At 42.8% G+C, this 576,716-nt stretch overlaps 3 protein-coding genes, 2 non-coding genes and 2 pseudogenes across 16 annotated transcripts; 2 read left to right on the top strand and 5 right to left on the bottom strand.

Annotated features, from left to right (window-relative positions):
- Positions 1-178,333: 178,333 nt before the first annotated feature.
- On the bottom strand, positions 178,334-431,645 carry ALKBH8 (alkB homolog 8, tRNA methyltransferase). 4 transcript variants are annotated; one of them, XM_061202589.1, is made up of 12 exons: positions 431,628-431,645; positions 240,203-240,338; positions 236,293-236,530; positions 233,466-233,597; positions 232,379-232,474; positions 230,495-230,599; positions 229,310-229,380; positions 211,063-211,169; positions 203,187-203,338; positions 191,725-191,981; positions 180,185-180,334; positions 178,334-179,181 (listed from the first exon to the last, which is right to left on the bottom strand). In XM_061202589.1, the coding sequence occupies exons 2-12, from the start codon at positions 240,329-240,331 to the stop codon at positions 178,624-178,626; spliced, it is 1,995 nt and encodes a 664-aa protein (XP_061058572.1). In that variant the 5' UTR covers positions 240,332-240,338; positions 431,628-431,645; the 3' UTR covers positions 178,334-178,623. The 4 variants fall into 4 exon arrangements, with proteins under 4 accessions (XP_061058572.1, XP_061058571.1, XP_061058574.1 ...); XM_061202588.1 differs by lacking the exon at positions 431,628-431,645 and adding an exon at positions 246,432-246,554; XM_061202591.1 differs by lacking the exons at positions 240,203-240,338; positions 431,628-431,645 and adding an exon at positions 246,432-246,460.
- Positions 270,051-270,840, bottom strand: LOC133099825 (succinate--CoA ligase [GDP-forming] subunit beta, mitochondrial-like; annotated as a pseudogene).
- Positions 281,203-382,615, top strand: ELMOD1 (ELMO domain containing 1). 3 transcript variants are annotated; one of them, XM_061202585.1, is made up of 13 exons: positions 281,203-281,275; positions 281,657-281,954; positions 306,351-306,397; positions 319,298-319,399; positions 336,340-336,485; positions 336,623-336,651; positions 337,496-337,593; positions 340,684-340,813; positions 362,422-362,555; positions 366,556-366,624; positions 370,071-370,121; positions 371,223-371,356; positions 381,445-382,615. In XM_061202585.1, exons 4-13 carry the CDS (start codon positions 319,383-319,385, stop codon positions 381,615-381,617), a joined length of 981 nt encoding a protein of 326 aa, XP_061058568.1. In that variant the 5' UTR covers positions 281,203-281,275; positions 281,657-281,954; positions 306,351-306,397; positions 319,298-319,382; the 3' UTR covers positions 381,618-382,615. The 3 variants fall into 3 exon arrangements, with proteins under 3 accessions (XP_061058568.1, XP_061058570.1, XP_061058569.1); XM_061202586.1 differs by having other exon boundaries at positions 281,222-281,275; positions 281,747-281,954; XM_061202587.1 differs by lacking the exon at positions 306,351-306,397.
- Positions 290,739-291,243, bottom strand: LOC133099824 (rRNA N6-adenosine-methyltransferase METTL5-like; annotated as a pseudogene).
- LOC133100211 (U6 spliceosomal RNA) lies at positions 405,565-405,670 on the bottom strand. Its single transcript, XR_009702449.1, has one exon. It is a non-coding gene; the product is annotated as a U6 spliceosomal RNA (small nuclear RNA).
- Positions 431,646-437,363: 5,718 nt separating the features above from the next.
- LOC133100093 (solute carrier family 35 member F2) lies at positions 437,364-552,695 on the bottom strand. Of its 7 annotated transcripts, none has more exons than XM_061204002.1 (9): positions 552,333-552,695; positions 520,161-520,336; positions 518,079-518,206; positions 513,700-513,859; positions 512,677-512,833; positions 512,092-512,144; positions 510,898-511,052; positions 491,455-491,607; positions 437,364-437,974 (listed from the first exon to the last, which is right to left on the bottom strand). In XM_061204002.1, exons 1-9 carry the CDS (start codon positions 552,614-552,616, stop codon positions 437,783-437,785), a joined length of 1,458 nt encoding a protein of 485 aa, XP_061059985.1. In that variant the 5' UTR covers positions 552,617-552,695; the 3' UTR covers positions 437,364-437,782. The 7 variants fall into 7 exon arrangements, with proteins under 7 accessions (XP_061059985.1, XP_061059986.1, XP_061059991.1 ...); XM_061204004.1 differs by lacking the exon at positions 437,364-437,974 and adding an exon at positions 491,131-491,181; XM_061204003.1 differs by lacking the exon at positions 491,455-491,607.
- A 10,399-nt stretch (positions 552,696-563,094) lies between these two features.
- TRNAW-CCA (transfer RNA tryptophan (anticodon CCA)) lies at positions 563,095-563,167 on the top strand. The gene has a single exon. It is a non-coding gene; the product is annotated as a tRNA-Trp (tRNA).
- Positions 563,168-576,716: the final 13,549 nt, after the last annotated feature.

The following is a 576,716-nucleotide window of genomic DNA, read 5'->3' as shown; positions in this document are numbered from 1 at the left end:
CGTTCACACCACAGCAATGGCCTCTTCCCCCTCACAGAACTGGCAAGCGTTTGCTACACTCCAGTCAAACTCGGTGCTCGGCAGGACGTTCGGGCAGGCTGTGGCTATTGTCCACTCAAGCTGAACAGGCGCTGAAAGGCGGGTGAGACTTGAAAACATTCCTTTCCTACCTCTCCTTTGAAGGCAGCGCTTAGCCCTGTGTTCCAGGGCCCTAAATCTGAGCTGGGGAGGCCTTCGGTCTCCACGAAGAGGCATGCTTTGGGGTCAGTATATGTACGAGAGTCTCAGGAGCAAGTTCTGCTTCTCTTCTTTCGCCTCCTTTAGCTGTGTTTGGCAGCCCTTGGTATGCCCTAGGCTCCCGAAAGAGAGAGATTATCACGGGGCCTTTGGCACGGGATACTTATCCCTTAAGGACACTACGGCCACTGCCTCCTACCATCCAGCCACAGCTCTTCTGTGTTTCATAGGGGGCGAGATATAACAAATGGGCACACGGGGGTTATAGTCCTTAAGAGATGTGTAGGGCGTTGAGGGAAGGGGTCATTTCCGTGCTAGGCCAAACTCGGAGTGCTGAAACGGAATAGGAGTCCCAGCCTGGCAGTCTGCAAGAAAGGACGTCTTCACCGAGGAGAGGCTGTGCTGTTCCTTCCCAGCAAGATGCGGGACGTTGTAGAGTTTCTTGTTCTTCCCTGAATGCACTTTACAGACTGTAGCCGAACAGTGGGCTAAGCGCCGAGAGACCTGCAACAGTAACCTTCTAACCTGTCGTTGGGACTTGGCTGGATCTTTGTGCTCCAAGGCTTAGTAGAAAAGCTCACCTCTTCTTCAAAACCAGAGAGCGGCAGGTCTCCTTCTCTGCGGTCCTACATGATATGCTGTCTCACGAGCTCAAAGCAAAGAAATCTTTGGCAACCGTTGCTTCTGGACAAGGCCCGTAACCCAAGCGGCTGATTAATGTTGTGCCTTACGTCCCAGTAATGTAACACCAGGGTTCCATTAGGAGACCTGGTGTCTCACTGTCCAGAAGTGCCACACTGACCCCCGAAAAGAGGCTATAAGCTTTTTCAAGCCGTGTGGAGCTCAGCGTCTCCCAGAGTCTCCGGATTTCCTGTAATGTATCCTAGCACACGGCAGGGTTGTTCTGGGGATGTGACCGTGTGCTGCCTCTTGGAAAGTTACTTTTTGGAGGGGGTCAGAGGCATTTCATCCTAGCCCTGTCAGTGTAGCATTAGTGCTTCTCGGCTCACGGCCCACTGAACGTGGTTCCATGCACTTGTAAAGGCAGTCTTTGTGTCGCTACCATCACATGGCAATCAATCGATGGGGTGTCAACGGGACTGGAAGGCACCAAATCTCAGGAGGCCTCACCACGCACGGGTCTCCAGAGGAATTGTTGCCTCTTGCTTCTTAGCATCAGAAAGGAGTTCTGGGCACCGCGTTGGTTCCTGGAGCGTAAGATACACTCGAGGTGTGGCTGCAGTTCCGTATACCGGGGCGGACGTCTGTTCAACTGCTTCTCCTACAGGCAGTTTCCAGCCTGCTCAGAGGGCATTGTGCTCCAAAAGAGTGGGGATGAAGGCCGTCCACACCACAGCAATGGCCTCTTTACCCTGAGTGAAGACGGAAGCGTTTGCTACACTCCAGTAACACTCGGTTTTCTGCAGAACGTTCAGGCAGGTGTGGCTATTGTCCGCACAATTTGGACAGGCGCTGAAAGGCAGGTGACACCTGCACACCTACTTTTCCTAGCTGTGCATGGAGGCAGCGGTGAGCACTCTGCCCCACGGAGAAACGCTGAGCAGGGAGGGATTTCAGACTCCACGAAGAGGCCTGCTTTTCGTGCGGTAAGTGTGCGTGTTTCTCAGGAGCACGTTCTCTAGCTCTGATTTCTCCTCTTTTGGCGGTGCTTGCTGCCCGTCGATAGACTCTACACCCTTGAAAGCAAGAGCCTTTCACGGGGCCTTGGGAAACGGGATAGTCATAGACGGAGCAGGAGGCCACTGTTTCCTCCCATCAAGCTACAACTCCTTTGTGTTTCATAGGAGGCAAGAGGTAATGAATGGGCCTACGTGGAGTATATTCTCTAGGAGATGTGTCCGGCCTTGAGGGAAGGGGTCATTTCAGTGCTATGCCAAACTCGGGCTTCTGAAGAGGAATAGGAGCTCGAGCCAGGCAGGCTGCAAGAAAAGATTTCTTTACGAAGAGGAAATTTGCCCTTCCTGAACAACATGGTGCGGCAGGCTGCAGATTTTATGGTACTTCACTGAATGCACCGAGGAGACGGTAGCTGAGCAGGGGGCTGATGGCAGAGAGACCGTCAAGAGTACAGTTCTAAGTTATCATCGGGAGCTGACTGGATCTTTGTGTTCAAAGGCTCAAAGGCAGAGGAGTGAACCTCTGAAAACACGGGGAAAGGCTGGTCTCCTTCTCTGCGTTTCTGCATGATATGCTGTCTCACGAGCTCCTGGGAAAGAACTCTCTGGCAACTGTCGCTTCTGGACAAGGCCATCCAGCTAAGCGGCTGCAGGCGGTTGTGCATCAAGTCCCCGAAATGTAACACTAGGTTTCCATGAGGAAACGTGGTGTGTCATGCTCCAGAGGTGCCACGCCGAGCCCTGAAGGGTCTAGAAGCTTTCTCAAGCCGCGTACAGCTCAGAGTCTCCCAGCGTCCGCAGGTTTCCTTTCATGTATTCTAGCACACAGCAGTAATGTTCCTCGGGACGTGAAGCTGTGCTGGCTCTGGGCAGGTTATGTGTCGGCGGGGGGGGTGGGGGGGCGGGGAGGGACAGAGGCAAATTCACTCTAACCCTGTCAAGGCAGCATCTGTGTTTTCTTCTCTCATGTCGCACTGAACGTGCGTGGTTCCATGAAGCTGAAATGCTCTCATTGTGTCGCTAACATAACGTGGCAATCAATCCCAGTGGTTTCGACGGGATTCGAGGGTCCACATCCTCAAGAGGCCTCGTCCCGCACGAGCCTCCTAGAAGAAATGTTGCGTCTTGTTGCTCACCATCAAGAGGAGTTCTGTGCACCGTGTTGGTGCCTGGAGCGTAGGAAAGGTACACTCGATGTGCGGATGTAGCACGTATACCAGGGCAGGCGTCTGTTCAAATGCTTCTCCGATAGGAACTATCCTGCCTGCCCAGAGAGCACTGCGCTCCCAGCGAGTGCCAGTGAAGGCCGTTCACACCACAGCAATGGCCTCTTCCCCCTCACAGAACTGGCAAGCGTTTGCTACACTCCAGTCAAACTCGGTGCTCGGCAGGACGTTCGGGCAGGCTGTGGCTATTGTCCACTCAAGCTGAACAGGCGCTGAAAGGCGGGTGAGACTTGAAAACATTCCTTTCCTACCTCTCCTTTGAAGGCAGCGCTTAGCCCTGTGTTCCAGGGCCCTAAATCTGAGCTGGGGAGGCCTTCGGTCTCCACGAAGAGGCATGCTTTGGGGTCAGTATATGTACGAGAGTCTCAGGAGCAAGTTCTGCTTCTCTTCTTTCGCCTCCTTTAGCTGTGTTTGGCAGCCCTTGGTATGCCCTAGGCTCCCGAAAGCGAGAGATTATCACGGGGCCTTTGGCACGGGATACTTATCCCTTAAGGACACTACGGCCACTGCCTCCTACCATCCAGCCACAGCTCTTCTGTGTTTCATAGGGGGCGAGATATAACGAATGGGCACACGGGGGTTATAGTCCTTAAGAGATGTGTAGGGCGTTGAGGGAAGGGGTCATTTCCGTGCTAGGCCAAACTCGGAGTGCTGAAACGGAATAGGAGTCCCAGCCTGGCAGTCTGCAAGAAAGGACGTCTTCACCGAGGAGAGGCTGTGCTGTTCCTTCCCAGCAAGATGCGGGACGTTGTAGAGTTTCTTGTTCTTCCCTGAATGCACTTTACAGACTGTAGCCGAACAGTGGGCTAAGCGCCGAGAGACCTGCAACAGTAACCTTCTAACCTGTCGTTGGGACTTGGCTGGATCTTTGTGCTCCAAGGCTTAGTAGAAAAGCTCACCTCTTCTTCAAAACCAGAGAGCGGCAGGTCTCCTTCTCTGCGGTCCTACATGATATGCTGTCTCACGGGCTCAAAGCAAAGAAATCTTTGGCAACCGTTGCTTCTGGACAAGGCCCGTAACCCAAGCGGCTGATTAATGTTGTGCCTTACGTCCCAGTAATGTAACACCAGGGTTCCATTAGGAGACCTGGTGTCTCACTGTCCAGAAGTGCCACACTGACCCCCGAAAAGAGGCTATAAGCTTTTTCAAGCCGTGTGGAGCTCAGCGTCTCCCAGAGTCTCCGGATTTCCTGTAATGTATCCTAGCACACGGCAGGGTTGTTCTGGGGATGTGACCGTGTGCTGCCTCTTGGAAAGTTACTTTTTGGAGGGGGTCAGAGGCATTTCATCCTAGCCCTGTCAGTGTAGCATTAGTGCTTCTCGGCTCACGGCCCACTGAACGTGGTTCCATGCACTTGTAAAGGCAGTCTTTGTGTCGCTACCATCACATGGCAATCAATCGATGGGGTGTCAACGGGACTGGAAGGCACCAAATCTCAGGAGGCCTCACCACGCACGGGTCTCCAGAGGAATTGTTGCCTCTTGCTTCTTAGCATCAGAAAGGAGTTCTGGGCACCGCGTTGGTTCCTGGAGCGTAAGATACACTCGAGGTGTGGCTGCAGTTCCGTATACCGGGGCGGACGTCTGTTCAACTGCTTCTCCTACAGGCAGTTTCCAGCCTGCTCAGAGGGCATTGTGCTCCAAAAGAGTGGGGATGAAGGCCGTCCACACCACAGCAATGGCCTCTTTACCCTGAGTGAAGACGGAAGCGTTTGCTACACTCCAGTAACACTCGGTTTTCTGCAGAACGTTCAGGCAGGTGTGGCTATTGTCCGCACAATTTGGACAGGCGCTGAAAGGCAGGTGACACCTGCACACCTACTTTTCCTAGCTGTGCATGGAGGCAGCGGTGAGCGCTCTGCCCCACGGAGAAACGCTGAGCAGGGAGGGATTTCAGACTCCACGAAGAGGCCTGCTTTTCGTGCGGTAAGTGTGCGTGTTTCTCAGGAGCACGTTCTCTAGCTCTGATTTCTCCTCTTTTGGCGGTGCTTGGTGCCCATCGATAGACTCTACACCCTTGAAAGCAAGAGCCTTTCACGGGGCCTTGGGAAACGGGATAGTCATAGATGGAGCAGGAGGCCACTGTTTCCTCCCATCAAGCTACAACTCCTTTGTGTTTCATAGGAGGCAAGAGGTAATGAATGGGGCTACGTGGAGTATATTCTCTAGGAGATGTGTCCGGCCTTGAGGGAAGGGGTCATTTCAGTGCTATGCCAAACTCGGGTTTCTGAAAAGGAATAGGAACTCGAGCCAGGCTGGCTGCAAGAAAAGATTTCTTTACGAAGAGGAAATGTGCCCTTCCTGAACAACATGGTGCGGCAGGCTGCAGATTTTATGGTACTTCACTGAATGCACCGAGGAGACGGTAGCTGAGCAGGGGGCTGATGGCAGAGAGACCGTCAAGAGTACAGTTCTAAGTTATCATCGGGAGCTGACTGGATCTTTGTGTTCAAAGGCTCAAAGGCAGAGGAGCGAACCTCTGAAAACACGGGGAAAGGCTGGTCTCCTTCTCTGCGTTTCTGCATGATATGCTGTCTCACGAGCTCCTGGGAAAGAACTCTCTGGCAACTGTCGCTTCTGGACAAGGCCATCCAGCTAAGCAGCTGCAGGCGGTTGTGCATCAAGTCCCCGAAACGTAACACTAGGTTTCCATGTGGAAACGTGGTGTCTCATGCTCCAGAGGTGCCACGCCGAGCCCTGAAGGGTCTAGAAGCTTTCTCAAGCCGCGTACAGCTCAGAGTCTCCCAGCGTCCGCAGGTTTCCTTTCATGTATTCTAGCACACAGCAGTAATGTTCCTCGGGACGTGAAGCTGTGCTGGCTCTGGGCAGGTTATGTGTCGGCGGGGGGGGTGGGGGGCGGGGAGGGACAGAGGCAAATTCACTCTAACCCTGTCAAGGCAGCATCTGTGTTTTCTTCTCTCATGTCGCACTGAACGTGCGTGGTTCCATGAAGCTGAAATGCTCTCATTGTGTCGCTAACATAACGTGGCAATCAATCCCAGTGGTTTCGACGGGATTCGAGGGTCCACATCCTCAAGAGGCCTCGTCCCGCACGAGCCTCCTAGAAGAAATGTTGCGTCTTGTTGCTCACCATCAAGAGGAGTTCTGTGCACCGTGTTGGTGCCTGGAGCGTAGGAAATGTACACTCGATGTGCGGATGTAGCACGTATACCAGGGCAGGCGTCTGTTCAAATGCTTCTCCGATAGGAACTATCCTGCCTGCCCAGAGAGCACTGTGCTCCCAGCGAGTGCCAGTGAAGGCCGTTCACACCACAGCAATGGCCTCTTCCCCCTCAGAGAACTGGCAAGCGTTTGCTACACTCCAGTCAAACTCGGTGCTCGGCAGGACGTTCGGGCAGGCTGTGGCTATTGTCCACTCAAGCTGAACAGGCGCTGAAAGGCGGGCGAGACTTGAAAACATTCCTTTCCTACCTCTCCTTTGAAGGCAGCGCTTAGCCCTGTGTTCCAGGGCCCTAAATCTGAGCTGGGGAGGCCTTCGGTCTCCACGAAGAGGCATGCTTTGGGGTCAGTATATGTACGAGAGTCTCAGGAGCAAGTTCTGCTTCTCTTCTTTCGCCTCCTTTAGCTGTGTTTGGCAGCCCTTGGTATGCCCTAGGCTCCCGAAAGCGAGAGATTATCACGGGGCCTTTGGCACGGGATACTTATCCCTTAAGGACACTATGGCCACTGCCTCCTACCATCCAGCCACAGCTCTTCTGTGTTTCATAGGGGGCGAGATATAACGAATGGGCACACGGGGGTTATAGTCCTTAAGAGATGTGTAGGGCGTTGAGGGAAGGGGTCATTTCCGTGCTAGGCCAAACTCGGAGTGCTGAAACGGAATAGGAGTCCCAGCCTGGCAGTCTGCAAGAAAGGACGTCTTCACCGAGGAGAGGCTGTGTTGTTCCTTCCCAGCAAGATGCGGGACGTTGTAGAGTTTCTTGTTCTTCCCTGAATGCACTTTACAGACTGTAGCCGAACAGTGGGCTAAGCGCCGAGAGACCTGCAACAGTAACCTTCTAACCTGTCGTTGGGACTTGGCTGGATCTTTGTGCTCCAAGGCTTAGTAGAAAAGCTCACCTCTTCTTCAAAACCAGAGAGCGGCAGGTCTCCTTCTCTGCGGTCCTACATGATATGCTGTCTCACGAGCTCAAAGCAAAGAAATCTTTGGCAACCGTTGCTTCTGGACAAGGCCCGTAACCCAAGCGGCTGATTAATGTTGTGCCTTAGTCCCAGTAATGTAACACCAGGGTTCCGTTAGGAGACCTGGTGTCTCACTGTCCAGAAGTGCCACACTGACCCCCGAAAAGAGGCTATAAGCTTTTTCAAGCCGTGTGGAGCTCAGCGTCTCCCAGAGTCTCTGGATTTCCTGTAATGTATCCTAGCACACGGCAGGGTTGTTCTGGGGATGTGACCGTGTGCTGCCTCTTGGAAAGTTACTTTTTGGAGGGGGTCAGAGGCATTTCATCCTAGCCCTGTCAGTGTAGCATTAGTGCTTCTCGGCTCACGGCCCACTGAACGTGGTTCCATGCACTTGTAAAGGCAGTCTTTGTGTCGCTACCATCACATGGCAATCAATCGATGGGGTGTCAACGGGACTGGAAGGCACCAAATCTCAGGAGGCCTCACCACGCACGGGTCTCCAGAGGAATTGTTGCCTCTTGCTTCTTAGCATCAGAAAGGAGTTCTGGGCACCGCGTTGGTTCCTGGAGCGTAAGATACACTCGAGGTGTGGCTGCAGTTCCGTATACCGGGGCGGACGTCTGTTCAACTGCTTCTCCTACAGGCAGTTTCCAGCCTGCTCAGAGGGCATTGTGCTCCAAAAGAGTGGGGATGAAGGCCGTCCACACCACAGCAATGGCCTCTTTACCCTGAGTGAAGACGGAAGCGTTTGCTACACTCCAGTAACACTCGGTTTTCTGCAGAACGTTCAGGCAGGTGTGGCTATTGTCCGCACAATTTGGACAGGCGCTGAAAGGCAGGTGACACCAGCACACCTACTTTTCCTAGCTGTGCATGGAGGCAGCGGTGAGCGCTCTGCCCCACGGAGAAACGCTGAGCAGGGAGGGATTTCAGACTCCACGAAGAGGCCTGCTTTTCGTGCGGTAAGTGTGCGTGTTTCTCAGGAGCACGTTCTCTAGCTCTGATTTCTCCTCTTTTGGCGGTGCTTGCTGCCCGTCGATAGACTCTACACCCTTGAAAGCAAGAGCCTTTCACGGGGCCTTGGGAAACGGGATAGTCATAGACGGAGCAGGAGGCCACTGTTTCCTCCCATCAAGCTACAACTCCTTTGTGTTTCATAGGAGGCAAGAGGTAATGAATGGGGCTACGTGGAGTATATTCTCTAGGAGATGTGTCCGGCCTTGAGGGAAGGGGTCATTTCAGTGCTATGCCAAACTCGGGCTTCTGAAAACGAATAGGAGCTCGAGCCAGGCAGGCTGCAAGAAAAGATTTCTTTACGAAGAGGAAATGTGCCCTTCCTGAACAGCATGGTGCGGCAGGCTGCAGATTTTATGGTACTTCACTGAATGCACCGAGGAGACGGTAGCTGAGCAGGGGGCTGATGGCAGAGAGACCGTCAAGAGTACAGTTCTAAGTTATCATCGGGAGCTGACTGGATCTTTGTGTTCAAAGGCTCAAAGGCAGAGGAGCGAACCTCTGAAAACACGGGGAAAGGCTGGTCTCCTTCTCTGCGTTTCTGCATGATATGCTGTCTCACGAGCTCCTGGGAAAGAACTCTCTGGCAACTGTCGCTTCTGGACAAGGCCATCCAGCTAAGCGGCTGGAGGCGGTTGTGCATCAAGTCCCCAAAACGTAACACTAGGTTTACATGAGGAAACGTGGTGTCTCACGCTCCAGAAGTGCCACGCCGAGCCCTGAAGGGTCTAGAAGCTTTCTCAAGCCGCGTACAGCTCAGAGTCTCCCAGCGTCCGCAGGTTTCCTTTCATGTATTCTAGCACACAGCAGTAATGTTCCTCGGGACGTGAAGCTGTGCTGGCTCTGGGCAGGTTATGTGTCGGCGGGGGGGGGTGGGGGGCGGGGAGGGACAGAGGCAAATTCACTCTAACCCTGTCAAGGCAGCATCTGTGTTTTCTTCTCTCATGTCGCACTGAACGTGCGTGGTTCCATGAAGCTGAAATGCTCTCATTGTGTCGCTAACATAACGTGGCAATCAATCCCAGTGGTTTCGACGGGATTCGAGGGTCCACATCCTCAAGAGGCCTCGTCCCACACGAGCCTCCTAGAAGAAATGTTGCGTCTTGTTGCTCACCATCAAGAGGAGTTCTGTGCACCGTGTTGGTGCCTGGAGCGTAGGAAAGGTACACTCGATGTGCGGATGTAGCACGTATACCAGGGCAGGCGTCTGTTCAAATGCTTCTCCGATAGGAACTATCCTGCCTGCCCAGAGAGCACTGCGCTCCCAGCGAGTGCCAGTGAAGGCCGTTCACACCACAGCAATGGCCTCTTCCCCCTCAGAGAACTGGCAAGCGTTTGCTACACTCCAGTCAAACTCGGTGCTCGGCAGGACGTTCGGGCAGGCTGTGGCTATTGTCCACTCAAGCTGAACAGGCGCTGAAAGGCGGGCGAGACTTGAAAACATTCCTTTCCTACCTCTCCTTTGAAGGCAGCGCTTAGCCCTGTGTTCCAGGGCCCTAAATCTGAGCTGGGGAGGCCTTCGGTCTCCACGAAGAGGCATGCTTTGGGGTCAGTATATGTACGAGAGTCTCAGGAGCAAGTTCTGCTTCTCTTCTTTCGCCTCCTTTAGCTGTGTTTGGCAGCCCTTGGTATGCCCTAGGCTCCCGAAAGCGAGAGATTATCACGGGGCCTTTGGCACGGGATACTTATCCCTTAAGGACACTACGGCCACTGCCTCCTACCATCCAGCCACAGCTCTTCTGTGTTTCATAGGGGGCGAGATATAACGAATGGGCACACGGGGGTTATAGTCCTTAAGAGATGTGTAGGGCGTTGAGGGAAGGGGTCATTTCCATGCTAGGCCAAACTCGGAGTGCTGAAACGGAATAGGAGTCCCAGCCTGGCAGTCTGCAAGAAAGGACGTCTTCACCGAGGAGAGGCTGTGCTGTTCCTTCCCAGCAAGATGCGGGACGTTGTAGAGTTTCTTGTTCTTCCCTGAATGCACTTTACAGACTGTAGCCGAACAGTGGGCTAAGCGCCGAGAGACCTGCAACAGTAACCTTCTAACCTGTCGTTGGGACTTGGCTGGATCTTTGTGCTCCAAGGCTTAGTAGAAAAGCTCACCTCTTCTTCAAAACCAGAGAGCGGCAGGTCTCCTTCTCTGCGGTCCTACATGATATGCTGTCTCACGAGCTCAAAGCAAAGAAATCTTTGGCAACCGTTGCTTCTGGACAAGGCCCGTAACCCAAGCGGCTGATTAATGTTGTGCCTTACGTCCCAGTAATGTAACACCAGGGTTCCGTTAGGAGACCTGGTGTCTCACTGTCCAGAAGTGCCACACTGACCCCCGAAAAGAGGCTATAAGCTTTTTCAAGCCGTGTGGAGCTCAGCGTCTCCCAGAGTCTCCGGATTTCCTGTAATGTATCCTAGCACACGGCAGGGTTGTTCTGGGGATGTGACCGTGTGCTGCCTCTTGGAAAGTTACTTTTTGGAGGGGGTCAGAGGCATTTCATCCTAGCCCTGTCAGTGTAGCATTAGTGCTTCTCGGCTCACGGCCCACTGAACGTGGTTCCATGCACTTGTAAAGGCAGTCTTTGTGTCGCTACCATCACATGGCAATCAATCGATGGGGTGTCAACGGGACTGGAAGGCACCAAATCTCAGGAGGCCTCACCACGCACGGGTCTCCAGAGGAATTGTTGCCTCTTGCTTCTTAGCATCAGAAAGGAGTTCTGGGCACCGCGTTGGTTCCTGGAGCGTAAGATACACTCGAGGTGTGGCTGCAGTTCCGTATACCGGGGCGGACGTCTGTTCAACTGCTTCTCCTACAGGCAGTTTCCAGCCTGCTCAGAGGGCATTGTGCTCCAAAAGAGTGGGGATGAAGGCCGTCCACACCACAGCAATGGCCTCTTTACCCTGAGTGAAGACGGAAGCGTTTGCTACACTCCAGTAACACTCGGTTTTCTGCAGAACGTTCAGGCAGGTGTGGCTATTGTCCGCACAATTTGGACAGGCGCTGAAAGGCAGGTGACACCAGCACACCTACTTTTCCTAGCTGTGCATGGAGGCAGCGGTGAGCGCTCTGCCCCACGGAGAAACGCTGAGCAGGGAGGGATTTCAGACTCCACGAAGAGGCCTGCTTTTCGTGCGGTAAGTGTGCGTGTTTCTCAGGAGCATTTTCTCTAGCTCTGATTTCTCCTCTTTTGGCGGTGCTTGCTGCCCGTCGATAGACTCTACACCCTTGAAAGCAAGAGCCTTTCACGGGGCCTTGGGAAACGGGATAGTCATAGACGGAGCAGGAGGCCACTGTTTCCTCCCATCAAGCTACAACTTCTTTGTGTTTCATAGGAGGCAAGAGGTAATGAATGGGCCTACGTGGAGTATATTCTCTAGGAGATGTGTCCGGCCTTGAGGGAAGGGGTCATTTCAGTGCTATGCCAAACTCGGGCTTCTGAAGAGGAATAGGAGCTCGAGCCAGGCAGGCTGCAAGAAAAGATTTCTTTACGAAGAGGAAATGTGCCCTTCCTGAACAACATGGTGCGGCAGGCTGCAGATTTTATGGTACTTCACTGAATGCACCGAGGAGACGGTAGCTGAGCAGGGGGCTGATGGCAGAGAGACCGTCAAGAGTACAGTTCTAAGTTATCATCGGGAGCTGACTGGATCTTTGTGTTCAAAGGCTAAAAGGCAGAGGAGCGAACCTCTGAAAACACGGGGAAAGGCTGGTCTCCTTCTCTGCGTTTCTGCATGATATGCTGTCTCACGAGCTCCTGGGAAAGAACTCTCTGGCAACTGTCGCTTCTGGACAAGGCCATCCAGCTAAGCGGCTGGGGGCGATTGTGCATCAAGTCCCCGAAACGTAACACTAGGTTTCCATGAGGAAACGTGGTGTCTCACGCTCCAGAGGTGCCACGCCGAGCCCTGAAGGGTCTAGAAGCTTTCTCAAGCCGCGTACAGCTCAGAGTCTCCCAGCGTCCGCAGGTTTCCTTTCATGTATTCTAGCACACAGCAGTAATGTTCCTCGGGACGTGAAGCTGTGCTGGCTCTGGGCAGGTTATGTGTCGGCGGGGGGGGTGGGGGGCGGGGAGGGACAGAGGCAAATTCACTCTAACCCTGTCAAGGCAGCATCTGTGTTTTCTTCTCTCATGTCGCACTGAACGTGCGTGGTTCCATGAAGCTGAAATGCTCTCATTGTGTCGCTAACATAACGTGGCAATCAATCCCAGTGGTTTCGACGGGATTCGAGGGTCCACATCCTCAAGAGGCCTCGTCCCGCACGAGCCTCCTAGAAGAAATGTTGCGTCTTGTTGCTCACCATCAAGAGGAGTTCTGTGCACCGTGTTGGTGCCTGGAGCGTAGGAAAGGTACACTCGATGTGCGGATGTAGCACGTATACCAGGGCAGGCGTCTGTTCAAATGCTTCTCCGATAGGAACTATCCTGCCTGCCCAGAGAGCACTGCGCTCCCAGCGAGTGCCAGTGAAGGCCGTTCACACCACAGCAATGGCCTCTTCCCCCTCAGAGAACTGGCAAGCGTTTGCTACACTCCAGTCAAACTCGGTGCTCGGCAGGACGTTCGGGCAGGCTGTGGCTATTGTCCACTCAAGCTGAACAGGCGCTGAAAGGCAGGCGAGACTTGAAAACATTCCTTTCCTACCTCTCCTTTGAAGGCAGCGCTTAGCCCTGTGTTCCAGGGCCCTAAATCTGAGCTGGGGAGGCCTTCGGTCTCCACGAAGAGGCATGCTTTGGGGTCAGTATATGTACGAGAGTCTCAGGAGCAAGTTCTGCTTCTCTTCTTTCGCCTCCTTTAGCTGTGTTTGGCAGCCCTTGGTATGCCCTAGGCTCCCGAAAGCGAGAGATTATCACGGGGCCTTTGGCACGGGATACTTATCCCTTAAGGACACTACGGCCACTGCCTCCTACCATCCAGCCACAGCTCTTCTGTGTTTCATAGGGGGCGAGATATAACGAATGGGCACACGGGGGTTATAGTCCTTAAGAGATGTGTAGGGCGTTGAGGGAAGGGGTCATTTCCGTGCTAGGCCAAACTCGGAGTGCTGAAACGGAATAGGAGTCCCAGCCTGGCAGTCTGCAAGAAAGGACGTCTTCACCGAGGAGAGGCTGTGCTGTTCCTTCCCAGCAAGATGCGGGACGTTGTAGAGTTTCTTGTTCTTCCCTGAATGCACTTTACAGACTGTAGCCGAACAGTGGGCTAAGCGCCGAGAGACCTGCAACAGTAACCTTCTAACCTGTCGTTGGGACTTGGCTGGATCTTTGTGCTCCAAGGCTTAGTAGAAAAGCTCACCTCTTCTTCAAAACCAGAGAGCGGCAGGTCTCCTTCTCTGCGGTCCTACATGATATGCTGTCTCACGGGCTCAAAGCAAAGAAATCTTTGGCAACCGTTGCTTCTGGACAAGGCCCGTAACCCAAGCGGCTGATTAATGTTGTGCCTTACGTCCCAGTAATGTAACACCAGGGTTCCATTAGGAGACCTGGTGTCTCACTGTCCAGAAGTGCCACACTGACCCCCGAAAAGAGGCTATAAGCTTTTTCAAGCCGTGTGGAGCTCAGCGTCTCCCAGAGTCTCCGGATTTCCTGTAATGTATCCTAGCACACGGCAGGGTTGTTCTGGGGATGTGACCGTGTGCTGCCTCTTGGAAAGTTACTTTTTGGAGGGGGTCAGAGGCATTTCATCCTAGCCCTGTCAGTGTAGCATTAGTGCTTCTCGGCTCACGGCCCACTGAACGTGGTTCCATGCACTTGTAAAGGCAGTCTTTGTGTCGCTACCATCACATGGCAATCAATCGATGGGGTGTCAACGGGACTGGAAGGCACCAAATCTCAGGAGGCCTCACCACGCACGGGTCTCCAGAGGAATTGTTGCCTCTTGCTTCTTAGCATCAGAAAGGAGTTCTGGGCACCGCGTTGGTTCCTGGAGCGTAAGATACACTCGAGGTGTGGCTGCAGTTCCGTATACCGGGGCGGACGTCTGTTCAACTGCTTCTCCTACAGGCAGTTTCCAGCCTGCTCAGAGGGCATTGTGCTCCAAAAGAGTGGGGATGAAGGCCGTCCACACCACAGCAATGGCCTCTTTACCCTGAGTGAAGACGGAAGCGTTTGCTACACTCCAGTAACACTCGGTTTTCTGCAGAACGTTCAGGCAGGTGTGGCTATTGTCCGCACAATTTGGACAGGCGCTGAAAGGCAGGTGACACCAGCACACCTACTTTTCCTAGCTGTGCATGGAGGCAGCGGTGAGCGCTCTGCCCCACGGAGAAACGCTGAGCAGGGAGGGATTTCAGACTCCACGAAGAGGCCTGCTTTTCGTGCGGTAAGTGTGCGTGTTTCTCAGGAGCATGTTCTCTAGCTCTGATTTCTCCTCTTTTGGCGGTGCTTGCTGCCCGTCGATAGACTCTACACCCTTGAAAGCAAGAGCCTTTCACGGGGCCTTGGGAAACGGGATAGTCATAGACGGAGCAGGAGGCCACTGTTTCCTCCCATCAAGCTACAACTTCTTTGTGTTTCATAGGAGGCAAGAGGTAATGAATGGGCCTATGTGGAGTATATTCTCTAGGAGATGTGTCCGGCCTTGAGGGAAGGGGTCATTTCAGTGCTATGCCAAACTCGGGCTTCTGAAGAGGAATAGGAGCTCGAGCCAGGCAGGCTGCAAGAAAAGATTTCTTTACGAAGAGGAAATGTGCCCTTCCTGAACAACATGGTGCGGCAGGCTGCAGATTTTATGGTACTTCACTGAATGCACCGAGGAGACGGTAGCTGAGCAGGGGGCTGATGGCAGAGAGACCGTCAAGAGTACAGTTCTAAGTTATCATCGGGAGCTGACTGGATCTTTGTGTTCAAAGGCTAAAAGGCAGAGGAGCGAACCTCTGAAAACACGGGGAAAGGCTGGTCTCCTTCTCTGCGTTTCTGCATGATATGCTGTCTCACGAGCTCCTGGGAAAGAACTCTCTGGCAACTGTCGCTTCTGGACAAGGCCATCCAGCTAAGCGGCTGGGGGCGGTTGTGCATCAAGTCCCCGAAACGTAACACTAGGTTTCCATGAGGAAACGTGGTGTCTCACGCTCCAGAGGTGCCACGCCGAGCCCTGAAGGGTCTAGAAGCTTTCTCAAGCCGCGTACAGCTCAGAGTCTCCCAGCGTCCGCAGGTTTCCTTTCATGTATTCTAGCACACAGCAGTAATGTTCCTCGGGACGTGAAGCTGTGCTGGCTCTGGGCAGGTTATGTGTCGGCGGGGGGGGGTGGGGGGCGGGGAGGGACAGAGGCAAATTCACTCTAACCCTGTCAAGGCAGCATCTGTGTTTTCTTCTCTCATGTCGCACTGAACGTGCGTGCTTCCATGAAGCTGAAATGCTCTCATTGTGTCGCTAACATAACGTGGCAATCAATCCCAGTGGTTTCGACGGGATTCGAGGGTCCACATCCTCAAGAGGCCTCGTCCCGCACGAGCCTCCTAGAAGAAATGTTGCGTCTTGTTGCTCACCATCAAGAGGAGTTCTGTGCACCGTGTTGGTGCCTGGAGCGTAGGAAAGGTACACTCGATGTGCGGATGTAGCACGTATACCAGGGCAGGCGTCTGTTCAAATGCTTCTCCGATAGGAACTATCCTGCCTGCCCAGAGAGCACTGCGCTCCCAGCGAGTGCCAGTGAAGGCCGTTCACACCACAGCAATGGCCTCTTCCCCCTCAGAGAACTGGCAAGCGTTTGCTACACTCCAGTCAAACTCGGTGCTCGGCAGGACGTTCGGGCAGGCTGTGGCTATTGTCCACTCAAGCTGAACAGGCGCTGAAAGGCAGGCGAGACTTGAAAACATTCCTTTCCTACCTCTCCTTTGAAGGCAGCGCTTAGCCCTGTGTTCCAGGGCCCTAAATCTGAGCTGGGGAGGCCTTCGGTCTCCACGAAGAGGCATGCTTTGGGGTCAGTATATGTACGAGAGTCTCAGGAGCAAGTTCTGCTTCTCTTCTTTCGCCTCCTTTAGCTGTGTTTGGCAGCCCTTGGTATGCCCTAGGCTCCCGAAAGCGAGAGATTATCACGGGGCCTTTGGCACGGGATACTTATCCCTTAAGGACACTACGGCCACTGCCTCCTACCATCCAGCCACAGCTCTTCTGTGTTTCATAGGGGGCGAGATATAACGAATGGGCACACGGGGGTTATAGTCCTTAAGAGATGTGTAGGGCGTTGAGGGAAGGGGTCATTTCCGTGCTAGGCCAAACTCGGAGTGCTGAAACGGAATAGGAGTCCCAGCCTGGCAGTCTGCAAGAAAGGACGTCTTCACCGAGGAGAGGCTGTGCTGTTCCTTCCCAGCAAGATGCGGGACGTTGTAGAGTTTCTTGTTCTTCCCTGAATGCACTTTACAGACTGTAGCCGAACAGTGGGCTAAGCGCCGAGAGACCTGCAACAGTAACCTTCTAACCTGTCGTTGGGACTTGGCTGGATCTTTGTGCTCCAAGGCTTAGTAGAAAAGCTCACCTCTTCTTCAAAACCAGAGAGCGGCAGGTCTCCTTCTCTGCGGTCCTACATGATATGCTGTCTCACGGGCTCAAAGCAAAGAAATCTTTGGCAACCGTTGCTTCTGGACAAGGCCCGTAACCCAAGCGGCTGATTAATGTTGTGCCTTACGTCCCAGTAATGTAACACCAGGGTTCCATTAGGAGACCTGGTGTCTCACTGTCCAGAAGTGCCACACTGACCCCCGAAAAGAGGCTATAAGCTTTTTCAAGCCGTGTGGAGCTCAGCGTCTCCCAGAGTCTCCGGATTTCCTGTAATGTATCCTAGCACACGGCAGGGTTGTTCTGGGGATGTGACCGTGTGCTGCCTCTTGGAAAGTTACTTTTTGGAGGGGGTCAGAGGCATTTCATCCTAGCCCTGTCAGTGTAGCATTAGTGCTTCTCGGCTCACGGCCCACTGAACGTGGTTCCATGCACTTGTAAAGGCAGTCTTTGTGTCGCTACCATCACATGGCAATCAATCGATGGGGTGTCAACGGGACTGGAAGGCACCAAATCTCAGGAGGCCTCACCACGCACGGGTCTCCAGAGGAATTGTTGCCTCTTGCTTCTTAGCATCAGAAAGGAGTTCTGGGCACCGCGTTGGTTCCTGGAGCGTAAGATACACTCGAGGTGTGGCTGCAGTTCCGTATACCGGGGCGGACGTCTGTTCAACTGCTTCTCCTACAGGCAGTTTCCAGCCTGCTCAGAGGGCATTGTGCTCCAAAAGAGTGGGGATGAAGGCCGTCCACACCACAGCAATGGCCTCTTTACCCTGAGTGAAGACGGAAGCATTTGCTACACTCCAGTAACACTCGGTTTTCTGCAGAACGTTCAGGCAGGTGTGGCTATTGTCCGCACAATTTGGACAGGCGCTGAAAGGCAGGTGACACCTGCACACCTACTTTTCCTAGCTGTGCATGGAGGCAGCGGTGAGCGCTCTGCCCCACGGAGAAACGCTGAGCAGGGAGGGATTTCAGACTCCACGAAGAGGCCTGCTTTTCGTGCGGTAAGTGTGCGTGTTTCTCAGGAGCACGTTCTCTAGCTCTGATTTCTCCTCTTTTGACGGTGCTTGGTGCCCGTCGATAGACTCTACACCCTTGAAAGCAAGAGCCTTTCACGGGGCCTTGGGAAACGGGATAGTCATAGACGGAGCAGGAGGCCACTGTTTCCTCCCATCAAGCTACAACTTCTTTGTGTTTCATAGGAGGCAAGAGGTAATGAATGGGCCTACGTGGAGTATATTCTCTAGGAGATGTGTCCGGCCTTGAGGGAAGGGGTCATTTCAGTGCTATGCCAAACTCGGGCTTCTGAAGAGGAATAGGAGCTCGAGCCAGGCAGGCTGCAAGAAAAGATTTCTTTACGAAGAGGAAATGTGCCCTTCCTGAACAACATGGTGCGGCAGGCTGCAGATTTTATGGTACTTCACTGAATGCACCGAGGAGACGGTAGCTGAGCAGGGGGCTGATGGCAGAGAGACCGTCAAGAGTACAGTTCTAAGTTATCATCGGGAGCTGACTGGATCTTTGTGTTCAAAGGCTAAAAGGCAGAGGAGCGAACCTCTCAAAACACGGGGAAAGGCTGGTCTCCTTCTCTGCGTTTCTGCATGATATGCTGTCTCACGAGCTCCTGGGAAAGAACTCTCTGGCAACTGTCGCTTCTGGACAAGGCCATCCAGCTAAGCGGCTGCAGGCGGTTGTGCATCAAGTCCCCGAAACGTAACACTAGGTTTCCATGAGGAAACGTGGTGTCTCATGCTCCAGAGGTGCCACGCCGAGCCCTGAAGGGTCTAGAAGCTTTCTCAAGCCACGTACAGCTCAGAGTCTCCCAGCGTCCGCAGGCTTCCTTTCATGTATTCTAGCACACAGCAGTAATGTTCCTCGGGACGTGAAGCTGTGCTGGCTCTGGGCAGGTTATGTGTCGGTGGGGGGGGGTGGGAGGCGGGGAGGGACAGAGGCAAATTCACTCTAACCCTGTCAAGGCAGCATCTGTGTTTTCTTCTCTCATGTCGCACTGAACGTGCGTGGTTCCATGAAGCTGAAATGCTCTCATTGTGTCGCTAACATAACGTGGCAATCAATCCCAGTGGTTTCGACGGGATTCGAGGGTCCACATCCTCAAGAGGCCTCGTCCCGCACGAGCCTCCTAGAAGAAATGTTGCGTCTTGTTGCTCACCATCAAGAGGAGTTCTGTGCACCGTGTTGGTGCCTGGAGCGTAGGAAAGGTACACTCGATGTGCGGATGTAGCACGTATACCAGGGCAGGCGTCTGTTCAAATGCTTCTCCGATAGGAACTATCCTGCCTGCCCAGAGAGCACTGCGCTCCCAGCGAGTGCCAGTGAAGGCCGTTCACACCACAGCAATGGCCTCTTCCCCCTCAGAGAACTGGCAAGCGTTTGCTACACTCCAGTCAAACTCGGTGCTCGGCAGGACGTTCGGGCAGGCTGTGGCTATTGTCCACTCAAGCTGAACAGGCGCTGAAAGGCGGGCGAGACTTGAAAACATTCCTTTCCTACCTCTCCTTTGAAGGCAGCGCTTAGCCCTGTGTTCCAGGGCCCTAAATCTGAGCTGGGGAGGCCTTCGGTCTCCACGAAGAGGCATGCTTTGGGGTCAGTATATGTACGAGAGTCTCAGGAGCAAGTTCTGCTTCTCTTCTTTCGCCTCCTTTAGCTGTGTTTGGCAGCCCTTGGTATGCCCTAGGCTCCCGAAAGCGAGAGATTATCACGGGGCCTTTGGCATGGGATACTTATCCCTTAAGGACACTACGGCCACTGCCTCCTACCATCCAGCCACAGCTCTTCTGTGTTTCATAGGGGGCGAGATATAACGAATGGGCACACGGGGGTTATAGTCCTTAAGAGATGTGTAGGGCGTTGAGGGAAGGGGTCATTTCCGTGCTAGGCCAAACTCGGAGTGCTGAAACGGAATAGGAGTCCCAGCCTGGCAGTCTGCAAGAAAGGACGTCTTCACCGAGGAGAGGCTGTGTTGTTCCTTCCCAGCAAGATGCGGGACGTTGTAGAGTTTCTTGTTCTTCCCTGAATGCACTTTACAGACTGTAGCCGAACAGTGGGCTAAGCGCCGAGAGACCTGCAACAGTAACCTTCTAACCTGTCGTTGGGACTTGGCTGGATCTTTGTGCTCCAAGGCTTAGTAGAAAAGCTCACCTCTTCTTCAAAACCAGAGAGCGGCAGGTCTCCTTCTCTGCGGTCCTACATGATATGCTGTCTCACGAGCTCAAAGCAAAGAAATCTTTGGCAACCGTTGCTTCTGGACAAGGCCCGTAACCCAAGCGGCTGATTAATGTTGTACCTTAGTCCCAGTAATGTAACACCAGGGTTCCGTTAGGAGACCTGGTGTCTCACTGTCCAGAAGTGCCACACTGACCCCCGAAAAGAGGCTATAAGCTTTTTCAAGCCGTGTGGAGCTCAGCGTCTCCCAGAGTCTCCGGATTTCCTGTAATGTATCCTAGCACACGGCAGGGTTGTTCTGGGGATGTGACCGTGTGCTGCCTCTTGGAAAGTTACTTTTTGGAGGGGGTCAGAGGCATTTCATCCTAGCCCTGTCAGTGTAGCATTAGTGCTTCTCGGCTCACGGCCCACTGAACGTGGTTCCATGCACTTGTAAAGGCAGTCTTTGTGTCGCTACCATCACATGGCAATCAATCGATGGGGTGTCAACGGGACTGGAAGGCACCAAATCTCAGGAGGCCTCACCACGCACGGGTCTCCAGAGGAATTGTTGCCTCTTGCTTCTTAGCATCAGAAAGGAGTTCTGGGCACCGCGTTGGTTCCTGGAGCGTAAGATACACTCGAGGTGTGGCTGCAGTTCCGTATACCGGGGCGGACGTCTGTTCAACTGCTTCTCCTACAGGCAGTTTCCAGCCTGCTCAGAGGGCATTGTGCTCCAAAAGAGTGGGGATGAAGGCCGTCCACACCACAGCAATGGCCTCTTTACCCTGAGTGAAGACGGAAGCGTTTGCTACACTCCAGTAACACTCGGTTTTCTGCAGAACGTTCAGGCAGGTGTGGCTATTGTCCGCACAATTTGGACAGGCGCTGAAAGGCAGGTGACACCAGCACACCTACTTTTCCTAGCTGTGCATGGAGGCAGCGGTGAGCGCTCTGCCCCACGGAGAAACGCTGAGCAGGGAGGGATTTCAGACTCCACGAAGAGGCCTGCTTTTCGTGCGGTAAGTGTGCGTGTTTCTCAGGAGCACGTTCTCTAGCTCTGATTTCTCCTCTTTTGGCGGTGCTTGCTGCCCGTCGATAGACTCTACACCCTTGAAAGCAAGAGCCTTTCACGGGGCCTTGGGAAACGGGATAGTCATAGACGGAGCAGGAGGCCACTGTTTCCTCCCATCAAGCTACAACTCCTTTGTGTTTCATAGGAGGCAAGAGGTAATAAATGGGCCTACGTGGAGTATATTCTCTAGGAGATGTGTCCGGCCTTGAGGGAAGGGGTCATTTCAGTGCTATGCCAAACTCGGGCTTCTGAAAAGGAATAGGAGCTCGAGCCAGGCAGGCTGCAAGAAAAGATTTCTTTACGAAGAGGAAATGTGCCCTTCCTGAACAACATGGTGCGGCAGGCTGCAGATTTTATGGTACTTCACTGAATGCACCGAGGAGACGGTAGCTGAGCAGGGGGCTGATGGCAGAGAGACCGTCAAGAGTACAGTTCTAAGTTATCATCGGGAGCTGACTGGATCTTTGTGTTCAAAGGCTCAAAGGCAGAGGAGCGAACCTCTGAAAACACGGGGAAAGGCTGGTCTCCTTCTCTGCGTTTCTGCATGATATGCTGTCTCACGAGCTCCTGGGAAAGAACTCTCTGGCAACTGTCGCTTCTGGACAAGGCCATCCAGCTAAGCGGCTGGAGGCGGTTGTGCATCAAGTCCCCAAAACGTAACACTAGGTTTCCATGAGGAAACGTGGTGTCTCACGCTCCAGAAGTGCCACGCCGAGCCCTGAAGGGTCTAGAAGCTTTCTCAAGCCGTGTACACCTCAGAGCCTCCCAGCGTCCGCAGGTTTCCTTTCATGTATTCTAGCACACAGCAGTAATGTACCTCGGGACGTGAAGCTGTGCTGGCTCTGGGCAGGTTATGTGTCAGCGGGGGGGGCGGGGGGGGGGGAGGGACAGAGGCAAATTCACTCTAACCCTGTCAAGGCAGCATCTGTGTTTTCTTCTCTCATGTCGCACTGAACGTGCGTGGTTCCATGAAGCTGAAATGCTCTCATTGTGTCGCTAACATAACGTGGCAATCAATCCCAGTGGTTTCGACGGGATTCGAGGGTCCACATCCTCAAGAGGCCTCGTCCCGCACGAGCCTCCTAGAAGAAATGTTGCGTCTTGTTGCTCACCATCAAGAGGAGTTCTGTGCACCGTGTTGGTGCCTGGAGCGTAGGAAAGGTACACTCGATGTGCGGATGTAGCACGTATACCAGGGCAGGCGTCTGTTCAAATGCTTCTCCGATAGGAACTATCCTGCCTGCCCAGAGAGCACTGCGCTCCCAGCGAGTGCCAGTGAAGGCCGTTCACACCACAGCAATGGCCTCTTCCCCCTCAGAGAACTGGCAAGCGTTTGCTACACTCCAGTCAAACTCGGTGCTCGGCAGGACGTTCGGGCAGGCTGTGGCTATTGTCCACTCAAGCTGAACAGGCGCTGAAAGGCGGGCGAGACTTGAAAACATTCCTTTCCTACCTCTCCTTTGAAGGCAGAGCTTAGCCCTGTGTTCCAGGGCCCTAAATCTGAGCTGGGGAGGCCTTCGGTCTCCACGAAGAGGCATGCTTTGGGGTCAGTATATGTACGAGAGTCTCAGGAGCAAGTTCTGCTTCTCTTCTTTCGCCTCCTTTAGCTGTGTTTGGCAGCCCTTGGTATGCCCTAGGCTCCCGAAAGCGAGAGATTATCACGGGGCCTTTGGCACGGGATACTTATCCCTTAAGGACACTACGGCCACTGCCTCCTACCATCCAGCCACAGCTCTTCTGTGTTTCATAGGGGGCGAGATATAACGAATGGGCACACGGGGGTTATAGTCCTTAAGAGATGTGTAGGGCGTTGAGGGAAGGGGTCATTTCCATGCTAGGCCAAACTCGGAGTGCTGAAACGGAATAGGAGTCCCAGCCTGGCAGTCTGCAAGAAAGGACGTGTTCACCGAGGAGAGGCTGTGCTGTTCCTTCCCAGCAAGATGCGGGACGTTGTAGAGTTTCTTGTTCTTCCCTGAATGCACTTTACAGACTGTAGCCGAACAGTGGGCTAAGCGCCGAGAGACCTGCAACAGTAACCTTCTAACCTGTCGTTGGGACTTGGCTGGATCTTTGTGCTCCAAGGCTTAGTAGAAAAGCTCACCTCTTCTTCAAAACCAGAGAGCGGCAGGTCTCCTTCTCTGCGGTCCTACATGATATGCTGTCTCACGAGCTCAAAGCAAAGAAATCTTTGGCAACCGTTGCTTCTGGACAAGGCCCGTAACCCAAGCGGCTGATTAATGTTGTGCCTTACGTCCCAGTAATGTAACACCAGGGTTCCATTAGGAGACCTGGTGTCTCACTGTCCAGAAGTGCCACACTGACCCCCGAAAAGAGGCTATAAGCTTTTTCAAGCCGTGTGGAGCTCAGCGTCTCCCAGAGTCTCCGGATTTCCTGTAATGTATCCTAGCACACGGCAGGGTTGTTCTGGGGATGTGACCATGTGCTGCCTCTTGGAAAGTTACTTTTTGGAGGGGGTCAGAGGCATTTCATCCTAGCCCTGTCAGTGTAGCATTAGTGCTTCTCGGCTCACGGCCCACTGAACGTGGTTCCATGCACTTGTAAAGGCAGTCTTTGTGTCGCTACCATCACATGGCAATCAATCGATGGGGTGTCAACGGGACTGGAAGGCACCAAATCTCAGGAGGCCTCACCACGCACGGGTCTCCAGAGGAATTGTTGCCTCTTGCTTCTTAGCATCAGAAAGGAGTTCTGGGCACCGCGTTGGTTCCTGGAGCGTAAGATACACTCGAGGTGTGGCTGCAGTTCCGTATACCGGGGCGGACGTCTGTTCAACTGCTTCTCCTACAGGCAGTTTCCAGCCTGCTCAGAGGGCATTGTGCTCCAAAAGAGTGGGGATGAAGGCCGTCCACACCACAGCAATGGCCTCTTTACCCTGAGTGAAGACGGAAGCGTTTGCTACACTCCAGTAACACTCGGTTTTCTGCAGAACGTTCAGGCAGGTGTGGCTATTGTCCGCACAATTTGGACAGCCGCTGAAAGGCAGGTGACACCTGCACACCTACTTTTCCTAGCTGTGCATGGAGGCAGCGGTGAGCGCTCTGCCCCACGGAGAAACGCTGAGCAGGGAGGGATTTCAGACTCCACGAAGAGGCCTGCTTTTCGTGCGGTAAGTGTGCGTGTTTCTCAGGAGCACGTTCTCTAGCTCTGATTTCTCCTCTTTTGGCGGTGCTTGCTGCCCGTCGATAGACTCTACACCCTTGAAAGCAAGAGCCTTTCACGGGGCCTTGGGAAACGGGACAGTCATAGACGGAGCAGGAGGCCACTGTTTCCTCCCATCAAGCTACAACTTCTTTGTGTTTCATAGGAGGCAAGAGGTAATGAATGGGCCTACGTGGAGTATATTCTCTAGGAGATGTGTCCGGCCTTGAGGGAAGGGGTCATTTCAGTGCTATGCCAAACTCGGGCTTCTGAAGAGGAATAGGAGCTCGAGCCAGGCAGGCTGCAAGAAAAGATTTCTTTACGAAGAGGAAATGTGCCCTTCCTGAGCAACATGGTGCGGCAGGCTGCAGATTTTATGGTACTTCACTGAATGCACCGAGGAGACGGTAGCTGAGCAGGGGGCTGATGGCAGAGAGACCGTCAAGAGTACAGTTCTAAGTTATCATGGGGAGCTGACTGGATCTTTGTGTTCAAAGGCTCAAAGGCAGAGGAGCGAACCTCTGAAAACACGGGGAAAGGCTGGTCTCCTTCTCTGCGTTTCTGCATGATATGCTGTCTCACGAGCTCCTGGGAAAGAACTCTCTGGCAACTGTCGCTTCTGGACAAGGCCATCCAGCTAAGCAGCTGGGGGCGGTTGTGCATCAAGTCCCCGAAACGTAACACTAGGTTTCCATGAGGAAACGTGGTGTCTCACGCTCCAGAGGTGCCACGCCGAGCCCTGAAGGGTCTAGAAGCTTTCTCAAGCCGCGTACAGCTCAGAGTCTCCCAGCGTCCGCAGGTTTCCTTTCATGTATTCTAGCACACAGCAGTAATGTTCCTCGGGACGTGAAGCTGTGCTGGCTCTGGGCAGGTTATGTGTCGGCGGGGGGGGTGGGGGGCGGGGAGGGACAGAGGCAAATTCACTCTAACCCTGTCAAGGCAGCATCTGTGTTTTCTTCTCTCATGTCGCACTGAACGTGCGTGGTTCCATGAAGCTGAAATGCTCTCATTGTGTCGCTAACATAACGTGGCAATCAATCCCAGTGGTTTCGACGGGATTCGAGGTTCCACATCCTCAAGAGGCCTCGTCCCGCACGAGCCTCCTAGAAGAAATGTTGCGTCTTGTTGCTCACCATCAAGAGGAGTTCTGTGCACCGTGTTGGTGCCTGGAGCGTAGGAAAGGTACACTCGATGTGCGGATGTAGCACGTATACCAGGGCAGGCGTCTGTTCAAATGCTTCTCCGATAGGAACTATCCTGCCTGCCCAGAGAGCACTGCGCTCCCAGCGAGTGCCAGTGAAGGCCGTTCACACCACAGCAATGGCCTCTTCCCCCTCAGAGAACTGGCAAGCGTTTGCTACACTCCAGTCAAACTCGGTGCTCGGCAGGACGTTCGGGCAGGCTGTGGCTATTGTCCACTCAAGCTGAACAGGCGCTGAAAGGCAGGCGAGACTTGAAAACATTCCTTTCCTACCTCTCCTTTGAAGGCAGCGCTTAGCCCTGTGTTCCAGGGCCCTAAATCTGAGCTGGGGAGGCCTTCGGTCTCCACGAAGAGGCATGCTTTGGGGTCAGTATATGTACGAGAGTCTCAGGAGCAAGTTCTGCTTCTCTTCTTTCGCCTCCTTTAGCTGTGTTTGGCAGCCCTTGGTATGCCCTAGGCTCCCGAAAGCGAGAGATTATCACGGGGCCTTTGGCACGGGATACTTATCCCTTAAGGACACTACGGCCACTGCCTCCTACCATCCAGCCACAGCTCTTCTGTGTTTCATAGGGGGCGAGATATAACGAATGGGCACACGGGGGTTATAGTCCTTAAGAGATGTGTAGGGCGTTGAGGGAAGGGGTCATTTCCATGCTAGGCCAAACTCGGAGTGCTGAAACGGAATAGGAGTCCCAGCCTGGCAGTCTGCAAGAAAGGACGTCTTCACCGAGGAGAGGCTGTGCTGTTCCTTCCCAGCAAGATGCGGGACGTTGTAGAGTTTCTTGTTCTTCCCTGAATGCACTTTACAGACTGTAGCCGAACAGTGGGCTAAGCGCCGAGAGACCTGCAACAGTAACCTTCTAACCTGTCGTTGGGACTTGGCTGGATCTTTGTGCTCCAAGGCTTAGTAGAAAAGCTCACCTCTTCTTCAAAACCAGAGAGCGGCAGGTCTCCTTCTCTGCGGTCCTACATGATATGCTGTCTCACGGGCTCAAAGCAAAGAAATCTTTGGCAACCGTTGCTTCTGGACAAGGCCCGTAACCCAAGCGGCTGATTAATGTTGTGCCTTACGTCCCAGTAATGTAACACCAGGGTTCCATTAGGAGACCTGGTGTCTCACTGTCCAGAAGTGCCACACTGACCCCCGAAAAGAGGCTATAAGCTTTTTCAAGCCGTGTGGAGCTCAGCATCTCCCAGAGTCTCCGGATTTCCTGTAATGTATCCTAGCACACGGCAGGGTTGTTCTGGGGATGTGACCGTGTGCTGCCTCTTGGAAAGTTACTTTTTGGAGGGGGTCAGAGGCATTTCATCCTAGCCCTGTCAGTGTAGCATTAGTGCTTCTCGGCTCACGGCCCACTGAACGTGGTTCCATGCACTTGTAAAGGCAGTCTTTGTGTCGCTACCATCACATGGCAATCAATCGATGGGGTGTCAACGGGACTGGAAGGCACCAAATCTCAGGAGGCCTCACCACGCACGGGTCTCCAGAGGAATTGTTGCCTCTTGCTTCTTAGCATCAGAAAGGAGTTCTGGGCACCGCGTTGGTTCCTGGAGCGTAAGATACACTCGAGGTGTGGCTGCAGTTCCGTATACCGGGGCGGACGTCTGTTCAACTGCTTCTCCTACAGGCAGTTTCCAGCCTGCTCAGAGGGCATTGTGCTCCAAAAGAGTGGGGATGAAGGCCGTCCACACCACAGCAATGGCCTCTTTACCCTGAGTGAAGACGGAAGCATTTGCTACACTCCAGTAACACTCGGTTTTCTGCAGAACGTTCAGGCAGGTGTGGCTATTGTCCGCACAATTTGGACAGGCGCTGAAAGGCAGGTGACACCTGCACACCTACTTTTCCTAGCTGTGCATGGAGGCAGCGGTGAGCGCTCTGCCCCACGGAGAAACGCTGAGCAGGGAGGGATTTCAGACTCCACGAAGAGGCCTGCTTTTCGTGCGGTAAGTGTGCGTGTTTCTCAGGAGCACGTTCTCTAGCTCTGATTTCTCCTCTTTTGACGGTGCTTGGTGCCCGTCGATAGACTCTACACCCTTGAAAGCAAGAGCCTTTCACGGGGCCTTGGGAAACGGGATAGTCATAGACGGAGCAGGAGGCCACTGTTTCCTCCCATCAAGCTACAACTTCTTTGTGTTTCATAGGAGGCAAGAGGTAATGAATGGGCCTACGTGGAGTATATTCTCTAGGAGATGTGTCCGGCCTTGAGGGAAGGGGTCATTTCAGTGCTATGCCAAACTCGGGCTTCTGAAGAGGAATAGGAGCTCGAGCCAGGCAGGCTGCAAGAAAAGATTTCTTTACGAAGAGGAAATGTGCCCTTCCTGAACAACATGGTGCGGCAGGCTGCAGATTTTATGGTACTTCACTGAATGCACCGAGGAGACGGTAGCTGAGCAGGGGGCTGATGGCACAGAGACCGTCAAGAGTACAGTTCTAAGTTATCATCGGGAGCTGACTGGATCTTTGTGTTCAAAGGCTCAAAGGCAGAGGAGCGAACCTCTGAAAACACGGGGAAAGGCTGGTCTCCTTCTCGGCGTTTCTGCATGATATGCTGTCTCACGAGCTCCTGGGAAAGAACTCTCTGGCAACTGTCGCTTCTGGACAAGGCCATCCAGCTAAGCGGCTGCAGGCGGTTGTGCATCAAGTCCCCGAAACGTAACACTAGGTTTCCATGAGGAAACGTGGTGTCTCACGCTCCAGAGGTGCCACGCCGAGCCCTGAAGGGTCTAGAAGCTTTCTCAAGCCGCGTACAGCTCAGAGTCTCCCAGCGTCCGCAGGTTTCCTTTCATGTATTCTAGCACACAGCAGTAATGTTCCTCGGGACGTGAAGCTGTGCTGGCTCTGGGCAGGTTATGTGTCGGCGGGGGGGGTGGGGGGCGGGGAGGGACAGAGGCAAATTCACTCTAACCCTGTCAAGGCAGCATCTGTGTTTTCTTCTCTCATGTCGCACTGAACGTGCGTGGTTCCATGAAGCTGAAATGCTCTCATTGTGTCGCCAACATAAAGTGGCCATCAATCCCAGTGGTTTCGACGGGATTCGAGGGTCCACATCCTCAAGAGGCCTCGTCCCGCACGAGCCTCCTAGAAGAAATGTTGCGTCTTGTTGCTCACCATCAAGAGGAGTTCTGTGCACCGTGTTGGTGCCTGGAGCGTAGGAAAGGTACACTCGATGTGCGGATGTAGCACGTATACCAGGGCAGGCGTCTGTTCAAATGCTTCTCCGATAGGAACTATCCTGCCTGCCCAGAGAGCACTGCGCTCCCAGCGAGTGCCAGTGAAGGCCGTTCACACCACAGCAATGGCCTCTTCCCCCTCAGAGAACTGGCAAGCGTTTGCTACACTCCAGTCAAACTCGGTGCTCGGCAGGACGTTCGGGCAGGCTGTGGCTATTGTCCACTCAAGCTGAACAGGCGCTGAAAGGCGGGCGAGACTTGAAAACATTCCTCTCCTACCTCTCCTTTGAAGGCAGCGCTTAGCCCTGTGTTCCAGGGCCCTAAATCTGAGCTGGGGAGGCCTTCGGTCTCCACGAAGAGGCATGCTTTGGGGTCAGTATATGTACGAGAGTCTCAGGAGCAAGTTCTGCTTCTCTTCTTTCACCTCCTTTAGCTGTGTTTGGCAGCCCTTGGTATGCCCTAGGCTCCCGAAAGCGAGAGATTATCACGGGGCCTTTGGCACGGGATACTTATCCCTTAAGGACACTACGGCCACTGCCTCCTACCATCCAGCCACAGCTCTTCTGTGTTTCATAGGGGGCGAGATATAACGAATGGGCACACGGGGGTTATAGTCCTTAAGAGATGTGTAGGGCGTTGAGGGAAGGGGTCATTTCCGTGCTAGGCCAAACTCGGAGTGCTGAAACGGAATAGGAGTCCCAGCCTGGCAGTCTGCAAGAAAGGACGTCTTCACCGAGGAGAGGCTGTGCTGTTCCTTCCCAGCAAGATGCGGGACGTTGTAGAGTTTCTTGTTCTTCCCTGAATGCACTTTACAGACTGTAGCCGAACAGTGGGCTAAGCGCCGAGAGACCTGCAACAGTAACCTTCTAACCTGTCGTTGGGACTTGGCTGGATCTTTGTGCTCCAAGGCTTAGTAGAAAAGCTCACCTCTTCTTCAAAACCAGAGAGCGGCAGGTCTCCTTCTCTGCGGTCCTACATGATATGCTGTCTCACGGGCTCAAAGCAAAGAAATCTTTGGCAACCGTTGCTTCTGGACAAGGCCCGTAACCCAAGCGGCTGATTAATGTTGTGCCTTACGTCCCAGTAATGTAACACCAGGGTTCCATTAGGAGACCTGGTGTCTCACTGTCCAGAAGTGCCACACTGACCCCCGAAAAGAGGCTATAAGCTTTTTCAAGCCGTGTGGAGCTCAGCGTCTCCCAGAGTCTCCGGATTTCCTGTAATGTATCCTAGCACACGGCAGGGTTGTTCTGGGGATGTGACCGTGTGCTGCCTCTTGGAAAGTTACTTTTTGGAGGGGGTCAGAGGCATTTCATCCTAGCCCTGTCAGTGTAGCATTAGTGCTTCTCGGCTCACGGCCCACTGAACGTGGTTCCATGCACTTGTAAAGGCAGTCTTTGTGTCGCTACCATCACATGGCAATCAATCGATGGGGTGTCAACGGGACTGGAAGGCACCAAATCTCAGGAGGCCTCACCACGCACGGGTCTCCAGAGGAATTGTTGCCTCTTGCTTCTTAGCATCAGAAAGGAGTTCTGGGCACCGCGTTGGTTCCTGGAGCGTAAGATACACTCGAGGTGTGGCTGCAGTTCCGTATACCGGGGCGGACGTCTGTTCAACTGCTTCTCCTACAGGCAGTTTCCAGCCTGCTCAGAGGGCATTGTGCTCCAAAAGAGTGGGGATGAAGGCCGTCCACACCACAGCAATGGCCTCTTTACCCTGAGTGAAGACGGAAGCGTTTGCTACACTCCAGTAACACTCGGTTTTCTGCAGAACGTTCAGGCAGGTGTGGCTATTGTCCGCACAATTTGGACAGGCACTGAAAGGCAGGTGACACCTGCACACCTACTTTTCCTAGCTGTGCATGGAGGCAGCGGTGAGCGCTCTGCCCCACGGAGAAACGCTGAGCAGGGAGGGATTTCAGACTCCACGAAGAGGCCTGCTTTTCGTGTGGTAAGTGTGAGTGTTTCTCAGGAGCACGTTCTCTAGCTCTGATTTCTCCTCTTTTGACGGTGCTTGGTGCCCGTCGATAGACTCTACACCCTTGAAAGCAAGAGCCTTTCACGGGGCCTTGGGAAACGGGATAGTCATAGACGGAGCAGGAGGCCACTGTTTCCTCCCATCAAGCTACAACTTCTTTGTGTTTCATAGGAGGCAAGAGGTAATGAATGGGCCTACGTGGAGTATATTCTCTAGGAGATGTGTCCGACCTTGAGGGAAGGGGTCATTTCAGTGCTATGCCAAACTCGAGCTTCTGAAGAGGAATAGGAGCTCGAGCCAGGCAGGCTGCAAGAAAAGATTTCTTTACGAAGAGGAAATGTGCCCTTCCTGAACAACATGGTGCAGCAGGCTGCAGATTTTATGGTACTTCACTGAATGCACCGAGGAGACGGTAGCTGAGCAGGGGGCTGATGGCAGAGAGACCGTCAAGAGTACAGTTCTAAGTTATCATCGGGAGCTGACTGGATCTTTGTGTTCAAAGGCTCAAAGGCAGAGGAGCGAACCTCTCAAAACACGGGGAAAGGCTGGTCTCCTTCTCTGCGTTTCTGCATGATATGCTGTCTCACGAGCTCCTGGGAAAGAACTCTCTGGCAACTGTCGCTTCTGGACAAGGCCATCCAGCTAAGCGGCTGCAGGCGGTTGTGCATCAAGTCCCCGAAACGTAACACTAGGTTTCCATGAGGAAACGTGGTGTCTCATGCTCCAGAGGTGCCACGCCGAGCCCTGAAGGGTCTAGAAGCTTTCTCAAGCCGCGTACAGCTCAGAGTCTCCCAGCGTCCGCAGGTTTCCTTTCATGTATTCTAGCACACAGCAGTAATGTTCCTCGGGACGTGAAGCTGTGCTGGCTCTGGGCAGGTTATGTGTCGGCGGGGGGGGGTGGGGGGGCGGGGAGGGACAGAGGCAAATTCACTCTAACCCTGTCAAGGCAGCATCTGTGTTTTCTTCTCTCATGTCGCACTGAACGTGCGTGGTTCCATGAAGCTGAAATGCTCTCATTGTGTCGCTAACATAACGTGGCAATCAATCCCAGTGGTTTCGACGGGATTCGAGGGTCCACATCCTCAAGAGGCCTCGTCCCGCACGAGCCTCCTAGAAGAAATGTTGCGTCTTGTTGCTCACCATCAAGAGGAGTTCTGTGCACCGTGTTGGTGCCTGGAGCGTAGGAAAGGTACACTCGATGTGCGGATGTAGCACGTATACCAGGGCAGGCGTCTGTTCAAATGCTTCTCCGATAGGAACTATCCTGCCTGCCCAGAGAGCACTGCGCTCCCAGCGAGTGCCAGTGAAGGCCGTTCACACCACAGCAATGGCCTCTTCCCCCTCAGAGAACTGGCAAGCGTTTGCTACACTCCAGTCAAACTCGGTGCTCGGCAGGACGTTCGGGCAGGCTGTGGCTATTGTCCACTCAAGCTGAACAGGCGCTGAAAGGCGGGCGAGACTTGAAAACATTCCTTTCCTACCTCTCCTTTGAAGGCAGCGCTTAGCCCTGTGTTCCAGGGCCCTAAATCTGAGCTGGGGAGGCCTTCGGTCTCCACGAAGAGGCATGCTTTGGGGTCAGTATATGTACGAGAGTCTCAGGAGCAAGTTCTGCTTCTCTTCTTTCGCCTCCTTTAGCTGTGTTTGGCAGCCCTTGGTATGCCCTAGGCTCCCGAAAGCGAGAGATTATCACGGGGCCTTTGGCACGGGATACTTATCCCTTAAGGACACTACGGCCACTGCCTCCTACCATCCAGCCACAGCTCTTCTGTGTTTCATAGGGGGCGAGATATAACGAATGGGCACACGGGGGTTATAGTCCTTAAGAGATGTGTAGGGCGTTGAGGGAAGGGGTCATTTCCGTGCTAGGCCAAACTCGGAGTGCTGAAACGGAATAGGAGTCCCAGCCTGGCAGTCTGCAAGAAAGGACGTGTTCACCGAGGAGAGGCTGTGTTGTTCCTTCCCAGCAAGATGCGGGACGTTGTAGAGTTTCTTGTTCTTCCCTGAATGCACTTTACAGACTGTAGCCGAACAGTGGGCTAAGCGCCGAGAGACCTGCAACAGTAACCTTCTAACCTGTCGTTGGGACTTGGCTGGATCTTTGTGCTCCAAGGCTTAGTAGAAAAGCTCACCTCTTCTTCAAAACCAGAGAGCGGCAGGTCTCCTTCTCTGCGGTCCTACATGATATGCTGTCTCACGAGCTCAAAGCAAAGAAATCTTTGGCAACCGTTGCTTCTGGACAAGGCCCGTAACCCAAGCGGCTGATTAATGTTGTGCCTTAGTCCCAGTAATGTAACACCAGGGTTCCGTTAGGAGACCTGGTGTCTCACTGTCCAGAAGTGCCACACTGACCCCCGAAAAGAGGCTATAAGCTTTTTCAAGCCGTGTGGAGCTCAGCGTCTCCCAGAGTCTCCGGATTTCCTGTAATGTATCCTAGCACACGGCAGGGTTGTTCTGGGGATGTGACCGTGTGCTGCCTCTTGGAAAGTTACTTTTTGGAGGGGGTCAGAGGCATTTCATCCTAGCCCTGTCAGTGTAGCATTAGTGCTTCTCGGCTCACGGCCCACTGAACGTGGTTCCATGCACTTGTAAAGGCAGTCTTTGTGTCGCTACCATCACATGGCAATCAATCGATGGGGTGTCAACAGGACTGGAAGGCACCAAATCTCAGGAGGCCTCACCACGCACGGGTCTCCAGAGGAATTGTTGCCTCTTGCTTCTTAGCATCAGAAAGGAGTTCTGGGCACCGCGTTGGTTCCTGGAGCGTAAGATACACTCGAGGTGTGGCTGCAGTTCCGTATACCGGGGCGGACGTCTGTTCAACTGCTTCTCCTACAGGCAGTTTCCAGCCTGCTCAGAGGGCATTGTGCTCCAAAAGAGTGGGGATGAAGGCCGTCCACACCACAGCAATGGCCTCTTTACCCTGAGTGAAGACGGAAGCGTTTGCTACACTCCAGTAACACTCGGTTTTCTGCAGAACGTTCAGGCAGGTGTGGCTATTGTCCGCACAATTTGGACAGGCGCTGAAAAGCAGGTGACACCAGCACACCTACTTTTCCTAGCTGTGCATGGAGGCAGCGGTGAGCGCTCTGCCCCACGGAGAAACGCTGAGCAGGGAGGGATTTCAGACTCCACGAAGAGGCCTGCTTTTCGTGCGGTAAGTGTGCGTGTTTCTCAGGAGCACGTTCTCTAGCTCTGATTTCTCCTCTTTTGGCGGTGCTTGCTGCCCGTCGATAGACTCTACACCCTTGAAAGCAAGAGCCTTTCACGGGGCCTTGGGAAACGGGATAGTCATAGACGGAGCAGGAGGCCACTGTTTCCTCCCATCAAGCTACAACTCCTTTGTGTTTCATAGGAGGCAAGAGGTAATGAATGGGCCTACGTGGAGTATATTCTCTAGGAGATGTGTCCGGCCTTGAGGGAAGGGGTCATTTCAGTGCTATGCCAAACTCGGGCTTCTGAAAAGGAATAGGAGCTCGAGCCAGGCAGGCTGCAAGAAAAGATTTCTTTACGAAGAGGAAATGTGCCCTTCCTGAACAACATGGTGCGGCAGGCTGCAGATTTTATGGTACTTCACTGAATGCACCGAGGAGACGGTAGCTGAGCAGGGGGCTGATGGCAGAGAGACCGTCAAGAGTACAGTTCTAAGTTATCATCGGGAGCTGACTGGATCTTTGTGTTCAAAGGCTCAAAGGCAGAGGAGCGAACCTCTGAAAACACGGGGAAAGGCTGGTCTCCTTCTCTGAGTTTCTGCATGATATGCTGTCTCACGAGCTCCTAGGAAAGAACTCTGTGGCAACTGTCGCTTCTGGACAAGGCCATCCAGCTAAGCGGCTGGAGGCGGTTGTGCATCAAGTCCCCAAAACGTAACACTAGGTTTCCATGAGGAAACGTGGTGTCTCACGCTCCAGAAGTGCCACGCCGAGCCCTGAAGGGTCTAGAAGCTTTCTCAAGCCGTGTACAGCTCAGAGCCTCCCAGCGTCCGCAGGTTTCCTTTCATGTATTCTAGCACACAGCAGTAATGTACCTCGGGACGTGAAGCTGTGCTGGCTCTGGGCAGGTTATGTGTCAGCGGGGGGGGCGGGGGGGGCGGGGAGGGACAGAGGCAAATTCACTCTAACCCTGTCAAGGCAGCATCTGTGTTTTCTTCTCTCATGTCGCACTGAACGTGCGTGGTTCCATGAAGCTGAAATGCTCTCATTGTGTCGCTAACATAACGTGGCAATCAATCCCAGTGGTTTCGACGGGATTCGAGGGTCCACATCCTCAAGAGGCCTCGTCCCGCACGAGCCTCCTAGAAGAAATGTTGCGTCTTGTTGCTCACCATCAAGAGGAGTTCTGTGCACCGTGTTGGTGCCTGGAGCGTAGGAAAGGTACACTCGATGTGCGGATGTAGCACGTATACCAGGGCAGGCGTCTGTTCAAATGCTTCTCCGATAGGAACTATCCTGCCTGCCCAGAGAGCACTGCGCTCCCAGCGAGTGCCAGTGAAGGCCGTTCACACCACAGCAATGGCCTCTTCCCCCTCAGAGAACTGGCAAGCGTTTGTTACACTCCAGTCAAACTCGGTGCTCGGCAGGACGTTCGGGCAGGCTGTGGCTATTGTCCACTCAAGCTGAACAGGCGCTGAAAGGCGGGCGAGACTTGAAAACATTCCTTTCCTACCTCTCCTTTGAAGGCAGCGCTTAGCCCTGTGTTCCAGGGCCCTAAATCTGAGCTGGGGAGGCCTTCGGTCTCCACGAAGAGGCATGCTTTGGGGTCAGTATATGTACGAGAGTCTCAGGAGCAAGTTCTGCTTCTCTTCTTTCGCCTCCTTTAGCTGTGTTTGGCAGCCCTTGGTATGCCCTAGGCTCCCGAAAGCGAGAGATTATCACGGGGCCTTTGGCACGGGATACTTATCCCTTAAGGACACTACGGCCACTGCCTCCTACCATCCAGCCACAGCTCTTCTGTGTTTCATAGGGGGCGAGATATAATGAATGGGCACACGGGGGTTATAGTCCTTAAGAGATGTGTAGGGCGTTGAGGGAAGGGGTCATTTCCATGCTAGGCCAAACTCGGAGTGCTGAAACGGAATAGGAGTCCCAGCCTGGCAGTCTGCAAGAAAGGACGTGTTCACCGAGGAGAGGCTGTGCTGTTCCTTCCCAGCAAGATGCGGGACGTTGTAGAGTTTCTTGTTCTTCCCTGAATGCACTTTACAGACTGTAGCCGAACAGTGGGCTAAGCGCCGAGAGACCTGCAACAGTAACCTTCTAACCTGTCGTTGGGACTTGGCCGGATCTTTGTGCTCCAAGGCTTAGTAGAAAAGCTCACCTCTTCTTCAAAACCAGAGAGCGGCAGGTCTCCTTCTCTGCGGTCCTACATGATATGCTGTCTCACGAGCTCAAAGCAAAGAAATCTTTGGCAACCGTTGCTTCTGGACAAGGCCCGTAACCCAAGCGGCTGATTAATGTTGTGCCTTAGTCCCAGTAATGTAACACCAGGGTTCCGTTAGGAGACCTGGTGTCTCACTGTCCAGAAGTGCCACACTGACCCCCGAAAAGAGGCTATAAGCTTTTTCAAGCCGTGTGGAGCTCAGCGTCTCCCAGAGTCTCCGGATTTCCTGTAATGTATCCTAGCACACGGCAGGGTTGTTCTGGGGATGTGACCGTGTGCTGCCTCTTGGAAAGTTACTTTTTGGAGGGGGTCAGAGGCATTTCATCCTAGCCCTGTCAGTGTAGCATTAGTGCTTCTCGGCTCACGGCCCACTGAACGTGGTTCCATGCACTTGTAAAGGCAGTCTTTGTGTCGCTACCATCACATGGCAATCAATCGATGGGGTGTCAACGGGACTGGAAGGCACCAAATCTCAGGAGGCCTCACCACGCACGGGTCTCCAGAGGAATTGTTGCCTCTTGCTTCTTAGCATCAGAAAGGAGTTCTGGGCACCGCGTTGGTTCCTGGAGCGTAAGATACACTCGAGGTGTGGCTGCAGTTCCGTATACCGGGGCGGACGTCTGTTCAACTGCTTCTCCTACAGGCAGTTTCCAGCCTGCTCAGAGGGCATTGTGCTCCAAAAGAGTGGGGATGAAGGCCGTCCACACCACAGCAATGGCCTCTTTACCCTGAGTGAAGACGGAAGCGTTTGCTACACTCCAGTAACACTCGGTTTTCTGCAGAACGTTCAGGCAGGTGTGGCTATTGTCCGCACAATTTGGACAGGCGCTGAAAGGCAGGTGACACCTGCACACCTACTTTTCCTAGCTGTGCATGGAGGCAGCGGTGAGCGCTCTGCCCCACGGAGAAACGCTGAGCAGGGAGGGATTTCAGACTCCACGAAGAGGCCTGCTTTTCGTGCGGTAAGTGTGCGTGTTTCTCAGGAGCACGTTCTCTAGCTCTGATTTCTCCTCTTTTGGCGGTGCTTGCTGCCCGTCGATAGACTCTACACCCTTGAAAGCAAGAGCCTTTCACGGGGCCTTGGGAAACGGGATAGTCATAGACGGAGCAGGAGGCCACTGTTTCCTCCCATCAAGCTACAACTCCTTTGTGTTTCATAGGAGGCAAGAGGTAATGAATGGGCCTACGTGGAGTATATTCTCTAGGAGATGTGTCCGGCCTTGAGGGAAGGGGTCATTTCAGTGCTATGCCAAACTCGGGCTTCTGAAAAGGAATAGGAGCTCGAGCCAGGCAGGCTGCAAGAAAAGATTTCTTTACGAAGAGGAAATGTGCCCTTCCTGAACAACATGGTGCGGCAGGCTGCAGATTTTATGGTACTTCACTGAATGCACCGAGGAGACGGTAGCTGAGCAGGGGGCTGATGGCAGAGAGACCGTCAAGAGTACAGTTCTAAGTTATCATCGGGAGCTGACTGGATCTTTGTGTTCAAAGGCTCAAAGGCAGAGGAGCGAACCTCTGAAAACACGGGGAAAGGCTGGTCTCCTTCTCTGAGTTTCTGCATGATATGCTGTCTCACGAGCTCCTAGGAAAGAACTCTGTGGCAACTGTCGCTTCTGGACAAGGCCATCCAGCTAAGCGGCTGGAGGCGGTTGTGCATCAAGTCCCCAAAACGTAACACTAGGTTTCCATGAGGAAACGTGGTGTCTCACGCTCCAGAAGTGCCACGCCGAGCCCTGAAGGGTCTAGAAGCTTTCTCAAGCCGTGTACAGCTCAGAGCCTCCCAGCGTCCGCAGGTTTCCTTTCATGTATTCTAGCACACAGCAGTAATGTACCTCGGGACGTGAAGCTGTGCTGGCTCTGGGCAGGTTATGTGTCAGCGGGGGGGGCGGGGGGGGCGGGGAGGGACAGAGGCAAATTCACTCTAACCCTGTCAAGGCAGCATCTGTGTTTTCTTCTCTCATGTCGCACTGAACGTGCGTGGTTCCATGAAGCTGAAATGCTCTCATTGTGTCGCTAACATAACGTGGCAATCAATCCCAGTGGTTTCGACGGGATTCGAGGGTCCACATCCTCAAGAGGCCTCGTCCCGCACGAGCCTCCTAGAAGAAATGTTGCGTCTTGTTGCTCACCATCAAGAGGAGTTCTGTGCACCGTGTTGGTGCCTGGAGCGTAGGAAAGGTACACTCGATGTGCGGATGTAGCACGTATACCAGGGCAGGCGTCTGTTCAAATGCTTCTCCGATAGGAACTATCCTGCCTGCCCAGAGAGCACTGCGCTCCCAGCGAGTGCCAGTGAAGGCCGTTCACACCACAGCAATGGCCTCTTCCCCCTCAGAGAACTGGCAAGCGTTTGTTACACTCCAGTCAAACTCGGTGCTCGGCAGGACGTTCGGGCAGGCTGTGGCTATTGTCCACTCAAGCTGAACAGGCGCTGAAAGGCGGGCGAGACTTGAAAACATTCCTTTCCTACCTCTCCTTTGAAGGCAGCGCTTAGCCCTGTGTTCCAGGGCCCTAAATCTGAGCTGGGGAGGCCTTCGGTCTCCACGAAGAGGCATGCTTTGGGGTCAGTATATGTACGAGAGTCTCAGGAGCAAGTTCTGCTTCTCTTCTTTCGCCTCCTTTAGCTGTGTTTGGCAGCCCTTGGTATGCCCTAGGCTCCCGAAAGCGAGAGATTATCACGGGGCCTTTGGCACGGGATACTTATCCCTTAAGGACACTACGGCCACTGCCTCCTACCATCCAGCCACAGCTCTTCTGTGTTTCATAGGGGGCGAGATATAACGAATGGGCACACGGGGGTTATAGTCCTTAAGAGATGTGTAGGGCGTTGAGGGAAGGGGTCATTTCCATGCTAGGCCAAACTCGGAGTGCTGAAACGGAATAGGAGTCCCAGCCTGGCAGTCTGCAAGAAAGGACGTGTTCACCGAGGAGAGGCTGTGCTGTTCCTTCCCAGCAAGATGCGGGACGTTGTAGAGTTTCTTGTTCTTCCCTGAATGCACTTTACAGACTGTAGCCGAACAGTGGGCTAAGCGCCGAGAGACCTGCAACAGTAACCTTCTAACCTGTCGTTGGGACTTGGCTGGATCTTTGTGCTCCAAGGCTTAGTAGAAAAGCTCACCTCTTCTTCAAAACCAGAGAGCGGCAGGTCTCCTTCTCTGCGGTCCTACATGATATGCTGTCTCACGAGCTCAAAGCAAAGAAATCTTTGGCAACCGTTGCTTCTGGACAAGGCCCGTAACCCAAGCGGCTGATTAATGTTGTGCCTTACGTCCCAGTAATGTAACACCAGGGTTCCATTAGGAGACCTGGTGTCTCACTGTCCAGAAGTGCCACACTGACCCCCGAAAAGAGGCTATAAGCTTTTTCAAGCCGTGTGGAGCTCAGCGTCTCCCAGAGTCTCTGGATTTCCTGTAATGTATCCTAGCACACGGCAGGGTTGTTCTGGGGATGTGACCGTGTGCTGCCTCTTGGAAAGTTACTTTTTGGAGGGGGTCAGAGGCATTTCATCCTAGCCCTGTCAGTGTAGCATTAGTGCTTCTCGGCTCACGGCCCACTGAACGTGGTTCCATGCACTTGTAAAGGCAGTCTTTGTGTCGCTACCATCACATGGCAATCAATCGATGGGGTGTCAACGGGACTGGAAGGCACCAAATCTCAGGAGGCCTCACCACGCACGGGTCTCCAGAGGAATTGTTGCCTCTTGCTTCTTAGCATCAGAAAGGAGTTCTGGGCACCGCGTTGGTTCCTGGAGCGTAAGATACACTCGAGGTGTGGCTGCAGTTCCGTATACCGGGGCGGACGTCTGTTCAACTGCTTCTCCTACAGGCAGTTTCCAGCCTGCTCAGAGGGCATTGTGCTCCAAAAGAGTGGGGATGAAGGCCGTCCACACCACAGCAATGGCCTCTTTACCCTGAGTGAAGACGGAAGCGTTTGCTACACTCCAGTAACACTCGGTTTTCTGCAGAACGTTCAGGCAGGTGTGGCTATTGTCCGCACAATTTGGACAGGCGCTGAAAGGCAGGTGACACCAGCACACCTACTTTTCCTAGCTGTGCATGGAGGCAGCGGTGAGCGCTCTGCCCCACGGAGAAACGCTGAGCAGGGAGGGATTTCAGACTCCACGAAGAGGCCTGCTTTTCGTGCGGTAAGTGTGCGTGTTTCTCAGGAGCACGTTCTCTAGCTCTGATTTCTCCTCTTTTGGCGGTGCTTGCTGCCCGTCGATAGACTCTACACCCTTGAAAGCAAGAGCCTTTCACGGGGCCTTGGGAAACGGGATAGTCATAGACGGAGCAGGAGGCCACTGTTTCCTCCCATCAAGCTACAACTCCTTTGTGTTTCATAGGAGGCAAGAGGTAATGAATGGGGCTACGTGGAGTATATTCTCTAGGAGATGTGTCCGGCCTTGAGGGAAGGGGTCATTTCAGTGCTATGCCAAACTCGGGCTTCTGAAAAGGAATAGGAGCTCGAGCCAGGCAGGCTGCAAGAAAAGATTTCTTTACGAAGAGGAAATGTGCCCTTCCTGAACAACATGGTGCGGCAGGCTGCAGATTTTATGGTACTTCACTGAATGCACCGAGGAGACGGTAGCTGAGCAGGGGGCTGATGGCAGAGAGACCGTCAAGAGTACAGTTCTAAGTTATCATCGGGAGCTGACTGGATCTTTGTGTTCAAAGGCTCAAAGGCAGAGGAGCGAACCTCTCAAAACACGGGGAAAGGCTGGTCTCCTTCTCTGCGTTTCTGCATGATATGCTGTCTCACGAGCTCCTGGGAAAGAACTCTCTGGCAACTGTCGCTTCTGGACAAGGCCATCCAGCTAAGCGGCTGGAGGCGGTTGTGCATCAAGTCCCCAAAACGTAACACTAGGTTTCCATGATGAAACGTGGTGTCTCACGCTCCAGAAGTGCCACGCCGAGCCCTGAAGGGTCTAGAAGCTTTCTCAAGCCGTGTACAGCTCAGAGCCTCCCAGCGTCCGCAGGTTTCCTTTCATGTATTCTAGCACACAGCAGTAATGTACCTCGGGACGTGAAGCTGTGCTGGCTCTGGGCAGGTTATGTGTCAGCGGGGGGGGCGGGGGGGGCGGGGAGGGACAGAGGCAAATTCACTCTAACCCTGTCAAGGCAGCATCTGTGTTTTCTTCTCTCATGTCGCACTGAACGTGCGTGGTTCCATGAAGCTGAAATGCTCTCATTGTGTCGCTAACATAACGTGGCAATCAATCCCAGTGGTTTCGACGGGATTCGAGGGTCCACATCCTCAAGAGGCCTCGTCCCGCACGAGCCTCCTAGAAGAAATGTTGCGGCTTGTTGCTCACCATCAAGAGGAGTTCTGTGCACCGTGTTGTTGCCTGGAGCGTAGGAAAGGTACACTCGATGTGCGGATGTAGCACGTATACCAGGGCAGGCGTCTGTTCAAATGCTTCTCCGATAGGAACTATCCTGCCTGCCCAGAGAGCACTGCGCTCCCAGCGAGTGCCAGTGAAGGCCGTTCACACCACAGCAATGGCCTCTTCCCCCTCAGAGAACTGGCAAGCGTTTGCTACACTCCAGTCAAACTCGGTGCTCGGCAGGACGTTCGGGCAGGCTGTGGCTATTGTCCACTCAAGCTGAACAGGCGCTGAAAGGCGGGCGAGACTTGAAAACATTCCTTTCCTACCTCTCCTTTGAAGGCAGCGCTTAGCCCTGTGTTCCAGGGCCCTAAATCTGAGCTGGGGAGGCCTTCGGTCTCCACGAAGAGGCATGCTTTGGGGTCAGTATATGTACGAGAGTCTCAGGAGCAAGTTCTGCTTCTCTTCTTTCGCCTCCTTTAGCTGTGTTTGGCAGCCCTTGGTATGCCCTAGGCTCCCGAAAGCGAGAGATTATCACGGGGCCTTTGGCACGGGATACTTATCCCTTAAGGACACTACGGCCACTGCCTCCTACCATCCAGCCACAGCTCTTCTGTGTTTCATAGGGGGCGAGATATAACGAATGGGCACACGGGGGTTATAGTCCTTAAGAGATGTGTAGGGCGTTGAGGGAAGGGGTCATTTCCATGCTAGGCCAAACTCGGAGTGCTGAAACGGAATAGGAGTCCCAGCCTGGCAGTCTGCAAGAAAGGACGTGTTCACCAAGGAGAGGCTGTGCTGTTCCTTCCCAGCAAGATGCGGGACGTTGTAGAGTTTCTTGTTCTTCCCTGAATGCACTTTACAGACTGTAGCCGAACAGTGGGCTAAGCGCCGAGAGACCTGCAACAGTAACCTTCTAACCTGTCGTTGGGACTTGGCCGGATCTTTGTGCTCCAAGGCTTAGTAGAAAAGCTCACCTCTTCTTCAAAACCAGAGAGCGGCAGGTCTCCTTCTCTGCGGTCCTACATGATATGCTGTCTCACGAGCTCAAAGCAAAGAAATCTTTGGCAACCGTTGCTTCTGGACAAGGCCCGTAACCCAAGCGGCTGATTAATGTTGTGCCTTACGTCCCAGTAATGTAACACCAGGGTTCCATTAGGAGACCTGGTGTCTCACTGTCCAGAAGTGCCACACTGACCCCCGAAAAGAGGCTATAAGCTTTTTCAAGCCGTGTGGAGCTCAGCGTCTCCCAGAGTCTCCGGATTTCCTGTAATGTATCCTAGCACACGGCAGGGTTGTTCTGGGGATGTGACCGTGTGCTGCCTCTTGGAAAGTTACTTTTTGGAGGGGGTCAGAGGCATTTCATCCTAGCCCTGTCAGTGTAGCATTAGTGCTTCTCGGCTCACGGCCCACTGAACGTGGTTCCATGCACTTGTAAAGGCAGTCTTTGTGTCGCTACCATCACATGGCAATCAATCGATGGGGTGTCAACGGGACTGGAAGGCACCAAATCTCAGGAGGCCTCACCACGCACGGGTCTCCAGAGGAATTGTTGCCTCTTGCTTCTTAGCATCAGAAAGGAGTTCTGGGCACCGCGTTGGTTCCTGGAGCGTAAGATACACTCGAGGTGTGGCTGCAGTTCCGTATACCGGGGCGGACGTCTGTTCAACTGCTTCTCCTACAGGCAGTTTCCAGCCTGCTCAGAGGGCATTGTGCTCCAAAAGAGTGGGGATGAAGGCCGTCCACACCACAGCAATGGCCTCTTTACCCTGAGTGAAGACGGAAGCGTTTGCTACACTCCAGTAACACTCGGTTTTCTGCAGAACGTTCAGGCAGGTGTGGCTATTGTCCACACAATTTGGACAGGCGCTGAAAGGCAGGTGACACCTGCACACCTACTTTTCCTAGCTGTGCATGGAGGCAGCGGTGAGCGCTCTGCCCCACGGAGAAACGCTGAGCAGGGAGGGATTTCAGACTCCACGAAGAGGCCTGCTTTTCGTGCGGTAAGTGTGCGTGTTTCTCAGGAGCACGTTCTCTAGCTCTGATTTCTCCTCTTTTGGCGGTGCTTGCTGCCCGTCGATAGACTCTACACCCTTGAAAGCAAGAGCCTTTCACGGGGCCTTGGGAAACGGGATAGTCATAGACGGAGCAGGAGGCCACTGTTTCCTCCCATCAAGCTACAACTTCTTTGTGTTTCATAGGAGGCAAGAGGTAATGAATGGGCCTACGTGGAGTATATTCTCTAGGAGATGTGTCCGGCCTTGAGGGAAGGGGTCATTTCAGTGCTATGCCAAACTCGGGCTTCTGAAGAGGAATAGGAGCTCGAGCCAGGCAGGCTGCAAGAAAAGATTTCTTTACGAAGAGGAAATGTGCCCTTCCTGAACAACATGGTGCGGCAGGCTGCAGATTTTATGGTACTTCACTGAATGCACCGAGGAGACGGTAGCTGAGCAGGGGGCTGATGGCAGAGAGACCGTCAAGAGTACAGTTCTAAGTTATCATCGGGAGCTGACTGGATCTTTGTGTTCAAAGGCTCAAAGGCAGAGGAGCGAACCTCTGAAAACACGGGGAAAGGCTGGTCTCCTTCTCTGCGTTTCTGCATGATATGCTGTCTCACGAGCTCCTGGGAAAGAACTCTCTGGCAACTGTCGCTTCTGGACAAGGCCATCCAGCTAAGCGGCTGCAGGCGGTTGTGCATCAAGTCCCCGAAACGTAACACTAGGTTTCCATGAGGAAACGTGGTGTCTCATGCTCCAGAGGTGCCACGCCGAGCCCTGAAGGGTCTAGAAGCTTTCTCAAGCCGCGTACAGCTCAGAGTCTCCCAGCGTCCGCAGGTTTCCTTTCATGTATTCTAGCACACAGCAGTAATGTTCCTCGGGACGTGAAGCTGTGCTGGCTCTGGGCAGGTTATGTGTCGGCGGGGGGGGGTGGGGGGCGGGGAGGGACAGAGGCAAATTCACTCTAACCCTGTCAAGGCAGCATCTGTGTTTTCTTCTCTCATGTCGCACTGAACGTGCGTGGTTCCATGAAGCTGAAATGCTCTCATTGTGTCGCTAACATAACGTGGCAATCAATCCCAGTGGTTTCGACGGGATTCGAGGGTCCACATCCTCAAGAGGCCTCGTCCCGCACGAGCCTCCTAGAAGAAATGTTGCGTCTTGTTGCTCACCATCAAGAGGAGTTCTGTGCACCGTGTTGGTGCCTGGAGCGTAGGAAAGGTACACTCGATGTGCGGATGTAGCACGTATACCAGGGCAGGCGTCTGTTCAAATGCTTCTCCGATAGGAACTATCCTGCCTGCCCAGAGAGCACTGCGCTCCCAGCGAGTGCCAGTGAAGGCCGTTCACACCACAGCAATGGCCTCTTCCCCCTCAGAGAACTGGCAAGCGTTTGTTACACTCCAGTCAAACTCGGTGCTCGGCAGGACGTTCGGGCAGGCTGTGGCTATTGTCCACTCAAGCTGAACAGGCGCTGAAAGGCGGGCGAGACTTGAAAACATTCCTTTCCTACCTCTCCTTTGAAGGCAGCGCTTAGCCCTGTGTTCCAGGGCCCTAAATCTGAGCTGGGGAGGCCTTCGGTCTCCACGAAGAGGCATGCTTTGGGGTCAGTATATGTACGAGAGTCTCAGGAGCAAGTTCTGCTTCTCTTCTTTCGCCTCCTTTAGCTGTGTTTGGCAGCCCTTGGTATGCCCTAGGCTCCCGAAAGCGAGAGATTATCACGGGGCCTTTGGCACGGGATACTTATCCCTTAAGGACACTACGGCCACTGCCTCCTACCATCCAGCCACAGCTCTTCTGTGTTTCATAGGGGGCGAGATATAACGAATGGGCACACGGGGGTTATAGTCCTTAAGAGATGTGTAGGGCGTTGAGGGAAGGGGTCATTTCCGTGCTAGGCCAAACTCGGAGTGCTGAAACGGAATAGGAGTCCCAGCCTGGCAGTCTGCAAGAAAGGACGTCTTCACCGAGGAGAGGCTGTGCTGTTCCTTCCCAGCAAGATGCGGGACGTTGTAGAGTTTCTTGTTCTTCCCTGAATGCACTTTACAGACTGTAGCCGAACAGTGGGCTAAGCGCCGAGAGACCTGCAACAGTAACCTTCTAACCTGTCGTTGGGACTTGGCTGGATCTTTGTGCTCCAAGGCTTAGTAGAAAAGCTCACCTCTTCTTCAAAACCAGAGAGCGGCAGGTCTCCTTCTCTGCGGTCCTACATGATATGCTGTCTCACGGGCTCAAAGCAAAGAAATCTTTGGCAACCGTTGCTTCTGGACAAGGCCCGTAACCCAAGCGGCTGATTAATGTTGTGCCTTACGTCCCAGTAATGTAACACCAGGGTTCCATTAGGAGACCTGGTGTCTCACTGTCCAGAAGTGCCACACTGACCCCCGAAAAGAGGCTATAAGCTTTTTCAAGCCGTGTGGAGCTCAGCGTCTCCCAGAGTCTCCGGATTTCCTGTAATGTATCCTAGCACACGGCAGGGTTGTTCTGGGGATGTGACCGTGTGCTGCCTCTTGGAAAGTTACTTTTTGGAGGGGGTCAGAGGCATTTCATCCTAGCCCTGTCAGTGTAGCATTAGTGCTTCTCGGCTCACGGCCCACTGAACGTGGTTCCATGCACTTGTAAAGGCAGTCTTTGTGTCGCTACCATCACATGGCAATCAATCGATGGGGTGTCAACGGGACTGGAAGGCACCAAATCTCAGGAGGCCTCACCACGCACGGGTCTCCAGAGGAATTGTTGCCTCTTGCTTCTTAGCATCAGAAAGGAGTTCTGGGCACCGCGTTGGTTCCTGGAGCGTAAGATACACTCGAGGTGTGGCTGCAGTTCCGTATACCGGGGCGGACGTCTGTTCAACTGCTTCTCCTACAGGCAGTTTCCAGCCTGCTCAGAGGGCATTGTGCTCCAAAAGAGTGGGGATGAAGGCCGTCCACACCACAGCAATGGCCTCTTTACCCTGAGTGAAGACGGAAGCGTTTGCTACACTCCAGTAACACTCGGTTTTCTGCAGAACGTTCAGGCAGGTGTGGCTATTGTCCGCACAATTTGGACAGGCGCTGAAAGGCAGGTGACACCTGCACACCTACTTTTCCTAGCTGTGCATGGAGGCAGCGGTGAGCGCTCTGCCCCACGGAGAAACGCTGAGCAGGGAGGGATTTCAGACTCCACGAAGAGGCCTGCTTTTCGTGCGGTAAGTGTGCGTGTTTCTCAGGAGCACGTTCTCTAGCTCTGATTTCTCCTCTTTTGACGGTGCTTGGTGCCCGTCGATAGACTCTACACCCTTGAAAGCAAGAGCCTTTCACGGGGCCTTGGGAAACGGGATAGTCATAGACGGAGCAGGAGGCCACTGTTTCCTCCCATCAAGCTACAACTTCTTTGTGTTTCATAGGAGGCAAGAGGTAATGAATGGGCCTACGTGGAGTATATTCTCTAGGAGATGTGTCCGGCCTTGAGGGAAGGGGTCATTTCAGTGCTATGCCAAACTCGGGCTTCTGAAGAGGAATAGGAGCTCGAGCCAGGCAGGCTGCAAGAAAAGATTTCTTTACGAAGAGGAAATGTGCCCTTCCTGAACAACATGGTGCGGCAGGCTGCAGATTTTATGGTACTTCACTGAATGCACCGAGGAGACGGTAGCTGAGCAGGGGGCTGATGGCAGAGAGACCGTCAAGAGTACAGTTCTAAGTTATCATCGGGAGCTGACTGGATCTTTGTGTTCAAAGGCTCAAAGGCAGAGGAGCGAACCTCTGAAAACACGGGGAAAGGCTGGTCTCCTTCTCGGCGTTTCTGCATGATATGCTGTCTCACGAGCTCCTGGGAAAGAACTCTCTGGCAACTGTCGCTTCTGGACAAGGCCATCCAGCTAAGCGGCTGCAGGTGGTTGTGCATCAAGTCCCCGAAACGTAACACTAGGTTTCCATGAGGAAACGTGGTGTCTCACGCTCCAGAGGTGCCACGCCGAGCCCTGAAGGGTCTAGAAGCTTTCTCAAGCCGCGTACAGCTCAGAGTCTCCCAGCGTCCGCAGGTTTCCTTTCATGTATTCTAGCACACAGCAGTAATGTTCCTCGGGACGTGAAGCTGTGCTGGCTCTGGGCAGGTTATGTGTCGGCGGGGGGGGGGGGCGGGGGGCGGGGGGGGACAGAGGCAAATTCACTCTAACCCTGTCAAGGCAGCATCTGTGTTTTCTTCTCTCATGTCGCACTGAACGTGCGTGGTTCCATGAAGCTGAAATGCTCTCATTGTGTCGCCAACATAAAGTGGCCATCAATCCCAGTGGTTTCGACGGGATTCGAGGGTCCACATCCTCAAGAGGCCTCGTCCCGCACGAGCCTCCTAGAAGAAATGTTGCGTCTTGTTGCTCACCATCAAGAGGAGTTCTGTGCACCGTGTTGGTGCCTGGAGCGTAGGAAAGGTACACTCGATGTGCGGATGTAGCACGTATACCAGGGCAGGCGTCTGTTCAAATGCTTCTCCGATAGGAACTATCCTGCCTGCCCAGAGAGCACTGCGCTCCCAGCGAGTGCCAGTGAAGGCCGTTCACACCACAGCAATGGCCTCTTCCCCCTCAGAGAACTGGCAAGCGTTTGCTACACTCCAGTCAAACTCGGTGCTCGGCAGGACGTTCGGGCAGGCTGTGGCTATTGTCCACTCAAGCTGAACAGGCGCTGAAAGGCGGGCGAGACTTGAAAACATTCCTCTCCTACCTCTCCTTTGAAGGCAGCGCTTAGCCCTGTGTTCCAGGGCCCTAAATCTGAGCTGGGGAGGCCTTCGGTCTCCACGAAGAGGCATGCTTTGGGGTCAGTATATGTACGAGAGTCTCAGGAGCAAGTTCTGCTTCTCTTCTTTCGCCACCTTTAGCTGTGTTTGGCAGCCCTTGGTATGCCCTAGGCTCCCGAAAGCGAGAGATTATCACGGGGCCTTTGGCACGGGATACTTATCCCTTAAGGACACTACGGCCACTGCCTCCTACCATCCAGCCACAGCTCTTCTGTGTTTCATAGGGGGCGAGATATAACGAATGGGCACACGGGGGTTATAGTCCTTAAGAGATGTGTAGGGCGTTGAGGGAAGGGGTCATTTCCGTGCTAGGCCAAACTCGAAGTGCTGAAACGGAATAGGAGTCCCAGCCTGGCAGTCTGCAAGAAAGGACGTCTTCACCGAGGAGAGGCTGTGCTGTTCCTTCCCAGCAAGATGCGGGACGTTGTAGAGTTTCTTGTTCTTCCCTGAATGCACTCTACAGACTGTAGCCGAACAGTGGGCTAAGCGCCGAGAGACCTGCAACAGTAACCTTCTAACCTGTCGTTGGGACTTGGCTGGATCTTTGTGCTCCAAGGCTTAGTAGAAAAGCTCACCTCTTCTTCAAAACCAGAGAGCGGCAGGTCTCCTTCTCTGCGGTCCTACATGATATGCTGTCTCACGGGCTCAAAGCAAAGAAATCTTTGGCAACCGTTGCTTCTGGACAAGGCCCGTAACCCAAGCGGCTGATTAATGTTGTGCCTTACGTCCCAGTAATGTAACACCAGGGTTCCATTAGGAGACCTGGTGTCTCACTGTCCAGAAGTGCCACACTGACCCCCGAAAAGAGGCTATAAGCTTTTTCAAGCCGTGTGGAGCTCAGCGTCTCCCAGAGTCTCCGGATTTCCTGTAATGTATCCTAGCACACGGCAGGGTTGTTCTGGGGATGTGACCGTGTGCTGCCTCTTGGAAAGTTACTTTTTGGAGGGGGTCAGAGGCATTTCATCCTAGCCCTGTCAGTGTAGCATTAGTGCTTCTCGGCTCACGGCCCACTGAACGTGGTTCCATGCACTTGTAAAGGCAGTCTTTGTGTCGCTACCATCACATGGCAATCAATCGATGGGGTGTCAACGGGACTGGAAGGCACCAAATCTCAGGAGGCCTCACCACGCACGGGTCTCCAGAGGAATTGTTGCCTCTTGCTTCTTAGCATCAGAAAGGAGTTCTGGGCACCGCGTTGGTTCCTGGAGCGTAAGATACACTCGAGGTGTGGCTGCAGTTCCGTATACCGGGGCGGACGTCTGTTCAACTGCTTCTCCTACAGGCAGTTTCCAGCCTGCTCAGAGGGCATTGTGCTCCAAAAGAGTGGGGATGAAGGCCGTCCACACCACAGCAATGGCCTCTTTACCCTGAGTGAAGACGGAAGCGTTTGCTACACTCCAGTAACACTCGGTTTTCTGCAGAACGTTCAGGCAGGTGTGGCTATTGTCCGCACAATTTGGACAGGCGCTGAAAGGCAGGTGACACCTGCACACCTACTTTTCCTAGCTGTGCATGGAGGCAGCGGTGAGCGCTCTGCCCCACGGAGAAACGCTGAGCAGGGAGGGATTTCAGACTCCACGAAGAGGCCTGCTTTTCGTGCGGTAAGTGTGCGTGTTTCTCAGGAGCACGTTCTCTAGCTCTGATTTCTCCTCTTTTGACGGTGCTTGGTGCCCGTCGATAGACTCTACACCCTTGAAAGCAAGAGCCTTTCACGGGGCCTTGGGAAACGGGATAGTCATAGACGGAGCAGGAGGCCACTGTTTCCTCCCATCAAGCTACAACTTCTTTGTGTTTCATAGGAGGCAAGAGGTAATGAATGGGCCTACGTGGAGTATATTCTCTAGGAGATGTGTCCGGCCTTGAGGGAAGGGGTCATTTCAGTGCTATGCCAAACTCGGGCTTCTGAAGAGGAATAGGAGCTCGAGCCAGGCAGGCTGCAAGAAAAGATTTCTTTACGAAGAGGAAATGTGCCCTTCCTGAACAACATGGTGCAGCAGGCTGCAGATTTTATGGTACTTCACTGAATGCACCGAGGAGACGGTAGCTGAGCAGGGGGCTGATGGCAGAGAGACCGTCAAGAGTACAGTTCTAAGTTATCATCGGGAGCTGACTGGATCTTTGTGTTCAAAGGCTCAAAGGCAGAGGAGCGAACCTCTGAAAACACGGGGAAAGGCTGGTCTCCTTCTCTGCGTTTCTGCATGATATGCTGTCTCACGAGCTCCTGGGAAAGAACTCTCTGGCAACTGTCGCTTCTGGACAAGGCCATCCAGCTAAGCGGCTGCAGGCGGTTGTGCATCAAGTCCCCGAAACGTAACACTAGGTTTCCATGAGGAAACGTGGTGTCTCATGCTCCAGAGGTGCCACGCCGAGCCCTGAAGGGTCTAGAAGCTTTCTCAAGCCGCGTACAGCTCAGAGTCTCCTAGCGTCCGCAGGTTTCCTTTCATGTATTCTAGCACACAGCAGTAATGTTCCTCGGGACGTGAAGCTGTGCTGGCTCTGGGCAGGTTATGTGTCGGCGGGGGTGGTGGGGGGCGGGGAGGGACAGAGGCAAATTCACTCTAACCCTGTCAAGGCAGCATCTGTGTTTTCTTCTCTCATGTCGCACTGAACGTGCGTGGTTCCATGAAGCTGAAATGCTCTCATTGTGTCGCTAACATAACGTGGCAATCAATCCCAGTGGTTTCGACGGGATTCGAGGGTCCACATCCTCAAGAGGCCTCGTCCCGCACGAGCCTCCTAGAAGAAATGTTGCGTCTTGTTGCTCACCATCAAGAGGAGTTCTGTGCACCGTGTTGGTGCCTGGAGCGTAGGAAAGGTACACTCGATGTGCGGATGTAGCACGTATACCAGGGCAGGCGTCTGTTCAAATGCTTCTCCGATAGGAACTATCCTGCCTGCCCAGAGAGCACTGCGCTCCCAGCGAGTGCCAGTGAAGGCCGTTCACACCACAGCAATGGCCTCTTCCCCCTCAGAGAACTGGCAAGCGTTTGCTACACTCCAGTCAAACTCGGTGCTCGGCAGGACGTTCGGGCAGGCTGTGGCTATTGTCCACTCAAGCTGAACAGGCGCTGAAAGGCGGGCGAGACTTGAAAACATTCCTTTCCTACCTCTCCTTTGAAGGCAGCGCTTAGCCCTGTGTTCCAGGGCCCTAAATCTGAGCTGGGGAGGCCTTCGGTCTCCACGAAGAGGCATGCTTTGGGGTCAGTATATGTACGAGAGTCTCAGGAGCAAGTTCTGCTTCTCTTCTTTCGCCTCCTTTAGCTGTGTTTGGCAGCCCTTGGTATGCCCTAGGCTCCCGAAAGCGAGAGATTATCACGGGGCCTTTGGCACGGGATACTTATCCCTTAAGGACACTACGGCCACTGCCTCCTACCATCCAGCCACAGCTCTTCTGTGTTTCATAGGGGGCGAGATATAACGAATGGGCACACGGGGGTTATAGTCCTTAAGAGATGTGTAGGGCGTTGAGGGAAGGGGTCATTTCCGTGCTAGGCCAAACTCGGAGTGCTGAAACGGAATAGGAGTCCCAGCCTGGCAGTCTGCAAGAAAGGACGTCTTCACCGAGGAGAGGCTGTGCTGTTCCTTCCCAGCAAGATGCGGGACGTTGTAGAGTTTCTTGTTCTTCCCTGAAAGCACTTTACAGACTGTAGCCAAACAGTGGGCTAAGCGCCGAGAGACCTGCAACAGTAACCTTCTAACCTGTCGTTGGGACTTGGCTGGATCTTTGTGCTCCAAGGCTTAGTAGAAAAGCTCACCTCTTCTTCAAAACCAGAGAGCGGCAGGTCTCCTTCTCTGCGGTCCTACATGATATGCTGTCTCACGAGCTCAAAGCAAAGAAATCTTTGGCAACCGTTGTTTCTGGACAAGGCCCGTAACCCAAGCGGCTGATTAATGTTGTGCCTTACGTCCCAGTAATGTAACACCAGGATTCCATTAGGAGACCTGGTGTCTCACTGTCCAGAAGTGCCACACTGACCCCCGAAAAGAGGCTATAAGCTTTTTCAAGCCGTGTGGAGCTCAGCGTCTCCCAGAGTCTCCGGATTTCCTGTAATGTATCCTAGCACACGGCAGGGTTGTTCTGGGGATGTGACCGTGTGCTGCCTCTTGGAAAGTTACTTTTTGGAGGGGGTCAGAGGCATTTCATCCTAGCCCTGTCAGTGTAGCATTAGTGCTTCTCGGCTCACGGCCCACTGAACGTGGTTCCATGCACTTGTAAAGGCAGTCTTTGTGTCGCTACCATCACATGGCAATCAATCGATGGGGTGTCAACGGGACTGGAAGGCACCAAATCTCAGGAGGCCTCACCACGCACGGGTCTCCAGAGGAATTGTTGCCTCTTGCTTCTTAGCATCAGAAAGGAGTTCTGGGCACCGCGTTGGTTCCTGGAGCGTAAGATACACTCGAGGTGTGGCTGCAGTTCCGTATACCGGGGCGGACGTCTGTTCAACTGCTTCTCCTACAGGCAGTTTCCAGCCTGCTCAGAGGGCATTGTGCTCCAAAAGAGTGGGGATGAAGGCCGTCCACACCACAGCAATGGCCTCTTTACCCTGAGTGAAGACGGAAGCGTTTGCTACACTCCAGTAACACTCGGTTTTCTGCAGAACGTTCAGGCAGGTGTGGCTATTGTCCGCACAATTTGGACAGGCGCTGAAAGGCAGGTGACACCTGCACACCTACTTTTCCTAGCTGTGCATGGAGGCAGCGGTGAGCGCTCTGCCCCACGGAGAAACGCTGAGCAGGGAGGGATTTCAGACTCCACGAAGAGGCCTGCTTTTCGTGCGGTAAGTGTGCGTGTTTCTCAGGAGCACGTTCTCTAGCTCTGATTTCTCCTCTTTTGGCGGTGCTTGCTGCCCGTCGATAGACTCTACACCCTTGAAAGCAAGAGCCTTTCACGGGGCCTTGGGAAACGGGATAGTCATAGACGGAGCAGGAGGCCACTGTTTCCTCCCATCAAGCTACAACTCCTTTGTGTTTCATAGGAGGCAAGAGGTAATGAATGGGGCTACGTGGAGTATATTCTCTAGGAGATGTGTCCGGCCTTGAGGGAAGGGGTCATTTCAGTGCTATGCCAAACTCGGGCTTCTGAAAAGGAATAGGAGCTCGAGCCAGGCAGGCTGCAAGAAAAGATTTCTTTACGAAGAGGAAATGTGCCCTTCCTGAACAACATGGTGCGGCAGGCTGCAGATTTTATGGTACTTCACTGAATGCACCGAGGAGACGGTAGCTGAGCAGGGGGCTGATGGCAGAGAGACCGTCAAGAGTACAGTTCTAAGTTATCATCGGGAGCTGACTGGATCTTTGTGTTCAAAGGCTCAAAGGCAGAGGAGCGAACCTCTGAAAACACGGGGAAAGGCTGGTCTCCTTCTCTGCGTTTCTGCATGATATGCTGTCTCACGAGCTCCTGGGAAAGAACTCTCTGGCAACTGTCGCTTCTGGACAAGGCCATCCAGCTAAGCGGCTGGAGGCGGTTGTGCATCAAGTCCCCGAAACGTAACACTAGGTTTCCATGAGGAAACGTGGTGTCTCACGCTCCAGAAGTGCCACGCCGAGCCCTGAAGGGTCTAGAAGCTTTCTCAAGCCGCGTACAGCTCAGAGTCTCCCAGCGTCCGCAGGTTTCCTTTCAGGTATTCTAGCACACAGCAGTAATGTTCCTCGGGATGTGAAGCTGTGCTGGCTCTGGGCAGGTTATGTGTCGGCGGGGGGGGGGGGAGGGACAGAGGCAAATTCACTCTAACCCTGTCAAGGCAGCATCTGTGTTTTCTTCTCTCATGTCGCACTGAACGTGCGTGGTTCCATGAAGCTGAAATGCTCTCATTGTGTCGCTAACATAACGTGGCAATCAATCCCAGTGGTTTCGACGGGATTCGAGGGTCCACATCCTCAAGAGGCCTCGTCCCACACGAGCCTCCTAGAAGAAATGTTGCGTCTTGTTGCTCACCATCAAGAGGAGTTCTGTGCACCGTGTTGGTGCCTGGAGCGTAGGAAAGGTACACTCGATGTGCGGATGTAGCACGTATACCAGGGCAGGCGTCTGTTCAAATGCTTCTCCGATAGGAACTATCCTGCCTGCCCAGAGAGCACTGCGCTCCCAGCGAGTGCCAGTGAAGGCCATTCACACCACAGCAATGGCCTCTTCCCCCTCAGAGAACTGGCAAGCGTTTGCTACACTCCAGTCAAACTCGGTGCTCGGCAGGACGTTCGGGCAGGCTGTGGCTATTGTCCACTCAAGCTGAACAGGCGCTGAAAGGTGGGCGAGACTTGAAAACATTCCTTTCCTACCTCTCCTTTGAAGGCAGCGCTTAGCCCTGTGTTCCAGGGCCCTAAATCTGAGCTGGGGAGGCCTTCGGTCTCCACGAAGAGGCATGCTTTGGGGTCAGTATATGTACGAGAGTCTCAGGAGCAAGTTCTGCTTCTCTTCTTTCGCCTCCTTTAGCTGTGTTTGGCAGCCCTTGGTATGCCCTAGGCTCCCGAAAGCGAGAGATTATCACGGGGCCTTTGGCACGGGATACTTATCCCTTAAGGACACTACGGCCACTGCCTCCTACCATCCAGCCACAGCTCTTCTGTGTTTCATAGGGGGCGAGATATAACGAATGGGCACACGGGGGTTATAGTCCTTAAGAGATGTGTAGGGCATTGAGGGAAGGGGTCATTTCCGTGCTAGGCCAAACTCGGAGTGCTGAAACGGAATAGGAGTCCCAGCCTGGCAGTCTGCAAGAAAGGACGTCTTCACCGAGGAGAGGCTGTGTTGTTCCTTCCCAGCAAGATGCGGGACGTTGTAGAGTTTCTTGTTCTTCCCTGAATGCATTTTACAGACTGTAGCCGAACAGTGGGCTAAGCGCCGAGAGACCTGCAACAGTAACCTTCTAACCTGTCGTTGGGACTTGGCTGGATCTTTGTGCTCCAAGGCTTAGTAGAAAAGCTCACCTCTTCTTCAAAACCAGAGAGCGGCAGGTCTCCTTCTCTGCGGTCCTACATGATATGCTGTCTCACGAGCTCAAAGCAAAGAAATCTTTGGCAACCGTTGTTTCTGGACAAGGCCCGTAACCCAAGCGGCTGATTAATTTTGTGCCTTACGTCCCAGTAATGTAACACCAGGGTTCCATTAGGAGACCTGGTGTCTCACTGTCCAGAAGTGCCACACTGACCCCCGAAAAGAGGCTATAAGCTTTTTCAAGCCGTGTGGAGCTCAGCGTCTCCCAGAGTCTCCGGATTTCCTGTAATGTATCCTAGCACACGGCAGGGTTGTTCTGGGGATGTGACCGTGTGCTGCCTCTTGGAAAGTTACTTTTTGGAGGGGGTCAGAGGCATTTCATCCTAGCCCTGTCAGTGTAGCATTAGTGCTTCTCGGCTCACGGCCCACTGAACGTGGTTCCATGCACTTGTAAAGGCAGTCTTTGTGTCGCTACCATCACATGGCAATCAATCGATGGGGTGTCAACGGGACTGGAAGGCACCAAATCTCAGGAGGCCTCACCACGCACGGGTCTCCAGAGGAATTGTTGCCTCTTGCTTCTTAGCATCAGAAAGGAGTTCTGGGCACCGCGTTGGTTCCTGGAGCGTAAGATACACTCGAGGTGTGGCTGCAGTTCCGTATACCGGGGCGGACGTCTGTTCAACTGCTTCTCCTACAGGCAGTTTCCAGCCTGCTCAGAGGGCATTGTGCTCCAAAAGAGTGGGGATGAAGGCCGTCCACACCACAGCAATGGCCTCTTTACCCTGAGTGAAGACGGAAGCGTTTGCTACACTCCAGTAACACTCGGTTTTCTGCAGAACGTTCAGGCAGGTGTGGCTATTGTCCGCACAATTTGGACAGGCGCTGAAAGGCAGGTGACACCTGCACACCTACTTTTCCTAGCTGTGCATGGAGGCAGCGGTGAGCGCTCTGCCCCACGGAGAAACGCTGAGCAGGGAGGGATTTCAGACTCCACGAAGAGGCCTGCTTTTCGTGCGGTAAGTGTGCGTGTTTCTCAGGAGCACGTTCTCTAGCTCTGATTTCTCCTCTTTTGACGGTGCTTGGTGCCCGTCGATAGACTCTACACCCTTGAAAGCAAGAGCCTTTCACGGGGCCTTGGGAAACGGGATAGTCATAGACGGAGCAGGAGGCCACTGTTTCCTCCCATCAAGCTACAACTTCTTTGTGTTTCATAGGAGGCAAGAGGTAATGAATGGGCCGACGTGGAGTATATTCTCTAGGAGATGTGTCCGGCCTTGAGGGAAGGGGTCATTTCAGTGCTATGCCAAACTCGGGCTTCTGAAGAGGAATAGGAGCTCGAGCCAGGCAGGCTGCAAGAAAAGATTTCTTTACGAAGAGGAAATGTGCCCTTCCTGAACAACATGGTGCGGCAGGCTGCAGATTTTATGGTACTTCACTGAATGCACCGAGGAGACGGTAGCTGAGCAGGGGGCTGATGGCAGAGAGACCGTCAAGAGTACAGTTCTAAGTTATCATCGGGAGCTGACTGGATCTTTGTGTTCAAAGGCTCAAAGGCAGAGGAGCGAACCTCTGAAAACACGGGGAAAGGCTGGTCTCCTTCTCGGCGTTTCTGCATGATATGCTGTCTCACGAGCTCCTGGGAAAGAACTCTCTGGCAACTGTCGCTTCTGGACAAGGCCATCCAGCTAAGCGGCTGCAGGCGGTTGTGCATCAAGTCCCCGAAACGTAACACTAGGTTTCCATGAGGAAACGTGGTGTCTCACGCTCCAGAGGTGCCACGCCGAGCCCTGAAGGGTCTAGAAGCTTTCTCAAGCCGCGTACAGCTCAGAGTCTCCCAGCGTCCGCAGGTTTCCTTTCATGTATTCTAGCACACAGCAGTAATGTTCCTCGGGACGTGAAGCTGTGCTGGCTCTGGGCAGGTTATGTGTCGGCGGGGGGGGTGGGGGGCGGGGAGGGACAGAGGCAAATTCACTCTAACCCTGTCAAGGCAGCATCTGTGTTTTCTTCTCTCATGTCGCACTGAACGTGCGTGGTTCCATGAAGCTGAAATGCTCTCATTGTGTCGCCAACATAAAGTGGCCATCAATCCCAGTGGTTTCGACGGGATTCGAGGGTCCACATCCTCAAGAGGCCTCGTCCCGCACGAGCCTCCTAGAAGAAATGTTGCGTCTTGTTGCTCACCATCAAGAGGAGTTCTGTGCACCGTGTTGGTGCCTGGAGCGTAGGAAAGGTACACTCGATGTGCGGATGTAGCACGTATACCAGGGCAGGCGTCTGTTCAAATGCTTCTCCGATAGGAACTATCCTGCCTGCCCAGAGAGCACTGCGCTCCCAGCGAGTGCCAGTGAAGGCCGTTCACACCACAGCAATGGCCTCTTCCCCCTCAGAGAACTGGCAAGCGTTTGCTACACTCCAGTCAAACTCGGTGCTCGGCAGGACGTTCGGGCAGGCTGTGGCTATTGTCCACTCAAGCTGAACAGGCGCTGAAAGGCGGGCGAGACTTGAAAACATTCCTCTCCTACCTCTCCTTTGAAGGCAGCGCTTAGCCCTGTGTTCCAGGGCCCTAAATCTGAGCTGGGGAGGCCTTCGGTCTCCACGAAGAGGCATGCTTTGGGGTCAGTATATGTACGAGAGTCTCAGGAGCAAGTTCTGCTTCTCTTCTTTCGCCTCCTTTAGCTGTGTTTGGCAGCCCTTGGTATGCCCTAGGCTCCCGAAAGCGAGAGATTATCACGGGGCCTTTGGCACGGGATACTTATCCCTTAAGGACACTACGGCCACTGCCTCCTACCATCCAGCCACAGCTCTTCTGTGTTTCATAGGGGGCGAGATATAACGAATGGGCACATGGGGGTTATAGTCCTTAAGAGATGTGTAGGGCGTTGAGGGAAGGGGTCATTTCCGTGCTAGGCCAAACTCGGAGTGCTGAAACGGAATAGGAGTCCCAGCCTGGCAGTCTGCAAGAAAGGACGTCTTCACCGAGGAGAGGCTGTGCTGTTCCTTCCCAGCAAGATGCGGGACGTTGTAGAGTTTCTTGTTCTTCCCTGAATGCACTTTACAGACTGTAGCCGAACAGTGGGCTAAGCGCCGAGAGACCTGCAACAGTAACCTTCTAACCTGTCGTTGGGACTTGGCTGGATCTTTGTGCTCCAAGGCTTAGTAGAAAAGCTCACCTCTTCTTCAAAACCAGAGAGCGGCAGGTCTCCTTCTCTGCGGTCCTACATGATATGCTGTCTCACGGGCTCAAAGCAAAGAAATCTTTGGCAACCGTTGCTTCTGGACAAGGCCCGTAACCCAAGCGGCTGATTAATGTTGTGCCTTACGTCCCAGTAATGTAACACCAGGGTTCCATTAGGAGACCTGGTGTCTCACTGTCCAGAAGTGCCACACTGACCCCCGAAAAGAGGCTATAAGCTTTTTCAAGCCGTGTGGAGCTCAGCGTCTCCCAGAGTCTCCGGATTTCCTGTAATGTATCCTAGCACACGGCAGGGTTGTTCTGGGGATGTGACCGTGTGCTGCCTCTTGGAAAGTTACTTTTTGGAGGGGGTCAGAGGCATTTCATCCTAGCCCTGTCAGTGTAGCATTAGTGCTTCTCGGCTCACGGCCCACTGAACGTGGTTCCATGCACTTGTAAAGGCAGTCTTTGTGTCGCTACCATCACATGGCAATCAATCGATGGGGTGTCAACGGGACTGGAAGGCACCAAATCTCAGGAGGCCTCACCACGCACGGGTCTCCAGAGGAATTGTTGCCTCTTGCTTCTTAGCATCAGAAAGGAGTTCTGGGCACCGCGTTGGTTCCTGGAGCGTAAGATACACTCGAGGTGTGGCTGCAGTTCCGTATACCGGGGCGGACGTCTGTTCAACTGCTTCTCCTACAGGCAGTTTCCAGCCTGCTCAGAGGGCATTGTGCTCCAAAAGAGTGGGGATGAAGGCCGTCCACACCACAGCAATGGCCTCTTTACCCTGAGTGAAGACGGAAGCGTTTGCTACACTCCAGTAACACTCGGTTTTCTGCAGAACGTTCAGGCAGGTGTGGCTATTGTCCGCACAATTTGGACAGGCGCTGAAAGGCAGGTGACACCTGCACACCTACTTTTCCTAGCTGTGCATGGAGGCAGCGGTGAGCGCTCTGCCCCACGGAGAAACGCTGAGCAGGGAGGGATTTCAGACTCCACGAAGAGGCCTGCTTTTCGTGTGGTAAGTGTGCGTGTTTCTCAGGAGCACGTTCTCTAGCTCTGATTTCTCCTCTTTTGACGGTGCTTGGTGCCCGTCGATAGACTCTACACCCTTGAAAGCAAGAGCCTTTCACGGGGCCTTGGGAAACGGGATAGTCATAGACGGAGCAGGAGGCCACTGTTTCCTCCCATCAAGCTACAACTTCTTTGTGTTTCATAGGAGGCAAGAGGTAATGAATGGGCCTACGTGGAGTATATTCTCTAGGAGATGTGTCCGGCCTTGAGGGAAGGGGTCATTTCAGTGCTATGCCAAACTCGGGCTTCTGAAGAGGAATAGGAGCTCGAGCCAGGCAGGCTGCAAGAAAAGATTTCTTTACGAAGAGGAAATGTGCCCTTCCTGAACAACATGGTGCAGCAGGCTGCAGATTTTATGGTACTTCACTGAATGCACCGAGGAGACGGTAGCTGAGCAGGGGGCTGATGGCAGAGAGACCGTCAAGAGTACAGTTCTAAGTTATCATCGGGAGCTGACTGGATCTTTGTGTTCAAAGGCTCAAAGGCAGAGGAGCGAACCTCTGAAAACACGGGGAAAGGCTGGTCTCCTTCTCTGCGTTTCTGCATGATATGCTGTCTCACGAGCTCCTGGGAAAGAACTCTCTGGCAACTGTCGCTTCTGGACAAGGCCATCCAGCTAAGCGGCTGCAGGCGGTTGTGCATCAAGTCCCCGAAACGTAACACTAGGTTTCCATGAGGAAACGTGGTGTCTCACGCTCCAGAGGTGCCACGCCGAGCCCTGAAGGGTCTAGAAGCTTTCTCAAGCCGCGTACAGCTCAGAGTCTCCTAGCGTCCGCAGGTTTCCTTTCATGTATTCTAGCACACAGCAGTAATGTTCCTCGGGACGTGAAGCTGTGCTGGCTCTGGGCAGGTTATGTGTCGGCGGGGGGGGTGGGGGGCGGGGAGGGACAGAGGCAAATTCACTCTAACCCTGTCAAGGCAGCATCTGTGTTTTCTTCTCTCATGTCGCACTGAACGTGCGTGGTTCCATGAAGCTGAAATGCTCTCATTGTGTCGCTAACATAACGTGGCAATCAATCCCAGTGGTTTCGACGGGATTCGAGGGTCCACATCCTCAAGAGGCCTCGTCCCGCACGAGCCTCCTAGAAGAAATGTTGCGTCTTGTTGCTCACCATCAAGAGGAGTTCTGTGCACCGTGTTGGTGCCTGGAGCGTAGGAAAGGTACACTCGATGTGCGGATGTAGCACGTATACCAGGGCAGGCGTCTGTTCAAATGCTTCTCCGATAGGAACTATCCTGCCTGCCCAGAGAGCACTGCGCTCCCAGCGAGTGCCAGTGAAGGCCGTTCACACCACAGCAATGGCCTCTTCCCCCTCAGAGAACTGGCAAGCGTTTGCTACACTCCAGTCAAACTCGGTGCTCGGCAGGACGTTCGGGCAGGCTGTGGCTATTGTCCACTCAAGCTGAACAGGCGCTGAAAGGCGGGCGAGACTTGAAAACATTCCTTTCCTACCTCTCCTTTGAAGGCAGCGCTTAGCCCTGTGTTCCAGGGCCCTAAATCTGAGCTGGGGAGGCCTTCGGTCTCCACGAAGAGGCATGATTTGGGGTCAGTATATGTACGAGAGTCTCAGGAGCAAGTTCTGCTTCTCTTCTTTCGCCTCCTTTAGCTGTGTTTGGCAGCCCTTGGTATGCCCTAGGCTCCCGAAAGCGAGAGATTATCACGGGGCCTTTGGCACGGGATACTTATCCCTTAAGGACACTACGGCCACTGCCTCCTACCATCCAGCCACAGCTCTTCTGTGTTTCATAGGGGGCGAGATATAACGAATGGGCACATGGGGGTTATAGTCCTTAAGAGATGTGTAGGGCGTTGAGGGAAGGGGTCATTTCCGTGCTAGGCCAAACTCGGAGTGCTGAAACGGAATAGGAGTCCCAGCCTGGCAGTCTGCAAGAAAGGACGTCTTCACCGAGGAGAGGCTCTGCTGTTCCTTCCCAGCAAGATGCGGGACGTTGTAGAGTTTCTTGTTCTTCCCTGAATGCACTTTACAGACTGTAGCCGAACAGTGGGCTAAGCGCCGAGAGACCTGCAACAGTAACCTTCTAACCTGTCGTTGGGACTTGGCTGGATCTTTGTGCTCCAAGGCTTAGTAGAAAAGCTCACCTCTTCTTCAAAACCAGAGAGCGGCAGGTCTCCTTCTCTGCGGTCCTACATGATATGCTGTCTCACGGGCTCAAAGCAAAGAAATCTTTGGCAACCGTTGCTTCTGGACAAGGCCCGTAACCCAAGCGGCTGATTAATGTTGTGCCTTACGTCCCAGTAATGTAACACCAGGGTTCCATTAGGAGACCTGGTGTCTCACTGTCCAGAAGTGCCACACTGACCCCCGAAAAGAGGCTATAAGCTTTTTCAAGCCGTGTGGAGCTCAGCGTCTCCCAGAGTCTCCGGATTTCCTGTAATGTATCCTAGCACACGGCAGGGTTGTTCTGGGGATGTGACCGTGTGCTGCCTCTTGGAAAGTTACTTTTTGGAGGGGGTCAGAGGCATTTCATCCTAGCCCTGTCAGTGTAGCATTAGTGCTTCTCGGCTCACGGCCCACTGAACGTGGTTCCATGCACTTGTAAAGGCAGTCTTTGTGTCGCTACCATCACATGGCAATCAATCGATGGGGTGTCAACGGGACTGGAAGGCACCAAATCTCAGGAGGCCTCACCACGCACGGGTCTCCAGAGGAATTGTTGCCTCTTGCTTCTTAGCATCAGAAAGGAGTTCTGGGCACCGCGTTGGTTCCTGGAGCGTAAGATACACTCGAGGTGTGGCTGCAGTTCCGTATACCGGGGCGGACGTCTGTTCAACTGCTTCTCCTACAGGCAGTTTCCAGCCTGCTCAGAGGGCATTGTGCTCCAAAAGAGTGGGGATGAAGGCCGTCCACACCACAGCAATGGCCTCTTTACCCTGAGTGAAGACGGAAGCGTTTGCTACACTCCAGTAACACTCGGTTTTCTGCAGAACGTTCAGGCAGGTGTGGCTATTGTCCGCACAATTTGGACAGGCGCTGAAAGGCAGGTGACACCTGCACACCTACTTTTCCTAGCTGTGCATGGAGGCAGCGGTGAGCGCTCTGCCCCACAGAGAAACGCTGAGCAGGGAGGGATTTCAGACTCCACGAAGAGGCCTGCTTTTCGTGCGGTAAGTGTGCGTGTTTCTCAGGAGCACGTTCTCTAGCTCTGATTTCTCCTCTTTTGGCGGTGCTTGGTGCCCGTCGATAGACTCTACACCCTTGAAAGCAAGAGCCTTTCACGGGGCCTTGGGAAACGGGATAGTCATAGACGGAGCAGGAGGCCACTGTTTCCTCCCATCAAGCTACAACTTCTTTGTGTTTCATAGGAGGCAAGAGGTAATGAATGGGCCTACGTGGAGTATATTCTCTAGGAGATGTGTCCGGCCTTGAGGGAAGGGGTCATTTCAGTGCTATGCCAAACTCGGGCTTCTGAAGAGGAATAGGAGCTCGAGCCAGGCAGGCTGCAAGAAAAGATTTCTTTACGAAGAGGAAATGTGCCCTTCCTGAACAACATGGTGCGGCAGGCTGCAGATTTTATGCTACTTCACTGAATGCACCGAGGAGACGGTAGCTGAGCAGGGGGCTGATGGCAGAGAGACCGTCAAGAGTACAGTTCTAAGTTATCATCGGGAGCTGACTGGATCTTTGTGTTCAAAGGCTCAAAGGCAGAGGAGCGAACCTCTCAAAACACGGGGAAAGGCTGGTCTCCTTCTCTGCGTTTCTGCATGATATGCTGTCTCACGAGCTCCTGGGAAAGAACTCTCTGGCAACTGTCGCTTCTGGACAAGGCCATCCAGCTAAGCGGCTGCAGGCGGTTGTGCATCAAGTCCCCGAAACGTAACACTAGGTTTCCATGAGGAAACGTGGTGTCTCATGCTCCAGAGGTGCCACGCTGAGCCCTGAAGGGTCTAGAAGCTTTCTCAAGCCGCGTACAGCTCAGAGTCTCCCAGCGTCCGCAGGTTTCCTTTCATGTATTCTAGCACACAGCAGTAATGTTCCTCGGGACGTGAAGCTGTGCTGGCTCTGGGCAGGTTATGTGTCGGCGGGGGGGGTGGGGGGCGGGGAGGGACAGAGGCAAATTCACTCTAACCCTGTCAAGGCAGCATCTGTGTTTTCTTCTCTCATGTCGCACTGAACGTGCGTGGTTCCATGAAGCTGAAATGCTCTCATTGTGTCGCTAACATAACGTGGCAATCAATCCCAGTGGTTTCGACGGGATTCGAGGGTCCACATCCTCAAGAGGCCTCGTCCCGCACGAGCCTCCTAGAAGAAATGTTGCGTCTTGTTGCTCACCATCAAGAGGAGTTCTGTGCACCGTGTTGGTGCCTGGAGCGTAGGAAAGGTACACTCGATGTGCGGATGTAGCACGTATACCAGGGCAGGCGTCTGTTCAAATGCTTCTCCGATAGGAACTATCCTGCCTGCCCAGAGAGCACTGCGCTCCCAGCGAGTGCCAGTGAAGGCCGTTCACACCACAGCAATGGCCTCTTCCCCCTCAGAGAACTGACAAGCGTTTGCTACACTCCAGTCAAACTCGGTGCTCGGCAGGACGTTCGGGCAGGCTGTGGCTATTGTCCACTCAAGCTGAACAGGCGCTGAAAGGCGGGCGAGACTTGAAAACATTCCTTTCCTACCACTCCTTTGAAGGCAGCGCTTAGCCCTGTGTTCCAGGGCCCTAAATCTGAGCTGGGGAGGCCTTCGGTCTCCACGAAGAGGCATGCTTTGGGGTCAGTATATGTACGAGAGTCTCAGGAGCAAGTTCTGCTTCTCTTCTTTCGCCTCCTTTAGCTGTGTTTGGCAGCCCTTGGTATGCCCTAGGCTCCCGAAAGCGAGAGATTATCACGGGGCCTTTGGCACGGGATACTTATCCCTTAAGGACACTACGGCCACTGCCTCCTACCATCCAGCCACAGCTCTTCTGTGTTTCATAGGGGGCGAGATATAACGAATGGGCACACGGGGGTTATAGTCCTTAAGAGATGTGTAGGGCGTTGAGGGAAGGGGTCATTTCCGTGCTAGGCCAAACTCGGAGTGCTGAAACGGAATAGGAGTCCCAGCCTGGCAGTCTGCAAGAAAGGACGTCTTCACCGAGGAGAGGCTGTGCTGTTCCTTCCCAGCAAGATGCGGGACGTTGTAGAGTTTCTTGTTCTTCCCTGAATGCACTTTACAGACTGTAGCCGAACAGTGGGCTAAGCGCCGAGAGACCTGCAACAGTAACCTTCTAACCTGTCGTTGGGACTTGGCTGGATCTTTGTGCTCCAAGGCTTAGTAGAAAAGCTCACCTCTTCTTCAAAACCAGAGAGCGGCAGGTCTCCTTCTCTGCGGTCCTACATGATATGCTGTCTCACGGGCTCAAAGCAAAGAAATCTTTGGCAACCGTTGCTTCTGGACAAGGCCCGTAACCCAAGCGGCTGATTAATGTTGTGCCTTACGTCCCAGTAATGTAACACCAGGGTTCCATTAGGAGACCTGGTGTCTCACTGTCCAGAAGTGCCACACTGACCCCCGAAAAGAGGCTATAAGCTTTTTCAAGCCGTGTGGAGCTCAGCGTCTCCCAGAGTCTCCGGATTTCCTGTAATGTATCCTAGCACACGGCAGGGTTGTTCTGGGGATGTGACCGTGTGCTGCCTCTTGGAAAGTTACTTTTTGGAGGGGGTCAGAGGCATTTCATCCTAGCCCTGTCAGTGTAGCATTAGTGCTTCTCGGCTCACGGCCCACTGAACGTGGTTCCATGCACTTGTAAAGGCAGTCTTTGTGTCGCTACCATCACATGGCAATCAATCGATGGGGTGTCAACGGGACTGGAAGGCACCAAATCTCAGGAGGCCTCACCACGCACGGGTCTCCAGAGGAATTGTTGCCTCTTGCTTCTTAGCATCAGAAAGGAGTTCTGGGCACCGCGTTGGTTCCTGGAGCGTAAGATACACTCGAGGTGTGGCTGCAGTTCCGTATACCGGGGCGGACGTCTGTTCAACTGCTTCTCCTACAGGCAGTTTCCAGCCTGCTCAGAGGGCATTGTGCTCCAAAAGAGTGGGGATGAAGGCCGTCCACACCACAGCAATGGCCTCTTTACCCTGAGTGAAGACGGAAGCGTTTGCTACACTCCAGTAACACTCGGTTTTCTGCAGAACGTTCAGGCAGGTGTGGCTATTGTCCGCACAATTTGGACAGGCGCTGAAAGGCAGGTGACACCTGCACACCTACTTTTCCTAGCTGTGCATGGAGGCAGCGGTGAGCGCTCTGCCCCACGGAGAAACGCTGAGCAGGGAGGGATTTCAGACTCCACGAAGAGGCCTGCTTTTCGTGCGGTAAGTGTGCGTGTTTCTCAGGAGCACGTTCTCTAGCTCTGATTTCTCCTCTTTTGACGGTGCTTGGTGCCCGTCGATAGACTCTACACCCTTGAAAGCAAGAGCCTTTCACGGGGCCTTGGGAAACGGGATAGTCATAGACGGAGCAGGAGGCCACTGTTTCCTCCCATCAAGCTACAACTTCTTTGTGTTTCATAGGAGGCAAGAGGTAATGAATGGGCCTACGTGGAGTATATTCTCTAGGAGATGTGTCCGGCCTTGAGGGAAGGGGTCATTTCAGTGCTATGCCAAACTCGGGCTTCTGAAGAGGAATAGGAGCTCGAGCCAGGCAGGCTGCAAGAAAAGATTTCTTTACGAAGAGGAAATGTGCCCTTCCTGAACAACATGGTGCGGCAGGCTGCAGATTTTATGGTACTTCACTGAATGCACCGAGGAGACGGTAGCTGAGCAGGGGGCTGATGGCAGAGAGACCGTCAAGAGTACAGTTCTAAGTTATCATCGGGAGCTGACTGGATCTTTGTGTTCAAAGGCTCAAAGGCAGAGGAGCGAACCTCTCAAAACACGGGGAAAGGCTGGTCTCCTTCTCTGCGTTTCTGCATGATATGCTGTCTCACGAGCTCCTGGGAAAGAACTCTCTGGCAACTGTCGCTTCTGGACAAGGCCATCCAGCTAAGCGGCTGCAGGCGGTTGTGCATCAAGTCCCCGAAACGTAACACTAGGTTTCCATGAGGAAACGTGGTGTCTCATGCTCCAGAGGTGCCACGCCGAGCCCTGAAGGGTCTAGAAGCTTTCTCAAGCCGCGTACAGCTCAGAGTCTCCCAGCGTCCGCAGGTTTCCTTTCATGTATTCTAGCACACAGCAGTAATGTTCCACGGGATGTGAAGCTGTGCTGGCTCTGGGCAGGTTATGTGTCGGCGGGGGGGGTGGGGGGCGGGGAGGGACAGAGGCAAATTCACTCTAACCCTGTCAAGGCAGCATCTGTGTTTTCTTCTCTCATGTCGCACTGAACGTGCGTGGTTCCATGAAGCTGAAATGCTCTCATTGTGTCGCTAACATAACGTGGCAATCAATCCCAGTGGTTTCGACGGGATTCGAGGGTCCACATCCTCAAGAGGCCTCGTCCCGCACGAGCCTCCTAGAAGAAATGTTGCGTCTTGTTGCTCACCATCAAGAGGAGTTCTGTGCACCGTGTTGGTGCCTGGAGCGTAGGAAAGGTACACTCGATGTGCGGATGTAGCACGTATACCAGGGCAGGCGTCTGTTCAAATGCTTCTCCGATAGGAACTATCCTGCCTGCCCAGAGAGCACTGCGCTCCCAGCGAGTGCCAGTGAAGGCCGTTCACACCACAGCAATGGCCTCTTCCCCCTCAGAGAACTGGCAAGCGTTTGCTACACTCCAGTCAAACTCGGTGCTCGGCAGGACGTTCGGGCAGGCTGTGGCTATTGTCCACTCAAGCTGAACAGGCGCTGAAAGGCGGGTGAGACTTGAAAACATTCCTTTCCTACCTCTCCTTTGAAGGCAGCGCTTAGCCCTGTGTTCCAGGGCCCTAAATCTGAGCTGGGGAGGCCTTCGGTCTCCACGAAGAGGCATGCTTTGGGGTCAGTATATGTACGAGAGTCTCAGGAGCAAGTTCTGCTTCTCTTCTTTCGCCTCCTTTAGCTGTGTTTGGCAGCCCTTGGTATGCCCTAGGCTCCCGAAAGCGAGAGATTATCACGGGGCCTTTGGCACGGGATACTTATCCCTTAAGGACACTACGGCCACTGCCTCCTACCATCCAGCCACAGCTCTTCTGTGTTTCATAGGGGGCGAGATATAACGAATGGGCACACGGGGGTTATAGTCCTTAAGAGATGTGTAGGGCGTTGAGGGAAGGGGTCATTTCCGTGCTAGGCCAAACTCGGAGTGCTGAAACGGAATAGGAGTCCCAGCCTGGCAGTCTGCAAGAAAGGACGTCTTCACCGAGGAGAGGCTGTGTTGTTCCTTCCCAGCAAGATGCGGGACGTTGTAGAGTTTCTTGTTCTTCCCTGAATGCACTTTACAGACTGTAGCCGAACAGTGGGCTAAGCGCCGAGAGACCTGCAACAGTAACCTTCTAACCTGTCGTTGGGACTTGGCTGGATCTTTGTGCTCCAAGGCTTAGTAGAAAAGCTCACCTCTTCTTCAAAACCAGAGAGCGGCAGGTCTCCTTCTCTGCGGTCCTACATGATATGCTGTCTCACGGGCTCAAAGCAAAGAAATCTTTGGCAACCGTTGCTTCTGGACAAGGCCCGTAACCCAAGCGGCTGATTAATGTTGTGCCTTACGTCCCAGTAATGTAACACCAGGGTTCCATTAGGAGACCTGGTGTCTCACTGTCCAGAAGTGCCACACTGACCCCCGAAAAGAGGCTATAAGCTTTTTCAAGCCGTGTGGAGCTCAGCGTCTCCCAGAGTCTCCGGATTTCCTGTAATGTATCCTAGCACACGGCAGGGTTGTTCTGGGGATGTGACCGTGTGCTGCCTCTTGGAAAGTTACTTTTTGGAGGGGGTCAGAGGCATTTCATCCTAGCCCTGTCAGTGTAGCATTAGTGCTTCTCGGCTCACGGCCCACTGAACGTGGTTCCATGCACTTGTAAAGGCAGTCTTTGTGTCGCTACCATCACATGGCAATCAATCGATGGGGTGTCAACGGGACTGGAAGGCACCAAATCTCAGGAGGCCTCACCACGCACGGGTCTCCAGAGGAATTGTTGCCTCTTGCTTCTTAGCATCAGAAAGGAGTTCTGGGCACCGCGTTGGTTCCTGGAGCGTAAGATACACTCGAGGTGTGGCTGCAGTTCCGTATACCGGGGCGGACGTCTGTTCAACTGCTTCTCCTACAGGCAGTTTCCAGCCTGCTCAGAGGGCATTGTGCTCCAAAAGAGTGGGGATGAAGGCCGTCCACACCACAGCAATGGCCTCTTTACCCTGAGTGAAGACGGAAGCGTTTGCTACACTCCAGTAACACTCGGTTTTCTGCAGAACGTTCAGGCAGGTGTGGCTATTGTCCGCACAATTTGGACAGGCGCTGAAAGGCAGGTGACACCTGCACACCTACTTTTCCTAGCTGTGCATGGAGGCAGTGGTGAGCGCTCTGCCCCACGGAGAAACGCTGAGCAGGGAGGGATTTCAGACTCCACGAAGAGGCCTGCTTTTCGTGCGGTAAGTGTGCGTGTTTCTCAGGAGCACGTTCTCTAGCTCTGATTTCTCCTCTTTTGACGGTGCTTGGTGCCCGTCAATAGACTCTACACCCTTGAAAGCAAGAGCCTTTCACGGGGCCTTGGGAAACGGGATAGTCATAGACGGAGCAGGAGGCCACTGTTTCCTCCCATCAAGCTACAACTTCTTTGTGTTTCATAGGAGGCAAGAGGTAATGAATGGGCCTACGTGGAGTATATTCTCTAGGAGATGTGTCCGGCCTTGAGGGAAGGGGTCATTTCAGTGCTATGCCAAACTCGGGCTTCTGAAAAGGAATAGGAGCTCGAGCCAGGCAGGCTGCAAGAAAAGATTTCTTTACGAAGAGGAAATGTGCCCTTCCTGAACAACATGGTGCGGCAGGATGCAGATTTTATGATACTTCACTGAATGCACCGAGGAGACGGTAGCTGAGCAGGGGGCTGATGGCAGAGAGACCGTCAAGAGTACAGTTCTAAGTTATCATCGGGAGCTGACTGGATCTTTGTGTTCAAAGGCTCAAAGGCAGAGGAGCGAACCTCTCAAAACACGGGGAAAGGCTGGTCTCCTTCTCTGCGTTTCTGCATGATATGCTGTCTCACGAGCTCCTGGGAAAGAACTCTCTGGCAACTGTCGCTTCTGGACAAGGCCATCCAGCTAAGCGGCTGCAGGCGGTTGTGCATCAAGTCCCCGAAACGTAACACTAGGTTTCCATGAGGAAACGTGGTGTCTCATGCTCCAGAGGTGCCACGCCGAGCCCTGAAGGGTCTAGAAGCTTTCTCAAGCCGCGTACAGCTCAGAGTCTCCCAGCGTCCGCAGGTTTCCTTTCATGTATTCTAGCACACAGCAGTAATGTTCCTCGGGACGTGAAGCTGTGCTGGCTCTGGGCAGGTTATGTGTCGGCGGGGGGGGTGGGGGGCGGGGAGGGACAGAGGCAAATTCACTCTAACCCTGTCAAGGCAGCATCTGTGTTTTCTTCTCTCATGTCGCACTGAACGTGCGTGGTTCCATGAAGCTGAAATGCTCTCATTGTGTCGCTAACATAACGTGGCAATCAATCCCAGTGGTTTCGACGGGATTCGAGGGTCCACATCCTCAAGAGGCCTCGTCCCGCACGAGCCTCCTAGAAGAAATGTTGCGTCTTGTTGCTCACCATCAAGAGGAGTTCTGTGCACCGTGTTGGTGCCTGGAGCGTAGGAAAGGTACACTCGATGTGCGGATGTAGCACGTATACCAGGGCAGGCGTCTGTTCAAATGCTTCTCCGATAGGAACTATCCTGCCTGCCCAGAGAGCACTGCGCTCCCAGCGAGTGCCAGTGAAGGCCGTTCACACCACAGCAATGGCCTCTTCCCCCTCAGAGAACTGGCAAGCGTTTGCTACACTCCAGTCAAACTCGGTGCTCAGCAGGACGTTCGGGCAGGCTGTGGCTATTGTCCACTCAAGCTGAACAGGCGCTGAAAGGCGGGCGAGACTTGAAAACATTCCTTTCCTACCTCTCCTTTGAAGGCAGCGCTTAGCCCTGTGTTCCAGGGCCCTAAATCTGAGCTGGGGAGGCCTTCGGTCTCCACGAAGAGGCATGCTTTGGGGTCAGTATATGTACGAGAGTCTCAGGAGCAAGTTCTGCTTCTCTTCTTTCGCCTCCTTTAGCTGTGTTTGGCAGCCCTTGGTATGCCCTAGGCTCCCGAAAGCGAGAGATTATCACGGGGCCTTTGGCACGGGATACTTATCCCTTAAGGACACTACGGCCACTGCCTCCTACCATCCAGCCACAGCTCTTCTGTGTTTCATAGGGGGCGAGATATAACGAATGGGCACACGGGGGTTATAGTCCTTAAGAGATGTGTAGGGCGTTGAGGGAAGGGGTCATTTCCGTGCTAGGCCAAACTCGGAGTGCTGAAACGGAATAGGAGTCCCAGCCTGGCAGTCTGCAAGAAAGGACGTCTTCACCGAGGAGAGGCTGTGCTGTTCCTTCCCAGCAAGATGCGGGACGTTGTAGAGTTTCTTGTTCTTCCCTGAAAGCACTTTACAGACTGTAGCCAAACAGTGGGCTAAGCGCCGAGAGACCTGCAACAGTAACCTTCTAACCTGTCGTTGGGACTTGGCTGGATCTTTGTGCTCCAAGGCTTAGTAGAAAAGCTCACCTCTTCTTCAAAACCAGAGAGCGGCAGGTCTCCTTCTCTGCGGTCCTACATGATATGCTGTCTCACGAGCTCAAAGCAAAGAAATCTTTGGCAACCGTTGCTTCTGGACAAGGCCCGTAACCCAAGCGGCTGATTAATGTTGTGCCTTACGTCCCAGTAATGTAACACCAGGATTCCATTAGGAGACCTGGTGTCTCACTGTCCAGAAGTGCCACACTGACCCCCGAAAAGAGGCTATAAGCTTTTTCAAGCCGTGTGGAGCTCAGCGTCTCCCAGAGTCTCCGGATTTCCTGTAATGTATCCTAGCACACGGCAGGGTTGTTCTGGGGATGTGACCGTGTGCTGCCTCTTGGAAAGTTACTTTTTGGAGGGGGTCAGAGGCATTTCATCCTAGCCCTGTCAGTGTAGCATTAGTGCTTCTCGGCTCACGGCCCACTGAACGTGGTTCCATGCACTTGTAAAGGCAGTCTTTGTGTCGCTACCATCACATGGCAATCAATCGATGGGGTGTCAACGGGACTGGAAGGCACCAAATCTCAGGAGGCCTCACCACGCACGGGTCTCCAGAGGAATTGTTGCCTCTTGCTTCTTAGCATCAGAAAGGAGTTCTGGGCACCGCGTTGGTTCCTGGAGCGTAAGATACACTCGAGGTGTGGCTGCAGTTCCGTATACCGGGGCGGACGTCTGTTCAACTGCTTCTCCTACAGGCAGTTTCCAGCCTGCTCAGAGGGCATTGTGCTCCAAAAGAGTGGGGATGAAGGCCGTCCACACCACAGCAATGGCCTCTTTACCCTGAGTGAAGACGGAAGCGTTTGCTACACTCCAGTAACACTCGGTTTTCTGCAGAACGTTCAGGCAGGTGTGGCTATTGTCCGCACAATTTGGACAGGCGCTGAAAGGCAGGTGACACCTGCACACCTACTTTTCCTAGCTGTGCATGGAGGCAGCGGTGAGCGCTCTGCCCCACGGAGAAACGCTGAGCAGGGAGGGATTTCAGACTCCACGAAGAGGCCTGCTTTTCGTGCGGTAAGTGTGCGTGTTTCTCAGGAGCACGTTCTCTAGCTCTGATTTCTCCTCTTTTGGCGGTGCTTGCTGCCCGTCGATAGACTCTACACCCTTGAAAGCAAGAGCCTTTCACGGGGCCTTGGGAAACGGGATAGTCATAGACGGAGCAGGAGGCCACTGTTTCCTCCCATCAAGCTACAACTCCTTTGTGTTTCATAGGAGGCAAGAGGTAATGAATGGGGCTACGTGGAGTATATTCTCTAGGAGATGTGTCCGGCCTTGAGGGAAGGGGTCATTTCAGTGCTATGCCAAACTCGGGCTTCTGAAAAGGAATAGGAGCTCGAGCCAGGCAGGCTGCAAGAAAAGATTTCTTTACGAAGAGGAAATGTGCCCTTCCTGAACAACATGGTGCGGCAGGCTGCAGATTTTATGGTACTTCACTGAATGCACCGAGGAGACGGTAGCTGAGCAGGGGGCTGATGGCAGAGAGACCGTCAAGAGTACAGTTCTAAGTTATCATCGGGAGCTGACTGGATCTTTGTGTTCAAAGGCTCAAAGGCAGAGGAGCGAACCTCTCAAAACACGGGGAAAGGCTGGTCTCCTTCTCTGCGTTTCTGCATGATATGCTGTCTCACGAGCTCCTGGGAAAGAACTCTCTGGCAACTGTCGCTTCTGGACAAGGCCATCCAGCTAAGCGGCTGGAGGCGGTTGTGCATCAAGTCCCCGAAACGTAACACTAGGTTTCCATGAGGAAACGTGGTGTCTCACGCTCCAGAAGTGCCACGCCGAGCCCTGAAGGGTCTAGAAGCTTTCTCAAGCCGCGTACAGCTCAGAGTCTCCCAGCGTCCGCAGGTTTCCTTTCAGGTATTCTAGCACACAGCAGTAATGTTCCTCGGGATGTGAAGCTGTGCTGGCTCTGGGCAGGTTATGTGTCGGCGGGGGGGCGGGGAGGGACAGAGGCAAATTCACTCTAACCCTGTCAAGGCAGCATCTGTGTTTTCTTCTCTCATGTCGCACTGAACGTGCGTGGTTCCATGAAGCTGAAATGCTCTCATTGTGTCGCTAACATAACGTGGCAATCAATCCCAGTGGTTTCGACGGGATTCGAGGGTCCACATCCTCAAGAGGCCTCGTCCCGCACGAGCCTCCTAGAAGAAATGTTGCGTCTTGTTGCTCACCATCAAGAGGAGTTCTGTGCACCGTGTTGGTGCCTGGAGCGTAGGAAAGGTACACTCGATGTGCGGATGTAGCACGTATACCAGGGCAGGCGTCTGTTCAAATGCTTCTCCGATAGGAACTATCCTGCCTGCCCAGAGAGCACTGCGCTCCCAGCGAGTGCCAGTGAAGGCCGTTCACACCACAGCAATGGCCTCTTCCCCCTCAGAGAACTGGCAAGCGTTTGCTACACTCCAGTCAAACTCGGTGCTCAGCAGGACGTTCGGGCAGGCTGTGGCTATTGTCCACTCAAGCTGAACAGGCGCTGAAAGGCGGGCGAGACTTGAAAACATTCCTTTCCTACCTCTCCTTTGAAGGCAGCGCTTAGCCCTGTGTTCCAGGGCCCTAAATCTGAGCTGGGGAGGCCTTCGGTCTCCACGAAGAGGCATGCTTTGGGGTCAGTATATGTACGAGAGTCTCAGGAGCAAGTTCTGCTTCTCTTCTTTCGCCTCCTTTAGCTGTGTTTGGCAGCCCTTGGTATGCCCTAGGCTCCCGAAAGCGAGAGATTATCACGGGGCCTTTGGCACGGGATACTTATCCCTTAAGGACACTACGGCCACTGCCTCCTACCATCCAGCCACAGCTCTTCTGTGTTTCATAGGGGGCGAGATATAACGAATGGGCACACGGGGGTTATAGTCCTTAAGAGATGTGTAGGGCGTTGAGGGAAGGGGTCATTTCCGTGCTAGGCCAAACTCGGAGTGCTGAAACGGAATAGGAGTCCCAGCCTGGCAGTCTGCAAGAAAGGACGTCTTCACCGAGGAGAGGCTGTGCTGTTCCTTCCCAGCAAGATGCGGGACGTTGTAGAGTTTCTTGTTCTTCCCTGAAAGCACTTTACAGACTGTAGCCAAACAGTGGGCTAAGCGCCGAGAGACCTGCAACAGTAACCTTCTAACCTGTCGTTGGGACTTGGCTGGATCTTTGTGCTCCAAGGCTTAGTAGAAAAGCTCACCTCTTCTTCAAAACCAGAGAGCGGCAGGTCTCCTTCTCTGCGGTCCTACATGATATGCTGTCTCACGAGCTCAAAGCAAAGAAATCTTTGGCAACCGTTGCTTCTGGACAAGGCCCGTAACCCAAGCGGCTGATTAATGTTGTGCCTTACGTCCCAGTAATGTAACACCAGGATTCCATTAGGAGACCTGGTGTCTCACTGTCCAGAAGTGCCACACTGACCCCCGAAAAGAGGCTATAAGCTTTTTCAAGCCGTGTGGAGCTCAGCGTCTCCCAGAGTCTCCGGATTTCCTGTAATGTATCCTAGCACACGGCAGGGTTGTTCTGGGGATGTGACCGTGTGCTGCCTCTTGGAAAGTTACTTTTTGGAGGGGGTCAGAGGCATTTCATCCTAGCCCTGTCAGTGTAGCATTAGTGCTTCTCGGCTCACGGCCCACTGAACGTGGTTCCATGCACTTGTAAAGGCAGTCTTTGTGTCGCTACCATCACATGGCAATCAATCGATGGGGTGTCAACGGGACTGGAAGGCACCAAATCTCAGGAGGCCTCACCACGCACGGGTCTCCAGAGGAATTGTTGCCTCTTGCTTCTTAGCATCAGAAAGGAGTTCTGGGCACCGCGTTGGTTCCTGGAGCGTAAGATACACTCGAGGTGTGGCTGCAGTTCCGTATACCGGGGCGGACGTCTGTTCAACTGCTTCTCCTACAGGCAGTTTCCAGCCTGCTCAGAGGGCATTGTGCTCCAAAAGAGTGGGGATGAAGGCCGTCCACACCACAGCAATGGCCTCTTTACCCTGAGTGAAGACGGAAGCGTTTGCTACACTCCAGTAACACTCGGTTTTCTGCAGAACGTTCAGGCAGGTGTGGCTATTGTCCGCACAATTTGGACAGGCGCTGAAAGGCAGGTGACACCTGCACACCTACTTTTCCTAGCTGTGCATGGAGGCAGCGGTGAGCGCTCTGCCCCACGGAGAAACGCTGAGCAGGGAGGGATTTCAGACTCCACGAAGAGGCCTGCTTTTCGTGCGGTAAGTGTGCGTGTTTCTCAGGAGCACGTTCTCTAGCTCTGATTTCTCCTCTTTTGGCGGTGCTTGCTGCCCGTCGATAGACTCTACACCCTTGAAAGCAAGAGCCTTTCACGGGGCCTTGGGAAACGGGATAGTCATAGACGGAGCAGGAGGCCACTGTTTCCTCCCATCAAGCTACAACTCCTTTGTGTTTCATAGGAGGCAAGAGGTAATGAATGGGGCTACGTGGAGTATATTCTCTAGGAGATGTGTCCGGCCTTGAGGGAAGGGGTCATTTCAGTGCTATGCCAAACTCGGGCTTCTGAAAAGGAATAGGAGCTCGAGCCAGGCAGGCTGCAAGAAAAGATTTCTTTACGAAGAGGAAATGTGCCCTTCCTGAACAACATGGTGCGGCAGGCTGCAGATTTTATGGTACTTCACTGAATGCACCGAGGAGACGGTAGCTGAGCAGGGGGCTGATGGCAGAGAGACCGTCAAGAGTACAGTTCTAAGTTATCATCGGGAGCTGACTGGATCTTTGTGTTCAAAGGCTCAAAGGCAGAGGAGCGAACCTCTCAAAACACGGGGAAAGGCTGGTCTCCTTCTCTGCGTTTCTGCATGATATGCTGTCTCACGAGCTCCTGGGAAAGAACTCTCTGGCAACTGTCGCTTCTGGACAAGGCCATCCAGCTAAGCGGCTGGAGGCGGTTGTGCATCAAGTCCCCGAAACGTAACACTAGGTTTCCATGAGGAAACGTGGTGTCTCACGCTCCAGAAGTGCCACGCCGAGCCCTGAAGGGTCTAGAAGCTTTCTCAAGCCGCGTACAGCTCAGAGTCTCCCAGCGTCCGCAGGTTTCCTTTCAGGTATTCTAGCACACAGCAGTAATGTTCCTCGGGATGTGAAGCTGTGCTGGCTCTGGGCAGGTTATGTGTCGGCGGGGGGGGGGGGAGGGACAGAGGCAAATTCACTCTAACCCTGTCAAGGCAGCATCTGTGTTTTCTTCTCTCATGTCGCACTGAACGTGCGTGGTTCCATGAAGCTGAAATGCTCTCATTGTGTCGCTAACATAACGTGGCAATCAATCCCAGTGGTTTCGACGGGATTCGAGGGTCCACATCCTCAAGAGGCCTCGTCCCACACGAGCCTCCTAGAAGAAATGTTGCGTCTTGTTGCTCACCATCAAGAGGAGTTCTGTGCACCGTGTTGGTGCCTGGAGCGTAGGAAAGGTACACTCGATGTGCGGATGTAGCACGTATACCAGGGCAGGCGTCTGTTCAAATGCTTCTCCGATAGGAACTATCCTGCCTGCCCAGAGAGCACTGCGCTCCCAGCGAGTGCCAGTGAAGGCCATTCACACCACAGCAATGGCCTCTTCCCCCTCAGAGAACTGGCAAGCGTTTGCTACACTCCAGTCAAACTCGGTGCTCGGCAGGACGTTCGGGCAGGCTGTGGCTATTGTCCACTCAAGCTGAACAGGCGCTGAAAGGCGGGCGAGACTTGAAAACATTCCTTTCCTACCTCTCCTTTGAAGGCAGCGCTTAGCCCTGTGTTCCAGGGCCCTAAATCTGAGCTGGGGAGGCCTTCGGTCTCCACGAAGAGGCATGCTTTGGGGTCAGTATATGTACGAGAGTCTCAGGAGCAAGTTCTGCTTCTCTTCTTTCGCCTCCTTTAGCTGTGTTTGGCAGCCCTTGGTATGCCCTAGGCTCCCGAAAGCGAGAGATTATCACGGGGCCTTTGGCACGGGATACTTATCCCTTAAGGACACTACGGCCACTGCCTCCTACCATCCAGCCACAGCTCTTCTGTGTTTCATAGGGGGCGAGATATAACGAATGGGCACACGGGGGTTATAGTCCTTAAGAGATGTGTAGGGCATTGAGGGAAGGGGTCATTTCCGTGCTAGGCCAAACTCGGAGTGCTGAAACGGAATAGGAGTCCCAGCCTGGCAGTCTGCAAGAAAGGACGTCTTCACCGAGGAGAGGCTGTGTTGTTCCTTCCCAGCAAGATGCGGGACGTTGTAGAGTTTCTTGTTCTTCCCTGAATGCATTTTACAGACTGTAGCCGAACAGTGGGCTAAGCGCCGAGAGACCTGCAACAGTAACCTTCTAACCTGTCGTTGGGACTTGGCTGGATCTTTGTGCTCCAAGGCTTAGTAGAAAAGCTCACCTCTTCTTCAAAACCAGAGAGCGGCAGGTCTCCTTCTCTGCGGTCCTACATGATATGCTGTCTCACGAGCTCAAAGCAAAGAAATCTTTGGCAACCGTTGTTTCTGGACAAGGCCCGTAACCCAAGCGGCTGATTAATTTTGTGCCTTACGTCCCAGTAATGTAACACCAGGGTTCCATTAGGAGACCTGGTGTCTCACTGTCCAGAAGTGCCACACTGACCCCCGAAAAGAGGCTATAAGCTTTTTCAAGCCGTGTGGAGCTCAGCGTCTCCCAGAGTCTCCAGATTTCCTGTAATGTATCCTAGCACACGGCAGGGTTGTTCTGGGGATGTGACCGTGTGCTGCCTCTTGGAAAGTTACTTTTTGGAGGGGGTCAGAGGCATTTCATCCTAGCCCTGTCAGTGTAGCATTAGTGCTTCTCGGCTCACGGCCCACTGAACGTGGTTCCATGCACTTGTAAAGGCAGTCTTTGTGTCGCTACCATCACATGGCAATCAATCGATGGGGTGTCAACGGGACTGGAAGGCACCAAATCTCAGGAGGCCTCACCACGCACGGGTCTCCAGAGGAATTGTTGCCTCTTGCTTCTTAGCATCAGAAAGGAGTTCTGGGCACCGCGTTGGTTCCTGGAGCGTAAGATACACTCGAGGTGTGGCTGCAGTTCCGTATACCGGGGCGGACGTCTGTTCAACTGCTTCTCCTACAGGCAGTTTCCAGCCTGCTCAGAGGGCATTGTGCTCCAAAAGAGTGGGGATGAAGGCCGTCCACACCACAGCAATGGCCTCTTTACCCTGAGTGAAGACGGAAGCGTTTGCTACACTCCAGTAACACTCGGTTTTCTGCAGAACGTTCAGGCAGGTGTGGCTATTGTCCGCACAATTTGGACAGGCGCTGAAAGGCAGGTGACACCAGCACACCTACTTTTCCTAGCTGTGCATGGAGGCAGCGGTGAGCGCTGTGCCCCACGGAGAAACGCTGAGCAGGGAGGGATTTCAGACTCCATGAAGAAGCCTGCTTTTCGTGCGGTAAGCGTGCGTGTTTCTCAGGAGCACGTTCTCTAGCTCTGATTTCTCCTCTTTTGGTGGTGCTTGGTGCCCGTCGATAGACTCTACACCCTTGAAAGCAAGAGCCTTTCACGGGGCCTTGGGAAACGGGATAGTCATAGACGGAGCAGGAGGCCACTGTTTCCTCCCATCAAGCTACAACTCCTTTGTGTTTCATAGGAGGCAAGAGGTAATGAATGGGCCTACGTGGAGTATATTCTCTAGGAGATGTGTCCGGCCTTGAGGGAAGGGGTCATTTCAGTGCTATGCCAAACTCGGGCTTCTGAAAAGGAATAGGAGCTCGAGCCAGGCAGGCTGCAAGAAAAGATTTCTTTACGAAGAGGAAATGTGCCCTTCCTGAACAACATGGTGCGGCAGGCTGCAGATTTTATGCTACTTCACTGAATGCACCGAGGAGACGGTAGCTGAGCAGGGGGCTGATGGCAGAGAGACCGTCAAGAGTACAGTTCTAAGTTATCATCGGGAGCTGACTGGATCTTTGTGTTCAAAGGCTCAAAGGCAGAGGAGCGAACCTCTGAAAACACGGGGAAAGGCTGGTCTCCTTCTCTGCGTTTCTGCATGATATGCTGTCTCACGAGCTCCTGGGAAAGAACTCTCTGGCAACTGTCGCTTCTGGACAAGGCCATCCAGCTAAGCGGCTGGAGGCGGTTATGCATCAAGTCCCCGAAACGTAACACTAGGTTTCCATGAGGAAACGTGGTGTCTCACGCTCCAGAAGTGCCACGCCGAGCCCTGAAGGGTCTAGAAGCTTTCTCAAGCCGCGTACAGCTCAGAGTCTCCCAGCGTCCGCAGGTTTCCTTTCATGTATTCTAGCACACAGCAGTAATGTTCCTCGGGACGTGAAGCTGTGCTGGCTCTGGGCAGGTTATGTGTCGGCGGGGGGGGACAGAGGCAAATTCACTCTAACCCTGTCAAGGCAGCATCTGTGTTTTCTTCTCTCATGTCGCACTGAACGTGCGTGGTTCCATGAAGCTGAAATGCTCTCATTGTGTCGCTAACATAACGTGGCAATCAATCCCAGTGGTTTCGACGGGATTCGAGGGTCCACATCCTCAAGAGGCCTCGTCCCGCACGAGCCTCCTAGAAGAAATGTTGCGTCTTGTTGCTCACCATCAAGAGGAGTTCTGTGCACCGTGTTGGTGCCTGGAGCGTAGGAAAGGTACACTCGATGTGCGGATGTAGCACGTATACCAGGGCAGGCGTCTGTTCAAATGCTTCTCCGATAGGAACTATCCTGCCTGCCCAGAGAGCACTGCGCTCCCAGCGAGTGCCAGTGAAGGCCGTTCACACCACAGCAATGGCCTCTTCCCCCTCAGAGAACTGGCAAGCGTTTGCTACACTCCAGTCAAACTCGGTGCTCGGCAGGACGTTCGGGCAGGCTGTGGCTATTGTCCACTCAAGCTGAACAGGCGCTGAAAGGCGGGCGAGACTTGAAAACATTCCTTTCCTACCTCTCCTTTGAAGGCAGCGCTTAGCCCTGTGTTCCAGGGCCCTAAATCTGAGCTGGGGAGGCCTTCGGTCTCCACGAAGAGGCATGCTTTGGGGTCAGTATATGTACGAGAGTCTCAGGAGCAAGTTCTGCTTCTCTTCTTTCGCCTCCTTTAGCTGTGTTTGGCAGCCCTTGGTATGCCCTAGGCTCCCGAAAGCGAGAGATTATCACGGGGCCTTTGGCACGGGATACTTATCCCTTAAGGACACTATGGCCACTGCCTCCTACCATCCAGCCACAGCTCTTCTGTGTTTCATAGGGGGCGAGATATAACGAATGGGCACACGGGGGTTATAGTCCTTAAGAGATGTGTAGGGCGTTGAGGGAAGGGGTCATTTCCGTGCTAGGCCAAACTCGGAGTGCTGAAACGGAATAGGAGTCCCAGCCTGGCAGTCTGCAAGAAAGGACGTCTTCACCGAGGAGAGGCTCTGCTGTTCCTTCCCAGCAAGTTGCGGGACGTTGTAGAGTTTCTTGTTCTTCCCTGAATGCACTTTACAGACTGTAGCCGAACAGTGGGCTAAGCGCCGAGAGACCTGCAACAGTAACCTTCTAACCTGTCGTTGGGACTTGGCTGGATCTTTGTGCTCCAAGGCTTAGTAGAAAAGCTCACCTCTTCTTCAAAACCAGAGAGCGGCAGGTCTCCTTCTCTGCGGTCCTACATGATATGCTGTCTCACGAGCTCAAAGCAAAGAAATCTTTGGCAACCGTTGCTTCTGGACAAGGCCCGTAACCCAAGCGGCTGATTAATGTTGTGCCTTACGTCCCAGTAATGTAACACCAGGGTTCCATTAGGAGACCTGGTGTCTCACTGTCCAGAAGTGCCACACTGACCCCCGAAAAGAGGCTATAAGCTTTTTCAAGCCGTGTGGAGCTCAGCGTCTCCCAGAGTCTCCGGATTTCCTGTAATGTATCCTAGCACACGGCAGGGTTGTTCTGGGGATGTGACCGTGTGCTGCCTCTTGGAAAGTTACTTTTTGGAGGGGGTCAGAGGCATTTCATCCTAGCCCTGTCAGTGTAGCATTAGTGCTTCTCGGCTCACGGCCCACTGAACGTGGTTCCATGCACTTGTAAAGGCAGTCTTTGTGTCGCTACCATCACATGGCAATCAATCGATGGGGTGTCAACGGGACTGGAAGGCACCAAATCTCAGGAGGCCTCACCACGCACGGGTCTCCAGAGGAATTGTTGCCTCTTGCTTCTTAGCATCAGAAAGGAGTTCTGGGCACCGCGTTGGTTCCTGGAGCGTAAGATACACTCGAGGTGTGGCTGCAGTTCCGTATACCGGGGCAGACGTCTGTTCAACTGCTTCTCCTACAGGCAGTTTCCAGCCTGCTCAGAGGGCATTGTGCTCCAAAAGAGTGGGGATGAAGGCCGTCCACACCACAGCAATGGCCTCTTTACCCTGAGTGAAGACGGAAGCGTTTGCTACACTCCAGTAACACTCGGTTTTCTGCAGAACGTTCAGGCAGGTGTGGCTATTGTCCGCACAATTTGGACAGGCGCTGAAAGGCAGGTGACACCTGCACACCTACTTTTCCTAGCTGTGCATGGAGGCAGCGGTGAGCGCTCTGCCCCACGGAGAAACGCTGAGCAGGGAGGGATTTCAGACTCCACGAAGAGGCCTGCTTTTCGTGCGGTAAGTGTGCGTGTTTCTCAGGAGCACGTTCTCTAGCTCTGATTTCTCCTCTTTTGGTGGTGCTTGGTGCCCGTCGATAGACTCTACACCCTTGAAAGCAAGAGCCTTTCACGGGGCCTTGGGAAACGGGATAGTCATAGACGGAGCAGGAGGCCACTGTTTCCTCCCATCAAGCTACAACTCCTTTGTGTTTCATAGGAGGCAAGAGGTAATGAATGGGGCTACGTGGAGTATATTCTCTAGGAGATGTGTCCGGCCTTGAGGGAAGGGGTCATTTCAGTGCTATGCTAAACTCGGGCTTCTGAAAAGGAATAGGAGCTCGAGCCAGGCAGGCTGCAAGAAAAGATTTCTTTACGAAGAGGAAATGTGCCCTTCCTGAACAACATGGTGCAGCAGGCTGCAGATTTTATGGTACTTCACTGAATGCACCGAGGAGACGGTAGCTGAGCAGGGGGCTGATGGCAGAGAGACCGTCAAGAGTACAGTTCTAAGTTATCATCGGGAGCTGACTGGATCTTTGTGTTCAAAGGCTCAAAGGCAGAGGAGCGAACCTCTGAAAACACGGGGAAAGGCTGGTCTCCTTCTCTGCGTTTCTGCATGATATGCTGTCTCACGAGCTCCTGGGAAAGAACTCTCTGGCAACTGTCGCTTCTGGACAAGGCCATGCAGCTAAGCGGCTGGAGGCGGTTGTGCATCAAGTCCCCGAAACGTAACACTAGGTTTCCATGAGGAAACGTGGTGTCTCACGCTCCAGAAGTGCCACGCCGAGCCCTGAAGGGTCTAGAAGCTTTCTCAAGCCGCGTACAGCTCAGAGTCTCCCAGCGTCCGCAGGTTTCCTTTCATGTATTCTAGCACACAGCAGTAATGTTCCTCGGGACGTGAAGCTGTGCTGGCTCTGGGCAGGTTATGTGTCGGCGGGGGGGGACAGAGGCAAATTCACTCTAACCCTGTCAAGGCAGCATCTGTGTTTTCTTCTCTCATGTCGCACTGAACGTGCGTGGTTCCATGAAGCTGAAATGCTCTCATTGGGTCGCTAACATAACGTGGCAATCAATCCCAGTGGTTTCGACGGGATTCGAGGGTCCACATCCTCAAGAGGCCTCGTCCCGCACGAGCCTCCTAGAAGAAATGTTGCGTCTTGTTGCTCACCATCAAGAGGAGTTCTGTGCACCGTGTTGGTGCCTGGAGCGTAGGAAAGGTACACTCGATGTGCGGATGTAGCACGTATACCAGGGCAGGCGTCTGTTCAAATGCTTCTCCGATAGGAACTATCCTGCCTGCCCAGAGAGCACTGCGCTCCCAGCGAGTGCCAGTGAAGGCCGTTCACACCACAGCAATGGCCTCTTCCCCCTCAGAGAACTGGCAAGCGTTTGCTACACTCCAGTCAAACTCGGTGCTCGGCAGGACGTTCGGGCAGGCTGTGGCTATTGTCCACTCAAGCTGAACAGGCGCTGAAAGGCGGGCGAGACTTGAAAACATTCCTTTCCTACCTCTCCTTTGAAGGCAGCGCTTAGCCCTGTGTTCCAGGGCCCTAAATCTGAGCTGGGGAGGCCTTCGGTCTCCACGAAGAGGCATGCTTTGGGGTCAGTATATGTACGAGAGTCTCAGGAGCAAGTTCTGCTTCTCTTCTTTCGCCTCCTTTAGCTGTGTTTGGCAGCCCTTGGTATGCCCTAGGCTCCCGAAAGTGAGAGATTATCACGGGGCCTTTGGCACGGGATACTTATCCCTTAAGGACACTACGGCCACTGCCTCCTACCATCCAGCCACAGCTCTTCTGTGTTTCATAGGGGGCGAGATATAACGAATGGGCACACGGGGGTTATAGTCCTTAAGAGATGTGTAGGGCGTTGAGGGAAGGGGTCATTTCCGTGCTAGGCCAAACTCGGAGTGCTGAAACGGAATAGGAGTCCCAGCCTGGCAGTCTGCAAGAAAGGACGTCTTCACCGAGGAGAGGCTGTGCTGTTCCTTCCCAGCAAGTTGCGGGACGTTGTAGAGTTTCTTGTTCTTCCCTGAATGCACTTTACAGACTGTAGCCGAACAGTGGGCTAAGCGCCGAGAGACCTGCAACAGTAACCTTCTAACCTGTCGTTGGGACTTGGCTGGATCTTTGTGCTCCAAGGCTTAGTAGAAAAGCTCACCTCTTCTTCAAAACCAGAGAGCGGCAGGTCTCCTTCTCTGCGGTCCTACATGATATGCTGTCTCACGAGCTCAAAGCAAAGAAATCTTTGGCAACCGTTGCTTCTGGACAAGGCCCGTAACCCAAGCGGCTGATTAATGTTGTGCCTTACGTCCCAGTAATGTAACACCAGGGTTCCATTAGGAGACCTGGTGTCTCACTGTCCAGAAGTGCCACACTGACCCCCGAAAAGAGGCTATAAGCTTTTTCAAGCCGTGTGGAGCTCAGCGTCTCCCAGAGTCTCCGGATTTCCTGTAATGTATCCTAGCACCCGGCAGGGTTGTTCTGGGGATGTGACCGTGTGCTGCCTCTTGGAAAGTTACTTTTTGGAGGGGGTCAGAGGCATTTCATCCTAGCCCTGTCAGTGTAGCATTAGTGCTTCTCGGCTCACGGCCCACTGAACGTGGTTCCATGCACTTGTAAAGGCAGTCTTTGTGTCGCTACCATCACATGGCAATCAATCGATGGGGTGTCAACGGGACTGGAAGGCACCAAATCTCAGGAGGCCTCACCACGCACGGGTCTCCAGAGGAATTGTTGCCTCTTGCTTCTTAGCATCAGAAAGGAGTTCTGGGCACCGCGTTGGTTCCTGGAGCGTAAGATACACTCGAGGTGTGGCTGCAGTTCCGTATACCGGGGCAGACGTCTGTTCAACTGCTTCTCCTACAGGCAGTTTCCAGCCTGCTCAGAGGGCATTGTGCTCCAAAAGAGTGGGGATGAAGGCCGTCCACACCACAGCAATGGCCTCTTTACCCTGAGTGAAGACGGAAGCGTTTGCTACACTCCAGTAACACTCGGTTTTCTGCAGAACGTTCAGGCAGGTGTGGCTATTGTCCGCACAATTTGGACAGGCGCTGAAAGGCAGGTGACACCTGCACACCTACTTTTCCTAGCTGTGCATGGAGGCAGCGGTGAGCGCTCTGCCCCACGGAGAAACGCTGAGCAGGGAGGGATTTCAGACTCCACGAAGAGGCCTGCTTTTCGTGCGGTAAGTGTGCGTGTTTCTCAGGAGCACGTTCTCTAGCTCTGATTTCTCCTCTTTTGGCGGTGCTTGGTGCCCGTCGATAGACTCTACACCCTTGAAATCAAGAGCCTTTCATGGGGCCTTGGGAAACGGGATAGTCATAGACGGAGCAGGAGGCCACTGTTTCCTCCCATCAAGCTACAACTCCTTTGTGTTTCATAGGAGGCAAGAGGTAATGAATGGGCCTACGTGGAGTATATTCTCTAGGAGATGTGTCCGGCCTTGAGGGAAGGGGTCATTTCAGTGCTATGCCAAACTCGGGCTTCTGAAAAGGAATAGGAGCTCGAGCCAGGCAGGCTGCAAGAAAAGATTTCTTTACGAAGAGGAAATGTGCCCTTCCTGAACAACATGGTGCGGCAGGCTGCAGATTTTATGCTACTTCACTGAATGCACCGAGGAGACGGTAGCTGAGCAGGGGGCTGATGGCAGAGAGACCGTCAAAAGTACAGTTCTAAGTTATCATCGGGAGCTGACTGGATCTTTGTGTTCAAAGGCTCAAAGGCAGAGGAGCGAACCTCTCAAAACACGGGGAAAGGCTGGTCTCCTTCTCTGCGTTTCTGCATGATATGCTGTCTCACGAGCTCCTGGGAAAGAACTCTCTGGCAACTGTCGCTTCTGGACAAGGCCATCCAGCTAAGCGGCTGGAGGCGGTTGTGCATCAAGTCCCCGAAACGTAACACTAGGTTTCCATGAGGAAACGTGGTGTCTCACGCTCCAGAAGTGCCACGCCGAGCCCTGAAGGGTCTAGAAGCTTTCTCAAGCCGCGTACAGCTCAGAGTCTCCCAGCGTCCACAGGTTTCCTTTCATGTATTCTAGCACACAGCAGTAATGTTCCTCGGGACGTGAAGCTGTGCTGGCTCTGGGCAGGTTATGTGTCGGCGGGGGTGACAGAGGCAAATTCACTCTAACCCTGTCAAGGCAGCATCTGTGTTTTCTTCTCTCATGTCGCACTGAACGTGCGTGGTTCCATGAAGCTGAAATGCTCTCATTGTGTCGCTAACATAACGTGGCAATCAATCCCAGTGGTTTCGACGGGATTCGAGGGTCCACATCCTCAAGAGGCCTCGTCCCGCACGAGCCTCCTAGAAGAAATGTTGCGTCTTGTTGCTCACCATCAAGAGGAGTTCTGTGCACCGTGTTGGTGCCTGGAGCATAGGAAAGGTACACTCGATGTGCGGATGTAGCACGTATACCAGGGCAGGCGTCTGTTCAAATGCTTCTCCGATAGGAACTATCCTGCCTGCCCAGAGAGCACTGCGCTCCCAGCGAGTGCCAGTGAAGGCCGTTCACACCACAGCAATGGCCTCTTCCCCCTCAGAGAACTGGCAAGCGTTTGCTACACTCCAGTCAAACTCGGTGCTCGGCAGGACGTTCGGGCAGGCTGTGGCTATTGTCCACTCAAGCTGAACAGGCGCTGAAAGGCGGGCGAGACTTGAAAACATTCCTTTCCTACCTCTCCTTTGAAGGCAGCGCTTAGCCCTGTGTTCCAGGGTCCTAAATCTGAGCTGGGGAGGCCTTCGGTCTCCACGAAGAGGCATGCTTTGGGGTCAGTATATGTACGAGAGTCTCAGGAGCAAGTTCTGCTTCTCTTCTTTCGCCTCCTTTAGCTGTGTTTGGCAGCCCTTGGTATGCCCTAGGCTCCCGAAAGCGAGAGATTATCACGGGGCCTTTGGCACGGGATACTTATGCCTTAAGGACACTACGGCCACTGCCTCCTACCATCCAGCCACAGCTCTTCTGTGTTTCATAGGGGGCGAGATATAACGAATGGGCACACGGGGGTTATAGTCCTTAAGAGATGTGTAGGGCGTTGAGGGAAGGGGTCATTTCCGTGCTAGGCCAAACTCGGAGTGCTGAAACGGAATAGGAGTCCCAGCCTGGCAGTCTGCAAGAAAGGACGTCTTCACCGAGGAGAGGCTGTGCTGTTCCTTCCCAGCAAGATGCGGGGCGTTGTAGAGTTTCTTGTTCTTCCCTGAATGCACTCTACAGACTGTAGCCGAACAGTGGGCTAAGCGCCGAGAGACCTGCAACAGTAACCTTCTAACCTGTCGTTGGGACTTGGCTGGATCTTTGTGCTCCAAGGCTTAGTAGAAAAGCTCACCTCTTCTTCAAAACCAGAGAGCGGCAGGTCTCCTTCTCTGCGGTCCTACATGATATGCTGTCTCACGAGCTCAAAGCAAAGAAATCTTTGGCAACCGTTGCTTCTGGACAAGGCCCGTAACCCAAGCGGCTGATTAATGTTGTGCCTTACGTCCCAGTAATGTAACACCAGGGTTCCATTAGGAGACCTGGTGTCTCACTGTCCAGAAGTGCCACACTGACCCCCGAAAAGAGGCTATAAGCTTTTTCAAGCCGTGTGGAGCTCAGCGTCTCCCAGAGTCTCCGGATTTCCTGTAATGTATCCTAGCACACGGCAGGGTTGTTCTGGGGATGTGACCGTGTGCTGCCTCTTGGAAAGTTACTTTTTGGAGGGGGTCAGAGGCATTTCATCCTAGCCCTGTCAGTGTAGCATTAGTGCTTCTCGGCTCACGGCCCACTGAACGTGGTTCCATGCACTTGTAAAGGCAGTCTTTGTGTCGCTACCATCACATGGCAATCAATCGATGGGGTGTCAATGGGACTGGAAGGCACCAAATCTCAGGAGGCCTCACCACGCACGGGTCTCCAGAGGAATTGTTGCCTCTTGCTTCTTAGCATCAGAAAGGAGTTCTGGGCACCGCGTTGGTTCCTGGAGCGTAAGATACACTCGAGGTGTGGCTGCAGTTCCGTATACCGGGGCGGACGTCTGTTCAACTGCTTCTCCTACAGGCAGTTTCCAGCCTGCTCAGAGGGCATTGTGCTCCAAAAGAGTGGGGATGAAGGCCGTCCACACCACAGCAATGGCCTCTTTACCCTGAGTGAAGACGGAAGCGTTTGCTACACTCCAGTAACACTCGGTTTTCTGCAGAACGTTCAGGCAGGTGTGGCTATTGTCCGCACAATTTGGACAGGCGCTGAAAGGCAGGTGACACCTGCACACCTACTTTTCCTAGCTGTGCATGGAGGCAGCGGTGAGCGCTCTGCCCCACGGAGAAACGCTGAGCAGGGAGGGATTTCAGACTCCACGAAGAGGCCTGCTTTTCGTGCGGTAAGTGTGCGTGTTTCTCAGGAGCACGTTCTCTAGCTCTGATTTCTCCTCTTTTGGCGGTGCTTGGTGCCCGTCAATAGACTCTACACCCTTGAAAGCAAGAGCCTTTCATGGGGCCTTGGGAAACGGGATAGTCATAGACGGAGCAGGAGGCCACTGTTTCCTCCCATCAAGCTACAACTCCTTTGTGTTTCATAGGAGGCAAGAGGTAATGAATGGGCCTACGTGGAGTATATTCTCTAGGAGATGTGTCCGGCCTTGAGGGAAGGGGTCATTTCAGTGCTATGCCAAACTCGGGCTTCTGAAAAGGAATAGGAGCTCGAGCCAGGCAGGCTGCAAGAAAAGATTTCTTTACGAAGAGGAAATGTGCCCTTCCTGAACAACATGGTGCGGCAGGCTGCAGATTTTATGCTACTTCACTGAATGCACCGAGGAGACGGTAGCTGAGCAGGGGGCTGATGGCAGAGAGACCGTCAAGAGTACAGTTCTAAGTTATCATCGGGAGCTGACTGGATCTTTGTGTTCAAAGGCTCAAAGGCAGAGGAGCGAACCTCTCAAAACACGGGGAAAGGCTGGTCTCCTTCTCTGCGTTTCTGCATGATATGCTGTCTCACGAGCTCCTGGGAAAGAACTCTCTGGCAACTGTCGCTTCTGGACAAGGCCATCCAGCTAAGCGGCTGGAGGCGGTTGTGCATCAAGTCCCCGAAACGTAACACTAGGTTTCCATGAGGAAACGTGGTGTCTCACGCTCCAGAAGTGCCACGCCGAGCCCTGAAGGGTCTAGAAGCTTTCTCAAGCCGCGTACAGCTCAGAGTCTCCCAGCGTCCACAGGTTTCCTTTCATGTATTCTAGCACACAGCAGTAATGTTCCTCGGGACGTGAAGCTGTGCTGGCTCTGGGCAGGTTATGTGTCGGCGGGGGTGACAGAGGCAAATTCACTCTAACCCTGTCAAGGCAGCATCTGTGTTTTCTTCTCTCATGTCGCACTGAACGTGCGTGGTTCCATGAAGCTGAAATGCTCTCATTGTGTCGCTAACATAACGTGGCAATCAATCCCAGTGGTTTCGACGGGATTCGAGGGTCCACATCCTCAAGAGGCCTCGTCCCGCACGAGCCTCCTAGAAGAAATGTTGCGTCTTGTTGCTCACCATCAAGAGGAGTTCTGTGCACCGTGTTGGTGCCTGGAGCGTAGGAAAGGTACACTCGATGTGCGGATGTAGCACGTATACCAGGGCAGGCGTCTGTTCAAATGCTTCTCCGATAGGAACTATCCTGCCTGCCCAGAGAGCACTGCGCTCCCAGCGAGTGCCAGTGAAGGCCGTTCACACCACAGCAATGGCCTCTTCCCCCTCAGAGAACTGGCAAGCGTTTGCTACACTCCAGTCAAACTCGGTGCTCGGCAGGACGTTCGGGCAGGCTGTGGCTATTGTCCACTCAAGCTGAACAGGCGCTGAAAGGCGGGCGAGACTTGAAAACATTCCTTTCCTACCTCTCCTTTGAAGGCAGCGCTTAGCCCTGTGTTCCAGGGCCCTAAATCTGAGCTGGGGAGGCCTTCGGTCTCCACGAAGAGGCATGCTTTGGGGTCAGTATATGTACGAGAGTCTCAGGAGCAAGTTCTGCTTCTCTTCTTTCGCCTCCTTTAGCTGTGTTTGGCAGCCCTTGGTATGCCCTAGGCTCCCGAAAGCGAGAGATTATCACGGGGCCTTTGGCACGGGATACTTATCCCTTAAGGACACTACGGCCACTGCCTCCTACCATCCAGCCACAGCTCTTCTGTGTTTCATAGGGGGCGAGATATAACGAATGGGCACACGGGGGTTATAGTCCTTAAGAGATGTGTAGGGCGTTGAGGGAAGGGGTCATTTCCGTGCTAGGCCAAACTCGGAGTGCTGAAACGGAATAGGAGTCCCAGCCTGGCAGTCTGCAAGAAAGGACGTCTTCACCGAGGAGAGGCTGTGCTGTTCCTTCCCAGCAAGATGCGGGGCGTTGTAGAGTTTCTTGTTCTTCCCTGAATGCACTCTACAGACTGTAGCCGAACAGTGGGCTAAGCGCCGAGAGACCTGCAACAGTAACCTTCTAACCTGTCGTTGGGACTTGGCTGGATCTTTGTGCTCCAAGGCTTAGTAGAAAAGCTCACCTCTTCTTCAAAACCAGAGAGCGGCAGGTCTCCTTCTCTGCGGTCCTACATGATATGCTGTCTCACGAGCTCAAAGCAAAGAAATCTTTGGCAACCGTTGCTTCTGGACAAGGCCCGTAACCCAAGCGGCTGATTAATGTTGTGCCTTACGTCCCAGTAATGTAACACCAGGGTTCCATTAGGAGACCTGGTGTCTCACTGTCCAGAAGTGCCACACTGACCCCCGAAAAGAGGCTATAAGCTTTTTCAAGCCGTGTGGAGCTCAGCGTCTCCCAGAGTCTCCGGATTTCCTGTAATGTATCCTAGCACCCGGCAGGGTTGTTCTGGGGATGTGACCGTGTGCTGCCTCTTGGAAAGTTACTTTTTGGAGGGGGTCAGAGGCATTTCATCCTAGCCCTGTCAGTGTAGCATTAGTGCTTCTCGGCTCACGGCCCACTGAACGTGGTTCCATGCACTTGTAAAGGCAGTCTTTGTGTCGCTACCATCACATGGCAATCAATCGATGGGGTGTCAACGGGACTGGAAGGCACCAAATCTCAGGAGGCCTCACCACGCACGGGTCTCCAGAGGAATTGTTGCCTCTTGCTTCTTAGCATCAGAAAGGAGTTCTGGGCACCGCGTTGGTTCCTGGAGCGTAAGATACACTCGAGGTGTGGCTGCAGTTCCGTATACCGGGGCGGACGTCTGTTCAACTGCTTCTCCTACAGGCAGTTTCCAGCCTGCTCAGAGGGCATTGTGCTCCAAAAGAGTGGGGATGAAGGCCGTCCACACCACAGCAATGGCCTCTTTACCCTGAGTGAAGACGGAAGCGTTTGCTACACTCCAGTAACACTCGGTTTTCTGCAGAACGTTCAGGCAGGTGTGGCTATTGTCCGCACAATTTGGACAGGCGCTTAAAGGCAGGTGACACCTGCACACCTACTTTTCCTAGCTGTGCATGGAGGCAGCGGTGAGCGCTCTGCCCCACGGAGAAACGCTGAGCAGGGAGGGATTTCAGACTCCACGAAGAGGCCTGCTTTTCGTGCGGTAAGTGTGCGTGTTTCTCAGGAGCACGTTCTCTAGCTCTGATTTCTCCTCTTTTGGCGGTGCTTGGTGCCCGTCGATAGACTCTACACCCTTGAAAGCAAGAGCCTTTCATGGGGCCTTGGGAAACGGGATAGTCATAGACGGAGCAGGAGGCCACTGTTTCCTCCCATCAAGCTACAACTCCTTTGTGTTTCATAGGAGGCAAGAGGTAATGAATGGGCCTACGTGGAGTATATTCTCTAGGAGATGTGTCCGGCCTTGAGGGAAGGGGTCATTTCAGTGCTATGCCAAACTCGGGCTTCTGAAAAGGAATAGGAGCTCGAGCCAGGCAGGCTGCAAGAAAAGATTTCTTTACGAAGAGGAAATGTGCCCTTCCTGAACAACATGGTGCGGCAGGCTGCAGATTTTATGCTACTTCACTGAATGCACCGAGGAGACGGTAGCTGAGCAGGGGGCTGATGGCAGAGAGACCGTCAAGAGTACAGTTCTAAGTTATCATCGGGAGCTGACTGGATCTTTGTGTTCAAAGGCTCAAAGGCAGAGGAGCGAACCTCTGAAAACACGGGGAAAGGCTGGTCTCCTTCTCTGCGTTTCTGCATGATATGCTGTCTCACGAGCTCCTGGGAAAGAACTCTCTGGCAACTGTCGCTTCTGGACAAGGCCATCCAGCTAAGCGGCTGGAGGCGGTTGTGCATCAAGTCCCCGAAACGTAACACTAGGTTTCCATGAGGAAACGTGGTGTCTCACGCTCCAGAAGTGCCACGCCGAGCCCTGAAGGGTCTAGAAGCTTTCTCAAGCCGCGTACAGCTCAGAGTCTCCCAGCGTCCACAGGTTTCCTTTCATGTATTCTAGCACACAGCAGTAATGTTCCTCGGGACGTGAAGCTGTGCTGGCTCTGGGCAGGTTATGTGTCGGCGGGGGGGGGGGGCGGGGGGAGGGGACAGAGGCAAATTCACTGTAACCCTGTCAAGGCAGCATCTGTGTTTTCTTCTCTCATGTCGCACTGAACGTGCGTGGTTCCATGAAGCTGAAATGCTCTCATTGTGTCGCTAACATAACGTGGCAATCAATCCCAGTGGTTTCGACGGGATTCGAGGGTCCACATCCTCAAGAGGCCTCGTCCCGCACGAGCCTCCTAGAAGAAATGTTGCGTCTTGTTGCTCACCATCAAGAGGAGTTCTGTGCACCGTGTTGGTGCCTGGAGCGTAGGAAAGGTACACTCGATGTGCGGATGTAGCACGTATACCAGGGCAGGCGTCTGTTCAAATGCTTCTCCGATAGGAACTATCCTGCCTGCCCAGAGAGCACTGCGCTCCCAGCGAGTGCCAGTGAAGGCCGTTCACACCACAGCAATGGCCTCTTCCCCCTCAGAGAACTGGCAAGCGTTTGCTACACTCCAGTCAAACTCGGTGCTCGGCAGGACGTTCGGGCAGGCTGTGGCTATTGTCCACTCAAGCTGAACAGGCGCTGAAAGGCGGGCGAGACTTGAAAACATTCCTTTCCTACCTCTCCTTTGAAGGCAGCGCTTAGCCCTGTGTTCCAGGGCCCTAAATCTGAGCTGGGGAGGCCTTCGGTCTCCACGAAGAGGCATGCTTTGGGGTCAGTATATGTACGAGAGTCTCAGGAGCAAGTTCTGCTTCTCTTCTTTCGCCTCCTTTAGCTGTGTTTGGCAGCCCTTGGTATGCCCTAGGCTCCCGAAAGCGAGAGATTATCACGGGGCCTTTGGCACGGGATACTTATGCCTTAAGGACACTACGGCCACTGCCTCCTACCATCCAGCCACAGCTCTTCTGTGTTTCATAGGGGGCGAGATATAACGAATGGGCACACGGGGGTTATAGTCCTTAAGAGATGTGTAGGGCGTTGAGGGAAGGGGTCATTTCCGTGCTAGGCCAAACTCGGAGTGCTGAAACGGAATAGGAGTCCCAGCCTGGCAGTCTGCAAGAAAGGACGTCTTCACCGAGGAGAGGCTGTGCTGTTCCTTCCCAGCAAGATGCGGGGCGTTGTAGAGTTTCTTGTTCTTCCCTGAATGCACTCTACAGACTGTAGCCGAACAGTGGGCTAAGCGCCGAGAGACCTGCAACAGTAACCTTCTAACCTGTCGTTGGGACTTGGCTGGATCTTTGTGCTCCAAGGCTTAGTAGAAAAGCTCACCTCTTCTTCAAAACCAGAGAGCGGCAGGTCTCCTTCTCTGCGGTCCTACATGATATGCTGTCTCACGAGCTCAAAGCAAAGAAATCTTTGGCAACCGTTGCTTCTGGACAAGGCCCGTAACCCAAGCGGCTGATTAATGTTGTGCCTTACGTCACAGTAATGTAACACCAGGGTTCCATTAGGAGACCTGGTGTCTCACTGTCCAGAAGTGCCACACTGACCCCCGAAAAGAGGCTATAAGCTTTTTCAAGCCGTGTGGAGCTCAGCGTCTCCCAGAGTCTCCGGATTTCCTGTAATGTATCCTAGCACACGGCAGGGTTGTTCTGGGGATGTGACCGTGTGCTGCCTCTTGGAAAGTTACTTTTTGGAGGGGGTCAGAGGCATTTCATCCTAGCCCTGTCAGTGTAGCATTAGTGCTTCTCGGCTCACGGCCCACTGAACGTGGTTCCATGCACTTGTAAAGGCAGTCTTTGTGTCGCTACCATCACATGGCAATCAATCGATGGGGTGTCAACGGGACTGGAAGGCACCAAATCTCAGGAGGCCTCACCACGCACGGGTCTCCAGAGGAATTGTTGCCTCTTGCTTCTTAGCATCAGAAAGGAGTTCTGGGCACCGCGTTGGTTCCTGGAGCGTAAGATACACTCGAGGTGTGGCTGCAGTTCCGTATACCGGGGCGGACGTCTGTTCAACTGCTTCTCCTACAGGCAGTTTCCAGCCTGCTCAGAGGGCATTGTGCTCCAAAAGAGTGGGGATGAAGGCCGTCCACACCACAGCAATGGCCTCTTTACCCTGAGTGAAGACGGAAGCGTTTGCTACACTCCAGTAACACTCGGTTTTCTGCAGAACGTTCAGGCAGGTGTGGCTATTGTCCGCACAATTTGGACAGGCGCTGAAAGGCAGGTGACACCAGCACACCTACTTTTCCTAGCTGTGCATGGAGGCAGCGGTGAGCGCTCTGCCCCACGGAGAAACGCTGAGCAGGGAGGGATTTCAGACTCCACGAAGAGGCCTGCTTTTCGTGCGGTAAGTGTGCGTGTTTCTCAGGAGCACGTTCTCTAGCTCTGATTTCTCCTCTTTTGGCGGTGCTTGGTGCCCGTCGATAGACTCTACACCCTTGAAAGCAAGAGCCTTTCACGGGGCCTTGGGAAACGGGATAGTCATAGACGGAGCAGGAGGCCACTGTTTCCTCCCATCAAGCTACAACTCCTTTGTGTTTCATAGGAGGCAAGAGGTAATGAATGGGGCTACGTGGAGTATATTCTCTAGGAGATGTGTCCGGCCTTGAGGGAAGGGGTCATTTCAGTGCTATGCCAAACTCAGGCTTCTGAAAAGGAATAGGAGCTCGAGCCAGGCAGGCTGCAAGAAAAGATTTCTTTACGAAGAGGAAATGTGCCCTTCCTGAACAACATGGTGCGGCAGGCTGCAGATTTTATGGTACTTCACTGAATGCACCGAGGAGACGGTAGCTGAGCAGGGGGCTGATGGCAGAGAGACCGTCAAGAGTACAGTTCTAAGTTATCATCGGGAGCTGACTGGATCTTTGTGTTCAAAGGCTCAAAGGCAGAGGAGCGAACCTCTCAAAACACGGGGAAAGGCTGGTCTCCTTCTCTGCGTTTCTGCATGATATGCTGTCTCACGAGCTCCTGGGAAAGAACTCTCTGGCAACTGTCGCTTCTGGACAAGGCCATCCAGCTAAGCGGCTGGAGGCGGTTGTGCATCAAGTCCCCGAAACGTAACACTAGGTTTCCATGAGGAAACGTGGTGTCTCACGCTCCAGAAGTGCCACGCCGAGCCCTGAAGGGTCTAGAAGCTTTCTCAAGCCGCATACAGCTCAGAGTCTCCCAGCGTCCGCAGGTTTCCTTTCATGTATTCTAGCACACAGCAGTAATGTTCCTCGGGACGTGAAGCTGTGCTGGCTCTGGGCAGGTTATGTGTCGGCGGGGGGGGACAGAGGCAAATTCACTGTAACCCTGTCAAGGCAGCATCTGTGTTTTCTTCTCTCATGTCGCACTGAACGTGCGTGGTTCCATGAAGCTGAAATGCTCTCATTGTGTCGCTAACATAACGTGGCAATCAATCCCAGTGGTTTCGACGGGATTCGAGGGTCCACATCCTCAAGAGGCCTCGTCCCGCACGAGCCTCCTAGAAGAAATGTTGCGTCTTGTTGCTCACCATCAAGAGGAGTTCTGTGCACCGTGTTGGTGCCTGGAGCGTAGGAAAGGTACACTCGATGTGCGGATGTAGCACGTATACCAGGGCAGGCGTCTGTTCAAATGCTTCTCCGATAGGAACTATCCTGCCTGCCCAGAGAGCACTGCGCTCCCAGCGAGTGCCAGTGAAGGCCGTTCACACCACAGCAATGGCCTCTTCCCCCTCAGAGAACTGGCAAGCGTTTGCTACACTCCAGTCAAACTCGGTGCTCGGCAGGACGTTCGGGCAGGCTGTGGCTATTGTCCACTCAAGCTGAACAGGCGCTGAAAGGCGGGCGAGACTTGAAAACATTCCTTTCCTACCTCTCCTTTGAAGGCAGCGCTTAGCCCTGTGTTCCAGGGCCCTAAATCTGAGCTGGGGAGGCCTTCGGTCTCCACGAAGAGGCATGCTTTGGGGTCAGTATATGTACGAGAGTCTCAGGAGCAAGTTCTGCTTCTCTTCTTTCGCCTCCTTTAGCTGTGTTTGGCAGCCCTTGGTATGCCCTAGGCTCCCGAAAGCGAGAGATTATCACGGGGCCTTTGGCACGGGATACTTATCCCTTAAGGACACTATGGCCACTGCCTCCTACCATCCAGCCACAGCTCTTCTGTGTTTCATAGGGGGCGAGATATAACGAATGGGCACACGGGGGTTATAGTCCTTAAGAGATGTGTAGGGCGTTGAGGGAAGGGGTCATTTCCGTGCTAGGCCAAACTCGGAGTGCTGAAACGGAATAGGAGTCCCAGCCTGGCAGTCTGCAAGAAAGGACGTCTTCACCGAGGAGAGGCTCTGCTGTTCCTTCCCAGCAAGTTGCGGGACGTTGTAGAGTTTCTTGTTCTTCCCTGAATGCACTTTACAGACTGTAGCCGAACAGTGGGCTAAGCGCCGAGAGACCTGCAACAGTAACCTTCTAACCTGTCGTTGGGACTTGGCTGGATCTTTGTGCTCCAAGGCTTAGTAGAAAAGCTCACCTCTTCTTCAAAACCAGAGAGCGGCAGGTCTCCTTCTCTGCGGTCCTACATGATATGCTGTCTCACGAGCTCAAAGCAAAGAAATCTTTGGCAACCGTTGCTTCTGGACAAGGCCCGTAACCCAAGCGGCTGATTAATGTTGTGCCTTACGTCCCAGTAATGTAACACCAGGGTTCCATTAGGAGACCTGGTGTCTCACTGTCCAGAAGTGCCACACTGACCCCCGAAAAGAGGCTATAAGCTTTTTCAAGCCGTGTGGAGCTCAGCGTCTCCCAGAGTCTCCGGATTTCCTGTAATGTATCCTAGCACCCGGCAGGGTTGTTCTGGGGATGTGACCGTGTGCTGCCTCTTGGAAAGTTACTTTTTGGAGGGGGTCAGAGGCATTTCATCCTAGCCCTGTCAGTGTAGCATTAGTGCTTCTCGGCTCACGGCCCACTGAACGTGGTTCCATGCACTTGTAAAGGCAGTCTTTGTGTCGCTACCATCACATGGCAATCAATCGATGGGGTGTCAATGGGACTGGAAGGCACCAAATCTCAGGAGGCCTCACCACGCACGGGTCTCCAGAGGAATTGTTGCCTCTTGCTTCTTAGCATCAGAAAGGAGTTCTGGGCACCGCGTTGGTTCCTGGAGCGTAAGATACACTCGAGGTGTGGCTGCAGTTCCGTATACCGGGGCGGACGTCTGTTCAACTGCTTCTCCTACAGGCAGTTTCCAGCCTGCTCAGAGGGCATTGTGCTCCAAAAGAGTGGGGATGAAGGCCGTCCACACCACAGCAATGGCCTCTTTACCCTGAGTGAAGACGGAAGCGTTTGCTACACTCCAGTAACACTCGGTTTTCTGCAGAACGTTCAGGCAGGTGTGGCTATTGTCCGCACACTTTGGACAGGCGCTGAAAGGCAGGTGACACCTGCACACCTACTTTTCCTAGCTGTGCATGGAGGCAGCGGTGAGCGCTCTGCCCCACGGAGAAACGCTGAGCAGGGAGGGATTTCAGACTCCACGAAGAGGCCTGCTTTTCGTGCAGTAAGCGTGCGTGTTTCTCAGGAGCACGTTCTCTAGCTCTGATTTCTCCTCTTTTGGTGGTGCTTGGTGCCCGTCGATAGACTCTACACCCTTGAAAGCAAGAGCCTTTCACGGGGCCTTGGGAAACGGGATAGTCATAGACGGAGCAGGAGGCCACTGTTTCCTCCCATCAAGCTACAACTCCTTTGTGTTTCATAGGAGGCAAGAGGTAATGAATGGGGCTACGTGGAGTATATTCTCTAGGAGATGTGTCCGGCCTTGAGGGAAGGGGTCATTTCAGTGCTATGCCAAACTCGGGCTTCTGAAAAGGAATAGGAGCTCGAGCCAGGCAGGCTGCAAGAAAAGATTTCTTTACGAAGAGGAAATGTGCCCTTCCTGAACAACATGGTGCGGCAGGATGCAGATTTTATGATACTTCACTGAATGCACCGAGGAGACGGTAGCTGAGCAGGGGGCTGATGGCAGAGAGACCGTCAAGAGTACAGTTCTAAGTTATCATCGGGAGCTGACTGGATCTTTGTGTTCAAAGGCTCAAAGGCAGAGGAGCGAACCTCTCAAAACACGGGGAAAGGCTGGTCTCCTTCTCTGCGTTTCTGCATGATATGCTGTCTCACGAGCTCCTGGGAAAGAACTCTCTGGCAACTGTCGCTTCTGGACAAGGCCATCCAGCTAAGCGGCTGCAGGCGGTTGTGCATCAAGTCCCCGAAACGTAACACTAGGTTTCCATGAGGAAACGTGGTGTCTCACGCTCCAGAAGTGCCACGCCGACCCCTGAAGGGTCTAGAAGCTTTCTCAAGCCGCGTACAGCTCAGAGTCTCCCAGCGTCCGCAGGTTTCCTTTCATGTATTCTAGCACACAGCAGTAATGTTCCTCGGGACGTGAAGCTGTGCTGGCTCTGGGCAGGTTATGTGTCGGCGGGGGGGGGGGGCGGGGGGCGGGGGGGGACAGAGGCAAATTCACTCTAACCCTGTCAAGGCAGCATCTGTGTTTTCTTCTCTCATGTCGCACTGAACGTGCGTGGTTCCATGAAGCTGAAATGCTCTCATTGTGTCGCTAACATAACGTGGCAATCAATCCCAGTGGTTTCGATGGGATTCGAGGGTCCACATCCTCAAGAGGCCTCGTCCCGCACGAGCCTCCTAGAAGAAATGTTGCGTCTTGTTGCTCACCATCAAGAGGAGTTCTGTGCACCGTGTTGGTGTCTGGAGCGTAGGAAAGGTACACTCGATGTGCGGATGTAGCACGTATACCAGGGCAGGCGTCTGTTCAAATGCTTCTCCGATAGGAACTATCCTGCCTGCCCAGAGAGCACTGCGCTCCCAGCGAGTGCCAGTGAAGGCCGTTCACACCACAGCAATGGCCTCTTCCCCCTCAGAGAACTGGCAAGCGTTTGCTACACTCCAGTCAAACTCGGTGCTCGGCAGGACGTTCGGGCAGGCTGTGGCTATTGTCCACTCAAGCTGAACAGGCGCTGAAAGGCGGGCGAGACTTGAAAACATTCCTTTCCTACCTCTCCTTTGAAGGCAGCGCTTAGCCCTGTGTTCCAGGGCCCTAAATCTGAGCTGGGGAGGCCTTCGGTCTCCACGAAGAGGCATGCTTTGGGGTCAGTATATGTACGAGAGTCTCAGGAGCAAGTTCTGCTTCTCTTCTTTCGCCTCCTTTAGCTGTGTTTGGCAGCCCTTGGTATGCCCTAGGCTCCCGAAAGCGAGAGATTATCACGGGGCCTTTGGCACGGGATACTTATGCCTTAAGGACACTACGGCCACTGCCTCCTACCATCCAGCCACAGCTCTTCTGTGTTTCATAGGGGGCGAGATATAACGAATGGGCACACGGGGGTTATAGTCCTTAAGAGATGTGTAGGGCGTTGAGGGAAGGGGTCATTTCCGTGCTAGGCCAAACTCGGAGTGCTGAAACGGAATAGGAGTCCCAGCCTGGCAGTCTGCAAGAAAGGACGTCTTCACCGAGGAGAGGCTCTGCTGTTCCTTCCCAGCAAGTTGCGGGACGTTGTAGAGTTTCTTGTTCTTCCCTGAATGCACTTTACAGACTGTAGCCGAACAGTGGGCTAAGCGCCGAGAGACCTGCAACAGTAACCTTCTAACCTGTCGTTGGGACTTGGCTGGATCTTTGTGCTCCAAGGCTTAGTAGAAAAGCTCACCTCTTCTTCAAAACCAGAGAGCGGCAGGTCTCCTTCTCTGCGGTCCTACATGATATGCTGTCTCACGAGCTCAAAGCAAAGAAATCTTTGGCAACCGTTGCTTCTGGACAAGGCCCGTAACCCAAGCGGCTGATTAATGTTGTGCCTTACGTCCCAGTAATGTAACACCAGGGTTCCATTAGGAGACCTGGTGTCTCACTGTCCAGAAGTGCCACACTGACCCCCGAAAAGAGGCTATAAGCTTTTTCAAGCCGTGTGGAGCTCAGCGTCTCCCAGAGTCTCCGGATTTCCTGTAATGTATCCTAGCACACGGCAGGGTTGTTCTGGGGATGTGACCGTGTGCTGCCTCTTGGAAAGTTACTTTTTGGAGGGGGTCAGAGGCATTTCATCCTAGCCCTGTCAGTGTAGCATTAGTGCTTCTCGGCTCACGGCCCACTGAACGTGGTTCCATGCACTTGTAAAGGCAGTCTTTGTGTCGCTACCATCACATGGCAATCAATCGATGGGGTGTCAACGGGACTGGAAGGCACCAAATCTCAGGAGGCCTCACCACGCACGGGTCTCCAGAGGAATTGTTGCCTCTTGCTTCTTAGCATCAGAAAGGAGTTCTGGGCACCGCGTTGGTTCCTGGAGCGTAAGATACACTCGAGGTGTGGCTGCAGTTCCGTATACCGGGGCGGACGTCTGTTCAACTGCTTCTCCTACAGGCAGTTTCCAGCCGCTCAGAGGGCATTGTGCTCCAAAAGAGTGGGGATGAAGGCCGTCCACACCACAGCAATGGCCTCTTTACCCTGAGTGAAGACGGAAGCGTTTGCTACACTCCAGTAACACTCGGTTTTCTGCAGAACGTTCAGGCAGGTGTGGCTATTGTCCGCACAATTTGGACAGGCGCTGAAAGGCAGGTGACACCTGCACACCTACTTTTCCTAGCTGTGCATGGAGGCAGCGGTGAGCACTCTGCCCCACGGAGAAACGCTGAGCAGAGAGGGATTTCAGACTCCACGAAGAGGCCTGCTTTTCGTGCAGTAAGCGTGCGTGTTTCTCAGGAGCACGTTCTCTAGCTCTGATTTCTCCTCTTTTGGCGGTGCTTGGTGCCCGTCGATAGACTCTACACCCTTGAAAGCAAGAGCCTTTCACGGGGCCTTGGGAAACGGGATAGTCATAGACGGAGCAGGAGGCCACTGTTTCCTCCCATCAAGCTACAACTCCTTTGTGTTTCATAGGAGGCAAGAGGTAATGAATGGGGCTACGTGGAGTATATTCTCTAGGAGATGTGTCCGGCCTTGAGGGAAGGGGTCATTTCAGTGCTATGCCAAACTCGGGCTTCTGAAAAGGAATAGGAGCTCGAGCCAGGCAGGCTGCAAGAAAAGATTTCTTTACGAAGAGGAAATGTGCCCTTCCTGAACAACATGGTGCGGCAGGATGCAGATTTTATGCTACTTCACTGAATGCACCAAGGAGACGGTAGCTGAGCAGGGGGCTGATGGCAGAGAGACCGTCAAGAGTACAGTTCTAAGTTATCATCGGGAGCTGACTGGATCTTTGTGTTCAAAGGCTCAAAGGCAGAGGAGCGAACCTCTGAAATCACGGGGAAAGGCAGGTCTCCTTCTCTGCGTTTCTGCATGATATGCTGTCTCACGAGCTCCTGGGAAAGAACTCTCTGGCAACTGTCGCTTCTGGACAAGGCCATCCAGCTAAGCGGCTGGAGGCGGTTGTGCATCAAGTCCCCGAAACGTAACACTAGGTTTCCATGAGGAAACGTGGTGTCTCACGCTCCAGAAGTGCCACGCCGAGCCCTGAAGGGTCTAGAAGCTTTCTCAAGCCGCGTACAGCTCAGAGTCTCCCAGCGTCCGCAGGTTTCCTTTCATGTATTCTAGCACACAGCAGTAATGTTCCTCGGGACGTGAAGCTGTGCTGGCTCTGGGCAGGTTATGTGTCGGCGGGGGGGGGGGGGGCGGGGGGCGGGGGGGGACAGAGGCAAATTCACTCTAACCCTGTCAAGGCAGCATCTGTGTTTTCTTCTCTCATGTCGCACTGAACGTGCGTGGTTCCATGAAGCTGAAATGCTCTCATTGTGTCGCTAACATAACGTGGCAATCAATCCCAGTGGTTTCGACGGGATTCGAGGGTCCACATCCTCAAGAGGCCTCGTCCCGCACGAGCCTCCTAGAAGAAATGTTGCGTCTTGTTGCTCACCATCAAGAGGAGTTCTGTGCACCGTGTTGGTGCCTGGAGCGTAGGAAAGGTACACTCGATGTGCGGATGTAGCACGTATACCAGGGCAGGCGTCTGTTCAAATGCTTCTCCGATAGGAACTATCCTGCCTGCCCAGAGAGCACTGCGCTCCCAGCGAGTGCCAGTGAAGGCCGTTCACACCACAGCAATGGCCTCTTCCCCCTCAGAGAACTGGCAAGCGTTTGCTACACTCCAGTCAAACTCGGTGCTCGGCAGGACGTTCGGGCAGGCTGTGGCTATTGTCCACTCAAGCTGAACAGGCGCTGAAAGGCGGGCGAGACTTGAAAACATTCCTTTCCTACCTCTCCTTTGAAGGCAGCGCTTAGCCCTGTGTTCCAGGGCCCTAAATCTGAGCTGGGGAGGCCTTCGGTCTCCACGAAGAGGCATGCTTTGGGGTCAGTATATGTACGAGAGTCTCAGGAGCAAGTTCTGCTTCTCTTCTTTCGCCTCCTTTAGCTGTGTTTGGCAGCCCTTGGTATGCCCTAGGCTCCCGAAAGCGAGAGATTATCACGGGGCCTTTGGCACGGGATACTTATCCCTTAAGGACACTACGGCCACTGCCTCCTACCATCCAGCCACAGCTCTTCTGTGTTTCATAGGGGGCGAGATATAACGAATGGGCACACGGGGGTTATAGTCCTTAAGAGATGTGTAGGGCGTTGAGGGAAGGGGTCATTTCCGTGCTAGGCCAAACTCGGAGTGCTGAAACGGAATAGGAGTCCCAGCCTGGCAGTCTGCAAGAAAGGACGTCTTCACCGAGGAGAGGCTGTGCTGTTCCTTCCCAGCAAGATGCGGGGCGTTGTAGAGTTTCTTGTTCTTCCCTGAATGCACTTTACAGACTGTAGCCGAACAGTGGGCTAAGCGCCGAGAGACCTGCAACAGTAACCTTCTAACCTGTCGTTGGGACTTGGCTGGATCTTTGTGCTCCAAGGCTTAGTAGAAAAGCTCACCTCTTCTTCAAAACCAGAGAGCGGCAGGTCTCCTTCTCTGCGGTCCTACATGATATGCTGTCTCACGAGCTCAAAGCAAAGAAATCTTTGGCAACCGTTGCTTCTGGACAAGGCCCGTAACCCAAGCGGCTGATTAATGTTGTGCCTTACGTCCCAGTAATGTAACACCAGGGTTCCATTAGGAGACCTGGTGTCTCACTGTCCAGAAGTGCCACACTGACCCCCGAAAAGAGGCTATAAGCTTTTTCAAGCCGTGTGGAGCTCAGCGTCTCCCAGAGTCTCCGGATTTCCTGTAATGTATCCTAGCACACGGCAGGGTTGTTCTGGGGATGTGACCGTGTGCTGCCTCTTGGAAAGTTACTTTTTGGAGGGGGTCAGAGGCATTTCATCCTAGCCCTGTCAGTGTAGCATTAGTGCTTCTCGGCTCACGGCCCACTGAACGTGGTTCCATGCACTTGTAAAGGCAGTCTTTGTGTCGCTACCATCACATGGCAATCAATCGATGGGGTGTCAACGGGACTGGAAGGCACCAAATCTCAGGAGGCCTCACCACGCACGGGTCTCCAGAGGAATTGTTGCCTCTTGCTTCTTAGCATCAGAAAGGAGTTCTGGGCACCGCGTTGGTTCCTGGAGCGTAAGATACACTCGAGGTGTGGCTGCAGTTCCGTATACCGGGGCGGACGTCTGTTCAACTGCTTCTCCTACAGGCAGTTTCCAGCCTGCTCAGAGGGCATTGTGCTCCAAAAGAGTGGGGATGAAGGCCGTCCACACCACAGCAATGGCCTCTTTACCCTGAGTGAAGACGGAAGCGTTTGCTACACTCCAGTAACACTCGGTTTTCTGCAGAACGTTCAGGCAGGTGTGGCTATTGTCCGCACAATTTGGACAGGCGCTGAAAGGCAGGTGACACCTGCACACCTACTTTTCCTAGCTGTGCATGGAGGCAGCGGTGAGCGCTCTGCCCCACGGAGAAACGCTGAGCAGGGAGGGATTTCAGACTCCACGAAGAGGCCTGCTTTTCGTGCGGTAAGTGTGCGTGTTTCTCAGGAGCACGTTCTCTAGCTCTGATTTCTCCTCTTTTGGCGGTGCTTGGTGCCCGTCGATAGACTCTACACCCTTGAAAGCAAGAGCCTTTCACGGGGCCTTGGGAAACGGGATAGTCATAGACGGAGCAGGAGGCCACTGTTTCCTCCCATCAAGCTACAACTCCTTTGTGTTTCATAGGAGGCAAGAGGTAATGAATGGGGCTACGTGGAGTATATTCTCTAGGAGATGTGTCCGGCCTTGAGGGAAGGGGTCATTTCAGTGCTATGCCAAACTCGGGCTTCTGAAAAGGAATAGGAGCTCGAGCCAGGCAGGCTGCAAGAAAAGATTTCTTTACGAAGAGGAAATGTGCCCTTCCTGAACAACATGGTGCGGCAGGATGCAGATTTTATGCTACTTCACTGAATGCACCGAGGAGACGGTAGCTGAGCAGGGGGCTGATGGCAGAGAGACCGTCAAGAGTACAGTTCTAAGTTATCATCGGGAGCTGACTGGATCTTTGTGTTCAAAGGCTCAAAGGCAGAGGAGCGAACCTCTCAAAACACGGGGAAAGGCTGGTCTCCTTCTCTGCGTTTCTGCATGATATGCTGTCTCACGAGCTCCTGGGAAAGAACTCTCTGGCAACTGTCGCTTCTGGACAAGGCCATCCAGCTAAGCGGCTGGAGGCGGTTGTGCATCAAGTCCCCAAAACGTAACACTAGGTTTCCATGAGGAAACGTGGTGTCTCACGCTCCAGAAGTGCCACGCCGAGCCCTGAAGGGTCTAGAAGCTTTCTCAAGCCGCGTACAGCTCAGAGTCTCCCAGCGTCCGCAGGTTTCCTTTCATGTATTCTAGCACACAGCAGTAATGTTCCTCGGGACGTGAAGCTGTGCTGGCTCTGGGCAGGTTATGTGTCGGCGGGGGGGGGGGGCGGGGGGCGGGGGGGGACAGAGGCAAATTCACTCTAACCCTGTCAAGGCAGCATCTGTGTTTTCTTCTCTCATGTCGCACTGAACGTGCGTGGTTCCATGAAGCTGAAATGCTCTCATTGTGTCGCTAACATAACGTGGCAATCAATCCCAGTGGTTTCGACGGGATTCGAGGGTCCACATCCTCAAGAGGCCTCGTCCCGCACGAGCCTCCTAGAAGAAATGTTGCGTCTTGTTGCTCACCATCAAGAGGAGTTCTGTGCACCGTGTTGGTGTCTGGAGCGTAGGAAAGGTACACTCGATGTGCGGATGTAGCACGTATACCAGGGCAGGCGTCTGTTCAAATGCTTCTCCGATAGGAACTATCCTGCCTGCCCAGAGAGCACTGCGCTCCCAGCGAGTGCCAGTGAAGGCCGTTCACACCACAGCAATGGCCTCTTCCCCCTCAGAGAACTGGCAAGCGTTTGCTACACTCCAGTCAAACTCGGTGCTCGGCAGGACGTTCGGGCAGGCTGTGGCTATTGTCCACTCAAGCTGAACAGGCGCTGAAAGGCGGGCGAGACTTGAAAACATTCCTTTCCTACCTCTCCTTTGAAGGCAGCGCTTAGCCCTGTGTTCCAGGGCCCTAAATCTGAGCTGGGGAGGCCTTCGGTCTCCACGAAGAGGCATGCTTTGGGGTCAGTATATGTACGAGAGTCTCAGGAGCAAGTTCTGCTTCTCTTCTTTCACCTCCTTTAGCTGTGTTTGGCAGCCCTTGGTATGCCCTAGGCTCCCGAAAGCGAGAGATTATCACGGGGCCTTTGGCACGGGATACTTATCCCTTAAGGACACTACGGCCACTGCCTCCTACCATCCAGCCACAGCTCTTCTGTGTTTCATAGGGGGCGAGATATAACGAATGGGCACACGGGGGTTATAGTCCTTAAGAGATGTGTAGGGCGTTGAGGGAAGGGGTCATTTCCGTGCTAGGCCAAACTCGGAGTGCTGAAACGGAATAGGAGTCCCAGCCTGGCAGTCTGCAAGAAAGGACGTCTTCACCGAGGAGAGGCTCTGCTGTTCCTTCCCAGCAAGTTGCGGGACGTTGTAGAGTTTCTTGTTCTTCCCTGAATGCACTTTACAGACTGTAGCCGAACAGTGGGCTAAGCGCCGAGAGACCTGCAACAGTAACCTTCTAACCTGTCGTTGGGACTTGGCTGGATCTTTGTGCTCCAAGGCTTAGTAGAAAAGCTCACCTCTTCTTCAAAACCAGAGAGCGGCAGGTCTCCTTCTCTGCGGTCCTACATGATATGCTGTCTCACGAGCTCAAAGCAAAGAAATCTTTGGCAACCGTTGCTTCTGGACAAGGCCCGTAACCCAAGCGGCTGATTAATGTTGTGCCTTACGTCCCAGTAATGTAACACCAGGGTTCCATTAGGAGACCTGGTGTCTCACTGTCCAGAAGTGCCACACTGACCCCCGAAAAGAGGCTATAAGCTTTTTCAAGCCGTGTGGAGCTCAGCGTCTCCCAGAGTCTCCGGATTTCCTGTAATGTATCCTAGCACACGGCAGGGTTGTTCTGGGGATGTGACCGTGTGCTGCCTCTTGGAAAGTTACTTTTTGGAGGGGGTCAGAGGCATTTCATCCTAGCCCTGTCAGTGTAGCATTAGTGCTTCTCGGCTCACGGCCCACTGAACGTGGTTCCATGCACTTGTAAAGGCAGTCTTTGTGTCGCTACCATCACATGGCAATCAATCGATGGGGTGTCAACGGGACTGGAAGGCACCAAATCTCAGGAGGCCTCACCACGCACGGGTCTCCAGAGGAATTGTTGCCTCTTGCTTCTTAGCATCAGAAAGGAGTTCTGGGCACCGCGTTGGTTCCTGGAGCGTAAGATACACTCGAGGTGTGGCTGCAGTTCCGTATACCGGGGCGGACGTCTGTTCAACTGCTTCTCCTACAGGCAGTTTCCAGCCTGCTCAGAGGGCATTGTGCTCCAAAAGAGTGGGGATGAAGGCCGTCCACACCACAGCAATGGCCTCTTTACCCTGAGTGAAGACGGAAGCGTTTGCTACACTCCAGTAACACTCGGTTTTCTGCAGAACGTTCAGGCAGGTGTGGCTATTGTCCGCACAATTTGGACAGGCGCTGAAAGGCAGGTGACACCAGCACACCTACTTTTCCTAGCTGTGCATGGAGGCAGCGGTGAGCGCTCTGCCCCACGGAGAAACGCTGAGCAGGGAGGGATTTCAGACTCCACGAAGAGGCCTGCTTTTCGTGCGGTAAGTGTGCGTGTTTCTCAGGAGCACGTTCTCTAGCTCTGATTTCTCCTCTTTTGGTGGTGCTTGGTGCCCGTCGATAGACTCTACACCCTTGAAAGCAAGAGCCTTTCACGGGGCCTTGGGAAACGGGATAGTCATAGACGGAGCAGGAGGCCACTGTTTCCTCCCATCAAGCTACAACTCCTTTGTGTTTCATAGGAGGCAAGAGGTAATGAATGGGGCTACGTGGAGTATATTCTCTAGGAGATGTGTCCGGCCTTGAGGGAAGGGGTCATTTCAGTGCTATGCCAAACTCGGGCTTCTGAAAAGGAATAGGAGCTCGAGCCAGGCAGGCTGCAAGAAAAGATTTCTTTACGAAGAGGAAATGTGCCCTTCCTGAACAACATGGTGCGGCAGGATGCAGATTTTATGCTACTTCACTGAATGCACCGAGGAGACGGTAGCTGAGCAGGGGGCTGATGGCAGAGAGACCGTCAAGAGTACAGTTCTAAGTTATCATCGGGAGCTGACTGGATCTTTGTGTTCAAAGGCTCAAAGGCAGAGGAGCGAACCTCTCAAAACACGGGGAAAGGCTGGTCTCCTTCTCTGCGTTTCTGCATGATATGCTGTCTCACGAGCTCCTGGGAAAGAACTCTCTGGCAACTGTCGCTTCTGGACAAGGCCATCCAGCTAAGCGGCTGGAGGCGGTTGTGCATCAAGTCCCCAAAACGTAACACTAGGTTTCCATGAGGAAACGTGGTGTCTCACGCTCCAGAAGTGCCACGCCGAGCCCTGAAGGGTCTAGAAGCTTTCTCAAGCCGTGTACAGCTCAGAGCCTCCCAGCGTCCGCAGGTTTCCTTTCATGTATTCTAGCACACAGCAGTAATGTTCCTCGGGACGTGAAGCTGTGCTGGCTCTGGGCAGGTTATGTGTCAGCGGGGGGGGGGGGAGGGGGGGCGGGGAGGGACAGAGGCAAATTCACTGTAACCCTGTCAAGGCAGCATCTGTGTTTTCTTCTCTCATGTCGCACTGAACGTGCGTGGTTCCATGAAGCTGAAATGCTCTCATTGTGTCGCTAACATAACGTGGCAATCAATCCCAGTGGTTTCGACGGGATTCGAGGGTCCACATCCTCAAGAGGCCTCGTCCCGCACGAGCCTCCTAGAAGAAATGTTGCGTCTTGTTGCTCACCATCAAGAGGAGTTCTGTGCACCGTGTTGGTGCCTGGAGCGTAGGAAAGGTACACTCGATGTGCGGATGTAGCACGTATACCAGGGCAGGCGTCTGTTCAAATGCTTCTCCGATAGGAACTATCCTGCCTGCCCAGAGAGCACTGCACTCCCAGCGAGTGCCAGTGAAGGCCGTTCACACCACAGCAATGGCCTCTTCCCCCTCAGAGAACTGGCAAGCGTTTGCTACACTCCAGTCAAACTCGGTGCTCGGCAGGACGTTCGGGCAGGCTGTGGCTATTGTCCACTCAAGCTGAACAGGCGCTGAAAGGCGGGCGAGACTTGAAAACATTCCTTTCCTACCTCTCCTTTGAAGGCAGCGCTTAGCCCTGTGTTCCAGGGCCCTAAATCTGAGCTGGGGAGGCCTTCGGTCTCCACGAAGAGGCATGCTTTGGGGTCAGTATATGTACGAGAGTCTCAGGAGCAAGTTCTGCTTCTCTTCTTTCGCCTCCTTTAGCTGTGTTTGGCAGCCCTTGGTATGCCCTACGCTCCCGATAGCAAGAGATTATCACGGGGCCTTTGGCACGGGATACTTATCCCTTAAGGACACTACGGCCACTGCCTCCTACCATCCAGCCACAGCTCTTCTGTGTTTCATAGGGGGCGAGATATAACGAATGGGCACACGGGGGTTATAGTCCTTAAGAGATGTGTAGGGCGTTGAGGGAAGGGGTCATTTCCATGCTAGGCCAAACTCGGAGTGCTGGAACGGAATAGGAGTCCTAGCCTGGCAGTCTGCAAGAAAGGACGTCTTCACCGAGGAGAGGCTGTGTTGTTCCTTCCCAGCAAGATGCGGGACGTTGTAGAGTTTCTTGTTCTTCCCTGAATGCACTTTACAGACTGTAGCCGAACAGTGGGCTAAGCGCCGAGAGACCTGCAACAGTAACCTTCTAACCTGTCGTTGGGACTTGGCTGGATCTTTGTGCTCCAAGGCTTAGTAGAAAAGCTCACCTCTTCTTCAAAACCAGAGAGCGGCAGGTCTCCTTCTCTGCGGTCCTACATGATATGCTGTCTCACGAGCTCAAAGCAAAGAAATCTTTGGCAACCGTTGCTTCTGGACAAGGCCCGTAACCCAAGCGGCTGATTAATGTTGTGCCTTACGTCCCAGTAATGTAACACCAGGGTTCCATTAGGAGACCTGGTGTCTCACTGTCCAGAAGTGCCACACTGACCCCCGAAAAGAGGCTATAAGCTTTTTCAAGCCGTGTGGAGCTCAGCGTCTCCCAGAGTCTCCGGATTTCCTGTAATGTATCCTAGCACACGGCAGGGTTGTTCTGGGGATGTGACCGTGTGCTGCCTCTTGGAAAGTTACTTTTTGGAGGGGGTCAGAGGCATTTCATCCTAGCCCTGTCAGTGTAGCATTAGTGCTTCTCGGCTCACGGCCCACTGAACGTGGTTCCATGCACTTGTAAAGGCAGTCTTTGTGTCGCTACCATCACATGGCAATCAATCGATGGGGTGTCAACGGGACTGGAAGGCACCAAATCTCAGGAGGCCTCACCACGCACGGGTCTCCAGAGGAATTGTTGCCTCTTGCTTCTTAGCATCAGAAAGGAGTTCTGGGCACCGCGTTGGTTCCTGGAGCGTAAGATACACTCGAGGTGTGGCTGCAGTTCCGTATACCGGGGCGGACGTCTGTTCAACTGCTTCTCCTACAGGCAGTTTCCAGCCGCTCAGAGGGCATTGTGCTCCAAAAGAGTGGGGATGAAGGCCGTCCACACCACAGCAATGGCCTCTTTACCCTGAGTGAAGACGGAAGCGTTTGCTACACTCCAGTAACACTCGGTTTTCTGCAGAACGTTCAGGCAGGTGTGGCTATTGTCCGCACAATTTGGACAGGCGCTGAAAGGCAGGTGACACCTGCACACCTACTTTTCCTAGCTGTGCATGGAGGCAGCGGTGAGCGCTCTGCCCCACGGAGAAACGCTGAGCAGAGAGGGATTTCAGACTCCACGAAGAGGCCTGCTTTTCGTGCAGTAAGCGTGCGTGTTTCTCAGGAGCACGTTCTCTAGCTCTGATTTCTCCTCTTTTGGCGGTGCTTGGTGCCCGTCGATAGACTCTACACCCTTGAAAGCAAGAGCCTTTCACGGGGCCTTGGGAAACGGGATAGTCATAGACGGAGCAGGAGGCCACTGTTTCCTCCCATCAAGCTACAACTCCTTTGTGTTTCATAGGAGGCAAGAGGTAATGAATGGGGCTACGTGGAGTATATTCTCTAGGAGATGTGTCCGGCCTTGAGGGAAGGGGTCATTTCAGTGCTATGCCAAACTCGGGCTTCTGAAAAGGAATAGGAGCTCGAGCCAGGCAGGCTGCAAGAAAAGATTTCTTTACGAAGAGGAAATGTGCCCTTCCTGAACAACATGGTGCGGCAGGCTGCAGATTTTATGGTACTTCACTGAATGCACCAAGGAGACGGTAGCTGAGCAGGGGGCTGATGGCAGAGAGACCGTCAAGAGTACAGTTCTAAGTTATCATCGGGAGCTGACTGGATCTTTGTGTTCAAAGGCTCAAAGGCAGAGGAGCGAACCTCTGAAATCACGGGGAAAGGCAGGTCTCCTTCTCTGCGTTTCTGCATGATATGCTGTCTCACGAGCTCCTGGGAAAGAACTCTCTGGCAACTGTCGCTTCTGGACAAGGCCATCCAGCTAAGCGGCTGGAGGCGGTTGTGCATCAAGTCCCCGAAACGTAACACTAGGTTTCCATGAGGAAACGTGGTGTCTCACGCTCCAGAAGTGCCACGCCGAGCCCTGAAGGGTCTAGAAGCTTTCTCAAGCCGCGTACAGCTCAGAGTCTCCCAGCGTCCGCAGGTTTCCTTTCATGTATTCTAGCACACAGCAGTAATGTTCCTCGGGACGTGAAGCTGTGCTGGCTCTGGGCAGGTTATGTGTCGGCGGGGGGGGGGGCGGGGGGCGGGGGGGGACAGAGGCAAATTCACTCTAACCCTGTCAAGGCAGCATCTGTGTTTTCTTCTCTCATGTCGCACTGAACGTGCGTGGTTCCATGAAGCTGAAATGCTCTCATTGTGTCGCTAACATAACGTGGCAATCAATCCCAGTGGTTTCGACGGGATTCGAGGGTCCACATCCTCAAGAGGCCTCGTCCCGCACGAGCCTCCTAGAAGAAATGTTGCGTCTTGTTGCTCACCATCAAGAGGAGTTCTGTGCACCGTGTTGGTGTCTGGAGCGTAGGAAAGGTACACTCGATGTGCGGATGTAGCACGTATACCAGGGCAGGCGTCTGTTCAAATGCTTCTCCGATAGGAACTATCCTGCCTGCCCAGAGAGCACTGCGCTCCCAGCGAGTGCCAGTGAAGGCCGTTCACACCACAGCAATGGCCTCTTCCCCCTCAGAGAACTGGCAAGCGTTTGCTACACTCCAGTCAAACTCGGTGCTCGGCAGGACGTTCGGGCAGGCTGTGGCTATTGTCCACTCAAGCTGAACAGGCGCTGAAAGGCGGGCGAGACTTGAAAACATTCCTTTCCTACCTCTCCTTTGAAGGCAGCGCTTAGCCCTGTGTTCCAGGGCCCTAAATCTGAGCTGGGGAGGCCTTCGGTCTCCACGAAGAGGCATGCTTTGGGGTCAGTATATGTACGAGAGTCTCAGGAGCAAGTTCTGCTTCTCTTCTTTCACCTCCTTTAGCTGTGTTTGGCAGCCCTTGGTATGCCCTAGGCTCCCGAAAGCGAGAGATTATCACGGGGCCTTTGGCACGGGATACTTATCCCTTAAGGACACTACGGCCACTGCCTCCTACCATCCAGCCACAGCTCTTCTGTGTTTCATAGGGGGCGAGATATAACGAATGGGCACACGGGGGTTATAGTCCTTAAGAGATGTGTAGGGCGTTGAGGGAAGGGGTCATTTCCGTGCTAGGCCAAACTCGGAGTGCTGAAACGGAATAGGAGTCCCAGCCTGGCAGTCTGCAAGAAAGGACGTCTTCACCGAGGAGAGGCTCTGCTGTTCCTTCCCAGCAAGTTGCGGGACGTTGTAGAGTTTCTTGTTCTTCCCTGAATGCACTTTACAGACTGTAGCCGAACAGTGGGCTAAGCGCCGAGAGACCTGCAACAGTAACCTTCTAACCTGTCGTTGGGACTTGGCTGGATCTTTGTGCTCCAAGGCTTAGTAGAAAAGCTCACCTCTTCTTCAAAACCAGAGAGCGGCAGGTCTCCTTCTCTGCGGTCCTACATGATATGCTGTCTCACGAGCTCAAAGCAAAGAAATCTTTGGCAACCGTTGCTTCTGGACAAGGCCCGTAACCCAAGCGGCTGATTAATGTTGTGCCTTACGTCCCAGTAATGTAACACCAGGGTTCCATTAGGAGACCTGGTGTCTCACTGTCCAGAAGTGCCACACTGACCCCCGAAAAGAGGCTATAAGCTTTTTCAAGCCGTGTGGAGCTCAGCGTCTCCCAGAGTCTCCGGATTTCCTGTAATGTATCCTAGCACACGGCAGGGTTGTTCTGGGGATGTGACCGTGTGCTGCCTCTTGGAAAGTTACTTTTTGGAGGGGGTCAGAGGCATTTCATCCTAGCCCTGTCAGTGTAGCATTAGTGCTTCTCGGCTCACGGCCCACTGAACGTGGTTCCATGCACTTGTAAAGGCAGTCTTTGTGTCGCTACCATCACATGGCAATCAATCGATGGGGTGTCAACGGGACTGGAAGGCACCAAATCTCAGGAGGCCTCACCACGCACGGGTCTCCAGAGGAATTGTTGCCTCTTGCTTCTTAGCATCAGAAAGGAGTTCTGGGCACCGCGTTGGTTCCTGGAGCGTAAGATACACTCGAGGTGTGGCTGCAGTTCCGTATACCGGGGCGGACGTCTGTTCAACTGCTTCTCCTACAGGCAGTTTCCAGCCTGCTCAGAGGGCATTGTGCTCCAAAAGAGTGGGGATGAAGGCCGTCCACACCACAGCAATGGCCTCTTTACCCTGAGTGAAGACGGAAGCGTTTGCTACACTCCAGTAACACTCGGTTTTCTGCAGAACGTTCAGGCAGGTGTGGCTATTGTCCGCACAATTTGGACAGGCGCTGAAAGGCAGGTGACACCAGCACACCTACTTTTCCTAGCTGTGCATGGAGGCAGCGGTGAGCGCTCTGCCCCACGGAGAAACGCTGAGCAGGGAGGGATTTCAGACTCCACGAAGAGGCCTGCTTTTCGTGCGGTAAGTGTGCGTGTTTCTCAGGAGCACGTTCTCTAGCTCTGATTTCTCCTCTTTTGGTGGTGCTTGGTGCCCGTCGATAGACTCTACACCCTTGAAAGCAAGAGCCTTTCACGGGGCCTTGGGAAACGGGATAGTCATAGACGGAGCAGGAGGCCACTGTTTCCTCCCATCAAGCTACAACTCCTTTGTGTTTCATAGGAGGCAAGAGGTAATGAATGGGGCTACGTGGAGTATATTCTCTAGGAGATGTGTCCGGCCTTGAGGGAAGGGGTCATTTCAGTGCTATGCCAAACTCGGGCTTCTGAAAAGGAATAGGAGCTCGAGCCAGGCAGGCTGCAAGAAAAGATTTCTTTACGAAGAGGAAATGTGCCCTTCCTGAACAACATGGTGCGGCAGGATGCAGATTTTATGCTACTTCACTGAATGCACCGAGGAGACGGTAGCTGAGCAGGGGGCTGATGGCAGAGAGACCGTCAAGAGTACAGTTCTAAGTTATCATCGGGAGCTGACTGGATCTTTGTGTTCAAAGGCTCAAAGGCAGAGGAGCGAACCTCTCAAAACACGGGGAAAGGCTGGTCTCCTTCTCTGCGTTTCTGCATGATATGCTGTCTCACGAGCTCCTGGGAAAGAACTCTCTGGCAACTGTCGCTTCTGGACAAGGCCATCCAGCTAAGCGGCTGGAGGCGGTTGTGCATCAAGTCCCCAAAACGTAACACTAGGTTTCCATGAGGAAACGTGGTGTCTCACGCTCCAGAAGTGCCACGCCGAGCCCTGAAGGGTCTAGAAGCTTTCTCAAGCCGTGTACAGCTCAGAGCCTCCCAGCGTCCGCAGGTTTCCTTTCATGTATTCTAGCACACAGCAGTAATGTTCCTCGGGACGTGAAGCTGTGCTGGCTCTGGGCAGGTTATGTGTCAGCGGGGGGGGGGGAGGGGGGCGGGGAGGGACAGAGGCAAATTCACTGTAACCCTGTCAAGGCAGCATCTGTGTTTTCTTCTCTCATGTCGCACTGAACGTGCGTGGTTCCATGAAGCTGAAATGCTCTCATTGTGTCGCTAACATAACGTGGCAATCAATCCCAGTGGTTTCGACGGGATTCGAGGGTCCACATCCTCAAGAGGCCTCGTCCCGCACGAGCCTCCTAGAAGAAATGTTGCGTCTTGTTGCTCACCATCAAGAGGAGTTCTGTGCACCGTGTTGGTGCCTGGAGCGTAGGAAAGGTACACTCGATGTGCGGATGTAGCACGTATACCAGGGCAGGCGTCTGTTCAAATGCTTCTCCGATAGGAACTATCCTGCCTGCCCAGAGAGCACTGCACTCCCAGCGAGTGCCAGTGAAGGCCGTTCACACCACAGCAATGGCCTCTTCCCCCTCAGAGAACTGGCAAGCGTTTGCTACACTCCAGTCAAACTCGGTGCTCGGCAGGACGTTCGGGCAGGCTGTGGCTATTGTCCACTCAAGCTGAACAGGCGCTGAAAGGCGGGCGAGACTTGAAAACATTCCTTTCCTACCTCTCCTTTGAAGGCAGCGCTTAGCCCTGTGTTCCAGGGCCCTAAATCTGAGCTGGGGAGGCCTTCGGTCTCCACGAAGAGGCATGCTTTGGGGTCAGTATATGTACGAGAGTCTCAGGAGCAAGTTCTGCTTCTCTTCTTTCGCCTCCTTTAGCTGTGTTTGGCAGCCCTTGGTATGCCCTACGCTCCCGATAGCAAGAGATTATCACGGGGCCTTTGGCACGGGATACTTATCCCTTAAGGACACTACGGCCACTGCCTCCTACCATCCAGCCACAGCTCTTCTGTGTTTCATAGGGGGCGAGATATAACGAATGGGCACACGGGGGTTATAGTCCTTAAGAGATGTGTAGGGCGTTGAGGGAAGGGGTCATTTCCATGCTAGGCCAAACTCGGAGTGCTGGAACGGAATAGGAGTCCTAGCCTGGCAGTCTGCAAGAAAGGACGTCTTCACCGAGGAGAGGCTGTGTTGTTCCTTCCCAGCAAGATGCGGGACGTTGTAGAGTTTCTTGTTCTTCCCTGAATGCACTTTACAGACTGTAGCCGAACAGTGGGCTAAGCGCCGAGAGACCTGCAACAGTAACCTTCTAACCTGTCGTTGGGACTTGGCTGGATCTTTGTGCTCCAAGGCTTAGTAGAAAAGCTCACCTCTTCTTCAAAACCAGAGAGCGGCAGGTCTCCTTCTCTGCGGTCCTACATGATATGCTGTCTCACGAGCTCAAAGCAAAGAAATCTTTGGCAACCGTTGCTTCTGGACAAGGCCCGTAACCCAAGCGGCTGATTAATGTTGTGCCTTACGTCCCAGTAATGTAACACCAGGGTTCCATTAGGAGACCTGGTGTCTCACTGTCCAGAAGTGCCACACTGACCCCCGAAAAGAGGCTATAAGCTTTTTCAAGCCGTGTGGAGCTCAGCGTCTCCCAGAGTCTCCGGATTTCCTGTAATGTATCCTAGCACACGGCAGGGTTGTTCTGGGGATGTGACCGTGTGCTGCCTCTTGGAAAGTTACTTTTTGGAGGGGGTCAGAGGCATTTCATCCTAGCCCTGTCAGTGTAGCATTAGTGCTTCTCGGCTCACGGCCCACTGAACGTGGTTCCATGCACTTGTAAAGGCAGTCTTTGTGTCGCTACCATCACATGGCAATCAATCGATGGGGTGTCAACGGGACTGGAAGGCACCAAATCTCAGGAGGCCTCACCACGCACGGGTCTCCAGAGGAATTGTTGCCTCTTGCTTCTTAGCATCAGAAAGGAGTTCTGGGCACCGCGTTGGTTCCTGGAGCGTAAGATACACTCGAGGTGTGGCTGCAGTTCCGTATACCGGGGCGGACGTCTGTTCAACTGCTTCTCCTACAGGCAGTTTCCAGCCGCTCAGAGGGCATTGTGCTCCAAAAGAGTGGGGATGAAGGCCGTCCACACCACAGCAATGGCCTCTTTACCCTGAGTGAAGACGGAAGCGTTTGCTACACTCCAGTAACACTCGGTTTTCTGCAGAACGTTCAGGCAGGTGTGGCTATTGTCCGCACAATTTGGACAGGCGCTGAAAGGCAGGTGACACCTGCACACCTACTTTTCCTAGCTGTGCATGGAGGCAGCGGTGAGCGCTCTGCCCCACGGAGAAACGCTGAGCAGAGAGGGATTTCAGACTCCACGAAGAGGCCTGCTTTTCGTGCAGTAAGCGTGCGTGTTTCTCAGGAGCACGTTCTCTAGCTCTGATTTCTCCTCTTTTGGCGGTGCTTGGTGCCCGTCGATAGACTCTACACCCTTGAAAGCAAGAGCCTTTCACGGGGCCTTGGGAAACGGGATAGTCATAGACGGAGCAGGAGGCCACTGTTTCCTCCCATCAAGCTACAACTCCTTTGTGTTTCATAGGAGGCAAGAGGTAATGAATGGGGCTACGTGGAGTATATTCTCTAGGAGATGTGTCCGGCCTTGAGGGAAGGGGTCATTTCAGTGCTATGCCAAACTCGGGCTTCTGAAAAGGAATAGGAGCTCGAGCCAGGCAGGCTGCAAGAAAAGATTTCTTTACGAAGAGGAAATGTGCCCTTCCTGAACAACATGGTGCGGCAGGCTGCAGATTTTATGGTACTTCACTGAATGCACCAAGGAGACGGTAGCTGAGCAGGGGGCTGATGGCAGAGAGACCGTCAAGAGTACAGTTCTAAGTTATCATCGGGAGCTGACTGGATCTTTGTGTTCAAAGGCTCAAAGGCAGAGGAGCGAACCTCTGAAATCACGGGGAAAGGCAGGTCTCCTTCTCTGCGTTTCTGCATGATATGCTGTCTCACGAGCTCCTGGGAAAGAACTCTCTGGCAACTGTCGCTTCTGGACAAGGCCATCCAGCTAAGCGGCTGGAGGCGGTTGTGCATCAAGTCCCCGAAACGTAACACTAGGTTTCCATGAGGAAACGTGGTGTCTCACGCTCCAGAAGTGCCACGCCGAGCCCTGAAGGGTCTAGAAGCTTTCTCAAGCCGCGTACAGCTCAGAGTCTCCCAGCGTCCGCAGGTTTCCTTTCATGTATTCTAGCACACAGCAGTAATGTTCCTCGGGACGTGAAGCTGTGCTGGCTCTGGGCAGGTTATGTGTCGGCGGGGGGGGGGGGCGGGGGGGCGGGGGGGGACAGAGGCAAATTCACTCTAACCCTGTCAAGGCAGCATCTGTGTTTTCTTCTCTCATGTCGCACTGAACGTGCGTGGTTCCATGAAGCTGAAATGCTCTCATTGTGTCGCTAACATAACGTGGCAATCAATCCCAGTGGTTTCGACGGGATTCGAGGGTCCACATCCTCAAGAGGCCTCGTCCCGCACGAGCCTCCTAGAAGAAATGTTGCGTCTTGTTGCTCACCATCAAGAGGAGTTCTGTGCACCGTGTTGGTGTCTGGAGCGTAGGAAAGGTACACTCGATGTGCGGATGTAGCACGTATACCAGGGCAGGCGTCTGTTCAAATGCTTCTCCGATAGGAACTATCCTGCCTGCCCAGAGAGCACTGCGCTCCCAGCGAGTGCCAGTGAAGGCCGTTCACACCACAGCAATGGCCTCTTCCCCCTCAGAGAACTGGCAAGCGTTTGCTACACTCCAGTCAAACTCGGTGCTCGGCAGGACGTTCGGGCAGGCTGTGGCTATTGTCCACTCAAGCTGAACAGGCGCTGAAAGGCGGGCGAGACTTGAAAACATTCCTTTCCTACCTCTCCTTTGAAGGCAGCGCTTAGCCCTGTGTTCCAGGGCCCTAAATCTGAGCTGGGGAGGCCTTCGGTCTCCACGAAGAGGCATGCTTTGGGGTCAGTATATGTACGAGAGTCTCAGGAGCAAGTTCTGCTTCTCTTCTTTCGCCTCCTTTACCTGTGTTTGGCAGCCCTTGGTATGCCCTAGGCTCCCGAAAGCGAGAGATTATCACGGGGCCTTTGGCACGGGATACTTATCCCTTAAGGACACTACGGCCACTGCCTCCTACCATCCAGCCACAGCTCTTCTGTGTTTCATAGGGGGCGAGATATAACGAATGGGCACACGGGGGTTATAGTCCTTAAGAGATGTGTAGGGCGTTGAGGGAAGGGGTCATTTCCGTGCTAGGCCAAACTCGGAGTGCTGAAACGGAATAGGAGTCCCAGCCTGGCAGTCTGCAAGAAAGGACGTCTTCACCGAGGAGAGGCTCTGCTGTTCCTTCCCAGCAAGTTGCGGGACGTTGTAGAGTTTCTTGTTCTTCCCTGAATGCACTTTACAGACTGTAGCCGAACAGTGGGCTAAGCGCCGAGAGACCTGCAACAGTAACCTTCTAACCTGTCGTTGGGACTTGGCTGGATCTTTGTGCTCCAAGGCTTAGTAGAAAAGCTCACCTCTTCTTCAAAACCAGAGAGCGGCAGGTCTCCTTCTCTGCGGTCCTACATGATATGCTGTCTCACGAGCTCAAAGCAAAGAAATCTTTGGCAACCGTTGCTTCTGGACAAGGCCCGTAACCCAAGCGGCTGATTAATGTTGTGCCTTACGTCCCAGTAATGTAACACCAGGGTTCCATTAGGAGACCTGGTGTCTCACTGTCCAGAAGTGCCACACTGACCCCCGAAAAGAGGCTATAAGCTTTTTCAAGCCGTGTGGAGCTCAGCGTCTCCCAGAGTCTCCGGATTTCCTGTAATGTATCCTAGCACACGGCAGGGTTGTTCTGGGGATGTGACCGTGTGCTGCCTCTTGGAAAGTTACTTTTTGGAGGGGGTCAGAGGCATTTCATCCTAGCCCTGTCAGTGTAGCATTAGTGCTTCTCGGCTCACGGCCCACTGAACGTGGTTCCATGCACTTGTAAAGGCAGTCTTTGTGTCGCTACCATCACATGGCAATCAATCGATGGGGTGTCAACGGGACTGGAAGGCACCAAATCTCAGGAGGCCTCACCACGCACGGGTCTCCAGAGGAATTGTTGCCTCTTGCTTCTTAGCATCAGAAAGGAGTTCTGGGCACCGCGTTGGTTCCTGGAGCGTAAGATACACTCGAGGTGTGGCTGCAGTTCCGTATACCGGGGCGGACGTCTGTTCAACTGCTTCTCCTACAGGCAGTTTCCAGCCTGCTCAGAGGGCATTGTGCTCCAAAAGAGTGGGGATGAAGGCCGTCCACACCACAGCAATGGCCTCTTTACCCTGAGTGAAGACGGAAGCGTTTGCTACACTCCAGTAACACTCGGTTTTCTGCAGAACGTTCAGGCAGGTGTGGCTATTGTCCGCACAATTTGGACAGGCGCTGAAAGGCAGGTGACACCAGCACACCTACTTTTCCTAGCTGTGCATGGAGGCAGCGGTGAGCGCTCTGCCCCACGGAGAAACGCTGAGCAGGGAGGGATTTCAGACTCCACGAAGAGGCCTGCTTTTCGTGCGGTAAGTGTGCGTGTTTCTCAGGAGCACGTTCTCTAGCTCTGATTTCTCCTCTTTTGGTGGTGCTTGGTGCCCGTCGATAGACTCTACACCCTTGAAAGCAAGAGCCTTTCACGGGGCCTTGGGAAACGGGATAGTCATAGACGGAGCAGGAGGCCACTGTTTCCTCCCATCAAGCTACAACTCCTTTGTGTTTCATAGGAGGCAAGAGGTAATGAATGGGGCTACGTGGAGTATATTCTCTAGGAGATGTGTCCGGCCTTGAGGGAAGGGGTCATTTCAGTGCTATGCCAAACTCGGGCTTCTGAAAAGGAATAGGAGCTCGAGCCAGGCAGGCTGCAAGAAAAGATTTCTTTACGAAGAGGAAATGTGCCCTTCCTGAACAACATGGTGCGGCAGGCTGCAGATTTTATGCTACTTCACTGAATGCACCGAGGAGACGGTAGCTGAGCAGGGGGCTGATGGCAGAGAGACCGTCAAGAGTACAGTTCTAAGTTATCATCGGGAGCTGACTGGATCTTTGTGTTCAAAGGCTCAAAGGCAGAGGAGCGAACCTCTCAAAACACGGGGAAAGGCTGGTCTCCTTCTCTGCGTTTCTGCATGATATGCTGTCTCACGAGCTCCTGGGAAAGAACTCTCTGGCAACTGTCGCTTCTGGACAAGGCCATCCAGCTAAGCGGCTGGAGGCGGTTGTGCATCAAGTCCCCAAAACGTAACACTAGGTTTCCATGAGGAAACGTGGTGTCTCACGCTCCAGAAGTGCCACGCCGAGCCCTGAAGGGTCTAGAAGCTTTCTCAAGCCGCGTACAGCTCAGAGTCTCCCAGCGTCCGCAGGTTTCCTTTCATGTATTCTAGCACACAGCAGTAATGTTCCTCGGGACGTGAAGCTGTGCTGGCTCTGGGCAGGTTATGTGTCGGCGGGGGGGGGGGGCGGGGGGCGGGGGGGGACAGAGGCAAATTCACTCTAACCCTGTCAAGGCAGCATCTGTGTTTTCTTCTCTCATGTCGCACTGAACGTGCGTGGTTCCATGAAGCTGAAATGCTCTCATTGTGTCGCTAACATAACGTGGCAATCAATCCCAGTGGTTTCGACGGGATTCGAGGGTCCACATCCTCAAGAGGCCTCGTCCCGCACGAGCCTCCTAGAAGAAATGTTGCGTCTTGTTGCTCACCATCAAGAGGAGTTCTGTGCACCGTGTTGGTGTCTGGAGCGTAGGAAAGGTACACTCGATGTGCGGATGTAGCACGTATACCAGGGCAGGCGTCTGTTCAAATGCTTCTCCGATAGGAACTATCCTGCCTGCCCAGAGAGCACTGCGCTCCCAGCGAGTGCCAGTGAAGGCCGTTCACACCACAGCAATGGCCTCTTCCCCCTCAGAGAACTGGCAAGCGTTTGCTACACTCCAGTCAAACTCGGTGCTCGGCAGGACGTTCGGGCAGGCTGTGGCTATTGTCCACTCAAGCTGAACAGGCGCTGAAAGGCGGGCGAGACTTGAAAACATTCCTTTCCTACCTCTCCTTTGAAGGCAGCGCTTAGCCCTGTGTTCCAGGGCCCTAAATCTGAGCTGGGGAGGCCTTCGGTCTCCACGAAGAGGCATGCTTTGGGGTCAGTATATGTACGAGAGTCTCAGGAGCAAGTTCTGCTTCTCTTCTTTCACCTCCTTTAGCTGTGTTTGGCAGCCCTTGGTATGCCCTAGGCTCCCGAAAGCGAGAGATTATCACGGGGCCTTTGGCACGGGATACTTATCCCTTAAGGACACTACGGCCACTGCCTCCTACCATCCAGCCACAGCTCTTCTGTGTTTCATAGGGGGCGAGATATAACGAATGGGCACACGGGGGTTATAGTCCTTAAGAGATGTGTAGGGCGTTGAGGGAAGGGGTCATTTCCGTGCTAGGCCAAACTCGGAGTGCTGAAACGGAATAGGAGTCCCAGCCTGGCAGTCTGCAAGAAAGGACGTCTTCACCGAGGAGAGGCTCTGCTGTTCCTTCCCAGCAAGTTGCGGGACGTTGTAGAGTTTCTTGTTCTTCCCTGAATGCACTTTACAGACTGTAGCCGAACAGTGGGCTAAGCGCCGAGAGACCTGCAACAGTAACCTTCTAACCTGTCGTTGGGACTTGGCTGGATCTTTGTGCTCCAAGGCTTAGTAGAAAAGCTCACCTCTTCTTCAAAACCAGAGAGCGGCAGGTCTCCTTCTCTGCGGTCCTACATGATATGCTGTCTCACGAGCTCAAAGCAAAGAAATCTTTGGCAACCGTTGCTTCTGGACAAGGCCCGTAACCCAAGCGGCTGATTAATGTTGTGCCTTACGTCCCAGTAATGTAACACCAGGGTTCCATTAGGAGACCTGGTGTCTCACTGTCCAGAAGTGCCACACTGACCCCCGAAAAGAGGCTATAAGCTTTTTCAAGCCGTGTGGAGCTCAGCGTCTCCCAGAGTCTCCGGATTTCCTGTAATGTATCCTAGCACACGGCAGGGTTGTTCTGGGGATGTGACCGTGTGCTGCCTCTTGGAAAGTTACTTTTTGGAGGGGGTCAGAGGCATTTCATCCTAGCCCTGTCAGTGTAGCATTAGTGCTTCTCGGCTCACGGCCCACTGAACGTGGTTCCATGCACTTGTAAAGGCAGTCTTTGTGTCGCTACCATCACATGGCAATCAATCGATGGGGTGTCAACGGGACTGGAAGGCACCAAATCTCAGGAGGCCTCACCACGCACGGGTCTCCAGAGGAATTGTTGCCTCTTGCTTCTTAGCATCAGAAAGGAGTTCTGGGCACCGCGTTGGTTCCTGGAGCGTAAGATACACTCGAGGTGTGGCTGCAGTTCCGTATACCGGGGCGGACGTCTGTTCAACTGCTTCTCCTACAGGCAGTTTCCAGCCTGCTCAGAGGGCATTGTGCTCCAAAAGAGTGGGGATGAAGGCCGTCCACACCACAGCAATGGCCTCTTTACCCTGAGTGAAGACGGAAGCGTTTGCTACACTCCAGTAACACTCGGTTTTCTGCAGAACGTTCAGGCAGGTGTGGCTATTGTCCGCACAATTTGGACAGGCGCTGAAAGGCAGGTGACACCAGCACACCTACTTTTCCTAGCTGTGCATGGAGGCAGCGGTGAGCGCTCTGCCCCACGGAGAAACGCTGAGCAGGGAGGGATTTCAGACTCCACGAAGAGGCCTGCTTTTCGTGCGGTAAGTGTGCGTGTTTCTCAGGAGCACGTTCTCTAGCTCTGATTTCTCCTCTTTTGGTGGTGCTTGGTGCCCGTCGATAGACTCTACACCCTTGAAAGCAAGAGCCTTTCACGGGGCCTTGGGAAACGGGATAGTCATAGACGGAGCAGGAGGCCACTGTTTCCTCCCATCAAGCTACAACTCCTTTGTGTTTCATAGGAGGCAAGAGGTAATGAATGGGGCTACGTGGAGTATATTCTCTAGGAGATGTGTCCGGCCTTGAGGGAAGGGGTCATTTCAGTGCTATGCCAAACTCGGGCTTCTGAAAAGGAATAGGAGCTCGAGCCAGGCAGGCTGCAAGAAAAGATTTCTTTACGAAGAGGAAATGTGCCCTTCCTGAACAACATGGTGCGGCAGGATGCAGATTTTATGCTACTTCACTGAATGCACCGAGGAGACGGTAGCTGAGCAGGGGGCTGATGGCAGAGAGACCGTCAAGAGTACAGTTCTAAGTTATCATCGGGAGCTGACTGGATCTTTGTGTTCAAAGGCTCAAAGGCAGAGGAGCGAACCTCTCAAAACACGGGGAAAGGCTGGTCTCCTTCTCTGCGTTTCTGCATGATATGCTGTCTCACGAGCTCCTGGGAAAGAACTCTCTGGCAACTGTCGCTTCTGGACAAGGCCATCCAGCTAAGCGGCTGGAGGCGGTTGTGCATCAAGTCCCCAAAACGTAACACTAGGTTTCCATGAGGAAACGTGGTGTCTCACGCTCCAGAAGTGCCACGCCGAGCCCTGAAGGGTCTAGAAGCTTTCTCAAGCCGTGTACAGCTCAGAGCCTCCCAGCGTCCGCAGGTTTCCTTTCATGTATTCTAGCACACAGCAGTAATGTTCCTCGGGACGTGAAGCTGTGCTGGCTCTGGGCAGGTTATGTGTCAGCGGGGGGGGGGGGAGGGGGGCGGGGAGGGACAGAGGCAAATTCACTGTAACCCTGTCAAGGCAGCATCTGTGTTTTCTTCTCTCATGTCGCACTGAACGTGCGTGGTTCCATGAAGCTGAAATGCTCTCATTGTGTCGCTAACATAACGTGGCAATCAATCCCAGTGGTTTCGACGGGATTCGAGGGTCCACATCCTCAAGAGGCCTCGTCCCGCACGAGCCTCCTAGAAGAAATGTTGCGTCTTGTTGCTCACCATCAAGAGGAGTTCTGTGCACCGTGTTGGTGCCTGGAGCGTAGGAAAGGTACACTCGATGTGCGGATGTAGCACGTATACCAGGGCAGGCGTCTGTTCAAATGCTTCTCCGATAGGAACTATCCTGCCTGCCCAGAGAGCACTGCACTCCCAGCGAGTGCCAGTGAAGGCCGTTCACACCACAGCAATGGCCTCTTCCCCCTCAGAGAACTGGCAAGCGTTTGCTACACTCCAGTCAAACTCGGTGCTCGGCAGGACGTTCGGGCAGGCTGTGGCTATTGTCCACTCAAGCTGAACAGGCGCTGAAAGGCGGGCGAGACTTGAAAACATTCCTTTCCTACCTCTCCTTTGAAGGCAGCGCTTAGCCCTGTGTTCCAGGGCCCTAAATCTGAGCTGGGGAGGCCTTCGGTCTCCACGAAGAGGCATGCTTTGGGGTCAGTATATGTACGAGAGTCTCAGGAGCAAGTTCTGCTTCTCTTCTTTCACCTCCTTTAGCTGTGTTTGGCAGCCCTTGGTATGCCCTAGGCTCCCGAAAGCGAGAGATTATCACGGGGCCTTTGGCACGGGATACTTATCCCTTAAGGACACTACGGCCACTGCCTCCTACCATCCAGCCACAGCTCTTCTGTGTTTCATAGGGGGCGAGATATAACGAATGGGCACACGGGGGTTATAGTCCTTAAGAGATGTGTAGGGCGTTGAGGGAAGGGGTCATTTCCGTGCTAGGCCAAACTCGGAGTGCTGAAACGGAATAGGAGTCCCAGCCTGGCAGTCTGCAAGAAAGGACGTCTTCACCGAGGAGAGGCTCTGCTGTTCCTTCCCAGCAAGTTGCGGGACGTTGTAGAGTTTCTTGTTCTTCCCTGAATGCACTTTACAGACTGTAGCCGAACAGTGGGCTAAGCGCCGAGAGACCTGCAACAGTAACCTTCTAACCTGTCGTTGGGACTTGGCTGGATCTTTGTGCTCCAAGGCTTAGTAGAAAAGCTCACCTCTTCTTCAAAACCAGAGAGCGGCAGGTCTCCTTCTCTGCGGTCCTACATGATATGCTGTCTCACGAGCTCAAAGCAAAGAAATCTTTGGCAACCGTTGCTTCTGGACAAGGCCCGTAACCCAAGCGGCTGATTAATGTTGTGCCTTACGTCCCAGTAATGTAACACCAGGGTTCCATTAGGAGACCTGGTGTCTCACTGTCCAGAAGTGCCACACTGACCCCCGAAAAGAGGCTATAAGCTTTTTCAAGCCGTGTGGAGCTCAGCGTCTCCCAGAGTCTCCGGATTTCCTGTAATGTATCCTAGCACACGGCAGGGTTGTTCTGGGGATGTGACCGTGTGCTGCCTCTTGGAAAGTTACTTTTTGGAGGGGGTCAGAGGCATTTCATCCTAGCCCTGTCAGTGTAGCATTAGTGCTTCTCGGCTCACGGCCCACTGAACGTGGTTCCATGCACTTGTAAAGGCAGTCTTTGTGTCGCTACCATCACATGGCAATCAATCGATGGGGTGTCAACGGGACTGGAAGGCACCAAATCTCAGGAGGCCTCACCACGCACGGGTCTCCAGAGGAATTGTTGCCTCTTGCTTCTTAGCATCAGAAAGGAGTTCTGGGCACCGCGTTGGTTCCTGGAGCGTAAGATACACTCGAGGTGTGGCTGCAGTTCCGTATACCGGGGCGGACGTCTGTTCAACTGCTTCTCCTACAGGCAGTTTCCAGCCTGCTCAGAGGGCATTGTGCTCCAAAAGAGTGGGGATGAAGGCCGTCCACACCACAGCAATGGCCTCTTTACCCTGAGTGAAGACGGAAGCGTTTGCTACACTCCAGTAACACTCGGTTTTCTGCAGAACGTTCAGGCAGGTGTGGCTATTGTCCGCACAATTTGGACAGGCGCTGAAAGGCAGGTGACACCAGCACACCTACTTTTCCTAGCTGTGCATGGAGGCAGCGGTGAGCGCTCTGCCCCACGGAGAAACGCTGAGCAGGGAGGGATTTCAGACTCCACGAAGAGGCCTGCTTTTCGTGCGGTAAGTGTGCGTGTTTCTCAGGAGCACGTTCTCTAGCTCTGATTTCTCCTCTTTTGGTGGTGCTTGGTGCCCGTCGATAGACTCTACACCCTTGAAAGCAAGAGCCTTTCACGGGGCCTTGGGAAACGGGATAGTCATAGACGGAGCAGGAGGCCACTGTTTCCTCCCATCAAGCTACAACTCCTTTGTGTTTCATAGGAGGCAAGAGGTAATGAATGGGGCTACGTGGAGTATATTCTCTAGGAGATGTGTCCGGCCTTGAGGGAAGGGGTCATTTCAGTGCTATGCCAAACTCGGGCTTCTGAAAAGGAATAGGAGCTCGAGCCAGGCAGGCTGCAAGAAAAGATTTCTTTACGAAGAGGAAATGTGCCCTTCCTGAACAACATGGTGCGGCAGGATGCAGATTTTATGCTACTTCACTGAATGCACCGAGGAGACGGTAGCTGAGCAGGGGGCTGATGGCAGAGAGACCGTCAAGAGTACAGTTCTAAGTTATCATCGGGAGCTGACTGGATCTTTGTGTTCAAAGGCTCAAAGGCAGAGGAGCGAACCTCTCAAAACACGGGGAAAGGCTGGTCTCCTTCTCTGCGTTTCTGCATGATATGCTGTCTCACGAGCTCCTGGGAAAGAACTCTCTGGCAACTGTCGCTTCTGGACAAGGCCATCCAGCTAAGCGGCTGGAGGCGGTTGTGCATCAAGTCCCCAAAACGTAACACTAGGTTTCCATGAGGAAACGTGGTGTCTCACGCTCCAGAAGTGCCACGCCGAGCCCTGAAGGGTCTAGAAGCTTTCTCAAGCCGTGTACAGCTCAGAGCCTCCCAGCGTCCGCAGGTTTCCTTTCATGTATTCTAGCACACAGCAGTAATGTTCCTCGGGACGTGAAGCTGTGCTGGCTCTGGGCAGGTTATGTGTCAGCGGGGGGGGGGGAGGGGGGCGGGGAGGGACAGAGGCAAATTCACTGTAACCCTGTCAAGGCAGCATCTGTGTTTTCTTCTCTCATGTCGCACTGAACGTGCGTGGTTCCATGAAGCTGAAATGCTCTCATTGTGTCGCTAACATAACGTGGCAATCAATCCCAGTGGTTTCGACGGGATTCGAGGGTCCACATCCTCAAGAGGCCTCGTCCCGCACGAGCCTCCTAGAAGAAATGTTGCGTCTTGTTGCTCACCATCAAGAGGAGTTCTGTGCACCGTGTTGGTGCCTGGAGCGTAGGAAAGGTACACTCGATGTGCGGATGTAGCACGTATACCAGGGCAGGCGTCTGTTCAAATGCTTCTCCGATAGGAACTATCCTGCCTGCCCAGAGAGCACTGCACTCCCAGCGAGTGCCAGTGAAGGCCGTTCACACCACAGCAATGGCCTCTTCCCCCTCAGAGAACTGGCAAGCGTTTGCTACACTCCAGTCAAACTCGGTGCTCGGCAGGACGTTCGGGCAGGCTGTGGCTATTGTCCACTCAAGCTGAACAGGCGCTGAAAGGCGGGCGAGACTTGAAAACATTCCTTTCCTACCTCTCCTTTGAAGGCAGCGCTTAGCCCTGTGTTCCAGGGCCCTAAATCTGAGCTGGGGAGGCCTTCGGTCTCCACGAAGAGGCATGCTTTGGGGTCAGTATATGTACGAGAGTCTCAGGAGCAAGTTCTGCTTCTCTTCTTTCGCCTCCTTTAGCTGTGTTTGGCAGCCCTTGGTATGCCCTACGCTCCCGATAGCAAGAGATTATCACGGGGCCTTTGGCACGGGATACTTATCCCTTAAGGACACTACGGCCACTGCCTCCTACCATCCAGCCACAGCTCTTCTGTGTTTCATAGGGGGCGAGATATAACGAATGGGCACACGGGGGTTATAGTCCTTAAGAGATGTGTAGGGCGTTGAGGGAAGGGGTCATTTCCATGCTAGGCCAAACTCGGAGTGCTGGAACGGAATAGGAGTCCTAGCCTGGCAGTCTGCAAGAAAGGACGTCTTCACCGAGGAGAGGCTGTGTTGTTCCTTCCCAGCAAGATGCGGGACGTTGTAGAGTTTCTTGTTCTTCCCTGAATGCACTTTACAGACTGTAGCCGAACAGTGGGCTAAGCGCCGAGAGACCTGCAACAGTAACCTTCTAACCTGTCGTTGGGACTTGGCTGGATCTTTGTGCTCCAAGGCTTAGTAGAAAAGCTCACCTCTTCTTCAAAACCAGAGAGCGGCAGGTCTCCTTCTCTGCGGTCCTACATGATATGCTGTCTCACGAGCTCAAAGCAAAGAAATCTTTGGCAACCGTTGCTTCTGGACAAGGCCCGTAACCCAAGCGGCTGATTAATGTTGTGCCTTACGTCCCAGTAATGTAACACCAGGGTTCCATTAGGAGACCTGGTGTCTCACTGTCCAGAAGTGCCACACTGACCCCCGAAAAGAGGCTATAAGCTTTTTCAAGCCGTGTGGAGCTCAGCGTCTCCCAGAGTCTCCGGATTTCCTGTAATGTATCCTAGCACACGGCAGGGTTGTTCTGGGGATGTGACCGTGTGCTGCCTCTTGGAAAGTTACTTTTTGGAGGGGGTCAGAGGCATTTCATCCTAGCCCTGTCAGTGTAGCATTAGTGCTTCTCGGCTCACGGCCCACTGAACGTGGTTCCATGCACTTGTAAAGGCAGTCTTTGTGTCGCTACCATCACATGGCAATCAATCGATGGGGTGTCAACGGGACTGGAAGGCACCAAATCTCAGGAGGCCTCACCACGCACGGGTCTCCAGAGGAATTGTTGCCTCTTGCTTCTTAGCATCAGAAAGGAGTTCTGGGCACCGCGTTGGTTCCTGGAGCGTAAGATACACTCGAGGTGTGGCTGCAGTTCCGTATACCGGGGCGGACGTCTGTTCAACTGCTTCTCCTACAGGCAGTTTCCAGCCGCTCAGAGGGCATTGTGCTCCAAAAGAGTGGGGATGAAGGCCGTCCACACCACAGCAATGGCCTCTTTACCCTGAGTGAAGACGGAAGCGTTTGCTACACTCCAGTAACACTCGGTTTTCTGCAGAACGTTCAGGCAGGTGTGGCTATTGTCCGCACAATTTGGACAGGCGCTGAAAGGCAGGTGACACCTGCACACCTACTTTTCCTAGCTGTGCATGGAGGCAGCGGTGAGCGCTCTGCCCCACGGAGAAACGCTGAGCAGAGAGGGATTTCAGACTCCACGAAGAGGCCTGCTTTTCGTGCAGTAAGCGTGCGTGTTTCTCAGGAGCACGTTCTCTAGCTCTGATTTCTCCTCTTTTGGCGGTGCTTGGTGCCCGTCGATAGACTCTACACCCTTGAAAGCAAGAGCCTTTCACGGGGCCTTGGGAAACGGGATAGTCATAGACGGAGCAGGAGGCCACTGTTTCCTCCCATCAAGCTACAACTCCTTTGTGTTTCATAGGAGGCAAGAGGTAATGAATGGGGCTACGTGGAGTATATTCTCTAGGAGATGTGTCCGGCCTTGAGGGAAGGGGTCATTTCAGTGCTATGCCAAACTCGGGCTTCTGAAAAGGAATAGGAGCTCGAGCCAGGCAGGCTGCAAGAAAAGATTTCTTTACGAAGAGGAAATGTGCCCTTCCTGAACAACATGGTGCGGCAGGCTGCAGATTTTATGGTACTTCACTGAATGCACCAAGGAGACGGTAGCTGAGCAGGGGGCTGATGGCAGAGAGACCGTCAAGAGTACAGTTCTAAGTTATCATCGGGAGCTGACTGGATCTTTGTGTTCAAAGGCTCAAAGGCAGAGGAGCGAACCTCTGAAATCACGGGGAAAGGCAGGTCTCCTTCTCTGCGTTTCTGCATGATATGCTGTCTCACGAGCTCCTGGGAAAGAACTCTCTGGCAACTGTCGCTTCTGGACAAGGCCATCCAGCTAAGCGGCTGGAGGCGGTTGTGCATCAAGTCCCCGAAACGTAACACTAGGTTTCCATGAGGAAACGTGGTGTCTCACGCTCCAGAAGTGCCACGCCGAGCCCTGAAGGGTCTAGAAGCTTTCTCAAGCCGCGTACAGCTCAGAGTCTCCCAGCGTCCGCAGATTTCCTTTCATGTATTCTAGCACACAGCAGTAATGTTCCTCGGGACGTGAAGCTGTGCTGGCTCTGGGCAGGTTATGTGTCGGCGGGGGGGGGGGGGGGGGGCGGGGGGCGGGGGGGGACAGAGGCAAATTCACTGTAACCCTGTCAAGGCAGCATCTGTGTTTTCTTCTCTCATGTCGCACTGAACGTGCGTGGTTCCATGAAGCTGAAATGCTCTCATTGTGTCGCTAACATAACGTGGCAATCAATCCCAGTGGTTTCGACGGGATTCGAGGGTCCACATCCTCAAGAGGCCTCGTCCTGCACGAGCCTCCTAGAAGAAATGTTGCGTCTTGTTGCTCACCATCAAGAGGAGTTCTGTGCACCGTGTTGGTGCCTGGAGCGTAGGAAAGGTACACTCGATGTGCGGATGTAGCACGTATACCAGGGCAGGCGTCTGTTCAAATGCTTCTCCGATAGGAACTATCCTGCCTGCCCAGAGAGCACTGCGCTCCCAGCGAGTGCCAGTGAAGGCCGTTCACACCACAGCAATGGCCTCTTCCCCCTCAGAGAACTGGCAAGCGTTTGCTACACTCCAGTCAAACTCGGTGCTCGGCAGGACGTTCGGGCAGGCTGTGGCTATTGTCCACTCAAGCTGAACAGGCGCTGAAAGGCGGGCGAGACTTGAAAACATTCCTTTCCTACCTCTCCTTTGAAGGCAGCGCTTAGCCCTGTGTTCCAGGGTCCTAAATCTGAGCTGGGGAGGCCTTCGGTCTCCACAAAGAGGCATGCTTTGGGGTCAGTATATGTACGAGAGTCTCAGGAGCAAGTTCTGCTTCTCTTCTTTCGCCTCCTTTAGCTGTGTTTGGCAGCCCTTGGTATGCCCTAGGCTCCCGAAAGCGAGAGATTATCACGGGGCCTTTGGCACGGGATACTTATCCCTTAAGGACACTACGGCCACTGCCTCCTACCATCCAGCCACAGCTCTTCTGTGTTTCATAGGGGGCGAGATATAACGAATGGGCACACGGGGGTTATAGTCCTTAAGAGATGTGTAGGGCGTTGAGGGAAGGGGTCATTTCCGTGCTAGGCCAAACTCGGAGTGCTGAAACGGAATAGGAGTCCCAGCCTGGCAGTCTGCAAGAAAGGACGTCTTCACCGAGGAGAGGCTGTGCTGTTCCTTCCCAGCAAGATGCGGGACGTTGTAGAGTTTCTTGTTCTTCCCTGAATGCACTTTACAGACTGTAGCCGAACAGTGGGCTAAGCGCCGAGAGACCTGCAACAGTAACCTTCTAACCTGTCGTTGGGACTTGGCTGGATCTTTGTGCTCCAAGGCTTAGTAGAAAAGCTCACCTCTTCTTCAAAACCAGAGAGCGGCAGGTCTCCTTCTCTGCGGTCCTACATGATATGCTGTCTCACGAGCTCAAAGCAAAGAAATCTTTGGCAACCGTTGCTTCTGGACAAGGCCCGTAACCCAAGCGGCTGATTAATGTTGTGCCTTACGTCCCAGTAATGTAACACCAGGGTTCCATTAGGAGACCTGGTGTCTCACTGTCCAGAAGTGCCACACTGACCCCCGAAAAGAGGCTATAAGCTTTTTCAAGCCGTGTGGAGCTCAGCGTCTCCCAGAGTCTCCGGATTTCCTGTAATGTATCCTAGCACACGGCAGGGTTGTTCTGGGGATGTGACCGTGTGCTGCCTCTTGGAAAGTTACTTTTTGGAGGGGGTCAGAGGCATTTCATCCTAGCCCTGTCAGTGTAGCATTAGTGCTTCTCGGCTCACGGCCCACTGAACGTGGTTCCATGCACTTGTAAAGGCAGTCTTTGTGTCGCTACCATCACATGGCAATCAATCGATGGGGTGTCAACGGGACTGGAAGGCACCAAATCTCAGGAGGCCTCACCACGCACGGGTCTCCAGAGGAATTGTTGCCTCTTGCTTCTTAGCATCAGAAAGGAGTTCTGGGCACCGCGTTGGTTCCTGGAGCGTAAGATACACTCGAGGTGTGGCTGCAGTTCCGTATACCGGGGCGGACGTCTGTTCAACTGCTTCTCCTACAGGCAGTTTCCAGCCTGCTCAGAGGGCATTGTGCTCCAAAAGAGTGGGGATGAAGGCCATCCACACCACAGCAATGGCCTCTTTACCCTGAGTGAAGACGGAAGCGTTTGCTACACTCCAGTAACACTCGGTTTTCTGCAGAACGTTCAGGCAGGTGTGGCTATTGTCCGCACAATTTGGACAGGCGCTGAAAGGCAGGTGACACCAGCACACCTACTTTTCCTAGCTGTGCATGGAGGCAGCGGTGAGCGCTCTGCCCCACGGAGAAACGCTGAGCAGGGAGGGATTTCAGACTCCACGAAGAGGCCTGCTTTTCGTGCGGTAAGTGTGCGTGTTTCTCAGGAGCACGTTCTCTAGCTCTGATTTCTCCTCTTTTGGTCGTGCTTGGTGCCCGTCGATAGACTCTACACCCTTGAAAGCAAGAGCCTTTCACGGGGCCTTGGGAAACGGGATAGTCATAGACGGAGCAGGAGGCCACTGTTTCCTCCCATCAAGCTACAACTCCTTTGTGTTTCATAGGAGGCAAGAGGTAATGAATGGGGCTACGTGGAGTATATTCTCTAGGAGATGTGTCCGGCCTTGAGGGAAGGGGTCATTTCAGTGCTATGCCAAACTCGGGCTTCTGAAAAGGAATAGGAGCTCGAGCCAGGCAGGCTGCAAGAAAAGATTTCTTTACGAAGAGGAAATGTGCCCTTCCTGAACAACATGGTGCGGCAGGCTGCAGATTTTATGGTACTTCACTGAATGCACCGAGGAGACGGTAGCTGAGCAGGGGGCTGATGGCAGAGAGACCGTCAAGAGTACAGTTCTAAGTTATCATCGGGAGCTGACTGGATGTTTGTGTTCAAAGGCTCAAAGGCAGAGGAGCGAACCTCTCAAAACACGGGGAAAGGCTGGTCTCCTTCTCTGCGTTTCTGCATGATATGCTGTCTCACGAGCTCCTGGGAAAGAACTCTCTGGCAACTGTCGCTTCTGGACAAGGCCATCCAGCTAAGCGGCTGGAGGCGGTTGTGCATCAAGTCCCCAAAACGTAACACTAGGTTTCCATGAGGAAACGTGGTGTCTCACGCTCCAGAAGTGCCACGCCGAGCCCTGAAGGGTCTAGAAGCTTTCTCAAGCCGCGTACAGCTCAGAGTCTCCCAGCGTCCGCAGGTTTCCTTTCATGTATTCTAGCACACAGCAGTAATGTTCCTCGGGACGTGAAGCTGTGCTGGCTCTGGGCAGGTTATGTGTCGGCGGGGGGGGGTGGGGGGGGCGGGGGGCGGGGGGGGACTGAGGCAAATTCACTCTAACCCTGTCAAGGCAGCATCTGTGTTTTCTTCTCTCATGTCGCACTGAACGTGCGTGGTTCCATGAAGCTGAAATGCTCTCATTGTGTCGCTAACATAACGTGGCAATCAATCCCAGTGGTTTCGACGGGATTCGAGGGTCCACATCCTCAAGAGGCCTCGTCCTGCACGAGCCTCCTAGAAGAAATGTTGCGTCTTGTTGCTCACCATCAAGAGGAGTTCTGTGCACCGTGTTGGTGCCTGGAGCGTAGGAAAGGTACACTCGATGTGCGGATGTAGCACGTATACCAGGGCAGGCGTCTGTTCAAATGCTTCTCCGATAGGAACTATCCTGCCTGCCCAGAGAGCACTGCGCTCCCAGCGAGTGCCAGTGAAGGCCGTTCACACCACAGCAATGGCCTCTTCCCCCTCAGAGAACTGGCAAGCGTTTGCTACACTCCAGTCAAACTCGGTGCTTGGCAGGACGTTCGGGCAGGCTGTGGCTATTGTCCACTCAAGCTGAACAGGCGCTGAAAGGTGGGCGAGACTTGAAAACATTCCTCTCCTACCTCTCCTTTGAAGGCAGCGCTTAGCCCTGTGTTCCAGGGCCCTAAATCTGAGCTGGGGAGGCCTTCGGTCTCCACGAAGAGGCATGCTTTGGGGTCAGTATATGTACGAGAGTCTCAGGAGCAAGTTCTGCTTCTCTTCTTTCGCCTCCTTTAGCTGTGTTTGGCAGCCCTTGGTATGCCCTAGGCTCCCGAAAGCGAGAGATTATCACGGGGCCTTTGGCACGGGATACTTATCCCTTAAGGACACTACGGCCACTGCCTCCTACCATCCAGCCACAGCTCTTCTGTGTTTCATAGGGGGCGAGATATAACGAATGGGCACACGGGGGTTATAGTCCTTAAGAGATGTGTAGGGCGTTGAGGGAAGGGGTCATTTCCGTGCTAGGCCAAACTCGGAGTGCTGAAACGGAATAGGAGTCCCAGCCTGGCAGTCTGCAAGAAAGGACGTCTTCACCGAGGAGAGGCTGTGCTGTTCCTTCCCAGCAAGATGCGGGACGTTGTAGAGTTTCTTGTTCTTCCCTGAATGCACTTTACAGACTGTAGCCGAACAGTGGGCTAAGCGCCGAGAGACCTGCAACAGTAACCTTCTAACCTGTCGTTGGGACTTGGCTGGATCTTTGTGCTCCAAGGCTTAGTAGAAAAGCTCACCTCTTCTTCAAAACCAGAGAGCGGCAGGTCTCCTTCTCTGCGGTCCTACATGATATGCTGTCTCACGAGCTCAAAGCAAAGAAATCTTTGGCAACCGTTGCTTCTGGACAAGGCCCGTAACCCAAGCGGCTGATTAATGTTGTGCCTTACGTCCCAGTAATGTAACACCAGGGTTCCATTAGGAGACCTGGTGTCTCACTGTCCAGAAGTGCCACACTGACCCCCGAAAAGAGGCTATAAGCTTTTTCAAGCCGTGTGGAGCTCAGCGTCTCCCAGAGTCTCCGGATTTCCTGTAATGTATCCTAGCACACGGCAGGGTTGTTCTGGGGATGTGACCGTGTGCTGCCTCTTGGAAAGTTACTTTTTGGAGGGGGTCAGAGGCATTTCATCCTAGCCCTGTCAGTGTAGCATTAGTGCTTCTCAGCTCACGGCCCACTGAACGTGGTTCCATGCACTTGTAAAGGCAGTCTTTGTGTCGCTACCATCACATGGCAATCAATCGATGGGGTGTCAACGGGACTGGAAGGCACCAAATCTCAGGAGGCCTCACCACGCACGGGTCTCCAGAGGAATTGTTGCCTCTTGCTTCTTAGCATCAGAAAGGAGTTCTGGGCACCGCGTTGGTTCCTGGAGCGTAAGATACACTCGAGGTGTGGCTGCAGTTCCGTATACCGGGGCGGACGTCTGTTCAACTGCTTCTCCTACAGGCAGTTTCCAGCCTGCTCAGAGGGCATTGTGCTCCAAAAGAGTGGGGATGAAGGCCGTCCACACCACAGCAATGGCCTCTTTACCCTGAGTGAAGACGGAAGCGTTTGCTACACTCCAGTAACACTCGGTTTTCTGCAGAACGTTCAGGCAGGTGTGGCTATTGTCCGCACAATTTGGACAGGCGGTGAAAGGCAGGTGACACCTGCACACCTACTTTTCCTAGCTGTGCATGGAGGCAGCGGTGAGCGCTCTGCCCCATGGAGAAACGCTGAGCAGGGAGGGATTTCAGACTCCACGAAGAGGCCTGCTTTTCGTGCGGTAAGTGTGCGTGTTTCTCAGGAGCACGTTCTCTAGCTCTGATTTCTCCTCTTTTGGCGGTGCTTGGCGCCCGTCAATAGGCTCTACACCCTTGAAAGCAAGAGCCTTTCACGGGGCCTTGGGAAACGGGATAGTCATAGACGGAGCAGGAGGCCACTGTTTCCTCCCATCAAGCTACAACTCCTTTGTGTTTCATAGGAGGCAAGAGGTAATGAATGGGGCTACGTGGAGTATATTCTCTAGGAGATGTGTCCGGCCTTGAGGGAAGGGGTCATTTCAGTGCTATGCCAAACTCGGGCTTCTGAAAAGGAATAGGAGCTCGAGCCAGGCAGGCTGCAAGAAAAGATTTCTTTACGAAGAGGAAATGTGCCCTTCCTGAACAACATGGTGCGGCAGGCTGCAGATTTTATGGTACTTCACTGAATGCACCGAGGAGACGGTAGCTGAGCAGGGGGCTGATGGCAGAGAGACCGTCAAGAGTACAGTTCTAAGTTATCATCGGGAGCTGACTGGATCTTTGTGTTCAAAGGCTCAAAGGCAGAAGAGCAAACCTCTCAAAACACGGGGAAAGGCTGGTCTCCTTCTCTGCGTTTCTGCATGATATGCTGTCTCTCGAGCTCCTGGGAAAGAACTCTCTGGCAACTGTCGCTTCTGGACAAGGCCATCCAGCTAAGCAGCTGGAGGCGGTTGTGCATCAAGTCCCCGAAACGTAACACTAGGTTTCCATGAGGAAACGTGGTGTCTCACGCTCCAGAAGTGCCACGCCGACCCCTGAAGGGTCTAGAAGCTTTCTCAAGCCGCGTACAGCTCAGAGTCTCCCAGCGTCCGCAGGTTTCCTTTCAGGTATTCTAGCACACAGCAGTAATGTTCCTCGGGACGTGAAGCTGTGCTGGCTCTGGGCAGGTTATGTGTCGGCGGGGGGGCGGGGGGTGGGGCGGGGAGGGACAGAGGCAAATTCACTGTAACCCTGTCAAGGCAGCATCTGTGTTTTCTTCTCTCATGTCGCACTGAACGTGCGTGGTTCCATGAAGCTGAAATGCTCTCATTGTGTCGCTAACATAACGTGGCAATCAATCCCAGTGGTTTCGACGGGATTCGAGGGTCCACGTCCTCAAGAGGCCTCGTCCCGCACGAGCCTCCTAGAAGAAATGTTGCGTCTTGTTGCTCACCATCAAGAGGAGTTCTGTGCACCGTGTTGGTGCCTGGAGCGTAGGAAAGGTACACTCGATGTGCGGATGTAGCACGTATACCAGGGCAGGCGTCTGTTCAAATGCTTCTCCGATAGGAACTATCCTGCCTGCCCAGAGAGCACTGCGCTCCCAGCGAGTGCCAGTGAAGGCCGTTCACACCACAGCAATGGCCTCTTCCCCCTCAGAGAACTGGCAAGCGTTTGCTACACTCCAGTCAAACTCGGTGCTCGGCAGGACGTTCGGGCAGGCTGTGGCTATAGTCCACTCAAGCTGAACAGGCGCTGAAAGGCGGGCGAGACTTGAAAACATTCCTCTCCTACCTCTCCTTTGAAGGCAGCGCTTAGCCCTGTGTTCCAGGGCCCTAAATCTGAGCTGGGGAGGCCTTCGGTCTCCACGAAGAGGCATGCTTTGGGGTCAGTATATGTACGAGAGTCTCAGGAGCAAGTTCTGCTTCTCTTCTTTTGCCTCCTTTAGCTGTGTTTGGCAGCCCTTGGTATGCCCTAGGCTCCCGAAAGCGAGAGATTATCACGGGGCCTTTGGCACGGGATACTTATCCCTTAAGGACACTACGGCCACTGCCTCCTACCATCCAGCCACAGCTCTTCTGTGTTTCATAGGGGGCGAGATATAACGAATGGGCACACGGGGGTTATAGTCCTTAAGAGATGTGTAGGGCGTTGAGGGAAGGGGTCATTTCCGTGCTAGGCCAAACTCGGAGTGCTGAAACGGAATAGGAGTCCCAGCCTGGCAGTCTGCAAGAAAGGACGTCTTCACCGAGGAGAGGCTGTGTTGTTCCTTCCCAGCAAGATGCGGGACGTTGTAGAGTTTCTTGTTCTTCCCTGAATGCACTTTACAGACTGTAGCCGAACAGTGGGCTAAGCGCCGAGAGACCTGCAACAGTAACCTTCTAACCTGTCGTTGGGACTTGGCTGGATCTTTGTGCTCCAAGGCTTAGTAGAAAAGCTCACCTCTTCTTCAAAACCAGAGAGCGGCAGATCTCCTTCTCTGCGGTCCTACATGATATGCTGTCTCACGAGCTCAAAGCAAAGAAATCTTTGGCAACCGTTGCTTCTGGACAAGGCCCGTAATCCAAGCGGCTGATTAATGTTGTGCCTTACGTCCCAGTAATGTAACACCAGGGTTCCATTAGGAGACCTGGTGTCTCACTGTCCAGAAGTGCCACACTGACCCCCGAAAAGAGGCTATAAGCTTTTTCAAGCCGTGTGGAGCTCAGCGTCTCCCAGAGTCTCCGGATTTCCTGTAATGTATCCTAGCACACGGCAGGGTTGTTCTGGGGATGTGACCGTGTGCTGCCTCTTAGAAAGTTACTTTTTGGAGGGTGTCAGAGGCATTTCATCCTAGCCCTGTCAGTGTAGCATTAGTGCTTCTCGGCTCACGGCCCACTGAACGTGGTTCCATGCACTTGTAAAGGCAGTCTTTGTGTCGCTACCATCACATGGCAATCAATCGATGGGGTGTCAACGGGACTGGAAGGCACCAAATCTCAGGAGGCCTCACCACGCATGGGTCTCCAGAGGAATTGTTGCCTCTTGCTTCTTAGCATCAGAAAGGAGTTCTGGGCACCGCGTTGGTTCCTGGAGCGTAAGATACACTCGAGGTGTGGCTGCAGTTCCGTATACCGGGGCGGACGTCTGTTCAACTGCTTCTCCTACAGGCAGTTTCCAGCCTGCTCAGAGGGCATTGTGCTCCAAAAGAGTGGGGATGAAGGCCGTCCACACCACAGCAATGGCCTCTTTACCCTGAGTGAAGACGGAAGCGTTTGCTACACTCCAGTAACACTCGGTTTTCTGCAGAACGTTCAGGCAGGTGTGGCTATTGTCCGCACAATTTGGACAGGCGCTGAAAGGCAGGTGACACCAGCACACCTACTTTTCCTAGCTGTGCATGGAGGCAGCGGTGAGCGCTCTGCCCCACGGAGAAACGCTGAGCAGGGAGGGATTTCAGACTCCACGAAGAGGCCTGCTTTTCGTGCGGTAAGTGTGCGTGTTTCTCAGGAGCACGTTCTCTAGCTCTGATTTCTCCTCTTTTGGCGGTGCTTGGTGCCCATCGATAGACTCTACACCCTTGAAAGCAAGAGCCTTTCACGGGGCCTTGGGAAACGGGATAGTCATAGACGGAGCAGGAGGCCACTGTTTCCTCCCATCAAGCTACAACTCCTTTGTGTTTCATAGGAGGCAAGAGGTAATGAATGGGGCTACGTGGAGTATATTCTCTAGGAGATGTGTCCGGCCTTGAGGGAAGGGGTCATTTCAGTGCTATGCCAAACTCCGGCTTCTGAAAAGGAATGGGAGCTCGAGCCAGGCAGGCTGCAAGAAAAGATTTCTTTACGAAGAGGAAATGTGCCCTTCCTGAACAACATGGTGCGGCAGGCTGCAGATTTTATGGTACTTCACTGAATGCACCGAGGAGACGGTAGCTGAGCAGGGGGCTGATGGCAGAGAGACCGTCAAGAGTACAGTTCTAAGTTATCATCGGGAGCTGACTGGATCTTTGTGTTCAAAGGCTCAAAGGCAGAGGAGCGAACCTCTCAAAACACGGGGAAAGGCTGGTCTCCTTCTCTGCGTTTCTGCATGATATGCTGTCTCACGAGCTCCTGGGAAAGAACTCTCTGGCAACTGTCGCTTCTGGACAAGGCCATCCAGCTAAGCGGCTGGAGGCGGTTGTGCATCAAGTCCCCGAAACGTAACACTAGGTTTCCATGAGGAAACGTGGTGTCTCACGCTCCAGAAGTGCCACGCCGACCCCTGAAGGGTCTAGAAGCTTTCTCAAGCCGCGTACAGCTCAGAGTCTCCCAGCGTCCGCAGGTTTCCTTTCATGTATTCTAGCACACAGCAGTAATGTTCCTCGGGACGTCTAGCTGTGCTGGCTCTGGGCAGGTTATGTGTCGGCGGGGGGGGGGGGGGGCGGGGGGCGGGGGGGGACAGAGGCAAATTCACTCTAACCCTGTCAAGGCAGCATCTGTGTTTTCTTCTCTCATGTCGCACTGAACGTGCGTGGTTCCATGAAGCTGAAATGCTCTCATTGTGTCGCTAACATAACGTGGCAATCAATCCCTGTGGTTTCGACGGGATTCGAGGGTCCACATCCTCAAGAGGCCTCGTCCCGCACGAGCCTCCTAGAAGAAATGTTGCGTCTTGTTGCTCACCATCAAGAGGAGTTCTGTGCACCGTGTTGGTGTCTGGAGCGTAGGAAAGGTACACTCGATGTGCGGATGTAGCACGTATACCAGGGCAGGCGTCTGTTCAAATGCTTCTCCGATAGGAACTATCCTGCCTGCCCAGAGAGCACTGCGCTCCCAGCGAGTGCCAGTGAAGGCCGTTCACACCACAGCAATGGCCTCTTCCCCCTCAGAGAACTGGCAAGCGTTTGCTACACTCCAGTCAAACTCGGTGCTCGGCAGGACGTTCGGGCAGGCTGTGGCTATTGTCCACTCAAGCTGAACAGGCGCTGAAAGGCGGGCGAGACTTGAAAACATTCCTTTCCTACCTCTCCTTTGAAGGCAGCGCTTAGCCCTGTGTTCCAGGGCCCTAAATCTGAGCTGGGGAGGCCTTCGGTCTCCACGAAGAGGCATGCTTTGGGGTCAGTATATGTACGAGAGTCTCAGGAGCAAGTTCTGCTTCTCTTCTTTCGCCTCCTTTAGCTGTGTTTGGCAGCCCTTGGTATGCCCTAGGCTCCCGAAAGCGAGAGATTATCACGGGGCCTTTGGCACGGGATACTTATCCCTTAAGGACACTACGGCCACTGCCTCCTACCATCCAGCCACAGCTCTTCTGTGTTTCATAGGGGGCGAGATATAACGAATGGGCACACGGGGGTTATAGTCCTTAAGAGATGTGTAGGGCGTTGAGGGAAGGGGTCATTTCCGTGCTAGGCCAAACTCGGAGTGCTGAAACGGAATAGGAGTCCCAGCCTGGCAGTCTGCAAGAAAGGACGTCTTCACCGAGGAGAGGCTGTGCTGTTCCTTCCCAGCAAGATGCGGGACGTTGTAGAGTTTCTTGTTCTTCCCTGAATGCACTTTACAGACTGTAGCCGAACAGTGGGCTAAGCGCCGAGAGACCTGCAACAGTAACCTTCTAACCTGTCGTTGGGACTTGGCTGGATCTTTGTGCTCCAAGGCTTAGTAGAAAAGCTCACCTCTTCTTCAAAACCAGAGAGCGGCAGGTCTCCTTCTCTGCGGTCCTACATGATATGCTGTCTCACGAGCTCAAAGCAAAGAAATCTTTGGCAACCGTTGCTTCTGGACAAGGCCCGTAACCCAAGCGGCTGATTAATGTTGTGCCTTACGTCCCAGTAATGTAACACCAGGGTTCCATTAGGAGACCTGGTGTCTCACTGTCCAGAAGTGCCACACTGACCCCCGAAAAGAGGCTATAAGCTTTTTCAAGCCGTGTGGAGCTCAGCGTCTCCCAGAGTCTCCGGATTTCCTGTAATGTATCCTAGCACACGGCAGGGTTGTTCTGGGGATGTGACCGTGTGCTGCCTCTTGGAAAGTTACTTTTTGGAGGGGGTCAGAGGCATTTCATCCTAGCCCTGTCAGTGTAGCATTAGTGCTTCTCGGCTCACGGCCCACTGAACGTGGTTCCATGCACTTGTAAAGGCAGTCTTTGTGTCGCTACCATCACATGGCAATCAATCGATGGGGTGTCAACGGGACTGGAAGGCACCAAATCTCAGGAGGCCTCACCACGCACGGGTCTCCAGAGGAATTGTTGCCTCTTGCTTCTTAGCATCAGAAAGGAGTTCTGGGCACCGCGTTGGTTCCTGGAGCGTAAGATACACTCGAGGTGTGGCTGCAGTTCCGTATACCGGGGCGGACGTCTGTTCAACTGCTTCTCCTACAGGCAGTTTCCAGCCTGCTCAGAGGGCATTGTGCTCCAAAAGAGTGGGGATGAAGGCCGTCCACACCACAGCAATGGCCTCTTTACCCTGAGTGAAGACGGAAGCGTTTGCTACACTCCAGTAACACTCGGTTTTCTGCAGAACGTTCAGGCAGGTGTGGCTATTGTCCGCACAATTTGGACAGGCGCTGAAAGGCAGGTGACACCAGCACACCTACTTTTCCTAGCTGTGCATGGAGGCAGCGGTGAGCGCTCTGCCCCACGGAGAAACGCTGAGCAGGGAGGGATTTCAGACTCCACGAAGAGGCCTGCTTTTCGTGCGGTAAGTGTGCGTGTTTCTCAGGAGCACGTTCTCTAGCTCTGATTTCTCCTCTTTTGGCGGTGCTTGGTGCCCATCGATAGACTCTACACCCTTGAAAGCAAGAGCCTTTCACGGGGCCTTGGGAAACGGGATAGTCATAGACGGAGCAGGAGGCCACTGTTTCCTCCCATCAAGCTACAACTCCTTTGTGTTTCATAGGAGGCAAGAGGTAATGAATGGGGCTACGTGGAGTATATTCTCTAGGAGATGTGTCCGGCCTTGAGGGAAGGGGTCATTTCAGTGCTATGCCAAACTCGGGCTTCTGAAAAGGAATGGGAGCTCGAGCCAGGCAGGCTGCAAGAAAAGATTTCTTTACGAAGAGGAAATGTGCCCTTCCTGAACAACATGGTGCGGCAGGCTGCAGATTTTATGGTACTTCACTGAATGCACCGAGGAGACGGTAGCTGAGCAGGGGGCTGATGGCAGAGAGACCGTCAAGAGTACAGTTCTAAGTTATCATCGGGAGCTGACTGGATCTTTGTGTTCAAAGGCTCAAAGGCAGAAGAGCGAACCTCTCAAAACACGGGGAAAGGCTGGTCTCCTTCTCTGCGTTTCTGCATGATATGCTGTCTCTCGAGCTCCTGGGAAAGAACTCTCTGGCAACTGTCGCTTCTGGACAAGGCCATCCAGCTAAGCAGCTGGAGGCGGTTGTGCATCAAGTCCCCGAAACGTAACACTAGGTTTCCATGAGGAAACGTGGTGTCTCACGCTCCAGAAGTGCCACGCCGACCCCTGAAGGGTCTAGAAGCTTTCTCAAGCCGCGTACAGCTCAGAGTCTCCCAGCGTCCGCAGGTTTCCTTTCAGGTATTCTAGCACACAGCAGTAATGTTCCTCGGGACGTGAAGCTGTGCTGGCTCTGGGCAGGTTATGTGTCGGCGGAGGGGCGGGGGGTGGGGCGGGGAGGGACAGAGGCAAATTCACTGTAACCCTGTCAAGGCAGCATCTGTGTTTTCTTCTCTCATGTCGCACTGAACGTGCGTGGTTCCATGAAGCTGAAATGCTCTCATTGTGTCGCTAACATAACGTGGCAATCAATCCCAGTGGTTTCGACGGGATTCGAGGGTCCACGTCCTCAAGAGGCCTCGTCCCGCACGAGCCTCCTAGAAGAAATGTTGCGTCTTGTTGCTCACCATCAAGAGGAGTTCTGTGCACCGTGTTGGTGCCTGGAGCGTAGGAAAGGTACACTCGATGTGCGGATGTAGCACGTATACCAGGGCAGGCGTCTGTTCAAATGCTTCTCCGATAGGAACTATCCTGCCTGCCCAGAGAGCACTGCGCTCCCAGCGAGTGCCAGTGAAGGCCGTTCACACCACAGCAATGGCCTCTTCCCCCTCAGAGAACTGGCAAGCGTTTGCTACACTCCAGTCAAACTCGGTGCTCGGCAGGACGTTCGGGCAGGCTGTGGCTATAGTCCACTCAAGCTGAACAGGCGCTGAAAGGCGGGCGAGACTTGAAAACATTCCTCTCCTACCTCTCCTTTGAAGGCAGCGCTTAGCCCTGTGTTCCAGGGCCCTAAATCTGAGCTGGGGAGGCCTTCGGTCTCCACGAAGAGGCATGCTTTGGGGTCAGTATATGTACGAGAGTCTCAGGAGCAAGTTCTGCTTCTCTTCTTTTGCCTCCTTTAGCTGTGTTTGGCAGCCCTTGGTATGCCCTAGGCTCCCGAAAGCGAGAGATTTTCACGGGGCCTTTGGCACGGGATACTTATCCCTTAAGGACACTACGGCCACTGCCTCCTACCATCCAGCCACAGCTCTTCTGTGTTTCATAGGGGGCGAGATATAACGAATGGGCACACGGGGGTTATAGTCCTTAAGAGATGTGTAGGGCGTTGAGGGAAGGGGTCATTTCCGTGCTAGGCCAAACTCGGAGTGCTGAAACGGAATAGGAGTCCCAGCCTGGCAGTCTGCAAGAAAGGACGTCTTCACCGAGGAGAGGCTGTGTTGTTCCTTCCCAGCAAGATGCGGGACGTTGTAGAGTTTCTTGTTCTTCCCTGAATGCACTTTACAGACTGTAGCCGAACAGTGGGCTAAGCGCCGAGAGACCTGCAACAGTAACCTTCTAACCTGTCGTTGGGACTTGGCTGGATCTTTGTGCTCCAAGGCTTAGTAGAAAAGCTCACCTCTTCTTCAAAACCAGAGAGCGGCAGGTCTCCTTCTCTGCGGTCCTACATGATATGCTGTCTCACGAGCTCAAAGCAAAGAAATCTTTGGCAACCGTTGCTTCTGGACAAGGCCCGTAATCCAAGCGGCTGATTAATGTTGTGCCTTACGTCCCAGTAATGTAACACCAGGGTTCCATTAGGAGACCTGGTGTCTCACTGTCCAGAAGTGCCACACTGACCCCCGAAAAGAGGCTATAAGCTTTTTCAAGCCGTGTGGAGCTCAGCGTCTCCCAGAGTCTCCGGATTTCCTGTAATGTATCCTAGCACACGGCAGGGTTGTTCTGGGGATGTGACCGTGTGCTGCCTCTTGGAAAGTTACTTTTTGGAGGGGGTCAGAGGCATTTCATCCTAGCCCTGTCAGTGTAGCATTAGTGCTTCTCGGCTCACGGCCCACTGAACGTGGTTCCATGCACTTGTAAAGGCAGTCTTTGTGTCGCTACCATCACATGGCAATCAATCGATGGGGTGTCAACGGGACTGGAAGGCACCAAATCTCAGGAGGCCTCACCACGCACGGGTCTCCAGAGGAATTGTTGCCTCTTGCTTCTTAGCATCAGAAAGGAGTTCTGGGCACCGCGTTGGTTCCTGGAGCGTAAGATACACTCGAGGTGTGGCTGCAGTTCCGTATACCGGGGCGGACGTCTGTTCAACTGCTTCTCCTACAGGCAGTTTCCAGCCTGCTCAGAGGGCACTGTGCTCCAAAAGAGTGGGGATGAAGGCCGTCCACACCACAGCAATGGCCTCTTTACCCTGAGTGAAGACGGAAGCGTTTGCTACACTCCAGTAACACTCGGTTTTCTGCAGAACGTTCAGGCAGGTGTGGCTATTGTCCGCACAATTTGGACAGGCGCTGAAAGGCAGGTGGCACCTGCACACCTACTTTTCCTAGCTGTGCATGGAGGCAGCGGTGAGCGCTCTGCCCCACGGAGAAACGCTGAGCAGGGAGGGATTTCAGACTCCACGAAGAGGCCTGCTTTTCGTGCGGTAAGTGTGCGTGTTTCTCAGGAGCACGTTCTCTAGCTCTGATTTCTCCTCTTTTGGCGGTGCTTGGTGCCCGTCGATAGACTCTACACCCTTGAAAGCAAGAGCCTTTCACGGGGCCTTGGGAAACGGGATAGTCATAGACGGAGCAGGAGGCCACTGTTTCCTCCCATCAAGCTACAACTCCTTTGTGTTTCATAGGAGGCAAGAGGTAATGAATGGGCCTACGTGGAGTATATTCTCTAGGAGATGTGTCCGGCCTTGAGGGAAGGGGTCATTTCAGTGCTATGCCAAACTCGGGCTTCTGAAAAGGAATGGGAGCTCGAGCCAGGCAGGCTGCAAGAAAAGATTTCTTTACGAAGAGGAAATGTGCCCTTCCTGAACAACATGGTGCGGCAGGCTGCAGATTTTATGCTACTTCACTGAATGCACCGAGGAGACGGTAGCTGAGCAGGGGGCTGATGGCAGAGAGACCGTCAAGAGTACAGTTCTAAGTTATCATCGGGAGCTGACTGGATCTTTGTGTTCAAAGGCTCAAAGGCAGAGGAGCGAACCTCTCAAAACACGGGGAAAGGCTGGTCTCCTTCTCTGCGTTTCTGCATGATATGCTGTCTCACGAGCTCCTGGGAAAGAACTCTCTGGCAACTGTCGCTTCTGGACAAGGCCATCCAGCTAAGCGGCTGGAGGCGGTTGTGCATCAAGTCCCCGAAACGTAACACTAGGTTTCCATGAGGAAACGTGGTGTCTCACGCTCCAGAAGTGCCACGCCGACCCCTGAAGGGTCTAGAAGCTTTCTCAAGCCGCGTACAGCTCAGAGTCTCCCAGCGTCCGCAGGTTTCCTTTCATGTATTCTAGCACACAGCAGTAATGTTCCTCGGGACGTGAAGCTGTGCTGGCTCTGGGCAGGTTATGTGTCGGCGGGGGGGGGGGGGCGGGGGGCGGGGGGGGACAGAGGCAAATTCACTCTAACCCTGTCAAGGCAGCATCTGTGTTTTCTTCTCTCATGTCGCACTGAACGTGCGTGGTTCCATGAAGCTGAAATGCTCTCATTGTGTCGCTAACATAACGTGGCAATCAATCCCTGTGGTTTCGACGGGATTCGAGGGTCCACATCCTCAAGAGGCCTCGTCCCGCACGAGCCTCCTAGAAGAAATGTTGCGTCTTGTTGCTCACCATCAAGAGGAGTTCTGTGCACCGTGTTGGTGTCTGGAGCGTAGGAAAGGTACACTCGATGTGCGGATGTAGCACGTATACCAGGGCAGGCGTCTGTTCAAATGCTTCTCCGATAGGAACTATCCTGCCTGCCCAGAGAGCACTGCGCTCCCAGCGAGTGCCAGTGAAGGCCGTTCACACCACAGCAATGGCCTCTTCCCCCTCAGAGAACTGGCAAGCGTTTGCTACACTCCAGTCAAACTCGGTGCTCGGCAGGACGTTCGGGCAGGCTGTGGCTATTGTCCACTCAAGCTGAACAGGCGCTGAAAGGCGGGCGAGACTTGAAAACATTCCTTTCCTACCTCTCCTTTGAAGGCAGCGCTTAGCCCTGTGTTCCAGGGCCCTAAATCTGAGCTGGGGAGGCCTTCGGTCTCCACGAAGAGGCATGCTTTGGGGTCAGTATATGTACGAGAGTCTCAGGAGCAAGTTCTGCTTCTCTTCTTTCGCCTCCTTTAGCTGTGTTTGGCAGCCCTTGGTATGCCCTAGGCTCCCGAAAGCGAGAGATTATCACGGGGCCTTTGGCACGGGATACTTATCCCTTAAGGACACTACGGCCACTGCCTCCTACCATCCAGCCACAGCTCTTCTGTGTTTCATAGGGGGCGAGATATAACGAATGGGCACACGGGGGTTATAGTCCTTAAGAGATGTGTAGGGCGTTGAGGGAAGGGGTCATTTCCGTGCTAGGCCAAACTCGGAGTGCTGAAACGGAATAGGAGTCCCAGCCTGGCAGTCTGCAAGAAAGGACGTCTTCACCGAGGAGAGGCTGTGTTGTTCCTTCCCAGCAAGATGCGGGACGTTGTAGAGTTTCTTGTTCTTCCCTGAATGCACTTTACAGACTGTAGCCGAACAGTGGGCTAAGCGCCGAGAGACCTGCAACAGTAACCTTCTAACCTGTCGTTGGGACTTGGCTGGATCTTTGTGCTCCAAGGCTTAGTAGAAAAGCTCACCTCTTCTTCAAAACCAGAGAGCGGCAGATCTCCTTCTCTGCGGTCCTACATGATATGCTGTCTCACGAGCTCAAAGCAAAGAAATCTTTGGCAACCGTTGCTTCTGGACAAGGCCCGTAACCCAAGCGGCTGATTAATGTTGTGCCTTACGTCCCAGTAATGTAACACCAGGGTTCCATTAGGAGACCTGGTGTCTCACTGTCCAGAAGTGCCACACTGACCCCCGAAAAGAGGCTATAAGCTTTTTCAAGCCGTGTGGAGCTCAGCGTCTCCCAGAGTCTCCGGATTTCCTGTAATGTATCCTAGCACACGGCAGGGTTGTTCTGGGGATGTGACCGTGTGCTGCCTCTTGGAAAGTTACTTTTTGGAGGGGGTCAGAGGCATTTCATCCTAGCCCTGTCAGTGTAGCATTAGTGCTTCTCGGCTCACGGCCCACTGAACGTGGTTCCATGCACTTGTAAAGGCAGTCTTTGTGTCGCTACCATCACATGGCAATCAATCGATGGGGTGTCAACGGGACTGGAAGGCACCAAATCTCAGGAGGCCTCACCACGCACGGGTCTCCAGAGGAATTGTTGCCTCTTGCTTCTTAGCATCAGAAAGGAGTTCTGGGCACCGCGTTGGTTCCTGGAGCGTAAGATACACTCGAGGTGTGGCTGCAGTTCCGTATACCGGGGCGGACGTCTGTTCAACTGCTTCTCCTACAGGCAGTTTCCAGCCTGCTCAGAGGGCATTGTGCTCCAAAAGAGTGGGATTGAAGGCCGTCCACACCACAGCAATGGCCTCTTTACCCTGAGTGAAGACGGAAGCGTTTGCTACACTCCAGTAACACTCGGTTTTCTGCAGAACGTTCAGGCAGGTGTGGCTATTGTCCGCACAATTTGGACAGGCGCTGAAAGGCAGGTGACACCAGCACACCTACTTTTCCTAGCTGTGCATGGAGGCAGCGGTGAGCGCTCTGCCCCACGGAGAAACGCTGAGCAGGGAGGGATTTCAGACTCCACGAAGAGGCCTGCTTTTCGTGCGGTAAGTGTGCGTGTTTCTCAGGAGCACGTTCTCTAGCTCTGATTTCTCCTCTTTTGGCGGTGCTTGGTGCCCATCGATAGACTCTACACCCTTGAAAGCAAGAGCCTTTCACGGGGCCTTGGGAAACGGGATAGTCATAGACGGAGCAGGAGGCCACTGTTTCCTCCCATCAAGCTACAACTCCTTTGTGTTTCATAGGAGGCAAGAGGTAATGAATGGGGCTACGTGGAGTATATTCTCTAGGAGATGTGTCCGGCCTTGAGGGAAGGGGTCATTTCAGTGCTATGCCAAACTCGGGCTTCTGAAAAGGAATGGGAGCTCGAGCCAGGCAGGCTGCAAGAAAAGATTTCTTTACGAAGAGGAAATGTGCCCTTCCTGAACAACATGGTGCGGCAGGCTGCAGATTTTATGGTACTTCACTGAATGCACCGAGGAGACGGTAGCTGAGCAGGGGGCTGATGGCAGAGAGACCGTCAAGAGTACAGTTCTAAGTTATCATCGGGAGCTGACTGGATCTTTGTGTTCAAAGGCTCAAAGGCAGAAGAGCGAACCTCTCAAAACACGGGGAAAGGCTGGTCTCCTTCTCTGCGTTTCTGCATGATATGCTGTCTCTCGAGCTCCTGGGAAAGAACTCTCTGGCAACTGTCGCTTCTGGACAAGGCCATCCAGCTAAGCAGCTGGAGGCGGTTGTGCATCAAGTCCCCGAAACGTAACACTAGGTTTCCATGAGGAAACGTGGTGTCTCACGCTCCAGAAGTGCCACGCCGACCCCTGAAGGGTCTAGAAGCTTTCTCAAGCCGCGTACAGCTCAGAGTCTCCCAGCGTCCGCAGGTTTCCTTTCAGGTATTCTAGCACACAGCAGTAATGTTCCTCGGGACGTGAAGCTGTGCTGGCTCTGGGCAGGTTATGTGTCGGCGGAGGGGCGGGGGGTGGGGCGGGGAGGGACAGAGGCAAATTCACTGTAACCCTGTCAAGGCAGCATCTGTGTTTTCTTCTCTCATGTCGCACTGAACGTGCGTGGTTCCATGAAGCTGAAATGCTCTCATTGTGTCGCTAACATAACGTGGCAATCAATCCCAGTGGTTTCGACGGGATTCGAGGGTCCACGTCCTCAAGAGGCCTCGTCCCGCACGAGCCTCCTAGAAGAAATGTTGCGTCTTGTTGCTCACCATCAAGAGGAGTTCTGTGCACCGTGTTGGTGCCTGGAGCGTAGGAAAGGTACACTCGATGTGCGGATGTAGCACGTATACCAGGGCAGGCGTCTGTTCAAATGCTTCTCCGATAGGAACTATCCTGCCTGCCCAGAGAGCACTGCGCTCCCAGCGAGTGCCAGTGAAGGCCGTTCACACCACAGCAATGGCCTCTTCCCCCTCAGAGAACTGGCAAGCGTTTGCTACACTCCAGTCAAACTCGGTGCTCGGCAGGACGTTCGGGCAGGCTGTGGCTATAGTCCACTCAAGCTGAACAGGCGCTGAAAGGCGGGCGAGACTTGAAAACATTCCTCTCCTACCTCTCCTTTGAAGGCAGCGCTTAGCCCTGTGTTCCAGGGCCCTAAATCTGAGCTGGGGAGGCCTTCGGTCTCCACGAAGAGGCATGCTTTGGGGTCAGTATATGTACGAGAGTCTCAGGAGCAAGTTCTGCTTCTCTTCTTTTGCCTCCTTTAGCTGTGTTTGGCAGCCCTTGGTATGCCCTAGGCTCCCGAAAGCGAGAGATTTTCACGGGGCCTTTGGCACGGGATACTTATCCCTTAAGGACACTACGGCCACTGCCTCCTACCATCCAGCCACAGCTCTTCTGTGTTTCATAGGGGGCGAGATATAACGAATGGGCACACGGGGGTTATAGTCCTTAAGAGATGTGTAGGGCGTTGAGGGAAGGGGTCATTTCCGTGCTAGGCCAAACTCGGAGTGCTGAAACGGAATAGGAGTCCCAGCCTGGCAGTCTGCAAGAAAGGACGTCTTCACCGAGGAGAGGCTGTGTTGTTCCTTCCCAGCAAGATGCGGGACGTTGTAGAGTTTCTTGTTCTTCCCTGAATGCACTTTACAGACTGTAGCCGAACAGTGGGCTAAGCGCCGAGAGACCTGCAACAGTAACCTTCTAACCTGTCGTTGGGACTTGGCTGGATCTTTGTGCTCCAAGGCTTAGTAGAAAAGCTCACCTCTTCTTCAAAACCAGAGAGCGGCAGGTCTCCTTCTCTGCGGTCCTACATGATATGCTGTCTCACGAGCTCAAAGCAAAGAAATCTTTGGCAACCGTTGCTTCTGGACAAGGCCCGTAATCCAAGCGGCTGATTAATGTTGTGCCTTACGTCCCAGTAATGTAACACCAGGGTTCCATTAGGAGACCTGGTGTCTCACTGTCCAGAAGTGCCACACTGACCCCCGAAAAGAGGCTATAAGCTTTTTCAAGCCGTGTGGAGCTCAGCGTCTCCCAGAGTCTCCGGATTTCCTGTAATGTATCCTAGCACACGGCAGGGTTGTTCTGGGGATGTGACCGTGTGCTGCCTCTTGGAAAGTTACTTTTTGGAGGGGGTCAGAGGCATTTCATCCTAGCCCTGTCAGTGTAGCATTAGTGCTTCTCGGCTCACGGCCCACTGAACGTGGTTCCATGCACTTGTAAAGGCAGTCTTTGTGTCGCTACCATCACATGGCAATCAATCGATGGGGTGTCAACGGGACTGGAAGGCACCAAATCTCAGGAGGCCTCACCACGCACGGGTCTCCAGAGGAATTGTTGCCTCTTGCTTCTTAGCATCAGAAAGGAGTTCTGGGCACCGCGTTGGTTCCTGGAGCGTAAGATACACTCGAGGTGTGGCTGCAGTTCCGTATACCGGGGCGGACGTCTGTTCAACTGCTTCTCCTACAGGCAGTTTCCAGCCTGCTCAGAGGGCACTGTGCTCCAAAAGAGTGGGGATGAAGGCCGTCCACACCACAGCAATGGCCTCTTTACCCTGAGTGAAGACGGAAGCGTTTGCTACACTCCAGTAACACTCGGTTTTCTGCAGAACGTTCAGGCAGGTGTGGCTATTGTCCGCACAATTTGGACAGGCGCTGAAAGGCAGGTGACACCTGCACACCTACTTTTCCTAGCTGTGCATGGAGGCAGCGGTGAGCGCTCTGCCCCACGGAGAAACGCTGAGCAGGGAGGGATTTCAGACTCCACGAAGAGGCCTGCTTTTCGTGCGGTAAGTGTGCGTGTTTCTCAGGAGCACGTTCTCTAGCTCTGATTTCTCCTCTTTTGGCGGTGCTTGGTGCCCGTCGATAGACTCTACACCCTTGAAAGCAAGAGCCTTTCACGGGGCCTTGGGAAACGGGATAGTCATAGACGGAGCAGGAGGCCACTGTTTCCTCCCATCAAGCTACAACTCCTTTGTGTTTCATAGGAGGCAAGAGGTAATGAATGGGCCTACGTGGAGTATATTCTCTAGGAGATGTGTCCGGCCTTGAGGGAAGGGGTCATTTCAGTGCTATGCCAAACTCGGGCTTCTGAAAAGGAATGGGAGCTCGAGCCAGGCAGGCTGCAAGAAAAGATTTCTTTACGAAGAGGAAATGTGCCCTTCCTGAACAACATGGTGCGGCAGGCTGCAGATTTTATGCTACTTCACTGAATGCACCGAGGAGACGGTAGCTGAGCAGGGGGCTGATGGCAGAGAGACCGTCAAGAGTACAGTTCTAAGTTATCATCGGGAGCTGACTGGATCTTTGTGTTCAAAGGCTCAAAGGCAGAGGAGCGAACCTCTCAAAACACGGGGAAAGGCTGGTCTCCTTCTCTGCGTTTCTGCATGATATGCTGTCTCACGAGCTCCTGGGAAAGAACTCTCTGGCAACTGTCGCTTCTGGACAAGGCCATCCAGCTAAGCGGCTGGAGGCGGTTGTGCATCAAGTCCCCGAAACGTAACACTAGGTTTCCATGAGGAAACGTGGTGTCTCACGCTCCAGAAGTGCCACGCCGACCCCTGAAGGGTCTAGAAGCTTTCTCAAGCCGCGTACAGCTCAGAGTCTCCCAGCGTCCGCAGGTTTCCTTTCATGTATTCTAGCACACAGCAGTAATGTTCCTCGGGACGTGAAGCTGTGCTGGCTCTGGGCAGGTTATGTGTCGGCGGGGGGGGGGGGGGCGGGGGGCGGGGGGGGACAGAGGCAAATTCACTCTAACCCTGTCAAGGCAGCATCTGTGTTTTCTTCTCTCATGTCGCACTGAACGTGCGTGGTTCCATGAAGCTGAAATGCTCTCATTGTGTCGCTAACATAACGTGGCAATCAATCCCTGTGGTTTCGACGGGATTCGAGGGTCCACATCCTCAAGAGGCCTCGTCCCGCACGAGCCTCCTAGAAGAAATGTTGCGTCTTGTTGCTCACCATCAAGAGGAGTTCTGTGCACCGTGTTGGTGTCTGGAGCGTAGGAAAGGTACACTCGATGTGCGGATGTAGCACGTATACCAGGGCAGGCGTCTGTTCAAATGCTTCTCCGATAGGAACTATCCTGCCTGCCCAGAGAGCACTGCGCTCCCAGCGAGTGCCAGTGAAGGCCGTTCACACCACAGCAATGGCCTCTTCCCCCTCAGAGAACTGGCAAGCGTTTGCTACACTCCAGTCAAACTCGGTGCTCGGCAGGACGTTCGGGCAGGCTGTGGCTATTGTCCACTCAAGCTGAACAGGCGCTGAAAGGCGGGCGAGACTTGAAAACATTCCTTTCCTACCTCTCCTTTGAAGGCAGCGCTTAGCCCTGTGTTCCAGGGCCCTAAATCTGAGCTGGGGAGGCCTTCGGTCTCCACGAAGAGGCATGCTTTGGGGTCAGTATATGTACGAGAGTCTCAGGAGCAAGTTCTGCTTCTCTTCTTTCGCCTCCTTTAGCTGTGTTTGGCAGCCCTTGGTATGCCCTAGGCTCCCGAAAGCGAGAGATTATCACGGGGCCTTTGGCACGGGATACTTATCCCTTAAGGACACTACGGCCACTGCCTCCTACCATCCAGCCACAGCTCTTCTGTGTTTCATAGGGGGCGAGATATAACGAATGGGCACACGGGGGTTATAGTCCTTAAGAGATGTGTAGGGCGTTGAGGGAAGGGGTCATTTCCGTGCTAGGCCAAACTCGGAGTGCTGAAACGGAATAGGAGTCCCAGCCTGGCAGTCTGCAAGAAAGGACGTCTTCACCGAGGAGAGGCTGTGTTGTTCCTTCCCAGCAAGATGCGGGACGTTGTAGAGTTTCTTGTTCTTCCCTGAATGCACTTTACAGACTGTAGCCGAACAGTGGGCTAAGCGCCGAGAGACCTGCAACAGTAACCTTCTAACCTGTCGTTGGGACTTGGCTGGATCTTTGTGCTCCAAGGCTTAGTAGAAAAGCTCACCTCTTCTTCAAAACCAGAGAGCGGCAGATCTCCTTCTCTGCGGTCCTACATGATATGCTGTCTCACGAGCTCAAAGCAAAGAAATCTTTGGCAACCGTTGCTTCTGGACAAGGCCCGTAACCCAAGCGGCTGATTAATGTTGTGCCTTACGTCCCAGTAATGTAACACCAGGGTTCCATTAGGAGACCTGGTGTCTCACTGTCCAGAAGTGCCACACTGACCCCCGAAAAGAGGCTATAAGCTTTTTCAAGCCGTGTGGAGCTCAGCGTCTCCCAGAGTCTCCGGATTTCCTGTAATGTATCCTAGCACACGGCAGGGTTGTTCTGGGGATGTGACCGTGTGCTGCCTCTTGGAAAGTTACTTTTTGGAGGGGGTCAGAGGCATTTCATCCTAGCCCTGTCAGTGTAGCATTAGTGCTTCTCGGCTCACGGCCCACTGAACGTGGTTCCATGCACTTGTAAAGGCAGTCTTTGTGTCGCTACCATCACATGGCAATCAATCGATGGGGTGTCAACGGGACTGGAAGGCACCAAATCTCAGGAGGCCTCACCACGCATGGGTCTCCAGAGGAATTGTTGCCTCTTGCTTCTTAGCATCAGAAAGGAGTTCTGGGCACCGCGTTGGTTCCTGGAGCGTAAGATACACTCGAGGTGTGGCTGCAGTTCCGTATACCGGGGCGGACGTCTGTTCAACTGCTTCTCCTACAGGCAGTTTCCAGCCTGCTCAGAGGGCATTGTGCTCCAAAAGAGTGGGGATGAAGGCCGTCCACACCACAGCAATGGCCTCTTTACCCTGAGTGAAGACGGAAGCGTTTGCTACACTCCAGTAACACTCGGTTTTCTGCAGAACGTTCAGGCAGGTGTGGCTATTGTCCGCACAATTTGGACAGGCGCTGAAAGGCAGGTGACACCAGCACACCTACTTTTCCTAGCTGTGCATGGAGGCAGCGGTGAGCGCTCTGCCCCACGGAGAAACGCTGAGCAGGGAGGGATTTCAGACTCCACGAAGAGGCCTGCTTTTCGTGCGGTAAGTGTGCGTGTTTCTCAGGAGCACGTTCTCTAGCTCTGATTTCTCCTCTTTTGGCGGTGCTTGGTGCCCATCGATAGACTCTACACCCTTGAAAGCAAGAGCCTTTCACGGGGCCTTGGGAAACGGGATAGTCATAGACGGAGCAGGAGGCCACTGTTTCCTCCCATCAAGCTACAACTCCTTTGTGTTTCATAGGAGGCAAGAGGTAATGAATGGGGCTACGTGGAGTATATTCTCTAGGAGATGTGTCCGGCCTTGAGGGAAGGGGTCATTTCAGTGCTATGCCAAACTCGGGCTTCTGAAAAGGAATGGGAGCTCGAGCCAGGCAGGCTGCAAGAAAAGATTTCTTTACGAAGAGGAAATGTGCCCTTCCTGAACAACATGGTGCGGCAGGCTGCAGATTTTATGGTACTTCACTGAATGCACCTAGGAGACGGTAGCTGAGCAGGGGGCTGATGGCAGAGAGACCGTCAAGAGTACAGTTCTAAGTTATCATCGGGAGCTGACTGGATCTTTGTGTTCAAAGGCTCAAAGGCAGAAGAGCGAACCTCTCAAAACACGGGGAAAGGCTGGTCTCCTTCTCTGCGTTTCTGCATGATATGCTGTCTCTCGAGCTCCTGGGAAAGAACTCTCTGGCAACTGTCGCTTCTGGACAAGGCCATCCAGCTAAGCAGCTGGAGGCGGTTGTGCATCAAGTCCCCGAAACGTAACACTAGGTTTCCATGAGGAAACGTGGTGTCTCACGCTCCAGAAGTGCCACGCCGACCCCTGAAGGGTCTAGAAGCTTTCTCAAGCCGCGTACAGCTCAGAGTCTCCCAGCGTCCGCAGGTTTCCTTTCAGGTATTCTAGCACACAGCAGTAATGTTCCTCGGGACGTGAAGCTGTGCTGGCTCTGGGCAGGTTATGTGTCGGCGGAGGGGCGGGGGGGTGGGGCGGGGAGGGACAGAGGCAAATTCACTGTAACCCTGTCAAGGCAGCATCTGTGTTTTCTTCTCTCATGTCGCACTGAACGTGCGTGGTTCCATGAAGCTGAAATGCTCTCATTGTGTCGCTAACATAACGTGGCAATCAATCCCAGTGGTTTCGACGGGATTCGAGGGTCCACGTCCTCAAGAGGCCTCGTCCCGCACGAGCCTCCTAGAAGAAATGTTGCGTCTTGTTGCTCACCATCAAGAGGAGTTCTGTGCACCGTGTTGGTGCCTGGAGCGTAGGAAAGGTACACTCGATGTGCGGATGTAGCACGTATACCAGGGCAGGCGTCTGTTCAAATGCTTCTCCGATAGGAACTATCCTGCCTGCCCAGAGAGCACTGCGCTCCCAGCGAGTGCCAGTGAAGGCCGTTCACACCACAGCAATGGCCTCTTCCCCCTCAGAGAACTGGCAAGCGTTTGCTACACTCCAGTCAAACTCGGTGCTCGGCAGGACGTTCGGGCAGGCTGTGGCTATAGTCCACTCAAGCTGAACAGGCGCTGAAAGGTGGGCGAGACTTGAAAACATTCCTCTCCTACCTCTCCTTTGAAGGCAGCGCTTAGCCCTGTGTTCCAGGGCCCTAAATCTGAGCTGGGGAGGCCTTCGGTCTCCACGAAGAGGCATGCTTTGGGGTCAGTATATGTACGAGAGTCTCAGGAGCAAGTTCTGCTTCTCTTCTTTTGCCTCCTTTAGCTGTGTTTGGCAGCCCTTGGTATGCCCTAGGCTCCCGAAAGCGAGAGATTTTCACGGGGCCTTTGGCACGGGATACTTATCCCTTAAGGACACTACGGCCACTGCCTCCTACCATCCAGCCACAGCTCTTCTGTGTTTCATAGGGGGCGAGATATAACGAATGGGCACACGGGGGTTATAGTCCTTAAGAGATGTGTAGGGCGTTGAGGGAAGGGGTCATTTCCGTGCTAGGCCAAACTCGGAGTGCTGAAACGGAATAGGAGTCCCAGCCTGGCAGTCTGCAAGAAAGGACGTCTTCACCGAGGAGAGGCTGTGTTGTTCCTTCCCAGCAAGATGCGGGACGTTGTAGAGTTTCTTGTTCTTCCCTGAATGCACTTTACAGACTGTAGCCGAACAGTGGGCTAAGCGCCGAGAGACCTGCAACAGTAACCTTCTAACCTGTCGTTGGGACTTGGCTGGATCTTTGTGCTCCAAGGCTTAGTAGAAAAGCTCACCTCTTCTTCAAAACCAGAGAGCGGCAGGTCTCCTTCTCTGCGGTCCTACATGATATGCTGTCTCACGAGCTCAAAGCAAAGAAATCTTTGGCAACCGTTGCTTCTGGACAAGGCCCGTAATCCAAGCGGCTGATTAATGTTGTGCCTTACGTCCCAGTAATGTAACACCAGGGTTCCATTAGGAGACCTGGTGTCTCACTGTCCAGAAGTGCCACACTGACCCCCGAAAAGAGGCTATAAGCTTTTTCAAGCCGTGTGGAGCTCAGCGTCTCCCAGAGTCTCCGGATTTCCTGTAATGTATCCTAGCACACGGCAGGGTTGTTCTGGGGATGTGACCGTGTGCTGCCTCTTGGAAAGTTACTTTTTGGAGGGGGTCAGAGGCATTTCATCCTAGCCCTGTCAGTGTAGCATTAGTGCTTCTCGGCTCACGGCCCACTGAACGTGGTTCCATGCACTTGTAAAGGCAGTCTTTGTGTCGCTACCATCACATGGCAATCAATCGATGGGGTGTCAACGGGACTGGAAGGCACCAAATCTCAGGAGGCCTCACCACGCACGGGTCTCCAGAGGAATTGTTGCCTCTTGCTTCTTAGCATCAGAAAGGAGTTCTGGGCACCGCGTTGGTTCCTGGAGCGTAAGATACACTCGAGGTGTGGCTGCAGTTCCGTATACCGGGGCGGACGTCTGTTCAACTGCTTCTCCTACAGGCAGTTTCCAGCCTGCTCAGAGGGCACTGTGCTCCAAAAGAGTGGGGATGAAGGCCGTCCACACCACAGCAATGGCCTCTTTACCCTGAGTGAAGACGGAAGCGTTTGCTACACTCCAGTAACACTCGGTTTTCTGCAGAACGTTCAGGCAGGTGTGGCTATTGTCCGCACAATTTGGACAGGCGCTGAAAGGCAGGTGACACCTGCACACCTACTTTTCCTAGCTGTGCATGGAGGCAGCGGTGAGCGCTCTGCCCCACGGAGAAACGCTGAGCAGGGAGGGATTTCAGACTCCACGAAGAGGCCTGCTTTTCGTGCGGTAAGTGTGCGTGTTTCTCAGGAGCACGTTCTCTAGCTCTGATTTCTCCTCTTTTGGCGGTGCTTGGTGCCCGTCGATAGACTCTACACCCTTGAAAGCAAGAGCCTTTCACGGGGCCTTGGGAAACGGGATAGTCATAGACGGAGCAGGAGGCCACTGTTTCCTCCCATCAAGCTACAACTCCTTTGTGTTTCATAGGAGGCAAGAGGTAATGAATGGGCCTACGTGGAGTATATTCTCTAGGAGATGTGTCCGGCCTTGAGGGAAGGGGTCATTTCAGTGCTATGCCAAACTCGGGCTTCTGAAGAGGAATGGGAGCTCGAGCCAGGCAGGCTGCAAGAAAAGATTTCTTTACGAAGAGGAAATGTGCCCTTCCTGAACAACATGGTGCGGCAGGCTGCAGATTTTATGCTACTTCACTGAATGCACCGAGGAGACGGTAGCTGAGCAGGGGGCTGATGGCAGAGAGACCGTCAAGAGTACAGTTCTAAGTTATCATCGGGAGCTGACTGGATCTTTGTGTTCAAAGGCTCAAAGGCAGAGGAGCGAACCTCTGAAAACACGGGGAAAGGCTGGTCTCCTTCTCTGCGTTTCTGCATGATATGCTGTCTCACGAGCTGCTGGGAAAGAACTCTCTGGCAACTGTCGCTTCTGGACAAGGCCATCCAGCTAAGCGGCTGCAGGCGGTTGTGCATCAAGTCCCCGAAACGTAACACTAGGTTTCCATGAGGAAACGTGGTGTCTCATGCTCCAGAGGTGCCACGCCGAGCCCTGAAGGGTCTAGAAGCTTTCTCAAGCCGCGTACAGCTCAGAGTCTCCCAGCGTCCGCAGGTTTCCTTTCATGTATTCTAGCACACAGCAGTAATGTTCCTCGGGACGTGAAGCTGTGCTGGCTCTGGGCAGGTTATGTGTCGGCGGGGGGGGGTGGGGGGGCGGGGAGGGACAGAGGCAAATTCACTCTAACCCTGTCAAGGCAGCATCTGTGTTTTCTTCTCTCATGTCGCACTGAACGTGCGTGGTTCCATGAAGCTGAAATGCTCTCATTGTGTCGCTAACATAACGTGGCAATCAATCCCAGTGGTTTCGACGGGATTCGAGGGTCCACATCCTCAAGAGGCCTCGTCCCGCACGAGCCTCCTAGAAGAAATGTTGCGTCTTGTTGCTCACCATCAAGAGGAGTTCTGTGCACCGTGTTGGTGACTGGAGCGTAGGAAAGGTACACTCGATGTGCGGATGTAGCACGTATACCAGGGCAGGCGTCTGTTCAAATGCTTCTCCGATAGGAACTATCCTGCCTGCCCAGAGAGCACTGCGCTCCCAGCGAGTGCCAGTGAAGGCCGTTCACACCACAGCAATGGCCTCTTCCCCCTCAGAGAACTGGCAAGCGTTTGCTACACTCCAGTCAAACTCGGTGCTCGGCAGGACGTTCGGGCAGGCTGTGGCTATTGTCCACTCAAGCTGAACAGGCGCTGAAAGGCGGGCGAGACTTGAAAACATTCCTTTCCTACCTCTCCTTTGAAGGCAGCGCTTAGCCCTGTGTTCCAGGGCCCTAAATCTGAGCTGGGGAGGCCTTCGGTCTCCACGAAGAGGCATGCTTTGGGGTCAGTATATGTACGAGAGTCTCAGGAGCAAGTTCTGCTTCTCTTCTTTCGCCTCCTTTAGCTGTGTTTGGCAGCCCTTGGTATGCCCTAGGCTCCCGAAAGCGAGAGATTATCACGGGGCCTTTGGCACGGGATACTTATCCCTTAAGGACACTACGGCCACTGCCTCCTACCATCCAGCCACAGCTCTTCTGTGTTTCATAGGGGGCGAGATATAACGAATGGGCACACGGGGGTTATAGTCCTTAAGAGATGTGTAGGGCGTTGAGGGAAGGGGTCATTTCCATGCTAGGCCAAACTCGGAGTGCTGAAACGGAATAGGAGTCCCAGCCTGGCCGTCTGCAAGAAAGGACGTCTTCACCGAGGAGAGGCTGTGCTGTTCCTTCCCAGCAAGATGCGGGACGTTGTAGAGTTTCTTGTTCTTCCCTGAATGCACTTTACAGACTGTAGCCGAACAGTGGGCTAAGCGCCGAGAGACCTGCAACAGTAACCTTCTAACCTGTCGTTGGGACTTGGCTGGATCTTTGTGCTCCAAGGCTTAGTAGAAAAGCTCACCTCTTCTTCAAAACCAGAGAGCGGCAGGTCTCCTTCTCTGCGGTCCTACATGATATGCTGTCTCACGGACTCAAAGCAAAGAAATCTTTGGCAACCGTTGCTTCTGGACAAGGCCCGTAACCCAAGCGGCTGATTAATGTTGTGCCTTACGTCCCAGTAATGTAACACCAGGGTTCCATTAGGAGACCTGGTGTCTCACTGTCCAGAAGTGCCACACTGACCCCCGAAAAGAGGCTATAAGCTTTTTCAAGCCGTGTGGAGCTCAGCGTCTCCCAGAGTCTCCGGATTTCCTGTAATGTATCCTAGCACACGGCAGGGTTGTTCTGGGGATGTGACCGTGTGCTGCCTCTTGGAAAGTTACTTTTTGGAGGGGGTCAGAGGCATTTCATCCTAGCCCTGTCAGTGTAGCATTAGTGCTTCTCGGCTCACGGCCCACTGAACGTGGTTCCATGCATTGTAAAGGCAGTCTTTGTGTCGCCACCATCACATGGCAATCAATCGATGGGGTGTCAACGGGACTGGAAGGCACCAAATCTCAGGAGGCCTCACCACGCACGGGTCTCCAGAGGAAATGTTGCCTCTTGCTTCTTATCGTCAGAAAGGAGTTCTGGGCACCGCGTTGGTTCCTGGAGCGTAAGATACACTCGAGGTGTGGCTGCAGTTACGTATACCGGGGCGGACGTCTGTTCAACTGCTTCTCCTACAGGCAGTTTCCAGCCTGCTCAGAGGGCATTGTGCTCCAAAAGAGTGGGGATGAAGGCCGTCCACACCACAGCAATGGCCTCTTTACCCTGAGTAAAGACGGAAGCGTTTGCTACACTCCAGTAACACTCGGTTTTCTGCAGAACGTTCAGGCAGGTGTGGCTATTGTCCGCACAATTTGGACAGGCGCTGAAAGGCAGGTGACACCTGCACACCTACTTTTCCTAGCTGTGCATGGAGGCAGCGGTGAGCGCTCTGCCCCACGGAGAAACGCTGAGCAGGGAGGGATTTCAGACTCCACGAAGAGGCCTGCTTTTCGTGCGGTAAGTGTGCGTGTTTCTCAGGAGCACGTTCTCTAGCTCTGATTTCTCCTCTTTTGACGGTGCTTGGTGCCCGTCGATAGACTCTACACCCTTGAAAGCAAGAGCCTTTCACGGGGCCTTGGGAAACGGGATAGTCATAGACGGAGCAGGAGGCCACTGTTTCCTCCCATCAAGCTACAACTTCTTTGTGTTTCATAGGAGGCAAGAGGTAATGAATGGGCCTACGTGGAGTATATTCTCTAGGAGATGTGTCCGGCCTTGAGGGAAGGGGTCATTTCAGTGCTATGCCAAACTCGGGCTTCTGAAAAGGAATGGGAGCTCGAGCCAGGCAGGCTGCAAGAAAAGATTTCTTTACGAAGAGGAAATGTGCCCTTCCTGAACAACATGGTGCGGCAGGCTGCAGATTTTATGGTACTTCACTGAATGCACCGAGGAGACGGTAGCTGAGCAGGGGGCTGATGGCAGAGAGACCGTCAAGAGTACAGTTCTAAGTTATCATCGGGAGCTGACTGGATCTTTGTGTTCAAAGGATCAAAGGCAGAGGAGCGAACCTCTGAAAACACGGGGAAAGGCTGGTCTCCTTCTCTGCGTTTCTGCATGATATGCTGTCTCACGAGCTCCTGGGAAAGAACTCTCTGGCAACTGTCGCTTCTGGACAAGGCCATCCAGCTAAGCGGCTGGAGGCGGTTGTGCATCAAGTCCCCGAAACGTAACACTAGGTTTCCATGAGGAAACGTGGTGTCTCACGCTCCAGAAGTGCCACGCCGACCCCTGAAGGGTCTAGAAGCTTTCTCAAGCCGCGTACAGCTCAGAGTCTCCCAGCGTCCGCAGGTTTCCTTTCATGTATTCTAGCACACAGCAGTAATGTTCCTCGGGACGTGAAGCTGTGCTGGCTCTGGGCAGGTTATGTGTCGGCGGGGGGGGGTGGGGGGGCGGGGAGGGACAGAGGCAAATTCACTCTAACCCTGTCAAGGCAGCATCTGTGTTTTCTTCTCTCATGTCGCACTGAACGTGCGTGGTTCCATGAAGCTGAAATGCTCTCATTGTGTCGCTAACATAACGTGGCAATCAATCCCAGTGGTTTCGACGGGATTCGAGGGTCCACATCCTCAAGAGGCCTCGTCCCGCACGAGCCTCCTAGAAGAAATGTTGCGTCTTGTTGCTCACCATCAAGAGGAGTTCTGTGCACCGTGTTGGTGCCTGGAGCGTAGGAAAGGTACACTCGATGTGCGGATGTAGCACGTATACCAGGGCAGGCGTCTGTTCAAATGCTTCTCCGATAGGAACTATCCTGCCTGCCCAGAGAGCACTGCGCTCCCAGCGAGTGCCAGTGAAGGCCGTTCACACCACAGCAATGGCCTCTTCCCCCTCAGAGAACTGGCAAGCGTTTGCTACACTCCAGTCAAACTCGGTGCTCGGCAGGACGTTCGGGCAGGCTGTGGCTATTGTCCACTCAAGCTGAACAGGCGCTGAAAGGTGGGCGAGACTTGAAAACATTCCTCTCCTACCTCTCCTTTGAAGGCAGCGCTTAGCCCTGTGTTCCAGGGCCCTAAATCTGAGCTGGGGAGGCCTTCGGTCTCCACGAAGAGGCATGCTTTGGGGTCAGTATATGTACGAGAGTCTCAGGAGCAAGTTCTGCTTCTCTTCTTTCGCCTCCTTTAGCTGTGTTTGGCAGCCCTTGGTATGCCCTAGGCTCCCGAAAGCGAGAGATTTTCACGGGGCCTTTGGCACGGGATACTTATCCCTTAAGGACACTACGGCCACTGCCTCCTACCATCCAGCCACAGCTCTTCTGTGTTTCATAGGGGGCGAGATATAACGAATGGGCACACGGGGGTTATAGTCCGTAAGAGATGTGTAGGGCGTTGAGGGAAGGGGTCATTTCCGTGCTAGGCCAAACTCGGAGTGCTGAAACGGAATAGGAGTCCCAGCCTGGCAGTCTGCAAGAAAGGACGTCTTCACCGAGGAGAGGCTGTGTTGTTCCTTCCCAGCAAGATGCGGGACGTTGTAGAGTTTCTTGTTCTTCCCTGAATGCACTTTACAGACTGTAGCCGAACAGTGGGCTAAGCGCCGAGAGACCTGCAACAGTAACCTTCTAACCTGTCGTTGGGACTTGGCTGGATCTTTGTGCTCCAAGGCTTAGTAGAAAAGCTCACCTCTTCTTCAAAACCAGAGAGCGGCAGGTCTCCTTCTCTGCGGTCCTACATGATATGCTGTCTCACGAGCTCAAAGCAAAGAAATCTTTGGCAACCGTTGCTTCTGGACAAGGCCCGTAACCCAAGCGGCTGATTAATGTTGTGCCTTACGTCCCAGTAATGTAACACCAGGGTTCCATTAGGAGACCTGGTGTCTCACTGTCCAGAAGTGCCACACTGACCCCCGAAAAGAGGCTATAAGCTTTTTCAAGCCGTGTGGAGCTCAGCGTCTCCCAGAGTCTCCGGATTTCCTGTAATGTATCCTAGCACACGGCAGGGTTGTTCTGGGGATGTGACCGTGTGCTGCCTCTTGGAAAGTTACTTTTTGGAGGGGGTCAGAGGCATTTCATCCTAGCCCTGTCAGTGTAGCATTAGTGCTTCTCGGCTCACGGCCCACTGAACGTGGTTCCATGCACTTGTAAAGGCAGTCTTTGTGTCGCCACCATCACATGGCAATCAATCGATGGGGTGTCAACGGGACTGGAAGGCACCAAATCTCAGGAGGCCTCACCACGCACGGGTCTCCAGAGGAAATGTTGCCTCTTGCTTCTTATCGTCAGAAAGGAGTTCTGGGCACCGCGTTGGTTCCTGGAGCGTAAGATACACTCGAGGTGTGGCTGCAGTTCCGTATACCGGGGCGGACGTCTGTTCAACTGCTTCTCCTACAGGCAGTTTCCAGCCTGCTCAGAGGGCATTGTGCTCCAAAAGAGTGGGGATGAAGGCCGTCCACACCACAGCAATGGCCTCTTTACCCTGAGTGAAGACGGAAGCGTTTGCTACACTCCAGTAACACTCGGTTTTCTGCAGAACGTTCAGGCAGGTGTGGCTATTGTCCGCACAATTTGGACAGGCGCTGAAAGGCAGGTGACACCTGCACACCTACTTTTCCTAGCTGTGCATGGAGGCAGCGGTGAGCGCTCTGCCCCACGGAGAAACGCTGAGCAGGGAGGGATTTCAGACTCCACGAAGAGGCCTGCTTTTCGTGCGGTAAGTGTGCGTGTTTCTCAGGAGCACGTTCTCTAGCTCTGATTTCTCCTCTTTTGGCGGTGCTTGGCGCCCGTCAATAGGCTCTACACCCTTGAAAGCAAGAGCCTTTCACGGGGCCTTGGGAAACGGGATAGTCATAGACGGAGCAGGAGGCCACTGTTTCCTCCCATCAAGCTACAACTCCTTTGTGTTTCATAGGAGGCAAGAGGTAATGAATGGGGCTACGTGGAGTATATTCTCTAGGAGATGTGTCCGGCCTTGAGGGAAGGGGTCATTTCAGTGCTATGCCAAACTCGGGCTTCTGAAAAGGAATAGGAGCTCGAGCCAGGCTGGCTGCAAGAAAAGATTTCTTTACGAAGAGGAAATGTGCCCTTCCTGAACAACATGGTGCGGCAGGCTGCAGATTTTATGGTACGTCACTGAATGCACCTAGGAGACGGTAGCTGAGCAGGGGGCTGATGGCAGAGAGACCGTAAAGAGTACAGTTCTAAGTTATCATCGGGAGCTGACTGGATCTTTGTGTTCAAAGGCTCAAAGGCAGAGGAGCGAACCTCTGAAAACACGGAGAAAGGCTGGTCTCCTTCTCTGCGTTTCTGCATGATATGCTGTCTCACGAGCTCCTGGGAAAGAACTCTCTGGCAACTGTCGCTTCTGGATAAGGACATCCTGCTAAGCGGCTGGAGGCGGTTGTGCATCAAGTCCCCGAAACGTAACACTAGGTTTCCATGAGGAAACGTGGTGTCTCACGCTCCAGAAGTGCCACGCCGACCCCTGAAGGGTCTAGAAGCTTTCTCAAGCCGCGTACAGCTCAGAGTCTCCCAGCGTCCGCAGGTTTCCTTTCAGGTATTCTAGCACACAGCAGTAATGTTCCTCGGGACGTGAAGCTGTGCTGGCTCTGGGCAGGTTATGTGTCGGCGGGGGGGGGGGGGGCGGGGGGGCGGGGGGGGACAGAGGCAAATTCACTCTAACCCTGTCAAGGCAGCATCTGTGTTTTCTTCTCTCATGTCGCACTGAACGTGCGTGGTTCCATGAAGCTGAAATGCTCTCATTGTGTCGCTAACATAACGTGGCAATCAATCCCAGTGGTTTCGACGGGATTCGAGGGTCCACATCCTCAAGAGGCCTCGTCCCGCACGAGCCTCCTAGAAGAAATGTTGCGTCTTGTTGCTCACCATCAAGAGGAGTTCTGTGCACCGTGTTGGTGCCTGGAGCGTAGGAAAGGTACACTCGATGTGCGGATGTAGCACGTATACCAGGGCAGGCGTCTGTTCAAATGCTTCTCCGATAGGAACTATCCTGCCTGCCCAGAGAGCACTGCGCTCCCAGCGAGTGCCAGTGAAGGCCGTTCACACCACAGCAATGGCCTCTTCCCCCTCAGAGAACTGGCAAGCGTTTGCTACACTCCAGTCAAACTCGGTGCTCGGCAGGACGTTCGGGCAGGCTGTGGCTATTGTCCACTCAAGCTGAACAGGCGCTGAAAGGTGGGCGAGACTTGAAAACATTCCTCTCCTACCTCTCCTTTGAAGGCAGCGCTTAGCCCTGTGTTCCAGGGCCCTAAATCTGAGCTGGGGAGGCCTTCGGTCTCCACGAAGAGGCATGCTTTGGGGTCAGTATATGTACGAGAGTCTCAGGAGCAAGTTCTGCTTCTCTTCTTTCGCCTCCTTTAGCTGTGTTTGGCAGCCCTTGGTATGCCCTAGGCTCCCGAAAGCGAGAGATTTTCACGGGGCCTTTGGCACGGGATACTTATCCCTTAAGGACACTACGGCCACTGCCTCCTACCATCCAGCCACAGCTCTTCTGTGTTTCATAGGGGGCGAGATATAACGAATGGGCACACGGGGGTTATAGTCCGTAAGAGATGTGTAGGGCGTTGAGGGAAGGGGTCATTTCCGTGCTAGGCCAAACTCGGAGTGCTGAAACGGAATAGGAGTCCCAGCCTGGCAGTCTGCAAGAAAGGACGTCTTCACCGAGGAGAGGCTGTGTTGTTCCTTCCCAGCAAGATGCGGGACGTTGTAGAGTTTCTTGTTCTTCCCTGAATGCACTTTACAGACTGTAGCCGAACAGTGGGCTAAGCGCCGAGAGACCTGCAACAGTAACCTTCTAACCTGTCGTTGGGACTTGGCTGGATCTTTGTGCTCCAAGGCTTAGTAGAAAAGCTCACCTCTTCTTCAAAACCAGAGAGCGGCAGGTCTCCTTCTCTGCGGTCCTACATGATATGCTGTCTCACGAGCTCAAAGCAAAGAAATCTTTGGCAACCGTTGCTTCTGGACAAGGCCCGTAACCCAAGCGGCTGATTAATGTTGTGCCTTACGTCCCAGTAATGTAACACCAGGGTTCCATTAGGAGACCTGGTGTCTCACTGTCCAGAAGTGCCACACTGACCCCCGAAAAGAGGCTATAAGCTTTTTCAAGCCGTGTGGAGCTCAGCGTCTCCCAGAGTCTCCGGATTTCCTGTAATGTATCCTAGCACACGGCAGGGTTGTTCTGGGGATGTGACCGTGTGCTGCCTCTTGGAAAGTTACTTTTTGGAGGGGGTCAGAGGCATTTCATCCTAGCCCTGTCAGTGTAGCATTAGTGCTTCTCGGCTCACGGCCCACTGAACGTGGTTCCATGCACTTGTAAAGGCAGTCTTTGTGTCGCCACCATCACATGGCAATCAATCGATGGGGTGTCAACGGGACTGGAAGGCACCAAATCTCAGGAGGCCTCACCACGCACGGGTCTCCAGAGGAAATGTTGCCTCTTGCTTCTTAGCATCAGAAAGGAGTTCTGGGCACCGCGTTGGTTCCTGGAGCGTAAGATACACTCGAGGTGTGGCTGCAGTTCCGTATACCGGGGCGGACGTCTGTTCAACTGCTTCTCCTACAGGCAGTTTCCAGCCTGCTCAGAGGGCATTGTGCTCCAAAAGAGTGGGGATGAAGGCCGTCCACACCACAGCAATGGCCTCTTTACCCTGAGTGAAGACGGAAGCGTTTGCTACACTCCAGTAACACTCGGTTTTCTGCAGAACGTTCAGGCAGGTGTGGCTATTGTCCGCACAATTTGGACAGGCGCTGAAAGGCAGGTGACACCTGCACACCTGCTTTTCCTAGCTGTGCATGGAGGCAGCGGTGAGCGCTCTGCCCCACGGAGAAACGCTGAGCAGGGAGGGATTTCAGACTCCACGAAGAGGCCTGCTTTTCGTGCGGTAAGTGTGCGTGTTTCTCAGGAGCACGTTCTCTAGCTCTGATTTCTCCTCTTTTGGCGGTGCTTGGCGCCCGTCAATAGGCTCTACACCCTTGAAAGCAAGAGCCTTTCACGGGGCCTTGGGAAACGGGATAGTCATAGACGGAGCAGGAGGCCACTGTTTCCTCCCATCAAGCTACAACTCCTTTGTGTTTCATAGGAGGCAAGAGGTAATGAATGGGGCTACGTGGAGTATATTCTCTAGGAGATGTGTCCGGCCTTGAGGGAAGGGGTCATTTCAGTGCTATGCCAAACTCGGGCTTCTGAAAAGGAATGGGAGCTCGAGCCAGGCAGGCTGCAAGAAAAGATTTCTTTACGAAGAGAAAATGTGCCCTTCCTGAACAACATGGTGCGGCAGGCTGCAGATTTTATGGTACGTCACTGAATGCACCTAGGAGACGGTAGCTGAGCAGGGGGCTGATGGCAGAGAGACCGTAAAGAGTACAGTTCTAAGTTATCATCGGGAGCTGACTGGATCTTTGTGTTCAAAGGCTCAAAGGCAGAGGAGCGAACCTCTGAAAACACGGAGAAAGGCTGGTCTCCTTCTCTGCGTTTCTGCATGATATGCTGTCTCACGAGCTCCTGGGAAAGAACTCTCTGGCAACTGTCGCTTCTGGATAAGGACATCCCGCTAAGCGGCTGAGGAAGGTTGTGCATAAAGTCCCCGAAATGTTACACTAGGTTTCCATTAGGAAACATGGTGTCTCACTCTCCAGAAGTGCCACGCTGACCCCTGAAGGTTCTAGAAGCTTTTTCAAGCCGCGTACAGCACAGAGTCTCCCAGCATCCCCGATTTCCCTTAATGTATCCTAGCAAAGGGCAGAGATATTTCTCGGGACGTGCCTGTGTGCTGGCCTTCGGAAATTTATTTTCGGAGGGGGTCAGAGGCCTTTCATCCTATCCCTGTCGATGTAGCATTAGTGTTTCTTCGCTCATATCCCACAGAATATGGTTCCATGCACTTGTAAAGGCAGTCATTGTGTCGCTACCATCACGTGGTAATCAATCTACAGTGTGTCAATGGGATTGGAAGGGGCCTCATTACGCACTTGTCTCCAGAAGAAATGTTACCTCTTGTTTCTTACCATCAGAAAGGAGTTCTTTGCACCGTTTGGTTCCTGTAGCGTATAATACAGTTGAAGTGTGGGTGCAGTTAAGCATACCGGGGCAGACGTCTGTTCAACTGCTTCTCCTATAGGAACTATCAAGCCTGCCCAGAGGGCATTGTGCTCCGATTGAGTGGGAGTGAAGGCCGTTCACACCAGAGCAATGGCCTCTTTACCCTGAGAGAACATCAAAGCTTTTCCTACTCTCTACTAAAACTCGGTTTTCTGCAGAGCGTTCAGGCAGGTTGTGGATTATGTCCACTCAATTTGTACTGGCGCTGAAATGCAGGCGAGACCTGCAAACCTGCTTTTCCTAGCTGTCCATGTAAGCAGTGATTAGCACTCTGTCCCATGGCAAAATAGCTGAGCTGAGGAGGGTATCGGACTCCACAATGAGGCATGCTTTTCGTGCAGTAAATGTACCTGTTTCTCAGGAGCATGTTCTGTATCTTTCATTTCTCTGCGTTTATTAGTGTTTGGCACCGGTCGGTATGATCCATATCTTTGAAAGCAAGATCCTTTCATGGGGCCTTTGGAAACGGGATATTCATAGAAGGAGGAGGACGGCCATTGTTTCATCCCATCAAGCTACAACTCCTTTGTGTTTCATAGGAAGTAAGATGTAACGAATGGGGACACAGGAGTATATTCTTTAAGAGGTGTATACGGCATTGAGGGAAGTGGTCATTTGAACGCTATGCCAAACTCGGTGTTCGGAAAAGGAGTTGGAGTCCGAGCCTGGCAGGCTGCAAGAAAAGACTTCTCAGTCCCAGAGGGAATGTGCTGTTCCTAAACAACAAGGTGCGGGAAATTGTAGAGTTTATGGTTCTTCAGTGAATGCACCTTACAGGTGATAGCTGAGCAGTGTGCCAATGGCAGAGAGACCTGCAACATGCCCCCTTTTTTTTTCATCATTAGAGAGCGGCCTGCCCCCTTTGATTTTTTAATTTTATTTTTTAACATCTTTTTGCAGTATAAATCTGGTTTATAACAAAGTGAAGAACATACATATACATATATCCCGATATCTCCTCCCTCTTGCGTCTCCTTCCCACCCTACCTATCCCACCCCCTAGGTGGTCACAAAACACTGAGCTGATGTCCCTGTGTTATGTGGCTGCTTCCCACTAGGCTACCTATTTTACCCTTGGTAGTATATATAAGTCCATTCCACTCTCTCACTTCATTCCAGCTTACCCTTCCCTCTCCCCTTGTCCTCAAGTCCATTCTCTCTATTTGCGTCTTTATTCCTGTCCTGCCCCTAGGTTCTTCTTAATCATTTTTTTTTCTTTTTTTTTTAGATTCCATGTATATGTGTTAGCATACGGTATTTGTTTTTCTCTTTCTGGTTTACTTCACTCTGTATGATAGACTCATCCACCTCACTAAAAATAACTGCATTTTGTTTCTTTGTATGGCTGAGTAATATTCCATTGTATATATGTGCCCCATCTTTATCCATTCATCTGTCGATGGACACTTAGGTTGCTTCCATGTCCTGGGTATTGTAAATAGAGCTGCAATGAACATTGTGGTACATGATTCTTTTTGAATCATGGTTTCTCAGAGCATATGCCCAGTAGCGGGATTGCTGGATGGTATGGTTGTTCTATTTTTAGTTTTTGTTTTTTTTTAAATTTTATTTATTTATTTATTTTTGGCTGTGTTGGGTCTTCGTTTCTGTGCGAGGGCCTTCTCTAGTTGCGGCAAGCGGGGGCCACTCTTCATCATGGTGCTCAGGCCTCTCACTATCATGGCCTCTCTTGTTGCAGAGCACAGCCTCCAGACACGCAGGCTCAGTAGTTGTGGCTCATGGGCCCAGTTGCTCCGCGGCATGTGGGATCCTCCCAGACCAGGGCTTGAACCCGTGTCCCCTGCATTAGCAAGCAGACTCTCAACCACTGCGCCACCAGGGAAGCCCCTATTTTTAGTTTTTTAAGGAACTTCCATACTGTTCTCCATAGTGGCTCCATATCAATTTACATTCCAACCAACAGTGCAAGAGGGTTCCCTTTTCTCCACACCCTCTCCAGCATTTATTGTTTGTAGTTTTTTTCATGATGGCCATTCTGACTTGTGTGAGGTAATACCTCATTGTAGTTTTGATTTACATTTCTCTAATGATTAGTGATGTTGAGCGTTCTTTCATGTGTTTGTTGGCAATCCGTATATCTTCTTTGGAGAAATGTCTGTTTAGGTCTTCTGCCCATTTTTGGATTGCGTTGCTTGCTTTCTGATATTGAGCTGCATGTGCCCCTTATATATTTTGGAGATTAATCGTTGTCAGTTGCTTCATTTGCAAATATTTTCTCCCATTCTGAGGGTTGTCTTTCGGTCTTGTTTATGGTTTCCTTTGCTGTACAAAAGCTTTTAGCTTTCATTAGGTCCCATTTGTTTATTGTTGTTTTTATTTCCATGTCTCTAGGAGGTGGGTCAAAAAGGATCTTGCTGTGATTTATGTCAGAGTGTTTTGCCTATGTTTTCTTCTAAGTGTTTTATAGTGTCTTGTGTTACATTTAGGTGTTTAATCCATTTTGAGTTTATTTTTCTGTATGGTGTTAGGAAGTGTTCTAATTTCATTCTTTTACATGTAGCTGTACAGTTTTCCATGCTCCACTTATTGAAGAGGCTCTCTTTTCTCCCTTGTATATTCTTCCTCCTTTATCAAAAATAAGGTGACCATGTGTTCATGGGTTTATCTCTGGGCTTTCTATCCTGTTCCATTGATGTATATTTCTATTTTTGTGCCAGTACCATACTGTCTTGATTACTGTAGCTTTGTAGTATAGTCTGAAGTCAGGCAGCCTGATTCCTTCATCTGCGTCTTTCTCAGGATTGTTTAGCTATTCAGGGTCTTTTTTTTCCCATACAAATTGTGAAATTTTTTCTTCTAGTTCTGTGGAAAATGCCTTTGTGTTTTTGATAGGGATTGCATTTTATCTGTAGATTGCTTTGGGTAGTATAGTCATTTTCACAATGTTGATTCTTCCAATCCAAGAATGTGGTATATCTTTCTATCTGTATCATCTTTAATTACTTCCATCTGTGTCTTATAGTTTTCTGCATACAGGTCTTCTGTTCCCTTAGGTAGGTTTATTGCTAGGTGTATTTTTTTTTTTTTACAATGGTAAATGGGAGTGTTTCCTTAATTTGTCTTTCAGATTTTTCATCAGTAGTGTATAGGAATGCAAGAGATTTTTGTGCATTAATTTTGTATCCTCCTACTTTACCGAATTCATTGATTAGCTCTAGTAGTTTTTTGGTAGAGTCTTTAGGATTCTCTATGTATAGTATCATGTCATCTGCAAATAGTGACAGTTTTACTTATTCTTTTCCAATTTGGATTCCTTTTTTGTTTTCTTCTCTGATTGCTGTGGCTAAAACTTCCAAAACTATGTTGAATAATAGTGGTAAGAGTGGGCAACCTTTTCTCGTTCCTGATCTTAACACTGGAGAAGCAGGCTAACGGCAGAGAGACCTGCAACACTATCCTTCTAAAGTTTCACTGGGAGCTGACTAGAGCTCCATGTTCAACGGCCTAGTAGGAATGCTAACCTCTTGAACCACGGGGAAAGACGGGTTTCCTTCTCTTTGGTACTGCATGCTATATTATGTCTCACGAGCTCCAGGAAAAGAACTCGTTGGACACACTGTTGTTTCTGGAGAAGGACCTTAACCCAAGTGGCTGAGGAATGTCATGCCTTAGGTCCCAGAAGTGTAACACTAGGGTTCCATTAGGTGAACTGGCATCTCACCTCCCAGAAGTTCCTCACTGACCCACCGAAGTGGCTATAAGCCTCTTCAACCCACGTACAGCATAGCGTCTGCCTTAGTGCCCAGGAGATTTCCTTTTTTTTTAGCCAAGCACACAGTAGAAATGTTTTGGGGGATGTCAGCGTGTTCTTTCTCTAGGGAAGTTATTTTAGGGGAGCAGAACATAGGCGTTTCATCCTAACACTTGTCAATCTAGCATTTGTTTTTCGAGCTCATGCCGTACTGAACGTGGTTCCATAAACTTTTTAATGCAGTCATTGTGTCGCTTACATCACGTGACTTTGAAGCTACGTGGTGTCCAGGGTATTGAAAGGAAAAGACTTTCAGGTGACCTCATCGTGCACGATTCTCCTATAAGAAATGTCGGCTGTTGTTTCTTACCATCAGAAAGAAGTACTGCGCACCATGTTGGTTCATGGAATGTAAGACACACTCGAAGTGTGGATGCAGTAAATATACCAGGGCAGACATCTGTCCAACTGCTTCTCCTATAGGAACCATCAAGCCTGTCCTGACTGCATTGTTCTCCAAAGCAATGGGATTGAAGGCCTTTCACACTGCAGGAAAGGCATCTTTTCCCTTAGAGAAAATGGAAGCATTTGGTAAACTCTAGTAAACCTAGGTTTTGTGCAGGCTGTTCGTGCAGGTTGTGGTACTTGTACCGCGATTTGGACAAGCACTGAAATGCATGCGAGACCTGTAACACTACCCTTCTGAACTTTCACTGGGAGCTGACTGGAGCTCCATGTTCAATGGCCTAGTAGGAATGCTAACCTCTTAAACCATGGGGAAAGACGGGTTTCCTTCTCTTTGATACTTCATTCTATGGTATGTCTAACGAGCTCCATGAAAAGAACTCTTTCGGCACACTGCTGTTTTTGGACAGGGACCTTAACCCATGCGGCTGAGGAATGTCATGCCTTAGGTCCCAGCAGTGTAACACTAGGGTTTCATTAGGACACCTGGCTTCTCACCTCCCAGAAGTGCCTCACTGACCCACTGAAGTGGCTATAAGTCTCTTCAATCCGCATACAGCGTAGAGTCTCCCATAGTCCCCAGGAGATTTTCTTTTTTTTTAACCAAGCACACAGCAGAAATATTTTTGGGGACGTGACCAGGTTCTTTCTCTAGGGAAGTTATTTTGTGTGGGGGGGTGGGGGGTGGATATAGGCATTTCATCCTAACACTTGTCAATGTGGTATTTGTGTTTCTTAGCTCAAGTCGCAATGAACGTGGTTTTATAAACTTGTAAATGCAGTCATTGTGTCACTTACATCACGTGGCATTAAAGCTACGTGGTGTCAATGGGATTGAAAGGAAAAGACTTTCAGGCAGCCTCATCATGCACGAGTCTCCTATAAGAAATGTCGGCTGTTGTTTCTTACCATCAGAAAGAAGTACTGCGCACCATGTTGGTTCATGGAATGTAAGACACACTCGAGGTGTGGATGCAGCAAATATACCAGGGCAGACATCTGTCCTACTGCTTCTCCTGTAGGAACCATCAAGCCTGCTCAGAGCGCATTGTTCCCCAGAGCAATGGGAGTGAGGGCCTTTCACACCGCAGGAAAGGCCTTGTTTCCCTTAGAGAAAATGGAAGCGTTTCGTACACTCTAGTAAAACTAGGTTTTATGCAGGCTGTTTATGCAGGCTGTGGAACTTGTACTCACGATTTGGACAGGTGCTGAAATGCTTGCAAGACCTGCAAACCTAGTTTTCCTACCTGTCCTTGTAAGCTGTGGTAAGCTCTCTGTTCCAGAGCTAAAGAAGCTCAGCAGTGGAGGCTTTCGGGCTCTACAAAAAGGCTTGTTTTTTGTCCCGTAAACATACGTGTTTCTCAGAAGCAAGTTGTTGTGTATCTCGCATTTCTCATTGTTTAGCGATGTTCCACGCCCATCGGTATGCTCTATACCGTTGAAAGCCAGAGCCTTTCACGGGGCCCACGGAAACGGGATATTTATAGAAGGAGAAGGAAGCCCATTGTTTCTTACCATCAAGCCAGAACTCTTGTGCGTTTCTTGAAGGGTAAGATGTAGATGAAGGGGGACACATGGATTATATTCTTTTAGAGATATGTATGGCGTTTATGGAAGGGGTCCTTTGAACGCTCTGCCAAACTCGGTTTTCTAATAAGGAATAGGAGTCCAAGACTCTCAGACTGCAGGAAAAGACTTCTTTACCGCAGAGAAAATGTGCGTGTTCCTTACGAGCAATATGCGTGAAGTTGTAGAGTTTATGGTTCCTCACTGAATGCACCTTACAGACGGAACCTGGAGCAGTGGGCTAATGGCAGTAGACCTGCAACAGTACCTTTCTAAACTTTCACTGGGAGCTGCCTGGAGCTCCTTGTCCAATGGCCTAGTAGAAATGCTAACCTGTTAAACGACCAGGAAATGCTGGTTTCCTTGTGTTCGGAACTGCATGGTATGGTATGTCTCACGAGTTCCAAGGAAAGAATTCATGAGGCACACTTGTTTCAGGATAAGGACCTTAACCCAAGCAGCTGAGGAATGTAGTCCCTTAGTTCACAGATGTGTAACTTCAGTGTTCCATTAGGATACCTGGTGTCTCACCTCCTGAAAGTGCCTCACTGACCCACTGAAGAAGCCATAGGCCTCTTCTGCCCTCATACAACGCAGTCTCCCATAGTCCCCACAAGATTTTTTTTTAAACCAAGCACACAGAAGGAATATTTTTGTGGGTGTGACTGTGTTCTTTCTCTAGGGAAGTCATTTTTTGGGGTAACAAATGCATTTCATCCTAACACTTGTGAATCTAGTATTTGTGTTTCTTAGATCATGTCTCACTTAACGTGGTTCCATAAACTTGTAAATCAAGTCTTTGTGTCTCTTACATCACGTTGCACTTCAAGGTACGTGGTGTCAATGGGATTGAAAGGAAAAGATTTTCAGGTGGCGTCATCATGCACGAGTCTTCTATAAGAAATGTTGGAAAGTTGTCTCTTACCATAAGAAAGGAGTGCTGCGCACCATGTTCGTTCTTGGAGCATAAGATACACTTGACGTGTGGATGCAGGAAATGGACTATTGAAGAGATCTGTCCTATTGCTTCTCCTATAGGAACTAACAAGCCCACCCAGAGTGCATTGTTCTACAAACCAATGGGAGTGAAGGCCTTTCACACCGCAGGAAAGGCCTTGTTTCCCTTAGAGAAAATGGAAGCTTTTCTTACACGCTAGTAGGAGTAGGTTTTATACAGATTGTTCATGGAGGGTGTGGAACTTGTACCCGGGATTTGGAGCAGCTGCTGAAATGTTTGGGAGACCTGCAAAGCTAGTTTTCCCACCTGTCCTTGCAAGCTGCGGTGGAGCTCTCTGTTCCATGGTCAAATAAACTGAGGCGGGGGAGGCTTTTGCACTCTACAGAGAGGCTTGTTTCTCATTCTGTAAATGTATATGTTTCTCACTAGGTAGATGAAAGAACTTTGAGGCAAAGGGGATGGAACTCAACCCAGGTGGCTGAAGCAGGCAGTGTTTGATCTCCTAGACTAGGAACTCTTTTGTTTGTATAGGCTACCTTGAGTCTTCCTGTATGCAGTAGCTCATAGAGAAGATAATGGGATCAAGGCTTCTTCAACCACTGGACAACGAAGAGTTCCTTAGAGTAACCAGAAGAACTTGTTACCAAGCTACCAAGCACAAAGTTTTTCTAACAATTTTATATCTTGTGGTTTACCTATGTGTATCCAGCACTTATTATTCTTAAGGGATGTTGATCTCCACTTACTGTGCTCTCTCCAATTGAAAGCAGAATCCTTTCACTGGGCATAGGTAAACGATTTTCATAGAAGGAGAATGCAGCCAATTGTTTCCTAACATAAGAAATAAGTACTATGCACTTTGTTCTTTCATTGAGTATAAGATATATTTGAAGTGTGGTGTATGTATAATAATATAGTTTTTCAGAGATCTGTACAACTGTTCTTTCTCGAGGTACTTTAAAGCTGTGCCAAGCTTCGAGTTCTAAAGGTGAGTAAGAGTGAAGGCTTTTAATACTGTAAGAAAATGCTAGTTTCCCAGATAGAAAATATATGCATTTCTAATAAGCTAGATGAACAAAGTTTTACACAGATTGTTCAGTGTATGGAACTTGTACGCAGGATTTGGAGTAGCTAGTGAAGTGTTTGAGATACCTGCAAACCCACCCTTTCTAGTGTGGAGACGTGTAAATGTCAATCACTGCCAGGCTGGTGGAAATCTGACCATGCCTTCTGTGACTGTCCGTGGTCCCCAGCAGGGGTCTTAATTTTTTCTAATAGAATTTTGAAAAACTATCTATACTCTCCATCATTTAAAAAGCTATATCTAAATTTTCACCTTAATTTTAAAGAGTTTTCTAAAAAAAAAAAAAAGTTTTCTTATGTAAATACAAATATTTAAAATAAAATTATTACCTTACTCTTTAAACATTAAAAAAAGCAAATTATCTATTTCATCTAGATGTTAAAATTTATTAGTATGTATTAAACTTCAAATTGTGATGTAAAGTCCTAGAATGTATATCAGAAATAAAACTATTTTTAGCCCTGCAATTCTTTCTTCCCATATCATGAACCTTACAAATTCATCTATAGTGAACAATTATAATCTTATTCGGAAATTCCACAACAAAATAATCAGTGTCTCATCTAAGACTTATTTTTGATCGCTACTGTTTTGAAAGCTTGATGCTGAAGATTAGCATCACTAACATATAGTAACAAGATATATAATTGCCTGCACAGCCATCGTTCACAGAAAGCGTTTTTTCTTTAGGTAGTCTAAAGCATTACTACTACAAAGCAATGCATGCTGAGAGTACAGTATTAAGAATAAACCAAAATGTTTTCCCTTCTGCATGATAATTTGACCTCTGTTCCTCCTGGAAGCTTGACCTAAGGTATGTTAACTGGGTAACTATGGCATATATGTAGGTAAAACATAATCCCTGATTGCACTGGACTGGAACAAACTATGAAAGGACTAGAAATACCCAATAATGACACCATAGCTTTGGCTATAAGGGCATAATTAGGTCTAACTGACAATTCTAAGTTTTGCTATTTAAATAAAGGAGTTAAAAGATCATATTTGCGGGGCTTCCCTGGTGGTGCAGTGGTTAAGAATCCACCTGCCAATGCAGGGAACACGGGTTCGAGACCTGGTCCGGGAAGATCCCACATGCTGCGGAGCAACTAAGTCCTTGCACCACAACTACTGAGCCTGCGCTCTAGAGCCCACGAGCCACAACTACTGAAGCCCGTGTGCCACAACTACTGAAGCCTGTGTGCCACAACTACTGAAGCCCGTGCGCCTAGAGCCCGTGCTCCACAACAAGAGAAGCCACCACAATAAGAAGCCCGTGCATCGCAACAAAGAGTAGCCCCTGCTCTCAGCAACTAGAGAAAACCGGCATGCAGCAGCGACGACCCAATGCAGCCAAAAATTAAATGAATAAATAAATTTATTTTAAAAAATTAAAAAAATAAAAGAGCATATTTGCTGGGACTTCCTTGGTGGTCCAGTGGTTAAGGGGGCGAGGATTTGATCCCTGGTCGGGGAACTAAGATCCTACATGCCGCTCAGCCAAAAAAAAAAAAGAGCGTATTTGGGTTGCCTTTAGCACCCAGATCAATGCATTAGGAATACCAATTAACTCTTGGTAATAACTATAGTCAGGATTAGTAGTTATTTCAGCCCTTTAAAAATAACTTTTTGTTCTCAGGTGAAACCCCCTCCTGTTTTTATTTTTTTCCACAGCATTTATCACCCGTATCTGTTTGCTTATTGTCTGTCTTTCCTTCTAGAATGTAAGTCCATGAGGGCATGGCCTTTGTTTTTTTCTTGTTCACTGTTCCCCTTCCAGAACTTAAAACAGTAACTGGTACAGAGTAGAGGTTCAATAAGTATTTACTGGATGAAAGTTCCTACATTAATATATGGGTACTATCCAAATGACTAAAATTTTACTGAGTACCTACTATGTGTCAAGCCCTGTGCTAGTAAGGTGTAGTGACAGAGTGGTTATCATCTATGATTTTACAGAGCTAACAATCACAGATAAAACTTCAGGCAATTTTCTACTGAACAGGAATATTTTCTTTATTATTGATAAAATGTTATGTGATTACTTCACTAAGATTCTATATGATTTAGTTCATTTAGTAACACTTTATAAAAAAAAGTTTATCTTCAAAATGCTGTGCTCTTACTTACCCTAGGATCCCAAATATTTCACAAACTACTTCAATCACTTTAAAAAACCATCCCTGTTACTCCCTATAGGAGAAGCCTATATTTATGGATTAAATGATGTCAGCAATAGTAGTAGACCGAATATTTCCTAACTAATCTCTACTTACAATTTCTCTCAGGCACTCTCCTTTGATACTTTTCCACACGGTTTCTCTTTAACTAATAATACAGGTAATTTAATCTCCTTTTTTAAAAAAAAGCTGAGCATTTATTCCCTGTATATGTGTTCATAGAGATGATCAGACCTTTTGAAGAATCACACACCAGTTCCCCTGATCATAGTAACTTTGCAGTATGCTGATATTACTCAAAGTCTGGCAGGCAGCTTCCATTTCTCCCTCACAGAACACATGGTAGTAACGATGAAACACAGGACCTGGGTCATGGGATCCTAATGGTCCAAATGGCTCAATAGGCTTGCCCTTACCAGGATTTTCCTTAAGGTGCCAGGGAACCAGTACATCTTGAGAATGAAAAGAAGTCCTGTTAGTGTGAATAGGCAACTTGGAATTAGTAACTTTCCTTGAATTACATCCTCTATCCTGAAAGTCATTAATGGAGGGGACAGAAGGTGCTGAATCTTGATTGCCCACATCAGGCATCTGCTTCACAAGCAACTCTTGCACTGATGTATCACTGCTGATTTCCTCTTTCTTTCCTTGGCTAATTCTGTTTTCTCTAAGATACTTGGACTTCTTCTTATTATATTCTTGTTCCATGGCCCAAACATAGATGAGTGCCTTCCCACCAGGTCTTAGGAGTCGAACAAGTTCTTGGAGAGCTGCCACTCTACGCTCCTAGTTAAAACAAAAAAAAAATAAACAAAAAACCATATTGCCATTTATCAATGAGAAAGAGATACAGAGAGGAAACAGGAAAATATAACTAACTATAGGACTATTTTCAATTAAGATGGACAGTACAGAAAATCAAACATAAAACAAATCTTATAGTTTAAAAAAAGGGGGGAAAAGGAGAATTTTGCTCTGCAATTGAGAGGAAAAAAAGTGTTGATAAACAGGGGAAAACTTTTTTTTCTTTCTGATAATAATACAGAGGCATAGAGGGTTTTCTGCTTTGTTTGAAATTCAGTTGAGATCATAAGATATACTGAAACGGCCAGGAACTCCAGCACAAAGGGATCTATAATGTTATTGCTTAGATTGGGGGAAATGAGTAACACCTAGGAATAATAAGATTTTTTTCCTATAAGAAAAATATAAAATATTAAATTCACTTATTTTAAAATTAGAAGCAGAGTGACTAATTAAAAGCATCAGCATACTACTACCAGATAAATACCTGAGTTTTGAAAAAAAGAACAGGAAAAGAAGAAAAATAGAATGGGAAGAACATGAGACTCAGATGTCAGGAATGAGAGTGAGAGCCGAGAAAGCAAGATGGGAAACGGAAATAAAGAAGAAGCTCAGAGGCTGAGGAGACAGAGAGAATACTCAAGAGGCCTAGAGCTGATGATCTCTTAAAGTCTCTTACAGCTAAATTCTGTGACTCTGTGGGTTTGAGGAAGACATTTAAAGATGAGTAAGACTCAGGTAGGAAAAAGGCAGAAATGTGCAGCAATAAATGCATAGTCTCATCAGACCTCTGCTTAAGTAATCACAGCTCCCATGTAACTCATCTCCATTCCACAGGCTTTCTTTAAAAACTGGGGTAAACTGTATGACAAGAAAAGAGAATGGAAAGAAAGGAAAAGCTAAAGTGGGGTCCAAATCAGTAAAATCCATGAACATTTCCTGCCACTTAGTTACAAGTTCTTGGAGCAAGAAAGACAATACTTACTGCTGTAGCAAAATGGTGAATAACAGCAATGGAGATGCAAGCATCACAAGACCCACTGCGGATTGGTACTGCCAAAGCATCACAGACAAAGGCCTGATAATGCTTCTCTCTACAAATGTCCACAAGGTTTTGGCTATGATCACAGCCAATCTATAACAGATAAAGGAAGAATTTCAGAACAACTTTTTAAATGTCATAAAATTATTAGACAGATTTCATATTCATTGTGAATGGGTCTAAGACCATGATATTATAGGTTCTTACAGCCAGTACAAAGTCAGCTTATATAATTTACAGGGCAGCATTTATTACCTTAACAGGTATCAAACAGAATTCAACTTAGTGAATGGAAACAAAATAACTAGAATAAAAATAACATTGGTGGAAATGGGAGGTCCTAATTGGCATCTAATTAATCACCACTCAGAATCTTGATCTTTTTGTAATATCATACTTTATTTTATTTTATATCTTATCGTATCTTATTTTCTGCACCACGCGGCATGTGGGATCTTAGGTCCCTGACCAGGGATCAAACCCACGCCCCCTGCAGTGGAAGCGCAGAGTCTTAACCACTGGACCACCAGGGAAGTCCAATATCACACATTTTAAAATGGAAATTATCACATAAACATAGACATTTAGTCTTTTGGGGGAAGCTACAAATAAGAGGTTCTAAGGTATCACTTATTAGTATATAAACTATTCAGTAATGACCCAGATATCAGGAGGATGGCTTATTTTTTTTCCTTCTTCTTTATACTTTTCAATATGTATTACTTGCACCATCATAAAATAAAATCTTCCTAAATAAAGTTAAATAATTTATTTCATTTTTTAAAGCCATTGAGTCTTGTTCTGCTAAATACCTGAATTCAAAATTTGTAAAATGCTATTGAATTAAACCTTTTGGTATAACCAAACCATTCTATGGGAATGACAACACTGAAGGCAGCTGGCAGCATCCTTTCATCTCCCCAAGCAGCTGAGGCCTAACATGCCTTATGCATATGTCTGGTTCTGTGGCAAGTATTTGTGGGCTAGGACTGCCTATATTCTCTCTAGTTTTGTTGTTGTTTTTGTACACAGTTTTGCTGTTTAGTTCTAAAAATACCATATATAGAGAAAGACAGAAACAAAGACAGAGACAGAGAGAAAGAGAGAGTACACACAAGCTCGTGCAATGTGCACATATAAATTGAGGGAGGAATAGGAGGAGCTTAAAGAATGTTAAATCACTAATAATTATCTCCAGATATTTCTTCTTAACCCAATCTCTACAAGAGAGAAAAGATATGTATAAGTAGATATAAAGATATGTATAAGTAGATTTCATCTAACAGAAGTAGCCACCTCAGGTTTATATTTACTCATTTGAATTTTTGCTATAAGTAAGCATTGATCATTGCTAAGGGATCAGGGTTCCCTCAGTCCATTTGAGAATAAAGATATGAATCTTCATGTCAAAACAATTCTTATTAAGTCACACTGCCATGCCAGTGATACCTAATATGAATTTGCTCAGTTTCTAATAAATATTAAATAGCTTCAGTATTCCAGCCCACAGCTGCATTAATATCTGAGGCATAATAAAAGGTACCAAGCTAGAAGTAAAGTATAGCAATATCATTTTGATATAATTTTAAGATGGAAAAGTACTAAGGGCCCATTAATAACAACAGTGGCACAATTCCCACTTAATTGCTCCCTTTACCTGTATAAGATATATAACTGGCTATTACTTTTATTTATTTTCTTCCATATCTTATGCCAATAGTCACAATATCAAGATGACAGTACCACTCAAACAATATGCATATTATATTTTGGTCCTTGCCAGGTTTTATTACAATAAAATTCAGCTCATGGAAACAGAAGTTTCAAGTATGCCCAATTATTACAGATTGCTATACCTTGCTAAAAGTCACCAAGAAGAAATCCAATGTGCCTATCCCCAGAGATAGAGCTTGATAGTTACTCAGAGGAGGAAAGTTATTATCTGAGAATCACAGATAAAACAGAACAAGGAGAAGAGCAACCGAACAAAAACTAGAGAAAATTTCCTTCTTCTTCCTGCCAGACTCTTACAATTATTTGTACAGAGCACGCCTTTTCACCAACAAATGAAATCAGGGGCAATTTTAGTCATAAAGTACCAGGTCTAATGTAGTCCTGACTCATGACTGGCTCAGTACTTTCACCTTTCACTTATTTTGCCTGAGTCTTCCATATACTATAGTCAAATCATCAGTATTTTTTTCTCTTCCCTTTCTATTTTTAAATTCCCTTAAGCTTTTATACCAAGGATAGTACCAGATATTTGAAATTCTCTCTAATAATGCTACATAATGTCAAAAACAGGACAGAAAATAGCTTATGTATAAATACTCATTAATGGTAAGGGACTCATGTAAAGCTACATATTTCTGTATGTGGGATGGAGATGAATGACAATAAAAACACATATTGGTTGGGCTTAAAATGTATACTTTATACTTGTATATAACTTTTAAAGTCTTCAACATAATATTAAATATGCAATTCTGGAAGTACTGGTAAAAATGAAAAAGTATCCAACTTAGTAATCAAACTAAACAAGGTTTCACTTTTCTCCTATTAAAGTATCAAAAATATTTTAAAACCAAAGTATACCACAGTGATAGCTCTGTGATACAACTTCCTGTCATAAAGTGTTGTTGACAGTACAAATTGGCTAGACCAATTTTAAAAAGCAGTTTGGCAAACCATTTTTTAAGAAAGATAAAAATGTTCACAATTTTTCACCCAATAATCATTCTTCAAAAAATTTATCCTAAGAAAATAATCCAAAATATGGAAAAAGGTAAACAAGCTAATGAAATTGTCTTTAATGAATACCCACCATATGTTAAAGCAGATTCTTTGTATTAATGTACTTAACTCTTGAGAGTGGTGGAGACAAGATGGTGGAGTAGAAGGACTTAAGCTCACCTCCTCTCACAAAAACACTAAAGTCCTCTCAAGAAAACACCAAAATCGCAACTAACTGCTGAACAACAATCAACAAAAAAGATATTCTACATCCAAGGACAAAGAAGAAGCCACAATGAGACAGTAGGAGGGGCACATTTGCAGCACAATCAAACCCCATTCCTGTGGGTGGGCGACCCACAAACTGGAAAATATATCACAAAGGTTCTCCCACAGGAGTGAGAGTTCTGAGCCCCATGTCAGGATCCCCAGTCTAAGGGCCTGGTATTGGGAGGAGGAGCCCCCAGAGCATTTGGCTTTGAAGGCCAGCAGGGTTTGATTGCAGGAACTTCACAGGACTGGGGGAAACAGAAACTCCACTCTCAGAGGGTGCACACAAGGTTTCAAGCACACCGAGACCCAGGGACTCGGTGACTTCATAGGAGCCTGGCCAGAACTACCTGCTGGTCTTGGAAGGTATCCTGGAGGGGTGGGGTGGGGTGGCGGCTGTGGCTCATTGTGGGAATAAAAACACTGGTGGCAGAGGTAGAGGTAGCAGGGAGTACTCATTGGTGTGAGATCTCCTGGAGGCCGTCATTTTGATACCAAGACCTGGCACCACCCAACAGCCTGTAGGCTCCAGTGCTGGGATGCCTCAGGCCAAACAACCAACAGGGAGGGAACACAGACCCGCCCATCAGCAGATAGGCTGCCAAAACTCTTCCTGAGCCCACAGCCGCCTCTAAACATATCCTTGACATGGCCCTGCCCACCAGAGGGACAAGGCCCAGCTCCACCCACCAGTGGGCAGGCACCAGTCCTGTTGACCAGGAAGCCTGCACAACCCTCTAGACTAGCCTCACCCACCTATAATCCTGCAGCCTGCAGCCTACAATCTACAATCCTGCAGCCTGCAGAACAGATTGCAAACACAAAAAGTTAGACAAAGTGAGATGACAGAGAAATATGTTCCACACGAAGGAACAAGATAAAACCCTAGAAGTAAAGTGGAGATAGGCAATCTACCTGGAAAAGAATTCAGAGTAATGATAGTAAAGATGATCCAAAATCTGGGGAAAAGAATGGAGGCACAGACTGAGAAGATACTAGAAATATTCAACAAAGATATAAAGAACAAACAAACAGAGGTGAACAATACGATAAGTAAAATGAAAAATACACTAGAAGGAATCAGTAGCAGAATAAATGAGGGAGAAGAACAGATAAGCGACTGGAAAGACAGAATGGTGGAATCACTGCCATGGAACAGAATAAAGAAAAAAGAATGAAAAGAAATGAGGACAATGTAAGAGACCTCTGGGACAACATTAAATGTACCAACATTCACATTATAGGGGCTCCAGAAGGAGAAGAGAGAGAGAAAGGACCTGACAAAATTATGGAAGAGATAATAGCTGAAAACTTCCCTGACACGGGAAAGGAAAAAGTCACCCAAGTACAGGAAGTGCAGAGAGTCCCATACAGGATAAACCCAAGGAGGAACATGCTGAGACACATATTAATCTACTTGACAAAAATTCAAGACAAAGAGAAAATATTAAAAGCAACAAGGGAAAAGCAAAAAATAACATACAAGGGAATCCACATAAAGTTACAGATGACTTTTCAGCAGAAACTCTGCAAGCCAGAGGGGAGTGGCACAATATATTTAAAGTGATGAAAGGGAAAAACTTACAAACAAGAATATTCTACCCATCAAGACCCTCATTCAGATGTGACAGAGAAATCAAAAGCTTTACAGACAAGCAAAAGCTAAGAGAATTCAGCACCACCAGACCAGCTTTACAACAAATGCTAAAGGAACATCTCTAGGCAGAAAAGAAAAGGCCACAATTAAAAACAAGAAAATTACAAATGGGAAAGCTCACTGGTAAAGGCAAACATACAATAAAGGTAGGAAATCATCCACACGCACATATGATATCAAAAACCAGCAACTGTGAGGACAGTACAAATGCAGGATATTGGACATGCATTGGAAATTAAGAGACCACCAACTTAAAATAATCTTGTATATATACATACAGACTGCTATATCAAAATCTCAAAGTAACCGCAAACCAAAAGCCTACAATACTTACACACACCCAAAAGAAAAAGCAATCCAAACACAGCACTAAAGACAATCATCAAATCACAAAAGAGAACAAAAGAGGAAGGGAAGGTTCTTGAAAATATAAACAAAATTGATAAACCTTTACCCAGACTCATCAAGAAAAAAAGGAGAGGACTCAAATCAATAAAATTAGAAATGAAAAAGAAGTTACAACTGACACCACAGAAGTACAAAGGATCATAAGAGACTACTACAAGCAACTATATGCCAATAAAATGGACAACTTAGAAGAAATGGATGAATTCTTTAAAAGGTACAATCTCCCAAGACTGAATCAGGAAGAAATAGAAAATATGAACAGACCAATGACAAGTAATGAAATTGAAACTATGATTAAAAGCTCCCAAAAAACAAAAGTCCAGGACCAGATGGCTTCACAGGCGAATTCTATCAAACATTTAGAGAAGAGTTAACACCTATGCTTCTGAAACTATTTCCAAAAATTGCAGAGGAAGGAACATACCCAACCTCATTCTACGAGGCCACAATCACCCTGATACCAAAACCATACAAAGATACCACAAAAAAAGAAACTTACAGGTCAATATCACTGTTGAACATAAGCGCAGAAATCCTCAACAAAATACTAGCAATCAAAATTCAACAACACATTAAAAGGATCATATACCATGTTTCAAGTGGGATTTATCCCAGGAATGCAAGGATTTTTCAATATCCGCAAATCAATCAGTGTGATACACCGTATCAACAAATTGAAGAATAAAAACCATATGATAATCTCAATAGATGCAGGAAAAGCTTTCAACAAAACTCAACACCTATTTATGATAAAAACTCTCAAGAAAGTAGGCATAGAGGGAACTTACCTCAACATAACAGAGGCCATATATGACAAACCCACAGCCAACATCATTCTCAATGGTGAAAGACTGAAACCATTTCCTCTAAGATCAGGAACAAGAAAAGGTTATCCACTCTCACCACTGTTATTCAACATAGTTTTGGAAGTTTTAGCCACAGCAATCAGAGAAGAAAAAGAAATAAAAGGAATCCAAATCAGAAAAGAAAAAGTAAAGCTGTCACTATTTGCAGATGACATGATACTATACATAGAGAATCCTAAAGACTCTACCAAAAAACTACTAGAGCTAATCAATGAATTTGGTAAAGTAGCAGGATACAAAATTAATGCACAGAAATCTCTTGCATTCCTATGCACTAATGATGAAAAATCTGAAAGAGAAATTAAGGGAACACTCCAATTTACCACTGCAACAAAAAGAATAAAATACCTAGGAATAAACCTACCTAAGGAGACAAAAGAGCTGTATGCAGAAAACGATAAGACACTGATGAAATAAATTAAAGATGATACAAACAGATGGAGAGATATACCATGTTCTTGGATGGGAAGAATCAACATGGTGAAAATGACTATACTACCCAAAGCAATCTACAGATTCAATGCAATCCCTATCAAATTACCACTGGCATTTTTCACAGAATTAGAACAAAAAATTTCAAAATTTGTATGGAAACACAAAAGACCCCAACAGCCAAAGCAATCTTGAGAAAGAAAAATGGAACTGGAGTAATCAGGCTCCCTGACTTCAGACTATACTACAAAGCTACAATAATCAAGACAGTATGGTAATGGCACAAAAACAGAAATACAGATCAATGGAACAGGATAGAAAGCCCAGAGATAAACCCACGCACATATGGTCACCTTAACTTCGATAAAGGAGGCAAAAATATACAATGGAGAAAAGACAGCCACTTCAACAAGCGGTGCTGGGAAAACTGGACAGCTACATATAAAAGAATGAAATTAGAACACTTCCTAACACCATACACAAAAGTAAACTCAAAATGGATTAAAGACCTAAATGTGAGATAAAACTCTTAGAAGAAAACATAGGAAAAACACACTTTGACATAAATCACAGCAAGATCGTTTTTGACACACTTCCTAGAGAAATGGAAATAAAAACAAAAATAAACAAATGGGACTTAATGAAACTTAAAAGCGTTTGCACAGCAAAGGAAACCATAAACAAGACAAAAAGATAACCCTCAGAATGGGAGAAAATATTTGCAAATGAAGCAACTGATAAATGATTTATCATAAATGGGTGTTGAATTTTGTTGAAAGCTTTTTCTTCACCTATTGAGATGATCATATGGTTTTTCTCCTTCAATTTGTTAATATGGTTTATCAAATTGATTGATTTGTATTTACTGAAGAATCCTTGCAATCTGGGATAAACCCCACTTGAACATGGTGTATGATCCTTTTAATGTGCTGTTGGATTTTGTTTGTTAGTATTTTGTTGAGGATTTTTGCATCTATGTTCATCAGTGATATTGGCCTGTAGTTTTCTTTCTTTGTGACATCTTTGTCTGCTTTTGTTATCAGGTTGATGATGGCCTTGCAGAATGAGTTTGGGAGTGTTCCTCCCTCTGCTATATTTTGGAAGACTTTGAGAAGAATAGGTGTTAGCTCTTCTCTAAATGTTTGATAGAATTCGCCTGTGAAGGCTTCTGGTCCTCGGCTTTTGTTTGTTGGAAGATTTTTAATCACAGTCTCAATTTCAGTGCTTGTGATTGGTCTATTTATATTTTCTATTTCTTTCTGGTTCAGTCTCAGAAGGTTGTGCTTTTCTAAGAATTTGCCCATTTCCTCCAGGTTGTCCATTTTATTGGCATATAGTTGCTTGTAAGTAATCTCTCATGATCCTTTGTATTTCTGCAGTGTCAGTTGTTACTTCTCCTTTTTCATTTCTAGCTCTGTTGATTTGAGTCTTTTCCCTTTTTTGCTTGATGAGTCTGGCTAATGGTTTATCAATTTGGTTTATCTTCTCAAAGAACCAGTTTTTAATTTTATTGATCTTTGCTATTGTTTCCTTCATTTCTTTTTCATTTATTTCTAATCTGTTCTTTATGATTTCTTTCTTTCTGCAAACTTTGGGGTTTTTCTTCTTCTTTCTCTAATTGTTTTAGGTGTACGGTTAGATTGTTTATTTGAGATGTTTCTTGTTTCTTGAGGTAGGATTGTATTGCTATAAAATTCCCTCTTAGAACTGCTTTTGCTGCATCCCATAGGTTTTGGGTCATCATGTTTTCATTGTCATTTGTTTCTAGGTATTTTTTGATTTCCTCTTTGATTTCTCCAGTGATCTCTTGGTTATTTAGTAGTGTATTGTTTAGCCTCCATGTGTTTGTATTTTGTACAGATTTTTTCCTAATCTAGTCTCATAGAGTTGTGGTTGGAAAAGATACTTGATATGATTTCAATTTTCTTAAATTTACCAAGGCTTGATTTGTGACCCAAGATATGATCTGTCCTGGAGAATGTTCCATGAGCACTTGAGAAGAAAGTGTATTCTGTTGTTTTTGGATGGAATGTGCTATAAATATCAATTAAGTCCATCTTGTTTAATGTATCATTTAAAGCTTGTTTCCTTATTTATTTTCATTTTGGATGATCTGTCCATTGGTGAAAGTGGGGTGTTAAAGTCCCCTACTATGATTGTGTTACTGTCAATTTCCCCTTTTATGGCTGTTAGCATTTGTCATGTAGTGAGGTGCTCCTATGTTGGGTGCATATTTACAATTGTTGTATCTTCTTCTTGGATTGATCCCTTAATCATTATGTAGTGTCCTTCTTTGTCTCTTGTAATAGTCTTTATTTTAAAGTCTCTTTTGTCTGATATGAGAATTGCTACTCCAGCTTTCTTTTGATTTACGTTTGCATAGAATATCTTGTTCCATCCCCTCACTTTCAGTCTGTATGTGTCCCTAGGTCCGAAGTGGGTCTCTTGTAGACAGCATATATACAGGTCTTGTTTTTAAGTAAGTATTTATCTAAGAAACACATTCGGACTGAGGGTACTCTAAGATCCATGCACAGAACATCACGTAGTGAATAAGCTAGACCAAGTTCTGGGTATGCACATCTCATCTATTATTGGTACAATTATAAAGGCAATAAGTTTCTTGAAGGTATAAAATCTTTCTTATAAAATTTAACTCTGAAAATAAAGCCAACAGCTAATGCTGATGCTAGGAATGATGGAGTCTAAATAAGAAATGTTTCTTAGCTAGAATATAGAAATTTTGAGTTAAAGAGCAGAAGAACAAGCTCATGCATAACTCAGATCAGATAAGAACAGATTCACCACATATACTTCTAAGAGAAATGAATAGTTGTTTATAAAACTATTTCCATGAGAGCCCAAGCTAGTATTTTTAAAATATACTTTGTAAAGGAAATTATATAAAATAGTGATACTAATAACTTTTTAAATTCTGAGACTATCTTAGATATACATTTGAATACCCAGAATGAATGTCTCAGGTCACATCCTCTCATGAATGTCAAGAAATGCACATATTTTCATGCTCAAAGATGGCTGTTCAAAATACACTCAAGTATTATTGCTCCATCCAGGTTGGAGCCTTAGCAGCTTAAAAAATTAGGTTTCTCTTTTATCATATATAATTCCATTTCTTGTATAATGAAAACCATAACTCCAACCAGACAAGTAGTTTTCATTCATTCATTGAACCACACTTACTGAGCCTTCTCTAGAGGTCAGACAATGGCAGTAGGTTCCAGGAAGAGCAGACAGGAAAGAACACATGCAGACTACCACTGATAAAATGAATGTAGATTATGGAGAGTACACTTATGATTTTCAAATTCTTCTGGATATATTCCTTCTTGAATCAGCTTCAGGTTTTTGGTTCAGTTTATCAAGAAATCATTTTTCTTAACTGTAACATGATAATATTATCATATGACTAAGTCAGTGTGTTTGACTTCAACCTAGTTTCACTGTCACAATTGATACCTGACTAGACAAAGCCACAGGTTATCATCAAGAAAGTGTAAAAGCAGAGCTTCCTGAGAAACATTTTTGGACAGTACCTTAAGATTAAAACATCAGAAGATATACTTTGTTTTAAGCTGTGGTTAGAGTTGTGACAAATCTAAAACCTATTTCCTCTTCAACATGAACAAACTTAGTTCACTAGACCTTATTCTTTATAAACTAAAATTTAATTGTAAACATGACAATATATGAATACTTGTCTTCTCTTGATGAAAAGCGATTCTTTTATCTGCCTCTTAATGCACAAAGTCTACCTTTCCTCAATTGCAGTAGTACCGTTCTTTCTTCGTGTAGGTGTACAATATCTAGGATGAGGTAAAAATTAAGATTACAAGCAATCTGACATACTATAACAGCCCATGAAGGTAGACTGCTCTCATTCTCCTTATATACTCCCCTTACTCTAGTCCTTCCTCCCCTAATCTTGAGAAAGGGAAGCTCCAGTCCTCACAGAGCAGTGTTGACACGAGTACTTACAACAATGCACTAATACAGGGAGAACTTCCTACTTTATAGCACAGCAGAGAAAACAGTGATCCATTAGAAAAGGAAATTATAGGGCTTCCCTGGTGGCGCAGTGGTTGAGAATCTGCCTGCCAATGCAGGGGACACGGGTTCGAGCCCTGGTCTGGGAAGATCCCACATGCCGCAGAGCAACTAGGCCCGTGAGCCACAACTACTGAGCCTGCGCGTCTGGAGCCTGTGCTCCGCAACAAGAGAGGCCGCGATAGTGAGAGGCCCGCGCATTGCGATGAAGAGTGGCCCCCGCTTGCCGCAACTAGAGAAAGCCCTCGTACAGAAATGAAGACCCAACACAGCCAAAAATAAATAATAAATAAATAATAAATAAATTTTAAAAAAAAAGAACAAAGCTCAAGATAATTGGTTCTTAAATGCTTTTCTCCCCAGGGTACATTTGCCAATATCTGGAGACATTAAAAAAAAAAAAAAAGGAAAGGAAATTATAACAACTGAAAACAGAAACTTTGGCATCAGAGAGAAGTGGGTTCAAGTCCTAGGCCTAGCACTATAACCTTGGTCAAATTTTTAATCTACTTGAGGTTTAATTTTCCCAACAGTAAGAAAACAATAAATACTAACCTTTTTTTTCTATTATGAGTAAAAGAACACTAGATTTGGAGTCATAAGGCATGGGTTCAAGTTCCAGCTATATCCTCTAATAATATAACACCAAGGAGGTAATATAACCTCTGTGAGCCTCAGTTTCTTCATTTATAAAAGATGGATAAAAATATCTGCTTTATACTTCTAATACTTACAAGGAACTAGGAAAGAAAATGGTTTCTATAAAAATCCTTTATAACCTGTAAAGAGTTTTATAAATATAAGATAGTTTTACTGATAAAATAATCTTCTTAGAAAGCAAAATCTGAAGGGACCAAAAAAAAACTGCAAATAATGGCATGCCCATAAATTTCTAGAGGAATAAAAAAGAATGGGAGTGTTCATTAATTTTCAACCTGTTGGTTACAATTTTCTGCAGTGACCTAAAAACACAGCATTATATCATGACGAAGGTGATAATAACCCTTACAAATAAAGCAAAAAGAAAGCCAGAAGCAACAATTACTTGCCATATATAACTCCTTATTGATGCCAAGATACTTTCCATTTCCACATCCAATATCAGCAACTAATGAACCACTTGGCAAAGCTTTCAAAAACTCCACAATGTGTGGCCAAGGGGTATGTCTCGTGCTGCTAAAGTGTCTAGCAATTTCTTCATAAACTTGATGGACATATTCTTGCTCCAGTTGTGAGGCTTCTTTATCACTCTCTGGAAATGATGTGGGAGTCTCCTTCATCTGGCTGTCACAGACCAAAGGGTAACCTAATGAATAAAAGAAAGCAATATAAACCATTTACTTATTTGTTTTTTAAATTTATTTTTTGGCCGCACCACGTGGCATGTGGGATCTTAGTTCCCTGACCCGGCATTGAATCTAAGCCCCCTGCATTGGAAGCACAGAGTCTTAACCACTGGACCACCAGGGAAGTCGCTAAACCATTATTTTTATCCAAATGATTCATAAGGTATGATTGTTTTATCAAAAGAAAAAGCAAATCAATCCACGTTTCATGACTAGGGTTAAGTAGGCTCTGATTTATCAGTTAAAAAAAGTAGTTCTTGGGAGGTCTGGGCAAGATGGCGGAAGAGTAAGATGCAGAGATCACCTTCCTCCTCACAGATACATCAGAAATACATCTACACGTGGAACTGCTCCTACAGAACACCCACTGAACGCTGGCAGAAGACGTCAGACCTCCCAAAAGGCAAGAAACTCCCCATGTACCTGGGTAGGGCAAAAGAAAAAAGAAATAACAGAGACAAAAGAATAGGGATGGGACCTGCACCAGTGGGAGGGAGCTGTGAAGGAGGAAAGGTTTCCACACACTAGGAAGCCCCTTCGTTGGCGGAGACTGTGGGTGGCGGAGGGGGGAAGCTTCGGAGCCACGGAGGCAAGCACAGCAACAGGGGTGTGGAGGGAAAAGCAGAGAGATTCCCGCACAGAGGATCGGTGCCGAGCAGCACTCACCAGCCCGAGAAGCTTGTCTGCTCACCCGCCGGGGCGGGCGGGGGCTGGGAGCTGAGGCTCGGGCTTCGGTCGGATCGCAGGGAGAGGACTGGGGTTGGCGGCGTGAACACAGCCTGAAGGGGTTAGCACACCACAGCTAGCCGGGAGGGAGTCAGGGAAAAGGTCTGGAGCTGCCGAACAGCCAAGAGACTTTTTCTTGCCTCTTTGTTTCCTGGTGCGCGAGGAGAGGGGATTCAGAGCGCCGCCTAAACGAGCTCCAGAGACGGGCGCGAGCCGCGGCTATCAGCGCGGACCCCAGAGACGGGCATGAGACGCTAAGGCTGCTGCTGCCGCCACCAAGAATCCTGTGTGCGAGCACAGGTCACTATCCACACCGCCCCTCCCGGGAGCCTGTGCAGCCCGCCACTGCCAGGGTCCTGAGATCCAGAGACAACTTCCCCGGGAGAACGCACGGCGCGCCTCAGGCTGCTGCAACGTCACGCCAGCCTCTGCCGCCGCAGGCTCACCCGGCATCTGTACCCCTCCCTCCCCCAGGCCTGAGTGAGCCAGAGCCCCCAAAGCAGCTGCTCCTTTAACCCCGTTCTGTCTGAGCGAAGAACAGACGCCCTCAGGCGACCTACACACAGAGGCAGGTCCAAATCCAAAGCTGAAACCCGGGAGCTGTGCGAACAAAGAAGAGAAAGGGAAATTTCTCCCAGCAGCCTCAGAAGCAGCGGATTAAAGCTCCACAAACAACTTGATGTACCTGCATCTGTTGAATACCTGAATAGACAACGAATCATCCCAAATTGAGGAGGTGGACTTTGGGAGCAGGATATATTATTTTTTTCCCCTTTTCCTCTTTTTGTGAGTGTATATGTGTATGCTTCTGTGTGAGATTTTGTCGGTATAGCTTTGTTTTCACCATTTGTGTTACGGTTTGGTCCGTCCTTTTTTGTTTTTTTTTTTTTACTTAAAAAAATTTTTTTTTCTTAATAAATTTTTTCTTAATAATTTTTTCTTATTTTTTTATTATAATAGCTTTATTTTATTTTATCTTTATTTTATTTTATTTTATCCTCTTTCTTTCTATTTTTTCTCCCTTTTATTCTGAGCCATGTGGATGAAAGGCTCTTGGTGCTCCAGCCAGGCATCAGGGCTGTGCCTCTGAGGTGGGAGAGACTACTTCAGGACACTGGTCCACAAGAGACCTCGCAGCTCCACATTAATACCAAATGGCAAAAATCTCTCAGAGATCTCCATCTCAACACCGAGACCCAGCTTCACTCAACAACCAGCATGCTACAGTGCTGGACACCCTATGCCAAACAACTAGCAAGACAGGAAAACAGCCTCATCCATTAGCAGAGAGGCTGCCTAAAATCATAATAAGGCCACAGACATCCCAAAACACACCACCAGACGTGGACGTGCCCACCAGAAAGACAAGATCCAGCCTCATCCACCAGAATACAGGCACTAGTCCCCTCCACCAGGAAGCCTACACAACCCACTTAACCAACCTTAGCCACTGGGGACAGATACCAAAAACAACAGGAACTACGAACCTGCAGCCTGTGAAAAGGAGACCCCAAAAACACAGTAAGATAAGCAAAATGAGAAGACAGAAAAACACACAGCAGATGAAGGAGCAAGGTAAAAACACACCAGACCTAACAAATAAAGAGGAAATAGGCAGTCTACCTGAAAAAGAATTCAAAATAATGATAGTAAAGATGATCCAAAATCACGGAAATAGAACAGACAAAATGCAAGAAACATTTAACAAGGACGTAGAAGAACTAAAGAGGAACCAAGCAACGATGAAAAACACAATAAATGAAATTAAAAATACTCTAGAAGGGATCAATAGCAGAATAACTGAGGCAGAAGAACGGGTAAGTGACCTGGAATATAAAATAGTGGAAATAACTACTGCAGAGCAGAATAAAGAAAAAAGAATGAAAAGAACTGAGGACAGTCTCAGAGACCTCTGGGACAACATTAAATGCACCAACATTCGAATTATAGGGGTCCCAGAAGAAGAAGAGAAAAAGAAAGGGACTGAGAAAATATTTGAAGAGATTATAGTTGAAAACTTCCCTAATATGGGAAAGGAAATAGTTAATCAAGTCCTGGAAGCACAGAGAGTCCCATACAGGATAAATCCAAGGAGAAACACACCAAGACACATATTAATCAAACTATCAAAAATGAAATATAAAGAAAACATATTAAAAGCAGCAAGGGAAAAACAACAAATAACACACAAGGGAATCCCCATAAGGTTAACAGCTGATCTTTCAGCAGAAACTCTGCCAGCCAGAAGGGAGTGGCAGGATATACTTAAAGTGATGAAGGAGAAAAACCTACAACCAAGATTACTCTACCCAGAAAGGATCTCATTCAGATTTGATGGAGAAATTAAAACCTTTACAGACAAGCAAAAGCTGAGAGGGTTCAGCACCACCAAACCAGCTTTACAACAAATGCTAAAGGAACTTCTCTAGGCCAGAAACACAAGAGAAGGAAAACACGTACAACAACAAACCCAAAACATTTAAGAAAATGGGAATAGGAACATACATATCGACAATTACCTTAAATGTAAATGGATTAAATGCTCCCACCAAAAGACACACACTGGCTGAATGGATACAAAAACAAGACCCATATATATGCTGTCTACAAGACACCCACTTCAGACCTAGAGACACATACAGACTGAAAGTGAGGGGATGGAAAAAGATATTCCATGCAAATGGAAATCAAAAGAAAGCTGGAGTAGCAATTCTCACATCAGACAAAATAGACTTTAAAATAAAGACTATTACAAGAGACAAAGAAGGACACGACATAATGATCAAGGGATCGATCCAAGAGGAAGGTATAACAATTGTAAATATTTATGCACCCAACATAGGAACACCTCAATACATAAGGCAAATACTAACAGCCATAAAAGGGGAAATCGACAGCAACACAATCATAGTAGGGGACTTTAACACCCCACTTTCACCAATGGACAGATCATCCAAAATGAAAATAAATAAGGAAACACAAGCTTTAAATGATACATTAAACAAGATGGACTTAATTGATATTTATAGGACATTCCACCCAAAAACAACAGAATACACATTTTTCTCAAGTGCTCATGGAACATTCTCCAGGATAGATCATATCTTGGGTCACAAATCAAGCCTTGGTAAATTTAAAAAAATTGAAATCGTATCAAGTATCTTTTCCAACCACAACGCTATGAGACTAGATATCAATTACAGGAAAAGATCTGTAAAAAATACAAACACATGGAGGCTACACAATACACTACTTAATAACGAAGTGATCACTGAAGAAATCAAAGGGGAAATCAAAAAATACCTAGAAACAAATGACAATGGAGACACGACGACCCAAAACCTATGGAATGCAGCGAAAGCAGTGCTAAGAGGGAAGTTTATAGCAATACAAGCCTACCTCAAGAAACAGAAAACATCTCGAATAAACAACCTAACCTTGCACCTAAAGCAATTAGAGAAAGAAGAACAAAAAAGCCCCAAAGCTAGCAGAAGGAAAGAAATCATAAAGATCAGATCAGAAATAAATGAAAAAGAAATGAAGGAAACAATAGCAAAAATCAATGAAACTAAAAGCTGGTTCTTTGAGAAGATAAACAAAATTGATAAACCATTAGCCAGACTCATCAAGAGAAAAAGGGAGAAGACTCAAATCAATAGAATTAGAAATGAAAAAGGAGAAGTAACCACTGACACTGCAGAAATACAAACGATCATGAGAGATTACTACAAGCAACTCTATGCCAATAAAATGGACAACCTGGAAGAAATGGACAGATTCTTAGAAATGCACAACCTGCCGAGACTGAACCAGGAAGAAATAGAAAATATGAACAGACCAATCACAAGCACTGAAATTGAAACTGTGATTAAAAATCTTCCAACAAACAAAAGCCCAGGACCAGATGGCTTCACAGGCGAATTCTATCAAACATTTAGAGAAGAGCTAACACCTATCCTTCTCAAACTCTTCCAAAATATTGCAGAGGGAGGAACACTCCCCAACTCATTCTACGAGGCCACCATCACCCTGATACCAAAACCAGACAAAGATGTCACAAAAAAAGAAAACTACAGGCCAATATCACTGATGAACATAGATGCAAAAATCCTCAACAAAATACCAGCAAACAGAATCCAACAGCACATTAAAAGGATCATACACCATGATCAAGTGGGGTTTTTTCCAGGGATGCAAGGATTCTTCAATATACGCAAATCAATCAACGTGATACACCATATTAACAAATTGAAGGAGAAAAACCATATGATCATCTCAATAGATGCAGAGAAAGCTTTCAACAAAATTCAACACCCACTTGTGATAAAAGCCCTGCAGAAAGTAGGCATAGAGGGAACTTTCCTCAACATAATAAAGGCCATATATGACAAACCCACAGCCAACATTGTCCTCAATGGTGAAAAACTGAAACCATTTCCACTAAGATCAGGAACAAGACAAGGTTTCCCACTCTCACCACTATTATTCAACATAGTTTTGGAAGTGTTAGCCACAGCAATCAGAGAAGAAAAAGATATAAAAGGAATCCAAATCGGAAAAGAAAAAGTAAAGCTGTCACTGTTTGCAGATGACATGATACTATACATAGAGAATCCTAAAGATGCTACCAGAAAACTACTAGAGCTAATCAATGAATTTGGTAAAGTAGCAGGATACAAAATTAATGCACAGAAATCTCTTGCATTCCTATACACTAATGATGAAAAATCTGAAAGTGAAATTAAGGGAACACTCCCGTTTACCATTGCAACAAAAAGAATAAAATATCTAGGAATAAACCTACCTAAGGAGACAAAAGACCTGTATGCAGAAAATTATAAGACACTGATGAAAGAAATTAAAGATGATACAAACAGATGGAGAGATATACCATGTTCTTGGATTGGAAGAATCAACATTGTGAAAATGACTCTACTACCCAAAGCAATCTACAGATTCAATGCAATCCCTATCAAACTACCACTGGCATTTTTCACAGAACTAGAACAAAAAATTTCACAATTTGTGTGGAAACACAAAAGACCCCGAATAGCCAAAACAAACTTGAGAACGAAAAATGGAGCTGGAGGAATCAGGCTCCCTGACTTCAGACTATATTACAAAGCTACAGTAATCAAGACAGTTTGGTACTGGCACAAAAATAGAAATATAGATCAATGGAACAGGATAGAAAGCCCAGAGATAAACCCACGCACATATGGTCACCTTATCTTTGATAAAGGAGTCAAGCATATACAGTGGTGAAAAGACAGCTTCTTCAATAAGTGGTGTTGGGAAAACTGGACAGGTACATGTAAAAGTATGAAATTAGAACACTTCCTGACACCATACACAAAAATAAACTCAAAATGGATTAAAGACCTAAGTGTAAGGCCAAACACTATCAAACTCTTAGAGGAAAACATAGGCAGAACACTCTATGACATAAATCACAGCAAGATCCTTTTTGACCCAGCTCCTAGAGAAATGGAAATAAAAACACAAATAAACAAATGGGACCTAATGAAACTTAAAAGCTTTTGTACAGCAAAGGAAACCATAAACAAGACCAAAAGACAACCCTCAGAATGGGAGAAAATATTTGCAAATGAAGCAACTGACAAAGGATTAATCTCCAAGATTTACAAGCAGCTCATGCAGCTCAATAACAAAAAAACAAACAACCCAATCCAAAAACGGGCAGAAGACCTAAACAGACATTTCTCCAAAGAAGATATACAGATTGCCAACAGACACATGAAAGAATGCTCAACATCATTAATCATTAGAGAAATGCAAATCAAAACTACAATGAGGTATCATCTCACACCAGTCAGAATGGCCATCATCAAAAAATCTAGAAACAATAAATGCTGGAGAGGGTGTGGAGAAAAGGGAACACTCTTGCACTGTTGGTGGGAATGTAAATTGATACAGCCACTATGGAAAACAGTATGGAGGTTCCTTAAAAAACTAAAAATAGAACTACCATACGACCCAGCAATCCCACTACTGGGCATATACCCTGAGAAAACCATAATTCAAAAAGAGTCATGTACCAAAATATTCATTGCAGCTCTATTTACAATAGCCAGGACATGGAAGCAACCTAAGTGTCCATCATCGGATGAATGGATAAAGAAGATGTGGCACATATATTCAATGGAATATTACTCAGCCGTAAAAAGAAATGAAATGGAGGTATTTGTAATGAGGTGGATGGAGTTAGAGTCTGTCATACAGCGTGAAGTAAGTCAGAAAGAGAAAAACAAATACAGTATGCTAACACATATATATGGAATCTAAGGGGGGAAAAAAAAGGTCATGAAGAACCTAGTGGCAAGACGGGAATAAAGACACAGACCTACTAGAGAATGGACTTGAGGATATGGGGAGGGGGAGGGGTGAGATGTGACAGGGTGAGAGAGTGGCATGGACATATATACACTACCAAACGTAAAATAAATAGCTAGTGGGAAGCAGCCGCATAGCACAGGGAGATCAGCTCGGTGCTTTGTGACCACCTAGAGGGGTGGGATAGGGAGGGTGGGAGGGAGGGAGATGCAAGAGGGAAGAGATATGTGAACATATGTATATGTATAGCTGATTCACTTTGTTATAAAGCAGAAACTAACACACCATTGTAAAGCAATTATACTCCAATAAAGATGTTTAAAAAAAATCAATTTCCAATTATTCACAGCCCTTATTCATAACTGAAACTGAATTTTTCATATTGACTTAGTACCCTGCGGCATTTCTAAATTCATTAAACAAATTTAGGGCTTTTTATAGATTTGGGGGATATGTAATTACCAGGCCTTACATATAGAGAGATTTATTTCATCATTTTCATTCTGTATGCTTTTATTTCTTTTTCTTGTGTTGTTTCATTGGCTAGGATTTCAAAACTAGTGAGAGAAATTTTTCTTGCCTTGTTCCTGTTCTTAGGGGAAATGATTACTGATTCTTTACTCAGTTGTGTCAAGTCTGTGATAAGCTTGTTGAATACGATTCATCAGTTTTTACTGTTTTTTATTCCTACCATTTTATTAGAGTTATAGTTTGCATCAGGCTGATGCAATTTCACATTTGTCCTTGCATGTTGTCCATCTTTCCATCATGTTTTTTAACATGTTAATTAGAGACATTTAATAGTCCCTATGAGATAATTCCAACTTCTGGGTCACTCCTAAGTCTGTTTTTATTGATTGCTTTGTCTCATGGCAGTGTGTTACATTTTTGTGTGCCTTTTAATTTTTGTTGAAAAATGGACAGCTTTTGTAAGATTGAAAAAAAAAAAAAAAAACTACAATGAGATATCATCTCACACCGGTCAGAATGGCCATCATCAAAAAATCTAGAAACAATAAATGCTGGAGAGGGTGTGGAGAAAAGGGAACCCTCTTGCACTGTTGGTGGGAATGTAAATTGATACAGCCACTATGGAAAACAGTATGGAGGTTCCTTAAAAAACTAAAAACAGAGCTACCATACGACCCAGCAATCCCACTATTGGGCATATACCCTTAGAAAACCATAATTCAAAAAGAGTCATGTACCAAAATGTTCATTGCAGCTCTATTTACAATAGCCAGGACATGGAAGCAACCTAAGTGTCCATCATCGGATGGCACATATATACAATGGAATATTACTCAGCCATAAAAAGAAACAAAATGGAGTTATTTGTAGTGAGGTGGATGGAGTTAGAGTCTGTCATACAGAGTGAAGTAAGTCAGAAAGAGAAAAACAAATACAGTATGCTAACACATATATATGGAATCTAAGGAAAAAAAAAAAAAGGTCATGAAGAACCTAGTGGCAAGACGGGAATAAAGACACAGACCTACTAGAGAATGGACTTGAGGATATGGGGAGGGGGAAGGGTAAGACGTGACAAAGAGAGAGAGTGGCATGGACATATATACACTACCAAACGTAAAATAGATAGCTAGTGGGAAACAACCACATAGCACAGGGAGATCAGCTCTGTGCTTTGTGACCACCTAGAGGTGTGGGATAGGGAGGGCAGGAGGGAGGGAGATGCAAGAGGGAAGAGATATGGGAACATATGTATATGTATAACTGATTCACTTTGTTATAAAGCAGAAACTAACATACCATTGTAAAGCAATTATACTCCAATAAAGATGTTAAAAAAAAAAAAAGTAGTTCTTACCTAGCAAGTCCAACTATGTATGTGAGGGGTCTAATATAAGAAGGGGTAAATCCATTTGAAACAAAATATGACTGTATTTCTGCATGCCTTATAATGCAGATGCCTATTTCATCTTGGGATTAAGGGTCCTCTTATTCAGGAAAGCATCTTGATGGGCCTGGCGTAACCAGAAGAAATTTAGCAATTAACAGGATTTAAGGTTTTTGTCTTGGTAGGAGTTCTGGGGACCCTAGGACTCTCAGAAGAAGAACCAGACCTAGAAACAAAGTGTGATTTGGTAATAATCACAAGATTTAATGAATACTATTTGAAGCGGTTTACATATATTTTCTCAATCCTCACAGTAACACTATGAATAGGTACTATTACATTCATTTTACAGATGAGGAAACTGACTCACGGAATATTAAATAACGATCCTAAAGTGACAAAGATGGTAAGTCATAGAGTCAAGATTTGAACCCAGGCAGTGGAGACTCCAGAATCCACATTCTCAATGACTACACTGTGTTGCCTCCTTCAATAGAATGAGCAAATCCTAAGGAGAACACCAGCAAGTAGAGGAGATGACAGAGGAAATTTAGGATACAATGTCTCAAATTAATTTTGAAGTGTTCCCTGTTCTCTGCAATAACGTCTAATATTCATTTCAAATCCTTGCCTTTTCTCGGCTATGCTATAATTTCCCTTTGTCTTCAGCCAGTCTGTGGCACACAACATCTTTTTATGGGTAGTATACTAGAGAATAAAGGAAGAAGTAGTGTTCCCAGAGAAACCACAGACAAGACTTAGCAATAATTAGAAATCATGTGGCAGCAAAGAATTGATGGCTTCAGGAATTTTCCCTAAATATAACTAGAAGATTCCAAACCTTGAATGGGAACGGAACTATCTAGTCCCTACTAATGTGTAAAGTGAAGCTCTAAACACTTTATGTAGACATTTAAGAAAAGGGTAGCCCCAGAAAGCTTGAGAGCTCTAAAACATACATGTGGAAACAGATGGGTTACATTATGTTGGTTACATCAGAATTACAATTACACTACAATATACATTACAATTATCTTAAACTGGTCTTGCTAAAAATTTTATTCTCTTGGAAATTATGACCATCTCAGTTATGTAAAGGGAGGATCACTTAAATCCACAAATTTTGACCAAAAGTATCCAAAAGATGGCCTTGAACTTTTAAAAAATCTGTAAACTGAATATACAATCAGAGCTTCTTATAGCATCTCTTAAATTAATGCCCATAAAAAAAAAACATTTGCATAAGAAAACTAACTTGTCTCTTCTACTAAATTTCAAGTTCCTTGAGAACAAGAGCCATGCTTAATTTTTCTATACCTTGTAAAGCTACTGGCAGTGTTAGACATTCATCAAATACTAAATAAATATTTTTTAATCGATAAAAAATATTTTGTTTTTAAGTCCTCAATGACACTTTTAGCAAAAGAAACAAAAACCTGTTAAAACCTATTTTAAGCTTCACTAACATGAAGATATCAAATATGAAGATTCCAAGTTTCCTAACAGAATATCTTATACATATAATAAAGATTTTTAATTTAAAATGTTTTTAAGATGACTAAATCCAAAAGCTCCTGCTAAGATACCACCCATAACTGAAACCACCAGGATGTTAAAAGCTCATAACATCACTGTCATTATAAAATATTACTTATAAAACACAAGGGGTTTTTATTTGAGTCCAAGAAATACAGGTCATGATGCACTTATACAGACAATTCAAAACAGCATCCTCGACAAGTTTTTGAGCACTCCTTTCCAAGCTGACTAAAACAAACACTGTTTATCCCCCTAAAGTTATCCACTTACTATAGAACAATTTGTCATCTCCAACTTCCCTGTTAGGTTAATGAGAAGTAATTGAGAAATGTGACAAGCTGTTTCCAAAAAAACTTATTTTTGTACAAGTGATATTTTAATGCCCCCAAACTGTAGTATTCTTAACCATGACTACAATAAATAAAATATTTATTTAGACTTAAACTATGCTCAAGTACTATGTTTGAGGAAAATAAAGATGAGTAAGATGCAGTCCCTGCCCTCAAGGAATATAAACTTAACCATGGCGGTGGTTAAGAAAAGTATATGTAAGTACAATACAAGTCAGAAAACGGGAAATGCCATTAGAGGAGTTAAGACAAAGCTCTTCTCAGTTCTTATGGGACTTTAAAAGATTTTCATAGTAGATTTACTCCATTTTACAGGAGAACCAAAATTATATACTTACTACAATTACAAGGTGTTTGCCTCACTTTCCTAAAGGTAAATGATGTCCGTATTCCCCTCTTGCTTAAAGTTAAGTCTTCAACATCTCCAGTGATAACTCCACTTTTGTGACCCCTGGATGCTTGAACAGTATCAAATTTTCTGGGTGTGATTCTAAAAACAACAGTCAAATTAGTTTATTTAACACTGTATTCAGAAAAATATTTCAGGTCCTTTAAAAATATTAAGCGAATAGAGTAAATCTAGAAGAATTTATTGCAAACATCTATTGGATTCCCTGAATTGCTAAGCATTGTGGAAAAAAACCAAAGAAATAGAAGTCTTTGTCTCTTAGGAAATTATCTCCAGGGTAATCATTTACAGCTAACAAACTATGCAAGGGGGAAAAATAGAAGAATAACAAATGCTTAATTAATACCAATGCCAAGGAAGAAAAAACAAGAAACAGATGGGACAAAGAGGAAACAGAGAGTAAATTTAAATCCAATTATCAGTAATGTTAGATGTAAAAGGACTTTAAATCCAATTAAAGAACAAAGAATTTCAGATTGGATGTTTTTAAAAATCCAACTATATGCTGATTACAAGAGACACACCTTATAAATAAGGACAGAGAATGGTTGAAAAATGATAGAAAAAAAGATACAACATACAAAAAACAAATATTTTGCATATACCTAGCAAAACCAAAAGAAAAGTGGTATAGTTATACTAATCATACAAAGTAGACTTTAAGGCAATAAGTATTAGTAGAGATAAAAAGGAACATTTCATAATGATAACAGGGTCAATCCAACAGAAAAATATTATGTAAAAACCCTATATATTTGTATGCACCTAACTAATAGCACAGCCTCAAAATATATAAAGCAAAAAGTGAAAACAAAATCTAAAAGGAGAAATAGACAAATACATAATTATCACTGGAATTTCTAATATATCTTTCTTAGTAAGTGAAATCTATCTGCAAGTCAAGGACATCAACATCAGAAAACAACAGATAATGGAACAAAAAAGTATATGATTGACATAGATAAAATAAGTAAAACAAAGATTGAAAACTAAAGAGAGAAAAGTACAAGCCATTGTAGATTATAAGAAAGTTTAAAGGGAATCTTGGAAGTAAGATCAAATTTTTGAATGGGGAAAAAGGAATCATTTAGTAAGAAAATATGGCCTTTTCAAAGTTAAATTTATAGAGTGAAATGCACAGATCTTAAGTGTACAGTTCAATGAATTTTGACAAATGCACACAACCATGTATCCACCAACCCAATCAAGACCCAAGGAAATTCCCTCGTGCCCTTTTCCAGTCAGTCTTTCCCCCCCTCAAAGCAACCACTATTCTGATTTCTATCCATATAGTTCTGTCTGTTCTTGAATTTCATATATAGTTGGCACTATTTTGTATCTGGCTTTGTCCATTGAACATAATTTTGGGATTTAGCCATGTTGTTGTATGTTTCAGCAGTTCACTGTTTTTCTTTAATCACTGAGTAAAATTTCATTATATGAACATGCCATAATTTATCCAAAATCTCCTGTTTATTGATATTTGGCATTCTTAGTTTGGGACTATTACAAATAAAGCTTATACACATCTTTTTCAGATATATACTTTTATCACTCTTGGGAAAATACCTAAGAGTGAAATTGGTGGGTTATAGTGTAAGAAACTACCAGTTTTCCAAGATGGTTGCACATAATTTTACACTCCCACCAGCAACATATGAGAGTTTCAGGCTGCTTGACATTCTCACCAACACTTGGTATTGTCTAAGTTTTAAATGTTAGTCATTTTAGAAAGTAGCAAGTGATATGAAATTTCAGTTATAATTTGTATTTCTCTGACGACTAATGATATTGTGTTTCTTTTCATGTGTTTTTTAGCCATTCATAGATCCTTCTGGTAAAGGATCTGTTCAAATCTTATACCCAGTCTTTTGTTAGATATATGTATTGTGGATATTTTTTCCCCCATGTATAGCCTGACTTTTCATTTTCTTAATGCTGTCTTCTGATAAGCAGAAGTTTTAAATTTTGATGCAGTTATTTTGTCTTCTTTTTCTTTTACAGTGTTCTGAAACCTTTCTAAAAAAAACTGCTTACCCCAGAGCTGCAAAAGTATCCAGGTCAGTAGCCTGGTGGGAAGGTGAGAGTGTCCCAGGCTGCCCTGTGTTTAAAAAAAATAAAAATAAATAAAAATAAAAATAAACTTATAGATACAGAAAACAGATTGGTGGTTGTGGGGTGGGTGGGGTGGGGTGAAGTCGGGTGGGGGAAGGTGTGTGAAATGGTAAATGTGGTCAAAAGGTATAATCTTCCCGTAATAAAGTAAATAAGTCTGGGTGTTGTAATGGTGTCTATAGTTAATAATACTGTATTGCATATCTGATAGTTGCTAAGAGAGTATATCATAAAAGTTCCCAATAAAAGAAAAAAAATTTGTAACTGTGTGGTGATGGATGTTAACTAGACTTACTGTGTTGACCGTTTTGCAATATATACATAGAGAGAATCAGTATGCTGTACATCTGAAACTAATACAGTGTTATATATAAATAAAATCTCAATTAAAAAATCAGAATTTCCAGGCTGACAGCTTCTGAAACTGTTTACTTTTGAAACTAATTAATTCAGAGTATTGGAAAAGAAGTATTTTACAGGTTGTAACCAAGCAGGACCTTATGTGGCCTTCCCCAGACAGATCCCTCCCCCATATCCTCTGCTTTTAGCTCCTCTCTGAAGTACCTAGATAATAGTATCTGATGCACATTTCCTGAATTGTTTTACAGATGCTAAAACCCCTACTAAATGAAAGAAATTAACTACTTGATGACCATGAGCACCCATGACCTACTGGCACCTAAGGATTGATAATATTAACCCCTGTGACACCACCCTGTTACTTCAACATCAACCAATCAGAGAACTGTGCACAGGCTGATCACATACCCTGGGATGCCCCTCCCTCACCTTGCCTTTAAAAATACTTTGCTGAAACCCATTGAGGAGTTTGGGCTTTTTGAGCACTAGCTGTCTGGACTCCATGTGCAGTGCCCAACAATAAATGCTGCACTTTCCTTCACCACAACCTGATGTCAGTAGACTGGCTTTTACTGCATGTGGGCAAGTGAACCCAAGTTTGTTTTGGTAACAAGGTCTTGATACTATTTTAAAAAGGATTTTATGTCTTTCCCCCAAAATTAATTTTTGATTATTGACCCTGTATGCTACAACCTTGTATGCTATATTCAGTTATTAATTCTAGTACTTTGTAGATTTCCTAGCATTTTCTACATCTACAATCATAAAGAGTTTTACTTCCTCCTCTCAAATACATATGATTTTCACTTCTTTCTCTTGGATTATTATACTAAGACATCCAATACAATATTAAATAGAAGTGATGAGAGCAGAAATCCCTGCCTTGTTCTATATTTTAGGAAAAAGCATTCAATATTTTATCATTAAGTATGATGTTGCCTGTGGGTTTTTCATTGATGCCCTTTATCAGACTGAAGAAGTTTCCTTCTTATCCTAGTTTGCCAAGTTTTTATCATGAGTGGATGCTGAATTCTGTCAAATACATTTTCTGCATCAATCAAGATGACATGATTATATATTTTTTCTCTTTTGTTCTTTTAATGTTCGGTTTCCAAATGTTAAACCTATCTTGCAATCCTGGGACAAATTCCACTTAGTCTTGATGTGTTTTCTTTTTTATATATTGCAGGATTGGATTTTCTAACATTTTGTCAAGGACTTTTATCATCTCTGAGAGATACTGGTCTGTAATTTTCTTTTGTTGTAATGTCCTTAACAAATTTTGGTGTCAGGGTAATGCCAGTCTCATAAAACGAGTTGTGAGAATGGCTCTTTTAAAAGAGCTCATGCTAAAAGCAATTTTTTAGAAGTAAAAGCAAGCGAAAAATGCCTGAAATTATATGAATGTTACTCTAATAGCTGAAAATGATTAAAACTATGGTGTTGAACAAAGTCAAGATTTATTTTAGAACAATGAATATCTTGAAACTCTTCTTAGCAATTCTCTCTTGGGTACTAAGTAGTTCTCTATAATGGCTCTCTGAAGTCAATTACTTCACTTGCCTAGAGTTAAATCTTAGGCAAAGGTCAAGCAGGACTTACTGCTTTGGGTACCAATCTCAGATTTTTAGGAAAAGGTAAACCATATGTTAAAAATAATTAATTCTTTACATATCTCTGAACATCTTTTTTTCCCCCTGTACTTAAATTATAATCTAGTTGGGAAAATATTAAATAAAAAGATAAAAACATTTTTATAGATTTAAATAACAGTTCAATACAATAGAAAAGACATCACAAGCCAGTAGGAGACAATACAGTCTTTAGGAGTTAAGAGAGAAATTATTTCAGGCTACTGCAGTCAGAAAAAGCTTTATACATTATAAAGGAAATAAAAGTTGAGCTACATGTTAAAAACAAGTGAATGGAAAGGAAAAGGAAATTTATTGCATTAAGAGTTGACAAAAGTCTGAAGGCTACAAGGCACTGTATAAATTCAGATGAAAGGGAGCAAACAAGTTTAGCTATAATGGTATGGTTAAGAGCACAGATCCTGAAGCCAGACTCCCTGGCTTTCTGATCTCGTGTCTGCCCTTTAATGGTTTTGTAACTTTGTACAAGTTATGTTCCAATTTCCTTTAAAAATGGGGACCAAACCCCGAAAAAAACTTTCCACTGTGACAATATGAGTTAAATGAGTTAATATATGTAAAGCTTTTAGACAATGCCTGGCACAAAGAAAATGCTCCAAAAATAATTTAAAAGGAGAGCTCACACAAACTCGTGAACTAATGCAACCCAAGGCTAGTCAACTAACATAAATGAGTGAAGCAGGTAGATTTGTTTAGAAATATATTGTTTGCCATTAAACACATAGGAATTGTCTTCATTTAAAAAAACAAAGTGTTCTCTTCCATTTTTCTTAAAACACACATTCCTGCTCATTCTACCTTTTTACCCCACTTTTAAAACAGACATGAGTTTAAGAAATATTTAATTTTCATTTAACTCTGTTATAAGATAAAAACAACGCCCAAGCACAGTGATAAATGACAACTGATACTCAGCCGTAGTTCAGGGAGTCATAGAAAGTGGCAGGAACTCTAGAGAATCTGAAAATGTAGGTCTCACCTATAGAAGGCCATTGATAGTCTCAGCTACTGCTGCCAAAAGATACTGTGGTTTCAGATCTTCTCAATTTTCAAAAGAAGCTGAAAATTCAGATTCTTGTGTAAAAGCTCTTAATTTTCACGTGTAACCAATTTTTTAAAATGCCACAACGTTGACCACTACCACACCAGCCAAACAGCCTGACTGCTATATTTGACCCATGTGTTGCCAGTTTGCCATCTTTGATTTAGGGCATGCTGGCTAGAATAGTAAACTATATATCAAATTAAAAGTATTTGGAATTGGCCGTGTTAATCAACCTTCTTCAGTAGTGCTTTCTAGTGCTTTATTAGCACAGAGATCAAAATATTTTTAATCAAGGTTTATTTCTATAGTTTATATGTATTTTTAAGTGCACTAAATGTGCTTTTTCAATTTATCTTCCCTTCCACCCAGATTCCAAGGAACCCGTCAATAGTTGATATACCATTTGTTTGGTCAGTCTCTCTCTGTTCCTACTTCTGTGTGTCTTCCCTTCCCTTCCCTCCCTCCTTCTCTCTCTCTTCTTAACACACACACACACACACACACACACACACACACACATGCAAATCACATTACAGATAATGGGTATCAGTGGAAGCCTTTAAAAATAATACTGAAGGTTTTTTTCCCCTGAAATTATTATAGAAAATTTTGATTCTAGAGAAAGGTTTAAAAATAAATATTAACCTGCAAGTCAATCTTCCAGAGATCCTACTCTTAACATTTAACAAGAAAATAATCTGATCAAGATGATGCTTAGGAGAATTAATCTATACTATTACCCAGAACAAATTAAAATATTTTCATAATATAGGCCCATAGAAAGTAATTTCTTATTTTGTATTTGTTGTAGTGCTATTACTCTTAAGTTTAAATGGTACCAATAGTAAAAATCCTTGAACCTAAAACAAAAGAAAATGTGAATATTCTCAAAATTACAGGAATACTTTAAACACCATAGGATCACATCACCATTTTCAATTACTGAAAAGTTAAAAATATTTTAAATGGCTGTGAAAAAGAAATCAGGCAAATTTAATCCTTAGTGCACAAAATCAGGCCATCTGTTTTTATGGCTCATTTAGGACAGGTTACGAATTCATTTACATGTTCACTTCCTTGAATTTTTATAAAAATGCATCAGCTAAAATCTCCAACCAGGGCAGTATTAATAAGTACAGAGCTCAGAAGTATTTTAAGCGACAATATATGTAAATTTTAGCAGTGTGATGCTTCCACCTCAAAAGGCTAAGGATTTATTCCTGCCAAAAGTGAATAACCCATTTCTTTCAGATTAGATTCAATCAAACAAACTCAAATTGAGGGTCATTCTGTAAAACAACTGGCCTTCTTAAAAGCATAAACATCATGAAAGACAAAGAAAAGTTGAGGAATTGTTTCAAATTAAAGAAGACTAACGAGAATTGACAACTAAGTGTAATGCAGGTTAATGGGCCAAATCCTAGATCAGAGGGAAAACTTAACAAGAGGTACTGACAGATTCTCTCCATGACCAAACTTTAGTCAGGTTCCTCTGAGCCCAAATAGGCCCTATCCTTGGGTATGTTCTAGATCTAGCCCCATTTTAGCAAGAATCCTGCTAAGTCAGTTTAGCCCAAATCCCCCACCCTCGATATCTGATCATCCTTGATATCTGACCAAATTCCTTACCCGCATCTTTCCCCCAGGTGATGTCTGATCATCCTGGCCTGCCTTCAGCAAGAATCCTATGGTTGGTTTAGCCAGAATTCCCCCTTACCACTGATGTTTCCTCTTAGTAGTTTTCTATCCACCCACACTGCCCCATTCCCAACCCCAGGCTCCTTGCCTATAAAACTCCATTTCTCCTTTTTGTATTGAAATTGAGGCCACTCCTATACTGAGGTCTCTTTTCCCCTGCTGCAATAGTTCCTGAGTAAAATCTGGTTTTGCTGCTTTAACTACTGTCAGGGTCTGGTTTTTCTTTGACAATACTATAAAGTACAACTAGCACAATTTCACAATGGATTGTATAAGAGTATGATAAGAGTATTTTACAATGTTGAATTTCCTGAATTTGAGGCTTACACTGCAGTTTCATAAAACAGGGCCTGGCAAACTTTTTCTGTAACAGGGCCAGATAGTAAATATTTTAGGCACAGAGGGCCACATACAGTCTCTACCACATATTCTTTTTTGTTTTTGTTCTTTACAACCCCTTAAAAATGTAAAACCATTTTTAGCTCAAGAGTTTTGTAAAAATAAGGGCTGAATTTGACTTACGAGCCATTGTTTGCCAACCCCTGATACAGACAATGTCCTTGCTCTTTAAAAATATGCAATGAAGCATGTAAGGGTAAAGAGTCATGATGGCTGCAACTTACTCTCAAATGATTCAGCAAAAATAATAATAATGATAACATGTGAGAGAGAAAACGCACAGCAAAATATTCACAATTGGTAAATCTATGTGACAGGTGAAGGGAATTCACCATACTATGCTTACAACTTTTCTTTAAATTTGAATTTTTTCCAAAATAAAAAGTTTAAAAAAAGCCATAGATGTCCCTGGGGTTTTAAACCCAGAAGCCTCAATGTGCAAGCCTGGAGCATGGTTCTGGTGGCTCAGGAAGAAAAGAATGAGAACTCCCACAAAGCAAAAGGTATCCTGTCATCAAGGTCATTTCAGTACATACCCATGGGTCCAAAGGTATCTAGATTCTCCTGTCATCACCAGCAAACTCCTACAAGGCAGCATAATGGGCACTATGACACCATCTGGGTGCTTAAAATCCATGACAATCTTGAAGTAAAGACAAAAGCATAAAGATCAATCCAAAATGTCATGTACTCCAAGAATAAGAACGATTCATTGATTCTGGATATCTTTCTAGGCTAATAGAGATTAAAACATGGTAATGCTTATAGGATGGCATAGCACAGAGGTTCTCAAACTTTAGTGTACATAAGAATCAACTGAATGACTAAAAAATATATTTAATCCACAGAGAGACTCAGTAGGTGTATCATGAGGCTCAGGAATCTGCATTTCTAACAGTCACCTAAGGAAATTATGATGCGGATGGTCTGAGGAGCATACATATACTATGCAAAACACTAGGGTAGTGGTCAAACACAAGGACTTAGGAGCTGATACATTCATATCCTGGCTTTTTCATTTACTGGCCATATGACTCAGGACAAGTCATTTAACCCTTCTGTGTCCAGTTTCTTCAACTCTTACAGGATTGTTAAATGGATATAAATTACAGTATCTGGCACATCATAAATACAAAAAACACTATTATTATTCATAGAAATATTAATAATTCATAATATAAGGGAAAGTAACTATTAGATGCAGATTCTCATATAATCCATTTTGCCTTTAAAGTCATGCAACATTTTGGATTTTAGAGACTGATTTACAAGAGATAAACAAAGAACACAGGAGGATTTTCAGCAATTCTTCCTAAATTACGATCAAATATTATAAATAGCAACATATAAAGGTACAACAGCCAAGAAAATGTTTTTGTGCTCAGGAACCCAAACACTGATGATTTCAGTCTAAACATAGCAGCAGCTAACAAATGTGAATTTAAAAAAGGCGTGTGACAGGGCTAAAAAATATTTAAATGAACAAATCAATCCATCTGAAAAATAAATATGACAACCAAATATCAGTGGGATGAACATAATTTAGCATAGTACCTTCACTAAAGGTAAACTTAGCACAGTACCTGGCACCAAAGAAAGCATTCAGTAACTGTTACTTACTATTATTAATAATAATATTGGATCAAGTTAGATAATGCACATGAAAATTCTTTGTAAACTATACAAAATTATACAGATCTAAGCTGGTTTTTTCCCTTTCTCATCTGCCATTCCAATCTAAGTATGGAAAATAAAGATGATAGAATTTAATTTTCCAAACAATTATCTGTTCCAAATGATGACATATATAATTTCAAATAGTCATACTCCAAAAGCATTCTATTTTATAAACACTGTAGATAAATTCTGAAGTTCTGGGCGTGAAACTTCCCTGAAACGTATAAATAAAAGAAGATGGACTGACAGACAGACAGAGGGTGGTTAGATGAATAGATATTTAATAAAGCAAGTATATTAAAATGTTAACTGTAGCATCAGGTGGTGAGTATATAGGGATTTGCTGTATAATACTATCAACTTTATGGTATGAAAATTTTCATAATAAAATGTTGGGAAAAGGGGAGAAAACCCCACTGTGGCCCATTTTTAAGCCATTATATATAGGTTTCAATTTTCTGAATAGACACTAAGGTCCACACATAAGAAAAAATAATAGTGTATTTATTAATTACATTATTAGAGATGATCAGTTGTGGCTTAAAGGAATGAAAACTGTCTGGGTGAAAACTCTTGATGGGAAAATATTCTGAGAGACTAGACTATAACTCATTCATTAGACAAATATTTATTAATCACTGTGTGAGGCATCAAAGACTCCAATGGTGAATAAGAGACATATTCTCTGCCCACCTAGAGATTACAGTTTCTGGCTAATTAATATTCCACATGTTTTAAAAATACAAAATACATATATATTTGTGAAATTCAAACACATCCTCTTCTATCAACAGAATAATGATTTTAAAATAGGGAAATCTCAGTTTAAACAAATGATTAGAACTGACAAGACAAATACAAACATGACACTAATTAATGTGGAAACATTTTGCTGAAATATAAAAGCCAAGTTTCAAGGAAGAAAAATACACTACCAAATAATCCAAATGTTATGGGAATTATGTTAGAAAATGTACAGAATGCTTATTAATGATTATTATTGATGATCATTATTGATTTACTAGAGAAGCTCACAGAACTCAGGAAGACAGTTTACTTACTGTTTATTAGTTTATTATAAAAGGATATGATAAAGCATACAGATGAACATCAGATGCAAGAGATGTATAGGACAAGGTAAGGAGTACAGAACACCCATGCCCTCTCTGGGCACACCACTCTCCCAGCACCTCCACGTGTTCATCAACCTGGAATCTCTCTATACTACTGGGATTTTTATGGAGGCTTCCTCATGTAGGCAGGATTAATTATTAACTCCATTTCCAGACTCTCTCCCCTCTCTGGGGAGTTTTTGTGAATTTAAGGAAATGACTTTTATTTATAAAATTAAATGTACATTTTCTATGAAAATCAAATTTTCCTTAAAATATTCCATCATAAAAATAAAGTATTATCAATATCATCACAGTATCTGTATCTGAAATATAATGCTTGTGGGACTTCCCTGGTGGCGCAATGGTTAAGAATCCGTCTGCCAATGCAGGGGCCACGGGTTCGATCCCTGGTCCAGGAAGATCCCACATGCCGCGGAGCAGTGGCCTGTGCACCACAACTACTGAGGCTGCGCCCTAGAGCCCGCGAGCCACAACTACTGAGCCCACGTGCCACAACTACAGAAGGCCGCGTGCCTAGAGCCCATGCTCTGCAACAAGAGAAGCCACTGCAATGAGAAGCCCATGCACCGCAATGAAGAGTAGTCCTCACTCACTGCAACTAGAGAAAGCCTATGCGCAGCAACAAAGATGCAACACAGCTAAAAATAAATAAATAAATAAATAAATATATTTTAAAAATATATAATGCTTGTTAAAGGCCAAAAAAAAAAAAGATTTTTTTTCAAAAATTCACTAAGGATTCACAATAAATAATGCTTGCCAGCAACTGCTGAATCATTCTGCCCTCTGACAGCTTTGCTCCACAGGAGCTTTTTCCAATTATTCTTTTTTGCTTTACCTATATTCTTTATTTTCTGAGATGGCAGAGTCAATAAAGATCAAGTTCCCAGCAAGCTCATGGTAAGACAAGAGGGAAGGGGGCAGGGACACAATCATTAAAAGAATGACACAGCCATTGAGGATACAATAAAAACTAATCCGCCTAATTGGTTATAACCAATTAGGCCCAAGATGGCAGAAGATTTCACTTCAGTAGACCTTGAGCCTTATTATAATGCATTAGCTTATTGTAACGCATTAGCATGCTAAATGACACACCCATAGGCACAATGATGGTTCCCAGGCTGACCATAAAAGGCCAAAAAGTGGGCTGTGGCCCAGTTTCTGGAAATCTCCATCCCTTCTCCAAACAGTTAGAATATTCCTCCCACTCGTTAGCATATGTAATTACCCATCCCATAAAAACTAACCACCCCCACAGCCTGGGACCCCGGTCTCACCTTCTGAGACTGACTACATTCTGTCTATGGAATGTGTCTCTCTCTAAACAAACTTTCATTTACTATGGCTCGCCCTAGAATTCTTTCCTACGTGAAGCCAAGAATCCTCACTTGGTAGCCCATCCCAGGAACTCACCCAAGACCTGGGACATGACCATTCTCTCACACCCCCTTCTCCTGCAACAATGGGGTGTGACTGAGGATAATGTTCAGTTCAAAGCAAACAAACAAAAAACCCTAGACATTCTGATCTTATAAAACCTTTAACACAACCAAAATACAACAGAAAAAAAAACCCAGACACAGCTATCACTAAAGTATTTACTCAAGTAAAGATAAGATGCAGGGACTTCCCTGGCGGTCCAGTGGTTAGGACTCTGGGCTCCCAATGCAGGGGGCACAGGTTCAATCCCTGGTCGAGGAACTAAGATCCTACATGCCGCATGGCACAGCCAAAAAAAAAAGAAAAGAAAAAAAAGATAAGATGCATAACAGAAAGTACATGAAACAGATCTCCTCCATGTTGGCTAAACAGGAAAATGAAAAAATATATTGCTACTGGGAACACTTCTGAGAAAGAAGACAAACTTAATCCTGATCCTTATTGGTTAAAAATAGGCTGAGACCTTTAACCTTTTGAAACCCTTGAGGGTATATCAACAAGAGACAATAAGAGGTAAAGAATGATGTGTGATTTATACAGAATGATGAAAGCTGAGAGGACAGAAGTGACTATACTTAGCTGGAGAAAATATTTCATACCTGAGAATTTAGCAGACTAGAAAGAAGTCCACCTGTTTCCCATAGCCTGCCAAATCTAAATCTTGCCCTAAAGGGACCCACCTGTAACTGAGCAGGACCCTATGGGGGCTTCCTGGGACAGACCCCTCCCCCATATCCTCTGCCTTAGCTCCCCTCTGAAGTACCAAGATAATAGTATCTGACGCATATTTCCTGAGTTTTTTACATGCTAAAACCACCACCAAAGGAAGAAATTAACTACTTAATGATTATGAGCACGTAGCCTCCAAACCTTCTGGCACCTAAGGATTGATCACCATCAATCAATCAGAGAATTGTGCAGAAGCTGATCACATATCCTGGGACACCCCTCCCTCACCTTGCCTTTAAAAAAGCTTTTCTGAAACCCTTCGGAGACTTTAGGGTTTTAGAGCATGAGCCACCCATCCTCCTTGTATTGGCACCTTTACAATAAATGCTGCCCTTTCCCTCACCACAATCCAGTGTCAGTAGATTGGCTTTACTGCATGCGGGCAAGCAGACCCAAGTTTGGTTCGGTAACAAAATGAAGTAAGTTTGCTTTTTATTTTAAATAGCAAACAAGTGATTCCACGTACCTCATCATGGCCATGTCTGCCATGTTTGGACACGTGAGAAAGGAGAAAAGGAAAAAGGGAGACAGACACAACTGCAAGGATACAAGACTGAAGCTACAAACTACTTACAAAGGAAGAAATACAACAATATCAAAAATGTCTGTTAACATACGTTCCCTGGATTTATAAATATAGAATCCCACCATATCATGAGATAACTAGTCCATTGTGAGGGAGAAGAGGAACCCTGAACATTTTTAGTAAAACAAATATAACTTTTTGTCCCTCTACAAAAGATGATACTCCCAGAAGTATATTTTCCTAAGCTGAAAAGTAGCTGAAAGAGAAGCTTGTGGTATACCATATTTTTCCAAAGCAGAGGAATTAATAGGAATTTTGCCTTGGGTGTGTTGGAGACCAACAGCTGCTGTCAGTGACCTTTAAATCTCCTACCTATACTACATAAGTCTGCTTAGTTTCCATCCTTTAAGAAAAGTTAAAATCAAGGACCACAACAAACCAGTTTCCCAACACTAGGAGCCATGAATTCATTTGCTAAATTCTTTGAAAACTGGAATCTCAAGATTACCAAGTCTTGTGAAACTCAAAGGGAGGAGACAATGGCAGTAACAACACACTCTGGAATCAATACACAGGACATAGGACCGCCCATGTGAAAATGACTAAAGAAAGAAAACGAGCTCTGCTCCCTTGTCCTACAGTCAGAAGCAATTTCCTAAAGTACAGGCCTTAATAGTCTTATCAAGAGGGGGAAAAAAATCTCATACATGAAGTTGAGATGGTACCTTATGGCATATAACAGTGATCTGCAAGTAGTAGATGCAGCAGCTAAATATCACTGGGGCCCAAGGAACTTATTTCTCACTGCTTCTGAGAGATGGTGTAAGAAGCTGAGCATCATTTGATGTTTCTAGTGTGAAAACTTTCCTAGTTGATCAGATACCATGAATACATTTAGGGGACATACCTGGGAACTTGTCTACAGTATTGCCTATGTGAAACAAGCAAAATTAGATCCGATTAAAAGTTTATAAGAAAACACCACAAACAAATCTACTCTAGAGCACAGCGTCAGCAAATTCCACCTTTCAAACACAACTCTACCTTACAAAACTAGGTCTCAACAGCTGAATAATAGATTCTGCCCTCTCTTCCTCTTCACCCCCAAATACAGATGATTTTTCAATGGTTTTATCTGGCTGAGCTCAAGAGGAATGTAAAATTAAAAGAGAAGGCATCTTTTAGTTTAATGGTCTAAGCACATTGCCAAATGCCATAAAAGAGAGCAAAATATACATTGCATAACAGAAAAATAAGCTTGAAAATGAACAACAGATGCCCAATTAGAGGCACTTTAGCCATCACTGAATATTCAATAGCTTAAACACCTATGAGATAATATGATCATGCTTATGTGTCTGCACTGAGACCACTTGCTATCAGCTCTCATTTATCACACTGTGGCTTCATTTGTTTGTAGGTACTGTGAAGTGAAATCCACCACCATCCAAAAAAGGACTCTCAAAGCAAGATCAGTCACAAACCACCTCAGTAAAATTAAGTTTTCCTTTGTACATGATAAGGCTACATACGTAATGAAACATTTTAGCTTAAATAAAAAATTTTGGGGGCTTCCCTGGTGGCGCAGTGGTTGAGAATCTGCCTGCCAATGCAGGGGACACGGGTTCGAGCCCTGGTCTGGGAGGATCCCACATGCCGCGGAGGGACTAGGCCCGTGAGCCACGGCTGCTGAGCCTGCGCGTCTGGAGCCTGCACTCCGCAGCAGGAGAGGCCGCGATGGTGAGAGGTCCACACACCGCGATGAGGAGTGGCCCCCCCTTGCCGCAACTGGAGAAAGCCCTTGCACAGAAACGAAGACGACCCAACACAGCCAAAAAATAAATAAATAAATAAAGGAGTTCCTTAAAAAAAAAACTTTAAAAAAAAAAATTTTTTTTTGGATTTTATCCTTATTTACTTGTTAGATTCTGTCTAGTAGATTATATTCCACAAATATTTTGGGGTGAATAAATGAATGAATAAATTCATCATAAATAATATATTTGAAAAAATAGGTGGTGTATCTTACATTTTTGGAGAGAAGGCTTCCTAAATTCCATTTATTTATGTCCTGGGCTTTCCTCCTTAAGCAAAATAAATCACCAGATTCATATACACAGATAACCAAAATAAGACAGCTAGCACAACAAGAACAATAGTAGTCATATGTATATCTATTCCTGAGGACCTGGCTATTCCTCATAAGGAAAAACTTACTTACTATAGTACCTACCTCAGGCCTAGCATAGAATAGGTGATTGCTACACAATGAGGTATCACCTCAACCTGTCAGAATGGCGATTATCAAAAAGAAAAGAAATAACAAGTGTTGGCATGGATATGGGAAAAATGCAACCTTGCGTGCTGTTGGTAGGAATGTAAATTGGTTCAGCCACTAAGGAAAACAGTATGAAAGTTCCTCAAAAAATTAAAAATAGAACTACTATATGATCCAACAATTCCACTTCTGGGTATTTATTCAAAGGAATAAACACTAACTTGAAAAGATATGTGCTCCCTCATGTGCATTATTTACAACAGCCAAGACATGGAAGCAACCTAAATGTCCATTAATGGATGAAGAAAATGTGAGATACACACACACACACAAACACACACACACATATACACACACACATTATTCAGCCATAAAAAAGAAGGAAATTTTGCCATTTGCGACAACAGGGATGAACCTAGAGTGTATTATGCTAAGTGAAATAAGTCAGACAAGAAAGACAAACATTGGGTTGGCCAAAAAAGTTCGTTCGGGTTTTTCTGTAAGATGTTATGATCTCACTTGTGTGTGGAATCTAAAAAAAACAAAACAAATGAAAAAACATAACAAAACAGAAGCAGACTCAGATACAGAGAACTGGTGGTTCCAATGGGGAGGTGGATGGAAGGATGAGTGAAATAGGTTAGGGAGATTAGGAGGTACAAACTTCCAAACTTATAAAATAAATTAGTCATGGGGATATAATGTGTAGCATTACAATATTATTGACTATATTCTGTATCGCAACATATGGTAACTAGGCTTATCATGGTAATCCTCTTACAACATATAAAAATATCAAATTACTATCCTGTACACCTGAAACTAATATAATACTGTAAGTCAATTATACTTCAATTTTTTTAAAAAAACTGGAAAAAAAAGTATATGCTTCCAGAGACACCAAATGGAGATAACAATTACAGCAGATTTTCAGTGCAACTAGAGGTAAGTTTTCCCCTCTTTACAAGCTTTAATTAAAAACTATAGAGGGGGACAGAGTCAAGACGGCGGTGTGGGAAGATGCAGAGTTCGCATCTCCCCACAACTGGGGCACCTGCCAGACTCTGGTCGGGGAGCCCAACACCCAAGGAGGATGGTACGATGTGGGGGGACTGAGGCGGGCAGGAGAAGTGGAGGTTGGACAGGACCAGCACCGCTGAGGGGTGGCTGAGAGGGGAGAGGGGTTCCCACGCCTGGAGGGACCCTCAGGGGCTCGGATCAGGGGGGAGTGGGCCCAGCATTTCCCCTACTGCATTGGCTGGGGAAGTCTGCCCGGTTCTCAGGCCGGGTCCTATGCTCTCAAAGGTCCCCTCCAGGCTGGGTTGGTCCTGGGGGAGTAGGAGGGAGGCTGGGAGAGAAGGATAGGCAGGCAGGAGGAGCCCTCAGGACCAGAGGAGCAGGAAAGGAGCAGAGGGCATTTGTCCCTCCCACTTGGGCACAGGGAGCCTGCTGACCTCCCAGGCCAGTCCCCCACCCTCCAAAGCCCCCTCCAGGCCTCATGGGCCCTGGGGGCATATGAGGGAGGCCGGGGAGATCAGCAGAGGCAGGTGGAAAGGGACCTCCGGGACCGGAGGAGCAGGAGAGGAGCGGAGGGCATTTGCCGCATCCACTCAAGCCCAGGAAGCCTGTTGGGCTCCCAGAGAGGGGGGTCCCCCACCCTCTAAGACCAGGGACAGGAGGCACTCCTGAGCCCCTTCTGCTCTGTTGAGCCTAAGCCACACCCTGCACCCCACCACAGCCTTTCCCAGCCCTGTTGGTCCTAAGCATAGGCCCACTCACTGCCCAAACATCACCCCTGCTTAGGCCCCACCCTCCACAGCCAAGGCCGTTCCAACCTTTTTTCTACTGTTTTTTTTACCATCCCGCAGAACTTGTGGGATCTTGGTTCATGAGCCGGGGTCGAGCCAAAGCTCCTGCAGTGGGAGCTCTGAGTCCAAACCACTGAACTAACAGAGAACCTCAGACCCCAGGGAATATTCATCAGAGTGACGTCCCCTGGAGGTCCTCACCTCAGCACCAAGACCCAGCTCTACCCAACAGCCTACAAACTGCAGTGTTGGAAGCCACAGGCCAAACAACCAGGAAGACAGGAACACAATCACACTCATTAAAAAAAGGAAAATAAAAACCAATGAGACAGCAAAAAAATATGTCACAGATGAAAGGGCAAGGTAAAAACCTACAAGACCAAATAAATGAAGAGGAAATAGGCAATCTACCTGAAAAGGAATTCAGAGTAATGATAGTAAACATGATCTAGAATCTCAGAAATAGAATGGAGACACGGATTGAGAAAATACAAGAAATGTTTAACAAAGATCTAGAAGAATTAAAGAACAAAAAACCAAAGATGAACAACATAATAACTGGAATGAAAAATACACTAGATGGAATCAATAACAGAATAACTGAGGTAGAAGAACGAATAAGTAAGCTGGAAGACAAAATGGTGGAAATAACTGCCAAGGAGCAGAATAAAGAAAAAAGAATGAAAAGAATTGAAGACAATCTCGGAGACCTCTGGGACAACACTAAATGCACCAACATTCAACTTATAGGGTCCCAGAAGAAGAAGAGAAAAAGAAAGCATCTGAGAAAATATTTGAAGAGATTATAGTTGAAAACTTCCTTAACATGGGAAAGGAAATAGTCACCTAAGTCCAGGAAGCACAGAGAGTCCATACAGGATAAACCCTAGGAGAAACACACCAAGACACATATTAATCAAACTAAAAAAAATTAAATTCAAAGAAAAAATATTAAAAGCAGCAAGGGAAAAACAATAAATAACATGCAAAGGAATCCCAATAAGGTTATCAGCGGGATTTTTCAGCTTAAACTCTGCAGGCCAGAAGGGAGTGGCAGGAAATACTTAAAGTGATGAAAGAGAAAAACCTAAAACCAAGATTACTCTAAGCGGCAAGGATCTCATTCAGATTCAATGGAGAAGTCAAAAGCTTTTCAGAAAAGCAAAAGCTAAGAGAATTCAGCACCACCAAACCAGCTTTACAACAAATGCTAAAGAAGCTTCTCTAGGCGGGAAACACAGAGAAGAAAAAGACCCACAAAAACAAACCCAAAACAATTAAGAAAATGGTAATAGGAACATACATATCAATAACCTTGAATGTAAATAGATTAAAGGCCCCCCCCCAAAAAGACACAGACTGGCTGAATGGATACAAAAAACAAGACCCATATACGCTGTCTACAAGAGACCCACTTCAGACCTAGAGACACATAAAGACTGAAAGTGAAGGGACGGAAAAAGATATTCCATGCAAATGGAAATCAAAAGAAAGCTGGAGTAGCAATACTCGTATCAGATAAAATAGACTATAAAATAAAGACTGTTACAAGAGATAAGGAAGGACACTACATAATGATCAAGAGATTAATCTAAAAAAGAAGATATAACAATTGTAACTGTTTATGCACCCAACATAGGAGCACCTCAATACATAAGGCAAATGCTAACAACCATGAAAGGGGAAATAGACAGTAACACAATAATAGTGGGGGACTTTAACACCCCACTTACACCAATGGACAGATCATCCAAACATAAAATAAATAAGGAAACACAAGTTTTAAATGACACAATATACCAGATAGATTTAATTGATATTTATAGAACATTCCACCCAAAAGTGGCAGAATACACTTTCTTCTCAAGTGCACACGGAACATTCTCCGGGATAGATCCCATCTTGGGACACAAATCAAGCCTCTGAAAATTTAAGAAAATTGAAATCATATGCAGCATCTTTTCTGACCACAACGTTATGAGATTGGAAATCAATTACAGGAAAAAAACTGTAAAAAACATAAATACATGGAGGCTAAACAGTGCACTACTAAATAACCAAGAGATCACTGAAGAAGTCAAAGAAGAAATAAAAAAATACATAGAAACAAATGACAACGAAAACACAATGACCCAAAACCTGTGGGACACAGCAAAATCAGTTCTAAGAAGGAAGTTTATAGCAATTCAATCTCACCTCAAGAAACAAGAAAAATCTCAAATAAACAATCTAACCCTACACCTAAAGCAACTAGAGAAAGAAGAATAAAGAAAACCCAAAGTCAGTAGAAGGAAAGAAATCATAAAGATCAGAGCAGAAATAAATGAAATAGAAATGAAGAAAACAATAGCAAAGATCAATAAAACTAAAAGCTGGTTCTTTGAGAAGATAAACAACATTGATAAGGCCAGACTCATCAAGAAAAAAAGGGAGAGGACGCAAATCAATAAAATTAGAAATGAAAAAGGATAAATCACATTTGACACCATAGAAATACAAAGGATTATAAGAGACTACTACAAACAACTATATGCCAATAAAATGGACAACCACAAAGAAATGGACAAATTCTTGGAAAGGTACAATTTTCCAAGACTGAACCAGGAAGAATTAGAAAATATAAACAGACCTATCACAAGTAATGATATTGAAACCATAATTTAAAATTTTCCAACAAACAAAAGTCCAAGACCAGATGGCTCCAAAGGCGAATTCCATCTAACATTTAGAGAAGAGCTAACACCCATCCTTCTCAAACTCTTCCAAAAAATTGCAGAGGGAGGAACACTCCCAAATTCATTATACGAAGCCACCATCACCCTGATATGAAAACCAGAAGAAGATATCACAAAAAAAGAAAATTATAGACCAATATCACTGATGAACATAGATGCAAAAATCCTGAACAAAATACTGGCAAACAGAATCCAACAACATATTAAAAGGATCATACACCATGATCAAGTAGGATTTATCCCATGGATGCAAGGATTCTTCAATATACACAAATCAATCAATGTGATACACCATATTAACAAATTAAGGAATAAAAACCATATGATCATCTCAATAGATGCAGAAAAGCTTTTGACAAAATTCAACACCCATTTATGATAAAAACTCTCCAGAAAATGGGCATGGAGGGAACCTACCTCAACATAATAAAGGCCATATATGACCAACCCACAGCAAACAGCATAAGCAATGGTGAAAAACTGAAAGCATTTCCACTAAGATCAGCAACAAGACAAGGATGTCCACTCTCATCACTCTTATTCAACATAGTTTTGGAAGTCCTAGCCATGGCAATCAGAGAAGAAAGAGAAATAAAAGGAATACAAATTGGAAAAGAAGAAGTAAAACTGTCACTGTTTGCAGATGATATGATACTATACATAGAGAGTCCTAAAGATGCAACCAGAAGACTACTAGAACTAATCAATGAAATTGGTAAGGTTTCAGGATACAAAATTAATGCACAGAAATCTCTGGCATTCCTATACACTAACAACAAAAAAATCAAAAAGAGAAATTAAGGAAACACTCCCATTTACCATCACAACAAAAAGAATAAAATACCTAGGAATAAACCTACCTAAGGAGACAAAAGACTTACTCAGAAAACTATAACACACTGATGAAAGAAATCAAAGATGACATAAACAGATGGAGAAATACACCATGTTCTTGGAATGGAAGAATCAATATTGTGAAAATGACAATACTACCCAAAGCAATCTACAGATTCAATGCAATCCCTATCAAACTACCAAGGGCATTCTTCACAGAATTAGAACAAAAAATTTTACAATTCATATGGAAACACAAAAGACCCCAAATAGCCAAAGCAATCTTGACAAAGAAAAACGGAGTTGGAGGAATCAAGCTCCCAATTTCAAACTATACTTCAAAGCCACAGTAATCAAGACAGTATGGTGCTGGCACAAAAACAGAAATATAGATCAATGGTAAAGGATAGACAGCCCAGAGATAAACCCACGCACATATGGTCACCTAATTCATGACAAAGGAGGCAAGGATATACAATGGAGAAAAGACAGCCTCTTCAAAAAGTGGTGCTGGGAAAACTGGACAGCTACATGTAAAAGAATGAAATTAGAACACTCCCCAACACCATACACAAAAATAAACTCAAAATGGATTAAAGACCTAAATGTAAGACCAGACACTATAAAATTCTTAGAGGAAAATATAGGTAGAACACTCTATGACATAAATCACAGCAAGATCTTTTTTGACCCACCTCCTAGAGAAATGTAAATAAAAACAAGAATAAACAAATGGGACCTAATGAAACTTAAAAGCTTTTGCACAGCAAAGGAAACCATAAACAAGATGAAAAGACCACCCTCAGAATGGGAGGAAATATTCGCAAATGAACCAATGGACAAAGGATTAATCTCCAAAATATACAAACAGTACATGGAGCTCAATATCAAAAAAACAAACAATTCAACTAAAAAATGGGTGAAAGACCTAAATAGACATCTCACCAAAGAAGACATACAGATGGCCAAGAGGCACATGAAAAGATGCTCAACATCACTAATTATTAGAGAAATGCAAATCAAGACTACAATGAGGTATCACCTCACACCAGTCACAATGACCATTATCAAAAAATCTAGAAACATGGGCTTCCCTGGTGGCGCAGTGGTTGAGAATCTGCCTGCCAATGCAGGGGACACGGGTTCGAGCCCTGGTCTGGGAAGATCCCACATGCCGCGGAGCAACTGGGCCCATGAGCCACAATTACTGAGCCTGCGCATCTGGAGCCTGTGCTCCGCAACAAGAGAGGACGCGATAGTGAGAGGCCTGAGCACTGCGATGAAGAGTGGCCCCCTCTTGCCACAACTAGAGAAAGCCCTTGCACAGAAACGAAGACACAACACAGCCATAAATAAATAAATTAATTAATTTAAAAAAAATCTAGAAACAATAAATGGTGGAAAGGGTGTGGTGAAAAGTGAAGCCTCCTCCACTGTTGGTGGGAATGCAAACTGATACAACCACTATGGAGAACAGTATGGAGATTCCTTAAAAAACTAAAAATAGAACTATCCTATGACCCAGCAATCCCACTACTGGGCATATACCCTGAGAAAACCATAATTCAAAAAGAGACATGCACCACAATGTTCATTGCAGCACTATTTACAATAGCCAGGACATGTAACCAACCTAAATGTCCATTGACAGATGAATGGATAAAGAACATGTGGCACATATATACAATGGAATATTACTCAGCCATAAAAAGAAATGAAACTGAGTTATTTGTAGTGAGGTGGATGGACCTAGAGTCTGTCATACAGAGTGAAGTAAGTCAGAAAGAGAAAAACAAATACCGTATGATAACACATATATGTGGAATCTAAAGGGAAAAAAAATGGTACTGATGAACCTAGTGGCAAGGCAGGAATAAATACGTAGACATAGAGAATGGACTTGAGGACATGGGGGAGGGGAGGGGGAAGCTGGGGCGAAGTGAGAGTAGCATCGACATGTATACACTACCAAATGTAAATAGCTAGTGGGAAGCAGCAGCATAGCACAGGGAGATCAGGTAGGTGCTTTGCAATGACCCAGAGACGTGAGATAGGGATGGTGGGAGGGACGCTCAAGAGGGAAGGGATATGGGGATATATGTATGCATATGGTTGATTCACTTTGTTGTACAACAGAAACTAACACAGTATTGTGAAGCAATTATACCCCAATAAAGATCTATTAAAAAAATAAAAACTATATACTGGGACTTCCCTGGTGGTCCAGTGGTTAAGACTTCACCTTCCAGTGCAGGGGGTGCGGGTTCGATCCCTGGTCGGGGGGAGCTAAGATCCCACATGCCTTGCGGCCAAAAAACAAAAACATAAAACAGAAGCAATATTGTAACAAATTCAATACAGACTTTAAAAATGGTCCGCATCAGAAAAAAACAACTATATAATGAACTTTTAGGGTGTTGGAGGAACACTTAGGCCCCATTTTTTGTATTTCCCTAGGAATGGAGAGAATCTCTATAGGAGTGAAAGTAATAAGAAGAACAAACCTCGCTTTTCTCCATTCCTTCACTTCCAACTCCCCAGGAGAGAAGGCATACCTCAGCTGATTGGTTAGCCTGGAGCCAAACCTGCTTGGGTGAGCCCTTTCCTCTCTCTTTCTCAAATCCCGCTGGTTTGCAGAATCTAATTTATGCTTCCTCATGTCCTCTGTTATAGGGGCAGCCTCTGCCTCTATAGGAAAAGTCTCCAGTTGTACCAGTGTAAAGGACAGTATGTCTAATTCATAGGTGAATTATTAATAAGTCCACTTGGCTACAGATCCAAAGCCATGATCTTCCATGTTTTCTCAGTAGTTAAGTTGACAATCTGATATTCATTTATCTTTCCTTTCATTTCTCAATTGGTTACACAGGAGGAAAAAACAAAGATGTTCTTTACTGGTCCCGTAAAGCTACAAGCCAGGATAAGAGGTAAAATTAAAATAAACCAGACAGAGAAGAGCTCTTTTCCCTTCCTGTCCTCATTATTTTTGAAAGCACTTAATAAGAATCCACACATGTAGTTGATAAGATGGTTCTGTCTTATCAAACACACTAGCTCTGTAGTCACAGTATCGACATAATCACACAAGCTCAGCAAAAGTTAAAAAGCCAAAGCACTATAGTTAGTGATGGGAACTAAGCAAACGCAAAAAGATACTAGTAAACAGTATTTGCATCCAGGAACAAGATCAGATTTTGAAACAACCTCATATTTTAAAGATTTTTGTAGATTTGAAATTCTGATTTCTCTTTTTTTTTAATTGGAGTATAATTGCTTTACAATGTTGTGTTAGTTTCTGTTGTACAATGAAGTGAATCAGCTATATGTATATCTCCTCCCTCTTTTTTTTTAATAAATTTATTTATTTATTTTATTTATTTATTTTTGGCTGCATTGGGTCTTCGTTGCTGCGCGCGGCCTTTCTCTAGTTGTGGCGAATGGGGGCTACTCTTCGTTGCAGTACACGGGCTTCTCATTGCAGTGGCTTCTCTTGTTGCGGAGCATGGGCTCTAGGCGCGCAGGATTCAGGAGTTGTAGCACGCAGGCTCAGTAGTTGTGGCGCACGGGCCCAACTGCTCCGCAGCATGTGGGATCTTCCCGGACCAGGGCTCGAACCCATGTCCCCTGCATTGGCAGGCAGACTGTCAACCACTGAGCCATCAGGGAAGTCCTCTCCTCCCACTTGGACCTCCCTCCCACCACCCCCATCCCACCCATCTAGGTCGTCACAGAATACCAAGCTGAGCTCCTTGAGCTATACAGCAGGTTCCCACTAGCTATCTATTTTACACATGGTAGTGTATTTATGTCAAATCTAATCTCCCAATTCTTCCCACGTTCCCCTCCCCCCACATGAACACATGTCCGTTCTCTATGTCTACATCTCTATTCCTGCCCTGCAAATAGGTTCATCTGTACCATTTTTCTAGATTCTACATATATGCGTTAATATACGATATTTGTTTTCCTCTTTCTGGCTTACTTCACTCTGTATGACAGACTCTAGGTCCATCCACATCTCTGCAAATTACCCAATTTCATTCCTTTTTATGGCTGAATAATATTCCCCTGTACATATGTACCACATCTTGAAATGTCATTGGACATTTTGGTTGTTTCTATGTCCTAGCTGCTGTAAACAGTGCTGCAATGAACATTGGGGTACATGTGTCCTTTTCAATTATGGTTTTCTCAGGGTATATGCCCAGTAGTGGGATTGCTGGATCATATGATAGTTCTATTTTTAGTTTTTTAAGGAACCTCCATACTGTTCTCCACAGTGGCTGTATCAGTTTACATTCCCAGCAACAGTGCACAAGGGTTCCCTCTTCTCCACACCCTCTCCAGCATTTATTGCTTGTAGATTTTTTGATGATGGCCATTCTGACCAATGTGAGGTGATACCTCATTGTAGTTTTGACTTGCATTTCTCTAATAATTAGAGATGTTGAGCATCTTTTCAAGTGCCTCTTGGCCATCTGTATGTCTTCTTTGGTGAAATGTCTATTTAGGTCTTCTGCCCATTTTTTAATTGGGTTGTTTTTTTTTTGATATTGAGCTGCATGAGCTGTTTGTATATTTTGGAGATTAAGCCTTTGTCCGTTGCTTCATTTGCAAATATTTCCTCCCATTCTGAGGTTGTCTTTTCATCTTGTTTATGGTTTCCGTTGCTGTTCAAAAGCTTTTAAGTTGATTTCTATCTAAAATTCTATCTGCAGTTTGCAAGGACTGCTTTAAATCACACTTTTGATAGCTTCTTTAGCAGTTCAAATAAAGTACAACTATTAAAAACAAGTCAGTGGGGCTTCCCTGGTGGCGCAGTGGTTGGGAATCTGCCTGCCAATGCAGGGGACACGGGTTCGAGCCCTGGTCTGGGAAGATCCCACATGCCGCGGAGCAATTAGGCCCGTGAGTCACAACTACTGAGCCTGCGCGTCCAGAGCTTGTGCTCCGCAACAAGAGAGGCCGCGACAGTGAGAGGCCCGCGCACCGCGATGAAGAGTGGCCCCCACTCGCCGCAACTAGAGAAAGCCCTCGCACAGAAATGAAGACCCAACACAGCCAAAAATAAATAAATAAATTAATTAATTAATTAATTAATTAATTTTAAAAAACCAAGTCAATGAATAAACATGAACCTCTTATTCTTCATTTGTAAAGATAAGGACATTACCCTCTACTGCTCAAAGTTGTTGAAGGGACTGAATCATATACTATACGTGAAAAAGTTTATCACAATTCCAGACACATTTTACTTTTCTTTTATCTATAGCCTGCAGCTACTATCTTTAGCCACTAGATGGCAATGCTGCTACAGTAAATTATTGCAAAATGGAAGTCTGGATTTTATTTAACTTCTAAAAGTAAAATGTGTAAAAATTAACTTACAGGACTTTTCCTGGCATCTGATGAACTGATAGATAAAACTTTGGACACCTAAAAGAAGAGACTGTGATAATTTCACACTCTGTAAGAAATGAAACTGCTAATGGTGCCTTTACATTTCATTTTTAAATCTTAATTCACTTGGATTAAGAAACGTGAGAAATCCTATGAAAAGGGCATTGTATAAGGTAAGGCATTTGCTGATAGCTAATAAAAATGTTTGAATATTTACCTCTGACCCCAAACTGAGAGAAACAATCTCATCCTCAAACGCAGAATGCGTGTCAACATGAGCAGGAATTCCTGAGATGGCAGATAGGATAACAGGTCACTTCATTTTTCCTTTTAGTAGATTTAAGACAACTCTAAATATAGCCTCACAGTATTACAGTGAAAACATCATTTGATAAACAGGAATGTACTGTAATTTTAGTTAAAAGGAAACATTTAAGGTGAATGTGAATAAAATTAAACTAAGTCTAAACTAAAAGTATAACTTCATGTTAAAGCACCATTGTGACCTGACTGTAAAATCAAGATTTGAGAGTCACTCCTTAACTAGGACATTTACCCAATCCCAGCCCAAGAGGAAGTGTGAAAGATAACTAACAAAGTCATTTTGACCTCTGAATACTGGATTCCCAAGTACTTGTAGAACAAAAACAACAGCCAGGTGTGAAGACTAATCTTATCAATAATTAAGAGATGGCTTCTTCCACCAGTCTCTCAATCTATGTTAAATGAGTATCTCTTACTTGAAAGGAACTTTGCTACATGGTGAGAGTACCTAAAGCTAGTAAGACACAATCCCTGTCCTCAAGGAGCTTATAGACCAATGGAAAGACTGATAGGTAAATAAGCTATCATAAAACATCCTGATAAATGCAGAGAAGGAAAAAACCCCACAACTCCTGCCATTAATAAAACCCTCAATATCATTTGATTGGCACAAATATCAGATGAAGATGCTGCTAACAAGTGCAAAAAAGCAATAACCTAAAGATTTTTTACTAAAATATCCTAGAATTGTCTTCCACATTCTCAACAGAAGAGAAAGAAGAGCATGATGATCCAACCAGTTAGCCTTCTTCTATGTACCTGTAAATTATTTGATTTCTTCCATTTTACATGCCTCCTTTGTTTTTAAAGCAATCTTCTCCCTCTCTAAAAAAAAAAATGTTGAGGGAGAACAAAAGAAAATCACAAATAGCAACTGTGTCTGTTTACACCTAGAGATGCAAATTCCTCAAGAGACTGAGTGTAGAATTGCAAATGGATTGAAATCAACACAGGTAACAAACATAAGCAAATTAAGAGTTAGTTCCAGCTAAAAAATACTATCTTTGATCTTAGAGAGTTATATAACCCACTTAGTTATGAAATATATGACTGGAATTTTAGAAGAAGAAATATTCACCATGCCCAGGTTCATACTGGTTAACAGTCAGTTGATCAGGTTTATGTTTAATGAAACCTTCCTTCAACCATTTCTCCAAAATGCTATCACAAATGTCCGGAAGACCTGAAACCAGTAATCATAAAGGTGAAACATATTAAAATATTTACTTTGCATATTTTACCCAAGAATGAAAAAACAGTCACTATGATAAAAATCACACAGCTTTTAGTTTAGTGGTCAGATCCAAACATAATAGTAAACTCACAAGCAAAGTAAAATAAAAACAAAATTTTAAGAATCTTTTAAAGTTATTTTATTGATTTTATCAAATAAAATGTACAAAAGAACAATTTTGCAGAAAACAATTTTGGTATTTTGTAAAACAGAAATAAAATTATAAAATTTACTATATTATATATTGGAAATTAGCCTGACCACTTTCTTTTTTGTTATTTTAAATTATTAATTTACTTTAAATTTAATTATTTTAAATTATTTCTTTTTAAAAAACATGCTTTTCAAAGTGGAACTAACTTACTTTTATTGGAGTCATAAATGTTATTTCATGAGGCAAAGGAAATCTTTAAATAAGATGAAAGTCATAAAAATACAGATAAATTTAACTCCAGCAAAGAATTCTACCAAAGGATTAATATCCTGATTATACAGTAAATTCTTATTAATATATTTGACCACCCGTTAGAAAAAACTGGTAAAGAAGATGAAAAAGAATTCACAGAAAAGGAAATAAAAATGGTCAACCTCACTAGTAATCAGATTATAAAGTTAGAAGTTTTACAATATCACATGCTGCTAGGGGTAGGGGGAAGGAGGTACACACTTCATGAGAGTATGTTGGTATAGCTTTTTTAGGGTGCAATTTGTCAGAGTCTATTGACATTTTTAAATGAACATAACTCTGACACAATTCTAATTTAGTAGTTTCCCTTGAGCAACTCTTGCTTTAATGCAGAAAGAGGTGTGTACAAAGATATTCACTGCAGCACAACTTGTAAAAGCTAAAAACTAGAAATAACCTAAATGTCTAGCAAAAGGAAATTAACTGAATAAGCTATTATTGAACATTCAATAAAATGAAAACCTATATAAGATCTCTAAGACATACTGTGATAATGTGGTAATATATGAATATACAATTTATAACATACAATGTAATACTACGTGTTAACACCTATATACGTTTACAGGTTATTTGGATGTAAACTCATTTATAAGGATTGAAATAGTATACACTAAACTGTTAATGGTACTACTTCTGAAGAGGAGTATGGGAGTATGGATAGTGTTCAAGAGAAATTAAATTTAGCTTTATTTGTATGTATAACATTTTTAACACAAAACTACACTATTTAGTTAATTAAAATGGTTTAAATTTAATCAACTGTTTCATAAGTTTACCTACAAATGACAAATGAAAAATAATCTCAACCATGATATCCTAATATATTAATTTTATTTCTGTACCAGCCCTTATTATTTATTAACAATTACTGGGTTTCCCTGGTGGTGCAGTGGTTAAGAATCCGCCTGCCAATGCAGGGGACACGGGTTCGACCCCTGGTCCAGGAAGATCCCACATGCCGTGGAGCAACTAAGCCTGTGTGCCACAACTACTGAGCCTGCGCTCTAGAGCTCACGAGCCACAATTACTGAGCCCATGTGCCACAACTAGTGAAGCATATGCACCTAGAGCCCATGCTCCGCAACAAAAGCCACCACATTGAGAAGCCCATTCACCACAACAAAGAGTAGCCCCAACTCGCCACAACTAGAGAAAGCCTGCGTGCAGCAATGAAGACCCAATGCAGCCAAAAATAAATAAATAAAATAAATAAATTAAAAAAAATTTTTTTAATGTATAAAAAAAACACAATTACTTACCCCCAGGTAATGGCTTATCTTTATCTACATGGTTGTTCTCATAGTGGAATTCATAGCCAAAATGCTTTACTCTTCTGTGTTTTAAGGATTTTTGAACTGTATGAAGAGAAGAGAGTAAACTGTATAGGAGAAAAAGAATTTCATTCCTCATATATTTCAAAGTCAACTTTATGAATGATTGGTTTAGTAATGGTAACTTTTGTTAACTGCTAAATTATTGTCTTTAGTAAAATGAAACATTCTACCTCATAGCTGCTATTCTTTTAAGTCTAAAATTGAAACAAACTTTTAAGGGTTTCACCCAGTCAATCTGAAAGAGCTAAACATGTCCACTGCCACTCACAAGATTGCTAATGATCTGGAAAAGAGTCAAAGTAACTAATTTGTAAATTTCTCCAGGAGGTTCTTACTACATTATAATGATATGTTACTGAACTGCTGATTCCTCCTAGGAAATTTGTCTTAGGGTACAGAGAACCAAATAAGACAATATAGGGTTGTCCCTGGGTATCCTTGGGGGATTGGTTCCCTCAAATACCAAAATCCAAGGACGATAAAAGTCTCTTACATAAAATAGTGCAGTATTTGCATGTAACCTACATACAACTTTCACATCCTCCAGCATGCTTTAAATCATCTCTAGATTACTTACAATACCTAGTACAATGTAAATGCCATGTAAAATAGTTGTAAATAACAATGTAAATGCTATGTAAATAGTTGCCAACATGCGGCAAGTTTTGCTTTTTGGAACTTTCTGGAATTTTGCTTTTTTTCCCAAATATTTTCAATCCATGGTTGACGGAATTCATGGATACAGAACAGACGACCAACTGTGTATAAAACAGCTTATAAATGTTAGTTCCACAAATGCTGACTAATAAATATTAATCAGTTTGGAGTTTTAAATTGATACCTATATAAACGTTATTTATTATTAATGCTCTTGAGAATTGTTGGTATGACTTACCTAACATTGTATCCAGGGTACTTTCAGTAATTTTGAGGAAATAGAGTTTTAATAAACCAAAGGAGGATAAGGCATTTTGCAGAAACTTTTAAATACCAGATTTAAAGTTTTACTTACAATTTTGATTGTCTGTATCTTCTGTCCAGTTAACACTTTCCAAAAGCATTTTCTCATCCTCAGAAGAAATAGTTTCTTCTATTACCATGAGGCCTGGAGGCAAGGCTTGAAGCCCCAACTCTTTCCACTGTGCTGTGGGAAATGAAATTAAAACAGTCGAAATACAAAACTTAAAGTTCTCATAGACAAATAATTCTGTCCAATAGCCATTTATCAGTTCATAAAACCCCAAACCTCATTTTTAGAAATAAGAATGCTGAAAGGCACACAACATATTAAAAACAGAAAAATAAAGGCCAAGATAAAAATTATGGTACATTTTATCCACTGCAATTACCAATAGCAAATAGAACAGTATTTACTTAAATATTTTGTTTGAACACGATTAAGCCACTTTTTAAATCTCACTAAGAAAAAAGGTTTCTCATAATATCTACAGTATGTACCTCCATAAACAAACCAGATTCTAAATACTGAATACAAAAATGTAAATACTCATTTTTGCTCCTATGGTCAAGTAATAGAAAAGTGTAAAACAACAGTATGGTGGTTTCTTAAAAAACTAAATATAGAGTTGTCATATGACTCAGCAATCCCACTCCTGGACATACATCAGGATAAAACTATAATTCAAAAAGATACATGCACCCCAATGTTCATAGCAGCACTATTTACAATAGCCAAGACATGGAAGCAACATAAATGTCCATTGACAGATGAATGGATAAAGAAGATGTGGTAAATACACACATACACACACATATACACACAATGGAATACTACTCAGCCATAAAAAAGAATGAAATAATGCCATTTGCAGCAACATGGAAGCACCTAGAGATTATAATACTAAGGGAAGTGATAAAGAGAAAGACAAATACCAATATGATATCACTTATATGTGGAATCCAAAATATGACACAAATGAAACAGACTCACAGACATAGAGAATGCACTTGTGGTTGGTTGCCAAGGGGGGTGGGCAGTGGGAGAGGGATGGTTTTGGGAGTTTGGGATTAGCAGATGCAAACTATTATATATAGAATGGATAAACAACAAGGTCCTACTGTATAGCACAGGGAACTATATTCAATATCCTGTAGTAAACTATTATGGAAAAGAATATGAGAAAGAATATATATGTGTGTATACATATGTATACACACATATATATTCTTTCTCATATTCTTTTCCATATATATACACATACATATATATATATATAACTGAATCACTTTGCTGTACACCAGACACTAACACAACCTTATAAATCAACTATACTTCAATAAAAAATACGTTAAAAAAATACATCTGGACCTAATACAGGATTTCAAATAAAAAACACTCCAAAACTCATTTCATGCAATTTCTTACAGTGTTCAACATGCTGAATGGGGGAAAACCCAAGGACAATATTTTTTGATTAAGACTTATTCTTACAACATTGTAAAACAACTGTACCCCAATTTTAAAAAAAAAGACTTATTCCTAAAGCATACACTTTTCAAAAACTGATCACAAACACAAAATATGAAAATAATCTAGTTTTCAAAATCTGAAAGCTTAAGTCAGATTTAAAATTAAGTACATTTAGGGATTTCCCCAGTAGCACAGTGGTTAAGAATCCGCCTGCCAATGCAGGGGCCATGGGTTCAATCCCTGGTCCAGGAAGATCCCACATGCTGCGGAGCAACTAAGCCCGTGCGCCACAACTACTGAGCCTGCGCTCTAGAGCCCGCGAGCCACAACTACTAAGCCCACGTGCCACAACTACTGAAGCTGGCACGCCTAGAACCCATGCTCCACGACAAGAGAAGTCACCACAGTGAGAAACCCATGCACCGCAACGAAGAGTAACCCCCACTCACTGCTACTAGAGAAAGCCCACGTGCAGCAACGAAGACCCAATTGCAGCCAAAAATAAATAAATTAAAATAAATTTTTAAAGAAATTTTTAAAATTAAGTACCTATAGACACTGAGAATTATAACTTCTAAAATATATCTTTAAAGGAGTTAAAGTTTCCTTTGAACCTTATTTTATAAAACATAAATTTGATCATATTCTACTCACCTACCCACTCCCAGCATATCTAAACAAAACTCTTTAATTGCCTAAATAGGTGGCAAATGAATATAATAGGAGGAGATTAGAAGTCTAAGTCAAAGTTCATCTCAATGTATCTCATTTCCATGGCTCAGTGGTGAAAAGATGTAATAATCCCTGCAGCAATTCTGTAAATCAGTCTACAAAGCTTTTATTTAAATTAGTTAACTTAATTAATTTAAATAAAATTAAATTTAAAAACCAAACAATCGTGTTGGACAGTACAGATATGAAATATGAACATATTTCCATCATCACAGAATGTTCTACTGGACATCGCCACTCTAAAGCTTTGGGGATCTTTGGTAGCTAAAGCTGCTCCTCCATAATCATGAACCTTGGCACGTAATCATTTGGATCACAATTAATTCCTAAGTGATTAATTGAAAGCTTCTGGGTAGACACTGCAAAATAAATTGGTGATCTAAATCCTCAACAATAAATTTTGAAAGACACAGTTAGATAGCAGGCCTCCAAAATAACATGCATACATAATAAATATATTGTTAGGTTGGTAAGCTATGTCTAAATAACCTCCCTTCAACTACTAGTCCCATGCCTGTACAAACTAGGCACTTAAAGAATGTTTGTTAAACAAAAAGGGGTTGCTTAACTGACGTTCAATTTTGTTTCACAATAACTGAAACTTCCAACTGAGGTATGAAAAGAAAACTCACACAAAAGCAAAAACCATTTTTAAAAAGATACCTGTATGATATACCTTTTTCCACAAAATTCAAGTACAGAAAAATCTTTTGTCCTAAGTCATCCACTATTTCTTTTCCATTGAGAGTATCATAGGCTTTCTTGGATTCTTCTACAGTTTTGTATCTTACAAATGAGTAGGGCTTATTAGGTGGCATTAAGAGAGCATCCACCAATCCACACTTCTCTAACACCGGGAGCAGTTGGTTCCTACTCACTTGGTTACCCAAACCACCGTTGGCAACAATCAGGCTCTTAAAAAAACAAAAAAAGAAAGTAACATGAGCAATTAATATCAACCTGTTATTTTTAAATGAAATTTAAAAATAAGATATTGTAAATAATACTGATTTTTAATAGCCTTTTCAGTAAAATATTCATTTCTTAATGACCATACATACAAATTAAAAGAACTTTCACTGTTCATAAATTTAACATAATGAAACAGAAAGAGGAGGCAGAGAGAAGAAACAAGGATTTACATAATACTTGCTTTTTTACTAGACACTGTGCTATATGTTTTTACCTACTCAATCTTCATTAACATAATCTTCACAACAATCCTACAAAGTGGGTAATATAAGCCCCACTTCATACAGAAAGAAACTAAAATTCAGAAAAATGAGGTTAAGGTGGTGATTAGTTGGAGCTGGGTTTCAAATTTACTTCTGTCAGTTTCCAGAATCCATACTTTTTGATATAACCATTATACAATGTTTACTAAAAACTAAAGGTAAAGGTACTGGCTGGAAGAAAAAAACAATTACAAGTTCTATTGAACATAAAACAGGAAAAATTTCCTCTGTATGTGGGTTATTCAGTCATTTTGCAATTAAATTTTTTTCTTTTGTAAATATCATGCTTAATTCCTGTCATTTGCAATCCTGTTCAACTTTACTCAAGGAATTAGGTAGGGGAGGTCTCCTATTTTTATTCTGATGCTTATGGCCTAGTGCCATTATAGTCTCTGTACTTAAAAAACATTCTACACAGCGTTAAGATCTTTAAACTCTGTAGCATAACAAAAGTAAACAACTGATGGCCTACGCTCATCAGTTTCATCATTTATACCAGGTATTGGCAAAACTTTTCTGAAAAGGGCCAGATAGTAAATATTTTAAGCTTCACAGGTCATATAAGCCTCTGCCACATAGTCTTGTTTTATTCTTAAACAACCCTTAAAAATGTAAAACTCATTCTTAGCTCACAAGCCAGATTTGACCTGAAGACAGTAGTCTACCAACACCTGATTTATATGAAGCCGGAGTGTAGAACATAATGTTTTAGCTTCATATGCATAAAATGGGAATATCTAGAACCCTGTTTTAAAAGAATGTAAAACAATTATTATAAAATTGGATAATAAGTAAAGCTCTTTTATGGGGCAGCCAATACTTTATATGTATGTAAATATACACACACACATTAATAAACACATTAATACAATACTATAAGATATGGTATAAAATTTAGTCTCAGATGGCTTGTCCTGGACCTCATTCAGTGAAGTTATAAATTAAAGTACCAGAATAGCTTGGTCATATGTAGCCATAATTACAAAAACATTTCCAATATTCCCAAATCTAAGGAACTGCAAAGGTTTTGTAAATGTCAAGGGTCCACTGTCCCATCTAGGAATTGGGGAAAACAGTGAGAGGTGACTTGAGGAATACTAAGGGTCCTCAAAAATGCTATCCAAGTGATTTGTGGGCAATGCTAAAGGCAAACCACACAAAAATGAGTGCAATGGTAGAGGGAAGGGAGGAACTTGTTTATTATTACATGTGAGTTACATAATATAATGAAATGCTTAATTTAATAAATAGTTGTTCAGCCAAGCAATTTTTCCAGTAATAGGAAGAAGAGAATTCATACTTTAAGTTATCTTCAGTCCTGATAATCTGAGGATAATGGCTCTAGAAAAATCTAACAATCACTATAAAGTTGTACAAAAGCACCTATACTTATACAGTGAAAAAAGCATTTGTTCTCCCCTAGATAGATAATATATAATTGGAAGTCCATCTACAATTGTTTTCTCTTCCTTTAAAAATGTTGAGGAGAAAAAAATAATCAAGTCCAAATAAAATGACACTTTGGAAGCCATGAAGGTGAGATTAAAGCTTCTAGAGATGTGAAGAAAAAAGTCAACCTCAACCAGAAACAAGTTTCAGAGGCAGCAAAGAAACTTAACCCATTTCTTTTCTTACCACTTGTCTTCACAACCCCTGTAAGGGGAAAAAAAGCCAGTTATGCTTGAGAATTGATGAAAATAGGGTATGTCATAAATCTTCTGAATGCCTCACAGCTTCAGTGGGTCTTGGCAGGAAGTGTGTGCAGACATTAATTCTAATCTATTATCTACTCCATCCTTTTTTGAGGGATTTGGTTTAAATTCTCTGAAGTTATTGGGTTTGTTTTTTTTTTCATGTATATGTGCTTTTATTGAAGGTGTACTTCAGGAAAGGAAAAGTCCTCCATGATGCTGGTTTTTTGGATGATACCTTACAACTGTTTCTTCAGTGATTAGCGCTTGATGAAGATTTTGCACCTGCAAAGCACACTGCTCATCCGCCCCATCCAGGCACTCCTGCCCTCCATTGCAGAGCCAGGCCACAGGAATGCACCTCCCGCCACAGGCAGCTTGCCTCATCACGTTACACTGTATTTCATCGGTCACAGAGCCCCCGAGCCCCCAGCGTGGCCAGCACAGGTGGCAGGAGCAGAAGGAGCACGCGGCGTCTCATGGCCACGAGGGAACAGTGCAGGAACCTGGGCGCGAGGCACGCTGTGCGTGGATGCCACGGGTGAGGGGGCCTGAAGTTATTAATATTTAAGAAAATCTAAGTTTGGGCCTTTTACCTGTTAATATTAAATCTCCCTGAATAGAGCACTCATTCCTAAACTATGATGCAGTACAGAAGACAGAAAAAGCATGATAGAAGAGTACTGGTCTGAGAATCAAGAGGTCTAAATTTTAATCCCAGCTTCACCTCCTAAATTGTACGTCTTTGGTCCTCAGTTAGATGCTAGCTAAGCTGCCTTACTACTGTTACCCTATATCTTTAGAACCAGAAAGAATATGATAAGAATACTTTACATTCATGTGGTATTTTAATGACTAGGAAGTACTATCATATATGTGTTCTCTTTAGAATGTAACAATCCAATGGAATAAAAAGTATGTAATACTATGTCCTTACAAATGAAGAAAGCTGAGGTCAAAGGGTACTGCTCATGTACAAATACGTGGAGAAGCTAAGAGTTAAAATAAGTTCTTCTCATTCATAGCCCAGGAAGAGTTTGTGTGTGTGTGTGTGGAGGAGGGTTGGGGGGTTGGGGGGGTATGTATACATACATACATATATATCATTTAATCACTGCCTATCAGAAAATAAAAAGGCTTTGTAAATAAGGTCTCATAAATAAGAAATGTTTCACAGCATATAATCAAATACTTTATAATAGAGATGAAGTTAGGAATAGAAGAAAGAAGACTGCATTAGGGTACAAAAGATCTAGCTTTAGGTTTCTATTCAACACCTTATATCAGTGGACATAACACAACCTTTCAGAACCTTAGTTTTCTCATCTACCTCATAAGGATTTCTAGGGAATTAAATATAATAATGAATATAAGTATGCTTTGTAAACTGTAAACAGTTGTATAGTGTTATTGTTATTAATACAGAATTACAACTTCCTCTAGTTCAACCAACACAGTCAGTGGAAATTCAAACTATACTAGGCTATGTCCCAAAATAGAAAGTTAGCAGGTCCTATCATATGTATATTAAACACAGATCGTAACACATGATGGAACAATTATAGCCTTCTTCTCTGAGCAATTATTAACAAATATTACTTAGAACACACTAACATGGCAATACATTTACATTCAAATGATAATAATAGTTTTAGGTCACCTGAGTAGCATAGGATACTGTCTCAATGCCTTCATGTCTCAGCAAAGTATGCCTGGCTTTAATCTGTTTCCTTAAGAACTTCTTCTCAGTTTTACTGAGTTTGTAATTACTTTGGTGGTTGCTGTCCATGGCAATACTTTAAAAAAAAAAAAAAAGTATAAAATGTCAACCTTAAAGAGTCCCAAGAAACAGTTATAATAACACTATTCATGTATTTTATAGTTTATAAATATTTCCACGTGATAATTTTTAAATGGTTACAATACTTGTCACCAGCCAAGAGAAGTGAGAACAAACAGATGCATGGACAATAAAGGAATATTTAAGAAGGTAACAAAGAAGCAAGAACATCTAATAGCATCTCTGGTAGGTTCTACAAAACATGTCAATGCTTTAGTGCTATTAAGTGAGCTATTTTCCCATATGCGATCCCTTTACTTATGAAGTCCTAGGTAAAATGTGCCACAAACAAATCTCACAACATAATGTTAGGAAAGGAAAAAAAGAAGAAACAAACAACAAACAGACAAAATTTACAGAAGAATATACAGTATGATTCCATTATATAAAGTTCAAAATCCAAAAGTAAGCCACATGTTGTTTAGAAATACATATATAGCATAATGCAAAGAAAAGCAAGGAAATGATAAACACAAAGTTCAGGAGAGAAGTTATTTCGGGGGGGGAGGAGAGAACTGTGATATGAAAGGGACACATAGAGGCATCAAAAGTATTTAAGCTAGGTAGTGGTTTAGGTGTTTGTTTTATTATTTTTAAGCTATATGTTATATATTTTTGTATCTATAATTTTTTAAATAACAGGTGTAAGAACCCCATAGAATTGTGTTTTCATTTTTTTTGAAATATGTATATCAGCAAGTACTTACTGAGTGCTATTCCAAAAAAGGTCTTTGCACTATCCAAATCAGCACCCTACATCATGCTTTATTATAGAAGTCTATTTTATTTTGTTCACAGAATTTAACACAATTTGTGATGGTTAATTTGGTGGCTTAATTCCTCCATCAGGATGTAAACTCCAAGGAATGCCAGCACACAGTAGGTGTTCAACAAAAATTTGTTGAAGGGATAAACAAATGATAATGAGTGAATACACACATGCCTACTTATGGTCTCAGCACTCTACAGCATACAAATACAATACATAGTTTATGCTTTCAACCAGTTTATAAGTTAGTTGAGGAAAACAAACATTAAACAATGAAAGAATATGACGTGTCTTTAGATAATTAAGTGTTAATGGTCTTTAGATGTGATACAAATTAGAGACAAAAAAGATAAGATCAATGTTAACTGGAAAAGTTTGGGAGAACTTCAAAACAAAAGGGGACTTGAGCTGAGTATCAAAGGACAAGAAATATAGAGTCATATGGAAGGGAGGGTATCCAGTGAGGCAATAAAGAACAGAAGCTAAAAACAGAAATAGATGTGTCTGGCAAAGACAGTGAGTAGTAGACATAATTTTTTAGAGCAGAGAATGTTGGCTGATCCACCGATTCCACTCTTCACCCACTTGAAAGTCTTCAAAGTTAGCAAATGAAATAAGTTTAAGAAGTTAAATAAAATCATATTCCAGGGACTTCCCTGGTGGCGCAGTGGCTAAGAATCCGCCTGCCAATGCAGGGAACACAGGTTTGAGCCCTGGTCCTGGAAGATCCCACATGCCGTGGAGCAACTAAGCCCGTACGCCACAACTCTAGAGCCTACACTCTAGAGCCCACGAGCCACAACTACTGAGCCTACGTGCCACAACTACTGAAGCCTGCGCACCTAGAGCCCGTGCTCTGCAACAAGACAAGCCACTGCAATGAAAAGCCCACATGCCTCAACGAAGAGTAGCCCCCGCTCGCCACAACTAGAGAAAGCCCGCACGCAGCAATGAAGACCCAACGCAGCCAAAAATAAATAAAATAAATAAATTTATTTTTTTAAAAAATCATATTCCAAAACAGCTCTCAAACAGTCAAAACTCTAATTATTAATCTTTATGTATAGAGAAAAATGCTGAGACTATTGAAAGAACGGCCAGTAATCCAGTTTAACTAATACACGGAGCACATGTGATAGGAGGTAAGGCCAGTAAAACAGTCTGGCTGGACAGCACAATAGGAAAATGAGAGGCAAAAGGACTTGCAATAACCCTGCTTAACAAGTAGAAATGCTGGCCTGATCTGGGGTGAAGGCTGTAGGAAGAAAGGAAATAGGGAGAGAAGGGGAGAGGGCAAAAGAAAAGTTCAAGAATAATCAATAGCCCTGATGACTACTCGGACATGAGGGAGAGAAGAATCAGAGACCAGTTACTAACAGGACAGAGCCTGAGTGACTGAGAGGCTAGTGATGTCATTCCAAAACTGGAAAGCCAGAAGAGGGTCAGGAAGAGCTGCTCAGTAAGGGAGGTGATAAGTCAGATTTAGGATATAATATGTTTGAAGTACTGTTAAGATACACAGTTGCAACGTCTGGCTGGCAGATGAAAAACATAAAGTGGCAAAACGAGAAGAAATGAGGTTAGAGAGAAAGCTTTAGGAGTCATCGTTACACAGGAAGGGGACAGCTGAATATACATTTTTAACATTGCACTAATTATTTGTTCTAATGTTTGTCCCCTTCCACTGGACTATGAGCTCTTTGATGACAAGAATTAAATCATATTTTTGTTTCCCCAGAGCCTCCTTCAGTTTTTTGAGACAGTATAACATAGTGTATAGGGGTCCAGGTTCTAGGTTCAAACCTCAGGTTTACAATTTACTAGCTATATGACCCTGTGCGAGTTACTTACTTATTTCTGTGCTTAGGTTTCTTCACCTATAAAATAGGAATAATAGTGCCTATTCTTGGCACATAACTCCATCCAAACCCAGCACTAAAAAACTTCACCAAACTCTAGCTTATAGCTGCATAAAGCCATACCCTAGGATGACCCCAGCTCCCCATTAAAATGGCTGCCTGAGAAAACTTAAAATGCTGCCTGGATATTTTACTATTTGTTCTAACATCTCCTAACAATAGGCCCCTGACCTCCCTTCTTTTTTAAAGCACTTATTAAAAACGGCTTACAGGACTTCCCTGGTGGCACAGTGGTTAAGAATCCTCCTGCCAATGCAGGGGACACGGGTTCGAGACCTGGTCCGGGAAGATCTCACATGCTGCAGAGAACTAAGCCCGTGCGCCACAACTACTGAGCCTGCGCTCTAGAACCCGCAAGCCACAACTACTGAGCCTGCGCACCTAGAGCCCGTGCTCCGCAACAAGAGAAGCCACCACAATGAGAAGCCCGTGCACCAAAACGAAGAGTAGCCCCCGTTCGCCACAACTAGAAAGAAAGCCCGCATGCAGCAGTGAAGACCCAATTCAGCCAAAAAATAAATTAATTGAATAAAATTGCTTAAAAAAACCAGCTTACAATTGTGAACATGTATCTCCTGCAACTCAGACATGTCTCTCTCAAGGACCTGAGAACCATTCCTTTGAAATGTTTTTTATTTTGGTTTTTTTTTTTTGCAGCACCATGCGGCTTGCAAGATCTTAGTTCTCCCACCAGGGACTGAACCTGCGCCCTCCGAGTGAAAGCACAGAGTCCTAACCACTGGACTGCCAGGGAATTCCCCCTTTGAAATGTAATCGTCAGGAAGGACAGGGCCTCTGTCTCTCAGTCTCTGTGACAGGATGGAATCCTAACTTTGACAATTGCCAGCTGGCCTAACTACATTTACACTGACCCACCCTTTATAATTTTTTACTTCTCAGACTCTACTGAGCACCCCCACACACACACCCTAATCACTTCCACACAAATTGGAATGGAGTTTAGCTTTTTCTCCTACTGTCAATAATTACTAAATAAAGTCTGTTTTCACTGCTTTAACTAATGTCTGGCTGTGTTATTCTTTGACAGTATCTCATAACTTTGTTAAAAGTATTAAATACGTCTACTACTAAATTACTGTTAATTTCCAGAAGAGCCAGATAAGACTTGTTTAAGAAGACCAAGAAGAGCTGAGGGCCCTCAAAGGAATTATCTTATTGCCACTCCATTCCAAGATCATCATTTTTGCAGTTAGCAATGAAGAACAGGGATGAATCTACTAAGAATTTTTTTCTAAATATGTTACATGAGCAAAGACTGCAACGTGGAAGAAATGAGAAAAAAGATGATGCTGAATACATTTTTTTAAGTCTGACACTTAAGAGTCCAGCAGCAGTAGATGGAGCCTCATAATCACATTTCTGTCATCCCCTTTCCCTTCTCCTTCCCTCAGTGAGGCAATATTACTACATGTGAAGAAAGACCAGTCGAGTCACCTCACCAAGGAATAGGCTGATACCAGCGCTGAGATGTGGAGGTGCCCCTTTCTAACAAGGCCACCTGCCTGGCCAAGGGATTTCCACTATTGCACAAAGGCTTGCATGCTCCTTGCCATGTTATGGGACTGTTATGGGATGTTACAGGAGCCAGGTCACTATTTATTAGAATACCAGCCATGCTGAGTCCAGCCTAAGCACACTCTCCACAGGATAATAAGGGTTTAGAAATCACATCTGCTCTGTTAGTAAGTTTAACCCCAACACATCCTACTGGATATTGCCTAAATGGTAATAGTAATATGTGTGTCTATGCTCTCCTTAAATAAGACAGCCTAAATGAACCAGGCAGTATAGACAAATGTTCCTGTGCTTCTATGTAAATTAAATTTAATTAATAGCAAAGATTGGAAACAACTTCAATTCCTATCAAATGAGCCCTGGTTATAAAGTACAGTACAGGTATACAAATTATACATACAAGTTTCTAGGACATACAAGATATCAGTGATATGGGTTGCCACCAGGAAGGGAAAACAGGTAGAATAGGTACAGGAATGAGAAGCTCCTCTTTTGTAAGTTTTGAATTTAGCAGCTATTCAAATTGCATTACCTATTTAAAAAAAAAATTTTTTTAATGATTAGAAAAAATTGACCCATCACTTGTCATATCACCTCATTTTAATTCTTTGAAGAATACCTACTCTATATTTTCTAATGCCCTCAGTAATTGTGTTTATTCTGTCTTCCTCCTTTAACTTACTAGAAAGTAAGCTCTATGAAAGTAGAGATTCTGGGACTTCCCTGGTGGTCCAGTGGTAAAGAATACACTTTACAATGTAGGGGACGAGGGTTCAATCCCTGGCGGGGCAACTAAGATCCCACATGCCGCAGGGCAACTAAGCCCTCGCGCCACAACTACTGAGCTCGTGTGCTTCAACTAGAGCCCTTGTGCGGAAAACTACAGAGCCCATGCACCCTGGAGCCGGCGCGCCACAACTAGAGAGAAGCTCACGCGACAAAGAAAGATCCCGCATGCCTCAACGAAGATCCCACGTGCCTCACCCGAGCAGCCAAAAATAAATAAAATAAATAAATAAATAAGAAATAAGAAAAAAAGAAAGTAGAGATTTTTTTTGTCTGTATTATTCACCCTGTAGCACTCAGCACCTAGAGCAGGACCTAGCACCTAGGAGTTACTCAATAAACGCTTACTGAGTAAGCCTAAACTTATTAAACTTGCCATCTTACCTCCTAAACCTCTTCGCCAGGATTCTGAGCTTGGTGGCCCTCTTCAATGTTTTCATTAATATCTAATGTGTATCTCTATCCCTGCAATTTTCACATTATATTATAATTACCTGTTTGTGTGCTGGGCTCACCCAGAAGGCTGTGACCTAATTGAAGGCACAGAACTTGAGTGCCTAGAGTTCAGCAAGTACTCAGTAAATATCTGTTAAATGAAATCAGCCAAAACTATAGGCTCACAGTACCAGAAGCCCAGGGGTCTCCGGTTTTACTCAAAAAAGAGCATAGGAAGATTCAGCTTTGTAAGCTACCAGACCACCAGCAACATCCTTTCTTCACTGCATTGGCAGGGTCAAAAAAACCCTGAAGCTAACACCACTGACCAACACTCCTCAGGTTGCAACCGCCTGTCTCCAACCCCAAAAGAAACAGAAGATTTACACAGACACCATGTGAGCACCCGCAACAAATACAAGCACGTGCACCTCCAACTCTGACAGGACCACCCCACGCACAGACACCCTACTGCCCACGGACCATCCCTCCTCTCCCTGGTGAGGTCCGAAGCTCTTGAGGCAGATAGAGGAGACCGGAAGAGGCCAACAAGAGAAAGCGGCGATTTGCATCCATCATGCCGCCAATAAGAAGTGCCACAAACCTCCGCCTTGACTCAGGCTGGGTTCTCACCACGCGGGTGCTCTCTCCTTCGGCAGCTTCTCCCACACTATCCCAAGAAGCCGCAAAGGGTACAAGCACGTCAACTCTCCTGGGCGCAGCCATGTTGGAGAAAACTGCACTACATTTCCCATGAGTCTGCGGGGAGATGACCTGCGTTCCCACAATCCCTTTCGCCTCCCAGAGCCTTTAGTGCCTCTTTCTCTGCCAAGTCTTTGACCAGTGAAGGGCTTGCTCTCCGTTACAATGAAAGTTAGGTTGACTTTTGGGGGGGCATAGCAAGGGTTGTTAGTGCAGCTTATTTGGGGTAGCTCCCCAAATGGACACGGTCAAACAGGTTTCTGTCCCTCGGTCCCTGAGTAATGCCCCCCTCCGCCTTGGGCTCTGTGCATCTTACCTCCTGAGTCTTAAGGGAATGGGAGAGAAGCCTGGGGTCTGACAGATGACACTGCATAGACAAGAGAGTGGGAGGTGAATATGCGTGAATGTGCCGGGGGAATGGTGAATACTACCGGGTGATAGAAAGATGCGTGGAAGAATGTTGAGGGAGGTAGGAGAGGAAAGATGGGCTGTGCTACATTTTAGAAGAATTTACGCCATTCTGTTCTGTAGGCCTAAGGGGATCCCAGAAAGAAATCGGGTAATTTGACCGGAGCTTCTGGAGGAAGGTAGGAGGAGAGACTAAAAGAAGACTAGGTAACAGGCTATTGCAGTGGTGAAGTGAAAAGGGAAAAGATTTGGTAACAGATCAGAAGTAAAAGACACAGGAGAGGGTGATGATTAGCTATTGTTCCTGCTCTAACGTTATTTGTGTGATATAAATGTATTATAATCATGCTGCTTGCATTGGATTATGAGCTGTGTGAGTGCAGGGAAGGAAACTTGGGAGTGGGAAGGAAATCACTTCCTTATGGTGCTGAGACAGTGCCCCCATTTGCACCCTACCACAGTGGACTATCAGTAAAAGTTAAGATTGGCTGCTCAGGAAAAGTGGCATTGACAAGAGTGTTGTTGAGTGGATGAATGATTTGTATGGAGAAAAGATTAGAAGGAGGAAGGAACAAGTTGGGGAAGCAGATAGGCAGCCATTGCAATAGTCCAGTAAAACGAGCTTGAGGCTGAAAATGAATAGCAAAAGTGAAGACACAAACTCAAGCTAGAGAAATCAAATCAACCAGATGTTGCAAACTACTATAGAGGGCATAAGGGAAAACATGTTAAATCTCCCCATTGCATTCTTGCTTCTGCACTACTGGATGCTTTAAAAAAATACATTCCAGTAGAACTTTCTGTGATGATGGAAATGTTTTTTTGAGTTGTCCAATATGCTAGCCACTAACCACATGTAGCTTTTGAGCATTTCATATGTGGCTAGTACAACTAAGGAGCTGAATTTTGACTTTTTAATTAACTTATGTAAATAGCTGCATGTAGCTAGTGGCTACCAAATTGGACAACAATGTAGAGACATGGATGGACCTAGAGACTGTCACACAGAGTGAAGTAAGTCAGAAAGAGAAAAACAAATATCGTATATTAATGCATATATGTGGAATCTAGAAAAATGGTATAGATGAACTTATTTGCAAAGCAGAAAGAGACACAGATGTAGAAATCAAACGTAGGGATACCGGGGGGAAAGGGGGGTAGGGGGTGGGATGAATTGGGAGACTGGGATTGACATATACACACTATTGATACTATGTATAAAATAGATAACTAATGAGAACATACTGTATAGCACAGGGAACTCTACTCAATGCTCTGTGGTGACCTAAATGGGAAGGAAATCCGAAAAAGAGGGGTTATATGTATATGTATAGCTGATTCACTTTGCTGTACAGTAGAAACTAACACAACATTGTAAAGCAGCTATACTCCAATAAAAATTAATTTAAAAAAGGGAAAAAAAACTGGACAGCAAAACAAAATATCACCTTATGTCCTGTTGACCAAATTCAGTTTATTTCATCTCTACATCCACCCTGCTTGAAGGTACTGGAGGTTTTAAACCTTTTAAATTTCCTGGCCTCTGTGAAACAATTCTCTCCTAGTTTTCTTTACACGTTCTGATCACTTGTTTTCAGAGTTTTTCACTAGCTTCTCTCCCTTTTCCATGATTAAATGCAGGCAAATCCTTCAGGTTTTGTGTTTGACTCTTTTATTCTAGTCTCCCTATCTGCCTCTCCAGAATTTTAAAGAGATTTGTGACTCTTCTCCTAATCTTTATCTTCAGTCCCTGCTTCTCTTTAGGAGACAGTTTGATTTAATGAAAGCAATATGGTCATTGGAGTATGACCTGAAGCAGAAATTGCAAAACAGCATTTACCTTTGGGGATTGATATAACAATTTAACTAACGTATATAAAGTAGCTATTAAATGGTTGTTCATTCCTTTTCTACTCTTCTGATCCTGAGTTACAGGCCCAAATTTCCAACCACTTGCTGTCCATCCTTATTTCCATATCCTTAGAAAAAAGTAGATACATATAAAAAATTTTTTTTCATTTGGCCACACTGTGCGGCATGCAGGATCTTAGTTCCCCTACCAGGGATCAAATCCAGGCCCCCTCAGTGAAAGAGCCAAGCCCTAACCACTGGACTGCCAGGGAATTCCCAATCCACATAAAATTTTGCATGCAATCCTTTTTATACAGGCCCTTATCTTTTGCTCGGAATATTGTGTGAATAATTTCTGCCAGAGAAGATGACTCCCTGAAGTGATTTCCAGCTACATTAAGACCCTGTTTTATTCATTATGTAACTCCAGTGTCTTCCATACTCTTGTAATAATAGAAATTCAATAAATGTTGAACTGAAAAGAAACCTATTTTGAAGATAGAATTCATCTTTACCTGTGCCAAAAGCTTTACACAGTGATTTATAACAATTTTTCAAAGGTATTAAATGCTTACCTAATAACTCTTCCCTTAGTAAAACCCCAGTCTCAACTTCATGATAGTTGAGTCCTCTGTGGGAGTAGTGCACAGGTTGGCATGATTTTTCCATAAAGGCCCAGATAATAAACTTTCAGCTTTGTGGTCACATATTCTTTTCTGTTCTTGTTGTTGTTGGGGGGGGGGGGACGGTGTGGAGTTACAAGTTTTTTGAATATGAAAGCCTTTTGGACTTCCCTGGTGGTCCAGTGGTTAACACTCCACGGTCCAAATGCGGGGGGCACGGGTTCGATCCCTGGTCAGGGAAGATCCCACATGACGTGTGGTGCAGGCCAAAAAAAAAAAAAAGAATATGAAAACCTTTCTTAGCTCCATGGCTTATGCCAGCAGGATTTGGCTCATGGGCTATAGTTTGCTGACCCCTGGACCCTCTTCCTGGACTCTGTAATCCTGAATACAGTCTCAAGGTGAAGCTAAGTTTGACACCACCACTGATGACATTTATTATGAATTACAATATAAATTAATTTAATCAGATTGGCCAACACTACATTTTAAAGTGTGGAAAAGTAGAGATGTGTCCCACAGTAGAGTTCCAGAAATCAGGGCTAGGAGCAACATAACATTTAGAATTGCTTTTGGTTGCCAGTGACAGAAAACTGAACTGAGTGCTTGTAAACAAATCATTACTTTTCCTCAAATGACAAGCCATCCAGACAAAAGCAATCACTGGCATTGGTTCTGCTATTCAAAAATATCATCAAGAGGACCTAGGTGCTTTCTAGTCTCCTGCTCCACCATCCTTGGTATGTTGACTTTTATCTTCATTCTTGACGTCTCCTGGTTACAAGGTAGCTGCTGCCACTCCAGACACCTTGTCCCCCCACTAGCATCTCTAGCTGGATAAAAAGAGCAGAGTCTCTATCTTTTCACCTAGGAAATGAAGCCTCCAATGGAATCCCCCTTTTTTCTTTGACTATTTATGTGTTACATATAATGGTAGGCAGAATAATGGACCCCCAAAGATATCCACACCTTAATCCTGGGAATCTGTGAATATGCAGATATAATTGTTTGCAAAACTTTAAATAGATTATCTAGGGGCCCAATATAACCACATGATTCCTTAAGAGCAAAACATTTACCAGGGCTGCAACAAGAGAGACCAAGCAAAAGTCAGAAAGTTTCCAAGTGTGAAGGGTTCAATACACCCTTGCTGTCTCTGAGATGTAATGGTCCATGTGCAAAGACTGAAGAGATGCTCCTATGAGCTACGGGCAGTCCCCAGCTGATAGCCAACAAGGAATTGGGGACCTCAGTCCTACAACCTCAAGGAACGGGATTCTACCAACAACCTGAATGAACATGGAAGCAGATCCTTCCCAGAGCATTTTGATAAGAGCCCAGCCAGTCAACCCCTTGATTCTGTCCTTAAAAAACTCAGAGCAGGGAAACCAAGTGAGCCAACCCAAACTTCTGGCCTACAGAACTGTGAAATAATAAATTTGTGATAATTTGGTACAGCAGCAATAGAAAACTCTTAAACATGCTTACCCCAGGCCAATCATTAGCTAAAGGGAGTGGAATTACCATGACTAGTGTAAGCTAGTGATGATTAATTCCATGGGGCTGGTATGAGGCCCATCCTCCCTGAGACGAAGAGATCTTGATAGGCTACACTCTATCTGGAGAAAAATAAAATTAGGGTTCTATTAGCAAGAAAAAATGAGAGAACAGCTGTTGAATAGACAATGAACAGTCTGTTCCATAAAGGGCTTGAAAATTTCATTTGGCTGGATTACCATAATATGGTCAATCTCAAAACCTAAAAGAAAGGGATACTAGAAGGAGGAGTACTCTCATCAACTAATAAACATTCAAAGGTAGAATTCTAATAGCTATTATATTTCATTCAAGATTCCTCACTCAGATAACATTGAAAATGTTCCCAGAGTCCTTGAAAATTGTAAATATTTATTATGGTTCCGAAATGTAATACCATTTTACTACAGTTTCAAATTCAATTCCTATACTTATGAGGTTCCTAATTTCCCCTCCTGCCCCCCCCACCAGACCATCTGTTTTTGGCTACCTTCTGTTTTTTTCCCCCTCTGTCCCCAGTGACAAGTGTGTTAGTTTTGCTTTTTTTCCTATTTTTGGTTTAAAAAAAACCCACACTTTTATTTCTCAGTCTTTTCTCTCCACTTATTTTATCCTTCCTGGTTAAATGATAAATTTATATGAAATTCCTTTCCAAACTTTGTCTCCTCTGCTGCATCCCTGGATTGCTGGCTTCTTGAAACTCCATCAGGAATGCATTATGTAAAACCACTTGATGTTCATTGTGACATTTGAGGACTGAATGAATTATTCATGCTATAGTGATAAAAATTCAATGAAAAGTTTCCAGTTTTATAAGTCATATGGTGAAAATATTCCCATGCAGTAATGAGAGGCAAAAGCAACCAAAAAGAAAAAGAAAAGGAGCCAGACTTTAATTTGTAATACAAAACATAAAACTCTGCTTGGAGGATTGTTTTTTGGTCCATTGCAAAACATGTTAGCTGCAAAGTATTGGCCAATTCCCACCACCATCCCTCCCCCAGAAAATGGTTTATTCTAGAGCCTGAATACCTGCTTACGTCACAGAATATTGTTCTGCAACATATTTTTCAAGTAGAAGAGAGTAAAGAGATAACAGATAACTCAGGGTGCAGGAAAATCTTTAGGGTGGCCAGAGGAGTGGGATTTATGGATTTTTAAAAGTTATGATAAAACAATTTTTTTAAATGTTTCTCCTAACTCTACAAAAAAAGATTTCTTTCAAAAATGAGGTATCACCTCACACTGGTCAGAATGGCCATCATCAAAAAATCTACAAACCATAAATGCTGGAGAGGGTGTGGAGAAAAGGGAACCCTCTTGCACTGTTGGTGGGAATGTAAATTGATACAGCCACTATGGAGAATAGTATGGAGGTTCCTTAAAAAACTAAAAATAGAACTACCATATGACCCAGCAATCCCACTACTGGGCATATACCCTGAGAAAACCATAATTCAAAAAGAGACATGTACCACAATGTTCATTGCAGCACTATTTACAATAGCCAGGACATGGAAGCAACCTAAATGTCCATCAACAGGTGAATGGATAAAGAAGATGTGGCACATATATACAATGGAATATTACTCAACCATAAGAAGAAATGAAATTGAGTCACTTGTATTGAGGTGGATAGACCTAGAGTCTGTCATACAGAGTGAAGTAAGTCAGAAAGAGAAAAACAAATACCATATCCTAACACATGTATATGGAATCTAAAAAAAAAAAAAAAAAATGGTTCTGATGAACCTAGGGGCAGGACATGAATAAAGACACAGACGTAGAGAATGGACACGGTGTGGGTGGGGTAAGCTGGGACAAAGTCAGAGAGTGGCACTGACCTATATACACTACCAAATGTAAAATAGATAGCTAGTGGGAAGCTGCTGCGTAGCACAGGGAGATCAACTTGATACTTTGGGATGACCTAGAGGGGTGGGATAGGGAGGGTGGGAGGGAGGAGACATAAGAGGGAAGAGATATGGGGATATATGTATATGTATAGCTGATTCACTTTGTTATACAGCAGAAACTAACACAACATCGTAAAGCAATTATACTCCAATAAAGATGTTAAAAAATTATAAACAATTCATTTTAAAATGTCTAACTAATTTAATGGCTTCATACTATCATTAATCTCTCAAAGACCCCAAAATACAAAGATACTTGCCCAGAGATGGCAATTTCATCATTAACTATCCTGGATGTAAATCCATATTTCATATAATCTTCATGATCATTTCTAATTTGGGGAGATTTGTTAGAGCTGATTTAGATGGTCTTAGCTTTTACTTACATTATGGCTAAGACCTCATACTAGGAGCATCCATTTTGCCATTTTCTATTGGTTATCTGTGCTTCAATTATTATCTTCAACTTCACTGTAGGGAATTTAGATTTTTCTAACCCACTTGTCCATTTTGCAAAAATAGTTTTTGGGTTATATAAGTATTTACCAGGTACAAAAATCATGTCTTGCTTAAAGCTAAGGAGGGAGGGTGCCAGAGGCAGCTCCCCTGCCTGCGAACTCCCACTCTACAGTGTTTTTTTAGAGCACCTCTCAGAATCTGTGACATGTGACAATCAGACATGCAGACCTAATGAAACCTCCAGCATACTAAATGTGAGTGGAGATTAATTTGATTTTGACAAAACTATAAATAGAATTTCTAACATATTCTTCCAGATAACCTAAGTTATGTACACTGCACATTAGAGGTCACTGCCCTCAGGCATATTTCTCAAAGGATGGTCCTCAGACTAGCTGTATCAGAATCACTGGAGTACTTGTTAAAAACGCAGAGTTCCAGACCCCATTAGATATAATGTGTCAGCTAAAAGCAAATATAAGTTTTAATAGTTTCTCTGAACCCCAATGGATTATAGTGTGTGTTTCAAAATCTCTGGGGCCAGGGCCCAACAATCTGCATGCTTAACAAGCAATCTTGCTAGCAACCACTGAAGAAAATTATCAACATAGAGCTCTTTAAAAATCTGCTCCAGAGTAACAAACTGTCAAGTTTCTAATATATTTTGAATTTTTATTTCAGGTGAAATGTTGTAACTTTATAAGAAGGTACAAGGGACCAAGAAGCCAGATGATACAGTGCTCAGATTATTAAAGAACCCATAAAATTATCTCAAAACTATTCTAATTATTGATATCTCCATATCCCATTTTACAGATATAGCAACTGAGACTTAAAAGACAAACTGTATAAGCTGTTTAAGTAGGAAATAGTTTTTAAGAGTGATTTACATTCATGTCTGTGTTCCTACATGAATAAAAGGGCACAGTTTTATAAAACGTATCTATCTACAGCTACATTTTAGTGAGGTATTAAGTACTTACTACACTTAACATACTTTATTATTTAATCCTAGCAAGAACAACCCTAGGAATAAGTTTTATGTCCTCAGTTTTACAAATGTGGAATCTGAGGCTCAGCAAGGTTAAGCAACTTTCCCTAAGTTACATAATTAGTAATAGAAGCAGGATTCCAACCCAAAGGCCCGCCTCTTTTCCAATTGCAACCATTATAGTCAGGGACACCATTGCAGAGAAAATGTCCTTGTTATTTTGAAGTCTATCTAAGAGTTATGAGACAAATATAGACATGATAAACATGAAAAAGGTTTTATTTAAATGGTTGCATCTTTTAAGCAAACACATGTAAAAATAATTTACACAGTATAACTTTAACCTTCAATAAAGATAGTGTGTCCAGAATCTTAACTGAAAGTTTAGATGCTATATTATTAATTTTCAAAAAAACAAGCAGCATTAATTGTCTTGTTTTCTTCTGTTTCAGTTTGTGCCAGAAATGGTTGGATATCAACATTTTCTCAAACCATGTAGGTTAATAGGATGTTAACTAGACCTAGAATTTACTTTTCAACATCTCTAGGAAGCCTGTTGACATTCTCAGAATGAGAAATTAATAATTAGCATTGATTATGGAACTCTTCATAAAATTTAACCATGCCATTAATAGAAATAGCTTTGAAAAATCAGTTGAAACAAGAAACTTAATGAAGTTGAATTACTGAGGCAATGACATAGGTAGACCATGATCTCAAGTTAAAATGTTTTCCATGCCTGTGAAAATATTTGCTTGGGGTTTATCAGTCTCTGACAGATTTCTTATGTCATCCCTTCTATTACAAATTCCTCCATAGTTTTAATGCTCTTCCAGTCCAATGAATATAAATCTTATTGTGGCTTCATGTTAATTGGTTCTAATCTAACTCAAGGAGATTGGGGTGGGTGAGGTGGTTAGACAAGCCTTGGCTGAGAGTTCAGGAAACAAAAGGAGTTAGGGACAAATTGTTAAAGAAATGGGGATCTAGGACTTAAAGAAATATAGTAAGCTCATATTTCTTTAATATAGCAGGCACTTTTGATCAGGAGATGGCAACAGTGGAAGTAGGAACTTATAGAAACAAAAAAGGCAAAGTCCTGGGCAAATATCAATAGTACTTGGAAATTAGGATCCTGCCTCAAGAGCTCCTAAATCACCAAAGTCTTCTGGCTGGTATGGAGGCCTTTAGGAGGTGCCACATCACTGAAGTGATCCCAGGCTTCTCCCATTCAGAGAACGAATAGGAATCTAAGCACTAAAATCAAATTAGGAGTAGTGAGCAGCTGTTACCGAACCATGGTAACAAAAGGTCTCTCAAAATCCAGCCCAGTTTATACCAAGAAAAATCAACTAGAAGTAACAGACACCAAAGGACTGTAATAAGAAACAGAAAGATGAACAAGAATTTAAGCCACAAGTCACAGAACAGAGCAAAAAGCAAGTCTGACTGGGAACCAAAGATGATGACAGAGTAGTCAGTGCCAAAAATCTAAACTGGACCCGTGGTTTCGCCAATTATTAAAGTAGTGGTGGGGAGCATATGGGCAGACTCCCCGGGAGGACTGGGGTCAAGGCTAGGAGGTATTTTGGCAATGGACAATGATTGTTTCTTTAAGGGTAGTTCAGTTTCTTGGGCTGTACTGTAGATGTCTATAAGAGCACCTAAAATTGAATGGTGTAGATCACAAGTGCCTCCTTCCTTTTCATTAGCTGTTGAAGTATTGAATAAATACAGTGGTGGAGGATAGAAACCAGGGGGTCAAAATTAGTCAGACAACAGAAGGCTAATGAATGATTTTCCCAGTATCTTAAAGAAATGGATAGCGAGGGATTATGAGACCTAATCACCAAAAGGAGAGATATTACGGTAAAGAGTTCACTTCTAGTACAATGCCATGCATTCTTGGTTGTGCCATTTTATAAAGAATGGCTTGGTCTCAAGATGATCTAGAACTGTCTTTAGTTCTAGACAAGTCTATAGCAGAGATGAAAGTTGAAGCTATAAGTATCTGGGGACATTGAAAGTGGAGAAATGGGTCAAACTACTAACCGAAGAAGAGCTGAGAACCTTTGCTTGGTGTTCTAAACAAAAACCTTTAGATTTGAGTGATCATTTGCATTTCCTAAGGGATAAATGTGGTTCAGGGTGCTACTTCCCCTAGCCTTACTTTTCTGTTAAAGCAGGGTTAAGATCACATATATTGGGTTGTCTGTCTGGTCCAGAGACCAGATTAAGCAAGAATTATTCACCTATTCTTCTTTTAAGTTATAGGACCTAGTACTCAGCATCAGATACACAGCACAGCCTCAAGCCAGCATCTACTAGGTCAAAAACAGTCCTCTCAAGTCTCTCTTCTTTCACATCAGGATCCAAGCTCGTACTCTCCTGGCTAGTCAGGTTTGGAACAAGTGCTTGCCAGAGATGGTCCCAAGGTAAAGGATGCCAGGCAGGCAAAAACAGAATACTCAATAGCCAGAGTACCCTGGGTTTATTTCTTATATAAAGGGGGCAAGAGAGCCTCACAATGAAGTCTGATATGTAGAAATTCCTGAAGACTTGAGTTTCAGACTTTGATCACCATGATCCAAGCCCTCAGGCCATGAAAAACATGGTGAGAACACCCCCTTGCTCCTAAAAAACTGAGGGGTAACTGGGAATGTCATCCATTAGCTATGGAATGCTGGTCCCCACACTAAAAGGACATGGACCATGGAAGAGATAGCATTTAAAGGAAGGCTCAATGCTCAGGTGTGTCAAATTAGAGTCTGGCTATGCCAAGCCAAATAAGATGTACTTAGAGAATATCATGAGTGCTAGAAGGAAGTACCTGTGGGTGAGGTCCTATATGGAACTGGAGATTGAGGCTTCAGCCAACAGTCTATCACTAAAGACGTAGCCAAGGTTGACAAAGATCCAGTCCTATTAGAAGAGGGTGTGAAAAATGCAACCCGCATCACTCCAAACTAGGCAGTTTCTATAACCAAGCACAGGCTGGGAAGCCAGAGTTTCAAGTTATGTACAGATGCTGAAAGAGGACAACATGAAGCAGCCCAGACAGGAGGGAACTTAAGACCTTTAATATGGAGCTTAGCCATCTCCACCCTTGGTATACATTGAACATATGGCTGGAAAATTCTGACTGCCACAATTGACATAGGTCTGCTGTAAACATTTGGGGTTTGAGCACCTCTCTGCTGTGATACACTTCAATTTCTATTGGAGAAAGACTTCTAGCTTAGGATTTAAAAATTGCTTTATTGCTTCCCTCTCACACTACCGCTGTTTTTCTCCCCACAGGTTTGTCAGGGCCCATCCATAAGTGCCATCAGGGGGGCTGTTACTCACATAGCAAGTTGCTTATCCCTTGAGGCAAATGATCTTCAGCCTTATATTCATGTGATCAGTAAAAGAGTTCATGACTAGACTCTAGGTCCTAGAAAACTAGAAAAAGATAAGTCAACACCAAATTGCTAGACAGGATTTCTGTAACTCCTTCTCACATGTCAAACTGTCCGTGAGGTGGGCTTCACTGTGATGAGTTGTCCCATATGCTGGGCCTTCAAGAGTTGGTCCTCCTCAGTGAGGAAGGAGATGTAAGACCTCAGAGCAGAATTCTCCTCCAATAACTGCTGGTCTAGATGCCATAGAGCAAATTGTTGCAAGGGTTAAGTCAGGACCTGGGAGGCACAGCTGAGGCTGATAGTCCACTCATGTTCTTCTTTGCAAGTTAGGTTGTCAAAAACAACTCTCCAACTCCTTAGTGGACATAAAGGCCTAAAAGATACATATGTACTCAAGTAAGGACAAAACACATTCAGTTAGTCTAGCAGCAGCTAATAACAGGAGAAGCCACCAGCAAGAAGAGTCAGGACTTCTTCAGCCACTACCGGCAAGGTCTGCTTAAACCCAAGGGGAATGTGCAGAACTACACATAGAAACTAGACATCAATCCACCAGTGTTGCCCGAAAACAGTATATTCAGAAAGCAGGACACACTTGTAAGTGACATGCAAGCAACATAAAGGTAGCAAAGTCATCACAGAACAGTGACAAAAAAGAGAGATCCAACAGCAGGCAATTCTTGAAATTCCCAGCAAGCATCTTTACCAGGAAGTCCACCAGGAGGTAAAAGGCTTTAGTCATCAGAGTTTACAGGTAAAATGCTCTCCTTAGAAGAACTCCCAAAAGCAAAGCAGGGTCTCACTTCTCACGGAAAACAAGTTTGTTCCCAGGACATGGGCTCAGAAGCAATGGACAGGAAGCACTTTGGAAGAGCTCACAGACTAAACCTGAAACGGAGCAGCAGGTAGGAACCCTATGGAGGCTTTCAAATCCCTGCTGGGGGAAGCAGCTAGGGCAGGTTTGGGCCTACAGGTGAGAAGTTAAGGGACTCCAGGTGTGCTCAAAATGCTCTCACTGTGAGAACAAACCAAGCCCTCAGTGACCCTACAGTAGTCAGGTAGGTCCCACTTCCTGGTTTCTTTAAACTATTCAAATTTTACATTGTTAATTCAATTTTTCTTAATTAAGCTATAAACTCTTTGAAGCCCACAACTTATACTTTTGTATCTTACACTCTAGCACCCAGGATCAAGTACTGCACATAAGTCATGCTAATATATATTTGCTGATTCATTCTATATGCTGGTTTAAAGGCAGCATGGTACAACAGAGAACACCCTGCATGGGAGAACAAGTATTTAACCCTGGTAACTCTTGTCACTCTTCTGTACTTCAGTTCTTTCTTTGTAAAATCCATTTTACAGTTGGACCAAACTATTAAAAGCAGATAGGGCAGAGAGTCCCCAAAGAACGAGAACCAGGCATGACTTTTTTGACAGGAGAGAAGCCATTTTTGACTTAAGCCATTTTGTTATCTAAGCCTGGCCACAGGGCTTGCCCTTGAACAGGTCTCAGTAATTAATGATCTTAAGGGAACAAAAGAATGCAGAAACATTGCCTGGTATCAGGCAAGAGAAGTAACAATAGAAAAGACAATATATCACTTGTAAAAACTCCCAGTTTTGCTTCAGTGGTAAAGATTAGCCTGAAGTATTCAACCACCAGATCAACTGGAACCTGAGGGAGGATGATGTTGACCTTCTCTGACTTTAATCAACTAAAGCCTGGACTCTGCCTACTGCCCAAGCCCCTTCCTGAATATGCATGTACTGTTAGCTTAAAACTTCCCCAATTTTGCTGTTCAGGGAGACACTGCTTTGGGAAAGATCCCCAGTATTCTCCCCACTTGCTGCAAGTAATAATAAATCTTTCCTTCTCCTGATCTTTGGCTTGATTGTGTCTTTTGGTTCGACACCTACCAATAGGCCAACCCAGTTTTTGGGTAACACTATTAATTTTTAAATTACGTTCCTTTGAGCCTTAGGGTTTCTTAAAGATGCCTCAGGTAGTCACCATACACAACGGGAGTGGCAAGAGGAAATGGACACCGGCTCATGCCCACTTTATTGAAAGCAGATCTGCTTTTGTCGGTTTTACATTTTGGAGTTCACAGCAGAAGCTCATTTATAGGGATGCCGTGTGCCTGACACACAGTGAGGCCAAACAAACCAAAACATCAGAATCTGGAGCATAGAAAGGTTTATTGCAAGGGCCAACAAATCAAGGAGACTGGGGTGACTCATGGTCTAAAGACCCGAGCTCTCCATGATTTGGGGGAAAGAGTTTTTATAGGCAAAATTTTGGGGAAATCTGCAGGGTGTGTTACCTTCCTCTGATTGGTGGGTGGTGAGATGATAGGGTGGTGTTCAGGAATCTCAATCATCAGCCCCTTGTTCCAGCCAATCTGGGGTCCATGTGCTTATGCTCAGCCTGAAGTTGTCATCCTCCACCGGGGTGTGGGCCTTATTTCCTACAGAAGAACTCAGAGAAATGTATCAGGTTGTTATATATATCCCTTGAGGAGGAACCAGGACCCTGCCTCATGGCTGCACTATTTTTTTCTTGACTGCCTTTCCTTTGTTTCTGCATTCCCTCACTCCCCTAATTAGTAACTGTTTGAATCTGCCCTTTGGAACTCAGGGAAGTTCTAGTAGGCTGAAAACTTTTCCCTACAAACAAGAAACAGGGGACATGGAAAGGCTTTTTTTATCTGGGTGGACTCTACAGGTTCCTGCTTGGTTTCAAGGGTTTTGTGGCTAAATTTTTTTTTAATTACCTGAGTCAGTTATTTCAAAGGTCCTTTTCACTCCAACGTGATTCTGTAATTTCATCAACATTTACATGGGAAAAGAGTCTTATTAGATAGTAGTCCATCCTAGTGTAAGAACTGTGCTTCGCTTTATCCTCACTGGTCTCTGGTGAATACCTTCCATTTTTGCAGAGGTGAAATAAAGACATCTGTGTCGTTTGCATCTAACTGCATACCTCTTTCACACCCTTCAGTTCATTCATGTCAAATTTGTAACCGCCCCCCTTTCCTCCAGCCTAATTAGTGTCCTAACTGTTAGGAGAGTCACTTGAGACACCTTTCCCTCCACTCAACTTAGATACATCTCTGATTCTTTTGGCTTTTTCCCTCCATGACATTCTTACTTCTTACTTCTCACTATTACTTCTTTACCTGGCATAATGCTTGGCTTTTTCACCCCTCTGCCTATTTATACCTGAGGCTTCTCAAGACCACTTAGAAATTTCTGTGGGTAATGTCTGTAGACTTACAGCCTCAGCAATGGAGAAGGAAAAATGATACAGAAGGAAGAAATGGAAAATACAAAAGGAAATAAGGAGAGCAAGAGGAGTGGAAGAGGAAGGAGGTGTGCATGGTCCCTCTGTAACCAAGCAGGACCCTATGTGGTCTTCCTGGGACAGACCCCTCCCTCCATGTCCTCTGCCTCGTTCTTATCTCATCACAGAAAGAATTCAGAGGTGAAACACAGAGGTCGAGAAAGCAAAGTGAGGATTTATTAACCAATAATATGCTCTCAAGGGGAGACTGGACAGACTCAGGTGAGTAGCTGCCCTGAGTTTCTTTGGCAAGCTGTTGATATGGGGGTGTAAAAATGAATGGGCAGAATATCCATTAGGGAGGGATGGGTTTTGGATCATATTTCCTGATTTTCATCCCATCTCCATCCTCCAAAGGGGAGGAGGGATTTTTGTCCTTATTTAGCCTTGATCAGAAGTGGTATGGCATCAGTGCATGATGGGTACTTCTTATCTACAAGGCTAATTTTATTGTACTGAGGCTATAAAGAGCAAAAGTTTATATTAGGATGCTGGAAATTCCTGCTTTTTCCCACCTGTCTTTGTCTGCCTCCAGGACTCCTGTCACCTCAAGATATATGGCTTCCCATCAGTTGGAGGTTCCTGCTTTTCTTTGTTTGCCCAAGGACCCCTGTTGTTTACAAGATGTATGGTTTCCTCAAAATTGAGTTATTTGTAGTGAGATGGATGGACCTAGAGTCTGTCATACAGAGTGAAGTAAGTCAGAAAGAGAAAAACAAATACCGTACACTAACACATATATATGGAATCTAAAAAAAAAAAAAAAGGTCATGAAGAACCTAGGGGCAGGATGGGAATAAAGACACAGACCTACTAGAGAATGGACTTGAGGACACGGAGTGGGGGAAGGGTAAGCTGGGACAAAGTGAGAGAGTGGCATAGACATATATACACTACCAAATGTAAAATCGATATCTAGTGGGAAGCAGCTACATAGCACAGGGAGATCAGCTCGGTGCTTTGTGACTACCTAGAGAGGTGGGATAGGGAGGGTGGGAGGGAGGAGACATAAGAGGGAAGAGATATGGGGATATATGTATATGTATAGCTGATTCACTTTGTTATAAAGCAGAAACTAACACACCATTGTAAAGCAATTATACTCCAATAAAGATGTTAAAAAAAAAAAAAAGATGTATGGCTTCCTGCCATTTGGCCCGTGCCCCCTTTCTCTGCTCATATTTAGCTATATACCTGTTTGAACAAAAGGATGTGGACATGTAATGACAAAAGTAGCAGCTGGGCCAGGAGAACTGGTAACAATTTAAACAGTAAATTAGCCACATGACAGTCACAGAATCTTTAGTTCCTTTTTGAAATACATAGATAACAGTACCTGATGCACATTTCCTAAATTGTTTTATAGATACTAAAACCCCCACCAAATGGAAGAAGTTAACTATTTGATGACCAGGAGCACATAACATAGCCCCCGGACCTACTGAAGCCTGAAGATTGATAATGTTAAGTCCTGTGACATGGCCCTGTTACCTCACTGTCAACCAATCAGAGAATTGTGCATGACCTGATTGCATACCCTGTGACTCCCCTCCCTCACCTTGCCTTTAAAAATGCTTTCCTTAAACCCCTCAGGGAGTTCAGATTTTTTTAGCATTAGCTGCCCTGGACTCCTTGTCTGGTGCATTACAATAAATGCTGCACTCTCTTTCACCACAATTCAGTATCAGTAGACTGGCTTTACTACGCGTGGGCAAGTAGACCCAACATCTTGGTATATGGTGATATCCACTCTTTCTTCCCCTTTCTCTAAAATACATCCCAAATTGCCACTATGTATGGTGCTGCTGACTAACAATTTAGTTTAAAAAAAACAAAACTTGCACTCTTTATTCCTTCTCACCAAATAGCAGTCAACTAGTATGACTTTGAAAGACAATATCACATAGTAGTTCAAATGTAGGCTCTACAGTCATACTGCCTGGAATCTTACTAGCTTTGTAACCTTGACCTCTCTCTGCTTCAGGTTCCTCATCTTTAATGTGGGGATAAAAATAGACCTCACCTTTATGGTTGTCATGATGATGAAACGAGATAATGCAAATAAAGTGTTCTGAATAAGTCCTGGCACAAAGTAAGGCCCTATAAATGTCAGCCATTATTCTAAAAAGTTGTTTTCCTTTAAGGCTTTGCCCCCATCTCTGCCTGCTACATCATGTTCCTTTGTAAATGAATTGGTCCAGTCTCTGTGGCCTTACCATGCCTACCACAGCCTAATAAATGTTAATGGTAAACAATGGCAAACATTGCTTCTCTCTGTGGAGTGGCTATTAAATGCTCTTGCTGTTTTGCTAGTAAAACACTAGTTTCACTCAGGCAAAGAAAGGAGATAACTGCATCATAGTATATCCACCATAGGCTTGTTTAGGAGGTTTAGCCTTGGGCAACAATCAAGTTTTAATATTTTATTGCAAGAATATAATAAACAAATGAGCCGCAATTGATGCTTTTACAAAACTTGGCTTATCTCCTATGTTTGTCGTTCTTAATCAGCTATTCTTAATCAGCTCCCTAGAATCACCTGGGAGTTTTTAAAAACCATGCATACCTGGGCCCCATCGCCAAAGGATTCTGATTCACTAGGCCTAGGTGTTCTGGCATGTTTATTTGGAATTGTTTACTTAAGCGACTCTAATGCAAAACTACTGTTCCAAGTATTCCTGGCCCATTTCTTTCCATTCAACAAAACGAATTTCAACTACTAGAATGAAAAAATAAACCACAATTTTGATGGTCTCTCCATATAACTAGGTATACTAGAGATTTCTTAGCAAATTCTCCAGTCACAGAAGAAAATGTCTATAGTTCAAGTTTATAACTATGAAATTATGAATTATGTTCCATTAGGATTGAGCTACCAGTAACTCTTCTGGTGAGGTTTTCTGTTATTTTAATGAGAACAAAAAACAAACAAACAAATAAAAGGAGCCTTTGTGGGTAAGACGTGGCCCCATCCAACAGCCTATAGGCTTCAGTGCTGGGACACCTCAGACCAAACAGCCAACAGGGCCAGAACACAGCCCCACCCATCAGCAGACAGGCTGCTTGAAGTTTTCCTGAATAAACAGCTGCCTGAATAAACATACCCCTAGACATGGCCCTGCCCACCAGAGGGACAAGACCCACATCCACCCACCAGTGAGCAGGTACAAGGCTCTCACTTGATGAAGCCTCCATAAGCCTCTTAGACAGCATCATCCACCAGGGGGCAGAGAGCAGAAGCTAGAAGACTTTGCAGCCTGCAGAATGCAAAACACAATCACAGAAAGTTAGACAAATGAGACAGCAGAGGAATATATCCCAGATGAAGGAACAAGATAAAACCCCAGAAGAACAGCTAAGTGAAGTGGAGATAAGCAATCTTCCTGAAAAAGAATTCAGAGTAATGTTAGTAAAGATGATCCAAGATCTTGGGAAAAGAATGGAGGCACAGATCAAGAAGATACAAAAAAAATGTTCTAAAAAAACCTAGAAGGACTAAAGAACAAACAGAGATGAACAATACAATAATTAAAATGAATACACTAGAAGGAATTAATAGCAGAATAACTGAGGCAGAAGAATGGATAAGTGACCTGAAAGGCAGAATGGTGGAAATCAGTGCTGTAGAACAGAATAAAGAAAAAAGAATGAAAAGAAATGAGGACAGTGTAAGAGACTTTTGAGACAACATTAAGTGCACCAACATTTGCATTATAGGGGTCCCAGAAGGAGAAGAGAAAGAGAAAGGACCTTAGAAAATATTTGAAGAGATAACAACTAAAAATTTCCCTAACATGGGAAAGGAAACAATCATCCAAGTTCCAGGCAGGATAAACCCAAGGAGGAACATTCTGAGACACATAGTAATCAAACTGACAAAAATTAAAGACAAAGAAAAAAATTAAAAGCAACAAGGGAAAAGCAACAAATAACATACAAGGGAACTGCCATAAGGCTATCAGCTGATTTCTCAGTAGAAACTCTGCAGGCCAGAAGGGAGTGGCACAATATATTTAAAATGATGAAAGGGAAGAACCTACAACCAAGAATACTCTACCCAGCAAGGCTCTCATTCAGATTTGATGGAGAAATCAAAAGCTTCACAGACAAGCAAAAGCTAAGAGAAATCAGCACCAACAGTCCAGTTTTGCGACAAATGCTCAAGGAACTTCTCTAGGCAGAAAAGAAAAGGACACAACTAGAAAAAAGAAAATTATGAGTGGAAAAGCTCACTGGTAAAGGCAAAAATAGAGTAAAGGTAGGAAATCATCTGCACACAAATATGATATCAAAACCAGCAACTGTGAAAAGAAGAGAGCACAGGGCTTCCCTGGTGGCGCAGTGGTTGAGAATCTGTCTGCCAATGCAGGGGACACGGGTTTGAGCTCTGGTCTGGGAAGATCCCACATGCCACAGAGCAACTAGGCCTGTGAGCCACAACTACTGAGCCTGCGCGTCTGGAGCCTGTGCTCCGCAACAAGAGAGGCCGCGATAGTGAGAAGCCCACACACCGCGATGAAGAGTGGCCCCCGCTTGCCACAACTAGAGGAAGCCCTTGCACAGAAACGAAGACCCAACACAGCCAAAAAAGTAAATAAATAATAATTTAAAAAAAAAGAGAGCACAAATGCAGGATATTGGAAATGCATTTGAAATTAAAAGCCTGGCAACTTAAAACAATCTTGTTTATATATAGACTACTATATCAAAACTTCATGGTAACTGCAAACCAAAATTCTACAATAGATACACATACACACACACACACACACACACACACACACATACACACACACACAAAGGACACTAAAGTTTCTCATCAAATAACAAGAGAAGAGAATAAAAGAAAATAGGATGAAAAAACACCTACAAAAACAAATCCCAAACAATTAACAAAATGGCAATAAGAACACACACATCGATAGTTACCTTAAATGTAAATGGATTAAATTCTCCAACCAAAGGCATAGACTGGCTGAATGAATAGAAAAACAAGACCCATATATATGCTGTCTACAAGAGACCCACTTCAGATCAAGGGACATGTACAAAGTGAAAGTGAGGGGATGGAAAAATGTATTCCATGCAAATGGAAATCAAAAGAAAGCTGGAGTAGCAATACTCATGTCAGCTGAAATAAACTTTAAAATAAAGACTGTTACAAGAGACAAAGAAGGACACTGCATAATGATCAGGTGATCATTCCAAGAAGATATAACAATTGTAAATATATATGCACCCACCATAGGAGCACCTCAATATATAAGACAAGGAGAAATCAACAGTAACACAATAATAATGGGGGATTTTAACACCCCACTTTCATCAATGGACAGATTATCCACACAGAAATTCAAGGAAACACAGGCCTTATATGACGCATTAAACCAGATGGACTTAATTGATATTTATACAGCATTCCATCCAAAAGCAGCAGAATACAGATTCTTCTCAAGTGCACATAGAACATTCTCCAGGATTGATCACATGCTGCACCACAAAGCAAGCCTTGGTAAATTTAAGAAAATTGAAATCATATCAAGCATCTTTTTTCCAACCACAACACTATGATATTTGAAATCAACTACAAGAAAAAAACTGTAAAAAACAAAAACATGTGGAAGCTAAACAATATGCTACTAAACAACCAATAGATCACTGAAGAAATCAAAGAGGAAATCAAAAAATACCTAGAGGCAAATGAAAATGAAAACACGATGATCCAAAACCTATGGGATTCAGAGGGGGAAGAGGGGGTGGGATGAATTGGGAGATTGGGCTTGACATGTATACACTACTAAGTATAAAATAGATAACTAATGAGAACCTACTGTATAGCACAGGAAACTCTACTCAATGCTCTGTGGTAACCTAAATGGGAAGGAAATCTAAAAAAGAGTGGATATATGTGTATACATAAATGATTCACTTTGCTGCACAGCAGAAACTAACACAACATTGTAAAGCAACTATACTCCAATAAAAATTAATTTAAAAAAAGAACTATGGGGTGCAGCAAAAGCAGTTCTAAGAGGGAAGTTTATAGCAATACAATCTTACCTCAGGAAACAAGAAAAATCTCAAATAAACAACCCAAACTCACACCTAAAGCAACTAGAGAGAGAGGAACAAACAAAACCCAGTTAGTGAAAGGAAAGAAATCATAAAGATCAGAGCAGAAATAAATGAAGTAGAGACAAAGAAAACAATAGAAAAGATCAATGGGACTTCCCTGGTGGCACAGTGGTTAAGAATCTGCCTGCCGGTGCAGGGGACATGGGTTCGAGCCCTGGTCTGGGAGGATCCCGCATGCCGCGGAGCAACTAAGCCCGTGCGCCACAATTGCTGAAGCCCCCATGCCTGGAGCCCATGCTCCGCAATGGGAGAGGCCACCGCAGTGAGAGGCCCGCGCACGGCAGCGGAGAGTGGCCCCCCGCTTGCTGCAACTGGAGAGGGCCCGCATGCAGCAGCAAAGACCCAATGCAGCCAAAACTAAATAAATAAATTTAAAAAAAAAAAAGAAAAGATCAATGAAACTAAAAGCTGGTTCTTTGAAGAGATAAACAAAATTGACAAACCTATAGCCAGACGGATCAAGAAAAAGAGGGAGAGGGCTCAAATCAATAAAATTAGAAATGAAAAAAGAGAAGTTACAACAGACACCACAGAAACACAAAGGATCATAAGAGACTACTACAGGCAACTATATGTCAATAAAATGGACAACCTAGAAGAAATGGACAAATGCTTAAAAAGGTATAATCTACCAAGACTGAACCAGGAAGAAATAGAAAATATGAACAGACAAATCACAAGTACTCAAATTGAAAATGTGATTTAAAAAATTCCAACAAACAAGAGTCCAGGACCAGATGGTTTCACAGGCAAATTCTATCAAACATTTAGAGAAGAGTTAACACCTATCCTTCTGAAACTATTCCAAAAAACTCAGAGGGAAGAACTCTCCCAAACTCATTCTATGAGGCCACCATCACCCTGATACCAAAACCAGAAAAAAATACCACACACACACAAAAAATTACAGGCCAATATCATTGATGAACATAGATGCAAAAATCCTCAACAAAATACTAGCAAACCAAATCCAAGAATACATTAAAAGGATCATACACCATGATCAAGTGGGATTTATCTCAGGGATGCAAGGATTTTTCAATATCTGCAAATCAATCAGTGTGATACACCACATCAACAAATTGAAAAATAAAAACCATATGGTCATCTCAACAGATGAAGAAAAAAGCGTTTGAAAAACTTCAACACTCATTTATGATAAAAAGTCTCCAGAAAGTGTGCATAGAGGGAACATACTTCAATACAATAAAAGCCATATATGACAAACCTACAGCTAACATCATACTCAACAGTGAAAAGCTAAAAACATTTCCTCTAAGATCAGGAACTGATTTCAGAGAGACAGCAGTGAGTGGTGTGGTGAAGTGAGATCTTAATTCCCTGCCCAGGAATTGAACCTGGGTAGCCTGGATGAAAACCAGGAATCCTAGCCACCACACCCCTTGGCACTTACCCCCAATGAAAAATGCATTTCTCACGGAGGCAAAACAGTAAAAACAGGTACAAAGTTTATTATTAGAGACATAGCACAACAACAAGTGGGAGAGCACACTTATCACTGTAATCGTCACCTTTTTCAGTTTTCATATTAAATTAGTAGGAGAAATGTCTCCATTATATGGTAACATATTTTATGAACCAAATATTGAGACTCATCATTTAAAATACAATCTGACAATAAAAGAAAATATTTGAGATCTGGAGAGTCTCAGAAAATTCTGGATGGATGAATACCTCATCCATGTTAACAAAAACCTAAATCAAATTCTTCTCCACCACATAAATAACTATCACGAAAAAAAATCCATGCTTTCTTTATTATATTTTCCCCTCTTTCAGCAGAAAGCTGGTAGATTCTGAAGAAAAATTAAATTTAAAACACTAATATCTATAACAAACTTGATCTTCAGTGCTATCTTACTTGAAAATGAATTAGTTATATAGATTTTCAAAGAACAGAATTATTCAGTTTTGAAATAAAAGATGTCTGTTCCACAGACGCAAATAAGCCTTTAGGTTTTATGTTGATTGTAAGATAAAGAGAGTATACAAGATAAAGGCAAATGGCACAATATATATGTGGGGTAAACCATATAAAAATATTTTGGAATAAAATAATGAATTCACTATATGTGTTGGAATAGGAAACTTGTAACTGTGTTGTGTAACAGCCATTTGTTATAACTTTTGTTATAGCTGTATTTCAGTTGTATCCTTTCAATTGTTTATTTATTTATTTATTTTGGCTGCTCTGGGTCTTAGTTGAGGTATGTGGGCTTCTTAATTGCAGCATGCGGACTTCTTAGTTGCAGCATGTGAACTCTCAGTTGCTGCATGCATGTGGGATCTAGTTCCCTGACCAGGGATAGAACCCAGGCCCCCTGTATTGGGAGTGTGGAGTTTTACCCACTGGACCACCAGGGAAGTCCCTCCTTTCAATAGTTTAATATGACCAAACCATCTGTTTTAAGTGTAATTTTGCCTGAGATATTTTTCCCCCTCCTTTTTTTTTTTTTTTTTAACTCTGGACTACATGTCCAGCAGAATTCTCTTAAATAAACTAGGTCCTGATTTGAATTTTTCACTGTATCCACATTGGCCATTTAGATTGCTCCCAAAAATCAACAAAATGCTGTTCACTGGCAGATTTACCATGATAAAGAACATAACATAAGAAAACAGGCCATTATTTTAATGAAAACTGTATGTGAGATCCAAATAATTTAGGCTACTTATATATCTATTCTTGAAAAAAGTACAGATTTAAAATTTTTCCATATGATTCCTGACTCTAACTCACTTTTTTTTTACCTAAATGGAAAACTATTTTCTTCCTAGTGATGAGAAATGTCTCTTTTTCTAGGAATGGAGACTTCTATCCACACAATGGATTAGAAAAAAAGGAACAACTTCCTTGCCATGCTGGCCACAGCTTTCCTGACTGCATCTTCCAAGTCAATGCCAGAAGTTACAGGGAGCTGGATATTGTTGAATATGTTCTGAGACTCTTGGACATTGATTCCTTCAAGCCTAACCACCAGAGCTATGAGTTCTAGTGTTCAGCAGTCTTTGATGATATCATCAGCAATGATAGCAAATTTCACTATTTACCTTAGGATCAGCAATGAGCAAATAAAATATTTAATACACTGAGCTTCCCTAACACTGAGATCCAAGAAATTGGTGGGGTTTTGACCATGGAGAGAAATGACATCATATGGAGCTATGTCTAGTCCAGCACCATTCACAAACAGTTGGTATTCCCATTTAGTTTTATGTATTTTAGGTCATATCTACTGACTTAATTTTGAGCAGATGCATTTTTTATTTGTTGTCCATGGCAAATATATCTTTTTGTAGATATCTTGAATTGTCCTCAAAGTGTATCTTGACATCAAAACAGACAACTTGTCTTTCTGCAATTTCACCAAAGGGTTTCAGTTCAACCTAAGTAGCATAAATTTCTAGGGAGGAACTCCATGACTTCTTAATTTGATTCACAGCCTAATTTTCATAGACCCCATAGAAGCCTAAATTTTCTCCTGTCCACTAAACTTGACTGTTCGTCAAAACTGTCTTCAAAAATGTAAATTTGCTCCTTAAAAATATATTCTGGTATAGAAGCAGCCACTGATTAAACGTCAATGCCTTTGCCTGAGGCTGCCCATCAGCAAAAGCCATTGCAGTATGCGCCCATTAAAATTTCCAAGAAGGGACTTCCCTGGTGGTCCAGTGGTAAAGAATCTGCCGTACAATGCAGAGGACGCAGATTCAATCCCTGGTCAGGGAACTAAGATCCCACATGCCGCGGGGCAATTATGTCCGCATGCACAACTACTGAGCTTGTGCGCCTCAACTAAGGAGACTGCATGCTGCAAACTACAGAGCCCACGTGCTCTGGAGCCTGCGTGCCACAGCTACAGAACCCATGCACCCTAGAGCCTGCACGCCACAATTAGAGAGAATCCTGCATGCCACAACAAAAGATCCTGCATGCCTCAACAAAGATCCCATGTGCCACAACTAAGACCCAACACAGCCATAAATAAATAAATAAATAAATAAATAAATAAATAAATCTGAAAAGAAAGTCTATTTGTTTAAAAATTTTTTCCAAGTAGGAGCATCATACACAGTGTCAGTCATAATATATTTGAACTATTGTCTTGTTGTGTAACATTATTTTCTTATTCTTGGATTCCTGCAGGATCAGCCATCTTTTAGAGATTAATTACATTTTCTTGGACTTGGCTGACAGAGTGAGGGCACCAAGACTCACAGATGTTTTGGACCTGCATTGCCATGGGGGAATGACGTCTTAAACAAATACCAAGCACAAAGGAGTCTGACTGGGTGATTGAGATGAGAGGAGAAGGAGGCTTAGTAGAGATTTAATTCTTTATTGGAAACAAACCTGAAGAAAACACCCAGTTGTGTGTGTGTGTGTGTGAATGTGCACACATGTTTGTGGCTGGTTTTTTTGCAGTTTTCTTTTTTCTTGTAGTTGATTTCTAGTCTCATAGCATTGTGGTTGGAAAAGATACTTGATATGATTTCAGTTTTCTTAAATTTTACTGAGACTTATTTTGTGACCTAGCATGTGATCTATCTTGGAGAATGTCCCATGTGCACCTGAAAAGAATGTGTATTCTGCAGCTTTTTGATGGAATGTTCTATACATATCTATTATGTCCATTTTGTCTAATGTGTCTTTTCAGGCCAGTGTTTTCCTATTGGTTTTCTGTCTGAATGATCTTCCATTGATGTATCAATAAGTAGGATGTTGAAGTCTCCTATTTTAACATCCTGTCAGTTTCTCCCTTTGTTTCTGTAAGTATTTGCGTTATGTATTTAGGTGCTCTTATGTTGGGTGCATATATATTTACAATTGTTATATCTTTATGTTGGATTGATCCCTTGATCATTATGTATTATCCTTCTTTGTTTCTTGTTACAGTCTTTGTTTTAAAGTCTATTTTGTCTGACATATGTTTTGCTACTCCAGATTTTTAGAAAATTTCCATTTGCCTGGAATACCTTTTTCCATCCCCTCAATTTCAACCTGTGTGTGTCTTTAGGTCTGAAGTGAGACTTTTGTAGGCAGCAAATACATGAGTCTTGTTTTTGTATCCATTCAGCCACTCTATGTCTTTTGACTAGAGCATTTTGTCCATTTACACTTAAAGTAATTATTGATAGGTATGTACTTACTGCCATTTTGTTCATTGTTTTGGGGTTGTTTTTGTAGTTCTTTTTTGTTCCTTTCTTCTTTTGTTCTCTTCCCTTGTGACTTGATGACTCTTTAGTGTTATGTTTGGATTCCTTTCTCTTTGTGTCTGTATCTATTATAGATTTTTAATTTGTGGTTATTATAAGGTTTATATATAGCAATCTAAATATATACATAATTAATTTAAGTTGCTGATCTCTTAATTTCAAATGCAGTTTAACAATCCTGCGTTTTTACTCCACTCACCACATTTACTGCTTTTGACATCATATTTACATCTTTTTGTTTTGTGTAGTCCTTAACTGCTTATTGAGGATATAGATGATTTTACCACTTTTGTCTTTTAACCTTCCTTCTATCTTTGCACGTGGTTGATTTACTACCTTTACTGTATATTTGCCTTTAGCAATGAGCTTTTTCCTTTCATAATTTTCATATTTCTAGCTGTGGCCTTTTCTTGTTCACTTAGAGAAGTTTCTTTAACATTTCTTGTAAAGCTGGTTTCATGGGACTGAACTCTGTTAGCTCTGCTTGTCCGTAAAACATTAAAAAAATTTTTTATTGGGGTATAGTTGTTTTACAATGTTGTGATAGTTTCTACTGTACAGTGAAGTGGAGTTCCCCATGCTATACATCAGGTTCTCATTAGTTATCTATTTTATACATATTAGTGTATATATGTCAATCCTAATCTCCCAATTCATCCCTCCCGTGCTTTCCCCCCTTGGTGTCCATATGTTTGTTCTCTACATCTGTGTCTCTATTTCTGCCTTGCAAACCGGTTCATCTGTACCATTTTTCTAGATTCCACATATATGTGTTAATATATGATATTTGTTTTTCTCTTTCTGACTTACTTCACTCTGTATCACAGGCTCTAGGTCCATCTACGTCTCTGCAAATGACCCAATTTAATTCCTTTTTATAGCTAATATTCCACTGTATATATGTACCACATCTTCTTTAACCATTCAAACTGTCACTGTTTGCAGATGACATGATACTATATATACAAAATCCTAAAGATGTCACCAGAAAACTACTAGAGCTAATTGATGCATTTGGTAAAGTTGCAGGATACAAAATTAATGCACAGAAATCTCTTGCATTCCTATACACTGAAAACGAAAGATCAGAAAAAGAAATTAAAGAAACAATCCCATTCACCATTGAAACAAAAAAATAAAATACCTAGGAATAAACCTACTCAAGGAGGTGAAAGACCTGTACTCAGAAAACTATAAGACACTGATGAAAGAAATCAAAGATGACACAAACAGATGGAGAGATATACCATGTTCTTGGACTGGAAGAATCAAAATTGTGAAATGACTATACTACCCAAAGCAATCTACAGATTACTGCAATCCCTATCAAATTACCAATGGCATTTTTTACAGAACTAAAACAAAAAATCTTAAAATTTGTATGGAGACACAAAAGACCCTGAATAGCCTAAGCAATCTTGAGAAAAAAAAAAAAAAAAAAACGGAGCTGCAGGAATCAGACTCCCTGACTATACAACAAAGCTACAGTAATCAAGACAATATGGTACTGGCACAAAAACAGAAATATAGATCAATGGAACAGGGTAGAAAGCCCAGAGGTAAACCCATGCACCTATGGTCAACTAATCTATGACAAAGGAGTCAAGGATATACAATGGAGAAAAGATATTCTCTTCAATAAGTAGTGCTGGGAAAACTAGACAGCTACATGTAAAAGAATAAAAGTAGAACACTCCCTAACACCATACACAAAAATAAACTCAAAATGGATTAAAGACCTAAATGTAAGACCTGACACTATAAAACTCTTAGAGGAAAACATAGGAAGAACACTCTTCGACAAGAAAGATCTTTTTTGACTCACCTCCTAGAGTAAAGGAAATAAAAACAAAAATAAACAAATGGGACCTAATGAAACTTAAAAGCTTTTGCACAGCAAAGGAAACTATAAAAAAGATAAAAAAACAACCCTCAGAATGGGAGAAAATATTTGCAAACGAATCAATGGACAAAGGATTACTCTCCAAAATATATAAATGGCTCATGCAGCTCAATATCAAAAAAACAAAGAGCCCAATTCAAAAATGGGCAGAAGACCTAAATAGACATTTCACCAATGAAGACATACAGATGGCCAAGAAGCACATGAAAAGCTGCGCAACATCACTAAGTATTAGAGAAATGCAAATCAAAACTACAATGAGGTATCACCTCACACTAGTTACAATGGGCATCATCAGAAAATCTACAGACAATAAATGCTGGAGAGAGTGTGGAGGAAAGGGAACCCTCTTGCACTGTTGGTGGGAATGTAAATTGATACAACCACTATGGAGAACAGCATAGAGGGTCCTTAAAAAACTAAAAATAGAATTACCATATGATCCAGCAATCCCACTCCTGGGCATATACCCAGAGAAAACCATAAATCAGAAAGACACATGCACCCCAATGTTCATTGCAGCACTATTTACAATAGCCAGGTCATGGAAGCAATCTAAATGTCCATCAGCAGACAAGTTGTCCATAAAATTTTGATCTCTCCTTCAAATCTGAATGAAAGCCTTGCCAGGTATTCTTGGTTGCAGGTTTTCCCCTTTCATCACTTTAAACATATCATGCCACTCCCTTCTGGCCTGCAGAATTTCTGCTGAAAAGTCAGCTGATAGCCTTATGGGAGTTCCCTTGTACATAACTTGTTGCTTTTCCCTTGCTGCTTTTAATATTCTCTATCTTTAATTTTTGCCATTTTAATTACAATGTGTCCTCTTTGTGTTGCTCCTGTCTGGGACTCTGTGCTTCCTGCACCTGAATGTCTGTTTCCTTTCCCAGGTTAGGGAAGTTTTTAGCTCTTATATTTTCAAATATGTTCTCTGTCCCTTTTTTCTCTCCCTCTTCTCCTTCAAGGACCCCTATAATGTGAATGCTAGTGTGCTTGATGTTGTCTCAGAGGTCTCTTAGACTGTCTTCATCTCTTTTTTTTCTTTTTTCTGTTCAGTTTCAGTGATTTCCACTACTCTGTCATCCAGCTCACTGATTGGTTCCTCTGTGTCATCTAATCTACTAGTGATTCCTTCTAGCATGTTTTTCATTTCAGTTGTGTTCTTCATCTGTTTGGTTCATCTTTATATTTTCCAACTCCTTATTAAAAAATTCTGACTTCTCACTCTGTTCATCCATTCTTCTCCCAAGTCCTTTGATCATTTTTATGATCGTTACCTTGAACTCTTTATCAGGTAGATTACCTAATCTTCACTTTATTTAGTTCTTCTTCTGAGGTTTTGTTCCATCTTATTCCTTCATTTGGAACATGTTTCTCTGTCACCTCATTTTGCTTAATTTGTTATTTTTATTTCTATGTATTTGGTAGGTTGGTTATGTTTCCTGACCTTGAAGAAATGGTTGTGGCTCTCTCTTGTTTATGAGTTCTTCAAGATCATGGACAGTGTTTTATTCATCTTTGTATCCCCAGTATCTAAGATAGTGTATTATATATACTAGGTACTCAATAACTGACTATTAAGTGAATTATTAAGTGAATTAATAATCATTTTGGGGACTTCCCTGGTGGCACAGTGGTTAAGAATCCGCCTGCCAATGCAGGGGACATAGGTTCGAGCCCTGGTCCTGGAAGATCCCACATGCTGTGAAACAACTGAGCCTGTGCACCACAACTAATGAACCTGAGCTCTAGAGCCCACGAGCCACAACTACTGAGCCTGCGTGTCACACCTACTGAAGCCTGCACACCTAGAGCCCATGCTCTGCAACAAAAGAAGACACCGCAACGAAGAGTAGCCCCTGCTCGCCACAACTAAAGAAAACCTACTCGCAGCAATGAAGACCCAATGCAGCCAAAAATAAAAATTAATTAATTAATTTTAAAAAATCATTTTGGACCAGTCTTTAGGCCACTGGAAAGCCTTCTCTAGATCATGTTTTGAGAACTACTGCCATAGCAGCGTGTCTAAGAATCTTAGTTTATTTTGTTTAAAGCATTCTCTGGCAGAATGAATAACTCACATAATCTCAGTCACAATTTTATCAATATAGATATTAACAACCATACTGGGTCCAACTGTTACTTCAGTTTTGTACATAGAACTCCATAGGTCTATAAAATTTATTCTATTGGAAAACAGAGTGATCTTAAATTAATTTTTAAATTTTACACAATTAAGTAAAATTGAGACAAGGCCTAATACGTTTTAAGCTCAGAGGTTTCATTTCTACTTTCATTGTGAAGACAATACATACAATACATACATCTTCTACTACCAATTCTTCAAGTCACAACACTTAAGACCAGAGCTAGATTAAAAATAAATAAATGGGCCAGGACTCCCACTCCACCCACAAAATAATCCAGGCAGGAAATTCCTACTTGCCCATTGCTCAATCTAACCTTGCTAAAGAAAGAGACCTTTGGGTGGGTAAGTTCTTATTCAAATGAATTCCTAAGGATGGTGCTCAGTAAGAGATCCACCTGTCTAGAAAAGACCCAAACTCTGTGTCACTCGTAATGGACCAATGTGGAGTCCAAACAGATGACAGAGCACAGCATCTCCTAGGTCTTCCCTTCCTCCTCAGCCCCACTGCTGTAATTTGGGCAGACTTTAGAGGCACAACTTCCTCCTCCATGGATTCTCTACTCATCACTTCTAAATACTACATCAGGTGATCTCAGTTTCTTCAACTACCTATCTGTTGATCTCATGGTACTCTGTCAAATACGCTTTTTATCCAGAAGTAATGCAGCTGGATTCATGGCTATCATTTATGGACCACTATGGGCCAGCCACTATGCTAAGCACTTTACAAATCATTCACTAATTTAATCCTGCCAGCAAAAACACGAGATAAATATTCTTTATTATTATCATCCTCACTTTAGAGATAAAGCTGAAAGAAGTTAAGTCCAGGTCCCTTAACTTCCAGGCTGGTGCTTGAACATTATGTAACACTGTTGTAGCAAATGTCACCAAACACTTTACAGCCTTCATTCAAACAATTAATTGTGAGACAGGCTGGGACCTGGGACCCTTTGATGCAGTGCTGCAATACTTGCACTTGGACAAATGTCTCCTTGAGCAACAAAATCCAAAGAAACTATAAGAGACTAAAAATAATTGTATGCATGTGCAGTTGGGGCAAATTAAGGACAAGAAGATATAAAAAGACCAAAAAACCCAACTGCCACTTCTGAAGAGCTGGGAGCAAAAACAGGGTGTCAGTAGCAAAAGCAGCGTACTGCGAATGCCCCCTGCACTCAACACCACCAAAGGGGTGGACAAAACTCCTAAGCTACCCCTTCAGCCCAACCCATAGACTCACCAGTACCTACCCTCACTCCATATAAGGAACCAGCTTGCCCCCACCTCGGGGAGCAAGCAAGGGAAACCGTTACTTGTTTTCACTCCCTCCTGCAGCTGCAGGAGCCCCAGTAAAGCCTTCCCTGAATTTCTGGTCTGGCATTTAGTCAATTTCTATTCACTGGGGGAATGCCAAGAACCCTGGTTGATATCAATTTCCTTCAAATTACCTGGGCATGGGTCCCTGCCAGTTTGGCAGCCCATGAGAACTTCCTGGATTAATTCAAAGATATATTAGTCTCCAACAAGTCTATTACCTGAAATTCTATAAACCTCTCTGTATGACGTCCTACTAGATGATCTATTAGCTGTATTTTTCCAATGTTTATTAACTGATGAGAAATGCTTTATTTGTTTGCCTGTGACAAAGCTGCATATCACAGTAGTTTACCTTGAACAGTACCTAGTAGTCAACTAAAAGATAAAAGATGTTTGATGATGGGGATATTTAGGAAAGCTGCTTCAGTTAGCAGAGCACAAGGTCTTGCATCTTTGTGTACTTATAGGCTTGGCAGGTGTAACTGTAGCCATGATGAAGCAGAAAAGAAATGCCTAGAAATGGGAATGGGCCAAGGAGTTTTCTTTAAAACTCATTCTTTAAAACCCTGGGAGATTTATAATAGATAGTTTATTTTTAGATATCTTAAAAGGGCACTATGGTCAAGTCAGTTTTCTTAACAAACTCTGGATATGTTTATTAGAAGATGGAAGATAGTTGAGAGAGACGAGAGAAAGAGAAAAGTTGGTGATAGCCAGAAGAAAGGGAATAAAGATGGAAGAGGATAGCCTATTGGTACAGACTAGCTCAAGAATGAAGAGAATACCTACTCTGCTGAGATTGATTAGGAAGAGGAAAGAAAGGGTATGGAGGAAATACTTACAAAAATAAGGTAATTCCTAGGGTGATGGTACTCAATGGTCTCTCTTCTCTGGTGCAGTGGGGAGAGCTGGATGTACATTGTTAAAAACATGGTGGGTTGAGGAGGTGGAAAGAGAAAAAATTTAAAGATAGTTGCTGTGGATTGGAGGAAGCAATAGTGATACTGATTTATAGATGATAGGTTGTGGCTTTAGCTAAAACACACAAATTTGTAATGAATTATGGCTAGGATTTTCTTTCACAATGCTATGTGGACCCTGAATTGTAGAAATCTGTGAATTTGTGACTGGAGGGAAATTAGTAGACTAGGAAAGGGGAAAACTGACCCAAATACTAGGTTTATTAGGAAGACCAATTAGAAAAGACCTACGGTCTGAGGAATCAAGAAGGGTTGAGAACCTGTATACATTCATTCATTCATTTTACAATCTTTTATTGAGGATCTGTCACATATTAATTGTCTGTTAACTTCTTTAATACAAGGATGCATAAGATCCTGCCCTGAGTTAAATGTTAACAGGTGGCAACGCTGTCACTAACTGCTATGGAATACATGTGTACAAATATACTTTGGAAAAGTTGGTTCTAAGTGGTGCCAAGTCTGTCTCACATTCAGACAATAAGAGAAACAGAGAGAAAAGCTTAAGTTATTCAGACAGTAGGTAGATCCAAACAGTCAAATGATATACAACAGAGAATAACTATTGACATAAATAGAGGACAAAGGTGATGAGAAGGTGAGGGTTTGTGAGTGGTATATGATCCTGAAGGAGATGTTTGAGATGTAGGAGATATGGGAGTCCAGGCTGAATCTGGCCATTGGAGAAATGTCATTCCTTGAGGTTAGAAAAAAGATATAATTTGGTATGGGGATTAAACTCTCTGGGCTTCCTCCATCCCATTTCATTCATCATATGAATTGCAGGTACCTACCTAGAGAAATTAGCTGAGGGAGTCAAATGAAAGGAGTAAAAATCATTGGCAGGGATCCATGTCCATGTAGTTTGGTCGACCTAGGGCCAATATTAATATTTTTATTGATGTTTTTGAGAGAATGAACCAAGGCCTATAGATTAATTTGATGAACAACACAAAGACGAAAAATACTTGACTTGTGTCCTTGGAGATTATTCACTTTTTAGGTGTTTATTGCCTATTTTCTTCAAACTAGATTCTAAGTTCCATGAGGGCAGGGACCTTGTCAGTCTTGTTCATTGTTGTTTTCCCAGCACCCAGAACTGTGCCTGTACATAATAGTTGCTCAGTAAATTGTTTTACATTGATTAAACAATAGCAGTAGACTGTGATAATTGCTGTGATACCAGTATGCACTGGTGCTCTGGCAGCAGAGCATTAACTCTGCTTTGGGGGTTGGGGAAGCTTTCAGAAAGAAGGTGGCATTTGAGCTTGAAGAATGGGTAGGACTTTGTGAAGTGGAATGGAAAGAGAAGAGTCTTCCAGAAAGGTTGGAACACCATAAATAAAGGCAAAGCATTATGAAACACATGGTATGTTTGGGAGATATTGAAAAGTTTATTTTTTGAACACAGATACTTTAAAATGTACTTAGTGTCAGTGGAAAGTGAATTTCCTTCCCTACAAGTATACCTTACTTTATGGAATAGTTATGAAAGAAGGAACACAGGGAAATGTAAGAAAATTAAATTACTTTAAAAAGAATTTGGAGTGAAATTCTTCTGTCATGTGGATAAACCTGCCCACAGTGAATCGCTCCTGAAAAGCTTTTCCTTCCAAAGAGGACTCATATATGGCCTTGGTCTAACTTTTTCCAAGAGGTTTATTCAGGAAGTATGAAGAAACTGGAGAGTTGAAAGAAAAGGTAATAGAGGCTAATGCTTCTAAAAACAATAAAATACTAGAAGGATCAAGGGTTTATTATTATTTAACGTGAGGAAGGAACACAATAAATGTTCAGCATTTAAGGACTATCACTAATCTAACCTTCATAAAAACAGTATAGTGGAGGTGGAACCTGCAGAGACTTTTATTTAGTGAACATCTACTATGGAACAAGTGCTTTGCATTCATTGCCTTACTTAATCCTCGCAACAGTCCAGAGAGACAGGGATTACCACTCTCCATTTTATAGATGAGGTAAGAGAGGGGCAGAATAGCTGGGTAAACTACTGTGGTGGTAAATGAAACTGAAATCAAGGCCGACCGTGAAGGTCATTGTCTTTCCCCTACCCTATGCTGCCTCTAACTTAAGAAACTTTTTAATTAGAGAGAAACGTTCGTTATTAATATGAAACATAATACGAAAGAAAGGCATAGGTCTCCGTGTGTGTGTGTGTGTGTGTGTGTGTGTGTGTATGTGAAGTGAGTTCTGGTCCAAGTCCTATTGCACTGTGAAGCAATGTTCCCCAAATAGCCCCAGGCTTTGGTGTCTATAATCCATCCATTATAATTAACCCCAGGGTTAAGGTATTGTTTCTGAAACCTGATTAAAATGCAAATATGTAACCTGAGAGGACTGACGCCATCTCTCAATTACAAACCTAGGAGCTGGCTCTTTGAGAACTTGACCCGACTAGTCCAGTAGTCGGGAAAGGCGGGGATTGCCCGGGCATCCCTGCAGGAGAGGTCCCCAGGCACAGGAAAGCAGGTGAGGGGTGGATGTCTGGATTGGGGGAGTCACTCGGTGAGATCGCAGAGGTTGGAGCTAAGCTAAAAAACAAACTTGGCCCTCTGAACAATTCTCTGGGGAGGGAGCGAGGAATACACCTTGCCTTCTTATTCCAGGACTCTTTGGGAATCCCATAGACAGTCTTCCGAGGTTCACCATCTTCTAGCCCACGGCTCCTCCCGGGGGTAGACCCAGGAGCAATTAAACTCTGCCAGTGCAGCCTACTCCCCGCTCTCTGCCTAAGAAGCAGGGTCCGCAGATTTAACCCTTTCCCTCCAGACTCCCGCGCTCCCTCCCCCGCACCGTGTGGGCGGCTTGGCGACTGGGCATGCTCAGTCGCCGCCCGCGGTGTGCTTCCAGGGAAACCTCCGCACTCCCTACCCGGGCCGCTCTCTGTTGCCTCCTTGCCGCCGGCCTCCTGGGGTCCATCCCAGCTTGCTCTGCTCCTAGCGACCCAGATTCCTGCCCCGCCTCCGCCCCTCCCGCGCCCGCAGCCGGTGCTGCAGCCGCGGCCACCCTGGTCCAGGCTCCGCGCCGGGGACCGACCTCGTCGATCGCCGCGGTGGAACTTGCAGCTGGAGCCCTTGGGGAACGCGGAGATGGAGACCCAACTGCCGTACGCCAGGACCTGCTGAGCTTCTGCCGCCGCTGAGTCCATGTGAGTAGCTGCGTCCAGGGGCGACCCAACAGGAGCGGAGGGGAGAGGGGCGAATGCCCTTGAACAGGAGAGAGGTGGCGGCGAGGACTTTTGGCACCGTGAGAGCTGCGCTGTGTATGGGGCGCAGCAGAAATGCCAAGATTGTGGGCAGAGGGGGCAGGAATGAACGTGCATACTACTTCGGTTCAGGGGCTTCGTGGTCACTCAAGACCGTCATCTGTTCTCCCATCTTGACCCCCAAAATGAACACCCGGGGGATACAGGTCTGCGCGAGAGGCTGCATCTTGGCCGGGGCGCGGGTCACGTAGTAACTGAACGCCGAGGGCTCTGGAGGAGGCATGCCTGGCAGAGGCCAAAATGGGAGGTGGGGACGAAGGTAGGCCTGGCCCTGGCGAGTGGCCTGTCCAGGTCCTGGGGTCCCCTGCCCCACGGCCTTAGGCCTCTGGGGCAGTGCAGGACTTCGGATTGGCGGACCGCAGAGCTGGGGGGTCATCAGCGTTGCGAACCGGGAGGAACTGAGGGGCTGGCGCGTGGTGCCTCCTCCTACTGCCAGGTTCCCCTCACTTATTGGGGCACCTTCTTTCCCAGGCAGGTAGAATTGAACAGGCGAGTGGGGCGCCACGGCTGACAGAGCTATTAAAAGCAAAACAGTGAAGTGTGGTGGTGAGGCGTGCTGTTGTGAGTGCCTTTTTTTCCCCAAGTGTGAGTACAGAGTGCCCCTATTCACCGTGTTTCTACTCCACCTCTAAGTAGCGAGTCCGGTAACACACCTTATGAATATTTCAGGAACGACCTCGCAGGGTCGGTTGCTTCAGATCAAGTTTAATGAATATGTTTGTCAGCTTTTCTGCTCTGCACAGGCAGGTGGAAGCCCTGTGCCTCAGCTTTCCAAATCTCATCCCTTCCCTGTACCAACTAGGAAAAAGACGCTAATAACCCCAGTGAGCTTTAGATGGGTACCATAAATTGAGTCTGTCCTCTGGAGAGAAGAGTCTTGGGCAGATATCCAGGCATTGTTCTGCATCTCTTCAGTGTGCGTGTTGTGCCTGGAGCTTGACAAACCGGAGCTGCCAATATGGTGGAAAGCAGGTAATGTGCTTATGTTGGAATAAACGTCTTAATTCATTATCATCTTATGACACCAGGTAGTTACACAGACTTAGTCATTCTCTCCCTTAAAGTTGAATCTGAGATCTAGTTGAAATTTTGAAGAAGGCAAAATTTGTATCCCTCTATACTGGGGGGCATCTATCTTTCCTAAATTCTTTCATGGAAATAAGAAATGAACGTCTTTTCTGTAATCACTGTCAAGAACACTGAAAGAACACATTAATGTAAGGAACTTTCAGGATTGGAACAAGCTGTAGGGCATCTTTCCTTACACTTTAGGTTATAACTTCCATTGCACCATCACCATTAATCAGTAAACCGACACACACAACAGTTAATACTCTAAAATAGTGCTCCTTTGCAGAAGAAACCTGCTTTTTCCTCCCTTAATGAGACAAGGTATGTCTCTAAATGACCTGTGAGGAATTCCTCTGTTGACCAAGATTTCAAGCCTCCAAGATTTACGTGATGCTGAAAGAGGCATCTCTCTTCTCTTGCCAGCCCATACACAGTGAAGCTGATGCAATTCAGTTTACAGATGTTCCACATTTAGAGAAAACTCTTCCAAAAAAGACCCACTGCAGTTACACCACAGGCTCCACCTCCACCTGCCAGGTTGCTTCTCCCCAGCCTGTTAGCGAGGACAGTATGTCTCACTGTGCTTGATTAATGAAGAAAAGGAATCCCAAAATGAAAGACATTTATTTCCCATATTGTGTTTTCAAAATTAAATTTTCAAAAAATTTTAATTATTAATACATAAAGACAAGGACTTAATTCAGGCATAGTAGTGACTCTATGAATATCAGCTTTCCAAGAGATTTGGGGCAACATTACAGTATTCTTTGTGCTGAAATTATTGATAGATGGTATTAAAAGGGAATTCTATGAAATTAACAAGATAAGTAAAAATTTTATATAATAAACAGCATTTCCTAAAGTATGTTACTGAGATGCTCAGAAAGTAACCCAGCTGCATTAACAGACATAAAATATGGCCAATTGAGAAGTTTGCAGAGCTTGGATACAAACCTCCAGGTGCTCTAAAGAAGCATTCCTTGAGTCCTCTGAGAATTTTTAAAGAGTCATTGGTAGAGCTGCCAGATTCAGCAAATAAAAATACAGGCTGTTCATCAGTTAAATTCGAATTTCAGATAAGCAATGAATAATTGTTTTTAAAGTCTTTTTTTTTTTTTTAAGCCAAATTTACCTCCTCCCCAATTGTGCTTTAAACCAATGGTTTTCAAATTTTGCTTTTTTTTTTTTTAATTAATAGACTTTTACTTTTTTTTTTTTTAAGTATTTGTTTATTTATTTATTTATGGCTGTGTTGGGTCTTCGTTTCTGTGCGAGGGCTTTCTCTAGTTGTGGCAAGCGGGGACCACTCTTCATCGCGGTGCGCGGGCCTCTGACTATCGCGGCCTCTCTTGTTGCGAAGCACAGGCTCCAGACACGCAGGCTCAGTAATTGTGGCTCACGGGCCCAGCTGCTCCGCGGCACGTGGAATCTTCCCAGACCAGGGCTCGAACCCGTGTTCCCTGCATTGGCAGGCAGACTCTCAACCACTGTGCCACCAGGGAAGCCTTTTTTTTTTTTTTTAATTTATTTATTTAATTTATTTATTTTTGGCTGTGTTGGGTCTTTGTTTCTGTGCGAGGGCTTTCTCTAGTTGCGGCGAACGGGGGCCACTCTTCATCGCGGTGCGCGGGCCTCTCACTGTCGCGGCCTCTCCTGCTGCGGAGCACAGGCTCCAGACGCGCAGGCTCAGCAGTTGTGGCTCACGGGCCCAGTTGCCCCGCGGCATGTGGGATCTTCCCAGACCAGGGCTCGAACCCGTGTCCCCTGCATTGGCAGGCAGATTCTCAACCACTGCGCCATCAGGGAAGCCCAATAATTGTTTTTAGTATAAGTATAGCCCATGCACTGTTTGGGGGTATACTTACACTAAAAACTTTTAAATTTGTTTTTCATCTGAAATTCAGTTTTGACTGAGCAGCCTGTATTTTATCTGGCAACTCTATAGTCACTGGAAATTTCTCATTCCTCTTTTTGGTGTCACTATGGTTTGAAAAAATAAAGTGGGGCAGAGATCATATGCTGTTCTGCAGGCAATCTGGGACAAGCCCAGTTCTGGTTCTAGCTATTGAAAATAACTCATGCTTAAAAGTGAGTACTTTCAGTTCAACACACCTCAGCTTGCTAGATTTAGTGAGAAGTGCCAAAACATACAAAGATGAGTAGGGGAAGTGGGGGTGGAGGAAGGGATCTACATCATAAGATACAAGACTTGCAGGGTCCACTCTAGGAGCCTGGGAAGGACACTGAATTCTGCTGAGCAGCTCCAGTCAGGGAGTGAGATGACCGGCAGTTTTGACAGGTCTGGCTTTGAATGAGAGAGTAAGATCTTATCCTGGGAGGCAAGAAAGATAGAAACCCATGGCTTTATACTTAATGGAGTGGAGCTGGAAGTTGATGGCCTCAGTTAGAGGACAGAGAAGCCTGCTGAGGATGAGGGAAGTGAGAAGGGGATTCTAAAGGACGTTACATAGTTGCTGATGGGAATGGAAGAGGGAGGTGAAAAGGGACAAGTGCAAGGATTGGTAACTGGTACTTGGGTGAATGCATCTCATTGCATTTAAAAAAAACAGTTGGTCTGCCCTTTGACTAATACCCAAAGGGCTCCTTCACTATTCTGCTACCATCCTGGTTTCCTCAGGTAAAAAAGCATCATCAAACAAATAGTTTTATTACTTTTATATAAAAGACGGTATTTAAATGTAATATTTGAGATGCTGATCAATATTCTGTTGCTTTGGCACAGATTCCTGAAATAAGATAAGCAGATGTTTTGGTTTTAGCAAATCTGTTGCTTCAAATAGGAAAAGATACTAAATTGCAATCATTTTCTGATTTAGTCCAGCTGTCTTTAAGGAAGCAGATTCTGATGATGGAAAGAATGTAGATTTTACAGAAATAGCACTATGTGAAAATGACCATATGCTTGTAGTACCAGAGAGTACCTACTGAGAATGTTCCAAATGCAATTAATTCCAAAAAATAGCACGCCACTTACATTTGTGTCTCTGAAGACCCAGTGGGTATTTTCACTATTGATCATTATAGGAATTTTCCAGGGAAGTGGAAGATCAAACCACTACAGAAAATCTTCATTTTCTGAAGATTCCAGTTTGCCAATCTCAAGCAAGTGATGATAGAGTGCCATTCTAGACTGCACTTCTGTCAACAAATCTAGTTATCTCTAGGGACCATCTTCAGAAGAGCCCCATATGTTTATCATATGTATGGTTAAATTTCTACTTCATATTTTACAATAAGTTTTTAAAATCATAAAAATTACTCTCTGCTAAAATGTATAGTGAAGCAGTTAATTTGGGACTTTCTTATCAAATGATTATTCCTTAAAATAGAACAGAAAACACTTCTATTTCAGGTATTTGTATTTTTCCTTTTTGTAGTGTCTGCCAAATATGTCCTGCCTTATAATTCTGATAGTACATGAGAAAAAGAGTGATCAAGGACATATTGAAGTTGCTAAAATCTCAAGGCAATTAGACTATAGTTTTTATTTTCAGCGAAGTTTCATATGGATATGACTTATTGAAAAAAGCCTTACTTCAGTGATCTCTAATGACAACTTACGCGGACTGTCACCCAGAGAGAGCTTTAACTGAAATTGTGTGCTCAATTCACATTCTAAGTCTTCAGTAAATACTTTGAATTTAAAGAATCTGAAGACAGCATGTTTTTGCATCCCAGGAGCTTTTAACCCTCCAGCTCACTTATGCTGACCAGGAGCAAGTCTTATTTTACATCAGTTTCTGTGCTATAAAATGGACGATATGCACATTTAAAAAGAGAATATTGTGTCAACTCCAATCATCTATGTCTATAAAATAAACATTGTGTCCTAAAGGATAAATAACTCCATTCTCAATGTTATTAGACAATTTGTATATTGTCTATGTACTCTCTATAATGTTTCAGATGCCATCAAAATAATTCACAATTTGCTGTGTTTGATTTTTTGCTTTTTTGTTACAAAGCAAGATGATTGTGGTAAATGCTTAAGGAGAGCTCATTGAGCCTCTTTAAAAAATCAGTTTCAAACAAGCTAATGACTGCAGATTCAAAGGTCTTTACATAGCTTTTAAACATAGTTTCCATTTTAATTATTGGGATTGGGACTTCGTTAATTAGAATGCGTGGTATAAGAGCTTATTTCAGCTGCTATAACTCTCAGTCCTATCCCTTGTATAAGTAGATTGCCATATGTTTTGAAGCTTTCATTCATGATGAAACTAATAATTTATTTATCCCACAGCTGCTTTTTGGTTTAGCAGATATCATCAATGATATCATAATCTCTGTTCCCTAATTGTTTTTCACATTACCATTTGGCATTATAAATATTTTAAGTATGAATCAGTCTCTGGAATGAATTTACTATACAAGTACATTTCTTCCTTTTCCTTCAGAAGAAGAATCAGAATGCTCTACCCTTCAGTATTTGGAAGCCAGATTTTCTGAAGAGTCTATATTCCAGTAGAACACTTACATTTTAATTTCAGATTTTCTTTGGTCTTAGAATCCATTTAAATTAGCAAAAATCTTAAAACAGTTATTTTTAATTGAGAAGTTTTATCATACATTCTTTAAAATGGTAAACATTTATCAAAGCTGTTTCAATTAAAATATATATTATGCACATCGTTAGTCAAAACAATTATAAATATATATTCACCTAACATAGGACCACCTAAATACACGTGTAATGTGTATGTAGCCCAATATGTGAACCAGTACATGAAAATCAAGACATAAAATAAAAAGTTTGGGTTATAGTTTTTGCTTCACTAAAGAGTTCTGTGCTGTATCAAATATTTCTTCTATTATTCCTTTAAATTATAGATAACCTACAATATTTAAAATAGAGCCAGACTCATCAAATTTTTACATCTACTCTATCCTTCTGGGACACATCTATCAATTAGACGAGTAATCTTTGTAGGTGAGATGCAGAAATGACGTCTGGGATATGATGTAATAGCTGGATTCATCAGCTGTAACCAAAGAATGTTTACAGGTGTGAAAGCCACATAGGAGGTGGTTTCTGTTGGCCTCCTTCAGAGCTCTTCCCTTGACCCTGACATTTCTACAATTTTATCAGTGACTCAGATATACTTAGACCATACAAATATCAGGTTTGTTGATAATGCAAAGCTCCAAGAACTAGTGAATTTGAATGACAACCAGGATTAAACTTAATATCCCTTAGCCCAGAGCAAGGGCTGAAACTAAGATTGTATTCAGAAAGAATAAATGTTGGCTTCATTTAGTTTCTAAAATTAGTAGCCTAAGGATAGGGAGTGGAAGTCCTACTTCAACAACAGTTTGAGTTGTAGAAATTAGTTTTAGTTCACTTGAGTATTAACCAACAGTACAGAAGAAATTAATGCTTTCTTTGGTTGGATTCATAGAGTCCATATGAAAAGATCAGAAACAGACACTATAACACACTGTACTGAAAGTGATGCATTTTGGGCCACCTGTCAGGGATGTAATAAGGGGGACTGGCTCATGTGAGCCTGGGTAGGATGTTGGCTCACATGACCTTAAAAGCACCTTCTAAATCAGATTATGCAGTTTAAATTGAGTTCCCAGGCACTTATACATGAATCTGCCAATGTCTAATTCAGCTTAGTAACATTTATGTAACATATAACTATTGTACATCCTTTTCTTGATTAATAATGAATATCCTTATTCTTTTCTACTTAAAAGATTATTCCGTAGATAATTAATCAATCATCACTTAAAATAAACGCATCTACTTTGTGACCACCACTGGGTTTACTTAGCTAAGATCATACTTGAAATTCTTAGATGAAATGATATGTACTTTGAATAGCCATGAAGTAGGCACGTGTCCAGGTTCTAAAATAAAATTGCACAAATTAAACAAAGATGAAAGGCAAACGTATTCACTCAGTGTGTTCTGTGTGTACTCTATTAGTCTGCACTGTGTTTTGGCTTTCAAAGGTGTTTGTTTATAGTGTAGAGTGGACACCCGTCATTCCTCTTGAACACTGCTATCTGAACCCCTTTCCCATGTTGGGGGGGCTCTCCCACATTATGAGACAGAGGCCACTTCTCACTACAGGAGCTAGAAGTGCCAGATGCTTCCTCTCCCAGACATCCTTGCATCATAGACGTGGACTCAGATGCTGCCCCAGTGGCAGATGTTTCAGTTGGCAATACCCTTGACCAGTGCTGGGGAGGGGTCGGTGGAGCCAGCTACTGAGTCTGGACCTGGTAGTGGCAGTAGAGGTGTCTTTACTGGACTGTCTTTGCGTCATCATTTTAAGCATTATTTTTGACTACATAACCTCTAAACCCAGTTCTCTAGCCCTCCTGGAGATTCTGTGGAATTACCTTCAGAACAAATTCCTTTTCTGCTTAAACAGGCAGAGCTAGTTTCTGTTCCTTGTAATAATAATCCCTGCTGGTACAGGGCACAAGTCCATGCTTACATTGGTATATTAGTCAGTCACTGGGACCTACTGAGTACAAAGCACTCTGAAAGGTGCAAAAGGAAATATTTATTCATTCTCTGAGTATTTCTGAAACAAGGCATCTTGCTTGGCATTTGATAGAAGGAGAGGCAAACAAAATTGGTATTTTCAAATTAGTGCTATGAGGACAAGTAGGAGAAGGTAGGGATACCACTGTCAAACTACGATGGAGGCAGATATTATGTGGATCTACTGATTCTCAAGATTGATTTAGTGTGGGGATGAAGGGTTGGGATAAGAAGGGATGCTCTTGGGGGAAAATATTGTGTTTCATCAATTCCAAGACTCAAATTGTTTTCTTCATCTTAACGTTTATGAAATTAGGAACATTTATGAAATTAGAGTGTGTTATGTTTTAATTGCCACTTTTTCTCCTCAATCCATCTAACGTATTTTACTGAATCTAAGATGTAATTGATATATATATACTATTACACTTTTTACCATTAAGAAAAAAAGCTCAGTAAGTAATTACTAAAAAATGATGATACTTAACATCATACTGGGGGCTCTGGAGTAGAAGATTTAAAGAGAACCTAGGAGAATTAGGTCAGTCATGGAAATGTTGTGAATTGAACACCAAATTCCTTTTCATTGTTCTAGTAGTCTCCCAAAGCTGTTAAAGACTAATAGATTCACCTCTAACTTCTGTTGTGAACAAATTCACGTACTAATCATTATAGTCTTGCTTGGCTATAAAATATGCCCGGTAGAGTGATTCTCAGTTTTGTGGGTGGCACATTTATTTTTGATAACTATTTTATTTGGAAATTTTCAAATATATACAAAAGTAGACAGAATAATAACATGATGGATCCTAGTATTCAATAATTTTCAACTCATGATCAATGCTGTTTGATTTCTAACCCTACTCTCTATTCATAAAATTTTATTTTGAAGCAAATCTCAGATGCCATACCATACAATTTGTAAATACTTCAGTATATATCTCTAAAACACATACTCAAAATATTGTTACTACATTCCTAGAAATAAAATCTATAGTTTGTAGCACCTTTTCTAATAGACACATTTGGATTTATTTTAATTAGGTTTTAAGCTACCTTTTGGGAGGAGGTTTTTAAAAAGAAAACCAAATGAGGAATACTTCAATGTCCACTGATTTCTTTTTAAGAAATTTATGTGATGCTAGTAGGTCATATCACAATCCTGCAATAATATCTATCTTGATTTTTCACTCTGAACTTTCTTTTGAATATGTTCTCTAGTTGAGGATTTGTTTAAAGAATATACTGCTGTTCTTGCCATTTCCAAAGCAATCTTCAGAAAAGTCATATCTATCCCTTTATTATTTTCGGTCCCAAAAGGAAGATTCATAATTACTGTATCAAATGACTTGAACCATGTCAACATTTGTCAGCTCAAACTCTTCCACTTTTCTATTAAATATTTTCATCTGTGTCAAATTCAACAAACAACCTTCAGTCCGTGGCCTGGTGGGATACTGTTCTAAAGTAACTTGGGCTTCTGAAACCATCTACTTGATGCAGGTGACTTTCTAGTTCCTTGAACCTTAGTTTCTTTTTTGTTTTTTTAAAGTGTGGGTTCACAGGGTTAAAGGACATTGATGGACCTCAGGAGGCTGGAAGCACCACCATATGTGTGTCACCTTTTTTAAATTTAAGTTTTTGTTTTTAATCAAAGTAATACCTACATATCATTTAAAACATCATATAATTTATACAACATTATAATGAAAAATAGACCTGTTGCCTGGCTTTGTTTCTCAGGTATACTCACTTTAATTCTTTTAGCTGATTCTTCTGATGTGTTCCACCTTATAATCTGCTAATATTGCTATTCCTCAATATTTAAAAGTATCAGATCTACTGATTTTCTACTACAGGAGTGAAGATTTAACTTTCATACCTAACTTCTCTCCCTTATATGCATTCACTTCTCTTTCCTCAGTTCTCCCATTATCACTGTTTTTGCCTAGGAGAGATTCACATGTGTCTTGGTTTGGATGGTTTTCTGAGGGATAAATCTCCTGAGGACTAGTATTCTGGCTGCCTCTGTTCTGGGAGTTGAGTGGGAGAAGGAGGCTGGATAAATCTCATGTTTATCATGTAGACTTTCATTTAACCTCCTAGTGTTCAGTATGACAGCTCAATCTCATTTTCTTGTTTCCAAAAGTTCAGAGCCTCTCTAGCTCAACCTCTAGAATGGAGAGGGGTTATGCCTACTTTCATAAGGTGGAGAGGAGATCTAAGCCCTAACTAATTCTTATGAAAACTTTCAGCCAAGTTGTGTTGACTTCATTTTACACTCCACTTTCAGAAGACCTAGGCATCCCTAACTCCTGAACATGACTGAGATTACGTACTCTAACTTGTATTGCCTTTGGGTCACTACCCTCACTGCAGGTTTAGTCAATTAGTCTAAGTAAATTACCATTTTCCCATCTTCTTTCAACTTCCAGAATTCTGCTGACATCTCATGTGCACTCCTGTTACCCTTAGCCTTATGGATTTATGCTTTTTGATTTCTTTACTCTTTCTTACGTTGGTGGGATTACATGTGTTTTATTTGTCATGTTTAGATGGAAGTCCATGACACAAGTTTTAAGGGCACACTTAAAAGGAATTAAAGATGTGAAATAATGTAAATGAATCAGCAATAATTATAGTGAATTAATTACTGCTCAGTAAGTGTCTCACATTGCCTATGTAAACTTCCACAATTACCATACTTGTTTTGCTTACTCCTCTTTTCTCCTTACCCATAGTAAATTTTAATACCCTTTTAACCTAGTCATACCACCTTCTTAGCAAAATATCCTACTTAACACATACTACTGTAAATAATATGTATCCCCAGTTGTAAAGAAGAAGAATTTCATACAATTAGTGATCAGAATTTTGTCACACATCTGTGAAGAGTCCATAGAACTGTGACATGTTGGTTAGGTACCCTTGTCTTAGAGTACAGTCCAGTTTAGTCTGACATGACTGAAATGAATTTTCATTGGTGACAGCTCAGAGCTTCTATATTGACTTCAGAAAGGACACTAGATTCCATGCGTGAGAACTGCTAGATTTCCCATTCCTTGTGGGCAAAGACTGTCTTACTTATTTTGTGTCTCTAGTGCTTAGAAAGAACTGAACATAATAAGTGCACGGTAAAGCTTACTGACTAGAATTAAGAGCTGAGGTCTTTTCCTACCAATTGGCTGTCTGTCCTTGGATAAGTCATTTGTTGGATTTGTTTGAGGCTCCAAGAGGTCACTTAGGAAAGGTATGGTGGCAGAAAGGTTGAGAATGGAACATTGGGGAATACCTACACTTAAAAGGCAGGCAGAGGAAGAGTGTGAGATAGATGGAAAACCAGGAGAACATAGAAACATGGAAGCCAAAAGCAGGCCTTTCAAGAAGTAACATCACATGAAATCACATCAAATAAGATAAAGATAAGAAAATGGAGCTTGGACTAGACCATGCTCTGCCTTCAACCAAACATTTATCTACTCACTCACTCTTTGTGTAGATAAATGTTTATCACTCCTGAGATGTTTATGGTCAGAGCAATCTTTGTAGTATAAGGAAGTTGTCTTGAGCCCTGTGTATGTGTGAGGATGCATATGTGTGTGAATGTGAATGGAGGGATTGTGATAGGGGAAGGAAACCAGAGCTCAGAAAGACTATGCAGGAAGGAGTTGGGAGGCTCTTTATGAGGCTAAGAAGGACATGAGTTAGTCATGTGTGATCAATGTATAACATATTGTAGAATTACTTAATTAACCTGGTTTAACCTGAATAAAAATGTTTGAGTCAGAGAGTAAGATTCTTGTGTGATTTGCTGCAGGCCATTTGTATTCTTTTTCATCAACCAATGGATTCTTCGAAGAAACACTGTTGTAGCCTGGAATTTGGAAATAAATGGGCTTCAATCTTACTGTATTTCATCAATTCCTCCCCCCACCCCCATCACTGAAATTGGGATGCATCATAATTTAATTAGCAACATTTTATTTTTCCTTAAAGGCACATGACATAATAGTACACTTTACCATTGATGGTGCTGATGAAATTCCACTGGAAAGAATCAAACAATACTCATTCAGCATACATTTATCAAGTCATGCATATCAAATCATAGCTCTAAAGTGAGGTTAAAACTATTTTTAAAATTTGTTTTACAGCACAAATTGTTGCAGAAGCCCAATCTAAATGGTCTACTTCTCAGAAGCATTCTCAGAAGAATGTTATTATCTCATCTGTGTGATCAGAGTCAGCAGTTGCCTTAAGAGCAAGATACCCTGTTTGCCTCCAGGCCCCTGGAAATATCCGAATTTGTTTGGACTTTTCTGTCAGATGTTTATAGGTAGATGCCCTCTCTATGTTCTCATTATATGAAAGTGAAAATTTTGCAAAAAGCATCAGTTTAGATTGGCAAAATCACATTCATTTAATTTTTATGCAAACATAAGTTTACCATTCTTTTATTGTGGTTTAATTTGAAATTTAACTTTTAAAGCTAAAAAGTTTTTAAAACTAAAACTATTATATAGTTGAGAATGTACAAAATCTAGATTGAGTATTTTTGTAGAAAATGGATTAATATTTAGATTTAGAAATTTCCTTATTCTTTTGTAGATTAAAGACAAATTTCATCAATCCTGCTCTCCCTCTCTTTGCTCCCTCCCTGAAAACAATAGATGGATGTAGGTGACCACAGTGAAAACCAGAAAATCACTATACTTTTAAAGTAAATCATAAACATATTTGCAGACAATCCTGAATTCTGTGACTGGCATGGCCTCCATTGTTATAAATCACAAAAATAAACTTTGGATGAGTGTTTAATTACTGAACAAGGAAAAAAACTTCTTACTTGTCATTTTAGTGAGTATCAGCAGAACATTTTTTCAAGTGAATCACCAGAGAAGGAGGAAAGGAGAGTTCTGGAATATGACCTTAGGCAGATTATTATTCATGAGCATTATACCTCTAATATGACATGCTGCATAGCATGTGTGAAATGTAAATGCATAATATGAAAGATTTTTTTATTTCTCTGGGATAGTAATTTTTTATATTGCTCTCCTCTCTCCTCATATGCATACCTATATTAAGTAAAAAATTGAAATTTATACATGTTTCAGGTGCTCATAAATAGCCTTAGAATCTTTCCCTTCTCCTTCCTCCCTTCCCATTCTGTTCCCTTCCCTTCTTGTTTCACATGGTAAGTCTGATTGCAGTACATCTTTTGAAGACTGAGTTCCTCATCTGTCTGTGTCTTCCTTGAACTGAAACTGTGCTTCTTAGGACTTGACAAAATAGGGAGCATGATGCAAACTTAGTCATTATCTGAATTTGTTAATTCAGAACCTATTTATTTGCCTAATTTGAACCTGATACTTGACCCACCTGATTTAAGAAGACTGATCTCCTTGTTTTGTTTTTGGGGTTGGCTCAGCCAGAGCCCAGCAACTCACATTGCAGGTGACTTACCTGCTTCTTCTTAGCCACAAACCACCTGTGCCCTTGCCTGGTGTTCCCACAGAGATGTGCTTCCTGCCGAAAGGTCAGGCTTGTTTCGGAGAACTTTCTCTAATTTCTTGAACACCATCCACAGGCATTCATACATGCAGAGCATAATAGAGAATTACTGGGAACTGTGAGCTGAATTAATCATATCCTAAAACTACCTTGACTTCAATTATCTGTAAGTTTTGGCCTATATCAGAATAGTGGCCTTTCTCTTCCATTTTACCTTTTCCACCTAGGTATAGCTTTTACTGAAGAAAATGTGGGAAAAAAGAAGTCTATATCTGTTTCTGCAAGTCTCTACCTGACTGACTAATTGAGAGATGTCACCATTATGATTTCATTAGACTCTATCAGGGCACAAGTACATACTATGAGACCATTTAGTAGGAAAACTAAAATTTCCACATAGGTTAAGATCATTTACTTGGAGTTTATCGTTGTCATCAGGAAATTTTTTCAGTTACTTTTAGAAAATATTTAAAGTGACATAGTATAATGAAGACACAAGATAAATAGAACTGAACCAAATTAGCCATAGGCTTTCTTCTGATACCCAAAGCAGCTTTTGATCAATCTTACTCTTAGGGAAGAAAACTGTAAAAGTTATTATTTATGAATCTTATGGTTTAACATGTCATTGCTTTTGTTCTTCCTTCACCTGAAACGAGAAGAATAGTTCAAACTGAGAAATTAAATCAGTGACAAATAATTTTGATATTGCTGATCTTGAATTTATCATCTGCAGTGTAAAGTTGTGTGTGTGCTCCCCTCTCTCAACTGCTAAATGAATTTTTTTCACTGCTGCTAAAAAATGTTGCCCAAGCTTTCTCTTTTTAATCTAGATTCTGGGGAGGGGGAGTAGAATGTTTTTTCATCTTTTGATTATCATTAATTACAGTAAGTTATATTTTGAGGTTGACCCACTTGATTGATTTTTTTTCTCCTAGAAGTGTTGCAGCATGAAAAGGAAACAATAACAAGAAGCAATTAGGGAAATCTAAAGGAGAATGGAACTTATGTTGCTTTTTGATGAATATAAGAAAACTCATTCAAGTTAGTATATATCTTCTAGGTAGATTTGGAATATTTTACCAGCCATTAGATGTATTTTATGTATGGTAAAAAAAAAAAAAAAAGGGCAAACAAATACTGTCATCTACAAAGGGAAAGATGTAATGTATTACAGAACTAAAACATATAGAGGTAGACTGAAAGAAAAACAAGGGGAAAAGTTGATTTGAAGACCCTGTCACACGGACCAATGACTCAAAGAATAATTTGAGGAGAATGAAATCACCACACAAATAGCAGTGTGGATCAAGAGCTTGAATTTCATTGGATTTTTCTAAACCCAAGGGAACACAAGATTTACATTGGGGGAGGGGGTGTTTTTATTAAGTTATTTCAGAAATACACTGCCAAGGATTCATATACCCTTGGAAATTAGACCTCAAGGAAGAATGTAAAACCATCCTTTTTTGGCTCTGTTGTATAACTTCTTTCCATAAAACTTGCTTTAGAAACTTTTCAGATTAGTAGTACATTTGCTCTGAGACAGGAAAGAGGTTAATTTTCAGTGGCATAGTAACTCTTATTATTCAAGAATCCCCCAGCTAGCTTCCAAGGAATGCTTAAGTTTTGAGGTGCAGCTATACATCCAGGCCTTGATTATCTGCAGCTCAGCATTTTCATTTGAATTGAATACACACTATTACATCAATCCAGAATTTTACCTCAGTGTTTTCCAGAGGCAGCACAGGACAGTGATTAATAACAATGCTTTAGGAACCAGGCTGCTAGGGTGACCTTGAAATGTTGCTTAACTTTTCTGTACCTCAATTTTCTCAGCTGTAAAATGGAGATACTGACTATTATTCACTTTGTAGGATGACTATTAAGTGAGTTAATATAAATAAAGCTCATAGAATATTGCCTGGCAGACCCTCAAGATGGTGGAGGAGTAAGACGTGGAGATCACCTTCCTCCCCACAGATACATCAGAAATATATCTACATGTGGAACAACTCCTAGAACACCTACTGAACACTGGCAGAAGACCTCAGACGTCCCAAAAGACAAGAAACTCCCCATGTACCTGGGTAGGGTAAAAGGAAAAAGGAAAAACAGAGACAAAAGAATAGGGACAGGACCTGCACCTTGGAGAGGGAGCTGTGAAGGAGGAGAAGTTTCCACACACTAGGAAGCCCCTTCACTGGCAGAGATGGTGGGTGGTGGGGGGGGGGAGCTTCAGAGCCATGGAGGAGAGTGCAGTAACAGGGGTGCAGAGGGCAAAGCAGAGAGATTCCTGCACAGAAGATTGGTGCTGACCAGCACTCACCAGCCCGAGAGGCTTGTCTGCTCACCCGCTGGGGCGGGTGGGGACTGGGAGCTGAGGCTCTGCTTTGGAGGTCAGATCCCAGGGAGAGGACTGGGGTTGGCTGCGTGAACACAGCCTGAAGGGGCTAGTGCACCACAGCTAGCTGGAAGGGAGTCTGGGAAAAAGTCTGGAACTGCCTAAGGGTCAAGAGACCATTGTTTCAGGGTGTGCGAGGAGAGGGGATTCAGAGCACCACCTCAACGAGTTCCAGAGACGGGTGCGAGCCACGGCTATCAGTGTGGACAACACAGACGGGCATGAAAAGCTAAGGCAGCTGTTGCAGCCACCAAGAAGCCTGTGTGCAAGCACAGGTCACTATCCACAACTCCCCTCCCGAGAGCCTGTGCAGCCCACCACTGCCAGGGTCCTGTGATTCAGGTACAACTTCCCCGGGAGAACACACGGCGCGTCTCAGTCTGGTGCAACATCATGCCAGCCACTGCCGCCACAGGCTCGCCCCGCATTCTGTACCCCTCCCTCCCCCAGCCTGAGTGAGCCAAGTCAGCTGATACTTTAACCCCATCCTGTCTGGGCAAAGAAGAGATGCCCTCAGGTGACCTACATGCAGAGGTGGAGCCAAATCCAAACCTGAACACCAGGAGCTGTGCGAACAAAGAAGAGAAAGGGAAATTTCTCCCAACAGCCTCAGGAACAGCAGATTAAATCTCCACAATCAACTTGATGTACCCTGCATCTGTGGAATATCTGAATAGACAACGAATCATCCCAAAATTGAGGCAGTGGACTTTGGGAGCAACTGTAGACTTGGGGTTTTCTTTCTGCATCTAATTTGTTTCTGGTTTTATGTTTATCTTAGTTTAGTACTTAGAGTTAATTATCATTGGTAGATTTGTTTATTGATTTGGTTGCTCTCTTCCCGTTTTTTTAATATATAGATATATATATTTTTTCCTTTTTCTCTTTTTGTGATTGTGTATCTGTATGCTTCTTTGTGTGATTTTGTCTGTATACCTTTGCTTTTACCATTTGTCCTAGGGTTCTGTCTGTCTGATTTTTTTTTTTTAGTATAGTTTTTAGCGCTTGTTATCATTGGTGGATTTGTTTTTTTGGTTTGGTTGCTTGTTCTTTCTTTCTTTTTTTATGACTTTTTAATTTTTAATAATATTTTTAAATTTTAATAACTATATTTTATTTTATTTATTTTTTCTTTCTTTCTTTCTTTTTCTCCCTTTTCTTCTGAGCTGTGTGGCTGACAGGGTCTTGGTGCTTTGGCCGGGTGTCAGGCCTGTGCCTCTGAGGTGGGAGAGCCAAGTTCAGAACATTGGTCCACCAGAGGCCTCCCAGCTCCACATAAAATCAAATGGCAAAAGCTCTCCCAGAGATCTACATCTCAATGCTAAGACCCAGCTCCACTCAATGACCAGCAAGCTACAGTGCTGGACAACCTATGCCAAGACAGGAACACAACCCCACCCATTAGCAGAGAGGCTGCTGAAAATCATAATAAGGTCACAGACACCCCAAAACACACCACCGCATGCAGTCCTGCCCACCAGAAAGACACGATCCAGTGTCATCCACCAGTCCCCTTAACCAGGAAGCCTACACAAGCCACTGAACTAAACTTAGCCAATGGGGACAGACACCAAAAACAACGGGAACTATGAACTTGCAGCCTGCACAAAGGAGACCACAAAAACAGTAAGTTAAGCAAAATGAGAAGACAGAGAAATATGCAGCAGATGAAGGAGCAAGGTAAAAACCCACCAGACCAAACAAATGAAGAGGAAATAGGCAGTCCACCTGAAAAAGAATTCAGAGTAGTGATAGTAAAGATGATCCAAAATCTTGGAAATAGAATGGAGAAAATACAAGAAATAATTAACAAGGACCTAGAAGAACTAAAGACCAAAAAACAATGATGAAAAACAACACAATAAATGAAACTTAAAATTCTCTAAAAGGAATCAATAGCAGAATAAGTGAAGCAGAAGAACGGATAACTGACCTGGAAGATAAAATAATGGAAATAACTACCACAGAGCAGAATAAAGAAAAAAGAATGAAAAGAATTGAGGACAGTCTCAGACCTCTGGGACAACATTAAACGCACCAACATTCGAATTATAGGAGTCCCAGAAGAAGAAGAAAAAAAGAAAGGGACTGAGAAAATACTTGAAGAGATTATACTTGAAAACATCCCTAATATGGGAAAGGAAATAGTCAATCAACTCCAGGAAGCTCAGAGAGTCCCATACCGGATAAATCCAAGGAGAAACACGCCAAGACACATATTAATCAAACTATCAAAAATTCAATACCACGAAAACATATTAAAAGCAGCAAGGGAAAACAACAAATAACATACAAGGGAATCCCCATAAGGTTAACAGTTGAACTTTCAGCAGAAACTCTGCAAGCCTGAAGGGAGTGGCAGGACATATTTAAACTGATGAAAGGGAAGAACCTAAAACCAAAATTATTCTACCCAGCAAGGATCTCATTCAGATTCGATGGAGAAATTAAAACCTTTACAGACAAGCAAAAGCTAAGAGAATTCAGCACCACCAAACCAGCTCTACCACAAATGCTAAAGGAACTTCTCTAGGCAGGAAACACAAGAGAAGGAAAAGACCTACAATAACAAACCCAAAACAATTAAGAAAATGGTAATAGGAACACACGTATTGATAACTACCTTAAATGTAAATGGATTAAATGCTCCAACCAAAAGACATAGACGGGCTGAATGGTTACAAAAACAGGACCCATATATATGCAGTTTACAAGAGACCCACTTCAGACCTAGGGACACATACAGACTGAAAGTGAGGGGATAGGAAAAGATATTCCATGCAAATGGAAATCAAAAGAAAGCTGAAGTAGCAATTTTCATATCACACAAAATATACTTCAGAATAAAGACTATTACAAGGGACAAAGAAGGACACTACATAATGATCAAAGGATCAAACCAAGAAGAAGATATAACAATTGTAAATATTTATGCATCCAACATAGGAGCAGCTCCATACATAAGGCAAATGCTAACAGCCATAAAAGGGGAAATCGACAGTAACACAATCATACTAGGGACCTGTAACACCCCATTTTCACCACTGGACAGATCATCCAAAATGAAAATAAGTAAGGGAACACAAGCTTTAAATGATACATTAAACAAGATGGACTTAGTTGATATTTATAGGACATTCCATCCAAAAACAACAGAATACACTTTCTTCTCAAGTGCTCATGGAACATTCTCCAGGATAGATCATATCTTGGGTCACAAATCAAGCCTTGGTAAATTTAAGAAAATTGAAATCATATCAAGTATCTTTTCCGACCACAACACTATGAGACTAGATATCAATTACAGGAAAAAATCTGTAAAAAGTAGAAACACATGGAGGCTAAACAATACATTACTGAATAACCAAGAGATCACTGAAGAAATCAAAGAGGAAATGAAAAAATACCTAGAAACAAATGACAATGAAAACACGACGACCCAAAACCTATGGGATGCAGCAAAAGCAGTTCTAAGAGGGAAGTTTATAGCAATACAATCCTACCTCAAGAACAAGAAACATCTTAAATAAAACAACCTAACCTTACACCTAAAGCAATTAGACAAAGAAGAACAAAAAAACCCCAAAGTTAGCAAAAGGAAAGAAAGCATAAAGTTCAGATCAGAAATAAATGAAAAAGAAATGAAGGAAATAATAGCAAAGATCAAGGAAACTAAATGCTGGTTCTTTGAGAAGATAAACAAAATTGATAAACCATTAGCCAGACTCATCAAGAAAAGGAGAAGACTCAAATCAATAGAATTAGAAATGAAAGAGGAGAAGTAACAACTGACACTGCAGAAATACAAAGGATCATGAGAGATTACTACAAGCAACTATATGCCCAAAAAATGGCCAACCTGGAAGAAATGGACAAATTCTTAGAAAAGCACAACCTTCTGAGACTGAACCAGGAAGAAATAGAAAATATAAACAGACCAATCACAAACACTGAAATTGAAACTGACTAAAAATTTTCCAACAAACAAAAGCTGAGGACCAGATGGCTTCACAGGTGAATTCTATCAAACATTTAGAGAAGAGCTAACACCCATCCTTCTCAAACTCTTCCAAAATATAGCAGAGGGGGGAACACTCCCAAACTCATTCTATGAGGCCACCATCACCCTGATACCAGAGCCAGACAAAGATGTCACAAAGAGGGAAAACTACAGGCCAATATCACTGATGAACATAGATGCAAAAATCCTCAACAGAATACTAGCAAACAGAATCCAACAGCACATTAAAAGGATCATACACCATGTTCAAGTGGCGTTTTTTCCAGGGATGCAAGGATTCTTCAATATACCCTAATCAATCAATGTGATACACCATATTAACAAATTGAAGGATAAAAACCATATGATCATGTCAATAGACACAGAAAAAGCTTTCAACAAAATTCAACACCCATTTGTGATAAAAACCCTCCAGAAAGTAGGCATAGAGGGAAGTTACCTCAACATAATAAAGGTCATATATGACAAACCCACAGCCAACATCATTCTCAATGGTGAGAAACTGAAAACATTTCCTCTAAGATCAGGAACAAGACAAGGTTGTCCACTCTCACCACTGTTATTCAACATAGTTTTGAAAGTTTTAGCCACAGCAATCAGAGAAGAAAAAGAAATAAAAGGAATCCAATTCAGAAAAGAAGAAGTAAAACTGTCACTGTTTGCAGACGACATGATACTATACATAGAGAATCCTAAAGATGCTACCAGAAAACTACTAGAGCTCATCAATGAATTTGGTAAAGTAGCAGGATACAAAATTAATGCACAGAAATCTCTTGCATTCCTATACACTAATGATGAAAAATCTGAAAAGGAAATGAAGGAAACACTCCCATTTACCATTGCAACAAAAAGAATAAAATACCTAGGAATAAACCTACCTAAGGAGACAAAAGGCCTGTATGCAGAAAACTATAGACACTGATGAAAGAAATCAAAGATGTTACAAACAGATGGAAAGATATATCATGTTCTTGGATTGGAAGAATCAACATTGTGAAAATGATTATATGTAAAATGTAAAATAGATATTTACATTTTACAAATGTAAAATAGATAGCTAGTGGGAAGCAGCTCCATGGCACAGGGAGATCAGCTTGGTGCTTTGTCTCCACCTAGAGGGGTGGGATAGGGAGGGTGGGAGGGAGACGCAAGAGGGAGGAGTTATGGGGATATATGTATATGTATAGCTGATTCACTTTTTTATAAAGCAGAAACTAATACACCATTGTAAAGCAATTATACTCCAATAAAGATGTTAAAAATAAAAATAAAAAGCATCAGCCCATGATGGTAAACTGGAAATAAACTTAAAGAAAAAAAAGAATATTGCCTGGCATATGGTAAGCACTTTGAAAATATTGGCTGTTATTCACAAAATCTTAAGCTGAGACTAAATTTTTTAAATTAAATTTTATTTTTAAATGTACTGTATACAACATTTATAAAAACATTATCATTTCAAATTAGGCAAATTATAACAATGGAACAGTATTTGCTTTGTGGGTTGTCTTTTATTTATGTATAAACATTATGAGTCCACAAGCATTTTGGTTGTTACAGGGCATACAGTAGTTAGAATTTGAAGGACTATGTAAAAAGTATTGTATTGGGCAAAACGTTCATTCGGAAAATCCCGAACGAACTTTCTGGCCCACCGAATAGCCTTTTCCATCTCATGTAGGGATTCAGATCTTAAAGAAAGGAATTCTTTACCCTGTAGTTGAGTCTCTCATTCCCTGCAATGCTCAATAGATGAATTGGCTTCTAAGAGGTAGGGTCACCCTGTGGTACTTTACAAAGAGCCTTGGTGGCTTCTTGCTCATAAGAAGCAAGGCAAGTTCCTTGATGCCAGGTAAGAGGATGAATTTTCAGAAGCAACAGACCATTCCTTGTGCCCCAAGGGTCATGTAACCTTGCACACAGCACTGAAGTGTCAGTCGATGTCCAGAGCACAATCATTTGATCCTTCCCTTCAGAATAGGGCAGGACAATATCCCTGTACACATGGAGAGAAATTACTGCAGATAAGGGGAAAGGGTCAGGAAACCAGGATTATGATTATATTCTTTACTTTGGTTTAAAAAAAAAAAAACTACAGGGTTTTTTTTCTTCCAATGGGGAGATTTTTTGTTTGTTTTATTAGTGCTGTTATTGAACAGTGCTGTTAAAGAAGTGAATTTCTCGAGAAAGATGCAGAGTTCATTTCAATAAATATGTATTGAGCACTGAATGTACCAGGCACTGTATGAGGCCCTGGGGCTTCCCTCATGCCCTGGAGGAGCATGTAGTCCAGAGGGAAAAGAAACATGAAATAGATCATTTCAGAACAATAGGAGATATTTAAAATATAGCAGGTAATTCTGATATCCACCCTGGGTTAGAAACGATGTTATAGGGAAGGGATAGCACCCAGAGCTGTTTCCGTGTTCTCCTTGTGTGCTGTGAAACAGGTGGCTTTGGAGCTAATGTCTGACCAAAAAAGGTTGAAATATATGTAAATAATACCTCAATAAATCTGAATTAAACAAAAAGTTAATATAAGTGTTTTTCAATTAGTGAGACAGATATAAACAAGACAAGTAACTTATATTTCATCAAGTTAAAGTCTGGTGCATAAAACAGGCTGATGTGTAAAATACTTGAGAAGTCTATCAGGGCTACTGTTTTATTAGAGGGCTGTGCAAACAAAAAGTAAACTCAAATGCTTCCTGAGTTTAGGCCTTGCCCAGCCACTTGAGAAATGCTGTTTTGGCTACAAAGGAGTAAATTAACTCAGCACCACTCGTGGAAAAACAATTCAAAGGACTTTGCTTATCAATAGTGGCTCAGAGTATCGTACATGGCACACCAACTATGATTTGTTCCTGTCTTTTATATAGATTTTCTAGTTAACTGTAATTAGGACATTAACGAGTGTGCCTCCTTTAAAACAAAGCTAGATTTAAAAATAAAGTAAGCGGTAATTCTTTTTGCTTTTCTATGGAAAACATTTAGAGAAGTTACTTGATGAGCACCCAATGAGCAGTGAGTTAAATAGCATTTGCAAAAGGCTTTCTTCTACCACCCAAAGCCATTTTTGGTGTTTCCTCTTTGGGGGCAAATAATTAGAACTAATTGTTGTCTTTGTTTCCTGTTTGGGGGACAGATAATTAGAACTAATTATTAGTTCCCTTCACCTGTCCCACCCAACCAGCAAGTCCAATTGATTCTACCTTCTTCATCACCACTGTTGGTGTCCCAGTTCAGGTCACAATTTGCCAGAATTTATCTAAACAGTCTCCTAAGTGATTCTTGACTTGACAAAATGATCTTTTACTTTAGAGGAGGATATAATAAGAATGAGAAAATAATAATACCAGAAATGAGTAGCAACTCATTGATTGCATATTATATACATCTAACTATGCTAAGCACCTTACATGCTTTGGTTCATTCAATCCTTAGAACAGTCGTACGAGGTAGTTGTGATTTCTCTCCCCATCTAAGGAGAAGAAAACTGAACCCCAGAGAGATTAAGCAATTTGTCTAAAGCCACTTGGCTATTGGTAGAGCCTCAGACATGAATTCTCTGTCTCCAAAACTTGTGCTCTTAACTACCATGCACACTCTCTGCCATATTTGCCCAAATTTCCCGTAAATAGTAAAGATCCTTTGCCATATTAAACTATGTTGCATTACCAGAACAGTGCTGGACACATAAACATTCGAGAAATTTTTTGTTTTGTTTTGTTTTAATGGACAGACTCAGGAACCCCTATGTACAGGACTGGAAGCTGGAGTATTATAATACTTCATTTATTCCACATCATTATGAGAGAGTTTTTTTTAGGTAAACCAGTTTTCTAGCTAACTGAAATTAAACTATTTAAGGATAATTTTTTTTAATTTTGATAAAATCTTTCTGAAATGTATTCCATTACTTTTTTGCCTCAGTAGTATGACAGTTCTAATTTAATATTATCCTAATGACAAAAAATATTGTTTTGACCAACAAATGTTGCATATGCTGTTTATTTAGTATTTCATCTGGGCTATGGTTTTAATTACCATCTATATGCTGAGGAAGCCCAAATCTTTGTCTCTAACTGGGATTTCTCTCCTGATCTTCAGATCCATGTATTATATATCCACACTCCCACTTACCCTGAAAATTCATAATGAACCAAAGATCCCCAAATACACCTAGACCCCCAAATCTGTATCTCCAGAATTCCATATCTTAGTGAAAGATTACACTGTCTACCTAGTTGCTAGCCATAAACATGGGCATAATGTTTGACTCTTCCTTTTCCTTCATTAACTACCCCCCCAATCAATCAATCAACAAAAGTCCTATTGATTTTGTCTTCTATATATCTCGCCAATCCAAAACATTCTGTCTCTGTCTTTTGCTTTATCCTGCCATTATTATGGTTGCCTAGATGATTGTAACCTTATAAATGATGCCCCTACCTATAATTTCACCACAGTCTAATTTATTCTCTATACTAGAGTGAGATTACATTTTTAAAACTAGAGCTCTGATTATGTCACATCCCCGTCTATAATTTTCAATAGTTCTTCACTGCTCATGGGATAAGGTGCAAAGGTCTTTAATATTGCATAAAGCCTTTGATGATCTGACCCCTTCTTGCCCTTCCGTATTTTGCCATCCCTGTTTTTACCTGTTCCTCTCATTGAGCACCACACTAGGTCATATTGAATGTTTCCCCCTCTATACATCATGTATTTTCTTGCTTCTAGGAATTTGCATGTGCTACTTGGGGAACCCCCAGAACCCTACATCTAAGGTAAGCATCTCTCACATTCACTGTCACAGCACCTACTTCCACTTGTAATATTGTGGTTAAGTACCTATTTGTTTTTGTGTATCATCTTCTCCTCTGTCTTCCTCAAGACTGTTGGGTCTGGAGGATGGAATTCATGCCCCTCTTGTTCACCCTGTATCCCTAGTGCCTAACCCTGTGTCTAGAGCATAGTAGGCACTAACACATCGTAATAATTTTTTTAAATTTTAGAATAGTTTTAGGTTTACAGAAACATTACAAAAATACTACAGAAAGTTTCCTTATACTAGCACACAGTCTCCTCTATTGTTAACATCTTACATTAATATGATACATTTGTCACAATTAATGGACTGATATTGATACCAAATTTTTAACTAAAATCTATGCTTATTCAGATTTCCCTATCTTTTTAAATTGGGATATAATTGTTTTACAATGGTGTGTTAGTTTCTACTGTACAGCGAAATGGAGTTCCCTGTGGTATACAGCAAGTTCTCATTAGTTATCTATTTTATACGTTTTAGTGTATATATGTCAATCCCAATCTCCCAATTCATCCCACTCCCCATTCCCCCTTGGTGTCCATACATTTGTTCTCTACGTTTGTGTCTCTATTTCTGCCTTGCAGACAGGTACCATTTTTCTAGATTCCACATATACGCATTAATATATGATACTTGTTTTTCCCTTTCTGACTTATTTCACTCTGTATGACAGTCTCTAGGTCCATCCACATCTCTACAAATGACCCAATTTCGTTCCTTTTTAGGGCTAATATTCCATTGTATATATGTACCACATCTTTATCCATTCATCTGTCGATGGACATTGAGGTAGCTTCCATGACGTGGCTGTTGTAAATAGTGCTTCAATGAACATTGGGGTGTATGTGTCTTTTTGAATTATGGTTTTCTCTGGGTATATGACCAGTAGTGGGATTGCTGTGTCATATGGTAAATCTATTTTTATTTTTTTAAGGAACCTCCATACTGTTCTCCATGGTGGTTGTATCAATTTACATTCCCACCAACAGTGCAAGAGGGTTTCCTTTTCTCTACACCCGCTCCAGCATTTATTGTTTGTAGATTTTTGGATGACGCCATTCTGACCAGTGGAAGGTGATACCTTAGTGTAGTTTTGATATTCATTTCTCTAAAACTTAGTGATGTTGAGCATTTTTTCATGTGCCTCTTGGCCATCTGTATGTCTTCTTTGGAGAAATGCCTATTTAGGTCTTCACCCATTTTTGGATTGGGTTATTTGTTTTCTGATATTGAGCTGCATGAGCTGTTTATATATTTTGGAGATTAATCCTTTGTCCATTGATTCATTTGCAAATATTTTCTCCCATTCTGAGGGTTGTCTTTTCATCTTGTTTATGGTTTCCTTTGCTGTACAAAAGCTTTCAAGTTTCATTAGGTCCCATTTATTTTTGCTTTTATTTCCATTACTCTAGAAGGTGGGTCAAAAAAGATCTTGCTGTGATTTATGTCAAAGATTGTTTTGCCTGTTTTCCTCTAAGAGTTTTATAGTGTCAGGTCTTACATCTAGGTCTTTAATCCATTTTGAGTTTATTTCTGTGTGTGGTGTTAGGGAGTGTTCTAATTTCATTCTTTTACCTGTAGCTCTCCAGTTTTCCCCACACAATTTATTGAAGAGACCGTCTTTTCTCCATTGTATATTCTTGCCTCCTTTGTCATAGATTAGATGACCATAGGTGCATGGGTTTACCTCTGGGCTTTCTATCCTGTTCCATTGATCTATATTTCTGTTTTGGTGCCAGTACCATATTGTCTTGATTACGGTAGCTTTGTAGTATAGTCTGAAGTCAGAGAGCCTGATTCCTCCAACTCTGCTTTTTTCCTCAAGATTGCTTTGGCTATTTGGGGTCTTTTGTGTCTCCATACACATTTTAAGAATTTTTGTTCTAGTTCTGTGAAAAATGCCATTGGTAATTTGATAGGAATTGCACTGAATCTATAGATTGCTTTAGGTAGTATAGTTATTTTCACAGTATTGATTCTTCCAATCCAAGAACATGGTATATCTCTCCATCTGTTTATGTCATCTTTGATTTCTTTCATCAGTGTTTTATAGTTTTCTGAGTACAGGTCTTTTACCTCCTTGGGTAGGTTTATTCCTAGGTATTTCATTCTTTTAGTTGCAATGGTGAATGGGAATATTTCCATAATTTCTCTTTCTGATCTTTCGTTGTTAGTTTATAGGAATGCAAGAGATTTCTGTGCATTAATTTTGCATCCTGCAACTTTACCAAATTCATTGATTAGTTCTAGTAGTTTTCTGGTGTCATCTTTAAGATTTTCTATGTATAGTATCATGTCATCTGCAAACAGTGACAGTTTCACTTCTTCTTTTCCAATTTGTATTCCTTTTCTTACTTTTTCTCCTCTGATTGCCATGGCTAAGACTTCCAAAACTGTGTTGAGTAATGGTGGCAAGAATAGGCATCCTTGTCTTGTTCCTGATCTTAGAGGAAATGCTGTCAGTTTTTCACCATTGAGAATGATGTTTGCTGTGGGTCTCTCATATATGGCCTTTATTATGTTGAGGTCGTGTCCCTCTATGCCCACTTTCTGGACAGTTTTTATCATAAATGGGTGTTGAATTTTGTCAAAAGCTTTTTCTGCATCTATTGAGATGATCACATGGTTTTTATTCTTCAGTTTGTTAATGTGGTGTATCACATTGATTGATTTGCACATATTGAAGAATCCTTGCATCCCTGGGATAAATCCCACCTGATCATGGTGTATGATCGTTTTAATGTGCTGTTGGATTCTGTTTGCTAGTATTTTGTTGAGAATTTTTGTGTCTATATTCATCAGTGATACTGCTCTGTAATTTTCTTTTTTTGTGATATCTTTTGGTTTCAGGGTGATGCTGGCCTCATCGAATGATTGCAGAATCATTTTTTCCTCTGCAATTTTTTGGAATAGTTTGAGAAGGATGGGTGTCAGCTCTTCTCTAAATGTTTGATAGAATTCACCTGTGAAGCCATGTGGTCCTGGACTTTTGTTTGTGGGAAGATTTTTAATCACTGTTTCAATTTCCTTACTTGTGATTGGTCTGTTCATATTTACTATTTCTTCCTGGTTCAGTCTTGGAAGATTATACCTTTCTAAGAATTTGTCCATTTTTTCCAGGTTGTCCATTTTATTGGCATATAGTTGCTTGTAGTAGTCTCTTATGATGCTATGTATTTCTGTGGTGTCCATTGTAAGTTCTCCATTTTCATTTCTAACTTTATTGATTTGAGTCCTCTCCCTCTTTTTCTTAATAAGTCTGGCTAAAGGTTTATCAATTTTGTTTATCTTCTCAAAGAACAAGATTTTAGTTTTATTGATCTTTGCTGTTGTTTTCTTTTTTTCTATTTCATTTATTTCTGCTCTAATCTTTATGATTTCTTTCCTTCTACTAAATTTGGGGGTTTTGTTGTTGTTCTTCTTCTTCTTTCTCTAGTTGTTTTAAGTGTAGGGTTAGATTGTTTATTTGAGATTTTTCTTGTTTCTTGAGGTAGGATTGTATTGCTTTAAACTTCCCTCTTAGGACTGCTTTTGCTGCATCCCATAGGTTTTGTGTTGTTGTGTTTTAGTTGTCATTTGTCTCTAGGTAGTGTTTGATTTCCTCTTTGATTTCTTCAGTGATCTCTTGGTTATTTAGTTGCACATTGTTTAGCCTCCATGTGTTTGTGTTTTTTACAGTTTTTTCCCTGTAATTGATTTCTAATCTCATAGCATTGTGGTCGGAAAAGATGCTTGGTACAATTTCCTATTTCTTAAATTTACCGAGGCTTGATTTGTGACCCAACGTGTGATCTACCCTGAAGAATATTACACGTGCACTTGAGAAGAAAGTGTATTCTTCTGTTTTCAGATGGAATGTCTTATAAATATCAATTAAATCTATCTGGTTTATTGTGTCATTTAAAGCTTGTGTTTCCTTATTGATTTTCTGTCTGGATGATCTGTCCATTGGTGTAAATGAGGTGTTAAAGTCCCCCACTATTATTGTGTTACTGTCGATATCTCCTTTTATAACTGTTAACATTTGCCTTATGTATTGAGGTGCTCCTATGTTGGGTGCACATATATTTATAGTTGTTATATCTTCTTGGATTGATCCCTTAATCATTATGTAGTGTCCTTCATTGTCTCTTGTAACAGCCTTTATCTTAAAGTCTATTTTATCTGATATGAGTATTGCTACTCCAGCTTTCTTTTGATTTATGTTTGCATGGAATATCCTTTTCCATCCCCTCACTTTCAGTCTGTATGTGTCCCTAGGTCTGAAGTGGGTCTCTTGTAGACAGCATATATATGGTTTTTGTTTTTGTATCCATTCAACCAGTCTGTGCCTTTTGGTTGGAGCATTTAATCCGTTTACATTTAAGGTAATTATCAATATGTATGTTCCTATTACCATTTTCTTAATTTTTTTGGATTTGGTTTTGTAGGTCTTTTTCTTCTTTTGTGTTTTCCACTTAGAGAAGTTCCTTTAGCATTTGTTGTAGAGCTGGTTTGGTGGTGCTGAATTCTCTTAGCTTTTGCTTTTCTGTAAAGGTTTTGATTTCTCTGTTGAATCTGAATGAGATCCTTGCTGGGTAGAGTAATCTTAGTTGTAGGTTTTTCCCTTTCATCACTTTAAATGTGTCCTGCCACTCCCTTCTGGCCTGCAGGGTTTCTACTGAAAAATCCTCTGATAACCTTATGGGGATTCCCTTGTATGTTATTTGTTGCTTTCCCTTGCTGCTTTTAATATTTTTTCTTTGTATTTAGTTTTTGATTGTTTGATTAACGTGTGTTTCAGCATGTTTCTCCTTGGTTTTATCCTGTATGGGACTCTCTGCACTTCCTGAACTTGATTGACTATTTCCTTTCCCATGTTAGGGAAGTTTTCAACTATAATCTCTTCAAATATTTTCTCAGACCCTTTCTCTTTCTCTTCTTCTTCTGGGACCCCTATAATTCGAATGTTGGTGCTTTTAATGTTGTCCCAAAGGTCTCTGAGAGTGTTCTCAATTCTTTTCGTTCTTTATTCTGCTCTGCAGCAGTTATTTCCACCATTCTATCTTGCAGCTCACTTATCCATTCTTCTGCCTCAGTTATTCTGCTATTGATTCCTTCTAGAGTATTTTTAATTTCAGTTATTGTGTTGTTCATCACTGTTTGTTCTTTAGTTCTTCTAGGTCTTTGTTAAACGTTTCTTGTATTTTCTCCCTTCTGTTTCTGAGATTTTGGATCACCTTTACTATCATTGCTCAGGTAGACTGCTTATTTCCTCGTCATTTGTTTGGGCTTATGGTTTTTTACCTTGCTCTATCATCTGCAGCATATTTCTCTGTATTCTCATTTTGTTTAACTTACTGTGTTTGGGGTCTCCTTTCTGCAAGCTGCAGGATCATAGTTCCTCTTCTGGTGTCTGCCCCCAGTGGGTGAGCTTGGTCCAGTAGCTTGTGTAGGCTTCCTGGAGGGGGGGACTGGTACCTGTCTTCTGGTGGGTGGAGCTGGATCTTGTCCCTCTGATGGGCAGGGCCATGTCTGGTGGTGTGTTTTGTGGTGTTTGTGAGCTTAGTATGACTTTAGGCAGCCTTTCTGCTAATGGGTGGAGTTGTGTTCCTGTCTTGCTAGTTGTTTGGTGTGAGGCCTCCAGCACTGGAGTTTGCTGGGCGTTAGGTGGAGCCGGGTCTTGATGTTAAGATGGGGACCTCTAGGAGAGCTCTTGCTGATTAATATTCCCTGGGACTGGGAGTTCTCTGTTGGTCCAACATCCTGGACTCGGCTCTCCCACCTCAGAGACTCAGGCCCAAACCTTGTCCAGAGCACGAAGACCCTGCAAGCCACATGGCACAGAAGGAAAGGAAAAAAAAACTGAACAAACAAAACCCCAAGACTAATGGTAAAAGCAAAACCAAACACAGACACACACACACACACACACACACACACACACACACACACAAAGAGAGAAAACAAAAAAGAAGAGAGCAACTGAACAAATAAACGAACCCAAAAATGAAAACAAACACTAAAAACTAAACTAACAAAAATAAAAAACAAAAACAAATCAAAAACAGAAAGCAAACTCTAGGTAGGTCTCTGGACCTGCTGTGGACACTGTGGGGCCAGCTCAGATTCTGACCTGGCCCAACTCCTGTGTGTACTTGCCCCCAACGTCCACAGCCTCAATTGTGGGAAAGCTCATCTTTTCAGATATTCCACAGATGCAGGGTTTACCAAGCCGATTGCGGGGATTTAATCAGCCACTCCTGCAGCTGCACAGAGAGATTTCCCTTCCTCTTCTTTGGTCACACCACTCCTGGAGTTCAGCTTTTGTTCTGGCCTCACCAAAACCAAAGCATGTGGTTTTGGTATGTGGGCCACCCTCAGGCATCTGTTCTCCCCCCAGGCAAGAGGGTGAGAAAGCAGCAGCTGATTTGGGTTCACTGGCTCACTCAGGCTGGGGAGAAGGAGGGATTGCAGTCACAACTGGGTTCTGCGGGGAGTGCCTGCAGTGGCAGAGGCCAGCAGGAAGTTACAACAGCCTGAGGCATGCTGTGCACTCTCCTAGGGAAGTTGGTCCCGGATTGCAGGACCCTTAGCAATGGAGGGCTTTAGAGGCTCCCAGGAAGGTGTGGGCAGTGACCTGTGCTTGGTCTCAGGATGCTTGGTTGCAGTGGTGGCAGTGGTAGCCGTCATGCCCACCTCTGGGGTCCGAGGTAGCAGCCGCAGCTCGCACCCACCTGGAGCTCACTTAGGCAGTGCCCTGCTGTCTGTGAGCGCACAGAGAAAGAAATTCCTATGGCGGGCCCATCCTTCTATTTGAGCACCCCACAACAATGGTCACTTACTCTCTGGTAGGCCCAGACTTCTTCCTGGACTCCCTCAGCTGTGGCACACTAGCCGCCTCAGGCTGTCTTCATGCAGCCAATCCCAGTCCTCTCCCTGGGGTCTGACTTCCAAAGCCTGAGCCTCAGCACCTAGCCCCCACCCGCCCTGGTGTGCAAACAAAAATCTCAGGCTGGGGAGTGCTGGTCGACACTGATCCTCTGGACAGGATTCTCTCTGCTTTGCCCTCCGTACCCCTGTTGCTGCACTTTCCTCTGAGGCTCCAAAGCTCCCCCTGTCCCCGCCAGTGAGGGGGCTTCCCAGCATGTGGAAACTTTTCCTACCTTCACAATAAAGTGAAGCACAATAAAACAAGGTATGCTTGTATGTCCAGCCTGTATTTAAGGGGTAAAGAGTTATGCTCCACCTCCTTGAGGGCAGAGTATCTACAGAAATTATTTGGAATTCTTTTGTGTGAAAGATTTATGTACACTTATTTATGTATTCAGTCATTTATTTATATCAGTATGGAGTCATGGATATTTATTTTATACTTTGAGTTATTATCCAATAATACTTTATTTATTTTGTTACTCAAATTGTTCTGCTTTGACCATCAGGAGCTCCTGTGTTTATTTGATATATCCCCAGTTGTTTGTCTTTTGAGCACTTCCTTACTTTCTTGCACAAGAAGACACAGCAGGCTTACCTTGTATATTTCCTGCCCAAACACTAGAATCAGCCATTTTTCCAAGGAGCACTGGTTCCTTTAACTGGAGAATGTATTTGAAACCATGATCTGGGCTCTGGGTGGGCACTAACAGTTTTTAATTGAAATTTGGGTTTGTTTTTAAAAGACCCAAATGTACAAAGAATAATATACATTCCCACCACTCAAAATGAACACATTTTTCCTCTTTATTTTGCTTTTTAATAAATAAAACATTCATAAAAGTGAAGGCCATTTTCCCACTCCCCGATCCTAAAACACTCCCTCTTTTCCCAGAAACAACCACAATCTTAAGTTGACATGTAGAAATTTTTTTCAAGCATGCATGAAATATTTACAGAAATAGCTATGTATTAAAGAAAATACTGGCAAAACTCCCAACAAACAAAAGTCCAGCCACCAGATGGCTTTAGAGGTGAATTCTACCAAACATTTAGAGAAGAGTTGACACCTATCCTTCTCAAACTATTCCAAAAAATTGCAGAGGAAAAAATGCTTTTGCACTCATTCGATGAGGCCAGCATCACTCTGATACCAAAACTAGACAAAGATATCACACAAAAAGAAAATTACAGGCCAATATCACTGATGAACATAGATGCAAAAACCTCAACAAAATATTAGCAAATTGAAGCCAACGGTACACTAAAAGGATCATTTACCGTACTCAAGTGGAATTTATCCCAGGGATGCAAGGATGGTTCAGTATCCACAAACAAATCAGTGCGATATACCACATTAACAAATTGAAGAATAAAAACCATATGATTGAGAGCGGCAAGAGACAAGATGGCAGAGCAGAAGAAATTGAGTTCCTCTCCTCTCATGAAAAAAACAAAATCACAACTAACTTCTGAACAACCATCAACAAAAAAGACTTGAACCTACCGAAAAAGATATTCTACACCCAAAGACAAAGAAGAAGCCACAATGAGCTGATAGGAGGGGTGCTTTTGCAATATAATCAAATCCCATACCTGCCAGATGGGTGACCCACAAACTAGAAAATAATTATATTGCAGAGGTTCTCCCACAGGAGTGAGAGTTGTGAGCCCCACGTTATGCTCCTCACCCTGGGTGTCTGGCATCAGGTGGAGGAGCCTCCAAAACATCTGCTGTTGAAGGCCAGTGGAGCTTGAATGCAGGAGCTCCACAGAACTGGGGGAAACAGAGACTCCACTCTTGGAGGTCACACACAAGGCTTCACATGCATTGGGACCCAGAGCAAAGCAGTGACTCCATAGAAGCCTGGGCCAGACCTATCTGCATTTCTTGGAGGGTCTTCTGACATATGAGGAGTGGTCATGGCTCACTGTGGGGGTGAGGGCACTGGTGGTAGAGGCCCCAGGGAATATTCATTGGTGTGGGCTCTCCTGGAGGACACCATTTTGGCACAAGATCTGGCCCCATGCAATAGCCTGCAGGCTCCAGTACTGGGATGCTCAGGCCAAACAACCAACAGGGTGGGAACACAGCCCCACCCATCAGCAGACAGGCTGCCTAAAGTCATTCTGAGCCCACTGCCAGCTCTCAACACACCCCTTGACACAGCCCTTCCCACCAAAGGGATAAGACCCAGCTCCACCCACCAGTGGGCAGGCACCAGTTCCTCCCACCAGGAAGCCTGCACACCTTCTAGACCAGTGTCACTCACCAGGGGGCAGACACCAAAAGAAAAAGGAACTACAGTCCTGCAGCCTGAAAAACAGAGACCACAAACAGAGAAAGTTAGACAAAATGAGATGGCAGAGAAAGATGTTCCAGACAAAGGAACAAGATAAAACCTCAGAAGAACAGCTAAGTGAAGTAGAGATATGCAATCTACTTGAAAAGGAATTCAGAGTAATGATAATAAAGATGATCCAAGATCTCGGAAAAGGAATGGAGGCACAGACTGAAAGGATACAGGAAATGTTTAATAAAGAGCTAAAAGCTTTAAAGAACAAACAAACAGAGATGAACAGTATATATTCAACACCCATTTATGATAAAAACTCTCCAGAAAGTGGGCATATAGGGAACATACCTCAACATAATAAAGGCTGTATATGACAAACCCACAGCTGACATCGTACTCAACAGTGAAAAGCTGAAAGTATTTCCTCTAAGACCAGGAACAAGACAAGGATGTCCACTCTCACCACTTTTATTCAACATAGTTTTGGAAGTCCGAGCCAGGGCAATCAGAGAAGAAAAAAAATAAAAGGAATCCAAATTAGAAAGAAGAAGTAAAACCAACTTGGTTTGCAGATGACATGATATTATACATAGAAAATCCTAAAGATGCTACCAGAAAACTACTAGAGCTCATGAATGAATTCAGTAAATTTGCAGAATACAAACTTAATACACAGAAATCTGTTGCATTTCTATACACTAACAATGAAAGATAAGAAAGAGAAATTAAGGAAATAATCCCATTTACCATCACATCAAAAAGAATAAAATACCTAGATATAAATCTACCCAAGGAGGCAAAAGGCCTGTACTGTGAAAACTATAAGACACTGATGAAAGAAATTGAAGATGAGGACTTCCCTGGTGGCGCAGTGGCCAATGCAGGGAACATGGGTTCAATCCCTGGTCTGGGAAGATCCCACAGTCCATGGAGCAACTAAGCCTACAAGCCACAACTACTGAGCTTGTGTGCCACAATTACTGAAGCCTGCATGCCTAGAGTCCGTGCTCTGCAGCAAGAAAAGCCACCACAATGAGAAACCCGTGCACCACAACGAAGAGTAGCCCCCACTCACTGCAACTAGGGAAAGCCTGTGCACAGCAACAAAGACCCAACACAGTCAAAAATAAATAAATTAATTTAAAAAAAAAAGAAATCAAAAATGACACAAACAGATGGAAAGACATACCATGTTCTTGGATTGGAAGAATGAATACTGTCAAATGACTATACTACCCAAGGCAATCTACAGATTTAATGCAATCCCTATTCAATTACCAATGGCATTTTTCACAGGACTGGAACAAAAAATTTTTTAATTTATAGGGAAACACAAAAGACCCCAAATAGCCAAAGCAATCTTGAGAAAGAAAAACAGAGCTGGAGAATCAGGCTCCCTGACTTCAGACTATACTACAAAGCTACAGTCATCAAGACAGTATGGTACTGGCAGAAAAACAGAAATGTAGATCAATGGAACAGGATAGAAAGCCCAGAAATAAACCCACTCACCTATGGTCAATTAATCTATTGACAAAGGAGGTAAGAATATATAGTGGAGAAAAGGCAGCCTCTTCAATAAGTGGTGTTGGGAAAACTGGACAGCTACATGCAAAAGAATGAAAAAGAATGTTAGGACATTCTCTAACACCATACACAAAAATAAACTCAAAATGGATTAAAGACCTAAATGTAAGGCCAGATACTATAAAACTCTTAGAGGAAAACATAGGCAAAACACTTTACGACATAAATTGCAGCAATATCTTTTTGTATCCACCTCCTAGAATAATGAAAATAAAAACAAAATAAACAAATGGGGAACTAATTTTGCACAGCAAAGGAAAGCAAAAACAAAATCAAAAGACATCCCACAGAATTGGAGAAAATATTTGCAAATGAAGCGACTGACAAGGGATTAATCTCCAAAATATGCTCATGCAGCTCAATATCAAAAAAACAAACAGCCCAATCAAAAATGGGCAGAAGATCTAAATAGACATTTCTCTGTAGAAGACATACAGATGTCCAAAAGGCACATGAAAAGATGCTCAACATCACTAATTATTAATGAAATACAAAACTACAATGAGGTATCACCTCAGACTGGTCAGAATGGCCATCATCAAAAAGTTGACAAACAATAAATGCTGGTGAGAGTGTGGAAAAAAGGTAAATCTTGTCCACTGTTGGGAAAGTAAATTGGTGTATCCAGTGTGGAAAGCAGTATAGCGCTTTCTCAAAAAAATAAAAATATTACTACCATATGAGCCAGCAATTCCACTCCTGGGTATGTTTCCAAAAAAAATGAAAACACTAAAAGATACATGCACTCCAATATCATAGCAGCCATAAAAAAGAACAAGATTTTGCCATTTGCAACAACATGGATGGACTTGAAGGGTATTATGCTAAGTGAAATAAGTCAGAGAATAACATAATGCATGATATCACTTATACATGGAAGCTAAAAAAGAAATCTAGTAAGTATAGCAAAAAGAAACAGACTCACAGATATAGAGAACAAGCTAGTGGTTACCAGTGGGGTGAGGGATGGGGGAGGGGCAAGAGACAAGTAGGGGATTAAGAGATACAAACTACTATATATATAATAAATAAGCTACAAGGATATATTGTATAGAACAGGGAATATATCCAATATTTTACAATAAGTATAAATGGAGTATAACCTTTAAAAATTGTGAATCACTATGTTGTACATCTGAAACTTATGTAATATTGTAAATCATCTATACCTCAATTTTTTAAAAAAGCTAAAAGACTGTCTTTTGTTTAGGCCGAGTTTCCGTATTCCCTGGGCTGTTCTAGTGGGTAATTGTGTCTCTGCCGTAAGCCATTTGTCCACACATTTAGTACCTTACCTTGTTGTTGGAGCTAGCATTCTGTTTGTCTCTCTCTCATGAGGTAACTTCATTCTGCTCTTGCTTCCAACCACTCTCTCTTTTCTAGTCTGTTTCTTCACATCTCATACCAATTTGCTGCTTTGTAGGCAGCTTCTGGTGTCCTTCCTTGTTGGAAGACCAATAACTTGATATAGTGGATTTTGTGAAAGTATATTGTAAACTGAAATGTGCTAAACAATTACGTAATTTCACTGTTTTATTCACGGAGCCCCCCAAAATGGGGCCGGGGGCATATCATTCATTTGTTTGGAGTACTTGCTCTTTATCAGCTTTTTTTTAGCTTAGAGACATTACCAGTTGCTTTTAGTTATTTTTTGAGTTGTACTTCTGGAAGGTTGAGGCTGCCAGATTTAAGACAATTTGCTATCTGGAAATCAGAATAGTTAATTTAATGGTTCTTCATTTTTATCTTTCATACAAATACTGTTCTTCAAAATATAGGAACAGTAACCAAAATAGAGGAAAAGTTTACTATTGAAGGGATTGCTCGTGAAACTAACAATTTCTCCAGCAAGTGACTCGAAATGAGAGACTAATTGTGTAATTATAAAGTGAAAGGCTTTAGCTATAATTGCCATCCATTGAATTGTATTGCTGTGTGGGCAGTTCAGCTGGTAAAGTTCTGGGTGCATAGCACCTTATCTGCTTACTAAGGTAAGCAGAAATTTGGGGGTTGGGGTTTCCAGCCCCATTAACAGTAAATATATCTAATTTCTTCCACAGCTTACATTTACTTTGACAAAGGCAAATTTGGAAGCAATTACTTGAGAACCATTTGTATAACACCTGGATAATCAAAACAGGCACAATGAAGCACTTCCTGAGGTAAGTATTTATGGTTTCCTGGATGAGCACTCTGAAATGGAGAAACTTCCTTAACAATTAGTATAATATTTCTGTTCACCATTTGTGATCCTATAACCAGTTCTCTAGGACTGCATAAAATAGCACTGTATTTTGGCTAAGAACAATTTGGCCATAAGGTTCCTCTGCCTACTCTATACCCATACTGATGCTAAGAGAGAGCACTTACAAGTAGGAGATTACAAGAGATTATAAAAGAATATAGGCACAAAACCATGGGGCAGACACGCTTTGATGCCTTGTGTTTCTAAAGCCCTAAGGTTCAGGTTTGAGGCGTTAGTAGTCAAGGAATCAATATAATTTGTGTAGAATCATTTTCCTAAAAAAAAGTAATTTTAAATATAGATTTTGGTTGGCTGGCCAACCCATACAGGCATTTTCAAATGTTCGTTTTTGGTGAAAAATATATGTTCTCAGCTTTTGCTTTTCCTGCCTCAGTGATGTCTCTTAAATCTGCATTAATTTTTGGTTCCCTGAAGATTGTGCTGTATAGGGTACCATATATGTTTGTGTGTTTTAGAGTGATCATTTTTTGTTTTGAAAGCCATTTAGCTGGACCTATAGTTATAATTATTTTCAAGAGTATTGACTGTCATTCACAATTCTATAAATAAAGTTCTCAGAGAAATTTTACATTATATTAAAACATGACAAAATAAAGTTAATTTGGTCCTGAAAGTTAGAAAATAAGACACACTTTCTAGAATATTGAGTTTCTTTCCTGCAAGATGGTGGCCTACCTATATTGCATATTCTCATCCCTTGTTCTGGCTATTTTCTCTAAGAAAATAATTAGTGGGTTTACTTCTTTTAGGAAGTGATTTAATTCTTTCAGTGGCTGCAATTTAAGATTTTCTTTTTCCCACTGGTTTTCATTGCATTGTTATTTCTGGAGCATCTAGGTCATTTTGGGTGGGATTCACTATGTTTTGGTGTAGCTACTGGTGTTTTACAATTCAATCTTAGATTTGTGAAAACCTCTCAGAAGGTCACTATTAAACCATTTACAGGCATTAACATTTGTTTTATTATACAGAATACTCCTCAGTCTGTTTATCTCAGATGTGTAAAAAGATAGTATTTGAAAAATCACTAGGTCATTTACCAGCAAAGTATTTAACTCGATACACTTTTTGTTGCCATGACATTAACCTATCTGTTTACACACTCATGAAAAATTGGTATCTATAAATCCCCCTTGAGTGTAAACGTGGTGTTTTTTATCTGTAGAATCGTGTTAACAGAGAGCTTTAGTGTTAGCTGAAGCTTAGAAGTCAGGAGCTCCTTTTGTAAAAGGGGAGGTGGTAGTGGTGAAGTTTGTGCCAAGACTTGTACTACTGAATTTCTTCTTCAGTGTTTTTGTTTTAGAAAAATTTGAGTGAGCTCAAAACCAGCCATTTTAGGAGAAATAGTAGCATTTGTTTCTGTTAGTTTTTGTTAAATTGAATAGGTGCAACAGTATGTTTAATAGAGATTATATTTTTAAATTAATTTGTATTTGATGATTTAAAACTGATATAGTGAAAAATCTACCACTCTAATTTCACACAGAGCAGCACCAAGGGTAATGGAATTGGCATATCCCTATCAGTTATATGTTCTGATACAAATTTTTCTCTTTTAACTTGGCACATTTGTTTTATAAATATTACTTAACATTGATAATCTGTGTGAAACTGAAGCTAGCATAATAAATTACACATCAAGAGAGAAACTTGAGGATTTTCATTGACCATTGGTTTTGAAATAATAACAGGAAACTCAATCATTTTTTTAAAATATTTATTTATTTATTTATTTGTTATTATTATTATTATTATTTTGGCTGCATCGGTTCTTAGTTGCGGCATTCCGTTGTGGTGCGTAAGCTCAGTAGTTGTGGTGTGTGGCTTAGTTGCCCAGCAGCATGTGGGATCTTAGTTCCCCAACCAGGGATTGAACCCACGTCCCCTGCATTGGAAGGCGAATTCTCTACCACTGGACCACCAGAGAAGTCCCAAAACTCAATCATTGTTTCTCCTTAGTTGATTATTGCTTTTGGCTTTAATTTTTGTTTTTAATGCTTTTTATTGTTATAACTTGTGTGTATTCATTATATGTTAATGTTTGTGGTAATTGGAGGGATAGGAGGGCAAGGAGTAAAAATTCTGCATTACAGACACTATCAGATAATTTAGATTGCCTTCTATTCTCTGTAGTCCATTCCCACAATTTGGCAATCTTTTCATTCGAACCAAAGAGGAGGTTATATAAATATAACTTGAACAAATCAGGTGTTAATTCCTGAGCTCAGCAAATACATTATGTAGAATAAGGAGTTGACTTTCACTGAGAAGAATCAGCATCATTTAAAAAGCCCATGGAGTGATTAATCTGTCAACTTCTGAGTTGCTCTAGAATGAGCAACTTCTGAGGCCATGTTCAGCCTCAGAAGAAGTGAAGTTAATCTTAAAGAAACCAGGTATGGGAAAAAATGGATTTTAATCCACATTTAAGATACATGGAACCCATACTCTTCTCTCTCTAACTCCCTGCTACCATCATCTATATTAATGGTGTAACTACTCAGAGCTTAAGGGAGTAGAAAAAACATTACATAAGATATTAGAAATAAATGCTACAGGATTAGTACACCCAGCTGAAGGGTGTGTTTTAAATTGACAGTAGATATGGAATATTGGATAAGTACCCCATAGTCACCCAATATGACTTTAGCCATGATCTGCATTAAAAGAATACAGGGATAAAACTGAGAAGAAAGTGTGTCTATGTGTGATCAGAAAAAGAGGGGACACTTTTTGAGCCCTAAATAGAACTGAGGCTTAGAGTTTAGTTTGTTTAATATATTTCATTAATTTCAACTCAATTATTGTTTATAACAGAGAGGACCTAACACTTGTATTAAGATCTTTTCCTTTGCTAGGATTTAGTTATTGAAATTAAATGCTTTTAAGGTCATCAAAACATTATTAATTTTGAATTTTTCTAATAAAGGGGATAAGTCACCCCATATAAATAATTCCTTCCAACTATTTCAGCCTCAAGATCTCAGTTTCTTGGCCATGGACTTCGCTGCATACTTTCCTTCCTTAGGCAGAAGAGAGGAAATGAAACCATCTGCCAAACTCAAACCTCCATGGGTGAAACTGAGATATAACACAGACTTGTACCCAAGTCCTGGCTGTGAAACAGTAAAGGGGAAAACAATATTTTACTACTGTGATTAGGTAAATAAAGGCTTCCAATTAGCAAAAAAATATGTAAATGGGGTTTTATAAGTCATTCACACTTGATTAATATCTTGGTCCACTGATTCATTTAGAAAGCGTTTAGTACTAGTGATAATTCCAGTACTATGCCACATTTTAATTTTTATTTTCTCTTCATAACAATTGTAATAAAATAGGAATTAATACCCCGTTTACAGCACAGGGCAAGAAAGCTTAGCAAAGTTAAGAAACTCATCTAGGGGCACACAGATATTTGAATGCAGGCCTATCTGACTTCAAAGTTTTTTCTCATAATTTTTGCATCATGGTACTGTGTACCTGTCGTGAGGTGTTCTGGGTGATACAGAAGTGAATATGAGGTGGCCTTTGCTCCAAAGTAACATACCACTTGGCAACGAGATGAAGTCATGCATACAAAATTAAGTTGTAAGAAGAAATGTGATTGGTGACATGCTACAGCTGTTTTGTGACGGGACTATTCAGGGAAGGCTTCACTGAGGTGATGTTGAAGGAAAGAGACAGAGGATGTAACAGGTGGAGAAGGTCCTAAGAACAAAGCCTGAGAAAGTGTGACCAGCTGCCACAAGCAGCAGGTGGTCCAGGTTTGTTGGCTGTAGACCCCGTTTAGGGAGAGTAGAAGATAAGTTGCAAAGATAAAGTTGGGGGCAGCTCTTGGACACATTTGCAAGCATGGCATAAAACAGCCCAGAAGCACGGTAACACTTTCACCCAGACCTAATGTAGACCTTAAAGAGAAGGGTGAGTCAGACAAAAAACCTTTTTGCCTTACAACGTGTGTCTAGCCTTATCTTAGAGCCAGATATCTAGTCCATTCCCTTCAGCTTACAAATGAGAGGGCAGAGCCTCAGAGAAACAAAGTAGCTTGTCCACAGTCACACAGCTCACAATGGCAAATTGAGGCTAGACCTGAAGTCAGACTTCAGACACTTTCCTATTTAATCAAGTAGTATTTCCATTCACCACCAACTAATTTCCACTGCATTTGAAGGGCTGAAGGTGCAGGGTCATGTAGTTATTCCAGAATTTGACTATCATTGCTTGAGACATTGACTGAGCTTATTTATGAGATGTAGAAGCAAATTCCTGAAAAGGGATAAATTTATGGTACATTTGAATACCTCTCTCACTGGTACTGGTACTTTTAGCCATAGTTTTCTCTTTTTTAGGACACACACATACACACCACGTATGTATATACATAGATAAATATACATATGTATACATACATATGTGTGTGTATGTATACACACTATATATACACACATACACATGTCCATGTATGTTTACACATACATGTATTTTAAATTATTTTGTTTCCTGCATAAAAACAAACAAAAATTTTTTCCACACCCTTGTTGAAATATGTTAACCTGAATAGTTTTCTAGGCAATTTCCTGTAGGTGACCTCACCAGAGCCTGCCATGAGAGATTTTTTTGGGAACTTGAGTATTGGCTTCCCAGCTCTCCTGCCTCTGACCTGAATGTCTATTTCCTTTCCTGGGTTAGGGAAGTTTTTAGCTCTTATATCTTCAAATATATTCTCTGTCACTTTCTCTTTTCTCCTTCTGGGACCACTATAATGTGAATGTTAGTATGCTTGATGTTGTCACACAGGTCTCTTAAACTGTCCTCATTTTTTTATTCTTTTTTCTTTTTTTTCTGTTCAGCTTCAGTGATTTCCACTACTCTGTTTCCAGCTAGCTGATCTGTTCCTGTGTATCAACTAAGCTACTATTAGATTCCTTCTAGTGTATTTCTTATTTTAGTTATTGTATTCTTCATATCTGTTTGGTCCTTCTTAGTATTTTCTAAATCTTTGTTAAAAACTTCTAATTTCTCAATCTGTTCATCCAATCTTCTACCACGTTCTTTGAAAATCTTTACAGTCGTTACCTTGAACTCTTTATCAGGTAGATTGCTTATCTCTGCTTCACTTAGTTCTTGGGTTTTATCTTGTTCCTTTGTTTGGAAGATATTTCTCTGTCACCTCATTTTGCCTAATTTGCTGTTTTTATTTCTATATATTTGGTAGGTTGGTTATGTTTTCCAACCTTGGAGAAGTGGCCTTTTGTAGAAAATGTCTTATGTGTCCCAGCAGCACACTCACCTCTCGTCACCAGTGCTATATGCTCTTGAGGTGCCCCCTATGTGGACTGTGTGGGTCCTTCTACTGTGGTGGGCTGAATATTGTGGATGGCCTGGTAGGCATGGCTGTTCCCACCCTCTCCCCTGCCTCAGTCACTTGGTTGCCAGGCCTGCTTTGTGCAGAAGCTGCTGGCAGCTGGTGGACAGGGTTGGGTCACGAGGCAGCTGGGTGTAGTGCCTTGGGGGGTCCAGGGGCTAGTGCTGGCCCACTGGTGGGTGGACCCGGGATCCAGTGTTTGTGGGGCTGGGGGTCTTGGATCAAGTGTTGGCTTGCTGGTGGGCAGAGCCTGTTCATGATGCATCTCACCGAATGTCCTGGAGTGTCCCAAAATGCTTTCAGCCCATTGGTGAGTGGGGCTGGATCCCAGGATAGCTGGCCGAGGGGTCCAAGGTGTCTCAGAACTGGTGTCAGCCTGGGGTAGACAGAGCCAGGTCCTGGGTTCTCTGGCTGCACAGCCCTGGGGGTCCTGGAGCTGGTGTTGACCTGCTGGTCGGGAAATCTGGGGCCTGGGGTGGTCCTGGGGTGGTGTCTGCATGCTACTGGGTGAGGCCGGTTCCTGACACAGCTGGCTATAGGATCTGGGGTATCCCAAAGCTATTATAGGCCCACTGGTGAGTGGGGCTAGATCCTGGAGTGGCTGGCTAAGGAGCCCAAGGTGTCCCAGAACTGTTGTTGGCCTGTTTGTGGGTCAGCTGGGTTCTGACATGGCAGGCTGTGGGGGGACTGTGGTGGTCCTGAGAGTGGTATCCACCCACTGGTGGGTGGGGCCAGGTTCCAGGGGATCCCAGGGCTGGTGCCTGCCCTCGGGTGGCTGAGGCCAGGTCCTGGGGTCTCAGGCTGCAGGACCCGGGGTCCTAGAGCTGGTGTCGGCCTGCTGGTGGGTAGAGCTGAGGCCCTGGGGTCCCAGGGCTCGTGCCGGTGCCCTGGTGTATGAGACCAGGTCCTGGGCCCTCTGGTGGACAGGGCCATATCTCAGGGTGCCTGTGGGCTTAGGGGTTCTTAAGACAGTAGTCCTGTTGGTAGGTGGGACTGTGTTCCTGCCCAGCTAGTTGCTTGGCCTGAGGCGTCCCAGTACTGGTGCTGACAGGCTTGTGGGTGGGGCCAGGTCTCAGAGCTAATAAGCTCCAGGGAGGATTCCAAAATGGCACTTGTCAGCACAAATGTCCCTGTGGTAGAACACGCTCCCCAAAATTGTTGCTGCCAGTGTCTGTGTCCCCAGGTTGAGCTCTATTTGCCTCCTGCCTATCCAGGAGGCTCTCCAAGACCGGCAGGTGGGTCTGACCTAGGCTCCTCTCAAATAACTGTTTCTGCCCTGGTTCCCAGAGTGTGTGAGATTTTGTGTGCACCCTTTAAGAGTGAAGTCTCTATTTCCCACAACACTCTGGGTCTCCCGACTGGTCTTCAAACCTAAACCTTCTGGAGGCTCATCTTCCCAGTGCAGGTCCCCTGGACTGGGGAGCCTGATGCTGTGCTTGGACCATTTGCTCCTTGGGGAGAACCTCTGCAATTGTGATTATTCTGTCATTTGTGGGTCGCCTGCCCAGGAGTCTTGACTGTACCTCATCTCCACCCCTCCTACCCATCTTGCTGTGGTTCCTTCTTTATATCTTTAGTTGTAGAAGATTTTTTCTGCTAGTCATCTGGTCTTTCTTATCAGTTGTTGCTCTGTAAAGAGTTGTAATTTTGGTGTGCTGTGGGAGGAGGTGAGCTCAGGGTCTTCCTACTCTACCATCTTGGTCATTGCCCCTGTCTAAATGCTTCTTAAATGTCAAAGCATAATGTGTTTGCTGCTTCCCTTATAAATAAGTTAATGTATTATCCAAGTAGAAAAAACCTGAATTTTAAAAATAAATCTTGGAAAGTGTATGTATTTAATCATTACATTTTTGTTTGGATAGTGATATCATTAGTAATTTAAGAGAAACTTGTCTCCTATTCTTTGAAAGGAAAAGGATAAACCATTAATTTATTTATTATTTTAGTTGTACCACAGTCAGCTATTGCTCTCTAATCCCTCATATGAAATTTCCCTGGAATTAAAAATAGTGCCCTTTACTATAGCAATAGAATTTGGAATAATATCTATCCATGATAGATTTATACGCACTACCTTTGAAAAGCAGCATGATCCCTTCAGATAAAGAATGATGGAAAAGGGGGGACTTCCTAAGTGATCCAGTGGTTGGGACTCCGTGCTTCCACTGCAGGAGGCGTGGATTCGATCCCTGGTCGGGGAGCTAAGATCCCACATGCCACGTGACCAAAAAAAAAAAAAAAAAAAAGAATGATGGAAAAGACCAGGGGCTCCACACTGCCTCATCACTGCTCAATGTGGGGAAATAATCTTGTTTCTCTAGAGGCCCACAAATGGTTTCTTTGTATGATTTCACATTTCCAGTTCATGTATCAAGTCCTCTGTGGCCTCTTTTCCTAGTAGGATGCTCATTATTTAGAGGCGCCCATTTACTAGGCCAAATACCTGTTGACAAGTTAATTTCCAATTGACTGCCAGTGCCCCTAACTAGGAACTTCAATAGAGCAGCTAAAATGTTTTAAAATGTCATTTTAGAAAGTACATGAAAAGCTGGAAACATTGAGCAGTCTGCTGTTCTTTATGGCTGTTTAGATAAAAAGTGTTCTGTTTAGGAAAGTTGATTTGATCCAAGAATTGTGATTATTTTGTATGTATCCTTCCTCACCAATAGTGTACTTCTTGTTTATTACAGGATTTCTTCAAGCAAGAATTAACTTTCATTAGCAAATTCATTGAAACTGTTCAAAATAAGCCACTTTTCTCTTACTATTCCAAAAGAAGATGTCAGAGTCACAAATTTAAGATGATGGAGTAGTGTTGTACTACAGGTACCCACACCCCCTCACCCCAGAGGCAGGAGACTACATGGTCCTAGGTGCATCTCCTGTTTCAGAGGCCTCATCCCTGCTGAATGGATTCCTCTAACAAAGAAGCACAAGACAGGAGCTCACTTTTATTTGGTAGCAGAAATATGATTCATTTTGAATAATTTATTTATATTGGGTGGCTATTCTTGTGCCAGCTAGAGGATGAATGTTAAATGATAAAAGTGATCATAATTGCCTTATGGAAGGACACTGCTGTGAACTCAGCATAAACTTCACTCTGCAGCATATCAGTAAATGGCAGTAACAGAAAATATTGGAAATAGAATGTGTGTAAGTAGCTCTTTTTATTAAATCAGATTCTTCCAGTGCTTAAGTAAGGCATTCATCTTTGGAAACTACAGTGGCTCCTTTTGGAACACAATCAAAAAACTATGATTGAAAAAACAGAAACAAACACAAAAAAACTGCCGCCTATGCATATAGTTATTAAAAATAGGAGATGGTGGGGATTCCTTGGTGGTCCAGTGGTTAGGACTCCACACTTTCACTGTGGAGGGCCCTGGTTCAATCCCTGAGTTGGGGAACTAAGATCCAGCAAGCCACGCAGCACAGCAAAAAAAAAAAAACCCAAAACCAACCAAATGAACAAAAAACACACATGTAAAAAAAATAAGAGATGGTGATCAGTATTTTCTCCTTGTAGTCTTGAGAATTTGATTGTTGTTCCTACAAAATGTAGCAGATCTTTTCAATAGTGATTAGCGAATCTTCCATCAGAAATAAGAAAACTAAGTCTAGTGTTATGAAGAATAAAAGCAAAATATTCCTCTAAATAAAACTGATTATTGGTTTGATGATTCAGGCTAGGAGATAAAAACAAAACAAGCACAGCTATAAACCCTCTGAACATAGGGTTCAGATGGTGGAGAGAGTGTGGCAGTAATTCTTCTTCTAAGAATAGGAACAGAAGGATAGGATTAAAGAAAGCAAATGGGATCTGCTACACAGGTACATCTGAGATGCCTTCACTCCAGGCATGGGGTCAGAAACATAAAGGAGATAAAGGAAATTAAAAGGAGGAAAAGTACTATAAATCCAAAAGTTGCTATTCCTAAACTCAGATTGGAAAGGGACACACTTTTCCTCCCTTTCTCCCTCCCTCCCTTTCTTCCTTCCTTTCTTTCTTTTTTCCTAAACCAACTACTGATTAGCTTTAAAGCTTTAAAGATTCATTTCTTAATTTCTTCCTTTAAGGGTAAACATGCCAAACCAATTTAACATTCTCCCCAAATATTTAATCATTTTGATTGTTCTCTGGACCTTAAGCAGTTTCCCCACAAATTGAGGCACTTAAATAGGTCCAAACATTTAAGAAGTGATCTCTTGGTAGCACTTGATGGTGAAGAACAGCCATCCTGAGATGCTAATATGGAGGTTTTGCTGATCTGGTCCTTTCATGAGAAAGCAACTTGAGTACTTGTTCTCTCATCAAAATCAGGCTTCCAAAGTAAGGGGTAGTGTTGGTATTTCCATCTCTGACCATGCCTTACATTTACGATCTAAGTGCAAAATAAATTGTATCTGTCAAGGCATTGTTTGATCTGATGATCTGGCTTGAAAAAATATAATACATAGCATAGAAAGAAAGTACAGTGCCTAGCATAACAAGCTGGTTTTTAATGAAATATTTGTGGGCATGTTGGCCCATTACAAAAACAAGGAAAAAATCAAAATATATCCTGGATAATAAATAACATTATCAGGACACTCGCCCAGAAATTATGAAAGGGTAAGGAAGCAGTGTATAAATGTCAGTTCACAATTGAAATGAGCATTTCTCTTTCATGATTTGTGTTATTGTTTCTGTGATTATGTGAGAGGGTTGTGATACACCTCACAGAGCAGTGAGCCCTAAGAAATGATGCATCATCTCCAACCCCTCACTGTGGATTTCCACTGGGTTTCCCTGTCTTTGACAGTGTGAATACCCTCAGGGGAACTGAAGAAAAGAAAAAAGGAAAGCATAGAACATGATGTCTTTTCTCTCCTTTTATATAAGACTGTCTTGATGCAAAACAATTCCCCAGGCATTTTCTTCTCATATGCAAGGAGGCCAGTGGGAGAAATTTTAGATGGGCTATAAGTCACTCTACATCTGGGTGCTTCCTGACACCTAGGATGACACCTCTAGGTCTCAAGCCACATCTTTGTATAGATCTGATGAAGAAGTTGCATAGGGGGAACTTTCTGTAGTTTAATTTAATTGGCTTGTACCCTAAGTAGGCTGAATACAAAAATACTCCTTAAACAGTAATTAGAACCTTTTTCTCTAGGACTGTTTAGTACTACAAGAACCTGATTATTATGGAGTCCTAATGCATAGACTTAAAAGAGGCTTCATTTGAGAAGCTGGCCCACATACTGGGCAAACTTTACTGGAATTTGCACATGGGTACCATAAGGGCAGATATCATGGAAAGATTTACCCCTGACTTGTAATAGGATTAATGCCAACCAGTTATTAATATCATTACCATTTGGCTGATAGCAAGTTAACAAGGATATTGCTCAATCTTTTCTTCTGTCATAGCTATCCAATAGTTGGAAGAATGGAAAACTTTTTCCAAGAGACTATGTTGTGGTTTTGTAAAATTTCTCACTCATCTAATTAAAATGTTCCATTAATTATTTTCAGGGTTACTTCTTTTTGGAAGCTGATAATCTAAATCCTAACAGCTCTTAGAACATATTTGACTAAAATAGTTGAATTTCAGACTTCACAACACAGTAAATCCATTTTTTGTCTTTCAGCAGAATATGACTTCACATAGAAACTTCATATGTACTTTTGTAATGATTTTTGGTGATCATTTTAATTGTAGTTATAACTTTCTTCTTAAATAAAATAATATATACATATTAAAAAAAGACAATATACTTAACCAGAAAAGAAAATTAAAATTACTCACAATTCCATTACCCAGAAAAACCACTGTTAATCTTTTTGTTGTATATCCTGCCAGTCTTTTTCTCCTTGTTTATATATCATCATTAAATTTTTTGTTTTATTTACTAAAGAAAAAAATATATTATTCCACACATGTTCTTTTTGAACATTTTTCTATTTGATAAGCATATTATGGGCATTTTATGTTATTACTCCAGAATACAATTCTAATGCCTACAAAGGATTCTACCACATTTTAGTGTAGAAATTTAGTTACTTATATGTTTCCTCCATTCCCTGTGCATTTAAAAAATTTTTTTTAAACATCTTTTTGTTTTTTTAAAATCTTTATTGGAGTATAATTGCTTTACAGTAGTGTGTTAGTTGCTGCTTTATAACAAAGTGAATCAGCTATACATATACATATATCCCCATATCTCCTCCCTCTTGCATCTCCCTCCCACCCTCCCTATCCCACCCCTCTAGGTGGACACAAAGCACCAAGCTGATCTCTCTGTGCTATGTGGCTGCTTCCCACTAGCTATCTGTTTTACATTTGGTAGTGTATATAAGTCCATGCCACTCTCTCACTTCATCCCAGCTTACCCTTCCTCCTCCCATGTCCCCAAGTCCATTCTCTACATCTGCATCTTTATTCCTGTCCTGCCCCTAGGTTCTTCAGAACCATTTTTTTAAGATTCCATATATATGTGTTAGCATACGGTGTTTGTTTTTCTTTCTGACTTACTTCACTCTGTATGACAGACTCTACGTCCATCCACCTCACTACAAGTAACACAATTTTGTTTCTTTTTATGGCTGAGTAATATTCCATTGTATATATGTGCCACATGGACACTTAGGTTGCTTCCATGTCCTGGCTATTGTAAATAGAGCTGTAGTGAACACTGTGGTACATGACTCTTTTTGAATTATGGTTTTCTCAGGGTGTATGCCCAGTAGTGGGATTGCTGGGTCATATGGTATTTCTATTTCTAGTTTTTTTAAGGAACCTCCATAGTGTTCTCCATAGTGGCTGTATCAATTTATATTCCCACCAACAGCACAATGTAAATTTTCTCCACACCCTCTCTAGCATTTATTGTTTGTAGATTTTTTGATGATGGCCATTCTGACTGGTGTGAGGTGATACCTCATTGTAGTTTTGATTTGCATTTCTCTAATGATTAGTGATGTTGAGCATCTTTTCATGTATTTGTTGGCAATCTGTATATCTTCTTTGGAGAAATGTCTATTTAGGTCTTCTGCCCATTTTTGGATTGGGTTGTTTGTTTTTTTGATATTGAGCTGCATGAGCTGCTTGTAAATTTTGGAGATTAATCCTTTGTCAGTTGCTTCATTTGCAAATATTTTCTCCCATTCTGAGGGTTGTCTTTTCTTCTTGTTTATGTTTTCCTTTGTTGTGCAAAAGCTTTTAAGTTTCATTAGGTCCCATTTGTTTTTATTTCCATTTCTGTAGGAGGTGTGTCAAAAAGGATCTTGCTGTGATTTATGTCATAGAGTGTTCTGCCTATGTTTTCCTCTAAGAGTTTTACAGTGTCTGGTCTTACATTTAGGTCTTTAATCCATTTATTTGTCGTTTTTCCTTTGCTGCTTTTAATATTTTTTCTTTGTATTTAACTTTTGATAGTTTGATTATTATCTGTCTTAGCATGTTTCTCCTTGGATTCATCCTGTATGGGACTCTCTGTACTTCCTGGACTTGAGTCACGATTTCCTTTCCCATATTAGGGAAGTTTTCAACTATAATCTCTTCAAATATTTTCTCAGTCCCTTTCTTTATCTCTTCTTCTTCTGGGACCCCTATAATTCTAATGCTGGTGCGTTTAATGTTGCCCCAGAGGTCTCTGAGACTGTCCTCAATTCTTTTCATTCTTTTTTCTTTATTCTGCTCTGTGGTAGTTATTTCCACTATTTTATCTTCCAGATCACTTACCTGTTCTTCCTCCTCAGTTATTCTGCTATTGATTCCTTCTAGAGAATTTTTAATTCCATTTATTGTGTTGTTCATCATTGTTTGTTTGCTCTTTATTTCTTCTAGGTCTTTGTTAAACATTTCTTGTATTTTCTCCATCCTATTTCCAAGATTTTGGGTCATCTTTACTATCATTACTCTGAAATCTTTTTCAGGTAGACTGCCTATTTCTTCTTCATTTTTTTGGTCTGGTGGGTTTTTACCTTTTTCTTTCATCTGCTGTGTGTCTCTCTGTCTTCTCATTTTGCTTAACTTACTGTGTTTGGGGTCTCCTTTTCGCAGGCTGCAGGTTCATAGTTCCCATTGATTTTGGTGTCTGCCCCCAGTGGCTAAAGTTGGTTCAGTGGCTTGTGTAGGCTTCCTGGTGGAGGGGATTGGTGCCTGTGTTCTGGTGGATGAGGCTGGATCTTGTCTTTCTGGTGGGCAAGACTGCATCTGATGGTTTGTTTTGGGGTGTCTGTGACCTTATTATGTTTTAGGCAGCCTCTCTGCTAATGGGTGGGGGTGTGTTCCTGTCCTGCTCATTGTTAGGCATAGGGTGTCCAGCACTGTAGTTTGCTGGTTGTTGAGTGGAGCTGGGTCTTAGCATTGAGATGGACATCTCTGGGAGAGCTTTCACTGTTTGATATTACGTGGAGCCAGGAGGTCTCTGGTGGACCAGTGTACTGAACTCGGGTCTCCCACCTCAGAGGCACAGACCTGACATCTGGCTGGAGCACCAAGAACCTGTCAGCCACACGGCTCAGAAGAAAAGGGAGAAAAAAAAAAGAAAGAAAAAAATAAAATAAAGTTATTAAAATAAAAAATACTAAAAATAAAAAAATTAAAAAGTAATAAAAGAAAGAAAGAAGAGAGCAACCAAACGAATAAGCAAATCCACCAATGATAACAAGCGTTAAAAAGTATACTAAAAACAAAATTAAAAAAAAACAAAAAATAAACGGACAGACAGAACCCTAGAACAAATGGTAAAAGCAAAGCTATACAGACAAAATCACACAAAGAAGCATACACATACACACAAAAAGAGAAAAAGGAAAAAATATATATATCTATATATTAAAAAGAAGAAGGGAAGAGAGCAACCAAATCAATAAACAGATCTACCAAAAATAATAAACTCTAAATACTAAACTAAGATAAACATAAAACCAGAAACAAATTAGATACAGAAAGCAAACTCCAAGTCTACAGTTGCTCCCAACATCCACCACCTCAATTTTGGTATGATTCATTGTCTACTCGGTATTCCAGAGACGCAGGGTACATCAAGTTGATTGTGGAGATTTAATCTGCTGCTCCTGAGGCTGCTGGGAGAGATTTCCCTTTTTCTTCTTTGTTCACACAGCTCCTGGGGTTCAGCTTTGGATTTGGCTCAACCTTTGTGTGTAGGACACCTGAGGGCATCTGTTCTTCACTCAGGCAGGACAGCGTTAAAGTAGCAGCTGATTAGGGCGCTCTGGCTCACTCAAGCCGGGGAGGAGGGAAGGGTACACAATGTTGGGTGAGCCTGTGGTGGCAGTGGCCGGCGTGATGTTGCACCAGCCTGAGATACGCCGTGTGTTCTCCCAGGGAAGTTGTTCCTGGATCACAGGACTCTGGCAGTGGCGGGCTGCACTGGCTCTCAGGAGGGGAGATGTGGATAGTGACCTGTGCTTGCACATAGGCTTCTTGGTGGCTGCAGCAGCAGCCTTAGTGTTTCATGCCCATCTCTTGTGTCCTCACTGATAGCCACGGCTCACACCCAGTTCTGGAGCTTGTTTAGGTGGTGCTCTGAATCCCCTCTCCTCATGCAACCCGAAACAATGGTCTCTTGCCTCTTAGGCAGTTCCAGACTTTTTCCCAGACTCCCTCCCGGCTAGGTGTGGTGCACTAGGCCTCTTCAGGCTGTGTTCACACAGCCAATCCCAGTCCTCTCCCTGGGATCTGACCTCCGAAGCTGGAGCCTCAGCTCCCAGCCCCCACCCGCCCCGGCAGCTGAGCAGACAAGCCTCTCAGGCTGGTGAGTGCTGGTCAGCACTGATCCTCTGTGCAGGAATCTCTCTGCTTTGCCCTCTGCACCCCTGTTGCTGCGCTCTCCTCTGTGGCTCTGAAGCTTCCCCCCCTCCCCATCTCCACCAGTGAAGGGTCTTCCTACTGTGTGGAATCTTTTCCTCCTTCACAGCTCCCTCCCAGAGGTGCAGGTCCCATCCCTATTCTTTGTCTCTGTTTTTCCTTTTTTCTTTTGCCCTACCCAGGTATGTTGGGAGTTTCTTGCCTTTTGGGAAGTTTGAGGTCTTCTGCCAGCATTCAGTAGGTGTTCTGTAGGAGTTGTTCCACATGTAGATGTTTTCCTGCTGTATTTGTGGGGAGGAAGGTGATCTCCATGTCTTACTCCTCCGCCATCTTGAAGGTCTCTGTCCCAGTGCATTTATATGATATAGACCATACTTTTGTATAAGTCAGTTGGAATTGTTATTTTTAACACAGGCTGTTCAAGATATTGGAGCCAGAGCAATGGAACAAAGGAACACAATCAAGGTTTTGGTTCAAATTCAGGGATTAATCACATCATTGAGGATATTAGTTAACTACACAAATTCATCTTAATGGCCCTGGATCACCTTATGTTAGAGCTGGGGGGAATTAGTGAACATATGAGAAAAAGAAATATCTTTTAGAAATGACACCAATAGGAAGTAATATAAATAATTCTGCCTTCTAGGAAAATAATTCTGCCTTCTAGGAAAACTCTAGTATTCAGAGAAGATGGGTTGAATATAAGTTCCTGGATGATAAGTCCTCTTTACTTCTATAGCTTGAGTCATTTTGAGATGCTGAGCAGTCCCATGAAGTAGTAGACACTCACATATTAAAAACTAAAAGTTGGCATAAAACACAAATTCACATGTGCCAGAGGCATTGTGAATAAGTGCACGATTGGTGACCATATACTTTATAGTTTGTTAAGGTATTATTGGAGTGAGATAGGGTGTGCAATGAAGAAAACTTTGTTTAGCAGGAGTCAAGAACAAAGTTGTCAAGAGGTGGAGTTTTTGGAAGGTTTAATCAGAGAATGTTGAAGAACCAAAGGTCAACATGCTTGTTCAGCGAACTGTTGTGGAGACATTCTGGCACATCCAAGAAGTACTGGGATTGGTCAGCAGAGAAGATAGGTGGCCACACAACAAAGTCCTCAAAGAGGACAACAGTACCGAAAGGAAAGCAGAGGGAAGGGGGAAAAAAATGGGAGCAGGGGAAGAAATAACACAGAAGCCAAAAATAAGACACTAAGGAGAAGCTGGCTGTTCATGGGGGCAGAAGATGGGAGATGCCACAACATGCCCTTTCCCTGTGTCTATGGGGGACAGCTTCTAAAACACAAGGGTTCTGTTTTCGAGGTACTGATTTGCTTTGAAAAAGAAAGGATCCCTGTGCTTCACTCTCAGTTTGTTGGTGTGTCAAATTTACTAGAATAGGGCATTCTGGAGATTGCAGTCATAGTAAGTGTGTGCTTACAGACCTTGGGCTTCCCTCTCAATGATGGGTTTTGTAGCTACCTCAAATAAAATAACATGGGGCTAGAATAATGAAATATGCTTGTAAACCCAGAAGTCTAATGGTTGATTTTCTTCTGGGTTTGTTTGCTTGCTGGTAGTGGCTGCTTTCTATTCTCTTACAGAGTTCTATTGGAAGAGTGCTATCTTTTGTTTTTGACAGAATGCTGATCCAGGTGTGCCTGTATTTTTACTGTAAATTTTTGTGGCGTTGCCTGAAATTTGTAATGAGAAAGCTGACTGGAAGATGTGAACTGCAACGGATCTGTTACAATACCAAGCCTGGAGCTTCTAGAACTATGAAAATCGGTAAGCATGAAACAAAGCAGTAAGCAAAATGTAGGCTTTCTGGGATTGAGGATACACTGTTATTTTTCAGTATAGTAATTGTAAACCACTTGTAAAAGATAATTTTTGAATGGCTTTTTAAATCATCTCTTTTCCAGAAACATCACTGAGGGATTCAAAAAGTAAGGTAAGTAAAATTGTTCCTATATTTTTCAGCAACTTTTCAATTGAAGACTTACTTCCATCATCAAAAAGTAAAAATTTTAAGAAACATAAATATACTTTTGGCTACGAATACTAATGCAAACTGAGAAGAATGAATTGTTTTCCCATCACAAACCACTGTGCTTTTTACATGAGAGTAGCCACTCAAGAATTTCTAGGCAGATTTATGATGCACATATTACTTCATTGATGAATTAATCCTTTTTTATACCTCTTTCCAAATCATAAAATAAATATTCCTTGAAAATAAGATCAGTGGTAAGTCTCTGGTATTTCATCAGTATCCAAATCATTTAACTTTATACTCAAGATTTTCCAAGAAAATCAAAGAAGCCACTATGCTAGCATTTATAGCACATAGTTAAGCATCCACATAAGAAAGAAAAATCTGCTTCTCAAGATTCTTGAATATTTAATTTAATTTTGGCATCCTTAGGACTATATCCCCCATGTACTTCACACAGTCATAGACATAATGCCCATTAACAATGGATGCCATGTGTGGTGAGTGAGAAAAGGAAAATATAATATTTCTAGGTAAGTAGTTTAAAACAGATGAAGATGGTAAAAAAAACTTATGTATTTTTGTTTTATGTTAATTACCTTAATCAGGAAAATTGTACTACCCCCACTGTGAAAATATCAAACTTGCTAGAATTCAAATACTACATCAATTTTTGCCTTTAGTTTAGTTTCTTATCTTCATATAGAAGCTTTAAACAAATATTTGAGGCCCCGATTTAAATATACCCCACTTAAGACACCAGTGTTCATGACAAAACAACTGATTAAAACATGTTTTCCAGCTACTGCAGACTTCAGTGAGTGTTCATCCTGATGCTATTGAAAAAACTATAGAAGACATTATGGAACTGAAAAAAATTAACGCTGACATAAATCCACAGTAAGAATATGTTTATTATGTTGTAAATATAAAACAGAAGTCACATGCCACATATTTAGTATTTCTAAATACTCTCTCTCTAACTACGCTCTCACACGCTCTTTCTCTCTCTCTCTCTTCCCTGCCCCAAATAATCATCTGCATGTTGTGACTTTCAGATGAAAAATTTTTAAAAAGATACCTTTTTCATATTTGTAAATAGCAGCAGCTTTGTACTTCTGTTGTGATTTATGCTTATGCTTCTGAGATGCAATGAATGTAAGAAATCTGGTGGATGCCTCTGATATCAGAAGGTGAAATAAAGGGAGCCCATTCATCAACAGTCGCTCCATATGATGCCTGTGTTCTACATTAACAGTAAATGTTCAAATTGTAAATGTGCCTGAGCTGATTCTGCTCCATGAAGAATATTTCTTCAGTTCATGACAGGCTGATAATCTTGGAGACAGTTTCTACCTGCTTGTGAAGAAGACAGGCATGTGTGGGAGAGAGAAATGGTTTTTATATGAAGACTTTAGAACTTTGTAATTTAGTCATCTCATCTTGGAAGTATTAAAATGCATTTGGTGATGTACATGACATTTAAAATTAGCTTTATATTTTCCATTGTGTACAGGAATTTTTCTGTAAAATTTTAGGCTAAGGATATTGGGTAGAATAAATTCTGTTTGCAGATATATTCAGATAAAGTTTAGGTAAGTAACAAACTGTCTTTTAGATGTGCATACTTAAGAACTTCAGATGTTATCACTAAAGAAAGCTTTTAATTGCCAAAGATGAGAAGCTGTAGTCAAAGAGAATTTCAGAGTGCACTTTGCATAGGTCTGTATCTTGAAGGGATTCTAGTACTAGCTGATTGAGGCTCATCACAAAACTCCATTTCCATGTAGTCTCCATAGTATTCTTCTGTAGAAGCTTCAGCTAATTAGCTGCCTTTTCTTTATTCAGCCATTAAATGTGATTTAATTATACAGTAAATGTCTTTTTGAAATCTTCTGACATATTTTATTTCTCTGGGAAGCTGGTAAGAATGAAATTCATTTTAAATTAAGTTGAACCAAAAATTTATGATTACAATTAGGCATGAGAGATATATTAGACCTATAATCATATTTAGAGATTGGGTTAGATTTAATAGCAAATCTTTTCTGTCTCTTTTATGAAAGTTATATATTTCATTCAAAAGTGTTTCCTTACCATCTATTCTTTTGATTTCCTTTAGGGAGAAACACACACTTATAGGTAGTAGATTGTGTTTTTTAAAGCTCAATATGGATTTTAGTGTGGTTTTTTTCCAGGCTGACATTGACAAAATGTGATTTTTTTTTTAATTGAATAATTTTCTGGAAAAAAATCAAGAAATAGAGAGGGTTGGGGGAAATACCTTGTAATTTATCAAGCCATTACTACTATTAACCTTACTTTGTTTTATACATATTTTTCAGGTGCCACTTACAGTGGTGGTAAGAATTACTACAGTAAAATTGAATTGGGTCTTTTGTTTTCTTCTTTTTTATTTCTCCCACTTCCTTCTTTCCCTCAAAATTAACTCTCTTCTCAGTCCTGTGTTGATTTTTTGGGTGACGAGTACCACTGTGACTTTTTCCTAAATATCTGATTTAGTTTTTTTAAATTGAACATTCAATTTTATTTAAGTTTAGTATTCTGGGTTATCTGACACTGCCTTCTATGTTTGGAGTAAGCATACAATCCTAAAACTTAAATTTTTCTATTGTCCCCAACTTTAGACTTAACCTCTATACATCTCATCCCCCCCAAAAAAGATGATTATGACACTGTCATTGTGATTATGGTGACCCCCCAACTCCAACAAAAAATGCTTAAATTTAGTGAGTGAATTAGAAGTTGGAGTATATTGAACAGTAACTCTTAGGCTGAATCATATGAAATTGCTATTGTTGAATCACAAAAGTGAATAACTATAAAGAAATTAGCAGGAAAAAATAAACATGAAATACTACCTTTAGATTTAAAAATGCCATCAAATGAGTACAGGAAGATAATTTATGTAACAGTAGTTTATAGGAAAAAAGGATATTGGTGATTATTTAGCCACCTGTTTAATAAACTTGTAATGTTATGTGACTGCTTAAAGAGACCCTATTTTACTTTCTGCGTTGAAGGAGAGAAAAACAGCATTCAGATCACAGGAAGTAATGATCCTCTCTATGTCATGCTTGCCAGATTCTTTTTTTTTCCAGTGATACGTTTTAAGGGGACTGTTAATCATACAAACTGTGCATTCAAGAAGACTGAGCAAGATAGTAAAACATCTGAAAACCATGTCCCATGAGAAGGAATTGAAGGAAGAGGGGAGGTTTTTTTTTTTTTGGTTGCTTTTTTTTTTAACCCTGGAGATGAGACTAGAAGAAAGAATTCTTCCTGTCTTAAAATGAATAGGCATGGCAGGGAAAAGTGGAAATGAATTTGCTCTGAGAACAGGGTTTGAACCACTTGGTAATAAAGAAAGCAGATTTTGTTTCAGCATAAGAATAGGCATTCAGACAAGTAGAGCAGTCAGAATGGAATGGGAAATTTTGTAAAGTACTGAGTTCTTTCTCTTGCCATTGCCTTATCTGTCAGGGGTGCTCTGCAAGCAGAGGTATTTTTATTGTTGTTGTTTTTATTTGTTTCAAAATTTTTCTTACCCCTAAGCCCCTGAGGGCTATTTATGTCTCGCTCACTGACACCTCCCCACACACACCCTTCTGAAGTGTTTCTGATATATCTACCTAGGGGAGCTAAATGATCCCTAAGAAACCATGATCACCTATATTTTCTACATCTTTCAAGTCACTTGCATAAACAGCTCCCTTGTTTTTAAGCCATATTATTGCAATTTGGCTTAAGAAAAGGCTGGAATGAGAGGTAAATTTTAGCCAAGTTCCACAACTGTCCATGTGGAGCTTCAGTTAAAAATTGTGCTTCTATTAGATAGATCCTATATGAGCAATTTCCAAATATTATATAAATATGAAAAGTCCTATTGTGCATACATCAAGTGAACAAATGCCAGAGAATGTGGTTTTTTTTCCTCATGTGTGTTTCTTCTATTTTTTAACACGTTAGGTTGGGAATCTCTCTTCAAGCTTGCCTTCTGCAAATTGTTGGGTACAGAAGCCTTACTGCAGATGTGGAAAAACTGCGCAGAGAACCCTATGACTCTGATAATCCCCAACATGAAGAAATGCTTTTGAAGGTTAGTCCTTGAACACATTTCAGTTCTTCGCTTAGGTCAGCTAATGTTTGCCAAGCTCCTGCTATGTGCTAGGCACTGCTCTGGACATGGCGGGGCACAAAGGTGAATACGACATGGACACTGAACTAATTGGTAAAGCCTACATTTTCTTGCTGGTTCAGATGTTGGAGGTAAATTGTTCAATAGAAAATTCATATGAGAAGTTAAATATAAAGCCAATTTTCATTTGGAATCTGAGAAAGCATCAGAGGTTATTTCTATGGCCTCTCACATTTGGCTCAAGTTTAGATTGTTTAACTGTGTTGAAAGCCAATAGGAGAAATAGAATTTGTCAAAGAGTGACCTAGGATTTCCACTTACGACTTTTAATAGACATCAGAGAAGATGAAGTTGGTTTCTGCTTCCACAATAGCTCCCTGGGGAAATTACCCAAGATCTTAATGCTGATTATTTATTCATGTAACTTGAGTATTAGAAGAGTAAGTAAAGGTTTACATATGGTGTATTAAAGCTGTTTGAAGAATAATATGCAGTTATAAATACTCCTTCTTGGCTGTCAAACAAAACCTTAAAAATCTGATCTGATCTGATAGTGTATTATGACACATCAATAAAACTTTAAAAAATTAAGACAAAAAATATTAAGACAAACCTTTAGAACTACTCATCTGAAATGTTTTATAAATTCATTTCTGAAAATAGATGCTTTTTAGGATGGAGTGCTTCTTTGTCCTTTCCTAGAATTCAAAAAGGCAGTAATGAAATTGGAGTAATACATTTGTTTAGCTGCCTTAATTTTATTTTATTGAAAGATGTAAATAGAAGCTGCCATTTAAAAAAATGTATCCTGTTGTGTTTTTGTGTGGAGTGTGTATTTTTGTGTATGTAGGTAGTTAAGCAGATGATTCATTTGTCTCTACTAATTAGTGCTAGACCTGATGTCAATCATTAAAATTAAAGAGGCCTCATTCTTACCAATGGTTTCTTCTTCCCTTTCTCCTCTGCTTAATTTTAGCCAACCTATTGGCTGAGCTTCATCTCTTTGATTGCTTTTTTCTTTATGTTCTGATAGAGATAGTCAAGTTTAATAAAACGAACTCAAGGTGGGAAATAAGAGGTGATGAAAGAGAAAAGAGGTGTTATAATTAACAGACTGGCCACAGCTCCTGAACAATTCATTAAAATGGCTGAAATGCCCTCTGAATCAATGACATTTGGGTACCTGCTATATGTCATCTTAGTTGATCTGTTGTATGTGTGCTGGTACGTAGGTTTTCAACAAATATGACTGAATGCATGAATTATTGAAGTCATTAGATACAGGTCAAGAACTTTTATGATATGACTTTTACCTGTGGTCACAATTTGAGTATGTAGGTATTATTTTTTATAGTCACAGCTATAAGAGGTAGGCAAGGTGACAGTTATCTTTATTTTTTTCATCATTAACTTTATTTAAAAAACATTTTTTATTGAGGTACAGTTGGTGTACAATATTATATGTTTCAGGTTATACAACATAGTGATTCATAATTTTTAAAGGTTATACTCCATTTATACTTATAAAATATTGGATATATTTCCTGTGCTATACAAAATATCCTTGTAGCTTATTTTATACATAGTTGTTTGTACCTCTTAATCCCCTACCCCTGTCTTGACCCTCCATGCTTCCCTCTCCCAATTGCTAACCACTAGTTTGTTCTCTATATCTGTGAGTCTATTTCTTTTTTGTTTTATTTACTAGTTTGTTTTATTTTTTTAGGTTCCATATATAAGTTATATCATGCAGTATTTGTCTTTATCTGTCTGACTTATTTCACTTAGCATAATACCTCCAAGTCCATCCATGTTGCTGCAAATGGCAAAATTTTATTCTTTTTAGGGCTGAATATATATACCACCATTATATATATACACCACATATTCTTATTTATAAAAATAAATTTATTTATTTATTTATTTTTGGCTGCATTGGGTCTTCATTGCTGCGTGCGGGCTTTCTCTAGTTGCAGTGAGCAGGGGCTACTCTTCATTGTGGTGCATGGGTGTCTCATTGCGGTGGCTTCTCTTGTTGTGGGGCATGGGCTCTAGGTGCATGGGCTTCAGTAGTTGTGGCACACGGGGTCAGTAGTTGTGGCTCATGGGCTCTAGAGCACAGGCTCAGTAGCTGTGGCACATGGGCTTAGGTGCTCCGCAGCATGTGGGATCTTCCCCGACCAGGGCTCGAACCCTTGTCCTCTGCATTGGCAGGCAGATTCTTAACTACTGTACTGCCAGGGATGTCCCTATAACCACATATTCTTTATCCATTTATCTGCTGATGGACACTTAGGTTGCTTCCATATCCTGGCAACTGTAAATAATGCTGCTATGAACATTGGGGTGCACGTATCCTTTCAAAATAGTGTTTTCAAGTTTTTCAAATACATACCCAGGAGTGGAATTGCTGGGTCATATAGTAGCTTTATTTTTAGTTTTCTGAAGCTGCCATACTATTCTCCACAGTGACTGCACCAATTTATATTACCACCAACAGTGTACAAAGGCTCCCTTTTCTCCACATCCTCATCAACATTTGTTATTTGTGGTCTTTCTGATGATAGCCATTTTGACAGGCATGAGGTGATATCTCATCGTGGTTTTGACTTGCATTTCTCTGATGATTAATGATGTTGAGCATCTTTTCAGTGCCTGTTGGCCAAATTTATGTCCTCTTAGGAAAAATGTCTATTCAGGTCTTCTGCCTATTTTTTAATCGGGTTTTTTTTTAAGTTTTATTTTTATTGAAGTATAGTTGATTTACAATGTTGTGTTAGTTTCTGGTGTACAGCAAAGTGATTCAGTTTCATATATATATGTATACACACACACTCACATATATATATATTCTTTTCCATTGTGGTTTATTACAGGGTATTGAATATAGCAGTAGGAACTTGTTTATCCATTCCATATATGATAGTTTGCATCTGCTAATCCCAAACTCCCAATCAATCCCTCCCCTACCACAATCTGTTCTCTATGTCTGTGAGTCTGTTTCTGTTTTATAAATAAGTTCATTTGTGTCATATTTTAGATTCCACATACAAGTGATATCATATGGTATTTGTCTTTCTCTGTCTGACTTACTTCACTTAGTATGATAATCTCTAGGTGCATCCATGTTGCTGCAAATAGCATTATTTCATTCTTTTTTATGGCTGAGTTGTATTCTGTCTTTATCCACTCATCTGTCAATGGACATTTAGGTTGCTTCTGTATCTTGGCTGTTGTAAATATTGCTATTGCTATTGCTATTGCTTGGCTGTTGTAAATATTGCTATGAACATTGGGGTTCATGTATCTTTTTGAATTATAGTTTTGTCCAGATATATGCCCAGGAGTGGGATTACTGGATCATATGGCAACTTTATTTTTAGTTTTTTGAGGAACCTCCGCACTGTTTTCCAAGGTGGCTGCACCAGTTTATGTTCCTGGCAACAGTGTAGGAGAGTTCCCTTTCCTCCACACCCTCTCCAGCATTTGTTATTTGTAAAGGTTTTAATGATGGCCATTCTGACTGGTGTAAGGTGATACCTCATTGTAGTTTTGATTTGCATTTCTCTAGTAATTAGCGATGCTGAGCATCTTTTCATGTGCCTATTGCCCATCTGTATGTCTTCCTTGGAGAAATGTCTGTTTAGATCTTCTGCTCATTTTTTGGTTGGGTTGTTTGTTGTTTTGTCATTGAGTTGTATGAGCTGTTTGTATATTTTGGAAATTGAGCCCTTGTCAGTCACATTGTTTGAAAATATTTTCTCCCAGTACATAAGTTGTCTTTTCATTTTGTTTATGGTTTCCTTTTTTGGGCAAAGCTTATAAGTTTGATTATCCCCATTTATTTATTTTTGCTTTTACTTCTATTGCCTTGGGAGACTGCTGGTGCTGGACTTATGTTTGTTGAGAGTGTTTTTTATTACTGATTCAATTTCATTACTGGCAATTGATCTGTTCACATTTTCTATTTCTTCCTCATTCAGTCCTGGGAGATCGTACATTTCTAGGAATTTGTCCATTTCTTCTAGGTTGTTCATTTTATTGGCATACAGTTATTCATAGTAGTCTCTTATGATCCTTTACATTTCTGTGGTGTCAGTTTTAATTACTCCTACTTCATTTCTGATTTTATTGATTTGGGCTCCTTCTCTTTTTTTCTTGGTGAATCTGGCTAAAGGTTTATCTATTTGTTTATCTTTTCAAAAATCCAGCTCTTAGTTTAATTGATCTTTTCTATTGTTTCTTTAGACTCTATTTCATTTATTTCTGCTCTGATCATTATAATTTTTTTCCCTCCTACTAACTTTGGATTTTATTTGTTCTTTCTCTAGTTCTTTTGGTGTAAGGTTGTTTATTTGAGATTTTTCTTGTTTCCTGAGGTAAACTTGTATTGCTATAAACTTTCCTCTTAGAACTGCTTTTGCTGCATCCTGTAGAATTTGGTTCATTGGGTTTTCATTTTCATTTGTCTCCAGGTACTTTTTAATTTCCTCCTCTATTTCTTCAGTGATCCATTGGTTGTTCAGTAGCATATTGTTTAGTCTCCATGTGTTTGTGTTTTTTGCAGTTTTTTTCTTGTAGTTGATTTCTAGTCTCATAGCATTGTGGTCGGAAAAGATGCTTGATATGATTTCAATTTTCTGAAATTTACTGGGGCTTGTTTTGTGCTCAGCATGTGATCTATCCTAGAGAATGTTCCACGTGCACTCAAAAGGAATGTGTATTCTGCTGCTTTTGGATGGAATGCATTGTGTTTGTGTGTGTGTGTGTGTATACACATACATACACATATGTGGATGTATATATACATACATATGTGTATATATATATATATGCATATATATAAAGTCCATGTGTCTAATGTGTCTTTTAAGGCCAGTGTTTCCTTATTGATTTTCTGTCTGGGATCTGTCCATTGATGTAAATGGGGTGTTAAAGTCTCCTACTATTATTGTGTTACTGTCAATTTCTCCCTTTACATTGTTAATATTTACTTTATGTATCTAGGTGCTCTTATGTTGGGTGCAAATATATTTACAGTTGTTATATCTTATTCTTGGATTGATCTCTTAATCATTATGTAATGTCCTTCCTTGTATCCTATACCAGTATTTTAAAGCCTATTTTGTCTGATATAAGTATTGCTACCCCAGCTTTCTTTTGATTTCCATTTGCATGGAATACCTTTTTCCACCCCTCACATTCAGTCTGTGTGTGTCTTTAGATCTGAAATGAGTCTCTTGTAGGCAATATATATACAGGTCTTGTTTTTGTACCTATTCAGCCATTCTATATCTTTTTTTTTTTAAGTATGCATATTTTGAATTATGGTAAATACTGCCGCAATTGTTACAATTTATAATAGAGTTTTAATTTTATTTTGTGACTGGTTTTTTTAATTTCTTTTTTTTTTAATTAATTAATTAATTTATTTATTTTTGGCTGTGTTGAGTCTTCGTTTCTGTGCAAGGGCTTTCTCTAGTTGTGGCAAGTGGGAGCCACTATTCATCGCGGTGCACGGGCCTCTCACTATCGCAGCCTCTCTTGTTGCGGAGCACAGGCTCCAGACGCACAGGCTCAGTAGTTGTGGCTCACGGGCTTAGTTGCTCTGCGGCATGTGGGATCTTCCCAGACCAGGGCTCGAACCCATGTCCCCTGCACTGACAGGCAGATTCCCAACCACTGCGCCACCAGGGAAGCCCGAGCCATTCTATATCTTTTGATTAGAGCACTTATTCCATTTACATTTAAAGTAATTGTTGATAGGTGTGTTCTTTTTGCCATTTTGTTAATTGTTTGAGGGTTGTTTTGTAGTCCTTTTTTGTTCCTTTCTTCTTTGATCTCTTCTTTTGTGATTTGGTGACTATTTTTAGTGTTATGTTTGGATTTCTTTTTCTTTTTTGTGTGTATCTATTATAGAGTTTTGGTTTGTGGTTACCATGAGGTTTTTTTTGTTTGTTTTTTGGTTGTTGGTTTTTTTTTAAATTTTATTTTGGCTGCGTTGGGTCTTCGTTGCTGTGTGCAGGCTTTCTCTAGTTGCAGTGAGGGGGAGCTACTCTTCATTGCTGTGCGTGGGCTTCTCATTGTGGTGGCTTCTCCTGTTGCAGAGCACGGGCTCTAGACATGCGGGCTTCAGTAGTTGTGGCACATGGGCGCAGTAATTGTGGCTCGCAGGCTCTAGAGTGCCAGCTCAGTAGTTATGGCACAAGGGCTTAGTTGCTCCACGGCATGTGGGATCTTCCCGGACCAGGGATTGAACCCGTGTTCCCTGCACTGGCAGGCGGATTCTTAACCACTGCACCACCAAGGAAGTCCCCATGAGGTTTTTATATTTTATGTATTATATATATGCACTTGATTGTTTTAAGTTGTTGATCTCTTAATTTCAAATGCATTTTAACAACCCTGCATTTGTACTCTCCTCCCCTCATGATTACTGTTTTTGAAATCATATTTTACATCTAATTGTTTTTGTATCCCTTAACTGCTTATTGTGGCTGTAGATGATTTTACTACTTTTGCCTTTTAACCTTCCCACTGTCTTTGTGTGTAGATTTCCCATCTTTACTGTACATTTGCCTTTACCAATGAGCTTTTTCCTCTTGTAATTTTCATGTTTCTAGTTGTAGCCCTTTCTTTTTCACTTACAGAAGTCCTTTTAACATTTCTTGCAAAGCTGGTTTGATGCTGCTGAACTCTTTTAGCTTTTCCCTGTCTATAAAGCTTTTGATTTCTCCATCAAATCTGAATGAGAGCCTTGCCAGATACAGTATTCTTGGTTACAGGTTCTTCCCTTTCATCACTTTAAATATATCATGCCAGTCCCTTCTGGCCTGCAGAGTTACTGCTGAAACGTCAGCTGACAGACTTATGGGAGTTCCCTTGTATGTAATGTGTTGCTTTTCCCCTGCTGCTTTTAATATTTAATCCTGTATGGAACTCTCTGTGCTTCCTGAACTTGGGTGACTGTTTCCTTTCCCAGGTTAGGGAAGTTTTCATCTATTATGTCTTCAAATATATCCTCAGCCAACCCCTTTCTCTCTCTGTTCTCCTTCTGGGACCCCTATAATGCAAATATTAGTGTGCCTGATGAGGTCCCAGAGGTCCTCATTAAACTGTCCTCATTTCTTTTCATGTTTTTTTTTTTTTGTCTTTTCAACATCAGTGATTTACACACTCTGTATTCCAGCTCGCTGATCCATTCCTCTGTATCATTTACTCTGCTGTTTATTTCTTCTAGTGTATTTTTCATTTCAGCTACTATATTCTTCACCTCTAGTTTTTCTTTATATTTCCTAACTCTCTGTTAAAAACTTCTAACTTCTTGCTGTGTGCAGCCATTCTTCTCCCAAGTTCTTTGATCATCTTTACAATCACTACCCTGCATACCTTCTCAAATAGATTGGCTATTTCCACTTCACTTATTTCTTCTTCTGGAGCTATATCTTGTTCCTTCATTAGGAACATGTTCCTTTGTCACCTCATTGTGACTTGGTTGCTGTTTTTATTTTTATGAATCTGATAGGTTAGTTACATTTCCCAACCTTGGAGTCATGGCTTTTTGTAGGAGATGTCCTATGTATCCCAGCAGCAAACTTCCCTCTCTTTACCTGAGCTATATATGCTCTAGGGGTTCCCCCTTTGAGGACTGCATGGGTCTTTCTGTTGTGGTGAGCTGACTATGTGGGCAATCTGGTAGACTTGGTTGGCCACTGATCTGGTTGGTTGCCAGACTCTGCCTTGTGTGGGGGCTGTTGGCTGCTGGTTGGTGGGACTAGGTCAGAAGGCAGCTGGCTGCAGAATCCTGGGTGGCCCTGAGGCTCGTGCTGGCACACTGCTGAGTGGAGTCAAGGTCCAAGAGTCTGGTTGCAGGGCTCAGGGGTCCTAGAGCTGGTGTCAGATTGCTGGTGGATGGGGCCAGTTCCTGATAAAGTTAGGTGCAGGGTTTGGGGCATCCTGAAGCTTGTATTGGCCTGCTCATAGCTGACCCCAGTGTGGGGCCTGGCCTACTGGTAGGCAGGCCAGGTACGCAGGCTGAGGAACTGTGGTTTTCTTGTGGCTGTTGTCTGCTCCCCTGGTGGGTGAGGCTTCTCTGGAAGCTAGAGCAGGTACCCTGGAGAGCAGGGCTGGGGTCCAGGTGATTTTTGGACTGGTGCCTGCCCAGTGGTTGGTGGAGTTGGATCCTTGGCTCTCTGGTAGGCATGACCATATCCAGAAGCAGCTGCTGGTTTAGGATGTCTTAAGGCAGCCTATCTGCTGGTGGGTGGGGTTGTGTCTCCATCCAGTCAGTTTCTTGGCCTGAGGTACCCCAATGCTGGTGCCTACAGACTGTTGGGCCAGGGCAAGGCTTGTTCCTGGGTCTAATTAGCTCGAGGGAGGATTCTACAATGGTGCTTGCCAGCACCATTGTCCATGTGGTAGAATGAACTCCCCAAAATAGCAGCCATAAATGTCTATGTTCTCAGGGTGAGCTGCAGTTGCCTCTTCCTCTCTGGAAGACTCTCCAAGATCAGCAGGCACCTATCAAATTACTGTTTCTTCCCTGGGTCCTGCAGCATGTGAGATTTTGTGTGTGCCCTTTAAGAGTGAAGTCTCTATTTCCCCCAGCCCCTTGGGACTTCAGAAAGAAAGACCCACTGACCTTCAAAGTCAATGCTCTGGGGGTTCATCTTCCCAGTGCAAGACCCCCAGGCTAGGGATTCTGATGTGGGGCTTGGACCTCTCACTCCTTTGAGAGAACCTCTGCATTTGTAATTATTCTCCCGTTTGTGGATCACCCACCTGGGGTATGGGACTTGACTATATTGCAACTCCACCCACTCCTACCATCTTTTTGTTGTTCCTTCTGTTTATCTTTAGTTGTAGAAGATCTTTTCTGGTAGGTTTTGATCCTTTTCATCGATGGTTGTTATGCTGATAGTTGTGATTTTGGTGTGCCTGTAAGAGGAAGTGAGATCAAGGTCTTTCTACTCTGCCATCTTGGCCAACCTTGGGTATGTTTACTTTAGAGATAAGCAAATCACAAGCATTTTAGTCCAGGCTCTGAGTCACACAGCTAGTATATTATAAAGCCAGGACTGTTCACCCCTACAATAGGCACTTTGAGGGAAGGCATCTTTTCTACCCTCAAGTGGCTTGCAGTCTAATTGGGGAGGTACTCTGCATCTACAAAAATCACTAAATCTTATCCATAGAGCTTCTCCAAAATACCTCTCAAATGTTTTCTGTTCCCACTGCCTTATTCTAGCCATAATCTCCAACCTGAACTATTAAAATAGCCTTTTAATTCTGCCACTAACCATTAGCCTCCTCCCTTCCACCTTCTAAAGTACAACCGGAGGGATTATCTAGTCATGTTATTCTCTAGGTTACAAACTTCAGGTTCTCTATGTCTGATCGTAGAAAACCCATGCATCTTAGCATGCATTTTGGACCCTTTCCAGTTTATTTCTTTAAGCTATTTCTCCTCTATCCCATTATGTACAGTCTGTTTCCTCCATGCTCTGTCATTCACCATCACCCATGCCATCCTATATACCCAGGTATTTGCTCATGCGGTTCCCTGTTACCCATTATTCTCACAGTAGAATCTGGCTCTTTTTTAAAAATTGTTACTCATTGAGTTTTGAAATCTTCTCTAACAAATTCAGGAGTGGGATCTTTATTCTCTTCTGTTAATTCAAATTCCACATCTGATAATAAAATCAATAATAATAACACATTCATTGAGTGTTTAGTATGTGCCAATTGTTAAAGTAAGTGTTTTATAGCATTATTTCATTTAATTGTCACAATAACCTTGTAGTGAGATATTGGTATTATCCTCATTTTTCACATAGTTAGAAAGGGCTCTTAATTCCTGCACTACACTATGTCTTGAGGGAAAAACCATGTCTTGTTCACATTTGTATTTCCAGAGGCTGGCCCATGGTTTGTATTTAACTTCTTGAGCTTAGGCTTCTTCATCTTTAAAATGGGTAATTATACCCTTGTTATCTACTTCATAAAATTGTTTAGAGCTAGGGTAAGCAAATTAAGGCCTGTAGGTCAAATCTGACCTGCCATCCATTTTTCTAAGTAAGGTTTTATAGGAACACATCCACGCTTATTCCTTTATATGTTGTCTTTGGCTGCTTTTGTACTCCATTGGCAAAATTAAGTAGTTGTGGCAGTGACCTTATGGCCAACAAAGCCTAAAATATTTACTATCTAGCTCTTTATAGGCAAAGTTTGCTGACCCCTGGTTTAGAGGCTTGGGTGATATATTGCCATATTGTTTAATTGCTTTCATTTATATAAACATAGGAGACCATTATCAGTGTTTCTACTTACAAACTATGAAAAAGAAACCTGGATTTTATGGTCATTTAAACATAGGCTGGGATAAAACTGATTACATCACTTTACATTCATGTAGCACTGTCCATATGATTTATTCAAATGGACATTTCTATTAAATGTTTTCTAACCAAATTAATAGTAAAGGTAAAAATTTAGGTGGATTCAAGTACTTAATAGAAAAAAATATAATCCAGAATTAAAAGATCTCCTGATGGGTAGAGCTGCTTCTCCTAGAATGAATGGAAGGACAAATGCCCTTGCTCTTTCTGTTCTGCAGCAGACCTGAGACAGGGCAGAAGTGTTCAAATAAGCTTGAGATAAACACTGAATGAAAAGAGAAGAGAATTAAACAGAGCACAGGCCATGACGGATGATGGGCTGACTCAGCGTGCAGCCTCCACATCTGTAGCTTGTCACCTGCCATGGGAATCACCCTTCCTAGCTCTCATCTCCTGCACTTGGCAGGTGGCTTTGTAATAACTCTACTCCCAGTAGTACAGCTTTAGATGGCTAGACTCCTCAGATCCCCCCACCAGAGGCCCACCACCTTAGTTCAGATTTCCAGTCAGCTTCCTAGGTACAAGAAATGACCTTACCTTTCAGAGCTACCCTCCCTCCTCCCTTTATTTCTCAAGGAAGAACTTATCTATCAGAAGAGAATCCAGTAACTCAAGAATTCTTACAGGAAATGTAATACTTGGTAGTATTTCATATAAGTGGTTTAGCATAATCCACTTTCATTTTCCATGAAAGTGACCTGTGTTAAAGCAGACAGTATTAAGAAATTATTAAGAACACTTTTTAGCCATTAATCTAGTTTGTTGTGGTACATGAAATTATTAAAATAGAATTTCTTTTTTGTAATTTATTTTTGAAGTATTTTATTATTCAAACCTTTTACTCTCCCAAAGTATTCCCTGAATGAAGGAGGTTTATAACTTAGTTGTAGACATGAAATGCTTGCTGTTGCCATTTTACTCCACTCACTTGATGAGACCAGATATTTTTAAACTGTATAGGGCCCTGAGATTACTTCCAATCATTGTTCAGGTGAATGTGATGAGCTTTGCAATCTGTTTCCTTTTGTTTTGTTTTGTTTTCATTGTGGCAGTAACCAAATCAGTTCCCAAAGGATTTTTTAAAGGAGACATTTTTTCTCAGTTTTTAGTACTCTTCTGATGAATTAAAACTTTTTCTGTTTTGAAGAATACAGAGCACTGGCAAATTCTTATATGTGCAATATAAAAAGAGATTTCTTATACCAATGTTTTGCTTTCAAGCATGATAGATTTACTTTCTTTCCTCTGAAATTTTTCTCTCACCCTTTAGATTGAATTTACCTATTGTGCTAAAACATAAAATATTGTATCATTTGAATAATAAGTAATTTTGGATTACTGCCTAAAATAACTTTGATGAATTACAACTTTTTTTTGGTTAGTATTTCCTGTCTTGGACATTGCTTTATACTATGTCAAATGTGACAGTTCACTATAAAGCAAGATGTTTGGGTATTACTGTTCTGTTTAAGCTTTAAAATCCATATAACGTAGAATTAGCAATTTAAAAGATGAATTATGTCATGCAGCTCAATATTAAAAAAACAAACAACCCAATCAAAAAATGGGCAGAAGACCTAAATAGACATTTCTCCAAAGAAGACATACAGATGGCCAAGAGGCACATGAAAAGCTGCTCAACATCACTAAGTTTTAGAGAAATGAATATCAAAACTGCAAAGAGGTATCACTGCACACCAGTTAGAATGGGCATCATCAGAAAATCTACAAACAACAAATGCTGGAGAGGGTGTGGAGAAAAAAGAACCCTATTTCACTGTTGGTGGGAACGTAAATTGATACAGCCACTATGGAGAACAGTATGGAGGTTCCTTAAAAAACTAAAAATAGAACTACCATATGACCCAGCAATCCCACTACTGGGCATATACCCTGAGAAAACCATAATTCAAAAAGAGACATGCACCCCAATGTTCATTGCAGCACTATTTACAATAGCCAGGACATGGAAACAAGCTAAATGCCCATCAACAGACAAATGGATAAAGAAGATGTGGTACATGTATACAATGGAATATTACTCAGCCATAAAAAGGAATGAAATTGGGTCATTTGTAGAGATGTGGATGGACCTAGAGACTGTCATACAGAGTGAAGTAAGCCAGAAAGAGAAAAATAAATATGGTATATTAATGCATATACGTGGAATCTAGAAAAATGGTACAGATGAACCATTTTGCAAGACAGAAATAGAGACACAGATGTAGACAACAAACGTATGGACACCAAGGGGGGAAAGCGGTGGGGGGAGAGGGTGGTGGTGGTGGTATGAATTGGGAGATTGGGATTGACATATATACACTAATATGCATAAAATAGATAACTAATAAGAACCTGCTGTATAAAAAAAATAAAAGAATAAAATTCAAAAAAAAGATGAATTATGTCTTAAGTAGTAATAGGAAATTTTATATATGTCCCTGTCTATAATGAAGATATAATATAAAATATTATTAATAGTCTAAAAAGTAAATTTGTTTACATGCCTGTCTTTATTTACTAGAAAGCACTTATGTTTTGAAATTACATGTTTATACAGTTGTGGGTCTCAGACTTTCTCCCTCTCTCAAGTAATGATATGTGCTGAGTCTATCTTTCTATACAAAGTTTAAAAAGTACAACCAGTTTCTTAAGCAGTGAAGAGCATAGTGTTTAGAATTTATATTTGTCCATTAAAATATAATTGATCATAATTAAAATTATTTTAGGTAACTCTTAAAGATGATAATAACTTTTGAGGTTTATTCATGAACATGACTGATTTTTCTTTTTTTTTCTACTTTTTTAGTTTGTTTATTTACTTATTTATTTATTTTTTAACATCTTTATTGGAGTATAATTGCTTTACAATGGTGCGTTAGTTTCTGCTTTATAACAAAGTGAATCAGCTATACATATACATATATCCCCATATCTCCTCCCTCTTGCATCTCCCTCCCTCCCACCCTCCCTATCCCACCTGTCTAGGTGGTCACAAAGCACCGAGCTGATCGCCCTGTGCTATGCAGCTGCTTCCCACTAGATATCGATTTTACGTTTGGTAGTGTATATATGTCCATGCCACTCTCTCAGTTTGTCCCAGCTTACCCTTCCCCCTCCCCGTATCCTCAAGTCCATTCTCTAGTAGGTCTGCATCTTTATTCCCGTCCTGCCCCTAGGTTCTTCATGACCATTTTTTTTTTTTTTTTTAGATTCCATATATATGTGTTAGCATACGGTATTTGTTTTTCTCTTTCTGACTTACTTCATTCTGTATGACAGACTCTAGGCCCATCCACCTCACTACAAATAACTCAGTTTCATTTCTTTTTATGGCTGAGTAATATTCCATTGTATATATGTGCCACATCTTCTTTATCCATTCATCTATTGATGGACACTTAGGTGCTTCCATGCCCTGGCTATTGTAAATAGTGCTGCAATGAACATTGTGGTACATGACTCTTTTTGAACTATGGTTTTCTCAGGGTATATGCCCAGTAGTGGGATTGCTGGGTCATATGGTAGTTCTATTTTTAGTTTTTTAAGGAACCTCCGTACTGTTCTCCATAGTGGCTGTATCAATTTACATTCCCACCAACAGTGCAAGAGGGTTCCCTTTTCTCCACACCCTCTCCAGCATTTATTGTTTGTAGATTTTTTGATGATGGCCATTCTGACTGGTGTGAGGTGGTACCTCATTATAGTTTTGATTTGCATTTCTCTAAGGATTAATGATGTTGAGCATTCTTTCATGTGTTTGTTGGCCATCTGTATATCTTCTTTGGAGAAATGTCTATTTAGGTCTTCTGCCCATTTTTGGATTGGGTTGTTTGTTTTTTTGATATTGAGCTGCATGAGCTGCTTGTAAATTTTGGAGATTAATTCTTTGTCAGTTGCTCCATTTGCAAATATTTTCTCCCATTCTGAGGGTTGTCTTTTCTTCTTGTTTATGTTTTCCTTTGCTGTGCAAAAGCTTTTAAGTTTCATTAGGTCCCATTTGTCTACTTTTGTTTTTATTCCCATTTCTCTAGGAGGTGGGTCAAAAACGATCTTGCTGTGATTTATGTCATAGAGTGTTCTGCCTATGTTTTCCTCTAAGAGTTTTATAGCTTTTACACCTTACATTTAGGTCTTTAATCCATTTTGAGTTTATTTTTGTGTATGGTGTTAGGGAGTGTTCTAATTTCATTCTTTTACATGTAGCTGTCCAGTTTTCCCAGCACCATTTATTGAAGAGGCTGTCTTTTCTCTATTGAATATTCTTGCCTCCTTTATCAAAAATAAGGTGACCATATACGCGTGGGTTTATCTCTGGGCTTTCTATCCTGTTCCATTGAACAGGATATTTCTGTTTTTGTGCCAGTACCATATTGTCTTGATTACTGTAGCTTTGTAGTATAGTCTGAAGTCAGGGAACCTGATTCCTCCAGCTCCAATTTCCTCTCTCAAGATTGCTTTGGCTATTTGTGGTCTTTTGTGTTTCCATACAAATTGTGAAATTTTTTGTTCTAGTTCTGTGAAAAATGCCATTGGTGGTTTGGTAGGGATTGCACTGAATCTGTAGATTGCATTGGGTAATACAGTCATTTTCACAATGTTGATTCTTCCCATCCAAGAACATGGTATATCTCTCCATCTGTTTGTATCACCTTTGATTTTATTCATCAGTGTCTTATAGTTTCCTGCATACAGGCCTTTGGTCTCCTTAGGTAGGTTTATTCCTAGGTATTTTATTCTTTTTGTTGCAATGGTAAATGGGAGTGTTTCCTTAATTTCCTTATCAGATTTTTCATCATTAGTGTATAGGAATGCAAGAGATTTCTGTGCATTAATTTTGTATCCTGCTACTTTACCAAATTCATTGATGAGCTCTAGTAGTTTCCTGGTAGCATCTTTAGGATTCTCTATGTATAGTATCATGTCATCTGCAAACAGTGACAGTTTTACTTCTTCTTTTCCAATTTGGATTCCTTTTATTTCTTTTTCTTCTCTGATTTCTGTGGCTAAATCTTCCAAAACAATGTTGAATAATAGTGGTGAGAGTGGGCAACCTTGTCTTGTTCCTGATCTTAGTGGAAATGGTTTCAGTTTTTCACTATTGAGGAAGATGTTGGTTGTGGGCTTGTCATATATGACCTTTATTATGTTGAGATAAGTTCCTTCTATGGCTACTTTCTGGAGGGTTTTTATCATAAATGGGTGTTGAATTTTGTCAAAAGTTTTTCAGCATCTATTGAGAGGATGATATAGTTTTTATTCTTCAATTTGTTAATATGGTGTATCACATTGATTGATTTGCGTATATTGAAGAATCATTGCATTCCTGGGATAAACCCCACTTGATCATGGTGTATGATCCTTTTAATGTGCTGTTGGATTTTGTTTGCTAGTATTTTGTTGAGGATTTTTGCATCTATGTTCATCAGTGATATTGGCCTGTAGTTTTCTTTCTTTGTGACATCTTTGTCTGGTTTTGGTATCAGGGTGATGGTGGCCTTGTAGAATGAGTTTGGGAGTGCTCTTCCTCTGCTATATTTTGGAAGAGTTTGAGAAGGATAGGTGTTAGCTCTGCTCTAAATGTTTGGTACAATTTGCCTGTGAAGCCATCTGGTCCTGGGCTTTTGTTTGTTGGAAGATTTTTAATCACAGTTTCAATTTCAGTGATTGTGATTGTTCTGTTTATATTTTCTGTTTCTTCCTGGTTCAGTCTTGGAATGTTGTGCTTTTTTAAGAATTTGTCCATTTCTTCCAGGTTGTCCATTTTATTGGCATATAGTTGCTTGTAGTAATCTCTCATGATCCTTTGTATCTCTATAGTGTCAGTTGTTAGTTCTCCTTTTTCATTTCTAATTCTGTTGATTTGAGTCTTCTCCCTTTTTTTCTTGATGAGTCTGGCTAATGGTTTATCAATTTTGTTTATCTTCTCAAAGAACCAGCTTTTAGTTTCGTTGATTTTTGCTATTGTTTCCTTCATTTCTTTTTCATTTATTTCTGATCTGATCTTTATGATTTCTTTCCTTCGGCTAACTTTGGAGTTTTGTTATTCTTCTTTCTCTAATTGCTTTAGGTGTAAGGTTAGGTTGTTTATTTCAGATATTTCTTGTTTCTAAAGGTAGAATTGTATTGCTCTAAACTTCCCCCTTAGAACTGCTTTTGCTGCTTCCCATAGGTTTTGGGTCATCGTATTTTCATTGTCATTTGTTTCTAGGTATTTTTTGATTTCCTCTTTGATTTCTTCAGTGATCACTTGGTTATTAAGTAGTGTATTGTTTAGCCTCCATGTGTTTGTATTTTTTACAGATTTTTCCTGTAATTGATATCTAGTCTCATAGCGTTGTGGTCAGAAAAGATACTTGATATGATTTCAATTTTCTTAAATTTACCAAGGCTTGATTTGTGACCCAAGATATGATCTATCCTGGAGAATGTTCCATGAGCACTTGAGAAGAAAGTGTATTCTGTTGTTTTTGGATGGAAGGTCCTATAAATATTAAGTCCATCTTTTTTAATGTATCATTTAAAGCCTGTGTTTCCTTATTTATTTTCATTTTGGATGATCTGTCCATTGGTGAAAATGGGTTGTTAAAGTCCCCTAGTATGATTGTGTTACTGTTGATTTCCCTTTTTATGGCTGTTAGCATTTGCCTTATGTATTGAGGTGCTCCTATGTTGGGTGCATAAATATTTACAATTGTTATATCTTCTTCTTGGATTGATCCCTTGATCATTATGTCGTGTCCTTCTTTGTCTCTTGTAATAGTCTTTGTTTTAAAGTCTATTTTGTCTGATATGAAAATTGCTACTCCAGCTTTCTTTTGATTTCCATTTGCATGGAATATCTTTTTCCATCCCCTCACTTTCAGTCTGTATGTGTCCCTAGGTCTGAAGTGGGTCTCTTGTAGACAGCATATATATGGATCTTGTTTTTGTACCCATTCAGCCAGTCTATGTCTTTTGGTTCGAACATTTAATCCATTTACATTTAAGGTAATTACTGATATGTATGTTTCTATGACCATTTTCTTAATTGTTTTAGGTTTCTTATTGTAGGTCTTTTCCTTCTGTCATGTTTCCTGCCTAGAGAAGTTCCCTTAGCATTTGTTGTAAAGCTGGTTTTGTGGTGCTGAATTCTCTTAGCTTTTGCTTGTCTGTAAAGGTTTTAATTTCTCCATCAAATCTGAATGAGATCCTTGCTGGGTAGAGTAATCTTGGTTGTAGGTTTTTTCCCTTTCATCACTTTAAATGTGTCCTGCCACCCCCTTCAGGCTTGCAGAGTTTCTGCTGAAAGTTCAGCTGTTAACCTTATGGGGATTCCCTTGTATGTTATTTGTTGTTTTCCCTTGCTGCTTTTAATATGTTTTCATGGTATTGAATTTTTGATAGTTTGATTAATATGTGTCTTGACGTGTTTCTCCTTGGATTTATCCTGTATGGGACTCTGTGCACTTCCTTGACTTGATTAACTATTTCCTTCCCCATATTAGGGAAGTTTTCAACTATAATCTCTTCAAATATCTTCTCAGTCCCTTTCTTTTTCTCTTCTCCTTCTGTGACCCCTACAATTCAAATGTTGGTGCGTTTAATGTTGTCCCAGAGGTCTCTGAGACTGTCCTCAATTCTTTTCATTCTTTTTTCTTTATTCTGCTCTGCAGTAGTTATTTCCACTATTTTATCTTCCAGGTCACTTATCTGTTCTTCTGCCTCAGTTTTTATGGTATTGATTCCTTGTAGATCATTTTTAATTTCATTTACTGTGTTGTTCTGCATTGTTTGTTTGTTCTTTAGTTCTTCTAGGTCCTTGTTAAACGTTTCTTGTACTTTCTCCATTCTATTTCCAGGATTTTGGATCATCTTTACTATCATTACTCTGAAATCTTTTTCAGGTAGACTGCTTATTTCCTCTTCATTTTTTTGCTCTGGTGGGTTTTTACCTTTTTCCTTCACCTGCTGTGTGTTTCTCTGTCTTCTCATTTTGCTTAACTTACTGTGTCTGGCGTGTCCTTTTCACAGGCTGCAGGTTTGTAGTTCCTGTTATTTTTGGTGTCTGCCCCCAGGGGCTAAGGTTGGTTCAATGGGTTGTGTCAGCTTCCTGGTGGAGGGGACTAGTGCCTGTGTTCTGTTGGATAAGGCTGGATCTTGTCTTTCTGGTGGGCAGATCCACGTCTGGTGGTGTGTTTTGGGGTGTCTGTGACCTTATTATGATTTTAAGCAGCCTTTGTGCTAGTGGGTAGGGTTGTGTTCCTGTCTTCCTAGTTGTTTGGCATAGGGTGTTCAGCATTGCAGCTTGCTGGTCATTGAGTGGAGCTGGGTCTTGGCGTTGAGATGGAGATCTCTGGGAGATTTTTGACATTTGATATTACGTGGAGCTGGGGGGTCTCTGGTGTACCAATGTCCTGAACTCAGCTCTCCCACGTCAGAGGCACAGGGCTGACACCCAGCCGGAGCACCAAGACCCTGTCAGCCTCACGGCTCAGAATAAAAGGGAGAAAAAAGGAAAGAAAGAAAGGAAAAATAAATAAATAAAATAAAGTTATTAAAATAAAAAATAATTATTAAAAATAAAAAAGAAGGAAAGAAGTGAGCAACCAAACCAAAAAACAAACCCACCAATGATATCAAGTGCTAAAAACTATACTAAAAGAAAAAAGGACAGTCATAACCCTAGGACAAATGGTAAAAGCAAAGCTATACAGACAAAATCACACATAGAAGTATACACATACACACTCACAAAAAGAGAAAAAGGAAATAAATATATATATTGTTGCTCCCAAAGTCCACCACCTCAATTTGGGATGATTCGTTGTCTATTCAGGCATCCCACCAATGCAGGGTACATCAAGTTGATCATAGAGATTTAATCTGCTGATCCTGAGGCTGCTGAGAGAGATTTCCCTTTCTCTTCTTTGTTCGCACAGCTCCTGGGGTCCAGCTTTGGATTTGGCTCCGCCTTTGCATGTAGGACACCTGAAGGCGTCTGTTCTTCACTCAGGCAGGACAGGGTTAAAGTAGCAGCTGATTAGGGGGTTCTGGCTCACTCAGGCGGGGGGGTACAGGGGGAAGGGAGGGGTATGGAATGTGGGGCGAGCCTGCGGTGGCAGAGGCTGGCATAACGTTGCAACAGCCTGAGGTGCACCGTGTGTTTTCCCGGGGAAGTTGTCCCTGGATCACAGGACTCTGGCAGTGGCGGGCTGCACGGACTCCCGGGAGTGGAGGTGTGGATAGTGACCTGTGCTTGCACACAGGCTTCTTGGTGGCTGCAGCAGCAGCCTTAGCATCTCATGCCCGTCTCTGGGGTCCGCGCTGATAGCCACGGCTCACACCCGTCTCTGGAGCTTGTTTAGGCTGTGCTCTTAATCCCCTATCCTCACCCACCAGGAAACAAAGAGGCAAGAAAAAGTCTCTTACCTCTTCAGCAGTTCCAGACTTTTTCCCGGACACACTCCTGGCTACCTGTAGCACACTAGCCCCCTTCAGGCTGTGTTCACACAGCCAGCCCCAGTCCTCTCCCTGTGATCTGACCTCAGAAGCTGGAGCCTCAGCTCCCAGCCCCCACCCGCCCCGGCAGGTGAGCAGACAAGCCTCTCAGGCTGGTGAGTGCTGGTTGGCACTGATCCTCTGTGCGGGAATCTCTCCGCTTTGCCCTCTGCACCCTTGTTGCTGTGCTCTCCTCCATGGCTCTGAAGCTCCACCCCCCACCCCGCCACCCACCGTCTCTGCCAGTGAAGCGGCTTCCTAGTGTGTGGAAACTTTTCCACCTTCCCAGATCCCTCCCACTGGTGCAGGTCCTGTCCCTATTCTTTTGTCTCTGTTTTTTCTTTTTTCTTTTGCCCTACCCAGGTACGTGGGGAGTTTTTTGCTTTTGGGGAGGTCTGAGGTCTTCTGCCAGCGTTCAGTAGTTGTTCTGTAGGAGTTGTTCCACATGTAGATGTATTTCTGATGTATTTGTGGGGAGGAAGGTGATCGCGTCTTACTCTTCTGCCCTCTTGAAGGTCTCCCTACTGATCTTTCTTTATTCTGCTATATGATGCTTGTTTACTCTTACCCTTGTTATAGATGAGAAATGAAACTCGTCAGTTCACTTTTCTTTTTATTAACAATGCTGCTAAAAGTTTTGTTTATAAAGTGAGATAATCATCTGAGGATTTGAATAATGCATACCCTCAAATTTTATCCTCTTCTCCCCTTCTCTTTATTCTCTTAAATATTTTTGAAGACTCCAAATAACTTTTGTAGAAGATTGTGTGTATGTGTATATATTTATACATACATACATACATACATATATATGTGTGTATATATATATATATATATACACACACACACACGCACACATATACACATACACACACACACACACATTTCTGTTTACGACCTAAAACAGAAAGATTGAAAACACCAGAATATACAAGTGTACATTCCATTGCCTTCAGAGCAATGAGATCATCACATATCATTCAGCCTCTGGAAAATTCCACTGTATTCTTATACATGAGAAGATGAGAGTGAAAGACAAGTAACCTCTTAGTTTTATTGCAAAATAGTTTTTAGGGCTTCCCTGGTGGTGCAGTGGTTGAGAATCTGCCTGCCAGTGCAGGGGACATGGGTTCGAGCCCTGGTCTGGGAAGATCCCACATGCCATGGAGCAACTAGGCCTGTGAGCCACAACTACTGAGCCTGCGCGTCTGGAGCCTGTGCTCTGCAACAAGAGAGGCCGCGACAGTGAGAGGCCTGTGCACCACGATGAAGAGTGGCCCCCGCTTGCCACAACTAGAGAAAGCCCTCGCACAAAACAACGAAGACCCAACACAGCCAAAAATAAATAAATATAAATTAATTAATAAAAATAAATTAATTAATTAACTAAAAAAAAACAAAAACGACAGCTGCTTTGCCAGCACAAAAAAATGTTTTAAAAAAAAATAGTTTTTAACCTCCCAGGCTCTCTGAAAAGGTCTTAGGGTCCCTCCTAGGAGTCTTTTGATCATACTTTGAGAGCTGCTGTCATAGATAATTGAAAGATGATCAAATCTTCAATTGTAATGTATTTGCATATATTCTGATTTCCAAAGTTCCTCTTAATAATGTAGTTTACTAAATTTCAGTCAATAAGGAAGAGTATTATATGTGTGTATATCAACAGGCTAATTTTTTTCTTTTCTTCAGTTATGGAAATTCTTGAAGCCCAATACTCCGCTGGAATCCCGGATTTCTAAGCAGTGGTGTGAAATTGGTTTCCAAGGTGATGATCCTAAAACAGATTTTCGAGGAATGGGACTTTTGGGACTATACAATTTGCAGTAAGTAAAATGAAGAGTGGTTGAGTTTTAAAGTGATGTCCTGGTCTCCTCATACTGAAATGTCAAAGTTGATTTATTAGTCCCAAAAGCCACTTACCAGGAGACTCCAGGAAAACATTCAAGTCCTCTGACTTGAACTCAGGTTCATAAAATTTAAAAAGCTATTACCATCTTCCTTTTATTTGGCAAACTTCATGGATTCTTTTAAACAAATCTCAAATTTATTTTTAGTTTTTTATTATGAAAAATTTCAATTATATTCAAAAACAGAGGAACGATTATAAAGAACTCCTTTTACACTGATCACCCAGATTCAGTAACTATTGAGATTTTGAAATACTTGCAACACTTGTTTTTTTGGTAGAAGTGTGTTAATGAAAATCCTATGCTGTTTGTTGTTTCACCCTAATATTTCAATATATAGCTCTAAAAGACATCAATATTACCTTACATTAACCCCAATGACATTATTACACCTAACAAAATTAACAATGATTCTTTGGTATCATCTATATCCCGACCATATTCAAATTTCCCAATTCTCTCAAATATGTCTTGTTACAGCTGGTTTGATCTGATCCAGTTCCATGTAAGATCTATGCATTGCACTTAGTGATTATATCTCTCTCGTTTTTTTTTTTTTTTTTGTCATCTTATTTTTCTTTAATTAATTTATATTGGAGTATAGTTGCTTTACAATGTTCTGTTAGTTTCTGTTGTACAGCAAAGTGAATCAGCTATATGTATACATATATCCCCTCGTTTTTAGATTTCCTTCCCATTTAGGTTACCACAGAGCATAGAGTAGAGTTCCCTGAGCTATACAGTAGGTTCTCGTTTGTTATCTATTTTATACATAGTATCAATAGTGTATATATGTCAATCCCAATCTCCCAATTCACCCCCCACCTTGCCCTCTTGGTAGACATACGTTTGTTCTCTACCTCTGAGTCTCTATTTCTACTTTGCTCTCTGGTCCTTTTTAATTAAGTCAGTCTCTCCCCCTCTGTCCTCTCCTTTTGCCCCTCCATCATGTCATTAATTCATGCAAGATTCTAGGTCAACTGTCCTATAAAATATCCCACAATCTGTATTTGTTTTCATTTGTACCCATCCCCGGTATGCCTTGAAAATCAGAGGTACTCGGAAAGGCTTGAATAGGTTCATGCTAACATCTTGGTGGGAGGCCTGCAGCATCCCCACTCTCAGTCTTATGCTGAGATGAATCAGAGGAATCACAGCCTAATGGCTCCGTTATAAAGTCCCCATCAGCCCTTTATCTAACCATTTCCTCCAGTTATCTTCACTGAACCAATTAATTATGCAAAAAGTGCTTTTCTAATTCTATTATTCTTCCCACAGTTGTTGCCTAAAATTCTGTAAAGACAGTTTCCTTTATTAAATATGGTTATTTGGTTTCTCTAAAATATAGGCAGGGGGCTTCCTTGGTGGCGCAGTGGTTAAGAATCTGCCTGCCAGGGCTTCCCTGGTGGCTCAGTGGTTGAGAGTCTGCTTGCTAATGCAGGGGACACGGGTTCGAGCCCTGGTCTGGGAGGATCCCACATGCCGCGGAGCAACTAGGCCCGTGAGCCACAACTACTGAGCCTGCGCATCTGGAGCCTGTGCTCCGCAACAAGAGAGGCCACGATAGTGAGAGGCCTGCACACCACGATGAAGAGTGGCCCCCACTTGCCACAACTAGAGAAAGCCCTAGCACAGAAATGAAGACCCAACATAGCAATCAATCAATCAATCAATCAATCTTTAAAAAAAAAAAGAATCCGCCTGCCAATGCAGGGGACATGGGTTCAAACCCTGGTCCAGGGAGATCCCACATGCTGCAGAGCAACTAAGCCCATGTGCCACAACTACTGAGCCTGCGCTCTAGGGCCCACGAGTCACAGCTACTGAGCCCGGGTGCCATAACTACTGAAGCCCACATGCCTAGAGCCCATGCTCCGGAACAAGAGAAGCCACCGCAATGAGAAGCCTGCGCACTGCAATGAAAAGTAGCCCCACGCTCACCGCCAACTAGAGAAAGCCCACACGCAGCAACGAAGGCACAACACAGCCAAAAAAAAAATTTTTTTTTAAATAAATAAAATAAATAAATTAAAATATAGGCAGGACAGCTGCTCAAGTAAATAAGTTGCCAATTTTCAGAGTGAGGAATTGATGCCCTAGTCCCCTTGTTAGTGATCAAACTTTTCTTTTTTTGCTTTATATTTTTAAATTATCACTTTAACTCCTGGTTTTTGTATGTTTATGTGATTTAATAATTGTGCTCATTATTTTTTTCATGCTTCAATTGGGTCATTTGTAGCCATTATTTTTCAAGAAAAAAGGAGTCCTTTTAGGTTGGTTCTTGTGTCCTTTGACACTACCCTACTAGTGAGGATAGTGATATATTTTTAAAAGAAAAAATGGCATTTTTAATGGCACCCATTTCCCCCTAAGATCTTTTATTTTAAATTTAAAAAGTTTAATAATCGCCCATGCTTTTTTTTTAAGATGGTAAATTTTTTATACAATTTTTAAAAGTTACACTCCATTTACAGTTATTACAAAATATTAGCTATATTCCCCGTGTTGTACAATACATCCTTGTAGCCTATCTTATACCTATAGTTTGTACCTCCCACTCCCCCACTCCTATTTTTTCCCTGCTCCCCCTCCCCACTGGTAAATGTTTTAAATGTTACACTATTATGTAATGTGAATGAATAAAAAGGTAAATTTTGATGACAAAGGTGGTGTTACAAATAAGTGGGTAAAGGATGAGCTTTTAAATAAGTAGAGCTGGGGCAATTGAAAATTAAATTAAAAAAATTTGAAAATTAAATTAAAAAAATCTCTACCTTGCCTCAGTTTACAAATTGAATGTCAGAAACAAATATTTACAACTTTTAGGAGAACATCTTTAAGATATGTGAGTAAGGAGGGATCTCTTAAAGATAAAAACCAAAAAAGCACAAACTGTAAAAGAAAAATCAATAAATCTCACACATTAAAATCAAAACCTTCTATAAGCCACCATAAATAAAATGAAAAGAAAGCCAAGACTGACACTCACATAATTGATAAAGGATCCATATCCAGTATATTATTATCTGTAGGCTTATTTATCTTATTTATTTGAGGACATTTTTAGATATACTGGACCAAGAAATGTGAACAGAAAAGCTATAAAAGAAGAAACCTAAATGACCAACAAAAGTATGAAGAGACTCAATTTCATTAATAATCCTAAACATGTTTACTAAATTTGCTGACTAGCTTTGAACTTTTCTGAGAGAAAATTTAAGAGGTTGTTTTATCCTTTAGATATATGCAGGAAATACACATCAAATTAAATGATACATGCTATATGTAGTTGTATTTTATAATTGTCTTTATGAAGTATTTTTTATGATATATTTTTGAGGGTATGTAAGCTTTTTGTATGTGGGAAGGGAAACTTCATTGCCCCTTTCTTCCCAGAACAGAATTTTTTAAACATCTCTAAGCTCCATAAGATATTTTCATCCAGAATTCTAACAACACCCCATGAATATTCTCCAAGAAAATACATTTGAACTTTTATCACCTCCTCTAGTCTCATCCTTTCTCTGCCCTTTGGCTGTCACAGCCTCTTACCATGTCCCTTCATCCAAGTTTCTTCTGCCTTCTGAGGGGCCTCATCCAGCCTTCCTAATAAGAATCTATACCCCTCATTAATAAGAATATCTTTGGCTCGCTAAGGAATGGTAAAGTTCATAATTAAAATTTCAAACCTACTAGAATCATTCCTAAATCTTTGTGGGTTTTACAACTACCCTATTATACTGTCATTATATTTGGAAAACTCTATTATGAAAAGCTGTTCATTCTCTGGAGGAGCTGACACAGGTTGTATGCTTATGCTGGTGTCCATCTCTGAATCCAAAATGGCCTCAAATTGGATTGAAATGAATGTATTCAAAAGATATGGAGTTATGGTTTTCTTTCCCTCCAACTGCAGGTATTTTGCAGAAAGGGATGCTGCAACAGCTCAGCAGGTCCTATCTGATTCTCTTCATCCAAAATGCAGGTAATTGTTGAAAATGAAAGGTGGATTAGGCTTTGTGGATTAGGTAGAATTAATTTCATCTCCTATATGGCTCTATTGATGAGATTCTCAAGAGAGTCAACCCACCAGAAGTGAGGCTTAAAGCTCTTTCAAACAAGCCCTTTTGACAAATGCTGAATAGGAAGGTTATAATGTCAGGTACTTGTTACAGGGTTTAGGATGTAAAGTGGCACTGTTCAAGTGAGATGTGTACTTGAGGGGTTGATAACATCTCTGGTGTCTAGGAAGATTGAGGAGGTGGGCATAGAAGAAGGAGAAAGCAGAGTATGGAAGAAAGAGTTCAGAGACAAGGGACCACAGTGGGGGAATAGAGGGAAGAATGGAAGTCTTGAAGTCAGGGACCAAGTGAGAAAGTCTAAAATTGCTGAGGCTCTTTTTTTTTTCTTAATAAAATTCTAGATTCTAAATTGTTTGCATTTTCATTTACCTTTCTAAATTTTTGTCTTTAACTGATTACATTAGGGATATCACTAAAGAGGAAATAAGGTATTTTTCTTTGCTTTTGTTTTTTCTTGCTTTTATGTTATTTTAGAATAAGTATGGGTAAGAATTTTTAAAGTAATATAAATTCATGAAAAATTTTCAAAAAGCAAACATTTCCCAACTTTTTATGTAATATAGTTCATTACGTTTGGGCTGTGTTTTGATGAAGGAAAAACCAGATTAGACTGACCTGATAGAAAATGTCAAAGAGCCTTTCTACAGCCATGTCTGTTGGAGAAACATTTTGAAACTTCACCTAAAGGCTGAACACATTACCACACATTTCTGCCCCCATCTACTCCAAGAGAGGGACATTTCATCTGGGAATTATGCTGCACAGAGCAAATCTCCTCTTCTATTAATGTATTTCTAATTGTATTACTATAAAGAGTGTATACATGCTTTAGTTACTCTTATTATAAGGAGTTCTTCTATTTTGTACTCATAGTTTTGTATCACTTTTTTCTCCTCAGCATGACAGGTTATCTTGTTAGTGTTCATGTTTGCTAAATAAGTCCCAGATTTCATCATACCACTCTCAAAATCTATAAACAGGTTGAATTTGTGGCTCCCCTCCCATCTTACTATTATACTTACTCTAGCTTCAATTGGCTAAGATTCATTAAATTATCCTATACTTCCCAAATTTATAATTATAATCTTTTTATAAGTTTAAATTTTCATTTTCTTTACGTTTTATTTACTTCGAGAAAAGCACTAAAATCATAACTTTTTCTTCATATATCACATGGTTAAAATCAAACTTTTAATTTTTTAACTACATTGTCTGAATTACATGTTTCTGTAATGTAGAGACTCTGAAACCTCTCTGATTAAAATTGGCTGGGGAGTCTGTGTGCACTGACATTCCTTGGAGAAGCATCAGTTAAAAGACATGAATCCTCCATGGTCCTTAGGAAGTGACAATAAGCTTAAAATATATTTTTTTTATTAACCATTGGAGAGGGATTGATTTTGTCTGAGCCATTCTCAAAGAAAGGCTTTATAATTTTATATCCTGTGTTGGCCACCAGAGAGGAATTATTTGAGGGTGTGATTACTCTTATTTAAGAAGAGACTAGTATTTGTGTGTGTGTGTGTATGTGTGTGTCTGTGTGGGCACGCACACACTTTGTCCCTCAAGCTACAATAAAATTGACTAGATGAAGTTCAAGTATTAATCACTTCAAATTGATGGTAAATGTCATTGAATACAAATCAGAATGTTTTGAAAACAGTACTGTCCTTCACAAATGTCTGAAAGAAATACATATTAACCCATAGTGATATCAACATAGGTTCTTTCAGGCCCTGAATATTTCAGGTGTTGAATAGGGAGAAGTCATAAATACTAAGGAAAGTTTTTCCTGTCTACCCTTCAGCAAGCATTATACGTTATTGCTCTTGTGAAGATCAATCTATTGAATTCTGAAGTAACTTGAGAGATAAAAGTAGGTTTAAGTTTAAGAGAAGAATTTTGATAGTTTGTATTTTTGTTTGTTTGTTGTGTGTGTGTTTCCTGAAGAGAGGAATTCCTTCTGTTTGGACCAGGATATCCTATAAGTAATCAAATGAGTGGAGGTCATTTGGCCTTTTCTTATATTTCCAATGCAGATAGATTTAATTTAACAAAATACAGAGATACTATGTATTTACAAAGCTTTGTTGAAGAGAAAATAGGTGCTTACAAATTTGTTTATATAAAATTTCTTAAATTTCACACCTAACTCATTTTAGTTTGGATATGAGTCTTTTAAGGTAAAAATCTCATGATGCCTCTTTGGCTGACTTGTTGGTTTGTTAATTGGCAGTTGCACTTTAAAAAGAAGTGGCTTATTTTAACATGAATTAAAGACAGTTACTTTGAATTAGAGCCAGTCATTTACAGAGTAGAAAGTAAGTATAGTAAAATAACAGTTTTGCATCATGTTTTTGTGGGCCTGTGCTGTGTGTGTGTTACATGTGTGTCTTTTAATGTAGTGTTTGCATTGTTTTATAAAGAACTCTCCTTTCTCCTACTTAGATGGAAGCTAAATGTTCATAATAACTCTAGTTTTAAAATTTTATTTAATTCCAAGGCTAACCACAATTTTTAGTGTAGAACACTGAACGAAAGTTCACATTGGCCACAAAGAAGAGTGCAACATGGTTCCTGCCTACAAGATACTGGCAGTATGGAAGTAGGTGAGAATAGGGGGAATAAGAAAGTACACGAAGTAATAGAATGCAAGTCAGTATTTTCAGAATGCTTTTATTATAGAACCCTTTCTTCAGTCTTATTCAGAAACTCAAATTATAAAAATGGATTAAAATGGAGCTACTATGATTTAGCTGTCTTAGCTGAGCCAGAGGAAATGCCACAACACCTGTTGGAACAGAATTTTTAAAACCTATAAGTTCCTCCTTCCCTTCTTCCCTCCCTCCCTCTCTCTCTTTTATTCTTTCCTTCTTTCTTTTTTTCACTAACTCAATTATTTAACAGTAAACATTTATTTGGCATCTGCTGTGTGCCAGACATCACAAATAAGGCTGAGTAGGATAATTGCCATGAGGGAAAACCAAAAGAAATGCAGTGGGGAATCATGACTGAGGTAGCATCTTGCTAGAGGAGGAAGTATTATTTGATAATTAATGGATAATATAAAAGAGTATGTTTGGCCTTTAGGTCTGTCTCTCACTGCTGTACTATAGTGAATAAAGAATAAGTAGCATGGCTTTAAATAATTCCATTTCTGAGCTCCATATAAATTGTATTGTGGCTTTTTAGTTAATAACATTTAAATTGATTAGTGTTTGATAACTGCGTTACAGACATCCCCACATCTAGTCAACAGTTTTAACAAAAACATTAAAAGAGAACAGGTATCAATTAGAGAAGTCTTATTTATTTATTTACTCATTCATTCATTCATTCATTTATTCAGCAAATTCAGCAAAGCAGAATGGGAGAAGAAAAGGATGGATAAAGCAATTGGGTGAGTGTGGGACTTCATATATAAAGGTTGTCAGAAGAGCACTGCAAAAAATGACAAGGATGAAAATGCACTTGTCCTGATGGAAATACATAATCCAGTTGAATTTTGGAAAAGACCTGTTTATATGTTTTTGTATTTACTTGTATGATTATATGATACTACTTTGCCTGTGACCAAGTGATGAAGTTTAGAAAGTTATAACTGTATGGAAATGATTTTCAAAAATCATAATTTGGAATTGTATTTGCTAGTCTTCTTTTAAGGATTTCTATGAAGTATCAGGCTATTAGTTAAAAGTTTACTTTAGAAGGTCTTTTTTTATAATGCCCCATTTCATCCAAAAATATTTCTGAGCAGAGAACTCCTTTTTTTTAATGTGCTGGATTTATAATACCAGAGAGGACTTAAGAACTCAGTTTCACTTCATTTTAGATAGACATGTAGAAAATGGACTAGAAAATATACCCTGAGTGTTAAGATACTAGTTAAATTTTTCCTCATTTTAAAGGTAATATAAGGTTTATTATAGAAAATTTCAAAAATATAGGAAAGTAAACCAAACAATCACCCTAATCATATTACTCTAATATACCCATATTAATATTTTGTGGAATTTCACTCTAGTTTTTCTGCACATTTGTGTGTAAAATAAAACTTGGCTTGTTCTATACATAATGTTTTATATCCTGCTTAAATAATGTTTAGGAGTATGGTTTTTACTAGTTGTAATATGTTATATGAGATTACCATAATTTATTTCACCAATCATCTTCTTTAGGATATATGAATAGTTTACATGTCTTTGCCATATAAATAATGCTGTAATGACTATCATTGCATATAAAGCTTTGTCATTTTCTGTTTTTTTCTCTCATATATTTGGGAATGGCATTACCAAGTCAAAGCATATGAACTCTCAATTCTTTTGGCATACATTATTAAAAATTTCTGGTAATTTATAAGATTCAGGGTTTTGATAAGTTGGGGAGAGAAGGGAAATCTGACACTCTGATAATAACAATTTAAATATCAAATTATCATTTTTTGAAATGCTTAACTTCTCATATGTGATATACAGTTGGTGTGGCTTGCACTTTACAGGTACTCGTTTGCAATTGTGGGCATCAATATAACTGATCTGGCATATAATCTACTGGTGAGTGGAGCTCTAAAAACTCATTTCTACAACATCGCTCCAGAAGCTCCAACATTATCTCACTTCCAGCAAACATTCTGTAAGTGTCCTGTTACTTAATTATTGATATAGGTTTCTATAGAACACTCTAGACAAGGGTTGAAGCTGAGAGATCTTTGTGATTTGGCTGCATTGGAGCCTTTGAACTTCCTCCTTTGGTTTTGATTTTGTTTTCTCATTCACAACCTACACATATTTTCAGGCATCATGAATCTTTCCTCGTTCCCAGCTCTTGCCTAATAAATATTCAATGTATCAACTTCCCATCTGACTTAAAGACATCAGAGATGTCTTTCTTCCTCTGATCCAACATGGCATAACACTTAAGAGTGCAGGCTCTGAAGACAGCCTGAGTTGACTCCCAGATCTACGTTAACTACCATCTCTAAGCCTCAGCTATCTCATCTATAAAAGGAGTCCTTTCCTCATAGAGCTGCTATGGAGGTAAAATGAGATGAGGATAAAAAGTTTTTTATTAGCTAGTCCCATAGTTAGTGCTCAGTGAACATTAGAAAGAGAAGGTGGTGGTTTAATGGGTGATATAGATGGTGGTAGAGTTGTCATTGGTATTACTTTTACTGCTACCACTACTAGTGCTACAGAGGGTAGTGTTTGCAGCCCTTTCTAAGTGTAGGTGCTAGTAGAGGGAAGTATCGTTGACCCTGAACCAGAGCCTTATGTTGTCCTTGCCTGAGGGGTATCCTTTGGGGTTGCAGTTGTGCTGAGGTTTCAGAAGATAAAGACCGAGACCGTTTAGTAGAGCCCTCAGATGCTATTCTCTAATTTTAGAGGCAGAATCCTAAAATGTAGCTGTGTGTCATTATGATCCTTGCTGGTCAGACACAAACTGGTTTGGAGGAACATAAAACGATAGTCTACCAAGTCTTCAAGCAATCTAAGCAATTTAAAAGAGAAATGTCTTTTAAACCATTTAAACCATGCTTACTGCACTGAGGGCCTCGTACCTGAGCTTTCTTAGCAAGAAAATTTCAAAATTCTTCTCTTTATGTTTCTTTCAGCCTTTTTTCTGCTGTTATGTTGCTAAACAGGTCTGCCACTCTTTCTAAGTATGGTTAAGACACAATCATTCCACCCCAAATCTACCACAGGAGAGTGTTGTTCCCCAGTTCAATTTTAAAATGTGATAAAGTCACAAGTTAACAGCCATTTACTTTATCTAAATTCCTAAATTAATAGTGATTATGTTATCTAGGATTCTGTCTTCTTTTACATCTGCTTAAGCAGGACTTCCAGTTAAAGATGACATAATTAGTGTATGCATTATGCTCCCTTCTGAAATTCCACTAAAGTTAATAGAAAGGAATTTTCCTAAGAAAGCATAAACCCACAAGGATAAAAATCAGAAACAAAGCAAGAAAATCTCATTTTGAAAGCTGGAAAACAGATTAAGTGGTAAATGATTTAGTAGTCTTGAGAGAGCAAATCCCTAACAGGTGGCATGGAAAGGTAAGAAGCAACCTGATTTATTCCACAGGACTCCCCAAAAGGTTCAAGAATTGGCAGCATTAGATATCTCAGAAATGAGGGTTAACATAATAAGACCAAAAATAGCAAGATTGCTTGAAAATACGTTAAGAAGCTCTTAGAGGCTTAAATCCCCTTCCCCAGGAGACAGCTTCTGTCCTTCCCTCTCCTCAGCAGAGGCTGGTGTACTTTACAGGGAGAGAAAAATAAAGGGTCTCTGGTCTGATGAGAATCAGGTACAGCTGATGGCAAACCATACTGAAAGTGATGATGAAGACTGAGACCCAGGCTCCTTCTCCTACCCAATTCCTATCACTTTGGCAAGAGACTGACAAGGGCCTTCTCTGAAATCTGAACATCCCAAGAGAAAATAGCTGAAGATGCTGACCTCTGGGTCTCCCCAGTGAAGCAGCCCAATCATATCACTCTACAGTCATGCTCACCATCAACAAACCCTACCTACGTGCTCAGAGCTTCCAATCAGCTTTGAATCCAGTTGGCTTTTTATTTAGTAAAAAATATTTACAGGTAGCCAAGTATTACTAGATGTTTGAGTGTGATGGTTAAAAACATGTCCTCAAATTCTTTGATACTCCTCCCATTAAAAGGTAGGTTTTTTGTTCCTCTCACCCAGCCCAACTGGGCTGACCAGTTGGTTGACCAAGAGAATAAGCAGATTTGACACTATGTGACTTTTAGGGCTACATTAGAAAAGTCTTTCATCTGTGGATAAAGAAGATGTGGTACATGTATACAATGAAATACTACTCAGCCATAAAAAAGAATGAAATAATGCCATTTGCAGCAACATGGATGCAACTAGAGATTATCATACTAAGTGAAGTCAGAAAGAGAAAGACAAATACCATATGATATCACTTATATGTGGAATCTAAAATATGACACAAATGAACCTACTTATGAAACAGAAACAAACTCATGGACATAGAGAACAGACTTGTGGTTGCCAAGGAAGAGGGGGTTGGGGGAGGAATAGAGTGGGAGGTTGGGGTTAGCAGATGTTAGCTATTATATATAGAATGGTAAACAACAAGGTCCTACTGTATAGCATGGGGAACTATATTCAATATCCTATGATAAACCATAATGGAAAAGAATATTTTTTAAAAATGTGTATATATATATGTATGTATAACTGAATCACTTCGCTGTACAGCAGAAATTAACACAACATTGTAAAACAATTATACATCAATAAAAAAGTTTTTTTAAAGAAAAGGCTTTGATCTAGAGATCAGGGATTGAGCTGCCTTTGGAAGCATGAGCCACCATGTAAGGTATCTGATTCCTCTGTGTTGTGAAAAAGTCCAGGACATACAGAGCAATCATATGTAGGTAATCTGACTGACAGTAAAGAAAGCCTCAGACATGAAAGAGAGTCTAAAACAGGCAGAAATAAAGCCACTATAAAGAAACAGAAACCATGCAGAGAGAAGAAAACTTCAAAAATACGTATCATTCAGAGACAATAAGCATGATGACTGGAGGAATTTTAAATCGGCACATTTAAGGAGGTTCCAAGAAAGCTGTGAAATGTGTCTCAACGGACACAATCAAGGCCTCAGGGGGAGCCCCTGTCATGGTTGTAAATGAGACGAAAGGGGAATGAATAGTGGCAATTATCCATAAATTCTTAATATCCACAAATACTCTTAGTGTTTGACATGAGTTATATTAATTTTTCAGTTAAGTAATCATCATTGAATAAAGTTAAGTTTAAACAGTTGTAAGCAACAGTATGCTGGATAAAATGTACACTATTTGACTCAACAAAATAAATATCATAAGTATCCTATATACCCCCCCCAAAAAAAAAAATGCATATCATTAATATCCCCAAGAGATAAGAGAAGAAATTGCTACTATGAAGCAAGAACAAGGTGCCATAGAAAGAGCATTCAGAGAATAAAAGAGTGTTCTTAGAAATTAAAAATCAGATAACAGAAATGAAATCTCCAAGAAGGATTAGAAGATAAAGCTGAAAACTTCCGGAAAGTATAGATGAAAAATAGAAAATAAAGGTTGAGAAATTAAAGGACCATTCTTGGAAGTCTTATAAAAGGAGTGCCAGAAAAAAGAACAGTGAAACTAAGGGGAGGGAATCAAACAAATAAATGAAGAAAAATTTTCAGAACTGAAAGATGACTTTTCATATTTAAACTAGTAAGCACCAGGATAATAGATTAAAATGGATTCACACTCAGGTCCATATCATTGTGAAATTTTAATACATAGGAAAGAGATGATTCTAAAAATGTCCGAATCTGTCACATAAAGAATTGGGAGTCAAGATGACATTGGATTTCTCAACAACAACACTGTATTCTAGAAGAGAGTGGAATAATGTCTTCAAAAATTTAAGCAAATATTATTTAAAATCTAAGGGAATATGATTTCCAATTTTGAATTCTATACCCAATCCAACTTACCAATTAAGTGTGGAGTAGAATAAACACATTTTTTTGAGTGCAAGGTCTTAAACATTTTACCTTCTTGTACCTTTATAAGGAAGCTCCTGAAATATATTTTTCCATAAAATAAGAGAGTAATCCTAAGAGGAATCAGTGAGGTACAGAAAGCAGGAAATCTATCAGAGAAAAAAGAGAAGAGAGGAGAAGAGAGGAAGAGAGGGGAGGGGAGGGGAGAGGAGAAGAGGGGAGGGGAGAGAATAGGAGAGGAAAGAGAAGAGAATCTTCAAGATGAGGGAAGTCAAAAAATCAAGCAATGGAAAATATGTTATTTAGAGCTATGGAGGTCAATAATCAAAGAATCAGCTGGAAGAGTTGAAATGCTGTTTTAAGGAAGCAGGAATTAGGACAGGAAGTGTTGCTGGGTTTTCATTTGCTCTTTGTAACAAGACTTATTAAACTATTTGACTCTATGTATAATTTGATGCTCAACATAACTAATTATTAGAGAAATACAAATCAAACTACAATGAGGTATCACCTCACTCTGGTCAGAATGGCCATCATCAAAAACTCTACAAATAATAAATGTTGGAGAGGGTGTGAAGAAAAGGGAACCCTTCTTTACTGCTGGTGGGAATGTAAGTTGGTACAGCCACTGTGGAGAACAGTATGGAGGTTGCTTAAGAAACTAAAAATAGGGCTGCCATATGACCCAGCAATTCCACTCCTGGGTATATATCCAGAGAAAACTATAATTTGAAAAGATACATGCACCCCAATGTTCATTGCAGCACTATTTATAATAGCCAAGACATGGAAACAACCTAAATGTCCATCAGCAGATGAATGGATAAAGAAGATGTGATATATATGTATATATGTACACACACACACACACACACACACACACAATGGAATATTACTCAGTCATAAAAAGAGAAGGAAATAATGCCATTTGCAGCAACATGGATGGACCTAGATATTATCATACTAAATGAAGTAAGCCAGAGAAAGACAAATATCATATGATATTGCTTATATGTGGAATCTAACAACAACAAAAAAATACAAACGAACTTTTTTACAAAACAGAGATAGACTGACCACAGACATGGAAAACACACTTATGGTTACCAAAGGGGAAAGGTGGGGAGGGATAAATAAGGAGGTTGGGATTAACATATACACATTACTATAAATAAAATAGATAACCAAGAAGGACCTACTGTATAGCACAGAGAACTATAATCAGTATTTTGTAATAACCTATAAGGGAAAAGAATATGAAAAAGAATAGACATACATATGTATAACTGAATCATGCTGTACACCTGAAATTAACATTGTAAATCAACTATACATCAATAAAAATTAAATAAAATAAATTATGTATAAGTTGAATGAAAAAGAAAATTTTAAAATATATACATCTTTATGACTTGTTAATGGAAAATGTAAGTCCCCTACATTTGTAATTACAGCTCCTACTTTGACAACTAGATGATTATATTTACTCCTGTAACAATTCTGACCATTTCCAGCAAATAATATTGAGGTTTTACTACAGATCAGATGCTGTGTTGAGGAAGACCGACATCTAAACAAATAATTAAAACACTGTGGGGAGAATTTTGTTATTGAAGAAGTAAAATCTCACTTAGTCTGGGGGTCAGGGAAAGCTTCCTAAAGCAAATTCCACTTTCCATGAGAACTGAAAAATAGGTAGCAGGAAATATAGCAGTGGTGGCCTAGTGGTCCAGTGAGAGGGAGTGGCACAGGCAAAGGCCACAAGACAAACAGTGTGGTGGATTCAAGGAATAGAGCATAGGATTTCGGGTGGTAGGAGGGGTGTCTAGAGATGACAGTAGTAAGAGCAGGAATGGGGAAGGGGGATATCTTGAAAGAGTTTTGTAAGCCATTCGAAAGAGCATAAACGTAGATAAATAGGATCCCTTGCTTTGTTTCTCTACCCCTCGTACTTAGCCTATTCTATAGTTACCATGCTCCTTAGGGAAGCCAGGGAAACAATTCTGAGGGAAAATAGAATGAGTTTAGTTTTAGGTATACCAGGGGTGGGTTCCTTTTGGGAAATAGTGGGCATTCTAATGAATAGTGGGCATTCTAATATAAGGTTGTGGAGCTCTGAAGAATTACAAGGGCAGATTTGGGATTCATTAGCATTAAGGAGAAAATCAGAGCCTACAGTGGGGAGCTCTTGCAGGAGAGAATCAAAGTTAGAATCATAGGAATTGACATATAAGAACAGGAATGTTTGTTTTGTTCACGACTATATCCACAGCACAGAACCTGGTACAGAATAGGTGCTCAGTATTTGTTGGATGGATGGATGGATGGATGGATGGATGGATGGATGGATGGATGGATGGGAGGCAAAAATATTGGCTGGTGTCCTTTTCAGGAGAAAGGAAGTCTAGTTACTCTGGAAAAATTTGGCATTGGCCTGAATTAATAGGCTTCCAAGAGAATCTTAACCTGGGTGAGTAAGCAAGCAGTGGGATTACTTTTTTTAAGGCCCTCACCAGGTTTTAGAAACAGCAGCAATCCCGCTGTGGATTGGGGTGAGGCAGAGGGACTCAGGCCTCTCTAGAAGAAGCAAACTGTGCCCTGAATTCGTTGTTCATCTATCAGACATGATCAGTTTTGCACCTCTTCTCTGTAATATTCTTGCAATTACCTGTGTCCTTGTGTCTCTGCAGTCTACTAACCGAACGCAGTGAAGCAAAACCAAGACACATTCAAGCAACAACAAATATGCTGCAGTCTTGGGTTGGAAAGCCAAATTATTATTCCAAACAGGTATTTCATCTAGGTGAAAGAATGTAAGAATATAATAGGTCTATCATTTTGACTTTACAGTATTATTCAGTGAGCACTGCACTGCCAAGTCAGTATGCTATGAAAATCACATTCATTCTAAAGCTCCACTGAACAGGCAGCTGCACTGAAATAAAGTAAGGTTAGGTGTAGTGAGCAGAAGGAAGTACAATAGCAAGAAGAGAAAAAAGAATTAATTTTTCTTTGACCTTCAAAAGAAGGAACTATTCAGTAGGAATAAGAACCAGAAAAAGAGAATACACTGGAAAAGGCAGCTGATTTCAGGTACTGGCTTCCAGCTTCCAGCTATAATTGTGTGATCGTACACCATTCAAGTATCTCTTCTAAACCCAATGTCCTCATCTGCATTACCTATTCCATAAAGCTGCTGTAAGAATTAAATAAGAGACTATAAGCAATACCCTGACCCCTCTTTCCTCCCTCTGCTCTTCATGCCATTTTGTTAGCTTCCTTAGCTAGCAAATCATCATCTGAAATTGTCTACCTTGGTCCCTCTCCAAGAAACCGAGAATTGGGGGGCATAAGAACTCTACCTTTTTCGTGTATCTGTTACATATTTGTTAATTGGCAGATGGGCCAACTGATCAATTGGCCAAATGAATTTATGAACACTGTAATGTTATATAAATGAGTAGAGTTTTATGATTATGGTATGTACCCTGGAAGCCAAGCCACCACGTCTACATTTTGATTAAAATCATGTTATACAGTGTCTAATTATTTTTCTGATGGGATAGAGAGAGTCCTAGGGAATCAGTTTGCAAGATTTACACCTTGACTTTTGTAGTCTTGAGAGGAAGGAGAATGGTGTTAGATTATTAACCACCCCTCTCCCTTCTACTCTTCTCCTAGCCTGTCTTTTAAACCTTTCAAAATGTTTTCCTGTAGTTGCATGTAAGGTAGAAAAATGGTGAAACCAAAGGGATCTGTATTCTTCTAAAACTCTATGCTACCCTCGATCACCTCTAGAGTGAGGATGTACATTGTGGAAAGTGAATTTCTCATTAAAGTATTTTTCACAGTGCCTACTTATTATTCTCAATAGGGGTAAATAACTTATTAATCATGAGATACCAATGAGTTGCTTTTAATTCATCAGTATTGGAAACCTGACTCTATATACAAAAGAGGTCAGGTATGTTTATTTGAGCTCAGAAGCAAAGTCAGGAAAATTATGTGTGTATTTTATATAGCAAGGAAGAAGAAATTATAAATGATCATAGATTTTATTTAGAACCATAAAAATTATAACATTTAGAAAGAAACCAAGGGAACTTGAAAAGAAGGCATCTTCTAAACCAATGGATCTCAAACTTCAGTGACATGAGATTCATCTTACTGAACTGCGATGTCTGGTTGAATCTGGGAGGGTCTTCATTTTTTACAAGTACCTCATGCCATTCTTGGGATACTTTAGGATAGACAGATGATTGAATTCTTTTGGTTGAATAAGATACGAGATGAGAGGAAAGAATTTCTGTTGGTGTGTGCTGAAACAACCAGGATGATAAACAGACTCCAAGTCATGGCATATGAGAAATGGTAAGAAGAAATGGGGATGCTTAACCTCATGGCATAAAGGGCACTTCAGGTACTTGAGTTGGAGAAGGATTGAATTTGTTCCAAGAAATATGGGGCAAGAAATTTTGGCCCAGTGTGAGAAAGCACCTCTAAAGAATCAGGTTCTTCATTCATGGACCAGACTAATGTCAGTGTTGTCACCAGAAAAGTTCAAGACTGGGTGCTGCCACAGGGAATCCAAGCATCAGATGGATCAGAGACAGATGGATGGCTCCTGGGATTGCTGATACCTCTGATCTGGGGCTTCTCTGATATGGTCACGTTCTCACTACAGTGGCAGTGGGGCCTGACTGGTGTAGCCCAGAGGCATTTGGGTGAGGGTTGGTATGTGTTCCCATCTGAGATGTTAAAAGCAGTCAATATGTTAACTTGTGTTAACACAGATTAACAAAATGTGTTAATGTGTGGAGAGAGCCCAGAGGCAGTCCAAGCCTAGAGGAAATGAGTCAACCCAAAGAAAAAATAAAATAAATTCTCTCTCTCCTTACTACCCTTCCTCCTATAGTTGAAGAGAAAGACCGTATACTTAAAGATGTACAAGCATACTTAACAATGTAATGAATGAGTAACCAGGTAAGTTTGTGGAATTAGACTCACATCTGGCAGTGTGTGTTGGGGGTAGGAAGGAAGTTCATTTCTAATTTTGTATTACAGTGAGATATGAATACAGGTTTTAAAAAATCTGCTTATGGAACTATGTTAAAGGTTATCCCATAAGTAGCTAGTTAACAGAAAAACAAAAGCTATTGAATTTTTTTTACTATTAGAATTGAGTATATTTGTTCCAAAGTTTTCTTCCCCTGCCCTCTGTCATCTCTGCTGCTTACTCCTTCCCATGAAGGTGAAGGGCTAGGATTTAAACCAGGTTTCTGGCTCCAGAATCCTTCCTCTGAACTATCTTCTACTGCCTTCTAATGTTAAGACAAAGTAAAGCTTATGTAATGTTTGGTTTCCATTTTTCTAACTAGTATTATTTCCTTAAATACTTTTTTTCTTATTATAGAGACACTTGAGCTTGCTTTTGCTTTACTACATGCAAATACCTATTATTGTCTTTTAAAAAGCTATTCACATTTCAATTCTAAATGAGGCAGGAGGGGTACAGTGGGGAAACAATACGATAAGTAGGTTCTCATATCAAATATTTAACATTTATTCCAAAAATGTTCCCAATCCACATAACATTTTTGAGACAAAAAAGTATTTGAATATGAAATTATGCTTCAGAGCAAAGATGTCTTATTAACAATTTCATATAGTTTAATGACCACTCTATTGTTCAGAGTTGATTTACAGTTTTTATTGTCTCAGAATAGATTGTCAGAATGCATTCTTTTGATTTGTCAGGGTAATTTAAAACTTTACTCAAATCAAATATCAAGAGAAAAAAGGCTGAGTGGAGTACTTTTGAAAAATCACACCGTTATGTTAATTTAATCAGGAGGTGAAGAATGAAGTAGTTACTGTCAACCTTTCAAAATATGTTCCAGTTGTTATTCATATTCTAGAAATGGCAGAATTGATTTTTCTTCCTGCTTGAGCAGAGTGAGAATAATTCTAGGACCAATTGCAAAAATCTTGCAGGTTGGTAGCTTCTACTGCACTGGTTTTAAAGAATAATTTTAACAGTAGTATTTGCTGTATTTTGATCTTGTCTTTGAGTGACATGGTTGCTGTTAGTTGGTCTGACATCTTTTTCAGCATTCAGGGTGATTTTGAATATGATTAAGGATTTTTTTCCCTTGCATTCTTGTCACTGTCTTATCTCTAACAGGCTATTTGATGCACGAGTTTCATAAGTTTTGGATTGAAGAGGACCCCATGGACATAATGGAATTTAATCGTGTGCGGGAGAAATTCCGCAAGAGGATCATAAAACAGCTGCAGAATCCAGACATGGCATTGTGCCCACACTTTGCTGCCTCAGAAGGTTTAATCAACATATAATCACCCACACTGGTTTTAATGGATACCCCAGGACAGTGCCTCATTATTGTGTTAGATCTCTGCTTAGGTCCCAGCTCACACACTGAATGCACACACTGATTGTATGCATGCCTGTTGGTACAGTGTTTTCATATCTTCGTCATAATTACCAGATCCCCAAATACCACAATTTCTGCAGTATTTGTCATCCAGTGACTGCTCATATTGTGGCATCATGCAGTGTTACATCTTGCCTTGACACCTGGTATGGAGAGAGTTTTCTATTTTTTCAAATTGGCTTCCTCTCCCTCATAATTTAGTGTTGAAGAATTGTATTTCTCTAGCTGTATTTTATATGTAAAAGATTTAGCTGAATTTTGTTCTGTGAAAGCCTTTAAATTTATTGATATGTTTCATGACTATAGCTGCTAGCTCTTCAAGCCAGGTTCATGCTTGGACCTCATTCCAATAAAGTATGACTTGAAAATAATACAAACAGACACATGATAAGACCAATCATTCTTGCAAATACTGCTGCACTTCATGAAAATGTAACGAGGCTAACAAGAAGCAAATTTAGGTAGGTGCTGTTTTTTTTTGAAGTACCACAGAATTATATTGTAATTTACCCCCAGTTGTAATTGTGGCATAGTCATCTGGACATCAAATTATTTTATTCCCATAATTTTACTGGCTTGGTTGCCTAAATATGTTTATGATGCTTGGAGCCTCAGAAAAGAAGTATGCACACTGCAAAAGCTCCAAAAGCTTTTTCACTGCCTGCCTCTTGCTGAACTCAGAGTTATACCCTGGCACTGTTCTGATCCAGGCATCTTTGCTTGGGGCACTGAGTGCTGTCTGGTTTGTTGTCTATGTCAAGAGGTAATATTAAAAAACAATTTGCAAGAAAATATGTTGCCAGAGAAGAACCTGAGCTATGTCATTCTGTAATATTTCTTGAAACTAATGACCTTGTCTTTTATCAGTGGAAGAAATAAATTGCTTGGAAGGAGAACAAAATCAAGTCATTTCAAAACTGCTTAAAATCATTTTAAAAACCATGATTTAGTTTGGAATTAATTATGATTGTAGTCTGTTGAATAGTATTTACCATGGCATTTCATACCCATGGTATTTTATACCTTCAGACTATCAGTTTTAGTATTATTAGATGTTTGTGTACTCACTTGTTTATTTAAGTGAATTTTGAGTACTGCCTAACTCAGTTATGAATAAATTACATGTCATTCTACTGTAATGTATAGTGGATTTCATTTTAATATTTTTGTGCTTGTACAGCTTCTGAATATGCAGATATGTGAGTGGGTAGAATGTCAAAGACAGACAACCTGAAGCTGAATATAAATCATGCCATCGTTCAGAGTAATCAGGTGTGAATTACAGTATGTCATGTCTGAGAGACTGCTTTTATTTAACTAATCTTGAGGCCTGGTGTTGCTTTAATGAAAGAATAAGATCAAGCTTTTTCTTTGCAGCTTCCTCTGAAGCCTGATTTTTCTACTGCTAGACAGCTGATACAGAAAACATTAAGGTGCCTGTTGTTTCCTGGTCCATTCTAGCTCCTCTGGGATTTTGCTGTTCTTTCCCTTTCAGCTGTATGCCAGGTGGCAGGATTTTGCATTGCATCTTTTATAGCCCTGTGTCCTTTCTTAGAATGGGGAAAGGAAGGAGTTAGTTAAAGCATGATATATACCATGAGTAGTGACAAGAATATATATTCCTCTCCAGAGTAAGTGAGAATTTGTGAACCCAGTAAATGGCCTGTCTTGGGAGCCCTGAATTTGCTGTAGCTGCTATATATGAAGGTGTTCTTCCATGTTCAGTACAGCCTTTGAAGCCGCATGTATGCATTGCCTCTTCCTATCCACTATGGTCCTGTGTCACTGACATGGCTTGATAATATGTGGCATCTATACCAGCTCATGTCTCTTCTGTTCAAGTAGAGATAGTTGATGGTAACAAAGCTAGGAGCTTTCCCTCCCAGCTCCTTGAATGATTTCTCTCTGTTGTATCTTAACATGGCTGCACAATTTTAGGATGAACAAACTCTGCCAGCTCCTTCTAGTTCTGAGTATTATTAGATTTCTTGTTTGCACCTCTTTGTGGAAGATGCATTATATCCTGTAATATGAAGTGAGGTGAGAAAAAAAAAGAGAAGAAGCTTTCAAGCCATTAAAAAAAGTGTGATGTGTTTGTGTTTTTCCCTTGAGCATTTTTAGTTTGCTTATACTTCATTGAACAAGAGTTGACCACTTAAAATGTAAATTATGTAGCATGTTTCTACCAAGTTTTTCAAAATACTACTTGCTATGATAAAAACACATTCCAGTTTGCACTACAGAAAGAAAACTCTTTGAAGCACCATTTCTGAAAATTATGACTTCAATCTGACTTTCCTTCTCACAGTTCTTGTTATTGTACAGAAAAAAATATTTTTTGCTTGGTAACGTACCATCTTTTCTATTTGAAATGAAGCTTAAATATATACCAGACCTAAAAGATAGGTCTGGAAGATATATCTTCCAAACCAGGACACTTTTGAGAGAAAAAGAGGATGTTGTTAATAATTTCTTTAGGACAATAGGGTGAACTGGGACAGTTTGAGGAAACTGAGATGTTAGGTGACTGAGAGACAAAGAGACAGACATAAGTAGGGATCGTCCACCCACCACTGAATTAGACAAATGCAACCTAATTTCTTCACTTTCTAACCTCTGGCAGGAGAAATACATCATAGGGACATAGACATTTTGATGTATACTACCCAAAATCTTAAAGACCCATCAGAGTTATGGGCTTGATCTGAGCTGGCAGGTCAGCTGAACAGGCTGGGCTTATAGGAAGTCAGCAATGGGGAAATAAAACCTGGCCATCAAACTCCATGGCCACAAATTATCTTGATCCATAAACATAGGGGGCCATCCAAACTGAACAGGAATGAGGAGGGGATCAGGGTTGGTGGAGTGTGGGGCTAGGGGATGGGAGATGGAGAGAAGAAAAAAAGAGACAGACAAAAAGGAAAGTGTCAGCTAGGCCCATAGCAACATCTAGGAAACTTTGAGCTGTGGTGACACGTACTCCAACAAAGCAGTGCCTTTGACTCTTCAGGGAGCTTGACAGAAGTAACTGCTCTAATCTAGAAACAAAATGGCAGAAAAGCAGAACAAAGTATAACATCAAGTCCTAGAAGATGAAAGAGATACTGGTATGGATTCCTTTTCAAGAGCTAACATTTAGTGAGTTCTGATGCCATGTGCCAGGACTGTGCTAGCCGTTTCCTTGCATTATCTCATCTCCTCAACAACATACAAAATGAGATTGCATGCTTGCTTTTCTAGACAAACAGGCTTAGAGATTTAAAATATATTACCAAATGTCTCAAGAGAAAGAAAACATCAATGAGGTATTATCTCACACCTGTTAGAATGGCTATTATCAAAAAGACAAGAAATAACAAGTGTTGGCGAGGATGTGGAGAAAAGGGAGCCCTTGTACGCTGTCAGTGGGAATGTAAATTGGTGCAGCCACTATGGAAAACAGTACAGAGGTTCCTAAAAAAAATAAAAGAACTACCGTAAGATCCAGAAATTCCACTTCTGGACATTTATCCAAAGGAAAGAAAAACACTAACTCAAAAAGATACATGCATCTCCACGTTCATTGCAGCATTATTTATAATAGCCAAGGCATGGGAGTAACCTAAATGTCCACTGATGGATGAATGGATAAAACATGATATATTTATATACACAGTGGAATATTATTCAACCATGAGAAAGAAGGAAATCCTGCCATTTGTAACGACAAGGATGGATCTTGAGGGCATTATGCTCAGTGAAATAAGTCAGAGAAAGACAAATACCATATGATCTCACTTATATGTGAAATCTTAAAAAAAACTTTTAGATACAGAGAACAGATTAGTATTTGCCAGAGGCATGAGGTGTGGGGTGGGCCAAATGGGTGAAAGTGGTCAAAAGGTAATAGATATAGATAGATAGATGTTAGATAGATAGATGATAGATAGATAGATAGATAAATGATAGATATAGATAGATAATAGAGATAGATAAGATAGCATAGCAAGATCTTAAACCCAGGTCCTTAAGCCTTGACTTAATCATTATGCTATCTACCTAATTGGAATTATTTTCTACTGTCCAGTGTAGATTATAAACACATGTACACACCTACCGCCCCAAGTGATAATATTCTATATGTAAATAACATTTCTTGCTCAGATGTCTGTAGGATGAATTCATACTTGCCATACTGTCCCTCAGGACTTCCCACATTTTTGGTCAGAATTTCTTCCTTGATACAGAAAGAACAATTCCGACAAGATTGTGAGCTCTGAATTCCTGATCCTTGTCTCCCCCCAAGAGCAATGGAAGCCTGCATAACTCCTTCTGCCCCCACTGTGGGAAACCTCAGCAAGGTGGGCCTTGCAGGGCCTGGCTGCGATATACTCAGGGCATATCTGTGGAAAGAGAAATTCATAGAACTTCAAACATGTGAACTCTTTGTAAATAAAACATTCCTTTCACTGCCAAGATTCTTGTGCCCCATTGACCTGACTTAGCCTCCAGAATGCTATTACTCATAGGCACACTAACATGTGTGATGTCATCTGTTAACATCCCTGGGATGCTTCACGGAAACCAGAGTAGAGTAGCAAAAAATAAAATGTTGACTTGGTACTTTTCTATTATTTTATCTATTATGTATCTAGCACTGTGGTCTGCCTTGCAAAAGAGGCTATAGAAGAAAGTTGATGGCAACTAGGAAAGTGTGGCAAAGAGAAGAGAAAGGTGAGATTAAATTTGTAAAACAACAGTTAAACCCCCTCTGTCATGCAAGGTGAGTTAAGGCGGGGTTGGGGGGGGGGGAGTCCCTTCATGATTGCCACCTACCATACAAGGGCTCAAGTGAATTCCACATCATCCCAAGACATGGGTTTGGAATAGATTTTACTAGGAAAGTTTCTAAAGCAAGGATCAGTAAGAGAAAAAAAGGTGTGAATGCTTCCCATTGTCCCAAGGCCACCAGGGCCTGTGTGCTGTGACACACTGTTGGTCTGGGTTCAGGTGGAGAGCTCCTGCCCCTTACTGTTCTCATTTCTTTGGGGGCAAACCTGAAAGCAACCTTGGCAGAGGGAATGATCTGATCGGTACACTCTGTAGCCACACAGTCTGGATCTGGTTGCCAGCTGCCCTGTCCTGTAGACTTTGGGGTCTATGGGATGCTACCTTGAAGAAGGAAATCTCTGGTCCTCAGGGAAGCTGAGCTTGGATGTAACCCCTTTTGCTGGGAGAGAGAAGAGCCTTCAGGAGCATCTGGTTTGTCCCAGAAGCCCAGAGAGAGCTTGTGAGTAATTTTTTGCCAAATCTCATATCACACCCATACACTTAATTCTAGATGTATTAGCTCTTCTGTGTCAAATATGTAGCAATTACTGTGGAACAGGAACATCAACAGCCTCAAGCAGTATGATAACAAGAGTTTTTACTATTTATGCAGAGTACAGCAGGAAAAAACTAGCAAGCAGAAGACCCATATTCCAGTGTATGTGCTGCTAGCTTCCTTAGGCCAATTACTTACCCTCTCCGACTTAGCTTTTACCGTCTGCAATGGAAAAATAATGACAGCTCACTTTCAGAAGATTATTGTAAGAGTAAAAATCAAATAAGCTATCATTAATTAAAGTGCTTGGGAAACTCCAAAGTACTAGTTAAACACATGTCTAATTATGGTTGGCTTTTATCTATTTGGTTTTTGGCTGTGAGCTTATTCTAACAGAAAATTAAGCTATAAAATTTGTCCCTGTAGCTTGTGTCCCACATTAATTTGATTCAGCAAGCATTTATTGAGAACTTACTTTTGTGCCAGGCACCATGGCAAGTCTGGGGGAAAAATGGAAGAGAATATGGTGCCCTTGGTCTCATGGACCTCATAGTCAAAATCTACTGCCTTGCTTCTTGAAGCCTGGTCTTTAGACCACCAGCATGAGCACTGTTAGAAATGAATCATTGAAGCCCCCTCCCAGACCTACTGAATGAGAAGCACTGCTCTAGAGGATATTGAGGTTTAGTCTCAATTTTTAATAGTTTAGAAGTAAATCAAACACTTCCTTTGTTTTCCCTCAACTTACTTTGTCAATGTAACTTGACCCTGTGCCCACCTCTAACAAAGGACTACATGTTTTGTTGTCATCCACCCAAGAGGAACAAACAGGAGTTAGTATGGAGAAAGTGGAGGGCTGTTATGGGCTGGATGTTTGTGTCCCCCCAAATTCATGTGTTGAAATCCTAACCCCCAATGTGATGGAATTAGGAGGTGGGGCCTTTGGGGGTAAAACCCTCATGAATGGGATTAGAGCCCTTATAAGAAAGCCCTTATTAGAGCCCATTCTTTTTTTTTTTTTTAAGTAATTTAAGTTTATTTATTTTTTATTTATTTATGGCTGTGTTGGGTCTTCGTTTCTGTGCGAGGGCTTTCTCTAGTTGCGGCAAGCGGGGGCCACTCTTCATCGCGGTGCACGGGCCTCTCACTATCGCGGCCTCTCTTGTTGCGGAGCACAGGTTCCAGACGCGCAGGCTCAGTAACTGTGGCTCACGGGCCCAGTTGCTCAGCGGCATGTGGGATCTTCCCAGACCAGGGCTCGAACCCATGTCCCCTGCATTGGCAGGCAGATTCTCAACCACTGCGCCACCAGGGAAGCCCTTAGAGCCCATTCTTATCCTTATAAGAAAAGACAGGATAGAGCTTTCTCTATCTCTCTCTCTCTCTCTCTCCATACCCTCTCCCTTTCTCTCTCATTCTCTGCCCTGTGAGGATACAGTGAGAAGATGGCCATCTACAAACCTAGAAGAGTGTCTTCTCCAGACACCAAAGATGCACCTTGATCTTGGACTTTTCAACCTCCAGCGATGTGAAAAACAAATGTTTGTTGTTTAAGCCACTCATTCCATAGTATTTTTGTTATAGCAGCCCCCCAAAATTGACATCAATATGAACACAGGTCCCAGGTGGATGGCCTGCCCTCCCACCCCAAATGCTTCTTGAGAAGCTTCCTACAGTAGCCAAAGCTGGTGCTGCCCCAGAAGCACACTCCCACTGATGGCCACTCTCAAAGAGTTTCCTTCTCTCAAGGTGTCAGTCAGGGTGGCCAACCTCCTACATGATGGAGAAAACAAATAAAGTCTTCACTTACTAACCAAACTTCTTACCTGAATAGAAACCACCTAGTTGCAACTTGGCAACTATCAGAGAAGTTATTTGAAGTCTGAGCCTAGAACGAACCCAGGAGCTTGAAAGCACCAAGAGGATGACAATCAAAATAATGCAGGGGAAATGGAGTCAAGATGGCAGTGTGGGAAGATGTGGAGTCAGTGTCTCCCCACAACTAGGGCACTTGTCGCCACTGGTGGGAGACTCTGATGCCCAAGGAGATGGGAGGAACCCCAAAGTGAACCGGTAGAACGTAGGGGGACTGAGGGGGGAAGAGAATTGGAGGCCAGACAAGATCGGCGCCCCTGAGGCCAGGGAGATCAGGAGAGGCAGGTGGGAGGGACTCTCTGGGAAGAGCAGGAGAGGAGCAGAGGGCGATTGCATGGCCCACTTGAGCCAAGGAGCCCGCTGAGCTCCCAAGCCAGTACCCCCCCTCCAAAGCCCCATCCAGGCCGCGTGGGTGCTGGGGTCATAGGAGGGAGGCTGGGGAGATCAGGAGAGGCAGGCAGGACGAGTCATCTGGGAGGAGCAGGAGAGGAGAGGAGTGCGATTGCCCTGCCCACTCAAGCCCAGGAAGCCTGCTGGGCTCCCAGGTGAGGTCCCCTGCCCTATGAGACCAGAGGTGGGGGGATGCCTGGGTCCCTTCTGTTCCTTGAGCCTAAGCCCCACCCCCACCCACACAGTCCCCAGGGCCTTTTCTAGCCCTGTGGGTCCTAAGCATAGGCCCTCCCCACCTATGGGCATGGGGTCTATTCTTTCTAACATGTCTGTTAGTTTCCTACTCTAATTTTATTTTTTACTTTGTTATTTTTCTTTTCTTTTCTTTTCTTTTTTTTTGCCACTTCAGGTGGCTTGTGGGATCTTGGTTCATGAGCCCAGGGTCAGGCAGAAGCTCCTGCAGTGGGAGCTCTGAATCCGAACCACTGGACTAGCAGAGAACCTCAGACCCCAGGGAATATTCATCAGAGTGAGGTCTCACGGAGTTCATCATCTCAGCACCAACAACACCCAACTCTACCCAATAGCCTACAAACTCCAGTGTTGGAAGCCTCAGACCAAACAACCAGTAAGACAGGAATACAATCCCACTCATTAAAAAAAAAAAAATAGGACACGGCAAAAAAATATGTCACAGATGAAGGAAAAAGGTAAAAACCTACAAGACCAAATAAACGAAGAGGAAATAGGCAATCTACATGAAACAGAATTCAGAGTAATGATAGTAAACATGATCTAGAATCTCGGGAACAGAATGGAGGCATGGACTGAGAAAATATAAGAAATGTTTAACAAAGATCTAGAAGAACTAAAAAACAAACAGAAAGATGAACAACACAATAAATGAAATGAAAAATACACTAGAAGCAATCAATAACAGAATAATTGAGGCAGAAGAATGAATAAGTGAGGTGGAAGACAAAATGGTGGAAATAACTGCCGAGGAGCAGAATAAAGAAAAAGAATGAAAAGAATTGAAGACAATCTCAGAGACCTCTGGGACAACACTACACACACCAACATTTGAATTATAGGGTCCCAGAAAGAGAAGAGAAAAAGAGTCTGAGAAAATATTTGAAGAGAATTATAGTTGAAAACTTCCCTAATATGGGAAAGGAAATAGTCACCCAAGTCCAGGAAGCACAGAGTCCCATACAGGATAAACCCTAGGAGATACACAACAAGACATATATTAATCAAACTAAAAAAATTAAATTCAAAGAAAAAATATTAAAAGCAACAAGGGAAAAACAAAAAATAAAATACAAAGGAATCGCAATAAGGTTATCAGCTGGTGTTTCAGCAGGAACTCTACAGGCCATAAGCGAGTGGCAGGATATACTTAAAATGATGAAAGAGAAAAACCTACAACCAAGATTACTCTACCCAGCAAAGATCTCATTCAGTTGGTGGGAATGTAAATTGATACAACCACTGTGGACAACAGTATGGAGGTTCCTTAAAAAACTAAAAATAGAACTACCATATGACCCAGCAATCCCACTACTGGGCATATACCCTGAGAAAACCATAATTCAAAAAGAGACATGTACCACAATATTCATTGTGGCACTATTTAGAATAGCCAGGACATGGAACCAACCTATATGTCCATCGACAGATGAATAGATAAAGAAGATGTGGCACATATATACAATGGAATATTACTCAGCCATAAAAAGAAACAAAATTGGGTTATTTGTAGTGAGGTGGGTGGACCTAGAGTCTGTCACACAGAGTGAAGCAAGTCAGAAAGAGAAAAACAAATACCATGTGCTAACGTATATATGTGGAATCTAACAACAACAACAAAAGGATACTGATGAACCTAGTGGCAGGGCAGGAATAAAGAGATAGACATAGAAAATGAACTTGAAGACATGGGGTGGGAGGGCGAAGCTGGGGTGAAGGGAGAGTAGCATCAACATACATACACCTCTGAATGTAAAATAGCTGGCTGATGGGAAGCAGCAATATAGCACAGGGAGATTGGCTCCGTGCTTTGCGATGACCTAGAGGGGTGGAATAGGGAGGATGGGAAGGAGGGTATATGGGGACATGTGTATGCATATGGCTGATTTGCTTTCTTGTGCAACAGAAACTAACACAGTATTGTGAAGTAATTATACTCCAATAAATGTCTATTTAAAAAAAAAAGAACATAGCATTGCCATTTCACTGAAGTTTGCTTATAATAGCAATAACTAAAAAAAGCACTTTACATTAAGTTATTCAGCGCAACTCTCTTAAAATACATTCTTTTATGGCACATATATACAATGGAATATTACTCAGCCATAAAAAGAAACGAAATTGAGTTATTTGTAGTGAGGTGGATGGACCTAGAGTCTGTCATACAGAGTGAAGTAAGTCAGAAAGAGAAAAACAAATACCATATGCTAACGCATATACATGGAATCTAACAACAAAAAAAAGGGTACTGATGAACCTAGTGGCAGGGCAGGAATAAAGACGTAGACATAGAGAATGGACTTGAGGACACAGGGTGTGGGAAGGGGAAGCTGGGGTGAAGTGAGAGTAGCATCGACATATATACACTACCAAATGTAAAATAGATAACTAGTGGGAAGCAGCAGCATAGCACAGGGATATAAGCTCAGTGTTTTGCGACAACATAGAGGGGTGGGATCAGGAGGGTGGGAGGGAGGCTCAAGAGAGAGGGGATATGGGGATATATGTATGCATATGGCTGACTCACTTTGTTGTACAACAGAAACTAACACCACATTGCGAAGTAATTATACTCCAATAAAGATGTATAAAAGAAAATACCCATTTAGTGTTATTAAAATGAAAGCAATCTAAATAATTAAAAACAGTAATATAGGGCTTCCCTGGTGGTGCAGTGGTTGAGAATCTGCCTGCCAATGCAGGGGACACGGGTTCGAACCCTGGTCTTGGAAGATCTCACATGCCGCAGAACAACTAGGCCCATGCGCCACAACTACTGAGCCTGCGCGTCTGGAGCCTATGCTCCACAATAAGAGAGGCTGCAACAGTGAAAGGCCCGTGCACCGCGAGGAAGAGTGGCCCCCGCTTGCCACAACTAGAGAAAGCCGTCGCACAGAAAGGAAGACGCAACACAGCCAAAAATAAAAAAATAAAATACATAAATTTTTTAAAAAGGCTATTAAAAAGAGAGGGCCACATTTTAAAAAAAGAAGTAATATAGTGGTAACTAATGATGCTTTAAAATATTAATAATAAAAATAACAATACTTACAGCTAAATTTATTGAGTGCTTACACCGTAACACCATAATACACTATTCTAGGCACTTTAAATGTATCAAGTCAGCCCTCACAACAGTGTTTAAAGGGAAGTACTACCATTTTAACCAATAAGGAAACTGAGGCACAGAGATTGCCTAGGTTCACACAGCTACTAAGAGACAGTAATGAAGAATAGATACTAACATGGGGAGGAGAAATCTTATACTATAATTTAAGGTAGAAAAGTCATATATTTAAGAGACCAAAATGCTGCTAAACAAACAACAGATATACAGACACATATACACAGAAAGAGAGAAAAAGAGAGAGAGGGAGAGATAGAAGGGAAGCTCAGGAGAGAACGAGACAGAGAGACATAGAGGAGATATTCCAAAATGTTAAGTTAGGGCAGAAGAAAGGATCTGGGCAATTTTCCTCACTTTTCCCCCCTTCCTTTTCTCTATGTAATATCCATGAGGTCAGGGATTTCTCTTTCATTTTGTTTTCTACTCTATCCCTAGTGCCTAGAACAGTGACTGGCACATAGTAGGCACTTAAATATTTGTTCAATAAATAAATTAAAGAGCAAATATATTTTCCATGATGACTAGGTATTACTTTTATAAGCAATAAAGTTTAATTTTTATAAAATATGATCTTGGTGATATAATGAATCAGATTTAAGGTGGACATGAATCAATGAAATTACCTTCAATTCTTCCTCTCCCTTGTCCCATCCCCACATCCAGTCAGGCTCCAAGTTCTCTCTAATCTTAGAATTACTCTGTAGATACATTCCTCCCTATCCATTCCCAGGGCCCACCCACTGTCTAATTCAGGCCTTATGATTCACATATGAACTATTTCTATGGGCTCCAAATGGTTCCCTCAACATAACCTTCACCCATCAATCTATCCTACTCTTCATTGTGAAATTTAACTTCCCAGTGGAATCTATGATCACATTTTTCTCTTGCTCAAAAATCTTCCTCGATTCCCACAACCCATATTTCTTTTCATAAGAAAAAAACTTTCAGACAGTATTTTGTCTGCAAGTCATTTGGAATATCCATAGACAAGGCTCTTATTTTAGAATAATAGAAACAATATAGGGAAGAAACTTAGAGGCCATCTAAGTTAATTTATATGCTCACATATTTAAACTAAATCTTTAATTAATTAAGGATTAATTACACAAAATTAATTGGTGGGACAGTGAATAGAAGAGGTGGTCTTGATCTAACTTGTCAGATTAGTTGGAATGAACTAAAGTCATAGGGTTCTGTTTAAACCCGTAATAATATCTTGGACGATTGCATTATGCACCACATAGGCACCTTGCCTTTAATCGCTCCTCCCTTCAAACTTTGTATCATACTACTACCAGAGATATCTTTTTAAAACCCAAATCTATGTCATGACTTTGAGAGCTTCCTGTTTTTACAAAATAAAGTTCATACTTGGTATTCAGATGGTATCTAACCTCAGCTGTAAGAGATTGAGAGCAAACATATCTCCAATTCTTCACCCCTTTTATCACTATCCTTTTTGCAATTTGACTTTGCAGCTCGTCCAATCAACAGGTGGAGTCAATTTCCCCACTCTTAGAATTTAAGTTAGCCTTGTGACTTTCTTTGGCCAATAGATTGTGGCAGAAATGACAGAGTACCAATACCAAGCTCAGGTCTCAAGAGACCGTATCTACTTCCACTCATTTTCTGGAGCTCTGCCACTGCCATGAGAACAAACCTAGGCTAGGCTACCAAATGATGAGAGACACGTGGCCCAATCACTTCTACCACCCATCCAACATCCAGGCAACCACACGTGTGGATGAGGCCCGTCTAGGCAAGCCAGCCTCCAGCCTACCCATCAGAACACCATAGATTTATGACCAAGCTCAGCTGAAATCAGCCAAATCTGGTCCAGATCAGCAGAACCCCCAAACTGGCCTGTATACTCATAAGCAATAATGAATACTGATTGTTTAAACCACTCCATTTTTGGTGGTTTGTTACACAGCAATAGCTAACTGAGACACCAATCTACTTTCCAGCTTCTCCCACTCTCTACCTTGTATCCTGATATTCCCTCACCCCAAATTACTTGACATTCCCTAAGTATCTCACAGTCATGTCTCACTGCCTTTTTTATGCTTCACCTTCTAACTAAAAGGCCCCTTTTTCTTTCCTATTTTGTGAAAATCTACTCAACATTCAAGATCCAGCTCAAACATCATTCATTTGTTCCTGAGATATTTATTGAGGGTAGGTTTTGAGGTTTTGAAACTGAACAAGATGCAGTCTGTGCACTCAGCCAGCTCAGAGTTGAGGAAAAAGCAAAGAAGTAAATAGCTAATGTCACTTTCTTCTTTCTCTAACTCCCTCAGGTAGACTTAAATCTTTCTTATTTCTTCCCAATCACTCTCATTCCTCAATTATAGCACTTCTCACAGTGTGATGCCAGCTATAATAACTGTACCTAGCCTGAAGAAATCTTACAAAGAATAGATGAGATTGAAGGCAAAACCCTTAGCATAGTGTGTGAAACATAGCAAGTAGAAAATAAATGTTAGCTTTTGTTATTTTTAGTTGACACATACTCTCATCTCCCCTACTTGACTGAATATAAGTTTGAGATCAGGAAGTTAGCCAAATTCATCTTTGTGTCCAAAGTGCGTAAAGTGTATAGGTACCTGGCACTCACCAGATGTCCACTGAACAGATATCCCCAGGGCAACCAAGAATCAGCGGCCTTGGGGCTCTTGTGTTATACTGGGGTGCCCTCTGCCATGCATGGGTCTGTTCACACATTCAGGTATGAAGTGAATCTCCTGAGGGAGCCCAAATAAAGCTAGAAAATTTCCAGAAAGGCTCATGCCAATTAAAGAGTCCATCTCCTTAACTGCAGGATACTGCTCTCCCCACCACTCCCCCACAGTGCTGTACATGGGGTCATTCATTTTATAGCTGCAACCAATTATATTATTTGTTTTTTGAGAAACAAAATGTTTTGGTTCAGATTTTATATCTTGTTTAGATCACAATTAAGTCCTTCAGAAGTAATGATAGAATGTAAAATAAAGAGAGATGGTGGGATTGATGAAAGGATATATCATAGGACTTCATGCCCTACCAGATTTGAAATCCCTTTGAGAAGAAAGAGAAAAAGCAACTATGTGCATGGAACATACTTATCTCTTGAGATTTTAGCTAAAGACACCTGAGTGTAGATGTACCTCATACCCATGTAATCACATTTTTTACTCTCCCCCTTCATGTTTTATATTTTTTATGTCACATTTTACATCTTTTTCCCTTGTGTATCCCTTAGCTAATTGTTGTAGTTATAGTTATTTTTACTACTTTTGCCTTTTAACCTTCACACTAGCTATATAAGTGATTAATCTATTGCTTTCACTATATATTTACCTTTACCAGTGAGATTTATACTTTCGTATGTTTTCTTGTTACTAATTAGCGGCCTTTCTTTTCAGCTTAAAGAAGTCCCTTTAACATTTCTTGTAATGCTGATTTAGAGGTGATGAACTCCGTAAGCTGTTGCTTGTCTGGAAAACTCTTTATTTCCTTCATAATTTGTTGGGTAGAGTATTCTTGGTTGGAAGTTTTTCTTTAAGCATTTTGAATATATGGTGCCACTCACAACTGGCCTACAAAATTCCTGTTGCAAAATCTGTTCATAGTCTTATGGGGATTCCAAATCACATTTTTTAAAAATCAGAGTATGTGTTATTGTGATTATTTAATCACATAACTGTAAATAAAATGTTTAAACAGAAGGGATAAAAATGCACTCGATCTGCTGTTGGTTGACTCCACAGATGTGGATCCTGCAGATACAGAGGTGCCACATTATATAAAGAACTTGAGCATCCTTGGATTTTACTATCCACAGGGGTCCTGGAACTAATCCCCCGTGAATAGCAAAGGACAATTATTACTGGACATTGAGAGAGAAAGGAGACGTGAGAGCGGAAATACATTTTCATTTTTGTACTGAATTTTTTTACATAAAAGAATGTATTTTAAGAGAGTTGCGCTGAATAACTTAATGTAAAGTGCTTTTTTTAGTTATTGCTATTATAAGCAAACTTCAGTGAAATGGCAATGCTATGTTCTTTTTTTTTTAAATAGACATTTATTGGAGTATAATTACTTCACAATACTGTGTTAGTTTCTGTTGCACAAGAAAGCAAATCAGCCATATGCATACACATGTCCCCATATACCCTCCTTCCCATCCTCCCTATTCCACCCCTCTAGGTCATCGCAAAGCACGGAGCCAATCTCCCTGTGCTATATTGCTGCTTCTCATCAGCCAGCTATTTTACATTCAGAGGTGTATGTATGTTGATGCTACTCTCCCTTCACCCCAGCTTCGCCCTCCCACCCCATGTCTTCAAGTTCATTTTCTATGTCTATCTCTTTATTCCTGCCCTGCCACTAGGTTCATCAGTATCCTTTTGTTGTTGTTGTTAGATTCCACATATATACGTTAGCACATGGTATTTGTTTTTCTCTTTCTGACTTGCTTCACTCTGTGTGACAGACTCTAGGTCCACCCACCTCACTACAAATAACCCAATTTTGTTTCTTTTTATGGCTGAGTAATATTCCATTGTATATATGTGCCACATCTTCTTTATCTGTTCATCTGTCGATGGACATATAGGTTGGTTCCATGTCCTGGCTATTCTAAATAGTGCCACAATGAATATTGTGGTACATGTCTCTTTTTGAATTATGGTTTTCTCAGGGTATATGCCCAGTAGTGGGATTGCTGGGTCATATGGTAGTTCTATTTTTAGTTTTTTAAGGAACCTCCATACTGTTGTCCACAGTGGTTGTATCAATTTACATTCCCACCAACAGTGCAGGAGGGTTCCCTTTTCACCACACACTTTCTAGCATTTATTGTTTCTAGATTTTTTGATAATGGCCATTCTGACTGGTGGAAGGTGATACCTCATTGTAGTTTTGATTTGCATTTCTATAATAATTAGTGATGTTGAGTATTTTTTCATGTGCCTCTTGGCCATCTGTATGTCTTCTTTGGTGAAATGTCTATTTAGATCTTCTGCCCATTTTTGATTTGGCTGTTTGTTTTTTTGATATTGAGCTCCATGAGCTGTTTGTATATTTTGGAGATTAATCCTTTGTCTGTTGTTTCATTTGCAAATATTTTCTCCCATTCTGAGGGTTGTCTTTTCATCTTGTTTACAGTTTCCTTTGTTGTGCAAAAGCTTTTAAGTTTATTAGGTCCCATTTGTTTATTTTTGTTTTTATTTTCATTACTCTAAGAGGTGGGTCAAAAAAGATCTTGCTGTGGCTTATGTCAAAGACTGTTTTGCCTATGTTTTCCTCTAAGAGTTTTATAGTGTCTGGTCTTACAATTAGGTCTTTAATCCATTTGGAGTTTATTTTTGTGTATGGTGTTAGGGATTGTTCTAATTTCATTCCTTTACATGTAGCTGTCCAGTTTTCCCAGCACCACTTATTAAAGAGACTGTCTTTTCTCCATTGTATGCTCTTGCCTCCTTTGTCATAAATCAGTTGACTATATGTGCATGGGTTTATCTCTGGGCATTCTATCTTGTACCATTGATCTATATTTCTGTTTTTGTGCCATTACCACACTGTCTTGATTACTATAGCTTTGTGGTATAGTTTGAAGTCAGGGAGCCTGATTCCTCCAACTCTGTTTTTCTTTGTCAAGATTGCTTTGGCTATTCGAGGTCTTTTGTGTTTCCATACTAACTGTAAAATTTTTTGTTCTAATTCTGTGAAGAATGCCATTGGTAGTTTGATAGGGATTGCATTGAATCTGTAGATTGTTTTGGGTAGTATAGTCATTTCCACAATACTGATTCTTCCAATCCAAGAACATGGTATTTATCTCCATCTGTTTATGTCATGTCACCTTTGATTTCTTTCATCAGTGTTTTATAGTTTTCTGAGTACAAGTCTTTCACCTCCTTAGGGAGGTTTATTCCTAGGTATTTTATTCTCTTTGTTGCAATCGTAAATGGGAGTGTTTCCTTAATTTCTCTTTCTGATTTTTCATTGTTGGTGTATAGGAATGCCAGAGATTTCTGTGCATTAATTTTGTTTCCTGCAACCTTACCAAATTCGTTGATTAATTCTAGTAGTTTTCTGGTGGCATCTTTCAGATTTTCTATGTATATTATCATGACATCAGCAAACAGCAACAGTTTTACTTCTTCTTTTCCAATTTGTATTCTTTTTATTTCATTTGCTTCTCTGATTGCTGTGGCTAGGACTTCCAAAACTATGTTGAATAAGAGTGGCGAGGGTGGACATCCTTGTCTTGTTCCTGATCTTAGTGGAAATGCTTTCAGTTTTACACCATTGAGTATGATGCTTGCTGTGGGTTTGTCATATATGGCCTTTATTGTGTTGAGGTATGCCCATTTTTATTTTCTCTATGCCCATTTTTATTTTCTTTAAGCTTTTTCTTTTATAAATGTATTTATTTTATTTTATTTATTTTTGGCTGCATTGGGTCTTAGATGCTGTGCATGGGCTTTCTCTAGTTGTGGTGAACAAGGGCTACTCTTCATTGTGGTGCGCAGGTTTCTCACTGTGGTGACTTCTCTTTTTGCAGAGCACGGGCTTTAAGCATGTGGGTTTCAGTAGTTGTGGCTCGCAGGCTCTAGAGCACAGGCTCAGTAGTTGTGGCACATGGGCTTAGTTGCTCCACGGCATGTGGGATCTTCCTGGACCAGGGATTGAACCAGTGTCCCCTGCACTGGCAGGCGGATTCTTAACCACTGCGCCACCAGGAAAACCCTGTGCCCATTTTCTGGAGAGTTTTTATCATAATTGGTGTTGAATTTTGTCAAAAGATTTTTCTGCATCTATTGAGATGATCATATGGTTTTTATTCCTTAATTTTTTAATGTGGTGTATCACATTGATTGATTTAAGTATATTGAAGAATCCTTGCATCCCTGGGATAAATCCCACTTGATCATGGGGTATAATACTTTTAATGTGCTGTTGGATTCTGTTTGCTAGTATTTTGTTCAGGATTTTTGCATCTATGTTCATCAGTAATATTGGTCTATAATTTTATTTTTTGTGTGTGATATCTTTTTCTGGTTTTGGTATCAGGGTGATGGTGGCTTCGTAGAATGAATTTGGGAGTGTTTCTCCCTCTGTAATAATTTGGAAGAGTTTGAGAAGGATTGGTGTTAGCTCTTCTCTAAATGTTTGTTAGAATTCGCCTGTGAAGCCATCTGGTCCTGGACTTTTGTTTGTTGGAAGATTTTTAATTACAGTTTCAATTTCATTACTTGTGATAGGTCTGTTTATATTTTCTAATTCTTCCTGGTTCAGTCTTGGAAAATTGTACCTTTCCAAGAATTTGTCCATTTCTTCGTGGTTGTCCATTTTATTGGCATATAGTTGTTTGTAGTTGTCTCTTATAATCCTTTGTATTTCTACAGTGTCAGCTGTGATTTCTCCTTTTTCATTTCTAATTTTATTGATTTGTGTCCTCTCCCTTTTTTTCCTGATAAGTCTGGCGAAGGGTTTATCAATTATGTTTATCTTCTCAAAGACCCAGTTTTTAGTTTTATTGATCTTTTCTATTGTTTTCCTCATTTCTATTTCATTTATTTCTGCTCTGATCTTTATGATTTCTTTCCCTCTACTGACTTTGGGTTTTCTTTGTTCTTCTTTCTCTAGTTGTTTTAAGTGTAGGGTTAGATAGTTTATTTGAGATTTTTCTTGTTTCTTGAGGTGAGATTGTGTTGCTACAAACTTGCCTCTTAGATCTGCTTTTTCTGCTTCCCATAGGTTTTGGATTGTCGTGTTTTCATTGTCATTGGTTTCTATGTATTTTTTAATTTCTTCTTTGATTTCTTCAGTGATCTCTTGGTTATTTAGTAGTGCACTGTTTAGCCTCCATGTATTTGTGTTTTTTACAGTTTTTTCCTGTAATTGATTTCTGATCTCATAGCATTGTGGTCAAAATAGATGCTTGATATGATGTCAATATTCTTAAATTTTCCAAGGCTTGATTTGTGACCCAAGATATGATCTATCCTAGAGAATGTTCCATGAGCACTTGAGAAGAAGTGTATTCTGTTGTTTTTGGATGGAATGTCCTATAAATATCAATTAAGTCCATCTTGTGTAATGTATCATTTAAAGCTTGTTTTTCCTTATTTATTTTCTGTTTGGATGATCTGTCCAGTGGTGAAAGTGGGGCATTAAAATCCCCAACTATTATTGTGTAACTGTCGATTTCTCCTTTCCTTGTTGTTAGCATTTGCCTTATGTATTGAGGTGCTCTTATGTTGGGTGTATAATCATTTATAATTGTTATATCTTCTTCTTGGATTGATCCTTTGATCATTATGTAGCGTCCCTCCTTATCTCTTGTAACAGTCTTTATTTTAAAGTCTATTTTATCTGATATGAGTATTGCTACTCCAGCTTTCTTTTGATTTCCATTTGCATGGAATATCTTTTTCCATCCCTTCACTTTCAGTCTGTATGTGTCCCTAGGTCCGAATTGGGTCTCTTTTAGACAGCATATATATGGGTCTTGTTTTTGTATCCATTCAGCCAGTCTATGTCTTTTGGTTGGGGCTTTTAATCCATTTACACTCAAGGTTATTATCAATGTGTATGTTCCTATGACCATTTTCTTAATTGTTTTGGGTTTGTTTTTGTGGGTCTTTTTCTTCTCTTGTGTTTCCCATTTAGAGAAGCTTCTTTAGCATTTGTTGTAAAGCTGGTTTGGTGGTGCTGAATTCTCTTAGCTTTTGCTAGTCTGAAAAGCTTTTGACTTCTCCATCGAATCTGAATGAGATCTTTGCTGGGTAGAGTAATCTTGGATGTAGGTTTTTCTGTTTTATCACTTTAAGTATATCCTGCCACTCCCTTCTGGCCTGAAGAGTTTCAGCTGATAACCTTATAGGATTCTTTTGAATGTTATTTTTTGTTTTTCCCTTGCTGCTTTTAATATTTTTTTTAATTTAATTTTTGTTAGTTTGATTAATATGTGTCTTGCTGTGTATTTCCTTGGATTTATCCTGTATGGGGCTCTCTGTGCTTGCTGGACTTGTGTGACTATTTCCTTTCCCATGTTAGGGAAGTTTTCAACTATAATCTCTTCAAATATTTTCTCAGACCCTTTCTTTTTCTCTTCTTCTTTTGGGACCCCTATAATTTGAAGGTTGATGCATTTAGTGTTGTCCCAGAGGTCTCTGAGATTGTCTTCAATTCTTTTCATTCGTTTTTCTTTATTCTGGTCCTGGGCAGTTATTTCCACATTTTGTCTTCCAGCTCACTTATTCATTCTTCTGCCTCAGTTGTTCTGTTATTGATTGCTTCTAGTGTATTTTTCATTTCAGTTTTTATGTTGTTCATCTCTGTTTGTTCTTTAATTCTTCTAGATCTTTGTTAAACGTTTCTTGTATTTTCTCAATCCGTGTCTACATTCTACTTCCAAGATTCTGGATCATCTTTACTATGATTACTCTGAATTCTTTTTCGGGTTGATTGCCTATTTCCCCTTTATTTACTTCGTCTTGTGGGTTTTTACTTTGCTCCTTCATCTGTGACATATTTTTTTGCCCTCTCATTTTTTTTTTTTTTAATGAGTGGGATTGTATACCTGTCTTACTGGTTGTTTGGCCTGAGGTTTCCAACTCTGGGGTTTGTATGCTATTGGGTAGAGCTGTGTCTTGGTGCTGATGAGGAACTTGATGAGGAACTCTGTGAGACCTCACTCTGATGAAAATTCCCTGGGGTCTGAGGTTCTCTGTTAATCCAGTGGTTCAGACTCAGAGCTCCCACTGCAGGAGCTTTGGCCCATTCCCAGGCTCGTGAACCAAGATCCTGCAAGCCACCTGGGGTGGCAAAAAAAAAAAAAAGAAAAAAACCCAACAATAACAAAGTAAAGAATAAAATTAGACTAGGAAACTAACAGCCATGTTAGGAAGAATATAAAAATAAAAATATAGATGAATCAACAACCAGAAGGTACAACAGTACCACAATAGCAATAAAGTGGAGGAAGGAAAAAAAAAATGGGGGGATAGGCCTTGGCTGTGGAGGGCGGGGCCTAAGCAAGGTGAGGTTTGGGTGGTGGGCGAGGCCAATGCTCAGGAACCACAGGGCTGGAAAAACCCTGGGGGCTGTGGGGGGTGGGGCTTAGGCTCAAGGAACAGAAGGGGTACAGGTGTGCACTCCACCCCTTGTCTCAGATGGCCAGGGACCTCATCTAGGAACACAGCAGGCTTCCTGGGCTCGAGTGGATGGGGCAAACACCTTCCTCTCCTCTCCTGTTCCTCTGGGCTGGGAGGGCCCCTCCCACCTGTCTCTCCTGATCTCCCCAGCTTCAGGAATGCCAATCCTGTCTGGCCTCCACTTCTCCTCCCCCCTTAGTCTGCCTACATCCTACCAGTTCACTTTGGGATTCCTCCCATCTCCTTGGGTGTCAGAGTCCCCCACCAGCGGCCGGCAGGGGCCCTAGTTCCTATGTTCTTATACTAATGCTTCCTGACCATAGGACTGAAATCTGACTGCAAGATGATTCAATTGGGGTATTGCACTTTCCACAAATGCAAAGCTTTTTTTTTTTTTTTAATTAAGAACTACTAGGTTGTTTTCAGACTGGTTTTTGAGAGGCCCTGTGGTTTTTTTTGTTTTGTTTTGTTTTCTTAATTAATTAATTAATTAATTTGTTTGTTTTTATTTTTGGCTGTGTTGGGTCTTTGTTGCTGCACATGAGCTTTCTCCAGTTGAGGCAAGCGGGAGCTACTCTTTGTTGTGGTGCGTGGGCCTCACATTGTCATGGCTTCTCTTGTTGCAGAGCATGGGCTCTAGGCGCCTGGGCTTCAGTAGTTGCGGTACACGGGCTCAGTAGTTGTGGCTCACGGGCTCTAGAGTGCAGGCTCAGTAGCTGTGGTGCATGGTCTCAGTAGTTTCTCCCCGGCATGTGGGATCCTCCCAGGCCAGGGATCAAACCCATGTTCCCTGCAGTGGCAGGTGGATTCTTAACCACTGCATCACCAGGGAAGCCCTAAAGTGATTTCTTCATATTCTAATACAAAAAACTCAAGTTCCACTCAACCCATTTAATGGAAACAAGAAGTTGGCAATCCTTCTAAAAGAAAACTAAATTGCAGATACAAAGAATATTAAAAGCTATGAGAGAATACAAGGGACAACTTCATAACAATGTATAATTTTTCCTTGAGCATTTTAAGTAGAATTATTTTAAAGTCCATGTCTAATGACTCCATTAGCTATACTCTCTGTGGGTCTTCTTTATTGTCTGTTGTTTCTCTTATTTTTTTAAACATTTTATTTTATATTAGAGTATAGTTGATTAACAATGTTGTGTAACTATCCCTCCCCACACCCTTCCTCTCTGGTAACCATAAATTCATTCTCTAAGTCAGTAAGTCTGTTTCTATTTTGTAAATATGTTCATTTGTATCACTTTTTTTTGGATTCCACATATAAGTGATACCATACAATATTTGTCTTTCTCTGTCTGACTTACTTCATTCAGTATGACAATCTCTAGGTCCATCCATGTTGCTGCAAACGGCATTTCATTCTTTTTAATGGTTGAGCAATAGTCCATTGTATACATGTACCACTTCTTCTTTATCCATTCATCTGTTGATGGGCATTTAGGTTGCTTTCATGTCTTGGCTATTGTAAACAGTGCTTCAATGAACATTGGGGTGCATGTATCCTTTTGGACCATGGTTTTCTCTGGATATATGCCTAGGAGTGGGATTGCAGGGTCATATGGTAGCTTTATTTTTAGTTTTTTATGGAACTTCCATACTGCTCTCCACAGTGGCTGTACCAATTTATATTCTTACCAACAATGTTAGAGGGTTCCCTTCTCTCCACACCTTCTCCAACATTTATTGTTTGTGGATTTTTTGATGCTAGCCATTCTGACTGGTGTGAGGTGATATGTCATTGTAGTTTTTATTTGCATTTCTCTAATAATTAATGCTGTTGAACATCTTTTCATATGCCTCTTGGCCATCTGTATGTCTTCTTTGGAGAAATATCTATTTAGGTCTTCTGCCCAATTTTTTATTGGGTTGTTTGTTTTTATGATATTAAGCCTCATGAGCTGTTTGTAAATTTTGGAGACTAATTCCTTGTTGGTCGCATTGTTTGCAAATATTTTCTTCCACTCTGCGGGTTGTCTTTTCGTTTTGTTTATGGTTTCCTTTGCTGTGCAAACGCTTTTGAGTTTAATTAGGTCCCATTTGTTTATTTTTGTTTTTATTTTCATTACTCTGGAAGATGGATTGAAAAAGATATTTCTGTGATTTATGTCAGAGAGTGTTCTGTCTATGTTTTCCTCTAAGAGTTTTATAGTGTCCAGTCTTACATTTAGGTCCTTAATCCATTTTGAGTTTATTTTTGAGTATGGTGTTAAGAGTGTTATAATTTCATTTTTCCCAGCACCATTTATTGAAGAGACTGTCTTTCCTCCATTGTATAGTCCTGTCTCCTTTGTTGTAGATTAATTGACCATAGGTGCATGGGTTTATTTCTGTGTTTTCTATCCTCTTCCATTGATTTATATTTCTATTTTTGTGCCAGTACCATATTGTTTTGATGACTATAGCTTTGTAGTATATTCTGAAGTCAGGAAGCCTGATTCCTCCAACTCCACTTTTCTTTCTCAAGATAGCTTTGGCTATTCTGGGTCTTTTGTGTTTCTATACAAATTTTAAGATTTTTTGTTCTAGTTCTGTGAAAAATGCCATTGGTAATTTAATAGGGATTGCATTGAATCTGTAGATTGCCTTGGGTACTATAGTCATTTTGACAATATTGATTCTTCTAATCCAAGAACATCGTTCTCTTATTTTTGATTACTTTGTCTTTTCTCTTCATATATTTACTTATTTTCTATTGAGTGCCAGATATTGCATATGAAATTTTTAAAAAAATACGGAACGTTTCACAAATTTGCATCTCTTTCTTGCACAGGGGCCATGCTAACCTTCTCTGTATCATTCCCATTTTAATATATGTGCACAGAAGCAAGCACAAAAATTTTTTTAATTAAAGTGAAGCCTAGGATTATGATAGAAAGTCTCTCCTGTGAGAGTTTTCTCTCTGCCAGACTACTGTGGCACTAACAATTTTGTTTCACCTTAAGCCAATCATGGATTACATGATTCAAATCTAGACTTCAAGGACTTCTGGTCTTGGCTAAAATGAATAAACTTGCTATCACTTTCTCAAAACTCATATAACAATCATTACAGTGGTGAATTCCCTGGGTTTTGTTTTTCTACCCATATCTCCTAACTTAGACTGTAGGGCAACCCAAATCCCAGAACTGCACAGCAGGTATGAACAGAAAAGCTCCAATAGAAACTTTCTTTTTCTAGTTAGAAGACCAGGTAAGGGACCCTGCAGGATTGTAAATGTGCAGGTAATCCCTTCTTTTCTCTTTTACTAATCTCCTGACCCTGCCCTGTGGCAAGTCATGAAGCTGCACTCTTGCAACAGAACAGCAGTCATGATCTTGCAGGCACCTAAAATTCAGAGAAAGTCCTTTATTACAGAAGAACTGGGAAAAGGAATTCCTGTGGTCTTAAGAGTATTGGGGAAATAATACTCTTAATTGTTTTCTCTCTATTTTCTCTCTACCCTTTGCTCCTGAGGCAGACCCAGTTATGGAAAGTATGTAACAGCATGGAGAGGCCAACACTTCTGCTTTCCAAGGACCATGAAAAGGGCTAAAATATATTCAGGAAATTATAGAAAGGAGAGAGCTGGAGAAATAGATCCCCTAAACCTGTGTATGTAGTCACTTTTGAGCACTTCAAAGCAAAGAAACAGAGACTATAAAACAAGAACTAAATGGAAACTTTTAAAATTAAAAAGTAAAATAACTAAAACAAAAATTCACTGATGGGCTTAATATCAGAATGGAAAGAGTAAGTGAAGTTAAAGATAGATGCCTGGAAACCATCAAATCTGAACAACAAATAGAAAAACAATTTTTAAAAAATTGAACTGAGCTTCAGAGACCTGTAGTAAAATATCAGAAGGTCTAATATTTTTGTTACTAAGGTCCAAGAAGAAGAAGAAAAATAAATTGATGCAGAAAAAAAGTTTTGAAAAAATAAATGCTGAAAACATCCCAAATTGGTTGAAGGACATGACATTACAGATTCAAAAAGCTCAGTGAATTTCAAATAAGATAAACTCAAAGAAAACCAAAATCATAACAACCAAACTACTGAAAACCAAAGATAATGAAAAAATTCTTACAAGCAACCAGAGAGAAATAAAACATTGTGTATAGAGCATAACAAATTGAATAATTGCATATTTCTCATAAGAAACCATTATGGTCAGAAGACAGTAGAATATTTTTCAGGGGCTGAAAGAAACTAATGGTCAACCCAGAATTCTATATATAGTGAAAATATCCTTCAAGGATAAAAGGAAATAAAAACATTCTAAGATGAAGGAAAACTAAGGGAATCTGTTGGCAGCAGAATTACCCTAAAAGAAATGTTAAAGGAAGTTCTTGAGGGGGAAGGGAAATGATATCAGAATGATACATGGAATGAAGAAAGAGCAACAGAAATGGTAAATATCTAGATAAATAAGCTATTTTTTCTCTAAGTTCTTTAAAACATGTATGGCTATTAAAAGCAAAATGATAACATTGTGAGGTTTTCAGTGTATGCAATACATATGAACTACAATATAAATAAAGGAGGATAAAGGGGCTTATATGATTATAAGATTTTTACATGTCATTTGAAGTGGTAAAATATTAACTCTAAGTACACGTGAAATTTTGTATGTTGCAATCCCCAGAGAAACTACTAAAATAATTATTCAAAGATATATAATCAAAAAGCCAATAGATAAATTTAAATGGAATACACAGCATTCACAGGAAAATGGAAACAAAAAAACAAAAAAGGGGGGCCAATAGAAAACAGATAATAAAATGATAGTATTAAATCCAACCATATCAATAATTACATTAAATGTAAATGGTCCAAACATACAAATTAAGAAACAGAGATTGTCAGATTGAATAAAAATCTAGATTTCAGTTACTATGAAGGCCAGTTTACTTCTGGTTTATCTTACTTCTAGGGTAATATTTTGAGGGTTTACCCAAAGACTAGGAGCTTACTCCTCTTCTTGAAAGACTCTGAATTCAAATGTTTATTCCCTTAGTTCCTAGAGGCTGCTCAAAACACTACTCACCCTCTCAGTCACTAGGAGCTTACTCCTCTTCTTGACTAGGAGCTTACTCCTCTTCTTGACTAGGAGCTTACTCCTCTTCTTGAAGGACTCTGAATTCAAATGTTTATTCCTTTAGTTCCTAGAGGCTGCTCAAAACACTACTCACCCTCTCAGTCCCTTCATAATCTAGAAACTAATAGGGAAAGAAAACTCCCAAATATTGAGTTCACTTCTTGGGCTTCCCTTTCCTCCATGATCTTGACCTTGTAATTCTTCACTCCCTTCTTAGCTACCTAAAATCTACAAACATATTTAAAAAAATTTTTTTTTCAGCTTTCCTAGTTATTTTTTCACAAGTATTGGTCTGAGTTCCTTACTTCCTATATATTTAAAACCCAAGAAGAATAAAAAATTTTAAGAGCAAATATAATTTATACAAATTGACCCATGAAATAGAATATCTAGATAACTTAGTAATCATATAAGAAATTGTATAGTCTAAGATCTATTCCTAATAATTGTATTCCACCAAGACAATTTTACCAATGAAATTCTCAATAAAGGATAATTCTGATGTTACATAAAATGTTACAAGTTATAAAGGGAAAATTGAAAGCTATCCAACTTTTATAAGACTAGTGTTATTCTATTACCAAATCTGGAGTGGACAAGGACAACACAAGAAAAGAAAAGAAAAACCAATCCCCCTTATGAACAGAGGCAAAAATTCTAAATAAGACAGTAAGCTAACTCTGATAGTATAGTGAAAGTGTAATATATTGTGATCAAGTAGGATATATCCCAGGAATAAAAGTAGCTTAATTATTTACCAGATCAAATGAGAAAAAAACTATATGATCATCTCAATAGATGCTGGAAAAGCATTTGATAAAGTAAAACTATACCCTGAATTTTTTAATTAACAAATTCAGAATATAAAAGAAACTTTCTTACCAGATAAAAGTCATCTGCTAAAAGCTTACATCAAATATCATACCTAATGGGGAACCTGTAGAAGCACTGACATTAAGGTATAAAAACAACTAAAGGATGTCCTCTATTATCACTGTTAATCAACATATTATTGGAGAACCTAACCAATGCAACATGAATAAAAAGGACATAGCTATACAAATTTGAGTGGAAGAAATGAAACATCACTACTAGCCTGATATGTGATTGTCCACCTAGAAATTCCAAAGCAACAACTGCCAGACTCCTGGAACTAACAAGAGTTTAGTAATGTGGCTGGATATAAAATAAACATACTGGGTTTCCATGGTGGCACAGTGGTTAAGAATCCGTCTGCCATTGCAGGGGACATGGGAAGCCCTGGTCCGGGAAGATCCCACATGCCGCAGAGCAACTAAGCCCGTGCACCACAACTACTGAGGCTGCACTCTAGATCCCATGCTCTGCAACAAGAGAAGCCACCCAATGAGAAGCCCGCACACTGCAGTGAAGAGTAGCCCCACTCACTGCAACTAGAGAAAAGCCCGCGTGCAGCAGCAAAGACCCAATGTAGCCAAAAATAAAAATAAATAAATAAATTTATTTTAAAAATAAAATAAACATACTATTCATGGCAATATTAATTTTTTAATTAATAGAAAAATATTCCATTCATAATTGCAAAAAGCTATGAAATATGTAGGAATAAATCTAATAGCAGATATATAAAACCTTTGGGGGAATGCTTGTGTACTTCTAGTGGGGAGGTAAATTAGTGCAGCCACTATGGAAAACAGTATGGAGATTCCTCATAACATTAAAAATAGAACTACCATATGATCCAGCAATTCCACTTCTGGGTATTTATTCAAAGAAAATAAAAACACTAACTTGAAAAGATGTATGTGCTCCCATGTTCATTACAGCATTATTTACAATAGCTAAAATATGGAAACAACCTAAGTGGTGTGTACATCAATGGATAAATGAAAAAACAAAATGTTATATACATATATACATATATATATATCAATATTATTCATTCATAAAAAAGAATTTATTCTTGACATTTATAACAACATGAATGGACCTTGAGGGCATTATGGTAAATGAAATGTCAGACAGAAAATGATAAATAAATACTGTACGATCTCACTTATATGTGAAATCTAAAGAAAAAAAAAGATACAGAAAACAGCTTAATTGTTGCCAGAGACTGGATAGGCAAAATGGGTGAAGAAGGTCAAAAAGTACAAACTCCCAGTTATAAAATAAGAGTCATAGGGGTATAATGTACAGCATGGTGACTATAGTTAATAATACTTTATTGTATATTTGAAAGTTGCTAAGAAAGTAAACCTTAAAAGTTCTCATCACAAGAAAAAAATTTGTAACTATGTATGGTGAAGGATGTTGACTTATTGTAGTGACCATTCATAATATCTAAAAATGTTGAATCATTATGTTGTACATCTGAAATTAATATAATGTTTTATTTTGATCATACTTCAATTTAAAAAATAAAGTAATTATGAAACTTTTAAAAAGAGAAATATATAAGATCTTTTAAATAAAACTACAGTTAACTTTTTTAACTGTATGAGTCCACTTATACATGGATTTTTTTCAATAGTAAATATTACAGTACTACACAATGCAAGTGTTGGTTAAGTCCTTGGATGTGGAACTGTGGATACAGAGGAGCAATGAATGTGAAGATTTCTGACTGCAAGGAGGAAATCCTTGCAAGGAGGAAATCCTACACCCCACCATGTTGTTCAAGGGTTAACTGTATAAATTTTACTGAAGGACATTTTTAAAAAATATACTAGGAAATTTGGAGAAATGCACCAAGTTCATGGCTGAAAGTATTTAATCTTTAAATGGTATTACATTTTGTAAAATCAATTTATAAATCAATGTAATTAAAATCAAAATCTCAATTTTTGTAAAATTTGAAAAACTAACTCTAAACTTCATATGTTATAGTTAATGCATGAGAATAGTTAATACAATTTTTACTTCTAATAGGGAGAGCCAGCCTTGGTTATTTACTTGCTAGCATTTCATCATTATAGTAGCAGCTATTTTGACTCTCTCCAGTCAGAAAAAAACCAGAATGACAAAGATGTTTGTGTTCATTTTTTAAATAAAAATGCATTGATGTATTACTTTTGATTTTAAAGTATACTTTAAATACTATATTATTTAATGTATATATTTTTTTAAATGAGAAAAAAGGAATGAGAAAGGAAAGGTGGAAGAGAATACTAAAATTTTACTAAAACGATGAAAATTAGCATCTTATTTATTTTTTAATATTTTCTTTCTTTCTTTCTTCTTTCTGGCTGTGTCGGGTCTTAGTTGCAGCATGTGGGATCTTTGTTGAGGCTCACAGGATCTTTCGTTGTGGTGCTTGAGCTTAGTTACCCTGCAGCATGTGGGATCTTAGTTCCCTAACCATGGATTGAACCTGTGTCCCCTGCGTTGGAAGGAGGATTGTTTACCACTGGACCACCAGGGAAGTCCCAGCATCTTATTTCTTATTCTTGTCTTATCTCATGCATACCCCTACCTCCAACACACAAATGCATTGATTAGCATGTGAAACTTGGTGGGGCATTTAATTCTCAAAAGCTTACCTTGTATACAGAAATGGTGCTCCATTCTAGGAACCAGACTCAACCTAAAATTCACAATTACAAGTTATAATTTATATAGAATATCTATATTTGGGTGCTTTATATGCACTATTCCTACTTTTTCCACTACCTTCTGAAGTAGGTGATACTATCTCCATTTTTATATTAGAAAGTTGTGGCTTAGGAAACTTAACTTACTTGTCATAGATCAATAACTAATAAGTGGCTCACTCAGGATTAAAACTTAAGTTTAATTGTTGTCAAAGCCCTGCTTTTTCCACTATGCCCTCTTCTGAGGAAAAAATTGTGGAAAGAATTCCCTTGGCATCTCTCAAGCAATAGGATACTGTGTCACTAGGAGGATTTTCTAGTCAAGATCTTGGTGCCTATGATGATTCATATTTAGATCATGTTCTTTGAGAGTAAGGAAAGAGATCTGTAAGCAGCTGGTTTTAGCATCTGAGAGTTGTAAAGAAAATTCTCAGGGAAACCATCCAATGATATTGTAGGAAATCTCAGAGGTCACAGGGCTATTTATTCCTCCACACAGCTAAAATTTCAACACTTGCTAAAATTCTCTTTCTACTTCCAGCCATAATGAAAGTTAAAGTGTTTATTATTAAACTACCATAAAAAAGAGTGAGAGATTTGGCAGGCTTCTGATTCAAGCACCTCTGAGCCCACTCTTTTCAGGTAATTGTACTATTAGAAAGCTGAATATTAAATAGAGGGGCCTGGATATCCAGTAAGGATGATGTGCCAACATATTTTCCAGTCCATGGCAAGAGAAACCTGGTCATAGATAGCCTCACAATCAACACTTTCAGTTGTATACATGTGGAATAAGATATTCAGAAGAATGTTTGCCAATTTATTTGAATTGCAAATAAAAAATAGCACTTATCAAAATATATGCCCTGCGGTCAGATACTACTGCATCATTTTCTCCCAGAAGAGATATTCTTTCATGCTCATCTCCATATATGAGTAGTCAAGTGGCCTTTACATCTAGGTCTGAAGCATTGTGCTTGCTTTATCTTTTCATTGTAGATAGAAGGAACATCCTTTTATTTGGGGGGACAGGTTTGCAGATTAAATGCAGCCTGAGCTAAAAGTCCATATTAATCATTATGGTATCAGAATAATCATATTTGGGACACAGAAAATACCAGGAAAAGATGGAAAAGGGAAGATGGAACCAACTGCAGAGATCTTCAAGGGAAATATATTTTGTTATACACATCTTTTTCAGGCAGAGAATGCTTTATGAGTCAGGAACTAACCATCAGTAATATTAAAAATCAAAGATATGATCTTTCATAAGTGACATTCAAAATGAACTGGTCCAAAACCATAATTAAAGTCAGTGACATATGGTATAATGCATAATGTATCTCAGGTTGGCAATCTCTCAAATTATATATGGCTGTCTCTCATTTCCAAAATCAAGGTTTGATGATATTATCACATGTGTCAAAATAAAATCTTACAAGTTTAGCTTTCCACTTATTCGGTTAGTCTGCTATATGAATATGACCCCAGTCATTCTGACAGGGTGCAGATGGAAGTAGTGACTTATAAAAAGGGCCTAATAGAGGAGAGAGATCAAGATAGCAGGGTATGGGGGTCACCTCCCCTTACAAACATGTCAAAAATACATCTCCACATGGAACAATACTCATGGAAAACTAACTGGAAACTGGCAGAGGACTCCTATACAACAAAGACTGTAAGAAATGTACACACATGATCAGGTAGAATGGGAAGAAAAGTACTGGGTTGGGACCTGTGCCCCTGGGAGGGGACTCAGAGGAAAAGGGAGATCAAATGGTGGACACTTGCCCTGGGGAGTGAGATAGTCAAACCACAGACTGGGCATCCCAGTCCTGGGGTCCTACAAGTAGGAGACAATCTCTCTTGGCTACTTGGGGAACCACTGGGACAGATAGAAAGGCTGAAGAAGCCTAGACTCCACTCTTGAGGAGTGAGAAGGTGCTGCTATATTGCCCCTAGACAGGGCAGAGAGAGGTTTGCCCTAGCAGCTGCTGCCTCCACACCCCTCCACAGTCTGAGTGAAGTGAACACCTCAGTCCCACTCACTCCAAGCCACAGCTTGGCCAGGACCAGGGAAAAGACTGGATCTAGGGACACAGAGGCAACCCAGGAACCCAGATGTTGTCCAGGTGGGCTGGCGGTGGCCATTACTGGCACTTAAACAGTGCCATAGAAGCAGCCTACACTTCTGACAGCAGTGCAGCCACTTGAACTTCCACACCCTCCACACCACACTCCCCAGTTTTAGCCAAGTGAATGCTCCAGTTCCTCCTACTCCATGCCACAAGCTAGCACTAGATCTCAGGTGGACAGAACATAGGAAAAGACACAACCATGGGCTGCATCTGAGCAGAGCCAAAGACACTTAAACAGGTGGACCTCTGTAAGCACACAAGCCCCAGTTACATCAGCACTCCCCTCCTTTGGGGCAAAGTCCCAGTGAAGGGAAAAGGAAAAAACACACACTTAAAGGGAACAGAGCCAGCTCAAGCCCAACCCTCAGGGCTTTTGCTTAAGCAACTTGGGAGCAAATGCCTCCCCTAACATGGCGGTGATGGCCACTGACTAGAGAGGATGTCCCACCTCACACCATGAGAACTCTCTAGCTCCTCCAAAACAAGCCACACCCCATACCAAGATGATAGCAGTCAGCAGACCTGAGGAAAGAGGTGACTGGCATCCACATCATATCCAGCCCTCCCCCCAAAGGCACGGGGGACACACAGTCTACATAGGGATACTCCTACATAAGAACATCCCTTCAAAACCACAATAGGTGGCTGTCTCATCTAAATTCATAGAGACAGAGAAAGTTAAATAAAACAAAAAGGCAGAGGAACTGCTCTCAATTGAAAGAGCAAGGAAAAAAAACAAAACAAAACAATGAAACAGAGATAATCAGTCTACCAGACAATGAATTCAAGCACTGGTAATAAAACAACTGGAAAATATCAAGAAGACCCAATTAAAAATAGATAATTCAATATTTGAGATAAAAAGCACTCTAGAAGCAATGAACAGCAGACTAAATGACACAAAAGAATGCATAAGTGATCTGGAAGACAGAATAATGGACATCACTCAACCACAACAGCAAACAGAAAAACAGATTTTAAAATATGAAGGCAGCATACAAGATCTGTGAGATAATTTTAAACGTGCCATATCCCCATTATAGGGGTTCCAAAAGGAAAAGAGAGAGAAAAAATTATCAAAAATGTATTTGAAGAAATTATGGCTGAAAATTTCCCAAACCTAAAGAAGGAAACAGATATCCAGATACAGGAAGAACAGAGGGTCCCAAACAAGATGAACCTAAACACCCACACCAAGATATATCATAATTAAAATTGCAGAAGTTAAAGATAGAGAATTCTAAAGGCATCAAGATACCAAGTTCCATTTGAAATTTATTTACAACCTGCTTGAGTGGAGAAGCCATTGTCTTCAGAAATCTTGGTGTAGTTGAACTGACAGTTACTGTGTTGTGACCTGGAGTTCACAATTAAAAGGGTCACCCAAGCAAAGTCATGGAGTTTTTTAGTTATGAATATGATTGTTGGCACATCCTATGAAATATATCTAAATTGAATTATGGTACCAGATAAAATCATAGATGGGAATGAAGCCTGTGTATCATCCATTATCATGTGTAATCATTAAACGATTTAGTACCCTCTTGAAAAAAAAATAAAGGCATCAAGAGAAAAACAAAGTCATATATAGGGAAATCTCAATAAAACTATCAACTGATTTCTCTGCAGCAACTTTACAGACCAGGAGGGAGTGGCATGATATATTCAAAGTGCTGAAAGGTAAAAACCTGCAACCTCGGATATTCTACCCAGCAAGATTATAATTTAGAATGAGAGAGATAAAGAACTTCTCAGGCAAGCAAAAACCAAAAGAATTCATCAGTACTAAACCTACCCTAAAAGAAAGGTTGAAGGGTCTTCTTTAAATAGAAAAGAAGAATCTATAGGAAAGGGAAAATCACAGTAGAAAAGGAAATATATAGAAAGGATTGAAGATCACTTAAATAAGCCAGTACATGGATTAAAAGAGAAAAATTGTAAAAGGAACTATAACTACAATAAACAGTAAAGGAATAAGCATAAAGGTGTAAAATATGACATCAAAAACACAAAATGAGGGTGAGGGGACTAAAAAATATAGATCTTTTAGAATGTGTTTGAACTTAAATGACTATCCGTTTAAATCAAGTAGATATAATTATGGTTCATCATATATGAACCCCATGGTAACCACAAATAAAAAACCTATGATATATACACAAAAAACCAAAAGAAAGGAACCCAAGCATACTACAAAATAAAATCATCATACCACAACTGGCAAAACAGGAAGAAATGAACACAGAAGAACTACAAAGACAACTGGAAAATAAGGATTAAAATGGCAGTAAGTACATACCTATCAATAATAACTTTAAATGTCAATGAACTAAATGCTCCAATCAAAAGATATAGGGTGACTAACTGAATAAAAAACCTAGATTCATCTATATGCTGCTTACAAGAGCCTCACTTCAGGGTGAAAGACACACAAGGACTGACAGTGAGGGGATGGAAAAAGATATTTCATGCAAACAGAAACAACAAGTAAGTGAGGGTAGTAATACTCAAATCAGACAATATAGACTTGAAAACAAAGCCCATACTGAAAGACAAAGAAGGGCCTTATATAATGATAAAGGGATTGATACAAGAAGAGGATATTACACTCATTAACATATGCACACCCAATACAGGAACACCTAAATATATAAAGCAAATACTAACAGACATGAAGGGAGAAATTGACAATAATACAATAATAGTAGGAGACTTTACACCCCACTGACATCATAGACATATCAACCAGACAGAAAATCAATAAGACAACAGTATTCTTAAATAATGCAATAAACCAGTTGGTATTAATTGATATCTACAAGACATTACATCCAAAAGTAGGTGAATACACATTCATTTCCAGAGCACATAGAATGTTCTACAAGGTAGATCATATACTAGGTCACAAAATAAGCCTCAACAAATTTAAGAGGATAGAAATTATATCGAGCATTTTTTTTCCAACTACAATGGTATGAAACTAGAAATCAACTACAGAAAGAAAAACGGTAAAAGAACAAACAACATGCTACTAAAAAACCAGTGAGTCAATGATGAAATCAAAGATGAAGTCAGAAAATACCCCAAGACAAGTGAAAATGGAAACACAACTTTCCATCAACAAAATGAAAAAACCTACAGAATGGGAGAAAATATTTGCAAACTGTGAAAGCAACAAGGAGTTAGTATCCAAATTACACAAACAGCTCATACAACTCAATATCGAAAAAAAAAACCCCAACCCAATCAAAGAATGGGCAGAAGACCTGAATAGACATTTCTCCAAAGAGGACATACAGGTAGCTAATAGGCACATGAAAAGATGTTCAACAACACTAATCATCAGAGAAATGCAGATCAAAACCACAATGAGATATCACCTCACACCTGTCAAAATGACTATCATCAAAATGTTTGCAAATAACAAATGTTGGAGAGGATGTGGAGAAAAGGGAACCCATGTACACTGTTGGTGGAAATTGGTGCAGCCACTATGGAAAACAATATGGAGGTTTCTTTAAAAACTAAAAATAGAACTACCATATGATACAGTAATTCCACTTCTGGGTATATCCAGACAAAAATGGAAACACTAATTCTAAAAGATACATGTACCCCAATGTTCATAGCAGCATTATTTACAGAAGCCAAGACATGGAAGAAAACCAAGTGAACAATGGATTAAGAAAATGTTGAAATATTATGGAATATTATGCAGCCATAAAAAAGAATGAGGGGCTTCCCTGGTGGTGCAGTGGTTGACAATCTGCCTGCCAATGCAGGGGTCACTGGTTCGAGCCCTGGTCTGGGAAGATCCCATATGCCGCAGAGCAACTAGGTCCGTGAGCCACAATTACTGAGCCTGCGCATCTGGAGCCTGTGCTTCGCAACAACAGAGGCTGCGATAATGAGAGGCCCACGCACCACGATGAAGAGTGGCCCCCACGTGCCACAACTAGAGAAAGCCCTCACACAGAAATGAAGACCCAACACAGCCATAAATAAATAAATAAATAATACCTTTCATCCTTAAAAAAAAAAAAAAGAATGAAATACTGTCATTTGCAGCAACGTGGATAGACCTAGAAAAAATTATGCTTGGTGAAATAAGTCAGAGAAAGACAAATATCACTTATATGTGGAATCTAAAAATAATACAAGTGGGGGCTTCCCTGGTGGCACAGTGGTTAAGAATCCGCCTGCCAATGCAGGGGACACGGGTTCAAGCCCTAGTCCGGGAAGATCCCACATGCCATGGAGCAACTAAGCCCGAGCACCACAACTACTGAGCCTGCACCCTAGAGCCCGTGAGCCACAACTACTGAAGCCCGTGCGCCTAGAGCCCATGCTCCACAACAAGAGAAGCCACCGCAGTGAGAATCCTGTGCACCGCAACGAAGAGTAGCCCCTGCTCACCGCAACTAGAGAAAGCCCGTGCGCAGCAATGAAGAACCTAGGGGCAAGACAGGAATAAAGACGCAGACCTACTAGAGAATGGACTTGAGGACATGGGGAGGGGGAAGGGTAAGCTAGGACAAAGTAAGAGAGTAGCATGGACAAATATACACTACCAAGTGTAAAATAGATAGCTAGTAGGAAGCAGCCGCAAAGCACAGGGAGATAGCTCGGTGCTCTGTGACCACCTAGAGGGGTGGGATAGGGAGAGTGGGAGGGAGGGAGATGCAAGAGGGAAGAGATATGGGGATATATGTATATGTATAGCTGATTCACTTTGTTATAAAGCAGAAACTAACACACCATTGTAAAGCAAGTATACTCCAATAAAGATGTTAAAAAAAAAAGAAAAAGACCCAATGCAGCCAAAAATAAATAAATAAATATTTAAACAAAGAAAAAAAATACAAATGAATGTACTATGTATTCAAAACAGAAACAGACTCACAGATATAGAAAACAAACCTGTGCTTACCAAAGGGGAGAGGGAAGGGGGAAGGAACAAATTAGAGGTTTAGGATTAACAAATATAAACTACTGTATATAAAATAGATAAACATTAAGGATATACTGTATAGCACATTATCTTGTAATAACCTAAAATGGAGTATAATCTGCAAAAATACTGAATCACTATGCTGTACACTGGAAACTAACACAATATTGTAAATCAACTATACTTCATTTAATAAAGGGGGGGTGCTTACAATATCACCTGATTCCAAGTGTTGCTCTTCCACACACAGAGAAATATCAAAATTGCTTTTAAGACACTACAAATGCCCTGTCATTCTGAATGAAGATGGAAAGTTCAAGGGATATACAGCAAAGAACAGGAGCAGTTTTGGGGTTTAATTGTTAGATAATCACCATGAAAACTCTGAACATCTGAAAAGTTTGCATTGTGAAGACAAATTGTCTTAGGGTTCTGCAGAATGTATGTGAGTTCATGGGTGGTGAGTTTCACTATACGTGTTATCATTGTAGACACAGCATGTATTGAAAATAGAGTTTTTACTTCATGGTTCTTTTGAAGCTGTGTCAGAAGAACATAAAGTGTGTAAGTGGTTGGAAGAGAAGTAATTCACAGTTGGATCTGGGTCAGACAGCATAGGCTGGAGCCTGTGAACACTGCCTCCAGACTGATATCACATTGTGCAGACCCTGGATGAAATGGCTACTGCTGAGAATAGTGAATAAATTTTCACTTTACCTACCCAGGCAGAAAGTAACAAAGTTCTGAGTTTTTAAAATATGAGGTCTAAAGTGAAAACTGCTATATGCTGATTTTCTACCCTGGGGTACAGTCTGGCTGCCAGGAAAAAGGTGAGTGTCAAATGGAAACATAATTTGGAAAAATCTATTGATGTTTAATGCTTCTGAAGCTATTAAAACTTGAATGACAACTCCAAAATTTTTCTGAAAATGTGTCAAAATAGAAATCTTGCATACAAGCTATGACCTCATGTTAAAAAACAAAACAAAACAAAAAACTTTTATTAAGTGGAGCCGTAGATCAGGTCTGAATCTGCAGATACAAAGAAGCAAACTTGTTTGGGAGAGAATCTATAGATCCAGCATGGAAACTGACTAAAAATGGAGGGTGGGAATGCAAGGAGAGTTTTCCTTGGAAAGAAAGGGAAGAATGTAAATTTGTAGTTCAAGGAGATGAGGGTGAGAATTCTGTGATCCCTCTGAGAAAGTAAAAACGTGTGAACTTCTCAGTCCAACCAGTGCCAAATCTTTCATAATATTAGAGATGCAAATCCTGTGGATTGGCATTCGAGTAAGTTGTAAATTAGTGGTTCTCAAATGTTAGTGAGTATAAGAATCATCGAAGGAGCTGATTTAAAATATAGCAAGTCAGACCCCACCCTTGGATATTCCATTTCAGTTGATCTGGGGTTGGGGCAGAAATCCACAATTGAATAAGTGTTTCAGATATTGTAATTCAAGGCTTTGCATTTTGAGAAATACGCTGTCTCTTCAGGAGTAAATGAATCTGAAATTCTCTTTCCTCTGCTTTCAAAAAAGAATCCCCCAACTTTCACAAGGTGTTTTCTGTTCTTTCTTAAAAGATATAGCATTGAAATAGCAGCAGCATTACCCACAACCAACCCTTCACACGTTTTTTTAGGGCTTACTATGTTTCAAGCATTGTAAACCCTTTACTTGTGTCATAATAATATTAAGTACCACTTACTGAGTATTTACTAACTGCCAGGCACTGTTATCTAATTAAACACAAGATATCTAAATAATATCTAATGTAATCTTCTTCCTACAAAGAAGATACTATACTTTTACAGCTAAGGAAATTGTGACTCACAAAAGTTTGGTACCTTGTCTGAGGTCACATATTAGTAACCAAAATACTCTGTGAATTCAAAGACTGTGCTCTTTCCAATGCTTTACTTTAAAATGATCTAATGATTGGGAGACGAGAACATCTCCCGATGTGACAAATTCCTGCAAGTGTATATAACTGGCTAATTTTTTTTATTGAAGTATAGTTGATTTACAATGTTGTGTTAGTTTCCAGTAACTGGCTAATGTTCTAGATGAAACTGTGATGAAAGAAATTTTCACATATTGAGGTATATGGAAGTCATTCTGGCTTATATTTGATTTGGCTTGAGCTTTATGCTAACTAAAATAGCCTGTCTTATGCACTATCAAACATAGATTGCACATCTGCTTTAAACATTAAAGAAAAAAGTGCATTTAAAAATCAAAATTGAGTAATTGTGATTCAGGCATCCAAAATGGAGCCAGGTGGCTGTTGAGGATGTGGTTTCAGACACATTCCTGCATCACTGAGAACTTGAATTTTCTGAACTGTATCAAACACAAGGGCACCACCAGCCATACTCAGAACAATAGCTGTTAGCAGCTGCCAGCTGCAACCTTATCTTCTCAAGGTCTTCCCTTGCAACTATGTAAACATTTCAGACCCAACCAATACTTACTTAACAAGCACCCTTCTTTCTTGCCAGCTACAGTCCTAATTCTTGACACACAACTTACATAACTTTGTGGGTTTTGCCTATATAAACCCCCCCCCCCCCATTTTGTAGTCTACCAGAACAAAATTCAAGTGCTTCTTGAATCTGTGTCTCCCAGGCTTTAGTCTTCAGTTTGGCTCAAATAAAACACTTTTCTATTCCTATTATGGATTTTTTTTTTTTTCATTGACATTGCTTTGTGTAGTTGGCAGGCAGGATATTAGAAAAACCCACCTGAGATCAACTGGAGTCTACTTTGGACTGGCACTTGATACCAAGCATGGGCACCTTGACCCCCCAACCCTGGCTTCACAGCCCTCTTTGGGTGTCTCAATGACTTCTTCCTGATATCTGGATCTCCTTATCTTTTTTTTTCCTTCCAGTTTTATTGAGATATAATTGACATACAGCACTGTATAAGTTTAAGGTATACAGTATATTGATTTGACATATATTGTGATGTGATTATCAAAATAAGTTTAGTTAATATCCATCATCTCATACTGGTACAAAATTAAATAAAAAAAAAATGTTATCTTGTGATGAGAACTCAGGATTTATTCTCTTAACTTTCAGATATAACATACAGCAGTGTTAATTGTATTTATCATGTTGTGTATTACATCCCTAGTACTTACTTATCTTACATCTGGGAGTTTATACCTTTTGACTGCCTTCATCCAATTCTCCCTCCCCCTACCAGCCACCTCTGATAACCACAAATCTAATCTCTTTTTCTATGAGTTTATTAGTTTGTTTGCTTGCTTTTAAATATAATTGACCTACAATACTATGTTAGTTCCTGTTACACAACATAGTGGTTCAATATTTCTATTCATTTCAAAATGATCACCATGATAAGTCTAGTTATGATATGTCACCATACAAAGATATTACATAGTTATTGACTATATTCCCTACACTGTACATTTAATAACCATGATTCATTTGTTCTGCAACTGAAAGTTTGTATCTCTTAATCTCCCTCATCTATTTCTTTTCTCTCCTCAACCCCCTCCCCTCTTGAAACCACCTGTTTGTTCTCTATATCTATAACTCAGTTTCTGTTTTATGTTTGTTCATTTGTTTTATTTTTTAGATTCCACATACAAATGAAATCATACAGTATTTGTCTTTCTCTGTCTGACTATTTCATTTAGCATAATACCATCTAGGCCCATCCATGTTGTCCAAAAAACAAGATTTCCTTCTTTTTTATGGCTGAGTAATATTCCTTTGTATATGTATATATGTACATCTTCTTTAACCATTCATTTATTGATGGGTAGTTGAGTTGCTTCCATATCTCAGCTATTGTAAACAGTGCTGCTATGAACATGGGTGTGCATATGTTTTCTAATTAAGGTTTTCATTTTCTTTGAATAATACCCAGGAGTTGAATTGCTGGGTCATATGGTAGTTCTATTTTTAATTTTTTCAGGAATTTTCATACTTTTTTTCCATAGTGACTGCACCAATTTACATTCCCTCCAACAGTGCATGAAGGTTCCCTTTTCTCCACATCATTTGTTATTTGTGGTCTTTTTGATGATAGCCATTCTGACATGTGTGAGGTGATATCTCATTGCAGTTTTGATTTGCATTTCTCTGATGAAAACAATGTTGAGCACATTTTCATGTGCTTATTGGCCAACTATATGTCTTCTTTGGAAAAATACCTGTTCAGGTCCACTGCCCATTTTTAATGGGTTGTTTGTTTTTTTGTTGTTAAGTTGTATGTGTTCTTTACATATTTTGGATATTAACCCTTAATCAGATACATGATTTGGAAATATCTTCTCCCATTCAGTGGGTTACTTTTTCATTTTGATGATGGTTTCTTTCACTGTGTAGAAGCTTTTTAATTTGATGTAATCCAATTTATTTATTTTTGTTTTTGTTTCCCTTGCCTTTGGAGTCAGATCCACAAAAATATCACTAAGACTAATGTCAATGGGGCTACTGCCTATGTTTTCTTCTAGAAAATGTATGATTTCAGGTCTTATATTAAGTCTCAATCTATTCTGAGTTAATTTTTCTGTATGTTGTAAGATAGTGGTCTAATTTCATTCTTTTTCACATGGCTGTTCAGGTTTCCCAGCACCACTTACTGGAGAGACTGTCTTTTCTCCACTGTATATTCTTGCCTCTTTTGTTGCAGATTAATTGACCATAAATGTGTGGTTCTATTTCTGGGATTTCTATTCTGTTCCATTGATCTATGTATCCATTTTTGTGCCAGTACCATACTGTTTTGATGACTATAGCTTTGTAATATAGTCTGAAGTCAGGGAGCAAGATACCTTCAGCTCTGTTCTTCTTTCTCAAGATTGTTTTGGCTATTTGGGATCTTTTGTGTTTCCCTACAAAATTCCCTACAAATTCTAGTTCTGTGAAAAAATGTCATTAGCATTTTGATAAGGATTGCACTGAATCTGTATATTGCCTTGGGTAATGTGGTGATTTTAACAGTATTAATTCTCCCAATTCATGAACATGGTCTATCTTTCCATCTCTTTGTGTTGTCTTCAACTTAATCAGTTTCTTACAGTTTTCTGGGTACAGGATTTTTACCTCCTTAGGTATGTTTATACCTCGGTATTTTATTCTTTTTGATGTGATTGCAAATGGGGTTGTTACCTTAATTTCTCTTTCTGATAGCTTGTTGTTAGTGTATAGAAATGCAACGGATTTCTGTGTATTAATTTGTACCCTGCACCTTTATTGAATTCATTGATGAGTTCTAGTAATTTCTTGGTGGCATCTTTAGGATTTTCTGTGTATCATGTCATTTGCAGACAGTGACAGTTTTACTTCTTTTCCAATTTGGATTCCTTTTTTTTTTTTTGCTTTATCTGTTTACTGTGACTAGGACTTCCAATACTACATTGAATAAAAGTGGCAAGAGTAGGCATACTTGACTTCTTCTCAATCTTAGAGGAAATGCTTTCAGCTTTTCTCCATTGAGTATGATGTTAGCTGTGGGCTTATCATTTATGGCGTTTATTATGTTGAGGTATGTTTCCTCTATACCCACTTTGTGGAAAGTTTTTTGTTTTTGTTTTTATTTATTTTTTTTTTTGCTATTTTTTTTGTAGTATAATTGTTTACAATGTTGTGTTAGTTTCTGCTGTACAGTGAAGTGAATCAGCTATATGTATACATATATCCCCTCCCTCTTAGACCTTGCTCCCCCCCAACCCCCCACCCCCATCTAGGTCATCACAGAGCACCAAGCTGAGCTCCCTGTGCAATACAGCAGGCTCCCACTAACTGTCTATTTTACACATGGTAGTGTATTTATGTCAAACCTAATCTCCAAATTCATCTCACCCTCCCCTTCACCCCTGTGTCCACACATCTGTTCTCTATGTCTGTGTTTCTATTCTTGCCCTGCAAATAGGTTCATCTGTACCATTTTTCTGGATTCTACATATATGCATTAATATACAATATTTGTTTTTCTCTTTCTGACTTACTTCACTCTGTATGACAGACTCTAGGTCCATCTACATCTCTACAAATGACCCAATTTCATTTCTTTTTATGGCTGAGTAATATTCCATTATATATATGTATCACATCTTCCTTATCCATTCATCTGTCAAAGGACATTTAGGTTGCTTCCATGTCTTGGCTATTGTAAACAACGCTGCATTGAACATTGGGATGCATGTATCCTTTCAAACCAAGGTTTTCTCCAGATACGTGCCCAGGAGTGGGATTGCTGGATCATATGGTGGCTTTATTTTTAGCTTTTTAAGGAACATCCATACTGTTCTCCATAGTGGCTGTACCAATTTACATTCCCACCAACAGTGTAGGAGGATTCCCTTTCCTCCACACCCTCTCCAGCATTTATTGTTTATAGATTTTTTGATGATGGCCATTTTGATTGGTGTGAGGTGATATATTATTGTAGTTTTGATTTGCATTTCTTTAATAATTAGCGACGTTGACCATCTTTTCATGTACCTCTTAGGCATCTGTATGTCTTCTTTGGAGAAATGTCTACTTAGGTCTTCTGCCCACTTTTTGATTGGGTTGTTTGTTTTTATAATATTGAGTCACATGAACTGTTTGTAAATTTTGGAGACTAATCCTTTGTCAGTCAATCATTTGCAATATTTTCTCCCATTCTGTGGGTTGTTTTTTCATTTCGTTTTTGTTTACGGTTTCCTCTTTTGAGTTTAATTAGGTCCCATTTGTTTATTTTTGTTTTCATTTCCATTACTCTGGGAGATGGATTGAAAAAGACATTGCTGTGATTTATATAATAGAGTGTTCTGTCTATGTTTTTCTCTAAGAGTCTTATAGTATCTGATCTTACATTTAGGTCTTTAATCCATTTTGAGTTTATTTTTGTGTATGGTGTAACTTCTCCTTTTTCATTTTTTCTCTGCTTTTCTTGGTGACTCTGGCTATCTTTTCAAAGAACAAGCTCTTAGTTTCACTGATCTTTTCTATTGGTTTTTTAGTCTCTATTTCATTTATTTCTGCTCTGATCATTATGAGTTTTCTTTCCTTCTATTAACTTTGGGTTTTGTTTGTTCTTTTTCTAGTTACTTTAAGTATAAAGTTAGGTTGTTTATTTGAGATTTTCTTATTTCTTGAGGTAGGCTTGTATCACTATAAACCTGCCTTTTAGAACTGCTTTTGCTGCATCCCAGAGATTCTGGATCATTGTGTTTTCATTTTCATTTGTCTCCAGGCATTTTTAAATTTCTTCTTTGATTTCTTCAGTATTCCATTTGTTGTTTAGTCGCATAGCTTATCCTTCACGTGTTTGTGTTTTTTGCAGTGTTTTTCTAGTAATTGATTTCTAGTCTCATAAGAAAAGGTACTTGATATGATTTCAATTTTCTGAAATTTACCAAGACTTGTTTTATGGCCTAGCATTGTTCTATCCTGGAGAATGTTCCATGTGCACTCAAAAAGAATGTGTATTCTGCTGCTTTTGGATGGAATGTGTATACACACACACACACACACATCTATTAAGTTCATTGGATCTAATGAGTCATATAAGGCCAATCTCTCCTCATTTCTATCTGGATGATCTGTCTAGTGATGTAAGCGGGGTGTTAAAGTCCTCTAATATTATTGTGTTATGTCAATTTTTTCCCCTTTACATCTGTTAATATTTGCTTTGTGTATTTAGCTGCTCTTATGTTGGGTGCGCATATATTTATGATTGTTATATCTTAATTCTTGGACTGATCCCTTGATCATTATGTAATGCCCCTCTTTGTCTTTTTTTGCAATCTTTGTTTTAAAGTCTATTTTGTCTGATATGAGTATTGCTTCTGCAGCTTTCTTTTGATTTCCCTTTACATGGAATAACTTTTTCCATCCTCTCACTTTCACTCTGTGTGTGTCTTTAGATCTGAAGTGAGTCTCTTGTAGCCAGCATATATATGGTCTTGTTTTTGTATCCATTCTGCCACTCTATGTCTTTTTATTGGAGCATTTAGTCCATTTATGTTTAAAGTAGTTACTGTTAGGGATGTAGTTATTGCCATTTTGTTAATTGTTTTGGGCTCCTTTTGTACTTCATTTTTGTTCCTTTCTTCTTCTTTTGTTCCCTTCTCTTTGATTTGATGACTATCTTTAGTGTTATGTTTGTATTTCTTCCTCTTTTTTGTGTCTTTATCTATTATAGAGTTTTGGTTTATGGTTACCATGAGATTTATATATAGCAATTTATATAGGGACTTCCCTGGTGGCACAGTAGTTAAGAATCCACCTGCTAATGCAGGAGACACGGGTTCGAGCCCTGGTCTGGGAAGATCCCACATGCCACGGAGCAACTAAGCCCATGCACCACAGCTACTGAGCCTGTGCTTGAGAGCCTGTGAGCCACAACTACTGAAGCCTGCATGCCTAAAGCCCATGCTCCACAACAAGAGAAGCCACCGCAATGAGAAGCCCATGCACCGCAATGAAGAGTAGCTCCCACTTGCCACAACTAGAGAAAGCCCATGCACAACAAAGAAGACCCAATGCAGCCAAAAATTAATTAATTAATTAATTTTAAAAAATTTGTGTATATACATAATTATTTTAATTTGCTGATCTCTTAATTTCACACTCATTTTAACAACCCTGCATTTTACTCCCTCTCCCACAATTACTGTTTTTGATATCATATTTTACATCTTTTTGTTTTGTGTGCCCTGTAACTCTTTATTGCAGATATAGATGATTTTATTACTCTTGTCTTTTAACCTTCCTACTAGCTTTGTACATGGTGATTTACTACCTTTTCCCTTGCTGCTTTTAATATTCCTCTTTAATTTTTGCTATTTTAATTACAGTGTATCTTGACACTGTCCTCTTTGGGTTGATCCCATTTTTGACTCTGTGCTTCCGGGGCCTGGATGAACCTCCTTATCAGAAGTTTGACAGTCCTGTGAATTTTATTTGGACTCTTAAGACTGGAGTCTTAAGGAGATACTGGTACTTTTCCTAAGCAGGGGACTAGAGGGAATTTCTTAGTTTGGGACTGAGGGGAAATTTCCTCGGCAGGAAAGGCCTAGAAGGAACTTTTGATTGAACTGGGTTTGCTGACCTTTTTATTGTGGCTTAAAATTACAGAGATTTGTATATATGGTCTCAACAAATTGTTTGACAACAAAATGAGTGACTGAGTCCATTCAACTCTGAAGAGAAGGCTCCTTCTGGCCACAAGATGTTTTCAGGTGACTGGGAATCTAGTGAAAGTATTTGAGGATTGATCCTTGTGACAAGTAACAGTTCCATTGGGTGCCCCATCATGACACTTAAGTAATTTACAGCTCACCTGGCAACACACACATATGGATTGTGTTCTCTTAGCCCCCATGATGGTTTTTAGACTGCCAGTGGGAGAAACCAAGACACAAAAGAGCTGAACCAACTCAAGGGTGACACCTTAAGGAGCTAAGCTCACAAATAGCACATTTTGGACCCAGTACACTGTCCTTAGAAATTGTTCAGACTGTAGTAAAATAAAACTAAAAGAAAATAGAAATCATGTTTTTAAAGTTGACAAGCTCCTGGACATGCAGCCACCCCAGGAACACCAGCTGGCTTCATATACAATTGAAATGGAGCCAATATTTGAAAGTACATATCTTTGCCAAGCAATGGCCATGATGGGGCTCTTTTGACATTCCAAAACTGGGTTTTGCATACACAGTTAGAGAAATCTGACATCATAAACATCTTCTCAAATGAGGGAACAAAAGTATTCCTAGGAGAAAGCTTGAAGTTATAACTCTTATCATGTCCTAGAAATGTAAACACAGCCCACATAGCCTGATACTACAGCCTTGGCTTAACCAGTAGAACCTAAAACAAAACAAACAAACAAACAAAGGGATAAGAAGTCTTTTTTTAAACTCAAGCAAATAAACAACTTATTTATAAGCTGGTGAGTTTTATATTGTAATACCTGATTCATGACTCAGTTTTAAAATGAAAACTATGAGATCTCTGTGTCTATCTGGATGCATGTATGTCTATGTATGTATGTTATAAATATGATATATTTCTATCTCCAGGTGGTGTTTGCCAAAATTAAATTATAAATGACCTCTATTTAACTGACTTGAACAAATAAGCATTTATATAAACTTTCAAAAATACAATAGAAGGAATTCCCTGGTGGTCCAGTGGTTAGGACTCTGTGCTTTCACTGCCGAGGCCTGGGTTCAGTCCCTGGTTGGGGAACTAAGATGCCACAAGCCACATGGTGTGGCCAAAAATAAATTAATTAATTAAATTAAATAAATAATACAATAGAAATTAAGCCAAATGAATTTCAGTTTCATGGGATCTGGGAAGTATTCAACATTAAGTTAATATTTGGTATTAAAGTTAGTTTAAGTTGTTGGTTTAGTTAATACATACATGTCTTTAGAATCATCAACATTAAGTAAGTATAATACTTTGATTGTACATAGGTTTACTGAAAGCCAATAAGCTCATGTTGTCTCTGTTACAAAATTGTCAAGGAGAAAAATAACTTGGTATGATGATATTTTCATAAGTAATAAAATAGATATAAATGGTTTAAACATTTTTAGGTGAACTCTGTGAGAATAATTGTTTTATGGTATGTCTACTTAAAAATAGTTTCTCCAGATTTTTGGTAACTTGAAGCTTTAAAGTTTTGCTAAATTAAGTTAAATAATGGGAATTCATTGAATGCCTAAATTATTTTTAAATAAGCTAACATACTTAAACATTAATTGCTAAAGAATTCTATGTTTGGGACTTCCCTGCTGGTACAGTGGATAAGACTCCATGCTCCCAATGCAGGGGGCCCAGGTTCAGTCTCTGGTCAGGGAACTAGATCCCACATGCATGCCGCAAGTAAGAGTTCACATGCCACAACTAAGGAGCCCACATGCCACAACAAAGGAGCCTGCCTGCCGCAACTATGACCCAACACAACCTAAATAAATAAATAAATAAAAGAATTCTATGTTTACCTACTTTTGACCTCTTATTGCAGAGAGACTATTAATATATTTTATGCTTTATTGAGAAATTATTATAAAGTGGCATATGTTTTTAGAAATTAAAAATTTAAAAGGACTGTATATGTAAAGTAGGATATGTGTTGGTAAGAGAAAGTACGAAGAATGGAATTTTTTTTGTTAAGGAAAAAGAACGTGATTTTGTCCTTAAACTGGTTATTTCTAAATGGACCACCAGGGAATTCCCTTGAGAGGACTTTTTAAAGTTCAAGTTGAGATTCCTAATGAAAAGTTCCAGCAAAGCCAAATTTAAATGAGTCTATATGATCAATTACACTTACACAAATAATTAGGACAAGTTTATTGAAACCAGACTTATTTTGCCAACAAATTAGTCTTAATTTGGCTATATTTGGTAGAAATGAGGGTAATTTTAGAGATAAAAACTTGTATCAGTAATATACCTTTGTGGATATTAAGTGTTGTGTTGTTAATTGTCTTTGAGGTTTAGTACTTACTGACTAAGACTCACTTCCTAGATGGCTCCTTGTTGCTGTGTCACATTATTGTAAAGTTTAATTGAATTATTAAAAGGACATTCTAAGCTCATTTTGAAGCTCTCCACAGTAATATATCTTTGGATGAAGATCAGGTGCCCCATGAACAGCAACCAGGAGATTGTGCATACTAGAAAAAACATCATTTAAAGGACTCTCTCCAACCTAGATGGAAGAACCCTTATCAAGTACTCTTAACTAGCTCATGTGCAGTGAAACTGAAGGGAATTGACTCTTGAATTTATATTTCCCACTTTAAAAAGGCCCCTGAACGTGGTCTTTTGAAAGGACTTCTGACCTCAAACTAACCATAAAAACAATGCTCAAATAGAGGAGAAAAGACACCTACAAAAGGTCAAGAAGAAGACAACAGCAGTGGTAGATAACTGACACAAAAATCTAGACCAGGCCTGTAAGACCCATCCTACTAATTCAGTTGTACTGTTTACCAAATATTTGTCTTCCTATCAAAATGGAAAGCTACTTCTTTACTTTTAGCTGTACTTTCAACTCAATGTTCAGGATGGAAAGAAAATTTTTTAGTCAAGTTATTACAGAGTATAGTTACTTATTACATGTATCACTGATTGCTTTAAATCTACTGCTAAAAGCACACATACAATGTTTGTGTGATAATTTGATATAATTGATAAAATGTATAGCCTATAAAATGTTTCCCCAGCAGCATATATCTCTGTGCTTGTTCACTATGTCTGATTGGTTTCCCCACAAAGTGCATAACTAGGCAAATATAAAGACACACTCTCACACCCACACCCAGACACAGACAAAGAATACCACCACTGAGGGATATGATGGACCCAGGGCAGGCAACAACCACCCTCGCATCAAGGAACAAATATTTAGATCAACAGTAATTTCTATCAGCTTAAATAGCCATCGGTATTCTTATTCCTTCTTATCTACTGCTCTGTTGATTGACAAAGAAAAGATGACAAAAAAAAAAAACAAAGGGGCTTCCCTGGTGGCGCAGTGGTTAAGAATCCGCCTGCCAGTGCAGGGGACACGGGTTCAAGCCCTGGTCCGGGAAGATCCCACATGCCTCAGAACAACTAAGTCCGTGCACCACAACTACTGAGCCTGCGCTCTAGAGTCCATGAGCCACAACTACTGAGCCTATGTGCCACAACTACTGAAGCCCACATACCTAGAGCCCATACTCTGCAACAAGAGAAGCCACTGCAATGAGAAGCCTGTGCACTGCAATGAAGAGCCTCCCCTGCTCCCCGCAACTAGAGAAAGCCCGCACGCAGCAACGAAGACCCAACACAGCCAAAAATAAATAAATAAAATAAATAAATTTAAAAAAAACAAACATGAAAAGATGACAAAAAAACCAAAGCTTTGTTTTAAACTCCTGGTAAATATAAGTTGTACACCCCATATGATTGAGTGGTAGGGCAATTAAAGTATTTGCCTAGAGGCCTCTGATATGTGCCTTTTTTGGCACTTTCATCCCAGAGTAAAAGAATGTGCCTTCTGCCCTAGAATCTCTTACCTGACAGCACAGAGGAGCAGCCATGGTGATTGGAAAGAGCTCTGCTTGATCTGAGTTGGAAAAACCGGATCTGCCTCTCAGCTCTGCCTTTCATTAGCTCTGTGTTTGGGGGCTGGTCATTTGTCCTTTCTGAGCCTCAGCCTTCTCCCTTTTAAGATATGTTATGAATAAAAATAAACACTTCACAAGATAAAAGAGAATTAAGTAAAATAATTCCATAACAAACAGTAAGTGTGCAATATGCTGTTTATAAGTGCAGTTTAACCCTAACTTTATGTAGCTTGAAAATTAAGGGACTTCCCTGGTGGTCCAGTGGGTAAGACTCTGTTCTCCCAATGCAAGGGGCCTGGGTTTGATCCCTGGTAGGGGAACTAGATCCCACATGCATGCTGCAACTAAGAGTTTTCACCCTGCAACCATGAGCCTGCATGCCGCAACTAAGAAGTCCACATACTGCAACTAAAAAGATCCTGCATGCCACAATGAAGATCCTGCATGCCACAACTAAGATCTGGTGCAGCTGAAAGAAAGAAAGAAAGAGAGATGAGAGAGAAAGAGAAAGAAAGAGAGAAAGAAGTATTAAAAAATAATTTAAGGGGCTTCCCTGGTGGCACAGTGGTTAAGAATCTGCCTGCCAATGCAGGGGACACAGGTTCGAGCCCTGGTCCAAGAAGATCCCAAATGCTGCGGAGCAACTAAGCCCATGCACTACAACTACTGAGCCTGCGCTCTAGAACCCGTGAGCCACAACTACTGAGCCCACGTGCCACAACCACTGAAGCCCGCGCACCTAGAGCCCGTGCTCCGCAACAAGAGAAGCCATAGCAATGAGAAGCCCGTGCACCACAACGAAGAGTAGCCTCCACTCGCCGCAACTAGAGAAAGCCTGCACGCAGCAACGAAGACCCAACGCAGCCAAAAATTTTAAAAATTAAATAAATAATTTTTTTAAATTAAAAAAATAATTTAAAAAAAGAAAAAGAAAATTTCTCCAGTATCAGCGTGTTTGTAGATAAACTTTAAAATATGCTCAATACATTGGGCTTAACGAACCACTCATAAACATTCTCAAACTATTCAGGGTGGTGATAGATATAGATCAAAAGAAGGAAGCACCATGAATATTTCATAAAGAAGTAAACTGCCTTTGAAAAAGCAACTTCAACTGCCTGTAGTTAAAAGAAGTTTAGTTGGCTCGTTACTGTAATAGAACATTTAGAACTACAGATTTCATACCCCCTCTTCATTATACTGTGGGAGCACAGCTTAAGCGTCTAATAAAAATGGGTACATGTCTATTCCAAAGATTTTTATATATAGCCAAGCATTTATTGATACATTCAATAGATACTTATCTAATGATAATGATGGACCAGCTAGGAGCTAAAATTTAGCATTGAAGAGAGTCTCCATAGATGAGAAACAAACATGGGAGAGACACACAAACAAAACTATACAATGTGATAAGTCTACGAACATGTTAGGAGTGAGGCTCAGAAAAGGGAATTATCTGGGGATAAGTTTCAAGAGGTAATAACACATAATAGCAATCTTAACAAATTAATTAACCAGGGAAAGAAAGAGAGGAAGTTTCAGGCAAAGTGAATACCTGTGCAAGCTTACTGCAGTACAAGAGAGCATGGCATACTTGAAAACTACAAATAGATGAAAATGGTTGGAAATGAGAGGTAGGGTGGGACAAGTAAGATAGGTAAACAGAAGAGAAGCTATGTGGATTAGCTAAGAAGGCTCTTCTGTGCCAAATTTTTTAAAAAGACATTCTGGAAGCAAGAAAATGATAAAATACATCTAGAAGAAGGATAAGTAACATATTCAGAGGAAAAGGGAACAGAAATAGTTATTTTGTCTCTAACTCCTGTGGGTACTCTAGGCATTCAGGACAGGATTCTGGGTGATGGAATTTCAAGGTGGTGACAGATGAACCCTATCTGCTTGAGGAAAGCTCTGAGACCTCATATAGGAATGGCATGGATCAGGTACCAAAATGACTGGGGGGCAGGTGGGAACAGCAAAATGTATTATGTCCAGTGGACCAAAATGGACAGCTAAGCAATAAGAAAATAGTAGAAGTGAAAAGGGGGCTGTCCCCTGGAGATGGCTTCTAGATTGACTGAGAGCCCCAAATTAGAAGAAAACAATGGCAGCACTACCATTTTATAACAATTTTCACACACTCCTGTCTGGGTCAATGGAGCAAAGATGGAAATGTAGTTATGAAGGCTGATCAGGTTGGAGTACCTTGGGGCTTTTTTCTTAGAGCTGTGGTTTGGATCATGAATTACCTCGATAATTTCTTATGCCTAAAAGGTTAACCAAATGGCAGTCCTAGGGAGAGGAGCTGGCGACCAGATACCGTGTTGGGGCTGCCAGAAATTGATAAAAACCTGTGTGTTTCCTCAATGTAAGAAAACTGTTAGATAAAAATGAGATTTTCCAAAAGATGCCCAGTTTAGTAGTGAGTTTAAGGAAGACTGGAAGAAAAGTGTAAGCCGGCAGCATACGGTGTCTTCTTTTTAAAATTCATATGGTTTGTTGGCATTGTGATATGAGAAGCCCAACTTTAATATGTGCTTGGATCTTGGCATCCCAGAATTTATCACAAGAACAGACCATCACCCAACAGAGAGCTGCTCAAAATGTGAGATGGTTAGTGGGGAGGACTGATCTGACAGCTATGGATAAAGGTGGTGAGGTGTCCCAAGACTCAATGTCTAATCTCTGTGTAGGCACAGACAAGGTTTAGAAAATTGTTGGTGGCAGGAGGCTTGACAGCAAGGGATCCCAGAGGTGGTTCAACTTAGAAATCAGACAGACGCAGTCAGAATCTTGAGATCTGCCCTTATGTGGCATAACTTCTGCCAGTGGGTGGAGAGGTACTCTATGCTTCAGCTAGCATATACTCTCAATCTCCTGAATTTGTCATACTCTCTGACCTTTAGATCTTTATTCATGCTGTTGGCTCTACCTGGAATCTCCTCCAACAACACCTTATCCCAAAGAACTTATGCTATAATAATCCCAAAGAATTTATGCTATAATAATCCCAAAGAACTTATGCTATAATAACCACCTGTTCATGTATGTCTCCCCCACTAAACCATATGCTACATGAGAATGGGGCTTGCCTGTCTCATTCTCCATTTTATCCCTAGTGTCTAGTACAATATACAACACGTAGTTTCACATAAACTGAATGAATGAATGAACTAAAGAGAAAGAAGCTAGGTTGGATCAAGCCTATGAGCTAGAACATTAACAACCAGAATTCAATGCTTTGGTTCCAGAGGAGAACTAGCATCTTATTTGGGGCTAACTGGACAGTTTTTGAGTGACTAGGGCCAACACTGAGGTAGTACTGTGACGATTCAGGGAACCCCAGGTCCCAGGGAAGATTTGAAAACTACAAATAGATGAAAAAAGAATTTAAAAATTCTTTAAAAATTTAAGAATTTAAATTTAAAAGAATTTAAAGAATTTAAAAATTCTTTAAAAATTTAAAAATTAAAATTTAAAAATTTAAAATTTTTCTTTTTTTTTTTTTTTTGTCTTTTTGGGTAGTTTTATTAAAACATGCTTGTAAATCATGATACATAAAAAGGGACTGGTAAGTGAGAATGGAATTTAACTATAATGACTAGGACTCCTGAACATGGGAGAAATTAGGCAAAATTACTAGCCTCAGCTAAAGGATGTCCTACCTCTTCAAAAGTGACCCATAATGTGGTCTACAAATGGGTCCTATCAGTAGACCCAATTATATGAAGATTGGGAGAGAAAAGCAGGTGAGGACGGACAAGCAAAGAGAAATTGCATAGGGAATTACAACTGTTACCTTTATCTAACTAGGTTGATATTTTGGAATGCTAAAGAATGTGATGGTAAAAACTTATAATCAAATGGTTTGGAGATCTGTAGTGAAACATGGTTTGTATGCAGTCCCCAAAAGAAATTAAAATGGTATTTTGTCATCCTAGCTTCACTACTTACATCTGGTTAGTGAGGCCTATGATCCTCAGTTCCCACATCTGCTAAATGGCATAATGTATGGAAAGTGCCTAGTTCAGGGCTTCATATACAGTAGGCTCAGTAAATGGTACCTGTTGTAAATGCTGGCACCAAGACTCAGACTTAGGGGTAGGGAATGTTGTCACTTGGTTTGTCCATTCCCCTCCTCACCACCACACACACACCTTCGCAAACACATTCACAAACATTGGTAGATTTTCTGAGTTTTTCTTTAAGTAAGAAAAAGACTAGTAACTCTCTACCAAAGGGCCTGGAGCCATGTGGGCATGCTGCACACTAAAACATTAACAATTGCACAACCATATGTGTAGTCTGACTCTGAAATTAGGAACATGACATTGATGAACATACACTGCTATTTCCCAAATTTGGTGGGAACCCATCGAAATAATGACACTTTTTCCTTTATATCAGGGTTCTTTACCTTGGCTGCACATTAGAATCATCTGGAGTCCTTCTAAAAACAAATAATACTCAGATTCAACCCCAGAACAATTACATTAGAAACTCCTGGAAATAGGGCTCAAGCTTGGGTCATTTTCTAAAGGTTCTAGGTGATTCTAATGTGCTAATCCCACAATTCTAATCTGTTAAGTCTGTGGAGACCACAGACTATAGCATCGGCATCGCTAAGGAGCTTGTTTAAAATGCAAGATCTCAGGCCTCAGTCCAGACTGTATCAGAATCCAAACTGAATTAGAATCTGCATTTAAAAGGGGCTTCCCAGTGATTCATAATCACATCAAAGCATGGGAAGTACTGGTAGGTATCAGTGATTCTCACCTCTGGCTACACAGTATAGTTATCTAAAGGACTTTTGAAAAATGCAGATTCTTGGGTTCTACCCCCTGAGATTTTTATTTAATTGGTCTGACGAAGACTCAGAATAAATATTTTGAAAAATCACCCCTGACTACATAAACTGTGCTGCCAGGGATGAGAATCACAATGCTAGGTAGGCAATGGCAGTGATAGGCTAAATTCAGCAAGGAATGCCTTTATGAGAGGTGCTATGAAAAATGAGGTTTAACAATATTCCCTTTCTCCATGGTTACCTTGGAATTGGCACAGGGAACAAATGTGATCTGTCTAGTGTGGGGTATTCTAGTAACATGTTTAAGAAATGTCTATTTCATGTCTCTTCCATAAACATATATGTTACATTTTTTATTCTCTTTGTTATAACTGTAGTTTATTAGTAACTAGCTCTATTTGCATAATGACAATAACCAAACTGGAATATGCTACTCTTAGAGACATGACTCATGTTCTAGTTTTACTCAGTGACAAATAATTTTAAATATTTATATTAAAGCAAACATGGAGATATTACAGAGTAAAATATACATTTTTTGTGAATTTTAATAAAACACAAGGCCTCAAAGAAATTTTGTGCTTTTAGTGGACAGTTCAGGCTGTGCTACAGACCTCCGAGTAGAATGGATTTATTTTCCCTCTGCCCTTGGGACTAGTTCAGAGGGAAAGTTTGAGGAGCACTGAACCAATTGAATTATTTGAAATATGACACTCTTAATTGACTTGGTTTCAAATCCTCAGCAGTTGGAGGATCTTGGCTTATCTCAAATGCTAGAAATACTGTAATATTTGTCACTTCAATCCCAGCCAAGGGTCAAATGCAGTATCACAAATAGAAGGTAAAATAAATTCTAAAAGTCATTTTTTGGGGTCGACAACTTTATTCACATGATAGCTATAGGGGCTGACAAAGACTTCCTTTAACATTTCTTTCTTCTGGCAGTTGATTTAGAGTTTGGTTGCTGAGCGTGGGATGAAGGGATGTGTGGTGAAACGCACCAGGGGCTTGTTAGAATTCTATGTCATCACGAATCCAGTTTACTTTTAACCTTGTGGCTTGTCTGACACATTTGCAGTAAGAGTTGGGGAATAAATCTAATGCTCCCTGGCAAACACTTGGCAGCCACTGAGAGCAGCATCTTTAGAGATCACAAAATCAATCCTAACACTGGAGGCAGCCCAAATATTGTGCGAGCAGGTCAGAAGTGTCGTGGGGTGCCAGAAAAGGCATCCATGACAGCAGTGGGATCTCAGTGCATACAGAAGACAGCTCTGGAGTGTTGCAGTCAATTCTAGGAGCTGTGGTATCTCAGTACTGATAGGATCTCACAAGGAGCCATATAAGGATAACTGTAATCAGGACAACGGTGAAGTTGAGACACAGCTCCCTGGTGGATCGTTCCATTCTCAGAGCAGCTTGGTGAGAACTGAAGGCAGACTTCTGAAGGCACACAAAAGACCTCCTGCTTGTCCTTACCTCCTAACTGAAAGTAACAAAGAAAACATAAGAAATTAGTGAGCATTCTTTCCTCAAAGGAAACAGAAGCATTATGGAAGAGGAACGTGTTGGCTGAATTGTGTCCACCCTAAATTCACATGTTGAAATCCTAACCCCCAGTATCTTGGATCTGACTATAAATTTTTTATTTTTTTATTGAGGAATGTGACTATATTTGAAGATAGTGTCTTTCAAGAGGTAATTAAGCTAAAATAAGGTCATTAAGAGGGGTCCTAATCCAATATGACTGGTGTCCTTAAAAGAAGAAGAGATTAGGACACAGACATGTACAGAGCGAAGACCATGTGAAGACACAGGGAGAAGATGGTCATATGCAAGCCAAGGAGAGAAGTCCCAGAAGAAATCAGCCCTGCCAATACTTTAATCTCAGATTTCTAGCCTCCAGACTGTCTTTGGACTAGAGCTGTTACTCTTCCCTGGGTCTCCAGCCTCCCACCGACCCTACAGATTTTGGACTTGCCAGCCTCCACAATCACATGAGCCAATTATATCACACACACACCCACACACACGCACACACACACCCTATTGGTTCTGTTTCTCTGAAGAACCCTGACTTATACAGATAGCCTGGCTTTTTTTCCTTATGTCACAAAGACCAACATAGTCCTCATTATATTGTTGCTTTGACAAAATAAAAAATATTATATTTTTCTCTCTCCAATTTCTGCGTGTGTGTGTGTGTCTGTGTGTGTGCTTGCTTTGCTAACTTAGAGTACCAGCAAGCAAGGTCACCAAAACAGAAAAAGTGTTGTGGTTTAGTATTGTTCTTGCTTTGAATTACATATAGAAGTAGGATACCATAATTTTTCAGGTTTCAGGCTGACCTATCTTTGTGTAACCCTGTGAAAGCATGAACTAGTTCAACAGCTGCTTGCCCTCTTTAAAAAGCCCTGCATTGAGCACAGAGCTTACTGGGGTCAACCAAAAGTCCCTCACATAACAGGCACTCAGTCCAAAGAGCAAGTGTAAACCCCATGGGTACTTCTATTTCAACAAGGGCTTGTGCCAGCTATTTTTAGTCAAGTCCAGGATGTGCCTATATTGTAAACACTTCAAAAAGCAAGGGTGGTATCTTTATAGTCTGTACAGGTAGTACATGCAGGAAACCATACTTTGAGAACATAAAATTATTGCCCCCAGTGATGTGGCATAATTGACACTGTGTATATGCAAACCAAATGAAATTAAAGATTAAAGATAAAATTTTAAATATTTAGGACAAAAGTCTACTATGGAGTGAAAAAGTTTAGGGGGAAAGAGCGTTTTGTTTATTTGCGAAGAGTGGCCTGAATGGTATTTTTAACCATCTAACCTGACTGAATTATTACTTGTAATGACTGTATTTGTTATATTATTAGTGTACCAAATTATTAATTGTATAAACCAGCTGAATAATCCTTTTTCATATTATGTAATTGTTGGTATAACAACACAAGTTCAAATAAGATGATATCAACCAGTAGGTTGTTGAATCTTGGTTTAAAATATGACCAATGATAACTGATTTATGTTTCATTTTCCTTTTAATTCTTACTTATATTTTTGCCCTCCATGTGAAGGACATAGTAAATTTCCAATGAAAATCTTTACAAAGATTTGTTTGAAGGAGAAAGTAAACAGAAGAAAATGAAGTATAAAGGAAGTAGAGAGAATGTGTAAGAATGTACACAAGAGCAGAAGGGAATAGGAAGGTAAGGAGTTTAGAGGTAAAGGAATCTAAAGACTCTAAAGCAGATTCTTCCTTATGAATTTATTAATAAAATTGAACCCTGATTCAAACACAAATTTGTTTGGGTAAGTTCTGAAGAAATACAGAGAGAGATATGCAAAAAATATGCATCCCTATCTATAATGATCAAAACAACCCAATTCAGGGAGGGCAAAATAACCATCTCACCAAATCTTATTAGATTAAAGCTCTTAAGTAAAGGGAATCATGGATAGTGGCCCAACAAGAACATACTCAGAAAATGTTTATGAAAGTTGTCCACAGCTTTGTTAATGTGACCTTCACAACAACTCTGTGACCTTCACAACTCAGGCAAGTTTTTTTTGATTTTTCTCTCTCCCAAGATTATAGCTGAGAAACTGACTTTTAGAGAGATGTTAAGTTGTTTCTGTAATGGCACATAGGAAGTTACAGGCAGAACTAGAACTGGCAGACTGGAAATAGTTGCTGGAATTGTGTTACTCCGTAGGAGTGATTACATGAATGAGTTATTACTGCAAATAACTGTCCTGGCTAGTGTAAATTTTCGACCTTTGGGAAAACAATTTGACATTTTTTTATTAGAGTTGATAATGCTCATTCCCTTTTATCCAGCTATTTCACTTCTACTCTAGAAACTCAAGCACATATATACCTGGATACATATACAAGAATGTTCATAGCAACATTTTCATATTATTCCTAAGCTGGAAAAAACTCAAATGTTCATCAGCAATAGAATGGATGTGAATTGTGGTATAGTCATACACTGGAATGCTATAGAGCAAAGAAAATATATGAACTACAGCAACACATAATAAGATGGGTGGATTTCACAAACATAACTATTGGGCAAAAGAAGAATTTACAAAAAGAAACACAGAATGTGATTCTATTTTTACAAAGCCCAAAACAGGAAACTTAATTATATTGTTTAGGAATGCAGAGATGATAAAACTATAAAGAAAAGCATGGATAAGATTATCTCAACAATTAAGATGATGATTACCTATGGTGGGACAAAAGGGGAAGGTGATGAAGAATGGACTTCTGGGGTGCTCCAATGATCTATTTCTTGGCCTGGGTGATATTTATACAGGTGTTGCCTTAAAATGATTGTTCAAACGGTATGTATTGGGCATTTTTCACAATTTTTTCAATAGTCTCTGAATTGACAGGCTACCCATAACACTTATTTATTTCCTATGGTTTACCTCTTACTATTTCTTGCACTTTGATGGTGGACGTAAACATTTGTTTTTTTATGTATATTTTTAAAATAATAAAACACAGCATTAAGGTGAGAATTTCTAATGAATCCAATTCAATCAACATATATGCTAACTGTAGGGGGTGGACTCTACTTTCACTCACATTTATACCAAAGTTAGGTAAAACCTCAGATCAGCAATCTTCCATTTTTCTGCTGTTAACCTGCAAAGACAATTTTGGCTTCATTTTGAATCTTTCCTGAAGTCAAGATCACACCATATGATCTAAAGTGATTGTCATATGGTGAAATAAAAAACTCTGAATAAATTGCTTGACATTGACTTTCTTTGAATGGAGACTTTGAAAAGATGGAAGACATACTTTATGATATGGAAAAAAAAATTTTAATTGGAAGGGAGAAAATGCATAACATAAGGTGAAAAAAGGAAAACAAGAATCAATAATATTCACTTTCTACTTTAAGAAATACTGTGTACAATAGGCATTGCCTATTTTATTAAGAAATGTAAATATTCCTCTGCTTTTCTCATTTGCAACTTGTACACATATACACACTGTACACTAAGCTTAAAAATCCTGCTGTTACCTGAACAGGGTCAAGGACACACCGCGCTGCAGTAGGCTTCTCCTCTCTCTCTCTCCAACTTGGGCTCCAATCCTGCTCGTGTCCCAGGCTGTCTGGACTCCTGGGCTCTGGGCAGGGCCTAAAGTAATCTGAGGGAGGTGGCAATCACTGTGATGTCACCAATGAAACATCTTGAAGGAACAACCTCCAAAGGTTGGAGGCTATTTGTGTTTAGGGGGCCATGGAAATGTGTTGACTAAGGCTCTTCCTTTGGCTGCCAATTTGTATTAAAAGCCCAGGGACTTAAAATCTTTTCTTTCCAGTTGACTTTTGGTACAATTGATGTAGGTTTTAAACTCATCTTTTACATCTTCATGAGTATCTCTAACGTTTAAAACATCATAAACCGAGAGTGACAGACTAATATTAACAAATCTTTGCTGCATTTGGCTGCCCCCCCCACCCCCACTCAGCATATGAGGGTGTAAAAATGTGACTTCATTTAACCACCCATATTTTCAGCTTTTTGAAGCGTGAAGAATTCTCTGCTTTGCACATGCACACCCCAAACCACACACACGCACCAGAATTCAACAGGCATCTTTTACCTCCTTCAAAATTGACTTTAGTCCAAGTGGTGAAAGCTATCTCCCCAGTCACCTGTTCCACATAACTTTCCAGCTAAGCTGTATGTTGCAAGTTACACATTAATATACAGTTTCATCTGAAACAGCTGTGGAAGCCATGGTATATATATCTCTGTCAATATACTAATACAGCAGTAAACCCATACTGCAAAATTCAGTCATTTGGATAGATAGGGGGTAGCAGGAGAACTGGTCAAAACTAGTGAAAAACATGAGTTATAGGATATATCTGAAAGAAATAAAACTGTATAACTTTCAAATATAAACATTAAAACTAGACTACTAAAATGAGTTTGTAATCAACTTTTCAGGTGTCTGGAGGTAAATGGAGCCTCTGAAGTGCGTAACTGAACTTGAAAACCTATCAATTAAACATAACCTTAGCAACTGTGCTTGTTCATCAGATTCTTTCTTTACAGATAATAGAACAAACCTCCCCTCTGAATTCCCAGTTAGGGTCAATCAAAATAATACATTCCCAGAACACATAAACAAAATTCCCTATTTAGTTGTGTTCATAGCCAAACCTTTCCCCATCATTTCTCATGCACTAGAAATGTTACTAAAGGAAAGACTTTCCATTTCATTTCTTCATTTTGATATAAACCTAATGATGGGGAATCTTAATATAACATTCTGTTGTCACATGCCTTGTAAAGAGACAGCTTGCTGAAGTGACAGGTAGTATATAGTAATTATAGTGCAGTCAAACACTGGCAAATTCCTTGAATGTAGTCAGATTTCTGTCTTTTGCTTCCAAGCACTTGCCAGATTGTCTCAAATGCTAGGAATATTTTCCTACTCACTAAGCCACACCCATCCCTTTTTTAACCACTCAAAATTATTTTTTGTCCAATTAAAAAGTTATATATTTATTGTAAAAAATTTGAAAATGTAAAAGTATAAAGAAAATTTAATATCACCACCCAAAAGGAAAAAAAACCTTTATATTACTTTTTATTCATATTTGAGGTTGCATAGAAACAATCTCAAATTCACAAGATATTTTTGGTAAAAGAATCTGATTCTTGAAAAACCTTTACCTTTTTTAATTCTTATAGAATCAAATTACTTGTACTGTACCATGTGTTGGTATTGAATTTATGGGACAAGCATTTATTTTGTATATGTTGGAATAGGAATTAGCTCTACAATATTTAAAATGTTAAATACAATGGGGAAATGTTAACATATCACAAAACAGCTCACCAATACTGTCAATTTAGTTGAATTGGTCAATTTCAATGACCAATGAAATGTAACCTGAAGGATAAATCCATGAGTCAGTTTAGTTGTTTGTTTGGTTGTCCCATTTAAGTTTATCTAGCATTATACCAGGGACTGTTGTGCCCGGTGCATTGACAAATTCCCAGATAGAGACTTCAGAAACTTCTTGACATTAGTGGTTTATTCTGTGATATCATAAGAGAGTGGGATAACACTCAGAATTTAGCTGGTTGTCAGTCTGACATAACCCTCTCCTGAAGAATATGCAAGCCACCCAAAGTCATATGACAACTATTCAAAGGCCTAAGGTAGAGTTTAACCTTGAGGATCTGCAAGTCCATTAAAACAAACAAACAAACAAACAAAAAAACTCACTACCAAAGGAAATTTGTCTCTTTAAATTAACTTAATTCTGCTGGTATTTTCTTTTCTGTGAGCAATTCCCATGACTTAACATTCCATATCAACTTTCAAGGTGCTGCTCTTCCCATCAGCAGGAGGGCACACTAAATTACTAATCTTTGATATTATTTCTATGCCTATTAATCCAGAATTTAGCCAAAGGCCTTTTGTTAAGAAAACAACATTCACATTGACATTGGTATTTAAGAGCTAACTGACATTTATCTCCTCCCACCCTATATGGTATATACATTCTTAATTGTAAAATATTATACCCTTTGAAAATCAATGGTGAGTTCTTATGCCTGATTAAGAGCTAAACCAACTTGTTTAATTTATTCCTAATTTCCATCCAGCTTTTTACTTTGGGAAGCAAAAAGTGAAGACCTCATGTCAGTCCATGAATTCAACAAGTCTCTGACACAATGGGAGAATTCAGTAAGGCCTTGATGAAAGGCGATAAGCTCTTAGCACATCACAGTAATGAGTATGATGATTATGGTGCCTCTCTCACCTTCACATCTTCATGTACTACTGGTCATGCAGCTGCACAGAAACAGCTTTCTGCTATTCTCTGTCATTATTCTAAACACATGAGTACAAACCCAGAGAAAGAGGAAACCATATTTCTTTTTTTTTTTTTTTTTTTTTGGCTGCGTTGGGTCTTCGTTGCTGCGCGGGCTTTCTCTAGTTGCAGTGAGCGGGGGTCTAGTCTACGTTATGGTGCGTGGGCTTCTCATTGCAGTGGCTTCTCTTGTTGCGGAGCACGGGCTCGAGGCGCGCGGGCTTCAGTAGTTGTGGCACGTGGGCTCTAGAGCACAGGCTCAGTAGCTGTGGTATACGGGCTTAGTTGCTGGGCATGTGGGATCTTCCTGGACCAGGGATCAAACCCATATCCCCTGCACTGGCAGGCGGAGTCTTTTTTTTTTTTAAGTCTGGATTTTAAAAAAATATAAATTTATTTATTTTTGGCTGTGTTGAGTCTTTTTTGCTGCTCTCGGGCTTTCTCTAGTTGTGGCGAGCAGGGGCTACTCTTTGTTGCACTGCGCGTGCTTCTCATTATGGTGGCTTCTCTTGTTGCGGAGCACGGACTCTAAGCATGCGGGCTTCAGTAGTTGTGGTGCATGGGCTCAGTAGTTGTGGCTCGCGGGCTCTAGAGCGCAGGCTCAATAGGTGTGGGGCACGGGCTTAGTTGCTCCTCGGCATGTGAGATCTTCCCGGACCAGGGCTCGAACCCGTGTCCCCTGCCTTGGCAGGTGGATTCTTAACCACTGCACCACCAGGGAAGTCTCAAAACCATATTTCTTGAAGCTCTCTCCATGTCTTTGAAAAATTAATGATTATTATTTGTATTTTTAACCACTTGTGGCACATGTGTGATTTCTGTCTCACTAACTGAATTTTAATTTCAAAGGCAGGGATAGTTTCCTGTATTTCTTTTATTTCTCTAACTGTGCATCAAACTGGTGAAGAATCATAATAGATGCTCTAGAATATATAGCAAGGGGCTCAGTTTGAGCCTCCATCACATCACATCTCCTAATGAGATCCGAACATGTCTGAGCATGCCAGGAAAACCTGAGTAGGGGAAATTGAGGTCAGCATCAAATCTACTTGTAAAAGGACCTAGAAGCCACCTGGGAGAGAAAACTCCTCTGAAGGGAAGTGATCAAGAAGATACACGTGGTTCAGCAACAGGGAGAATATTTAGTTATTCCACTAGCACATAACAAATTCACTGTGTTAGTCTAGGTCCTGTGAGAAGCAAGATGCCAAGATGGAACTAAATGTGCAAAAGAAAAATGTATTGGAGGAAATGCCTGTGAGAGAAAATATGAAGAGAGTAGGGGAACTGAGACAGTCATCAAACAGCAAGAGAAAGAGGGGAAAAAACAAAGAGAGGTTGGGTAGAAGCATCTTAGACTATACTTCAGTTCCAAGGAAAGTTTGACACTTGCTGTTAGGAAACCTCAAATCAAAGCCATCTGTCAGAGGTGACTGATGTCTCTCAGGATGCCAACCTTCATATTACTCCCATGCTCAGTTCTTGACTGAAAGCAGCCAGGGAAGCATGGCCTCTGTGCAAACGTGATTATGATTTCAGAGCACAGCACCTGGAGTCCACCTCAATTATGTTTCAGTCACATGTGAGAGACACATTCTATGGCCACCATACTCACATACTATCCACCCTACTCCCCTACAGCTTGATGTCTGGGTCCTAGGGGAAGAGAGAGCTATGGATAAAAACTCTATAACTTGTGACAATTAACCTCAACAGTGTAGAACACTGAAAAGGACAGAGAGTTTCTCCCTCTACCTGTGCAGTCTCTTGGACCTCAGTGCATCCATGGAACCAGCAAAGTAATGTTCTTCCATTGAAGTGTCATGGAGCCTAGCAGAAGCAGAAATACTGATCAAGACTTCCTTGCAGTTTATATTAAGCTGTGCAGGCCTTAGTTGCAGATGGCAGCAGAGAAGAGCTTGAGCTAAAGGGCAAGAAAATGGCAGACACTATGTGGTAGCCAACAGTATGTGTTCATGAGCACATGTCAACCACACCTTAAAGCTGCTAGAAATAATAGGAGAAACATTACAGGGGCATGCAGTCTTGCATAATAAGTGGGAGCAAGAGCCAGAAAAATACGTATTAGTCCAGTTTATAATAACCCATTTAAGTCCTGGATTGGTGAGGTGACACCTGTTAACATCATTCAACTTGGAACCAATTAAATTCCTCTTCTCTGGAACAAGTATATTTCTGCTCTATAATAAGATTCTGCAAGCAAACAGCTTTCTCTCTGCCCATTAAACATAGCTGCCTAAGGGGGAAAAAAAAAAAGGAGCAGCCAAAAATGTGTTTACTACTAAGCTAATACCACCTGCCCTCAAAACACACCCAGATTTCAAATTGGTTTTGTTATTTTTCTGATGGAAAATAAAAATTCAGCAGTATTTTGATGTGCTGTTACTGAAAAGTTCAGGGATATTCTAGCCAGACACACCCACTTGAAACATTCTGTTCCTTAGTGAATTTGATCAAGAGTATTTTCACTGAATCTCTCTTGAGAATCTGTCAGTCGGAATAACACAATTGCAGTTTCAGTAAGAATAATATAGATCAGACAAAATTGCTTGTTGTTCTCTGTGAATAAGTTCATTTGGCTTTAGCCTTTGGCTATTAAAGCAGAGAGAATAGAGTCGTGAAGAATCATGAAAATCTCTCTCTGCTCTCTGTGAAGGTAATGAGAAAACAAAAGTGCCTAGTTGCAGTAATGTAGAAGATTAGCTGGATGCAAGATACAGGCTAGGTTTCCTTTCGGATGAGGGATATGCTATCTCTGAGGGTAATTGGGCACTTGCTCTACAGCCAGGGAGTAACCTAACCTTTTACACTTTTACAGTAAGTGAATGTAGAGTTGCCAGGGCCTAGTATCCTGGGAATTTGGGCAGCTTATCTGGGAGAGATTGTTCAGGCCTACTCTTTTTATCTTGTATTTTGTTGCTTCTTGCTCCCATTTGCCAGTGTAGAATAGAAAAGGAGGTCCCCACACTTCAGGCCAATTATATCTGTGTCTTCATGGGGGTACACATTTTGTGCTAACAAACTAACCTTTTCTTCTTCTATTGTATCTCTCTTTTGCTAGATGTTACAGCACTCACCAGGCACTTACATGTCAACCACTCCTACCAAGTACCAACACAAGCACAAGACATCCCTGTGCTACCTTCTCTACGAGCAATCGCATCTGCCAAGAACCACCACTGCTTGCCTTGGGTATTGACCTTGCCTATAAGACACCTTTCCTCTGCAGCCACCTCTGCTGAGTACCACAGCTATTGACTATTGAAGGTAACAAACTTACAATTACTTCCAGGGCAAAATGAGGCATTGGGGTGAGGAAGTGTGTCTCTTTCTATGTGTTACAACCTGTTGAGGAATACCAAAGGAATACTTCCTCATTCTCACTCCAGTATCTTCCCAGACATAAGTTCATGGGGAAGTTCAGCCAGGGAATACATAGTAGTAGGCATCTTGATATCTCAGACTCAATTCTTCTCTTCACTACTAAGATTTGATACTACACCAAAATTTCATTCTCTTAGGATGAATTCTCTCTCAGGAGGGGCCTAAGTTCCCAAAATAAATCAGCTTCTATCAGGCCTGCTCCATCAGTAAATAAAACACGCATTCATATATCTTGAAGTGCACCAGTAGACACAGTTTAGGCACAAGTTGAGGTCCTACCACATCAGTGTCCTTAGAGAGGTAGTGCAGCATGTTGTGCTTTCTACCAATTATCTTCTCATTGGAGTCAGAGTAAAAATTGGGTTCTCTGCACTACAGATAGAAAACATATCATTTCTTATTTCAGTGGTTTCCTGTAGCTCCCAGATTAGGTTCAAATCTTCAGCTGCAGAGGCAAGGCTTTACAGTGATCTAGCTTCTAAACTCCCTGACCTCCTCTGCAGCAATCCCAAATCTGCAGTTCCTCAGATGTTCTCTCCATGTGTGCATAAGCCATTCCCTTTGATTATACCATCCTTGTCCCCTTTCCTCAACACCTCCCACCTTTGTTTGATGATTAATAACAGTACTTGATTCAAGTGTCACATTCCCTGATCCTCAAGGCTGGGATGGATAAACCTCTGTGATCTATGTAGCCCTAGGCACTATTGATTTCACTGGTATTGTCAACACTAACCTTTCTCTCCATCTTCCCTCCTTAAGAACAAGGATTTTATCTCTCACCCATGTAGACCCAGTGGATAGGCATGCAGTGCATGCAATGTAGCCGGCATTCCATAAAAGTTTGTTAAATAAATATATGTATGAATATAAAGTAATTAATTAATAACTGTTCACCTCTGGAGAGTCATAGGCAAATAAATGTTTCAAAAATAAAATGCTCAAGGAATCAATCCGAGAAGAAGATATAACAGTTGTAAATATTTATGCACCCAACATAGGAGTACCTCAATACATAAGACAAATGCTAACAGCCATAAAAGGGTAAATGCACAGTAACACAATCATAGTAGGGGACTTTAACACCCCACTTTCACCAATGAACAGATCATCAAAAATGAAAATAAATAAGGAAACACAAGCTTTAAATGACACATTTGACAAGATGGACTTAATTGATATTTATAGGACATTCCATCCAAAAACAACAGAATACACTTTCTTCTCAAGTGCTCATGGAACATTCTCCAGCACAGATCATATCCTGGTCACAAATCAAGCCTCAGTGAATTTAAGAAAATTGAAATCATATCAAGCATCTTTTCCGAGCACAACGCTATGAGACTAGATATCAATTACAAGAAAAAAATCTGTAAAAAACAAACACATGGAAGCTCAACAATACACTACTAAATAACCAAGAGATCACTGAGGATATCAAAAAATACCTAGAAACAAATGACAATGAAAACACAATGACCCAAAACCTGTGGGATGCAGCAAAAGCAGTCCTAAGAGGGAAGTTTATAGTAATACAATCCTAACTCAAGAAACAAGAAAAATCTCAAATAAACAACCTAACCTTACACCTTAAGCAAATGGAAAAAAAGAACAAAACAAACCCCCAAAGTTAGCAGAAGGAAAGAAATCATAAAGATCAGATCAGAAATAAATGAAAAAGATATAAAGGAAATAATAGCAAAGATCAATAAAACTAAAAGCTGGTTCTTTGAGAAGTTAAACAAAATTGATAAACCATCAGCCAGACTCATCAAGAAAAAAAAGGGAGAAGACTCAAATCAACAGAATTAGAAATGAAAAAGGAGAAGTAACCACTGACACTGCAGAAATACAAAGGATCATGAGAGATTACTACAAGCAACTCTATGCCAATAAAATGGACAACCTGGAAGAAAAGGACAAATTCTTAGAAATGCACAACCTTCTGAGACTGAACAAGGAAGAAATAGAAAATATGAATAGTCCAATCACAAGCACTGAAATTGAAACTGTGATTAAATATATTCCAACAAACAAAAGCGCAGGACCATATGACATCACAGGTGAATTCTATCAAACATTTAGAGAAGAGCTAACACCTATCTTTCTCAAACACTTCCAAAATATAGCAGAGGGAGGAACACTCCCAAACTCATTCTACAAGGCCAACATCACCCTGATACCAAAACCAGAAAAACATGTCACAAAGAAAGAAAACTATAGGTCAATATCACTGATGAACATAGATGCAAAAATCCTCAACACAATACTAGCAAGCAGGATCCAACAGCACATTAAAAGGATCATACACAATGATCAAGTGGGGTTTAGCCCAGGAATGCAAGGATTCTTCAATATATGCAAATCAATCAATGTGATACACCATATTAACAAATTGAGGGATAAAAACCATATGATAACCTCAATAGATGCAGAAAAAGCTTTTGACAAAATTCAACACCCATTAGTGACAAAAACTCTCCAGAAAGTAGTCATAGAGTGTACCTACCTCAACATAATAAAGGCCATATATGACAAACCCACAGCCAACGTCGTTCTCAATAGTGAAAAACTGAAACCATTTCCTCTAAGATCAGGAACAAGACAAGGTTGCCCACCCTCACCACTATTAATCAACATAGTTTTGAAATTTTAACCATGGCAATCAGAGAAGAAAAAGAAATAAAAGGAATCCAAATAAGAAAAGAAGAAGTAAAACCGTCACTGTTTGCATCCTAAAGATTTGGTAAAGTAGCAGGATACAAAATTAGTGCACAGAAATCTCTTGCATAATTATACACTAACGATGAAAAATCTGAAAGAGAAATTAAGGAAACATTCCCATTTACCATTGCAACAAAAAATAGGACTAAACCTACCTAAGGAGACCAAAGGTCTGTATGCAGAAAACTATGACACTGATGAAAGAAATTAAAGATGATACAAACAGGTGGAGAGATATACCATGCTCTTGGAGGAGAATAATCAACATTGTGAAAATGACTATACTCCCCAAAGCAATCTACAGATTCAATGCAATCCCTATCAAACTACCAATGGCATTTTTCACAGAACTAGAACAAAACATTTCACAATTTATATGGAAACACAAAAGACCACAAATAGCCAAAGCAATCTTGAGAAAGAAAAACGGAGCTGGAGGAATCAGTCTCCCTGATCTCAGACTATACTACAAAGCTACAGTAATCAAGACAGTATGATACTGGCACAAAAACGGAAATATAGATCAATGGAACAGGATAGAAAGCCCAGAGATAAACCCACGCACATGTGGTCACCTTATCTTTGATAAAGGAGTCAAGAATATACAGTGGAGAAAAGACAGCCTCTTCAATAAGTGGTGCTGGGAAAACTGGACAGCTACACTTAAAAGAATGAAATTAGAACACTCCCTAACACCATACACAAAAATAAACTCAAAATGGATTAAAGACCTAAATGTAAGGCCAGACACCATCAAACTCTTAGAGGAAAACATAGGCAAAACACTCTATGACATAAATCACAGCAAGATCCTTTTGACCCACCTCCTAGAGAAATGGAAATAAAAACAAAAATAAACAGTTGGGACCTAATGAAACTTAAAAGCTTTTGCACAGCAAAGGAAACCATAAACAAGATGAAAAGACAACCCTCAGAATGGGAGAAAATATTTGCAAATGGAGCAACTGACAAAGGATTAATCTCCAAAACATACAAGCAACTCATGCAGCTCAATATCAAAAAACAAACCACCCAATCCAAAAATGGGCAGAAGACCTAAATAGACATTTTTCCAAAGAAGATATACAGATTGACAACAGACACATGAAAGAATGCTCAACATCATTAATCATTAGAGAAATGCAAATCAAAACCACAAGGAGATATCACCTCACACCGGTCAGAATGGCCATCATCAAAAAATCTACAAACAATAAATGATGGAGAGGGTGTGGAGAAAAGGGAACCCTCCTGCACTGTTGGTGGGAATGTAAATTGATACAGCCACTATGGAGAACAGTATGGAGATTCCTTAAAAAACTAAAAATAGAACTACCATACAGCCCAGCAATCCCACTACTGGACATATACCCTGAGAAAACCATAATTCAAAAAGAGTCAGGTACCAAAATGTTCATTGCAGCTCTATTTACAATAGCCAGGACATGGAAGCAACCTAAGTGTCCAACAACAGATGAATGGATAAAGAAGATGTGACACATATATACAATGGAATATTACTCAGCCATAAAAGGAAACGAAATTGAGTTATTTGCAGTGAGGTGGATGGACCTAGAATCTGTCATACAGAGTGAAGTAAGTCAGAAAGAGAAAAACAAATACCGTATGCTAACACATATATATGGAACCTAAAAAAAAAAAAAAAAAGAAAAGAAAAGGTCAGAAGAACCTAGGGGCAAGATGGGAATAAAGATGCAGTCCTACTAGAGAATGGACTTGAGGATACATGGAGGGGGAAGGGTAAGCTGGGACAAAGTGAGAGAGTGGCATGGACATATATACACTACCAAACGTAAAATAGATAGCTAGTGGGAAGCAGCCGCATAGCACAGGGAGATCAGCTCGGTGCTTTGTGACCGCCTGGAGGGGTGGGATGGGGAGGGTGGGAGGGAGGGCGATGCGGGAGGGAGGAGATATGGGGACGTGTGTGTGTGTATGGCTGATTAGCTTTGTTGTAGAGCAGAAACTGACACACCATTGTAAAGCAATTATACTCTAATAAAGATGTTAGAAAAAATCAGTACAAATATTATTTAAATAAATAAACAAATGCGACCTAATTAAACTTAAAAGCTTTTGTACAGCAAAGGACACCATAAACAAGATGAAAAACAATCCTCAGAATGGGAGAAGATATTTGCAAGTGAAGCAACTGACAAAAGGATTAATCTCCAAAATATACAAGCAGCTCATGCAGCTCAATATCAAAACAACAAACAACCCAATGCAAAAATGGGCAAAAGATCTAAACAGACATTTCTCCAAAGAAGATATATAGATTGCCAACAAACACAGGAAAGGATGCTCAACATCACTAATCATTAGAGAAATGCAAATCAAAACCACAAGGAGATATCACCTCACACCAGTCAGAATGGCCATCATCAAAAAATCTACAAACAATAAATGCTGGAGAGGGTGTGGAGAAAAGGGAATCCTCTTGCACTGTTGGTGGGAATGTAAATTGATACAGCCACCTTGGAGAACAGGATGGAGGTTCCTTAAAAAACTAAAAATAGAACTACCATATGACACAGCAATCCCACTACTGGGCATATGCCCTGACAAAACCATAATTCAAAAAGAGACATGTACCACAATGTTCATTGCAGCACTATTTACGATAGCCAGGACATGGAAGCAACATAAGTGTCCATCAACAGATGAATGGATAAAGAAGATGTGGCACATATATACAATGGAATATTACTCAGCCAAAAAAAGAAATGAAATTGAGTTATTTGTAGTGAGGTGGATAGACCTAGAGACTGTCATACAGAATGAAGTAAGTCAGAAAGAGAAAAACAAATACTGTATGCTAACACATATATATGGAATCTAAAAAAAAATTTTTTTAAGTTCTGATGAACCTAGAGGCAGGACAGGAATAAAGACGCAGATGTAGAGAATGGACTTGAGGACACGGGGAAGGGGAAGGGTAAGCTGGGATGAAGTGAGAGAGTGGCATGGACTTATATATACTACCAAATGTAAAATACATAGCTAGTGGGAAGCAGAAGCACAGCACAGGGAGATTAGCTCGATGCTTTGTGACCACCTAGAGGGGTGGGAGAGGAAGGGTGGGAGGGATGCACAAGAAGGATGGGATATGGGGATATATGTATACATATAGCTGATTCACCTTGTTGTACAGCAGAAACAAACACAACATTGTAAAGCAATTATACTCCAATAAAGATGTTGAAAAAAAAAGTTTAAAAAAATGCTGTACTTTTTCACCAACTTACATGAGAAACCATAGTGATGTTTACAAGACCTGTAGTAACTTGAACTACTGAGGATTTCTTGATCTAAGAATAGTACATTCTAGGCTTCCTACCACTGACAAGTCTGACGGTTGTTTATTAGGTTGGCATATGATATGTTTTAAAGGGATGATTTTCTCTGCTGTTGAAGTTGAGGAACAAACGATATAATTTGTTGTAGATTTTTTTGGAGAAAACTTAAAAATTTAGAAATGTAAAAATAATGTAAATGTTCCTACCACACAAAACAAACAAATCTTAATATCTTTTGTTACTGAATTAGGTGATTTGGATCCCCACTTGGGCCCTGTCCCAGCCGAGGCCCCTGCCTTGGCAGGGAAAATTCTTTTCTGTTTGGGTTCAGGCAGCCAAAAACTGAAGCTGAGATGAAAGAAGCACAAGCTTTATTCAATGGTCAGAGAATGGAGAAGTGGGAACTTAGTTCACAAATCAACTTCGCACTTGAGGGATGATTAAGGCAAGAAAGGGAGGCATATGCATTGGTTTTCTGGGAATAGGTGGAGTTCTACCTGGACCTGGAGTGCCACCTCTTTTCTGCCCTTGTATGGTTCTTTGGAATCTGGGTCAGAAGCCAGTCAAACCATCATGGTGTGGACAGGCTGAGATCTTAATCTGATTGGTTGGAGAGTCAACATCATCAACCTTCTAGTTACAGCCGCTCTGCGGTCTACATGCTTGTGGTCAGCATACAGTTAACTTCTTCCACCTGGTGGGGGTTTCAGTATCTGCAAAACAGCTCAAAGGAGATGGCTCAGGATATTTTCTATAACCCTTGAGGAGGAACTAAAGGTCCTTGACTTTGTTTAATGGCTAAACTATTATTATTTTGTTTTGCTTGACTGTTTTCCTTTATTTCTGTATTTTCTCATTTTTCTGCTTATATGTATTTTTTGTACCTTGGAGGCCACGAGCCACAACTACTGAAGCCTGCATGCCTAGAGCCTGTGCTCTGCAACAAGAGAAGCCACTGCAATGAGAAGCCCGCACACCACAACGAAGAGTAGACCCCGCTCACCACAAGTAGAGAAAGCCCATGTGTAGCAATGAAGACCCAAGGCAGCCAAAAATAAATAAATAAATTTATATTAAAAAAACAGCTGCTATGATTTTGGTGTATAATCCTAGTTTTGTAATTAACCTTTTTAGATTTAGCATCCCAATTATGCTAGCTTGAATAAGTAGGTTTCCCTCTTTCTTCTCTGAAACAGTTTGTGTAAAATAGATAATACCTTTCTTCTTGTTAAGTTTGCAACAACTGGTCCATTAAACTCTATGGGCCTGGTGAACTTTTGGAGTGTCAGGTGAAATATCTGACTACTGATTTCATGATTTTTCATGGTTATAGATCCTACTTAATATGCTTTCTATTTCTTCTTAAGTCGATTCTGGCAATTTATTATATTAATAGAAAATTGTCCATAATCTGTTTATAATTTTATTAGTATCACTTATCATTGTATTCTCCTAGATTTTTTCAATTTCTCTCTGATCTATTGTTATGCACCCCCCCCCCTTTAGAACTTTTTAAAAATAAAGTAGAAGAAATAATGTAACAAACCCTAAGTTTTAACAGTTATATTTTGCCAATCTTGTTATATTTATCATTATCTTCCTCACTTTTCCCTTATTTTCTCTCCTTTATCTTTCCTTATTTCTTCTAGAATATTTTAATGGAAATCCTGGAAATCGTGATCATTTCATATGCATGTTTAATTGATAACTCTGGGGTTTTTTTTCACAGCCACCACATCATTATCATACTTAACAAAGTTAAAAATAATTCCTGAATTTTTTCTTGTTTCTGGTTGAATTATTGTCATCGTTTCTAGGTCTTTTTGTTCCTAGTGTTATTTAGTTTTGCTTTTTTCCCTCTTCTTAATGCATCTTGCTGTTTTATTACTCTGTTTGCTATTTAATTAAATTCTCGTTTAACATTTACTATTTACTTTCTTCTATTTTTCTTTTGATTTATTCCTTGTCCTGTTTCTAGCTTCTTTATTTAAATGCCTAAGAATTTTTTCTTTCCATTTCTTGTTTTAAAATATATGCACTTGAGCCTACAAATCTCCTAAATTCTAATTCAGCTGCTCTCTGTATGTTTCAGTATGATAGCGCTTTTGGAATCAGTCAGTTTTAAAGATTTTTCTTTTTCATTAGGCTTTCTTCTTTAACCACAAATTATTTTGAAGTGAGTTATTTTGTGCATCAAATGTATGGATATTTTAGTTCTTTTCTATTGTTTATGTCTAACATTATTTAATTATTGATATGAATTCTCCTAATTTTAAGAGACTTTTTGGAGTCTAATAGGAGAAAAGTTCATGTAACTGTTTTCTGTGTGCTTAAAAAAGAATGCATATTCTCTGATTATTAAAAATAATATTAATATATATCTGTTAGTTCAAACTTGCTATTTATATTTCTCAAAACCCCAATACCCTTACAAATTTTCAGCTACTTAATCCTTTTCTGAGCAAGATCTGCCAAAATCTATCATAATATCTGTAGGTTTGCATTTCCTTCCTTATAACGCTAAATTTTAAAATTTATATATTTTGAGTCTTTCTTGTTATATTATTACATTTCTAGTGAGATTTTTACCTATTTAAGGCTATTTTTCTACTTGCCCTTCTTGATGCTTTTAATTTTATATCCTATATTATCTGGTTTAAATAATGCTGTACTAGATGTCTTTTGATTAGTATTCACCTGGTAACGTTTATATTTCTTTATTTTCAACATTTCTATGTAATTTTGTTTCATATGTGTCTCTCTAAATTGCATATAGCTAAATTTTAAAAATTTAATATGAGTGTATATCTTTGAATAAGTAGGTTCAACTTATATTTATGAGATTATTCTGAAATATTTATAACATTTTATATTTTCCACATTTTCCCTTACTTTTTTTCCCTTTCCTGCCTGTTTTCGTAAAGTTGTTCTGTTTTTGTTTTCCTTTTTCCCTCTATTGACTTGGAAATTCTATCATCTATTTCTGTTCTTTGAAAGATTAACACAATAATCTAAATACATATTTAAACATACATTTTCTATTAAAACCTAAACTTACTCAACATCTCTATCTTCCTTCTAAATGAGAAAAGAACATTACATCCTCTCATTCCCTCTGATATCCTCTAATATCCATGTAATTATTGTTTAGTTCTTTAGTTCTCTGTCAATGGTATTGTTATTATTGTGATTATTATTATTTATACAACCAATGCTTACTTAGATGTATCAAGATATTTTCCAGATTTATTGGCACAACCAGGATTCTTGCATCACACTTCTTCCTTCTAGGTTCCCTTTTCTTTTTGCTGAAATTCATCTCTCAATAGTTCTTTCAATAAGAGTCAATTTCAACATTGAATTTTTTCAATAACAATTCTTTTCAATAATATCAGTAGTAAGATTTCTTAGTCCTCAAATAGTTAAAAATATGCTTTCTTTAGGCTTCCCTCTTAAATGATAATTTTTCTGAGTATCAAATTTTATGTTTACATTTATTTTCTCTGAGTACTCTGAAGCAATAATTGCATTGTTGTCTGGCTTCTATTGCTATGGCTAAGGAGTGGGCTATTGATCTGGTTGATATATCCTGCAGGTAATCTGAAATCTTCCATATTTTTCAACTTCTTTTTCATTTTTCACATCTCATTGTCTTTGCATCCTGGGAGATTTCTTTTGTTCTATCTTCCAATTCATAAACTCTCTCTTTGGTTCTTTAAAAATTACTATTTAACCCATCCATTATATTTTTAAGTTTTGTGGCTATATTTTATTACTAAGATTTCCAATAAGTTCATTTTCATATATGACTCTTTTGCTTTCATTAACTCTTAATCTTGTTTTATGGATGATAATTTTACCTTTCAGGGATTGTTGTTTGGGGGGTAGGGGGTGGTTGGTTGGTTTTTTGACAGTTTTAAACTTTAAAGCCCTTCCAGATTATTTTGTTAGCTCTCTTTCTTTGGTTGTGAATTTTCTTATTTATGGATTCTATTGACTACTTTTTATGACACCCAGTGTCCTCATGTTATTTTGTTTGAGAGATCATCTTCAGTGCAGGGTTTCTCCTATATTTGGCCTGCATGTAGGGCAGAGTCATCCTTGCCTCGCCAGTTGTCTGGCCTCAAACCAAGTCACATATTGCAGTCTTGTCTTGGGATTCCCACTTATTCAGGTGGCCCAGTTATAGCCACTATATATTGTACAAGCTCGAATTCAGTCTCACACAGAAAGCTGTTTCAACTACCAGGCTTGGACAGAAGTAAGTTTCAGATGGGTAAGTAAGTGTATTTCCTTTATCTTTCAACACAGAACACAGGTGATATTTGAAAGCAAAGAAAATAACACTTGTCCCCCATAATGAAGAAGAAAACTTTATCTCCATCCTCATCATGACTGAGGCATATTTACATCTTGTTCTTATGAAGACATTGAAGTCCTCATCCTCTTTCTGATCCCAGCCTCCTGAGAACTACATACCTTCAGGCTCTGATTACCTTTGTAGTTTCCCTGCCTTTGTCCATCGTTGTTGTTTCAGTTATTTTTGAATGTGATTATATATATATATAATTTAATATTTCATCTCTCATTCCTATATATTTAGAACAGAAAATGGAGATTTCTGCATGTACTCATTCTGTCATACTGACCCAGAAATTTTGCTTCTATTTTTTAAATTATTACTAAGGTGAACAACAAAAACTAAAAATTTAAGGACTTGAACTCGATTCTCTGACCCTGAGGTAGGAGGGGTAGTTGAATCATTTTTTTCAGTTTTCTCATTATGCTTTATATCATTATATGGACAACTATGATAATAACTGTCATGATAGCAACATCTATTTTCAAAGTATGCAGCTTCTTTAAAGCACTTGAGATTCACCATTCCTGGAGGAATAAATAGAGTTTGTGTTATTATCTCCATTTTTCAAATGAGAAAAATTAACTGAGCCACATAGCTAGTTAAATGCTCAACCCAGGATGGAGTCATACCTTTTATATACGAAAGCAATATTTAAGGTCATTCCAAGATATATATTCCATATCAAGTACTCATTTCACTAGATAAATGATTTCCAAACTTTTAGAAAATATTTATTGACAAAATGCATACTGACAAAATGTTTTAATACCTTTAAATGAATTCACACTATATTAAATACTATAGCATCAACAAATATTTGAAAAATAGTTGTAAATGTTATACATTCAGCCCATAGGCTGTGCTTGGTATGAATAAGAATTCACAAACCTTGGTGGTAACTGCATAGCACCCAGGATTTGATCCAGTCTATGTCATTCATGGAACATCCTCATTCCCTTAAATTTTCATCAATAATATTATAATACATAATGAACTTTACCTGAACTTCTCAAAGAGTTAGAAGAGTCCTGATATAATATGATAGTGATGGAATGCCAGATGGATCATTCAATGGGAATATAGCTATAGATATATAGATATTTCCTACTGAACTTCTTATAATTCTTAGAAAATAATAAGAACAAAGTAAAACTAAGATAAAAAGAAGAAAAACATTAGACAAGAAAGGAGATAATACAAAATATTCAATCTACCATCACTTTTCTAAAGCTGATAAATTTTCAACTGTACTAATTATTAAAAGATGTTAGAGAAATTTTTCTTTTCAATGAAGCCTGCCCCTGAACTTATCACAGAAAGGAAGATCTTGCTGATAAAGGCCAGTACTTCCTTTCATGAGTATATAACATGGTTATATGGTCTGGCTGTCATATTTTTTTTAACTACTTATAGAATAAATCTTCACAAGAAGTTTGGTTGCAGCAAAATATAATTACTAGCCAGAACTATTTCCACACAAACTTTTAATGAAATGCATAGCTCTCTTCTCTCTTTAAGAATAAAACGGAGATAAAATATTTTTATTATTCATTACAACTAGCATTATTTTATTTAAATAAAATTAACTTTTCTGATTATAAAAATAATACATGCATATTGTGGGAAAAGAGAGAAATGATAGAAGGAAAAAATTAAGTAGAAAATAGCAACATTGGGACTTCCCTGGTAGCACAGTTGTTAAGAATCAGCCTGCCAATGCAGGTGACACGGGTTCGAGCCCTGGTCCGGGAAGATCTCACATGCTGCGGAGCAACTAAGCCTGTGCACCACAACTACTGAGCCTGCGCTCTAGAGCCTGCAAGCCACAACTACTGAGCCTGCATGCCACAACTACTGAAGACCATGTGCCTCAAGCCCATGCTCTGCAACAAGAGAAGCCACTGTAATGAGAAGCCAGCACACTGCAAAGAAGAGTAACCCCCACTCTCTGCAACTAGAGGAAAGCCTGTGCGCAGCAACAAAGACCCAACACGGCCAAAAATAAATAAATAAATTTATTTTAAAAAAAGAAAATAGCAACATTAACCACTCTCAATATTTTGTTTTTCATATCTGAGAGAATAATATCACATACTCAGAACAAATGAACAGAGGCATGTTACAGGAGAAGATCTGAATAAACAGTAGTCATCTGTGGGGTCTCTGTGGAGGGGTTGATCGGGAGGGGATTTTTTATTTCTTGCTTTAATCATTTATAAGCAATTTTTATGTTTTACTAAGAAAAAAATTAAATTCAGTAATAAAACCAGATTGTGAGGACTAAATGGAAAAATGTCTTTTCTCTTTATATATAACCTTATTTACAACATTCTTATATTCTTATATTTTCTGTCCTAAATTCACATAGAATTGTAGAAGCTATGAGTTGAGAGATTATTGTGTCTAATCTTCTTTCTATAGATGAGGAAATTAAGGTAAAGAGAAGTTAAATAACTTGACAGCAAGGTCATATCTCTAATCCCTTTGACCTACATGTTACAAGTTAATATTAATTTACTTTGAATAGTTTAAATGCATGTGCATTTTACTGATCCACTTTGACATCAGTCTGGATATGGCATAAGCAGTATTCTCAGTCATTAAGAGCTTTTCCCAACAGACTAATCCAAAGTAATTCTCCCTTGTTATTCTCTTTCATAGCATTCTGTTCTTTCCCTTTATAGCACTTACTACAAATTTTAATTCTATATTTACTTGTGCTTATTTATTGTTTTTCTCCCCTACCAGACTCTAAACTCCTCAAAGACTAGCCTTAACATTCATTCTATTTTCCATAATAAACCTAGTGCCTAACACAGAATCTGGTATGCAATGGGTGTTCAATAACATAGAGTCAGAAGGTCATGAAGTCATTTACTGTGGTTCCTCTTTGCTGACTGTCTTTTCATGAGCACCCAAGTTACCTTCAAGTTAATGAGTGCTTAAGTTCTAGAATTTAGACAATGTAAGAAGCATATCATATATGTATATGTACTTTAATCTCATAAATTAGTTATATTATTATCTCTATCATACAGATGAAAAAGACTGAGGCTGAGAGAGGTTAGGTAAATGTAAAAAGGTCAAAAACCAAGCAAGTAACAGACACAGGTTCAATCTCAGGTTTGATTCCAGGTTGTAAGTTCTGAACCATTATGCTATCTGCTTACTAATTTCCTGGCTTCAGTTGATGTTCAAGATACAGTAATAGAAATAGCATATCTTTACTTCAATTTAAAATTTTTCTGGGCTTCTGGGTTAAGACAGAAAGATTGAACATATGCATATAATTTTGCTCCCTCTCAAAACGCTACTAAAATGACAGTAGAGAGATTTGTTTAAGGCATAAAGCCATAAAGACCGTGAGAATAAAGGAGGAGAAAGCAGCAAGTAAATTTTGGAAGCTGTACTGCAAAAGGATGGCTGTAACCGATTTAGCAAAACTAAGAAAACTGAATCCTAAACTAGTAGTAGGGAAAGCCAAGAGTCAGTCTGATTTATACTGTACAGATTGGTGGCAGTGGGGATGAAGAGAGGGGTGGCTGAAATAAAGATAACTAGTTCAGAGCTTTTCAAGAAATTGCTAGGTCCCAAGATCCCTCCCTCTCCCTAACCTTGACACAGCCAACAACTGCTCTTCCCCCACCTGAGCAGACTGCAGTTTCATTCCCTGGAGAGAGTCTCTGGACTGGCAAAACTCGGGCACAATTAAAAACAGAAGTATCCTACTGAAAGGGTGGATTTAAATAAACATACATCTGGATGGTGAACCCATCTCCCACCCCAGCCCTCTTCCCCTCCTCAGGTTCCAGAAGAGTGGAACCTTCACATGAAGCTCTGGGCAAAAGATTGGAAGAGCCTTCTCTGAGCAATCTGAGCAGCCCAAGGGGAAAGGATACTGACATGGGAGTTCCCCCAGTGAAAGGTCCCTAACAGCTCATCTTACATAGAAGTGCACAGTCAACAAGCTTCAGTCATGTACTCAGAGAGTCTTAGCAGTTTTTAATCCTACATATTTAAAGATTATCAAAAAATGTGGAAGTTAAAGTCCAATACAAACAGAAGAAACATAATCTGAAGGAAACAGAAATCGTACTGCGAGAAGAAAATTTTCAAAGAAGAAGAAATTGGATTGGTTTCCATCTTCTCATCAGCAATATTGGAAGATAGAAGGTTTCCAATTACTTTAAAATTCTGAAGAAAAACTATATACAACTCAGAATTCTATCCCCAGTCAACTATCAATCAAGTGAAAAGGTAAAATAAAGATGTTTTCGGGGGAAATTCTCTGGCGGTCCAGTCGTTAGGACTCCGCGCTTTCACTGCTGAGGGCCCAGGTTCAATCCCTGGTTGGGGAACTAAGATCCCACAAGCTGCCTGGTGCTGCCAAAAAAAAAAAGAAAGATGTTTTCAGACATGCTCGGTTTCAAGCAATTTACCTCCCATAAATTCAGCCCCAGATAATGTACTCCACCAAAATGAGGGGTTTATCCATAAAAAAAAGACATGGGATCCAAAGAAACAGGAGAGGCTAAGGAAATACCAAGATGATCATGAATGGACAGCTCAAAGTGACACCTGAACTGATGAAGGACAATCAGTTCACCCTGGAGTGTGTCAGATGGCCATGAGAGATGCCTTCAGGAAAATGCAAACCACTAGGAAACTTGATGCATCTGAACATCTTGAAGGGAGTTTTAGAGAATCAAAGTTTGGGGTTTAATAAATGGTAAGTTTTAGAAAAGCAAGCAAACAAAAAAATGACAAGTTTTATCCCCAAGAAAAATTTCAATATTGTGCAGAAAATGAAAAGTAGTCAAAGTTTATTACATGGCTCAACTATGAATAGCATTCTCATAACCCTAGTGTACTGAATATTGAGCTAAATAAAATTAAAATATAACTCTATTGGGACATGGGGGGAGGAGTAGTGAAGAGAAGTAAGTTCTTTCTACCACAGTAAGAAGTCAATATAATGCTTAAGATTTGAAAACTCAAGGAGTAATACAAACACATTATTTTAAAATATGTAAGTAAACATAAAATGAATCAGCAAAAGGGGAAGATCATTGCCTCCAGGGGAAGAACTAGGGTGCAGGACTGCTGTTGTGTGTTGTAGAGCTTTTAGTCACTCTACACTATTGCATATACGACTTAAAAAACTAAAATCAACAAAGCGTTTTTAAATGTAGATAAATGTTTTTAAATAGTAAAATTGATTCATGACCTACCTCCCCCACCCCCCTCTTTCCCTCTCAAATTATGAACCTTATGGCTGCCCATACAGTCAATCACCTGGAGAAGAGGGCTTGTCTATATCAAGTTGAATTACTCTGGTAAATTAGTACAACCCTTTTTGACAATAAAGAAGATAATTTCCTTTCTAGCTCTCTGTATAAATAGGTCCAAACCCTGCTGCAAATGGAAATTCCAGTTTCATCATGAAACAACCTCCTTAATGGTTTATCTTTCACCTCAAGTAACCCTGTATTTCTTTTTACTGATTGTTTCCATAAAAGCTCTGTGTAATGGTGTGCTTTGATTTATGAAATGTCTCCTAGCCTTTATTTCATTTATATTTTTTCTTACTTTGTTATTCTCCTTGGCAGATGCTTGTGTTAATATTTCACCCATGCAAGGGTGTTCAGCCAAAGATAGTCCTCAGTCAGACTGTGGCCTGAGACAGATGGTGAGGCCCAATTGGTGCCTTGGAGAACTCAGATTACATTTCCAGGGTGTTCTCATGTAACAGCTTTGATCAAAACACTGAGAAATATAAACCCTCACGTCCTCCTCAGCACAAAAACAGCTAAGACCTTGTTGTCTTGGATCAAAGAAAAACAATTTCCCTGTAAGATATCATATGCAGTAAATACCTACATTTGCATGAGAGCTGCAGAGACACAGGATCGCATGGGTCAGACAGAAAGGAGACCTCTGCAGGGGGTGGGAAAGGATTCCAAGGGGGCATGTTTTCCGATGTGCCTGTTATACCCTCCATACCTACAAGAGTGCTTGGCACATAGTAAGGGCTCAATAAATACTTGTTGAATAAATATGCTGATGCTCTCTCTGGAATGTCCTTTGCTTTTCTCAGATTGACACATTCCTTCTCATCCTTAACATCCAGTTTACCTATCTCTTGTACAACTTTCTTTGACCCACTCAAACTCTTTTCTCTATATGCATTTGCATTTTGAACAGATTTCTGTTGCTTGTTCTTATAACGCAGAACTGCAGTTATTTGATTGCCTGTCTATCCCCCCTGCAAGGCTGCTAATTCCTTGAGAGCTTAAAGCTTTGTCTTATTTATCTTTGTATCCATGCTGCCTAGCATGGTGCCTGAATATTTATTTATTCATTCATTCAACAGAATTGGAGTGCCCACTATGTTCCAGGCACTAGAATGGGCTCTGGGGATGAAGCAGTGAACAAGACATGGACCTTCCATGCCCCCAGGCTTACATTCTATTAATGGTTGAAGACAATTCGGATCAGGGTGATAAGTGCAATGATGAAGGTCATGAGTGTGTTATGAGAGAACATGGGAAGGGCATCACGCTCAAAATTTGAGAGATCAGGAAAAGCCTACAAGAGGAAGCTTCCCAGAAAAACAAAGAATACCTGAAGAATAAATACAAGTTAGCTAGGAAGGGTGGAAATCAGTGCTTCAGGAAGTATAGCAAGTTTGGGGAATGGAAGAAAGGACAAAGGAACAGAGAAAAATAAGAAAGGAAAGAAGAGAGAAAGGAATAAACAGATGAAAGAAAAGAAGGGAGGAATGGAAGAAGTGATGAAGGGAGAAAGGAAGGGATACCATATTATCTCATTTGCTTTGTAATATTTTTTGTTCCAACGGTGGTCACCTGCTACTCTTCTCATTTGGGGGATAAGTCTTTATCCCCAGTCACAGAATAACAGGCTAGTTTAGATGGGAAAAGGGCTTTCAATACCTAGTTCTATCCCTCTTATTCTACAAATATGAAAACTGAGACCTATAGAAGTTAGTAATAGCAATATTCTGCTTTTATCTCTTATCTTACAAAGCATTTTCATCCCTATCCAGTTTGAGCCCAATAGCCCTGTGAAGCAGCATCATTCTTTTTACATATCAGGAAACTGAGGTTCAAGTGGAATTAGTGGTACAGCTGAAAGCAAAGTCTCCTGGTGTCATATCCAGTGCTCATTCCGTCACACCTCAGTTCCTCTACCAAAGTCACACTGTCAGGAACAGAGACAGCAGTAGACTTGACTCCTTATCCAAAACTCCTTCCAGAAAGCAAAAGTGTCCTGACACCTGATGTGGACTGATCGCTGCTAATTATCATAGCCTGTCCCAATTACAAGAACACTTGTGCTGAGTGATTCATTCCCCAATAGCCATGGGGACACTGTAATGATGGGGGTTTACTTGCTATACTCACAGAGGTATGTACAAGGATGTTCACTGAATAATTCTGTGCCCTCAAAATTTTTAAAAAGCATATTTCAGAATATTATATACTATGTTAACATTTCTATAAATTAAAATAATTACATAATATTGAATACATATGTATAAGCAAAAGTGTAAAAGTATGGACTGAATAAATACCAAATTCATGATAATGGTTTCCTTTAGGAAAGAAAAGGAATAAGAGAGGTAACATAGGGACTTCAGTTTTATTGTGATTTTTTTCTTCTTAAAAATTTTTTAAAAATCTGAATCCAAAACTTAAAAATATTTTATAATTCTTTGTTCATTTCTGCATCAAATTTATTTTTCAAAGCATTTTTTTTTCACACACACTGTATTTTATTTTTACAAGAGATAAATAGACTGACACCAAGCATTGTACATGGATGACCACAACAAAAGCAACAATGATTGCAATTACCAAACATGAAACACACTCATACTATGTCATAATATTGACATTCAGTCCAGTAATCCTCCACTGCAACAGCTCCTTTACTTTGCAGTGAAAATTGATTTGTATATTCTTTGCCTCTGAGTTCTTGTGGGATTTTTTCTTTTTTTAAATTCAACCAGAAAGTCACAAAAATTATACTCATCCTCATCAGTTCACTCAGTCCCATGTAATTAATTTTTTTTTTCATCTTGATCTTTTGTTAGCACTTTTATGAGCTCATCAGTTTTTCATTAGAGTTCTGAAAATGCTTATTCATTCAGTTCAGCAGTACAGTCAGGTACCAGAAACCTGTACTTGTCAGAGTCTTTTCCATGAATTTCCTGAAGATGAAACCCTTTTATAGGAACATATTTACAAAAGCATCAGAGTACACCCAGAACTGTCTGTAAATGACAAAAGACTTAAAAATGACCACGGTTAAAGATTTGATGAAAGTTCATAATAATGCAGTTGACAAGAAAATTAGTTATTTCTGAGATATACATTTTAAAGTAATATCAAAGCATTTTAATAAGCCTGAAATTTCACATATAAGTTTCAAATACTTCTCCTTCCACTCCAGACAATGCTCCCAGTTTCCTCGTCTGTTAAAGGAAGAAAAGGTAGGTTAGATCACTTCTAAGATCCCTTTCAGCCTTGATACTCGAGCTTCCTTCAAAATCTCAAGGCTTTGAAAAGATTATAGATGAATGACCTTTTGTCTGAGTAAATTCTGGAAAGGGGCTAGGAATATACTGTCAGCTATTTCAAGGGAAGTAAGCCCTGAAACTTTTTTGTTTTAAACTATGAAAGCTTTTTTTCTTTTCACAGTAGCCTTAGACCAGAGGCATTCCCCAGTTAGTGTCTTATCTATTTATATTCTGGGAACCCTGTCTAAATTAAGCTTCCACACAAGGTTTATGTATGATGGGGTCTGGCCATTCTGTTTCTCTCCCCCCATCTCAAGCCAAAAGCCTTGTCATGAAACTTTATTATCACTAATTCTTGTATAAAACACTAGGCTTAAAGGTTTGGTGACCATATATTTACCACAAAAGGAGAACTTGTGATCTGACACAGGTTTGATGATGGGACAGAATATTTGCAATCAGGATGGTCCCAGCAAATCCTCAGTCTTGTGGGAGACTGAAGGAACCAGTTAATAGGTTGGATGGGAAGACTGGCAGAACCAAGGATTTTATACATAATCATGCTCTCCTTCAAGTGCACACAAACCCTTCCAAAGTAATATGAGGGAGAAGTTTCAACCAAGAGAGAATACATCAGCCAAAGGACTGATGATGAGTATTTAATATATTTCATTGTAGAGTTAAGAATAAAACAAGGGTTAAGAAATGGATAGAAGAATAGTATGTGAACAAAATAGAAACAAGGCAACCAAGATAATGGGAGGAGATGAGATAAAGGGGAAAATAGAAAGAAGATTTTGACTCTGAGAAAAAAAAATACATTTTAAATTGAAAGTATATTATTAGTTTTAAAAAGAGGAACTAAGTGTACTAGAAAAGATTTTAAAACGAAGATAGGAACTTCCCTGGTGGTCCAGTGGTTAAGAATCCACCTTCCAATGCAGGGGATGTGGGTTCGATCCCTGGTCGGGGAACTAGGATCCCACATGCCATGGAGCAACTAAGCCCTCACACTCTAGAGCCCATGTGCCACAACTAGAGAAAAGCTCATGCACCGCAAAGAAGAGCCCACACACCACAATGAAAAATCTCACATGCTGCAAAGAAGATCCCACCTATCGCAACTAAGACCCAACATAGCCAAATAAATAAATATTTTTTTAAAAAAAAACAAAGATAACTATTGCATGCACACCCATATTCATTGCAGCATTATTTGCAACAGTCAAGACATGGAAATAACCTAAGTGTCCATCAATGGATGAATGGATAAAGAAGATATGGTATATACATGCAATGGAATACTACTTGGTCATAAAAAAGGAAGGAAATGTTGCCATTTGCAACAACATGGATGGACCTTAATGACAATATGCTAAGTGAAACCAGTCAGATAAAGAAAGACAAATATTATCTCACTCATGTGTGGAATCTTAAAACAAACAAACTCATATTACAGAGAAAACAGACTGGTGGTTGCCAGAGGTAGGGGATGAGGGGTGGGCAAAATGGGTGAAGCAGGTCAAAATGTACAAACTTCCAGTTATAAAATAAATAAGTCATGGGATGCAATGTACATCATGGTGACTCTAGTTAATAATACTGTATTGGATATTTGAAAGTTGCTAAAAGAGTAAATCTTAAAAGTTCTCATCAGAAGAAAACAATTGTAACTTTGTGGTGATGAATATTAACTAGACTTATTATGGTGATCATTTCACAATATTTACAAATATTGAATCATTATGTTGTACACCTGAAACTAATATGTTATATGTCAATTTCAAAAAGAAACAAAAATAACTATTACAACTAATAATACAAATTTTCCGAAATACCAAAAGAAATGTTTTCAAATAGTAAAGAAACATAGTAAATATAATACATACAATAATTTTAGCATTGAATAAATGGCAGAGTTAAAAAAGAATGATTTCCAGGAAATATTATTAAGTGAAAAAAGCAAAACACTAAAGAGTATGCATATTATGCTACCTTTTGTGTTAGAAGAGGGAGATAAAAAAAAAACACAATTGTTTGCAAAAAGAAATACAGGAAAAATAACCAAAAAACAATGAAATTGATTACAGATCTTCCTCGATTTACAATGGGGTTACATCACAATAAACCCATCATAAATTGCAGTTAACACACCTAACCTACCAAACAACATAGCTTAGCCTTGCCTACTTTAAACATGCTCAGAACACTTACATTAGCCTACAGTTTGGCAAAATCATCTAACACAAAGCTTATTTTGTGTTAGAGATATTCAGTAAAGTTTGAATATCTCATATAATTTATTGAATACTGTACTGAAACTGAAAAACGATAATTGTAAGTGTATCAGTTGTTTCCCCTTGTGATCACAGGGCTGACTGTGAGCTGCAGCTCACTGTCACTGCCCAGAATCATGAGAGTTCATACTGCATATCACTACCTGGAAAAAGATCAAAATTCAAAAGATGAAGTACAGTTTCTACTGAATACGTACCGATTTCACACCATCAAAAAGTCTTAAATGGAAAGGTTGTAAATTGGAGACATACAAAGAGTGGAGAGAAATGAGGAGGAATGGATAGGAAGGGGACTGATGCTTCTCTGAGTATGGTTTTGACTTCTGGAAGCATGTTAATCTTCTACATATTCAAATAATGAAATTAAATCAACAAGAACTGGGGGAGACCTAAAACCAGATATGAACAGAAACAAATGAACTCAATTGCATTTCAAATGAATGAGAGAACATGGAAAGCAGATTTCAAACTCTATTTTTAGGTTTGTTTTTCATAGGGATATGGATGCAAGAATTCTGAATCTTATATTTATTGTAGGATTGAGTCGAGAGTCAACGTTAGTATGTTTGAGGAAGCCAGAGTTCTCACTGTGTAAGAAAAGAGGTACAATTACAGATGGGGGAAAGAGAGGAAGATCCCTGTGGTGCTGAATTGTTATAGCATGAACTCATGATTTCTAAAACATGCCTGTAACACTAAACATCCCTAATGCTCAGATCTTTGTTTATAGTAGCAGCGGTATCACCAAGTTGGAGGGAAAGGTGGATGTTGAAAAGGTGGCTTGTTGCGGTCCAGAGTAGGCTGCCCCGAAATGTGCCTCAATGGCATATAGATTAGTTTGAATTAAAGTTATTTAAATGGTCAACACAAGAGGGACACTCTGACCCTCCTACCTTTTCCCCTAAAAGCAGGAGATAAATCTCTCATGTAAAAGGTGCACTCCCAGCGTCTGGAGGTAGAAGGGCACCCTAATCACCAAAGATAGGGAATTAGGGCCAATAAGCCTATATAAACAAACTTGTTACTTCTCTAGTTTACTACTCCAAGCCCAAACTCTGTTTAGATTCTTCACTGATTGGGCACCCAAAACCTAAGTTTCTTTCTCCTGGCAATTCCTCACAAACTTATTGTTTCTTTGTCTAAAAAGTATAAAAGCTGCCTGCTTTGGCCACTTCTTAGGTCCCATTTCTATAGCACCTCCATGTGCATCAATTAAAATGTGTTTCTTTTTCTCCTATTAATCTGTATTGTGTCAATTTTTTTATTAGTCCAGCCACAAGAACTCAAGAAGGGTAGAGGGGAAAATTTCTCCCTCCCCAACAGGCTTATGATAGGCAAAAAAATTTAACGGGGATCTACATTTCACATTATTAATGTAAATTCCAGAATGTGTTACATATGTGAAAGGTAAATCCATAAAGCAAATAAGAAAAAATTTAAGAAAATATTTTACAAACTTAGTGAAGGATTTTTTAAACAAGAACTAGAAAGCAGGGACTTCCCTGGTGGCGCAGTGGTTAAGAATCCGCCTGCCAATGCAGGGGACACGGGTTCCATCCCTGGTCCAGAAAGATCCCACATGCCACAGAGCAACTAAGCCCGTGCACCACAACTACTGAGCCTGAGCTCTAGAGCCTGTGAGCCACAACTACTAAGCCCACGCACCACAATTACTGAAGCCTGCGTGCCTAGAGTCCATGCTCTGCAAAAAGAGAAGCCACCGCAATGAGAAGCCCGCACATTGCAACAAAGAGTAGCCCCCACTCGCCACAACTAGAGAAAGCCCATGCACAGCAACAAAGACCCAACACCGCCAAAAAAAAAAAAAAATTAAAAAAAGAAAGAACTAGAAAGCAAAAACCATAAGGATAAAAGTTGATGAGATTTGACTATATCAAATAAAGGATTTCTGTTCAACAAAGCATACCATACCATGCAGTGGTATGGTGACGGATTAGAAAATGTTTGCAACATATAAAACCAATAAGGAATTAATTTCTAGGTTGTACCAGGAACACCTGAAAACATATAGGAAAAGGAAAAGACATCCATTTTTTAAGGTAAGTAACATAAATAAATAATCTGATTCACAAAATGGAAAAAACAAATGACTAGCAAATATATGCCCCTCAAGACAAGGTCTTTTTCTTCCTTCAACACACAAGATTTTCTTGTTCTGGCCATTGAGTCCCTGCACCAGTCATTGTCTCAGTCTTTAATGCTTTTCTCCTAAAACTTCCTATGACTGACTCCTTCTTGCTCTTCAGATTTTAGTTTAAATGTTATCTTTTCAGAGGGGTCTTTCTGAAACCAAGAGGGGCCCTGTGAGGCTCCCGGGCATGGACGCCTTTTTGTCCCCCATTTCTTGTAGGCAAGGCTCCAGCCTCCATGACCTTCTCTGAGTTCCAAAGGGCAGATTCAAACAATTGCTAATGAAGGGAGGATCAACCACGAAACCACCTGAGGCAAGATTAAAGGGACAAGAGAAGCTCATCAAGATTAAGAGACCCACCACCTGAGACCCTGCACACACCCTAATCTTGTCAGCAACCCCACCCTTTTGAAACTTTGCAGAAGAAAGAAGAATGCAAGACTGTCACTGCCTTGATCCTTTTCACTTACCCGTGACCACAAGCCCCAACTATAAGACCTATCCCTATTCCCCAGGGAGGGGGGTACAGTTCTTGAGGCGCTGGCCCACTGGGTTCCCTCTTTGCCTGGCAAAGAAATAAAACCACTCTTTCGTACTCCTCCATAACTGTCCATAACTGTCTCGTTCGTACTTCTTTCGTACTCCTCCATAACTGTCTCCATATTTCTGTCTCGCATCGGTGCACAGAGAGCCAAGATTTTGGCATCAAATTTTCGGGGCTTGTCTGGGATAGACTCATAGGCAGGCGGCCTCATAGGGCCCCTTGGCTTGATGGGACCCTCAGGGATTTCTCTCCACACCAGCCTCCTCAGGGAGAGCAGAGGGTTGGAGGATTTCTCTGAGGCCAGATTGCCAGGGTTCCCCTGCCGTAGGGCCGCTCCCCAATCACACCCGGCTTGCCTTCTCGGTTGTGGAACTCCAAGGCTGCAGTGGAGAATGGGGGAAAGGTTGCCCTAGCAGCTGCTGAGGCTTTCTTTGCCTTGGGGACACCTTCCTTTTCCCTTCCCCACATCGGCCCAGGCTTCTACTCCGAGAAGGCATTAACTCTTCAAGGATCAGAAAGAGGGCATTTGGTACATTGCGACACACCTGCCAGCAATTTGGTTAAGTCCCAGGGAGTGCACACTGGGATTTTTTGACTTTGTCGGTTTGGGGAACTTCAGCTCCAATTTGGAGAATTCTCCTTGTGAAGGGAAACTCCATTTGTAAGGTGTCACTTTGGACAAAGGTCACGGGTCTAGTGGGACTGGGAAGTCATGTTTGGGGTATTTTTGCCATTTGACTTTTGATTTCTGGGCTTCTCTTTGCCTTTTGTTTTAATTTGAGTGTGTCTTCCGGTTGGTGAGGTTTTGGTTTGGTTTGGTTACTTTGGTTTGAGTGCACAGACATCTGTTACTAATTGCTTGAGCTAGAATGGGAAGCACTTCCTCTAAAGTTCCACCTGAGAGTCCCTTGGGAAAAATTTTGAATGACTGGTTGACCTATAGCTATGATTCAGTGACAAAAAGAAAAATGGCCTGAAAATGGGTCTCTTACAATTAGCTCCTGACATTCTAAACGATCTCCTTCTAACTTTTCCCAACTCTTAAGGGAAAACCAAGTTTCCCCCCTACTCCTGCAAGTTTCCGTACTCCTTCAGATTCTTCTGATCAAACTAAGACCCCACCTCCCCAGAGGGACTATCCCTGCTGGGACAACATTTTATCAGCCAGTCTGCCCCTGTTATCAGGGCCAATTTAAGCACTAGGTGGTCTAAATTTTAGCCAGGAAACTATGACCATGGAAAAAGAAATGATTTTTGACAGTGTGGCCACAATATTCTTTAGACTCTGGAGAAAATTGGTTAAGATAAAAAATTTTTTGGAAATTGCAAAATCAGTTCTTTTTGCATGTACAATTAGAGAAAAGTAGCTTGTTAAAATACTTTTTTTCAGAATTCTGACCCTGAGGGAACAAGTCCTACTTGGAGAATTTGCTTTTCTCTCCCTGTGCCTTGAGACCATGGCTCTCAGGAAAATTTATCTAATCTAGACGATCTCCAATTCCTGAGACTGAGAAAAAAAAGGGGGGGGGGAAGCCTTTTAAAATTTTTTTCTTATTCCAACTGTTATTTATAAACTAGTGAGTTTTATATTGTGATATCTGATTCATGACTAAGTTTGGAAAATGAAGCTATGAGATCTCTCGTTGTGTCTGTCTGGATATATGTATGTCTCAGTATGTGTCTTTGTCTTTGGATAATATTGCTGAGGTTAATTTGTAAAGCACTCTATTTAACTGGCTTAAAGAAAAGTAAGCACTTACAAATCAAACAATTCTAAATACAAGAGAAATTAAGCTAAATGAATTTCAGATTCATGTGAACTGGGAAATATTAGTATTAAATTAATACATGGTAATAATGTTTAAGTTTGTTGATCTAATTTATATAGATATATCTTATAATACTTTCATTGCACCTAGGTTTACTATAAGTTAAATAAGACCTTATTATATCTGTTGCAAATTTGTCAGCAAGGAAAGTAACTCGATGTGAAGAAACTTTTAAGGAAAAGAAAATGCAAATGAGATAAGAGCTTTTAGATAAACTCTATTAAGAATAATTATGCTTTAGGACTAAAATAGTCTCTCCAGATTCTGGTAACTTAAAATTCTAGAGTTGTGCTAAATTAAGTAATGGAAGCTTATTGAATAGCTAGTTCATTCCCAAATAAAATAAGATACTGAAACATTAATTACTGAACATCAGCTTCCTTTTACAGAGAAACAAAAGGTATTTAGGACTATTAATGATGTTTGGTGTCACGTTCTCTAAAGAAAGCAAATGTTTTCAGAAAATATCACTGGTATTTATGTTCACCAGTCTACAGAATGCTAATGTAAAGGACAGTTTATAATAGCTTACTTCTTAGCTTTCACAAGAAATTACGGTTTTAAGAGCTAAGGATTCTAATTTAAACATGTAACTAAAGCTAATAGAAATAATAAAGGAAACATTTCAGTATACAGTAGGAAAGTAGGATGTATGTTTTCAGTAAAGAAGCCATGAGGAATGGAATTGCATTTTATTAAGGGAAAAGGAAGCAGGTCTGACTTATAGCTGGCTGTTTCTGAATGGGAAATAAAGTGATGGATACAGAAAGTGATAAAAAGATTTGTGGAAAGTGGACCCTGAGAAAAGAGTTTTGCGCATGGTCAGGATTGACTAAGATTAAAATAAATTTAATTGAGTAATATGAATTTTAAAAATAAGTGGGTACAAAAGTTGAATTTGGTTTTTCTCTCTTAAGAGGACAAGATTTCTTAAAATGTTGAACTGCCTTTGATAACAGATTTCAAGTTTCATTATCCCTTAAGTGATCTGTTCTGTATTTGCCTTTGAAATCTTTTATTGTTACTTTGGCTAAGTGAATAACTATTGTTTCACAGTGACCTGTGATCCTATCTGATTGAGTGTTCTAAACCCTTTTTTTTTTTAAAGCAGCTTTAATTTTTATTTATTTATTTATTTATTTATTTATTTATTTTGGCTGTGTTGGGTCTTCGTTTCTGTGCGAGGGCTTCCTCTAGCTGCGGCAAGCGGGGGCCACTCTTCATCGCGGTGCGCGGGCCTCTCACTATCGTGGCCTCTCTTGTTGCGGAGCGCAGGCTCCAGACGCGCAGGCTCAGTAGTTGTGGCTCACGGGCCTAGTTGCTCCGCGGCATGTGGGATCTTCCCAGACTAGGGCTCGAACCAGTGTCCCCTGCATTGGCAGGCAGATTCTCAACCACTGTGCCACCAGGGAAGCCCCTCTAGACCCTTTTTGACATTTTTTTTTTGACAAAACTTCCTAAATCAAAATGAAGTCCTTTGACCTCTAGCTAACTTTGGGTTGCTTCAAAGGGCCCCTGAAACATCCCAAAGAGAGATATTAAACTAATTAGGTTCATTTGATATGTTAAAAGTACAGGGGAAGTATTGTCAAATGAGTAATAAATCTTCTTAGGTTATATTGTGTGGTAAATGTCTACTAATATAGATATTCTAGAAATTATATGGAATTCCTAAAGATCTGACATGTCCTGGTAAAATGTTATCAGTCATAATTCAATCTTAAAGTGTTGTATGTCACAGCAGTAACCAAGTTATTTTGTCAATTGTATTGTAATCAGATTTTAAACATGCCTTCTTAAGTCTTTTGTCATTATACGGTTATGGTTTTATTCTGATGCCTTTGCAAAAATGCTTCCTCTTCAAGAAGATTTAGAGAAAGGACTTTTGGATAAATACAAGTTTCTGACTTTCAGACCATAATGCTGAACTCGGTAAGAAATTGAAGAATATTAATGAAAAACCTGATGGCTTCATAAAGCTGTTAACAAAAAGGATTAGTTACATAGAACTGAGTGAACTGGTGAATACGGTTATAATTTTTATAGCTTCTATCTGAAAAATTACTAGTTTGAATCTGTGTTTTCCAGGTGCAAGGAAAACCTTCCCTTCAAACTAATTATGACGTACAGTAATTTGGTAAATTTTACCTTTGTAAACAAAATTGAAATCTTTATCTTTTCTCTCTATCTGCTCCCTCCAGAGATTGGAAACTCTTAGGTTCTCAACAGCTTTATCAGATAAATTAGGAAGGCTACCTCACTAACAGGTACAGAAATCTCATGGTATTTTGGGAACCTTGAAAAGGGAGGAATTCACCTAGATTTGTTAGGTGAAATCTGTGATAAGCCCTTGGCATGACTTTCCTAGCCCTGAGAAGTCTTTTAAAAGCCCAGTCTGAGACTCCTTATAAAAGTTCAGTAAGTAAAAAGTCTATATAATCAATTTCAGTTATATAAATCATCAGGCCAAATTTATTGAGACCAGACTTATTTTGCAAACAAATTAGTCTTAATTTGGTTACATTTGGTAGAAAAGAGGGTAATTTTAGAGAGAAAAAGATTATGTTCCAGTGAATATTAAATTCCACCTTTGTTAATGGAGGTCTGTATTTACTAAGACTCCCTCCCAGATAGTTCCTTGCTGTTATGTTATATTAATGTAAAGTTTAATTATTAAAAGTACACTCTAAGTTTGTCTCTGAAGCTCTTCTTAGTAATCTATCTTTGCATGAAGATCAGATGCCCCACAACCAGCAACCAGGGATTATGCATACTGGAAAAGACATAATTTAAAGGACTATCTCCAACCCAGATGGAAGGACCCATATCAGGTACTCTTAACTAGCTCATGCATAGTAAAACTGAAGGAAATTGCCCATTGGATTAATTTTCACTCACAAAGGGCCCCTGCACCAGACTGGCCTCTAGAGAGGGTGGCTGACCTCAAAATCATCTTAAAACAATGCTCAAACAAAGGAGAACATACCAGGACGAAAAGAAGACAACATCAGAAGTAGATAGCTTACCCAAGATGCTGGACCTGATTCGTATGATCATTTATAATGTTTTCTTGACTTCTTGGACCCTTGCATATGAATCGAATATTTTCCTATCATGGGCATGATCCTATGCTAGTTTTTTTTTTTAAAATTAATCCAATTGTTGGATTTGTGACCAATTACCTGTGTCTAGTAATTCTGGGTTACCTTGGTGGATTTCTCCACTCCAAGGTTCTAATTGGTTGGCTCATAGGAAATTTATTTTAAAAGAAAAATTATAGCCATGTTCAGGCCACTATTGATATTACTAGGTGGAATCCCCTCACCTAGCAAGTTAATAATGCCTGCTCTGACTCTGGCCATAAATATGAATTTTCCTCTACTACTCAAGTTCAGAGCAACAAGCAAAATTTCAGCCAAAGAATAAACCTCCCACAATTATGGGATGGATTTATGTAGTTAACAGCTAACTATGGTAATTTAAGTTTAAAGTCACCTCTATGTTGGGAACTATTAAATCATACTAAGGATAATCAGTCTAGTAACATTAGGATATTAACCTGGGTGCCTTATGGACAGTGCCAATACATAATTTCCCTTAGAGATAAGGATTGGTACAGAACAGACTAAGTCAGACGACCTGGGATATACTGGGCCTAATGGAAGTTCTTGGCTTAACTCTTACTTATGACTTTACTAATACTGCTAGCTATGTTATTTGCAGTTTGTCTGTTTTACAAAATTGTTGTTTCTTACATTACCAAATGTGTGACTGAGCCTCTGATGAAATGATGTGTAGTTCCATACGAGATCCATGATTGTAATAGTGTAACTCTAGATATGGGAAGAAGCAACAAGAGGGAATATTTTCCTGGACCATAAGAGATTAGTAAGGCAGGTGGTCCAGGGACTTTTGCTGCAAGAGAGGCTTAGTCCAATAATAGCACATTGAGTGGCCTATCAGTGATATCTTCACCAAACCTGGAAATAAGCATTCCTAGCACTGTGGGATGAAATGGTCATGAAATGCCGCCCAAACCACGGTCAACTTTATGACCTTGAAGGGGCCCTGCCAACTGAAAATTGGCACTTGCCATCTGCCTCTGCAAGGATTAAGTCAATGGCCACTGTGGTCACTGACCTTCAACACCCCCTGAAAGGAATTCAGGGTGGAGATCAGGAATGAGGCACTCTGTGCTCTGAGAAAACCTGGCACAACAGGCCTTTAGATAGTTAGATGTTTTCAGGAGATTTTATGAGCCCAAATTCTAGCATCTTCTCATATCTAGAAAGCAGTGAAATCATTAACAGTGACATCTGCTTTAACACTGAGGAGGAGGCTGCATTTGAAAGTCAAAGTGGAGTAACTATGGTAAAACTAGATGACCATTGTGGATGTGATTTCAAATGCATTTATTCCTGTTTTTTTACAAACTTGAATTTTCTGAACTATATCATACTTCACAAAGATTTAAAAATTCCCCCATCCTCTTCAGCTGATCAAGGTTGAGTAGAGGCCTTTCCAGCCAGAACTGGAAAAAGCATTGGAAGTTACAAAACCCTTCTTAAGGACATTATTAAGAAAACTCTCACCAAGCTATGCAAAAAAACATCTAAAATGGGACAAGGTCTTGCCAATTATGGCAAGGTCTTGTTCAACAGATTGGTCAATTGTTAACTGCTATGCATGAGTTTGTGTTCCACAGATCTCCCCCTCGCCTGAAAGCTCCCTTGCATGCCCTCAAAGCAGAAGACCAGGTGCTGCTGAATGTGTGAAAAAGAGCAATGACCTGAGCAGCAGCTTGAAAAAAAATGGAAGGGATCCTATGATGTTCTTCTCTCTAAAATTCAATGGAGTAAAACCGTGGGTACATCCCACCAGAGCAAGAAGATTACCAGAGACTGACCAGCCAAGCCTGCCTACAGCCAGCAAGCAGACTCCTGAGAAGCAGACATCTCACCCTTTGGGAAACTTTAAGTATTTGTTCTGACAAGCAGAATGAAAGTTCTGTTTTCTTATCCTTTCTCATACTTTATTCATACACTGATTCTTTCAATAATTCTAACTGCTAGATATGTGGTCAGCTTCCTATTTCCATGTCTTCAGGATTGCCTTGGTGGATTTTCCCCATACAGGGAATGGTTTGGAAACAACTGGCTTCAGACTTATTCTCCTAAATCCCTAAGAAAATGAAATCTATTCTGTCTACTAAAGTTGACACTTCTCTTACCTCTAACTGGATCTATTGCACCAAAGTGGCAGAACAAGGGATTGAAATCTTAATCATATAAGACTCGGATCCAGGACTTGGAACTCAAATATTTCTAATTCGGTATCTATTCCCCAAAATTTAGGCAGGACTACGTCCCATCTCAGCAGGAAGTAGTTAGAGCAGTTGTTGCCCTGTTCCCTGACAGATCTGGGGAAAGAGAAAACCGAAGTAGGGATTAAACCCCCCTAAAACCAAGTTCTTCTGCCGAGTTTGTGATTAACATCTCTATCCAAAATGATTGTTCCCTTTCTCATCCAACATATGTTCTCCTCAAGATTGAGGAGTATCAAAGAAAAGGGGAGAGTGAAACTGAGCAGAGCCCTGTGGGGCTCCTGGGCATGGAGGCCTTTTTGTCCCCCATTTCTTGTAGGCGACTCCAGCCTCCATGACCTTCCCTGAGTTCCAAAGGGCAGATTCAAACAATTGCTAATGAAGGGAGGATCAACCACGAAACCACCTGAGGCAAGATTAAAGGGACAAGAGAAGCTCATCAAGATTAAGAGACCCACCACCTGAGACCCTGCACACACCCTAATCTTGTCAGCAACCCCACCCTTTTGAAACTTCGCAGAAGAAAGAAGAATGCAAGACTGTCACTGCTTTGATCCTTATCGAATACCCCTGACCACGACTATAACACTTCTCCCTATTCCCCAGGGAGGGGGGCAGAGTTCTTGAGGCACTAGCCTACTGGGTTCCCTCTTTGCCTGGCAAAGAAATAAAGCCACTCTTTCTTTCTCCTCCATAACTCTGTCTCCATATTTCTGTTTGGCACTGGTGCACAGACAGCCAAGATTTTGGCATCATTTCCATTCTGCTCCACTTACCGTAGCCATCCCACTGCCTGCCCTATCATTCTTTATTACACCAACCTGTTTTATTTTCATCATATATTTATTATTCAGTGGCATATTCTTCTTTATATGTTAATTCCTCTCTCTAACTCGATAGTAAGACCCATGGCGTAGGAAATTTGTCTGTCTTATTCAACCTTGTGCCAATGTTTAGCACATAGTTGGTGTTCAATTAATATTTGTTGAGTTAATAAATATATTAATATATGAAAAATGTAATGCAATCCCTGTTGCTGGCTTAATGAGTTTTCCAGACAAGAATGTTCAGTCATAATTAAATGACTAATTAATGGAATCTTGCTAAGTAGTGTCAAGCATCAGATGGAGAACTGGACAGGATGACCATTTAATAGGATCCTTCTAAAAATAATATATTATGAGTCAAAGAAACACAGTTCCCTTGGATACCTTGTTTTGACCACAGTGGCTAGAGCTCATTATTTTAGTCTAATGGATTAAGCCAATTGAAATCCAATCTTCTTTAGGACTGTGCACATTCTAAACACCATCAGGCAGAGGGGCCCTGATGTGAATTCCATCAACAGGAGGTGGTGTTTGTGTGGAATATTCCACCAGGCAGAAATACTCTACTCATGAATCTTTGTGACTCAACATCACAGACAGTTGCTTCCCACTTTAAATCCTGGGGAGTGACAGTCACCACACTATAGTGGAAAACCCCTACATTTTGCTAACAAGATCCCATGTGAAAAAATCCAGTCAATTTCTTATGATCATATCTCATGAGGAAGCAAGATCTCATGGTACCACATCTGCCATTTCAGTTAAGGCACGGAGACCCTGATTTAACAAATTGTTGAATTTATCTCAACAGAGTAATTACATGCTTGGAAAATCTGTCATATGGCTTCTCAACATGCCATGTGATTTCTAATGATCCAGTTTTGTAATCTTCACTTGCCCAGTATAACATGAGCTTCATCCCTGTGGATTTGCAGGGATGTCTATTTATGAGGTTTGGTTTGGTTTGGTTTGACCTTAGGTGAAGAGTTAAATTAAATATAATCCTAATTCTTAACACATTATCATCATCAGTCCAGGCAAAACACCTCTCTTGCTCTATTTTACCTCTTTACTCTTTGCCTTCATTTCTGACCCCCAAAGTCACTAACTATGATGTATTTTATATAATATTCTGAACTAGGCATATATCCTCATGAAATTTGTGGTGGTGTATGTTTATGTACTTTTAATATAATTTCAATCTGTTTCTTCTATCACTTCAACACCATTTTTAAGATACATCTATTTCTGCATGAATATCTAATTCAAAGCTCCTATTTCAGTCTGTACTCACTTATTTTAATTACCCATGCTTTTGTGCAAATGTTACTGCTATTGTCAACAGAATCTTATATTCTACATTATTTTCAAGTTTGTTATTACTAGCCTGGAGAAACAGTGTTGATTTTTTTATAAGTTGACCTTGTAACCAATAATTTTGTCAAATATTATTAGTTCTAATATATTTCCATGTTGAATATGTCAACCAAAAAATTAATCAGTAGTCATTCTAAGAAAGGAATGGAAAATTTTATTTGAATCAACCTGATTATAACCTGAGAGACAGTCTTTCAGAAATCTCTGAGGACTGCTCTGCCCATTAGAGGTCAAATCACAGTTATATACATATTTGAGACAAAAGGTTATACATCAAATGTATTGACAGTTTATACAATTCATATCTGCACATACAAAGTGACCCCTTATAAGCTTAAGAAGAAATGTTATCTCCTAAGGAGGTCTGGTTAATGCAGATACACAATACACACTAAAGGGGAGGAAGGAGGCCCAAAAAAGCAGAGAAAATTTTTATTTAAATTTTTCTTGTCTTGCCATAAAATATGGATTTTATTTCATCAGATAGATTGGTTTTATCTCTTTCTTTTCAGTCCTTATGTCTCTTGTGCCTTTTTCTTGTTTTAGCACTTTTATGTTAAAACATAGTAGTGAACAAGGCTATTCATTGCAGTAAAAGCCTGGAAAGAATCCAAATATCTATCAATAAGGAACTATTTGGATAAACGATAGCACACCCACACAATTTTATACAGTACTATACAATTATAAAAGGAAATGAGGAAGACCTCTTATTTTGCTATGGAATAATCTCTGAGATATATTGTTGAATGAAAAAACAAGGTTCAGAACAGAGTACATAGAAACACTGTTTCTTTTATCTAAGGAATAGAGAGGCGATAGATACAAATGAGAGCGAGAATTTGCTCCTATAAATTGTTAAAAAAGATTAAAGAAGACAATTTAGGTGATTTGAAACTTTGAAACTTCAGAAAGTGGGCAGTCTTCATTCCAAAAGGTCCAGAGAACTACGAAATAGAGCAGGAGGCAGGAAGATTTTATAGGATAAAGAATAAGGAGTGGGGTTTCCCTGGTGGCGCAGTGGTTGAGAATCTGCCTGCTAATGCAGGGCACACGGGTTCGAGCCCTGGTCTGGGAAGATCCCACATGCCGCGGAGCAACTGGGCCCGTGAGCCACAACTGCTGAGCCTGCGCGTCTGGAGCCTGTGCCCCGCAACGGGAGGGGCCGCGTTAGTGAGAGGCCCGCGCCCCGCGATGAAGAGTGGCTCCCGCACCACGATGAAAAGTGGCCCCCGCTTGCCGCAACTAGAGAAAGCCCTCGCACGAAACGAAGACCCAACACAGCTAAAAATAAATAAATAAACAAATAAAAAGAGGAGCTATTAATTAAAAAAAAAAAAAAAAGAATAAGGAGCAAGACAAATAGAAATAGAAAATGAATAAAGAACAAGGAAATAAGTATAGAGCCCAAAGTTGGCTTGGCATTTGGGGATTGGCTGACTAGACATGCTGGGTTTCTGGTCAACTGGAGCATTTACAAGGATGTGAAAGTTACCTAAGTTTCGGTTTGCTGATGTGTACCCGCCACCCTGGGCAGGAACGACACTATTTTGGGCCCAGAAATTTATTTCAACCAAACACTCCAGGATTTGGTACAACCTAGAGTAGAGCCAGAGCCTTAACTCTATGCTTCTAGGAGAATTTCTTGACCTGACATCCCAGCTCAGTAATTATTGTCTGTATTCATTCTGGCTAGTGCCATATCTATTGAATCCAGTTTTCAACTGTTATATTTTCATACTCAATATTAAAAAGCAAAATTCAACTGAGTAAATCTTAAGATCTAATTCAGCGACTCATGAATTTAGGCAGCATCCCATCTAGCAACTAAAAGGGCACTAGCAACTAGAAGCGGTTGTACAAATGGAAGGTTTTTGTAGGAAGAAGGGTGGGGCAAGGGAGCTATTAGCAAAAGAAAAGAAAGGATTATTTTTAGGCCAGGACATTTTCTTTTTTGTGGGGAGGGAATTTGGCAAAGGTTTTACCCTGCAGACGCCTCTTCTCCCTCTGGGGGATGGAGAGGACCCAGGTAGCAGATTACTGCATTGGTGTTGACCAGAAAATTCCAGACTGGTTGGTTAAGATTACATTCCTGGTGAAGGTTGAAACTGCAGTTAGGTCAGGTATTAAATCTAGGCTTTAGCACAAGTGGTGCCATTTGGGGCCTGTGGTTTTTCTCTTTAACACCGGGATATCTACTTGGGTCTTCTTGGTTGCTTTCTGTCCCTGCTCAATATTACCAATATCATCTTCTATTTCTTTGAAGAGATTTATTAAGCTTAAATTAAAAGCCTTACTCCAGTCCCCTGGAGGTCCAGTGGTTAAGGACTAGGCGCTTTCACTACCATGGCCCAGGTTCAATTTCTTGTCAGGGAACTAAGATCCCGCAAGCCGCGAGGCACGGCCAAAAATTAAATAAATAAAGCCTTAGTCCATGTTTTACATCAATTCTGTTTCCTCTAGCAAAGGTCATTTGGGTGGTATTCGTTCTCTCAAACAGACTGGACTCCCATTATCTCGATATTTTTGCCTCTGAGTTCATTTTCCCCTGGTGATATACCCAAAGTGAGGAGCTGTGGCCCAGACTCTTGCTTGTACTAACCCTGGGGAGTTGGGGGAAGAATCTATTCCACTTTTTGTACCTTCACCAGGTGACCCTGACCTAACCTCTAGGTTGTTGGAGAGGCTACATAAATCTCTCAAAAATCTCCCCGAAAGATCTTTTTTCTCTATGCATTGTAATTGTCCAATCCTGGAGGTGTGATTTTGTGATTTATAATAAGAAATACATATTTGGTCTTCATCCTTCTTGGCACAAAGCTCTTAAAATTCTTGGAATTTCCTAAATGAGAAGAGTGATAAAAGTGAAAGGAATGTCTTTTGTTATTCATAACAAGCCCCTTTCAGCCACACCTGAGTTTATCTTAATGTGATGACTCTTGGAGGATGGGGGCTGGTTATCAGAAGAACCAACCAGTGATTAGAGGGATTCAGCCCCATCCCTTGACCTCCGGGGAAGGGAGATGGTATGGAGATTGAGTTCATTCACCAATGGTAAATGATTTAATCATTCATGACTACATAATGAAGCCTCCCCAAAAACTATAACCAAAGTTCAGAGCTTTGGGGTTGGAGAACATGTCGAAGTGCTGGAAAGGCCACCCTGAGTAGGCAATGAAATCTCCATGTCCTTTCCTACAAAACCTTGCCTTATGTACCTCTTCCATCTGATAGTTGTATCCTTGTATAACAAACCAGTAATCCAATACATAAACTCTTTTCCTGAGTTCTGTGAGCCATTCTAACAAATTATTGAACCTGAGAAGGCTGTCACTATTGAAGGAACTCCTAACTTATAGCTGGTCAGTCAAAAGTACAGGTGACAATCTGGGCTTGTGATTGGCATCTGAAGGGGGATGAGGGAAGTCTTGTGGGACTGAGCCCTTTAACTTGTAGGATCTGATGTTAACTCTAGGGTAGATAGGGTCATAAGTAAAGCAGCACGAGTATAATAGTAGAGAAAAACAGTGTTGTTTGTTTGTTTGTTTGTTCTTTTAGGAGGAGATGGGAGGGAGTAGGGAACAAACAGAGGCTCAATAATCTGACTGCATCATTGTCATCTGCTCCACACCACGGCCAATCACCCTGCTGACTCTTGAAGTCCTGGACTAGAGCTGCTACATTTCTGTTCTACATTACAACAGAGCCATCAGTGATCCACTGTGGGCAATGGATAAAAGAGCATAACTCAAAATTTCCCTCCCCTGTCCTACTGGAGCCTGGTCTTCTACCCCATGCTGAGCTTTCCTTCCCATACCAGGTCATAATCACTTTGTATTTCCCCAAGTGTTTCTCATGGATTTTGCTCCAGTACTTCAAATCCTAGTGCTTTTCTCTCATTTCTGTGATATGACTATGGTTCAGTTAGAAAAAGAGCCAACAGTCCTGTTAATTCACTATCATGTCTAGAACCAAAAGTAGCTTTTGTTCCTTATCAGCACTAGTTGAAGTCTCATTTGACCTTTGATTTTTGGAACTTTATACCTTATAATCCTGTTTCTTCCATCTACTGGCAATTTGATCATGAGCAAATTAACTCTCTACAATCTCTGATTTTTTGTCCCATCTCATGTAAAGTAACATGCCAAATCTTCTGTAAAATGTGTTGTACAAAGTAAATAGAGAGTAATTTAGAAGCAGCATAGTGTTAGCCTTTGCTGCTTAACAAACTATCCCAAATCTTACGGGTTTAAGACAACCTGTTAAAAAAAAAATTCAACTGAATAAATTTAAAAGATCTTATTGGCTGTATTCAATGATTCATGAATCAGGCAGCTCTGAGAAGCTGTACAAAAATGCAAGACTTCTTTATTCAGAAGGAAGCAGGAACAAGGTAGTTATACTGGGCAAAAAACATATTGGTTATGGTGATGTCACTTTCCTTTAGGGGATCAGGCAATTCCTGATGAACCGGTTTAAGATTCTATTTCTGGAAGAGCTGAAAATATGTCTCGGTTGGTGACTTGGGGCTTAACATAAGTGACTCCATTTGGGGCCTGTTTTGCTTTTAACAAACCACAATTTATTTAGCTCATGGTTTTGTGGGTTGGCAATTTGGGCTGGGCTCAGATGGGTGGTTCTGGGAAATGGCTACTGTCAGCTAGAATAAAGGAGTATGGGGAATTAAACTGCTGGGAATTAAATAGGTACTGCCAGACCCAGCAGCTCTGTGGAACAGCATGGGCCTGTCCTAGAAAACACAGAGACATGTTTGTCTGGGCCAGCAAGTGAGGGGGGTGGGGGGGAACAAAACACTGGGACACGTGTTTCTCATCAACCAGCAGGCTAACTCCGGCTTATTCACCTGGCGGCAAGAAAGGCTCTTATAGTGAGAGAGGAAGCATGTGTGGTCTAGGCTTGGAACTGGTACAGTGTTTCTTCTGTTGCATGTGATTGACAGAAGCAAGTCATAAAATCAGTCCAAACTCAAGGGGTAGAGAAGTAGACTCCACCTCTTGACGGGAAGAACCATGAAGTCACAGTCCAAGGCCTTGGACACAGAGAAAAGCAATCTGCACCCACTCTTGCAATTCACCACAATTGGTTAACACAATCTCTGGAGACTAATTGCCTGGGTTTGAATGCTGGCTCTGTCTCTTAGTGGTTGTGTGACCTTGAACATTACTCGACCTCTCTGTGCCTCAGTTCCCTCATCTGTTAGATGAGGATAATTATAGCATGTATCTCATAGGGTTATTGTGAATTAAATGAGTCGATGCTTTTAAAGTGCTTAAAGCAGTGCCTGCCACAGGAGGCCTATATGTGCTTCCTTTTGTTTTGTTTTGAAGTTTGTCTTCCCCTTGTCTCTCTCTACTTCCTTGCCTGTGCTCATCATGTTTCCTCTTAGACAAGAGATCAATCTCTATCACCCTCCTTCCCCCCCATCAAAATTCCACCCATCCCTCAAAGCTCTGCTCAGATACTTCTTTCCCTCAGCACGCTCCCTTTTTCCTTTTAATGGCATTACTGCTTGCCCCTCTGCATTCCAACATCACTCTTTGATAGCAGTTGTCACATTCTGCCTTGCATGGATTATATGTTTATTCATCCCCCCAAAATAATGAGCTCCTCCATGTTCCAGGAATGGGATAAAGGGTGATGAAAAAGATATACAAAGTCCCTGGGCTTACTGGACTACAGTAGAGAAGACAATTGTGTATACGTTTGTGTATTCTAGATTATACCTCCTTATGGTGGGGATGAAGTCAAATTCATTTCTTCATCTTTCACATACTCTAGCTACAGTAGGGACTCAAAAGCTGTTAATTGAATCAAAATATATTGAATTGAATTAAATTGACTCAAATGTTATCAAATTGACAATGTTTTATTTGGGTCACTAGTTAACTCTCTTTTTGGTTGCTTGTGCCCAGGTAGCAAGCTAGATTGCATTTAATGCTTCAAGAATGTCCTTTCCCAAAACATCTCCTCAAGCTCTCCCTCTTCAGACGCTGAAATTAAGACAGACATTTTCTCCAGCTAAAACCAAAAGGGTTAGCTTCCAGAGCAAGTGTCACTTGTGGCTTTTCATAGAGTCTGTGTGAACAAACCCCTTGTGCTACTTCCCGTAAGATGAAATTTTGTCCGTGACTCAGTGCTATAATAGACCGTGTAGTTAGAGCTCTGACTTGGAAAATACCCTTGTGCCCTGAATCACAGAGAATTTTGATGGTACTAAGCTTGTAGGAGCCTCTACTATGGAGTGGTTTGAGAAGTCAGTGTGGTGTAAGATAAAAACAAACTAAATCACAAAATAAATATAAAGAAATTCATAACGTTCTGATTTTTCCTACGACAGCTATTTTTTAAAATAGAAATTATCAAATTCTTTCAGAAGATTTTTTCTCATTTTTTATGGGTGGGGCTGGGAGGGCCCTAAGCAAACATATGGTCTACATATTTAATACCCCAGAGTGGAGCCAGCTGTTGTTATTACTCATATTTAACAAAACTGAGATGAAGAAATAAGGTAAGGGAGGTAAGAGATTTAACAAAGACCACAAGGTCAGTTATTAGCAGAGCTGAAACTCCAGACTTGCTTCTTGCACACTTCCCAATAGAGCATTCTGCACAAATACCAATGGATGTGTGTGTGTGTGTGTGTGTGTGTGTGTGTGTGTGTGTCTGGGTGGGGGTTATGTGTTGGGATCAGAAGTAGAAAGTATCTGCAAAAAAACAAAGAAAAAATAAAACAAAAGAAACCCAAGGAAGGCTGGAATTCTGAAGGTCTGGGTTGATCTGTTATCTCCCTGTGGACACAGTTGCTATGGGGAATAAAAATTCCCAGGAGAGTTGGATCAAGGTCTCTGGGACTTGGAATCTCAAAGTGAAGCACCATCCAGAGTACCCTGGGCCAGAGAGGGAGCCAGTTCTTGCCTAACCGCCATGGAGCAAGAATCAGGGTTGCTTTTTGGGGTGGGGAGGCGGCAAGAGTGTCAATCCATCTGTCGTGTCTGGTAGTGGGGTTGGGGAGAGAGTGTGAAAGAAATAGCAAGTAGAGCAGATTTTCAGTTTCACAGATGGATGGTAAAAGAAATCAGAATGCAGTCTTATAAATCTTAGAAGCTTGATGTCTGCAGCCCAAGCTGGGGGAATATGGATCCGCCAAAGTAATAATCTTAATCAGAATAATGTCCTTTCACCAGTTATTCATTATCAGGATGTCAGGAACAGGATTCAGCTGAACAAAGTCCCGTTAGCCTTTTGTTCCTGCGTACCGTCAGTGTTTATTTTCCAAAATTTTCATTTCAACACCACCACCTAGTGTCCAGTTATCTGATTTACCAGGCCTCAGGTTATCCGTTGAAGGAAACACTATTCAACTCTTAGGAAGGTTAATATTCTCTGCCTTAGAAAGATGTCTATGACACCTTGTTGAATGAAAAAAAGAAAATTTAAATTGTACTATATAGCTATGTACTATATAGTGCCATACATGTAGATCTGTGTGTATATATGTGTGCAAAGTTTAATTATATATCCATATGCATAAAAATCTAGAAAAATATTCTCCAAATTATTGATGGTATCTCTGGTTGGTAGGATGTGAGGAAATTTTTTTGTGATTTCCTTATGTTTACTTCGTCAGTTTTCCATACAGTAATAGATCATCTGTGTTAATAAGAGGAAAATTTATTTTAAAAGACCAAATGAGCCCCAGGATGAAAATCCACCCAAAAAAGGTTATTTTCTGGAGTTAAATAAATTCAACAGAAATTTACTGAGCATCAACTACATACAATGCATACTTTTCATCTGAAAGTATACCTCTAAAGTCAGATAACATCCTTCTACCTTTTAATAAGTGTTTACTATGTGTTAGGCACCATGCTGAGTTTTTCGCATTCTGAATCTTAATCCTGAAGGTGAAACTACTATAGTGAGAGTGCTGAGGCCCAGAGAGATTAAGTAACTTACCCAAAGTCACAAAAAATATATGAGATTCAAATCCAGGTGTTTCTCCAAAACCTGAATACTGAACCACCGCACAATTCCGTTCCAAGTTTCTAAGGAATTCCCCCACATTATCCAAAAGAGAGGTTTTTTATTTTGTTTTTTTGAATGCTTACTAAGTGTCAGGCACCATTCTTTTTCTTTTTTTTAATATTTATTTATTTATTTGGTTGCGCTGGGTCTTATTTGTGGTAGGCGGACTCCTTAGTTGCAGCACATGGGCTCCTTAGTTGTGGCAGGCAAACTCTTAGTTGCCGCATGCATGTGGGATCTAGTTCCCGGACCAGGGATCGAACACAGGCCCCCTGCACTGGGAGCACAGAGTCTTAACCACTGCGACACCAGGGAAGTCCCTCAGGCACCATTATTTAACCCTCATAGAAATCTATGAAGTACATATTTTTTAGAGTACAACCACATTATAAGTAAACAAAAGCCCATCTTTATATGATAACTTTACCTAAGGTCACAGAGATAATAAACACAACAAATAGTGTGCTGAGCACTTGCTATATGCCAGGACTTGTTCTAAGAGCTTAACATGTGTTGACAGTTTATTCCCATGAGGTAATAGGCATGACTATCCTTCTAATTTTGCAGATGAAGAAAAGGCTCAAAAAGGTTAAGTAACTTGCCTACGATTTAAGCCAGTAAATAAGAGAGCTGGGATTTGAACACAGGTCTGACTAACTACAAAACCCAGGCCCTTCCCTCAATCTGATTCTTCTCTGGGCTCAGGGTACTGATCAACACATATTTCACATAAATAATTTAAAGATGAGGCTGCCATCATCCCCATTTTACAGAAGAGGATCAGGGCCCAGAGACCTGAACAGAATAATTGTCCATGGTCACTCAGTTAGTTGATAAGAATAGAACCAGGATGCCTGACACTCAGCCCTCTTGTACCCCTATACCACTTGACCGCTGGATGCAAGTGTATATTAACCACAAATTGTTGGTGTATGTTTTCTAGTGCTGTGTAACAAACTACCACAAACCTGGGGACTTAAAACAATACAAACTTACTGTCATATGGTTCTGGAGATCAGAAAGCTGAAATGGTCCTCACTGAACTAAAATTAAGGTATGGGCAGGGCTGTGTTCCTTTGTGGAGTCTCTAGTTTTCTTGGCTTTTTCCAGTATCTAGAATCTACCCACCTTCCTTGTTTCATGGTGCCCCACCATCTTCAAAGTCAGCAATGGCCAGTCAAGTCTTTTTCGTGTTGTATCACTCTGATTCTGCTTTCATTGTCACATCTCCTTCTCTGACTCTCCTGCTTCTCTCTTTCACTTATAAGGCGCCCCTGTGATTACACTGGACCCACCCAATAACCCAGGATATTCTCTCCATCTCAAGATCCTTAACTTGATCACATCTGTAAAGTTTCTTTTACTATGTAAGGTCACATATTCATGGGTTCCAAGGATTAGGACTTGGACATCTTTGAGAGGCCATTATTCTGCCTAACACGGCATACTGACCTTTAGGATTTTTACTTATTTAAAATTATAATTTAAAAAATTTATGCCTATATTAGTTTGTCTTCATTAAGTTAATAATGAGTCCTTGAAGGAGGCTGCTATTTGGAGTGTCAGGTTCTCCTCTCACAAAGCGCAGACAAAAATTTCCTTACTTGTTTGGCAGGAGGCTCCTAACCCTCTAGGAGAATTCTAAAGTTGGAAGGTCCTATCCCACAGCCACACTTCTGGACTGTATGATGTTTACCACTATACCAGTGTCCACAGGGAACTGTCTGTGTCATCCTTGTTGTGCAGCACTTCCTTCACAACCCACTACGGTTTCCCCTTCTGAGAAGTACCAAGACAGGTCACAGCTGGAAGGTGGAAGGTAGAACCCAGGTGGGTCATATAGAATAGGAGCAATGCAAGATGAGATAGATTTGAATAGAAGGAATCAATGGCCATAAAAAGACTATTGGAGAGAGACCTTCGAGATGGCGGAGGAGTAAGATGTGGAGATCACCTTCCTCCCCACAAATACATCAGAAATACATCTACATATGGAACAACTCCTACAGAACACCTACCGAATGCTGGCAGAAGACCTCAGACTTCCCAAAAGGCAAGAAACTCCCCACGTACCTGGGTAGGGCAAAAGAAAAAAGAAAAAAGAGACAAAAGAATAGGGATGGGATCTGCCCCTCTGGGAGGGAGCTGTGAAGGAGGAAAAGTCTCCACACACTAGGAAACCCCTTCACTGGTGGAGACGGGGGGCAGGGGTGCTGGTGGTGGGGAAGCTTCGGAGCCACAGAGGAGAGCACAGCAACAGGGGTGCAGAGGGCAAAGCAGAGAGAGTCCCGCACAGAGGATCGGTGCCGACCAGCACTCACCAGCCTGCGAGGCTTGTCTGCTCACCTGCCGGGGTGGGTGGGAGCTGAGAGCTGAGGCTCGGGCTTCGGAGTTCAGATCCCAGGGAGAGGACTGGGGTTGGCTGCGTGAACACAGCCTGCAGGGGGCTAGTGTGCCACAGCTAGCCAGGAGGGAGTCCGGGAAAATGTCTGGAACTGCCTAAGAGGCAAGAGACCATTGTTTCAGGGTGCACGAGGAGAACGGATTCAGAGCACCACCTAAACGAGCTTCAGAGATGGTCACGAGCCACGGCTATAAGCGCAGACACCAGAGACGGGCATGAAATGCTAAGGCTGCTGCTGCAGCCACCAAGAAGCCTCTGTGCAAGCACAGGTCACTATCCACACCTCCCCTCCCGGGAGCCTGTGCAGCCCGCCACTGCCAGGGTCCCATGATCCAGGGACTTTCCCAGGAGAACACACAGCACGCCTCAGGCTATTGCAATATTGTGCTGGTTTCTGCCGTCACAGGCTTGCCCCACATTCCATACCCCTCCCTCCCCCCCGCCTGAGTGAGCCAGAGCCCCTGAATCAGCTGCTCCTTTAACCCCATCCTGTCTGGGTGGGAACAGATGCCCTCAGGCGACCTACATGCAGAGGTGGGGCCAAATCCAAAGCTGAACCCCAAGAGCTGTGGGAACAAAGAAGAGAAAGGGAAATTTCTCCCAGCAGCCTCAGGAGCAGCAGATTAAATCTCCACAATCAACTTGATGTACCCTGCATCTGTGGGATACCAAAATAGAGAATGAATCATCCCAAAAGTGAGGCAGTGGACTTTGGGAGCAACTGTAGACTTGGAGTTTGCTTTCTGCATCTAATTTGTTTTGGTTTTATGTTTATCTTAGTTTAGTATTTAGAGTTTATTATCATTGGTAGATTTCTTTATTGATTTGGTTGTTCTCTTCCTTTTTATTTTTTATATATAAATATATATATATTTTTTCCTTTTTTGCTATTTGTGAGTGTGTATATGTACGCTTCTTTGTGTGATTTTGTCTGTATAGTTTTGCTTTTACCATTTGTCCAAGCGTTCTGTCCGTTTGGGTTTTTTTTTTTTAGTATAGTTTTTAGCGCTTGTTGTCATTGGTGGATTTGTTTTGTGGTTTGGTTGCTCTCTTCTTTCTTTCTTTCTTTTCTTTTTTCTTTTTTTAATTACTTTTTAATATTTTTAATAATTTTTCTTAATTTTTCTTTTAATAACTTTATTTTATTTTCTTTCTTTCTCTCCCTCTCTCTCTTTCTCTCTCTCTCTTTCTTTCTTTCTTTCCTTCTTTCCTTCTTTCTTTCTTTCTTTTTTTCGGTCTTGGTGTTCCAGCCGGGTGTCAGCCCTGTGCCTCTGAGGTGAGAGAGCCAAGTTCAGGACATTGATCCACCAGAGACCTCCTGGCTCCACGTAATATCAAACAGCAAAAGCTCTCCCAGAGATCTCCATCTCAATGCTCAGACCCAGCTCCACTCAACGACCAGCAAGCTACAGTGATGGACACCCTATGCCAAACAACTAGCAAGACAGGAACACAACACCACCCATTAGCAGAGCGGCTGCCTAAAATCATAATAAGGTCACAGAGACCCCAAAACACACCCCCAGATGCGATCCTGCCCACCAGAAAGACAAGATCCAGCCCCACCCACCAGACCACAGGCACTAGACCCCTCCACCAGGAAGCTACACAACTCACTGAACAACACTTAGCCACCAGGGACAGACACCAAAAACAACAGGAACTATGAACCTGCAGACTGTGAAAAGGAGACCCCAAACACAGTAAGTTAAGCAAAATGAGAAGACAGAGAAACACAGCAGATGATGGAGCAAGGTAAAAACCCACCAGACCAAACAAATGAAGAGGAAATAGGCAGTCTACCTGTAAAAGAATTCAGAGTAATGATAGTAAAGATGATCCAAAATCTTGGAAATAGAATGGAGAAAATACAAGAAACGTTTAACAAGGACTTAGAAGAACTAAAGAGCAAACAAACAATGATGAACAACACAGTAAATGAAATTAAAAATTCTCTAGAAGGAATCAATAGCAGAATAACTGAGGTAGAAGACTGGATAAGTGACCTGGAAGATAAAATAGTGGAAATAACTATCACAGAGCAGAATAAAGAAAAAAGAATGAAAAGAATTGAGGACAGTCTTAGAGACCTTCTGGGACAACATTAAACACACCAACATTCGAATTACAGGGGTCCCAGAAGAAGAAGAGAAAAAGAAAGGGACTGAGAAAATATTTTAAGAGATTATAGTTGAAAACTTCCCTAATATGGGAAAGGAAATAGTCAGTCAAGTCCAGGAAGCACAGAGAGTCCCACACAGGATAAATCCAAGGACAAACATGCCAAGACACATATTAATCAAACTATCAAAAATTAAATACAAAGAAAAAATATTAAAAGCAGCAAGGGAAAAACAACAAATAACATACAAGGGAATCCCCATAAGGTTAACAGCTGATCTTTCAGCAGAAACTTTGCAAGCCAGAAGGGAGTGGCAGGACATATTTAAAGTGATGTAAGGGAAAAACCTACAACCAAGATTACTCTACCCAGTGAAGATCTCATTCAGATTTGACAGAGAAATTAAAACCTTTACAGAAAAGCAAAAGTTAAGAGAATTCAGCACTACCAAACCAGCTTTACAACAAATGCTAAAGGAACTTCTCTAGGCAGGAAACATGAGAGAAGCAAAAGACCTACAATAACAAACCCAAAACAACTAAGAAAATGGTAATAGGAACATACATATCGATAATTACCTTAAATGTAAATGGATTAAATGCTCCAACCAAAAGACATGGACTGGCTGAATGGATACAAAAACAAGACCCATATATATGGTGTCTACAAGCGACCCACTTCAGACCTAGGGACACATACAGACTGAAAGTGAGGGGATGGAAAAAGATATTCCATGCAAATGGAAATCAAAAGAAAGCTGGAGTAGCAATTCTCATATCAGAAAAAATAGACTTTAAAACAAAGACTATTACAAGAGACAAAGAAGGACACTACATAATGATCAAGGGATCAATCCAAGAAGAAGATATAACAATTGTAAGTATTTATGCACGCAACATAGGAGTACCTCAATACATAAGGCAAATGTTAATAACCATAAAAGGGGAAATGCACAGTAACACAATCACAGTAGGGGACTTTAACACCCCACTTTCACCAATGGACAGATCATCAAAAATGAAAATAAATAAGGAAACACAAGCTTTAAATGACACATGTGACAAGATGGACTTAACTGATATTTATAGGACATTCCATCCAAAAACTACAGAATACACTTTCTTCTCTAGTGCTCATGGAACATTCTCCAGGACAGTTCATATCTTGGGTCACAAATCAAGCCTCAGTAAATATAAGAAAATTGAAATCATATCAAGCATCTTTTCTGACCACAACAATATGACACTAGATATCAATTACGAGAAAAAAACTGTGAAAGAACCAAACACATGGAGCCTAACAATACACTACTAAATTACCAAGAGATCACTGAAGAAATCAAAGAGGAAATCAAAAAATACCTAGAAACAAATGACAATGAAAACACAGCGACCCAAAACCTGTGGGGTGCAGCAAAAGCAGTTCTAAGGGGGAAGTTTATAGCAATACAATCCTACCTCAAGAAACAAGAAAAATCTCAAATAAACAACCTAACCTTACACCTTCAGCAATTAGAAAAAAAGAAGACAACAAACCCCAAAGTTAGCAGAAGGAAAGAAATCATAATGACCAGATCAGAAATAAATGAAAAAGAAATGAAGGAAACAATAGCAAAGATCAATAAAACTAAAAGCTGGTTCTTTGAGAAGTTAAACAAAATTGATAAACCATTAGCCAGACTCATCAAGAAAAAAAGGGAGTAGACTCAAATCACTAGAATTAGAAATGAAAAAGGAGAAGTAACAACTGGCACTGCAGAAATACAAAGGATCAGGAGAGATTACTACAGGCAACTATATGCCAATAAAATGGACAACCTGGAAGAAATGGACAAATTCTTAGAAAAGTACCTTCCAAGACTGAACAAGGAAGAAATAGAAAATATGAACAGACCAATCACAAGCACTGAAATTGAGACTGTGATTAAAAATCTTCTGACAAAGTAAAGCCCAGGACCAGATGGCTTCACAGGCGAATTCTATCAAACATTTAGAGAAGAGCTAACACCTATCCTTCTCAAACTTTTCCAAAATATAGCAGAGGGAGGAACACTCCCAAACTCATTCTACAAGGCCTCCATCACCCTGATACCAAAACCAAAGATGTCACAAAGAAAAAAAACTACAGACCAATATCACTGATGAACATAGATACAAAAATCCTCAACAAAATACTAGCAAGCAGAATCCAACAGCACATTAAAAGGATCATACACCATGATCAAGTGGGGTTTAGCCCAGGAATGCAAGGATTCTTCAATATATGCAAATCAATCAATGTGATACACCATATTAACAAATTGAATGATAAAAACCATATGATAATCTCAATAGATGCAGAAAAAGCTTTTGACAAAATTCAACACCCATTTTTGATAAAAACTCTCCAGAAAGTAGTCATAGAGGGTACCTACCTCAACATAATAAAGGCCATATATGACAAACCCACAGCCAACATCATTCTCAACGGTGAAAACCTGAAACCATTTCCTCTAAGATCAGGAACAAGACAAGGTTGTCCACTCTCACCACTAGTATTCAACATAGTTTTGAAAGTTTAACCACGGCAATCAGAGAAGAAAAAGAAATAAAAGGAATCCAAATTGGAAAAGAAGAGTAAAACTGTCACTGTTTGCATCCTAAAAGATTTGGTAAAGTAGCAGGATGCAAAATTTGTGCACAGAAATCTCTTGCATACTTATACACTAACGATGAAAAATCTGAAAGAGAAATTAAGGAAACACTCCCATTTACCATTGCAACAAAAAGAATAAAATACCTAGGAATAAACCTACCTAAGGAGACAAAAGACCTGTATGCAGAAAACTGTAAGACACTGATGAAAGAAATTAAAGATGATACAAACAGGTGGAGAGATATACCATATTCTTGGATGGGAAGAATCAACATTGTGAAAATGACTATACTCCCCAAAGCAATCTACAGATTCAATGCAATCCCTATCAAACTACCACTGGCATTTTTCACAGAACTAGAACAAAACATTTCACAATTTGTATGGAAACACAAAAGACCCCAAATAGCCAAAGCAATCCTGAGAAAGAAAAACAGCTGGAGGAATCAGGCTCCTGGACTTCAGACTATACTGCAAAGCTACAGTAATCAAGATAGTATGGTACTGGCACAAAACCAGAAATATAGATAAATGGAACAGGATAGAAAGCCCAGAGATAAACCCACGCACATATGGTCACCTTATCTTTGATAAGGAGGCAAGAATATACAATGGAGAAAAGACAGTCTCTTCAGTAAGTGGTGCTGGGAAAACTGGACAGCTACATGTAAAAGAATGAAATTAGAACACTCCCTAACACCATATACAAAAATAAACTCAAAATGGATTAAAGACCTAAATGTAAGGCCAGACACTATCAAACTCTTAGAGGAAAACATAGGCAGAACACTCTATGACATAAATCACAGCAAGATCCTTTTTGACCCACCTCCTAGAGAAATGAAAATAAAAACAAAAATAAACAAATTGGACCTAATGAAACTTAAAAGCTTTTGCACAGCAAAGGAAACCATAAACAAGATGAAAAGACAGCCCTCAGAATGGGAGAAAATATATACAAATGAAGCAACTGACAAAGGATTAATCTCCAAAATTTACAAGCAGCTCATGCAGCTCAATACCAAAAAAACAAAGAACCCAATCCAAAAATGGGCAAAAGACCTAAATAGACATTTCTCCAAAGAAGATATACAGATTGCCAACAGACACATGAAAGGATACTCAACATCACTTATTATTAGAGAAATGCAAATCAAAAGTACAATGAGGTACCACCTCACACCAGTCAGAATGGCCATCATCAAAAAATCTACAAACAATAAATGCTGGAGAGGGTGTGGAGAAAGGGGAACCCTCTTGCACTGTTGGTGGGAATGTAAATTGATACAGCCACTATGGAGAACAGTATGGAGGTTCCTTAAAAAACTAAAAATAGAACTACCATATGACACAGCAATCCCACTACTGGGCATATACCCTGAGAAAACCATTAATTCAAAAAGAGTCATGTACCACAATGTTCATTGCAGCTCTATTTACAATAGCCAGGACATGGAAGCAACCTAAGTGTCCATCACAGATGAATGGATAAAGAAGATGTGGCACATATATACAATGAAATATTACTCAGCCATAAAAAGAAATGAAATTGAGTTATTTGTAGTGAGGTGGATGGACCTAGAGTCTGTCATACAGAGTGAAGTAAGTCAGAAAGAGAAAAACAAATACTGTATGCTAACACATATATATATGGAATCTAAAACAACAAAAAAATCTAAAACAAAAAAACTCCTGAAGAACCTAGGGGCAGGACAGGAATAAAGACACAGATGTAGAGAATGGACTTGAGGACACGGGGAGGGGGAAGGGGAAGCTGGGACGAAGTGAGAGAGTGGCATGGACTTATATATACTACTAAATGTAAATAGATAGCTAGTGGGAAGCAGCCACATAGCACAGGGAGATCAGTTCGGTGCTTTGTGACCACCTACAGGGTTGGGATAGGGATGGTGGGAGGGAGACGCAAGAGGGAGGGGATATGGGGATATATGTATATGTATAGCTGATTCACTTTGTTATAAAGCAGAAACTAACACACCATTGTAAAGCAATTGTACTCCAATAAAGATGTTAAAAAAAAAAAAAAGACTATTAGACAACCAGGTAATCAATACTCCCTGGCAAGATGTAGAATATTTCCGTTATCCTAGAAAGTTCCTTCATGCCCCTTCCAATAACCCTTGTGCTGCCTTGAGGCAGCCACCATTCCAATTTCTATTCCCATAAATTAGCTTTTGAACTTCATATAAATGGAATCATACAATATGTACTCTTTTGTTACTGACTTCTTTCACTCATATAATATTTTGTATTCATGTTATTACATTTATCAGTAGTGTATACTTTTTTATTTCTGAGTGGTAGTACATTTGCAAATATACCAAAATTTATGAATCCTTTCTCCTGTTGATGGATCAATTGTTTCCAACATTTTTCTATTATGATTAAAGCTGCAGTAAGCATTCTTGTTAATGGAAGGCCACTGGACTGACAATCTCTTATCTCAAAGGGCCCCAGGTAGTAGTACCCTACATTTTAGTTAGCACAGTAGGGAAGTATGTAAGTAATGGGGGAGACCTGGTACATATGCCACTTGAACAGTTGTACCTGAGGTCAGATACTTACAAGAAAACTTCTTGAACTGGTCCTTAGCCTTCTTGAAGGTAGGGAAGTAACAGAAATACAGTAGGACATTCTGAACGGAGGAATGCAGTTGCTTGTGCTACACATTTGATAGGTGAATCATTTGCTGTGTTGGTAGGAGATATAGTAATAGAAGAATACTTCCTATACCTGGCAATATTTTCCATTTGCCTGTCAGTCTGGAGATCACTGAATATGGACTTGGAGGGCTTTCGACTCCTCCAAAACCAAAAAACAAACTGAGGGTCAATTGCTAAAATCATGGCATTTAGAGTAAATTATCAATGACAAACAATTTGACAAAAGAAAAGTTGGTTGATGGAGTGCATGAAGTGCCACATTGCAAAGGATCTACCATCAGGACAATTTGGAATAGAAATGCAGGATAAGCAGTCCAGCCTACCTGGTACAAAAGTTGAATGAAAGCACCCCTCAACCATTTGGAATTGCTGAAGCCCCTGTGTTTTCAGGTAATTCAGGGAATGGGGAGAGCCCCTAAAAAGAGAACTTCTTACTAATAGGATTAGGGGTTCTAGAATAATTCATTAGTAAAATAAATGAGACATAACTGTGCCCCCATTTTATGGAGCAGTTTATATTTGTGACATTAATAATGACAAGTTACTTTGCATTTCCTTTATTTTTGGATCTTCCTCCTTCACTGTCAACAGCAGAAACAGCTGGGTGTCTTAAGATAACAAAGAAGGTAGTGAGATTATGAAACTTGAAATAGCCAAAGTGTATGAAGATAGTGACTGCCAAGCCCAGGTAGGCAGAACCAGCCCCCTCAGAGGACAGTGGGCCCCAAACATTGCCAGAGGGGCAGTACCTCATGTGCTCAGCACTTGACGTGCATTCTCTCACCTAATCTTCACATTTTCAGATGAGAAAACAGAGACACACAAATGAAATCACTTGCCTGAGGCTCACTCAGCAATAGGAAGAGCCAGGATTTTACCCAGCTGTGCTCACAATCACTATGCCAGCTGCTTTGTGATCCCAAGGCTGATGGTTTCCTCCAGAAGAGCTCTCAGGTTTGCCAATCTATTTGTGAACTCCAATTCACCCAGGAGTTTTTTGGTTTGGTTGCTTTTTGGTTAATGGTTTTTTTTAAGCTGTAGATGAAGAACTCCATCTCTCTCAGGGTTTAATATAGCAGCACATTAACTCTTCTGGCTGGCATTTCTAATAGTTCCCTGGGTAGCAGGCCTGTGTCTGGGAAGCAGCCAAAAACTGAAGCTCAGAACTTATTTTCAAATTCCCAAGGACTAAAAACACTCTCTGGCAGGCTTGAATGCTACCAAATCAAGTACTGTCAAATGGTTGTTCTTGAGTGTCAATGCTTAAAGCTCATAATTCTCCATGTATCTAAATAATAATTATTTAATTATATTAGGGGCAAGTCCTTCTTCCACTTCTTCTTTTTGTACTTAACGCTTACTTCATTATCCAAGCTTCAGCTCAAGTCCATCTCCTCCTCCTAGTAGATGGAATCCACAGGGTTCTCTCCCTTCTCGGAGAGCTCGTAGCCCTTCCTCTCTTGTCCCACTCAGTTGAAAACACATGAATTATTCCCAACTGCATTACCTATCACTGTTGAAACAGCAAAATTAGTAACGAGGGAAGAAAATTAAAAGGATAACCAAATTGAAAGGTATTGTTTTTAATTGTTATAAATTGGTCCCCAAATAGGCCTGTGGCCTTAGAATGTTCTTTAACCTTCTAAAAGGGACATTTCTCCACCTGCTACATTAAAAGGTGAGGCAGATGATGAAGTGAAGGGGATAGAAACCATGATGTGCTTCAGTTCAACTTACTGAGCTTAATGGTAGGATAGTCGGCTGGAGAAATGTACATGTTAGAAGGTTAAAGAACATTCTAAGGCCACAGGCCTATTTGAGGGCCAAATTGAGTTGTCTGTCTTTGATGATGCCCCCAGTTACTTTTCTTGAACTCATCCTAGTACCAGGGGCCTAGGACTCACACCTTCCCAGTTTCTTCTCCCTGCCCCCTGCATCCCTGTTTGGGGGATCTATGTGAGTGTCCTCCCATAATCTAGCCAGCCTTCCTCTGAAGGATTAGCATGTGGTCACTGAACTCCAGGCAATTTGAGAGTTCCCTGCTCTCTGCAAATAGATCTCCCAGACAGTGTCCTTTGGCCTAGCCTAGATTCCTCCTGCACTGCTCTCCACAAGGAGATGTGGACTTGAACCATGTTTCTACGTCATGACCAAAGAGTTCTCAAGACTGTGCTCACCAGCCAAATTTAGCTCTCAACTAAGCCAAATCCCCCTGCTCTGGCATGTCTCACACTTTAGTTATCAGATCAGGTATTAAGACTTGACCCTCCCCACCTACTGAATGCTCTAAATTGATGGGAGACCAAATAAATTTTGTATACCAACTGTATCCAAGTAAAGTCACTATATACAGGCATATCTTGGAGATATTACGGATTTGATTCCAGTCCTCTGCAATAGAGCAAATATCACAATAAAGCAAGTCACACAATTTTTTCTGGTTTCCCAGTGCATATAAAAGTTACTTGTAGTCAGTTAAGTATGCAATAGTATTGTGTCTAAGAAAACAATGTATATAGCTTAATTTTAAAATACTTTATTGCTAAAAAGTGCTAAGCATCATCAGAGGCTTCAGCAAGTCTTAATCTGTTTGCTGGTGGAAGGTCTTGCCTCAATGTTGATGGCTGCCAACTGATCAGGGTGGTGGTTGCTAAAGTTTGGGGTGGCCATGGCAATTTCTTAACATAAGGCAACAATGAAGTTTGCTGCATCACTTTACTCTTACTTTCATGAATGATTTCTCTGTAGCATGCAATGCTGTTTGATAGCATTTTACCCACAGTAAAACTTGTTTCAAAAAGACCTCTAATAAGAGAGTCAGCCTGTCCTTTGAAGCTTTGAAGCCAGGCAATGATTTCTCCTCTCTAGCTATTGAAAGTCCTAGATGGCATCTTCTTCCAGCAGAAGGCTCTTTCATCTACACTGAAAATCTGTTTAGAGGAGCCACATTCATGAATTATCTTAGCTAATCTTTTGGATAACTTGCTGCAGCTTCTACATCAGCACTTACTGAGTCACCTTGCACTTTCGTGTTATGGAGATGGCTTCTTGTCTTAAACCTCATGAACCAACCTCTGTCAACTGCAAACTTTCCTTCTGCAGCTTCCTAACCTGTATCAGCCTTCACAGAATTGAAGAGAGTTAGGGCTTTGCTCTGGATTGGTCTTTGGTTTAAGGGACTGTTGTGACTGGTTTGATCTATCCAGGCCACCAAAATTTTCGGCATATCAGCAATAAGGCTGTTTCGCTTTTTTATCATTCATGTGTTCACTGGAGTAGCACATAATTTCCTTCAAGAACTTTTCCTCTGCAGTCACGACTTGGCTGTTTGGCTCAAGAAGCCTAGTTTTTTCAGCTTTCAACATGCCTTCTTCACTAAGCTTAATCATTTCTAGCTTTTGATTTAAAGTGAGAGACATGTGACTCTTCCTTTCACTTGAACACTTAGAGGCCACTGTAGGGTTATTAATAGACCAAATTTCAATATTATTGTGTCTCAGGGAATAGTGAGGCTGAGGGAGAGAGACAGGAGAATGGCTGGTTGGTGGAATAGTCAGAATACTCACAACATTTATCAACTAAATTCACTATCTTATATGGGTACAGTTCATGGCACCTGAAACAATTACAACAGTAATACCAAAGATCACTGATCACAGATCACCATGACAAATATATAATAACAAAAAAATTGAAATATCATGAGAATTACCAAAATGTGACACAGAAACATGAAGTAAGCAAATGCTGTTGGAAAAAATGGTGCTAATATACTTGCTCAATGCAGGGTTGCCACAAAACTTCAATTTGTAAAAAACCGTGATATCAGCAAAACACAATAAAGCAAAGTACAATAAAATGGGGTATGCCTATATACTTAATCCAACAGCTGGACTAGGAAACTGAAGTTCTACAGAAATGTCTCTGGATGTGTGTCAGGGGTGAGGGCAGATTCCCTGAAACTGCTGCAATCAATCTTATCAACAACTGCAATTTCTGGAAAAATAAGATGTCAGGGGGAGTGGTCTACATAGGAGTTGGTGATGGTGGTGTGTGTGTCTGTGTGTGTCCTATCATGTAAAGGTACCTGCACTGGACTTTTTATGAAGACCAAGGTGGATAAGGTCCCACATGGGACCACAAGACCAAAGTCAGAATATGAATCTGAAAGAATGTGAAACACTCAGGGAAAAGTGGAAAAGCACTGTCACCAAGCAGAAAGAAGGCAACATCTGAGGTCAAGGAAAGTGGGACTCCAAGCTCCAGCTACTAGCACTGCAAGTCCTCTACATCTCACCTGGTATATAGAGTCTGGCCTCCCCATTGGGCAGGCTATGAAGAATAGCTCATTGAGTGATGATTATATGGCACCATCTGAATGCTTGTTATGGTAAGTTGGAGCCAATAATTGTTCAAATGGCCCATGTTTTTTACTCATATCATTTCTCTCCCCTTTCCAATTTTCTTCTCCAGAAGGGTCTGCACTTTAAGATTGCTAAATAGGGCAATATTTAAACCAGGAATAAAGTGTATGAAGAAAGCATTGGGGGAAGAAACTTTGGGACATTAAATCCTACAGGTAAAATTTTGCTATCCTAAAGAGGCTTTACTCCTCTCGATATTCCACATATATATAGCCAAACTTCTCAAAACACTCTTTATAAAAATACTATTGGAAAAAAAAATACTATTGAAGAACTGCATGTTCAGCATTACCTAATTTCCTCATAAATCTCTTGTCTTTTAATAAGCTAAGTGGCTATTTGCTGAATTTCCCTGATTTATTGGTATCTTTTGAGGGCTGAGGATATATCCAGATACTAAGTGATTAAATGTGGATGAAAATGGTACATCACCATAATAATGACAGAAAAGAGAATCGTGACTAGGCATACAGAAGACCTCACAGAGATGCATGTCGACAGCTTCTTAAAAGGGCAGGCTCCAGAGCCGCAGAGAAAACTGCACCATCAAGCTAGTTTTTACAGGAAAATCTTCCCAGTTCCTCTCACTGGAGGTGCATTCCACAGGGACTACGGCCCCCTCAGAACTCAGTTTCAAGAAGCAGTGGGAACTTCAAGCCGCCGACTAAACTGAAGGGAATCCTGGATCCTGTATTCACTTTAGCCACCAAACTATGACCTGCAAAGGATATTTCAACTTTTCTGGCACCTGCATTCTTCAACTGTTAATCAAAGGCAATCCCTGCTGAGGACAGTCATCATAATACCCCCTTTTAAAACAAAACACTTTGATTTAACAGAACGTTATGGAGGCACTACAAAATGAAAGATTATGTCACAGGTCTTTTTTATAATTGTTAAAGCGCCACCTGCTGGAAATACTGATCTTACATACCAATTCTCTGTGAGACACTGGTATCAGAAAGATGAGAAATGTTAACTACTCATCCACAAAAGAGAACCTAGATTCAAAATGCAAATAACAAAAATGGCTCCAGCAAAGCCCTCTCTTCTTACAGTGTTACCACAGTCCAATTGCACAACTTATTACCCCTATACAACACTAGGGAATGACCTAGCAACTCTATTATATTATTCAGCAGGATTTTTTTTTAATGGCACAAATATCTACAAAAAATATAGAAAAATCAGTATTGCTCTAATAGTCTGAGAAAGAATTTATAGGAGGTTTTCAACTTAAGAACGTGTTGTGTTTCAAAAGCTTGTGTGTCGGGCTTCCCTGGTGGCCAGTGGTTAAGGATCCACCTGCCAATGCGGGTGACACGGGTTCGAGCCCTGGTCCAGTAAGATCTCACATGCTGCGGAGCAACTAAGCCCGTGCGCCACAACTACTGAGCCTGTCTCTAGAGCCCGTGAGCCACAACTACTGAGCCCGTGCACCACAACTACTGAAGCCCACGCACCTAGAGCCCGTGCTCCTCAACAAGAGAAGCCACCGCAGTGAGAAGCCTGTGCACCGCAACGAAGAGTGGCCCCCGCTCGCCGCAACTAGAGGAACGCCCGTGCGCAGCAACAAAGACCCAATGCAGCCAAAAATAAATAAATAAATAAATAAATAAATAAATAAATAAATAAATAAATAAATAAAAAAGAAGCTTGTGTGTAAGCCAGATGTTTGAAAACATATATTCCATGAAAGTGGTATTATGCAGGCTGGTTAAACTGACAGTCTTCACAACTTCCTTAAACCTTGCACAGCCTTGCAGTACTATTATTTAGTTGCTGAATGTCATTCATAGCATTGCTTCTTTGGAACATTATTCTGAGTTTTAATTTGGGATGCCCAGATTGGAACGCCTCTGCCCCTTTCCAAAGGGAGTAAGCAAGGAGAAACACCAGGATTAAGGGTGATGGGTAGAAAGAGAGCAGGGTAGGATAACTCACTCCCTACAGACATGTATCTGTATAAAAGGCCTTACTTTAGATCAATCTCCCCTTAAACGTTCTGAACTGAGACCAAAGACAAAGTTCATTTAATAATCACTCAAGAAGTAAGGTGAGCAAAGGACTAGAAAGATGATAAAAGGCTGTTGACCTGGAAGAGCTCAACCCGTGGTGAGGAGAGGCAGGTAAACAGCAACACCTCAATTCAATAAGTGCTACGAGGAAGATGTGAACAAGCAAGGGCCCTGGGAACCTAGAGGAGGTGGGGGACCCAGCCCAGATGGCCTAAAAAAGGCTTCATAGTAGAGATGACATTTGAGCTTAGCCTTGACAGACATGTGGGATATTGTCACCTGAGATTCTCTACTTCACCACTATCCCTATATATACAAGTTTATTATTAAGCAAGATATTTTAAGAAATAATCAGTGTATTAATCAAACTGGAAGTCTTCCCCAAAAAGCGAAACATTTTAACATAATCTTTTTCCATTCACTGACAGTTGTTAATGGTAAGGAGTGAAAAACAAACATCAGTTTTAATTGGCTGCAGGAAATGAAAGGGTATTTCACTCAAAAAGGTTTTTTTAAAAACCCATTAAGGTAATTCAAAATTTTTAAATGTTTATTCCAGCAAATGATCTGGGAGCTTACTCTGATTTCCCCTCCATTCTGGCAGAGCCCCAAATAGATAGGTTTGCTTCGCCTTAAGAAGACATGATTCTGAAAAGTTGGATATGAGGAAATCTTGAATATATTAAGTCATTTAAAATCCACAAGGGGAATTAAGTAATCAAAAAAACCACACAGTAAATATATTTCCATGAAATCAAAATCTTTTAATAATATGAACACTTACCCTCAATTCTTTATTATATTTTTACCTAAAAAAGTTTACATACAGAGTTTTTGTAAAGTGTCATACTAGTAGTTGATATCATAATGATGCTACATATTAACACTCTGTATTGAAGAAGTATCATAAAAATCTCATGGCACATTATTTGCTAAGAAGTAGCATAATAACAATTGGGAGAAGGTTCCTAGGTTTACTGTACTCTACTTTATGGCTTCTATGGTACTCACAGTTGTATCCCAGGATTTCTCAAGTACTGCCCCACACATGTTCCCAACATGTGCAATCAGTCACCAGACCTCATCTAGTGGCCTAAAGACCACGAGGCTTGTACAAGGACAATAACTGCCTCAGCAGGACAAAACTCAGATGCCTCCAAATGAGGAAACCTACTCCAAAACCATCCTGGGCTGCCCCTCCTCCTGACTACCCAGCCCAGCCTGGACAGCCTGCTTTCAGGCTCTGTCCTGAGGCTGGCTCACACCCAGGTATCTATCCAATCCTGCTTTCCTACTTCTACCTCTAAGACCCCAGTGTGGGCTCCACTCCTTGTCTCCCTGACACTAATAGGTATTGGCCCTCAAACACACAGAAACACAATTCTGGCCTTGGCTTCTGCCCTATTTTGGAATTTCTACTTTTGATACATTATTTTGTATTCCTTTGTAAAATCTAACCACTGGATCCAATCCAATGCTACCGAGTATTCACTCTGAGTCTGATAATTTTCCAAGTATCCCAAGGCAGTAGGCTCTGCTTTATCCCGGTGACAGCTTCCAGCTTCCCAGGAAACCCCAGGTATACGTGTGTGCCTTCTTCTCCAGCTACAAGACTGCAGAGTGGGCCTCCTGGAGGTTCTCCTCAAGCTTCAGTCCCAGGTTGTCGATTCCAATGCTGGTGACTGGTGGCATGCTGCTTTCAGCCGGCTCTGCAGTGCGTGTCGGGGTGGAGCAGTACAGAATGAACCCCACCATGATGACGGTGAAAGAGAGGATGTAGAGTCCTGAAAACTAGGAGGAGATAATAGGCTATGGACAGTGCTCCCTCACATACACATCTTTGCTGCTGCCTTTTGTCAACGGAGATTTGAGGGTTACCTTCTCATAATTTTTTTTTCTGAAAGTTGCCCAAGGAGATGATAATGACCAAAACCGTCCCATGTGTGTGTACTGGTGAATGTGTGAGCTCTGCCCACATCACCCACCACATTAGCCAACTGGATTCTTGGATCTTTAGGAAATGGACTTTTGCCTTTCTCTGTGATAACCCAGCTGCATCCCACCTCACAACTAGTCCCACTTACTTAGTGGAGAGACTAAAATTTTAGCATGGTACCATGAGAGACCCAGATTCAGACCCTAGGCACAGCTTACAACACTGGTGTGAAACAATAAGAAAACAGAATGGTTTGGAGAAGGAGAAGAGAAAGAAGATGAGAGAGAAGAAAAAGTAAGACACACTCCCAGGCTTCCCTGGTGGTGCAGTGGTTGGGAATCCGCCTGCCAATGCAGGGGACACGGGTTCGAGCCCTGGTTCGGGAGGATCCCACATGCCACAGAGCAACTACGCCCGTGCGCCACAACTACTGAGGCTGCGCTCTAGAGCCCGTGAGCCACAACTACTGAGCTCGCGTGCTACAACTACTGAAGCCCACACTCCTAGAGCCTGTGCTTTGCAACAAGAGAAGCCACCGCAATGAGAAGCCCGCGCACCACAATGAAGAGTAGCCCCCACTGGCCGCAACTAGAGAACAGCCTGCGCACAGCAACGAAGACCCAATGCAGCCAAAAATAAGTGAATAAAATAAATTAATTAAAAAAAAAAAGACACACTCCCAAAGGTAGAAGGAAAAAATGAAATGGGTTTTGAAATGAGTATTAAGTAGATTACAGTCATCTCCAGGTGTGGGCTTCTATGGGTCACCGTTGGCTTCAACATCTTAATGTTTCATAGATGCTCAATTACTTCTTAACCTTAAACCATTAGAACTTTTTAAGGAATGGAATAGCCACAGCCCTCCTCAAAGCTGGAAGGCCTCCACTGGATTCAGTGATGATGCAAAGCCAGTGATAATGTCAACCGGAGCAGCAGCCAAACTAATTTCCTCCACAGGTTTCATTCTTGGATCCAATCTCAGCACAGCACCCAGCACATAGCTGGTATTGGATAAATGTTTTTTGGGGGGGAAAAATGATTCAGAAAAGATTAAAGGGAGTTAAAGCTATGTAGAGTACCCTAAACTTTTAAAGTCAGTATCATGAAGGTCAATCATGCTCTCCAATAGAATGTTCACTGTTACCTGTGGGAAAACCTAAGTAACTTATTCAAAACATGTCCTGTTTGGTTTGGTGGTTTTAAATGTTTATAAGAAAAAAGTATCTTTTTCCTCTTAAGAAGGCACATGATTAAATGGAGGCACCTTTATTAGAAGAGAGAGACTCTGAGGGAGTGAGATAATAAGTCTCCTGAATCAGAGGCTGTTTTTTAAATTTTACCCTTTGTGTCTGGATCTATACAGGAAATTTCTTGTGGCTACTCTGTTCAGTGAGTATTTACTCAAGATCAATCCAGAGGAGGCAGAGTCTGACACCAATGAATGCAGAAATTGTTTAATGTCTTTTTCAACTGTGTTTCAAAATATCAGAGCCAAAGTTATTTTAGATACTATAATTTTTTTAAATTAGTGACATATTGAACTTATGATTCTGTCTTTAAAAATTTCTTCTAAGATCCTAGATATCGTCTTTATGCTCTGAATGATTTCCCACCTCTGTAATTTACTCTGAAGATCACAGCAGACCTCCTCTTTGCTCTACAAGTCTTGAAACAGCCTTTGACCAAAAAGAATAAAATCTGATATGAGTTATGAGTGAGCTGCTAGACATTCAGGGACAAAGAAACATAAAGCAGAAGAACTGCAAAGGAACTTATAGTTTGCATGTTCCACTTTTGAGAATAATAGTATAAGTCATGTGGCCAAAAACAATGACACAAAAGAAGGCTTTTTCTCATTAAAGTTAATACAGTTAAAAAGCAAATATCTACATTAAGGGATCTTATAATAGTCAGGTAGCGACAAGTGTACTTTCACTTTGAAGCTTTTATTTCTTTAACCTTACTTCCTCCTTGGACATTATTTTACTAATAAGGGAAAAGTAAAAGTTAAACTACTAAAGCTACCTCAATATGTTTAGTTTAAAAAAAAAAAACAAAGCACAGGTAAGCGGGGCCAAATGTTATACTGCAGAGCTCTCAAGCTTTCTCCGGGTATGGGTAACCATCAACTGGCCTTGGAACTGCAGAATAAAAACACCATGGTCCCCTAGTGGTGGCCATGTGAAATGCAAGAACAGCTAACTCACTTTTTTTTTAACTCACTTTTAAGGCCCACTTTGTACCCCTTAATGATTGCTATCATAGAAAAAAAAATCTAGGGCTGTCAGGATCACTTCCCTGATTCACTTTGACATTTGTTACTTTTTAATGATGCCACCAAAAAGCTATAAATACTTCTTCAGTCTTAGTTCAGGAATACCTTAACCAGCAAGTTTGCCAAGATAACAGCTGGTTCCTGTGACATGTAAAAGCAAAAATGGTTTATGTTTCTTAAGCAGAAATTTCTGAGAACACACTGAACTAGGCATTGTGAGTTCCTGGCCAATTCCTGGGAACAGTGTAAATCAGTGCCAAGCAATTTCCACCCAGATACAAAATTTTATACGGATAAAGAAATATAGTTGCTATCCCCAGCTAAAACCAAAATTATCAAGCAACAGCCGACATTCTAACTATTTGTTCAAATGACTGTAATAGCAGCCAAGTCAACAAGCTTTATACTATGGAAAGATGGATTTCTTTCTTTTTTTTTTTTAATAAATTTATTTATTTATTTATTTTTGGCTGTTTTGGGTCTTTGTTGCTGCACGCAGGCTTTCTCTAGTTGCAGCAAGCTGGGGCTACTCTTCGTTGTGGCGCACGGGCTTCTCTTGTTGCGGAGCATGGGCTCTAGGTGCACGGGCTTCAGTAGTTGTGGCTCACGGGCTCAGTAGTTGTGGCTCATGGGCTCTAGAGCGCAGGCTCAGTAGTTGTGGCACACGGGCTTAGTTGCTCCGCGGCATGTGAGATCTTACTGGACCAGGGCTTGAACCCGTGTCACCTGCATTGGCAGGCAGATTCTTAACCACTGTGCCACCAGGGAAGTCCTGGAAAGATGGATTTCTAAGGCAGTAGTTCTCAAAGCAAGACTCTTACAATAACACTAACATGCTATTTGCCTGGAGTGAGAGTGTCCAAAGAAATTCTTGCCAAGAAGATGAGAAGGTTTCATTTTGGGATCTAAAATCTTAAAGAAACCCATTACTTCTTTATTTATTTATTTATTTATTTTTAATTAATTTATTTATGGCTGTGTTGGGACTTCGTTTCTGTGCGAGGGCTTTCCCTAGCCGTGGCAAGCGGGGGCCACTCTTCATCACGGTGCGCGGGCCTCTCACTATCACGGCCTCTCTTGTTGCGGAGCACAGGCTCCAGACGCGCAGGCTCAGCAATTGTGGCTCACGGGCCCAGCCGCTCCGCGGCACGTGGGATCTTCCCAGACCAGGGCTCGAACCCGTGTCCCCTGCATTGGCAGGCAGATTCTCAACCACTGTGCCACCAGGGAAGCCCCGTTACTTCTTTTAAACCAAACAAGTGTTCTGATTTGAACAAGATCTATTTGCTCACCTTATAGCCAAACAGAAAGAGTCCAAAGAAAAGACTGTAGAGGTCAGCTGTCAGGATGCCCAGGTTGACAGAAGTGGCACTAGTGACTTTAATCACCAGTGGCATGAAGCTGTACAGGCAAAACATACAGAGGGCAAATGCTACAAACAGCAGGGCTGTGAAAAAAAATGGAATATCTATTGTTATAGGAAGAAACCAAAAGTTAAAGGTGCTGTGCTTTTAAAGCTTGACTGATATATAAAATTCTCTGATCCTTTAACATACTATCCACAAAGCCCCTTGTTAACAGTAAGCATTGCAAATGAGACATAAAAAGCTCTCAGGAAAAAAATAATAACAAGATATGATGAAGAACTTAAAAAATTCAACAGAGTGTTAGATGATCGAGGCCACAGAATCTTGCTTATGGTGTAAGTCAACAGCTCTTATCACCCCATGTTATCCACCTGCCCAGGGCAGAGAGATGCCAATGATAAAAGGCATCATGGTTGGACATGATTTGTGTGGTTGAATCAAAATATAGGGTATCAAAGATAGTCGTTAGGCCCATTATCTTTTGTACATCTCATAAGAGCTAGTCATGTGGGTGCTGAGAGATAACTAGTTATAGCAGTTATCTCTGCTTCACAACCACTTCCCCAACCTCGCTCAATACACACACACACAGAGGCAATCTAAGTTATTTACTTGAATGAAATCATCCAAGCACGGTAAATGAATTTCAATGACACTTCATGTAGTACTTAATTTCTTTCCACGCATCATTAAATAAGGTTCAAATCTTTCCTATCAGATGAGAGTAGCAATGGAACGTGGTGGTGATGACACACCATCAGATTATTCAGGTTAATACTTCACAAATTACGTCAAGCAGACAACCTTCACAAGAAGTCTGAGGACTCGAGATACAGATCTAGTTGAAAGTTAGTGTGACCAAAGGTCAGTCTTGTTCTGAATTCCTAGTAAAGAAAGGCTATTCCTGAAGGTAAAGATTAAGGATTAACTTTTATGGGGGGGTTTATTTACAAGTTCTCAGAGAAAACTCAATGTAAACCACTATAGTTCTCTGTGTACTAAATTACTCTGTGATTTTATATAAAAATGTCTAAATAGTATTACTAAAATGAAGTATTTATTTCTTGATGTGTGTCAGTTAGGGGAAAGACTAACAAGAATTATTATGTATGTACATACCAATTTTCCAGTCCCAGTGAATGCTGGCAATATCCTTATATTCCACAATCAATCTGTGATTAAAACAAGAGGTCACAGAGAGATCTTTATACTACTTTTCACTATTTTATAAGCAATTAAATTGCTTCAAGCTTTAAGTACTTCAAGGTGATTAATTATGTTGACTTTTGAATTTTTCTTAGAGTATAAAAATAACTATCTTTAATTAAAATGACAAAGAATGAAACCCAGAGGAGTCCATAAACACATGTTTGACACCCTTAGAAGCACTCTACAGGAGGAAAACATGACAGTATGTGTTCCCTTTGAACAGGAAGTTAACATTTTCTAGGAATAATTGAAAAATAGAGTCTTCACTGGTAATATAAAGTCTACCGCATTATAAGCAGGAATCAAGCCTCACACATGTATAAGAAAATGAGGCATAATTCTTGATGTTTCAAAAATCTTCTAATAGATATTTAGCAAGTTACTGATTTCAAATGTGAATTTGGGCCAAATAAACAATGAATATTAGTAGCTGGAACATAATCATCTATGACATATTTGCTTATATTGTTTTTAAGGATAAGTTTAGAATCTTACAGCTGTATGCCACTGATAATTGTTCCAAACAAGCCCACCATTCCTAAAAACTCCTGTCTGCTCAGCTTCTTCACGATGTATTCTTCACACACATTAGAAACAGCATAGAGGGAAGCCCCAAGAAGGACCAAGATGTCACCAATCAGTACATCACTACCTATAAGGAGATAAGCCACAAAAAGGAATACATTTGTCACTAGGAAAAACTCTCCAGCTTGCTTCCAGGAGTTTATCTGGCTCATATTTATTTAAGTAAGATTTTACAGAAGAAGAAACCCTGATTTTTAGAAGTTTAAAGACTCTTGCTCCTCTCACTTTCCGGCACACTTCTGCTTTCATTTTTCTTACTTTGGATCCTCAGGAGACTAACAGATTGGAAGATGGTGGTGTATACCATAATGTAAGGCCTCAGAAAATGATTCTATGACATGAGAAATTAATGGAAATTATTGATGGGAATTCACTGAAAACTATAGGGAAGGAAGCTAGGTAAGCAAGGTAATTTTCTCAATCAAAGGAGACACTGAAGTCACTTGTATATTGGGTGAAATCATAGACCTTATTTAGATTTTACACTATCAACTATCTGAACCTTGACATAAAGAATATCAAAATGTTCTCATCTACAGAGTAACTGAAAAAAGAGGTCATTCAGTGAACACAAAGTCTCCTTTTTGATGAAAACAAAAACCAAGAATCTACAGTAGGATTTCCAGTAACTAATCCAAATGTATGGGCCAAAAAAAGATTATTGCAAATATATACAGAAACTTCTCTCTCATGACACAAAACAAACTATTTAGTGTGACAAAAAACAGCAAGGACTCGGGGCAGGTAGAAACATAAAGACTGCTTTGTGGAAATGGTTATAGTACCAGAAGCAAGCAAATCTAAAAATAAAATTTTAAAGATAGTTAGTCGGGACATGTTCTCTGCCTTTTACTTTATCTTTGCACAATAAAAGTGAGGACATAAACAAAACTTTTTCTGTGACTAAACCAGAAACAAGTAACACAGTCTCACCTGAATTGTCTTCCCTCCCTGCTAATATGTCTGCACCAACCATAGTTCCTACGCCCAACAGACAGACAGCCACAGCGATGAAGTGGATCACTCTGTATCTTGCATAAAGAATAAACCACGAGAGAGCCATCAACACAGGAATCCCAAAGCAATCCAAAAGCTGCATGGAAGGAGAAACAGATGGCTTAAAACATCTCTCATTAGCTAAAAGATGATTAAGTAATAACAGGAGTCAGTGTTTATTGAGCATTTATTATTGCCAGCCCTGTACTAAATGCTTTACCTGGATTAACTCATTTAATCCTCACAACAACTCCATGAGATTAGAACTGCAATCTCCATTTTACACACGAGGAAAACAAAGGCACAGAAAGGTTAAATGAGTTGCCCAAAAATCACATAGTTAAAAGTGGTGGAGGACTTCCCTGGTGGCACAGTGGTTAAGAATCCGCCTGGCAATGCAGGGGACACGGGTTCGAGCCCTGGTCCGGGAAGATCCCAATGCCGTGGAGCAACTAAGCCCATCCACCACAACTACTGAGCCCGCATGCCTAGAGCCCGTGCTCTGCAACAAGAGAAGCAACCGCAATGAGAAGCACGTGCACCGCAACGAAGAGTAGCCCCCACTCACCGCAACTAGAGAAAGCCCGCCTGCAGCAATGAAGACCCAACACAGCCATAAAGAAATAAATTTTTAAAAGTGTTGGAGCCAGTTGATGAACCCAGGAATTCTGCCCAACAGCCTATGCAGTTTACCTCTACACTCCCACCTGTGTTTATCCTTAAGTCCAGTAGACATGTGCCCATTCACTCAGTCAACAAATATTTAAGTATGTGATATGTGGGAGACACTATGAGAGGAGCTGGAATATAGAGGAGAACAAGAGAGACACGAAGAGGAGTATACAGAAGGCTAGACAGACACAGAAGAATCACATAACCAATATTTAAATGCAATTGGGCTAAGAGCTACAAAAAAGTACAGGTTATTATGAGGAGCAAACCGACACCATCTCCCTGACAAAGTGTCCAACCCCACCATATAAGACAGATGCTTGCTCACAGCAAATACTCTTGCTCATCTTCATCATATACTCCTCCATCACCTGTTGGTCCTGGGTCCAGAAAATACTTGCTACACCCCTGATATTGCCAGTCTGAAAGGCAGGGGGATTAAGAGTGCCAAAATTATAGTAAATCCAAAATCTTTGTAAGATAAAAGAAAAAGAGATTTCATTCACTGGATTCTTAGTCACAAATTTGGTAAAGTGCATTCAAGGATAAAATATATTCCTTTTACTAATAATGTTCCTGATGATGGTTTTTGATTGCTCATCCTGTTCTTTTTTTAACCTTGTCCCTTATTTGCTTTGTATCTGTTTAGTCGTGGACAAGGCAGGCCCCTAAATCTCCAACAGACTGTTTGATCCTGTCCACAGTTGTTTACTGATCGCCTTTCACTGCAATGTCAAGTATAGGAATGGGCACCTTGCCTTGTGTTATTTATTCCAGCTGCAGAACTCCAATCTCTTAAGTGCTTTATTGAGCCTGCCTGAATAACAAACCATTAAACGATGCAAATGATAATAGCTTGTCCTGGAAGACACCAACAGAATCCAGCCATAATGAAGTAACAAAGTCTAAACTACATTCCTTAAACAAAAAAAGTGGAAAAAGTCACTCTAAAAACTATTACAGGAGACTCCCTATCCTCAAATTGTGTCTTAAAGTCAAACTTAAATCTGCTCTATTTTTAACAATTTTTGGTGGGCAATGAGTAGCCATATAAGGGAGGCACCTACATTTGGTAAGAGCTCCCAAGGCCTCAGGCCCCAGACCTACCATTGACCAGCTGTGTGATCTCTAGCTAGTCACCCTTTGAGTCAAAATCTGAAATCAAGAGGTCAGACCAAATGATCTCACAGGTAGCTTCCCACTCTAAAATTCCATGACTTCTAATCTGGTATCTATCACATTCAGTCATTTATCTACATTGGATCTTTTCAAAATGTGTTCTTGGTGACAGATGCCTTCTGTTTGATGCTTGTAGTTCTAAGAGGCTCCCTATTTAATTTAATCTTTAAAAATTATTGTATAGTCACAGTAAGCAAGGAACTAAATAAGAACCTGGAATGAGGAGAAGGCATGGATATAAACATGAATTAGACTTTATTAGAGATACAGTGGAGTATAGAGGAGAAAGTGAAATTGAATTAGGCCTTAGAGAAGGGGCTTCAAAAAGGATTCATTCTGGAAAGAATAGAGCAACATAAGAGAGAGAAGCTGCCTGTGGGTAGGGAATGTGTAGATGTGGCAGTGAAGTGAGAAGAGACATGAGTAGAAACCTAGGCCAGCAATGTCAATGGCCACATCAAGAACTACTACATTACTATTTGCAATTACAGAATCTTTGAAGGAATCCTTAAGAAGGAGGTTCAAAGACCATCCAATCTAAACTTCCACCCTTTTAAGGGGAATTCCCCGGTGGTCCAGTGGTTAGGACTCCAAGCTTCCACTGCAGGGGACACAGGTTCGATCCCTGGTCAGGGAACTAAGATCCCACATGTCACGCGTGGCGATCAATCAATCAATCAGTAAATAACTTCCACCCTTTCAGATTAACCAGGCCAGAGATTTACTCAAGGAGAGAATCCGCTTGAAGAATTCCAATGACAGGCACTCTCTACTGCTGGAAGCACCTCTAGTTGTTAGATGTGCTTTTTATAATAGGGCTTGCTAGGACCATAAGTACATAACTTTTGACAACCAAATGCTTAGGTTTTTCTAAGAGGCTAAGACGAAAGAAATTGTTTGAGATTAGTTTAAGGCATGACCTTTAGTCACAATAACCCAGCTGTAAGTGTTTTGTTTAGCTGTGTTTAGACCTTGTACCAATTCAAAACTTCTAATTGTCATTAGTCAGAGATCAAAGTTTCTGCAAATTGTAATCAAGTAATTAAACTGTGTGTGAGATTATGAGGGTAGATGTGACTAGAAAAATGCCATTTTCTTTACACTTACACTCATTATTCATTGTTAAAAGTACACTTAATACTATTTTGTGATGAACTGCATCTTCTAGGTAACTCCTGGTTTTAATTTTTATGAAATTCTGGGTTTTTCATGTGCCTCCTATGATGTCTGTCTTAACAAATATTTCCTATCTTGGCTTTTTAACCCATGCCAGTCAAAACCCAAGATATTTGCTGAGGACAATGCTTAGCACAATATTAAAAGGCATTCTGGTAATAATAGAATTTGATGCACATTCACATTGGAAAAATACTGTTTTCATTAATCCTTCTCTTTGAAATAAATCTCACTTCAATTTTTCCATGTTCCTAAAATTTGGAGATAAGACCATCTCTGTTTTATATAAAAAAGTGATGTATCAGGAATTCCTTGGTGGTCCAGTGGTTAAGACTCCGTGCTTACACTGCTGAGGGTGCAGGTTCAATCTCTCCCTGGTCGGGGAACTAAGATCCCACAAGTCGTGCTGTGCGGCCAAAAAAAAAAAGTGATGCATCAAAAGTCTTAAATTCAGTAAACTGCGAGGTCTAAACCTGGTATTGGAATCTATCTTACTTTCATCTCCATTTATAACACATTCTGTTGTTAGCAATGGGGAGTCAGTGTTATGATACATCACACAGTTCGCTAACATTAAGACAACTCTTTTCATTTTTTTTTTGGCTGCATGACATGGCTTGTGGGATCTCGGTTCCCCAACCAGGGATGGAACCAGGCTACAGCAGTGAAAGCCCATAATCCTAATCACTAGGCCACCAGGAAACTCCTTAACATTAAGACAACTTAAACAATCTTCCTCAACTCCACCAGGTTGAAAAGTACTGCTATGTAGGAACATTTTTCTTTCAATCCAGTGAGAATAAACCTAGAAAAGGAATAGAGATATAAGTTTTACTTTTGTCTACCATCTCTACCCAAAATGCCTAATAGGTTCCTTCTAATTGTTCCTTTGTCTTGAATATCCACTTTACTTGCAAACCTCCAACTTTTCTGTAGCACAATGGTATATCCACTTTATATGCCATGTTTAAGCAACACATAACACAGAACTCTTGCCAACATCACAGCATCCATTGCCAACTAAATATTTATGTTTATTTTGGTAGCAACTGTTCTATTCTGCTATAGCATTAGCAGTTTGGGAACTGATTAACTTGTACACGTTTTCAGTAATTCCAGGAAGCCTTACTCATTAGCACATATGCTCCACTGGAAAACAGATAGCATCCACCTGTGTTTAGGTTTTCTTCAAGTGAACAGGTTCTTAATAAAATTAGGTGAGCACATATGAGTTCAGATTCTTCTCTTAAAGCTATAAAACCCAAACTGGTAAGAGGACTCCTTCTCACCTGGACACTGGTTAGAGTTGTGTACTGGTATGCTCTGACAATCAGGTAATTAGCTTCTACATCTGCTAGTCCAAGCAGGATGTACTTCCACCATTTCTTTTTCAAGATGTATAAAAGGTTATCACTACCTGGTTGAAAGAAATCTAGATTAGTACATGTACTTGAAATGATTCCATGCATGTTAATTTAGAGATAAAGAGTCAAAGCAAGGGTTTACTATGTATTCTGAACGTGGACCCTCCTAATTTCCAATACTCATAACCCAAACTCCTGCAACAGCTCAGCAGTCAGATTTTTTTCTAGTATGAGGCCCAAGCTAAGGTGTCATCACAGGCCAAGTGTTCAATGAAAACACCAAAGAGAAAGGAAGTAAGAGAAAAGTGGTTAAGTTCCCTTTCCTACTGCAACAGAAATATAACATCCAGATCCCTAGGAAATGAAATGTTTTCTTATGAACTCATTGGTTATTTAACCTCTATTCATGAGCTTCTTCAAAGAAAACTCTGCATGTGGTCATTCTTTTGGAAAAGATGTGCTTTCAAGAGAAAATTAAGCCAGTGGTAAGTACGGAAAAAAGATTTAGTGGCACCATTGAAGAAACACCTTTTATCCCCTAAATTCTATTTATTCAAGTTAACTGTGATTCATTTCTTTGGAGAATCTAGCATCACAAGGATATATAGAGTTGGCACATATACAAGAAAGCTTTATGGGTAAGATAACCTGCAAGGAAATAAAGGTAGTGAGAATTGCAGCCAAATAATTATCATGAAATCCCAATCAGCAGGAACATCCTGAAAACACAGTTTGTCTTCCTCAAAATGAGATGGCATGGAAGGCATCTAATAACCATCCCTTAGGAGACTTCACTGATATACTTATGAATCACACTGACTTCCTAAAGGCCAATGCTTACATAGAGGGGAAAAGTCTGGGGCTATTAACCACGTACCAGTTCTATTTCCAACTCCTAAAGTTCTTGCCAAATTTGGAGTTTTCCCCTTAAGATATCTCTTTACACCTTCCCACAACTGGTTTCCATTTTCTTTCAAAATAAGTTATTTATCCTGACACATAGAAATACCATTGGTGTATTAAGATTCATATTAAAAGACGATTAGCAAATACCACACTGGTGATTTTATTATATGCCTTAAATGTGATGAAAATGGGAGTATTGCACCCTACCAATCAGTCTGGGTTACCCATTGTCTTTACACTCTTGAATTCAATCTTATTTAATTTATTTTATAATACCATGCTCTTCTTTTGTGGGAAGGATGGCTCTTATCATGACAAGAAGCCCCTAATACAGCATGGTGGTGAGTGCATGGGCTCTGGGGCAGGCTGCCTAGGTTGAAATCTGGCTCCACCTGCATGACTTATAGCAAGTTATCTAAGTACTACATGCCTCAGATTACTCATCTATAAAGTGGAGATAATAATAATACTCACTTGATTTGTTAGGAGGCTTCAATGAGTTAAGCAATTAAAATGATACCTGGCACAATACTGTTAGCTTAGTTTTTCCCATTTATAAATAGTTAGCTAGAAATGATAATTCTACAATGGTTCTAAAACAGCTTAACCAGCCAGTGATAAGATGCTAATTCCTTGCCAATTCCTTGTTTTGTTTCTCTCACAACATAGACTTGATCTATCAATACATGCAATTGGTGGTCCATTTAGCATTCTCCACTTAGCTGGAAATACATATTTTGGACAGTGAGGTTCTTGACTTTTTAAGTGTTTCTAATACTGTCTTTTAAATTTATCAACCATGGGGGGAAAAAAAAGAAGATCTAACTTGTAATGGCATCTACACTTTTTTTTTTTTAGACAACTCCTACGTTACAGTTTGGTGCTACTTATTTTAATCAACAATTTCAGAGAGTTATACACAAATCTCTAGTCACAAATTTCATAGAATTCAAAGGTGTCATACTTTTCTAATAACTTTTATAAAAACAGCAGTAGTTTCCTGTTCTTGGTTTTGCCCCATATTTTATTTTTTGAACATCTAGAGCCAAAGATTTTTATGAAGATAATTTGTTGAAAAGGTAATTCCAACATTTGACATACCTGATTGAAATGCCAGCATCACTGTATAAATTAGAAACAGCAAGCAATAGTTGATAAAGCTCTGAAGCATGGGGGTATTCACTTTGTATCTTTCTGCCAAATACTGGCTGGTGATGGCTGTCCCACATATACACAAGGACAACATCTGACCCAGGGCAATTGTTTTCAAAATATTCCTAGAAAATAAAGGAGGAAATCAGAGGAACTGGCAAGTAAGTTATATCTTTCACACACACACACACACACTTTAGGGCTAAACCAAAAGGGAAATGCTAATAATTCCAGGTGGTTCTTTATTTCATTTTACCACTTACTTCATATGCACAAAAATTAAAGTGTTGGATTTTGAGAGACTACAGTTTTATTCTCTTTTACATTTCTAATTTTCCCCTCATTACCACAAAAATACATATTCCCTCAGTTCACTGATGATCTATTTAGAGATCATTTTGATTACTTAGCTATGTCATATTTTATTTGAATTATGTGTGTGTGATTTTTTAAAACTCAACTTTAACTCTAGTTTTAAAGTCTTCCTATTCATTAAATGTTTAACATTTTCTCATCCTTTCATTCTCCCAGAGACTTGGTTCCTTCAACTAGAAGCAGAGGCTTTCAATGTTACCTACATGTTAGAATCATGGAGCTTTTAAAAATGTTAATAGCCCGGGCTGCACCTGAGACCAATTATATCATCACCTCTGGGGGTGGGTCCAGGCCTCGGCGGAATTCAAAGGTCCCCAAGTAATTCCAAATGCAGCCAAGATTGTGAATTATTGTTCCAGAGGCTGGCACTTTGGATCCAGAGAAGAATAAGATCTAGACCCTACCCTTTGGCATTTTAAAAGAGAAGTACCTTAACAACCAACTACGAAGCTGCAGAAAGCAAACTACACAACAACAGTCTTGTAACAGTGGTGTGATTAAAGGGCTGAGAGAGCACACAGGTACTACTGGTTAATTCTGAGTGAGGGAGTTAGCAGGCAGGGAGAAAACTGAGAAAAGTTTTACAGAAGAGGTGATTTTTCAGTTAGGTTTGGAAGTATATATATAAGAGATTTCTAGAGGAAGAAGTAGGGAGAAGGGAATCCAGGAAGAAGTAACTGTAGGGCCAAATGTAGAGGCACAAACATGCAATGGTGGGTTCAGGAAACATCGAGTGGCCTATGCCTAGGGCATAAGGTCAACAGCAAAGAGTGGAGGGCAAGAAGCCTGGGAAAGTAAGTAGAGGCCAGACTGTAAAAAGGTAACTCTGGTTACTATGAGAAGGACTGAAGGTTAGAAGGTTAACATAATGATCCATGGCTGAACTAAAGCCACATCAATGTGAATGTTAAATAGAGAATGATGTGAAAGACTTACAGAGCCTAGTGATCCATTAAATCTCAGGAGGAGGTATTGAAAATGATCTCTGGGTTTCTGGACTAGATGACTGGATAGATATAAGGCTGCTGACCAAGACACAGAATACAGGATGAGAAGCAGGTTTCGGCAAGGGGAGAGCACTGAGCTCAATCTGAGAGCACTAGAAATTGAGGTGTCTGGAAGGTCTAAGAGAAAAACATTAAGAGGTTTGTGACAGGTGGACTCTAAGACGGCCACCAGTGAATCTCTGTTTCTGGGTAGTTTTGCTCTGTGTAATCTCTTCCACTTGAACATGGGTTGGATCTTTGACTTGATTCTAACCATTAGAATACAAGAAAATTAATGGGATACCATACTGTACAACACAGGGAATATAGTCAATATTTTATAATAACTATAAATAGAGTATAACCTTTAAAAATTGTGCATCACTATATTGTACACCTGTAACTTATATAATATTGTACATCAACTATACTTCAATTTAAAAAAAAAACTAAAAAAAAACCAAAACAAAACCAGGATACCACTTCCATGGATACATTACCTGAGGTTATAACTTCCATGTTGCTACCCAACTCTATTGATTCTCTTTCTTGCTGGCTCTGATCAAACAAGCTGCTATATATAGAGAGGCCCACATGGAAAGGAACTAAGGGTGGCCTCTGGTCAACAACCAGCAAGGAACTGAGACCCTGAGTCCAACAGTCTCCAAGGAAATAAATCTTGCCAAAATCAACATGAGCTTGGAAGCAGATTCCCTCCCCAGTCATGACTTCAGATGAGACTCTAGCCCTGGCCGACACCATGACTGCAGCCTTATGAGAGACCCTGAAGCAGAGGGCAGAGTTAAGCCATGCCCAGATGCCTAATTCATAAAAACTATGAGATAACAGATGTGTATTGTTTTAAGCCACTAAATTTGAGGTAATTTGTTACACAGTAGCAACAGATAACAAATACAAGGTTGAAACTCTGGACTTCAGAAAGACCATATCTGTTTTACTCTCTACTACATATCCAGTGCTGGCACTTTGTTGTCACTCAATAAATATTTGTCAAGTGAATGTAAACGGATAAAGAAATTACCAGATATGCCCAAATATATGGTTACCTCAAATATAAGACACTTCCCCACTTACCCAATGAAGTGCAATAGTCAGAGAAAGACAAGAAATTATGACTGCCATAATACAGAAACTAAGAGTAGAAAAACATTTCAAGAAGGGTGAGATCATCAATACTACAGTGGTCAAAAACTGCAGAGAGAAAAGGTGTCATCGTGGCTAAAGAGACACAGTTGGACTGGCAAGCTGGAAGCTGCTAGATGGCTTGGAAGGAAAGCATTTTGTTAGTGGTAATGACTAAAGTCAGATTCCAGTGGGCTGAGTGAGTAGAATATGAGCAAATTAATGCACCAAACATAAATATCTCTTTTTTTCTTTTTAATGATGAAAAGGAGAATAGCGATGGGGAAAGAGTTTGAAGAATAAGCAGCAGTGTTGAGGACAAGTTTTTTGCTTGTTTGTTTGTTTAATTATTATCTTGTTAAAGGAGCAGGGAAACTTAAGTTTGGGAGATGAGCAGAAGGCAATATGGGTGAAAACTTGAAAGAAACTTAAAAGAAATTAAAAGAGATGATGAAGACATATAGTTCCTGGAAGTTTCAGGGACCAGGATTGAGAATACTGCAACTTTTATTTAAATGTTCTCTACATAAATACTTCCTTCCAGAGTTGCTCTAAGCAAAATAGAAAATACCCAAACTGCAGAAGACAGAGAATATCTGTTCTAAGAGTTTACAATGTATTTTTTCTTTGGAATATTTGCTTCAGTAATTTGCAACTAATCTCAAACAATCCTAACACAGGCAAAAAGAAAAAGGGGAAATTTGCTGGGTAAGTCAACCCTAAATATATACTTATAGAGCATCTACCATGTGCCAGGCCATGAAGATGCAAAACTGGATAGGCACTCTCTGTGCCTCAGAGGCTCAGAGATCACTGGGGATAAGTAGGCATATAAACTAGTAATTAGGGCACAGACAGACAAGTACAAAAATGGGCTAGTTACAAGAACCTCATGAGTTCACTAGACAGGCACAGTAAGGAAAGGTATATCAAGCAGAAGGAATAGCAGGTACCAAGGCACAGAGTTCTAAAACAATGTGGCACATTCAGGGATTTCAAGTGGGTTGGTGTAGCTATAACCCAGAGTATAAGAGAAAAACAAAAGCAGCAAATGATGGAAAAGTCAATAGAATCGAGATCAAGAAGAGATCTAAAATAGGTTCTAAAGTTGGTATCTTATTTTGCTGGTGGTAAGCTCATTGAAATCTTCTGAATAGGAGAGAGTAAAGAGATTAGCAAGGCAGGAATTGAGCATTCCTGGGTCCCTAAATATGTCATAGCACATTATGTCATAACACAGAACACCAAAACCTAACCCTTAATTCCTGCCATGGAAGCCAATTAAAGAGGAAAATTGACAGAGACAGATCTATCTAATATAATACCCAGTTTTCTGGATCAGACACCTGTGTAGATAACAATGTAATTAATCAAGATCCCAAAGACAAAAGGAAAAGGCACATTTGGAAAAGAGATTAACTCCATTTTGGACGTGCTGGATTTTGTTTAATTATGAGACAGTCAAGAAGAAATGTCCAGTAGACAGTTTGGAGCTGGGAAAAAGGATTGGATTGGAGAAATAAATTTGGGAATCATGATCATAAAAGTGGTAATCTAAGTTGGGATATAAATGAGGTCACTAAAATATATACCTAAAAATTGAAAAGAAAAGAGGGTAAAAAAGAAACTTTCTGGGGGACTTCCCTGGTGGCTCAGTGGTTAAGAATCCACCTGCCAAGGCAGGGGACACGGGTTCAAGTCCTGGTCCGGGAAGATCCCACATGCTGCGGAGCAACTACTGAGCCCGTGTGCCACAACTACTGAAGCCCATGTGCCTAGAGCCCATGCTCCGCAACAAGAGAAGCCACTGCAATGAGAAGCCCCACTGCAATGATGAGTAGCCCCCGCTCACCACAACTAGAGAAAGCCCGTGTGCAGCAACGAAGACCCAATGCAGCCAATAAATTTAAAAATAAATAAATAAATTTATTTTAAAAAAAACACTCTGGGAAACAACAACATTTAAGGGGCAGAGGAGGAAGAGGAATTAGAGATGGGGATGAAAGGGCATGGTCAGAGAGACGCAGGGAGAAAACAAGGAAAAACACTCTGGAAGCAAGAGTAAGTGGCATTTCAAGGAGGAAGCGCTCTACAGTTTGAACTGCAGCAAATTTCTCCTAACTGCTCTTCCTGCTCTACTCTCTCTCTTAACAAATATTGGCAAAATCAACATATCCCCCTTGTGTTCTCCCCAATCTCTTAGCCCTCCTGAGATAAGTACTTTCTAGAACTTGGTATTTAACATTCAATGCATTTCCATATATTTTCATATTTACAGAAGTATCCTTATGCAATGTATACAATTGTTTTGTCTGTTTTAAATTTTTATATAAACAGCATCATACTAAATGTATACTTTTGCAACTTGCTTTTTCGATCAACATTGTTCAACAGAGTCCTCTATATTGATACGTTAGTTCTAGTTCATTCCTTTCCACTACTGTATAGTACTTCACTATGTGATTATATCACACTTTATTTATCCATTCCCTTATTGATTATTAGGTTGTATTCCAATTTATTTTTGCACTTATAAACAATGCCTCTACAAACATTCATATGTATGTCCCCTGACATACATATCTAAGAGTTTTTCTGGGTTTTAGCAAACTAGTGCAAATGGGTTACTTATGTGCTAACATATAATATCCTCCGCACTCAGGATGGCCTGATGGGTACCATCTAGACATCTGCTGGAAGCAGTGAACTCAGAGTACTCTACAAATATAATGAGTTTCTGTTTGTGTCATGAAGTTTAAAGGAATCATTTGCTCTGGAGATATATTTAAGAGTAGAATCATTGGTTTTAGGGCATGTCTTCAACTTTACTTGTTTTGCTAAAATGCTCTTTAAAGGGTTCTATCACTCCATGTAGTTTACTCTGTTACTTTCAAAAGGAAGGAAATGAAGCAACTTCACCCTTCAACAGGCAGAAATTATATCAGGAAATGGCCAGACCCAAAGACATTTTATTAGGCTAATGAAGGAAATTTTCACCCAGGTGAGCAAGAGGTTAAGGACTTGCTCCCACAGAGTAGTATTCTTTTTTTTAAATTTATTTATATATTTATTTATTTTTGGCTGCGTTGGGTCTTCGTTGCGGTGCGTGAGCTTCTCATCGCAGTGGCTTCTCTTGTTGTGGAGCATGGACTCTAGGCGTGCAGGCTTCAGTAGTTGTGGCTTGCAGGCTCTAGAGCACAGGCTCAGTAGTTGTGGCGCACGGGCTTAGTTGCCCCGCGGCATGTGGGATCTTCCCAGACCAGGGCTCCAGCCCGTGTCCCCTGCATTGGCAGGCGGATTCTTAACCACTGCGCCACCAGAGAAGCCCCAGAGCAGTGTTCTTTCTAGGGATGTTCTACCTGTCACAGGCTGATGAGGCAAACCGGATCTGCGGGTTGCTACCTCTTTCTCTTATGCTCATTTCTTCCTGAAGGAAGCATAGTTTGCATCGATTCTGGATGTTATGCTGCCCTATCCTAGGCATAAGAAATTCACCACTGGGTCCTGTATAGTGTACTGGGAACCTACAGAAGTATAGGCCAAAGCCAAAGAGTGAAAAAGTGCATTCATTTTGTGTCATTGTCCCCAGCCACATACTTCCCTCTGGAATCATGTGGGGAAGGGTACATGGCCAAGCAAATGGTTCCAAGTTTCTGGTATTTCATTGTTTAATTACCTCCTTTCTTTAAACTTCTCCTCCTCTCTTCCATGGAACAAAGTCTCAGAATTGCTAGATTTTGTTGCTAATGCCCACTTTTTTAAGTTGAGGAGACTGTGGCCCAGAAGAGGGGTGTGTCTTCCCTAAGATCATCTCAGGAGCAGTCTGTGCGCAAATTGTCTGACCACTGAGTATCTGCTGTGCCCGCTATAGAACATGGTCTTAGGATAGTAAGTGAGGTCATCTCTCACAGCTGATATCTTCTTACCTCCTGTGCCTCTTTGTCCTCACTCACCTTTCCCCACATTCCTCTCTTTACCCTCCTTCACTTTTCCACGATTTTATAACAGAGCTTATATTAGAAAACACCTTCTTCAAAGGATCCCTGCACCTCACCTTGCAGTCAGGAAACAAAGGGTCTAGCCTAATTTCCCTGCTACCAGTACTAACACTGTTTCTCCGTATGTCAGGAGGGAATTGGATGTCCAAAGTACAGGGCACTAAAAAGCTAATCAAGGGGCTGATAACTTTATCAAATTCAGAACATTCTTTGCACACCATAATGGGCTCGAAAGCAATAATAAATGTGAAATATGTGAGAATAAGAAATGTGGAAGCACTAAGCCCTGTTCACAAATTGACAAAATTCCTCTAATAAGCTCACATTTACATTAAAAAATAGCACAATTAAGCAAGCTGTCCTCCAACTATAAAGTATAACCACCTTCTAAAAAAAAAAGTCATAAATTGAGTATGGAGATTTAAAGTTACAGGAATGCACTTCTCTTGGCTCCAAATCATAATGACCTCATCTATAATGGAAGAGGAAGAGAGCAAGAATGAGAGCAAGTGAGAAAGAGAGAGAGAAAGAAAGAGAAACTGAAGGGGGTGGAGGCGAACAAGGGCGAAAGAAGAGAAAACCACTCAGACTCGTAGAGATACCATAGGCCTCAAAACAATTTTTGTTACTTATGGCTTCCTATTTAAGCATTTGGATTTCACAAGGTCCTAGTGCATATGAATTCTGAATTAAACAAAGGGACTCTCTCTACACCATAATAAAACCTGTTACTCTCTAAGGGAAGCTGCCAGAAGCAACATGCATCTAACCATGGGACATATCCTGCCACTGTTTTTCAAACGGAACCTCCACTGAAGTGAACTTCAATGGCAGGATATGATCCAACTCGAAGACATACTTCCCAAGGCAGCTTCATGCTGTGGGAGCCGGGCCACCAGAAAGCAGGGCAAACAAGTCATGGATCATCAGGGGTAGGGGTGGGAAAACACGTAGAAAATAAACTAAATAGCATCACTTCTGACCACATTACTATTTGGATATATTGTATGAATTTAAGGAATAAAAGAAGAAAAGACTTTAAGGAATTTTATTTCCCCCCTTCTTTCTTCCAGAAAAGCTAAAGTACGTATTTTAACATCCCTTCCATTTCAAAACACATACTCATGCACATGCTTTCCAATGAAACTATAACTTCTTTTATTCATTTATTCAGTCAGTAAACTCTTCAGTCATGTACTTACTAAAGTTTCTTGGGTGCCTAATATGTGCTAAGCACAGGGCATTTAGAAGGCCCATGTATTTCATGGTCCCAGGCCCACTTCTCTCCAGAACAGGTCAGCAGGCTCTTGCTGTGTGCCCTGAAAAAATACCATATCCCTCTATCCTAGCACCTACCATGCTGCTTGTGGTTCTTCTTCCTCCAGGACTCTAAGCTCCAGGAGGACAGGCACATTATATTCTCCATGAGTAACACAGTGCCTGGCACAGAATAAGTGCTTCAAGGATATTTGCCATTGTTGCGTGGCCAGGGTAAGGAAGAGTCAAGACTGCCTGGAAAACGTTCACAAAGAATGAGACACTTGATCACAGACCAGAAAAGTGAACAATTTCCAGGAAGATTCAGGAATGAAGGAAAGGCTATAATATGGATTTTTGCCTAATTCAAACACTAGCTTTACATAAAATATACACAAGACACAATGACAGGACTGATTCATTTATTTAGCTCTTCTTCATTTGGAACGTCAGGTTAGATTGATAGTCCTCTACCTGGGGGTACATTTAAAAATCATTGGGAGCTTTAAAAAAACACCAAAACTAAGACATCAGCCCAAATGAGTTGAATCACATTCTTAGGAGGTGGCATCCAAATATCAGTCTACTTTAAAAGTCCCCTAGATGCGTCTAATACACAATGAAGATGACAAACCACTGAATTATTTGAAGAAAAAAAAAGTGTCAAATGACTGATACAATGCATTGTTTGAATGCAAATCACACATTTTTGTTCACTTTATGTCTCAAATCCGTGCTGCTAGGTTGCACATTATCATCTAAAGGCAAGATTTAGTATCAAAGCTAAAAGACTTCTATGGCGCTGTCTTCTTGGGGAGATTTTTAAATCTATCATACCGCCATCTGTAAATACCCGGGATAGAATAATAACTTGAGCACTTCTATAAAAATCTTATTACAAATCTGAAAAGAATAAATCCTCACATTTAGCACATAGATTATCCAGTGTCTATTAGTAGAGTATTTTAAATTAGACTGGAAGGAAGCTAAAAAATGATAGTTTTTCTTTATATAGTGTGTAGCAGCCTAGATGACCTGTTATATTCTTTCCTTATCTACAGTTCTATGATTCAAAAATTTAGCCATTAGTGTATCATCTAATGCTAATAAGCATAAGTAGCTAGCAGTTTTGAAGAACCCACATTCTGATGTAATAAAGGCATATTCAAAACTCAAAGTGGCCAAGCAAGCCAAATTTCAAAGAATAGAAAGGGCAATAGTATATATTATTACCTCAAAAGGAAGGCAGGTAAGGAAAGGTAATTTTCTTTTTCCCCCGTTGGATTATGTCTTACTCATTGTAGATGCTCAGTAAATATATACAGACTATTCACTGCAGCACTATTTATAATAGTAAAAGTCTAAAGAAAAAAACCTATATGTCTAAAAATATTGTTGCAGGAAAGAAAGTGGGCACAAGAGGATGGTCACGTCCCTGGTCTCAGGTGAGTCCCTGGGACGGCTGCCAAGTGTGGGTTCTTAGCTTCACACAGGAAAGAATTCAAGAGTGAGCCATAGTAAAGTGACAGAAGGTTTATTCAGGGAGATACACCCACCATAGACAGAGTGTGGGCCACCTCACAAGATGACAGGCACTAGGGTATGCAGTTGTCATTTTTTATAAGGGTGGATAATTTCATAGGCTAATGAGTGGGAGGATTATTCCAACTATTTTGGGGAAGAGGTGGGGATTTCCATGAGTTGGGCCACTGCCCACTTTTTTGCCTTTTATGGTCGGCCTCGGAACTGTCATGGCGCCTGTGGGTGTGTCATTTAGCTTGTTGATGTATTGCAATGAACATATACTGAGGTTCAAGGTCTAGTGGAAGTCAATCACCCACCATCTTGGACCCAGTTCGTTCTAAACGGTTTATGTCGTGTCCTCAATGGCTGTCATTCTTTTAAAGGTTGTGCCCTGCCGCCTTCCTGTCTCAGGGGACTAGCTTAATAAACACAAAGGAATACCGTGCGGCTATAAAAAGCAAAGCAAATATCTCTATACACTCTATAAAATGACGGCCAGGATATACTAAAAAAAAGAACAAAATGAGGAGGAAAATGGGTATGGAATGCAAACATTTACCTATATTTGTTAGCATTTTTAAATGAAAACAGGTAACCGTTTTTAAAGTTACCTATAGGTCAGGAGAGAGAGAAAGTAAGAGGTACATTATGTCTGAATATGCCTTGTTTTATTATTTGTCTTAGGAGCCATGTAAGTATTTTACATAATTATAAAACAAAAATTAAATTTTTTAAAAAGCTACATATAAAATTAAAAACAAAATTTTAAATGAACTTAAGGATGTCTTAAGTTGGTGGCAAAACCAAATAGAAAGGAATTATTTCAAGCAACTTTAAAACACACTAATTTGACAGTACATGCCTAATAGAATATACCATAGAAACAATAAGAACTGTAAAATATCTTAAACTGTTTAGAGGTAGTGTTGATATTATTTTGAGACTGTGCATACTGTGGAATAAAGCAAACAAGAAATGATATTAATGTATTGATTTTTGGTACAGGAAAAAGGAGATGAAGATGTAAGATTGAAGAGGTTATATTAAAAACCCTATGGTTCTGAACTTTATTAAAAGTTAGAATTAACTCAAAGGGCAATCTGCCCTTCCTATATAAATTATACCTCAGGGTAATGAGTTGATGACAGGGAGTTTGTAGAAATACTTATATAATAAATAAAAATGGAATGACAGAAACAGAATATCATTTTACAACCCCTAATAAAATAATAATCTAGGCAATAAAACTTGATAGCTTCTAATATAACAACAACAACAAAGACAAGCAAACGTTATGCATCTCCTGAAGATAATACACAATATCTATGAAATAGTCTTGCCAAAAATGTAGGACCACAGGGTTTTTAACAGGGGTCCACTGATCAGGTCCATGAAAATATTCTGGGAAATGTATGAACTTGGATGGGAAAAAAATACATCACAATACGTTCCCTTCGATTGTGAACGTGGGAAACAAACTGTAGAAGTATTAGCAGTACCTATGACTTTGCTGCCAAAGAATTCACAGATATTTTCATATCATATGACAACTGTTGCTGAAATTTCAAAATATCATCACTACTCCAAAATCATGGTAAAGACCCATTGTGAGATCTTGTTATTTAATGTGGTTTTTTTTTAAAGAAAAGAAGCACATATATTAACATCATAATGTGTTTTTAATAGTTTAATACCTAAACAGATGTAATTTGTTTCCACTATAATCCTATGTATTTTATTTTCTGCATTTAAAAACAGTATTCTGAGAAGGAAATACTGTACACCCACCAGAAAGATACAATCAGCAAAACTGAGAGTGTGGAAAACTCTCCATGACAAATGAACTGTTTCTCCAAAAATAAACTGCAAGAAAAAAAAAAGCCAAGAAAAGAAAAAGACAACAACAACAAAAAAGAGCCAAGAAGAAGAGGAAATGTATAGAAGAAAGAGATGTAGATATAACAACCTGTTGAAATGCGTGGGCCTTATGTGCATCTTGATTTAAAAAGACTATTTTTAAAGTTAAGTTATAATTGGGGAAATCTGAACATGGACAAGATATATGACAGTAAGGAACTATTGTTAATTTTTAGGAGGAATAATGGTACTATGACTATGTTTCTTAAGCCCTTATCTTGCAGAGATTAATACTGAAATATTTATGCATGATATTATATGATGCTTGAGATCTACTTTAGGATAATCCAGAAGGGGTGAAGTGGAGAAGTGCAAATGAAATGAGTTGATAATTATTGGGTGATGAGTACATCACAGCAGGTAATAGTCTCTATTTTTATTTAAATGTTTCCATAATATTTTTTAAGCCTAACAGAACCCCCACATTTACCCATGATAAACCCAAACATCACATTTACTTACATTCAGTTATAAACCCCACATTTACCCATGATAATCCCAAACATCACATTTACTTACTTTCAGTTACCAACTAAGCATGGTAACACTCATTTTCTCTTGCTTATCAGAAGTTTTAGTGTCTGATTAGTTAAAAGAGAGAGAAGGAAAAATAAATTCATTATTACTTAACAAATGCAATTTAGAGGAGTTTCAAAATACATTAATTCCTGACAGAGAAGTAATGAAAAGGGATTTATAATGGAGGAAAACCCTAAAGATTGCTGATCTAATAAAACGTCTCACATTATACTCTACTTAGTATGTGTTTGGCTCCCCAGGTAGGTTGTAGGCTACTAAAAGGCAGAAACAATGTCTTATTCATCTTTGTTTATCCGGTATGTGAATCAATATGGGCAGGCTGAATTGCTGCAAAGGTAAAAAATGCCACCAGAGAAAGAGGCCTTTTGAAGCCTCCATTAGCCTATCTTCAGCAGAGGGAACTATTTATGGGCTACAAAAAGAAATTATTCTACAGTGTAACTTGGAAATGTGTCAACACTAATGCCACCAGAAAGCATTCAACTTCAGAATATTACTACAGCTAATCAATGAATTTGGTAAAGTAGCAGGATACAAAATTAATGCAAAGAAATCTCTTGCATACCTATACACTAACAATGAAAAATCAGAAAGAGAAATTAAGGAAACACTCCCATTTACCACTGCAACAAAAATAATAAAATACCTAAGAATAAACCTACCTAAGGAGGCAAAAGACCTGTATGCAGAAAACTATAAGACACTGATGAAAGATATCAAAGACGATATAAACAGATAGAGAGATATACCATGTTCTTGGATTGGAAGAATCAACATTGTGAAAATGACTATACTACCCAAAGCAATCTACAGATTCAATGCAATCCCTATCAAACTACCAATGGCATTTTTCACAGAACTAGAACAAGAATTTTTACAATTTGTATGGAAACACAAAAGACCCTGAATAGCCAAAGCAATCTTGAGAAAGAAAAACAGAGCTGGAGGAATCAGCTTCCCTGACCTTGGATTACAAAGTTACAGTAATCAAGACAGTATGGTACTGGCACAAAAACAGAAGTATAGACCAATGGAAAAGGATAGAAAGCCCAGAGATAAACCCACGCACAGATGGTCACCTTATCTTTGACAAAGGAGGCAAGAATATACAATGGAGAAAAGACAGTCTCTTCAATAAGTGGTGCTGGAAAAACTGGACAGGTACATGTAAAAGAATGAAATTAGAACACTTCCTAACACCATACACAAAAATAAACTCAAAATGGATTAAAGACCTAAATGTAAGGCCAGACACTATAAAACTCTTAGAGGAAAACATAGGAAGAACGCACTTTGACATAAATCGCAGCAAGATCTTTTTTGACCCACCTCCTAGAGTAATGGAAATAAAAACAAAAATAAACAAATGGGACCTAATGAAACTTAAAAGCTTTTGCACAGCAAAGGAAACCATAAACAAGATGAAAAGACAACTCTCAGAATGGGAGAAAATATTTGCAAACGAATCAACTGACAAAGGATTAATCTCCAAAATATACAAGCAGCTCATGCAGCTCAATATCAAAACAACAAACAACCCAATCCAAAAATGGGCAGAAGACCTAAATAGACATTTCTCCAAAGAAGATATACAGATTGCTAACAAACACATGAAAGGATACTCAACATCACTAATCATTAGAGAAATGCAAATCAAACCACAATGAGGTATCACTTCACACTGGTCAGAATGGCCATCATCAGAAAATCTAGAAACAATAAATGCTGGAGAAGGTGTGGAGAGAAGGGAACCCTCCTGCACTGTTAGTGGGAGTGTAAATTGATACAGCCACTATGGAGAACAGTACGGAGGTTTCTTAAAAAACTAAAAATAGAACTACCATATGACCCAGCAATACCACTACTGGGTATATACCCTTAGAAAACCATAATTCAAAAAGACACATGTGCCACAATGTTCATTGCAGCACAATTTACAATAGCCAGGACATGGAAGCAAACTAAGTATCCATCGACAGATGAATGGATAAAGAAGATGTGGCACATATATACAATGGAGTATTACTCAGCCATAAAAAGGAACGAAATTGAGTTATTTGTAGTGAGGTGGATGGACCTAGAGTCTGTCATACAGAGTGAAGTAAGTCAGAAAGAGGAAAACAAATACCGCATGCTAACGCATATATATGTAATCTAAAAAAAACAGTACTGATGAACCTAGTGGCAGGGCAGGAATAAAGACGCAGACGTAAAGAACGGACTTGAGGACACGGGGGTGGGGGAAGGGGAAGCTGGGACGAAGTGAGAGAGTAGCACTGACATATACACTCTACCAAATGTCAAATGGATGGCTAGTGGGAAGCTGCTGCATAGCACAGGGAGATCAGCTCGGTGCTTTGTGACGACCTAGAGGGGTGGGATAGGGAGGATGGGAGGGAGGCTCAAGAGGGAGGGGATATGGGAATATATGTATGCGTGTGATTCACTTTGTTGTACAGCAGAAACTAACACAACAGTGTAAAGCAATTATACTCCAATAAAGAAGTGGAAAAAAAAAAGCAAGCATTCAACTTCAAAATGAAAATGTAATATAAGTTGCAGTGCATATTGAAATGGGACAAAGTGACTGTTGTCTGACCTGCTGGGCAATATAAATCCTAGAAAAAGGAAACTTGCCCAATTATTACAATTTCTCTAGTTCTATACAGGAACAAGAATCCATTAAAAAGTCAATCTTAACTGCTTGGAAGTCAGATACCAAGAGTGGAAGAAAGGACGTCATGAAGTAAGGGGAGACATGTACTTTCTTTTGTCCTTGTTCTAGATTTACCAAACAACATCAGATCTTGTAATCCCTGCGTAGATTTTTCAGTGGGGATGATTTCACTATAACCAGCTGTCAAATTTAACAGTAACAATTCTCATTATAAATTAATACATTTATTTTCAAATATAAATGTAAGTTTGAACAGCAAGAGCAACTTTTTCTAGAGCACAATCACCCCCAAATGAACTGACCATGATATACAGAAGTGGAAAATTCCACCAGGGAACAGGAATCCAGAGTTTCAGATATCAGCTTTCTTATCTACAATGCTAGAAGCATGTTCATAAAATTTTGCCAAAACCACAGTCTATTATTTAATGAAGTAATGAAGCAAGCTTGTCCAAAAATTGTCCCATAAATTATAACACCCATTATATTTTCTTGTATTTATGATTATTATACAGAATAATGCAATAGGACACTTTGAAATTAGCAAAACATTTTTCTCTACTTAACTTCACCGTATGTCATATGAACTTCTTACACTAGAAGGGGAGGGGAGAAGCTAACCAATTTTGCGGTACTTTATGACAATACAACATAGTTTAGAGAAGAGCAAGCTTAGTGTGGGTCTAGATCCAGCAAGTAACCCACTGGATTACATCCAGTCACTTTAGTTGTAACTCAGGATGTTTTCAAACAAAATGAACTTCAACCTCTGGGCCTTAACAACTCTTATAGTTTCTGGAACTCTCATTCTATTCTCACTCTGCAGAAACAAGAGAGGGCCTAGAGCCAAAGGATACTAGTGAAAGAGGTAAGAAATCAATGACTAGATTGGTCGATGAATCAAACTGCCTGATTGAACCTTAAAATTAATGGAGAATTTGGGTGTGATTATAGGACTTTTGTTGTTTTCTTTATCCAGTTTGTACATAGCAAGTTTTCTAACAATGAGAAATCTATTTTTAAAAATCTATTTTCTTTCTATAAAAACCTGTAAAGTGAAGGGACCAGAAGAGAACATAACATTAGAAGACTTCTTTGACTCCTCATTTTGAATCCTTGTGCTAATGTGGATTCACAGCTCACCTTTGTTTCTCCCCCAACCTCCTGATTACCTGCGATTCTCAGCTGACAATTCAAGGTTTCCAAACTGCTGACTTAAAGCTCCCTGGACTCGCCAATGGGGCATCCGTCATCATCAAATATTATTTATTTATTACATTCACACTAATGGACCCCATCAGAATACCTAACTTTATGTTTGTTATAGTGCCTCACAATTTACAAAAACTTCTCTCTACCCTCTTTGATTTTTGATCCATTTGACAGTGCTGTGGAGTTACAGACGAAGAAACCAAGACTGAGAGAGGTGAAATGGGTCACCTAACCGATGTTGTTCAAAAGCGGCAGAATTAGGTACAAAACACAAACCCCCAACACTAAGTAGAGTGCTTCTGCTAGCCCACCATGTTCCCTCCTACATGATTCTGTTAAAATAACTTCAAAGTAGAGGATTCATCTTTCTTTTTTTTCTATAACCAAATGTTTGATGACAATGGATGAGGCTGCAAAAATACAGGTTGGTGCCATCTCTCTCTATAAATGCTTGACTTCTTATGTGATCATTGAATATGACTTCAATATTATATTTTCCAATATATTTTATAATAGATAAAATATTCCATAATAACTGCAGACTCGGTTTGCATAGAATTAAATCAGTTATCATAGAATTATGATTATTTTACGTTTTACTTGGAATTTTGTATATAAATATATCCTAGCACACGCCAAGCAATTTAATAAATACTATGCACACTACTGAAGTATATAACCTTCTGCAATACCTGGCAATTTTAATCATCACAGTATCATCCCACAACCAATAAAAGAGAAGGCTACCAATATCAAGCCCTCTAGAAAATCAGAGTTAAGCAGAAACACACACACACACACACATCCTCACACAAATAGAGAAGTGTGGAGAGAGAAAAGCATTTGAGGTATTTGAAGGTAACTGCACCTGTGGAGTAGAAAGCTGCAGCTTGTTCAAGGGAGCTGATCTAGCTCAGGGATGATCAAATCAAGTTAATAACTGTGTCTTTTTTCAGAAGAGGGGTAGCCTTTGCAGTCGTACACCACTCCTACCTAGAAACTGCTTAGTGGAAATAGCCCACCAGGCAGGCAATTGCAATAACCCATGGTGACCTTTATTACCATCTTCTTAATGGTATCCTTTTCAATTCAGCAAATATTTTTTTAGTTCCTGACAGTAATGTCAGGCTCTGGGAATATAGAAAAATAATAGATAGAGAGCCTGCCTTCATGAAATTCACAACACAGCAGTGAAGAAAAACAGTAAAGAAACAATTGGGATGGGACCTAACCTAATTTGAGATTTCATGCAAGGCTTTCCTCATGAAGTGATATTTCATCTGACACAAAGAATGAAGTCAAGTTGCTCAGGTTAACAGAAAGGGAATAGGAACTGCTGTTCTGTTACCCGAAAACTGGGTTCGCTTCTTAGTGGGTGTTGAGCTAAAAGACACAGCCAAGCCAAAGAGTGGGAGAAGGAAGGATTTATTACTTGCAGCAAGTAAGAACAACAGGTATCTTTCCCAAAGCAGTGTCTCCCCAACAGCAAAACTGGGGAAGTCTGAAGCTGAGGGTATATGCATATTCATGAAGGGGCTTGAGCAGAGAAGAATTCAGCATAGAATTGGGACAAAGGTTGACAGAGTCCAAGCTTTAGTTGACCGAAATCTCATGGTCAGAAAAGCTCAACATCATCATTCCTTAGGTTCCAGCTGCACTGAGCAGGGGGTGGGGTTGGGGGGCTCAATTCTGTAAAACAGCCCAAGAATGTGCTTCAGGCTATCTTTACCATTGAAACAGAACTGAGAGCCTTTATAACTAATTTATTCTTTGCTACTGTTACTTTTCTTGCCTAAGAACACATTTGTTCTTTTGTTCCCTTAAGATCACTAATTACTGAGACCTGTTCAAGGGCATTGTGTCCAGGCTTAGATCACAAAATGGCTTAGGTCTTTCTCTAATGTCAAGAAAGCCATGCCTGGTTCTCTTTCTCCAGGGACCCCCTACCCTATCTGCTTATAGGGTCCCAGCAGAGAGAATGGTATTGTGAGTTCTCCAGCGTGCCTGGAGCCTAGAGATGCAGCTCATCCAAAGAAATTAGCAGCTACCAAATCTCTTTCAAACCTGTGGTACAAACTGAAAAGAGTACCAATTCTTGGTTGATTATTTCAAACACTGACCATGTGCAGAAGGTGTGGGTTAGATGAGCTGAGAAAAGGTTTAAAAAAGGTTTCCTTGACATTTTATGAATTATTGCTTACATTTTTACCAGCATCCAGGTGGTCTTTGTGCTCTAAAGTTGTTTTTTTTTTTTTTATTGGAACCAATTTTAGACTCTATCACCAAATGTAGTAGGCAGAATGATGTCTCCCCAAAACTGTCCATGTCCTAGTACCCTGGAACCTGTGAATAGTTCACCTTACATAGTGTGATATTATGATATAAGAAATACATATTTTAGTCTTGGTTTCTGGCCAGATCCTAAAACACTTGTAATTTTCTAAATGATAAGCGTGAAAGGAGCACCTTTTTTTTTTTTTTTTTTTTTAAGCACTGGCTTTTTTTTTTTTTTTTTAAACAGTTAACATTTTTTATTTATTTATTTATTTATTTATTTATGGCTGTGTTGGGTCTTCGTTTCTGTGCTAGGGCTTTCTCTAGTTGCGGCAAGCCGGGGCACTCTTCATCGCGGTGCGCGGGCCTCTCACTATCGCGGCCTCTCTTGTTGCGGAGCACAGGCTCCAGACGCGCAGGCTCGGTAATTGTGGCTCACGGGCCCAGCTGCTCCGCGGCACGTGGGATCTTCCCAGACCAGGGCTCCAACCCGTGTTCCCTGCATTGGCAGGCAGATTCTCAACCACTGCGCCACCAGGGAAGCCCCAGGAGCACCTTTTTTTGTTTGTTTGTTCGTCCCCAGTTCCTGAAATAGCTGCAGAGTGATAAAGGTGAAAGAATCATCTTTTGTTATTCATAACAGGCCCTCTTCAACCACATCAGAGTTTATGTTAATAATATGACTTTAAGAAAGCCCCTAAGGATGGGGGACTGGCTGCCAAGGAAACCAGCAAGTGATTAGAGGGCTGGAACTTTCAGCTCCACCCCCAGGGAGGGGAGAGGGGCTGGAGGCTGAGTTACTCACTAATGACCAATGAGTTAATCACTCGTGCCTACATAACGAAGCATTCATAAAAACCCTAACCAAGGTATTCAGAGATCTTCCAGGTTGGTGAACACACTGAGGTGCTGGGAGGGTGATGTACCTGGAGAGGGCATGGAAGCTCCATGGCCCCTCCTCCATAGCTTGCCCTACACATTTCTTCTATCTTACTGTTCCTGAGTTGTATCTTTTTATAATAAACTGGTAATCTAACAAGTAAACTTTTCTTGAGTTCTGTGAACCACTCTAGAAAATTATCAGACCCGAGGAGGAGGTTATGGGAACCCCTGATTTATAGCTGGTTGATCAGAAGTACAAGGTGACAACCTGGGGCGCGTGAGTGGTCTCTGAAATGGGAGGTTGCGGGATGGGAGCAATCTTTTGGGACTGAGTCCTTAACCTGCGTCATCTGCACTAGCTCCAAATAGTGTCATAACTAAATTGTAGGACACCCAATTTGTGTCTGGAGAGTTGAAGAATCGGTTGATGTGAGAAAACCACGCACCCCCACCCTGACATTTGTTGTCAGAAGTATTGAGTTTAGGAAAATACAGTTTTTTCCTTTTACATGGCAAAAGGGACTTTGCAGATGTGATTATGGTTAAGTACATTGAGATGAGTCCTTAAAAGGAAGAATCTTTCCCATCTGTGGCTGAGGAAGGTATGACTACAGAAGAAGAGTCAGAGAGATGCAAAGTTGCTGGCTTTGAAGATGGGGGAAGGGGCCAAAGGCCAAGGAATGCAGGTATCCTCTAGAAACTGAAAAAGGAAAGGAAATCCACTCTCCCTAGAGCCTCCAGAAAAGAACAAAACCCTGCTGATACCTTGCTTTTAGCCCAGTGAGACCTGTGTCAGATTTCTGCCCTAAGGAACTGTAAGATAATAAATCTGTGTTGTTTTCAGTTACTAAATTTGTGGTAATTTTTTATGACAGCAATCGAAAACTAATACACCAAGTTAACTTAGTTGCATATGACACTTAAAATAATACTTGAATCATAATATTATTTAACTATTTACATTCATCTCAATGAATGGCCTTAGTAACAAAATAATCACATCAAGTAAAAAGCCTATTAAGTAACTTCAGACAAAGTTGATCAGGAGCCATCCTGGATTAAAATACTTTCATCATTTGCTGGGAAAAAAATGAAACCATGCCATCAAGACAAAAACTACTGAACTAGTTTTATTCAAACCAACAAAAGAAAAATTGGAAATCCAGTGATTTCCTTACATATTATGTCCTGCATGATTCCTAGGTAGTCAAGAATACAAGGGAAACATATTAATACTCACCGTCTATACAATAAAAGGGAGACAAGTGCCAGTCACTGTATTGAGCTTTTACATATATTATCTTACTGGATTTTCATACAAACCTAAAATGTAGGTAACATTTTGCAAAAGTTCAAAGTTTTTTAACCAAGTTGATATGACAAATAGATAGTAACACTAGATTAAAATCCAAACAAGATTCTAAAGCCTGTGTTCTTTCCATTCCTCTGTGCTAAGAAAATGAAATAATTGTGGGAAGAAAGATAGCAAGAAGGGTGCCCAGTTCCAGAATGATGTCCTCTCAACTCCTACGGCATTTGCATTGTAACCTTCCTTCCCATTTTCTACATCCTGTCTGTAGTGTTTTATATGCCTGTTGTATTTGTTTTACTAGATTATAAATGCAGAAACTGTCACGGATATTTTTGTGCCTCCCCCTTATATACATATCCACACAATATCTAGTACTGTTATTATTGTTGTTGTTACTATTGTTACCATTACTATTATTACTGTTACCACTGTTATTGTTTACAGTAGTAATAACAATATCTGACACTTGTTGAGTGCACACTATGTACCAAGCACTGTTCTAACAATTTCACAATTTCATAATCCTAATGCATTTAATCCTCCCAACAATCCTAAAGGTAGGTACTATTTTTTTTTTTTCTGCCTGCGCCATGCAGCATGTGGGATCTTAGTTGCCTAACCAGGGATCCAACCCGTGCCCCCCTGCAGTGGAAACGTGGAGTCTTAACCACTGGACCACCAGGGAAGTCCCAGGTAGGTACTACTTTTATTGCTCTTTATAGATAAAGAAACTGAGGCACAAGACATTAAGTAACTTGCCCAATATCACACAGCTAGTAAGTGGTAGAACCTGGAGAGCAGCCCAAGCAGTGTGGCTCATAATCATTGTTATATTGGAAGTACAGTAGCCCCCTCCCCTTTATCCATGAGGGATACATTCCAAGAACCCCAGTGGGAGCCCGAAAACGTGGATAGTACTAAACCCTATATATGCTATGTTTTTTCCTATACCTACATACCTATGATAAAGTTTAATTTATAAATGAGGTTAACAACAGTAACTAATAGAATAGAGCAATCACAACAATATACTGTTATAAAAGTTATGTGAATGTGATCTCTCTCAGAATATCTTATGGTACAAATTTAATGCCTTTTCCATCTTAACTGAGCATTTATTACACACTGCGGCTGTAACTTTTGCAGTTTGAGGTGCTGCAGCAACACTAGCACACATTTCTTTTTCCTTCTTCACAACTTCACATCTAGAAGATTTGTTCTTACCATATATCTTAGCAACCTCAGCTGACAATTTTTTTTCCTTATTAAGTAGAGAACTTTCACCTTTTCAATTAAAGAAAATACTTTATGGCTTCTCTGTGGTATATCCAAATTGCCGACATCACTACTCTTTCATTTGCGGGTCATTTTTCAGTAAAATAATGGTGACTTGAACACAAGAACAGTCAATCTGATAACCAAGATGCTACAAGTGACTAATGGGCAGGACATGCAGGACAAAGGGATGATTCAAGTCCCAGGTGGGATGGAGCAGACGGCACAGGATTTCATCATGCTACTCAGAACAGCACGCAATTTAGAACTTATGAATTGTCTATTTCTGGAATTTCCATTTAATATTTTCAGACCTCAGTTGACCACGTGTAACTGAAACCGAGGACAGTGGGGATACTACTTGCATTTATTATGAACTCAAAAAACCTTTATTGTTATCCTAACAAAAGTGAGGTGGCTTAATAAAAATAACTGTGTGTCAGGTGCCATACTAAGTGCTTATATATGTTGTTTCATTTAAATCTCACAAAAACTTTTGTAAGAAAGGGATTACAAGTACAATTGAATAGGTGAGAAACTGAGTTTTAGCTGTTCAGTTTGTATTTTCTCATCCTACACACTGCCTCCCTGATAAGAACAAAAATAAAATATACAATATTGAGGATTATAATACCATACAGGGAGACCAATTGATACAAATTACCCTGCATCTCTAACAATGGGCATTAACACACTAGTTTGATTATATGTTCTACAATTAATTATTTTAATAAGGGGTGTTCTAATGAAAATAAGATGACATAAAATCTATTTATGATATCCTCCCTCTGTCCTCCAATTTTTGATTGGCTGAAATGAGAAAGTCTGAAACACATATTCAACTCACCTATTCTCTTTGGACACAGGTCAGAGAAACTTGAGTCCTACAGCCTACAAGGGGGGAGGGGGCAGCACTAAACTGTAGGCAACATGTAGAGGATATGGCCTCTACCTCCAGGATTCTCCCTCTCCCCAGACTCCTGTGTGAGAATTCTAAGAGGGGTACCAATGTGAACACCATCCAAAGGCTAGGAACAGGAGCTCCAGGAGGGCTGACAAGTTGGGCGCAGGGATGGGGGAAGGGTAGATTCAGAAGGATGGGATTAGTATTGGGTAATCAGTGTGCTGCTGTTTCAAGAGTCTAGATGACTAGAGTTTATGACCCTGTGACAGAGGTACAGCCCTCTCTCTACCCAGCCCAGTCTGGCAAAGGCACGGAAGAAAACAGACTAACCCTGTTCTCAATGGGCAGCCAAGAAGCCACAACCCATAAAATTTTAAATTCCTAATACTGCCTGCCCATTGAGGCTGAGGCTGAATAGGAAGTTTGAAGAAGTTTTTTTTTTAACCATTGGAAAATCTAAATGTACATACCTTGTGGATTATCAAACAAAAATACAGATTTCAAAACTTGAGGGTTTTGTTTGTACTTTTTTCTGTTTTGTGTGGTTTAAACTGTAAAACGTAATCCTCAAATGAAGATAATCATCTGGTCTGCAGTTAGAAGAATGAAATCAACAGCGAAAGCAAAGCACAAATAGAGACAGGCAGAGAATCCCACTGTGGTTTGGGTTCCCACCTCCAGCTGCTTCTCTGCTCTCTGTGGTTTGGCACTTTTACCCTCCTTGAATTCTGTGAAGTCATAAATCCTCTATTTTACCTACAACAGTGGTGAGCTGGATTTCTCTGCTAACAATCAAACTAATACACTATTTAAACACCAGCCAGGCACCAAAAGAAAACAGGAGTCTAAGCCTGAATTAGAAAGTTCCTGAGGACTGGGCCTGGGAGGCAAACGGAGGTGTAAGGGAGATTTCCTGTGAGTCATGCGAGTCTTTCAACACTCCACAGGCCTCAAACCAGAAAAACTCATTCCCCTCCTTAATCTGCTTCATTTGCTCCTAATTTACACCTCCCAACTCTCAACTACTCTCAGCCTTTTCAACTAAACCACCACTATCAGGCAAGGAGAAGTAAATGAGCATTAGTGGGGAACCTGATACAAGCCCCAATGTTTTCAACTCTCTGGTGGTATCTTTAAAATCTATATAAATTGCATTATGTATAGAGACACCATTTAATATAAAAGTAATGGCAAAATATGGGTATTTCACAGGTAATATGAGTATTTCTCAAAAGTGGAAACAAATAAGGCCAATAAACATACACAGAGACCCAGCTTCATTAGTGATCAGGGATATGCAAATTAAGAGATACTATTTTACAGTCATCTGACTGTCAAAAATTTTAAAGTCTGATAATATCAAGTGTTAGAAAGGTTATTTGTTTCACAGGACCTCTCATACTCAGCTAGTGGGAGTGTAAATTGATACAACCACTTTGGGAAAAGTTTGGCATTATTTTATAAAGTTGAACAATCACATACCCTATAATCCAGCAATTCCCCTCCTAGATGTATGTATATGTGCATGTGTGTGTATAAAAGAAGCTCTTACAAGTGATCAATAGGAGCCATGTAGAAGAATGTTCCTAGAAGTCCTGTTCACTATTGCAAAAAACACAGAAAAAAGCCCAAATGCCCATCAACAGAATGAGTAAATAAAGTGTGGTATACTCACAGGAAAGAATATTATATGAAGCAAAAGAGAGTGTTTTGCAGCATCACGCAACAATATGGATGAAACTTAGCAATGCGATATAGGTGGGTAAATAAATCCCAACAGATTATATATAGCATACCGTTTTTAAAAAGTAAAAAAAAGATAATAAAAAATAATTTTTTAGAAATACATAGAGGTACCAAACTATATCAAAATGAGAGCAAGGAAATGGTGAAAGGAGGATTCAGGATGGTGATTATCTTTGGTTGGGGAAGAAGGGATATGAAAGAGGAGATGACCAATAGGTCGATGAAAATTACCACCACAATTCCAGTTTTAGGGCTGGTTGTAGGTATACAGGAACTTATTGCACAAAAAAAATTAACTTATTCATGGGCCAACAATGAAAGGGTGTCATGAGCCAGGGATTATGATTAATCCACTTCTGTGCAACTGGAATCTAAAAAATAAATTAAATGATGCCCCAGAAAGAGCATTATATTTATCCTGTGACTTTATATACTCTCTGGCACCCCAAGGCGATACAAATAACCCAGAGCAAAAACCCTAGGGGGTAAATTGTCCAAGGCCTTTTTTTCCTGTTTATTGCCCAGCTCATAGGAGGCAGGGTCACCACACTGGTTAGTAGCACAGGCTCTGTGCCAGAGGACTGACTTGGTGGAGGAGATGAAACCTGGTTGCTTTCCTTACTACTGTGTGACTAATCCTGTTAGGGAATACGATTTAACCTCTCAGTGCCTCAGCTTCCAAATGTGTCCAGTAGGCTGGCAATGATAGTATAATACTTACTGCAGAGTATTATTGTAAGGATTACATGAGTTAATCCACATGAGGTGCTGGAATAGTGAAGTTGCTCTAGGTATACTAAGTAAACTTTACTCAACAAAGATTGGCTTTTATTACTTTTTTAATCTCTGGCTTGATACCACAGTGAAAAGCTTAAGAAATATTCTAAACTCTTTTGCACAGTACTCCTCTGGGAAGCTCTAAGCTTCAAGCTCTCAATAATACTAGCCTCAAGCTCTCAGTTGGATTTGTTGGACTGAAAAAACTGAGTTAAAACGTTCCTTAAATACTCTGGTTTCCAAGAAATGACTAGAAAGAAGTTCGGGACTCAAAGGTGGTTTTTCATGGAATCTTTCTCTGCATCATTAGCATAAATAACCAAGTTTTTGTGACATATTACTTATCTGATGACTTTAATTAACATAGACTCCTGTAACCATCCAAAAAAAAGTCCCAAAATTTGTGAACTTAAAGTTTTTATAATTTATTAAAATAAAAACCATTTAAATATTTATACAGGGCCTATTTATACTTTCACTACGAGCAATTCTAAGAAACTGGGTTACCTGGTTTCTACAGCGTTAACAGGTTAGAAGTCATAATTTAGAAAGAATGCAGACTTTCAGAGATATGCTCAGTAATACAGAAAAAAATCATGTGTGACAACTGTCAGAAAGAAGTCAGAAAAAATAAGACAAAAAATTAACCTCTGATCATATTACGGCCACTCAGCATAATAATTTTAATCATCATAATCATCATAATGATGATCCTGAATCATGAAGAAAAGGTGATATGTTGAATGCACTTTGTTTATTAAAAGGCAAGTAGTCTCATATATCTGTTTTAAATATACCATGAAGACTTCAAAATAATGGGTTTTTTCCCTTGGTAAAATCTCCAGGATTAGTTGCAAATGGACCCACTAAGTAATTCAATGGGTTGGCCTACCCTAGAAAGTTGTTTGATACAAACCAATTAAATGTTGAAGAACTGCTGCCCAAAATTATAAATAAATTAATTAACAGAAGTGAGTAATCCATTACATAAAGTGTCATTTTAATTGGGTTTAAAAGTAAATTTTAATACTTTAAAAGAGTGGGTCATAAGTTTTCTGTAAAATTCACCTGCATGAAATGATTCATTTTCTCTGATGTTCCTCAGTAAATAATAATATAAGGAAGTTTTATAACTTTTTAACAAACTTACCAAAACTTATATACACAAGCAGTTACATTGAGAGCCAATTCGCTTCTTCCACAGCTATGGCTAGTGAAAAATTACCTTTTTTGTCACAATATGGTAAATGTAACGAGTTAGGAAACAGGTAACTGAAGGGCATAGAGGAAGGGCATCCAACAGAGAGACAGCAAGGAGCCAGGGAAGAAGACTGCCTGACTTGATGCTGTCTACAAAGAGTCTTTAAGCAGCCATGAGGTCAGATAGGAAAGCATTCAAGGAAGGAGGTACAGGTGTAAAGATGCAGACTATGATGTGTAACAGCAAGGGACTCAGAGGCATGCCGTTATTGCTGGGCCGCCACATGAGAGATCGATGTTCTGGGAGATAAGCTTGGAGAGGGAAGTGGGCCAGTGATAGGGGGCCTTACAGTTCACGTCAAGAACCTTGAGTTCTCACAAAAGGACAAATATTGCATGATTCCACTTATATAAGGGATCTAGAATAGTCAAATTTGTAGAGACAGAAAGTAGAATGGTGGTTACCAGGGGCTGAGGGGAGAGGGGGATGTAGAGTTAGTGTTTACACAGGATCAGAGTTTCTGTTTGGAATAATAAACAAGTTCGGGAAATGGAGAGTGGTGGTGGTTGCAAAATCATTGTGAATGTACTTAATGTCACTTAAAATGGTTAAAATGGTAAATTTTATGTTATATATATTTTACCATAATAAAAACCACTAAAAATATAATAATTGTGTTCAGGTAAAGAAGAAAACGAAGGAGGGAGGAGGGGAGAGGGGAGGAAGGCGAAGAGGGGAACGACAGCCAGAAGCAGTAGCAACAGCCACAGCTTGAGCTCCATCCAGTAACCAGTGGCTCTCAGTCTTGTTTTAGCTGCAGAACCCTTTCTTCAAACATCTTGCACAGAAGCCCAACTATAAACCAGGCAAAGCAACAGACTGGTGGGGGCCAGAGGCCAGCCCAGGAGCCACCAGTTTCTGTTTCCTAACTTGCCCCCATAATGGACCGAGAGGAGCCTCCAGGGAACCCCAAGAGCTCCCTCAATTTGCAAACCACTGGTGCAGGTGATGGGAGGAAGCCAAAAGGTTTCAGCCTGAACATGGTGCAGTGAGATTTCTGAGATAGTACTGTAAAATAGTCTGGTTTGGAATCAAATGAAACTATTTCAACTCTGCCTCTCACTAACCATGTGCCCTCAGGCAAGTTACTTCTATGCTATCAAAGGGACTAAAAAAACTTTTTATAAGGACTGATGAAATGTTAGTAGGATGCCTTGATAGGGGGTAAATTCTCATTTGATGGCAGCTATTGGTACCCTTTAACTTTATTTGACATTACTCTAGTTCCTGTGAAATAAGATGATTTAGGGTAGGTGGAGGCATGGATGGAAGCTACGACAAAAGTCCAAGTAATGATAAAGGCCTAAACTGAAGTAGTGATGATAAGGATTGGAGGGGAAGGTGGACTCCAGAAATATTCTGGAAGTGCTGACAAGATGGGAAATAAGCACTGGCAGCCATCTCATATTCCTCCAAATCAACCTGAAGAAAGGACAAGAGATAAGCAGGAATAACCCGAAGGTTATTCCTAGAACTGGTCTGGGGGAGGGAGAGGACTATACCCGGGGCACAGAACAGCCAGAGGCCAAGTGGAAGGCTTTTAATGTCAACCTTTACCTCTCCCCTACATTGCATTACTGCTTATCCCTTTAACAACTTCCTGCAGTGTTGAGAAGTTAAAAAGGTTCAGGCTTTCTAGCCAGGAGCCATTCCTCCACCCACCTCCCTCCAAGCTCCTAGGGCTAATGGGCTACAACCTAGAGAGACTGCCTCCTCCTTCTTCCAGAGCAGCTGGTGATAAAGCCATGGTCACAGAACAGCCTGATGGAGGGGTGCCAAACAAAAGCAATCAACAGTGGTTCTGTAATGCCCAAGGATTCTCCATTCTGGGATTCATCTCCTCCCTTCTACTTAAAGTCACCTGGAGGGACTTGGCCAGGCCTGGCCACTGACTCTTCCCCAGTACACAAGGGGACATGTATGAGAATGCTCATCAGTGTTGTTTGTGGCTGGGAGTTGGAAACTATCTGAGTGTCCATCACTGAAGGACCATGGAACCACAGATAGTTAGAAACAACAGGCTAGATCAGTGATTCTCAACCAGGGTCATTTTGTCCCCCAGGAAACATCTGACAATGTCTGGAAAGATTTTTGATTATCACAACTCAGAGGTAAGGGGGTGGAGGGAGTGCTATACTAGCATCTAGAGGGTAGAGGCCAGGGATACTGCTACATCCCACAGTGTACAGGCCAGCCCCCAGAGCAAAGAATTATTTGACCCAAAATGTCAATAAGACTGAGATTGAAAAACAATGGAGTAGAGGAAAAAAACATGACTGGGTCATAAACATATAGTGCTGAATAGAAAAAAAAATTTTTTTTAAAGAGATGTGATCTATTATAAAATTCCTATTTGGAATTAAGAATTCATATAGTCACATCCGATATTCATTATGTATGTATTTGCAAGGTAAGCGCTACACTTGGCAGAGAATATAATAGTGACCAAAACTAGATTGGATTGCTTACCTGCTGAAGTCTAGTAGAAGAGGCAGATATTAATTAATCTTGCAAATTAAAAGGGGAAGGGAGAAGATATTTTGGAGACTGGTAGGCTCTAGAACTCCCTAATCCCCCACTTGCAAAGGCCACAAAAAGTTCTTCTATTTACAGTACCTTTCAGGAGGGCTACATACCAGCTTAGGATTGTGTTGTGCACACAGTGAGTGCTCAATAGATGTTTGTTGAGTGAATAGATGAAGGCTGTACAGTTAAACACCACTAAATGACTCCTTCAAAAGTTTCTGCACCTTAACCTTTGAAATGAGGAAACCAAACAGAAAGTCAGAACCAAAGGGCCAGGCCCTTTACTAGACAGTAACAAGGAGTACACGTGTAGACTGACCAACTACTATTGTTCATTCCTCCTCAAGACTGTGCCCCCCTCAAACCAAGCTATTTGCAGTTCCTTGAGCAAAATACTCTTTGGCATCTCTAAGCCTGGACTGTCCTTCCTCACCTAGTCCACCTGGAAAACTCTTATTCGTGCTTCAAATTCCCAATCACCTTCTCTGTCGAGCTCCCTCATGCTGGTGGACTTGATCTCTGGCCTCCTTTGTGCCATCTGTACTTTGTACTCACCTCTACAGTACTTATCATAACTTCTTTTTTTTTTATGATTTTTTAATCATAACTTCTTACCATAATTTGATCATGAGTTCTCTGGGAACAGGAACTATATCCTATTCATCTTAATAGCACAGAGACTAGTCTAGAACCTAGAACACCATAGATGCTCAAGGTTTGTCAAATGAAAGACTGAATGAATGAATACATGTCCTGCACTGTACTACAAAAAGAATGGGATAAAACCTATGCCCTCAAAAAGCTTATCATCTCTTTGATGGGAAAAGGATAAATATGTGAAATAATAATTAACAATTTTTGCTAGAGATATAAATTTGATAGTCATTAAAAGAAACATGCATTTTTTCATATTTGAATTAGAGTATACGTTAGGATGTAATCTGCTAGATAGTATACATACGATTAAATAAATATCCTCAGGTATTCCTGGAAATCCATATCCTCCTATCATAGTATTTGTCATTTGAGTTGATAGCAATAAGTGACAAAAGCTGAAATTACAAGCAGAGTCTACTTGGAAACATAGAGTGCTCATTATCATGAATGCCTGGCATGTAGTGGGTCCACAATAAATTTTTATTGAACGAGTGACCTGATATTCTTAATCATAGAGAAAAAGTTATCTGTCTACTACTGAGGCAGGCATATCAGGAGTTGGTGTTACCTAGAATATATCCCTCTCATAATGAAAACAGAACCAGCTCAAGGTCCTAAACTTTTCCTCTGTTATTTAGTACCCAGTTGCCAAAAGAGGTATCATTGCCTCCTTTTGGTAAAAGGAGTAGAAAACAGTTGTGTGGTCACAAACTATTCCTTTATATCCTATCCATATGGTGATAACATCTACTCACCAACCTCTCTCCATCCCATAACGGTTAGGGATTCATGGAGCTAAACTCAAATTTAGGGGATGAGTTTTAATACTGAGAGTTTGAAATACTGAATATAAGCAGTCCTGGATATTGGGTAAACTGCATTTTTCCGATTGCTGGGTTAGACAAGGAGAAACTGCAAACAAGAATTCGTGTTTGGACGGTTGCCAGAGGTAGGACTGAAAATCTTAATGAACAAAAGAGCTCAGCCAACTAAAAAAAAAAAAAAAAAAAGCGCTCCAGCCCAAGACCCTCAGAATAAAGATCAATAAAGGGAAGAGTGTAGGGAGTATGGCAGAATGGAAAGGAAGCCTCAAGAACCTTAGTCATCCCTCATTCATTCATTTATGGGGTTGTGGGAAATACAAAAATTTAAAAGACTTGATTCCTGCTGTTAAGGACTTTGTCCATCAGGAATGCAAGATACACATAAATAGCTATCACACAGGGAAGAAAGTAAAAATCCATAAGGGAGGCCCAAAAACGTGTGTTCAGAGACAGAAGAAATCTTATATCTAGGAAGCTATCAGATGTTCCTGGTAAAACATACCAGACTTTGAAAATATTAGAGCATTAGGAAAAAACAATTATTGCTAATTCTTGTTATGTCTTGCTCAACTAATCCACCATATTGTCTGTCTCATCATCAGGGTTGCTTGTCATCTCCTGAAGCAACACCACATCTTCCTATCACCCAGGAATGGAGGGCTGATGGTGGGTGTAAACTAACCCATGCATAGTACCATGAACAAGGCTGTCTGCCACTCCTGCGTAATCAGCCACTTAATCTCCACAATAACCCAACAAGGTAGGTACTGTTATTATCCCCATTCTACAAGTAAGAAAAGTGGGGCACAGAGAAGTTAAGTGACTTGCCCAAGGTCACCCAGCTGGTAAGTGGCACAAAAACAGGATTTGAGTCCAGAATCTGTACCCTCAGACATTGCACTACACTGCCTCCCAGCTGAGCTGGATAATACAAGGTGATTTTTGGCCCTTTAAACACACACAGCTATTTAAAACTTATTTACATGAAAAAATACATACACCATTATTGATCTAGTTTTGAATATATTATGACTTTTTAAGACAGTTTTCACAACCTTTAATGGAAAATTCACTTTGTTAATCTTAAAAAAAAAAAAAAAAGGTGCCAGCGGCCAGGAGTAGTTAAGCCCAGTTTAGACTGGGGCTGGCAGGCGCCACCCCTTACAGGTCATCGCATGGCCTTGGGGAAATTGCTTAGCCTTCTTTGTTTCTCCATCAGCAAAGCAGGGATAACAACAGTGCTATCTCATAAAATGGTAAGGATTAAATGATAGTATCCATATAAATCGCTAAGCACAGTACGTGACATAGTGAATGCTCAGTGAACGTTGGCTTTCATTATTTAGATCCTGAGTTATCTGTACTTCCAGGATGCGAGTCGTCCAGTAACCACAAAAATGCTTTCCCCGTCCCAGAGTCTCTGCCGATCCCTTGAGCACATTTCTCTCTATTTTCCACATAACACAGTGACAAGAGAAGCAGGCTTCCCTGGACCCCAGACCCGAAGGTGGCTACGTCGCCTCGCTCAGCCCGGGAAAGAGGCAGGCTCTGGATTTCCTCGGGGCGGCACCACAAAACTCAACCCAGACTTCTCACTTTGGTGAACTCAACTGTTAGTGAGGGATCACCCGCCCACTCTGCCGGGCTCCGCAGCAGGGAATGTGGGCACCGGCGGCAGGAAGAGGAGCTCACCCACCTACCAAGCCCGAGACTGGGCACCCCTCCTTCACAGCATCCCTGGGGACTTCGTCCCCTCCCCGCTGGGAGGCCACTGGGGATCGACCTAACAATGCCAAGACAGTGAATTTCCCCTCAAATCCTCTGAAATACATCCCCACGATTTCTAAGAGGGAGTCAAGGGACACCAAGAGCTTCATAAAGCCAGTAAACAGCTACACCAAGAGCTTCATAAAGCCAGTAAACAGCTACATCCCTGCAGCACATGTTCAGCCGCCTGAACCAGCTCCCCAGTGCTTGCCGCCGCCACGTGCGAACCCGGGCGCTCCCAGCAGCGCCCGCCGCCCAGCCGGTCGCCGTGCGCGGCCTCCACTCACCAGGTGAAGAGTTTGCCCTTGATCCGGCGCAGCAGACTGGCGGACTCGTCCGCTGCTCCCTGCGCGTGCGGCTGCGGGCCGGCGGATCCCGCCGGCGAGGTGGCCTCCATGGGAGCCCCGCGGTCTCCGGCGCCCGGAACCCCTAGACGTGCCGGGTCCCGGAAGACGGGAGGCGGTGCCTGTGCTGCCGGTGGGGGCTCGGCTCGGCCAGTGAGTCCGCGCTCCCGGGTTCGCTCGCGTCCTTCTCGCACCGCGGCCGGCGGGCTCCTTCTGCGGCAAATCATTAACTGTCAAGCCCCTAGGGCCAGACAATACATTTGCAGATTGCAACCTGGCACCTCGGGGAGCCAGGAGCAGGAGGAGAAAGGGCGCTTTTTTATTCCGCCTTGGCAGTCGAGCTTCACTGTTGGGTGACACCCAATATGCATTTCAAGTTCTTATGGTCCCTTATTTAAAATCAGCAAATGAGGTGAATCGAGGTTATGCCAGCGTGTACTAACCTAAGAAGCAGTGATTTAGCTACTGCCTGACCTTTGCTAACTGGGAAGGTCCGGCTGACCCCTCCCTTGACCTAGTCTCCCTCCCTCTGACTAACTTATAAAAGATATTTCCCATCTAATAGAACTGAAGACGCTTTAGTTCTGTGTTTCTTGTTTTCGCAAAACATAGGTAAAATCCTATGTTTCCTATCCGTAAAAGGATGCCGGAAACATGTCTTCGTGGTCTTTGTGGTGTGTCTCCTTCCTTACGGGTGTGTTCGGTTTGCCTTTCAATAGTCAGAATTGTCTCTGAGGTGCTAGAGAAGAGTGTCAACCCCTGGTGCTTAGCTAGGGTGTCCTGGGCCTGGGTCACGCCTTCCGATGCTTCTGCGGGCCAAGGAGGGACTAGGAACTGGGGTCCAAAAGTTCCTGACTCACTGACAAAAAGGACGTTTGTGGGTCTGGTAGACTGCTACTTCCGGAAAGGAGATCAGGAAGACAAAAGGAAAGGTGTTGGGACCATTCTTTTTCCTGACCACCTCCTTTCCGGGGCAAGGTCCGGGCGCGGGAGTGGGGAGCAGGCTGTGAGAAGATTCTAAGAAAGAAAATAGATTTTGAAAAATGAAATGTAGCTTTAGGAACCCCAAGTTTAGCAACTACAGAAACCCCAAAATTTAAATGAAATGATTTTTTTTTCAATTGTTTAAGAAGAGAGAAGGTGATACGATAATGGAAGCAGAGCTTGGAGTGATAGCTTTGAAGACGGAGGGGTCTCCACAAGCCAAGGAATAAAGGCAGCCAGTAGAAGTTTAGAGCCTTGAGAAGGAAGTAGCCCTGCCGACTTAAGCCTTAACTGTAGCCCAGTAAAACTGATTTCGGACTTCTGGCCTCCAGAACTGTAAGAGAATAGACTTGTGTTGTTTTAAGCTACTAAATTGGTGGTGACTTGTTGCAACAGCTGTAAGAAACAAATGCAGATGTAGTATATACACTAACTTGTAAGTGATCATGAGGTACTGTCAAGTGAAAAAAGTAAGTTGCAGAGTTGCAGAATAATTGTATAATATGATTCCTTTTTAGTAAAAAATACCAACTAAGTAACTTAATATCTTTATATATACATATACATCTATATGCATATCTTTATGTTCACTTGTGTTTATATGAGCAAAAGAAGGGTGTGAAAGAATAGACATCAGGCTATTGATACTGGTTTAAGTTGTGAGGGTGGTAGGAATGGGGGGGAGTTAAGGAGGGGAATAAGGGAGAATTGTTTTATACATCTTTGTTTAGTGTTTTTACTATGGGCATATACTACTTTTGCAATTTGAAAAATGTTCAATTAAGACATTTTTCAATAAGTCATGTTTGGCTCAACATATTACTCCCACAGGAAAATGGGGCCAGGAAACGTAGTCAACCACTAATGTGGATTCTAAAGTTATGAGCAAAGTTATATGTATTTTCTAAACAGAAAATGCTCCTCAAAAAGTAACACTAGTAGTATTGCTCTAGCAATGCTCCAAAATGAGCTCACCCTCTTACTGAGGATTATTGATCAGTCTACATTACATTGGTATCAGGATTAAAATACATTGAGAGGATCTGTGGACACTAATCCACAAGTTTTTGTCAGAGGAAATTTACTGAAAAAAATTGTTTAGGTGTTGGAGATTTTGCACAAAATAGCCTTACTTCTTACAAGTACCAAAAAAGAGCTGCCTCTTATTGAGCACCTACTGTGTGCCAGATAGTATATGTAATTTTCAATCCTTTTCCGGTTATCTGTTGTTATGTATCAAATCACCCCCAATCTTAATGGCTTCAAACAACAATCATTTTATTATCTCCTGTGGTTTCTGTGGATAAGAAATTTAGGAAAGTCTGGGCCAGGCGGTTCTGGCTCAAAGTCTTTCATGCAGTTGCAGTCAGAAGGTAGCTGAAGCTGGAAGGCAAGGGGGTGAGGGTGGGGGGGTGTTAGGGCTACAGCATCTAGGGGCTGACCAGCGTCTCTCTCTCTCCACTTAGTTCCATGTGGTCTCTTATTGTGGGCTAATTTGGGCTTCCTCACAACCTGGTGACTTTAGGGTAGTTGGTCTGCTTACATGGCAGCTGGGTTCCCCTCCAAGCAAGTGTCCTAAGAGGAAAAAGCCAAAATATTGTTTACGTTCTCCAGCCAAAGACTACCATGAATATACATGTAGTTAAACAAGTTGAATTTATTACTCCTTGAAGTGAGGGAGAACAAACCCATTGGAGAATTATTGGATGTCTCAGTTAAGAGGATGTTAGAAAGAACCTATTATAGGATTTGGGCTTTGGTTGAGTGGTTTGAGGGAGGGTCTAAGGAAGCAGGGATTGATTCACCCTAGACTAAATGCTGTCAGATTGCATGCAATTCTGATTGGTATCTCAATAAATCAGACGAGGGTGAAGATAAAACTACAATTGATAAGGAAGTAGCAGTCACTCATTTTGACCAAGGGAGAAGGAGAGTTGGTATTTTGGGGGTGCCACAGTAAGTGACCTTGTTTTTGTGTTTAGATAAAATTATGAAGTGGCTTTTTTGGTCTCATTTTATCATGGTCTCAAAGTAGTCTTGTCTGAGAGTGGTACTCTAAGATTGTTTACATCCAATAAAAGAAAAATATGGCCTAGCTATGAGTACCAGGCCAGCTTCCAAATGTTAAGAACTGCTTTTTATTTTCTTTCTCAGTATCTTCTTTCATGACCTAACCTCAGAAGTCACATAGTATCATCTTCACCATAATTACAAATCCATCCAGATACAAGGGGAGTGAATTTAGACCCTGTTATGGACTGAATGTTTGTGTTCCTCCAAAATTCATATGTTGAAATCTAATTCCCAATGTGATGGTATTTGGAAGTGGGGCCTTTGGGAGGTAATTAGGTCCTCATGGAAGACAAAGAGCTGGCTTGCTCTTTTTCTGCTATGTGAGGACACAGTGAGAAGTTAGCAGTCTGCAACCCAGAAGAGGGCTCTCACCAGAACCCAACCATGATGGCACCCGGATCTTGGACTTCCAGCTTCCAGAACTGTGAAAAATAAATGTTTGTTATTTAAGGCATACAGTCAATGGTAATTTGTTAAGGCAACTCAAATAAGAAAACCCCCACCTCTTTTTATTATTATTATTATTATTATCTTTTGGCCGCGGCGTGGGGCATGTGGGATCTTATTCCCCATCCAGGGATCGAAGCCGCACCCCCTGCATTGGAACCGCGGAGTCTTAACCACTGGATCACCAGGGAAACTCCCACCTCTTGATGGGAGACGTGTCAAAATCACATGAACGTGAGTGCTTGGAATGGGAGCTATTGTTGCAGCCATCTTTGGAAAATATAGTCTGCCACAAATGTTTTCCAAAATGCTAGGCTTATTCGCACTGGTTAGCTTATTAGCACTGTTTTTTAAGATGAGTAACCTAAAGCTCAGAAAGATTAAGTAACTTGCCCAAGATCTTCAGAATAATAACTGACTGGCTCTGAAATCAGGGTCACCCGGCTGCCTCTATGATTTAACTGACAAGCATGCGTGAGCCTCTTTCCCACTAACTTTTCTCCCCTGTATATAAAAATAATTGTAAATAAACATTCTTTTAAATCTCACCAAACACAACATATTATATAATAAAAGCCATTATGGATATTTAAGTGTCATATTAAGATTGTCATCAATCAAAAAACATAAGATTATACTTCTAAGTGTTTATGATTTTGTGTTATGTTCTTTTATGAGGCATATTTTTTAAATATTTATTTATTTATTTGGCTGCATCGAGTCTTAGTTTCGGCACGCGGGATCTTCGTTGCAGCATGTGGAATCTTTTTTTTTTTTTTTAATTTATTTTTGGCTGCGTTGTGTGTTCGTTGCTGCGCATGGGCTTTCTCTAGTTGAGGCGAGCAGGGGCTACTCTTCGTTGTGGTGCATGGGCTTCTCATCATGGTGGCTTCTCTGGTTGCAGAGCACAGGCTCTCGGCACGTGGGTTTCAGTAGTTGTGGCACGTGGACTCAGTAGTTGTGGCAGAGCACAGCTCTAGGCACACGGGCTCCAGTAGTTATGGCATGAGAGCTTAGTTGCTCCATGGCAAGTGGGACCTTCCTGGACCAGGGCTTGAACCCATGTCCCCTGCATTAGCAGGCGGATTCTTAACAACTGTGCCACCAGGGAAGTCCCAATATCATGCTGTTTTGATTACTGGAGCTTTGTAATATAGTCTGAAGTCTGGACCTGTTATGCCTCCAACTTTGTTGTTTTTCCTCAGGATTGCTTTGGCAATTCTGGCCCTTTTGTGATTCCATATAAATTTTAGGATTATTTGTTCCAGTTCTGTGAAAATTATCCTGGGTATTTTGATAGGGATTGCATTAAATATGCAGATTGCTTTGAGTAGTATAGCCATTTTAACAATGTTAATTCTTCCAATCCAAGAGCATGGGATATCTTTCCATTCCTCTGAATCATCTTCAATTTCCATGATCAATGTTTTATAGTTTTCAGTGTATAGGTCTTTCATCTCCTTGGTTAAGTTTATTCCTTGGTTTTGTTTTGTTTTGGTTTTGGTTTTGTTTTTGGACACAATTCTAAAAAGGATTGTTTTTTTTACTTTCTCTTTCTGATATTTTGTTATTAGTGTAAAGAAATGCAGCAGAGTTCTGTATATTAATCTAGTGTCCCACTATCTTGCTGAATTTATTTATTAGTTCTAACTGTTTTTGTGTGGAGACTTTAGGGTTCTCTATGTGAAGTATCATGTCGTCTTCAAATAGTGACATTTTTATCTCTTCCCTTCCAATCTGTATACTATTTATTTGTTTTTCTTGTCTGATTGCTGTGGCTAGGACTTCTAATACTATGTTGAATAGAGGTAGTTAGTTGGGCACCCTTGTCTTGTTCCTGAATTTAGCAGGAAGGCTTTCAGCTTTTCACCATTGAGGATTATGTTGGCTGTGGGTTTGCCATAAGTGGCTTTTATTATGTTGAGATACGTCCCCTCTATGCCCATTTTGGTGAGAGTTTTTATCATGAATGGATGTTGAATTTTGTCCAGTGCTTTTTTTTTTGCATCTATTGAGATGATCTTGTGGTTTATGTCTTTCCTTTTGCTAATGTGGTGTATCACATTGATTGATTTGCTTATGCCAAACCATTCTTGCATCCCTGGAATGAATCCAAATTGATCATGGTGTATGATCTTTTTAAGTATTGTTGGATTTGATTTGCTACTATTTTGCTAAGGACTTTTTCATCTGTATTCATCAAGGATATTGACCTGTAATTTATATTTTTTGTAGTGCCTTTGTGTGGTTTTGGTATCAAGGTGATAGTGATTTCACAGAATGAATTTGGGAGCATTCCCTCCTCTTCAATTTTTGGAATAGTTGAAGAAGGATAGGTATAACTTTTTCTTTTTATGTTTGGTACAATTCCCCAGTGAAGCTGTCCAGTCCTGGACTTTTGTTTGCAGGGAGTTTTTTATTACAGACTCTATTTCACTGCTAGTGATCAGTCTGTTCAAATTATCTGTTTCTTCTTGACTCAATTTTGGCAGGCCGTATGTTTCTAGAAATTTGTCTATTTCTTGTAGGTAGTCCTATTTGTTGGCATATAACTGTGCATAGTATTCTCTCATTATTTTTTGTATTTCTGTGGCATCAGTTGTTATTTCTCCTCTTTCATTTCTTATTTTGTTTTTGTTTTTCTTTTTGGGTCACCTCTCTTTTCTTCTTGGTGAGCTTAGCTAGAGGTTTGTTGATTTCATTTATCTTTTCAAATAACCAGTTCTTGTTTTTACTGCTATTTTCTATTGTTTTTTAATTTATTTATTGTCTCTCTGATCTTTATTATTTCTTTCCTTCTGATGACTGGGTTTTGTTTGTTCTTTTTCTAATTCTTTTAGGTGGTAAGTTAGGTTGTTTGTTTGATATTTTTCTTGTTTCTTCAGGCAGGCCTGTATCACTATGAACTTCCCTCTTAGAATTGCTTTTGCTGCCTCCCATAAGTTTTATAAGGTTGTGTTTTCATTTTCATTTGTCTCAAGGTATTTTCTGATTTCTTCTTTGATTTCATCATTGACCCATTGGTAGTAGCATGTTGTTTACTATCCATGTGTTTATTCTATTCCCAGTTTTCTTTCTGTGGTTAATTTCTAGTTTCATACAGTTATCTTCAGAGAAAATGCTTGAAATAATTTCTATCCTTTTAAATTTGTTGAGATTTGTTTTGTGACCTAGTATGTGCTCTATCCTAGAGAAGGTTCCATGCATACTTGAAAAGAATCTGTATTTTTTTTTGTTTTTTGTTTTGGATGTAGGGTCTTGTAGATATACATTAAGTCCCACTGGTCAATTGTGTCATTTAGGATCTCTGTTGCTTTATGATCTCTCCATTGATGTCAGTAAGGTGTTAAAGTCTCCTGCTATTATTGTGTTATGGTCAATTTCTTCCTGTATGTCTGTTAGTATTTGCTTTATATAGTTAGGTGCTCCTATATTGGGTACATATATGTTAATGAGTGTAATATCCTCTTCTTGTATTGATCCCTTTATCATTAGATAATGCCCTTCTTTGTCTTTTTTTATGGCCTTGGTTTTAAAGTCTATTTTGTCTGATATGTGTATTGCTACCCCCACTCTCTTGCCATTTCCATTTGCATGAAATATCTTTTTCCATCCCCTTACTTTCAGTTTGTGTATTTTGCCCTGAAGTGAGTCTCTTGTAGTCAGCATATCATAGTTTCTTGTTTTATTATCTAATCTGCCACTCTGTGTCTTTTGATTGGAGCATTTAGTCCATTGACATTTAAAGTAATTATTGATAGGTACGTACTTATTGCTATTTTAATCCTTGTTTTCCAGTTGTTTTTGTAGTTCTCTTTTGTTGTTCTCCTTGTTGTTGTTTTTCCTTTTGTGGTTTGATGATTTTCTTTTGTAGTATGCTTGAGTTCTTTCCTTTTTGTTTTTTGTGAATGTATTGTATGTTTTCTATTTGTGCTTACCATGGAGTTCAAGTATGTTGACCCATAACTATATCTATTTTCTTTAAACTGAAAGTCATTCAAGTTAAAACACAGACTAAATGATCTACATTTTTATATTCCTTTCTCCCACATTTTGTGACTTTGATGTCCTATTTTAAACATTCATGCTTATCATTTTACTATTAATTGTAGTTAAAAGTCATTTTACAATTTTTAAAGTTGTTTTTTAATCTATGTTCTGGCTTATTTAAGTGATTTTCAACCTTTTATATGTTTGCCTTTCCTATTGTGATTTCCCCTTTCCTATAGACGCTTGCTTCTTTTCTATTTAGAGAAGACCCTTCAATATTTCTTTTGGGGTAGGTTAAGCATTGCTGAATTCTTTTAGTTTTTGCTTCTCTGAGAAATTCTTTCTTTCTCTTTCTATTCTAAATGATAATCTTGTTGGGTAGAGTACCCTAGGTTGCAGGTTTTTCTCTTTCAGGACTTTAAATATATCATGCCACTCCCTCCTGGCCTACAAATTTCCTGCAGAGGAATCAGCTGATAGCCTTATGGGGGTTCCCTTGTAACTGACTCTTTGTTTTTCTCTTGCTACCTTTATAATCCTCTCTATCTTTAACTTTTGACATTTTAATCATGATATGTCTCAGTGTGAGTCTGTTTAGGTGCATCTGTTTTGGGGCCCTCTGTGCTTCCTATACCTGGATATCTGTTTCCTTCTTCTTTAAGTTTGGGTAGTTTTCAGCTATAATTTCTTCAAATACATTTTCAATCCCCTTCTCTCTCTCTTTTCCTTCTGAAGCCCCTATTATGCATAGGTTGGAATGCTTTATGTTATCCTATAGATCTTGTATGTTACTTTCTTCTTTTTCTTTTTTTTTTTCTTTGTCTTTCTGTGTACTGTTTGGATTGGGTGATTTCCATTATTCTGTCTTCCAGATCACTTATTAGTTCTCCAGTGTCATTTAGTTTGCTACTTATTGCTTCTATATTGGTTTTTATCATGACAATTGAATTGTCTGTTTTTGATTGGTTCATTTTTTTGGTTTCTAATTCCTTGTTAAAGTGATCTGCATTTCCATTGAAAATCTTTTAAATTCATTTAGAATTTTTTTTACCTTATTTTTGAACTCAGGGTCTAGTAGAATGGTGAGGTCTGTTTCATTCATTGTTTTTTCAGGAGATTTCTCTTATTCTTTTAATTGGGAGTAGTTCCTCTGCCTTTTCATTTTACTTAACTTTTTCTGTCTCTGAATTTAAGAGAACCAGTTATCTACTCTGGTCTTGAAGGGGTGTTTTTATGTGGGAGCCCCCCTATGTAGACTGTGTGTGTCCAGTATTTTTGGTGTGAGGGCTGGTTTTGTTATGGATGCCATGCAGAATGGGTGTGGTTGGTGTTAGGGGATTTAAATCCTGTGCAGGAATGAGGCAGGGCTTCCTCTGTGCTCTGTTGCTATCACAGCCCTGTCAGGGGCAAGGTCTGCTCCCCAGTTTTTGGAGTAGAAGCCCTAAGGCTCAGGTTCTATCAGGCTCCATTGCCCTTGAGTGCAAGACCTGCCACAAAGGATGTGATTGCTGAAGGAAGTGAAGCCCATGTGATCACAGAGGACCTATGTGCCGCCTGTGTAGGCATCTGTGGTTCCACTCAGAAGCAGCCCAAGGTTGCATCTCTTTTTCTCTTGTGTTCATCCCAGATCTAGTGCAAGGCTATGGTGTGGAGTAGGCTGGGGTTGGGGGTCAGGGCATTGTGATTGCAGGGATTAAGGTGGCTATGCTGCCCCGAGATCTGGGCTGCCTCTGTGGCAGACTTCTCCCAGGACTTGTCTGCTCCAGATCTAGTGTAAGCTGTGGTATGGAGTGCGCAGGGCCTAAGTGCCCTCACTGGAAAACAAACCATTGAGTACTCCTGCCCAGGGCCTGTCTGTCCAAGATGCAGAGCTTAGCCACTGTGCCCTCTTGTGGTACTGCCCTGTGCACACACTGAAGATGTTCACTGCAGCCCCTCCCACCACCTTGTGCACATGCTGACAATGGGCTCCAAGGTTCACCTGGATCACACCTCAGGTGCCCTAGTATGTCTCCACATAGCTAGACCAAATCTTTGCCCAGATCTCGTGCCAGGCTGGGGTGTGGAGAGAGCAGGGCCAGAGTGTTGTGCCTTGGAATTGATAAGTGCAGCAAAGCAGCAGCTGCCAGTGCAAGGCTCTTTCTGCCCTGATTGTTAGCAAGCCAGCATGTGTGCACTCCTCACAAATAAAAACCAGGCTTCTCCAGCCCTTCTGTCTCTCTCAGCAGATTTCCCAGCAGGCAAGAGGCCTTGCAAGCAAGACCCCAGGACTGGGATGCCCAGATTGTGGGTTGACCTGCTCACTTCCCAGAATGAGGGTCCCCCTGTGTGGACCTTCTCTTCCTTACAGATCCCTCCCAGGGGCGCAGGTCCACCCTGATGCCTTTTTTTTTTCATCCTATCCAATTATGTGGAGATCTTTCCTGCAGCTTTGGTTGTATAGGAGTTCTGTCAGTTTTTCCAGTTAGTTTTCCATGAGAATTGTTACACATGTAGATGTATTTTTGCTGTGTTTGTGGGGGGGAGGTGAGCTCCATGACCTCCTACTATGCCATCTTGATCCCCCCAATTCCTGAAGTCATTTTTATGAAAAGTAAATGGGAACTTTCCAAGTGTAATCTGTATTTAAGTTCATCTCAAAGCCCATATTTTAAAAGCCTTATTTTAATACAATGGAATATTATTCAGCCATAAAAAGAAATACTGCCATTTGCAACAACATGAATGAAATTCGAGGGCATTATGATAAGTGAAGTAAGTCAGACAGAGAAGGACAAACTTTGCATGGTCTTAAAATAATTCCACTATGTGAAATATAAAAAAGTTGAACTAACTCATAGAAACAGAGTAGAATGGTTGTTACCAGGTGCTGGGGGAAATGGGGAGACGTTGGTCAAAGAGTACAAACTTTCAGTTATAAGATGAATAAGTTCTGGGGATATAATGTACAGCAAGGTGACAACAGTTACCAATACTTTATTGTAAGCTTAAAATCTGCTAAGAGAGTAGACCTTAAATGTTCTCACCACACACAAAAAATGGTAACTATGTGAGATGATGGATGTGTTAACTAACCTTAATGTGGCAGTCATTTCAGAATATATACATATATCAAATCATCGCACTGTATGCTTTACTCATACAAACTTATTTGTCAATTATATCTCAGTAAAGCTGGGAGAAAACCCTTATTTTAAAAGATCTTGGGACTTCCCTGATGGTCCAGTGGTTAAGATTCCATGCTTCCAATGCAGGGGGCCCAGGTTCGATCCCTGGTCGGGGAACTAAGATCCCACAGGCCACACAGCAAGACCAAAATATTACAAAATTTTTAAAAAGTAAAAGATCTTGTTTGTAGGGTCTACTAAATATATACTATTGCCACTACAGTTGAGGCTTACAAAGACAAATAGCTGTCTTCCATCAGCTAAGCCTCCTTATTTTCTCTCTCAGAGGTGTTCTAAGAATCTTACTGGCAACCTGTCTTTGATTTGAATTACTAAAAGTATACAAGGTACCAAAAATGAAAATGTCAATTATTTGTTGTTAAGCAGAGTGAATCAATAATACTGTGTGCTTAGGTGGCAACTTTGTTTGAAGAATTAACTTTATTACCATTATGTTATTATAGGACATATTGCAAATCAATCAACCAATATTAGCTGAATGCAAATTATGTGCAGACCACGGTTCTAGATATGATCAGTGATATTCAAGATATGAAAGATACTTTTACCCTTCCTTCTATCCTTCCTTCCTTCCTTCCACAAACATTTTTGTAATACCTACTATGTTTAGGACCCTGTGCTAGGTGGCAGGGAAAATGTAATAATAAATAAGACTTGGTTCTTGCTCTCAAATTGTCTACAATTTAATAAAGAAGACTTGTACACAACCCTAAAGAAGCTTATTATCTATTAAAGGAGAAGGTATTCTGGGAAATGAGTTTTTCCTGTATTATTCCTTAGTCCGAGTCAGCTCCCACTCTTTCCTGCCCACAGTCCCCAAATATTTCTCTTCCTTTCACCTCTTCCAGATGCTATTGTCTGAATCTTTTTTCCTGAGATAGTCCAACCTCTGAAATAATTAGTTAAGCATCAGTGAAAAGGAAACAGACATGGGGTTGAACAAAAAAAAATTTTTTTAAATAAGGGAATCAAAAAATCATCTGAAGAAATTTAAAGTATGTAATTAACTATATCTATACCTTATCGTTTAGTTCCATGGTTTTAAATACCATCCTTAGGCTGACAACTCCCAAATTTTTAACTCCAGTACAGGCATCCCCAAAGCTCCAGATTCATATATCTAACTGCTTACTTGACATTTCCATGAGGAAATCTTAAAGACATCTCAAACGTGGCCCAAACAAAACTCTTTGTTTCCCCATTTCCTACTCTTTTCCCATTCACTCCCATCCCAGTATAGAGAACCTCAATCAGTTCCCAAGCTAAGAATCCTCCTTTTCTCTTATCCTCCCCATTCAATCCAATAGCCAGTCTTTTTCCATTTCCAAGATATATCTTAAATTCACTCATTTTTCTCTATGTCCACCACTGAAGGCCAAACCACTAAAATCTCTAGTCTAGACCACTGCAGTAGACTCCCATATCTTCTTACATATTCTATTCTTGCTTCTGTACAGTTAATGCCAAAATGCCTATGAAATAAGGCCACTCTCCTGCTTACAAGCCTCCAATGCTGCCTGTTATATTTAGAATAAAGTTTAGGCTCCTCACTCTGGTTTACAATACTCCTGGCCTGTCTCTTCAACTTGCACATGGTACTCTTCTTTCTATTTCTCAAATTCCAAGCCTGTCTTATTTCCTCTGCCTGGAAAAATCTGCCTCCAGATTATTGGATTATCTCACCATAGTCTCAGGTCCAATGTCACATATTCAGACAAGCCTTCCCTGACATAAATTAATCCATTGTCTCCCAGTCTCTCTCTATCAAATTGATTGATTATATTTTTACCATAGAAATTTTTTATGGGCTGAATTGTGTTTCCCCAAAATTTATACGTTAAAGTCAAACAGGATCAAGAAGGCAGGGCCATCACCCTGGTAAACCAGGAAGGCAGGGCCACCTTGGTTGGCCCAAAGAACAAAGCATCAAGCCAAAGAGGATTATTCTCAAGCCTTAAAGTATAATGGAATTTTCCCCTGCTAGTTTTTGATTTGCTGGTACTTACTTGTGATGCCTTTTTTCTCTCCAGTTTATTCCTTTTGGAATGGAGAATGTCTGTCCTATGCCTGCCCACCACTTGTTCAGTTTGGTTTTTTTTTTTAACATCTTTATTGGAGTATAATTGCTTTGCAATGGTGTGTTAGTTTCTGCTGTAAAACAAAGTGAATCAGCTATACATATACATACATCCCCATATCTCCTCCCTCTTGCGTCTCCCTCCCACCCTCTCTACACTTGTTCAGTTTTACAGGTTCACAACTAGAGAGGAATTTTGCCTCAGGATGAGTCATACCCCAAATCTCACCCACACATTATTAAGATAATATTTAGATGAGATTTTTGGACTTAGAGTTGATGCTGGAATGGGTTAAGACTTTTGAAGCTGTTGGGATAGGGCAAATATATTTTGCATGTGAGGACATGAATTTGGGGGTGGGCAGAGTGGAGAGTGTTTGGGGCTGAATTGTGTCCCACCAAAATTCATGTGGTGGAAGTCCTAATGCCTAGTACCTCAGAATGTGACTATATTTGGAGGTAAGATCTTTCAAAGATAATAAAACAAAGTAATTAGGGTAGGCCCTAATCCAATATGACTGGTGACCTTTTAAGAAGGAAATTAGGACATAGACAGTTACAGAAGGAAGACAATGTGAGGATACAGGGAGAAGATGGCCATCCTCAAGCCAAGGAGAGAGGCCTCAGAAGAAACCAACCCTGCTGACACCTTGAATTTGTACTTGCAGCCTCCAGAACTGTGAAAAAATAAATTTCTGTTATTTAAGCCACCTAGTATGGTACCTTGTTATGGCAACCCAAGCAAACTAATTCAGAAATTAGCTAAAATTGTCTTGTTTATTTAAGTTAGTGTTCCCCTGCCCACAAAGCGAGTCTTGCCCTTGTAGTAGGAATAGCCCCATAAGTGCCTTGATAATCATGTTAGAGCTCAACAAAGAGGTTAAACCATAAAGCATTCAGGTAACCCCCTCCAGAAAGTTTTTTTAATCTCTTCATACATATCTTCTACAAATTTTAATGTATTAATCTCAGTTCCCCTCTCACTACCTTTTTCTTTCTTCACTCTCCTGCACTGATTCTCAGCACCCATTCCTTTAGCCATACCAGGTTACTTGGAGTTCATGAAACATACCATGCCGTTTTGCATGGCTATGCCTTTGCACATGCTTTGTCTTTGTCTAGAATAACCCTCAATATCTGCTTAGGCTAGCTAGTGCCTTCTTATACTTCAAAACTCAGCTCAGGGGTTCCTTCCTCAGGGAAACATTTTTAAAGCCTCCCTGTTTTATATTTATTTTCTATTTCATTAACTTTTGTTCCAATCTATATTGTTTTTTCCTTCTACATTTTTTGGGTTTATTCTTCTTTATCCCTGACTCCTTAAGTTGTATGCTAAGCCCATTAATTTTGAGCTGAATCTCACAAGTTGATGATAGTTTTGCTATCATTCAATTCTAAGTGTTTTCCAGCTTCCATTATGATTTCTTCTATTTCTTCTATGAGTTAAAACATTCCTTGATTTCCAAGCATAATAAGCTATTTTAAAGTTATTTTTCTGTAACTGAGTCTTAATTTAATTGCTTAATTAATGATAATGTAGCCTATAGGTTACCAAAACTTTGAAATTTGCCAAGACTAGCTTTAAGACCTATTACATAGTCAGTTTTCATAAATGTTTCATGTGTGTTTAAAATAATGTGTAAAATAATGTGTATTCTCTAATGTTCTAATATGTCTATTAGACCAAACAAACATTAATGGTGCTCTTCAAATATTGCATCTCCTACTGATTTTTTGTCTGTTTGATCTATCAATTATTGAAACATTTGTTAAACCAGTGACTCTCAAAATGTGGTTCCTAAACCAGAAACATCAGCAACACTTGATAACTTTTTAGAAGTGGAAATTCTCAGACTTTACCCTCAGCCTACTGAATCAGGAACTCTAGAGGTGGGCCCAGCAATCTGTGTTTTAACAAGGCTTCCATGGTTTCTGATGTATGTATACTAAAATTTGAACCAGTGCATTAAACAATCCCTCTATAATGGGAGCTTTGTCAGTTTCTCCTTGTAGGTTTGCCAATCTTTGCTTTGGATGTTTTTAATTTTTGTTACCAGATACGTAGTAATTTTAAATTGTTATATATCTCTAGTGAGTTAAATATTTTATCATTATGACATGGTACTCTTTATCTATAGTAATAACTTTTTGTATTAAAGTCAGTTTTTCATGATACTAATATAGTCTCTCCAGCTTCCTTTTGGTTAGTACTGGCCTGGCATTTTTTTCCATTTTTTGCTTTTCAATATGTCTGCATAATAATGATGTTTATACATCTCTTGAAATAACATATATATTGTTTTGTTTTGGTTTTGTTTTGTTTTTCAATCTGACAATCTTTGTCATTTCATTGGAGTTTAGTCTATTTACATATAGAGTGATTACCAGAATATTTGGATTTATTCAGACCAAATTATTATGTGGTTTCAACTTGTCTCAAAGTGTCATAAGACACTTTTTTTTTCCTCTTTCTTGCCTTCTTTTGGATTGGCTATGTTTTTTCTCCTCTACTTATTTGGAAGTTATATACTCTATGCTTATTCTTTTATGGTTGTCCTAGCTATTCTAACTTGCAAAGTTAACAATGTTTAAAATTAATCAGTTTTTATCCTCTTCCCAAAAAATACAAGAAAATTAGAGTACTCTAATAACTCCTCCAATTTATATGATATTGTCTAGTAATTTAATTCTAGCTTGCTTTTTCTCCCTCACAAGTAGATAAATTTATTATTGTTTCACAGACTCATTGATTAGCCTCATATTCATGGGTCTGTGACATGTGCAGTCACATAGGGCCCACTGCTCAGAAGGGTCCCATGCTTGATTTCATGTTCTGCTGTTACCATCTTGAAATCCTTAATTTTTTAACAAGGAGCTCTGCATTTTCAGAATCCTTCACTGAGACACCAAAATTATGTGGCCAGATCTTCCATCAAGAATTTATTTTCTTTCTACTTGAGTTATATCTTTAGAACTTCCTTTAGAGGGTGGCTTTGATGATAAAATCTCTCTATTATTGCTTGTCTGAAAATAACTTTATTTTACCCTCTTTGTTTTTAAGATAGTTTTGATGGGTATGGGAGTTTAAATTGACTAATATTTTCTCTCACCACTTTGAATATATTTTCCTGTCTTCACTGTTGCAATTGAGAGCCAGCCAACCATCTAATTTACCTTTTCTTTATAGGTGATCTGATTTTTTTCTTGTTACTCTTTACTACCTTTTCTTTTTCCCTGGGGTTGTGCATTTCACTATGATGTATCTAGATGTAGATTATTTTGCTTGGGATTTGTTTGGCTTTGTTGGGCTTCCTGGACCTGAAAATACCTTTTAATAATTAATTTTTTTTCTGCATTATCTCTTTGGATAATGCCCTTTCCCTATTTATTATCTTCTTCAGAAACTCCTTCTAAATGTAGATCAGACTTTCTTATTCCCTCCTCCGTATCTCTTCATTTCTTTCATATTTTCCATATCCTTGTCTCTGAATTTATTCTGTATAATTACTTCAAATCTATCTTCAAGAATGTTAATTCTCTTTTTAATTGCATCTGATTGTGGTTTAAACCAATTTTGAGATTTTCATTTCAATTATTTCTAGAGGTTATTATGCAAATCTATTTGTTTCCTCCTCATATATTCAAGCTTCACTCATTTTTTAAAAACACATTAAAAAAAGTTATTTTACATTCTGTCTTAAAATCCCCAAAGCTGGAATTTTTATAGGTGAATGTCTGCTGTTCATTGCTTCTATTATTTCTCATTAATGGTGCCTGATATCTTTTGAGCTGTTCTAGTCTTCAGAATATTATCTGTGAATTTTTAAAAATATTTATTTATTTGGTTGCACCGGGTCTTAGTTGTGGCAGGTGGGCTCCTTAGTTGTGACTAGCCGGCTCCTTAGTTGTGACATGTGAACTCTTAGTTGTGGCATGCATGTGAGATCTAGTTCCCTGACCAGGTATCAAACCCAGGCCCCCTGCATTGGGAGCATGGAGTCTTATCCACTGCGCCACCAGGGAAGTCCCTATCTGTGAATATTTTGATATCTAGATTAGAGCTGAATTCCCTCGAAGATGAGTTACTTCTACCTGGGGGAGCTACCAAACTAGGACCATTTTAAATTAAATTCCACACTGGAGGTTTTTTGAGTTACACACAGGTAGCATGAATTCGAATTGCAAAACTCATATTGGCTAGCTTGTGTTATGAATCTTTGAAGGCTATTTTTCATCTCCACCAAGATTCAAACAGGCAGCTCTCTTTGCTGATCGCTTCTGCATAATGAGATTTATTTTTTATTCACATTTACACTTCAAATATAGGTCTCTGAGCCTCCAGCTTTACTCAGAAGGTTTATGACTGGGTCCTGTCAACAAAAATAAATAATACAGGAGGCTGCAAATAAGAAGAGTTTAGTGACTTCTCTGGCGGTCCAGTGGTTAAGACTTTGTCTACCAATGCAGGGGGTGTGGGTTTGATCCCTGGTCAGAGATCTAAGATCCCACACGCCTTGTGGCCAAAAAAACTAAAACATAAAACAGAAGCAATACTGTAACAAATTCAATAAAGACTTTAAAAATGGTCCTCATCACAAAAACAAAATCTTAAAAAAAAAAAAAGAGTTATTTGGGGTCTTAAGAATTGCAATTTGCATGGAAAAGACTCTGACAAGTACAGGTTTCTGGTAACTGACTATACTGCTGAAATGAATGAATAACCATTTTCAGAACTCTAATGGAAAACTGATGAATTCATAAAAGTGCTAACAAAAGATCAAGATGAAAAAAAATTAATTACATGGGACTGAGTGAACTGATGAGGATGATTATAATTTTTGTGACTTTCTGTTTGAATAAAAAAAAAAATCCCCAGAAAAAAACCAAACAAACAAAAAAAAAGAATTGCAATTTGAAGGACTTCCCTGGTGGTGCAGTGATTAAGACATTGTGCTCCCAATGCAGGGGGCCCAGGTTCAATCTCTGGGCGGGGAACTAGATCCCACATGCATGCCACAACTAAGAGTTCACATGCCACAACTAAGGAGCCCACGTGCCACAACTAAGACCCACAACAACCAAATAAATAAATAAATATTTAAAAATAAAGAAGAATTGCAATTTGAGAGACACAGATTCAGGTAACCCTGAATTACTGCTCCAAGGAAGAGAAAGAGTCAGAAGCTTAAAAAGATAAAAAGCCATGGGAATTCCCTGGCAGTCCAGTGGTTAGGGCTCTGAGCTTCCACTGCAGGGGGCACGTATCGAACCCTGGTGGGGAAACTGAAATCCCACAAACCCGCATAGCCAAAAAAAAAAAAAAAGATAAAAAGCAACAGCGTTGTTAAAAGTTGCCTGACAAGAGCTGTGATTGACGCTGATGCAAGCTAGAAAATATTTGTCCTTAAGAAATTAGGAGCTGTTTTAGAGTAGGGGTTTGATAAATAGGTAAACTATTACAAGTTATATTAGTGTAAGTGTCCAATAAGTATCTTGAGTTTCTGGCAGGTGCTCTGGATGACTTCATCAGGTCAAAATGTCAGATTCCATCCAAACTGAGATGTGCAGTGCATAAGTCCACTTCCTTAATGGCTTCCTGGTTCCATTTTAGAGACCTCTCTTAAGCAATACTGACTCCATTTTGATTTTCGTTTCAGAGACCCTCACCTTAAGCATGCCCTGAACTTTAACTTTTACACTTAAAGAAGTAGCACCAAGAAGTCTTCAAAGCAGAGGCTCACATTCTTTAAGAGTTAGCAGAAACCTTCAGGGCAAAAACTGGCTTTAGCACATTATTAGTTCCCAGGATATCTGAGTTCACTTCATTTGGAGTTCTCTGCAGAGTTGTTACTTTCCTACTAGCTCAGCAATGGATTTTTAAAAAATTTAATTGAAGTATAGTTGATTTACAGTGTTGTGCCAATCTCTGCTTTACAGCAAAGTGACTCAGTTATACACGTATAGACATTCTTTTTTTTAATATTCTTTTCCATTATGGTTTATCACAGGATATTGAATATAGTTCCCTGTGCTATACAGTAGGACCTTGTTGTTTATCTATCCTATATAAGTTTGCATCTGTTAATCCCAAACTCCCAGTCTTTCCCTCCCCCACCCCTCTCCCCCTTGGCAACCACAAGTTTGTTCTCTATGTCTGTGAGTCTGTTTCTCTTTTGTAGATAGGTTCATTTGTGCCATATTTTAGATTCCATATCATATGGTATTGGTCTTTCTCTTTTTCACTTATTTCCCTTAGTATGATAATCTCTAGGTGCATCCATGTTGCTGCAAATGGCATTATTTCATTCTTTTTTATGGCTGAGTAGTATTCCATTGTATATATATACATCTTCATTATCCATTCATCTGTCAGTGGACATTTAGTTTGTTTCCACATTTTGGCTATTGTGAATAGTGCTTTAAGTAGCAAGAGTTTTATTAAGCAAAGCAAAAGTACACTCCCAAGAAAGAAATGAGAAAGGGCTGTCTGGAAACCAGAAGCAGCCCCGCAACGGGGGTAGGGTTGGGTTGTTTAGAGGGGTGGTCCCTCCCTGTGTCCTGTGTCATTTGACTGAGAAGTCGATTGACAGCTTTAGGTTATATAACTTTTCTCCTAGTGTGCAGGTGCATATCCATAAGCACCCAAGCAAAACCCATGGGGGTGAGGGGGAGGCAAAAAATGCAATGCCAATTTATTCCAAATACAGCATAATGAACCCCGGGTTACTTTGAGTCACCTTTTAGGTCTTGGTGCACCTGTGCCAACCTGTGCTGGTGGTTTTATCTTGCTTGGTCCTGATAAGGCTGGAAACTTAGTGGTGGTCCTTGACTAGAAGAGGGAAGACCTCTGGGCATTCTCTAATTACCTGTGTAATTAGGTGGGGGAGGGAAAGATGACCCCATCCAGGATGGGGTGGAGACCCACTCATATCTGACTAACTACCTAACAAATCAGTTAGCAATGGATTTTAAATGATTTTGTATTCTTTATGTTTTATTTGTTTAGTTTGGAGGGTCATTCACAGTATCTAATTGACAACATGCCTGAAATGTAATTCTGCATTTATTTAATCTATAATATAAAAGTTTTGAATCATTAAAATAATTTAAGAAAAAAAGTAGTGACAGACTGGGAGAAGATATTTATAATACATATATATCTGACAAAAGACTCAAATCCACAATACATAAAAAAACTCCTACAAATCAAGAAGAAAAAGACAAACCAAACAAAAAGTGGGCAAAATATTTTTACAGGCACTTCACAAAATAGGATATCCAAATAGCCAATAACTATAAGATACTCACCATTATTAGTCATCAAGGAAATGCAATGACATTCCAATGAAACAGAAAGGAAGGGGGCAGGGCACAACCTTTAAAAGAATGACATAGCCATAGGACATGACAAAAACTGGTTAGAACCAACTAGGTCCAAGATGGCGAATATTTGACTTTCAGTGGACCTTGAGCTTAATTATATGCTTCATTGTAATATATTAGCATAAGCTAAGAAGTGTCACACCCACCAGTGCCATGACAGTTCCAAAGCTGACTATCAAAGATCAAAAAATGGGCTGTGGCCCAATTCCTGGAAATCTCACCCCTTCGCCCAAAATACTTGGAATAATCCTCATGCTCATTAGCCTATGAAATTACCCAGCCAATAAAAATTAACCACCCCATATTTCGGGACCTCTTGCCTTCTGAGATGGTCCACACTCTGTCTGTGGAGAGTGTTTCTCTCTAAATAAATCCACTTCTTCCTTATCACTTTGTCTCTCGCTGAATTCTTTCTGCGATGAGACATCAAGAACCTGAGCTTAATTATGTTCTGAGACCAGGTGTGTGATCTCAATTAAAAGACCGTGGGTTCATGTCCCAATCTGGGTTTTGGCTGGGTTCGAGTCCCAGTGTGTGCATTCAAGTCCCAATCTGAGTTGCACAGTTTCACCACTATACACCCAACAGAACTTCTAAATTCTTAAAATGACAATGCCAAATATTGATGAAGCTATATAACTACTGGAACTCTCATACACTCCTGGTGGTAATATAAATAAGTATGACCACTTTAGAAAACTGTATACCAGCTAAAGCTGAACATATGCATACCACATGACCCTAATATCCCACTCACAGGTGTATACCCATGAGAAAATTAATACATATTTTCATCAATGACATATACAAAAATGTTCATAGCATCTTAATAATACCTCTGTGTTATTGTGATATAAGAAATACATATTTGTTCTTCATCCCCAGTTCTTGGCAGAGTTCCTAAAAGGCTTGGAATTTCCTGAGTGATAGGGGTTAGAGAAACATTTTTGTCATTCATAATAAGCCCCTTTCAACCATATCAGAGTTTATGCTAATGTGATGACTCTCAGAAGATACAGTCTTGTCGCCAGAGAAACCAGCCATGTGGCTAGAGAGTTGGAACTTTCAGCTCCACCCCCTGACCTCTTGGGAGGAGAAAGAAGCTGGAAGTTTAGTTAATCATGAATGGCCAATGAATGAATCGACCATGCCTACATAATGGAACCTTCATAAAAACACTAAACAATGAGGTTCACAGAGTTTCCAGTTTGGTGAACACAAGGAATGCTGGGAGGGTGGTGCTCCCAGACAGAGCATGGAAGCTCTGTGCCCACCCACCCACCTCCCACATCTTGCCCTATGCATCTCCTCCATTTGGCTGTTCTTGATAGTCCTTTACCCTTTTCTAATAAATTTTATTTATTATATCCTTTATAATATATATAATATATCCTTTATAATAAATTGATAATAGTAAATAACTATTTTCCTGAGTCCTGTGAGCCCTTCTGGTAAACTATCACACCTAAGGAGGGGTCATGGGAATCCCCTGACTTTGTAGCTGACTATGCAGAAGTATGCGAGGCCCAGACTTGCAATTGGCATCTGAAGTGGAAAGTTTCTTGGGGGACTGATCCCTTAACCTGTGAAGTCTGTGCTCACTCCAGATAGTTAGTATCAGTGTTGAACTGAGCTATAGAACACCCAGATGGTGTCTGGAGAGTGGGAGAATTGATTGTTAATGTGGAAAATCCACATATTTGGAGTCAAAAGTGTTTTGTGGGTAAAAACAGATTCTAGTAATCCGTGTTGACAAAAATTAATCAATAGTCGCTCTAAGAAAGAAATGGGAAATTTTATTCAAGCTAACTAGAGGATTATAATCCAGGAGACAGTCTTTCAGAAAGCTCTGAGGATTGTTCTACCCTTAGAGGTCAAAGCACAGTTATATATGTTTTTGAGACAAACAGTTATATGTCAAATGACATCCTGACAGTTTACACAATCCAGATCAGCACATACAAGGTGAATAGTGGGTCATCATGACCCTCTTACAAGATTGAAAACGAAGGTTACATCCTAAGGAGTTATCAAATAGTGGATCATCATGACCTTTTACAAGATTAAGAAGGAATGTTATCTCCTAAGGAGGTCTAGTTAATACACACTAAAGGGGAGGGCAGAGGCCCAAATGGCCAGAGAAAATATTATGTTTAAATTTTTCTTGTCTTGCCATAAAATATGGATTTTATTTCATCAATTTCCACCTTTTGATCATTAATCTTTTGAAAGAAAGCAGTAGGAGACCAAATATTTGGTCCCTTGATGCCACGGTGGTTGCTTACCTGCCCTGCGTCCATCATGTTCCTCAATGTCAGGTCTTAATAGCCCAGTGCTTTCTTTCCTTTCAGGGGGTTGTACCAATAAGATGTTTGGTAAGGACTAGCAGTCAATTCCAAGTTGTCCAATAGGACTTATGCTAATTTTACCTTGCATGTGCATTGTGCATGTTCATTGATGTATAGAGAACTACAGATGTGATCAATAGTTTCAAGCTGTTTAGATATTGTCTTGGTAGGAGTAGGTGATATACAGTGTGTAAGGCAAGAATCTATAACTTTATAAGTTACACAAACAGTAATCAAAATTGCCAGTAAGAGTAACAATGTCACTAATAAAGGTTTAAGCCAAGATCCTCCTAAAACAAACCAATTTTCTAGTATTTCCCCTAAACTGGGAAGAGGATCATTTACAGTGGAAATTGACTCTTCATATGTGTCATAAGATGAGTTACATCAGAAGATATATCAGGTATAAAACCCAACATTCAGCATGGATTATAGCACAAGTTTCCCCTTGGGAAATAGAATATCAAGGGCCATGTGATTCTGTAAGATCACTTTTTCATCATGGAGACTTCCAAACTGAGCAAGCTGATAACTTAATTACTGTCATTCAAAGCTGGCTGAGTACATTTTGTTAAAGCTTCTATGTGAGTAATAATATCTTCTCTTCCAAGTGAAGGAAAAAAATATCATGGCCAAATGATCATAGCATTGGAAAACTAATGAAACCCAGTGCGTTTACATTAAAGTCAGATTGGCAGGCCTACCCCTAGGTGACCTTGAGACCAAGGGGAACCAATTGTTCATTTCCTAACCAACCTGGGGAGAGCCAAGGCCAAAATTTGTTCCATAAGTCCTGGGTCCTGTTAAGAGCCACCCAATATTTAACATCTAGTGAAAAGGAGTATTTATGGCCAGATTCAGAACAGGTGCCATTAACTGGCCAGGTAAGAGGGTCTCACTTAGTGATATTGGTGGCAGCAGTATCTTACAGAGTACTAGAGTTTCTTTCTTCTAAAATAAAATCTCTAAGGGCAATCCAATTAGAGCCTTGAAGAAGAGAAATCCACCAGTAACCAGTAACCCAGGAGTACTGTATGTGGTCCATCTCATCTGATCTTGGAGGCCAAACAGAATCGTGCCTGATTAGTACCTGTATGGGAGACTACCTGGGAACACAGGGTGCTGGATGTAGGCAATTGGCCACAAACCCAGCAACTGGATTGATTTTTTTTTTAATATTTTATTTATTTATTTATTTATTTATATTTGGCTGGGATGGGTCTTTGTTGCTGCATGTGGGCTTTCTCTAGCTGTGGTGAGCGGGGGCTACTCTTTGTTGTGGTGCGTGGGCTTCTCATTGTGGTGGCTTCTCTTGTTGCAAAGCACAGGCTCTAGGCGCGTGGGCTTCAGTAGTTGCAGCACGTGGGCTCAGTAGTTGTGGCTTGTGGGCTCTAGAGCGCAGGCTCAGTAGTTGTGGTGCACAGGCTTAGGTGCTCCGTGGCATGTGGGATCTTCCTGGACCAGGGCTCAAACCCATGTGCCCTGCATTGGTAGGCGGATTCTTAACCACTCTGCCACCAGGGAAGTCCAACTGGATTGATTTTTGAAACTCACCTATGATTTCTTCCAAGGAAGAAATACATTTGGTTCATAAGCAAAAGTGTGAGCAATTATCAAAGTAATTAGTGTATAGGCCTGATCTAGGATCTTGTGTCAGCTGTCTATTTCAGATGTCCTTGTCTGGTAGTGTTGGTCTTAGTTAGTTGAAGTTGGGTGTCAGAAAAAGGAGTTGCAGTTCAGGAGAGGAGGCCTGATATGGCTCCTTCCAATGTCTCTACAGAGTTCTTTATCTGATATGTTTTCCAGTATGCATAATCTATCTGCAGGTCATGCGACA

This window comes from Eubalaena glacialis, chromosome 10, assembly GCF_028564815.1.
Source record: "Eubalaena glacialis isolate mEubGla1 chromosome 10, mEubGla1.1.hap2.+ XY, whole genome shotgun sequence".
In the NCBI taxonomy this organism is placed as follows: Eukaryota; Metazoa; Chordata; class Mammalia; order Artiodactyla; family Balaenidae; genus Eubalaena; species Eubalaena glacialis.
This window is presented reverse-complemented; position numbering and strand designations above follow the sequence as displayed.

Coding starts and splice junctions, on each gene's coding strand:
- ALKBH8 (XM_061202588.1), bottom strand. CDS start 246,553: ATGGCTGCGCCCAGGAGAGTTGACGTGCTTGTACCCTTTGCGGCTTCT. Junction 232,475..233,465: donor AGATACAGACAATCAAAATT/GTAAGTAAAACT, acceptor CTCTTCATACAG/TTCAAAAATCCTTAAAACAC. Junction 229,381..230,494: donor CCAGTATGAACCTGGGCATG/GTGAATATTTCT, acceptor CTGCCATCTCAG/GAATTCCTGCTCATGTTGAC.
- ELMOD1 (XM_061202587.1), top strand. Junction 336,652..337,495: donor TGAGGGATTCAAAAAGTAAG/GTAAGTAAAATT, acceptor CATGTTTTCCAG/CTACTGCAGACTTCAGTGAG. Junction 340,814..362,421: donor ATGAAGAAATGCTTTTGAAG/GTTAGTCCTTGA, acceptor TCTTTTCTTCAG/TTATGGAAATTCTTGAAGCC.
- LOC133100093 (XM_061204002.1), bottom strand. CDS start 552,616: ATGATTTGCCGCAGAAGGAGCCCGCCGGCCGCGGTGCGAGAAGGACGC. Junction 513,860..518,078: donor CAACTCTAACCAGTGTCCAG/GTGAGAAGGAGT, acceptor CCTTCCATGCAG/CTTTTGGATTGCTTTGGGAT. Junction 512,834..513,699: donor AGGGAGGGAAGACAATTCAG/GTGAGACTGTGT, acceptor ATCTCCTTATAG/GTAGTGATGTACTGATTGGT.